Consider the following 576716-nt stretch of genomic DNA (forward strand, 5'->3'; position numbering starts at 1 on the left):
AAGCAAGTCTTGTGTCAATCATTGTGGCCCATATTTTTTTAAACAAATTTAGGCACCTAGTTTATTTTGACAATGTGTGGAAGACACACTTGAGCCATCTCACTTATCATTGCATATTTCTTGGTTTGTTCACTTTGAGCTTCAACTAACAGGTTTCAAATAAAGCTGCTGTTACCAGTCTTGCTGTATTTTGTGTATTTTTTTTATATATATGGTGATTTAATCGACGGATGCACAAATCACACTTACTGGTCTAAGTGTCTTAACCATTCCGTAACTGAGGGAAAGGCTCTGTGACAGTCCATAAGGGAACTATAGAGCCCTTGTCAATGGGTGCACCCTGCAAATATGTGGTGTACACCTTCTAACTTGCCACAGTTTCAAAGCAGGGACTCACAAAGGTTCCACTTATAGTTATTAGCAGCAATCAGCTCCTCAGATAGAACCAGCTAGTTTGCTGATCAGGTTGTTCCTTGTCTTTATTTTCAGTGAGGTCTTAGTAAGGTGTTCCTTGAAAGTCAAGCTAAGGTCCTGTGTACACCTAATAATGTAGGCTTTGGCACCAACTCCCATGTTTGCACTGAGTGCTGATACACCTAAATCCAATCCTAGATTCATTATAGAAGGGATTGGTCTTGGGTCTGGTTTTGTTCTATATCTTCATAAATGATTTAGATAATGGCATGAGAGTACACTTATAAAGTTTGCGGATGATACCAAGCTGGGCGGGTTTGCAAGTGCTTTGGAGGATACGATTAAAATTCAAAATGATATGGATAAACTGGAGAAATGGTCTGAAATAAATAGTATGAAATTCAATAAGGACAAATGCAATGTACTCCACTTAGGAAGGAACAATCAATTATACATATACAAAAGGGATATGACTGCTAGGAAGGAGTACTGCGGAAAAGGATCTGGGGATTATAGTGGATCACAAGCAAAATACGAGTCAACTGTGTAATACTGTTGCAAAAAAAAGCAAATACCATTCTGGGATGTATTAGCAGGAGTGTTGTAAGCAAGACATAAGAAGTAATTCCACTCTACTCCCCTCTGATAAGGCTTCAGCTGGAGTATTGTGTCCAGTTCTGAGCACCACAGCAACATATCGGGAAAGATGTGGACAAATTGGAGAAAGTTCAGAGGAGAGCAACAAAAATGATTAAAGGTCTAGAAAACATGACCTCTGAGGAAAGATTGAAAAAACTGGGTTTGTTTAGTCTGGAGAAGAGAAGACTGAGGGGGGACATGATAACAGTTTTCAAATACATAAAAGGTTGTGACAAGGAGGAGAGAGAAAAATTGTTCTCATTAACCTTTGAGGATAGGACAAGAAGCAATGGTCTTACATTGCAGCAAGGGAAGTTTAGGTTGGATATTAGGAAAAACTTGCTGTCAGGGAAGTTAAACACTGGAACAAATTGCCTACAGAGGTTGTGGAATCTCCATCATTGGAAGTTTTTAGGCACAGATTAAACAGACACCTGTCAGGAGTGGTCTAGTTATTATGTAGTCCTGCAGTCCTATACTGCTATGATTTTACAATATGGAATAATCTCTGCCATTTTGTGTGAAACTGATGCTGCTCTGTATTCCCAGCATGATCTTGACTCTGGACAGACAACTCCTCCCTGCCCTAAAGAAACAGACTGCAGAATTAGTGGACTTTCAAAAATTCCTGAGGAAAATCTGCTTTCTGCTCATAAGGATGAATAACTTGTTGTAAGGGTAAATATGTGGGAGAGAGGAGTGTGTAGTTTAATGTTGCATTGAGCCAAAACAAAATATATTGGATCCATTGCATATCTGTGAGAGTCACTGTCCCAACTGCCACATCTCTCTTACTGATCTCTGTTGCAAGGATGCCATGGGACCCCTGGTCCTTTTTCTTCCCATTGCTGGGTCCCAGGTCCTTTCTCTGGTTCACTTTCCACTGAGGGCAATACCTTCCTAAATACCCTTCTTTTCTACACATAAAACATTTACCTCCTGTCCATACTTGGGCAATGAGAGTCTGTGGGTTCTCCCATGGTTTGCTCCTCCCCCCTCCCCCCCACAAACCTTTATATCATAGTTCAGGTGGGGTAATCCCTTTTCCCTTCCCCAGCTTTCCCATAAGCATAGCATTTTCTTGGTTGGGCCTCAGACCTCTTGGCCTCTGAATAACTTTTCTTTACCCAATGCCTGTGTCCACTGAATTATTCTTTTCTCAAGCTCTCCAATAGGCTCTTCTGCTGTCCCTCCATTATGGATCCGCCTCTGCAGCTCCATCTGCACTCCCACAGTTTTCATTGCTGTTCCAGGAGCTGCCGGAGGACAGTCCAGATCTGTTTTGACTGCCTGGCTGCTTCTTGCAACTGGAACAGGACCTCTGATGACTGTGCCTGCTCTTCCATACATCAACTTAGGAGGGTAAACATTACTACACTGAAGAAGCCTTCTGAATATTTTGGTTCCATCTTTTTCTTTATCCCTCCTTTCTTGAAGGGAAGATCAGTAGATCCCAAACAAGCCTCCACGTCTGCTTTCTGCCTCATGGTCCCTAACTGAGTGGTGTTCTCCTTTTTAAGCCCCTCCCTGGAAGCCCCTCTCTTCCTCCAGGTTTCTCAGTTTGTCTGGCTGTGCCTTCTGTAGCCCATTAACCCATTCCTGCCTCGGATGGAGGTTTATGTGCCCCATTAAACGATTTCTGTCATCTCCAGTTGGCTAAGAGACTGTTCCATCATGGCGTACGATGACCTGGCCTGAGTTATTCACAGGTTTTGTTACCTTTTAGCTGGACTATGGCAATGCTGTATATCTGGGCATATAAGCCTTCCGTGCTTAGGAAACTAACTAGTACTGATGCTGCAGCGCCTCTCCTCAGTGACATGTGCTACCTGTTCTCTGCTCTCTACACTGGTCCCCATAGACCACCAAATCAAATTCAGAGTCTTGGTTCTTATCTTCAAGGTGCATAATGCCCTGAGCCCAGGATAGCTACAAGACCATGTAAAGCTCTGGGATGAAGATCACAGTGGACAGTTTTGCTCCTCTAGCACAATGAAACTCTCTGCAATAAGGTAAAGCTCATCTGTGCAGGAGACAGATTTCTTGGAGGGCAGCCTGAAGCTGTGGAATGAACTCCCCTAGGAATTGAGGACCATCACAAACCTCATCATCTTCTGCTCCAAGTGCAAGGTGCTTTTCTGTGAGTTTGCCTTCTCTAGCAAACACAGAGCAACATGTGTGTATTTCTTTAAGGGCTACCAACACAAAACATTCCACTGCACACAATTCTCCCTTGGGGAGAATGAACAAGCAACACATGATAGATCTGTAGTCACATTGCTTAATGCACTACTGGAAGGTACAGAGATACTACAGTAATGTGCGTGGTACAAAAACCTATATAAAATAGAACAGCTCCAGAGGTTTATGTACTTTTCAACAAAAACACTGATGGGGGGCTGGCTGTAAAGTTAAGAATTGTGAGTATAGCAGGATCAAAGCAGTGACGCCACTAGTTTTCTTAAGGTTATGGCATTAAAATATTAGAATTAGAGATAGGAAAGCTATTGTCACATCTAGTGTCCAGGCACCCAATGCAGGAGTGTTTTCTACAGCATGACAGAGGGTTATGCTATATAATACGAGATATAAAGCTAAGATACAGGTCTGCAGTTAGATTCAATTTTCCCTGTCCTTATCACCTGCTCAAACCCATCATGAGGGAGATATGTGACTTCTGTTCATGTATCCCATTGCCTGTAGCAAAATCAGTTGTGTGATTTAGCTGGGGAATACATTATACTTACATTGCTGATCCCACGAACCTTTCTGATTCCATCTTTTTTACTTTTGATTGCTTATACTTTTGATCGGTAACTCACAGTCTGTGCACTCATAAATCCCTCAGCATGTAATAAAACTACTGAGATGAAGCCCTCACAAGACTTGGTTCAGATAAGCCTTTAAGAGTTTGGAAGCTTTTTTAAAATCTCCTTTGGCTATAAGGCTTGTGAGAACAGCTGTTTGTTTGGGGGGTTTTTTAACTGAGTTTTCTGGTATCTGCAATTCTAGCTTGGATGGAGATTCTACAAGAATAGCTTTTCTCCTAGTATATTAGCAATTCCGATTCTGATTGAAAGCGGAAAGGACATATGCACAGCAAAAATCAAAGCAAAGATGAAATTATTATTTATTTGTATTACAGTAGGTCTTAGCGGCTCCAGACAAGATTGGGGCCTTCCTGTGCTGTACAAATACACAGTAAGAGTCAGTCCCTGCCTTGAAGAGCTTACAGTATAATAGACAAGACAAAGAATAGAGAAAAATTGAAGTATTATCCCCATTTTACAGATGGGGAACTGTGGCACAGAGAGATTAAGTGACTTGTCCAGAGTCAAACAAGAAGTCTTTGGCAGAGTGGGGAATAGATCTCCCAAGATTCTGTCCAGTGCCTTAACCCCAAGATCATCCTTTCTCAGCCAACTTTTACAAAGTGCAGAAAAGAGAACACAGACTGTTCTTGTCTTATTCTGTAACCATTTCTTCTGGGATAGAAGGCATTTTTTCTCCCTGCTTTGATGCAGCCTCTCCTCCAACCACCCAAGCAGAAAATACTTCAGACAAGGAAAACAGTTTGGATCATTTCTGATTTCCTGCCTATACCTAGGCTGTCTCAATTTTCAGTTTTTTTTTTCTCTGGTTTAAAAAATACAGGTATTAGATTTGGTCTTCGGGGGTTGATTTGTAGGCTGTAGAATTTAAGAGGTAGAGTACATAATTTTCCCAAAGTGATATGTAACCCAAACCCTTTACTCAGGGCCACAATTATTTCCTATGCACTTTTTACACCACCTACAGCTGCGATACAGGGGTTTTGGCTTCTCTCCATTCTAAGAAGCCAAAAGGCATTTGGGCATCATTCCTTACATGAGCAAAACTACAATTAAAATTAGTGGTAGTTTCTACCAAGTAAAGATGGTTCACAACTGGGGACTATCTTTGTGCGGAAGTTGATTTAATCCACTCAATTTATGTTCTTATCCAGTCTGCTATTTATCTATTGTCCACTTCCTAGCCTGTTGGAATATATTTTCAACCAGGCTGAATCTTGGCTGCCCTAGTTGCAGACTCAATTTGTGCCTGCAGTTTTGTGTCCCCAGTTCATACATAAATATTGTTACAGTAGATTCCACTTAATAACAACCCAGTTAATAACAACTTTCTGTTAATGGAAACATTCTGCCTGGAACCAATACTGTCCAATTGACTATAAAGTTAATTGGTCCGGTTATTGGTAACAGGCATGCCAGCTATTGACAACTTTTTTTGTGGAAAGCCCCTAGCTACAGGCTGGTTTGTGGGGCCAGAGCCAGGGACAGAAGCACTGCAATGTGCAGAGCCTGAGCCCAGAGTGAGCTGCGGGCAGACAGGTGCAGGGTGCTGGGCTGCTGTCTGGATGCTGGGGCTTTCTGGTGGAAACAGGGGCATTGATGGTCCCATGGGGTTGTGCAGTACCGCTCCCTGCACTCTCTGGACTTGCCACCAGGACCCCGCCTCAGCCCATCCCAGGACGCTTGCTTCCTGTGGAAAGCCCAGGTCACAGGCAAGTTTGCAAAGCTGCAACCAGGGAAGGAAGTGCTGGGACATGCTACTGAGCCCAATATGTGCCAGCACTTCCCTCCCTGGCTGCAGCCCTGCAAACCTGCCTTTCGCTTATTAGCAGCTGCTGGTTAATGGCAACTTTTGGCCATCCTGGGGGGAAAGCTAATAAGCCAAATCTACAGTACCTCTAACTATCTGACTTGTGTCTGCAACCATGTGATAAGGGGCAACTATTCAGATTTGCACTGCAATTGAATTGCAGAGGCAAAAAATGGGAACAAGGAGGCCACCCTTCTACAGATTTACTCCCAAACCAACCTAAGATGGGGTGTTGGAGAGAAGGAAAAGCTGGATAGGGTAAAAACGGGGAGAGCAGTTCTGAGCTGTAGCACGCACAACTTTCTTTTCCTCTAGCACAGTTTATATAAACAATATCCCAAAATACTTTGCAAACTTGAACAAAATAATAATGGGAGAAAGAAATTAAGAAGCCTAGGAAAGAGAAAAGAGATTTTCAGAGGGGAATTGAATTGACAATAGTTGGAGAGGCTTTGTTAAGGAAAAAGATTTTATTTATTAATATTACAGGTTGTTTACAATAAAACATTTCAATTAGTGTCATGGCACATAAGTACAGACCTTATTACAAAATTAACAAGATTTAACAGCCTGTTGTATTTTGACCCTACTTTAGTATAATATTACCCTTTCTCCTTTTTAAAAATCAAACAATAAATCTAACTTGATAAATGTATATTTAGCCATTCAATTTAACCTTTTAAAACCTTTATTGTGGAGCTGACTGTTTTCTGAGGAGTGAGGGGGGAGAAAGGAAAAGAGACTCAGAAAACAGGAAATATGGAAAATTAGGGGGGGAATATAATTCAGTTATTGTCTGATATGTACGCCCTTCCTGATTATCTGTTGTTTCTAAATACAAGAGTATCATGCCCATATCAAAGTATCCCAATTATTTCAGTATTTGTATTGTTTTCTTGTGTAAGGTATACTTTTACTTTTATCCATTTTTATGAGTTTCTCTGGCTCTGTTCTCACAAAACCCATAGATTTTAGTTTGCTCTTTTTGTCTATAAAGAGCAAGAGGATCAGCTTCCTTATTCCCAGTTTAAATATTTTTAAAGACCAGCTCTCAATAAACATCTTTCAGTCCTTTTTGAGTTCTGTGTCTAGTGTTTATTTTATTTTTTTCAGGATGGAATTTCAAAATATTTTTACCATCCAGCATTCCCATATCATGTGTATGAGAGAGGGCCTCACTGTTTTGCATTTCATACAAACATGTAGGGCAATATATTAATTTCATTATACAGAGACAGGAAATATACAACCTGTGAACTAGATAGTTTTGAACTTGTACTCTCTGGTTAGTATTGGAACCAACTTTTATTATCTGCATTATCTCATTCCATCCTTTTGCTGTTATTTCATATTTACAGTGTGCACACCATGGCAATAGCTTTATGCAGTTTGTCTTTTAAAAACATGCTCATACAATTTTATGTTCATTTAGACAATTTTAATTGTTGAAACTTCAAGACCTTGTATGAAATTTTCTAATGCAGATAGCTTTGTTGCTTCATTTCCTTTTTTGGAAGTGTTTTTACAACAAAATAAATAATCTATATAAATTCATAATCCTAATCCAATAAACCCATATTGTGCATTCATATCTCTTCTAAAAATGTTACAGCTATTTGTTTTAAAGGTTGTCCATCTCTGAAGAAATCCTTCCACTTATTTATATTATTTATATTATATTATTATTACTTATTTATATGTTTGCGTCGTCATCTAAATACTTACTTGTTCAACCCAGATCTGAAAGTACTATTATTTTTTATATCACTGAGGTTTGCACTTCACTTTTATAAATTTAAGAGATATATCCAAAGAGGTGATCCAGGACTCTTCCATGATTTTAATGATGAAAATCACTAACACTATTTCTTCCTATGTTATTGGTCTGTCTAGTACCTCTCTTACACTGTATGTCAGCTGGCATTTGTGTACTAGGTTTTAGATCTTCCACATTAACAGATCTGCTAGTGTATATCTCCTGGAAATATTCCTCTAGTATTTTTCTAAACCCTTTGTTTGTTTTTTGGAGCACCTCATTTTTGTTCTTATGATACAGTATGGCTTTTCTGGGCCTTCTGTTAGAAATCAGTCTGTTTTGCCTGACTTGTTCTCCCATTCATATAACTTTTGTTTGGCAAACGGGAATTATCTATGTGTGTGTGTGTTTGTTTTTCCACATTATCAATGCTTTTAATGCTATCACATTCTTAATCTCTTGGAATAAGTCTATGTTATTAGTCATGGTTATACTGATTCTGCAAACCATAAATTCCTGGGGATATATCTTTTAATGGATTGTTCTTAAGGATCATTGTCAATGCATTTTTTCCATTTTATTCACAAAGTCTTTGTCTTTTAGCAATAAATTATTAAATCTTCCACTTCTTTCTCTTAGCCCTGAATTGGGCTTGATTTTCATGAAGACAGGTACAAAGGTCAGAAATATGTATTATTCTAATCCTAACACTAAGGATTTCAGGGAGGAAACTTTTTGATATCAAAATTAAATCTATTTAATATATATTTTTGCAGTTTCAGGAAAAAAGTAAAGTTCCTCCCATTAGGTTGTGGGAATCTTTAAATATCCATAATGTCCTATTCGTTATTTGCTGATTCCTGTATTTGAGCATTTTTAGATGGTGTTTCTTGCCTATTTCATAATCTATCCCACATTGGGTTAAGACAGCAATTAAAGTCACTTGTCAGTATTACTTGTGAATTCTGGACTGCTGCAATCATTCAAAGATATTGTTGAAGAAGGAGGTATCCTTCACATTTGGAGTATAAATGTTATATATTGTAACAGGTTTACCATCTACACACCTTGGAGCAAAATTCCTATTCCTTCTGGATCTGTTTGAATTCTTTTAGATTCCCATGCTACTTATTTAATTATTAGTAAACACACCTCCTTTACAGGAGCTGAAAGATGTTCCATATATATGGGTACACATTCCCTTTTACATTTGATTAATTGTTTTTTTGTTTAAGATAAGTTTCCTGAAGCATTGCCATTGATACCTTCTCCTTTTTAAAGCAGATAATATCTTTTTTAATTTTATTGGGTGGTTTAGTTCCTAACATTCCAGGTTCACCAGGTTTTTCCTGATTCTTTTTCACTCATTTCTCAGAATATCCAATATTATCTTTTTCATGTACTGCCTTCCCCATTTTCTCCCATCCTTAACCCCCAGATATCTGTATCTATACGCTATTTGTTTATCAACTTCCCTGCAATTACATTTAATTTTGTCCCCATTTATAACATATAATCTTAAACCATATATTTTAAACATTCAAATTTTCATTTTTCACTCATACTTTGTATTACAGTTTCTGATATCTTTAATAATTACACATTTCCTTAACATTAACTCCTGTACCATTATTTGTTGAAAATTACTTAACAGTATTCCTAATAAATTTAAACTCATTCTATAAATTTCTACCAATAAGGTAGCATTTTTCTTACAACATATAACCATTGTATTTTATTACATTCAAAAGTCATCTCAGTTCCCCTTTCCTGATACTTAGTAAGCATTCAATTGATACACAGTATACGTAACCTGAGTCTAATCAAGTTTCCACTTCTTGATCCACTGAGTTTTGTTTCTAGCACTGAGGTGATGAACTTTTGAGCTTCCCCTTGTATGTAGAAAGTGTGGGTTTGACCCACCTGATATATTTTTAGTATTGTTGAGAATATCAGTGCAAATTGAATTTTTTTCCTATGGAGCTGCTGTGAACTTCAGTCTTTTTCCTGTATACATCTCTAGAGTAATCTTTGTAGGAGGATACTCGGTAGTCCTCCATTCTTATTCCTTTCAATTTTTCTTCGCTGCATCAAGAATGAAAACCTGGTCTCAGAAGGTGTGTAGCTGTACTATGACTGGATATGGTTTAGTCAAATTTCTGTAGTATTACTGGTATGCTGATCTGTTGTGTCCTCTCAGTCTTAATTTTATTTGCTTTGGCTGTTAGATTAAAAACTTCGGTGAGTCATGTTTCAAAGATTATGGGTAAGGACAGGTCATGGGTAATAAACAAAAATTCATGGAAGCCCATGACCTGTCTCTGACTTTTACTAAAAATACTAGGGGGGTGGGGTGGGACTAACAGTTGGGGGTGCCAGCTGCTGCTCAGCCCCACCTCTACTCCCACAGCAGGGGCTGACGACCACTGCTCCAGTCCTCGGCCGGCTGCTCCATCCCCAGACCACCTGTTTGCTCCTCTTCCCAGAGAATGAGGAGAGCTTGTCCCTCACTATATCAATAGCTAAGGGAGGGAGGCAAGATGTGTGTGAAAACTGCCTTTCACTATGTATACATTAGCAGTGAGGCAGATGAGCCTCTCTCTCACGCCTCCAACACTAGTGACTCCATACTTAGATTAGTGAGGGAGAGGCCCTCAGGCTGCTCTCATCTTCTCTGTTACTGTCCCCTCGGCCTTATCCTTACCTGCCTTCTGCTCTTGTGGGTTCCCCCAGGTCTTAAGATAAGGTACAGACTGTAGTTGGAGCCTTTGATGAGAATGTTGCTGGTAATTAGGGAAGGGGAGAGTGGAAGCTCACTGAATCTGCTTCCTCACTCCACCATGACAGTCACATGACCCCACATAGAAGGAGACTAGATAAGGCTGAGTACAGGAAGTCTATTGCAGAGAGAAGAAGGCAGAAGAGAAGGCACTCATGAAAACAATGTCAAGATTATTTGAAGGGAGAAGGTTAGTGTGAGGCCATGGACAAGATAAAACACTAAAATATATTTTAGGTTGAAATTAAACAAGCCCTAGAATGTTACCAGAAAACTACAGGGCTCCCTTATACTTCTTAGTTAACCAAATATACTGAAATTGGGTTTTATTTTGGGTTTTTTGTAACTTGTTATGTATAATATAATGCTGAAGGTTTGTTTAACTAAGAGCCTTTGTGAATGCTGACAGGGGAAAGAGTTCTTGAAATAGAAGTAGATATGGAAGAAGTACTTAATTTTAATGGTGTATATTATTATGGAACCAATTTCTTGTTAACCACATTTGGCAAAGACTTCCAAAGGTATCCATGAGGGTAGAATGAAAAGGCTTAGCACTAATCAGCAATCACTGCAGTCGGAGTTAGACATTATTCTGCGCTCAAGTGACACTTGTGTTGATCTGTAGCAAAATTTGCTAGCTAGGAAGATATCTGCTGATCATACCCTCGCTAAAATTAAGATATAGCCCTACAATACTGCACAGTTTCCTTCTCTGTGCCCAGTCAAGGCAGCTGATGGGAGGAACTTGCTTTACTCATCATGTCACAGTTTCACATCAAAGTTGCAAGTGGCTCTGTTATGTGGGCCAAGTACACCTGGGAAGCTTAAACGTGAAGCATATATTAAGCTTGCAGTAAAGACCAAACTCCCGATCCTCATCTGGTATAAGTCAGTGTAGCTCAATTGACTTAAATGGAGCTACAGTGATTTACACCACATGAGAATCAGGCCTAATAGGCTAGATCCTAAGCCTTTCCCCTGGTGTAGCCATTTACACCAGAGCAAGCTGGATGTATAATACTACCAAATCAGAGTAGTAGTTGTGACACAGACAATTCTTAGCAAAGGGCCCCCTGTTCCTAAGTCTGACAAACTCGCTGCACCTTACATGTCTTGCAGGGTATTTATCCATAAAGATTAGTATGTAAGGTATCTACAGAAAGATTGTAACTTGTCAAAATTCATAATCATTGCAAGATGTGTGTAAAGGTAATATTTTAGGAATAATGTATTTATAGAGAAGGTATGCTTTTGAGCTTGGAATAAAAGTTAGTCACCAGAGGACAATGGGTATATCTAAACTGCAATTACAAAACCTGTGAGGTGGGAAGGTCCCGGAGCTTGTGCTGCAGCCTGAGCCCGAATATCTACACCACAGTTAAACACTCCAGTGATCCTAAATCAGCTGGCATGGGCCAGCCATAGGTGTCTAATTGCACTGTAGACATATCCAGTATGTTTCAGCAATGGCCTATTCAAGCATGAGGGAATTGTCACACCACCCTGCTTAGCAAGTGATGTAATGTAAGGCTCAATTGTCTAGCCTTGCTCCATTCCTAGACTAGCAGTGGAAAACCATCAAAGACAACTACAAACAATTGAAACCACTTAGATGTAAAAAAGGAACATTATAATGGACAGAGGTTTGCCCTGTCTGTGAATAAAGACCAAAGACTGATTCAGTATGTGGAGTGGGAGGGAGAAGAGACCCCCTCTGCATCCTTTCACTAAGGAAACATCTTGGGCAGCAAGGATGTTCTCATAAAATATTGGATCCTGGTTTTTGTAAAGCCAGCCAGCTATCCAACAAACTGAACTTTTGGGGGAAGACCTACTTTATTAGATAAGAAAGGTAACTATTAAGTGTAGACCGAGATTCATATTTTATTATTTTGTTTTGTATTGTAACTATTTGTTTCCATGACTCTCTGTTGTTTCTACTTACCTCTCCATTCTTTCTTAAATAAACTTACTTTGTTTTATTATAAGAGCTCACAAGTGCTGTGTGATTTTGCAGGTGCAATGATTTAAGGTAAACTGGGGTACCCTGCTCCTTTGCGGGCAGAGGATCTGAGATTTCTGTGAGTAGCCAATCTGTCAGACTGGATATCACAGGGGAACGATTCAAAGGAACTCAGGGACTGATGTGAACCTATTGTTAACCTGCAAGGAAAAGACAGGGCTGGCATAGTCCAGAGGAGAGTGCTTGAGTGGCTGAAAGGCTGGCAGTGTTAGTGAGTCAATATCCAGTAACTATGAGCAAGACTCTCTCACACTGGAGGCTGGGGGTAACAAAGTGAATCACAGTCCTGGGTGCCCCAAGAACCATCACAGCAGTGTTTTATATCCACTATGTAAATGACTGCACAAGGTGCAAGGCTGGGGAGAATTAACCCCAGCCCTCAACAAGATTCTCAGACTGGCAAACACTTTTTAACAGACCAACATTTAAAAGGAAATCCATTCACTTTTCATTTATTTTTCATAACTTTCCCTGCCACATCTGCTACTTATACAGAAGATGGACTGGATTCAGTCCGTATTTTCACCAGCTTTTGCTAGCTAAACCCTGGAAGTATGGCTAAGGCAGCAAAATCTCACACCAGAAAAGGAAGCAGCAGTGGTGCAAAGTGCATGCAACCTCTCCTGTCAGGGGACTGTTGTAAGCAAGTTGCAAAGCAAAGAATGCCCAGTAGTGACTGAGGAGTAGTGGACAGGCCAGCCAAGAGCTGCATTAATTAAATACAAATCCTCAGTAGCCTCTATTGGCTGGGTTCATAAAATCAGTGGGAATTAAAGCTGCCATTTCCCGATGAAAACTCCGTGTGAACTTAAGAGACAATGCAACCAGTTACCCTCCCTTGAGTGAATCCTTGCTAGGTCGTAAGGGTCTTTGTTGGAACAAGGAATTTTTTCTTGAATATGAGTGACCAGAATTGTACACAGTATTCCAAATGAGGTCTTACCAGTGCGTCGTACAAAGGCACTAATACTTCTCTATTTCTCCTGGAAATGCCTTGCCTAACACATCATAGGATTACATTTGCTTTTTTCACTGCCACATCACCTTGGTGGCTTATAGTCAATAAGATTGGTCCCAAGACCGATCCATGAACTCCACAGTAAACTCCTTAAACTCTGATAATTCACCTTTCAGCATAACTCGTGCGTGGAAGATGGCAGCCTTCATGTAGCCCACTCTGTTAAGTGAGAAATTAACATGGCAACCAAATATTGATCAGTGATCTCCCGGTCTTCAGAGCAACAACTCAAGCTACCACAGTGGCCTTCTTCAGGGCCAAATAACACGCTAGGTAAGTTCTGGAACAAGGATCCTCCAACTTAACACTGAGTGACTTTCCCAGGTGAAGTGTGAATATCTCTCAAACATGTTGAAGAAGCATAACATTGACATCCTTATGCTCCAAAAAACACATATCTCCAATGACCAACAAGCTAGTTGCTACCATATCCATGGTTACAACCTCATGAATAGTCACTACTATCCGAAATATGGCTTGGCCATATATGTAAAGAACATCATCATGGATTTTGATGTCTTTCCCTCAACTGAAGAATAAGACACCTACACGACCACCACCAGGATAGGGGAGCTGCATACTACCAATATATATAAAGCCCTTAATTCAAAATGGCCGAAGCCAGCAATCCCAAGTACACCAAACCCAGATGTATATGTTGGTGACTTTAACACCCACCACACAATGTGGGGCTATGAAGTAAATGAGGCCGATTGGTGAAGACCTCAAGGACTGAATGTCCGCAGAAGATCTGCAATTGTTCTTCAATCCCAAACAGCGAGCAACTTTCCACTTTTGACAATTTTGTCAAAACGACTCCCAAGGTGGAACCTGACCAAAGCCGACTGGGACTGCTATAGAGAAGCAATTGGAAATGGTGATCCGATCCTGCAACATCAGAATGCTATCACCAGTTCATTGGCCTCCTTACTGCCGCTGCCAAGAATATCCTCCGGGGCTTCTGGGAAGAATACATTCCCTGCTGGACAAAAAGAGACGCAGGACCTGCACCGGCAGTACAACCAGTCGGGCAGCCCACAGGTTGCAAAGGTCCTATTAGAATCTCTAGACTCAACCAGACACCAGTGATGGATTGAGTGTGTTGAAGGTATGAACTTCACACACTCTAGTTGCCATGCGTGGGCCTTACTACGATGTCTCGGAGCTGCTAATCTGACGTAATATCAGACCTTAAAAGTCCGGCCCAACTCCATAGCCTGGAAACTGATGAAGAGCACAAAAAGACACTTGACAAAAACACCAAACGAGAGATCCATCATCAATTAAACTGGACAATGATCTCAATCTCTACACAAGACCTCATCACCATCAATACAGATGAAGTGAAAGAGGGTTTAGCTGCAATGAAGAAAGGATAGATGGCTGGTGGAGATGGTATCCCCCTGGAATTTCTTCATCAACTAAGTCCCAGGGGACTCCAATGGCTGGTGAAACTGTACACCAAAACTATGGAATCCGGGTGCATCCCAAAATCCTGGTGGGAGGCGTTAATCATTGCCATACTCAAATCGGGCAAGCCGACTGGCAACCCCGGAAGTTATAGGCCGATATCACTCCTGTGCACTACCCACAAACTCCTGGAACCTATCATCCTCTGGAGAATCAGTCCCCTTGTCAAGTCAGTGATCCCCGAAGAACAAGCGGGATTCCGGTCTAAATGCAGTTGTTGCAACCAAGTTCTGGCCCTTGTAACGTACATCGAAGCTGAATTCTAGAGGAAATATAAGACCAGCACAGCCTTTGCAGACCTGTCATCGGCTTACAACACAGTCTGGATTAAAGGATCATCCCTGGCTGTAAAACGCTATATCTGCTATGGACAATGCTGAGCGAAAGGTGGCAAAGTGTCCACTTGGCAATGAAGTCAGTTCACCCCGTTTCCTCAACAACGGATTGCCACAAGGCTCAGTACTCGCACTAATGCTTTTCAGTGTTTACACGAGTGACATGCCTCCAATGAAGTTGTGCAAATTTGCATATGCAGATGATCTTGCCCTGGCAACGCAAGCAGCCACCTTCAGTGACATCAAGTCCACCTTGAACGGGGACCTAAACACCATGAAGAAGTATTTCCGGAAATGGAGGCTCAAGCCAAATCCTCACAAAACAACAGTCACTGCATTCCCTCTTAATAAGAGGAATGCTAAGTGCACCCAGAAAGTGACCTGCAGCAAAACCATGTGACATGACCCCACTCTGACCTATCTCGGAGTGAAACTGGATCACATGCTAATCTTCCATGACCATCTCAAGAAGGTAGCTGCCAAGATGAAGACAAAGGTCAACTTGGTCCAGAAACTGGCAAGCACAAGCTGGAGGGCATCAGCGCTACAGATGTCAGTGATGGCCCTTGTGTATTCTGTAGCTGAGTACTGTGCACCGGTATGGACCAGAAGTAGCCATACTTGATTTGTTGATGTCCAACTGAACACTGCAATGCAGTGCATCACTGGAACCCTCAAGTCAACCCTAACACCTTGGGTGCCAGTGCTGTTGTATATTGCTCCTCCATCCATTTGCTGTGATGCTGCAACCCTTCAGGAATTCCAGAGGATCATGGAAAATGAACATCTTCCCATCCACCAGGACATTAAAAATGTCCCTCACCACCTCTTGAAGTTGCGTAAGCCCTTTTGGACCCATGCGTTTAACCTTCAACAATGCAACTTCAACCCTGATGAAGCTTGGAAAGCTGAATGGAGTTTATGAGAAGTTACAAATAAACGCATTGTAAAAGACCCGATACAGAAGATCCCTGGCTTTGATCTCCCACAAAACTTATGGGCAACCCTAAACCACATCCTCACAAACCATGGCAGATGTGGATACCTGCTGCACAAATGGAAAATTAAAGACTCTCCAGTGTACAACTGTGGTAACCTAGAATGGACCATGGAACATATAACAACTCAATGCCCGATTCACAAATAGAAAGGAGGCATCACAGCAATACACTCTGCTACTCCAGACGCAATTATCTGACTTAATCGTCTGAATGTAAAATTATAGTTGTTCTACATTTACATCAGCCATACAAATAAAACCCATTGCCTTTAGCCTATTTCTTATCCACCTTACAATGCTTGTACTGATCCCCACGTTCCCTAATTTAACTAATAATTGTTCAGACAGCTGGAGAAATTTGAGTCCAGTTGTGTGATGGGGTTGCTTGTGATGGTAAAGGGTAGGGCCCAACAGTCCTGTGGCTCACTGCTTGTTTGTGTTTTATGTTCCAAAAGCTCATGCCATGGGTTGAGATGGGATATTGGGTGAGGAGGGTCAAGGTTCTGAGGTGGCACCAAGCATTCCCTTTCTCAGGTGCTTGGCTGGCTGGTTCTTGCTTACCTGCTCAGGGACGAACTGATCGTCATATGTGGGACATGGAAGGAATTTTCCTCCAGGTTAGACTGGGAGTGACCTTGGGGTTTTTTTTTGCCTTGCTAAGCAGTGTGTAGATGCAGGTCACTTGTCAAGATTGTCTGGGTATATCTCACTTAATCATTTGCCTGCCACTGTGTGGGCCTTGAGCACTGGTGTATCTCTGTCTCTCCTATTCTCTACCTATGGCACATAATAGTCTACTCTCCTGTGGGCTGTAATACTTGGTCTCATTTCAGTTGTTGGGTTTAGTGTGGGTTACCATGCCAAATTTGTGACATCACATTCCTTACCATGGCAATGTCTAATGATGATAAACTGTATTTTGTGCTTGTTTCTCCTAAAATAAACAAGCAGGCCTCTCTCTTAAAATAGAGTTCTTTCTTTTTTAAGCACAAAATGTAGCTTGTGAGAAGGATTTTGGATTTGGGCTTTGCCACAGAAATATTGAAAAAACATCATGGTTCAGACAATAGCAAAGAAATACTGTGTTAAATCTGCAACAATTTTCCTTAGAAGGGACATGAAATCTAGCTCCTCCCCGTCTATCAGAACAAAAAACTGATTTTGTAATTTTATAGTGTATTCATCTTCTACATTTTACTGATGGCTTATGAAGAAGCAAATTTGTTTCTTTCTCCATCAGGTAGGCTACTATAGCCTCACTGTGGGTAATCTCTGAATGGGTCATAAGAACAGAAAGTTTCAATAACCTCAGGGCAGGGGTATTTTTCATTGTGGCTAGTGTAACAGATGGGTGAAATACAACAAGAGTCAGAGCAGTCTTGGCTGAAGCAGTCCCTTATTTCTGTGTTGCTTCTTGAATTTTAAGAACGTTTGTGGATTGAGTTGTGTCTAGTTGGGGAAGGATGCTTTTTCTATCTGCCATTCATGCTTTTTTCAAGAAAAGGCCCATTTGTCATAGGCTGCAATTCACTCTTCAATTGAGGGCTTCCAAGTACATTAAAGTAATCATCTTAATACCCCTTTGAGGTTTTATTCCCCTTTTATAGATGAGGAAATGGAGGTACAGGAAGTTTTAAGGCAAAAATTTTCAGAAGCGCTCTCTGATTTTTCTTGGTGCCCTACTCAACACCACTAGAGCCTGATCATCAGGGTGCTGTGCACTTGCAGCTTACTGACTTCATTTGGAGATATGGCTGCTTAGTATCACTTAGAACCTGGCCCTAGATATCTAAAGTTGAACACCCTCAATTAATGGATACCTGAAAATGTTGGCCAAGTCACTTAAAGGTTTAAACAACACAGCTAGTCAATGCTAGAACCCAAGAGTCCTCGCTTCCATTCCGATGCTTTAGCTACTAATCTACACTGAAGATAGATATAGAGTCCTTTCTTTGTACAACGCTTTCATGTCAGAGAGCTTCATGTGTAATAGAAGTGTTACATATTCATAATCAAACCTGAGATGGTCTTATGAGGGTGATATGTAGCTGCTGAAAATATTATGTGCTAAAAGTTAGTTACAAATCAACATGGCTGAAGAAACAATGATAATATGGATGGGACAATATTTATATTGGCCTGTTCTGGGAGTATCAAAGATTCTGATTCCCACTTATCTCAGGCTCTCTTGCTGTCTAGTTCCTAGGCTTAAGATATCCCCTTATAAACATGGCATTTACCAGAGTTCTATTCTGCCTGTCCCCTGTGGCTGCTTCAGGAACACAGAAGGGCTGCCTAGGCCTGCCACTCCCCACCAGTCTCTGCCACTCCTACCTGCTGGGTCCTGCTCACAGGTGCAGCCCAGAAATTACTTAAATGCCCTTTTCATGGAGCTCTTCATTTCATTTTCTCCTGCTATTTTAATTGTTCTGTTATACAAACTGTCTTCTATATTTATTATTGTTGCCACATTATCTGTCATATATAATGACTCTAAACTGTTGTCTAGTCTGCCTCTGTGTTACTTTCATTACTGAAGTTTTCTACTCTACCCTGTATCCTCTTCCTTACTTGAGTCTCTCTGTACTCCATCCCTATACCAACTTCTCTTTTCTCTAACTCCACTTCTTCTTAGCGCCACATGAGCCATACTGCCTTCTTTTCTCATTATTATGGCACCAGCCTTTCTCCCACCACTGCTCATTCTCAGTGTTCTTCTTACCTTTCCATTTCCTCTGTCTCAGTCTTACTTTAGTGACCTCTCTCCTATCTTGGTGCTCCTTCATACCTTCCTTTCTCTGTTGCCTGACTACAGACAGCCATGGTTCATTCTCATTCCTTCCCATCTCATGCTCCTTCTGCAATTTGTGCTCCTTCTTTAAAACTCCACAAGCCATGATGTCTTTATCTCCTGTTACCTCATTATTCTCACAGAAATCTTCTTCCTCCAACTCAGCTTCTGTTAATGCTATCTCAATGATCTTCTCTTCTCTCTCTCACTACTTGACCTAAAGCCATAGCAGAGTCTAGTTCCCTTTCTCCCTCTTCTTCTCATTCACCTCCCCTCTACTTAACTGCCACACACTTTCCTCTTCTGAAGTTTGTTCCATCCAATTTTTCTTCTCCCTTTTCCTTTGTGTGGCCATCATCTATTACTGACCTGGCTCCTCATTGTCTTATTTAACTTTGACATCTGTCTTCTTTTTATCTCAACTTCTACCTTTAACCTGGGTGACTTCAACTTGCACAATAGACCACATGAATTCTCAGCCCCTCAACTTCCTCATTTAATCTTCATCTTTTTTATCTACTCTCTCTGTCTCTTGACCTGGTCTTAACCAAGTATTGATTTCAGTCTCCCTGTTTGCTTTCTTTTATTGTGTCATCCTTCCTTAATATTGCTCACTCCCCTCTCTCATCCATCTGATCAGCTACTCCTTTAATGACCTTCAGATTTTTAACCTATGATTCTCTGTAGCTTTTTGGCCCTGCTACCCCTTCTGAATCCCCACTTTTCTCTATGATCTTCATCTTTAATGCCAGCCTCCCCAGCACTGTTGAGTCCATTGCTTTTTGAATTAGTGAAAGCTAAAACCAAGCAAATAAGAACAAGGAAACTACATAACGCCATCATAAATCTTATGCTAACCATGAACCAAACAAGGATATTTTACTTATCAAGCATGAAGAACTGTATATATTGCCACAACACAGAAGCTTTAACTCTGACCAATTGCTGATTTAAAATTTTTTTTTGCTTTTTAGTCTCAAGTCCATGTCTGCCCTAGGATAAAAGGTGTGTCTAACATGTAGTACCCCTGTTTGAAATCTGAGAGTGGACAAGGCAAGTTGTAATTTTAATGTGTTAGCTCATCGTGTAATCCCAAATCTCTTCGTGTGCCTTCCTAGGTGCCAAAAACCCCAGTTGCCCTCTGCTTAGTGACCAAAATCTCCCTCACTGTTTATTTTTTGTCAGTTCCAATTTGTTAACATTTCTTTTTAATTATGTAGGATTTTTCAATAAATGATCAGAAGGAAATCAACTGAAAATCAGATTTGTATGGTGGAATATTCTCCCCAATTCTCCAGTCCTAGAAAATAAAAGGATGTAGCACTCTGCAGTTATCTCGTTTAAAATTTGTTTCTGCTTTCAGTTTATGGCCATACTAAATTAACATTAGAGCAACAGCCCATTATGTAAATTCATTTCAGGCTTTTCCAATAGAACAAGTTGTATTTTAGTGGTCCCTCATTGCCTATTTGCACAAAATTACAACAAACAATAAATTACAATGGAACACAACTTTTATATGTAGGGTTTATAGTAGTTGAAAGTTTAAACTTCAGTAGCATTAAAATTAAATTAAATTACCATTTTATAAAAGGCCATATTTCAGATTTAAAATGTATGTATAACCTTGAAATGGCAAGATGCGATTAATTGAAAACTTTTATGCCACATACAATAATTAACATTAAGTGCAGTTGGAAGTAAGAAATTGTTTAATAACAAGTTAACATTAAACAAACAACTTGGTACAGAGTAAATACAAGAAGGGTTGGGGGACTGAAAATCTTTTCCAATGAGTGGGATTTTAAGAAATGGCACTGACTGTGTATGATTTTTAATAATTCTTTACTATGGTTCTCCTGTGTCTTGATTCCCTGTCTCATTACGCAATCAGTTGCCTGTGTCTACATCTCATCCATGCTTTCTCTGACCCAGCAGTATGCGTAGGGTCACTGATGTCATCTTACTTCGCCCATCTTTTCTGGCAATGGGTACTTCTCCTTTTCTTCTTCCTGCCTTACCACACATGTACACTGACACTCTCTGACAGTGCACCATCTGGTACCCATTGGAAACCAAAATCCCTGTCTAGTTACCATAGCTACAACTATAGTCCAGATAGGACTGCTGAGAGATACTGTCCCATGTGATATGAATTGTGATACAACACTTGGCCCTTAATGTTTTGTGCCACTCTGTTTGCATGCCACATGCCTCTTTAATAGCAAATGTTTCTCAGAGTCACACTCATACTAAGAGCTCTAACAAGATGACATTTCCTGCCGGTGATATATAACTAAACCTTGGAAAGCTGTCTGGAGTAGGTGCCAAAAGATCAATCTCAGCCCAGCTTTACTCTCTATGCCACCCCAACATAAAGGCAGATGAGGGAAGTGCAGGTAACCCTCCTCCACACTACCCACTGACAGAGGCTACATCCACTGACTCAGTTGGCTCAGGTGACTAATAGCAGACTGCTGATTGGACACCACTAGGCATAAAGCTTCCTGTTCCTATCCCTCCCTTGTCTGAGCAACTAGTTGATAGGCCTGCTGATGATGACCAGGTCCCCTGAGACCAAGTTTCTGTTTCTTGCCTGGTTCCTGCTCCTTGTTCTTGTTACCACTCCTTGTTCCTGGTTCCTGCTTCCTTGACCTAATTCCGGTGACTGACTCCAGCTTGACCCTTGGTGTGACTTCTGACTCTGATTCTGGCTTAATTCTTGGCATGGCTACCAGCTCCAACCCTGGCACTGATCCTTGCTTTGGAGCCTAACTCTGAATTGACTCTTGGTGGGGCTTTGGACTCTGACTCTGGTTTTGACTTTTGGTGTGACTCCTCTCTGGCTCTGAGCACTTGGTCAGAGTGCCACGTTATGGGCTCTGACAATCTGTGAAATACAGAAGTGGGACACTTTGCTAAAAAGGAACCTAAAAGAACATTACATCACACCTGTGTTTGTTTTGCTTGACTGTCTTGGCTAGAGCAATGGCTACCCAAGTCTCTTTTACTTATAGACTCATAGACTTTAAGGTCAAAAGGGACCGTTATGATCATCTAGTCTGACCTCCTGCACAACGCAGGCCACAGAACCTCACCCACCCACTCTTGTAATAGATCCTTAACCTATGACTGAGTTATTGAAGTCCTCAAATAATGGTTTAAAGACTTCAAGGTACAGAGAATCCACCAGATAATCCATCAGTAAGTGCATGCTGCAGAGGAAGGAGACTTGCCTGACTCTTAGATCTGGTCTGTACACAAACATGCACTAATTTAATTAAATTTGTTTCCTAAAACTGATTTTGTTATTTCAGTGCAAGTCTCTGTCTGGATGCTCTTATTTCAGAATATGGTGAAGTGTACTACCCACTTAAGGGACAGACTGGTGCTCGTGGCCAAGAAAGCATGGGAGTGATCAAGGAGTAACCTGCCTTATGCTGGGGCTATATATAAACAGGAAAAGAAAGATGACAAAGAGAGAGAAGGGTTCAGAAGTTATGTTGCCTGCTGTGGGGTTGCAGGCCACTCAGGTCCAGGACACTAGCCTAATCTGGGCCTTGGAGACTTAGGCATTGAACTTCCAAGAGCTTAGAAAAATCACAGGAACAACAGTGCAATCCGCTAAGCCTGAGTTAAGTGCCTCTACTCCCTACACAATGAATGGGAAGAGATAGGCACCTTAAAATGTGATCTACAAAGCCAGTATGCTAAGCTTAGCTAGTCAGTAGGAGATGCAGATGAGATGGTGTGTGCTAAGGCCCTCCCCTCTCAGGGAGAGAGCATCTAAGTCCAGGCTGCAGGGAGGCACCTATATTTGCTTAGTAATCCATGAACAGGAACTGTTTCCTGAAGTCAGGCCATGTCTAGGCTACAAATTTCGGTTAATACAAATTACATTGGTTAAAGCCACCACAGCTAGTATTTTGTTCATGCAGGTGCATACTTGATTGTTTGCATCAGTGCTGCATGTACTCAGCAGAATGGTCTACTCGAGGGGGAATTCTGCGCCACTGGGCAATGCAGAATTTGCACAGAAATTAATGTTGTGCACAGAATTTCCTTTTCCCCTCACAGAAATGGGCTGTAGAGCTGCTGGCTGCCACTAAGGGCCACTGGATCCAGCAGAGCCCAGCTCACAAATAGATGGGGAAGAAGAGGGAGAGAGCTGGAGGGTTCCCTGCAGCTGCAGTTCCTGGCATGCCCTGAAGAAAGGAGGTGGTATGCAGGAAACTCCACACAAGCTCCAGACCCAGCATCAGGCGGTTTGGATCCCTCTGGATTCCTGTGCTGTGGGAGAGAAGGGGTGTGAATGTTTGGGCTGGGGGGGCCCACAGCTGTGGGGTAGGGAGTGCACATGTCTGGGTAGAGGGGGGCTGAGGTTGGGCTCTGAGAGGTAAGTATCCAGGCTGGGGGGATGCAGCTAGGCTCTGGGGGTGAAGACGTGTGAGTGTCTGAGCTGGGGGACACCCTGCAGCTAGGCTCTGGGGGGAGAGGGTGTGGGTGTCTGGCCCCCCGGCTGGATTCTGGGGGCAAAGGACAGAGAAACAGGAACTGGGTTGTTGTAGGGGTTTCTTTAACTGTCTATTCCCGGGGGAATTTTTTTGTGTCTGTATTGTTACATGCATAGTTGCTGACAAGTATTTTGAAATAAATTACCACAATAATTGAAACTGGCATGATTATATATTGTTATTTTGACAAATAAAATTTGCAGAATTTAAAAATATTGTGTGCAGAATTTTTAATATTTTGGTGCAGAATTCCCCCAAGAGTAATGGTCTTAGTTAAGGGCTGGTCTACACTGGAAACTTACTTCAGCATAGCTATGTCTCCCTACCCCCAGTGTAGACAGTGCTAGGGAGGTGGATTACCTATGCTGATGGGAGAACTCCTCCCGTTGGCATAGGTGGTGTTTACATTGGAGCAGTACAGCAGTGCACATGTGCCACTGTAACATTTTGAGTGTGGACATATTCTACCTTAAGGTAACTAACTAGAGTTAAGAAAAAAAACCAAAAACCAAAACCTTTATTCTAGTCTACACATGCCCTGACTGTTAGGTTTTCACTCTCTTTACCCATTACTTATAAGTCAGTTACCTTAGCCCTGTAATAATTTAAATAATCTAATTAGTTGTTGGAGCAATTGATCCCATCATCCCCATCCCTTCAACAAATCTCATCTCTATACATCCCTACATAGCTGTAGGGTAGAATTGTAGAATCGTAGGACTGGAAGAGACCTCGAGAGGTCATTTATAGTCTAGTCCTCTGCACTTATGGCAGGATCAAGCAGGTGGTCAGCCTCAACTGGTGTAAATCAGCAGAGGTCCATTGAAGTCAATGTAGTGACACCAATTTGCACCAGCTGAGGCTCTGGCTCATATTTTCTTACACTTACTTGATTAAAGTTCATACTTAGTTTAACATTTTTACAAAGCTTTTAACTTTTCCTTTAATATAAGCAATGTTTTAAATGCTGAGAAGTATTATCTCCACACAGCTGAATTATAAAAGTAAATTTTTTGTTATGGAATCCTAATCCTAATTGAATTATAATTGTTTTGGTTAGGAGTGTGATTTTTTTTAAAAACTAAAATGGTTATACTCTGATATAAGCCTTAGTGTGGATGCCAGAATAAAGATGCTTTATACCACTATAGCTTATTCCCCTTCTTGCTATGCTGCTACAAACCTTTTAAATCAGTACAATTGCAGCCATATTAGAGGGTTGTACAACTTTTCAGTTTAGTTGAAATGGTACAACTTTTGTGTGTGGACAAACCCTTAATTGTGGGGTTATGGGAGAGACATGCAACAGTATGCAAAGGAAATGTGAACTTTCATTCATTTAAAAGAAAAATAATCAGCTCCACTTTGCTTAGATTACAACCTCTCTAAATACCAGTCACAAGGACACTTTGAAGGATATATGATAAGGACTGGGAGTGGCTTATCTTCTGAAATACCATTAAAAATTAACATAGAAATTACTTTGTTTAAATCACAATGAACATAGAACCTAAACCAAGCCAAATAATTCATATCCGTGTAACATTCCACTCTACATTTGTTACATCATGCTTTCGTACTGCCAGCAAATAATAGTGACAGTGCAGCAAGTAATAAAAAGCTTCAAGTAATAGTCACAGTGCAGGCAGTGTTGCAACAATCCAGGAATTAGCAAACCAGTCTTCAAGTGAAACGTTAGGCTTTGGTTTCTTGACTTTGCCTGATTTGTGTCACACCCTTATTGACTGGACACATCATTCCTAGAATCAGTGAATAAATATTAACTTTTGCCTGCATTTGCTTACTTCTTAAATAAGTTTGATGAATCACCCAGGTCATAATACATACTGACTTCGTTCACAAACATGAAACCAAAAGACACATTTAACAGAGAGGGAGCTCCATCGCTCAGGCTTACACTCAGACCTGCCAAATATCAGACATTTTGTGTGACACATATGCATTAAGCAGCCCTTTTATACCTACATGCTTCTCAGATAAAATATTGTGCATTTCTGAGAGTATTTGCTTCCCCACAGAACATCCTTTGGCAAAGTAAATGGTGCATTTTTGGGCAGAAGACAGCACTTTGAAAAATTTGCTGCTACAGTTCAGTTTCCTTTGGTTGAAGGAAGTTCAGGTTCCTATTCTTCATCTGTGAGTTGATCTTATCCAAGCACCTAAAAAAAAAAAAAAAGGGTAAGGTTTGGAAGGGATATAAACCCTCCTGCTTTAGCATGCTTTAAACTAATCTCTAGCTATCAGGAATTAATACGGATCTTTCTCTGAGGGCAGGCTATCGTATAGCTGCCTCTTGCAGTTGATAGGCAATTCCCATGTTTCCTGGAAAAAATATTTCTATGTTGCAGGAGGGAGAGCTAATCCCTTAAAGACCCGGCATACAACTCCTGTTCCAAATCTCCTCCTTCCCTCAGAGAGAATGCATAATGCTGTACACCAAGCTACCAGAATATCCTCCTTCTATTGCCCTTGCAGCTGTGTCCTTTTCCTGAGGACATGGTTGGTGAAAATGTGAGTGCAGGTATCCCCTGTGCTGAGTTTCAGGTGTAAACAGGAGAGGGAAATTAAGTAAACTAATAAAAGTTACCCCTTCATACTAATTATTATAAACCTGCAAAAACTGTATTCCTAATTTTGAAAAGGAGGAATGCTGCCAATGCTTTGTCTCATCTATTGTGTAATGTACTCACGGAAGGTACCCTGAACCAGCAGGGAGGGGGAGTCTACCTGCGCAGTTGTAGAAGTGTAGGCCTTCAGCTCTTGCGGGGGCGGGGGGAAGGAGGGAGGGATTTAACCTTTCTGCGAGCAGATCCTGAACCATACCCAAATGTAGCCATGACTGTTGGAAAGTCACTGGCTCTCTGAGTGTCACACTTCAACCGTCCCACTTGCTGTTCATCCTTTTCTATGATCTGTGGAAGCAGATTCCCTGACTTTTCTATGTTGACAACCATACTAGTTTTACTGAAGATAAGGAACAAGGAACAGAGGCTGGACAGCAAATGCTGCACTGGCAGATTGTATACCAGTCCCCACGCCCCGTGTAACATTACTCAGCTTCACTGTGAAATGACCCATGCCTCAGCTTCAAGAGAGGTTGGGGGGGAGGGGATTTAAGAGACTCTGGGATGAGATTCACAATCACAGTTTCAGAGATGTTGTCACTGAAAAATCCAGGTGATGTAGACAGGGAGACTGAACCCAGGTTAGATCCCTTACAGGTTTGTACGAGATTGTATGGGTCCAGAGATGCAAGAAGGTAGGAGGGCTTACAGAGGAGATGAGGAGAAAGGAAGAGGCAGCATCGGTTTCAGTGCTAGTATCTGATGATGGAGATAGATGGGCTGCTGATGGTGCTGCGTGCTACTGTTCCCTGGGTTCCTCCTCACTGTTCTGGTGTGTAGTGGTCACTGGGGATTCCTCAGCATCTGTGAGAAAAGACATAGCTAGTCTATTGTGCATCTGTATTCACTGTAATGTTGACTACATGTATCTGATCAGCCTTTTTTGATGTGTAGTTTATATTTCTGCAACCTTTTCTGGAGACCAAAGTGACAGGTATGCCATATCTCATGTGCACGTGTTCTTGATGTTCTCCTTCCTTGCCTTTGTACACAGTGAGAGCTAGGTGATATGGATAGGCTGTATATCAACAATATCATCCAAAATTTAGGAATACAGCAATGGCTCTCTGAATGCATTTGTAAGTACTTGGTGATTATATACTCCTTAGGCATTGTCAGTTACATACACCATGCAGGGAAGTGTCACACTTCCAGAGTGGCACTCTTTTGTTTGTCATTCAAACATATGGGATGCAGTAGTTTATTTTTTAAAGCATTTTCTGGTGTTCATTCCACAGGGAATTGAAGTGCCTACTGGGGTTTAGGCATTTTGAGCAATTGCAGAAAACATGAACAGAGTACACATGAACACATGGTGTGTGTGGTGCTATGTATCTTAGTAGACATACACACTGTGGATAGTTGCAATACTTCTGTACTATTTGATAGTGGACAACTTTGATGATTTATACCAGAACTGTGACATACTAGATACTTAGTCACAGCTGTTCCCACAGCTGGGAAAGACTCTCCATTCTCATATCCCACCATTTTCCCTCAGTTCTGCCACTGAGCATGGGACAGTGAACTTTTTATTAACTACTTATCAGCTGCACCCTAAATCTGATGCTGGACTTTGGGGGCCATCGCCCTCCTGGTGCCTGTGAACTGGAGCAACTCCTTGGTCATGTAATGTAAGATGCTCAACATTAGCTGGAGCAAAGTTGGGGAGCCTCTTGTAACTGACTATTGGGGTACTTAGTATCTCCAGTTGTGAGCCCATTTTTCAAACTGCATGTGGTGTGCCAGTTACAATCAGTTGTATGGAGCTCAGTGCAATTCTCATTTTTGTCCATACGATGTGATTGTACCTGCATTTTTTTGCACCCTCATTTTTTCATTTTCATTTTTTTACCCTCCGTTTTTCCTTCTGAGAACCAATGGTCAGATGCTGCACCAGTGCTTTCTCCCACACTGCATCTACAGTGGCATCCACAGTGGAAAATTTAGCTCTACATTCTTCTGCAGCATCTAAACTGACACGAGAGTATTCTGCACTGATATCTATACATAATAGTTTATATTTCCAACACCTTTCATCCCAAAGGATTCCAGAGCATTGTTGAAACAATATACAAGTATTTAAAAAGTAGCCATCTCTGGGGTGAAATGTAGCAGCAGTTTAACCTCACCTAACACTACATAGCCCTTTAGGATGGGAAGTGAAGAAGAATACTGTATCCATTTGAAACTGCAGAAATAAATTAAGCTGGTAGGATGAAATTTGATCAGAAAACTTTGGTTTAACATCTGTATTCCTACAAAAAGTGTAATTGGGAGTTAATAAGTGTAAATTGTCAGACTTCAGTTCTATGGGCCATTTGAAAGACAGCACCTATAGTGAACCTCAGCCCCGTGCTTGGGCTTTGGTTCTGTACTAACTCATAGGGAAAGCACACCCTATTCAATTGGCAGCACTTTTTGGGGCATGCTTGGTTGTCCTTGCAGGTGTCCTATCACAATACTGGCACTTCTTTGCTTGTATCTGATGGAATCATAGCAGAAGGCGGTATAGCTGCGGTCTATATATACATAGCAAGGAAATGCTAATTAGGCAAAATAACAAATTACTGGAGGTAGTAGTTTGATGAAATTATACTAGGCTGGTTAAAGAAATGTATGGCAGCTTTGCAATTGAATAAATGTTGCCTACGTCCAATGAAACCTGAAGCTGCTGCCTCCACAGTATGGATCTGAAGAAAGGGCTGAATGAGAATTGGCATGACTACATGATACAAAATCTACTGATATAAGACACAGAGCAAATGGAACTGTTAACAGTGAGAAAGAATCCCCAGGAACGCTGTGTGTGTGAGAGAGGGCAGTGAACTTTACAAAAGGATGCTGCTCATCTCAGATTTAAAAAGGGAAGGTGAAAAAAACCCACGACATCAGGCAAAAGGCTTTAGTATATATAATCCAGAAACCCAGCAATAACAGAACCATAAACCTCATCTGCTCTAGCAACTAGATCACTCTTCTATATGATTTTTTCCCCCAATAGTTGTTTTCCCTCGTCTATTTTATATATTGTACAAAGTGGGGCAAATAAAAGGAGTCTAATTAGTCAGTGGGGGGGGTCCCTATTGTGCAGGTAATTAGTATAAATGTTGGAATGAGACTTATTAATCAAGCCACATTACTTAAATGTTTTATAGTAGCAGTGAGACATATGAAAAAGTGAGGTGGAGGAATATGGTATTTGCACTTCTAGAGTTCTTTAAAGCCCTTCAGCTTCAGTTTTGTGCCTTTTAATATACCCAAAATACATGGATATCTTTATAACTACACACCAGATTTTTGTGCTATTGCTTTCCCTGAGGTGTATGATTGTCCATTATAGCTACATATTCAGTCATGTACTATTTCTGTCAGATAAACTTGTGCTAGTTATAAGACTTGGCAGCTCTGGGAATGACGTTGAAGTCCACAGAATATTTACAACAATCTGAAAGTGATTTTGAAAACAGATATGTATCCAAACTGGGAAACAATGGGTTAGAATATAGGGTTGGGCATCAGATCAATCTTACAAGAGCTGATTTTGATGCTCAGCATGAAGTAATCTACTTGGATGGAGCACACAGTTATATTTGAGGGCAGAATTTGCACCCCTCCAAAACTAGCATTAAGTACTTTCTCATTTCCTTGTCTTTTGTGCGGGTGTGAGACAGGAGCAACTTTGCAAAACAAAGTGGAATTAAAATTTCTTATCACTGGAGCACAAAATAATTACTACTAATTTCTAGTAATAACACCTGCTCAATCATATCAATAGACATTTTGGAACATTTTTACATATTTTTAAATATTGATTTGAAATGTCCTTGCAGAACTTAAATATTCTGAAGAAAAATGATTTAAGGCAAGCCGTCTGAGGCAGTACAAAAAATCACTGCAAATGTTCCTTTCAAGATGCCAGTCCTACCATTTCAGGAGCAGAGTCCATCACAAAGGTTTCAAAAGGCATCTTTCTCTGTATTGATGTTTGGACAGTGAGTTCAGCTGGATGCTGCATGGGGGCCATCAAAAACTACTGTCAGGTAAAGAAACGACTAATGTCTTCTGTTTGGAATGGAATTGAGGTTGGTACAATGTTCCTAGGTCTACAAGGTATTCTGCCACTTTAATGAGAGAAAGCTCATTTCTTCCAGGAAATGCTGCTGGGCAGCTTTTAGAATTAGTAGCACCTCCAGTAAACCACCCTTTTCTTCCTTTCCTGTGCCTCCTAATTGCTTTCTCTCTTTGCTTCAGTGTTACACATGTTATTATGCAACCCTGTAATTACATTATTATTTAATTCTGTAATTGTGCCATTATATCTTTAAAGAGATTTGTAGTACACTGGTATGAAAGATTCTATGTAAAATAAAGTTTATTATGAATTATTATGTCAGATTTGGAGTCATCCTGGTTGGTGCCAGGGTTGATTAGGACCATATACAGTGTCTTTGGAGGAGTGATTCTCTGTTCAAAACCTGCTGCCTAAATTGTGGTCCCCTCAGCCCTAAGGTTGCCATCTTGCCGGTAAAATACCTCAGGAGACTGTGGCCTTGACTCAAGGGAGACATGAGTTACATGTCAGTAAATCAGTGTAAATTGGCATAGTTTAGACTCTGAGAAGGCAGAAGGGGAAGTTTGAAGCAGAAAACAAACAAGCCAACCAACGGAAGGCTGTAGGAGGTATAAAATAAAGCTACACCCCACTTTATCATCTCTCATCATGTCTGCAGCAATATACACCATCTTACTGTCATGGAACTTATATTACCCCATCATCTCTGAATTTGGCTCATGGAACATACCAGCTAAACTGCAATGTATTAGCTCTGCTATGGATACCATGACCAGGTAAATTAATTCAAGCAGGGCCAATGGTAATGCAAGTACCATTTTTGTTTGCCTTATCTAACATGTCCCCAGATAGATTGTATCTGGCCCCTGTGCTGATGTGTAAGGGAAGGGGGACAGTGCAAAAAGACTCACCACCATTCGGAATCTCTTGTGCAAGAGCCAGTGACAGCTACAGTTTGACTGTACCATGCTGTTGCGTCTGATAAGTCATCCTAAAGGGAGGAGGGGCATACACTGGCTAGCAGAGTTTTTGACCTATGCAGGGGAACATACACTGCATCCCCAGAACAGATGGAGCAGGGAATACACTGCTTTTGGGTTCCTGGTCACTCTGGAAGGCACTGTACAATATCTTCCTGATCCATAATGCTTCCAATTGCTCCTTCTGGTGCAGAGCAACTCTGTTCCACCTCCAATACAGGGCTTTGACTAAAAGTCACTAAAGAGACCATAAGGTCTAGGACCCAAGCCTGTGGCTATTACACATGCAGATATTTCATTAGGTTAATGGAAGTTCTGTAAATGGATTTGCTGCAAGATCAGGCTCTCTGATTTTGAGATCCCTCGAGACAGGAATCCTCATTTTCCTCTCTTTGTGCAGGCTCTTAGCATGCTGTCAGCACTCCATAAATAACAATAAATGAACAAAGATTTATATATTTTTCCTGGATTCAGTATGTACACTGGCAAGTTATTTTATGTTAGCATTTTACAGAAAGTTTGTCTTCTCTTTAGGGTGAATTTTAAACCAATTCTGCATTAGATTTATGACTAAAATGTAACTCAGAATTGAGAGAGGGTTGTGGATAGTAAATTACTTATCATTTACACAGGAGGCATTATTATTATAGTAGCAGCTATAGGCCCAAATCAGACCGGAGCTCCATTGTTCTGGGTGCCCAAAAAGGCAGGTCATTCTAATGAATACATGTTTGGGGGAAGGGATGCTAAGGATAACAGTAATAAGAATACATGGTTACATTCACTAGCTATGTGCATGTTTGATTTTTTAAAGGTATAAACAAACAATAGATACTAATTATATCAGTAATTCCTGCTGGCTAATGGCCTAGCCATTATCAGTTGACAGTTTCTCATAGGCAACACAGCAGAAATGGGTCTTGAGGAAGAATTTGAAGTGCTAGAAGGCACTGGCTTTCCAGATGAGTTTGAGGAGGGTATTCCATGCAAAAGGGGTGGCATGAAAGAAAACTTGAAGGTACTTGTGTCAATGTAGATGGAGCAAAGAAGGTGGGGGATAGGTTCTACAATGAATTACAAGTGTGGATAAGTATTTTATCTAAGAATTATCAAACTTTTCAGAAAAGATCATTAACTTTGTGAGAAATTGTGGGCCCGATTTTTCAGAGATGTTAAGCACCCATAATTCTGATTGAGGTCAATGAGAATGGGTGCATGCTTAGCACTTTTCAAAACTAGGACAGTGGTACCTCAAGTTTGGTACCCAAAATATAGATACCCAAAATTAGTGGACACTCCTGAAAATGTTGGCCTATACTATTATCATTTTGGTCCATTTTCTCCATTCTTCTCTCTAGTGTTGTAAAAATACTGACATATTAAAGAATGCAAATGAAAATAAGGAGATGAGTTTGATATTTAGTTCTGTGAAAGCAGTAGCATTGTGGTCACCCGTATCTCTTGTAGGAACAGGTTCTCCAGAAGCTTTGGTAAAAGTTCTGTCTACCCCATTGGTTGGCAGTTCCATTGTTACAATAGCACAAAGGAAGTCAAGGTCCTAGAGGAAGAGAGAAAGAGACTGCCAATTCCATGAGGATTCTGGATATCAGGATAGAAACCACGAACAGACCTTTATGTTCAATGGGGAGTCAATGCAGACAATGGAACACCAGAGTGAAGTAAGATCAACTTGTGTTATTAAGCAGACACTCTGGTGTGTTTTCAACCTATTGGAGCTTTTTCTTGGTCTGGTCTGACTGATAAGAGAGAAACAAAATTCTGGTCAGTTACTGATGAAAGAGGGTGATTTACTTTGATAGTTATTTGGGCAGTCAAGAGCAGTGAGGGCTTCCACTCTGCCTCTTCCTAGGGATAGGGACAGACTGTGGTACTGCTGCCTGAATCAGGGCTCCAAGATGCAGAAAGATCAGCTGCTGAGCTGGCTGAGCAGGGGAAAGGACCCGCTTTGGTTTCTGCTGTTAAGAGTGAGTGCAGAGTTCCTTTTTTGTTAGATGCCTGATTTTTGGAGGGACCTTAACTTAAAGAGTTGTAACAGTTGTGATTCTACTGATGGTCAGATCCTTTCCTTTGTGCTCTTGCTGCTGCTAGAAGAAAGAGGAACTAACTGAAATTGAAGTGCCTGGATGGAACTTTTAAAGCTTTCTTTCAGGATACAGTAGCTGGTTTTTCTGGTTCCTTGGTGGGAAGTAGATCCTTTTCTTTGTGCAGTTGTTAATGAAAGAAAAAACAGGTCATTCAAGTTTCACTTGGGACAAACTTCTACTGAAACATGTGATTGTGAGATGGACTGAAAAGAAAATTAATTCCTGATCACTTTGAGCCTATCCATGTGGTCTAATCAGACTCCATCAAGCAGCCTATTTTTTACTAACATTTTGACTTTCCTTGTTTTGTTGGTTTTTGTGCTTGTATTGTTACCTGATCTCCTAGATTTTAGATTCCTCTCCTCCATAGACTCTTGGCCTATGTATTTGATAGGTCCTCGGCATACAACAATTGAACTTCCTTGGTACCGTGTGCAAAACATCAGATGCCAAGTGCACCTAGCAAGCTAGGGGACATGTGCAAACAGCCCTAGGGTTATGTGCATAAATTTGAAGTGCCGTGCACAAAAGTAGCGCACTGGGTGCAAAAGGTGGAGAGGGAAGGGTTTTGATTGGTGGATGTCGTCATATTTAAAACAAGGGAAATTTCTTACGGCTGCTGTCTGCCCAGGTGGAGCCCCCAGTCAGTTCATGCTCGTTCTCTTTCTGTGACATCCATGATAGTTGAACTTACCTTTGTTGAACCTGATCCTACCATGAGTAATCCATTCCTTCGTCGACCCTGTCCTTCATCGCTGTTCCTGTTCTTGCATCGATCTGTTTCTGTCATGTCTGGTCCCTGTCTCCGGCCTTCATCGTTCCCCTCCCTTCGTGATCCTGTGTCCTCAATCCAGTTGGTCCTGGTTTCGGTGGTCCCTGTTTTTGTCATCCTCATCACTCCTGATTCCTTCAGTCCCGAGTCGTCTCAGTCCTCATCTTGTTCCAGTTGTAGATACATAGTCAGGAGGCGTGAGTCTTAAACTTTCCTGATCCATGGTTTATTGCCCATTGCTGCGTTTCCTTATCAGTATTCTGGTTTAGTATCAATAAATCTTTGTGTTCACCTTTGATATGAGTCAGTCTTCCCTATGGTGAGGCCCTGGCAGATAGAAGCCAGCAGAGGCCAAGAACCTGTGAAGGTCCTAATTACAGATTTGGACTGTTACTTATTTTGTGTTTGTGGTGGTGTAGCAAAGCGGTGTGCCTCCCTCCAAGGCCGACACTGAGGGATTGACACACACCACATGATGGGCAGACCCGGTTACCGTGCCACTTCCAAACTGGAAGTGCGGGGGGGGGGGGGGGGACAGGAAGTATAAAAGACAAGCCTTGTCGCTCAGTCAGGGGGAAGCTGCCGGAGGAGAAGGAAGTCTCTCCCCAGGGCTGGATCCTGAGCTCGATCCCGTTAAAGGGCCACCCGAGCTATCCACCGGCAGAAGAGTAGAGGGCTTGCCCAAGATACCGGGCCCCAGTGACTGGGAAGGGCTACCTGCGGTCCATGACTGGGGAGAGCAGCCTGCTGCCTATGGTTTGGAGAAGCTATCTGCTGCCTGCGACTTGCCTGAGATGCCTGCCCCGAATAACTTGGAGGAGCTGCCAGACCCTGAGGGCCTGCGGGGGCTGCCCCTCGCCATCTACCCCGAGGAGCTGGACTATGACATGGGCTACAGGTACCTGGGTACAGGGGTGGAGGAAGTGACCCAGGGATAGCTGGCCTAGGTCTGGCTCTGCTCACGCCAGGCCACTAGTCAGCATGTTTCAGTGAGAACCTCGCTGACCCAGTGGCAGAACACCCTGCCACTGGTAGGGCCCTGGGCTGGGATGCAGTGGAGTCAGTTGGGCCTGCGTCCCCCTCCTTCCTTGCCACCCCAAACCTGGGGTGACTGACCCCTTGGCCTGCTAAGCCTCGATAGGCTGTAGCTGGTTGCTCTGTTTGTCTTGCCTTCCCCACCCTGGCCTGAGGACCCGGGTGTAGAGACTATTGTTTTGCCTGTCGGCCTGGACTGAGGACCTGGGTGTAGAGACTATTTTGTTTTGCCAGTCCTGGCCTGTGGGCCTGGGCTAGAGACTGTGTATTTTGCCTGCTCAGGGCTAAAGATTCGTTGCCTGTCCCGCCCTGACAGAGGGCCAAGGCTACTGACTGTTTGCCTGTCCATAGCGAAGTGGTGTGGCCTCTCTCCGAGGCCGACACCCTGGGCCAACCCCAAACTTTTACAGGTGAGATACAGACCCATTGGCTCTTGGTGGGCATTGGGATTTGGTATCATTGCATCACACACACACATACTACCTTTTGTAACAGTATTGTGCCAAATATTGATAAATATAATAACAACTAATAGCTTGAGAGAGAGATTTTAGAGCTGTTCTGGCTGTTGTTTTTGAAGCAATAGTAATTAATCATACAGAAGTGAGTTACAAAATAACTGAGTTTAAAATAGATTAACTGAATTGCATGTGGTGTTTGGTTTGTTTCCAGAAAACTGGACATCCAAAACTCTCCAGCAGGATATCATGTGAAAACATCTTTATCCGGTAAAACAGAAAATAACAGTACAAACTCTCATTAGCTGATCATCCCTGGAAGATATGTTCATGTATGATCTGTGAAGGCAATGTAAGGGAAGAGGGCAGTCAGGGGCTATTACAGTATATGTGTACCTGAGAACAGGTGATTATATTGTCCACCCAAACTATAAAGTGGTCTTTCCCATATTACTGCTTTATGTTATAAAATAGACAATTTTGTTCTCACTTGTAAATTCGTCTTCTCAATAGGAAATCTGTTGGTCAGGAAAGGACTTCTGGGATGACCACACTCACTAGCACAGATGGAGGCAGCTCACTGGTGAGAGGTTTTGGTGCCCAGCTGCTATATATAGTAAACCTAAGAACTGCCTTGTAAGTAGATAAATTCAAACACTTGAAGTCCTAAAACAATTAATAAATATATTTACAAAAAATTTTTGGAAAAATCCAGTATGGATTTCCTGTTATGAGAAGACAAATATACAGGTAAGAACAATATTGTCTGTTCTTACACTCAGTCTTTTAAGTCTGGAATGGAGTTTTGGGAATTAGCAAGCAGTCCAAACCCAGAGAGGAAAACACATGCCAAGCTTTTACAAATAGTATCTAAATAAGTGAGATGATTTTCAGAAGTGCTGAACATCCAACAGCTCTCAAAGTTTGTGTTTATACATACACACACATACCATGTTAAAAGCACATTATTAAAGTTGAAAAGTCAAGCACTTAGAAGATAGGAAATGGCAATATTAAGATTGCCTGTGGAACCTTAATTCAGCCCCCTGATGTGTATGCATTTTGATACAGTCTTTAATTACATGACACACTATTTCCCCTTACCCAGTCAATCCCAATGTCTTCCCTCCTAGCTCCCAGTCCCAATCTGCCCCCCACCCCAATTCCCTTCCTCCTCCAGTCCCAGTCTCTCTCTCCATCTCCCGAACTCCTTGTCCCAGTTTACTCCCTACCACTCCAGAGTTGCCTCTTGTCCTTTCTGCATTCAAATCAGGTAGTTTCCACCTCCAAGCTGCCTCACTTCAGCTCTTGGTTCTGCTGCTGAACCTTCAGTAGCCTAGACTTGTAATTACAGGGAAAGTCCTGCTCATCCTTGGGCTGGCACATGCCCAGTGTGGATGGAATCTTTGGGGAATTTAGATGTGAAGCTCCAGTAAATCTCTGCTGATTATGTGTAAACTGCTATTTTTCCCATCCAAAAGCTTAAAACTTGGCCAAATTTAGACAGAATTTTTAAGCATTGATAAAATGTATTTTTCCCGCTTCTTGTTCTCAGAAATGGCTGGATCATTGTGGCTGAAATTTTCTAGAATAATTCAGCCCAAAGCAGACACCCAGGATGGAAAATTTCAGTCCAAGTGGTTAAAGTTTGGCAGAGTTACAAGCAACTGAAAACAGGGTCTTATGTTGGGAAGTGTTGGGCCACTTTAATAATAGGCAGTGCTACCAGTCCCACCTATAACAAGTCTGTATTGACTGACTGACTACTTTTAATCTTACAGAACCGTTACTGATTATAAAGGATGGTCTGCATATTTTTATTATGTCTATGGATATTTTGTTAGAATTATTTTATTTATATGTAACGAGGAGCTAAGTGACCCTCCCTTGCTGAACCAGCTGGGGCTGGAGGGGAACACTGTATTTGCATTATCCCACCTAGGTGTTCAGCATTATGGAAATGCTTTCCCCAAATGATCATGTGGCTGGTGCTGGTGTTAATTAAGGGAGTAATGAAATGTTGCCCCCCTTATTGTATGAACAAATGGCAGCAGAACTGTGAATAACCTGTTCTGATGAAAAGGTTGCTTTCATCAGAAGAGAACTGGGCAGGCATTTGGATGCCAGAGCCTTGTGAAGGTAGCAGGGGGTGGGGACAGGTATTCCTACCTCGAAGTGTGGGCTCTGCCTAAAAGCCCCAGGCATGGTTGATCTCTCCCTCCTACTTTTCAAAGATAGAGCTAATTAAGATTCCTTTTGGAGTCTTATGTTTTGTTAAAGTGATGGGACAGCATTCCTGCCTGCTTCAACATCAAGGTTTCTCCAACAAGAGCTGAGATCACTGAGAGCTGAAATCACTGAGAGCTGGGTGAAACCTCAAGAGATCGATGCACAGAGAGCATAACAGCTAGCAGGCAGGGCAGCCAGCAGGGTGGAGCACGAGTGGCTAGCGGGGCAGCCAGCAGGGCAGCCGGTGGAGCATGAGTGGCCAGCAGGGATGGGCAAGCATTGTGCCCCTTTCCCCCCTGAGCATGGTGGGAGGTAGACACATCCAGAAGCACCCTCAAGCTCTAGGTCATCACTGACCAGGAACAACAACTGTGAGTGGGGTGTATGGGGAACCAAGAAGGGAAGGCAAAGGACACTGCCTACATACTCTCGGGGGTGGGGTCTTGTTCACTGGATTTTGTGTTTGAGTCCTGTTTGCACTGTTTCCTCAAACTATTGCCGAGTTACCTCCTTCCTTTTATTAAAAGGATTTCTTTATACACCCAGACTCTGTGCTTGCAAGCAGTGGCATTCAGTGGGTCCCCAGTGCTCGGCAGCTTACATTTGTGCCCTCCTGTTGGCGGCTGCAGCAGCGCCCTATGGGGGGGGGGGCCTGTGGGCCTGTTTCCTGCTCTCCCCCACTCCCCTCCCACTGTGGGGGACGCGGGTGTGGCTGGGAACAGGAGTGACAGGAGCAGATGCCCCTGGGGCACCCGGCAGTGGGGGAGGGGCGTGACGGGATCTGGTCCCCCTGGCTCCCTTGTTGTGCACAGAGTGGGGGCGGACAGGCTGAGAGGATGCCTGCTCCCTCTGCAGCGGGAGTCCTCGGCTGCCGGCAGGCCTGAGTGGGATCGGTGCAGCCACAGGGCCTTGGCAGCCTGTGACCTGGGGGGGGGGGGGGGGGGGCAGCTTCTCCAAGCAGCTCCCTCTGCCCCCTGGCCTCCTTGGTACGCCACTGCTTACAAGAGGGGAAGAATTGCCTTTGGAGGTGCCAAAGGGGGTGGTGTGTAAATTCCCAGGTAACTGGATGGGGGCTCAAGCTGATTTTCAGTTGTATTGTAAAAAGGAACCCCTGGATACTGAACCTGGCCCTTGTTGTGGTTGACCCCGACTGGCAGAAGAGTTATATATATGGTTACATTATATGTAGTTGGATTTTCTTAAAATTAATTAAAAAAATATATATATTGAAGGTCCATACCTTTACATTTTCAAGTACCCCAATACAACCTTATGGAACAGACCAGTTCTGCTCACTTGAAGGTCACAGGAAAGCTGGTTTGGTAATGGAGTTGTCCCTGTTTAATTCGCTCAGAAAAAACACCACTGAACAGCTGCATCTTGCATTTAAACACAGACAGCTTATATTTATGGGGTATCCATGAGAAAATGTATTCCACAACCTGTCCATTTCATTTTAATAATATTTTTGTACCTCCCTCCTCCTTGACCTCCAAATCTTTGCTTATTATAAAACCACTGCATAGTAAGACACAAAACTACATGACAACAAAAAGTGGTCAGAACTCAGATAAAAAACACTGCAAGAGTGGAAGTGGCAAGAGAGAACAGATTTATAAAAACACTTTACTAAAATGTTTTGGATACAGATAACATTTCTTGTGCAATATTTGTTATTGTTTCTCCTGCTTTGAACTGGAAACTGCAAGTGCTTTGATAAATGGGACTCAAAAGTTCATTTAGTTTCACTGCAGCTATTTTAAGTGCTTCTGTATCTTCTACTGAAGTGCTATTTTATATCTTGTCTGAGCAATATTCCTCAGTGAATCACAATAGATAATCTATTTTTTCCCAGAGGTGGAAGCTTGAACAGTTTCTACACTTATACTCATGCAGATGTACCAAAAGGCATTTAAAAAGCAGTTTAAAACAACTCCAAAAATGCACCAGGAAAATAAAAAATGCATATTTTGCTGATCTATTACACCCTGTGCTGTACATACATATGGATATTATTTTAAATGTTTTTAAACATTTTGTGATGGTACTAATTTATGTTTAAATTAATTTGGTTGGTTAGGGATTATGGATTTCTACAGGTTTTTGAAATCAGGTCCTAAATCAATGGAACCTTTATTACAAATTCCAATGGTTTAAAAAGTACTTATAGAAATGATCTTTGAAAGGATCTTTAAAATTTCTAAAGCATTCTTTAGAATTTTAAAAACTTTTTACAGATGCTGAATAATTGACATTTTAACAATCACCTTAAAATATACAAAACACACTTGTATAACACTGAGGGTTTCCTTTTATTTCCCCAATTACTGTGACATTGACAGTATACCTATATGAATCTTAAGTAGCTATTAATGAAAATGTTTCACATAACAGCCCCAAGAGATTAGTATTTATCTTTAATATTTTTATTCTGCATGGTAAGAGGTCTAGATTTCTGGAATGAGAAGACAAAATAAGTGAGTGCAGATCTTTGGATTTCTTTCCCAGTCTTTGTTTCCACAATTGCACACCATCTTTATTTAAAATGGATAACGACATCAAAAAAAGTAGATTCTTCACTTTCAGAACTCTTGGTCAGACACAATTTTTTTGGCATGCTTTTTAAATCGACCAGATCCAGATATGGAGTCTTGTTCTCACCCTGCTTTGCTCCAGTCCTGTATGGGAGAACAGGGTTCAAGACTTGGAGATCTGTTCTTACTTTTCTGCAGTCCCAGGAAAAGCCATACTTGTGCCTCCATAATTTTGGCCTTGTTCTCAGGGCTGCTTTAAATTCTGCCAGTTTATAGTGGTCCTCCGGGGGCACTACCCCAACACAGAATAGGAAGAGCACAATGAACTCTGACCCATCCTCAACATTCTTCATATCACAGAAGCCAGGTGAATACTAAGGTATTGCTGTTATGACAGCCACAGAACTCCTCTATAGCAGTATTTTGCAAGGAGCATTTACAGTCTTGTCAACTTCAAATGTTCAAGAATCATCTGTCAGGCCCCTCAGAATCAGGAGATTTTTAAAAAGAACTCCAAATGTATTATTTTTGTCTTCTGACTTTTGAACTGTTCAGGTTCATGGTTTTCAAGCTTATCTTCACAACTGCAAGGGCTAGAATTTACTATTCTAAGTGACAGTTGCAATTCTGGTTTATTCACTTGACTCCAGTGCCTTAGGCTTGAAGAAAAACACCAAATGTTGTGAATGTTGCAATAAAATCTTGAGAATTGGCTATATTGCATTTAAGAGTCTTTTATGATTTTGTACTAGTACAAAAGGGCCACAAAATAAAGGAAAATCAGAGCCAGTGAACTTTAGGGAGAAGAAAACCTGTTTGCTGGCTTTAATTGGAAATACTTGTATCCTGTGAGGGGATACTAGGGCCTTTGGTGTATCTCTGTGTGGTTTTTAACTTTACCCCAAATCCACTAAATTTAACTAAGCAGTCCTTTAGCTCAAGTGGTAGAAGTCTGTACTGAGGATCTGAAAGACCTGTGTCAACATGTTATTGAGATTCTAGAGAGACAAGGTGAGTGAAGTAATATCTTTCATTAGACCAACTTCTGTTGGTGAGAGAAAGACAAACCTCGCCCACCTTGTCTCTCTAATATCCGGGGACTGACATGGCTACAGCTCTGCTTACTGAGATTCTGTGCAGGGCTGATTAGGGTTTCACATGATGGAATTCCCATTTATTCAGGGCACGGATCGTTTTCTGATAGTGAAAAAGGAAGAGTTGTGTAGTAAATTAAGTTGTTACATGAGCCCGACTCATTTGTTTCAAGAGTTGAAAAGCATGTAGTTAATGAAGGAGAAGGCTGTGGGAAGAAGCAGAATGGTTTTGCAGTTATGGTACTGAACTGAATTCTATTCCTGGCTTCACTACAAACTTCCTGCGTGACATGGGGCAAGTAATTTAAAACAGAATTTTCAGAGGTGTCCACTAATTGTGTGCTCCTCATTTTCAGGAGGCCCAGCTTGAGAAACCTAGGTCCTATTTTTGCTAGAAGTGCTGAGCACCTGCAGCTTCAAGTGACTTCCATGGGAGGACTATTTGTGCTGAGTGCATTACCATGATAGTGGGATGTATCCACATGGACACTCAATCACTTGAGCTTGCACCAACTGAAGCATATCCCTAAAAGTTCTTGGAGTGACACCTACTGATTATTGCCCAGTGGAGGAGGAGTTCTTGTGGTGATAAGGGAGCCTCTACATTTTAACTGTTTATTTCCTTTTATTCTGGTTTGGGAAACTTGCTTCTAGATTCACATGACTGTTGCCTTTAGCATTTGTAAAAGGGCAGATATAGTTAGAAAAGGGTGAAAGTGTGGAATCTCCTCTTTTCTATCTTTTCCCTTTGTCACTCTCCTGGTCTGCACCCTCTCTAGTACTAAACCCACTAGCTCAGAACAGAAACCACCAGCAGAGCTTGCTAAGGAGCTGGCAGAGCTATGTCACATGGTCAGACCTGAAGTGCAGGTTAAAAAAAAAAAAAAAAACCACAAAAGGCACATGGACCACAACATAAAACAAAAAACCAGGAGTATTGAATTGCTAGAGCACAAACCATGGGATTTTGACCAAAGTATTTGCATCACATTTTATCTGCCATCCCAGATCCAGTAACATCTACAATGCATGCAAAACCAATCCCAGTGCTGTATGGTTTTCTTTGGTTTAAGGCAGTATGCTTGAAGGCATGAAAACCAGCAGTAGTGTCATTATGACATTAAGCAAATATTTAAAATTAATTTAATTTCACACACTAGTAAGTCCAGTTGTATGCCCCACAGGCATCCTAATACAATACACTGTTTACTTTAGCCCTGACTTTTCTTCAGTCTGTGGCCACTATGTCTGAGAATCAGTCACACTAAAGATATTCTAATACTTTGCCATATACCTTGGTGGCTGGATAGATGTATCTGTGGTTATAATAATTAACAATGTTTCACCACTTGCTTAGTTCAGCCAGAAAGATCATATGAGAAAATAAAGTTGCAACATCTCTCCCCAGTTATCTTTCAGGTAAGTCTCTGGAACAATTTTCTTCTTTCCCTTTTGGGAATCTTGCTCAAGGTGAGGTCATCCAAGGCAAGAGCTGCATGCAGTTAATTAATGGGTATTATTAAATTTGTCCTTTGAAATGTTTGGAATCCACAATTCCCTGGATCATCTGAATGTTACCTTGTATTCCCCTGTCTATTTGTTTATATCAACTTTTTACTTTCCTCATATATTTAGATTGTACATTCTTGTGGCAAGGATTGTTTTGTTATATATGTGTATGGTGTCAAGAACTATGGTGACCTGAATCTTTGACTATGGCTGGCAGGTTTTACTGCAGTACAAATCTTTAATAATAGTAATGGTAAGGGAGTAGCAGCTCAATACTGGAGAGCCAATGGCAATCTGCTTACCATATCAGTGTCTGAGCCAGTCTGTAATAATACGAGTTTGGAATTAAAAACTAAGGGAAAATAGATACTTTATCACTTTACATTCCAATGCATCAGTGGAGGGCTGCTATGGTATGATTTTATCTTTTTTTCTCCCTTTGACATTGGCTCAGCAGCTGTGCCCAGAAGTCCACAGATATGTGCCCACATTTGCAAGACTGATGGGTATATCAGAGAGCGTTCACTAGTATGAGGAGAAAAGGCTATGGCTGATGTTGGAGAGGCATGACATACGAACGTAAGAGCTGCCATATGGAGTCAGGCTATGGTCCATCTTGCCCAGTATTCTGTCTCAGAATGTCTCAGTTGTCTGTACCAGAGCTTGAGCGGAAGTATACAGAGCAAGACAATTATGGAGTGATCTACCCTGTCCTCCACTTCTGACAGTCAGAGGCTTAGAGTCAACCCCAGTATGGGTTTGCATCCCTGACCATCTTGGCTAACAGTTATAAATGGACCTGTCTTCCATGAACTTATCCAGTTCTTTTTTTAATCCAGTTATACTTTTGGCCATGACATCATTCCACGGCAATTAGTTCCACAGGTTAATTGTGAATTGTGTGAAAAAATATCTTCTCTTGTTTATATTCAACCTGCTACCTTTAATGTCATTACAAAAACCAGGAGAGCAGGGGTCTACTATTCTGTGAAAGCATAAATAACACTTCTCTATTCCCTTTTTCCACACCATTCATGATTTTATAGACCTCTATCATATCCACCCCACCCCCAAGCCAACTATCAAATTTGCAATTGAACGGCACGACTGAAGGGCAAATTCGTTGCTTTTTGTTCTAGATGGGAACTCAGAAAGAATTTTTTTTTTTGGCATTCTGACCCTCTAACACTCAATTTCTATTGTAGAAACTAACCTAGGATCCTAACTTTAAGTCAGTGGCACAGCTATGGGCACCTGCAGGCTCCACAGTATGCCAACATTTTTATGGCTGACCTAGAACACTGCTTCCTCAAAACTCGTCCCCAACCACCTCTTCTTTACCTACTCTACATTGATGACATTTTCATCATCTAGACCCACGGAAAAGAGTCCCTCGAAGAATTCTACCGGGATTTCAATAATTTCCACTTTACCATCAACCTCAGCCTAGACCAGTCCACACAAGAAATCCACTTCCTGGACACTACAATCCAAATAAAGGATGGTCACATTAATACCACCCTATACCGAAAACCAACTGACCGCAGTACATATCTTCATGCCTAGCTTCCACCCTGGACACATTACATGATCCATTGTCTACAGCCAAGCCCTAAGATACAACCGGATTTGCTCCCGTCCCTCAGACAGAGACAAACACCTACAGGATCTCCATAAAACATTATTAAAACTATAGTACCCACCTGGAGAGGTGAAGAAACAAATTGACAGAGCCAGACGGGTACCCAGAAGTCACCTACTACAAGACAGACCCAACAAAAAAAACCAACAGAACACCACGGGCCATCACCTACAGCCCCCAGCTAAAATCTCTCCAACACATCATTAAGGATCTACAAGCCATGGGAGGCAGACCTATTCTTGCTTACAGACAGCCCCCCAACCTGAAGCAAATACTCACCAGCAACCATACACCATACAACAAGAACATTAACCCAGGAACCTGTCCCTGCAACAAACCCCACAATCAAACTGGGTCTGAATAGGGACTTGGAATGGTTATCTCATTACAAGAAATAATTGTCACTGTTCACACATTCTTGTCTTCTAATCAATGGTTGTGAATAGACCTCATCTACTCTAACTGAATGGACTTTGCTAACACCTACCCTCCCTATTGTTGTTCCTTACCCTTGGATGTATATATATATATGTATATACATATATACACACACACACACACACACACACATATATATACACACCCTATCTGATTTCTATTTCATGCATCTGATGAAATGGGTTGAAATCCACGAAAGCTTATGCCTGCAGAAATTTGTTAGTCTTTAAAGTGCTACAGGTCTCTCGTTGTTTTTGCTGTATACAGACTAACATGGCTACCCTTCTGTAACTTGCTAATACATTTTCTAATAGAAAGAGGTAATGGGAAGTGGCAGTTGGACCACAAACTGTTTCTGAAGGTGCAACTAAGGTCATACTACTAAACTAAATGTAAAAAAATATACAGGTATGACAGGAAATATATTCCAAACAAGAAGTGAGGGATTGCCCAGACCCATAATACTCCTGCTGCTGGGGCGTGCTGAACTTTTGAGTGGGGAGGGGTAGAGCAAGAGGGAGGGTGAGTGCATGGTGCCATCTTGGGTTGCCAGTTTTAGTTGGATGTATTTCTGGAGGTGTCAGCAGGTGACATAATCTGTAACTACAGATTAATCTTTAATTTCTGGAGAGTCCAGGACAATCCTGGAGGGTTGGCAGTCCACTACTCAGCTTTGCCAGTTGTGGGAAGCGACTCAGTCCCACCTCCCTGAGGCTGTGTCCGCTGCAGTCACATCAGGGACAGGGTCCCCGGACGGACAGGGCCCGGAGTGAGTCGGCTATCAGACCTTCATTCAGTATGCTCTGCCAGCCCCACACGCGGGGCTAAAGCCGTGGCGGGCGGCGGCTCCCGGGTGCGCGGCCCTGCGGTGAAGGGGGGGCTGCCCCGCTCCCGCCGGGCCCCGAGTGCTGGTGCGCAGTGGAGCCGTGCCCAAGGCACAGCCTCGCAGGGTCCGGCCTGTCTCCGCCGGGCAGCTCCAGCCGCGCTCCACGCGCCAGCCCCGAACACCACGGCACAGCCACGCGCAGCGCTACTCTCTGGGCCAGTCGCGGTCGCGTGCCAGCCTCCCTGGCTGGCGCATGCGCGCGGCTAGCCTGTCTCCCCACTTTACCCGAATCCTCCCCTACGAGAGAAGAAGCCGTTCGCCAACCCAGCGCTCACAGGCTGCTGGGTTCTGGTGTGCGCGCGCGCGCGCGCGCCCAGCGCTCTTCCCATTACACTCCGGGGCGCGCTCCCCGTCCCTGGCGCGTGCTCGCTCCGCGTCCGCACTGTCTGTGGCTCGCGCCCCCTCGCTCAGTCAGTCGGAGGCTCCGTTAAGCGACGGCAGGTTCCTGCTTCCGTCTTTTCACTCGCCTCTCTCCTCCCCTCCCCTCCCCGGCCGCATTCGCGCGCGCCGCTGGCGCCTCCTCCCAGCCGGCACCCGCAGCAGGAGCAGAGCCCCCGGGCGGGCGGCGCTGACACTCGGGTAAGGGGCTGGGGGGGGGGATGAGGAGGAGACGCTGGGAAGCGGGTGGGGAGCCGAGACCGGGCTGCTGCAGCCGCCGCTCCTCATCCCTCCCCGGGCCTGGGCTGCGGCGGCTCGAAAGCTGCTCGGCAGCCGCTGCCGGTGGGGGAAGGGGAGAGCGCTTCCTCCCCTCCCCGCCCCGCCGGGTGCCAGCCTCCCCGCGCGGCGGCACAGCCCAGGAGCCTTGCTGGGGCCGGGGCCTGAGTCGCTCGGGAGCCGGGGGCTGAAGCCCTGCGCGGAAGCGGCGGGGCCGATCGGTGGCTAGGACACGGGGGAGCTGCGCGTGAGCCCCGAGCTCCCGCAGCGAGTCACCGGGGGGAGCGGGGTGCGCGGGCGGAGGCGCTGCTCCAGGGGCCGGGCTGCCGAGGGGTGCGGGGAGCCGAGCGCTGCGGGGAGCGCTGTTGTCGTCCTGTGCGGCGCCGCCGCTGCCGCCTCTGCGAGTGAAGTGGTGTCGGCAAACTTCACTCACCCGGGAGCTGCCCCGGCCCCGCTGTCGGTCTTTGCAGGGTGAAATGCCGAGCAGAAAATGCTGGTGCCGGTGGGAGTGGATCCTCCATGAGTCCGCTTAACGTAAAGGGCGCCGGGCCCGGGAGCACAGAGGAGTGATTGCCCTACGAGCCCGCTCCGGAGCCGAGCGCTTGCCCACACCAGGCTCTTTAACCACGTTCCAGCTCGTATTAATGGACAGGGTTTTGAATTGTGGTCTAGGCAAGGCACTGGCGTTTGTTCCTAGCCATGTTTAATTCTAGGGATGCTATGACCGCAGATTGTTTATGGCAGCGCCAACTGTGTGCTAGTTGTTTTCCAAACACTCAGAAAGGATGGGCCTTGGTTTAAAAAACACCGTGTAAGGACAGCGGTGAGGAGAAAAGACACTATAGTAGTCATGTTACTTACAACTTATTATACCAGTCATCATCTTACTGTTGCCTTGTGCTCTCAGCTGTTTGTTGTTTCACCTTGTTGTCTCTAGTCAGGCAACATATAGCATTTGAGTGTAGAGGTTCAGATATATACTACATGTTGTAAGCTTGGGGCCTTAGACTGTAAACTCCTTGGGACAGAGACTGTCTTTGGGTTTGTCCACACTGTGGAATCTATACTGACATAGCTATATCAGTATAGCCTTATAGTGTTGACACAGCCTATCCTGACAGAAGGGATTTTTCTGTGGGTGTAGGAACACAGTATCCCTGAACAATGTGAGCTACACTAAACACTCGTCTGTTGATGCAGCTATGTCTATGCTGAGGGTTATGTTGGCATAACTATGTCAGGGGTGTGAATTTTTTACACCCCCCCATGACTGATGTAGCTATGCCTGTATAACTCATGTGTAGACCAAGCCTGTCTGTGCAGCACAGAGTAGAGTGGGGCTGTAGCCTCCCCATGCTACCCTGTTGGTGCTACCTCAATACAGATATTAAATAATAATAAATTATGACTGGGGACATACTTGTGTTCTGCTTATAATTAGAATTTACAGTAGTGTTTAGTTGACACTAGCATTTTTAATAATTTTCTATCAATTTCTAGACATCATCAGAGCTCAAGGGGATACTTCAAAATGGCCACTTAGGAGTGAGGTGGTTCTTGGGTTTCACAATATTGTCACTCCAGTTCCGTTCAGAAAATCATCCTCTTTTTAAGTAACCAAAACCTCAAAGTTGTAAACTACGTGGGGAACTATGAAGGCCAGCCTCCAGTAGGCAATTGATATTTGCTGATTCCCTGTGTGGTCATTGAAGACAGGTTTTACAGTAATCTTTTCACATGTATTGGAGAAAGTTCAATATCAACAATATTTATATTGGTGATTACAGTTTGAATGTATTGTATTTTGGGGTATTTTAATCTGTTTTTGCTTGGATACTACAGCTGTACAAGCTTGTACACTGCCAAAGTTGTATGAGCACTTGCCTAAAATAATTTCAAGCTGAAATCATTCTGCATTGTGCAGCGAAGCAGTGTTTTACTAAGCTTTTCCCCCCCTCAAATACACACAACAAACGAACCAGTTTTTCCATGTGTAAAATGTAATTAGTTATTCATATTTTTGAGCAAGCTATTCAATAAAGAGGATAAAGTAAGAAGCAGACACTGGAATGCTGAATTGCACAAGTTCAATATCTCAGACACAGACAACTAGAGATAGATGTGTATTTGACAACTGAGAAATTTAGCAGGTCTTTTTGAAAGTTGTAACTCTGCTTTTTCTCTTGTTCCTTGCTTTGTTTAGAGTCTTGTCTGAGTAAATTAGCTGAGTAACTGAAAGGAAACTATATGAATACAAGAAGAGGTGTAAAACACTTTTTTTATGTTTGCTCAAGAACAAATGGATTAGTTAATAAAAGGATACTAAAATTCATAGGGTTTTACTTGTTTCTATAATCTTATTTTAATTGTTTATGATCACTATATTAGGGTTTCAAAATAACCTGTTCGTTTGAATGTATTTATGTTGTAGTGGAATTATGTTGAATATGATAAATATTTTAGACTGTTCCTGAAATACCCATCTGTTTAAGAAAAGTTTTGATCTGTTCAGATCTATTGTAGCTGTATAAATGAGAGTTCTGCTTACCAGTTTTATTTTAGTTTGAATGAGTTTCAATGTCTTGTTTCTGGATTCTGGGTATTCATTCTGTGATCAGTCGCTTCAGCATAATTTTAGGGATTCAGACAAAGTGATATCTTCTAAAAAAAATAGTTGAATTTGGGTATTTGAATCTTTTATATAGTCAGAGTTTAAAATAAAAAGCAATTACAATGTTGTTAGGTTGGTCTGGAGGGGGAGCTAGTGCCAAAGCAAAATAAGACTTAATTTATGCTATAACTGTTCAAAACCCTGCAGATCTATTTCCAGTTTGATAATGGGATGTACCAATAATACCATAAAGAAATGTAGATAATGCATGCTATATCTGAATGTTTATAATGTATCTGTATTAATGTATGCTATACATCATGTAAAAAATACATACACATTATATATATGTATGTAATACATGTGTCCCACATGCATTATATACACATACATAATATCATATGTGTTTGTGTGCACACACACAAACTCCTCTACTAGCAGAACATTATTAAGGTTAGAAAGTCAAGCACTCACAGGTGAGGAAATGCCAGAATTAAGATAGGTTGTACAGCCTTAATTCAGACCCATTGTGCATATGCATTATGATACAATCTTTAATTACATGATCACATACTATTTTTCCACAGGACCCCTGCCTCTCAGTGCATAGAATAGATCTGCTCTGGGGAAGAATCAAGGTTGAGTAGTAAAGTAAGCTCTCGTCTGCAGGATCCTTTCTCCATTTGTTGCACAGTTTGGAAGGTGTATAACAAATGAGGCAAGGGGTTTGTAAGAAGAGAAAGGATGATGTCTCATGATTAAAGCAGATGAATGCTGCCCTGGAGAATTGGATTCTATCCCTGCTACAGAGTTCCTGTGTAATACTAAGCAAGTCACTTAAATCAGACTTTCCACAGGTGGTTACTAATTGTGTGTTTCTCATTTTCTGGTTGCCCTGACTTGAGATCCTGGAGTCTAATTTGCAGAACTACTGAGCACTGACAGCTGCAGCTGAAGTCAATGGAAACTGTACTTCGAACATATATTGCACTAAATAATCCTAAATACTCTGAAAAAATCAGATTGGGCACCCAAATTTAGTGGATCCTTTTGACCTTAATCTTTGTGCTTCAATTCCTCATCTTTAGAATGGGGATGATAATAGTCCCTCACTTCGCAGGGGTCTTGTGAAAATAAATGTATTAATGTTTATGAAGTATTCAGATACTACAATGATGAGCATCATAGAAAAGCCCATGAGGAATCTGATGATTCTGTTTTTAGAGCAGGGTGTGAATAGTATGCAGTAAAGAAGGTATGGGACATCACATTGAACAGCATGGAGAAAACAAAACATCGAATAGTTGTTCGTTAAGCAAGCACCATCTATCCTATGAACTGAATGAGGTGGGAGTTCTGTGGATAAAATGGTAATATGTGATCATTAAAAATTGTTTCACAATGCATATGCACAAGGGGGCTGAATTAAAGTTTCACAGGCAATGTTAATTCTAGCATTTCCTAACTGGATCTTGGAATATTACACATGTTTGTATCATCTAATTTCCTAGGTTTTTAAAAAGCAAACTGAAAAAAACAAGAATTTCATTTGGTGGCAAACAGACAGCCACGTGAGTCATCAGCAGGGTTGGAACCTTAAATCAACTATACAGATGTTTGCCACTTGTGCTAATGAAATAAATGATAGCAGTATTAGGCTGTCACCATCTATGTGGACTAGTACTAGAGGAAACAAGACTTGCATTTTGCCAGTAGGTTTCACAGTTGTTTGCTGATAGTAGACAAATGGTAACATGCAAGAATCTTGTATCCCATTCCAAGTTATAGAGAGGGGTGTGTTCTAGTGGGCACAGAGTCTTTTGCATATTCTCCCCCAGGGTGATCCCTTCTGATCTATCTCTTCCATCTTGTCCCTGTCTTAGTACTCTCTCTTCCCCACTTTGGCTCCTCATCCCAATCCTATTCTCCTTACCTAACCAGTCCCAGTCTCTGCTCGTCAGCTTTTCATCTCAGCCTGTCTTCTTGCCCAACCAGTCCTTCTTTCACCCCTTCAGACTCCCAATCCCAGTGTCCCCCTCCATTGCCAGTCTCCTTGCCCAGCCAGTCTCAGTTCCCGCTCTCCTGGGCTTTCATCTGGTCTGTTTCTCTCCCTTACTTTGACCTCTAGTTGCCCATCCTCATTGGATCCTAGTGCCAATCTTCCTTAAGGTTCTTTGGCCAATCTCAGTATCCTGTACCCTCCCCCCAGATCCTTGTCCCAATCTCCTCATTTAGCCAGTCTTGGTTATCTGTCCCTCCTCTTCCCCCCTCAACGACAGCTTCTCATCAGATCAGTCTTTCCTCATGCTGCTGGTTCTCAGCTGCATTTCCTTTGCCCAGCTAGTCCTAGTCCCTTTTCCACTTACTGGTTCCCAGTCCTCTCAGTACACCATTTCCCTTTCTGGCTCCTGGTTGGACCTTGCTCCCCAGCCCCAGTTTCCTACTTCTATTCCTCCCCCTACCTCAGCAGATATGGCTTTGCATTCATATTGAATAGCTTCCTCCACTTCATTGAGAGCATAGGAGAGATGTAGCTCCCTGCTTTCATTTCAGGTGCCTGTATCTGGATGCAGCACAGCCTCCCAGAGCACAAATTACAGAGGAAATCAGCCCCCTGAAGCCTAGGGCGAGAGCATGCTCACTGCAGATGGAATCTTCAAGGAATTTATCTACTACAATTATTTAATCTCTACTGAGATTGTGTGAACTGTGATTTTTTTTTCCAGAAGCTAAATTTGGGCAGATTTTCATAAGAATGTCAAAAATCACATCCCTGACAGAAAGGCCTTTCCTTCTCTGACAAATTTCAGGTCTCTGATCCAATGCATGGGGCTGCTAGAACTGTTCAAAGAAAAGATTGCTATTTTTTTTCAACTCAGGCAAAACAAAATATTTCCCCCTAGCCTTGTTCTTGAAAAGAGCTGAACTCTTTTTGGTGATACTTTTCCAAGAAAATTCAGCCTAGGTTAAACACTTAGAATAGAAAACTTCAGTCTGACTGGCTGAAATTTGGTGAAGTTATATTCAGCTGAAAACTGTCTTATAACAAAGAGTGTCTGGCAACCGTATATAGGTGGTGCCTCCAGCCTTGCCTCTAATATAATTTATACGTATTTTTGTGTATATATGGCTTATAATGTAACATTTTAATTTCCTTTTTATAATGATGTAATACTATTGAGAATTGGTTGTCAATTCTGAGTTTAAAACTCCTGATTTAAAGCTTTTGTGTTAAACTTATCCCATTGGGTGAAATCTAGTTAACTCACATTAGTAATCTTGAAAGGAATGTAACATACAGAGATGAAGTGGAAGGAGAAGAGGATGTTCCCATGCTGTTAGTCTGATCACAACATTTTTGTTAAATATGTAGCCTCAAGTCTTTAAACCACAGCCACGCCTCAGGCAAAGTGCTATTGTTAAATGATTGTCAGGAGGTGCTTTAATTGTGATGCAAGTTTCCATCCATAGAGATCTTTGAATGATACTTTACTGAAGATCTCAACCCCTCCACTGGTTGGCAACTTTCCTAAGTGATGTTTTCTGCAACAAAGCATAGTGAATTACCAGGTGATCTATCAGTTTTACCTAGTGCTTTCATACATCAGCCAACATGAAAATGTCATCTACATAATTTACTTGTTTGCATATATAATGTTCAAAATAAAATGGAACACTTCACAGCTGATTACAGAGCTGTACAAAACAATTCTGCAAGTGTAGAATTTGAGGTCTGCATTGACACTAATTATCCTGTGATGCACATTGAGGAAAAAAAGTTGGTATGCTTCCACAAATCAGAGTCGCAGATCTTCAGCATTCTTTCACTGTATGTCTGCTTGGTAACCTTATAGTGCTAAGGTGAAAGTAGTTATAGTTTCTTTTAGAGGTAGAATAGCTTATGAGAGAGATTTAATAGTGAAGAGTGTCACACTGATAGTTTTTACTTTGTAGAATTAACAGTTTTTTAAAAGTTTGTGGAATATTACTTTGCATATCTTCTGACAGATGATTCTGGTTTAGTTTGGTTAGTTACTCAATTTTTTCTCCCCAGGATATCTTTGCTAAAATTCTAATATATGGTGTATTATAAAAGTATTATAATACTACTTAGTGCTGTTCCAGCTGCTTCCTTTATCTGTCTTTAGCTTATTGAATTGCTTGGGTTAAACTTTTCTATAATTTAGTTAGCATTTATATTGTAACAAATCAATGTTTGTATGATGAAAATAGTAGCTGTCCTTAGACTCTTTCAGATCTGAAGACATTTTGAAACCTGTTATTATTTTTGTGTATATATACAAATTTGTATTCAGACAGACATACACCAAAAAATTAGAAGCAAGTTTTATGAACAAGTCAATAGCATGAGCTGCATGTACGAGGTGAGCGTACAAAGATTACTTTTTTAACCTCCTTAATTAACCGTTCTCACTCTAGAAAATAGAGTGATTGGCGGCATAAATCTTAATACTTTGTAATAGAATAAATATTCATCTGCTGTGAAAGGTATGGTCCAACTCTGTATACAAATTCATTGGACCACTGCTGAGCTGTGATCCCTCAGAAATTCAGATAGTACACACATGCTTTTTGCCTCAACAAAATACCTATACAAAAAAGCAATTAATTAAATTGGTGCATTAATTTATGGTAACTTCCCTCTTGACACTTGGTGAGTACAGAAATGATTTTGTTGAACAAGAAAAAGTGACTTGTTGCAAAAATGTGTTTAAAGTATTAAAATTGACAAGGGCTTTAGAGGTCTCTTTTCACCTTCCCTACCTTTCGTTTTGACATCACCATAAGTGAGGAATGTACTTGAAAAATCATTTAGGCAAGCAATTATGTGCAGCCAGAGCTTCTGTTGTGCTTGGAGAGGGCCCAAGAGATTCAGGATCATAACTAAACATTTATGGCTATCTCTTGATTATGTGATATTAAGTAGCAAAAAAAAAAAAAAGTTAAAATATGATTTTATTTTTCTTAATTTTTACATAATATGTAATGATACAAACTGTATAGAAATTCACATAGTAAATTAGACCAGAACTCTAGTGATGTAAACTGTCCAATATAGCCAGTATAAGCTGCTGCAGAGGAAGGTACTGTACGGTGGACAGGTTATTACATAACAGCCAATAGTGAAAACATCTGCCAATTCTCCCCAATAATTAGGGCAATCAGGACTTACAATATTTCAGGTGAAGGTTCCTAATAGTCTTTTTCAGTTCTGACTAACCTGAATTATTGCTGTTTGAAAGTTTTGTCGCTTCACTGTTCATCCACTTGATATGTTCAAAGAATTCTGATTAAACTAGAGAAGCATAACTTTCCTTTGCCAAAGTAGTGTTTGGTTGTCCCTGCCACGTTATGATCAATGTGGTTTTAAATCTGTTTTTAATGATTGTTTTACACAATTTACCTGGTCTCGACATAAAGCCTACTGGTCTGTAATTTCTAGGATAAAAAAAAAATTAAGTGAAACATTTGCTTGGTATCTTCCAGCCTTCTTGTATAGTAGCAGGTTTTACTGAATGAATGCCATAAACCAATGATTGTCATCCGTTACTTCACTCTCAAATACCTTAAATTCTGAAGGAATACTGTCTGCTCTTGTTCCACCATCCTTTTATTTTTAAAAACACCTAAATTCCTGACAGTAGGTCATCTTTATTTGAAGACAGCATCTGGAGTAGCATAATGGGTTCTTATATTTCTGGTAGTGTTGCCTCAGCATCCCTCTCTTGGCACCTGGCCTTCCCTCTGTGTTCTGCAGTCTTCATTGCTTTTGCCTTCCAGCCAAAGGAAAAGGCCACCCGTTCCAAGTGGAAAAGCTCAAAATAAACAAGCTTTGTCTAGACTCAGTCCTTTACCCTTGCTGTGCAGGATTGCTGTCCCTGGGATAAACAGGGATCTTGGGATCCTGGGATCTTCCCTGGGCTACAGATTACCTCTTTTTACCTCCTGGGGCTCCAATAGTTCTTTGCTCTATTGATGCAGGGGTTTGAAAGTGAGGTTCCTCCTAGCATCTCTGGAAGCTGAAGCCTGATGCCCCTAAACAAAGACTTATAACAGCAATTGAGCTTCCAGCTTACCCCAGTGCTATGTTGTCTCAGCTTTTACTTCTTCCATCATACACCTCTGTGCCCTTTCACAGTCAGTTCTCACAGGCCTTTTCAACAACCCTATTATTGAAGTCAGAGTTTCCTAAACTCTCTTGGCAAAGAGCTCCTCTCCAGATTCCATCTCCCCTGGTCTTTCAGTACCACCATCGGCTCTCTGTAGATGTCTCGGAGCCCCTCCTGGCTTCTGTAGAAAATCTCACCCCACCCAAAATCTTTACCCAACCCTGGTCTGTCCTTCTGAGCCAAGAACAACACTTTATATAATTCTGGCACAGTCACATGGCTTCTTTGTCACATGACCCATCTGGGACTACATCTCCCAGAATTAGGGAAACATCTCCCAGAATTTCTGTCCTGTAAAGGCCTGAGCCCCCAATAAAAGGCTGATGGGTGGTGTCTGTTCTTTAGGGAGCCAGCATATGGTGTGGCACATCCTCTTCAACATCCTCACCAATGAAGACTGATGTAAAACTCTTTGCTGTTTCCTTCTCTTCTTTAATTGATCCTTTTATCCCCTTGTAGGAGTAAAATAATAACCATGGTTCATTGTAGTAGCAACTGATGCATCAAGTTCTGGGGTGCTCGGTAAACTAGACAGAAGCAAACAATAAGCATTTCAGTGCAACCAAATATAATGTTATGCATCTAGGAACAAAAATGCAGGCAGTGCTTACAGGATGGAGGATTCTGTCCTAGGAAGCAGTGATTGAAAAAGACTTACAGGTCATAGTGGATAATCCGCTGAACATGACCTCCCAGTGTGGTGCTGTGGCCAAAAGATTAATATGATCTGTGGACATATCAAAAGGGGAATACAAAGTACGAGTAGGGAGGTTATGTTACCTTTATATTTGGCGCTGGTGCAACTGCTCCTAGAATATTGTCTGGTTCTGGTGTTCACAATTCAAGAAGGATGTTAATAAATTGGAGAGGAGCCATGGCAATGAGTAAAAGATTGGAAAACATTCTTCAAAGTGATAGAATCAGGGAGCTCAGTTTGTTTAGTTATGAAAGAGAAAGTTAAGCAGTGACTTCATCATTGTCTTTGGGTATCTATATGGGAACTGAAGTCTGATGATAAAGACTCTTCAGTCTAGCAGACCAAGATATAATAAGATTTAGTGGCTGGAGACAAAAGCTAGGCAAATTCAGACCAAAAATTAACATTAAAATTTTTAACAGGGGGGGTAATTATCCATTGGAACAATGTATGTGGATTCTCCATCACTGGCAATTTGAAAATCAAGATTGGATATTTTTCTAAAAATGTGCCCTAGTTTAAACAGGAATTAATTCAGGCTAGGCCTGTGGCCTATGTTATGCAAGAGGTCAGACTAGATTATCACAATTGTCCCTTCTGGCCTTATAATTTATGAACCTATACTCAAATATTCCAATTAAGATCAAAACTCTTAACTTCATTAGGCTCTGTATAGGTGCAGAGATCTATCTATGTGGCTCCAGTTGCAGGATTGGGGTCATAATCTGTACATTTATTGCCATGAGGGTTCCAAGTTGATAGTCGTCCTTTAAAATAACCAACATTTAAAAAAAAAGTTCCCAGCTGAACTTTTACTTTTAGAAATAATTATAATGAAGAGAATTCCAAATGTAAGACATTTTTCTTAATGGTATAAGAGCTTACTAGAGGTTCAGAATTTTTCTTGAAATGTCTCTCAATCTCCTGATGGAAACATTTTGCTAGTTCATGTGAAATGAAGCTCTCAAATTTAAGTTCTAGTTGAGAAGTTAAAATCAGTCTCTAATTTATAACCCTACACAGCTGAAGTGGGAATCTGGGAACAGATTTAGCAGTAGAGGCTCCATCCTTGAAAATATTTTCCTGTATTAGTTTTTCTTTTGGCATTAAGAAGGGAAGCTTCCCTTCTCATGAATGCAGAAAGATGGAAATTCTCTTTCAAACACATACTGGCCAGAAATACCTAAAAGATGAAGGTGGGCTCTCCAGTGATGAAGTCTAGGGTCAGTGCCCTATAGAGAAGCGAGCCGCCAGAGCTGTTGGGAGGATGCTGGGATTTTTACGAGGATGCTCTCCTTAAGTCTTGTGTGAGTATTTTCTTTCATGTCAGCCTCTAGTTAATGTGTGTGTGAAACCTGAAGTTGCACCTTTGTCTAGGCCCTAGAAGGGTGAAAGAACTTTGTTTCTTTGCTGCCTCCACAGTTTTTTGGCTTCTGAGTGGAGGATGTGTCTTCACTACCCTGCACTCCTGGTTGCTGAAAAAAGAGGGTGAGGTCTTTGCCACTGGATGTCTTCTTTAGATTGTATCTTGGGTCCTGTTTCCCCCATGAATAACTCTTGCAGCTGTTCATAGCTGTCTCTGGCAGCAGCAGTGTGAAATTAACATGGTCTTTGAAAGCTGTAAATTTCACCTGGCTCTGAATGGCAGCACTAAAGTTAACCAGAGTCTTGTTAATTTCATCTTACTGTTGTTTGGCAAAGCAATGAATAGAAGCAGGGACATCAGTGCTGTGTGACTATAGCTTTGGAAGAAGATACTAGGTTCTTGTTTGAAAGAAACTTAATTTAAAAAAAAATAAAAATTACAGCTTAAGTGCTGCAGAAATTGATAGCATGGGTGCCCCTCATTAGCCAGATCAAGTTGTCTGCTTATCTGAGGTAAGTTGAAAGTGTAATTTTCAAGTTCTGTGTATACACTTCTTTTTTTTTTTTTGGGTGGCTGGGGGAAAGATTTATATGGAGGTTACAGTATAACAAAGGTCTTTATGGCATTACATTTGATGTTGGTGTTGATTTTATACCGTGTACTCTCTGGACTGTTGAATAGACCCTCTGAAAGTTTGTATGGGGGTTCTCTTTGCTCTTTCATAACCCAGCCTTCACTTTAATTACAGATGTGTTGGCCCTGGGTTCGGGAGTGCACATGGAGTCCCTGCAGACTCAGGGTCATTGGCTTTCCAAGATGTGAAAGCTCATATTTATGTCAGGGAATTCTGAACTGTTTGTCTACCTTTTTCAGCCCTCCTTCTACATATCAAGGGAAAAACTCTGCTAGTGTTAACAGACAATGCAGCAATTGTTCTATATGAACAGACAGGGAGGAGCCCAATCTACCCGATTGTGCTGGCGGGGGGAGGACTCTCTTTTGGGAGTTCTACATAGTTAACTCCATTCCTCTGAGAGTGGCTTACCTTCCAGGAGTGCAGAATAGTGAGCGGGTCCTTTGCTGATCATCACAAGTGGTCACTGTGTCCAGACGTGGCTAGATCCATCTCCCAGCTGTGGGAACTCCCCAAGTGGACCTGTCTGCAGCAATCACCAACAGAAAATGTCATCAATTTTGTTCCCTTGGCATGGTGGTGTCACAGCTCAGGGTAACTGATGGATGCCTTCCTGTTACTCTGAAGAACATCCTACAGTATGCCTTCCCTCTGATTCCACTATTGCCCAGAGTCTTATCCAAGACTATGCTTACCTCATACTTAAAGCACCAGGTTGGCAACACTGGTTCTTGACCCTACTAACCTTGTCAGTCAGTCCTCCATTGTCTCTCTTATTGGATCCAGACATGGTTCTCATGACCATGGTGCCACCTCACCCCAAGCTGCAGGCCCTCCATTTGTCAGCATGGCTGCTTCATGCCTAACTCCATTTGAAAAGACTTGCTCAAACAACATTCAAAAAGTACTTTTAGATAGTAGAAAGTCTTCAACTTCACAGGATAAACTTCCTGAAACTAAGGGTATTTTTTTTTTGGTTGTAAAAAGCTAATACTCCTGCTCCAGAAAATTTCCTCCAAAACAATCACACACATGCACAGAATGTGACAGTAAACTGGATAAGATGACATACCTTGGAAGGAGGAGAGTGGGATCTAAATCAAAGGAACTGTGTGTGGGTTCTAACCAATGAGAAATGTCCCTGTATCTTATCACCTTTAATATGGCCTTCCCCTTAGCAATCAATTTGCCTGGAAGAGTCACTCTGCTTGGGACGCTATCTGATAAGATATTTCTTAGACTGACCTCTGAGTAGGTTCATAAAAATAATCTCCTGTTTGCTTGAATCAATCCACCTCTTTACACTTTCTGTCCTAAATCGTCTCTGAGGAAACCATCATGTGGGGAGACTTTCAATTAAGCACCCAACTCCCATTGAAAATCAATGGGAATTGGCCATTTAACTCCCATTTGTACCACTGAAAATATATACTTCAGTTACGGTCAGTGTGGTAAAATTCCATTTGTGTTGAACAAAATTGGAGGAAATCCTATATTCTTTCTTGTTTTATAGAGGGGACCTAAAAAGGAGTGCAAAATTTCCAAATCTACTCTTTATAAGTGGATCATGTCACTACTTTTCAAGTCTAAAAATATTCAGTAAAGACCACTTCCCCCACCAAACCTGCAGTACTCAAGGCCTCCTCAAGCAGACACCTACTTCCTGGGCAGAGAAACACAGAGGTTCTAATGGTGAGGGCTGCTGTGCAACAGACTTGCTCTTAAGTGCATTCTTTTTTCTTTGCTCTAAAAGATATATTGGACAGAGCTATAATGTCTGACTTGGATTAAGTGTACTCCTTGGTCTCCTGTGGTAAAGTCTCTTGTACTAAAAATACACTGGAAATATTTTTAGGTTTAGTGTTTTGGGGATGTTTCACACACACCCCCCCCCCCCCCCCCCGCCCCTTTGGTGGAGGATTTTACCTCTTGCTACTACCCATTGGTACTGTACTAATGGAGCAATGGATACCCATGTGAGAAAGCATGAGGTTAGAGATAAGAGCACTTTTTTTTAAAAACAAGTGTTTTCCAAGTAGGTACCTGTTGCTCTAGTAGAACCCACACTGGGTTTTGTTTGTAAAACTTGTTCTAAGTTCTATTACTTCAAAGAACACAAGAATAACATCACTGATTTTTTTTATGAATGGATTTGGATTTAATGAGGGAGTATGTTTTTAGCAAAGCATTTAAATTATTTAAGAATAAATCCTATCTGAATTATGTCTCCTCCCCCTCCTCCCCGAAATACTTTCTGCGCATACATAGTTATTAGTCTTTGAGAGCACCACAGCTGATGCGTAAAGCTGGCTGAACTCTCAATGTGGTTCAAGTGCTACAAGCATATCAGAATGGCACCTAGCACTGAGAGGTTTTGGGTGAGTGAGTGTGTGTGATGAAAACAATTACAGATTGCACCTTGGATGTGATTCTATACTTCTCTTAAGAGGTGCAGGATAGAACTCTGACCCCAAGGGGATGTATGGTCTAATTTGGCTTTGTCAGCTTTGTGCCCTCCTGAATCTGGCCTGTTCTATGGTCCCAGGGGATAATTTAGACAGCCCTGAGACTAAGTTACACTGGCCTGTCCTTGGCTGTCTATGACCCACAGCACTGTGGAAACTTGCAATTCTGTGTGCTACAGCTTTTCCCTGATGTGCCCTTTCTGCCCTAGCATGCCACTCTATGCCAAGACTTGTGAGGGGGTCCTCAAAAGGCAGCCTTACAGCTCTTGTCCACTGTTCCTGCTCTAGGGGAAATCATCCCCTGGCCAAATCTGGGATTTTTAGATAATCTCTTTTAAGTTGCCCCAGCCTTTTTAACTGGCATGAAGGAACCAGAGAGGTGAGGATCTCATCTCTTGTGTCTAACACCTCTGAAATGGGAAACAAAATGTTGAAACTCCATCAGAACTGAATAATGGAGCAGCAGCTAACCACCTGGAGAAGTAAAATTAAAGATAAGGAAAATAATTTTGTCTGTCTTGCCCATATATTTTGGATGATATCATGCATTAAAATGGTCACTGCGCCTTCATTTTGGCTGTATGTTTTAGTCAATTTTTCAGGTCTTAACATAAGAAGTCCCAGACCTTAGATTTTTTTTTAATTCCTTGAATGGGAATTAAGGGCACGTATATATGAGCAGCCAGCTTGATACCAGTCACTTCAGTCCACATTTCTGAAAAGGAAAGGCCTCTTAATATATAAGCCTCAAGCAAAATGCTAGATTGGAGGCATTTTTTTTTTGGTTGTACTTAAAGTAATTAAAGAGATGAAATTCATCCACTGAACTTTTAGAAAGGTTGAAAATTGGCTCTTAATCCTTTTGTAAATGTTCCCTTCAAGCCTCTGGTACTGTTTGTATTGCTGTTCGTGTCATTTTATTTTAAAGGTGCATCTTGCAAAGATGCTTGAAATGCAGCTTGACAATACTACTTTTTACATCTTTACAGCTTTTCATAGGAATGTGTGTCTAATAGGAAAAATGGAGAAAGATTCTTTATAGTTTTGGTCTTTTTGGATGAGGGAAGGAGCTCGTTAGTCCAACAGTTTGTAGGCAGCCTATGTAAAGAATGTAGAACAGTTGTAATATAATCAGTGGCACAGGATGTTACTGAATTCTAAACAAAATGCAAGTAAGGAGAAGCCCTACTCAGAGCTTTAGTAAGAAGATATTACAATAATCAAGTCTCATGGTTCTAAAGTTGTTGTTTTTGCAAAGTTGGCATGGAATAAATAAGGGTGCAGTCTGTACATAATAGTCAACTGAGAAAGCCCTCTCATACCATATGTGACTTATAGGTGTTTTGATGTAAGGGGCATGGTTTGAAAGTAACCCGAAGCTTCATAAACTAACTTGCTACTGCCAAACAAATCTCCTCAGTAAATTGGGATACAAAAGCAGAGCAAAAGTATCTTCTACCTGTACCCAGTAGCAAGGTCTCTCTTCTCTCAAGGTTGAGGATGAGCTACTTGAGAAATTAATCCAAGCGTTCTTTCAGTGCTGAGCTTAATGGGCTACTCTGAATCCTTAAATCGAAGACCCAGGTATACATTTTCATATATAACTTTGTCTAGATGCATGTTTCCCTACGTTTGCAAATCGACATGAATATTATTACATTACTTACTTTAAAGTAGAGAATAATAAATACCCTCTCTAACTGGAATTGCATTATGTTAAGGTAACTTTAGAACCACCTGCCAGCCCAAATAAATCGCACCATTATAGTGTTTAGCCGTGTTAATTTTTTGCAAATGAAATTAAAAGTGTCAGCTCTGAAATAAAAAGAAATTGGAAAAAATGGATTCTAGTGAACAACAGAAAATGAAGAACTATACCATCAGTTCTAATTACAACATGTAGTCTTTATACATAAAGACACCTCTTATTTACACCCCTAATGCTTTATACATAAGTAAGGGAATGTTATTAGAATCAAGGTGTTATACTTTTATGGGACTAAAAAGGCCTAAATACGTGATCTTTCATATGCTCATGTAAAAGGAAGAGGTAGTGTTCTTGCAAAAGGTTTGCAATATACACATGATTTCAAGCTAGTTTTAGAAAAATGTTAAAATTGGAAAAGAACATATCCTGACAATGGTAATTATTGGAGGGAACAAAACTTCTAATTCATTCAGTGATTAGAGTAGTAGCCAGTAGCAACTGCTACAGTTAATGTTGTGAAACAGTTTCCATTACTGCCTTATTTTCATACAGTATTTTTTAGCTGAAATTCTCTGTGCTTGATCTATTTGAAAGTGATTATTTCCCCCCAAAATTTTGAGGAATATTCCATCAGCTTTTTTGAGTTTGGAAGGGTGGGGAAGTGGAGTACACTTTCCACTATTTTTAACAAAACAAAAAAACCCTAAATACGCTACCTTTGGATATATTTAGTCTCTGATTTTCAGTGCTTTACACATTTAAATAACCATTATTGTCACCCTTATATGTTCAGGTTTTTTTGCTTTAACCAGGAAGCTGTGCACCTACCTTTTTGAAATAAGTATCTGAATAAATTTTATTATTGTAACCATGGCCGTGCTCACAGCATCCTCTATGTTGTTACTCTGTTCATTGTCATGCACAAAATTACATTGTAAGCTCTTTGGGCAGGGATCAGATCACTCTTCTGTAAAGTGCTATTGTAGGCTCTGTAAAAAATAGCGATTTAATTTTACAAATAGAAAACCTGAGTGGTAGTGACATGCCTATGTCCACACTTGCCTAAATCAGTATGAGAATCCAATTCCCCAGACTAGTAGGCTCAGGCTTAATCCAGTATATAGCAGTGCCTCCCACATTACTTAATGCCTTTTGCCTCACTTTCCCATCTAGAAAATGGGGCTACTATTCACATTCCTCTAGGAGAGTCATGACACCTACTTCATTAATTTGTAGAAATGTGCTGAGATCCTCAGACAGAAAATGCTATGTAATTATAAATTCAAAGTATTTTTATTATAAATAGACCTCAGAGTTTGTCATCTCAAGCATTAGCCATGTGTCGGAGGAAAAAAAATCAGTACTTTTAGCACAGTGATTCAAGTCAGTGATTTTTAAAATTCTGTTTTAGATTCTGTAGATTGATTCAAAACTGCTGTGGTTTGGAATGCTGGGCTTTCACAAGTTCTGGGGATCATCTTACATTCTGGACCATTCAGCTTTAAACTTGCATAATTTAAAAAGTTTAAATGTAGCTTGTTTTCTAGACCTCAATGAGACTTAAAAAATAAATCTAATCTGAAATCTGTGTGCACTATATTTTAACTTACTGTATAAAAATGTATTTTAATTGAAGAGTGATTTGACAGTGACCATATTTAAGGCATTAGCATAAGTAGGCACTATTTGAAAGCTGAATTTTCATCTTTCACCTTGTATTTACTGACTTTTGCATGCTTTATTTCCCAACTGTAGCATTTCAATATTTAAGTAATTACAGATGTATAAAGCTCCATGAAAAGGCAAATAAGTGCAGAGTGGTTTACCTGATGGGGGGTTCCTGTTATAACATCTAAAATCTAAACATCTTTTTGTGGCTGTACAGCCATCAGCTTCAGATCAGTATGGCTACATAGCTCTAAATATTCTCCTTCCCTTTTTTCTCAGTCGCTGTGAAAAACACCATCCTCCCTGTTACTGAAGCCCATAATCTGGGTGTCCTCATCAACTCAACCCTATCTCTAGGTCCTCTCTAGAAGTTGATGGTAATGAATATAAATCAGAATCTAGGAATTGTGGAAAATAGATAAAAGGAAGCAAAGTGACATAAGGAGAAATCTCTGGCCAGCAGAGTTGGGGACAATTAGAAGGGGTTTTTAAAATATATTAAAAACAAAAAGAATCCTGATAATGGTATTATTCTATTACTAGACAGAAATAGTAGCATTATCAATAATAATTCAGAAAAGGCATAAGTGTTCAATAAATATCTGTTTTGTATTTGGGGGGGAAAAACACATGATGTAGTCTCATCCATCCTCTGATAACACCCTTTCTTATTCCACTAGTGTCTAAGGAGGATGTTAAATAGCTGCTATTAAAGATAGATATTTTAAAATCAGCATCCAAGAAAACTTGCATCCAAGAGTTTTAAAAGAGCTGGCTAAGGAACTTTCTGGACAGCTAATGTTGATTTTCAATAAGACTGGGAACACCTGGGGAAGTTTCAGAAGCCTGGAAGTAAGCTAATGTGTCAATATTTAAAAAGGGTAAGCAGGTCATTCTAGGTCTGTCTGTCTGAATATCAATGCTGGACACAATAATGTGACTGAAACAGGACTTGATTAATAAAGATTTAATGGAGAGTAATTAATGCCAATCAACATGAATTTATGGAAAATATATCCTGTCAAACTAACTTGGTATCTTTTTTTTGGGAAGAGATTATAAATTAGGTTGATAAAAGTAAGATTCTACCTATTTATTCTAGAACATATCGTTATGCTTTCTATACTGATGTATTACAAGAGGATAGACCTCAAATGACATCCACATGACAGGAACGTAGATTGCTGTCTCTACCTATGCCATATGGGCCACCTTAATGGCCTTGCTGGGATCTGTGGGCATCCTATTGCTCTCAGTTTACACTGAAGTCCTTGTAACACTGGCGGGAACAGAGAAGAGCACATTCGCCTCAGCCTCTCTTTACTACCATGTATGCCTGGGGAAGGGACCTTTGAGGAGCAAGAGGCAAGGGCTGATTAAGGAGGTGACACCGCTTACTAATGTTTCCTCCTAATTTCCTGATGAAGCTGTCGTGCCTCCACCACCTTCTATGGCAGATGACTTCAGGCAGCTAAAGGAACTGATGAAGCAGATTGCTGATGTGCTGCAGATTCCCTGAGAGGGGATTCAGGAGTCCCATCATAAACTTCTAGATATTTTATATAGTTCTAAATATAGGAAGATTGCCATTCCAGTCAGTGAAGCTTTTATAGAGCCCACCAAGACAGTTTGGCAACCCCCTGCTAGCACACTATCTACCTGCAATTGGTAGATAAAAAGTATTGTTCCATCTAGGGAATCAGACTTTCCATTTTCTCACCCAGCTCCGAATTCCCTAGTAGTGAAGGCCATTAATGATTGAGGCAGACAACCTAACTCAGAGTTCACTCTGTACAGTAAGGACCACAAGAGGCTCGATCCTTTTGGTCATAAATCCTGTGCTTCAGCCATATTTCAGTTCAGGATAGCAAACCATCAGGCACTCATGGCCAAATATGACTATTTAAATTATAACAAATTCAATTATTTTATTGATCACCTGCCAGAAGAACATTGGGACCAGTTTAAGTCCATTATATACAAGGATCAGCTCCTGGCCAAGACATCACTCCAGGCATCCTTGGATGTGGCAGATATTGCAGGGTGGTCTGTCTCCACTGAAGTGATCATGAGAAGATTATCTTGGTTACAGCTGTTGGGCTTTCCAAAGGAGGCTCAGAGTGGTGTCAAAGACCTCCCCTTTGACGACCACAGGGTCTTTGTGGATTCAAAGGATACATTCCTGCATCCTTTAAAGCAGTGTTTCTCAACCTTTTAAGTAGCAAGTACCCCCTAACTTCTGAAAATTTTAATAAGTACCTGAACACTCAATTTTCCATGGGATTTTATATTTACAGACTAATGTGAGCCATATGTTGGAAGAGGGCTGAGTATATAAGGCCGTGATAAGACAGATGTCAGATCTAATGTGGGTAGGATTACCATCTTTACTCCAGCGGTGTGCAACTCAAGTATGTACCTGGGCTAGAGGTGATGTTGGCCAAAGCCAGGAGGCTTTGAGCAGCATGCCAATGCTGGGGAACAAAAATCGCAGTGCCAATTTTTTTTGCCATAGATTTGAGAGAAGGAAGGGGTGAGAGAGAGAGACGGAAGGAGGACAAGAGAGACAGGAGAAGAGGGTAACTGGTGGAATCTGGGGCTGTCATAGTTTCACTGATGAGATGAGCAGTGAAATTGACAAGTTTTCTGGGCACTGGGCTTTGAGCTAGGGAGGGGGACTTCTACCTGGGCAAGTTGCAGGTGGCTGCCAGCCCAGGAGGTGGGTGACTGCCACCCAATCCGAGCTGGGGCAGAGGAGGGATATGGGCAGGCAGGTGTCTTCAAGCTGGGGTGCGGGTGGCTGCCACCCAGCTGTGAGCCCAGCTCACAAGACGCAGGAGACTGCCACCGGGCTCCCACCTGGGAGCTGGAATCTGGCAGGAAGCGGGGGGCTGCTGCCTGCCTCCCTCAAAAGCGGGCGGCTGCTGCTCGCTTCCCAGCTGCAACTGGGTGGGAAGTGGGCGGCTGCCGCGTGCCTTCCCCAAAAGCCAGCGGCTACTGCCTGCCTCCCAGCTGGGACTGGGTGGGAAGCGGATGGCTGCAGCTTGGCTTCCCAGGATTGTGGTGGCTGCTGCCCACCTCCCAGCTGGGAGCTGTGACTGGGCAGGAAGCAGGGGTCTGCAGCCCACTTTCCCCAGAATCCGGGGCCTGCCACACGCCTCCCAGCTGGGAGGTGGGACTGGATGGGAAGCGGGCTGCTGCTGCCCGGCTTCCCCAGAAGTCAGCAGCTGCCGCTTACCTCCCCTTCATTCTGTTTTTCCCTGGGTACCCGCTGCCTGTGTCTCGCGTATCCCCAGGGGTATGTGTACCACAGGTTGAGAAACTATGCTTTAAAGGACTCAAGAGTCACACTGTGATCCCTGAGGATTTACACTGCTCTAAATAAAAGGAGATTTAGTAGGTTTCAGATGGCACAAAGAGCATACACAACCCCATATTCAACATATTGTAGACCCTCTGAGCCCTTGGCCAAGAGACTAACCCTCCCCACCCCATCTCCTCAAAAAAACCCCAAAGACTCCACACACCCTCCTTCAGTTACTTCTTTTCAGCTATCCATGTCCTCTATGTGACAGTTTTGATGACTTGGTTGAGAGTCTCAACTGTCCAACTGACAGTCTTATGGCTGTAACATCTTATTTCTTCCCTTTTTGTTGCTGCGTCTCCCATTTTTAGGATGTATAGGACCATGTAACTTTAGACAGATGGATTTTGGAAGCCATAACATCTTGTTACACTATCCATTTCAAATATATCCCTCCTACCCATTCTCCCTCCACATCCCTTGCCAGGGACCCCTCTCATCATCAATTGTTCAAGCAAGAAGTGACACCTCTGTTCTGTGTTTAAGAGCAATAAAATCAGTTCCTCTGAAACCCAGGGGAAGGGGATTCTATTCAAAGTAGTTCTTGATTCCCAAAAAGAATGGAGAATGGACACCAATTTTAGACTTCAAGTCTCCAATAAATATATAAAGCAACAAAAGTTTAGGATGGGTGACCCTTGCTGCAGTAATTCTTTCATTAGAAATAGAAGACTGATTTGCAACTCTCGTTATACAGGTCTCATATTTTTTGTGTTGCTATTCACCCTTCACACACGAGATTTCTTTGTTTTCTAATAAACAATGAGCACTGCCAATGCAGGATGCTTCCTTGTGCCTTATCTTTGGCACCGATGGTATTTTAAAAGATTCTGGCAGTAGTTGCCACTCACCTTTGTTGTTTAGATATAATCATTTTCCCATACCTAGATGATTGGTGAATTAGAGGCAGATCATATCAGGAAGTGTTGACATCAATAAAGATCAAGTGTTCTGTTTCACAGCCTTTGCCTTCAAATCAATCTCAAAAAGTACTTTTTGACTCCACTACAACATCTGGCTTTCATAGGAGCTTCCCTGGATGTAGTGACAGGCAGCGCGTACCTACTGTCCAACGGATTTCTCACACTAATGAATCTCACTATAACAAGTAAGTTGTTTTTTTTTAACATGTTACAGTTGAAGTTCTCCACGTCTTATATTCTCTCTGCTCCTTTTTATGTAATAATAGAAATCGGCCTGACTAGGAGGCTGCTGAGGTAATAGTGGCAAAACTGCACAAATGAGCTTTCAGATCTGATTGTTATCCTTTTTTGTCAAATCGTAGATGATTTGTGTAATTTTGTACATATTTTACAGTGTACTTCCTAGAAGAGCTTGGTTAAATTCAGAAGCTTCAATAAATAAGTATAACTGGACCTATATTGTGTATGATACTGTTGCTTTATGATTTTGAGATTAAAGAGCATGGATGATAGTGACAAACTTAGTCGGAGACCTGTGAAGTATGATACATTTTCATAGAAAGTTTCAGTGCTTTTGCTTTTGTTTTTGTTTTTGTTTCTATAGTGAGAAGCATTTTTCATGTATATAAACTATACATTATAAAATAATAGAAAATAATTTTAATTTATATTTTTGAGCACATCTCTTCCTCTGTGAGTCCCTCCGCTTATTCCCCATCATCCACCAAATCACAGTCAAGCTTCATATCCTGAGTACTGTGGCCCTTCATAATTCTGGCCCTCCCTGCTTATCCACTCTTTCCTCTAATCAAGTTTCTTCCTCCTACACTTTGCCAGTGATGACAGCCTGCTTATCCGCTTCTCCCACAGACTTTTCTGTGCTTCCACATGTTTTCTTTGAATTCATCCTATAAAATAACTATCTTTTCTTCCAAAAAGTGTGTGTCTGAATATGTATTATAAGTGTAGCTACTCCTATGCGTACACCTGTAAGTGCAACTTAACCCATGGTTAAAGTTGCCTTACAACTCCTGTTACAACTATTCCCACCACTGTCCTGCCCAACCTGCCTGTGTTCAGTTGTATACAACTTTAATGGTTTGGGATGAAATTTTACAGGCTTGATCTGTGTCTCAGGATGAATTTTTTTTTTTTTTTTTGTATGGATAAGTTTAAGAAAAATGGGTTCACTGTTTTTGAGAACAAAAATAGGTAGCTTTGCCAATATTTAACGGTTTTTTCATTTTTTTAAACAGTTCTAGCACTTCTATAGATTAGAAAAAGAACTTACAATTTGATAGAAGGATAGTCGTTAGGTCAGAAAAGTACCTTTTAATGTCTGTGCAAAATTGACCATATTTGGTCAAGTTATAAACGAAAGAAAATTGACATTTGCACATGTGCTGTAGAACTTTTTGAACAATTGTGCCTTAATGTTCTGAACATACTAACAGCATTGGGCGTGCTGAGATATCTGCTTTATGTGTATGCAAAAAGCAAAGATCTAGGGCTCTGCATGGGACACAAGTAAAACAGATGCTTCTGCTATCCTCTTTACATATTTTTATAAATGTTAGAGACACAAGGTGGGTGAAGTAATATCTTTTATTGGACCCGCTTAGTGAGTGAGACAAGCTTTCAAGCTTACACAGAGCTCTAACTGTTGTCATTTTATGTGTGCAGTGCAGTTGAGTAATCTTTGGCGTGGGAGCATAGCTTTGCAATTATATTTTTACATTTAAAATCTTGCCAACACTATTGTCTTATCTCAGATTCTTGCTTTTGTAATGAAAAACAAACAAACACACACACACACTATAGGCATTTATTTGAATGTGTCAAGCTCTTTTGAATGCATACATGCATACTTTAGTATAGTCAGTAGAAAGTAGTGTGCTGCACATGGGCAGTTCTACGATACAATTTTCAAATACTCAGTTTAATTAGCTTTATTTTAAACTAGCTCCTTCATGTAAAAGGCACTTGTCATCTGAGATCTGTGACAAGTTTGAGATTTTAAAAATGTTAGTCTTGTATTAATCTAAGTGCAAATTCTCTTCCTGAGCCCCCAAAAACCTGTGAGAACAGTTTCTTAACCATTAACTTTTTTTTATTCTTGGTTAATTTAAACTGCCAGATAGAAGTTGATTTTAAAAAAGAACGCTTTGGTCTGAGAAGTTGGAGAACTTTTTAGGTAAAATACTTGCCTCTACCTTACAAAAATAGATTACCTGAAAAATAGGAGTCTTATAATTAAAGTGCTTCCTCAGCCATAACAATAGCATTGTTAGTACAGTGCTATAATTAACTAGCTTTTACTTACGTCTTAGGATCTGTAATTGTAAAATGCATTGAAGGGATCTACACAGTAAGTGAATTCAAATTGCAGTGCCAGATGCTTAAAATGTCTAATTCTGTGGCATATAGTCCAGCAAGGAGAGCATTCCCATTGTTTCTCATTTGATTAACACAAATATTTTTTTTCTGAACTGGTAGCATATAACTATGAAAAATCTGTAGTATTCTCTCCACAGTTATTTCTCACAGTATGGCTGGAACAAGTTTTGCAAGCCCTGGAAATGGATATACGTATGAAAAACTTTCCTTAGTCATGAAGTGGTCTTTCTATTTCAGTTCACAAGGGATTTGTGTGCAACTTTTCACACACCCAGATGAGAATACATCAATTGGGCTATATCTTTGTTATAGATATTTTTGTTTGGTTTTAAGGATTTACTTCTGTGTCTACACTGCACACCACTGGTGAAAGCATGCAGAGTATGTGTAGCTGCTACATGCTGCAGTGAAAAGCAGGCTGCAGCCACACTGCCAGGTGTAGCTAGCTGTACATATCCATGAAAAGCTCTGTTGGGGAAGCCAGTGAGGAAAGGCTTTGGTAGTGGGGAGGTAATGGCACACTACACTGCTCAAAATAGCAGTGTAGATATGGGAGGCACTGGCTGTCTGTGTGGAGAGGTGTAGTATTTATACCCTAAGGGTTCAGTTCTGTCTTTACTTGCCTAAGCAGTGCCTCATGGTCTACACTGCTATTTATACCCATGCTAGGCGAGAGTGCCATGTATTTACTCTACATGCAGCCCTAAAGAGTGTGCAGTGTAGATGTACCTCTAGACTAATGTACTGGTAGTAAAGATTTTAATAATAAATTGTTTGTTTGGGTTGTGTGGATCAAAACAGATTGTTCAGCTTTTTTTGATGCATGAGAATATATATGTAGTGTGTTTTTACTTTTAAGGGTCCTTCTATACTGCTCTGTTCATTATGAGATGTTTTTTGCCTATGGAATGTATCATGAGTGGACTAGGTCTTACAACTGCTGTTAGGTGACGCTGTTCTTTCCTGGCTGACGTATCCTATAAAATGTTTTAGGGGGGTTGCTCCTCTTCCCTTAAAATACTTTTGTGGAGTTTGGAAGGAATCTGTCTTGTCTCTTCTTCTTTTCAAAGCACATAGGTGGCTTTTTGGAGGGCTAGAGAGGAGGCATGAGATGCAGTATCTTAAGTATGATAAAAACACTCAGTTCTTTATTGCACCTGACTCAGCCAGTGCTTTTGAACTTCTGGCCCAGTGTCTAAAGTATGGGTGAGAGCCAGTTGGCTGAAGCTCAGTTTGGATAAGACTAAGGTGATTCTGCTGCGTTGGGGAAAGCAACTGGATAATATGTCGAGACTGATAACACCCCCTGTGGTTGAAGTTGTGTTCCTGACATTTGTTGCCCATGTTCGTAATCTAGGGTTTATATTGGATTCCTAGCTGTTGTTAGATGGTCATATAGCAATAGTATCCTGGAACATGTTTTACTATCCTTAGTTGGCCAGGAGATCACTTCTTTTTTTAGATGTACCCCTTGCTGCTGTGTTCCATGCCTTAGTCACTGAAGTGTATTCTAAATAGGGCGTCACCTTTGATCAATCCAGAAATTCGTCTCTGATTGGTTGCAGATATGTATTCCACTCAGGTGTGTTTGTGCCCGGCACACTGAAGCCAGAGAACTTTGTTTAGCAGTACCCATAGGGGTAGCGCTTGCACCCTCTGGCTCACATAGCCTCTTCAGCCCTTGTAGCCCCTCTCATGGCCATTGAAGGTCCGTGCCGTCCCAACCCCACTCCCCTCAGTTTCTTCTCACCGCCCGCCGCTTGGTTGGACCTTACTGTATAGATTTTACCTCACAGCTACTGACAGTGAGATTGTTTGTGAGATTGTTTTGTAAATACATAGTTAATAGTACCCTGTAGTTATTTGGTTAATTAGTTTAGTAATTTGTTACTGTTTATAGTGTTACATGGTGCTTTGTCTCACTGGGGTTTAAGCACTTTCCTTCTTGTAGTGTAGTTGTCTCTAATAACGACCCACATGTGCGGTGTCAGTTGTGTCTAGGAAAGGGTCACATGAAAGAAAAGTGTTCCATTGGTCACTCCTTTCAGAAAAGGACACAGGTTGCCCAGGACCTACATTTGAAACAGCACCTCATGGAACAAATCATGATGTCCACTTTGGCCCCAGGGCTTTCTGCAGATTGCCAAACCTGTCAGTCTTGAGAACTGGTGCAGACTCCTGACAAACCACTAGATTCACATTCCTCTCTTTGAAGAAGAAGAGAGCTTTCTCCTTCCTCTGGTCTTCTGAGGAAGAGAACTCAAAACTTAATGGGAGCAATTCCAAGGCTCAGAGAGACTTTTCCTCCTCTTCTGGGAGGAGTGTGGGACACTGCCATGTTTTTCTTGGTGCCCAAGATGGAGCAAGCCCATCTACCTGGTCTCTGGTACAGTGCCAAGATTAGAGCGGCACCATACTATCTACTCCAGCACCATCCATCAAAAGGCAGTCAAGTCTGGCATTCACAGTTTGGCTCCCATTGGCTTCTCAGGCAGCAGTTTGATTTTTCTCTGACTTTCTGCTGATTCAGCTGTCCTCTTCTGGAGTAGTGCTTCTGGCGATCTCAGCACAGTCTGCGTTGACTGCTTCAGATTATGAACCTTTGTCTTCCTCGTACCAGCTAGAAACCTGCCAAAGAGGTAAACATGGTCCCTTCATTGGCACCGAGACATCCTTCTTTGATACCAATACCACTTTTAACTCTGAGGACCACAGTGATCTGGGCCTTGGCACCTGCAGGACTGATTTCTGGTTCAAGTACAGATTTCTGCTTCAGTACCAATGATCTTCCCAATACTGAATGTTGTTGCAGCTTCAGGTTCCCAGTTGGTGATGCCTCCAGCTACGGTACTGGTTGAGTTATTGATGCAGCACTGGACTTTGGACAGATCAGAGTGCTTGATAGTGCTGGCAGGTTTGGCCACTTTGTTACCTGCAGGCTATTCAGGGGACTCTTCATACTCAAGTTTGGGATCAGCTTCTGTCTTCTTCCAGGGATCAGTTCTGTAAGTTCTCTAGCTCTCCTATGGAGGACTGTCATTGGAACCAAGATTGATTGGGGGACAGGAGAGCATGGCCCTGTGCTTACTGGCTTCTGGTACTATACTCATTTCCACATTGTCATGCTTGGAATCCATGGGGTGTTCCGCATGCTTCATTATCCCAGTAGATTTGCTCACACTTTAGTTGAGATCACAGAATTGTCAGTTGTTTCACCTCCTATCCCTCCTAGATGGGAGAAACAAACCGATGTTGCTCTCATCAAACTTCAGTGCATCAAGAGGAACAAGCTTTGCATTTGGAGGAGGTTCTTGCTCCACTGTCCTTCTCATTGTCTTCACCAGGTGATTCCACTGTCCTGGATTTGTTGTCCCTGATTCTGGAAGACTTTAAGGCTTATCAGGGAGGATGCCTGCAGCTTTGGGTATCCGAGCCAAGCTTGTCCAAAAGAACACTCATAAGTTGGTGGATGTTCTGCAACCTTCATTCCTGAGAAGGGTAGTCCTCCCTATAAATGACGGTCTCTTGGAGCCACAGAGTACCTGTGGCACATGCCAGCATTCTTGCTTCCTACTCCAAAACATACCAACAAGCGTTGTTCATCCTAATTCTATTGTGGTGACTGCTGCTAATGAGAGAATGCGACAGAGCTGATATAAGTCATCACCTAAGGAAAAAGAGGCCAAGAGATTGGATTTAATGATGATGAATTCTACCTCATCCTTACAGATGCACATTTCTAATCAACATAGAAGACTTACCATTTGATGGTTGATTTCAGTTTTCTGAAAAAACTGATGAGATGTTATGTTCTTTTAAGGCCTTCAGGGCCACTTTAGGGGTTTATACCTCAACAGTTAAAAGGCAGTCATGTGGGGCAGCAATTCCACCAGTGCTCCTAGCAGTATTTCAGGATTATTCTACTAGATGACAGGACTACTCCAAGAGGAGACATAAGTCACACAGGAGAAGGCCCACTGATTCCAGGTTCAGCCATCCAGCCTGTCCTCCATCAGCTGCTGGCAAGCAGTTAATTTGACTCTCCTTTTGAGGGCAGCATACCAGTCACCAACATCCAGTTTATTTCCCCTCCATTTTCGGTTCAGGCTGTCCCACTTCCACAATGCTTGGAAGCTAATAACCTCGGACAAGTGGGTTCTAAGCACAGAGGGATTGGGTAATACCATCCAATTCCTATCAGGAACCCTCTTATGAGACGCAGCCCTTTCAGCACGTCCAGACTCTGCTTGCTTTGGGAGCTATAGCGTCCCTTTCAGCATTGGGAAAAGGCTTTCTATTCACGATATTTCGTGATCCTGAAGTTCAAGGGAGGTGAGAGACCTATTCTGGATTGCTGAGGTCTGAACAAATACATCAATAATATGAAATTCCGTATGGTAATCCTAGCTACAGTTCTCAGTGTGTTAAAGCACAATGACTGGTTTGCTGCCCTCGATCTTCAGGATGCCTACTTCCATGTAGCAATTTTATAAACCCAAAGGAAGGTTTTGTAGTGGCTGGTTAACATTATCAATACATAATTCTTCCCTTTGGCCTGTCATTAGTCTCACACATGTTTACAAAATGCAGGCTGCCACTACAGTCATATGAGAATCCATGTCTTTCCATACCAGTATGATCAGCTGGTGAGAGGCAAGCCTGAAAATTAAGTCCTCTGCCACGTCCAGTTTGTGCTGGGTCTCTTCAATTGGCTGGGGCTGATTTTGAACAAAGCAAAATCAGTGTTAATTCCAACACAAAAAAATAGTTTATTGGGGCCCTGCTATACGAGTTCAAGGGCCTTTCATCTGCACAAATGATTCCAAAAAATTTGTTGCCTGTCTCTGTTCCTCCAGTCACATCCTTCAACTATGGCCAATGTATGCAAAGCTATATGGCCATGTGCACTTAAGTTATGCAGCATGCAAGATTGCACCTTCCTCTTCTTTAAGCTTGGTTGAAGTTGGTCTATTGTCTGAATTGTCCGTCATTGGACAGGTTTGTCCAAGTGTCACCAGTGAACCTGGAGTATCTGCAATGGTGGATAGATCAGTTCAGTTTTTGCAAAGGTGTTCCTTTTGCCTGTCCTCCACTGATCATTATCATAGTTTCTGATGCCTCCACAATAGATTGGGGAGCACATCTGGGGACGTTGAAAGTTTAGGGATTTGTGGACAGCACAGGAAATCTTTGTCCATATCAATATCCTGGAGTTTTAAACCATTTACAATGCCTGTCATGGCTTTTGGGCATAGATAAAGGGCACAGCAGTTCATATCCTCACCAACAACAACATCTTTGTATATCATGTGAGCAAGCAAGAAAGAGCTTGCTCCAATCAGCTTTGTCATAAAGGAATAAAATTTTGGCAGTTGTGTATCAGGGAAAACATCATTTTCACTGTGGCTCACTTACCAGGTACACAGAATTACTTGACCAATCATCTCAGCAGGAACTTCTCCAAGAATAACGAGTGGTCTCTGAAGACTGCTGGGAGCCATTTTCAAAGAATGGGGTGTTCTGATGGTCGACCTGTTTGCAAAGAAAGACGACAAGAAAGGCAGTCAGTTTTGCTCTCAAGTGGGTCTTAATCCGGGCTCATTAACCAATGCTTTCCATTTGAGTTGGGGATTGGCCTTGATGCATGCTTTCCCCTGAAATTGGATCATGCCAAGTGGATACTCATTTGACCTTCCCAGTCTGGGTATTTGGACTCCCAGATCTCCTACCCTCATTCACAATCTGCTGACTCAACAACATGGTCAGATATGTCAACCTGCACTGAGTCTGCCCCTAACAGTGTGGATGCTAAGTGGGTAGATGAACAGGAAGAACAATATTTGCAATCAGTGCAGCGAGTTCTACTTAATAGTAGAAAACCTTCTATTAGATCTACCTGTTTGGCTAAATGGAAGTGTCTTTTGGTTTGGTCATTGGCTAAAAGAATTCAGTCAATGCTAACGTATTCAAGACATTTTGGATTACCTGTTGCATCTTGAGTCCTCAGGCCTGTCACTCAGCTCATTGAGGGTCCACTTAGTGGCGATTTCAGCATTTCATCCTCCGATCTAAGGGAAATTGTATTTGCTAACTCCATGGTAATTAGATTTCTAAAAGATGTTGTCCACCTCTTTCTGCCTGTAAAAGAATTGTTTCCCTTGTGGGACATCAGTATGGTACTGGCTGCCCTCACAGGTCCTGGTCCCTTGATCTCTGTCTCTCATTTCCTAAAAGACAGTTTTTCTGGTTGCCATGACTTCCACAAGCAAAGTTAGTGAATTCTAAGCCCTAATGGTGGATCCTCCATATATTAAATTTTGCAAAGACAAGGGGTCCTTCAGGCCACACCCTAATTTTTTTGTCTAAGATGCTGTCACAATTTCATTTTAACCAAACAATATACTTACCTGTATTTTTTCCTAAGCCTCGCTCAAATGTGGATGAACAGTGTGTTCATTCCTGGGATTTGAGATGATCATTGGCATTCTATCTGCAGAGGACTAGGCTCTATTGACTAGGCATCATTTCACCTTTTTGTATTTTATGTGGATTGGATGAAGGTTCAGGTGGTTTCTATCAGACAATTTCCAGATGGATTACTTCCTGCATTACCACAGCATATGGTGTAGCTCAGGTCACGCCTCCACAAAGGGTGGTGGCTCATTCCACAAGAGCTCAAGTGACCTCAGTAATGTTTCTCAGTGATGTTTTTCTATTGGACATTTGCAGGGTGGCTACCTGGTCTTCCATACATACTTTTATCAAGCGGTACGCTATCCCAGTGGTATCTAGATCATATGCAAACTTTGGTCTGGCAGTTCTGCAGTCATTACTGACGTAGGTTCCAAGCCCTGCTTGCTTTGTTTACTGCTTGGTAATCATCTGAGTAGAATATGTGCCTGCAGCCACTTCAAGAAAAAATTATTACTTATAATTACTTACAGTTACTGTACTGTAACTGTTATTCTTTGAGGTGTGTGTGTAGGCATGTATTCTGTGACCTGCCCTCTGGCCATTCTGCATCAGAATTTCTGGTGGTAGATTCTGGTGCAAAGGAACTGAGAATGATGTTGCTGTTGTTAAATAGTGTGCAAGGGGCTATGAGGGCCAGAGGGCATGAGTGTTGCGCCGACAGGTACTGCTAAACAAAGTTCTCTGGCTTCGGTGTGCTGGGCATGCACATTTCAGTGGAATACTTGGCTACATCCACATCTCAAAGAACAACAGTTATGGTACAATTAAGTAACTTTTGTTTTAAGGTGGTATTAAATGTAGTGGTTCACCTACTAAATGATGATTCTCAGTGGCAGCATGTGTAACTGGTGCTCCATTACTTGCCTTGGCTATCTAGTGTGGCTTTTCATCTATAAAGCATTAAATGACTTGCGATTGTCATGCTTGAAAGACTGCTTCTCTTTTCATGCCATGCTGTCACACTTGTGAGTCTCAAACACAAAAGAATTGGATCTTTCTTCATTGAATAGAGATGGAGCTGTCAGTAGAGCATTCTCTGTGGTGAGCTCTCAATTCAGAAACAAACTTCCCACTTGGATCAAAATATCTTGGATCTGTTGACCTCATGGCACACTGCAATGTACTTTTATTTTTGATAGGCTTTTCAGGGGACTCAGAAGGGTGTTTTGTGTTCTGTGGGCTGTTTATTGTTACTTGGTTGTGAATTTATGGCAGTGATGCCTTGGCTAGGCATTCACTTTTTTTATTTGAGCAAAAATAAAAAAAGAGGGCCTATGCAGGGATTGAAGTTTTCAAAAGTGCATAGTGCTGGCCTATGTATGCTTCTATTGACTTGGTTGGGAGCAAAGCTAAGTTAGTGCTGAGTGCTTTTGAAAACCCCATTGAATATCTCTTTTCACTTCATCAGTAGAGGGTGAAATTAGAGCACAGTCAGAGCAGGACAGAAATGTCCAATGTCTCTCTCCTTTTTTTTTTTTTTTTTTTTTTTTTTTTTTATTGGTCATGAGCATTTTGCACAGAGATTAAGGAATAACAAATTTATTATAAGCAAAACATTAACAGGAACGCTAAACAAAATATCTTTATTAGCATATGACAGTGTTATTTTTATCAATCCTAAACATTTTCATAGAATTATTATCTAAATGTCATGATTTTAAGAAAACATCTGGCTTTAACATCAGCTATGCTATATCTGAAATGCTATCTATAAATTTTGCACTTACAAGTCATCCTTTTAGAAATCTTGTGTGTATAAATAGGCAGTATATTCTTTAAGATAACTGGGAATTCAAGTCTCAATCTAGAATATCTGTTTTTTTAAATATCAAACCATCATTCCAGCAAATTTTAAAAAAATGGGAGTTCAGGAGGAATTATGCAAGGAGACCAGACCAGGGAGAATAGCCAATCAGACTGAGCATTTTTTTCAAGGTATCTATCTGTTTTCAAAAATTTCCTATAATCATTCCAGATTTTTCCATCACCACTGACATCCAAATAATAAATTAGAAAGTTTGAACAACTAGGAGAGCCAAGGAATATATATAATTGATTAGTTATTTACTAAAGACACTTTTCTATAAATCACAACTTTAATTGGCCTACCCTTCCATGATACTGCTACTTCGAATTTGGACATTATGGTCCTGGTCCTACAAGCATATACATGCTTAATTTTACTACTATGAGTAGTCCCAAATTCTTTCCCTCGTATAATATATATGGACAAATTAACCTGGAAGGAAGGGACTTTGATTCAGGAAAGAAGACTGGCAGCCACAGTTTGTAGCAATCAAAGAGGAAAATTATTTAACCTATACTTTCAATCGTACTGTGAGTTAAGGTTGTTTGACTGTTGTCACAGGATGATACTGGCTCTTTAAGAGGGAGCAGGGCCAGTGCACCTGTGCCTTATCAGCTCATCTGGGTTTAAAAGAGGGCACCTGAACCCAGTGAGAGAGCGACTTTTGAGTCATGGCTACCTGAACACAGACTGGAGAAGTAAAAAAAGGACAGGTGAGAACTGCTTGGGATCGACAGTTTGTAGTGAGTGGAAAGCTCTGCAGGGCCTCTTAGGAAGAGAGAGAAATTGGCTAGGAGACCAGCAGAGGTGCTAGTTTTTGGACCTTCCTGGGCTGAAGAGCCTGTGCTGGAAAGTGGATTAGGGCTGAGGTGATGGATGGACTGTGTTTTAGGCGGAAGAGTCATGGGACTGGTCAATCTCAGGGGGAGAGACTGGTCATATGAATGTAAGAATGGCCATCTAGCCCAGTATCTTGTCCTCTGACAGTCGCCAATGCCAGGTGCTTCAGAAGGAATGAACAGAACATGCAATTATCAAGTGATCCCATCCCCTCTTGTGCACTCCCAGCTTCTGACAAACAGAGACCAGGGATGCTCAGAGCATAGTGTTGCCGTCCATATAGCTATTGATGGACCTATCCTCCAGGAATGTATCTAGTTCTTTTTTGAACCCTGTTATAGTTTTGGCTTTCAAAATATCCCCTGGCAGAGTTTCACAGGTTGACTTTTTGTAGAAGTAGTACTTCCTTTTATTTGTTTTAAACCTGCTGCCTATTAATTTCATTGGGTGATCCCCTAGTTCTTGTGTTATGTGAAGGAGTAAATAACATTTCCTTATTTACTTTCTCCACATCAGTCAAGAATTTATAGATCTGTGTCATATCACCCCTTAGTTATCTCTTTTCCAAGCTGTCCCATCCCCCTAATAATTTTTGTTGCCCTTCTCTGTATGTTTTCCAATTCTAGTGCATCTCTTTTGAAATGAGGTGACCAGATCTGCATGCAGTCTTCAAGGTATGGGCGTACCGTGGATTTATATAGAGGCATTATGATATTTTCTGTCATCTTATCTATCCTTTTCCTAATGGTTTCTAACATTCTGTTAGCTTTTTTGACTGTTGCTGCACACTGAGCAGATGTTTTCAGTTTGGTCACTCTCAGGGAGCTGTCCTGGAGAGGGGGGTCCTGGAACAAGAGCAGAAAGGAATTAGGAGTTGAGTGCTGGTGAATTCATCGGTAAGGAGCTAGGAAAATTGCTGTAGAATTCTGTTTTACTGTGGGAATTAGGAGAACAGTTGAGGGCTCTGTGGATTATTACATGTGTATCTGAATAAATTATGCCCAAAGGTGGTATTTTAGGTGGACGCTGGGAAGAGACTGTGTTCTCTTTGTGGCTGAACTGAGGGGAAAGTGAGGCAGGCACACCTGTCATGCTGCAGCCTGCTGTTGAGGGGTGCATCAAATGGGGCCACCTTCTTACATGTGCCTTGTGCATTTCTTACCTTAGATGTTTAGATTTCTTGTGAATATGATTTTAACTCAAACCGGATTTGTAATGATTGATTCACAATTGACTTACACATTGAGATTCCCAAAGCCTGGGTTAGAATCCTAGGCTCCCTATACAATGAATGGTGTTAGATAGGCACCTCAGAATGGGATTCACAAAAGCCAGCATGCTAGGCAGGGAGCTGCCTAAAATAGCAAGCGGGAGGTACCAAGCTGAGGAGCATGTGCTAAGCCTCGCCCCTCACTGATATGCGTGCCTAAATCTGGGCTGCAAGGTGTCTTCTCTCTCTGCTTAGGATCTCAGCTGCCAATCCTCTTTTGGACGTAGGTACCTGTGCTGTTTTAGCAAGAAACTGGCGGTGGGGGATGAGGAAAAGGAGTACCTCCCTCATTACTTTAAGCCTAGTGGTTAGGATACTAACCATGGCTCTGCCACATCACAGGTGAGTATCCTAACCACTGGGCCATAGGATATTCTGATGTGGGGTTCCTTCAGTCTCTCCTGTTGTAACTGTTCCACTGTGGATAAATAATGAAATAATCGTTAGGCCAGAGAGAGCAAGCATGAAAATGACTCTGTAGTTGGGAGACCTCTGCTCCAATGACTTTTTAACTTATTTATCCAGAGTGGAACAGTTTCAACAGGAGAGACTGAGGGAACCCCACATCAGAATAACCCCATAGCTTAGTGGCTAGGGAACTTAGCTGAGAGGTAGCAGATCCCTGTTCAAATCCCTTCTCTCCCTCAGGTGGCGGGGGGGACTTAAACCTGGGGTTTCCCACATTCCAGGTGAGTTCCTTAACCACTGGGATAGAAGTTACGAAGGGGTTCCTCTCCCCCCCCCTTTTTTTTTTAAGAGAGAGAGAGAGGCCTGATTTGGTAAGAAAAGTCTGAGCATGCTTACTGGATTGGGCTCCACAGATGATTTAAGCAGAGGAGTGCCTGTTTTTTCCTGGTTCGTGACTCACTCTGGGGTTTAGGTGACTGAATGCCTAGTGTAGGGCTGCAGTGCACATGCCCACAGCCAGAAACAAAGGTACCCATGGAACTTCTACTGCAAAAACTTTGGCACCAAGCAAGTTTAGGGTCCAGTAGGATTCAGCGACAACTGAGTGGAGGTTTTGTGAATCCCAGTGAGGCCTGAGTCTGTGATTTAGGTGCCTAAAGTTGCAGTTAGATACCTAAGGCCTTTTGTGGATCTAGCCCAAAGTGCATAGAGAGGCTCATCCTATAACTTTATTACCATTCTAAAGAGAGAAACTTGATGACTGTATTATTGCATAATGTTTCTCTAAACAAAAATGTTAAATTCATTTTTGTAATGGCTAGTATTGTATTTCTGGTACTTGTAATGATCTGTAAAATTGTCCAGTCTTCCTAAATAACTATTTTTTAAAAGAGAAACTAAAAGCTGCTAATATTTTGATGTATGCTTATATTCAGCTTTCTCTGACTGCAGTGTGCTCTGCAAGGATGCCTTTTTCTACATGAGTCTATATTTTAGAAAAGCACTTCATAGCACAGAGTGTCTTCACAGTTGTGCTGTTTTGATTTTCATTTTCAGTCATGTCAAAGCAAAAATGTTGACTATGCAATCCCACAGCCTGGAATGAACGTTTTCCTGGGTAACTCCTTTGCTAATTTTCAACACTGACTAATTTTAACATCATAAACAAAAGGGATTTATAGTGAAAGTGTTGATACAACTTTAAATATACCAATGGAAGCTGTATTGGTAAAATTGCTGATGAAACTGTTTGTACTCTGTTTTACAGTAAATTAATAAGTAACAATAGTAGAACATTGGCAGAATTTTGTTTAACGATTACTATCCAAAACAAATATTTGAACAAGTAAATACACTTCTGTATTGCTTGACTGTTCACACACTAAAAATCTCATCTGTACAGCTGACCCTGAAAGCTTAATAAATTATTTAATTTTGCATCTGTTCCAAGGACTAAAACTCACTGTGGTTATATGAACTGTTTGAATGTAAACTGTTTGTAATCTTACTGACGCTACTGTCATCAACAATGCTGATTAAAATTATTTATGCCATGAATATGTACAGTGTTAGACATGTAAGTAACATCATGTTAGTCCTTACTGCTACAGCGTCCTGCCAATTCCTACTGTTATAAAGGCAGCCTTTGTTAAAGTTTCATTTGCATCATCTGTGGGAACTAGTTTGTAGCATTGCTGAACTGCTGGTTTGAAGATTTGGCCTGCTGCTCCACTGAAGACAGCAGGAGCTTCCTTTCTGACTATCCATTGATCTTTTTCCTGTGGGCTTTTGGAGACCCATGCTCTTGGAAGCTTTTGTGTCATAATATGGCTAAGCAGAGATTGCTCTGATTGGCATTAAGGGCAGAAGGGGTTTTCTTTATTTCATTGACGTCTCCAAGCGTTCTTTCAGTTGCAGTTAGCAGGAGCTCAGACCAGGACTTCAGAGAGCCATTGGTTTTCTAATGGGGGCTGAGTTGGTTTTAGAGTCCTCCAACATCCTTTCTAAGAAGGCTAATAAAATTAGTAGCTGGGGCAGAAAATGTTTAGTTTATGGATCCACTAAAATGGCCTTTGTGGTGGGCTCCTAAATGCCTCAGGGCAACACAATTTCCTGCTTCCTTTTGCTGATTCTTTCTCTGTTCCCGCTGAAAACTTTTGATCACTTTGTGACATTTCCCTGTCCATCCTTTCCGTAAAGAAGTTATTAGGGTCCATAAAAGTTGTGGCTGTTATTTTTGTTTTGTTTTTAACTCCACAAACTAGAATGGACTGGATTAACTTCATATTAGGTCAAAACAAATCTCTGTCTACTCAGATATTGAAGAGGTATTGATCTGTACCGCCACTCATACTTCATGATCATCATGCTGACTGTGTGCCAGCTTTTCCTGAACTCATCATTGAAGAGCTTCCTCTCATCATCATCATCATCATCCATCCATCCATATCCCCCCCCTCCCCCCCCCCCAAAAAGCACTGCTGCAACTAAACAGAAGCCCTAAAAAAACAAAACAACAAACCAGATACCTCTTCGGAATGATTCCTTGAAGCACTGTTAAATAAATTGAAATGAAAACCACGATGAAACTGCTAAAAGTGTTCAAGTCACTAGGACTGAAAATCAGCCTGTTTAAAATCTATACTGGTGTGTACCCAGAGATTGAAGTGCACAGGCAGTCCTAAACTCGAAGGTAGCCAAGCCTTTCAGCTTCTGGACAGATCAAAACCAATTTGAACCTCATCTCCAATCTCTGAGTGAGTCCACATGATTCAGCCAGTGTGTGTGTCTGAGGCTCCTGGGCTATATGGCCTTCCCTACTATATAATACCTCTGGCTTAACTTCATCATGGTCTCTTCAAGGCAATGTCATGGCAAAGACCACCCTCTAACCCAATAAGGATGAAGGGAACATTCCAGGATCTATTATACAATACACCTCTTCCCCCTCCCCCAATCCTTGTATATTTGTGCTGGTGGACAAATCTTGAGATTGGGATACAGAGAAGTCTCCTTCACCACCTCCTTCAACAATATTGGTGATAGGCACCTCCACCGAAGGGTGGAATACTGATCTGGGTCACTTGGAAACTTGGGGTTTGTTGACCCCACAGGAATCCTCTCTTCTAAAATGTGCTGGCGTTCTGAACAGTTTCAAGGACATCTTTCAGTAGATCCTGATGGACAAAGTCACTGCCATATATTCTATTAACAGGAATGGTGGAGCTGGGCCAACCCCTCAATACCAAGAAGCTATTAGGTTCCGCACATGGTGCATACAATATCAGGTGACACCTATAATCCTCACTTAACTGTTGAGAACAACCTAGTTGTCTGTGTATGAGCAGATAGTACAGAGCTCACCATGAATGGTCTTTGATGGATTTCATCCTTCAATTTCTGTTTCTTAGGTGAAGATCTCCTGATATAGATCTGTTTGCAGCCAGTAAAAACAATAAGTGCAAGTTGGTTTTGCTCCAGGGAAGACACAATCTAGGTACCCTTAAAGATATCTTCCTCCTAAAATGATTGAGGAACCTGTTAAATGCATTTCTCCTAAATCCTTGTATACAGGTTGAATTGAAAAATCAGGACAGAGCCACAGTGATCATTTGGGTGAGACATTTCTGATTCTCTGACTTGTTAGACTTGGTGTTTGATAGTCCTTTCCCCCTACTTGGTGTTCTGGATCTCCTGTAGTGAAACAAAGACCTGATTCTTCACCCCAGCCGTGAGGTCTAGAGCCTCAAAGGGACTTAGGCACTACAGCGCCTAACTTTTAGATACATTGCCACCCAGTGGAATCCATAGCTCTGAGTTAGGCACCAAAGTGCTATATGCAATGCATAGGGAGAGAGCTGCCTAAGAAAGGGATCCACAGACACAGTATGCTGAGGTGAAGCTGCCAAGTCCCTAAGTCTGGGGAGGAGAGAGGCACACATCTCTGCCTGTGATTCACAGCTGTGAACCCTCCTCTGTAGTTAGGTGCCTAAGCTATTTTTTTCTGCAAATAATGCTGGAGGAAGCGGTGATGGTGGTGCCCCTTGTGGGGTATTGAAAAAGGTATTAAAATTAGAAATTACTGCTTTGATTTGTAGGCATTTCCTGATACTGCTTGCAGGCTAGGAGGCTCTGTAGGAAAGCATGTGATCAGGCCTTCAGCAGTCTAGAACAAGGTGGGGTTGAGTTGTGCCACTCTGCTTTAGGTAGCAGCTTGCTCTGTGTATCTGTTTTTTGGTTCTTGTCTGTTAGGGTCTGGATTCTAAGAAATAAAGTCATGTTACTTTGTATTCTTCCAGAATAAGCATTTTATGTTTTTATGTAACTTCTCTGGGTGCCATGAGCATAATAGAGAACTGACGATGAGGATGGGATTATTTTCTTAAAAAAGTAAAGATAAAATGGCTGCAATATGGACAGTGTTCCACTTAATGAAAAAAAGGAGGGTTTTGCAACATATGCTCACACTTGAATAGTATTTTTATGCAAATGTTATAGAAGATACTGATAAACAAAGGTATGTTTTCCTAATATTGGTGGGAAAAACATTTACAGTGCTTACAGAGTTATGTTTTCCACAATACCTAGTGAACTGACATATAAGGACATAATAGAGATTCTAAAGAAATATTATGTGCTGCCCACATTTTTTTAACAGAATGATGTGAGTTCCTAAGAAAATAAATAAAAGAAGAAAGTACCTGAATTTTTAGGAAGCCTGAAACAGCTGTCTATTTGTTGTTTTGGTAACTTTTTGAAAGAGGGTCTCAGAGATCAAATTGTTTTTGCTATAAAACACCCAGAATTAAAGGAGGCTGATGAAAGTTGTGTATAAAAAAGAACTGTTGCTAGAAGGGAGCTATGGAGACTGCTTTGTTTGAAACTGTATTTTAGTACAGACATGCGTTTGGTAAAAGACATTATAGCGAGGTTCGTTGTGTTTGACAAGGCCATTCCTAAAGGCTTAGACCTGTGCTATGTACTCTACAAGTCTGTAGAAAATCAACTGAAGCAATTGCAAAAGCAGGGCATAATTTCACCCATGGATTTTAATGACTGGGTTACAGCAGTTGTGTGCATTCCAAAGGGTGATAACAGCATAAGAATTTGTTGGACTGTAAAGTCATCATAAACTCCTGGTTAGAAATGGATTGATATCCAATTCCTAAACCACAAGATAATATTTGCAAAACTGGCAGAGGGAGTGAAGTTTACTAAACTAGACTTGTGCTAAGCCTTCTAGCTAATACCACTGGAGCGAGATTAAAAAATAATTGACAGGGGGCACACAAAAGGGGCTAATTCATTATGAAAAATTACCGTATGGAGTAGTCAGTACATCTGCTAAAAAATGATGATCAGAGAAATATTTATAGAACCTATAGGAGATTCTAAAGAGATTGCAAAAATATAGTTTTAAATTAACAAAGATAAATGTGCTTTCTTCAAAATCAGATTACGTACTTGGTGCATTGTCTAGATGCAGAAGGGTTGTATCTTCTTAAAAGAAGACAAAAGCAATTGAGAAATCAGTACCAAAGAATGTTTCAGAGCTTAAAAGTTTCTGATCGTGTTAAACTATTATGGAAGAGTCATTCTGACCATTCTGAGTACCAGTGAGGCAGTGGATGCCTCCTATGCAGTCGGTATCAATGAAGCGTAAGGAGGAGTCAATGGAACCGAAGACCATGGCAAAGCTGGTAAAAGCAAAGAAGCCCAGTCCACTCTTGTATCAGGGGCTTGATACATCTCCTTGGAGGCCATTACTATCCACATGGACCCAGAATTGCCAATACTGTCAGATCTGGTCCTAACCAGAGATGTCCCCACATCATTGGTTCACCACTTAGGGGTACCATTGATCAGACAAGGCAAAATAAAACCTCCACTACAGATGGCACCACCCATCAACATGGAAATCTATTCCTCTTAGTCTGGTATCAATGGGAGAGTTTCACCATCCTCATCAAGACAGCTGGTTAGCCCCAAAAGAGGTTCCAAGATCTTGTGGGCACGTTTTCTCTTGCATAAGAGGGTCTACATACCTCAGGACCAGTGGTATCCTCCTTCATGGGGACTGCCCCATTTTCCATACAATACTTCACCTTGGCCTTACTGAGGTCCCTGAGATCCATATATGTGACATCTGGATACATAAGATCACACCAGTGATTAAGATATGTGTTGCCATGCAGGGAAGAATCTTAACCCCCTCAAGAACAATCTGAGGAAGAGGAGCAGGCAGAACTATTAATCCTGATGGGGTTATCATCATCATCATCGCTATATGAGGTGGTCTCACTGTCATCAGCTGACTAGAGGCAGTTCCAGGACTTCTTGCATTTCAGTATCTGGAGGAAGTACAGGATACCCCCTCATAAACTATTGGACATTCTCTACAGTGCTGATACCAGCCAAGACTGTCTGGTGTACTCCAGCCACTTATGCTCCCACTCTGAAGAGAATGGAGAAGAAATACTTAGTGCCATCTAAGGAATTCACACACGCTGCTGCAAACTCTGCTGCAAGCTGTCACTGAAAGGAACAGGCAAGATGACCCCACATCTACATCCAATGATAAAAGGTCTAAAAGTTTGGTCTCCTTTGGAAGAAAGAACTTTACTCTAGCAAACTTACAATTCTGCATAGATTCCAAGACCAGAAGAGACCATTGTGATCATCTAGCCTGACATGTATAATGCAGGCCATAGAACTTCCCCTAAATAATTCCTAGAGCATGTTTTTTAGAAAAACATCCATTCTTTATTTAAAAATTGTCAGTGATGCAGAATCCACCACAACCTTTTGGTAAATTGTTCCAGTGGTAGTTATCCTCACTGTCAAAAATACCTTATTTCCAGTCTGAATTGGTTTAGCTTCAACTTCCAGCCATTGGATCATGTTATACCTCTCTCCACATAGCAAATTATGAGGCTTTAATGATCAAAATATGATTTTATTAATTAAAATAGTGTCTCAGAATTCACCAACAATCTTCTGTAAGCAGGTAGACAGTAGTTCCAAGCAATTAAATTGCTGACTAGATCAGCCTCAGCGCATGCAGCAGATACTGCCTTCTGCTCATTGGCAACATGCATAATCATGAGATAGGCATTGTGGTTCCAATCCTCTGGATTTCCCAAAGAAATCCAATCCACTGTGGAGGATCTGCCTTTTCAAGGAAATAACCTATTCAGCAAAAAGACAGATGAGTTATTAGATTCCCTCAAAGACTCTTCACTAGCTGGGTGTCTGTACTTGAGCACTGCAAAGAAAATAACCCAAGGTTCAACACTACAGACAACAACCAGCTTCTCAGCTATTCTACCATCAGAGGGCTTACAAGCCACCTAGGAAATGCCAGAGAATGCAGAGCAGTAAACCAAATGCCTCCCTTCATTCTGCTTCCAACTCCAGCCTCTGACCAAGAAAACCTTTTGATGACTTTTGAGAGCTGCAAATCAAGCCCCTTGGTACCCAGGGTTCCTAGACCTAGTAACTTTTAGTCTCTGTGAGTCAGTATCAGAAAATAAACCAAAGGAAATGCAGTACCTCTGCCTGCCATATGACTGACACAAACAAGTCAAAACCAAGTGCTTTTAACTTAAAGCTTTACTTTATTGGTCTCCAGCAATTCCCATTGGAATCACTTTTACCGGAAGTCTCCACTTATTAGTCTTAAGCACATACAAATACAGTAGGTGGATAATGTATCCCAGAACTTGATAGTTACCCCCCAAGTCTGAGGCAAATCAGGGTGAATCAGTCACAGGTTTCCAGGTGGCCAGTCCTTCTGTCTGTGCTTGAAGATCATTCCAAATGTGTCCACGAAGTGATCTGCCTGATTCAGACTCGCTATCTCTCTCTTATATGCCAAAAGTTACAGGGACATGTCAATCAAAAGTATGTTACATAGCTGACCAAACAAATCAATCACTGGGCAAAAGCAGGAGTTAGTGACATGTCACTAAAAAAATTGTTAAGCAAGCAGTTTTAAGCTGTTAGTCTGATAGCAAAATTTCCCCATACTGAAAATTAAAAAATATATCCAGACTTCTCTTTTTCCACAGACATTCGCCCCTGCATATTCAGAGAAAGAGATTGCATAGAGCCAGGCTCACTTCACGTGTTCACTGCCTACCCTCAGACCCCCTTCTTCCCACCTCTGGTTTGCCTAGTTACACTAAGTTTCTGCAAGTCCTGAAAATGGCTAAAAGCAACAAGCAGAATAATTGGTAATCCATCCCAGTTATTGACAGTGGCTTGGACACCTGGCTTGTTGCTAAAATGCCCGTTTATCCCTGCCACATCCATCTGTTCAGGTCTCCTATACCTCATTTTGTGGCTGTCTAGTTCTTATTCCCAGGCTTGACACTTCATAAAATCAGAGAGATGTGTTCTGGAGATAATCATCACTGGTTATATGACAGTTCCTCTCCCTTTCCCTCCCCCCACCCACTCACCTTTCCTCTTCAGGAACCCTTCTCATAAAAGCATGCTCAGACAAGAAGTAGACTCCCTGCTCCATCTGGGAGCCATAGAAATGGTACCTCTTCAGCACAGTGGTTTTATTCAAAATACTTCCTCATTCCCAAGAAGTAAGGAGGCTGGAGGCCCATACTAGATGTCTTCATCTGTCACCTGAGAGTCAGAATGATCACCTGGCCTCTATAACTCCCTCAGTGAACAAGAACTATTGGTTCACAGCTCTTGATTTAAAGAATGCTTGTTTCCATGTTGACATCCACCTTGAATGCAGGAGATTCCTGAGATTTACCATGGGTCCAGGATGCTACCAATACAGAGTGCTCCCTTTCGGCCTCTTGATGGCACTGAGGATTTTCATGAAGATGTTATTGGTAGTGCAGTCCATCTCAGTTCTCTTGACACTTTGGTCTTCCCCTACTGTGATGATTGGATGTTCACAGGGAAGTTGTATCAAGAGTTATAGGTGACAGCCCTGTCCCTACTCACTCTCCTTTACTACTTAAGGCTCCAAATAAATATTTTAAAAAGTCCTTTTGAGTTCCCACATAGACTGTAGACTTTATTGGGGCTATCTTAGACTCAATCAGTGCCAAAGCATACGTACCTCAGGAAAGATTCCAAGCTATTAGGGATCTGATCACTCAGCTTTTGTGGAGCGTCCAGACAACAATTCAAACCCATCTCATCTTCCTGGGTAACATGGCCCCATACCTATGTAATACCCTTTGCGAGACTTTGCCTTCAAAGTCTTGGTTATGGACAGTTTACGTGCCAAACAATCAGTATGGACAAGCTGATCTTGCTCTCCCACAGGGTTCTGGCTTCTCTCTCCTGGTGGGAGAACAGGGAGACAGTGTGCATGGTGGGTCCCTTTATCCCTGCTCTTCCCAGAAAAAGACTAATTACAGATGCTTCCCTGCTAGGGTGGGGAATCCATTGGGACGAACATATAGCACAGGGTACAGGATCCACCAAGAGTCCCAATTGCACATAAACCTTCTGGAGCTGTGTGCAGTACACGGAGCCTGTAAATGACTCCACCCATTTATTTGAATCTTTCATGTCCAAGTTTCATGTCAGACAGGATGACAACAATTTACTATGCAACAAACAAGGGGAAGCAGAGTCCATTCATTTTTTGCATAGAAGCAATTTCTGGAAGAGGTGTATTCACTACCAAATCACTCACTTGATGGCGTGCAATACATTAACTGACCGCCTCAGCAGACACTTCTCCAGAGACTTTGAATGGGAACTACATGACTCAGTAGTACGAAGTATCTTTCAACAATGGGCATTTGCATCTTGGGATCTCTTTGTATCTTGAGTACAAGAAATACCTGACCAACTGTTTCAGAGCAGCCCAAGGCCACGATTCCAGAGGGGACTCATTTCTAATTCAATGGTTGGGACAGCTGATGTATGCATTTCTGTTTCTCTTACCTCGAGTTCTGAGGAAGCTTAACCGAGGGAATGTTGGTGATTCTGATTGTTCCCAGGTAGTAAAGGCAGTTCTGGTTCACAGGCATTCTCCAGATGTCCTGGTGCCCGTGCACGCATATTCAGCTCTTTCCAGACCTGTTGACTCAGGACAGAGGCAAGATCAAACACTCCAGGCCAGCATCCCTCCATCTAACAATGTGGTGTTTGAATGGACCTAGAAAAGTCGTGCTTGGAGGTGGAACAATCTGTCCTTATAAACCATCAGAAAAACATGGAAATGCAGATGCACTGTCCCATTTGCCCCTTTACACAGGGAAGCACAGAGAGGAAAATCTCTTTACTAAATGACAGCTAAGGAAATTGCTCTGGAAACAAGAAAAGATCACATTTTGGTTACGGGGTGCATTATGTCATTTTGGGGGGAGCCAGAACACACAACCACAGAGCAGCCAAGCCCTTATTATTTCAGGAAAGTGGAGTTACCTGTGCAGAATTGTTGTTTGCTCTGGGGACCACCGGTAATAATACCAATAAGTTTACAGAAAAGGATGCTAGTGGAATTACATGAGCAGCACCATGGAGTTGTAAAGACAAAGGGAGTGGCCAGAAGTTGTTTTTGGTGGCCAGCTTTAGATCAAAATATAGAAAGTAGGTATCAAAGTATAGAAAGTAGGTAATGTGATTCCTGTAATAGCCATCGAAACATGCCAGAATTGACACCATGTCATCCATAGGAGTAGGCTATGACACCTTGGAATGGCTGCACATTGACTTTGCAGAAAAATTTATTTGGTGCTTGATGCATGTTCTCAATGATCAGAGGTGGTGCACATGACAATGTCTTCAGTGCTTTGCAATATGTTTGCCACCTATGTTAACTGATAAGCTTATTTCAGATAATAGTTTACAATTTATTTTGGTGGATTTTCTGACATTTATATGGCAAAATTCAGTGAAATGTGCTAGGTTGGCTACCTATCACCCAACATCAAATAGATTGGCAGTGTTTTGTGCAGACACTGAAATAAGCATTAGACAAAAGTGATGGAGAGACCACATTGCATTGCAGATTTCCTGTTCTCATATAGGTCTCTACCCCACAGTCTTCAACTCAAGACTCCAGCCGAGTGGTTTTTAAGATCTCAGGTATGTACAAGATTTGCTTTGCTTAGATCAGACTTTCCGAGAGCACTCAGCGAAAGAGAGCAAGTAGTGAAAACGCAACATGAACTTCACAGGTTACACTGCCTAGGACGGATAGAATTGGTATGAAATTACAAGGGGAGGGATAAAGTGAAAAAAAGATGTCGTGCAGCAGATAGTGGGGCCAATGATATATTTGGTAGAGGTAAAATGGGAGATAATAAAGAAGCACATTGATCAACTGTTATCAGATCAAAGCTCAGTATATTTATAGGCTGAGGTTCCTGAAATTTGTGAAGATGGCTATAAGTTTTGTTGGCCAGAGGATGTGATGGTGGTGCTGGAATATAGTGACCAAAAACAGGAGAATTAGTGCCTTGTTAGGGGTGATCCAAACAGTATCAATAAGAAATAGGAAAACAGTCAGGTATGACTTTCTCTCCCTCTCAGGCACTACTGGCCACAGTGATATCCTATTAGGTTGAACTTGTGATTTAAAAAAATAACTGTTTAATTGAGGAATTTATAGGGGAGGAATGTGGTGTATTAAAAACTGTAAAATATCACTTTAAATGCTCAGAGGTTTTCCTGGTCTTGCTTGCAGTCGAGGTGACTTGTAAGTAAGTGTACGATCTGGGATCTCACATTGTTCACCCCTAGAGGATTTCTCTCATTCACTACATGGGTTACTCACTGCCTTGGTTTAAGATGAAGCTCCAGACGAGGTTAGCTAGCTTTCCTTGCTTTGGTTTTCTGTGTTAGATCTATTCGGCAATTTGTTACCTGAGAAAACACTTTGGTAAATTTGTAGTAAATTCTAGAGTCACTTGGGACATTTTCCCTCAGCAAGATGGTTGCTAGATTAATATGTGACATGGCTCAAGGCTCCTTCAAACTTTTGGCTCATAGTGTTGATGTATTTGCTGGTGTCATGTTGCCTTAGGGTTGCAAGTATGGGTCCATGTCCTGAACACATTACAGTATGTGAGTAACTTCACTTACATGAATAGTCCTATTGAAGCCAATGAGACTTCACATGAGTAAAATTACACACATTTGCAGGATTTGGGTAATTATTTGCAGATCTACCACATTGAGTGATGCCCCTTTCTTTTCAGAATGGGTTGTCTTTTCAAGGACCATCTGAACCAAAATCTAGAGGGCATAGCTGAAATTAAAGGACTTCTATGAAACATGGAGGCTCTGTATTTAAAATTCACAAAAAATTGCATAAGTTCTGCATATACTGCTCTGTTTGGTAAATGCATATGTCTTGGTTTAGTGTGGCAGATGCTGCTGCTGCTGCATTGATGCCTCATGTGAAACAGTTATGCCACCTCCTTCTTCCCTGGCAAATGATTTCAAGCAGTTTCAGGACTTTGCCAAGGGAATTATGGTTTCTTTGCTGATCCTTCCTGAAGAGGTTAAAGAATCACATCATAAGCTGCTTGACTTCTTTCATCCAGCTTGATTTGCACTCATTGCCTCGCCAGTTAACAAAGCCCTAATGGACTCTGCAAAGGTTATCTGCAATACCTGAGCCACAATTCTGCCTACATGCAAGAGAGTGGGTAAGAAATAGTGTGTTCTATCTGAGGACTCAATTTGTATTCTCTCATCCTTCTCCTAACTCTTTGATAGTTGATGCAATTAACAAATGTGGGAGGCAGCATGCTAAATCCATGCCCAGTGACAAGGATCATAAGTGCCTTGACCTGTTTTGGTAGAAAATCATATTTGTCAGCTACTTTACAATTCAGAATCACCAACTATCAGGCTTCAATGGCAAAGTACAATCATACAAATTATACTTAGCTGAATTCATTTATTGAGCATCTACCAGTAGAACATAGAGAGCAATTCCAGGCGATTATTGCAGAAGGCCAGCTGCTCACCAGAACATCTCTGCAGGCCTCCCTAGATGCTCCTGATACTGCCACCTATTTGATTTCTACAGTGGTAATTATGAGGAGGGCCTTTGGCTTCAAGTCTCAGAATTTCCAAAGGAGGTTCAAAATACGAATACCTTCCTTTTTATGGTACTCTTTGCTGACAACATGAATGAATCTCTGCACATGATAGAGAACTCCAGGGCTACTTTGTGTTCTCTTGGGATCTATATGTCTGCCCTCAAGAGAAAGTTTAGTAAGTCCCAGACAGTATAGAGATCATATCCTGCCTAATTCTCAAACTCCCAGCGATCATATGAACCTCAGTGCAAGAGGCAGAGGTTCCAGGAGAAGAAAGCCACCCATTTCTCAACCTTCAATTTTGCAGCCTTCCATTGCCAAGCACCAATTTTGAAGGGGTGGTCGAGGTCCTGAGTTACCATCCTCATTTTTACCAGCTGCATCGATTCATCTGCCTTCCTTCCTTCGGTGACTGCGTTTCCCACTTTCGGTGGGCTTGAGGGTCAGTCACTACAGAAAAGTGGTTTTTGGAGATCATCTCCACAGGGTACTCTATCCTCTTTACTCCTCTTCTTCCTGCCAACCCCACTTCCCCATCCCTTTTCAGGGACCCCTCTCATGAGAACTTGCTATGACAAGAACTAGACTCTCTCCTACTCTTGCATGCTCTAGAACTGGTTCCAATGCAGCACAGGGGGAAGAGGTTTTATTCCAGGTATTCCCTGGTTCCAAAATAAATAAATAAAAATTGTGGTTGGAGACCCATCCTAGATTTAAGGCTACTCAAAAGATTTGTGAAGGCACAAAAATCCAAAATGGTGATGCTTACAGCAATAATTCCGTCACTGGACCAGGAGGATTGGTTCTCAGGCCTCGAACTTCAGGACCTATATTTCCACATAGCAATCCATCTATTTCACAAAAGATTCCTATGTTTTACTGTCAGACAGGACCCTTTTCGGTACAGGTGCTCTCTTATGGCCTATCATTTGCCCCCGGGGTCTTCTTAAAGGTTATGTCAATAGTAGCGGCTCACCTCTGCAGAAGAGGAATTCTTGTGTTTGTTTACCTAGACGATTGGCTTCTGAAAGGCCACTCCCTAGATGTAAATTCACGGGCATCTTGCAAAGCCATAGACCTCTTCCTCAAATTGGGCCTACAACTGAACTTGCAAAAATCTACTGTAACCCCTGTGCATAAATTATAATTCATAGGAGCTCATCCTAATTCAATAGCAGCAAGATCTTACCTCCCAAAGCACAGATTTGTGGCCCTATCCAACACAGTCAACATAGATCAACCCTCAAGCCCTGGTCAAAAACAGTCTTCAGCTATTGGGCATATAGCATCTGGTACTTTCGTTATAGACCATGCAAGACTATGAATGCATTGCCTTTAAGGGTGGCTCAGGACTGTATATTCACTGAATGGACACAGTCTGTCTTCGCTACTTTCCATATCCACTTTTGTAAAGAAATCTCTCAGTTGATAGAATGACTCTCACTGTGTTTGGCAGGAGACCTTTTCGTCCACATCCCTCAACTATTGTCATAATGATGAATTCATCCCTGTTGGGGGTGCATCTAGACACCCACATGGCCCAGGGCAGGTGGACGCCTCAAGAAATCACTCTGCACATCAACCTCATGGCGTCATCAGATACACCTGTCTCCAATTCCTACCACTAATTGGGGCAAATGCACAAATGTTATGACAGACCACGTGTCATGTATGTTCTGTGTCAACCAGCAAGGTAGGGTAAGATCCTCCTCCCCCTGTGCCAAAGTCATCAAGCTCTGGAATTGGTGCATACACAGTCATCACAGCAGCTTACTTTCCAGGAGTTCAGAATGGGATTGCGGACACACTCAGTAGGATTTTCTCACAAGACCATGAGGGGGAGATAGATTTCATCATACTTTTACCATATATTCCAGCAGTGGGGCACCCCTCAAGTAGACCTGTTCACCAGGGGACAAACAAGAAGTGCATCCAGTTCTGCATCAGCGGCAGGCTGAGTGACCAATCCTTGGGGGATACCTTTCACCCAGAGTGCTTGTTGGATCTACTGTATGCGTTCCCCCTGACTCCCCTAATATCCAAAGTTCTACTCAAAATAAAAAAGGACAAAGCCAGAGTTATTCTAATAGTTCCTATCTGGCCCAGATAGACATATTTTCCTTACCTGATAGAGTATGCTTTTATTCACCAATCACTCTCCAGTCCTCTTCTCATCTCTCCCAGGCAGGCGGGAAGATCCTTCATCCCAGTCTCTGAGTTCTTCACCTCAAATCTTAGCTGGTTGATGGTTCATGGGATTAGAAACGACTGATACAGAGGAAGGAAAAAGAGTGCTGTTACACAGCAGAAAACAGTCTACACTTACTTAAAAAAAATGGACAAGATTTGCCTGCTTATGTGACCTCAAACTCATTCCACCAACAACCTCATTGCTGTTAGATGTACTAGACTACACCTTAGAACTGCAAAACTCGGGGCTGTCACTGAGCTCCACTAGAATCCATCTGGCAGCAGTCACGGCTTTCCATTTTCAGTTATTCCATATTTGCCACCGAACAACAATGAGCTTCCTCAAGGGGCTTGGAAATCTCTTTCCATCAATCAGACTTCTTATTCTAGTTTAGGACCGCAATCTGGTTCTTAAATGCCTTACAAGATCACCATTTGAACTTATGGCTACCTACTCATTCCTCCATTTATCAATGAAAACAGTGTTTCTGGTAACCATCATGGTGGCTTGACAAGTTGCCCTAATGGCTATCCCACTTTCACGGTATTTTTCAAAGACAAGGTCCTGTTACAACCACACCTGAAGTTTTTACCAAAAATATCTTCTGACTTCCGAGTCAACCAACCAATTCACCTCCTGATCTTCCACCCTAAACCTCACTTAGGCAAAGAAGAGGTGCTGTTAGGAACACTAGATGTCAGGAGAGCCCTGGTCTTCTGTTTTGACAGGATAAACCTTTCAGGCAGACTCTCAAATCATTTGTCTCAATTGCAGACAGGTCAAAAGAGTCTGCAATCTCTAAACAAAGGCTTTCCAAGTGGATATCCATCTGCATTAGTTGTTGATGCCTCTCTTGTAATCTCCCAGCACCTTCGGACATACAAACTCACTCTGCAAGGTCTATTTTGACCTCTACGGCCTTTCTCAAAAGTGTTTCCATCATTGAAATATGTAGAGCATGATTTGGACCTCTATACATATGTTTGCTGACCTCTATGCAGTAACTCACAACTCTGCTTCCAATGCTGCACTTGGCTTGGTTATATTTTTCCTCAATGTTGGACCCATCTCCAAAGACCCTCCTCCTTAAGGGGAACTGCTCAGTAGGACCTAGAGTGTCCATAGGGATGCTGCTCGAAGAAGAAATGGTTACTCTGTGCAGTAACTGCTATTCTTCGAGATGTATGTCCCTGTGAGTGCTGTATTACCTGCCCTCCTTCCCCTCTGCTTTGGCATTCTGTGCTGTGGAGCTTTGCAGTAGAGAAGGAACTGAGGGTGGTTCGCCCAAGCAGTGCTATATAACAACAGCACAGAACACGGTACTGTGAGTGACACACATGAGTGGGCTGAAAGGACATTACTATGAGAAATCTCCAATCAAGGGTGCAGGAGATGCAAGGCATCTAGAGTGGAGCACCTACAGGGGAACACATCTCAAAGAACATGGTTACTGCACAGGATGAGTAACCATTTTTTTTTTGCAAGCTTCGTGGAAGGAGAGTTTAGAAGGAGAAGCACTTCTGTAATAGGACTCATAGTACTTTGTCTATTAATGAAATATCAAATTTATCTTGACCTCTTACATTATCACCCAACAATGACCACAGGAATGCAGTCATCTAGAGTTGAGAGAAATCTGTTTATTTGTAGATGTAATTTTAATAAGGAGAGAAGGGGGGGTTAAAGTGATGGATTATGAGGCATGTTTTATTTATACAGATAACTCACATGAGTATTAGTGGGAGTAAGGAATGTAAGTAACCCTATGCATGATGATAAGACCTCTGAATCTGTATATTGCTTGAAGCTAATCTTCTCTAATCTGTTATATTATTAATATTTTGCATGAGTGTTAAATATTGCTGTACACTTGGGTAACTGTGCTGTATTTGCTGACAATTGATTTATAAGCACATTAACTGATTATATGGTTCATTTTCAGGACTTACTATAAGAAATTTAATTCTGAGTCAGTGATTGTTGAAAATATACTCTGCATAGTATGTTAGCAAAGATAACTGTTAATGGGCATAAAAATGCTGTGTCTTAAAGGATTTGATAGGCTATAAGGGCAGTGTTTCTGTTTCACCAGTGACTTTTCCAAATCCCATTACTTAAAATTAAACTAAAAGGAAAACAGATTCTTCAAAGAGAAAAGAAAGTGGCTTATATTGAGTTTATATGACTGACATATCTGCCTAAATATGGACACTAACATTTTGTTGAAATATTTTAAGGGCTATAACATGTATTTATGTTGCATGAGATTTTTTTTTTTAAATAAAAGCTTTTTCTGGATAGTAAAATAGATTACAGCATTGTGGAAAAATTGAAAATAACATTTGATTATGGTCTGTGTTTTCAGTGCATCTTCTTTTCTTAAAACTTAGTTGTTTTAAAGTATGACCTTTGTTATCAAAACTATGCATTATTTTTAATCACTTTTTAATAATGCTAGATCTGATTATGGTGATCATGAAACAAAATAACTTCTTTGGTTTTAAGAAAATTATACACTCTAGATGCAGAGAGGATTGATTTAAATCACTAGTTTTTAATCATGATTTAAATCAGCCAGCGGTAAACATGAATTTAAATAATTGATTTTAATCTTGTTTTGCCTTTGTACTTTAGTTATTTTCATAAAGAGAAGTTGATTCTCATTGATGGGTAACTATTAAAACATTCTGATTTGCAACTATATATAGCCTTTACATTAGATTTTGTACTTTGGGTATCTTGGAAGATATGTTGTCTTTATACAGATTTATTTAAGCAATTATGTATCTTAACATACATTTATTCAGAATCTTAATTTTGACATTTTTATGATGTTATAAAATGGTGAATGATGCATTTCTTATTTACTGGAGAATTAATATTTTTACTCATGATTTGTGTCAGGCTGCATTTGGGTTGTAATTGGAATTCAATTAAAAATGCACAAAACCAGCATTTAATTTTTTTATTAGTTAAAAGTACCTTAAATGTGAGGAATACATAAGAGAAAAAAAGTTCATCAAAACATATTTTGCATTTAATATTATCTGATTTATTAAACAAAGGAAGTATTATCTATAGTTAGTGAATTGAACTAATTATTTCTGGTTACCATGTCCTTTAAGATTAACATATGTGGTATTTGGAAACATATACACACTGTAAGTCATTTTTGTTGCTTGTTTTGTTTTTATATAAAAATCAACAAAAATTAATTAAAATTAAATGTACAAGATCTCATCCTCTCACACCTCGGTTTTTATTTATAGATGGACGAGGAAAACCAGCTCTCCTGCTTTCTCACCTCCTAATTTGTTTAACTTAGAATGAACTAATCAGTGAACTGAACTCACCTGCAGAAGAGAGTTCTGACAAAAGCTGGCTTACCACGTCAACAAACATTGGTTCCAGGTGCTTAGCCAGCGACTTCCACCAGTTCAGTAGTTTGACTTTCTTTAAAATTCTGGCAGAAAACATGTACTTGTATATATTTTTTTATTTAATGATTTTATTAGATTAGAGTATGTTTAGGCTTTACAGTCAGTTGTCATAATTTTAAATTAGTTTATTTTAAAAAAAATGTAAATAAAATCTGATTTATTTATTTTAAAATAAATTTTTATCCATCCCTGGATAGCTGTTATAATTTAAGAGAAAACCATTTTTGCCATATAAGAGGCATTTTGTAATTGTGAAAGTTCCTTTTGAACTGAATTCAAAATTTTTTGTCTCAGGGTGAAACAAAGAGTCTGATTTGAACTGCTAAGTAGCAGAATGTGTTGTTAGAATTGGCACAAAATGACTAAGGCACAAAATGAATTACACTTGGCAAGAGACATAAAAGGCAATAAGATAAGGTTCTTTTAAATATGTTAGGAGCAAGTGAAAGATGAAGGAAGGTATCGGTCCTCTACTTAGCACGGAAAGAGCTAAGAACTGATGACATCAGGAAGGCTGAGGTGTTTTCGTTCAGTCTTCACTAAAAAGATTAATGGTGACCATGTACACAGCATAATTCGTATTGACAACAAGGGGAAATTAGCACAAGCCAGAATAGAAAAGAACAAATTAAAGAATATTTTCATAAATTAGATGTGTTTCAGGTTGGCAGGGCATGATGAAGTTCATCCTAGTTACTTAAGGAACCAACTGAAGCAATCTCTGAACTATTAGTAGATATCTTTGAGAACTCATGGAGGACAGATTGAGGCCCCAGATGACTGGAGAAGGGCAAACATATTACCTATGTTTAAAAAGGGGAACAAAGATGATCCAGGGAATTATAGACCAGTAGGCCTAATTTTGGTACCTGGAAAGATACTGGAACAAATTATTAAACAATCAGTTGGTAGACACCTAGAAGATAATATGTTTATAAGGAATAGCCAGCATGGATTTGTCAAGAACACATCATACCAAACCAACCTAATTGCCTTCTTTGACAGGGTTACTGGCTTGGCGGATAGGGATTTTAGTAAGGCTTTTGACACAGTCCCAGATGACATTCTCATAAGCAAACTGGAGAAATGTGGTCTAGATGAAATTACTGTAAAGTGGGTTGAAAGACTGTACAGAAAGGGTTCGTTGTCAAAGTTGGTGGGTGTGACATTACCCAGGGTACAGTCTGGACTCGTGGACAGCTGTGCCCCCTCAATTCCCCAACTTGGGATGCCGTTTACACTGCTTTGCTGTGAGAGCAACCACTTCTGGTCTGCTCACACACAGCTTCCAGCATGTAAAACACTCAGCTATACTGTATGAGTGCCAGCAACTCATGAATTACACTGCAGGGCAACACCAGCAAACTTCCAGTTCCAGACTTTCCCTCAGAAATGTGCATCCTGTACTACCCAGCAGCTCTTGGACAATACAAGCTCAGATAAAGTTTGTCATTTATTAATAGAAATAGATATGCACAAATCTTGTTATCCCAAATGTAGTTTCCCAAATATTCAATCCAAATATGTTGGTTTAGATAAAACAACAAAACAAATGTATTAACTACCGAAAGATAGATTTTAAGTGACTGCAAGTAATGAGGCATATAAATCAGAATTGGTTACAAAGAAATAAAAGGCAAAATGCAACTAACACCTAATTTACCAAGCTAAGTGAATACAAAGCAAAGGTCTCTCACACCATATTCCAGCAGTCTTACTGGCTGAACCTCCTTCAGTCAGGAACTCCCCCAAATCCAGTGCTGCTTCCTTTGTTCTTCAGGTGTTGATGGAGGCCATGGATAGAGAGCAAGGGAGATATGATTTGGGACATGTGTCCTCTCCTCTATAGCCCTTTCTCTTGCACAAGACTCATCTTCAGTTGATGTTCAGGAGACATAAAGTCTGTGTGGCTAGGAATCTTAAGCTGCTGCTTTGTCAAAATGTAAATTTTTTTGCCCACATCCTCTTTCCTGCCAAAGAGTGGCCACTTAATCAGGTGGTGGTCCATTTGATCTCGTTGACACCTAGCTAAGGCGTTTGCTAGCCTTTTGTGTCTGGAGAACTTGTTTGTGAGTGCCCTCCAAAACATTTTGGAACATGTCCTGGGTAATATCATACAGTGGAATCTTATATCTTTACATACAGTGTTGCTACACATATTTTAACAAGGACAATAAACCATGAATTTTCAAATGATGCCTTACACAATATGCTTGGTACAAAATTTAGCATAGTTTTGTAAAAGGGGTGAATATAGAGGTACAGACTGTCACAGAGATCATATCTGGTGGAATACCCTAGGAATCAGTTCTGGGTCTGGCATTATTCAATATTTTCATTAATGAATTGGATAATGGAGGGTATGCTTATAAAATTTGCAGACCGTACCGAGCTAGGACAGTTTGCAAACACTTCGGAGAACAGATTTAGAATTCAAAATAAATTGACAAATTGGAGAATTGATCTGAACTCAATAAGATGAAGTTCAATAAAAGTAAGTGGAAAATACTGCATGTGGGAAGGAAAAATCAAATGTCCAGCTACAAAATACAGAATGATTGGCTAGGTGGTAGTATTGCTGAAAAGGGGCTGTGGGTTGTAGTGGGTCGCATATTGAATATAAGCCAACAATGTGGTGCAGTTGTAAGAAAGGCTAACATTCTGGGATGTATTAACAGGAGTGTCATGTGAGACATGGGAGGTAACTGTCCCACTCTACTTGGTACTGGTGTGGCCTCACCTGGAGTAATGTGTCCAAATTTGGGTACCATACTTAAGGAAAGATACGGACAAATGGGAGAGAGGCCAGAGGAGAGCAACAAAAATGATAAAGGGTTTGAAAAATCTGACCTATAAGGAAAGGTTAAGAAAATTGGGCATGTTCAGTCTTAAGAAAAGAAGATGGGGTGGGATCAGCTGTTTATAAAAGGGAAGTGTGATCATTTGTTTTCCATGTCCACTGAAGGTAGGACAAGAAGTAATGAGCTTAATCTGCAGATTTAAGTCAGATATTAAGAAAATGTTTGTAACTGTCAGGGTAGTTAAGATTTGGCATAGGCTTCCAAGGGAGGTTGTCTACATGGAGCCATAGTGCACATTACTTCACCATGTAAACAAGCCCACGGAGAATAGCAGATAACCAATTGAAGATGAACTCCCAGTATGATGATGAAGCTAAAAGGGCAAATGTGATTCTTGGATGTATAGGTAGGGGAGTATAATGTAGGAGCATGGAGGTGGTATTACTTTAGTATATAGCATTAGTGAGATCATTACAGGAATACTATGTTCATTTCTGTTGTCAACACTTGGAAAAGAATGTTGACAAATTGAAAAGGATTCAGAAAAGAGCTACAAAAATTATTTGAAGCCTGGTAAACATGCCTTATTTTGAGACATCAGAAGCTCAGTCTATTAAATTTATCCAAGAGAAGTTAGGTAACTTGATTATGGTCTACAGGTATCCACATGAAGAATAGATTTCTGATAGTAGCCTGCACTGTCACTGTAGCAGAAAAAGGCTTAGTGAGATCCAGGTTGGAATCTGAAATTAGGCAATTTCATACTAGAAGTAAGGTGCAAATTTTGAACAATAAGGATAATTATCCATTGGAGCAACTTACCTAGGGACATGATGGATTCTCCTTCACTTGAAGTCTTTAAGTTTAAATCAAGACTGGATGTCTTTCTAAAAGTTACGCAATACTCAAGTTATGTGTTTGAATAAAAAAATTACTGGGTGAGGTTTTGATATACAGGCAGTCAAACTAGATGATTATAATGGTGCCTTCTGCCCTTAAAATCTATGAATACAAGTTAGGCCCAGAAATACAAATGACAACTATTGGCATGCCTGGTTGGATGAACATTTGTGCATGGGGGTGTATTTTTATTCTGATATTACATCCAATGTGCACATCTTCCTCCGCACCCATATGTAGTTGTGTGGTTTAAAGACAATTCTGACTTCCAGCCTGAAACCCCTCCTTGACTTTTATTTCCTACTGTCTGTTGAAAAAATGGTACTACGGTGAAAGCTGTTTTAACAGGAATATTTATTTAATTGCATGCTTTATGCAGGTGATTTGTCTTTGCTGGCATCTAGGTGCTATAGTGATGAGTACTTCTGTATATATTTGATAGAGATATAATGTTTTTCAGAAATAAAAGTTGTATGATTGGTGTTGTATACTGAATTAACCTAATTGTACAACTAGCAGGAGTTGGCATGAACATTTATTGTCCAGCCTGCAAGTTAATACAACTGCTAGGAGCCTCAGAAGCCTTGACTTGATCCATCTTCTGTTTACATCTGTATAGCTTATCTGACTATACCTTGCTTGTGGTGAGGTGCAAGCTGGGGAAACAAATACATTCTTTGCCACTTTGTTGCTTTGGAAATTCCATGGGGACAATTATCTGCTGTTCCCAAAAGGTACAAGTACATCCAGATGTACAACTATTATTAGACACAGCTATTGCTTCAAACCTCCTAACCCAAAACTTTAAATCATGGAATTTAAATGGTAAGAAGAGATGAGATTGGGAAATGGCAAAGGATCATACTTGGTGGTGGGGAAACATACGTATTAAACACAATGCATTTACATTTTATTACCATTTGAAAGTCAAAATAGGGTGGTATTGCAAATTTGAGATAGCCATATCCTATGGTGATTAGATGTCTTAAAGTTCTTTCAAAAATGAAAATAACCTTATGAAAAACTCATTCAAACAAAGTCTGTCTTTAGAGAGAATCACATTTTACAAAGTAGATATGAGGACTAAGTGAGAGAGAGAAGGAATGTTGGCAGTATGGTGGCAGAGTTAAGGTTTTTTGATTGGCTGGAAGTGTATCTTTCCATATTTTTCAACACTTTTTGAATGTTGATTTTGGATACACTTGCTTTCCATAGGTTTTTAAATGTTTAGTGAAATGTCTTTTCAACCTTAATTCCATTTGTGACTTTTTTCCCCCTGAAAAAGTTTGTTAGTTGCTTATTTGAAAAAACCAAGGAACATTGTAAGCAAATTAGAAAATGTGGCCTTATATATTTACTGTTGTTGTTGTTGTTAATTTTTATTTTTTTTGGACAAGAGTAATATTAGTCACCATGTGTTTGTTTAATTAGCATAACTAGATCTTAACTTTTTATATTTCTGCTAGGTTATTTTGTTTCTCTCTCCCTCTCTCTCTTCCCCAAAAATTCCTACCAATGTAACATTGCTCCTGAGGCCTTATCCACACACACACACAAGTTATACTGATTTAACCAAATCATTGTAGAAGCTGATTTAGTTAAATCAGTGCACCACCCTTGTTTGGAAACTCATACATTGATTTAATAGTCTCTTTATGCTTAATTTACCGTACGATTCTGAGAGGTGTCTACACTACAAAATTACGTCAACCTAAGTTACATTGGCATACAACTATTGCAGTATTTACATTGCTTGTGTGTGCACACTACGCTCCAGGTACTGGTGCTGTGTGACTTACCAGGAGCACTTGTATCAATGCAGAATGCAGAGTATCTTACCACCATCCAGCACAGGGTGTTTTGAGAAATTTTTGCAATGCCCCATGGGGCCATAACTGGGACCATGTTTTCAACTTCCCAAAATGCAGTGTTCTGCATCCCATAATTTCATCTGTATCTCATAATTTTTCACGCCTCTTTTCAAAAATTGCCACATGTCCCTTTTCGCTGTCCGCCATCTGACAGAAACATGAAGTCAGCACAACTCTGCACTATTATCATGAGTATTGCAAGCACATGGTGCCTGATCCTGCGATATTTGCAGAGCCGCAAGAGGAGCCACGGGGAACATGAAAATTCCTTGGAGGCTAGATTGCTGTGGGACATAGAAAGAAACAATTCAAGATTGTTGGCGGCATTCATGGAGCAGCTGGAGATGGTGAGTGCCAGGTGACATTAGGTGCTCATGTCAAACTATAACTACCTGAATTGTTCCAAATTTAACACCTTTATTGAATATTTGCTTAGGAGCACCATGAAGAATTTAAGGCCATCATATGAAGGTCAGTGCTTGGTAAAGACATCTCTATAGAGCTCCTTAGATGCAGCTGATACTGCACCCCGGTCCATTTCCACCATGATTGTGATGTGATGAGTATCTTGACTCCAGCTCTCTCACTTCCCTAGGGAGGTACTGTAAAAGACCTTTATTTTGATGGTCACAAATTATCTTTGGACTCTGTGAATGATTCTCTTCACACTTTACAGGATTCAAGGATGATACTTAGATACTTCGGGATCTATACAGCTGTGAATTAAAGAAAATTTAACAAATCTGAAATAGCACAGAGGTCTCTCCCAGCTCACTGATATACTTTCTATAGACCACCTGAACCGCCAGCCAAGAGACAAAGATACTCCAAAAAGAGGCTAGCTACTGCCACAGCTATTTCATGTCAACCACCTGCATCATCCAAGCTCCAGTTTTGATGACTTGCTCAAGAATCTGAACTACTTGATCCACAGGGACTTACTGTTGTCCTATCCCATCCTTCTCCTTGTCCCCTTTGATACCACATCTCCCAATTCCAACCTGACCAGGAGGCCATAACATCCAACCGGTGGGTTTTGGAGGTCATCGTATCCAGATATTTAATCCATTTCAGTTCCATCCCTGCCTCTCACCCCTCTTCCCCATCTGTTTTTAGGGAACCATCTCATGATCAGTTGCTGAGGCAGAAGATTACCTGTCTTCTCTGCTTAGGAGCTACAGAATCCATTCCAGTTCAGCACTGGGGGAAAGGATTTTACTCTTTCTGGTACTTTCTGGTTCCCAAAAAGAATGCGGGATGGAGGCCATTATTAGATTTCAGATGCCTGAACAACTATGTGAAACAGCAGAAATTCAGGATGGTGACCCTTGCAGCTGTAATTCCGTTCCTATATTTAGGGGATTGGTTTGTGATTCTCAGCCTTCAAGATGCCTTTTTTCATGTCATGATTCATCCCTCTCACGAGAGGTTTCTTTACTTCATAGTCAACCATGACCACTATCAGTACCATGTACTCCCTTTTGGCTTCCTCTCTGCCTCAAGGGTATTCTCAAAGATCATGGTGATTGTAGTTGTCCACTTATGTCTTCTGAAGATGCGTCTTCCCATCTTCTACGTCTTGACTTAACTAAATGATTAGTTGCTTAGATGTTGATCTTATCGAGATATTGCCAGCAGTACAGGCAACAAGATAACTGTTCCACAGTTTAGGCCTCCAATTCAATCTTGAGAAGTCCACTTTGATGAGAGTACAGTGGATGGAGTTCATAGGAGCTTCTCTGGATGTGTGACAGCTAGGTCTTACCTACCTAAAGTATCTCATCTCAATGATTCAGCTTAGTCCTCAAACTTCGGGAAGAAGTTGTCTCTAGCTATTAGAGCACGTGGCAGCTTGTGTTTTTGTAATTCAATACGCCAGGTTACATCTTCAGTGCCTCCAGAATGGCTCAGAACAGTCTATATCAGTGGTTCCCATCCTGTGGCCCATAGAGTCTTTCACAGTGGCCCACTGCTCCCCTCCTGCTGGCTGCAGAAGGGAGATGCTACCTAAGGACCTAGGCAGAGCACATTGCCATGGGGCTACAAGATCGGTGCAGGCTTTTTGCTGCAGCCAAGGGGATGGGAGATCAGTGCTCCCTTCCCCCGGCTCCAGCAGAGAGAAAAGCTCTCTGCCTAGGTCCCTACATGCACTAGGGTCCCTGCTGGAGCCAGAGAGAGGGGAGCACTGATCTTCCATCCCCCTGGCTGCAGAAGGGAGCCATTGCCAAAGGACCCAGGTGGAGGGCATGGGGCTCCAGGATGCATGCGGTTTCCCTGCTGCAGCCAGGGGGACAGTAGATCAGTGAGGAGGTCCTCACTGAACTCCTTCCATCTGGCTGCAGTGTGGGGAGGGGAGCTGCTGGCAGAGACTGGTGGCCCTTCAGGGTTGTAAAAATGATATCTGGCTCTTGAACCAAAAAGGTTGGGAACAACTGGTTTATATATGCTGAACAAGCACTGGCTGGACAAACAGGTGTCTATTCTCCACTATCTTCTACAGTCAGTCATCTGGTGGAAGGATCCTGCAAAGGTCTGTGCAGGAGTCCTGTTTATTCAAGATCTTCCTTCCAACATTATAACATCAGACACATCGCTCTTGGAATGGGAGGCACATCTGAGGTCTCTCACAATCCAAAGCAAATGGTCATCCCGTTAGAGACTCCTTCACATTAACCTTCTAGAATAAAGAATGGTCAGTAATGCTTGTATTGACTTCTTTTGATCAGAGCCAAATCCATCAAGATCATGACAAACAATGTGGCCTACAAGTTTTACATCAGTCATTAAGGCAGGAGATATTCCTCCCTCATTTTGTGCTGAAGCAATAAAACTCTGGAATTGGTGCATAGCCAATGAGTTAGTCATCTCAGTTTCTTTTCTACCTGGTATACAAAATACCAGTTGATGACCTTAGCAGGCACTTCTCTTAAAATGACAAATGGGAGCTGACTCATGAGTTCTCAACAGCATATTCCTTATTTGAGTGTTTCCAGAGGTGGACCTCTTTGCAACAGTCACCAACAAAAAATGCAAGAAATTTTGTTCCAGAAGGGAGTTAGCTCCTCAGTCACTAAGCAAAGGGCCCCTTTTCTACATACCCACCAACAATATTGCTCTTGAGAATTTTGTCTGCTGCTGAGACTTGCAGTCAGTCACCACCTGTTGTCTCAGGATGCTAGTCTGTTACTGCATCCCGGTTTAGAAGCTTTGCAACTTCAGGCATGGCTCCTTCATGATTTTCAGGGGTAGAGACTTTCTGTTCAACGGAGGAGCAACAAGTAATGTTAAACAGTAGAAAGACAACTCTGAGAAGTACATACCTTCAGAATTGGACAAGATTTCACCACTGATGTTCCTGCTAAGTTTCTCCTATTCACTATCCTCTTCACCCTTCTAGACTACCTGTTGGAATTAAAAGATCAGGTCTTGCTATGAGTTCTCTCAAGGTCCACTTATTCGCTATCACTACCTTTCTCTCATCAGTAAAAGGATTTTCAGTTTTTGCTCACCTCATGACTACAGGATTTCTCAACGTACACATGAATCTTTTCCCATAGATTAGAGAACCCACTCTAGCATGGGACTTGAATCTTGTTCTTAATTGCCTTATGAAACACCCCTTTGAACCATTAGCCCAGTTCTCTTTGGCTCATCTATCCATGAAAAGAGCTTTCTTGGTGGCTGTTACTTCCACCTGCACTATCGGAGAGCTGGGGGCTTTAATGGCAGATCCTACCTTTTCAAATGTTTTTCAGGGACAAAGGATTGTTAGACCACATCCCAAGTTCTTACCTAAGGTGTCTTCTGAATTTTATATAAACTAGATCTTCCCATCTCCCAGTATTTTTCCTGAAACCACATCAGACTTGGCAGGAATTTGCCTTCCATATATTAGATGTCAGAAGGGTATTAGTCTTTTATTTTGACAGAATAAAACCCTTCTGAAAATCTCCTAGTCTGTTTCAGTTGTAAACAAATCCAGTGAATTACACCCAGAGGCTCTTAAAATGGATTTCTGGGAGTATCGTTACTGTTATGACTCAGCCAGCATTCAGCCTTCTACAGTTTTAGCCCATCCTACAAGGTTGCAATCTACTCTCAGGGAATTATCCAAGAATGTTGCAGTTCCTGAAAGTTGCAGCCTGGGCTTCAGTACATATTTTCTCCAACCACTCCTCTGTGTCAGAATTTCCTGTGTGGGACTTTGCAGTAGAGAAGAAACTGAGTACGGCTTGTCTGCACAGCCCTTTATAGCCTTGATTCAGTGTGCAAGGATGTGTAGGATGCATGTGCAGGCCAAATGGGCACTGCTCCAAAAATCTCTGATCAAAGGCAGAGGAGCACATGCACACCTGAAGTAGAGCACAGACAGGAGGACACATCTTTAAGAACTCTTTACTGCACAAGATGAGTAACCTCTCCCTCTGATCAGTTACAAATTGGTCTTTTCAAAATCATTCACATTTTGAGTCTTGTGTTTTGGGCCTGCCTAATGTGAAACTGCGGACCGTAAAAAGTCAAATTTGTAGATAGTGAGATTTTTGGGATCTCCCTGGGTTATGTAATGTTTTAAACAAACAAAAAAAAAGTCAAATTAATTCATAATTCTCATGCACAACGTTTAGCCAATGGAGAATATGGTTTACATTGATTATTTCTGTTCTTCAGTGGAGTATATGAAAGCCTGTTTGAATAGTTTAAGAAAGGAATATATCACTGCCTTTTGGCGTATGTCTCAAGTAATGTTTTCTGGATTGAGATTGATGAAAGAGAAATTTCTAATCTGTGTTATAAATTAATTTGTTTTATGCTTGACAGCATGCCTTTAGCCTATGGTTGAAAACAAAAAAACCAAAACATACCCTCAGGAAATCAAAAGCTCTTAATTATGATTTTAGTGTGTACGGTGAAAATCAGCGTGGACATATTGCTATTTTATCTGGCAATTGTTGCTGTTTGTTACAGGTACAATTTCTTATTAGATTATTGCAACTCTAACTCGTTTGTGGTACGTATTTTTAAAAGTGAACTATGTTGTAACAACACAAATGTTTTTGTCTGATTTATGTAACAAAGTTTAAAAGTTTTCAATTTAGTATTTGTATATAAGAGCCAGATATAATTATTTAATCTAAATAACCCGAAAGAGAAGATAACTTGCTCCAGTACTTCTTGCTCTGATTGGCAGTATGGCATTGTTTTTCTCTAGTACCAGAAAAACAGGACTGTAACTTTTGCCAATGTATCTCTTCTATGTTAAAGGTAATGTTAAAGGTTCTCTTTAAATCAAATCAACTGTATATCGCTTTTTAAAAATAAAATTGGCTGACACACACACATCCTGCATCTTCCTCCTAGGCTGGCTGATAAGAAACAGGAGAAGTTTTCGTGTGTGTTTGTGAGAGTGATGTTTAGAGAGAAACTCTAAAACTTCTTTTTTAGTTAATGGGATAATTGAATCCCAGATTTGAAATATTTGGTTTCTCTCTGGAATCACCTGTAAATATGTAGGAAGATTAGCTCAGATATTTATGTTCAAATTAGATAAATTGAATTCCATTCATTACTCTATGGATCTTTCAGACAAGACCTTAGGAAGCTGAGCATAAATATTAACAACTTTTGTAAAGAGGCCATGTGGAAAATACAAATTACTATCTTTCCCTAAAAGAGACATAGTAAAACAAAAGATTATAAAATTTGTATATAATATACATACATACACACACACACACAACTCAATGGAGTTTTTTCTGTGGAACAACTTGTGATACTTTGCAGTAATAAATTACTATACACAGGTCTCGTTTCTTTCCAAAGGAAAGCAAAAATATTCCATTAAATGTTTAATTCATTTAGCTGACAAAATTATTATAGTATGTTAGAGAGAAAAGAGAACTTATTTAAAAAGTTGCTAGTTGATAAAGATATCCTTAACTCTTATGACAATGAAGTTAATGTTACTATACAAGAATGAAAAATCAGTCTCTTTGCCTCTTCTTTCTCCCCCACTGGCCTTTTCTTTGGGGAATCTCTCATCTCTCCTTTCCCCGCTTGTCCCCCCAGTATCTTAGAGGATTCTCTCCCTTAAGTTTGCTTTACCTATAATCACTGGATAGTCTTGCATGGCGTTGACTATCATCTTACATTGATGAAACAAGGTGAGTAAGGAAGAACTCTGTGTAGCTCGTCAGTATGTATCTCGCAGCAACAGAAGTTGCACCAGTAAAATATATTACCTCACCCCCTTTTTCTCTAATATCCTGGGACCGACACGGCTACAACAGCACGGCATACATTTTACATTGATGACTCACATATTTACCTCTGCATTATGAACTTGTCTCCCTTTTTCCAGTATGCATCTCTGTCTTTCTTTCTGACATCTCTTGATGAACAGCCAGACATTAACTTATACTCAGCATGGCCAAAATTCAGCTTTTGTTCTTTTCCTCGCAAGCTCTCCTAGCTTTCTGAATCACTGCCTCAGTCACATCACCGCCATTCTTCCAATCACTCAGGCCCGTAATGTGAGTATCTTTAATATGGCCCCCAAGCATTGACTGCAACATTGACCCTACCACAAAAATCCCTTGGAATTGCTCCTGCTAAGATCATTTTGGATTGTTGTTCCTACCACATCATGTGTTCTTTGTATGCCTCTACTAGCTCTGACTTCTTTACCATATCAAACACAAGCTTCTTTGCCTTACATTCAAGATACTTTGAGTTCTATCGGGCTGCTCTAACTTATTATGCTGACAAGTTTTCTATTTGCTTTTGCCAGCAATGTGTGTGTTCATTTGTTAGTGGGCTTCTCTCAAAAATATTTTTGCATTTTCTTCCATGCCATCCCTTATGTATGTAGGGAAGAACTTCCTATCCAAAATACATTTGAAAATACCATTGTATCCTCGGTCAAATCCCTCCTTAAAATTAATCTGTTCTCTTTTGTCTACAGAACACTATTATCTGGCAATGGTGGCTAATTGAGGGCAGGTCTACACTAAAAACACTACATCGGTGTAGTTGCACTGATGCAGCTGTGTTACTGTAGCTCATGTGGTGAAGATGTTCTATGCTGACAGAAGAGCGCCCTCCCATTGGCATAATTACTCCACCTCCATGAGAGGCGGAAGCTGTATTGGCAGGAGCGTGTCTCCCGCTGATATAGCATCGGTGTGGACAGCGCTTAGATCACTGTTACTTGGGTCACTTGGGGGTGTCATTTTCAGCATTTCAGCCAGCAGATCGCGGGAAGTGATTATTCCCCTCTATTCGGCATTGTTGAGGCCGCATTTGGAGTATTGTGTCCAGTTTTGGGCCCCCCACTACAAAAAGGATGTGGACAAGTTGGAGAGAGTCCAGCGGAGAGCAACAAAAATGATTAGGGGGCTGGAGCACAAGACTTATGAGGAGAGGCTGAGGGAACTAGGCTTGTTTAGTCTGCAAAAGAGAAGGATGAGGGGGAGATTTGATAGCAGCCTTTAACTACCTGAAAGGGGGTTCCAGGGAGGATGGAGCTAGGCTGTTCTCAGTGGTGGCAGATGACAGAACAAGGAGCAACTGTCTCAAGTTGCAGTGGAGGAGGTCTAGGTTGGACATTAGGAAAAAGTTTTTCACTAGGAGGGTGGTGAAGCACTGGAATGGGTTACCTAGGGAGGTGGTGGAATCTCCATCTTTAGAGGTTTTTAAGCTGCGGCTTGACAAAGCCCTGGCTGGGATGATTTAGCTGGGGTTGGTCCTGCTTTGAGCAGGGGGTTGGACTAGTTGACCTCCTGGGGTCCCTTCCAACTCTAATATTCTATGATTCTATGACTTAAATGGTAATGTAGACCTTTCCTGAGACTTTTATTTTTTGTGCAGAAGCACCCTATTTTTACTGTTAACTTGTTCTCTACTTGCGAATTAGAAACAGTCTTTAGGCAAATACAAGATCATACAATGAGAAACTAGGAGTACAGTCCATACTTACAAGGCAAATGACTCTGAAAAAGATTTAGAGATCATTGTAGATGAGTGGTTCCCAACCTTTTTGAGTGAAAGCCCCACTAGTTAACACTAGGTAAAACACGTGCCCCCCTCACCGACCATAAACACATATAACCCCTATAAACACATATAATGATAATAACACTACATTACATCATCATCAATAATAATAATAATAATAAATAATAAATAACAACAACAATAATAAATAAATTACTCTTACCTGAGTTAAGAAGCTAAACCTTCCCTGGCACAGCCACCACCGTATGCCCTGTGTGGCCCTGCCTCTTCCCATCCTGCATGGACTGAGGGTAATGGAGACAGGCTCTGGTGAGTTGGCCAGGGCTGTTCCAGGCCCCCACCGGCATGGAGCTGCTCCTCTCCAGCCGGGCGCCTGGCCGGTAGGGGGCTGGGGAGGGCTGCTCCTCCACTCCAGCTGTCACAGAGGTCGGAGGGGGCTGCTCCTCTACTCCAGCCGGCGCAGAGCTCGAGTGGCTAAATGTGGTGGCTAAATGACCTCAATATTATTGAAGCCTCATGGACCCCCTGGAATCTTTGGCACCCCCCACAAAGGGGGTCCCACCCTCCAAGTTGGGAGCCACTCTTGTAGATAAAGTGAGAATGAGATCTCACTGTGTGATGCTGTGGCAAAAAGGACTAACGTGATCCTTGGATGTAGAAGCAGGGGAAACACTGAGCAGAAGTAGGTAAGTATTACTTTGTATACCACATTGGTGAGCTCCATCCGTTCTGACCTTAAAATCTGTGAACCTTTAAATTGGCAGTCCTCAAATTTCTCATTGAGATTGGTTCATCTTTTTATTGTCACATCTACATACACACTTGAAAACTCCAAAAATGGGAAGTTGTTGTTGTTGTTTTTTAAAAGCATAAAAATTGTGTAATCCATGACTGTGATAGCCATGAAAATAGTCCTAATTATTATATAAAGGTATTAGTTTGTAATGTGTTTTTGGGAAAAGGAATTATGAAACTGATGTCAATTTCAGTTGACTTTTTCTATTAGAAAGCTTAAATCATTTTTAAATCTTGGTACGTTTGTGCTGACATCCATCGATAACCAGACTTCTGAAGACTGTTGATAATCATAGAGCAAAGCAGTTACCAAACCAGAGGCAATTTATTGTACTTTGTGCAGTGAAAGTGACAGAACAACTGTGGCAAAATGCTATTAATGAATGTATTGTATGCTGAAGGGTGGAGGTAAATGCTGTGGCAGAAGTAGACAATCTGTTTTTCTGAAGTCTGCTGATGAGGCTGGTGATGTAATGGCACTGATATTGGCGTGTAGATAAAAGTAGAGAGGTACAGCAACAGGCATTCTCATTTGACCCAGTTAGCTACAGGTTAGGTGAAGTGAAGGAATTTAACCCTTATCACCAGATTTAGATGACCTGTAGTTTGAAATCTGAAGTGAAGCAACATTCTCACAAAGTTAAGTGTTTTCTGAAGATAATTGAGGTAGTGAACTCTGTACCTTTGCAAACAATTGAACTTCCAGGTGAGAAGTCAGTTCCTACTTCACACAGGGAGTGCATCTTCTTTTAATAGCCTTATAAAGATTTTACAAGATATAGTTGAGCGCTTACAATGAAAAAATATGTAATTTATTACACTAAAGAAACTATGGATTTGGCTTTCAGCGGTCCTGAGCACCTACAGCTTGTTTTCCCTTCAGCTGGAGTTGTGGGTGTTCAGTGCTTCTGAAAATCAGGCCCTATGAGGTAGTATTTTCATAGGTTGTATATTCAAGCTATTACTGTTTTGTTTCAGGTCACTGTCTTTGTAAAGTCCAAGGAGAGAAGCAGATACATGTGACCCAGATTCAAATAGAGGGAAGTCTTCATAACCTTCCATAGAAGAACAAAGACACAGGTTGGTACCATAATTGAGATATATTTTTATTAAACTCTTGCATATTCTGATTTTAAATATTAAACCTTTGGCAGTGTTTTGTCAACTGTATAAAGTGGCTATGTTTTATCAGGCCCGTTTCTCTTCATAATTTTGAATAACAAGTTGTTGCGGGTTATCCATTCAAATATCAGCTGCAAATTGAAATATGGTGGGTCTGATTCTCTACTGCCTTATTGCACTTTGTGTAGTCATTTACACATCTCCAAATAGAGTGAAAGGAGAGTGTAAAACACTACCAAATCAAAACTCTCATTGCTGTATTTTACACTCACTTTATACAGGTATAAGTGACTGTATAAGGTGCAAGTCAGTGGAGAATTGTATGAGTTCAGGATGTTTAAAAATATTGTTACCCTTTTTGACCCAAGCAGCTAGCCAGATTTGGGGTTTTGTGAGTGGAAGTGATTGAAGAATAATTGATTTTTTTTCATTTGGTGGCTGTTATTTCAATCACCTCTTTACATTCATCCTGAATGATAAGTGACAGTTATGGTCAACCCATAACAACAAGGTTTAACCCAACTCACAACAAAGTGTTTGCTTTAATCTGAGTATGAGGATTTTAAAAAACATGTTTACCATTTCATCAAATGTTGTTTACTAAATTTCTCTTTCTGGTTCTCATGCTTCCATACTGTTGGAATGTTTGGATTTCAGACATGGCATTAAAATTATAAAATAAATTTCTGTTAGTAGGCTTTGTTTTTTAAAAAAACTGCTTTTAACAAACCTGAATTTTCAGCCCAAAGTACATGAGGAATGTTTAAATAAATTTCAAACTAACAAACCTGAATTTTCAGCCCAAAGTGATTTCATTAGTATGACTAGAAAATGGGCTAGCCAGTAATGGAATGAAAACACAGTGTTGCTGTTCATTCTGTCTTATTATGTGGTTAGTTAATTTTACTAAATGAAAAAAATATTGAGTTTGAGATAATTCACACAGATGCATGATGAAAAGTGAATCCTTGTCATCCCTCTAAAGTGATCTGATTTCATATCAGAGAGGTAAATGGGATGTTGTGAGTAGATTGAAGACTCATACTTTTGCACTATATACAAATATAGATATATAGCACAGGTGCAGTATGTTATTTATCTTTGAGGACACTCGGGCACCAGTCCTGCAGCTGACTCTCAGAGAGGCCTGTGTGCTTACATGGAGTCAATTGACATTCAGAGCTGTTTGAACAGAAAAAGTTACAAACAGATTCATATGTTATAAATGGTTGAAATATATTAGATGTTACATTTTGTTTGTGATGATGTACATTATACATGGAACTGCACTCCTGCTGAGATGCAGTTATTCACAAACTGACATTCAGAGCTGTTTGAACAGAAAAAGTTACAAACAGATTCATATGTTATAAATGGTTGAAATATATTAGATGTTCGTGTTTCTACAGTACTTAATTTATAATGGAAATATATGAATGTAAATAAACTTCTCTGTTTCAGTATCTACTAATCCAGAATCAATTATTTGTCTTCAAGTGTCTATTCCACTTCAAGTGCACGTGTGCCGGTGCAGTGAAGCTGGAGATCTTTTTCCTCATAGCAGTACCTGTTGGGGCAGCGCATGCATGTCTGTACCCTCAATCTGCTAGCCAAGGGTGTAAAGAGTGGAGCCACACTCTCCATTCCTTCTCGCTGCTCATGGTTGGTAGCTGGAGCATGTGTGAGCTTCTCATATTCTTTCCCATTCTCTCTTTTATGAAAAGTTTTTCTAAAGCTTTTTTTTTTTTAAAATATCATAAATAGTTTTAGTATAGTTATAGTTAGTGGTACTTGTTTAGAAAAAACGTATTGGATTTTATCTTATTTTCATTGAGCTTTTAGCTCACTATCAAAGTATGCCTAAATCCCTGCAGTTTAAATGCTATTCTGGCAGTCATAAATCTAACCAGTGAGTGATCATCACTCTTGCTACTTAAAATGTTTTGGAGAAGGACATGTGAGGCATAAGTGCCATATCTGTAGAGGTTTAAGACTAGGACTAAGAAGCTCATGGGTGTTCGACTTCGAGATTATCTTGATGGATGCAACTTTGCGCCTCCCTTTGAAACCTAGCCATTTGGTATACAGAGGTTTGAACTTGACTCAGTCTCTGAGCATGCCACCAAATTAGGCGACATCTTCAGGTGGAAAAAGCTGGAGAGGAGACACCATTCACTGTCTTTGGTATTTTGCAACCAGCAGTAGCAGAAGTCTAGCACTTTGGACCTCTTGTAAGTAGAAGAAGCCCTCTTCATCTTTGAGGGCTAGGTCCCAAACAGATTCACACTAGAAGACTAGTACAGAGATTTGAGCTCAGCAAGCTCCTCCTAGGCACTCCCTGGTGCTGCATTCTAGCCCTGTAGAGTTATTGATACAGACACCTCATGTGGCACCATGAAGACATTTCTGGTACCATGTATGGCATCAACTTCCTCTGCAACACATCTTACTCAATTGACGTCAGTGACACCTGAGACATACAGTATGGCAGGAATCTACAACTATTGGTGCTGGACCCACCACTGATGCATGATGAGGTCCAGCTACTGACTGTTCCTGCCATGCAAGCCCTGATACTGGGTACTATTCCTGCCATGCAAGCCATGGTACTCAGTAGCCATATGTTTGGTGCCATCTGAGACTGAACTTTTGTCAGTACCAGCAAGGTCTGAAAACTCTTTTGTGGAGCCAGGCAGGTGTACAGTTCCTTGAGCAGGAAAATGTTATATGCTTCCTCTGGTCCCAGGCTTCTGCTACTGCAGCTGGTACTGTGGCTCCTTGGCCTTCAGACTATGCTTATTCCTCAGTGCAAGTTTCAGATGATGTTGGACCTGTGCGAGGACTTCAAGATTCCAGACTTCTCCTCAGTCATGAAGAGGTGGTTTAGGTCAGTCTGCCATCACTTTCATCATCTGCTGGATTTGCTGGCTCATAAAACAGATGTTTTGTTGTCTCTGGATTGGTGGATGGACCCGGCCCATGCATATAAGGAGATTCCCTTTTTCCCCGGCTTTGCCCTCCATAACTCAATCACAGATGGTTCACCTCTCAAATAGAGAGCTCATTTAGGGGACCTCCAAACTCAAGATCTCTGGTCAGGTCAGGATCTCTCTCTCCACATCAGTGTTTGAGAGCTTTGAAGCTATCCATCTGGCCTGTCAGCTGTTTTTCCCCACATCAGGGAATGTACAGTACAGGTATGCATGGACAACACTGCTACTGTGTTCTATTTCAATAATCAGGCAGATGCCAGATTAGGCCCCCTTTGCCAGGAGACAATGAGCCTTTGGACTTTATGCATCAAGAGCACCGTTACCCTCAAGGCATATGTTGTATTAATTTATGTGGAATATATGGGACCAAAGAGTTTTAACATGACCCCAAAACTGTCCAACATTAACCAGTCTTCATGTATGGAGACCTCAGCCTGCCTAGTACAATGGCATACATTGTTAAAATCCTTTGTAATGTTTTATTAAAGATATGGAAAAGAAAAAAAGTTAAAGCATTTGAAATGTAAAGCGTTAAGTACGACTTTCATTTTAACAACATTCCTTGTTCCCTTTCCCGTTAGCTGAAGAGAGTGTTTAGAAAGAAACCCCTTTTGTTTTCTTTTAGATGGTAATAACTGTTCTTTTTTGGGGAAAAGAAACATGGTGGGTTGGAGCTGTTGTAGTTGCTACTGCTGTTAAAGTCCGATCCAATTTCCTAAAACACAAAACAAAATAAACGCACAAAAACAGGGAAGAGAAAAGAACAATATAGAAAATGAAGTGTCTGTCTCTGAAGTTGACTCTTACTTGTAGCCTCACTGTTGGAGAAACACAGGGAGCATATGGTCGTAGTCACCCTGAGATCTGGCAAACTTGTACCAATATTGGACTGTTTAGGGCATTGTGTTTAGCTGCCTCTTTCTGGTCACAGGTTTACAGGAGTGTTGCAAAATATACAGACTTGACTGGCTAGGCCAGACTCTTATTAGACAGACGGAAAAAGGACAGGGATGGGAAGGAGAAGAATTAAGGTGGGGAAGGAAAAGAACACCCAAGGAGAAACGTGCATGGCAAAGTCTCTCATCCCAGGTGGTGTTTGGGATTCATCCTGAGTCAGTGAAAGTGGCAGTGTCATCTGGCTCCCTCTTTCTGGCCTAGTCTGATAAGGACATCTCTCAGGATTAGGATGAAGAAGATTGGAGTCCCAGGAAATGGTGGGGATGGCAGCCATGATAGAAAAGCTTGCTCCTTCCCCTTCTTTCAGTCAGCCTGTGTCTTGGTAGCCAGCTTTTGCTCCCAGAGTCTCTGTTTGAGGACACCAAAAGGGAGTAATGGGTGGAATAGCCCATCCTCTCATTATTTTGTTCACCAATTAGGCCTATTTTCCAATATGCCAATTTTGGTGCATTTTTTTAAAGTCCTGCACTACTTGTTTACTAGTCATGATCTTAATACGGTCTTTGAGTTATATCAGTAGGCCTTTTTGTTTGGACTAATTCAATCATTCTGTCTCCTTTTTGAACCTTTTCTATCAGCATTTATTGTTGTGACACTTTATAAATGTTCTCACAGTTTTTACAGTTGAACTCACAATTAAGGTAAATTTGTAGGCCCAGTTGTCACAACACATCTTACCTCCTGGGGGACCAAAACTGCCTGATGAACAATCTCAGCAGAATGTTCAGCAAAGATCACAAATAGTTCCTTCAGATCCCATGTGGCCAAATCAATTTTCTTGACTTGGGAAATGCCAGAAATAGACCTCTTTGTCTCCTGGCAGAACAAGAAGTGTCACCTCTTTTGATCATGGGCACATTGTGTGCGGGGTCTTTGTCAGACACCTTTCTATTGTCCCAGAAGGGGCAATGTCTGTGTATTTTTTCCTCCATTCTCTTGGTACCAAGGGTTTTACGCAAACTCAGGCAGGATCATGCCAATTTTATTTTGACAGCATCAGCCTGGTCTCGATGGCATTGGTTCTCAGACCTATTTAGTCTCCCTATTTGAGATTCAATATCTCTCCCTCAGCAGAACCATGACCAGACGCTACATCTCAGTTTTCTTAGGCTATATCTGATTGCTTGGATGCTCAGTGGTTAACTCCCCAGGAAACTGGCTGTTCCCTTGGAGTCCAAAATGTTCTCTTGAACAGCAGAAAGCCTTCCACCAAAGATGTTTAATTCAAGATTAGAAGAGGTTCTCTGTGTGGTCCCAGCAGAAAGTTACCTCTCCTTTACATATACCATACAGTTTATTCTGGATTACCGGTTTCATTTAAGGGAAAAAAGGGCTTTCTATTAACTGCAAAATGAACTCTCAGGGAATAATCTCCATACTCCATCTTCATGCAGAAGTAAGATCTGTTTTTTTTCCCCTCAACCCTATCATAGTTAGATTCCTGAAAGGATTGGATAGACTCTTCTCACCTATAAAGCATCCCAACCCAACGTGGGATCTAAATTTGGTTCTATTAGCTTTAATGGGGCTCCCCTTTGAGCCTATACCTCCATGATTCCTTCTCATCTCTCAGTGAAGCTAGCGTTCCTGGAAACTGTTATTTCAGCCATGGGGATAGTGGAATTTAAGGCTTTAGTAGTTGACAAAGATAAAATTTAGTTTCCATCCACACCCTAAATTTCTCACTAAAGTAGTGTCAGATTTCCATCTGCATCAACCTGATGTACTTGCTTACTTTTTTTTCTGAAACCTTGCTCTTATAAAGATGAGGAAAAACTCTGTATGTTGGATGTCCATAGGATATTAGTCTTTTACTTGGATAGGACTATAAACAGGATAGGGTGTTTCCACTATTGTTTTGTCTCCTTTGCTGAGATGATGAGAGGACAACTGGTCTCCTCACAGAGGACCTGCTTCTGGATCGCTTCCTGCATCCATCTGTGCTGTGATACCATTAAGGTTCCATCTCCTTAAAGAGTTTTAGCACTCTTTCTAAGAACACAAGCAGTGTTGTCTGCTTTAAGTTGTGTACCCATCAATGACATTTTCAGGGCTACGACTAGGTTATCTGTTCAGACCTTCAGCACTCATTATGCTGTCTCTCAAGTCTCGAGAGATGATGCTATATTTGGAAGAGTGGAAATGCTTGTGGGTCACCTGAAGTGGAATGGACATGTGCAAGCACTCAAAGAAGAAAAAATAGTTATGTAACTATTTTTCTTCTAGGTGTGTTGCACATGTCCGTTTCATGATTCACTCTCCTTCCCCTTTATGTTGGAGTCAAAGATAACATATGTTTCTGGTATGAAGGATTTGAGGTGGGTCAGGGCAGCTCTGCTCTTTATACTCTTGGCTTCCAGCATAGATGAGTCGGGAGGGTGCATGCCCCATCCTGATGGATACTACTATGGGAAAAAGATCTCTGGCATTGGTTCACCTGCACATAGGCATCTGAAGTGGAATGGACATGTGTAACATATGTCAAAGAACATCATTTACCAAACAAGTATGTAGCTGGGTTTTTTTTCTTCTTGCAACTTCCATTGGATAGAAGCAGGGTTAGACTCAGGGTGTGTCTGCATTGCCAGCTATGTGGTGATCGATTCAGTGGGATCGATTGAGTAGGTAGCGGAGACCCACTCAGTTGATCTCAGATGGGCTCTCAGGCCAACACTGGTAATCCACCTCCCCGAAAGGAATAAGGCTGTGTTGATGGGAGGGTGTCTTCCTTCGATGCAGCACTGTGAATACGCCGCACTATGTGAACATAACTACGTTGACAGGAGATACGCAAGCTACCTTACATAGCTTGTGTATCTCCCGTCGACTGCCGGTGGCAGTGTAGACCAGGCCTCAGTCATTTTGTGCTGTCTTGTCTTCTGGACAATTAAGATCCTTAATTGAGATTGTCTTAATAGTCTGCTACTTCTCTTACCAAAAGCCTAGAGAAACATTCCCAGTAAAGGAGCCTAATGATGGAAGGCACAGCAGACACACACACAATTACTAAGGAATGATTTTTTGATCAATGGGGAGGGCTCTGAGTTACTACAGAGAATTCTTTCTCAGTTATCTGCTTAGTGGGTCTTGCCCACATGTTTAAGGTGTAACAGATTGCCATTTTTGGGGCTGGGAAGGAATTTTTCCCTGGCTCAGATTGGTAGAGACCCTGTGGGTTTTTCGCCTTCCTCTGCAGCATGGGCATAAGTCACTTGCAGGCTTAAACTACTGTAAATGGTGAATTCTCTGTAACTTGAAGTCTTTAAATCATGGAGTGAGGACTTCAGTAATTCAGCCAGAGTTTAGAGTTCTGTTACAGGAGTGGATGGGTGAGGTTCTGTGGCCTGCAATGTGCATGAGCTCAGGCTTAGATGATCATGATGGTCCCTTCTGACATTAATCTATGAGTGTAACTTAATTCTTAAGTACCAATTTAATAAAATCTTACAATAAAGAAACATCATAAATAAATAATAAATAACTGCAGCTTAATTTCTACAACATAACATGGCTACTTTATAATCCACATACATTATCTTCACAGTTATTCATAAACATAAATAAAGAGAACAAATTAAATTGAAACAGGTCCGTCCCTATAGAAACTCAATGAGAAGAAACTCAGAGTTCACCAAAGCTTAGGCTGAATTCACTGCAGTCTCAGTCTTTGATCTCTAAGGCTAGGCTACACTGACGGTGACAAAGTCGCCGCTGTCTGATGGATTTCTCTGGATCGACTGAGCAGTCAGTGAAGACCCGCTCAGTTGATCCAAAAATCGATGTATTAAGACCACCTTCACAAGTGGTGTAGCGCTGCGTCGACGGGAGTGCAGTTCCCATCTGTGCAGTGCAGATGGTGCACAGAAGAGGAGCAGAGAAGTCGATGGGAGTTATACAAGTTTTTTGCGTAGCTTGCGTAACTCCCGTCAACTGCTGCCGAATCTCGGAGGTAAGTGTAGACAGGGTCTCTGTCTATACAGTCTGCTGAGTTAAAAACAACATCTTCCTTCCCCTTGCTTTTAGAAAACTTGATTTGGAATATAAGCATACTCTTCCTCCTCCTCCTGTGCTGAAATCGCTGAGGGTATGTCTACGCTGCAGGGATTGATGCAATGAAATTGATTGAGTAGGCTGTGGTGACCTGCTCAGTCAATCCCGGAAGTGCTCTCTGATCAGTGCCATTAATCCAATCTCCCGAAAGGAGTAAGGCTGTGTCGACCAGAGAGCACTTAATATGTTCAAAGTCCTGTGCAAATATTAACACAATCTTCACCACACTCCACTGAAATAGGTACAGTATTACTGTATCCCCATTATTAAAACTGTGTAAACTGGGACATTGAGATGAAATGAGTTGTCACACCCACCCCATACAGCAAATCAGTGGCAGAGCTAGAATTAGGACCCAGAACTTCCTGACTCCCAACCATAAAATTAGTCTACCAGACTGCATTGTTTCCCATAAACAGTGAAAAAGTGGATCAACTTCTGGCACTCCAGTCTCCTCAACAGTTTCATTTCTCTGAGTATACCAAAGCTAGGTGTGGAAGTGATGAGAAGGGAGTGGATACACAGGATCTGTTTTGTCAGTGGCAGTAGACAACAAATAATTGCATCAATTCACTAACTAGAAAGAAATCTAAATACAATTAATAGAGGGGTTGCTCTTGTGTGATAGGATTAGATCTTGCTTAATGATTGCCCTTATGCATTTTATGGAGCTACATAAAATTCCACAATCTGTGTTTTTTTGCACACCACTGACCTAGCTAGAAAGGGAATACCTCTGTGGTTGAGAGAAAGTATAGCTAGTTAAATTTAACATTTCAAAGTCTTTAGTAAAATATATAGTTAATTAGTCAACATACAGTAGAACCTCAGAGTTACAAACACCAGAGTTATGAACTGATCAGTCAACCAGACACCTTATTTGGAACAGGAAATAAGCAATCAGGCAGCAGCAGAGACAACCGTTTCCCCTCCCTCCCTCCCTCCCCCAACAAGAAAAAAGCCCCAACCAACCAACACAGTACAGTACCGTGTTAAATGTATACTACTAAAAAAATAAAGGCAAAGTTTTAAAAACATTGACAAGGTAAGGAAACACTTTTTGTGCTTGTTTCATTTAAATTGGGGTGGTTAAAAGCAGCATTTTTCTTCTGCATAGTTAAAGTTTCAAACTGTATGTATTAAGTAAATGTTCAGTTGTAAACTTTTGAAAGAACAATCATAACATTTTGGTCAGAACTACGAACAACCTCAGTTCCCGAGGTGTTTGTAACTCTGAGGTTCTCCTGTAGTAACATCCTTCACTTGTATTATTGAGTTAAAAACAGAGTGTTTTCAGGCAAATGGAGGAAGGTGTTAGGAAAATAACCTACTTAAAATTTACATGACCCATCCTGTGTGGTACATGGAAAGTTAGTTCCTCTCGTAGTTTCAGAATATTTTTACCTTATAAAATGTTTTGTTTAAAAGGAATACTTTTGCCTAATTAATCCTAAAGACAAAAATATGCCAAGAAAATTTGTTTGTATGATAAAGAACCTTGTTTTAATAAACACTTTAAAAAAAAAAAAAAAAAAAGCTCATTATGATAAAAGCCAGATAATCAGATATCATTCAAGTCTGTGCTGTAGAAGTAAATTTATGAGTTAATGGTAATTACATTGTAATTTCAAGAGAAATTTTGATTAATGTACTTTGATTAATGTAATCTTAGTACTTGACATTTTTGATTCAGTTATAAGAAGAATTTTTAAAAAAAGCTAAAATACCATTAAAGCTGTAACAAGATAGCCTTATGACTGAATTTCATAAGTTTTGTTAACGTTTTATCCTTACTGTATCTCATGCCATTGTTTAAAGGAGGAGGTAGGAGTGGGAAGAGAAGAGACAAGCTTGTTAATTCAGGATGGCTTCAGCTTTAATTTTGAGCTTCCTGTGTTTTCAGGCTTGGCTTATTTCACCTTAGTGTTGTTTAGATGTTTTGTGTATTTAATTTCCTTACTTTTTTAAATTAAAAATAAAACCTCTTTCCTTTGAAGGTATAGCATGTATTGAATGGAGATTGGATAACTGAAGGGGTTGTTTATAAACTTAGGCAAGTGTATGCTGTGGCACAATGAGCCAAAATATCATATCAAGCACCCCTAAATTTTATAGTACTATTCATTTAATCTAGTTTATGAAATACTCTTCAATCTCATTCTGAGGCTCCACAAACACAGAAAACTATGGCTTAAATTTAAAATAGTAATTGATGTAAAAAAAAGTCAATGATTATTTAAACAGTGACTATTTCAAATGTTCTCTGTATTCCATTCTTTTCCCCTGTATTTTCCATGGACCTTGTCTATTATGATATTGTTCCTTTCTTCCACCCCACTCCTGCCAGTGTTAACCATGTGGTGCATGTCCTTGGACTTTGGCTACCATGACATTGTCTAGGCAGCTCAGCTCAGCACCTCCTTGCTTCCATATGCACTAAGGAAGGCGGGGATCTTGTAGGCAGTTTCATTGGCTCATTTCTAATGGTCTTGGGTGTTGTGTGATTCTGGTCATGCCTCTGGCTTCTCTCAACTTCCTGGGTGTAAGTGTGATTCAGACTTTCTCAAGGCTGCCAAGTGTCACCCGTCTTGTGTAGCAATTACACATTTGGCACCCTGAATTCAAATACATCCAGATGAGCTTTGAGCACCCATTTCCAACAGCCATGTTTTTGAGTGCTCTCTGCCTTGCTCCAGCAATGAGAACATCCATCCCCTGCAACTGTAGGCAGCTCCACTGCTTCTAGCTGCCCCAGGATCCTCTGGCACTTCAGCACACACCCACCAATCTATTGCCTTTGATTCCCACAGTGGGATTTGAATCTGTGATCCATGATTTTCTGAGACTACTGCTCTAACCCTGGAGCTATCTCACCATCACTGACACAGTAGATTTTTGACAGAAGTGCCAGCAGGGTTTGTTCACTATAACTGAAACCACAGTTTCTGTTAAGGGACAGGCTGGGAACCACTGTCTATGTCATACACCGAACTCAGGAAGGGATCTCCTTTATGCCTTTCTTTCCTCTAATCCTCAAGTCTGAAGAAGATTTGACTGGACAGAACCAGGATGACCCTGGGTGCACTGATTTGGTCTGAACAGACCTCTTCTTTTGAGTTTATGGCCTAACCAAAGAGAATTACTCCTTCTCTCTTCCTTTGTGTCAAGATCTGCTGTCCCAACAGACATGCAGGGTATTTCATCTAGATCTCTTTACCTGACAGCATGGGCTACTGGATTTCTAAGGCAGCAGGACTGACTCTTTTCTATAGGAGGTTAAATCAGTCCTGTTAGAATTGGAATTGTTTCAATTGTTTTGGGCTTTTTCTGTCTCTGATGTCATAAAAGCTGTCCTTGGCAATTGCAAAGATTTATTTATCATTTGTGTCTATGAAGTTCCTAGGGAGCTTGTTGACTTTTGGGACTTGAATATATGTTGCCTACTAAATTTAACAAAGAGTGGGTAGAGCTGTTGGGATTTTGTTCTCTATTCGGTCTCTGGCTGAAGGCCTCTGTTCTGGTAACTACCACTAGGCCAGAAGGGTCTCAACATTGCAGGCTCTGAAGACTAATTCACTTTATACCATTCTTCACAATAACAAGACAGTTCTGAGATTTTGGACAACATTTGTAATTCTCAGTACATGGCTCTGCCTCATTTCTTCTTTACCTCTCATAATCATAGTGAGGAGTTCAGATTGCATACCTGGAATATCTAGAGAGCTGTCAGCTACTGTTTGGATAGGACTAGGGTTTTTTGGAAATCAGACTGCCTATTTGTAGTTTTTGGACAAAAATCCAAAGGTCAGGCCATCTAGGCTAAAAGACTGTCTAAAAGGATCAGGCAGGCAGTCCATCTAGTCTTTGTACAGGCATTTTAACTAAGTCAAACCAGAATGTTTTAGGGCTCATTCTTCTAAGGGATTGGTGGGCTCAGTAGCACCTGTCGATAATTCATAGATTTTAAGGGCAGAATGGACCATTATGAACATCTAGTCTGACCTCCTGCATAACACAAGCCAAGGAACCTTCCCCAGTAATTTCTGCATTAAATGCTTAATTTCTGCTTGAGCTATAGCTTCTTTTAGAAAGGACAAATATTCAGTCTTGAATTAAAGACTTCAAGTGATGGAGAACCCACCACATCCGTAGGTAAGGTGTTCCAGTGAATAATTACTCTCTCTTAAAATTTTGTGCCTTATTTCTAGTCTGAATTTGTCTAACTTAAGCTTCGAACAATTGACTTGTGTTAAACGTTTTTCATCTAGATTTAAAGAGACTTCTACTATCAAGTCTTTTTCAGATGTAGGTACTTATAAACCATGATCATATCACCTCTTAATTTTTTCTTGGATAACCTCAATAGGTCTATTCTCTGACTTTATTGCCTCCACAGATTCATACCGATTCTCCCTCTCCTTTGGAACCCAGTTACTACAATGGCTTCTGGAGGCAGTAGGAGCATTAGAGTGGGTGGGTTTAATTAATCCTTGGCTGGAAGGTATTTTGGGCTTTGAAGGATGTGTACATAACTTCACCCCTAATTGTCACTGCTCTTAAAGTTTCAGTGACTACATGCCTAGACACACAACTTCTAGAGTGGGCTCTGTGGATGCAAGACATTTGGAGAACAAGGCCTCTTTTCTCATATAATTAACCTGTCTCAGACCATTTGAAAAGAGGCTTTTTAAAACTGGCCCAACAAATTTACCCCGATTGTGAGCTCAATTGAAAAAAGTGAATGTAAGTTCATACGACATCAAATTAACCTGTCTTGTAACAACAACTGTTGATGGGAAAAGATGCAAAAAAAAAAAAGACTGACTGAATTAGTCCAAATGAAAAAGCCTACCAATATCATTCAAGACTGTGTTGTGATCATGCCTGATTAACAAGAAAAATGTGGGACAGGAAATCAATGGAACAAAATAGATGCTTCAGAAACAAGACCTAATTGGTGGCAAAATAGTATGGAGATGAGTTAAACCACCCATTACTCACTTTTGGAGTCTAAAAGCAAGAGATTTTTGGAGAAAAATGGGCTACTGGGGCAAGCCTCACCATCATATCATAGTACGATATGTAGTCATCTATGATAACTTTCCTTCCCTTTTATTAGTATCTCAGGAGGATGTTAAACAGCAGCTACTAAAAGTAAACATTTTTAAATCAGCAGGTCTCGATAACTTAGGTCTCAGTCCCCAGAAAAATCACAGAACAGGTCCTCAAGGAATCCATTTTGAGGCACTTGGAAGAGAGGATGGTGATCAGGAACTGTCAGCATGGATTTACCAACGGCAAATCATGCCTAACCAACCTGATTGCCTTCTATGATGAGATGACTGGCTCTGTGGATGTGGAGAAAGCAAGTGGACGTGATATACCTTGACTTTAGCAAAGCTTTTGATGTGGTCTCTCACCAGCAAATTAAAGAAGTATGGGTTGGATGAATGGACAGTAAGATGGACAGAAAGCTGGCTAGATCGTCAGGCTCAACAGGCAGTGATCAACATCTCGATGTCTAGTTGGCAGCTGGGAACAAATGGAGAGCCCTAGAGGTCGTTGCTGGGACCGGTTTTGTTCAACATTTTCATTAATGGTCTGAAGGATGGGGTGGATTGCACCCTTGCAGATGACAGTAAGATGGGGGGAGTGTTAGATATGCTGAGGGAAGAGTTAGGATACAGAGTGACCTAGACAAATTGGAGGATTGGGCCAAAAAAAAAATCTGATGAGGTTCAACAAGGAAAAGTGGAGAGTCCTGCATTTAGGATGGAAAATCCCATGAACTGCTACAGACTGGGGATCAACTGGTTTGGCAGCAGTTCTGCATAAAAGGACCTGTGGTTTACAGTGAAAAGAAGCTGGATATGAGTCAACAGTGTGCCCTTATTGCCAAGAAGGCTAATGGCATATTTGGCTGCATTAGTAGGAGCATTACCAGCAGATTGAAGGAAGTGATTATTCCCCTCTATTTGACACTGGTGAGGCCTCATTTGGAGTACTGTGTCCAGTTTTGGGCCCCTCACTACAAAAAGAATGTGGAGAAATGGGAAAGAGTCCAATGGAGGGCAAAAAAATGATTAGGGGGCTGGATCACATCACTTATGAGGAGAGGCTGAGGGAACTAGGCTTGTTTAGTCTGCAGAAGAGAAGAAAGAGGGGGGATTTGATAGCAGCCTTTAACTACCTGAAAGGTGGTTCCAGGGAGAATGGAGCTAGGCTGCCCTCAATGATAGTAATGGCAGAACTAGGAGCAGTGGTCTCAAGTTGCAGTGGGGGAGACGTGTAGGTTTGATATTAAGAAAAACTTTTTCACTAGGAGGGTGGTGAAGCACTGGAATGGTTTACCTAGGGAGATGGTGGAATCTTAGAGGTTTTTAAGGTGCAGCTTGACAAAGCCCTAGCTGGGATGATTTATTTGGGATTGGTCCTGCTTTGAGCAGGGAGTTGAACTAGATGACCTCCTGAGGTCCCTTCCAACACTGACCTTCTATGATTCTATGAACTTGCATCCAGTTGTTGTAAAAGAGCTTGTTAAGAATCTTGTTGGACTTTTAATGTTGATTTTTCAATAAGACTACGAACACCAGGGAAGTTTCAGAAGACTGGAAGAAAGCTAAAGTTGTGCCAATATTTGAAAAGGGTAAATGGGATGACCTGGATAATTATAGGCCTGTCAGCCTGATATTGATGCTGGGCAAGATCATGGAGCGGCTGATACAGGACTCAATTAACAAATAATTAAAGTAGGGTAATATAATTAATGCTAATCAATAAGGGTTTAGGAAAAATAGATTCTGTCAAACAAACGTTACCTTTTGGGATGAGATTACAAGTTTGGTTGATAATGCAATATATTTAGTCTTCTGTAAGGCATTTGTGTTTGTATTGTGTGACATTTTGATTAAAAAACTAGAAGGATATAAAATTAAATTGCACATGTTAAATGGATTAAAAACTTACTGATTGATAGGTCTAAAACATGGGTGGACTGGCCATCTGGCAGTTCTGACAAATGCCAGTGAGGCCGGTGCACTCAAGGGCTGGTGGGCTGGTCTTCATGAAAAAACTAACTATGGCCTGCCATGGGAGCCTTTTATCAGGTCCTCCAGCTGGGCCTGGCCAAATGTGGCAGCCGTTTCCCCCCCGTCCCGGCCCCACTCCTCTCCCAAGTCCCTGCCATGTAGGCCCAGCAACAGCACCCTGGCTGGAACATGGTGCCCGATTTTCCCCAGGGCCCAGCAGTGCCTTAGCCGAAGCACAGCAGCCGCTCCCCCCCAACCTGGCCCCGCTTCTTCTCCCCACCCCTGTCCCACCACGTGGGCCCAGCAGCACCCTGGCCAGAGCACGGCAGCTGCTCCACTCCGCCTCCCAGCACCGCCCTTCTCCCAAGTCCCACTGTGTGGGCCCAGCAGCGGCGCCCTGGCTGGAGTGCGACAGCCGCTCCCCCCAGGGCCCAACAGCATCCTTATCAGAGCACGGCAGTCACTCCCCGCTCCTAGCCCCAACCCTTCATCCCACCCCTCTCCCACCACGTGGGACCAGCAGCTCCCTGGCCAGTGTGCTTTAAATGCCAGGGCCGATTTTTTTAGTCCCAGTCCATCACTGGTCTCAAATGTAATTGTAAAGTAGGGATTATCGAACTCGTATGTGTCTAGTGGGCTCCCGCGGGAGTTGGTTCTTGGCCCTTTGTTATTTAACATTTTTATTAATGACCAGGAAGAAGAAAACGAAATCACCACTGATAGTTTGCAGATGACGCAAATATTGGAGAAGTGGTAAATAATGAATAGGACAGGCCAGTGATACAATATGCCTTTTAATGAGACTAAATATAAATGTATAGATCTAGGAACAAAGAACGTAGGCCAGACTTAGAGGAGGTGGATTTTAACCTGGGGAGCAGTGACTCTGAAAAACATTTGGCAGTTGTCATAGATAATCAGCTGAATGTGAACTCCCAGTGTGATACTGTGGCCAAAAGGGCTAATGCAGTCCATGGCTGCATAAAGAGGATAATCTTGAGTAGAAGTAGGGAGGATATTTTACCTATATGTTTGGCACTGGTTCGCTACTAGTGCTGGAAAGCTGTGTTCAGTTCTGGTGTCAACTAAAAGCAATGCTCTAAGCAGCCTGAAGCTGGTGCAAATTAGTTAGCTCTCCAAGCAGCTATTTAGGCCTTGTCTACACTAGAAAGCTTTGTTGACGGTAGTTTTTTCGGTGATAAAAAAGCGCTATAATTACAGCGCTCGCGCCTCTCCACACAGCGCTCAGTTTGTCGCAAAAATGCATCCACACTTGGTGCTGTAATATCGACAGTGAGAACAGTGCATCATGGGCAGTTATCCCACCATGCAATTTGGCAGCTTCTGCCACTATGAATTCTGGGATGGGGGGGAGGAGCGCAGAGCAGCATGGGTGTTGGCTCAGTGTCCCATGGTTCAACTGCATTTCTGTGGCGTCATTCATTGCATTGCTGGCAGCAACTCGTGCCATTTTTTCAACGGTTCCCCTCTGTTTACTGTGCGCCCACCATCTCTATCTGAAAAGATGGATTGCGCTACTCTCCACCATTGCTTTCACCTTTCTGAATACCTTGCGGCTGGTCACGCAGTACCTCACGAGCTCTGAATTGGAACAGGAATCCGAGGAGCCTGACCTGGTGAGTGACATGCAGACAGACAGCACTGCATTACTATTGTCATTCACGGAGCATCTGCACATGGTGAACTGCAACTTCTGGGTGCATGAGACAAGTACTGAGTGGTAGGATTACATCGGTCTGCAGGTCTGGGATGATGAGCAGTGGCTACAGAACTTTCGAATTCGCAAAGCCACCTTCATAGAACTCTCTGTGGAGCTGGCCCCTGCTCTGCGGCACAACGACACCAGAATGAGAGCTGCCCTCTTGGTGGAGAGAGACGCATGTGGTGGCAATTGCTGTGTGGAAGCTGGCAATTCCAGACTGCTACCAGTCAGTCGCTAATCAGTTTGGAGTCAGCAAGTCCACCGTTGGAGCTGTGTTATTGCAAGTGTGCAGGGCCATTAATTGCATTCTGCTGTGAAGGACTGAGACTCTGGGCAATGTGCATGAAATGGTAGATGGCTTTGCAACAATGGGATTCCCTAACGGGGGCGGGGCAATAGATGGCAGACATCCCAATTTTGGCACTGGATCGTCTTGCTACGGAGTACATCAATAAGAAGGGGTACTTCTCTATGGTACTCCAGGCACTTGTGGGTCACTGTGGGCATTTCACTGACATCAACACGGGTTGGTCAGGAAAGCTGCATGATGCTCGTATCTTCAGGAACACTGGGTTGTACCAGAAGCTACAAGCAGGGACTTTTTTCCCAGACAAGATTCCAATAGGGGATGTTGAGATACCCATAGTGATCCTGGGAGACTCAGCATATCCGCTAATGCCATGGCCCATGAAGCCTTACACAGGCAACCTGTACAGCAGCAAGGAGCGCTTCAATAACAAGCTGAGCAGGTGCCAAATGAGTGTTGAATGTGCGTTTGGCAGGTTAAAGGCATGCTGGAGATGTCTTTATGGCAGGCTGGACTTAAATGAGGCCAATATTCCTGTGGTTATAGCCCCATGCTATGTGCTCCATAATTTATCTGAAGCTAAGGGCAAGAAGTTTGCCCCTGGGTGGACCGCAGAGGCAGATCACCTTGCATTTTAATATGAGCAGCCAGATGCCAGGGGTATTATAGGGGCACAACGGGGGGCCATATGCAAAAGGGAGGCATTGAGGGCCCATTTTGATAATGAGAACCCATCTAGTGTTTTTTGAAACTGCGCTGTGACATTCTGACTGCTATACAGCTGTACATGTGTCGGTGGTAGGTGCACATATCATGTTTAACACACAAATAAAGAGTGCTTTTTGTTTTGAGAGCTTACTTTTATTATTAAACACAAAAAAGCACACAACACAAACAAGTCCTAAAGGGGAGAAAGTAGTGGGGGGCAGTGTCAGCTGTGACAGCTGCATGTAAGTCCAGTTGTTGTTCTGATAACTGTCTGAGGGGGTGGAATGAAGAGGGTAGCGAGATGGTCCATGTCTTTGATGGGGGAGTTGGTGGAGTGCAGGGGCAGAAGCTTTTTGTGGCTGAAGGGGGGGCCAAGCTTGCATGAACTGTGTTCTGCAATGACACTATTGTCTTTAGAAGCTGTGTGTGTTCCTCTATGGCCTTGATCATTCACTCATTGCCAGCTAAAATTCTCTCTTGGTTTTCCTTCCATTCCTGTCTGCCCATCTTCTGACATTGATTGTCTCCATGCCCTTTTCTCTCTTTTGGATGCCTCAGAGAACAGGAGGAGTTCCTGCAACATTTCCTTCTTGCTTCTCCAGGGTCACATCCTTATCAGTCGTAGATGATCGGCCTTGGCTGTGAAGGTCACATCTGTGTAAGAACAAAAACAATGAACAAAATCATTATTGAGAGTGCCCTAACAATACACATGAATCACTGTGAAACACACCTCATTCTCAATGTCCCCCTACGCAGAGTACAGCTCCTTGATCAGCCTGAGAATGGCGAGTTGGGAGCAGGGCAAAACCATACAAGTAGGTCTAGGTTTTGGGTGTATGCTCGCTTGGAGCATAAATGCAGGTACATGGGGAAAACAAATTTCAAATTGTGCCACCATTCTCCACAGACAGGAGCCATAGAGGCAGATATCTCACTCCTTAGAGTCAGCAAGGATGCTAGGATGTATCTCCTCCATGCAAGCAGCTTCAAACTGGGTCCCTATGCTGTACGACTGTGCACTGCTTTGGTCCCCGCTCAAGTGATTGCAAATTGGCATGGGAAAGTGACCTACAATGGGGGCAGAAACACAGTTGCTCTGCCCAGGAATCTGAGGCAGAGAACTGGGGAGTACCTCCAAGAAAGTTTTCTAGAGGTCACACTGGAGGATACCTGCGAAATCTCCGTGCGCATTAATGTGCTTCTCAGCTGTACTGCCTAGATGCGCAAGGAAACGGGAAAGCACATGCAAAAATAGCTACTCCTATGCATTTCTATCCCTTCAAGCACATGCAAAAATAGCTACTCCTATGCATTTCTATCCCTTCAAGCACCTGTATATTTTAGCCAACCTAAGGACCCCCATGTCTGCAGTACACAAGCAGCATCAGCTTCCAGACACTTACCAGAGCTCCCCTCTCCTGCATCCTGAGCGCCTGAGCTGAAGGGCTGAGGCTGGCTGCAGCCTTCTGGGATCAAGAACAGCTCCTGACTCCCAACCTCAGCAACTGGACTGTTCCCCAGCTCCAGGTCATCCTCCAGCTCCACTTCCTCATCGATGACCTCTTCATCAGGGTTCAGTCCAGTATCTGCTGGCCCCGGGGGCCATTGAGATGTCTATGGGCATCTTGGGGGTGGATATGGGGTCACCCCGAGGATGGATTCCAGCTCTTTGTAGAAGTGGCAGTTCATTGGCTCTGCACCAGAGCGACGGTTTGCCTCCCTGGCCATGTAGTAGCTCTGCGTCAGCTCCTTGATTTTAGTTCGGCAGTGCAACGTGTCCCATTTATAGACCTTCTCTGCCATGGCACGAGAAATCTGGCCATAGGTATCAAAGTTCCTTCAGCTAGAGCAGAGCTGACTCTGCATGGCAGACTCCCCGCAAATGCTGATCAGGTCCAGCAGCTCCTGGGTCCTCCAAGCAGGAGAGCATTTGCTGCGTGGAGCTGGCATGGTCAGCTGGAAAGATGAGATGCAAGCTCCATGCCGACCAAGCAGGAAGTGGAATACAAATTTCAAACTTACCACGACTGTAAAGGGGGAGGGGCGGGTGGCTGCAGAGCAGCGGCGTGCAAACAGATGTCCAGAGTGCTCAGGATTGGCATTGAGGGACATTTCCAGAAACCGATTACCACGACAGAAACATCTACACTGACAATTTGTTGCTAAAAGTTTGTCACAAAAAGCTCTATGCCTCTAGTCAAGATGGTTTTATTTTGTCGACAGAACAAGGTAGTTTTGTTGACAATAGGGTCATTGCAGTGTATACACCAGGATTGCTTTGTTGACAAAAGGTGTTTTTTGTTGACAAAACTCTTTAGTGTAGACCAGGCCTAAGACCATGTGTTGGGCCTGAGTTTTTCTACCAGTGAGGTTGCAAGTGAAAGTCAGTATCAGAAGCTGTGTTTTCTATGGTTGCTCTTCGTTTTCTCGTTCCTTTTGTGTGTGTTTATCTTGTTTTGTGTTCTTAGAAAATGGGATCAGACTTTAACAGCAGCAATAACAACAGCTCCAACCCATCTCTCAATTTTTTTTCCCCCAAAAGGCCAGTTTTTGCCATCTTTAATGCAATCTAAGAGACTGTCATCCAAGGGATTTTTCCTTCTAAAACCTCTTTCCAGCTAAAGGGAACAAGGGATGTTAAAATGAAAACCTTATTTAATATTTACATTTCAAATACTTTAACTGTTTTTCCTTTTGATGATGTGTTTGCCATGGTACTAAGCAGGCTGAGGTTTCTGTAAACGAAACCACTAACTTTCAGAGTGTTTAATGTTGGATGGTGATTGGGTTATGTTAACATCTTTGACTCTTCAGTCCGTGTAAATTAAATACATCTACCAAAGACATTAGAATAGCTCAGAGTAGATATTGATAGTTTTTATCCAGGTCCATTTCTGGCAGATTCTTTTCTCATTTTTAATAGTTAAAATGCCTTACTGAGACATCAAAGAAAGAAGTACAGCCTGCTTTATTTGCTTTCTCCACTGCTTCATAAAATGACTCTTCTGTGTTATTTTCTTATTAGACAGTATGTTGCTTCTGTAACGCTGATCAGTGTTTCATGGTTGAAAAGAAAAACTACAGTTATTTCTAGTTTAGGGTTTCTGGTAGCGGTTCTCAAATTTATATAAAGGGTGGATCACATATTTAATAACTGTTCTCTTTGAGCCATTTTTCCTTTTCATTTCGATGGAATCACCTCTCCTTTTATTCACAGTTCCGTGAAATCCCGCAGCTACAACAATTAGTTAATGTAAAAGCAATGTTAGAAAAGTATTGAAAAATATATTTTCAACCTCTTTTATTAAATATATGATAAGAATTCTATACATCTTTTTCTTTTTAATAATGTATCTAAATATAAGCAAGCATTATTCTCATAACCATATCAAAACATATAAAGACATATCATTTGTGAGTCTTATTTTTAAATAATTGATTTTTTCGCCCATTCCCTTCTGAAACAAGTTCAGTGTTGTTGCCTGTCTTTTAATTCAATTTAGTAGCTGTAAATAAGAAGTAGAAACCGAAATAATGTAACTGGCAATCAATCTCTCTCTGTGGGCCACCAGCATGCAGTTGGTGAACCACTAATTGTCCAAGGATCACAGTTTGGGAATCTTTAATCTATGACATTAAAGCACAGTCTTTTCTGTATCTTTGCCATAAATTATTTAGTAATATTACAGTGTTTACACAACCAAGTTGGATTGATTTAAATAAATTTTAATCTATATTAATGATTTAAATCAGCAAGCAGAAAACCTTGATTTAAGTAATTGATTTTAATTGTATTTGCATTTGTATATTTTTAGTTATTTTTCCTAACGAAAGATTGATTCTTATTGGTTAGTAATGATTAAAACATTTTGATTTGCAACTAAATATAGCCTTTATATTAAAAGTGGTACTTCTTTTTACTATCGAGGAAGATCCACTGTATTCATACACATTTATTTAAGCAATCACATAGCTTAGAATACATTTATTCAGATTCTTAATTTTTACACTGTTTTATGTTAGAAAAAGGGTGAATGATGCTTTTCTGATATACTAGGTGATTATGTTTTTGCTGGTGATTTGTGTCAGACTGCATTTGGATGGAAATTGGAATTCAATTAATTACTGCACAAACACATCATTTTAAAACAATTTATTAATTGAATAAAACTACCTTAAATTTACTGATAACATAAGAAAAAATTAAGTATCAAACAATGCTTTGTATTTAACACTAACTGATTTATTAGACAAAGGACGTATTAGCTGTAGTTAATGAATTTAACTGAGTGTTTCTGGTCCCCCATATCCTTGAAGGTTTTAGAAGTAGTGGGTGGATCTCATTTTCTCACACCTAGTAACTATTCATAGGTTGGAAAAGGAAAACAAGCTTTCTTGCTTCTTCTGCTCCCAATCAGTTGCTGAACTTTAACTGAACCAGTTATTGAATTGAACTGGTTGAATAAATTTAAATGAAGAAAATATTCTCTCTGCACCCATAGAGGAGACTATTGCTGTCAAAAACTGGTTAAGCACTTTAGCAAACTCTGGTTCCAGGTGCTTAGTCAGTGACTTCTACCAATTCAGTGGTGTGACTTTCTGTAAAACTTCAGCAATAAATATGTACAGCTTGACTATTAATTAAAAAATGTTTTAATTTAAAAGATTTTAAAAGATTATAGTAAGTTTAGGCTTTAACATGATTTGACATTCACTTTTAAATAGGTTTATTTAAAAAAATCCAATTTAAATAAAAAAAATTTTAAAAAAGAACTAAAATTAACAAAATACAGTTCTCTGTCTGAATTATGTTTTTTAGGTCTAGTATGTCTTGAAGGAGGCTGTTTGATGTTTGCTTGGCATTAACAACAGGAATTTCTTGTAATTGAATAAAAATATTTGAAAGAAATAATGTTTTGGATAAGGTGGCCTTGTATTCATTTATAAATTGGGTACTCTGTTATTTATTTGATTAGAGAGATGATTAAGAATAATCAATGTTCCATAATGTCTTTTTCTGTTCATTCTCCATACTAAAAGTTATGATTTTTGTAACACTAATCAAAAGGTTAAAATGTCAAAATAATAATTTGGGAAAAAGACTTTAATTTACTTTGGATTTATGTAAAATATTAATATTTTATACTCATTCATAACATCTGTCATCCAAGGATTTGAATATGCATTGTAAACATTAATGAATTAAGCATCAGACACCACAGTGAAGAAGGCAAGTATTAAATTGTTTACTGGTGGAAAACTGAGGCATAGTGAGATTGACTTGTCCAAGTTACTCAGTGAATCAGAGCAGAGTCAGCCATTCTGTGACCACTAGACCATGTTGTCCGTGTTGTAAATTTGATGCTAGAAATTAAATGTGGTGATTTTTAATTATGATTTAAAGACATGTGTGATTGAAAAAATACGTTGTCTGAGGTAAGCTACTTTTTGAGGTGGCAAATCAGTCTTGAAAATCCATCAGTAGCTGAATGAAAACCAGAATTTCAGGAATTTTAAGGATAGAAATCAGACACTCTTTAGGCTGTATTGCATAACAGAAAATTTACAGGAAAATGCATTTAAAGAAAGTTCAGGGACGAAGGCCCCAGTTCAGGATAATGCATGAGCATGTCGTTATGTCCCATTGGAGTTTATTGGGATTTAAGCACATGCTTAATGTTGAACACGTGATTAAGTATTTTCCTGGAATAAGTCTATGGGATTCAGAGCACTTATTTAGGATTAGAAACACAACAGACACTTTATGATATCAATGCAGCCACTTCTTTAACTGACATTGTGGTCCTGCAAATGATAGCTGCCTCCTGTTAAAAATGGGAGACTTTTAAAGGAGCAGTCCTTCACATCTTCGAGCAGTTTTGATCTATGAGCAGAAAATAAACCAAACTTCGGAAAACAATGGATTCAGAACATTCAAGACTATATTTTAAAAGGGAATTGCTTGTACAGTCTGTTATCAGCTATGTATTACACCTCCCATAAACTTCCTTCAAAAATGTGTTCTTATTTCTATAGCTATGACTTGCACTAACTACTGGAAATCCATTCATTACAATAACTAGAGTTGAGCCAGCTGAAGGTTATGGTGGTTATTCATTGTACTGTTGTAATGTGGGAGACATCAGTATCTCAATGTCTGGGTTTTGGAGCACTCTGGAGGCTGTATCCTAATTTTTAAGGGGATGCGGAGGAGTGCCTCAGTGTGTTCCAATGGTATGGCCATACTCATCTGGCTGATTGGTGCTGCATTTTTCTGTTTAGAGCCTTTTATCTGGGAGGATAGAGGCTGTGCTATGGGGATTTGAGAATGGTGGGATTAAAATGGAGACATGAATGAGAGATGGATGAGTAGGATAATGTAGAGTTTTGTGATCCAAGAGAGTAGTGTTTCTGGTATTAAAAGCCCTATGTGCGCATGCACACACTGGATGTATACATCAAAATTTAGATATTTTAATTTGCTAAACTTGTTTGATTTTTGGTAGTTTAATGTTGACGGAATTTTATCTAGGAAATCTATATGTGTTCCCTGTTAAGAGCATCTTTTATGTTTTTGGGACAACCTTAGAGTTATCAAAATTTATTAATAAAACTATTCTCAGATACCTTTCTAGTATTGTTTGTAACACTGTATTGTCAGAATAATCTTCTCAACCTATTATTAGTTCTTCAATATTTAAGTGCTTTCTGCCATTTGATACCATTTTGCCAATATACAAGTTGAACAAAGACTACTCGAGTTGAAAACAGTGGATGCATTGTTTTTAACTTCAACAATATGCCATATTGTATTTTTTACAGTTGTACTTTGGACTGTGGTAGGTGCTTGCTGTACTACAGAATAAAATGCTGTAATTGACATTATGACTAATTTCTTTGTTTAGGGTTTTTTAAGCAGTTAATTTCATCGACTGCTGGATCAGAGGAAACAGTTATTTCCTAGAAGCCCATCATGCCACTTTTTGTACTTCCAACTGTCATGGAGAAGGTAAGTTGTTTTTCAGATTTATTGATTAATGTTCATATCTGACACCTGGAAATTGAAATGGAATGAGTTGTGATTCTTCAAGTGATTGTTTATGTATATATTGTAGTTGGTGAGTGCATGCCCAGTGCAATGGAGATGGAGATTTTAATAAGCAATACCTGTCAGGCAGTGCATGCATCCTGCATGTTGTGCTTCCAACCAAGGGCAAAAAAGCATGGCACCACCACAACTAGCTTCAGTTCCTGTCACTGCTTATGGCTACAAGTCAGAGCTCAAGTCTTTTAGCATGCTTGCCTTCTTTGTGTTTGTAAATACATTTTAAATAGTCAATTAGTTAGCAGTAGTTTAAGTTTAGTTTAGTATTTTTTATGTAGTTTCTGTTTTCCCTGATTGGGAACAGTATTTTTATTTTTTTCCCTGGGAAGTACTTGGTATCAGTTCACTCACCATGATAAGCCATATGTCCTTTGGATTCCAAAATTGCCCATCTTGTGAAGCTGTCATGCTGTTGATGGCCATGATGGTCATACAAGATGTTTGATCTGCCTCAAGGAAGTACACATCCCTGATAGGTATGACACTTGCAGACCATTTTAGATGTGCAAGATTAAAGATAAATTCACATATTTAAAGAGAACTCATTAAGAAAGGGAGTCTTGGCTCAGGATGCTTCTCCTTGAACAGTCAATGCATCCAGCCACTGACCCAGGCTTCCTAGCATCATAAGAATGGCCATAGTGGGTGAGACCAATGGTCCATCTAGCCCAGTAGCCTGTCTTCCAACAGTGGCCAATGCCCTGTACTTCAGAGGGAATGTCTGGAATAGGCAATCATCGAATGATCAGAGACTAAAAATTATGAGAGATCCTCTGAATGCCCCTGCTGCTTTCATCTTCCTGGATGGTTGAAGCATCCACCAAATCTTCTGTCTTGACAAAACCCTTTGGAATCAGAAATAAGAAGGAATGTAACTTCCACAAGGAGAAAATACGCAGATCATCTTCTCCAAGTTTGGCATCCAAACCTTATAAAACCTTCAGTACCAGAAAAGGGTGTTCAGAAACCTATTTTGAAGTCTTGAGCTAACTTTTATGTCTGAAAGCCTGAAGTTACTGAACACAATTTTGACATGGACTTACTTCAGATCTCTTCTGGTACCATACTCGTGAACGTAAGGTTCTCTGTATTGAGATTGCATGATTAACTCTCCACAGGGTGGACTATCCTGCTACTGATAAAATTGGTACTGATCACACTGGTACGGTTAGTGACACTACTACCAACTATTTTTGTATGTATGGTTCTGATACTGACCTTAGCTAGATCATGTCTCTCATGTCTGTGTCCTTGGTAGTGACATTGTCAGCTCTTTTGGCACCAAAGCTATATGTTGCTACCAAGGTCTTAAAATTTTATCAGGATCATACTTCCATTTATTGCTTCTGTGAAGCTCCTGCCATCCCAGTACCGATGATCATATTGGTACCACCAGGTAGAGCACATCCAATACCTGATCCCACTACTCCAGTGGGAACAGCGTCTCCCTTTCATGAGGACTATTCTTTTACCATATTTTCTTCAGAAGAAAGTGGAGAGTATTCCTTGGCAAGGTTTGTTTTATCTGGACTTTCTGGACCTTATACCCCAGCAACCTCTGAGTCAGATTAACATTATTATAGAAGGCACTCACTTAGGACCCCAGACTGCTGGTATCCATTGGCTTGGCCACCTGTGCTTCATAGCTACAACCATATTTGGAATTTTCTGTACATCTTGGGGATAATGGCACCAGTTGGGGGATGTCTAGGAGAGGGCAAATGGCCCCTATAAAGTTTTCACACTTGCTCAAAGTTCCATAGGCTGTATAGCCAGTTGGACCATGCCTGACCACTTTTAAATAGTGGCCCTATACTAAATCAGTGTGACTGCTGTCAAAGTGGTCCAGAGCATCACTCCAGCTCTGTAATTGCAATGCCACTTGAATTTGGCTTGGCTGTCCCTCCATCTGGATGGAGGGGCAGCTAGGCCAAATGATATTGAAGGAGTCTGTTCCTGCATGGCAGAGCTCAACCAGTCCACTGAGAACTTGATTCCTGGTAGCACTGGTTAATGCACTATGTGGGTAAGAGAGGGGAGACTCTCCAGCTATGGGAGACCTAAGGTCCCTGCAGGAGGAGTGGAGAGAGAAATAAATGGAAACCAGAATTGGATCCCTGCTTGGGGGAGTGATGGGGGCCTGAGTTTGCCCCCCTCCCCACTCCTCCAAGGAAATATCTGCATTAGCGCCACTGCTTGGGGATCTCCTTTCCTAGGAGACCTATTTCAGCTACCTATCCTAGACACAGATCCTCATCCTCTGAACCACCCAGAAGGGAACTATCTCCTCAACAGCAGGTAGAGAACCAGGACAAGAAGTTTCTCTACCTGATTAGGACTTGTAGGAGACAGATCAGTCGATGCCAGTATACATCTTGTCATCCCCAGATGAAGCATTGGCCCCAGAACGGTTGTTGACGACTTGTGCTGACTACAACATTTTTCAAGAGCAATTCAATATAGTGGAAGATACACATACATGCACATAAGTGTATGTATATGTGTAGATCAGTGCTTGAGTCCTATATAAAGAAGTGCTGAAAATCCCTGCACCAGGCTCCCTGCTCTGGAAGGAAAAATTACATCTCGGTAACCTGGTCCACCTAGTTAACCAAGCTGCCATTTTTCCTTCCAGACCAGGGAGCCAGGTCAGAAGTACTCTTACTGTTCTTTATTTGTTGCTTTTTTCCTTGTCCTCCTGTTCCTGATATTTACCCAGAAAACTGAGAAGTTAATTTTTTGCATCAGTTTTCATCTGTTTTTTAATTTTTGTGATGAACACTTAATAAATTCCTGGGAAATTTTAAACAAAACACAAAACAAAAATGAAGGTTCAGACATTAATGAGGATATACTCAACTCTTGAGATCCCAGCCCAGAGTTCAGGACAGGCCACATAAATTCCTTGAGATCTTATATATGTCAGTACCGGGTTCCTCACTCTCCCCATCAATGAAAATATGTTAGACCCCACCGAAATGTTTTGTCAGAAATCAGCATCAGTGACATCCACTTCAAAACATGGAGACAGATGTTACCAGGTAACAATCAGTACAGTCTTAAGAGGAGTTCAAATGCATTGGAGCTGAAGGTCAGCTGTTGTCTAGAACATCACTCCAGACCACATGGATGCAGCTGATACAATGTCTAGGTCGATGGCAAAGTCTGTTACAATATGTGAATAACTGTGGCTCCTCTTCCTAGAGAATTCCAGATAGCTATTGAGGATTTGCTCTTTGAGGGTTGTAATTTATTTAATGATAATACTGATGATGCCCTTTGCACCCTTAAAGATTTAAGGACAATCATTAAGTAATAAGGGGTATGTACACCAGCCCCTAAACACAAGCATTTCAGACTTCAAGCCTACCATAGGCAACCTGTTTATCAGTGCAGACCGACAGAGCCCCCCCAGAAAACATAAAAAATTCTCAAGAAGGCCCTCATCAACAGCTATGATGTTGTTTCACCCACCTCCCTTGTCAGATTTGTTACCTGGTACACTACTTGCTCAGGAGTCACTTACCTGTGACTGTGGATCTTCCCATCCAGTCCCCACCATTTCGGGGGCAGCCTATCTCACTTCAACCATTTCTAAACTTCTATAACAGATCAGTGGGTATTGAAGGTCATGATAGTGGGTTATGTGATTCAATTTCATTCTTTACCCTGCCCTCACTTACCTTTCCTGTCCCTATTCAGGGACTCCTCTCCCCAGAGCATACTAGAACAGGAAATACAAACTTTTGTAGCTGTCTGTGCAATAGAGGTGGTACCGTATCACCTCAGAGGGAAAGGATTTTACTCGAAGTATTTCCTTATCCGCAAGAAAAAGGGAAGGCTTTTTCCTATCCAAGATTTCAGGTACTGAATATTCACACCAAAAAAACCAGTTTCAGAATGGTATCACTAGGAACAATCCCCCTGTCTGTAGATTCAAAGAACTTGCAAGTTGCTCTTGATCCCTAGAATGCATACATTCATATTGTCATCCATCTGGCCCACAAATGTTTAGTGAGGTTTATGGTAGGAAACCATCATTACTAACACAGGATTCTACCATTTGGACTATCAGCAGCTCTCAGGGTATTCACAAAGTGCCTGGCTATAGTAACAGGCTACCTCAGAAGAATGAATATCCAGGTATTCCCATACTTGGATGATTATTTAGTTCAGGGTGACATCTTTACAACAAGTGGAGGAAAATATTCAGTGTATTCTTCAATTATTCTCTCATCTGGACCTCTTAGTAAATAAAGAAAAGTTGTTATGGATTCCCCCTCAGAGAATAGAATTAATTGGAGCCATATTAGACTTCATCACAGCTATTACCTATGTGCCTCTGGAAAGGTTTCAATCAGTGCTCCACTTACGTACTCACTTACAGCCTACCCACTAACTTCTCTCAGAACATGCCTCTGGTTGCTGGGCTTCATAGCTTTATGCACCTTTATTATCTAACATGCAAAGTGTTCATCTGAGATGTTTATGGGTCTTGTTGTGATCAGTATTCTGATCAGGCAAACATGGCTTGGATGTGTTTTGTGCACATCTCATCCAAGGTCCCCACTCACAGAAATGGTAGATAGATCCCACAAATATTTGCAAGGGAGTCCCCTTTTACCTTAACTTCTCCATCAAAGATCTTGTAACAGATGCTTCCACTCTGGGTAGTAGAGTTAACGGCTCAAGGACTATGCTCCTCTTGGGAAAAGTCCATCCATATAAACATACTGGAGTTGCATATGGCATGCTTTGTATGAAATATCACAAACATATACAAGTGATGAACAAGGTGTTACAGGTTGCTACTTCGAGGTACAGTGTGTCACCCATTGGTTGAGCTATTTAGTTGGGGATGGTCCTGCTTTGAGCAGGGGATTGGACTAGATGATCTCCTGAGGTCCCTTTCAAACCTAATCTTCTGTGATTCACCACAGACAAAAACAAAGGGCCAAATTATCAGATCAGCGGTGGGTCTAAGCCCGGGTTTTCTGTCAGATGCTTTTCTTATCTTGCGGAATCCAGGGATAATGTATTGGGGATCCACTGATCCTGTTAACACTGAGGAAACTGAGACAGGACTCATGAATAATAATCATGTTAGTCCCAGCTTGGCCCAGGCAGGTCTGGGATCTCAATCTAATGAACCTGTCAGCTCAGCCCCTGATAACATTACCTTTCTTACTAGACTATAATATTTCAGAACAAAGGGAGGATCCTTCATTTGGACCTGATGTCATTGCACCTCACAGTGTGGATGCTAGTTGGTTAAATACTATTGAAATAAGCTGTTCTGCTGAGGTCTGGAATATATTAGTACATAACATGAAGGACTCTAGCAGGATCATTTATGCAGCCAAATTAAAAGGTTCTCTTATTTGTTCAGCATGACACCACCTGTCTTTTCTAGTTTCTGCAATTCCTTTAACTCTCAACTACCTGCTATCCATCTCTATCAGATCCATCTCTTTGCATCTGCATCAGCTCATCATCACCCCATTCAGTGTCTCACCATATTTTCCTACCCTACAGGTGGTAAATTCTTAAAAGCCTCATTCATCTGTTCCCCAGTCTAAGAAACCTCTGTCCTGCAGCCTTAACAGAGTCTTATCTGGGTTAATGGGTCCTCCCTTTGAACCCCTAGCATCATGCTCACTGTGTACCATCTTTTTATGAAAATGGCCTTAGCAGCTAGAAGGATTTGAGAAATTCAGGTCCTTATGACTGATCCATTGTACATGATATTTCATATGAACAAGATGATCCTTAGTTAATCCTCACCCTCATACTTCCATTTGAATCAGATGATTCATCTTCAGGTTTTCTTTCCCAAGCCTCACTCCAACCAAAAGAAAAGCAAACTGCACACTCTGGACACAGTTAGGGTTGTGTCACTTTACTTGGACAGGACGAAACCATTCAGGAGCTCCCTTAGGCTATATGCAGTATTTGCAGATAAAATAGGCAATATCTACCCAAAAACTAACTGTATTAAATCATGCTCTGAGTTAGATTAGAATCATGAGGGTTCTGCTGCTTCCTGGAGAAGCACCAGGTTCTGAAATTTGTAGGGTGGCTACATGGGGATCAGTACACACTTTTACACAACACTATTCCTTAGTAAAGACACACACATCTCATGTCTCTCTTTGGCAGAGATGTCCTGCAATTATTATTTCAATAGACTATGAGCACCCACCTGCTTGCAAGTTACCAAAAGTGGAATCCATGTGGACAATCACTTGCATAATCACTTGTGGTCTATCACAAGAAAGAATGGTTACAAGTAACTCTGGTTCTTCGAGATGTGTTATTTATATATAATCCACAATCCTCCCTCCTTCCCTGCTACTATGGAGTCCTATACCACCTGGATTCTGTACTGATAAAGGAACTTGAAGGATGAATGGGCCTGTTTTGCCCTTTATGCCTTGGGGAGGAGGACACTTAAGGCACAGACATGGCCCTGATGAACACTGCTGGCCAAATTAATCCAATATGGGGCACATGTGCACCAAAAGTGCAATATGTGTAGACAGCACCTCTTGAGGAATCACAATTTCTGAAGGGTAAGTAGCTATTCTTTTTCAAAGAAGCACAGTTACAGGAAAATAATTTCCCTCTTTCTTTCTCAAGGAATAGAGTAGTGTAGTTAAATTAAATTTTATCTATGTTTTTAAATTATTCCTTTAATACTGAATGTTCAGTGCTTAAAAACGCAGTTACGAACATTGCTGTTGCTTTTGTTTTAATGATGTGTATTACCAAATAGTGTCCAATGAATACTTCAAAAAATTTCCAGAACAGGGAAACTATATTATTTGCCTTTTTATACCTTGTGATTAGTGAATTAGTGTGAATGTAAAATCTTTGCCATACCTGCTACTACTCCCTTGTAGATGCCAGCTTTCTTTTCTATTTTGTTTACTTCTGTAGACATCTGTTCACACAATGGGCAATTCAAAGTGTTTCTATTAAAATGCTGTTAAACCTGTTAAATTACTTCACTTTTTGTGCACCGTCACAGCAGCTGAAAATAGTTCGTGTATCCTTGCTGCACTCAGTCTCTAGATCAGAATGTCTGAAGCTCAGGGCAAAGAGTTCTTCGTAGAGGACCCTTAATTCTTGAAATTCAGTTTTTATGTTGGTTTGCCAGAGTTTAGATTTGTTGACCTCTAGGTCCAGGACACACAAAACCAACATATCTCCTGCTTGAAAGGAGGTAAACCAAAGAACTCTTTAGGATATAACTAACATTAATTTTTGTACTTTTGAATTAAAACAAAATAAAAAAGAACCTAGAGATATATGTTGTGGGTGTGTTTGTACAAATGTAAAAATTAGTAAAGTATCTAAGTCCTAATGCTGATTCTGCAAGTAAAAGGGGTTTCGTCATGGAGACTGAGGGAATTGGGAGAGGAGTGTAGAGAAAAACTTCTTGGATAACACCTCATCTCCTGCCATACACACAGGAAGCAAATATCTGGGAAGCCAAGCAATGCTAAACTGTTGTTGAATATAGCATGGAGACTAGACTACATGACTGTTGTTCCTCTCCTATGTGGATTTGTGGTTAAAGGGAAACAATTACTTTTCCCCTAGATTGCTCATTTTTTCTCTCCATGTTCAGCCTTGGAACAGAATTGGTGGAGGTATGTGGTCCTGCTTTGTTTTAGTTTCTACCACTATTGCCCTTCCATCTCTGGCTCTCCCACTGCTTGCACATCAGACAAAGCTTTTCAGCTGCTTTGGGCCCTTTTATTCCAGAATAAGATGATTTAATGTGGACACAGCAGCAAAATGAGGACAGACACATGTATGGTGTTAAGTGGCAGGTCACAATTTTTATTAAACTGTAACTCTACTGCTGGAACGGAGCTGAAAGAGTCTCCCTGGGTTAAATCCTGGGACCAGGGGCATGCTGACTAATCAGTATCCCATTTCCCCAGCTGGCCAATGGGTGCCAGAGACTCCCCGGGGGGGAGGGGGAAAGGAGCTACCTGGTGTCGCTGAGTGAGCGTCTCCCTCCCTTGCTGCTGGGCTGTCCCCCTCTTACTGCCAGACCAATCAAGTTCCCCCATCTGTTGAGACAGGTGGGTGGCATTTAGGATTGTATCCTAGTTTAGGAAAGAGCCTATGCATTAAAAATAACTCATTTTTTTCTGTGGTTGTCAGCCCATTCCATTTTTAGTCAGTTTGCATGAGTTTTTCTTCGAGTGCCTGCTCATGTCTATTCTGAATTAGATGTTTGTGCGCCACATGCACCAGTGCTGGAAACTTTTCCCCTAGTGGTGCCTGTAGGGCTGGCTTTAGTGCCCTCTGCAGCTCTGCGCGTATGCATCCATATATAGGGCACCACCAGTACCCCTCCCTCTCAGTTCCTTCTTACCACTTGAGACAGTGCTGGAACATTCTCTTGCTCCTGCAAGTCCTTCGTCGACCTAGTGGTTTGCTTATTCATCCAGTGTACATAGTTAGTCTTTGCTGTTAGTTTTAGAATTAGTTTTAGTACATTTGACCCAGGGTCGGGGCATGCCCCGGTCCCCGGGGTTTAAACCCTGCACTTCTTGTGAGAAGCGGATGCCACTGAGCGACCCGCTTGCTTGAAGTGCTCAGGAGGAGCTCACATGTGGGAAAAGTGCAAGACCTGCAAAAGTTTCTGTTCATGGACTAAAAGTTATAGGGACATCAGGCGCATGGTCATCCTGATGAAATTGGCACTTAGAACATTGTCGGAATTGAGGTCGGACTTAGCGCTGAGCACTTCGGCATCGGTGAGGAGTGCCCCCTCGGCGCAGTCATCCTCCCGGCATCGCTTGACATCTCCAGTGCTGAAGAAGCAGCCTAAGAAGGTCCACGCTGAAAGGGGACGCTCATCGGCACCGAAGTCAGCTATGAAAAGCACAGGCGCTACAGTGAGACCTACGTCAGGCCACTTGTCCCTACCGACCGTGAGGGGATCTCTGCCTGCATGGGCATCAAGCATGGTGTCTACCCCGCTGCCGAGTCCAGGGAATGGCAAAGGTCCTCGGCACCTGACGGTCCCCACTATGCTTGAGGCATTCCAGGCAATGAAGAACTTTCTGGTGATCCCGGTGCTGCCTACACTGAGGGAAGGAAGGCCTGTGCACTGAGAGCTGGCTATCTCCTTGTGGGATTTATCAAGGGGAAAGCCTGTGTTAAGTCCACTGCACATTCCCCATCACCAGGACGCTGCTCACCAGTCCAGCAGTGGTCACCGAACCTTCGGTGCAGATCCCAAGAACTGCACTGTGAGAGATTGGGATCCCGTCTCTGGTCTCTCAATGCTAGGCGCCAATCCCCAGAATGCCATCATTTCCCAAGGACTCGGCATCAATCCATGGAGAAATGCGTGGAGAAAATGAGGTTGCAGGACATCTGGTGCTCGGGGTCCCAGCACTGGAATGTTGTCAAACAAGAGGCAGCGCAGAGGGACACATGGCATCGGTGCCCCCTGGTCGTCTGGGAGCACTTCGTCGTACTCAGAAGGAGAAGTCGTAGCCCTTCCAAGAGGACAGTCTTTCAGCTAGATGGCCGTGTTGCCACTGATGGATGTATGGTCTCAAGGCAGTGGCCCGGTCCTTGGCAGTTTTGGAACCCATTGGGGTTTCCCCAGATCATGGTCCCATAGACTCACTTGCTTGGAGGAACCTTGGTGCCGTGATCCTTGATAGCTCTGGGTGCAGCACTGAACCTGGATGCGGAATCCGTCCAGGAAAGGACACCCTTAGAAAGACGAACAGGCTACTCTGACCAGGGAAGAGGATCCACCCCCCACAATTGCTAGCCTCCTCTTCCTCTTTGCCTGACGAGGTGGCAGTGGGCCTCTCCACTGCTGCTCTGCTAGATGACTTTAGGGCACACCAGGAGCTGCTAAAGTGCATGGCGACCAACTGTGGCTTCAAGGTAGAGGAACTTAAAGAGCTGGTGGGTGAACTTTTGGCATCCTGGTATCAGCAGCCCCATGCCGGGTGGCTCTCCTGGTACATGAGGTGGTAGTAAAATTGGCCCAGGTAATATGGCAGATCCCATGTCCTCTGCCCCCCACATCCAAATGAGCAGAAAAGAAATACTACATGTTGGCTAAGGGGTTTGCGTACCTTTACACCCACCCCTCCCCGGGAACTTTGGTGGTCGCAGCCGCCAATGAGCATGACAGACAAGGCCGGATGAGTTCTACTTCGAAGAATAAAGAGGCCAGGAAGCTAGATTTATTTGGTCTCAAAGTTTATTCAAGAGCAAGCCTACAACTGAGGGTATCCAACCAGCAAGCGCTGTTGCTGAGGTACCACTTTAACATCTAGCAGTCGCTTGGAAAAGTTCGCAGATATCCAGGGAGGAGTTCGAGGCGATTATGGAGGAAGGGAGAACGGTGGCTAGGGCCTCCCTACAAGTGGCATCAGATGCAGCTGATTCTGCGGCCAGGTCAATGGCTTTCACGATATCAATGAGGAGAGCGTCCTGATTTCAGTCGTCTGGCCTCTTGATGGAAGTCCAACAGTCCATTCAGGATCTCCCCTTTTGGCAGTACAGCCCTGTTAGCCGACCAAATGGACTCTAGGTTGCATGGACTGAAGGATTCGAGGGCTACGCTGTGCTCCCTGGGACTATATTCCTCATCCTCCTCCAGAAGGTACTTTTAGGCCTTATCAGCCGCAACAGTTTGAAAGGCAACGTTGGGGTCCAACAAGAAAAAGGAATAGAGGCTATAAATGTCACCAGGGCCACTCACCAGCCTCTGCCCCTCACTCAAGTTTGAGCCATCAGCCCACAAGTGGAAAATGAAACTTTAGAAGGTGTGTCCGAGGGTGAACTACCAGCCACTAGCTGAGATCCAGACTCCCTATTATTTTTCTCCTGCCTTGCTCCTTTCCTCCCGGCATGGGCTACCATAACATTGGACTGCTGGGTACTAAGTACGGTAGCTACTGGTTATACCATTCAGTTCTTTTAAATTCCGCTCTCCCACCCCTCTTCCTGGTCCCTCTTCAGGGACTCCTCTCATGAGCAATTCCTCATACAAGGGGTACAGGCCCTCTTGCAAGCAGGTGCAGTAGAAGAGGTCCCTCAGTGATTGAGTTGGAGAAGCTTCTTTTCCTGATACTTTCTGATCCCAAAGGGAAAGGAGGGTTAAGACCCCTCTTGGACCTACGAGGCCTCAACAGATATCTCAAGAAGTTGAGGTTTCATATGAGCTCTCTGACAGCCATCATCCCTTCTCTGGATCCAGGCAACTGTTAGACCACCCTGGATTTAAAAGATGCCTATTTCCATCTTCCCAGACCACAGAAGGTTCCTGCAATGGGCATGCAACACTACTAGTTCATGGTGCTCCCCTTTGGCCTGTCTACCTACCATGTGTATTCAAGCACTGAGGTGTACAATTCTTCCCTTACCTGGATGATTGGCTCATTCGGGGTTGGTTGAGAATGCAAGTCCAATACAGTATCGAGATCGTACGAGCCACCTGTCAGGTGCTGGGCCTGCTAATAAATGAACAGAAGTCAACACTTATATCTGTCCTAAGGATAGAATTCATCAGAGCAGTCCTAGACTTTATGCAAGCCAGAGCACTCCTACTAAAGGCCAGGCTCCTGGTAATGCCGGAACTCATAGCCCAACTATTGGCCTACTTTCTCACTACGGTGAGGGTATGCCTCAGCCTACTGGGCCACATGGCAGCTTGGACTTACATGGTCTGGTATGCCAGAGTGCACCTCAGACCTTTGGCAAATGTGTTTGGTGTTTGGACTCCCCATCCAGACATCATCTGGACATGATACTCACGGTCCGTCCATGGATACTTCTGTCTCTATCATGATGGACGAGACTATATCACGTGCAGACAGGAGTGCCATTTGCGGCCCCATGGCTGACATTGTCGTTGGTCTCAGATGCCTCGGAACTAGGATGGGGAGCCCACCTGGGTGGGCTCAGAACCCAAGGCCTCTGAATCAGGGACAAACTGGCTCTACACATCAATGTCAGAGAACTCAGAAAGGTCTGACTAGCCTGCAAGGTGTTCTTACTCCCTGCCTCTCCAATGAACCACAACATTCAGCTGGAGCCGGTGAACCTTCCTTGGGGTCAGGAATGCATTAGCAGATTGCCTAAGCAGGTCCTTTTGCTCTCACCACAAGTGGTCACTCCACCCAGTGGTGACCATCCTCATCTTCCAAAGGTGGACCTCAAGTGGACCTCTTCGTGACGAAGGAGAACAGGAAGTGTGATCAATTCTGCTCCCTCAATGGGCTCAGCAATGATTCTCTGACTGATGCCTTTCTCCTGTCATGGTTGGGTGGTCTCATGTATGTTTTACCCTGATATCTCTGATACACAAAATTCTCATAAAAATTGAGGAAGACCGAGCACGGGTCATCCTGGAGGCTCTGGCGTGGCCATGCCTGCATTGGTTTGGGATGCTCTTCCAGCTGTTGGTGATCCACTGTTGGATAGTCCTATTGCAGGCGGACCTTCTTTCCCAGTACTGGGGTCAGCTGATCCACCTGGACCTGGCCTCCCTGCATCTGACAGCGTGGGTGCTTCATGGCTAAGCAGGGAAGAGTGGCACTGCTCGGCTCAGGTTCAGAGGATTCTATTGGAAAGCAGAAAGCCTTCCACCAGAGTGTCCTACATGCCTAAGTGGATGCTCTTTGCCTGTTGGGCAGCTCGCCAAAAGTCTCGCCAACAAAATCATCTATCCAGGTGATCTTGTACTATCTGCTTCACCTGAAACAAGAAGGTTTGGCTTTCTTGTCTGCTAAAGTGCACGTAGCAGCAATATCAGCTTTTCACTCTCCAATACAAGGCACAACAGTTTTTTCACATGGGATGGCAACTAGATTCCTCAGAGGTCATGAGAGCCTTTTCCCTCCACTTCGAGACCTGGGTCCCCAATGGGATCTGAACCTCATTCTCTCCTGGCTCATAGGACCGCCGTTTGAACCATTGGCTTCCTGTTCCCTCACGCACCTGTCATGGAAGGTAGTGTTCCTAGCGGTAATCACCTCTGCAAGGCGGGTATCCGAGATTAAAACCCTGACTCAGAGCTTCCATACACGGTCTTTTACAAAGACAAGGTCCAGCTATGATCTCACCCTGTGTTCCTGTTGAAGGTAGTTTCCCACTTCCATGTCAACCAGGACATCTTTCTGTTGGTCTTCTGTCTAAAACCTCACCGCTCCAGTGAGGAGAGGCATCTCCATTCTCTCAGTGAAAGGAGGGTCCTGGTTTCTACATTGACAGGACCAGGCCCTTCTGTTGGTCCACGCAATTCTTCTTCTCAATTGCTGACTGAATGAAGGGATGTCCAGTGTCTTCTCAGTGAGTCTCATCATGGATCACGGCCTGCATTCGAGCCTGTTATGACCAGGCAGGGACCATGCCCCCAGCATCCCTGTGAGCCCACTCCACAAGGGCTCAGGTGTCTTCAGCGGTTTTCCTGGCACATGTACCAATATAGGACATCTGCTGAGCCGCTACATGGTCTTCAGTACATACCTTCACGTACCACTATGCCATCATGCGGGATGACGCTGATTTTGGCAGAGCAGTATTACAATCGTCACCTCCATGAACTCTGGCCCACCAGAGGTACTGCTGGTAAGTCACCTAATTCAGAATGGACATGAGCAAACACTTGAAGAAAGAATGGTTACTTACCTTGTAACTGTTGTTCTTCGAGATGTGTTGCTTATGTCCATTCCACAACCCACCCTCCTTCCTATCAGCTGGAGTTCCAGCTGATGGAGGGGAGCTGGCGGCACCCTATATATGGGCACATACATGCGCTGCTGCAGAGGATGCTAAAACCGGCCCTACGGATACCACTAGGGGAAAAATTTCCAGCACCAGTGCATGTGGCACACACATACCATGTTCAGAATGGACATGAGCAACACATCTCAAAGAACAACAGCTAAAAGGTAATTAATTGTTCTTTTTGACCGTTCACCATACAATGATATACACAAAGTTTATATCTCCCACTATGAAAGAGTAATGTAAGATCATATTTTTGTAGACTTTCTTAATTTTAATGTGTTCAGTTAGTTTTCTGTGTGCTTTATTATGAAAACCTTAATTTTATAATCAAACCATGGTTTACACAACTACTCCTTATAATAAAACAAAAATATGAAACATTAAGTGTTATCTCTTGGTGGCGGTTTTTTACTTTAATGAATAGCCCCAAATAGAAGAATGCATTTGCTCCATGTTGTCTTATATGTTCTGAAGTTTTGTGGATTTTTTTGTTTAGAAGCAAAACAATGTGCATTCATCCAAAACTGGGTTTTAAATGTCAAGCAATGTAGTATAACTTCTGTGGCATATAAAATCAGTACTGATATTAGCTGAAACAAGTCTAAGCTTGGCTTTTTTGAGTAGTTGTCCCTATTGGTGCTCTACATTAGGTGTGCATGAGCCCATGTTCTTCTGAGCAGTGATTTTTGGTCGTAAAGTCTGTGTGGTTTATGTCTGCATCTGGTGTATCCTTTTGCTTTGATCTGAGGGCACATAGGGGAAGGTGGACCTGCTCCCACCCTTGTTACATTCACCGGCAGTTAGAGATGGAGTGTTGTGGTGTCTGTTAGTTTCAAGCTTATATAGCTTACTTATTTTTAATATTTTTATTTTACTTAAATATATTTTATTTGTTTTTATTAATTCCCTATACATGCTGTATGTTTTTGGGACTTCCCTCCCCTTTGCTGTTTTTGAGGTCAAAACCTCCTTCCCTCTCTGACTTTGGCTTCTCTGTGTGTGCAAGCCCCTCTCTTTGGGTAAGCCCCAAGCTGAAGGTTTTAAACCCTGCCAGACCTGTAATAGGTCTTTTCCTCTCAGTGACAGACAGTCTAGCTGCCACTGCTGTCTCGGAGAGTCCCACATTCCAACTATGTGCAAGGTCTGCATTGGGTTTAAGAGCAGACCCACGAAGCTCAGGGAGGACAGGCTCAGGTTGTTCCTTATAGAGCATTCCTTGAAGCCTGCTACTGCTTTGGGGCCTGATTTCCCCCCCTGCACTCCCGACTACGTCATTTTCAATCAATCTGAATGCCCTGTCAATATCCCTGGCGCCAGCTCCTGTGAGTAGTAACCAGGAGACAGCTTCAGAGACTTTGAAGTCTTTTAAGGAGAGCTAGATCCCATGATAAGAGAACCTAAAAGGAGGGAGAAGTTGTCGCAAAAGTCAGGCAGCAAGGAGACTTCGTGTTCCGGTATAGATAATGCTGAGACTCCTATCTCCTCCAGTATCGAGCTCTCCCATGTACATTGTGCACTGATTACAAATAGCCTAATTTGGTACCAACTTCGGTACCCTCCTTGCAGTCTTCCAAACACAGGGACTTCTCAGAGAAATAGCCGTTGACCCAGGCGCACACTTCTGAAGGTCATGGACATAAGGACTGTATGGAACCAACTGTACCAGTCTCGTTACCATCAGATGCATCGTATTCACTCAGTGCCCTATCTCGCCTCTTCTCACAAGTAGATGGCCAGAATATCCAAAATTTCCTCTGAGACGGACCAAAAAGGATTTTTTGCTGGTTCCAATGTACCCTTTGGTGCTACCCCAACCTCAGACGAAGGCACTGCTGCCAGTATCAATTCAACCACTGATACAACACAGCCACTGGTACCAACACCTCTGTTCCTTCCACTAGATACAGGGAAAGAAATCTCCTTGGACTCGAGATCTCCATTCAACAGTCCAATACCTTTCTGTTTGAACCTCCTTCTCCCAAAATGTATCCTGAGGAAGAGACCCCAGATACAGTTGACGATGGACCTTCATAGCAGGAGCATCTTGGGGCCCCTCTCCCTTCTTTTATGCCCCCTTTAAGACCCCTAGGCTCTTTATTGGGCCTTCTGTAATCCTTGGGATGTGTACAGAGACCTGTTCTGTAGGGTACCCTCATCTAAGAGTGTCTGCCAAGAGGGCAACCACTGGTACCCCAGCACCCTCTCCTCAACAGGACTCTTTAGAAGAACAAGAGCTGAGAGTGGAGGGGGCACTGCTGTCTAATAAGTCCTCTTCCTCATCAGATGAGGCAGTTATGTCCACTCCCTTTTCCTAGGAGGATGACTTGAAATTTTTCCAAGAACTCATTAAGAGGGTTGTTTGAATCCTTTCAGATCTCCTTGGAAGAGGTGCAGTAATCATAGTATGCTTTGGTAGATATCCTACACACCTCTCCCTGAAGCAAGATAACCTTACCTATAAGTGACCTTCTGCTATATGGAAAGCAATATGGAAAACACAAGCCACTATCCCACCTACTTTCAAGAAGATTGACAAGAAGCAAGAGCCCAATCTTTGTGTACAGAGGCAATAAAACTTTGGAACTAGTCTGTAATCCACCAGATAAATATCTCAGTGGCATGTCTGCTAGGTCTATACAACGCTGAAGAGACGTTTATCACAAGTGGAAGATATTGTCTTATGCTACAGAAGATTTTTCTCACCTGGGGCTTCTCAGAGATAGAGATCTTTGGGACACCATCTGACACAAAATGATGATGATTCTGCTTGAGGAGGAGGACACAGTTGCAACTCTTTTTGGGAGAGACCTTCCTAAGTTTTTGCTCTCAAATTTTGCTATATCCCTATCACCTAAAACCATTCAGGGTCCTGAACAAACGAAAGCAAGAGAAAGTGGTAATCATCCTCATAGCATCAGCATGGCCCAGGCACATAGATACTGCTGGTTCCTGGACCTGATTCCCTTGTGTCTTCATCCACCTCTGTCCCCTTTTGACAGTAGACCTACTAGCCCAAGAATTGGGCACAATAACTCACTCTAATCTCGCCTCATTATGTCTCAAGGCCTGGCTCCTCAATGGCTCTCAGGTGTTGAAAGGGGTTGTTCTTTTGAAGTAGATGTGCACTATTCAATATTATTCAATATGCTGTTGAATAGTAGGAAACCTTCCATGGGAAAGTCTTACCTGCAAAAGTAGAAGAGATTCCATTGCTGGAACATCCACTGGGTATTTTCCCCCTTGGAGTCACATATCATCCACATACTTGAAAACATGCTGAATTAAACTCTGGGATAGTCACTGAGCTCTATTAAAGTTTTCCTGGCTCCTCATCTACCAGTTGGAGGGCTTTCAATATTCATGCACCCTTCAGAATTCACTTCAAGGCTCATTAAGGGGTTGACCAAACATTTTCCTTTACATCAGAGAACCTACTCCATCATGGGACCTTAATCTAGGTCTCAGTATGTTGAGAGAGCCACCCTTTGAACCCATGGGGAGCTGTTCTTTTCTCCATCACTTGACCAAAAGATTAGGGGAGTTTGGGACACTTGTGGCAGATCCATCCACATGGTATTTAACTGAGACAAGATGATTCTACAACCCCACTTTTGCTTCCTGCCCAAGATCTTCTTGGACTTCCACATCAATCAGGACATTCAGTAGCTAATCTTCCCCAAAAGCTCATGCTTCAAAAGAAGAAGCCATTTTTCACACTCAGGACATGAGAAGAGCCATCATGAAAAGGACTAAGCTCTTCAGAGCCTTTTCTAGACTGTCTCCCTTGCACACAGGATGAAGGGAGCCACTGTTTCCACTCAGACTATCAAAATGTTTGTGTGTGTGTGTATTTTGGCATATTATGATGCTTCTGTACTGCATCCCCAGCAAGTGTGACTGCCCATTCCACTAGGGCACCTCTGTTGCCCTGCTTAACAACATACCCATTGCAGATCTTTGTAAAGCTGTACTTATTTGTCTGTGTATACTTTTTCCAAGCACTATGCTATCATGCATGCTTCCAGTGGAGATGTAGGCTTTGGTGTGGCTATTTTATAATTGGTATTAGAGCCGTCTCCTCAGCAACCACCTCTGTAGTTGGGATACTGCTCAGGAATCACTTAAAGTGGAGCACCTATAAGGAGAGCTACTCAAAGGAGAAGGTTACTTATCAGTACAATAGCTAGAGTTCTTCAACGTGTTTTGTCCCTCTGAGTGCTCCACTAACCTTCCTCCTTCCCGTTTTCTTTGGAGTCCTTGCCTTGTTTGGGTTTCATAACCGAGAAGGAACTGGAACAGTGATGGGTCCATCCTCCCCATAGGTCGTCTGTTTGATTGGAGCTTGAGGATATATAGGATGTAGGAGTGGACCCAGCAGATACTGTTACCAAAAATCTCAGACAGAGTGCTTTGGTGTGCACACCTAAAGTGGAGCACCCACAGGGACAGAACATCTCCAGTTATAGTGTATGTAAGTAACCTCTCCATTTCAGAGCATTTAGCATTTTTAATTTATAGGGATGCTGCAAATAAAGTAGCAAACTAAAGGAAAATATATGCAGTATTCTCATGCATTTCAGTTGGTCTATTTGTTATATATTTGATATTGTTGAATTATTTGTATTACATTAGGATCTAGAAGCTCCAACTGAGATAAGGGCCTCATTGAACAAGGCACTGTACAAAAACTGTAAGAGACTCTTCTTTCTTTGAAGAGCTTAAAATTGAAATAGAAAAGACAGATGGTGAAACACGAAAAAGAGTCATACAAAAAGCGGAAACTAGGTCAAATTACAAAGGAAGAATATTAAAAAAAAAAAACGAATCCCACAAGCATGTAGGGACAAAATTAGAAAGTCCAAGCCACAAAGCAAGATTAAAATAGCTAGGGATATAAGTATAACAAGAAAGCATTTTACAAATACATGAGAAGCAGGAGGAAGACCAAGGACAGGGTAGGCCCATTACTCAATAAAGAGGGAAAGATGATAACAGAAAAAACAGAATGGCTGGAGTTTTAAATACCTTTTTATGTTTCAGTTTTCATCAAAAAAAGTAAGCACATAGTGAACATCAGTGTAAATGGGGTACAATCTGACGCTAAAACAGAAGAACATATAAAGAATTACTTAAGCCTTGTCTACGCTACATATTATAGACCATCGCTTTTGGATGCGGGAAACTAGCACTGAGTGGTGGGATCGCATTGTTATGCAGGTCTGGGATGAAGAGCAGTGGCTGCAGAATTTTCAGATGCAGAAAGCCACCTTCCTGGAAGTATGTGTGGTGCTCGCCCCAGCACTGAAGCACAAGGACACCAAAATGAGAGCTGCCTCTCGGTGGAGAAGTGCATGGCGATCACTGCGTGGAAGCTGGCATCTCCAGACTGCTACTGGTTGGTCACAAATCAGTTTGCAGTTGGGAAGTCTACCGTTGTGGCTACATTAACGCAAGTGTGCAGAGCCATTAATAGCATTCTGCTATGAAGGACTCTTGACTCTTGGAAATGTGTGAAATAGTGGATGACTTTTCAGTAATGGGATTCCTTAACTGCTGCCAGGTGATAGATGGCATGCATATTCCAATTTTGGCCACGGGCAATCTTGCAATAGAGAAGTACCCTTTTCTATTAATTTACTCTATTGTATTGCAGGTGCTTGTGGATCACTATGGACGTTTCACAGACATCAATGTGGAGTGGTCAGGGAAGATGCATGATGCACACATTTTCAGGAACACTAGCCTGTACAGAAAGCTGCAAGCAGGGACTTTCTTTCTAGACCAGTTTATTCCAATGGGGGATATTGAAATGCTTATGGTGATCTTGGGAGACCTAGCATACCCCTTACTCCCATAGCTCATGAAGCCTTATACGGGAAACCTGAACAGCAGCAAGGAGCACTTCAACAACAGGCTGAGCAGGTGCTGAGTGACTGTAAAATGTACGTTTGGCAGATTGAAAGCACGCTGGCGCTGCCTTCATGACAGGTTAGCTCTAAATGAGAAAAATATTCCCATGTTCATGGAAGCCTGCTGTCCGCTGCATAATGTTTGCGAGGCGGAGGCTGAAAAGTTTCCCCTGGGGTAAAACGCGGAGACGGATTGCCTGGCAGCTGATTTTGAGCAACCAGATATCTCGGCTATTAGAAGGTCATTTAGCCCCCATGAAAATCCATCCTCTCATTTAAATATTGTATAAATAGAATTGAGTCCTAAATAACACAGCCAGTGAATAGTGGACCAGTTTTAAATTGGGGAGTAGTTTGGAGGGGGTCCTTCTAGGGATCACACTACAGATCTATGATTTTCTGTACATTCACTAATCGGAAGGAGAGTTTGTACCGAGTAAATTCACATTTCAAACCAAACTCAAAATGATAACGAACCCCACAGAGAAAAGATCAAAATTGTAAAATTATTTGATAAATTTAGCAAGATGGACAGATGTAATTGAGATATAATATAAAAAATGTAAGGCAATTCACCTAAGGAGAAGTAATAATCATCAGAGATATGAAATGAGACTACTATGGGAACAATTATAAAGTAAAGACCTGGATGTTATAGTGAATAAAAACTGTATATCAGATCACAATACAGCATGGTTACAAATGAAACATGCCCTCCTGTGGCGTAGAAATAAAAGGGATTTGCTGTAAGAGAGAGGAAAGAGTAATTTTGCTGTAATTAAGAGCACATGTGGATTGCTGCACATGTTTTTATAATGACATGGCTAAAATTGGTAGGGAAGGGATAATATTATGCAAGAGCACCTAAAATGATGCAACAACTAGAGAAGCAGACTTATAAAGACAGCTGAGGGAACTTAATTTGGATAGTCATGGAATAAGGAGATTAATAAAGGATATAATAAAACTGTACAAATATTTGAACAGTCTTAATTGAAGGGAGTTGAATGGACTGTGTTCTGTGTGCTGAGGGAAGTAATGGTCTAAAACTAAATAAAAAAATCAGGTTAGATATATAATAATGAAAGGAATAAAGCAGTTGTGGACGAATGGGATCTTGAACTAGTTATCAATAATTATCTGAAATGTTCAAAGCTAAATTAGATGAAATCCCAGTGGTATTAGTGTGGAGGATGACCCTACTTAGTGCTAATATTGGGGAATAGGTGATCTGAAAGATCTTTGCTAGCCCCACCTTTTATGTTGTTATGGAAAATAACACTTTATCTTGTGGAACAGACTGTGTATGCTTAAAAATCCAAGTTGTTCTCTGTGCTCTAAGATCAGTAAAACCCTTTCAGCTTTCAGTAGAGTTACGAAGGAGAGTCAGCATAATTAACCCTTTTGTATTGGAGAGAGTGTGATGCTAAGCTAGATACATTTTTCAAACTTCAAACAATTCAGAAAGTCAGAAACATTGTAACTCCACTGGAACTGTCACAAATATCTTTTGTGTGTAATAAATAGGTTGCATAATAAATATGTATTATGAAGTGGTCTTAAAATATCCAGTGCTATGATTACATACGATTTTTTTATACTGGGTCAGATTAATAGTCCATCTAGCCTAGCCCAATATCCTGTCTTCCAACAGTGACCAGTGCCAGATGCTTCAGGGGGAATGAACAGAACAGGGCACTTATCAAGTGATCTATCCTCTGTCATCCAATCCCAGCTTCTGGTGCTCAAAGGATTAGGGTACCTGGAGAAGGGAGTTGCATCCCTAATCTTCTTGCCTAATACCACTGATGAATTTACCTAATTCTTTTTTGAAACCACTTGTACTTTTGACTTTCACAACATCCATTGGCAACAGTTCCACAAGTTGACTGTGTGTTGTGTGAAGTTGTACTTCCTTATGTTTGTTTTAAACCTGCTGCCTATTAATTTCATTGGGTGAACCCTGGTTCTTGTGTTGTGTGAAGTGATAGATAACACTTTCCTATTCACGTTCTCCACACCATTCGTGATTTTATTGACCTCTATCATATTCCTCCTTAATGGGCTTTTCTCTAAGCTGAATAGTCCTAGTCTTTTTAATCTCTCCTCATATGGAAGCTGTTCCATATCTGTAATCATTTTTGTTGCCCTTCTCTTTACCTTTTCAATTCAAATAAATCTTTTTTTAGATAGGGTGACCCGAACTGCATTTAGCATCCAAGGTGTGGGCATACCATGCTTTTATATAGTGGCATTATGGTATTTTTTGTCTTATCTATTCCTTTTGTAATTGTTCGTAATATTCGGTTACACTTTTTGACTGCTGCTATACACTGAGCAGATGTTTTCAGAGTATTGTCCACAATGACTATCTCTTTCTTGAATGGTAACAGCTAATTTAGAACTCATCATATTATATATATAGTTGAAATTACTTTTTCCAATGTACATTACTTTGCACTTACCAATATTTAATTTAATCTTCCATTTTGTTGCCCAGTCACCCAGTTTTGTGAGATCTCTTTGTAATTCTTCACAGTCAGCTTTGGACTAACTGTCTTGAGTAATATATTATAATCTTTATGATAAATTACATTGTCAATTGCTTGACCTGACTTTGGTTCGTTATTTCATTATTAAATATACTCAAGAGACCAAATAACTAATGTCAGTGAGGTTTGTTAATATGGTACAGGAGAAAGGTTCTATATGGTGTGATATGGTGAAGGCAGAAGGCAGTAGAAGAGTGCTGGATGGGAGATATGTGAGCCCCAGAATGCTCCGGGCCTTGTTCCCTGCTGACTAACTCAGAGCCACTGGGGGCAATTAGGAGCAGCTGAGGCTGATTAAGGATCAGCCAGGTGCTCCATAAAAGGGCTCCGCCCCAAACACACAGGGCACGAGCTGGAGGAAGTAGGAGTGCTGTGCTGAGCTGTGGTGATAGGAGTGCTGAGCTGTGCAGAGGAACAGACTGGAGAGCAGAGCGCTGTGGTGGAGCAGTGAGGAGGAAGGTACCGACTCAAGAAGCCAGAAGGACTGCAGGAGGGGGAAAATTAGCCCAGGGGAAGAGTGTGCCGGATGGAAAGCAGTACCAGCAGCACATAGCTGCTTCTCATAGGGCCCCTGGGCTGGGACCCGGAGGAGCGAGTGGGCCCGGGTCCCTACCCCCTCCTTGGGGAAGACGGGGTGACAGGCAACTTCCTGGCCCACTACAAGCAGGAAGGTGCGAGACCCACTGGAGGGAAGCCGGCCATCAGCCACAATGGTAATAGTCTCTGAAAAACAGTCCCATGTAGGGATGTTACAGTCACCTTATGTAGAAAGTGTGTTCACCAAATTACACATTTTGGCTGATATTTTTTTATGATTTTACAAGTTATGCATTTTTTTACATGTCTCTAAAATGTAACCCATCAGTTTGTTCCAGTTCCCCAACTTGTTGTTCTGTTCCTTCTTTATCTTTGTTTTGGATGCTAGCATTCCACGTACTGATCTGTGAAGGTACTTCCCTAGATTATACAAAGACATAGAATGAATGTATCTTGATTTTGACAAGTTTCTGATCTGCTTGTTCCAATGGCTTTCTTCAGCAAATGCATGCTCTCATGGGCTACTTAGCATACGTGAACAGGATTATGGTATAGACCAGTTTAGGCTATATCATGGTTATAAGATTTGTGCATAATGTTATTGGTGGTTAATGCATACATATATATATATATATGAATATGAGAGAGTATAATACATATTAATATTATGATAGTCAACATATATTAGTCAACAGTCTGCAACTTTGCCACCTCACCGTTTACCCCCTTTTCCAGATCATTTATAAATATGTTGAACAGCACAGGTCCCAGTACAGATCCTGGGGGGACACTGCTATTTACCTCTTTCCATTGTAAAAACTAACCATTTATTCCTGTCCATTGTTTCCCATCTTTTATCCAGTTCCCTCTTATCCCATGACTGCTTAGTTTGCTCAAGAGCCTTTGGTGTGGGATCTGAAAGTCCAAGTTCTCTATATCAACTGGATCACCCTTGTCCACATGCTTGTTGACACCATCATAGAATTCTAATAGATTGGTGAGGCAAGATTTCCCTTTACAAAGGAAATTTGCTCGTTCAATGAGTCCATGGTTAATTAACACTAACTTATAGGCTGCAACTGGTTTCAAAGAGGTGGTTTTATTACATTCATAAACCAAAACATAAAACCATACTCTTAAGTATTTTTGAATAAATCACCACCTGAAAAATCACAATTAAGATTTTTAAAGCCTATTTAATTTTTCTTATATTTCTTTTTTGTCTGTTTCTGGCTCAGGATCTCCCTTTCGCCTTCTGGTTGCTGCTTTTACTTGGACCCTGATCTTGCAAAGATTTATGCATGTGGTTAATTTTAAACCCTAAATAGCCCTTAATGAAGTCAATGGGATAACTCGCATTCCTGAGTGAACAATACGCGTAAGTCTCTGCAGGAATGGGGCTATAGAATCCCCTTTTGTGACTAAGTGTGTCATCACTACCATCCGTCAAGTAATCTCTTAGCTGAGTTAATTTCATTTTATATTTAAATACTCAGGCTTATTAAGCAGCTAAGTAGAAAAAATTGTGCTTGTATTTGGAAATACATAACTGTCTGTGCTTTGGTTACTGTATAGCATTCTTGTGTTCTGGATTTTGATTTTCTCTGTTTAAGTGAGATTTGCTCATGCGAGTTGCTGAATGCACCATTTGAGTGGTGGTGAAGGCTTTCAACTCCTATTGATGAAGTTAATGTGAGTTGAGGATGCGGAGAACCTCCTTAGAAGCTTCTGAGCAGCTTATAAAATCCAACAATGTGAAATGATCTTGAAAGGTAGAGCCCAAAGAACTTGACTTTGAACACCTGCAACTCCCATTTAAGTCAGCACCTCTGAGGCCAGTAATCAGAATCCTGAAGATGGTAATGCATTGGTTAACTATGTTTGTATTGCCTTTACACAAAAGGTAATATGAATGGAACACATGCCTCAGATAATGTTTGAGTACTGATTTGACTTTCAACAAACGTATACACTCATTTTTGTATGTTTTGCAAAAATGAGTGTCATCATTTTATATTTTTACAGATGTAATTTTATTCAGTTGAGTTTTATGGTTTTATTTTTTAGTTTTTAAATGGTTTCCTTCTTAAAGGCCCCAAATCTGCAATAGGAGTTACACTATGAAACTCGTACATATGCACTGGGATAAAGTTTGTCCACATTGCTACCTCTGTGGTATTGGGAACAAAAATATATTTTAAACTGGGCAGATTAAAATTACTTAAACACTGGTGTGTTTTCTTAAGAATATATTTTGTATATTAGTTGCATCAGTAAAGTACAACTTACTTAGCAGTTAAATTCATTTTTGGTGAAATTAACCTCTGTATAGATGGGCCAGCATAAGCCATATGCACCACTTAGGCCCCAATGAAGTACTCTTTTGAGGCTTAAATAGGATTTAAGTGGTGCAGAGTCCTTGTGCTGGCACTCTAAACTGGGGTGAATTTCACTTTTCACATGTGAAAGAGAATAGGAAAACCCTAACCTTTGTACAGTGTTACTAGATAAGTTGGTGGTTATAGTGACTGATAGATTCATTTTTCAGATTTTTTTTTCATTTGAATTTGCATAGGGAGATACGTTTTAAAATGTTCAAATCTGTTCACAGCAGTTTAGGTTGTTGGTTTTTTTTTTTTGATAGTGCAGACATTCTTAGTTATTTTATATGTAAGTGAAAGTCAAACAGCTTTTAAGAAACAGTCCTTCACTTAGGAGAGGCATTAATGTCCTTTGGGGGAGGGAGGCATAATTCTAATTAATTTATTATGGGAAAACACAGCCCTGGTCTACACTACAAACTTACATTGGTAAATCCCCCTAAGTGATGTAATTATACCGACCTAACCCCCATTGTAGACAGTGCTATGTCCACAGGAGGGCTTCTCCTGTAAAGATAGCTACCACCTCTCGGGAAGGTGGAGTATGTACTAATGGCATATGTAGCGTTTTCACTAAGTACTACAACAGAACAGCTGCACCGGTGCATCAGTGCCGCTTGTGTATATAAACCCTTAATTACTGAGACGTTTCTCAAATTAAGGAACCAACACCTATTGAAGCCCATGAAACACTTCCTTTAACTTCAAAGTACTTTGTATCAGGCCTTAGATATCTAACTGTTTAAATTTCCTATTGGAAGTAATTCTTGTAAGTTGTAATGCTGTCAGGAGAAACACAAAGGTTGGGGAAAGGATAGATGGTATACATTTTCTTCAGCAGTAAACATTTTTTCCATTGTAGAAACAGACCTTGGGATTGGATATGAATTATTTCCCCTGTTGTTGTAGAAGCTGCAGTTGTAAATTTATGTTCTTTATCTACTATTTTCAATCAATTTAGGGTTTGATTTAAAGTTTTATTTATTTTACTATAAAAATTACATTCTCAACTTTATATATGGGACTTCTATACAGACTATCTCTATTAATTTGACAATAAAACGTATATGATTTCCTGGGTGATGCATCTAAGCAGATCCAGAATGGTGTTGTAGCATAATTTTTGTGTAAATATTCTGCCTTCTCTTTAATAGTGTCTAAATTAATTTTGTGCCACTAACTCCTTTTTTTGTTCTCCACATTTAGCAGTAAGTAAATCATGCTTTGGCTTCCTTGCCTGCAATAGTAATTACCACTCAATTGATGCAGTGGACTTCTAATGAATTATAATAGCGGATACTTTTCTTCTTCATTAAATGTTACTGCATATTCTAGGCTGATTTTTTAACAGAGCTTAATACGTTAGCTTAAATATAGACAAAATTATTTTTCAATTAAAAATTTGCTTTTAATATTCTATCCGTTAATCTACAGCACAAATATTTTTAACCCAAAGCTGTTTTCTTAATTTTTCTCATTAGTTTAAAAAACCATTTTAAATAACCAAAATAATTTACAAGGGTGGACAGGAAATCTTCATGAATGTCTTTATCTTCTTTTATATATGAAGTGTCATGTGCTACTAAATCTGTTGCAGGTCTCGTGTGTCTTGAATAAAAGGGTTCTGGGAAGATTTCACAGTTGGGTATTGAGTCAATCTGAGTTACTGGTTTCAAAGAATTTATGCAACTAGGTTCTTAAACATTTTCTGTGGCTTAGTTAGGCTAAGTATTTTCATTCATCGGTTGGGAGATGTGAAGTTTTGGTAGCTGGGTAATTGACAGGACATTTGCCTTTTTGTTAAAGCCTAGAAAGGTTTCTGCTCTTGAAAGGGGATTTGGAAATGTTCCTCATTAGGAAAGGAGGAGACTTTGGCAGCTAGGGAGGGGATTTGTTAGATCAGGCATTTGTCAGGTGAAAATAAAATTGTGGAGTGTCATGTGCACTGTTTTTTCCTTTAGATGTTGAAAGTGAAAATGAGATGAAGGTATATGTAGTCTGTCATTACACCTAGTTAATGAGTTGTGTGTGTATCTAGTTATGTTAAATATGGTTCACTTCACTGGACATTTACTTGTTTTTCAAAGATTGCATGAGGTGATTTTTACACTTAAGCAACCCTGGTGTAAATCTGTGAAGTTTTTGGTGGGCTTTCTTTTCAATAGAAGCCATGGGGGGAAGAAGGGGACTTGGGGTAGACGTTGGAGAGCAAGTTTCTTTTTAATATGCGAGGGGAAGGGGGAATGTAGGTGTAGGAGTGGAGAAAGATTGAGCAGCGTGTGGGGTGTGTGTGTGTGGGGGGGGGGTCTTCGGGATGCTTCAGTTCTTGTATTATCGTTCTTTTCAGAGTGGGAAATATTTGCCATTTGTGACCTGCTGTGTAAAGTCCAAGAAAGTAATTGAAGAAATCCCTTAATTATTGTTAGTTTCTTTCATTTTGACTGCACAGCTGGAAACATAAGGAGAGACAACACTTCAGTTTCTAGTGTGATCTGTCATTTGTCATTTTCACAGTTTTGGGGTAACATATGTTTGACTGCTTCCATGGTCTCCTCAAGGAATGCCCTCTCAGATCTCAGGCCTCTAGCTGTCATTTCTCTGTGAAGGGAACCAGGTCCAGGTTTAGACTTGCAGCCTGCTTGCACTTCACTGCGTTTATCCCAGCAAGTCTGACTCAAGTCCCGCCTCTGCACTTTGTGTTCTCTCCAAAGGCTGTGGCCATGTATGCCAGTGGTTAGTTGTAACCAAACAGTTCTTCCAAAGCTGAGTACATTTTTTTAAGGACAAAAGTATACAGAGATAATATATAAAACACTAAAAGAATCTAAACACATATTTAAGAATCTAAACACATATTTAAGCTTACCAGAGGCCCCTCATCAGTCCTTATGGGAGTACCTGATAGGTTTAAAAGGGTACGTCTTCACTGAGGCGGCAAATTCGCGGCCGTCAGATCGATCTATCCGGATCGATTAAGCAGTCAGCGAAGAACTGCTCAATCGATCTGGAAGTCGATTTGTTAAAACCACCCCCTCAAATAGTAAAGTGCTGTGCAATGAAGACACTGTGTAGAAGAGGAGTTACAAAGGCGATGGGAGTTATACAAGCTACTCTGTGGAGCTTGCATAACTCCCGTCAACTGCTGCCAAATTTGAAGGTAAGTATCAACCAGGCCAAAGTCTTTCAAATCATTATCTAAGGGTTTAACTCTCTTGGTTATTAGGTCATGTTAGTTTGTAGCCCAAGAAGCTCCACCCCCAAGTCAGTTCAACCTCAGCCTTTATACCCCCAAACCCTATCTTTTTTTCCAGGCCTTCCGAAACAGGTAAACCTAGTTGCTACCCTTGTTCCTGAGGGTAAGGCTTCAAAGGTTGGGCATTTGCATAACCAGCCTGAAGACTTTTGCATTAATTGCCTCCTAATGATTCCATAATCAACAGGGATTCCACCCATTGACCAGGAACACACAAACACACAAAACACTTATTGTTAGAAATGCCTATGAATATGTTATGGGTCCCTGTTGTCTGGCCCATCTCGATATAATACTCGTTTAAATGTTTTATGCTTTCAGGGGCTGGCTCAAACATACATATAATATTATAAAGTTAAACATAATAGTTTCTAGATATGCCTGTGTTTGTCATATCTTTCACAGTCAGCAATTACTCATTGAATCAGTGTTGCTACAGTGACCTCATTTTGAAAGACTGGATTGCATGAACAGGAGTTGCAATTTGGAGATGTTGTGGACACAAAAGAAATGGTAATTTCTTCTTTGAGGGTGATTTTGCTTTACCACTTGTGGGATTTAGCAGCTGGCATGGAGCTTCAGAAATTGATTGAAAATAGAGCTGGTAGGAAACCAGAATTTTCATTCCAAATTGGAATGAAAAGCCAAAATATCCTGTGAAATGAAAACGTTGAAATGAATGTTTTTTAAATTTCTAAATGTCTTGTTTTGATAATGTTAAAATATTATTGAACATAAAATATCAACTATATAATACAATTAATATTTTAATATAATATAAAAGTTAAAATTAAATCAAAACAATACAGTAGAAAGAACATTTTTACCTTCTCACATTTTGACTTTATCAAAATGAGATAAGAAAGTTGAAACGATTTTTGACTAGCTCTGTTGAATAATCATATCCATTGGGGTGGTGGTTGAATAGCTCCATATGAGGATGATGTCATTGCCCTATCCTATGTAAGGAACCCTCTTGCCTGCCTCAGTATTTTTGCTGCAGCAGAGAACTAATACAACTCGTCTCCAAGGTCTCTGAGCTAGTTAATTTAATTTCAGTTCATTGTTCTTCTGGTAGTTAATGGTTTAGATAATCTATTTGTAGCTAACCTATACTATCTGCTTACTCTAGCTATTAGCCTAAAAACAAACAAAAAGATATACTACTGTACAGCTTTAAGTATTTTTGATGAAATCTATACATAGCTATATTTATCTCATGCTTTTTAGCTATTATATATAGACTTTATTAAAATGAACATTCTCTTTATTTATGGAATTATCTAAACCATATGGCAATAGGGCATTGTAGTTTCTGTAAAGCTTGCTAATTATACCACCTGAAAATGTGTCAAGCTTTTTCTGTTAAATAAAACAAATTGCCAGTGGTGTTTCTCAGTGTTTCCATATTGCTATAAAATAATTTGATTTTTATGTCAGCACTTTGAATGAATTTTATGTGTGTGGAAACAAAGATTTTAGAACTTGGTTTAATAAACCTTTTCATTAAAATTAAGATACTGTTGCTACTGGATACTTTGTGATCAGTGTGGATACCAGTGAGACATGGTCCTCCCAATTTGCAGATCAATAAGGTTTAATGTGCAAGGTTTTCTGTAAATATACTAGTTAAATACAAAGCCTAAAATTAACTACAATATATCATACTTACTAAGCCTGGAGAGCTAAGCAGTTACTCAGAGGGCTGTATACAGGAATGGCTTACTTCAGGGGCCCTGCTAGGGAGTCAGTAGATCCTCTGGTCCAACCAGCAGCTCCTCTGGCGGAGTTAGGTGTTTGTCTAAGTGGTGACTTTTTATACCCTTCCATAACAGCCTTCACCTAATTATCTCTCTCTCATTATCATATATGCTAATTACCTACATTGGGTTTTTACCTTTAACTACATTCCATTCTCACCATGATAACTGGAGTAGTCAAAACAACATTTGGTAATAGGAGGGGCGAAATAAAAGTATGCCCCTTGGCAATGAAACAGTGTACCCCCAGATGTTCAAGGATAACTTCTTGTTCCCATCACTGTTATCTATGTGCAGCTGCAAGCATACAGTATCTGTATTTTGTCATCTTATGTGCCGTGGTATGCAGAAACTGAGACATCTACAAGGCTACTCAGTAGTCCTATTCATCTCTGCCAACTGGAAGATGTCATGCTGCAGGAATCAGAATAGCCAAGCAAGCAACTGAAGCTATGCTAGGCCTGTAGGACAGTGGTCAAGCAACTCAAATTGTACTGGACCTCCAACAGATACTGTAAAAATTCTTATAGAAATATTCTTTCACTAACAGTGGTTCTCCCTCTTGAACTCAGAAAACTTGGTGATAGGCATAGCATGGATATCTAGGGTGACATCCTGCCCCCACATAAATCAAGGGGAGTTTTGCCATGGACTTCGGTGGGGCCAGGATTTCATCCATAGGTTGTATTTGAATTTCCATCTCTCCCTTTAAACCAAACTTTCCAGAAATTACCATTTTGTTGATTCTGGTTTTTCAAAATGTATTTTACAAAGTAATTGTGGGATTGGCTGCTTTTTAAAATTTGTTTCTCATGTTTGATGTAAGTTTTAGATCCCAGCAAAATGTAAAAGCAAATATGTAGCAATTGTGTTTGAAAATTAGGTTTTAACTTAAGTGTCATTATTTTCTGTGGACCATATTTCCTTGCCTGTATATTTTTCTACATTACATAGTGTATATATCATGGAACTAGGTTCCGCTTCACATTTGTAGGATGATTGTGGAATTGACCTCACAGTTTGGTAGTGCTAAACCTTCAAAGTTCAAACATCATCATGTAGGTTATTGCGATTTTTGGCAACTACTTTTCCAGAGTAGTAAATGGCGTACACGTACTCACATTTTGAAGGTAGAGCAATTGAAAAGAAGGAGTAATGCCTGGAATTATTTCACAAAAATAACAGACGATACAGTTAAATGTAAACTGTGTAATACAGAGCTGAGGTATGCACCGCACTGGAGCAATGCTGAACCAATTGAAGCTGAAACATCCCTCTGTTTCATGTGAAAAAGAAGGCAAAAATAAAACAAAACTGACAGTGTTTGTTTCTGGCAGTTCAAGAAAATGCAACACACAACATACTGAAAAACTAACGGAGTTGTTGTACACCATGATCACTGCAGATATGCTGCCTACAGGTGTCATTGAGGGTACAGGTTTTCATGCATTGATGAATTTTGTGGAACCTGAATAACATGTGCCTGTGAGACAGACTGTAACCTCACGACTAGAGAAGTGCTATGAAGACTGTGTGAAGTCTCTCTGGGAAAAGTTGGAAAACACTGTTAAAGTAGCTTTCACTACTGACTGCTGGACAACATTAACTGCAGAGGCTACATGACTGTCACTTGCCATTATATTTAAAATTGGAAGCTTCGATCTGTGGTTCTACAAATCGAAAGTATGGCAAAACGACATACAGTGAAAACCTTGATGAACAATTAAACACTACAATGGAAAGATGGTGTCTGGCAGGCTGTGTCTTGGCATGCGTACATGATGATGCAAGCAACATTATACCTGCCAACACACGGAGGTATGTTACATGGGAATCTGTTAATTGTTTTGCCCATACTTTGCAGCTAGCCATAAATGATGGGTTTTCTTCAAGAAGTGTGGATGGTGCTGCTGCAGCTGCAAATAGACTAGTTGCACACTTCCACCACAGGATTGTGGCTGCAAAAGCACTCAAAAGAAAACAAACACAACTTCAGGTTAAGTGATACCATCTGATCCAGTCATGTAAAACTTGCTGGAATTCGATATATGATATGTTTGAAAGACTTGGTGAGCAAAGGTGGGCTATAACAGCTATGCTTTCAAATAGCATTATAGCAAAACAATCTGATGCCAGAGCTATTCAGCTGCAAGATGAGCATTGGCAATTAATAGAGGATACCTTACCACTACTTTCCACTTTAAAATGCACTACAACTGCCATGTCTGCTGAACAGTCAGTTTCAATTTCAAATATTTATCCAATTTACAACAGTCTTCTCCAAAATCACCTCAAAAGCGAAGCTCCTGTCAAAAAGTGGCTGATTTCATGGATGCTCTTCTTCTCCTCTCTCTGGAGCATCACATAAAACCCAATAATCCTGGCATAACTAACCTGCACTTATTCCCTCCTTGTTAGATCCACGTCATAAACATATAGTTTCTTTCGCCTATCCTACAGATTGCTGTTAAATCAAAGCTTCTGCAACTTCCATCAGTGTTAGAAATAGAAGAACTTCCGGGTGCTGTGGCTGAACCGAGAAGTGCTGAACCGGATGAGCTGAAGATAGAGCCAGTGCTGAAAAAAATGTGTGAAACTGAGAAGAGTGCAATAGTGATGTTTTAAAGTAAAGATTATACCGAAAAGGAGAATGAGGAGAATGTGATGGAAATGAACTGGAAAATTACTTCAGGGAGCCTTGTCCTTCAGTGGAATGCAGTCCATTGGAATGGTGGGAAGTCAATGAATAGCATTTTCTAAGGCTTGTAAAACTGGCAAAGAGTTACCTGTGCGTTCCAGGGTCGTCTGTGCCTGCAGAACGTGTGTCTTCCAATGCTGGCCTTAATCATCTGCACACAAGACTGACGCCAGAGCATGTAAACATGTTAATTTTTCTTAACAAAAATCAGCAGTGGATTTGAAATACAGCATTTTAAAAACTTGATTCATGTGAACTGGTCTCTGAAGCTTTTTTTTTCTTTTTTTTTTATCGGACTTTTTGTGTTTTTGGACAGCTCAGGGATAGTATGTAAAAAGTTAAACAAAATGATCTCTGAAAAGTTACTTTTTGCAATCTTTTTTTTGGGACAGCATTAGTACTATTTGAGGATATTATGTAAGAAGTTGCTACAGTTAGTTGTTTCTGCAGATTTACCCATTTTTTTCATCTTTGATGAGGATAATTTAACCTATAAAGCTGAAACGAAGGAATGTATCAGTATTTTCAGGTCATTGAAAAAGTTGGTTTACATAAGACTGTGTTGGTTGTTAGTAAAGACATTTGATAAAGATAAATATGTGGGCGTGGGGTAGATTGTTAACTTGTTAACAATTAAATGTTTAACCGATCTAATTTTAGCAATTTAAATGAGTGCTTTTTAAACAATGTTTATATCCTTAATGGGAATCACACCCCTTAGACTGCTAATATTTAAGGTGTCTAATGTTGGGTGTTATAGAAATGTTGTTCTGTTATAGAAACGCACAAAGCCTGTAACAGAATGTACATGTGTAACTGCTGCCTTTTAAAAATAGTGTGACCCTCAAACTTAAAAACTTAGGCCATGTCTACACTAGCACTTACGTTGGCAAAACTTTTGTCGTTCGGGAGTGTGGAACACCCCGCGCACCCCCCCGCCCTAAGCCACATAAGTTTTGCCAGCATAAGCGCTCATATACACAGCGCTATGTTGGCGGGAGATGCTCTCCCACTTACATAGTTATCACCGTTCGTTGAGCAAGTTTTATTATGTTGACGGGAAAACTCTCATATTGGCGTAATGTGATGAGATGAGCGCTCTTACAGTGGCACAGCTCTATCGGTACAACTGTGCTGCAGTAAACTTGTAACTGTAGACATGGTGTAATACAGTATAGGTAACTTTAATGTTTTGGTTTATAAACTCTAGCAAAACAAAGGATAACCATTTCTGGCATACAGTGATGTTACAAAACATTAAGAATAAACAGATTATATCACAAAAATATTCTCTAGAGATGTTCACCAGCTATGAAGAGAAGAAAAACACTGCCTCTAAGAGCATTTTGACAGAAGCAGTTAAATTAATTTAATTAATTAATAAGTATATCGATCTGATAATCAGACATGTCTGATTTAATTCTGAACATCTAAAAATAGTTCTTATCCACTGACTTTTTCATCTGAGTCATCTATTATTGGATCATTGGTTCTTTATGTTGTTTTAAGGATCTTGAATTTACCCTTGCCTGGATATTGTACTCTCCATTTTGCAGGAGATACCACTGAGGCATCAGTTTAAAAAAAAATTTCATTACTTTGCTTTTGGCAGTGTGTGTTCCTTAAGTTTCACATTGCATCTTGCCTTGGAGCAGTGATAATTCATTCCTTGTCTCTGACATCAGAGTCTTTAAAGATTAACCTTTTCCCTGACTGTAGTCTTGTTTCCCTCTGTGATCGTAAAGCAAATTCCACGGTAAATTGGATAATTTTCATCATCTTTCATTAGATGGGTGAATTTTCCCAATATATTTTTAACTGTACTCTAATTTTGCACTAGTGCATATATTCTGTTGTGAGATCATATAATGAAAAACCCTCGTGCAATGGATGTTTGCAGTGGTGTTAAGGAGGCAAAGTAGGAGTCCCAACTGAAACCTTAAAAGTCTGCTGTCAGGTCAAATTTAGACCTGGTATCCAAATGTAGGTTTGCTGTCAGGTCAAATTCTTTATAAAAAGAGAATTCTTAAACTGAAAAACAATATAAGTGTTTTAACTGACATAAAAAAATTACAGTTGAAGTTTTTTAAAATTAAGAAACATTAATAAACCTATGGAATTATGGTAATACATGAGCAGCTGAAATTAAGTTAGATATTAGGTAGACCATTTCAAACCATCTCCATGTTCAATAGAAAAATAAACTAGATTTTACAATTCAGTTTGAAAACCTAAAGTGGTGTTAGTAACATAGGTAAGGAATTTTTTTTCTTAAAGGCCTTAAAATCTGACATTGTCCCCTCTCTTCCACAACTAGCTATAGATGCAGAAAACTATCTTTCCTAATCAAGAATTTTCTAACCTAGTTTTATTTTATAGGGTTGTAGTTTTAATATAGTTTGTTTTAGTGTTGCTTATTAGTGACAGTATTTTCATTACATAGTTTTAAACTTTTTTTTCTGCATTTAGTGCAGTTTTTCTCACTGTGCATTGTGGCATGGTGACAGGTATTATGACAAACCTGAAAGCCATGCTTATTTTCTTGTTTGCCTAAGCGAGGATTATTAGTGCAGCCAGTTGTCATTGTGTCAATCCCTTCACACCCCAGGCTCAGAAAGAACAAGCTCTAGGTCTTCTTTCTAAAGAAATCACTGAAAGCCAACTCCTTAGATTCATCTGAAGCAACTAAATCGTCTAGGCTGAAGAAGTCAATGCTGGGGAATAGCACCACCATCCACGACTGTTGCTGCCATGGTCTCAGTACTAGTTGGTTTATGCCACCTCCATCTAAATTAACTGGGGCTTCTGAAATTGTTGCTACCAACACTGTCAGCTTTTCAATGTTTGAGGAGGTTCTAGTTCCATAGGTTTGATGGACCCCTTCTTCTACCTTGGATGCTGTATCACCATCAGAAATAGTGGTGCAGTCAAGCCAATGTTTCTAGTAGGCCTGAGTTCCACAGTTCTCTGTCTTCAAGCATAAAGGCAAGAACAATCAGGGCTCCAAGGTGTTTCCTGTGCCAAGGACTCATTTCTCCCCTAGCTAGAAAAAGTAGTCATGGAAGCACAGGCCCAGAGAGTGAAGAGGAACTTCGGAGCTGTCAATTCCATCTTCCCCAGTGTTAAGAAGAAGCTCACCTGCAACCCTGTCTTGCTGTCCAGCCTCTCCCAAGAAGACAGGGAATCTACTTCTTCCCTGATGCCAATGTTGCTGCAAGCTCTTCTGGTGCTGCCGATTACCTGGACTCCATCTGACTGTCCCAAGGAGGGAAGAATCATAGAATGGTAGGGTTGGAAGGGACCACAGGAGGTCATCTAGTCCAACCCCCTACTCAAAGCAAGACCAACCCCAACTAAATCATCCTTGCTCGGGCTTTATCAAGCTGAGCCTTAAAAACCTCTGAGGATGGAGATTCCACCACCTCCCTAGATAACCCATTCCAGTGCTTCACCACCTTGTGAGTGAAAAAGTTTTTCCTAATATCCAACCTAGACCTTCCCTACTGCAACTTGAGACCATTGCTCCTTGTTCTGCAATCTGCCACCACTGAGAACAGCCTAGTTCCATCCTCCCTGGAACCCACCTTCAGATAGTTGAAGGCCGCTATCAAATCTCCTCTCACTCTTCTCTTCGGCAGATTAAACAAGCCTAGTTCCCTCAGCCTCTCCTCATAAGTCATGTGCTCCACCCCCCCACCCCCCAAATAATTTTTGTTGCCCTCCACTGGATTCTCTCCAATTTATCTTATTGTGCCAGGGCTGCTGCTTATCTGATCAGAGCTCATTTTCATATCCGGTCCTAAGGGAAATCTTCCTTGAATCCGAGACTGTTCAGTTTTTGATCTTGGTGTCATCTGGCTTTGAGACTTACCTGAACAGCTCCTAGAGCACTAAATAAAAGATCTGGTCCTTCTGGGAACTTTTCCTATGAAAGTCATTAGGCTCCTTGGGTGAATTTAATCCAGCCCACTTTATCTGGTCTTTTATAATATCTACATGACATGGATTTATTGACAATCTTCCATGCTATCTGTATCTACATGGTGCTCAGGGTCTTCACCAAATACTTTGCCAGGTGGCTACTTATCTATCGTATGAAGTAATTCTTAAATACCTGATTTTAGATGATGATCTGATTCAAGTATGCTTTTGTCAGGCTTTGAAAAACTTGATCAAAAGTACTTGTAATTGATTTCAGACTTTGGACCTGCTATTATACTGGGGAAAAGAATCTTCTAGTATCTACTCAGGTGATTTATTTTACTAGCGGTATCTCCAACTCACTTTTTTTTTAGAGGAGAACTTTTTGAATGCATCTCAAGGCCTATTTACCTTAAATGAAAACGTGTGTCAGACAATGCGGTTCCTCCATCTGATAGACCTCATGGCATCCTCAACATATGTGACACTGCATGTCCGCCTTTTGATGAGGTGTTCCACCTTTGTCTAGCTCAGAACTCCTAATGTGGATGACATGTCTGCTTATGAAGATCTTTGAGTTTCTAGAAGGGTGGGAGTTGGTGATCACTTGCTTAGAGAGGTCGTCTTCATTCCTTTGTCGCCCTCAGCTGTAATTATCACAGAAGACTCCAAACAGGGTGGGGATCCCTCACAATGCATGATCATTGGAGGATAGGGAGAAGAAATTGCTTATAAATGCTTCAGAGCTGTAATATGTTAATTGAGACCTCAAATAATTTCTCTCTCAAATCAGAGGCAGTGTGGTTCAAGTTCTTATAGACAGCACTACAGCCATGTTCCTGTTAGACAGACAAGTAGAAGCCCATTCCAAGTCTTTCTGCTGGGACATAATAGCTCTCTTGGACCAGTACATAGCTCATCATTTTTACCTTATTGTCCTCCATTTGGCCAGTAAGCAGAAAATTTGTGTGGACAAACTGAATTATATTCTTCAGCATAAGTATGAGTGGTCACTGAATCTACTGGTTTGCCACTCGTATGAATATAAAATGTCTGAAAGTCTGCTCCAAAGGATGAATGGACAAACATTCTCTCATGGATGCTTTCTTGAGTTGGAGCAGCATTCTCTGCCATGTGCATTTCCTCCAGTTTGTCTGTCGTTTGTGGTGCTAATGTGGGGCACAAAAAACAGCAGAAGGCCAGAGAATATTTTTGATTGTTAGAGTGGGTCAGGCAGCAGTGGTGGATGAATCTCCTAGAGCCTCCCTTTCATTGCTGAAGCATCAGTATAGCTGTATGAACCCATTTCCCACATTCAGATTCTGACTACAACATAATGAAACAGTAAAGCTGAAAAGATTTATTAAAAATCCCATTAGAGCAGTTTATAGGCATTCACCAGGGGACAAGGAAAAGCTAAAACACAGCATACTGCAAACAGTCCTGGCCCAAATGTTTGGTAAAACCTACAGACTTCAATGAAACAAAGTAGTTTTATTGTTTTGTTTTGTTTGAGTCAACAACAGTACAGACCTTGGGTTCCTTCTAATTTGCTGTTCCAGGCAAAATGACAACCAGTTGAAGGATTGCTTTGCTCTCTATCCTCCCCATCCCCTTCTCCACTTTGCCCCTAAGAAAGAAGCAAGCAGGAATACAACATCCACAGCCACATGTGGCTGCTGTTTTGAAGAGTTTTTCACATTATTCTGAAAGGACCCATCCAGAAACTTCAGAAGGCAAAAAATGGGGTGAGGGACCACCTCTGTGCTTTCTGTAGCAGCACTTTTTGCTAGGAACTGCTAACTGTGTGTTCGGGTCCCACTCACGTAAGGAGATGGAGTAGTGGCAAATCACACTGACTATGCACGGGATCCTGCTCTGCTGACTATAACTTGCAAACCTGTGTGAGGGGAAGAAGAGTTCACTTGCTACAGCAGAGGCCCTCCCTGAAGGAGCAGAGGAATGGAAGAGGGTGGAGTCAGAAGAGGGAAGTTATGGTTTTCAGCACCTTTCAGTCCCTATCCTTGATCTTAGCAGCCATTAATTGTGTTAATATGTCTTTCATGGAGGCTCAAGTTTTTCAAAGTTCCTTTTGCTCTTCTGTAATGAAAAATCCGCCCAGGTTTCTTTAGAAACTTACTTAACTATTCAAATAGATGTATTTGTTTCAGCTCCTAAGGCTCAAGCAATCAAGCTCCAACTGGTACTTCCTTAGACTTCGTTCTTTTGTTCCACAGCCAGTCTTTCTTAGGGTATGTCTTCACTGCAAACAAAAACAAACAAACACCACTACCCCTCCCTCCCTGGTGTTGTTAATTTGGGTAGCTAACCACATTAGCTAACTCAGGCTAAGACAGCAGTGAAGATGCAGAAACTCAGTTTTTAACTCAAGTTAGCAGCTCGAGTTCAAATTCAGGCTGGCCCTATAGGGTTGAACCCAAACTGCGAACTCAGGTTCAAAGACAAGTTTCTGTGTCTTTACTGCTGTTTTAATCCAATTTAGCCCATGTGTTGTATAACCTGAATTAAGAATGCACTTTTTTTTTTTTTTTTTTTTCAGTGCTGACATGCCTTTAGAGTACCCTTCTGAGGAGGAGAATTAAATGTTATCATACTCAGAGCCTGAAGCTCAGCAATAGGCTCAGTCTTCATAGTCTGTCCCCACTCTACCTATCAACTCTCATTTGCTATTGAGAGATCAACTCCTACCTCCTATTGGTCCATAACACCAGCCTCCATCACCCACTTACTAAATTTCCACATATCTTTGTGCTTTCCTCTATGCCGTCCCTCATGCTTGGAAGGAGCTCCCCATAAACAACAACAAAGAGAATTTCTATTCCTCCTCTGAAGCCCTTTTGAAAACACACTCTTGCCATGATGCCTACAAAAAAAAAAGACAAACTGACAATAATTAGGCTACTCGTGCCCTGAGACCACTGCCTATTACGCTGACCAATATTGTCTCATTATTTCCTTGCACTCTGTCTGTCTGTCCATCTATTGTCTCTTGTCCCATACTTGGATTGTAAACTGCTTGGGGCAGGGTCCATCTTTTTGTTCTGTGTTTGTACAGATCCTAGCGCAATTGGATCATGGTGCATGACTAGTGCTCCTAGGCACTATAGTCATAACAATAATTAATACACTATTGCACGACTTCTTTAGGAATGTCTTTTCAGCTATGAGGTTTGAAAGACCAGTGCAGAAACTGAACCCTATAGACTCTCTCTTTTCCTAAGGAAGAACAACCAAAAGATTATGGAAGTAGCCTATGTCTCTCCATATGCAATTTGGTTTTTGCCATGATAGAACAAAATGTACATATATAGATCTCTCTTAGAAATGTGTAGAATATTATGGGCTCTTAATGTGTGATTCTGCATTTGTCTTGTTCAGAGAAAACTGATCTGCCCATGGACTTCTCACCAAATACCCCTTAGATGGAAAGGATGAGAGGGTTACTAGAAACGTTTTTTCACTTAAGTGCTACTCAGTTGTTAACTATTACCTATTAATCCTGTGTGTCTAGATCTGCCATCTGCTGGTTGTCTGAAATGTAGTAAGATGAAGGTTTTGTGCACAGTCTCAAAAAAGGTGAGAAAGCTCTATCAGGTTTTGTTGGCAGTAAGTAGTTTTCATGTTACCTTGAATGTCCTGGATCTGGAAGCCAATGCTGTCAACATATCCTTTGTAGCTTGATGAGCATGTAGGTTATTGCATGACAGGAAAAGCATTCCTTTCAATTTAAAATGGTGACTTTTCTCTTGAACTTGGTAGAGCCACAAGGAGACCATCTTCAAAGGAAGGGGAAAAAAGAGATTAGTCAGAGGAATGTTTGAGAGTTGTGGTACAGGTGGCAAATTTACAGACTGGAAAGGAGGGCAAAAGAGGTTCACGTCTGCATAGGAAATACTGATTCCTGACAATAGGCACAAATGTTCAATTGCAGACATGGAAGTAAGAGTAAGATGGGGGGGTTGGATAATTGGGTGCTTTTCTTATCAATTAGTATTTTAAAATATCAGTTCAGGATATAATAAGATAAAGAAAATTGTTGGAACAAAGAGGTGATGTGTTTTTGCTCTGTAGAAAATGAGCTATGAGGTTTTAAAAAGATCACTGTAGATAAAATTGTTTTGATTTTGTTTTTTTCAAATGTAGTACTTTTAATTTGATCTTAACACAGTTGTATATTAACTGTTATATATAACTTGTATATAATTAAAAATCAGTTTTAGCAATTTGAATTGGGTTCATAAACTTGGTTTTGTTTGGAGATATGTGGGTATGCATCACTGCATGTGTTTTAACATTACATGAAATACTTTTGCATTCTTCACACTATTCGAAAACTTAATTGATTTTCTTTTTTTTCCTGTCTGCCTGCAACGAATGAGGTTTCCTCCTGTGCTTAACTACTGGGTGTTAATTAATTTGAAGTCCCTCTCTTTTTCTCTCCTTTAAAAATTCAGTGTTTTTTTGTAGAAAATATTTATGAATAATATTGGAAAACCTAATAATGAAGCTGGACTCTGTTGCAGTTTAAATGAGAAATAAAGATGTGTGATTAATTTTACATTTCCATACCTGAAGCCAGTGCAGGTTGACCTCATTAAGGAGAAATGTATTTGCAGGATTTGTATTTTATAAATTATTGCTTGTAGTCTTTGGAGTGCTTGTAAACTGCTTAATTTCAGTTATAGCTGCTGCTTGGCCAATCTACATGTCAGTAGTGGAGTCTGTTATGTAAATGGCAAACTGCCTCTTGTGTAATAAGGGAAATACAATAATAATGATAGCTAATAGTGAGAGTTCATAAAAATGAAAAAGGGTAGAAGATTGAAAAAAAGTATAATTGAATAATAGCCATGCTTATGTTTCCATTTGAGGTAATACCAAATGTACTGCCGAATGCCTTTTCTGATTTGTTGATACACCAATGATTTAACCCAGTGGTTCTCAAACTTTCCACACTATTGTACCCTTGTTAGGAGTCTGATTTTTCTTCCGTACTCCCAAGTTTCACCTGACTTTAAAACTACTTTGCTTACAAAATCAGATATAAAAATACAGAACTATCACAGTATGCTATTACTGAAAAATTGCTTACTTTCTCATTTTTACCATATAATTATAAAATAAATCAATTGGAGTATAAATATTGCACTTACATTTCAGTGTATAGCATATAGAGTAGTATAAACAATTCATTGTATAAAATTTTAGTTTGTACTGACTTCGCTAGTGCTTTTTATGTAACCTGTTGTAAAACTAGGCAAATATCTAGATGAGCTGATGTACCCCATGGAAGACCTCTTCATACCACCAGGGTACATGTACCCCTAGTTGAGAATCACTGATTTAACCTTTTGTAATATATTAAATGGTATTGGACAAACTAGTGAGCATAATTCTTTGGAAGAGGTTATGATGCTTCACATTATTTTATATCTGGAGCTGATTGTTTTATCACATGGTGTGTTCCTAATAAACGCAGTTAATTTACTATGGAATCTTCAGTGGTTTCCTTTCCATAGTTGATGAAGGGGTAGTAATGTTGTTTGCCAATTTTCTTGCATGTACATTTGCTTTAATTGTAGTCTGACATATTCTATTATTTGTAAGTCACATTACTTAATTGCACTTATTTTATTCTTTCTACAGAATATAAAACCAAGACGCAAGTGATACTAAAGCCTTCTACATACAACATCCTAAGGATCTCTCTTAAAGAATTGCTGTAGGACTAACACTGATTATAATTTGTCATAAGCATAATGTGGTGAAACAGAGGAACCGAAGTTGTCCATCTTTGTGCAGACTAAGGAATTACAATGTTTATTTTGTGAGCTAAAACAGTTTTACAGTGAATTGAGCATCTGAAAATGCGGCCATGGACTGGTTCCTGGCGTTGGATTATGCTCATCCTCTTTGCCTGGGGGACCTTGCTATTTTATATAGGCGGACACTTGGTACGAGATAATGAACACCCAGACCATTCCAGCCATGAATTATCCAAGATACTTGCAAAGCTTGAACGTTTAAAACAACAAAATGAAGATTTAAGGCGGATGGCAGAGTCTCTCAGGTAGGTTTAAAAAAAATTATCAGAAAATGTGTGTGATGTCTCAGAAAGTTCTTTGAAATTTTTTTTAATCCCATTATGTGTGCACATTTGCAAGATTAAAACACATTTCATATGAACATTTTTTTATAATAATTCTTTTGTGCACATGGCGGTGTGGTTTATTTTGAGCAAATGTTAAAAAAAAAAAAATTGCATGACAATTTTACTATACATGATGATCATGTATGACAGGATCGAGACAAATGTAATCTATTTTAATGCAGACTTTCATCCCTCAGAAAGACATTTTACAGACTACACATGAGTGCAAAATTAATTTATTTTAAAATGTAGAATGTTAAACATGCTAAAACAAAGATATATTCTATTAAAGACATTTTCCTAAGCATTTGGATTGCTCATAATTGACATTGATGAGATGTGCTACCCTGAAGAAATGTTAGTGTTCAAGTTTTAGAAAAGTAGGGAATTAATTTGTTTTATTAATCTGTGAACAAATTATGCATAGTACATAAAGTATGGAGAATCCAATACTTTGGTCATCTTTATGATTGAATGGAACAGTGTGTGCAACATGCTGTCAGCTTTAAAGAAATCAAGTGATATTCCTATCCTTAGGCCCTGTCTAATCCAGGGACATTTTTCAATAATGTCCAGCTCTTACTACCATGTGGAGCAGAATGCTAGTGGAGACTAACTGCTGGATACCACCATTTTAAACACCGTGTCAGTTAGAGCTGCTTCAAGTACATCTAATTGTTCTTCTTCAAGTGATGTCGCCATGGATGCTTCACTGTAGGTGCAGCAGCGCCCCAGTGCCTGGGATTGGAGATCTTCAACAGCAGTGCCCATAAGACTGAATATGTGCACCTCCCCCTTCTCGTGCTGTGCGCGGGACGTATATATAGCACTGTGTGGTCCGACCGCCCTCAGTTCCTTCTCTACTGCCTTTGGTCTGGTATGGAATTTGTTAGCAGAGCCCATTTTTCTTCTTTGATTACCTCATAGATAGTGCCTTACCTCATGGTGTAGTTCTCTCATAGCATGGTTAGTTCATCTTTTCTCTCCTTTATTCCTCCTATCAAAAAAAATTTTTTTTCTTTTAGACTTTATTCTTACTCTATACCTTTACATTTCATAGTGTAGTTGAGGTTTTCATTTCCCCCCCCCCCGTTTCCCACCCTTCCCAACAAGGAAACTACTCCCTTCACCCTTATTCCCAGCTCTCCTGGATTTAAGAGGAGCATCTTTTGCATTATCTCCTTCCTAGTAATGGATGGCCACACACAGTATATCCACTGTTTGGGAGAGGAACACACATTCCCCAAAAGTGCTCCCATTGTCCACTGTCTGGACCTGAAAGCAAGAGCCAGGAACGACACAGCTATCAGACTAAAACTCCTACTTATGGAAAAATTTCTTCGTCCTGCATCAGACCTGGGCTTGTACTCTTCTCCGGTGAGATCCTCATGTTCAGCGGAGTCATCTGCTGACCCTCATTCTCTATGCCTGATGAAGAGAAAATCATCTTCGGACTGAGGAGAGGACAAGAAAGAGCTGCCACACCCTCACACTGAGGCGCAGCCCACCAGAACACCTTCCCCAGTTAGATTGGTGGCTTCAACAGTATCTGTCAGGGGATACAGCTCCACGGCGAGACCGAGTACCTCAGGTACTGTCTCCAAAAAGTGGGCTAAAGACCCTATTAGGGCAGACCTCCAGCCATTGGCGCCACCTTCCATCTTTGATGAGTGACGCAGCCCTTCTATAATATTTTTGGCACCAAGGCCTTGGCACTGGCAAAAACCTCCAGCACCATCAAAAGTGTCTGCACTGACAAGAACATTGGCACCGACACCAAAGTCTTTGGCGCCGAAAATGTCTTCAGCATCAAAATCCTCAGCACTGAAAAAATCATTAGTGCCATCTCACAAATGTACACCTCGGCACTATGCGCAACAGCGGCACTGATGATGATCTTTCCATCACCTTGAGCATTCAAATACCCAGAAGATCTATTGATATCTGATACCCCACATGATGATTATCCTCAGATGAGATGAGGTCTCCTCGGATGAGACCTACCTCAAGTTCCATGATCAGTAGACTCACAACATTCCTCCTCTCCTCTAAGGATGGCGCCTTCTTTTCCCAGTGATGTTGAAGAAGAGGAGAAGGAATATGAGACATCTATTGCCCCATCAACATCTGGACAAATAGCACCAGCCTATCCTCTGTTACTCTCACACTACTCAGGGACCCCAAACTTGGCAAGGACCACCATGAATGAAACTGAACGTGCCACTTCTACCTAACTGGCCATATTAGGGCACTATTCGGCAACTGCACAAGGCAACAAACCCAGAGGCCTTATACCCCTTCCCTCTCCATCGGCATCTTGATCTCAAGAAATTGAACCACCACAGATACCAACTAAGGAGGAGGAACAAGAGGAAGAAGCTCTAACAGCCCTACATTTTTTCTTGTCATCACCCGATGAGGTGATTATGTCTCCAACCCCCGTAGCTGATGATGACTTTAGGCACTTCCAAGAACTGTTTCACAGAGTCGCAGACACCCTACATATTCCACTGGAGGAGGTGAAGGATCAAAAACATGAGCTCATAGACTTCCTGCATACACCCACTTCATCAAAAATCATGCTGTCTTTTAATGGGACACTTCTTGAACCAGCAAAGGTCTTATTATAGATCCCAACTTCCATTCCTCCTACCTGCAAATGTGTGACAAAAAATACTATGTTCCAGCAAAAAATGCTGAGTTTTTATTTCCAGAGGGGTAGCCGTGTTAGTCTGTATACAGCAAAAACAACGAGAGTTCTGTGGCGCTTTAAAGACTAACAAATTTAATATTGTAGACATAAGCTTTCGAGAGATTTCAGCTCTCTTCTTCAGATGCAGTAATACAGAAAATAGGAAACACAGAGGCATCTTATAGATCTCCAGGTGCATTGAGAACAATGGGGGAAGTGGAGTCCAGTACTTAAGACCTAAGGACGACCATTGAGTAGGAGGTGAGCACCAAGTAGGAGATCAGGAAAGCACCAACTTCCTCCACTATCCTCAATGTAGCAATATTATCCATAAGGGTAATTTGACACCCAGCGCTGTCACCAAAGGTTTCTGAACAGGTGTAGGAAGTCCATTCCACAAAGGGCTACGAAACAACAATTTTGAAGATTTTGGTCGAGGCCCTGAGGGCCGCTCACCTATTCCAGTCACCTCTACCATCTGTCATGTACCAACGGTTTGGTGACCGACTAGTTCCATTTTTCCCATCTTGGATGCTTATCACCTCAGACAAGTGGCTTCTAAAGATAGTCCGGGAAGGATACTCCATCCCCTTCCCAGCTATGCCACCTCACCATCCCGTCCCTCTTCAGGGACCCCTCTCATGAATCTATCTTACATGAGGAAGTGAGACATCTGCAACTGGGAGCCATAGAACAGGTCCCTTCACAATACAGAAGTCGAGGTTTCTACTCCCACTATTTTCTGGTTTGGAAGAAATCTGGTGGTTGACATCCCATCCTGGACATTCACAAATCTAAACAAATTGTCAAACTGCAACATTTCAAAATGGTTATGCTCTCTACTATTATCTCAGAAGTGGAACAGGACCCTTAACCTACAAGATGGATACCGTCATATTATCATACACTCTGCCCACAAGCGCTTCCTTCGTTGTGGGCAGTGATTGCTACCAGTACAAGTTACTGCCTTTCAGACTGTCTACAGCACTTCAGGTCTTCTCCAAAGTCCTCATGGTAGTTGCTGCCTACCTAAGGAGAGACAGAATCATCCTCTTTCTGTACCCGGATGACTGCCTTTTCAAAGCTCTGTCTGAAACCGATGCCTTTCAAGCGGTTCACGTGACAGTGACTCTGTTCATGAAACTAGGTCTCCCCATGAACCTAGAAAAGTCCACACTAAAACTGGTACAACACTTGGAATTCATTGGCATGCAACTGGATGCCATCCAAGCCAGAGCCTTCCTAATACATCACAGAGTTTTAGTCATCGTGGATCAGATCTCCACATGAACATGCCTTCAGCTCCTAGGCTGCAACCATGTTTGTGGTCAGATACGTAAGACTACACATGTGGTGTCTTCAAAGTTAGCTCCCCCACAAACACAGCATGCACAAACGCTTATCCATGCCAAAACAAGTCAAGGACTCTCTATGGTGGTGGACACACTCCAGCAATGTCTGCATTAAGGTTCCCTTTCTACAATCATCACCCACCATGATTTTAACCACCAATGCCTCCCTCATCGGTTGGGGAGCACATCTACATGAACACACAATACAGGACAGGTGGTTACCCACTGAATCCACCATACACATCAACCTGCTAGAAGTAAGAGCAGTCCACAATGCCTGCTGACATTTCTTACCGCTTCTCAAACATTATACTATACGAGTGATGATGGACAATCTTGCCTGCATGTATTAAATCAACAGACAGGGAGTAGCGAGATCCCATTCTTTGTTTGGAGACTATCAAACTATGGAATTGGTGTATCCAGAACAACATCTCTATCTCAGTTGCGTACTGGATGTCATAACAGCCCCGCTAATGCATTGAGCAGGACATTCTCGCACAGTCATGAATGGGAGCTGGACATACAAACACTCCAACCCATGTTCAACTGATGGGGTTGCCCTATGATAGATCTTTTCAGCAATCAGCACAACACTCACTGTCCTCAGTTCTGTTCCAAAGCAGATCACTAGGGACACAGATCACTAGGAGACACGTTCTTCATAATCTAGAATGCACCACTCCTTTATGCCTTCCCTCCCTTTCCTCTCCTGTTCTGAGTACTTCACAAGATGCAGGAAGACCAAGCTTGAGCCATACTAACAGCCCCAACATGGCTATGACAGGTTTGGTATACTTATCTTCTTCGCATGATTCTGGGCTGACCAATCCAGCTCCACCTGACACCATGGCTCCTCTCACAAGATATCGGGACGTACAGTGAAACAGATATTCTTGAATAGGAGACACAACACAACCAGATGCACTTACACTCATAAGTGGAAGAGATTCCAACACTGTTGTGCCCTACAGCAAGTTAATATAGCACATGCTCTGTTACCACTTACATTACTACATTCTACAACTCAAACAGGATGGATTACCACTAGCTTCATTAGAGTACACCTGGCAGCAGTTACCACTGTTTACTACCCTGTTGATGGCCACTTGGTCTTCACACATCCTCTCACGAAGCATTTCCTCAGAGGCATTCAAAATCCTTATCCACACATATGGGCCCCTACCTCAACCTGGGACCCCAGCCTAGATCAGACCCCCATTGGAGCCAGTGGCAACTTGCTCACATTTTCACCTAGCAATGAAACTGCTCTTTCTTGTCACCATCACCTCTGCTTGACAAGTGGGAAAAATCTCATCCCTCATGGCATATCCACCGTATATGGTGTTTCATAAGGACAAAGTGACACTTCGCCCACACTCAAAATTCCTACCTAAAGTTATAACATCTTTTCATCACTAACCCATACACCTCTCTTGTTTCTTACCCAAACCACACCGTAATCAACAGGTTGCAGCCCTTCGTGCTCTAGACATGAGGTGCGCACTAGCATTCTATTTGGATAGGACTTGGCCATTCCGAAAATCGCCACGACTATTCCAGGTTTCACTCTGGACCAGTGAAAGATCCAGAGGCACCACTATATCCAAACAACGCCTTTCTAAATGGATCTCACAGTGCATATGTCTATCTTACAAATTTCATAAGAGACAACCACCTATCTGGATCAGGGCTCATTCTACACAATCATCATCTACCTCCATTGCCTTCCTTAATAATATCCCCATTGAAGATATCTGTAAGGCTGCTACATGGGCGTCATTAGATACTTTCACCGAACACTACAGTTTCATGCTTGAATTTTCTATGGACACTCTCCTTGGACATACTGTCCTATCCTCTGCTATACAGGCTGCTCTGAAGCCCCAACCTTCTGACTAGGGCTACTGCTTTGTAATCACCTACATGGGGACATCACTCGAAGAAGAGAAAGTCACTCACCATGTGCAGTAACTGAGATTCTTTGAGATGTGTGTCTCCATGGGTGCTCCACTACCCACCCTCCTCCCCTTTGCTTCATAGCAGAACACATAAGCTCTGAGACAGAGAAGGAACTGAAGGTGGTCAGAACGCACAACGCTATATATGCGTCCTGTGCACAGTGTGTGTGTGGGGAGGGAGGTGCACACGGGCAGTCCGACGAGCACTGCTGTTGAAGATCTCTAATCTCAGGTGCCGGGGCGCTTCCACACCTACAGTGGAGCACACATGGGGGGATACACCTCGAAGAACCTCAGTTAGTGGACAAGGTAAGTAAGCACCTCTTATGTTGATTACAGTAACACCAGCCAATTATATGTCTACACTAGATACCCTGTATTGTTAACCTTGATAGAGTTGAACACTGATGAAAAACCTTGTTGCTAAGTAAAGAAATACTTTTAAAATAGTGCAAAATATCCTTTTTTAGAATTAAACTATCTGATATTTTTGCACACTTCTTCTTTCACGTCTTCACCTTCCTGAGCACAGACAGCCCCTGTTAATATTAAGATATTATACAAGCACTGACGGAGAAATCCAGTACTTGATCGATATGGTGGTTCAGAGTGAGAGAAAGAGGGTTTCCAGCCTTTAGTGAGTTCACCCCCTCACTGAATACTGCTAAACTGCACCTATGAAGGATGACTTACTATTGAACTATAAAGAAGTATGAGGAGTAGCTTTTTGCCTTTAGAATCCTGCAGATTATACCAAATGGTACTTGTCATTTCAAATACTTTCCAAAGGAATGATACCTTTCTGCACTCCTACAAAGGCAGCATCCTCCTAAAAATTACATTTCACAGTTACTTTAAATTAGAATATGTACAATCATCTGTAAATATTCTATTAAATGATATGTAATATTTGTCTAAACTCAGTTAATGTCTGTAAATAAATTGACTAAATATTTTAGTGAATTTTTTAGTCCTAATATGTCAATATTATGTCATCTTCCCATTTTAGAGAAAAAGGCAAAACTTTTTCATTAACCACATATTAAATATTGGATAAACAAGCTTAATAAACTAGGACTTTCTATTAAAGTCATATGTTAGTGTGTATATTATAGTAAAGTGCAGTGCCATAATGAGAATCTGAAAAGAAATAATAATAGATTCATAGATATTTTTGGGACAAAAATAGCCACTATATCCATCTAGTCTGAACTCTTTTGGATAGCATAAGCCATAGAATTTTATTGAGTAATTCCTGCAATGGATGGAATTCTTCATCTCTGTGATGTAAGTGAACAACTATTAAGCCCAATAATTTGTGCTTAAACCAGAGATTATATTTTAGAAAGACATATACTCTTGATGTAAACACTCCAAGTGACGATGAATTTATCACTGACGTTGGTAAACAATTCTTACTTTCTTTTGATTAACTACCCTCATTTAAGAAGTTATTTCGAATTTGAATTTTTCTAACTTCAACTAGTATCCACTGGATCTTATTATTGCTGCTAGATTAAAGGGCCTCGTATGTCAGATATCTTCTTGCTATGTAGGTATTTATAGACTAATCTAGTAACCATAATTGCCTACACAACAATGCTAGTTGCCTTGGTAATAAACAAGAGGAATAGGAATTGCTCTTTATGAGCATACATTTGACCTAGTTGGGTATTACTGAAACCTGGCGGGGAGATTTGCTTGACTGGAATGTTAAAATTCACTGGTTATAACCTATTTAAGAAGGATGGACTGAGCAAAAGGGAAAGATAAGTAGCACTGTCAAAAATGTCATTACCTGTTTCTGAGTCACTGACAATTTGGAAGTAAATTATCCTGAACATTTATGGATCAGTGAACAGATAAAGTACAAGAATGGAGTCCTTGTTAGTTTCTGCTACAGACCACTAAATTATACTAGAGAACCAGCTCCTTGAGTACCTGTTAATATATAGGAAAAAGAGCTGTGTGAACATGGGGAACTTCAATCTGAGTGACACATGCTGGAGGTGTCATGCTGCCAATGAGAAAACATTTTAGGAATTTCTAAAAATTATAGATGTTGCATTTATTATGGGGAAACTCTATACGGTATTAGACTTTCTCTTGGCTTCAAATGAGCCAGTTGCACAAAGATGAAAATAATTGAGCTAAATCAATTGGGAAAAAGAATTTAAACAGAAAAATGTAAATGACAATTGGGAGGTGCTTCAGAACATTTTATGAGATGTCCAAAAAGCCACAATCTGGAAAGAAGGCTACTTGATAAAAAACCAACCTGGCTTAGAAGGGAAGTGAAAGCAGCTGTATAATATATTTTTAAAAATGGACGAAAGAGGAAGTTGATAGTAATGAATATAAATCAGAAGCTAGGATTTGTAGAAAATTCATAAGGAAATTAAAAAGGACATCAAGAAATCTATGATAGCAGAGATATGGATAAGAAGGAGTTTTTCAAATGTATTAGTGATTTTATTACTAATAATTATTTATTTGTATTATCATATGCATGCGTGCTCCAGTCATGGGCCAGGACCCCGTTGTGCTAGGCCCTGTACAAAACACAGATCAAAAAAAGACAACCCTGCCCCAAAGAACTTACAGTCTAAGTATAAGATGAGTCGTGGATGGATATCAACAGATGGAACAATACAAAGAAACAATGAGTCAATTTTGGTCATCCTGATAGGCAGTGGTCTCAGCATACCAGTGGTCTAATTGTTGTCAAGTTTTATGTAGACTTCACAACAAAAGGAGAGTTTTAAGGAAGGTAATGATTTAGTTTTGTGGATGTTTATGGGGAGCTTCTCCCATGGTGAGGGTTAGAGTGGGAGAAAGCACAAAGATGTTTGTTTAAAAATTTAACAAGTGGGTGATGTACTGGGTGGGTAGATAGAATGTTACTAAATGTTTACTGAAGTTAGACATTTTTAAATCAGTACATCCAGATAACTTGCATCCAGGAGTTTTAAAAGAACTGGCTGAGCAGCTCTCTGGACTATTAATCATTTTCAGTAAGTTTTGGAACACTGGGGCAGTACCAGAGGACTGTAAAAAAGTTCATATTGTGTCAGTAATTAAATGGGATGACCTGGGCAACTATAGACCTTGACAGCCTGATATCAATCCCAGGCAAAATAATAAGACAGGAGATGTAGGACTCAATTAATAAAGAATTAAAGGAGGGTAAAATAATTAATGCCAATCAACGTGGATTTATGGGAAAAGAAAGTTGTCAAACTAACTTGATATCTTTTTCTATGAGATGACAAAGCTGACTGACAGAAGTGTTGATGCAATATGCTTAGACTGCTATAAGAAATTTGACTTGATACTGCATGACATTTTGATTAAGAAACTAGAATGATACTAGAAAGTGGGGTAATCAGCTAGTTACCTTAGGTGCTTGTACATGAGGCTTTATTCAGACAACTAGAGAAAGTTTCCAGATCACAGGACCTGGTGGTTCTCAAGGGGGGGACTTCAGTCACCCTGACACCTGCTGGGAGAGCAATACAGCAGAGCACAGACAAACCGGGAAGTTTTTGGAAAGTGTTGTGGAAAACGTCCTGGTGCAAGTACTGGAGGAACCTACTAGGGGCCGTGCTCTTTTTGACCTGCTGCTCACAAGCCGGGAAGAATTGATAGGGGAAATAGAAGTGGGTGGTAACCTGGCCAGCTGTGATCATGATATGATAGAGTTCAAGATCTGGAAAAAAGGAAAAAAAGTGGAGCAGCAGAATACGGACACTGGACTTCAGAAAAGCAGGCTTTGATAGGCAGGACCCCATGGGAAGCTAATATGAGGGGAAAAGAAGTCCATGAGAGTTGGCTGTATTTTAAAGAAACCTTATTGAGGGTGCAGGAACAAACCATCCCGATGTGCAGAAAGAATAGGAAATATGGCAGGCGACCAGCTTGGTTTAACAAAGAGGTCTTCAGTGAGCTTAAACACAAAAAGAAAACTTACAGTAAGTGGAATCTTGGACAGATGACTAGGGAGGAGTATAAAAATACTGCTTGATCATGCAGGAGTGAAATCAGGAAGACCAAAACACAATTGGAATTGCAGCTAGCAAGGGACATGAAAGATAGCAAGAAGGGTTTCTAAAGGTATGTTAGCAAGAGGAAGGTCAGGGAAAGTGTGGTCCCCTTACAGAATGGGGCAGGCAACCTAGTAAGAGATGATGTGGAAGAAGCTCAAGTACTCAATCCTTTTTTTGTCTCCGTCTACTGCACTAGTCAGCACAGAATGGGGAGTTGGTGAGCAGCCCTCAGTGCTGAAAGAACAGGTTCAGAACTATTTAGAAAGGCTGGACATGCACAAGTTCATGGAGCCGGATGCAGTGCATCCGAGTGTGCTGAGGAAATTGGCTGATGTGATTGCAGACCCATTGGCCATTATCTTTGAAAACTCATGGTGATTGGGGGAAATCCCAGATGATTGGAAGAGGTCTAGGTTGTATATTAGGAAAAGCTTTTTTCACTAGGAGGATGGTGAAGCATTGGAAAAGTTTACCTAGGGAAGTGAAGGAATATCTATCAACTGAGCTTTTTAAGATATGGCTTGACAAAACCCTGTCTGGGATGATTTAGTTGGGGTTGGTCCTGCTTTGAGCAGGGGTTGGACTAGATGACCTCCTGAGCTCCCTTCCAACCCTAATCTTCTATAATTCTATGAAAATCAATATGGGACACATTAGTAATTTAAAAACTGGCAGGTTTCAAAACATACTTGTAAATGCGGAATCATCAAGTGGGTGTGTTTCTAATGGGGTCCTATATGAACCAGTCCTTGGCCATATACTATTTAAAATTTTTATCAGTGATCTGGAAGAAAACATAAAATCATTACTGGTAAAAATTGCAGATGACCCAAAGTTTGGGGGAGTGGTAAATAATGAAGAGGACAGGTCACTTGTACAGAGTGATCTGGATAGCTTGGTGATCTGGGCACTAGCAAATATGCATTTTATTATGGCCAGATATAAAGTCATACATCTAGGAACAAGGAATATAAGCTATACTTAACAGATGAAACAGACTGTCCTGAGAAGCAGTGATTGTGAAATAGACTTGGGCCTCACAGTGGAGCCCTCAGTGTGATGTGGCCAAAAGGGCTAATGCAATTCTTGGATGTACAAGCAGCAGTATTAAGTAGGAGTTAGAAAGGTTATATTATTTCGGTATTTGGCATTCTTGTGTCCACTACTGCAGTACTGTGTCCAATTCTGATGTCCACAGTTCAAGAAGGACATTGATAAGTTGGAGGGGGTTCAAGGAAGAGCCACAAGAATGAATAAAGGATTAGAAAACATGCCTTATAGTGAAAGACTCAAAGAGCTTGTTCTCTTTCGATCACAGAGGGTTCCTCAATCTAATAGGCAAAGGTATATAAGATCCAATGTCTGGAAGCTGAAGTTAGACAAATTCAGACTATAAGGTGCAAACTTTTAGCCCTGAGGGTAATTTACTATTAGAGAAATTTACCAAGGGTTGTGGTGGATTCTCTGTCACTGGCAATTTATAAATCAAGATTGGACATTTTTCTAAAAGATCTATGCTTTAATTCGAAAGGAATTAATTCAGAAAAGTCTGATGACCTGTATTATACAGCAGGTCAGACTAGATGATCACAGCAGCCCTTTAGGGCCTTATAATCAATGAAACCTCTTTACTTGTTCTTTAAACTAAATAGAGTTCCTTAAGTCTTTCATTCTAATGCATGTTTTCTAAACTTTGAATAATTTTTGTAACTCTTCTCTTTTGTACCTCACTGATATTTTAATATCCAATTTAAAATGTGGACAATGGACTTGGACGCAATAGTAACTTGGGTCTCTCAAATTTGGTATACAGAGTTAATACCACCTTTCTTCTCATACTTGGTATACCCTTGTTTATACATCCAAACACTTCATTAGCCCTTTTTGCTATTACACTGAACTCTTGTTCCATTGAATATCCATAACAATCCCTAAATCTTTAAATTCTTCTTTGAGTGCTGGCCCCTATGTATATTCTATACATGGGCAGACCTGGCTCTCAATCTGTCTGAGACCAGAGCATCTTGCAAGTAGTGTCAGTTCGTCCGTGTCTGTGCTTTGGATCTTCTCATGCTCAGGACCTTCCCACCCTGGAGCCAAGAGGGATGAGAGCTCCAACTGAGGAAGTGCCACATGCAGAAAGCCATCAGACCCCAGTCAGATCTCTCTTTCTGACCATACCAATCCAGTCCCCTAAGAATCTTCAAATCACTAAGTCTGTTGTGGAACTGAATCTGGTGGAACTGAAAAACAGAAACCCTGTATTGTGGGACAGACTGAGATATATAGTACCCAAGAGGATATTTTCGCCCTCTCAGACCCACAATCTTCTCTACATTCTGGCCCAGTCCTTCTGTGAAACATTTTGACTCCAGAAGAGGGTACTATCTCAAAGCAGAGATTCTCCCCTAGTCTGGAACTTCCTCCCACTGGCATTTATGGTACCACCAACAGATGTGGATCTGGCCTTCTTGTCAGCTGAATCTGATGTCCAGAATGAACCACAATCTTCCCAACCCAAGGAAGTTAGCTGAGTCAGTTGGAGAGTTTTGTGGACCTGTCCTCTTCCACAGCCTTTCTTGTCAGCAATGACCACACAGACTGCCACACAAGCATCAAAAGGTGTAGAAGCCAAGGTATGTAGACCCATCCACCTGGACAATAGCCACACATCCTTATCCACCGGCTAAAAGTTATTTTTCATGGGATGTTCAGGAGTTACAGTCTAACAACGTGATCTGTACCTGTTTCCAAACTCCCTTTTGCTTATTGCCCAGCATACTTTGCCTACAACTGGAGGACTATCACAATGGACAAGTGGAAACTAGATATCATGCACTTTGGCTAAACCATTAAGTTTCTATCTCCACTTCCTCCAAAGCCGCCGCCTCGGCTCCTTTTCAGGGACCATTTTCAGATGGAGATCTGCTGACAGAAGGTGGACTCTCTCCTTTTTTTAGGAGCTATAGAGCAAGTTCCACTCAGCATCAAGGGAAAGGTTCTACTATAACTATTCAACTATTTCTACTATAACTATTTCCTAGGAAAAAGGGATGATGGAGGCCTGCTCTCAACCTATGAGAGGTAAATATTTTTATTCATAAATTAAAATTCCTCATGGGAAGAGTATCTTCAGATACAAACCTAGTGAAATGGGTTTTAAACTAGGTTCGATGGGGGCAGGAGACAAAAGCCCATGAGTAAGTAGAAAACATGGAGACCTGAGTGAAGGGTTAGAATCTGGGAATAACCTGGGCAATCATAGCAGGGGACAAAGGAGAGATAAGGGAATGTGGGGTGGGGGGAATCTAATGAATATCTTAGATATGTGTATTATTAAACTCCTTCTTGAGACCTTGGCTTCGCCAGCCAGGGATTTTTCTCCCTGGTGTCTTTAGTGTCTCATCAATTTTCTACATTTAATAAATTTGAATATGTTGATTTCTGTGTACTTCCTTTTCTTCCATTTGCTATATATTACAGTTGTCCTCTTTTGCTAATATAGATTTGTGACTTTTTGGCCATTTAATAAACTCTTCTTAAATACCTCCCAATTTTCATTCATATTTTTCTGTCTAAAGTTTTCTTCCAATCAATTTCATTTATAGTGTTCCTTAGCTTTGGGAAGGTTAGCCCTTTTGAAGCACCAAGTATGTACATTGCCCATAATGGAGCCGTGATAACTGGTTCCTCGGCAGCCACCAACTTCCAGTCTGGTGATCAGTTAATGAAATCCAAGCCTTCTCCCTAGGCTTGACTGCTTGTAGTTTTCTCAGGGCTGCTCTCTGAACACTCCAGGTCCTTTCTGCCTCAGATCCAGTATCTCCATGAGAAGACAGTTCTGCTCTGAAGTTCTATTTTTGCCTTTTTTGTTCCCTCAAGCATTGATACTGATGGCAGATTTTGTGGGGCAGGGCTGACAGTTCATATCTCTCGGAGAGACCATTTACCATTTCCTGACCTGAAGTGTGTAGTTCGTTTTCCTCGACAATGTCAATCATAACTATATTCATACTTCAACTACTTTTGGGTATTTAGTCTGATTGTAATATTATTTAAAATTGTATCAGTTAATTGTATATATTTTGTGAGCTAATCATTGCATATACTAGACTTCAAATGTCTGTATAACTAGATTAGATAATGATCAGATAACCAATCTGCTGTAAGAACACCTTTTCAAGAAAAGGTATATAAAATAGAGTTAGAAAGAAGTCCAGAGGTCTGAAGCTCTCATTTTTTGATTAAAGACACTAATTTTGAAGGCAACTAGCTAACTTATTGACATGTAATGCCTCTGAGTGTTACAATTTTAGGTAAAATATTAGAATATTTAATTTTTTTCTGAAAGTAGGAAGGGAAAGTGAGATTGAAAGAACAGAAGTCCTGTAGTTATATTTCCTCTGGTCCTTTCAGCGGCATTATCTCTTGAAAAAAACATTAACCTTACCGGAGAAGCAGTATTTTTTCTCCATGTATGAACTATGAAATACAGCCTCTCTATCTGATATTGGTCAAAGCTAGAATTCACTACTTTGATCCATTGATTGCCTCTGAAATATATCAATTTTAATTATAAACATATAAAATATTTTTTCTTCCCTCTTGTAAACTGTTAGACATTTGTTTATGAGGTTTTAGTCTTGTGATGGATGGCTAGCCATGATGATAATACTGTCCTTTCCTATCGGTAACCCATAGGATTTAAAATTACATAAGAATAATATTTTTCTTTGTTTGTTTGTTTCTTTGCTTCTAATACCTTTATATACCTAAACTGTTTTCATTTCACTGTGTCTAAAATAGATCATAATCTTGAAAGCACTCTGAGGACACTATCTATATTTTTCTTTAGCCTTCTGCACCTATAGGGGCTAAGGGTGTCTGTCAGTTTCCGCCATTTATTTTGGTCTTGTACTAGTCTATTCACGCTTCTGAGTGTCATGTTGACAGATCTGGTTTCTTTTTCTTTCTGAAATGTTTCTCTAGGTCGCCTTCTTTTTCTCTCCAGTAGTAGTACACAAATTTGGCATATGTTTTCTGTAGCTATCAGAGCAGATTCCCACTTCTATAGCTACATTTAATCCCTTCAGATACCCTGCTGGAGATTTTCCCAATGGACACAGGCTGGTGTAGCTGACTCCTGTGCCTCCCTCCCAGAACCTGCAGTTCAGGGACAGGGAGGGTCAAAAGATGTGCCCAGAGCATGCTATGCTCTGGCTATACCCAACTGACATAATGATTTCTGGAGACGATACTCATCTGACTCAAGTTAGAGCCACCTCCATGTTGCTCTGATCTTCATTAGAGCATCTGCCATGAGCTAGTTTAGAATTGATTAGTGGAACTGAAGAATGAGTTAGGTTCAAGGAGGGACCCGATTTGGTATAGTATCTGAGTAATTTCAGACTCTTTGTGGGGGGAAAAAACGATGAGCTCAAGATTCAATTACTATCCAGAAATGAATGCACAATTGTGGTCCTTTATGGAAAAAGTTAAGGTCTGTCACTTTTGTGGAAACCAACAGCAGAAGGACTTTCTAATGCTACATGAGCTTTTTATCAGCCTGTGGGAGTGTGGAGACTGAATCGCATAGTGGCGTCTGCAGCACCACATGCACTGCCCCCCCACGTGGATAAAGAGGCAGCCTAGGGAGGGTTGACTCAGCAGCACGAGCCGCATGTACCTGTCTCCTTATAAGGAAATGAAGTGACCCCACCTGCTGGTGCGTGGTCAGCAACTGCCCAGGATAATTGTAATCACCTGGTTGGCTGGTTCATACCTGCCCGGGAAATCAGGAGCACCTGGTTGGCTAAACTCCGAGCCATGACCTTAGAAGGTCATGCAGCAAATAGCAACCAATGGGGCTTAGCCTCTGCTGACCGTGGGAAACTATAAAAGTTCAAACCCAGGTAGCAGAGGGCAGAGAGGAATTGAATCTACCCAGCACCCCGTATATCTCTTGGTCGTGTTGGCTCGGCGGGCTGACACATCTTCCCCAGCCCGCTTTGCTGTGAACTGATCACTCACAGTGGCTCTCTCCCATCTGCAGTATCTAAAGCAAACAGCAACTGAATTTGGCCAGCATGGTATACCTGTATATAATGTTTGTGAATATGGATTAACTGTTTTCTGTTGTGTTTGTCTTGTAACTTCTTTGGGGAACTCCAAAACCGGGCACCCTAGTGTCTCATGCTGGCGTTGATCCAGGAGAGATCACAAAACGCTAAAGTCTTGGGTGGCACATTTTGTCCTTTCGTGCACGGAGTTCTCCTGCCCTTTGCTATCACTGTTTGCTGTGCAATTGCTTGCTGTGAAACTGTTTATTATAAGGAAAGAATTGTTTATTATAAAATAAAGGGTTTATTGGTTAAGCAAATCCCTAGAATCATCACTGTCTCGCCGACCCCCTGTATCCCAAACCGAACCTATCTGAGAGTTTTTCTCTCCGTTTCCACATGGGAGGTGAATGGAATGAATATATTTACCTTCATGGAAAAATAGTAGATTATGACAGTAGATTACTATTCCAATTTCGGGAATACTCTGGATGATATGAATGTTAGGAAAGTGATTAGCGAATGAAAGACTTTGCAAGATATGGAATACTGGGCACTGTGTTTGCTGACAATAGACCCCAATTTATTTCTGAAGAATTCAGAAAATTTTCTCATTATTGGGAGTTTAACCATCATACCTCCTTTCTGACATTTCCACAAAGCATTGAAAGTGTGGAGTCACCAGTGAAACATCAGAGACTACTTTACAAAGTGGTATCCTTACTATTCCTGGTGCACAAGAATGCTATGTTACAGAGATGCTTGAGTATTCCATTGCAGCTTCTGATGATGAAATGTAGAACCAAAACCTTGCTGCTGCTGAGGAGAAATCTACTGCAGTCAGAAGGAGTGGGACACTGCAGAATTGAGATGGCTTATGTCACAGTTAAGGACTTTTTACACCTGTGTCCCCTTTGTCTCTGAGTGTAATCCTTTGAGATGACAGGCCTCTTGCTTTCACCTTTCTCAGGGTAGAATCCCTGATTATCCTGCTCTCCAGTGTGACGCAGAGTCTTTACCAACCATATTAGCTCCGTGTGCCTGATTGGATTCGGCTGCCCTGCAAGACTTCCCATCAACAGCTGTGGCCAGTGCATGAATACAGTTATGTGTGGGATGGAAAATTAATTATTTTTAAGTTGTTTAAAAAAACAGTAAAGCTGTAGTCTGAGTAGAACTGGAGAAGGAGCGTCAGACTTCAGTATTGCACCAGATGCTGAAAAAAGGAAACTAGGGTGGAGCTGCTAATGCAAACCCTAGAACGTCAATATGTAGTGCTGGTGTCTCAGCATGTGTAATAGTTATTTTTCGCTGCAACTCTGCCTACCTGCTGCATACATTAACACCAATGAAAAAGCAGAACGAGGTTAACTCATTTGACATCCTGACAGCCCCTACTGCTCTGCCATACCCCCGTGAACTGGGCCCATAATGTGCATTTACATTTAATATTTTTTTATAACTTTTGATTTCTCTTTATGCTAGAGTCCAGTCTCTCTGGATGTGGGGCACTTTCAAGTCTATTGTGGGCAGAAAAAAAGGGTAGTTATTCCTGTAGAAACTTTAAAAGTGGGATGCAGGAGACATCTCTTGGTCAACCGGTTAATTATAGCATATCTAAGAAGCCATAACTATGACAGATTTTCAGTATCTCACATCTTTCGCTAAATAGAATAAATAATATTCAAATCAATTGTCTGTCCTAGAATACATTATTTATATTTTTATGATACTGTATGATGATCTTTAGCTAAACTAAGGTAGTAGCTATCAGTTGGTGGATTCAGCATCTATATTTGAAAGAGATGGTTTTAATGCACTTGGGAACATCCATTAAACAAAAATACCTCCCAATTTCAGAGATGTCTGAATTAGAATTAGGGAGAGAAGATTATTGTTATGCAAAACAATGTCTGTGTCTAGACATTATTTATTTTACATCCTAGTGATCAAAGATGGAAGGGGTTATAACTACTATTCCTAAAAATCCAATAAATGCTGGATGTTCACTATAAAATGTGTAATTTTACATTGATAGCTAACTCAAGTTACCTAACTGGATGTAAAATCCTAGCGGAGACAAGGAACAGTTGTTTCTACCTTGATGGTAGCCAGTCAAGGTTACCTATACCTGGGGTTTGCTACAATGAGTTAAAAACCACAGTTCTTTGTCTTCATTACGATTTTCACTGAGTGCTAACTGGAATTAGCTGTCTCAATGGAAAAACACCTTTTTTTTGCAAATGAAAACCTTGCATAAGTTTAGTATAACTCCCCATGGTATAATTCCCCATGAGGACACACGTATTCAGGTATGAAAGTTTTTTTTCAGTTTAGCTTAAGTTGCTTTTGCAAGGGGTTTAAGCTAAACCCCCCAACCCTCCCCCCCCCCCCCAAAAAAAAAAACCCCAAACCCCACCTGTATTTCACAGCAGCGTCCACATGGGGAGTTACAGTAGTGTGACAGTACCCACAGTGGTGAGGCACGTCACCACCAAATGTCTTTAGAGTGAGGAGGTTTTGTCTGTGCCTGCTGTGGACCAGCTTCCTGAAACCACCAGTCTCTGGCAACACCATCACCTTTCAGGCCTCAGCTGGCCTTTCTCTCTATACAGGTAGCGATGGACACACACTAACCACTGAGTCCTCGGAGCATTCTCTGTAGTGGGCAGCCTCTTATTTACTTGACACTTACAAGATTACCAGGCTTCCTATTCCAAAGGAACAGTACACATCAGTTTGTTAGATTCAACTCAGGATCACCAATTTGCATAACATCTTGGCATTTATAGTAAAAACAAGAATAAGTTTATTATTAAATAACAAAAATTTAAGTAATAGTGAGTAAGAATATTGGAAACAAATGGTTACATAGAAAACAGAATCATTAATACTTACTTTCTAGAGACTAAACTTAACTAACAAGCTACCATACTTTTTAAAGAAGATTTTGTCACCCAAAGTTCTCTCCAGTGCTTTCAACCAAGTCTGTTTGAGACCCCTCTTTCATGAAGAAAACGAGCTGTCTGTTTACTTCCTAGGTGAAGGATGATAGGGTATCTTCTGTGTTCCTCAAATATACTGGAGTAAATATTTGATGTGCACCTCAAGCTGGGGTTTCCCCCCGCCCTTGCATCTTCCTGTTAATTTTCTCTCTGAAGTTTTTACAATTCTTCATTAACATTCAGATGAGACTGGTGAGAGGAGACCCACTATGAACCATACAAAACTTAATTTACATGTAAACAGCCAGATAGATAAACATTTCTTGTCTGACAGAAGACCTGTTTTTCACCTTTAATGGTAACTAGTCCCTAGACACAGACCTAAAGAACATAATGTTCAGTGTATATACATAACTCCTTGCATAACATCCATACATGAGTTTCACAATGTTATTGATGAACAGTGTGACACCATTTTTATTTTGAGACTTCTCATGACACTCTGGTGAACCAGAATGTGTATGTCAGACTGAGGAGACCTCTGCAACCCCTTTGCCAGGTGGCATTAAAGGAATCTTGGGTCACAACTGGTATAACTATCTGTTTAACTATACATTATAACTAGTAAAACTTTTTTGTGTAGACAAGCCCTTAGTCAGGAGGATTGTGAATTTGTGGGAGGAGGGTTGTAGATGACTTGCTATTCTATCCAGCTGTCACATTCACAATAGTGAGGGGTGCGGAAGGTGACATGATTACATTTGTCTAGTTCCAAAACTTTGTATTGTTGGAGTGCTTCTTTTTGTTTGATTGGTAGACTAGCATCCTGTGGAACATCTGTCTTTCCTTGTACCATGCCTAGCACAGTTGCCATTAATTTTTTTTTCATTTAATATTTTTCTTCTGTCATTTTCTTTCACTATCCTTTTTTGCTCCTCATTTCCTTTTTCTATGTATTTTGTGTGTGTGTGTGACTTATGCATTTTGCATCCCCTTCTTATTCTCCAGTTCACTGGTTGAATGCTAAAGCAATAGCTGTGGTATAACCATATAGAATGTTATGTATGTTATATCCTAAAAGATAACACACACAAACTGAATGTAAAAAACAGTATTTCTATAGCCTTTTTGATTTTCTGACCTTAGGTTCTGTAGGGTACCTGGATAATATTCTGCAGAATCATTGCAGCATATCTTGGTGATTTTAGTAGTATCAGGTAGATATAATTTAATTTATTTCATAAGTCTATTCATTAAATTCTGAAGGTAACTTGGTTACCATGGGGTGAGAGGTAAGTTCTTGTCAAGATTTTAGAAAGTATTTAAAAACTAGGAAGCAAAGAATAGACATCAGAGGCTAATAGTCAATATGAAAGAGACTGAGTGGGGATCCCCAGGGATTGGTGGTGATTGGACAAGAAAGCATATGTTTGGATACTGAAGAAAACTGGGGCTTAGTGCTGGTAGTTATCCCTATATTTAGATTACCTAACATCTTCCATTATAAAGGGTTCTTGTGCCTTTTCTTTAGAAACATCTACACTTCTGTTATTTGCAGAAGGCATTTGATATTCAGCAGGGAGAAACCTCTGAGGCTACAGCAGTACCATTTCTTTGTCCTGTGAAATTCCATGCAAATTTAGCCTATTTGTAAAAGTAGCAGCCACTGCACTGGGAATGCCTGGGAGCTACCACAGCAGCTGTAAGTGGTGGGAGAAAGGAGAATAATGAGAGCCAGGCTGGGCTTTCTCCTAACAAACCTCATCCCATTTTCTCCAGATGCAGAATGAGACCCCAGCATACAGGCCCCTCATCCACTCCTAGGGCACCAGAAACTCTCTCATCTAAGAGAGAGGTGACGAGAGAAAGCTGAGGCTGGTTTGCTTCTAGTCCCTTCCCCCATCCAGGCACCTTGCATCACTGCTTAGGACACCTCATGGGGAAAGAGTCCTCCATCTTGTTGGGGTGGGGAAACGAGAGAGCTGAATCAGACTCCCCCATAACTACCATCTGGACCCAGAACACAGTGTCAGTAACTTATTCTGTCACTCTGGGATAACAGTCTTCTCCAGCTGTCAGCTCAATGGAGTTAGTCCTGTAGCTGAAGTGGTAAATAGCTGTACTGGAATGTTGCAGGTTCAGGGTTCAAATCCTGCTGATGATTCATGATAGGAAGCTTGTAAAAGTTGTACGAATTTGATTTTTACCTTTGTCTTTTAAAGAACTCTAGGAAATTACATATGAAACTTTTACATTAAAATAACATAATTTAGATTATAAACCCAAGTATTCAAAAGTTGAGAAATGCCAGACTTATGGTTGCCCAGGGAACTTTAAAATGGCCCCCTTGTTGCATATGCATTATCTTTATTTACAAGATCACGTATTATTTTTTTCCATGGAAACGCTGTCTCAGATAGTGTGCAGGAAGAATGCGTAAGTGGCTAAATTTAAGGTTGCATAGACAACCATAAATGGCATTTCCTAACTTTTGAGTGCTTGACTTTAAAACCTAAATAACACTCTTCTAATGTAGTTTTTTGTATGTAATTTTTTTAGTGAAATCATTCAGGAATGGTTCATACTTGCTTGGTAATGTTGGCAAGATTGGCTTCAGGTTCATTTATCAATTGTGCCTATATGATAGCACAAGTTGAAACAATCCTGTCTTTTTCATAGTTTTCTAATATTTGTTTTCATGTAGTTCTGTGACTTTCATGTTTGTGTCAGATTTTCCCATTTTGCTGGTTCTTTGTCCCCTTTAGGAATTGTCTGCACTCTTGTATGTGGCATTTCTTATGATTTATGAAAGATTCAAGCAGCTTTATGCATTTTCATCACTTCAGTGCTTCTGAAAGCACCTGAGTGAAAAGTTATTGTGGTTTTCCTTCCGTCAATATGGTGCTCAATAAAAATTGTTTGTGGGCCTCTAAAATGCTACAAGTGCATATTTGCCGGGCAGAAGATAGACAGAATAAACTACTTTTATATTTATCAGAAACTATGCACACACTTAAGTGTTAGAGATAATGAGATTAGGATAGATATACAATTTTACATGTTTACAGAAAACATTGATATGGGCAAATCTGGTTTTATTTCTAAAGCGACCCAGATAGTCACCATAGTTCAAAATCACTGCAAAACTGACTTCCTTATAAATTGAAAAGTTCCAGAGGGGTAGCCTTGTTAGTCTGTATACAGCAAAAACAATGAGAGTCCTGTAGCACTTTAAAGACTAACAAATTTAATTTCTGCAGGCATAAGCTTTCGTGGGCTGCAACCCACTTCATCAGATGCAAGAAATAGAAATCAGATGGGGAGTATATATATCATCCATATCTATATCCACATAAATATATATATATCCAAGGGTAAGGAACAACAATGGGGAGTTAACAAAGTCCATTCACTTAGAGTAGATGAGGCCTATTCGCAACCATTGATTAGAAGGTGAGTATGTGAGAACAGTGACAATTACTTCTTGTAATGAGATAACCATTCCAAGTCTCTATTCAGACCCAGTTTGATTGTGTCAAGTTTGCATATGAGTTCCAGCTCTGCAGTTTCTTGCTGAAGTCTGTTTTTGAAGTTTTTTTGTAGAAGTATGACAACTTTCAAGTCAGTTAGTGTGTCCTGGGAGATTGAAGTGCTCTCCGACTGGTTTATGGATGTTAGCATTTTTTATGTCTGATTTGTGTCCATTTATTCTTTTGCATAGTGACAGTCCCGTTTGACCAATGTACATGGCAGAGGGACATTGCTGGCACATGATGGCATATATTACATTAGTAGATGTGCAGGTGAATGAGCTCCTGATGGTGTGGCTGATGTGGTTAGGACCTATGATGATGTCACTAGAGTCGATGTGCGGGTAGAGCTGGCAACAGGGTTTGTTGCAGGATAGGTTCCTGGGTTAGTGTTCTTGTTGTATGGTGTACGGTTGCTGGTGAGTATTTGCTTCAGGTTGGGGGGCTGTCTGTAAGTAAAGATTGGTCTGCCTCCCATGGCTTGAGCGAGTGAGGGATCATCTGCTAGGGTAGGTTGTAGATCCTTAATGATGTGTTGGAGAGATTTTAGCTGGGGGCTGTAGGTGGTGGCCAGTGGTGTTCTGTTGTTTACTTTGTTGGGTCTGTCCTGTAGTAGGTGATTTCTGGGTACTCATATGCAAACTTGACACAATCAAACTGGGTCTGAATAGAGACTTGGAATGGTTATCTCATTACAAGAAGTAATTGTCTCGGTTCACACATTCTCACCTTCTAATCAATGGTTGTGAATAGGCCTCATCTACTCTAACTGAATGGACTTTGCTAACACCTAACCTTCCCCATTGTTGTTCCTTACCCTTGGATGTATATACATATATATATATATATATATATATATATACATATATGTATATACATAATATATATACACACACATATATATATATACACCCCCTATCTGATTTCTATTTCTTGCATCCGACGAAGTGGATTGCAGCCCATGAAAGCTTATGCCTGCAGAAATTAAATTTGTTAGTCTTTAAAGTGCTACAGGACTCTCGTTGTTTTTGCTTTTAAATTGAGTGTTTTATTATAAATTTATTATTCTATTTCCAGGAAGAATTCAATAGAATTGAATGAACACTTGCCAGATCATGACCACTTATTATTAGTGTATGTTTCATAGACACTTTCTGTAGGCAAAAATGAATTTGCTGCTACAATTTTATTACCATTTAAGAGAAGTTGAGTGAGAAATAATCAAAACACTGTATCATTATTAGGCTGCAGAGACTATAGTGTTCCTTGAACTCTTTCTGAATCAGTAAAGAAGATCATGACATGGCTCAAGAATGGCAGATAAGTCTGCCACTCTTTTACCTAGACTACATAATGGGGGTGGTGGGAGGAGAGGAGCTTGCATGATTACTTTTCTGTAATTTCTAATTTTATTAAGAGTGAATGTGTACTTCTCAACTTCCCTTATTCCTGTCCCATCTTTGAGCTCCCTTTTGCAATATATTTTTGTGTTGGCATGCATAATCTTCTTGTGCTCTCTTTTGCTGTGCTGTACAGTTACCTTCAAATTTGTATTCTGTGAGGAGACCACACTGAAATCTGAGCTGATGCACCTTATTACATTGTTGGAGACAGCTCCACACTCTACCTTGTTTCTAGACTTTTGGCAGATCCTTCCTACCAGCACAACCTACTTTCTTAGCCTCAGTTATGTGCTTTTCCTGGTGAATGCTCTAAAGCTTGTCTCTTCACCAGAAGAAGTTGGACCAGTAAAAGATATTACCTCACCCACCTTGTCTGTTTAATATCCTGCGATTAACTTGGCTAAAAAATTAAAACCTTCAGGTTCCTGGAGCTGTGGTCAGTGGCAGTAGGATTGGAATAGCAAACAATGCATTGCATGGACTATGAGGTGACCTTGATCATTTCTGTGGCAAGCCATTTCTACTCCACTTCTCCCATAGAACCTTTGTCCTCACCTGAGAGGAATGGGGAGATGACTGAAGATGCAGTCCTCACCTGGCAGACAGCTCATTTCACTTGGTGTCACTATGACTAAGGTAGAGACCAAAGCTGAGATGAGCACATTCAGGTAAGGGGTACTGAGTTCTCACTAGTACTCCCAGCTATAACCTGTTTTGGTGGATTTCCTGAACTTCATATGTAAGGATTCAGAAGTGACCAGCTCATCTCCCCATCACCCTTCCAAGATGTACATATATTCAGTTCAGGACAGAGAGAGAGTGTGTGTGTGCGTGTGTATTCTCAGTCTCCTTGAGCAGCTGGAATTTTAGAGTTCTAGAAATTTCTGAGGGGTATGAATGCTCCCCAGAGATGGAAGCTCCTCTTAACCCCAGCTACATCCAGAGGGTCAAGAAAGTTCTGAGGCAGGTGGATGCTCCCAAAAGAGGGAGAGCCTCCTCAACTCACCTGGTTATATAGCAACTCATGTCTTAACTTACAGAGGACTCTAAGAAGTGTCTTGAAAGGCGCTGTCAATTCTGGAGGCTTGGAGGGAGGTTCAGAAGTCAGTGAAGCTGATGAATTGCCTGGGGTTTTCCTATAACTCACTCTAAAGGAGAGTGAACTTGTCTCCTCTCAGAAATAGGTCCACTTGAGAGTGGTCTTCATCCTACTGTAGAATTAAGATGGCCTTTCTTTCAGTAGCTTACACTGGAAAATCAGATGACTATCTGATCAAACAGATCCTCCACATGCTTTGTGTCATGTCATCCTTCATAGATCCGGTTCCATAGGCTAGAAAGTACATTTGGCCCTGCTTCATCTTCTCCTGGCTCAGTGAGCCCCACATGAAGGTCCTACAGGCCAAGAGCATCCCAACTTCAGTAGTCTGAGTACTTCCTGCTGTGGTAGAAGCCTCCTCATGAGTCTTTCCATAGCGGGTGCGTTTCCTGGATCCCCGGGACCTGTAATCATCACAAATGCGAGTGTAAGGAATTGGCTCCACATAAGCAATATGGGCTGTGCTATGCATGCTTCAAATACATTTTATTGTATATCTAAGCTCTTATTGGACTTTTTCCTTCTTTCCTTTTATATTGTCACTCTATCAAATTATTTTGACACCATACCTTAATGGGTCACAGCTGAGGATGCCAAATTCAGGACAAACTGCTGAGGAGATAAGGTAAACTCACCACAAACTGGTGGTTATTCGATCATTAAATTATACCATCCCAGTAACAAAAGTAAACTTCTGTCTCACCACATTGGTTAACAGGAAGTCAAAGATGCAGTCTCCTTCCAGCCTTTACCTCATCACCCAGACACTGGACTCTATGATGAGTGGTTACTGAAAACCAATGTAATAAAAAATAGGGTTCTTCTAATCCCAAGAGATCAGCCACTTAGCCAAGCCAATATATAACTCAGATTTTACCCAGTGATCACGCTGCTGCCAATCCTTTAGTAACTAAAATTGAAAGGCTTAATAATAAAATGCAAGAAGAAGGAAGTTAATAATGGTTAATAAATCAGATACATACAAATAATTGCCAAGTCCTTGTATCAGGTTTGTAGCAGTGATGGAATAAACTGCTGGCTTGTAAAATCAAAAGATTGGAACTTCCTCAGTTCATAGTTCAAAATGCTCCTTCTAGTTGTAAATCCACAGTCCAGAGAATCAGGACAGGAAAGAGGCATCTCAGGATGGAGATCTCTCTCTATAGAGGTATCTCAGGTATCTTTTATATCCTTTGCCATGTACCTGGAAATTTATTGTCTCAAACACAGCTCGCAGCCTCTGTTTGTGCAAAGTTACTGGCCTAAGATGCAATCCAGGATCACATGAGTATATCACATGTCCTTACATGGCTTGATGACTCACAGGAACAGCCATTGCCCATATTTTTGCTGAGACATCCACAGGAAGAGCTATCTGGGTGGGATGAGTTTCTTCTATGGCCCATTGTTAGAGTGAAATGTCTTTAATGGGCCATCATAAGTATCCTCCCTTAATGCAGATTTTACCTGGTGGGTTTTACCCAGAAATACAACACATATGTATGATACCAGTACATAGCCAATATTCATAACTTCAGATACAAAAATGATACATGAATATAAACAGGATAATCATACTTAGCAAATCATAACTTTTCCATTCACACCTTATATGATATACTTTTTACAAGATTTGTTGCAACTGTATAATAGTGGCAATATCAATTATATAAATAGTCATATTAAATCATACAGCATCACACAAGCATAACAAACTGTCTAGATTGTGGACCTATAGTTTTAGATGAAAATACTGACACACCACTTTTATCATTATCCTGAAACAGTCTTATTTATTTGATGAACCTAAATTTTTTTTATAACTGAAGGTAACTATAGGTTGTATGCTCATAATGATTATTTTACATTTACAGTGACAACTGATTACTTGATGGATTATGCTTCTACCCAGCAGCTTTTTTAAATACTTAGTTGTTTATATTTTGGCGAAGTTAGAATATGTACAGTAGATGTTTTCTATTGGACAAACCTGCCTTATGAAGGAAGTGCATAGTGCATATAGGGCTGTGAGTCGGGATGTGGGTTCTATTCTAGACTCTGTCACTGATATGCTGAGTGACCTTGGGCAAGTAATTTAACCTTTATGTGTCTCAATTCCCCATTAATACAATGGGGATTATAAAACTCTTTTATAAAGCCCCGAGAGCTACTGATGAAAAGTGCTGTAAAAGCACTGCTTTTATTTATTATGTAGCAAAGCCTTTAGTCAGCTGCAGTCATACTGTGCATTTGTCTTATAACCAATGAGCCTTAGGGTCTTTAATCCAGTTGATGATGTTGCTGGAACAGCAGTGTCTTTTTAAGAAAAATATCTGTGATGAAAACTAAAATAGTAATAATTGACGAAGCAGACTACTGAACCATTTAAATTATGGGTTCTTGAAAGTGCACTTTGTCAACAAACACTACTTTTATTTGTGGTGATCTTCAGATTCTTAACTGATACTATCAATCAAAATAGATTTAATAAATTACTAGTGGATAGCAGTCTTATAATAAAATATTAGAAGAATTTGTACTTGGAAACAGTATTTGCTGCTTCTAATGTTTTTCCTATTCAGACAGAGGATATTGAGCCAAACACTTAAAGGACATTAGGCATCTAGAGTGGTCTGAGATGTTGGTCAAGTGAATGTCACTGTTTATGCCAGGCAAGTCTTAAGAAACCTTAACAGATTGCCTAGTTTTGAAGCTTTGTTTAAAACATCTGTTGAAGTGTCAGACATCTGTTACCAGAGTTTGGTGAAGAAATCAAACTGACAGCCATTTTACCAGTCTTAATGGCAGTCCCTGACTGTACTGTATAAGCATGTTTGTAAGATTATTCTTTTGATCACTGAAGAAAATTACTGTATCAGAAGAGTCGATTCATCATGGGGGGAAATCACGGGGGTGAGTGGGTACAATAGAAGGCTGAAAAAGCTTCAAAGCAAAAAAATGTTTTTTGAAGCTGGCAAGTTAAAATTAAGCTTCAAAACTATGTCTCATTCTCTGAGTGGTGCATTGCCAAATTTCATTTGAAGACAATAAAGCATTATTTTGCTTTGCGCTTTCTCATCATGCGTGCTTTGCTTCATCCTCTCTACCACATATTGGGTTTTGTTAAAAGAAGATGAGGTGAGAAAGAAAAGGGTGCATATCTTAAGGTTATTTATTATGCTTTTATTTAGTAGCATCAACATTTAGAAAAATTTTCTGTACTGTAAGTGAACAGTTCCTAAAAGCATTTGATGCTATCTCAAATTTTTGAAAGTACAGTTTTTTTGGCTGTATTTTTGAAGAAATTCTAGTTGAATCAAATTTTAAAAAGCATTTAGAAATTTGAAGGTCAACTCAGCATTTACTTATGTTTGTATTTAATGCTCACTAAGATATTAACTAAGTCTTTCTTTCCTATCTGGCTTAAAAATCTTTGCATCTTGTTTTTAATCCTGCAAGATAAAAAAAATACTTAATTTTTTATATTCATTTAACAACCAATTATGGTCTTCATGACATTATGTCCATTGTAAAAGTGTTCCAGCTCGTCTAAAGTACATGTTTATGGACTACTTAGCTTGTTTAATTCTTTACCAATTTATCGTTAATCTTTTGCTATATCATAGGAAGAAAATAAAAGCTAACTTGGACTTTATCCTGTTGTCAAAATCAAGTCATTTTATAAAGTTGAAAAGTTTTATTTACATTGTTTTTCATTATTTAATCTCTGCTCCTTTCTATACTTTCTAGTTCCTGCCAGAAATGGAAGTACCAAAACTCCGAGAGGCTGTTTTCATGATATTTTCAAGTCAGTTTTTTAGCTGAAAAGGTGTTTTTGTTTTTTTTTTTGAAGAAGCATCTCACCACTCAATATCAATTCTCTTAATGCCTTGTTGTAGATGATCATTTAAAGGTTATGGTTCCCTCTATACTGATAACTTGTAGTTATCAGGGAAACAAGTTGGGGAGTACAAAAGGAATCTAGAGGAACTGAGTGACAGATAAGAGGAAGAATAGAGAAGCAACGAGAGGAGAGCAATATACAAGAAAGCAACAGAGAAAATATTTTTTTACTGAAATCAATTAAAATTGACCATAGAAGATGTGTATGTAGTTTAGAAAGGTAATGTGAATAGTGAGGTTATCTAATCTATCCAGTTTCTTTTTGTTGTTGTTTCGCCTTCCTTCATTTTGTCTTGAAATGCTTTTCTTTCTGTTCTGTCACATCTCTTCTCCTCCTCCCCCACCCCTCCGGCATGGTTGTATTCCCGCATATCTTCTCATGTTTTTTGCATTAAACCAAACATGTTAGTTCCATGATTTTTATTTGGGATGGGTTTATTTAGGATAGAAAAGGGAAGGGAAGTGAGTGAGGGGGACAGAGTAAGGTGTGGAGTGAAGCTGAGATGAAGAGACTGGGAGGAAGGAGAGGGTTGGAATAAACAGCCAGTCAAAGTCCAGTCAGAATTGTAGACTTGCCGAAAGTCCAGAGGACCAAAGATCCCTGCTTTCGCTGCATCTGCCCCTACTGGCTGGAGTTTGTGGCTGGCTCCTCTCTACAGTTTTCTCCCAAAGACAAATGGCAGGTGAGGCACAACCTGGGTCTTAGTGCCCCCATCATCTGTATGGGTGAGCTTTGTTTGCACAGTTCTGGGTTCAGAGAGGTACGGGGAGTGGGGGTAGGGGTAGAGGTTGGCCCTAGGTCATCCCAATTTTACTCATAAGAACGGCCATACTGGGTCAGATGAATGGTCCATCTAATCCAGTATCCTGTCTTCTGACAGTGGCCAGTGGCAGGTGCTTCAGAGGGGACGAATAGAACAGGTAATCATCAAGTAATCCATCCCATTGGCCATTCTCAGCCTCTTGCAAACAGCAATCTCTGCGTATCCTGGCTAATACTCATTGATGGATCTATCTTCCATGAATGTATTGTGACAGGGCCAGACCGCAGGGCTATGAAAGGGTACTGGAAGGCATGTATATTAGCCCCAGGCTCCATAAAGCCCTCTTCCCTGGGTAACCCAGCTGGGGCTAATTGAAGACAGTTGGGCCAATTAGGCCACCTGGAGCCTATCAAAGAAGCTGCCCCAGCAGTTAAAAGCCTCCATTTCAGGCAGGCCAAAGAGGCTGAAAGGGAGTTAACAGCCAGAGGAGAGGAGGCAGAGCAAAGCTAGCAACGCAGAGCACAGAGGAGTGAAGTGGAGCAGAGCGGAGCGGAGAGGAGCTGCCCTGCCCTGCCCTGCTGCCACTGTAGCTGCAGGGCTTGGGACTATCATCCACGGCCGCTACTATACTGAGACAGAGAGGCTCCAGCCGGGGAAGACAACACAACCCTTCACGCCGGTACGAGGGAGCAGTCTACAGGCCGGGGGGGCCACGGACAGGCGACCCAGGGAAGGTAGTAGGTCTCCAGGACTAAGCAGGGCGAGACCACTCCTTGCAGGGTCCCTGGGTCGGGGGCCCGGGGAAGAGGGCGGGACCGGGTCCCCCTCTCCCCCTGCACTCCCCTCCCTGCCGCACCACTGGCATAGCCGCTGAAGCGCAGGATCCACAGGGCGGGACAGGCGCACCCTGCCACAGTATCTAGTTCTTTTTTTAACCCCGTCATAGTTTTGGCCTTCACAACATCCTCTGCAAAGGAGTTCAACAGGTTAACTGTGAGTCATGTGAAGAAATACTTCCTTTTGTTCTTTTTAAACCTGCTGCCTAATAATTTCATTTGGTGACCCCTGGTTTTTGTGTTATGAAAAGGAGTAAACAACACTTATTTCTATACTTTCTCCACACCAGTCATGATGTTATAGACCTCTATCATATCCCCCCTTACTCATCTCTTTTTCAAGCTGAAAAGTCCCAGTCTTATTAATCTCTCGTCAAACGGAAGTTTTTCCATATCCCTAATCATTTTTGTTACCTTTTCTGTACCTTTTTTCATTCCAATATATCTTTTTTGAAATGAGGCGAGCAGATCTCCATGCAGTATTCAAGATGTGGGCATGCCATGGATTTATAAAGCAGCAATATGGTATTTTCTGTCTTATTGTCTATTCCTTTCCTAATGAGTCCTAACATTCTGTTAGCTTTTTTGACTGCCGCTGCACCTTGAAGGGAAGTTTTCTGAGAACTATCCACAATCACTCCAAGATCTCTTTTTTGAGTGGTAACAGCTAATTTAGATTTCCATCATTTTATATGTGTAGTTGGGATTATGTTTTCCAATGTGCATTGCTTTGCACTTATCAACATTGAATTTCATCTGCCATTTTGTCGCCCAGTCACCCAGTTTTGTGAGATCCCTTTGTAACTCTTCGCAGTCTGCTTTGGACTTAATTGTCTTGAATAGTTTTGTATCATCTGCAAATTTTGCCACCTCACTGTTTTCCAGATCATTTATGAATATGTTGAACAGTGTTAGTCCCAGCAGAGACTCCCTGGGGGAAACCCCTATTACCTCTCTCCATTCTGAAAACTGACCATTTTATTCCCACCCTTTGTTCTTTATCTTTTAACTATTTACTGATCCAGGAGAGGACCTACCCTCTTATCCCATGACTGCTTACTTTGCTTAAGAACCTTTGGTGAGGGCTTGTCAAACGATTTCTGAAAATCTAAGTACTCTAGATCACCCTTGCCTACATGTTTGTTTACCCTCTCAGAGAATTGTAGTAGATTGGTGAGGCATGATTTCCCTTTACAGAAACCATGTTGACTCTTCCCCAAAAAAATCGTATTCATCTATGTGTCTGATAATTCTGTTCTTTACTATGGTTTCAATCAATTTGACTGGTACTGAAGTTAGGCTTACTGGCCTGTAATTTCTGGGATCCCCTCTGCAGCCTTTTTAAAAAATTAGTGTCAAATTAGCTATCCTCCAGACATCTGCTACAGAAGCTGATTCCACAGTTAGTTAGTTCTGGGGGGGTCTAGGTTGGAAATTAGGAAAAACGTTTTCACTAGCATGGGTTACCTAGGGAGGTGGTGGAATCTCCATCCTTAGAGGTTTTTAAGGAGTGGCTTGACAAAGACCTGGCTGTGATGATTTAATTGGGGTTGGTCCTACTTTGAGCAGGGGCTTTAACTAGATGACTTTCTGAGGTCCCTTCCAGCCCTAATCTTTTATTGTTCTATGGGATCTGTTCCCTCTCCTCCAGTTTAATGTTCTCCTTCCTGAGACTTTCATTTTCCTCAACAGTACAGAGGGTGTCATACTGGGGGTGGGACCATTCTACTGTGTCCCAGAAAGTCTCATCTATGTACCTCTCTGTCTCCCTTAGTTCCTCCAAGGTGATTGATGGGTTGAGCAGCAAAGCACCTTGGTTGTCTCAAAAAGTTTGGCACCAAGTGCCTCATGTTCTCTGTGGGATATGCAGATTAAAGTCACGTCATCTTTCTGGTGGATTGACCCAGCACCAGTGTAACTGATGTTCCTGTGCCTTTGACACTTCAAAGAGCAGGATGCCCTGTTGCCCATGGAGATCAGAGCTGAAGCATCTCTGGCTCAGAGTGCTAGTATCTGTGGAGTTGTGCATTTTCGCTGCTTAGGACTCTAGTGTTTGTAGAGCTTGGCAGCTCAGTAACTCAATGCCTTGGTGTTCCAGCTCCTCAAAAGTTCAAATACTCTGGTGCCGAACAGGCCAAGCACCATGGTGCCTCTGGAGATCTCACTATGGTGTCTCAGGAGCTTAGTACCCAAATGGTTATGGGCCTTGAAGCTCTTATACCTGTGCAAGTCAGTGCCTTGGGGCTCAGTAGTTTGGTGTATGTAGCACTTGCTTCTCCAGTGCCTCCACAGCTTGGAACCTGTTAGTGGTTCATCGCTCTGAGGCTTAAGTAGTCCTGCACTCCAGCATCTTCAAAGTTTGGTGTGTTGGATATTGGTGTCTCAGATCAAGGCACCTCAACATAGAATGATAGAAATATAGGATGGTTATTCCCATGCAATAGACTGTTAGATTAGGGGCTGGGGTAAGAAGGTTCCTTCTAAAATCTCTCTCTAGCTAAAGGGAATAAATGTTAAAGTGAAAGCCTTACTTAATACTTTATATTTCAAATGTTTTAACTGTTTTTTCCTTCTTTTTCTGTATCTTTTATGAAAGGTTAAAAAGATTTTTAATGGCGTTTGCCATGGTATTAAGCAGAATGAGGTCTCTGTATACAAAACTCCAAATCTTGTTTAATATTGTTTAATGTCAGACAGTTACAGAGTAATGTTAATACCTTTGGCCCATATATTCCATCTAAACTAATACAACAGCCCCACTTTGTTTGGGTCAGGGAAGCAACTTCTCTCAAATCTATGTTAAGACTCATTGTTTTATGGGATCTCCATGGAGTTCTGAATGAACTCCAGAAAACACTTCCTAAATTTCTCTGGCCTGCAGAAGCGATACCTGAGGAGGACATGTGGGGGTCACGCTCTCCCCCCCCATTTGTGATTTGGCTTGTATTGATCATGCTCACATGAACTGAGCATGCTCAGTAACATTTCTGAAGCTGGCTGCCCTCAGTCTACCTCCCCTCTGTTGGAGGCATGGGTCATCTCTGTTGGCCTGGTTAGTGCAAGTGAGTTTTACAGGATTTCTCAGCTAACACTTCTTATTTCTCAGCTAACAAAATATGCAACTCTTTAAGGTTGTTTTAGACTTAGTACTTGTTTTAACCTTAAATCTACCTTTTCAAGTTTAAGGTTATTAGCTAGAATTTTCAGAGATCTTCCAATGGCCATTAAAGGCACCCATGTTTGCAGGGGATGTAATTAGGAGGTGAGGAAGGGAGGCTGAGATAATGTTGTACTAGTTATTCATAGACTTATGTGATTAATAGATTTTTAAGGCCAGAAGGGATATTGCAGCATCTAGTCTGACCTGCATAACACAGGCCATAGAATTTCATTCAGTTCTCCTGCATTTAGCCCAATAACCTGTTTCACTAAATCATATCTTCCCGAAAGGCAACTTCTTGATTTGAAGACATTGAGTTGGTGAATCAACCATTTACCTGGGTAGTTTGTTCCAATGGTTAATCACCATCACTATTAAAAATTTATAATATGAAGTCTGTCTTTAACTTTCAGCCATTGGTTCTTGTTAAGCCTTTCTCCACCAGATGGAAGAGTCTTTCAGTCTTCTTTTTCATAAACTAAACAGATTGAGCTCTTTAAGTCTCTCACTGTCGGCATTTTCTTCATCACTCAAATCATTTTTTACACTCTTTTCTGTATCTTCTCCAATTTTTCAACATCCTTTTTAAAATATGGACGCACAAGAACTGGACCCAGTATTCCAGTATTGGTCTTGTCAATACCATTTACAGAGGTAAAATTCCCTTCCTACTTCTGTTTATATATCCAAGGATTTCATTAGCCCTTTTTACAACTTCATTGCACTGGGAGCTCATATTGAGTTGCTTGTCTCTTGGGAGTCCAAAATCCTTTTCAGAGTCACTGCTCTTCTGGATACAATCCCGGATTCTGTGGGTGCTGACTTAATTCTTTTAGATGTGCAATTTTGCATTTGGTTGATTATAGTGCATGTTATTTGATTGGGCCCAGATCACCAAGTGTTCCAGATGGCTCTGTATAACTGCCGTGTCTTCATCACTGTTTATAACTTTGCCAACCTTTGTGTCATCTGAAGATTTTATCAGTAGTGATTTTATATTTACTTCCAGATCATGGATGACAAAAATTTTGAATAGCATTGAACTGGAACTGATCCCTACAGAACTCAACTAGTAACTGCCTGTTCATTGGTGATTCCCCATTGACAGCTACTTTTTGATATGTTAGTTAGCTAGTTCTTAATCCATTTAATGTGTGCTTTATTGATATTGTATAGTACTAAGTTTTTAATCAGACTGCGGTGCATTAAGTCAGATGCTCTACAAAACTCTATCTACACAGTTATCATTATCCACCAAATTATCAGATCAAAAAATGAATTCAGGTGTTTTTGATGAGGTATTTTCCATGAAACCATGTTAACAAGCATTAATTGTATTCCTAACCTTTGATTGAATGCTATATCAGTTTTTCCATTGTTTTATCTATAGTTGATGTCAGAATAACTCATCTATAATATCTGGATCATCCTGCTAACCCTTTTTGAATGTCAGCATGTCAATATCACTTGTCTAGTCTTCTGGACTTTCCCTGGTGTGCCAAGTTTTATTAAAAATTAACATCAGTGGGCAATATAGCGCCTCAGCCCACTCTTTTCAGACTCTTAGGTGCAATTTAATTGGGCCTGTTGATTTTAAAATGAAGATAAAGATATTGGGTAAATTCCTGGCCCCACTGACTTCAGTGGCGTTAGGATTTCAACCACTATCTCTGCCATTTTCTCCAATTGTTTCCCCCAGTTGCCAGCATTCTCTCCTTTCATTTTCAACCAGCGAACAGTCATCCATATCCCTGTCTCTGCTAGATGCTGATACAGCCTATCAACTGTACCATACAACTCTAAGGATATAGAGATATAAGGCCAGATCATCCTTTGTGTAACTGGCAATCCAGGAATTCTTCTGTTGAGTATGTAAACATGAGTGAGGTTGAGATACATGGAGAATTATCTTTTAATGGGATGCCATCAGATTTTAACCAAAGATGATGCAAAATGTTATAAATTTAATGATTTTTTTCAATATTGTATATTAAAATTGATCGTAATAATCCCATTATGATTAAATATAGGAAATCATTGCATACTTTTTTCAGCAAGAGATTCTTTTCATCAAATGACTTTTAATTTTAGACAGCAGTCCTGAAACAAAGATCTTTGATTTTTAACATTTTAATTTGTATTCATGTGCCACAGACAATTGTACTTGTAACATTTTAAATTATTTAGATCAAATAAATATAGGTGAAGTATTCTGGGTACACAGAAGACACAGCATAGTGTCTGTGAGATGCATTGAAGCCTTCCTATTCTTTCTATGGATCTGATGTAACAACCACAAAAATGTTTGCAATATATAAAGACAGAAATGGATAACTAGAATTTTCTACAAAGTATGTGTTATGGTCAAGGCACACAATATATCTAGTACATTAAATGCATGTATCCTCTAAGACATCTGGCAAGTTACTTGCCACACACCTATGATAGTTGAGTTTTCGCTTACACTCAGGTTCCACACATATGGAGAGATCAATTGCTAGCTCAGAAAGAGATCAGTTCAGAGGAAACTTTAATTGCTTGTTGTTCCTATAATCCAGGGGTGGCCAAACTTGCTGACTCCCCGAGATTCACCTATCCATCCCCACTGGGCAGAATCCTCTAGCCCCACTACCCTGCGGCAGGGCAGAAGCTCCAACCTCCCCACCCCAGTGTGGTAGGTGGAGAATGGGTGGGGGGGCATAAGAGGTTCTGCGAGCCACACTTTAACTGTAAAAGAGCCGCATGCAGTTTATGAGCCACAGTTTGGCCACCCCTGCTATAATCTGTAAAACATTCAGTTTGTATCTTGTCGAACCTGCATTCTTTTTAGATAAAATTAATCTCAAGAACCTGATTCTTACACTGGAGTAGGAACATATTTGAGAAAGGGAGGGAAAAGGGTAAAATAAAATCAAACCTATTACAAACACCAGTAATATTAGACATAAGTCATACAGGTCTAAGCATTTGTTAATGAAGGACAGAAAGGTTTCTAACTTGGGGAAGAGACCTGTGCAGCCATTAAACCACTTCGGGGCTGAGGCCGCAATAGAACCAGTTTCAGAATCAATGAGCTTCAAACAATCCATTGTGGCTCTCCCCTCAACTGCTCAGCACTTAAGTATCAGTGAAGCCTTAACCTGTGGAGTTTAGTGTTATATGCATATCAAAGGAGCCTTTGATACAAGGATATTTTTAAAGAGAAACAAAGCAAATTAATATTTTAAAATATTTTTGTTCTATTATAACCCTGTAGAATGGCTCCGGTCTGAAGTTGGGTGTGGCATTGGGCTGTTGCAAAGGACGTGTGTAAAACCAGGGGGGGAAATTTTTTGTCAGTAGTTATATGATAAACATTGCTGATAAACAGATACTTTTACTGGATCAGCATATAATTCTAAAGACTAAGGGCTAGATCTTCAGCTGGTGTAAAGGAGTATAGATCAATTTAAATCAATAGCCCTGTGCTGATTTACATTAGCTGAGGATTAAGTCCCCGAATATTTGTATGTAGGTCACCTTTAATATTTCCCTTCAAATTTCAGTTACCTGAGGTTTGTCCTATTGGTTCCGTCCTCTCTCTAAAGTTTATCTTGTAGAAGAGTAAAGTTACAGCTTGTGTTCTTTATGCTTATTTGACCCTGCCAGTTGTCCTGTTATCTTAGTAAATTGTTTCCTTCCCTTAAAACCCATTGAATTAAAGGAAAGTATCAAAGAAAATCAAATCGTAATGTTGATTAATTCATTTAGTTGACCTTCCAACTCCATGCCAATAGCTGAGAAAGAGCCAAGTAATAAGAATCAGAACAGATACAGTAGATTGCTTTTAGGAATTTTTCACATTTCTTTGTAGAGAAAATTTTATTGCAACTTGTTAAAATACTCAGATGCTGAGAAAAAAATTAAACCTCTTTTCCTTAGGGAAGTCTGATATGCAAAAATAAATAAATCAAATTGGTTAATATTAGTATTTTGTTTTAAGGTGAGATTATACAACCTGGAGTATTCTACTCTGCTGTAAAATTTTCTTTAAAGCCAGATGAACCGTGAATAGTTTATTCAGAGTTTACTTTTGTTTTAGGATTTTTTAAGGGATTCCTATGTATCTGTGAGATCCCTTTGTTTCATAGGGATGACAGTCTTACTTTTAAAAAATACAACTTTTATATCCTAGGCAAAAACTTTATTTGTCTCTGTTATTTATCAGTTTCTTCACTCACTAAAGCTTTTCTTTTCCTCCAGTGAAACTTGGGCTCCAGTGTTGTTATCTATTACGTTGAAGTCTTGGACCTATTGTATATATCGTACCAGTGCTCCCTAGCTAAATTTAATGTTATCATTATTACATTTTTTGTTTCGTTTCTTGTGCTGCAGAATTGCTGATTTGAGGATGGCTATGGTGCTGACATTCATCTGTGTTACCTGGAGATTATGTGAAAATGGTTTTATAATAAAACGGATGTTTTAAACAAAATACTTTTTTTCTACTTGTATGGTCGCTTGTATGTGCAATTGTACCTCTAAACAGTGCACAAAATATCAAGTAAATATAATTATGGAGACTCTTTGAGAACTGTTAAATGTTTAAGATCTGACTGAAATATTTTCAGTTGCTATGGTTTCATATTGAAAAAATGGTTTCTGTTTACTACGAGTTGGCAGGAAACAGCATGCAAAATTGTTTTTTGTTTTCTACCAGAAAAAAACAACACTGCATAGTACGTTAAGCATATGTCAAAAGGTTTGTGGCTTTCTTATTTATTTTTTAAATTGTCCTTTTAGTTTATGCTATTCTTATACTGATAAAGATAAATAAGCTTATACGTGAAAAGATATATTTTACTAGAGTTATATTGACATGTTCATCTATTGTTAAGGTTGTGTCTTAGTTTAGCAGATAGGTTGCTAATTTTAGAGGTTGTTAGATGTCAAAGTTTGGTTTGGACTTGTAACATCATCTAGAAAATTTCAAGCAAGTGGAACTGTTAAAAAAATGTTATAAAAATGTACTTAACATCCAGTGCTTATAATCCAAATCATCTACTGGAGCTTGTGATACGTTATCAGGCATATGTGGAAGTTGTCTGGTGCAAAGACATCTCAGTGGTGAGCTGCCTCTGTGTCTCATATGCAGTTTACCAGGTATATCTGTGGAAGGCGCTGATAGGCTGGCTGTGTTGGCTGAGGAAAGGAAGTTGTTTCCTAATTTTGAGACTTGGGGAAAAAAAGCAATTCCAAGTGTGATGAGGTAACCAATTCAAAGGAGACAAAACTACAGGAAAGAAAACCGTATGGAAATGGTGGCAAAATCTTTTCCCTACTGCCTTGAATATATGTTATCATCCCCATTTCTTGCTCATGCTCTGGTGTGCACATGCTCTCTCTCTTTTAAAGGTTCTCTGGTCTACTTGAACCCTTTCCTTCAACTCCTTATCCTCAGAAGCCTCACTGCCCCTCTCAGCAGTAATTGCAATATAGTAGCCAATTTCAATTCACTTTCTTTTGTAAAAATCTAAATTTGGACTATTAAATAGCTCCTAGCTTAGCTTTTATTGTAGAAAAGTGACTTAAATGGATCTAAATTATAGCTGAAATGGCAGCCTAGTGATCCTTGGTAGGGGACAATTTAAAACTGTTATTTCCCTCATACTGCCCCTTACTCTTTTCCCTTGCTCCTTGTCACTGAGTTGCTCTTCCCTTTAAGGGACGTCTAGGCCCAGGCTGCCTGTGATGAGCTAATTTCTATAGCCGGCATAGACAGCAAATTGGATAATGAGCACCTGGATCTGATAAAAGACAATCAGGACGCAGTTACAGGGACATGCTCAGAGAGAGAGGAAACTCTCCCAAGGCAGAGGAGTTCCTAGAACTGAGAAACTACATTGGCTGTGCAACTCCTGAGCCCAAGGGGAGAGATTTTATTTCAAGTTTATTTTGGATTTAATTAAAGTAGAATCCCAGTAGGGAATTTAGTCTTATATCCGTTTGGATTTAAGGGACCCTGAGAGAAGAGAAACTGAGGCAGGAAAGTCCATGCAGCACCATGCTAGGTTAGCAGGAGGTGCCACAGGATAGGCATGCCCCATAACACTTCCCGAAATTGCCTCTTTTTACGCCCCCATCCCCAAAGGTTATGTTAAATATAAATATTCTATACATTATAATGGCCTGGCAATACCAGTATAAACAGAAGTTATGACACAACCCTAACTAAAGGTAGAACTTTCTAAATCCTCTAAAATCAACATGCTTAGGTGGATTCCATTGAAATTTGGTGTATCTCAGGAGGGTGCAGGATAGGGTTAGTGATCCAAATTTAGAGTCATTTGAGATAGGGGTTGCAGAGATATAAGCCCCCCAAGCCACTTTTCAAACTTTTTCAAAACGTTTCTAGATATGTTTTTTTGTATTTTGCATAGAGCTAGAGATCAAACTGTTGATGTGATACAAGTCAAAATGGTCTTAATTTGTTGAGTTTTACCCAGGATAGTGCACAGCATCCACTAAATCTTTGAGGAATCCAAACTGAGAAGGGTATTTAAGAAAATGTACATTTTGCAGTGTGCATACAGCAATACAAAACAACTGCTAAAGGATCTCCATTCCTGCCTTTTTATATGCTTTAAAGTTTGACTCTTGTAAGTGATCTGAAATCCAAATGGCTACTTGGATTGCTTTGAAATTTGGTGTGCCTCATGGGGGTTTGAGGGTATCGTTAATGATCAAAATTTGGGGTCATTTGACTAAGGAGTTTCTAATTTACTAGAAGTTTTTGGCCCCTCAAAAAACTTTGTTCCTGCTGCCTTCTACTGTTAAACTGAGAGATACTAATGACTGGATGAATCACAGTTCTTACTGAGATTGAGAATTCACCCTTCAATTAACATAATTTAAGGATAAATTAGTCATAAGCCCCCACCTGAGACAAAAGGAGTTTTGGACTGAGTGACAGGAAGCTGCTGCAATTTGAGTCATGGATGACAAATTTATTTTGGGGAGGACATAATCTTAAAATCTTTGCGGAAAAAATTAGACATGTGAATGTTTCCTGAGAGGAGAGGAGTTTTAGGGGGTGGAGGAGTGAGGGAATAAGGAAAGAGGAATTTGAGGCTGCAGCGAAGGTGGGGTGTCATAGGAATGGATGGTAGGGGAGGGGAGAGAGGTTGAGGGCTCAGGTGAAGGAAGTGTGGAGCTAAGGGTTGAATGAGTGGGATGCTGGCAAGGAAGACATGGGGTGATTGACTATGGGATAGTGGAGAATAGGGGAAGGCGCACTTTTCAGCACCCCATTCTCTCTTTCGGCATGCGTATGCCCAGATCTGGTCTTATTGCCCCTTTAGGGGGTCTGAGCCCACTCGGTGTTCTCCTCATATGAGCTTGGATATGGGAAGCTGTGCCACTCTGTGGGTTGCCTCGGCATCTCTTACTGCCCCCATGTATATTCCAGAATGTGGGAATCTCCATCTCCCATTACATGACCTGGGATGTTGGGGAGAGTTGCCCTTTTGGGAGGGTCTAAGGCTCCCCCCCCACTTGCTTCCCATGTGAGCCAAGATCTGGAGAAGGCCTGCCACTTCATGGCTTCATACTTCATGGCTATCACCAGCTGTAAAACACTCAGAAGTGGTATGACAACACCCACTGAGGTGAATGGAGCCAGTCTCATGTCTCAACTATTGTTTCAGGTGGTATTTATCTCCATGAGGTGTTCTTATCTAAGAACACCACATTGAGATGAATGGGCCACTTCATGCCTTTGAAAGCTTTCTTTGCTGCAGAGTAGCGCTTTCCCTCTATCTTTCCTCTTTAAAGGATGATGCTTCTAAATGCTCTAAAATATGCATGCTTTCATGGATTTTATTGAAATTTGCTTTGCCTCGTGAGAGTTAGTGACCCAAATTTAGGATCATTTGAGTCAGTGGTTCTGGAGATATAAGCCCTGAAAAAATAGCCGTGTCCTAAAAAGTTTCCAGATGACTATTTTTCTGCAGTGCTAGAGATCAAACTATTGCTCTGATGTTGGTTAAAATTATCTCAATTGGTCAACTTTTACCCCAGGTAGTGCATGGCACCCACTAAATATTTGAGTGACCCAAATTGTGAATGGTATTTAAGAACACGTTCACTTCTTTGCTTGTGTAGATGTGAAGTTTGGAAGGATTACAGTCCACATGTCCGAGTAAAGAAAAAAATAAAGTGAGAGAGTTCCTATGCAGCCACTATATGCTTACTTAGATAGTTCAAGGGAAAGTGCTGACGCTATTGTTATGGGGGAATACCCTGCTGTTTCTACTCTGAATCTTTGTACACACATGCAATAAAGAAAGATTTAAAAACTCGTATTTCTGTTGTTTCAACTGCATCTTGAGTTTTTTTAGGGGCTTTTTGTACTAAAGAAATATTGGTTGAATATGCTTTTGTGGATTTCAGAGCAAGAGAGCAAAAGCTCTTTCTAGCCTTTTTCTGCAACACTGATATTGCTCTATATTGCTGTATCCAATATAATCAATGTATACGTTTGATAATGGCTTGTCTAGTGCTAGATTTATTTTTTTTAATTGAAGTTTAGATCCAATATTTTGTTTGAAATCACCAGCTAAGATTATAGATTCAGTATTCATACTGATTTTGCCGTTTTGATATTATGCCAACCACCGATCCATTAGAGGTAGTTGATATGCAGTTAGTTGATGTTTGCAATGAAGATTTATTTTAGTGTTCTGTACATTGTCAACCTTCCTACTGTGAGACTGACACATTTTGGGTTCAACCCAGACCAGTAAGGAGTTGTCAACATCTGCCCTGTAATCCTAGGTAACTTATGTTTTGCTCTTGTGGCTCACTGACCAGATACCAACAGGCAAGTATTCAGTTCCCTGACTGTATTCTGTGCAGCTCTGGTTCAGCACTCTGAACCCAGCAGCCTGCCCATAACACAACAGCCCCACCCTGGTCTCTGCCAGCCTTGGTTACTACTTTTAGGGTGACCCCACTTCTAGTCCAGAATTTCTCCAAAACTGTCTCTCCTGAAGTGTCCAGCCCTCTCTTGGAACACTCAGAGAAGTAATAAAGTTTGTTACTTCTTTAAAAAGACAAAATCACTGCTTATTACTTTAGCTGGAGTTAACAATCATTTCAATACAGACATCGCATTGTGTTGGTTTAGATTAAATGTAAATTAAGTTTATTAACAAAAAGAGGTTTTAAGTGAGTTCCAGGCAAAAATGGGTTACAAGCAATTGAAAATAAAATATGCTTTCTAGTGGCTAAGACTTTTAACTCAAAAAACTTCAGACTTGGTTCAATATAGATTTCTTACCAGTCTTTCTTCTTTCCAGCCATGGCTGATTTCTCTCAGACAGGACCTTCCACAGAAGTATGAGGTGCTGGTTTCCTTATCTTCCTAGGTGAAAGATGCCCAAATGACTCTGTTTCCCTTATATCTCTGAGTTCATTATTCCTGCTTCAAGAAGCAGTATAACCTCGTGCTGTTCTTCCCAACCTGTGAATTTCCTACCCCCCTGCTGATTTGTATGTAAATAGGGCTTCTATTGTTTTAATTCCACAATGCTGCACAAAGTCTGGGGGAAAATCTGTTTCTCCCTGTGTTTGGTCACAGACTTTAAAGCATAATATTAATGTGTATCCATAATTCTTCATATAGTGTTAATGCTTCAAAATGGTATTCATTACCAGTGTGTTACAGGCTGTCATAAAAGACACTACTTGATACACTTTTATAATACAGTAATATTATATACAATCGGTTGATTCAGTTGCTGCTTATTTGCAGTTCTGACCCCTGGAAAAGGCTGTCTCCCCAACTCGCTATATTGATGACTTTATTTACCTTTTATGTAAATGTATCTTCATTGTCTCTGCCTGACAACCAGGCTGATCAGACAAACAAATACACATTCCTTTGTCTAAGGCAGACTGGACCTATGCATTGCTTTCCAAACCATATTTTAAGAACATAATTCTAACACATATCCAGAACTCTTTGAACCTACCCCATATGTACATCATGAAATACTATTAATGGTGATTAGTGAGTCATAGTTTTCAAATGATATATTACATTACCACATTTTAGGTATATATTGTGACAACAGTATGTTAAGTTTAGTGAGTGTAACTGGCCTGATAGGAGTTGCTGTCACAGAGTGGTGAACCATCCATGGGCCTTTGTGTCACAGAGACTGACAGAAATCTATGGGGACTAGAAGTTTGACTCCTGAGCATAGTTCTAGCATAGTACAGCACTATCCAGACTCAAAACTTGCTGTCTCACACCACTCTCCTCAGATTACAAATATTATTTCATCCACATTCCAGCAAGTGCCTTTTTGACCACGATTGGGAAAGTAGATCTTGTTGTCTTGACTTCATTTATCACTTCATTTCTACATTATTATTCTGTACCCATCTCTTGAATGAAGGCAGGGAAGAGGAAGTTTTAAGAGCTATTGTAAAGATAGTTGAGGACAAAAGACTACTATAAAGATAACATCTTATCAGGCCAGTCAGTGGATGTTGGCTGCACAATATTCTTTCCCAGAATAATGTGAAATTATAGTTGCTGAAGGACGACAGAGCATCAGAAATAAATTCTTTATCTTACTTGGAAAAGCATTCCCTAATCTTAAGTGAGTAAGTTCATAAGAAGGGAGTACTTTTCATTTGTCCTCCCCCTATTTTCTCCTAAGAATAACCTAATAGCTACATCTAAAGTTTGTCTTGATACAGATACCTGGCCAGAAACCATCAGTGATTACCATAGCAGTCATGAGATCTTGAGTTATCCTAATACAGTTGTGATAATCGGAGTATCTTGTGTTATACTGAAATTTTTCATTTAGTTAATGAACTTTAATCTTGTTTGTAAAAATTATTGCTGACCTGGGAAGAAATTTCTGTTGGAGTTTTGTTGGTTCTATGTGTGTTACAGTACCTGAAGTATTATCAATAATTACTTTTAGCGAAGTAAGCTAATATTACATAATTTATAAACCTAACTGATTGCTTTAATTTTCTTCCCTGTGCTCTAGGATACCAGATGGTCCCATTGATCAGGGGCCTGCTGCAGGAAGGGTACATGCTTTAGAAGAGCAGCTTTTAAAGGCCAAAGAACAGATAGAAAACTATAAGAAGCAAACAGGAGATGGTTGGTAGATATATATTTTCCTTTATTTATAAAACTCTGATATACAGTATCACAAATATTTCAATTTTGTCATGTACCACTTCACTGGAAATGCTGACATGTTCATGGTTTTTAATAGCAGGCTTGGGGAAGGACCATGAAATTTTGAGAAGAAGGATTGAGAATGGAGCCAAGGAACTTTGGTTTTTTCTTCAGAGTGAATTGAAGAAGTTGAAAAATTTGGAAGGAAGTGAACTCCAAAGACATGTTGATGAATTTCTATCTGATTTGGGTCACCAGGAAAGGTACTAGTGCTGGTTGTATTATATCTCTATTGTATTAAAGACTACAAACTGATTTAAGGTGCTGGAACATTAATTAGATTCCTTGCAAAGGGGGAATTGCTGCTGTTTGGATTAGAATATCATGACTGGGACATTAGCAGCAAATTTTATCTGTATGGTAGGGACCATTGAGTAACTGTACTGTTTTGTCCATCTAGTCTTAAACACAAGACGGAAAATCCATTTTTATATATATTTTTAATTTATAAGTGGGAAACCTATTAGAGTTTATTATGGCTGCCTGCTCATAGTTACTTCTCTCTTTCTTTCTATGACACCTACCAAAACACACAAAACATTTACTTATCTTTTTTCAGTATTTTAGAACGGAACGAATTATATTGTTCATCAGCATACAGTAAAATTGGAATATCATTAAGATGGGAAGATGTCCTGATAATTTCAGGAATTAAAGCCTTTTAAGAAAAAATCTATTTCTCCTCCTAATTAAAGGTTAACAGAACATTTAAGATAAAGATATAACTTTCCTTTAATTGCATTGGCCTTATTGTGCTATATAGAGAAACCTGAATTGTGTTTGCAGTTGAAGCTGATCCTGTGTCTTGCTCATTACTAAAAGTATCTTTGATGTGAAATTTGTCTTTCATGTGAAATGAAAACATTTCAGTGCTAGTGTGTTCATGCAGAACAAAATGAATCCAAGAATCATGATAAATACAGTGAAAACTGTCCTTAGGCATATTATATTTAAAAGCTTATGTTCCCAGTAGGATTCTGGTCACAATTACTGTCTCATTAGAGAATAATAAAAGAAAAATCGTTGTGTTAACACAACTTACCACTGTGAACAACCCCCCTTGCTTTTTTTTTTTTTTTTAACTAAACAAAGAGATTCTCACACATTAATATCAATAGCAATGTTTAAAGGAGTTCTGAAAAAAATATTTCTGTTCTTATAGGAATACCTAGTAAAAATCTTCTTTTCATTGAAATTCATTTTTAGCAATCATGACTATTTTTAATTGAAAAATGTAGCATAGTGCGAATTTAAAATTTTGGAAGACAGTGAGGAGACATGGTCTACTGATTTTCTAATTTGATCCTTCAGAACCTAGGATGTTTATAGATTCATAGAGTTCAAGTCCAGCTAAGGGACCACTAGATCAGCTAGTCTGATCTGTGTCTCATAGGCCATTAAATTTTGCCAAATTATCCCTACATTGAGCCCATTAAATTGTATTCGACTAACACATAACTTGTGTTTGGCTAAAGCATATTTTTCAGGAAGCCATCCAGTCTTATTCTGAAGACCTCAAGAAATGGAGACGCCACCCTTTCCCTGGGTAGTTTGTTCAAATTGTTAATCTCCCTCATTTTAAAAAATTGTGCCTCATTTCTAGTTTGGATTTGCCTGGCTTCAGCTTCCATCCATTGGTTCTTGTTAGGTCTTTTTCTGCTAGATTAAAGAGCCCTTCATAACCAGTATTTTCTTCCTGTGAAGGTACTTTCACACTAATCAAGTCACCTCTCAATCTTCTTTTTCCTAAACTAAACAGACTGAGCTAGGTCTCTCACTTTAAAGCATTTGCTCCAGCCCTCAAATAATTTTGTGGCTCTTTTCTGCACCCGAACTGGATGACATAGTATTCCAGTAACGGTTTCACTAATGCCGTATATAGAGATAGATCTCTATTCCCACATATTACTTCTCTCTTCATACATTCCAAGGACTACATTATACCTTTTTGCCATAGCATCGCACTGGGAGCTCATGTTGAGTTGCTTGTCCGCTATGACTCCAAAATCCTTTTCAGAATCACTGCTTTCTAGGATTCCATTCTTCTTGTATGGCCTTTATTCTTTCTTCGTAGATGTATAACTTAGAATTTAGCTATATTGAAGTGTGTTTTGTTTGAATGGGTCCAGTTACCAGCAGTCCCGACTGCTCTGTGTGACTGACAGATCCTCATTGTTATTTACCCATCCCTTTGTGTCATTTGCAAATGTTATCAGCAATGATTTTATAATTATTTCCAGATCATTGATAAAAATGTTGAATAGTGTCAGGTCTTGTAACAGTCAATCCCTGCAGAACCCCGCTAGAAAAAACTCATTCAGTGGTTCCCAACTGATAACTACTTCTTGAAGTCAATCAGTTGGCCGGTCCTTAAACAATTTAATGTGTGCTTTATTGATAATGTTTACAGCTAATTTTTAATAAAAATGTTGTGTGGTACTAAGGAAATCGCCTTACACAAGTTTAAGTGTATTACATCTGTTCAGTATGAGCATCCACATGGGCTAGCTTCGCAAGTAATTACTTAGGGTTCCAGGCAGGTTTCTATAGCTCACACTGAAGTTTGCGCTGCTGCAGCTTCACTGTTCCAGGAACCGAGTTAGCATGATTAAAGCTAACTGCAGTCGTGCCCTGTGATTATAGTCTAGACATATCCTCAGATACAGACATAAATTATACAGATTAGAAGAACTATCTACACTTTTTATTGAACATTTCTGGTGAAATTATAAACACCAAAAGAGAAGCTTGAGTTTCCAGAACCTTGATAAAAATTGTAACAGCCCCAGTTTGTGCACAGTTTATTAGGGCATTTCTGGATAAACAGTTGGGCTTTGTCTACACTATACAGTTTTGTCAACACAAATTACGCCGACGATCGTAAACCTCCATAATTGCATCGCTTGTGCTTGTTCACACAATGTTCCTCCTGTCAGTGGAGCGTGTCCACAGTTGGTGCTCTAGCATTGACGGTGAGAATAGTGCCCTGTGGGTAGCTGTCTCATTATGCTACTCACCACCTTCTGCAGCTAGGAGTTGTGGGAAGGCAGAGTGGATTGCAGTGCATCATGGGTGCAGGCTCAACCTCCCATGATGCAGTTTTTTCCTGTCCCATCATTCCATGGGCTTCTGACTGCGTTTCACGCCATTTTTCAACAGTCTCTGTTTACTGTGAGCCTACCACCTCTGCCTGAAAGGATGGATCCTGCCCTCCTCTCTGCTGTTGTGATCGTTGTTACGTACACATTGCAGCTGCTTATGCAGTATATCATGAGCTCCTAATCTGAACAGGAATCCAAGGTGCCTGACCTGCTATGTGCCATGGAAAGAAACAATGTCAGATTAATTTTGACATTCATGGAGCAGCTGCACACAGTGGACTGTCGATTTTGGGCTTGGGAAATGAGCACTGAGTAGGGGGATTGCATTGTTATGCAGGTCTGGATGATGAGCAGTGGCTGCAGAAGTTTCGGATGTGGAAAGCCACCTTCCTGGAACTGTGTGCGGTGCTCACCCCAGCACTGCAATGCAAGCACACCAAAATGAGAGCTGCCCTCTCGGTGGAGAAGTGCATGGGGATCACTGCATGGAAGCTGGCAACTCTAGACTGCTACCAGTCAGTCGCAAATCAGTTTGGAGTCAGGAAGTTCACTGTTGAGACTGTTAATGCAAGTGTGCAGGGCCATTAATCACATCCTGTTACGAAGGACTGTGACTCTTGGAAATGTGCGTGAAATAGTGGATGGCTTTGTGGCAATGGGATTCCCTACCTGCGGCAGGGTGATAGGTGGCATGCATATCCCAATTTTGGCCCCAGACCATCTCACAATGGATAGAAAGGGGTATTTCTCTATGGTTTTACACATACTTATGGATCACCATGATTGTTCCACTGACATCAATACGAGGAGGTCAGGGCAGGTGCATGATGCATGCATCTTCAGGAACATTGGCCTATACAAAAAGTGCAAGCAAGGCCTTTCTCTCCAGACCAGAAGATTCCAATGTGGGAATGTTGAAATGCCCAAGGTGATCTTGGGAGACCCAGCATACCCCTTACTCCCATGATTCATGAAGCCTTACACAGGAAACCTGGACAGCAGCAAGGAGCACTTCAACAATAGGCTGAGCAGGTGCAGAATGACAGCTGAATGTGCATTTGGCAAATTAAAAGCTTGCTGGCGCTGCCTTTGACAGGTTAGACCTAAATGTGGAAAATATTTCCATGGTCATAGCCACCTGCTGTGCAATGCATAATATTTGTGAGGCTAGGAGTGAAATGTTTCCCACAGGATGGAATGCAGAGGCAGATTGCTTGGTGGCTGATTTTGAGCAGCCAAATACCAGGACTACTAGAGGGACACAACGGGGGGCTATTTGAATTAAGGAGGCTTTGAGACACCATTTTGACAATGAACACCAGTAATGTGTCATTCTATAAAGCATTCTGCTATGCTTTGTAAACTTGCTGCCATGCATGAAAATTTTGATGATTGATTCCTGACCATGATTTTGTAGTCTGCAAATGTTCCAGTTGCCACTGTGTATTAACTCCAGGAGCAACCACGTGTGTACGAGACAAATAAAGATGGATTATCTTTCAGAAAGTATGTTTTTTTTAAATACCAATTAACAACACACAAAATGCTCAGTGGAATGGGAGAGAACAGTGAAGGGCAATCTCCTGAATGAGGCTTTCATAGCTGTGTGTAGCTCCAGCTATCATTTTGGAAGCTGTCTGAAGGGGTGGCATGAATGAGGCACTGCAATGGGCCAGGAAGATGCAAGGAATGTGTGGGAGGAGTTTGGGGAAGACATGGAAAGCAGTTCTATATGTGATGCAGTGAGCATGAATGTATTCTGCCTACTGCATGATTAGAGGCTTGACATCTCTGTTTGCTTCTCCACTGCTTTTATCATTCGCTCCTGGCTCTCCTTCCTCTTCTGCCTATCTATTTTATGATTTTCATTTACAGTCTCTCTCCAAGTCCTGTGTTCTTGTTTTTGGTGCCTGAGGATTGCCGTACCTCTCAAAACATGTTCTACGTGCTGCTCCTCAGTCACTTCCTTGCAGAGGCACTTCATCAGAGTATAGGAGGTTCCCCTGAAAGCCACATCTGCAGAAGCACGAGAAACAATAAACAGAAGGATGATTGTTAGTGCACTCACAGCATCAAATCATTATAGTAAAATACATCTTTTTCTCACTGTCACTTGTCAAGCAGACAGCTTGGTGAACGCCTTAAACATGGTGAGTTCAGCCTGTGGACGGGGGTGGGGTGGGGAAAAGGGTCTTGGTGGCTTTTTAAGGGTATTGCTCCAAACGGCTAGGGACCAAATTGTAAATTCTGTCACTATTTTGAACAGTCATTCAAGCTGATATCTCACTCCTGAGGGTAAGCAAGGATGCAAGGGTGTGGCTTCAGACCAGGTCCCTATGCTGCTAGCCTGTGTGCTGCTTTGATCCCTGCACAAGTGATTGCCAATTGGCACGGGAAAGTTTCCTACAACGCGAGAAGGAACAAAGCAGCTCCGAGTACCTCCAGGAAAGTTTTCTAGAGGTCTCGCATTTACACACTGTTCCACCCCACTGTGTACCTGCATAGGAGAATGTGAAGCACACACAAACACAGCTAATCTTCTACATTTCTATCCGATAACCCACTTCTAGCATATAACAAAGCAAAGAACATCTCTATCTCATATAACCAGGCAGCATCAACTCAAAATGATCACTTAACAAGGCTCCCCACTCCTGCATTATGTGCACCAGAGGTGGAATGGTGGGACTGGCTTGAACACTCTTGGGTTGAAAAGAGGTCCTGGCTTGCTGTGATATTGGATGACTCTGTTGCCTGTCCCATCTTGTCCACCGCCTAGACCTCTTTGTCCACCACTATCCCTGGGATAGATTCTGCTGTCTGCTGCTTCCATTCATTCCCCCCCCCCCAAAGTGTCCCCGGGAAGTTTCCTCTTGGCGGTGGAGGTGGAGTCGCCACCAAGGATAGCATCCAGCTCCTTAAGGAAGCAGCAGGTCTTCAGCACAGCACCAGAGCAACAATTTGACTCCCTCACCTTCTGGTATGCCTGTCTCAGCTCCTTTACCTTCACACAGCACTGAGGCATATCCCATTCATAGCCCTTTTCCAACATGCCTCAAGAAATCTGACTGTAGGTATCTAAGTTCCTACGGCTGGAACGGAGCTGGGACTGCACAGCCTCCTCTCCCCACAGAACTAGCAGATCTAGCAACTCAGGTGTGCTCCAAGCAGAAGAGTGTTTGCTGTGTGGAGCAGCCAAGGTCAGCAGGGAAGGTGCAATGTGAGCTCTCCATGTTGAGCAAACAGGTAGTGGAATTTCAGAAATTCACAAACCTTTAAAGGGGAAGGGGCTGATGTCTGTGTACCTGGCTGCAGGGCAGTGGAGTTGAAACTGTTGGCCAAAGCAGTAAAGATGGGCATTGTGGGACACCTCCTAGAGGCCTTTTCCAGTGACATAACCAAGTGCAGTGTCTACACTGACACTTTGTCAATCTAACTTTACTGCAAAAAGCTCTATGTCTCCTGTCAAGGTGGTTTTATTTTGTTGGCAAAGCAGGAGAGTTTTATTGGCAGAAGGAGCTTTGCAGCATGTACACCTCCAGTGTTTTGTCAATAAAATTCTGTAGTGTAGATAAGGCCTTAGTATATGGCAAACTGGGGTTAAGTCTAGGGAACTCCATCATGCTGCACAATGTGTGGACTTGGCTGCTGCATAGAAAAAAGTTTTCTAGTGTGTTTAGTATCTTGGCACTCCACTTTGGTACCCTGGTGACTTTCCTCAGCAGCTAACACTTAGAGGCACATCTTCACACATTGGTTCCTGGCACTCAGGTATACCTCTCTGTCTCAGTACTTCAGTGTTGCGTTGGCATAAATGTTTTCTAAGTACTTTGAGATATTTGCTCAATGTCTCAAGGGCTCTCTATACTAGCGTATAAATTGGCTTCTCTGCTTCTCAGCTTGAGAGCCCTTTGGCTACAGTGCCATGACACTTTGGCACATTTTCTTCAGTGCTTGGCACATCTACCTAAATACATATTGGTATTCAACCCTTCCACATGCTTTTTCGGTTCATCTACACCATTATTTAGTAAGCAGTTTCTCATGTTTCCATTCCAAATGCCATTTGAAGGAGGATGGTCTCTGACTTCAAGTCACAATCTTATGGTAGAACAACGTTCAGTACACATGACCATATACAGCTTGTACTGTGCCTGGAAGCCTCCTATGACATCCATGGATTTGAAGTTTGTCTAAGATGTCATCCAGTACAATCGCAAAACATGGGGAATGCCTATAAGTCCTTATTTAGGCTCTCCAAGGAGACTCCCAGATGTCTGACACAAGGTTGGCTCACAGTGAGTCCAAGGGGAAAAGCTCACATGCAAGACTAATTCTGCTGAATGCTGCTGGGAGTTTGTACAGGTAATGCTCACAGAAGTGCTGATTCAAATCATCGATGGGAGGTGCAGCAGACAGCCAGGCCTCCAAAGTGTCCATCCAATTACCCCAAAGTGCAGAGCTCTGTCAGGGAGGTTTCCTGATCGCCACTAAAATCAGTGATGCTGAGCTCTGCCTTTTCTGATGCGGTCAAGCTTTTGTAAAAGAGACCCAGACAGAAAGCAAGGAAACAGTGGCCACCAGCTGTCAGAATCACCTGTGTCAAAGCTCTCTATTCCAGGCAGTTCCACAATGAGGCCTCCAGAACCCCCTAGCTTTCAGAAGCAAATAAGCAGAGGGATGATTATATCCAGACAATGCCCAGGGATCTGCTCTCTTGTATTCCTCTGTGAAGCAGCCACAAAGATACTTTGAGGCAGACTTTGTGCTGTGGAGTGATGATAGTGAGAGTTCTCTGCTTGTTGAAGTGCTGTTTTCACAAAGCCAGACCCCCTAGCCCTTGATGAAGGAAACATGTCATAACTCCATCATTGTAGCAGAGAAGCTTATATTTTAGGGCGTCCAAAGCAGGTAAATGGTAACACAAGTTTAGCTCAACCTGTTATATGAAATGCTTTATAAAAATAAGGAAATATTGAAAAGAAAAAAATAGGTACAAACTGGAAGTCATTCAATGGCAATTAGGAGACTTCGAGGTTCTGTTTGCTGCCCCATTGAAATCATTAGGAGTTTTGCCATTAACTTCAATGAGACCAAAATTTTTCTCCATCTTTTTTTAATCAGTGTTTTGGTGGGCTTATTCAAGGCCGTATGTACCCCGTGACATACTTATCCAAAATTCTGCAGCAGGACTCCTAGATTCTGCCACACTTTCACCTTGCATGCTCAAAATTCTGTGGTGTTTTCATTTAATTTTTAAATAGTCATTTTTCAATTAATGAAATATGAAACTTAATAGAAGTAGGACTTCCCCTATTATGTTACTTATTTATATTCACTGTTTACTTCACATTGTCCCCAAATTCTTAGCTTTTGATTTAACTCATTGAGATGAGTGGAGCAGTTCACACCCTTTAGTCGTTGTTTATTTCAGGCTTTCTGTTGACTCGAGACTGTACTGCATTGGTTGTTACTCTTCATGTTTTCTTCACAACCGTCAGAGCTGGACATGTAATCCTTTTTTAAAAATGAAAGCTTGGATTCTGTAGAATAACTAGGTGGTGAAGAGTAAATTCCTTGGCAACAGACTACATATGGTTGTGAGCTTGTGTTGCTTCTGCAAATGTTCTTTTATCAGCGCACAAACATTCTCAATAGATGCCTGGATGTTCTCTAGAAATAGAGAGCCATCATTCTACTTGGTTTTGATGAGTGCTTTTTGTGTCTTCCATAAGACTGACCACTTGTGGATGGATATGAAATATGATTTTGGTACAGATTGTATGGCAGTTATGTTTGGCAGGATTCCAGTCACTTTTTGTTTAAAATCCAATGTTCTCTTTCACTTGCCATGGTGGTAACTGTTTGGCATTATTTTCTCTGTTCCAGTTTCCTGGTGTGCAGTTCTTTTGTAACTATTTCAGGGTTAATTGACTTTGATTCAAGAAGCTTGTTACATGTCAGCTCTTTGATTTTTGTTCTTCTGTCCATCAGTCTGTGACCTGGTGATCATGGCAAAGCATTGATGAGGTGTGTTGTGATATTCTTAACAAAGCTCAATATGGATCCCTTGAGTCTTCCACGGTTTTCGTTTAATAAAGTTTGTTGTTTTTCCTGACTTTTGGACTAACCCATTTGACTGTGTGTCATATGTGCTTAACATAGTGTATTTAAACTGATATCTCAAAGAGAAATGCTAACGTGAGTCTCTTGTAAATTGTGACTATTATTTGTTACTAACTCTTATGCAATCTTATGATGAGAAAACTGTAATTTAGAATGTTATGACATTGTTCGTTATCTCGTGTAACATCTCTATTTTGAAAAAAATCTGCAGTTCACTAAGAAAAAATAAACTTTCACATTTAATTAAAATAGATTTTTGCCAAGGAGAGCGAGGAATTATGTGGTTTCAGTGATTTTGTTCCATTCGGTTTCCTGTATTGATTGTAGATTTCACACATCAGTACCTTTATTTTTTCAAGGCAGCATTCACACAAGTACATTGGCGCATTTTAGTACTTGCTTAAGGGACAATCCTTGGGTAAGGTTTAAGGCCTCAGTACAGCAAGGCACTTGAGCATGTTCCTAACTTTAAGTTTGAGTAGTCCCATTGACCAATGTGAGAGTATTCACATACTTACAATTAGGCATGTGGGTAAGTGCCTTGCTAAATTGGTAGCTCAAAACAAAACACACCAAAGAATTTTGGAAGGAATACAAGCCCTTTTGCTTTGAGACATAATCTTTAACTGATAGGGGTTAGGAGAGTGGTACAAGCCACTTTCAGAGATTAGGTACTAGACTAGATAAACCAATATTTTATCCATTGTGACAGTTTCTACAATCCAGTCAATCAGAACAAAGGTTTCAGATGTAAAGAATTTAAAGACCTTGAATACAGATACTCTTGATCCAAGGCTTTGTTAAATACAAAACTCAATAAAAGTTGACGTCGGGTTGTTCTGTCAGTCCGATTGGCTCTGATCAGCCAAAGTCAAAAAGGAAGCTCTGTTGCTGTAAATATTCATTGTGGCCTAACTTGGATCAGAACAAACACTCCACAGCATGGATTTTAGTGTGGGATGGCATCAAAGATGTCTTTGGAGTCAAGATGGGCTGTCTCAGGTGCAGCTTAACTTCTGTATATATCAGCCCTAGCAGAAAAGGATGTCCATGATTTGATTCCTTGATGATGGCCATGTGAAAATCACAATTTCATGGACTGAGCAGAAATCATGAAATTAACCATGCACCTGTGATTTTTTTCTAGTATTCTAAAGACATTAAAATAAAATGGAGAGACCAGGATCATGTGATCTTGTTGCATTCCATCCATCCATCATTTTAGGTTGGGTTTGTGGCAGTGCACTAAAGTGGGAGAAGGAGGCACAGTAGCTGTTGATGCTTAGACTATGAGCAGCTGCGGTCTCAGCAGGGAGGCAGAAGTGGGCATCCTCATGAGCTGGTCTCATGCTCAGTGCATCGCAGAGCTCACAGCAGCAGGATGTCAGAGCAGCAGTTCAGGGAAAAACTCTGCAGTCAGTTTGATGCAAAGAAATGCATCAGTGACTTTTTGCTGACTGCATCCCATGCATAATCTGTGACATTCAATACTTTACCTGTGACTCTGCCATGAATTTTTTTAAAAAATACATCCGTGAGTTTCACAGGACCTTAATGATAACATCTTAGTTAGATCTGAGTCCTGTTTTGAGTCTATTTCTAGGTGCGTTACATCCACAAATTATGGTTTATTCCTTCAAGGGCAAGGAGGGCCTCTTCCTTATCTCTCCTTCTTTCAAGTGGCTTAGTATCCTTTATTTATTATTGTTCCGTGGTCCTCCTAGGCATAAGTCAGTCTTGGAACAAAGAGGTTGGATCCAAGGGTTTTTGTTATCAACTTTCCTATCATTCGTATAAACCAAAGTCTGCTCATGGATAGATAAGCAGAAAAAGGCTAAATTTATCAAATAATTTATTTGCTACAAATAGCTAACCCAACTTTTAGCAATAACACTTGAAACTATTTTGAAACTGACTAGATTTCAAATTGATGGTGTCCCTTTACAGATTTGGTATAATTGCATATGGATAAAAAAAGATTGCTAAAGATCCCAAGAAAATACACGGATGTTTTTCCAGTTATTGCTAGCCAGACATTATAGTTACATGTAAAACAAAACACTGCTTTAAAAGAAGTTTTTTACATTGCTTCATAATGGCTACACTGAGAACTATTACATAATTAGTTCTGTGTTAGTCATTCCTAAACTGGTTTAATGTCAGTTCGAGACCAGCTTGCTTCACAGTTATCAATTAGAAGCTATTACCTGGTGATAAACTAAACTAAAAAAGGTCTTGCACTAGACTTGGATAGGGAGCTTCAGATTGAATAAACCTGAAAGAAGATAGTCCAAACTCTGGAATATGAGAATAGCATGTAAAAATACTCGTCGATTTTTATAGGATGCTAATTCTAATGACAGAAAATTTTCTAGCATAATTCTTAATGCAACAGAAGGTTTTAAAGGCTTTTGCTAATTGTTCATTGAAAATAGCTCCATATGATGACCTAACCAGTCAATGGAAATACTGTTGATCTTAGAGACACAGCCGTCTGGAAAATAGAGATCTAGATTAGGAGAATGGAAAGATTTACAGAGCCACAGGTAGGTTCTTCATTAGAGGAAGGAGCAGGTTCAGTTTGTAGCTCTGCTCTGGGTCTACCTACATGTACAACCCTGTCAGTGTGTCAAAGAACAGCACATTTAACATAGAGACAAAGCTCCTAAGGTACATGGTGCCAGAGTGGAATTACATGCTGATCCTGCACCCCACTTTGTCAACAAGTTTGTTTATGAGGGGTCACCTTAGCCAACAAGCTCCAGTGCCATAGACTACTGCCAGGTAGGATCTCTAATACCGCCCTTACCTTCATAGGGCATTACAAAGGGATCAAAGGGAAATAGGTATGTCCCCTGACCCTCACCATTTTTGTATCCAGACTGTCTCCCTCTATCCCCCAATTGTGCTATGTTTTCTCCCCCTGCTCCAGTATTCCCATGTATGGTTCATCAAGACTTTGTTGGTAAATCATAGCCTCTCAAGTCCAAATAAAATGTGTAGCAGCCCAAATGGTTAAAGTTTATCAAAGTTACAAGCAACTTGGGTATTATAATTGGAAATTTTAAGGAGCATTTACTATAAGCATTGCTCCATTCTCTGTCTATAATGTTGGATTATTAGTTAGGTTATTAAATGTGGACCTAAATTATGGTATTTGCAGAATAGACAAATTAATGTTGTGACAAGTAACATATTATGCATTTACTGACTCTTCTTTGCATAAGTTGGGTATTGATTGAATATGAATCTAAACCCCACCCTACTATGAATACTGGATTTTGCCAAGACAGCCCCCTTCCACTTGCTGTCTACCCCCAACTGCTGCTTCTTTCCAAGCCACTCCCCTCAAACAATCTTGGATACTATAAAAGGCCTGTGCTCTGTGGTTTTGGCTATCTTCAATGTGCTGCTGTTCTACCCTAAATTCCCTCCTGCTGGCCCAGCTGCCTCTTCATCTCCCCAGGATGAGTAACATCTTCCTGCTCCCTTCTGCTGGCCAGAATTTTCTCATCACCCTTCTCTTGATCTTCAGTTGGGATTATACACAAGATACTAATAGTTATTATTTGGTATCTGACAGATCCTAAAAAAGACAGAATCCATAATCTCTAGTTCAAATTTGTGATATTAATGTAGGTTTTTGGCATTTAATGCTTAGACATTTTAAATATAACTGCTTCGTACAGAGATATACAAAAGTATGTCCTTATGCATTGATGTTATAGCTTTTTTTGAACTATTGTGATTTAAATCCAGATTTACATCATGCTCACATCTCTTGTCATTCTTCCTATGCTGTTATTAATATTTTCCGTTATAACATTATTTTCTAAATGTAAACAAAGAGATGCCTTTTTATCCCAAACTTTTAAATAATATTCTACAATTGGTTTCCTGATGCATTAACAAGGATTTAGGGAACACTGTAGAATTTCTGCGCCATGACATTTACAATGTTACATTTATATAAAGACAGCTGATGTCTGATGGCATAGCAACATCACATTGTCAGAGAAATCACTTTAGGAGTCATCTCCAAACTTTCTCTCTTCCTGGGCCAATGGATTTCAGATCTATCCTGGAACTAATGCTTTTGGGGCTTTCCTTCAGCAGAAACTGAAAAAAATTTTTATAGTGGGGCTTAAGAGTTTTTCCACCCCACAGTTGTTTAATACTGCAGTTACACATGGGTAAGAGAAATATGGTAGGGGACACAGAATTAGATAATGTGTACATACACATCCTGGGCTGCTGTTTGCATTGGAGGATACATTGAGAGAGAGGTAAACTGCACTGATGCTCTGCATCATACCAATAGTCAAATTAGTTTAGTGTTGTATGGTGTATATGAACCTATCCTGTCATAGTTTAATTACATATTCTGCCCACTAAAAATGTTTAAACAGATCAGTGTAAACAGAAGACCTATTTTATTTCTCTTTGTGGCTTTGCCTAGCCCACTTAGTATTATTAAGGAAGCTATCTAATGTTGCTTCCCTTTTATAGGTCGATAATGACAGATCTGTACTACCTCAGTCAAACAGATGGAGCAGGTGATTGGCGAGAAAAAGAGGCCAAAGATCTGACAGAGCTGGTACAGAGGAGAATAACATACCTTCAGGTAAGAAGAGTATTAAGACTAATGTAAATCAAGGAAAAAATTTTTAAATGGGTTTTGTTGAAAAAATATTTTAGCCCACTAAAATATGCCAATGTAGTAAAAACATTCAAGTAATTTAAGTGAAAGTATACAGCATTATAAGAAGATTTATGTTGCACATATGTAATATACCCTTTGTATTTATGCGTAAAGTGAGCCAATGTTTTCACACACAGAAGGACAATAACAGAAAAAGGTTGAACTGCAATTTTAATTATAATTGTGCAATAATGTAATCTCCTGACATAAATTTAGTTTTTTTGCTGGATCCATAACTTTACCTTTCCATTCAGGCTCGATAAGTCTGCAAAAGCTAAAAATAAGTTGTATTTTGGTATATTACAAGAAATGCATTTTCAGTTATTTAGACTAAACTGATAATCTTTAAAACCAAAATTGATATGACCATATTTTTGGAAGTTCTCCCACCCACACATTCATTTGGTTCATCAGTGGTGCCCACAAAGTGAGAGAGAAGATACTTTACATAAAGAAAGTAATTATCCATCATCAATTATGGTATCACTCACTGAACCATAAACAGCTGGTGTGCAGAACCATTATTTTTATTTAAAATTGTGATAGCCTTTCTCTAAGTTTATTTAATTTCCACATGTTCCTTAAATTTCTCCCATAAAGATATTAATATCTTTAAATTCTGATGTGATCATGTTCTAGTTCTTCTTCCTCTGACTCTAAGACATGCTTTATCACCTGTTCTAGTTCTTCCTGAGTTCCTCAATCCTTTAATTTTCAGTGTTTTGTTTTAAAGCCCCTGTACATGCTATAGAATTTATAGAAATTCTCTAGTATTTTTAATATACCAAATTGTACTCCTAATATTTCTCTAATATTTCTGTAATAATTGCTCTTTTCCCTATTCTTATTATATTCTGAAGAAACTTTCTTAGAATCCTTGAAAAAACTAATTGGACATTCACACTGGATATGTGGAAAGGACTTTAAGCAGAGAATATATTAGCTATCTTTGTCTAACATACTCTATATATCTCATTCTGTATGTTAATAAATACCACGTGTACGCTGTTGACTCACAGATCTACATCTCCATTCTTGACCTGTTTCCTTCTGTCCAAACTAAAATCGCAGCTTGTCTTTCGACATCTCCTTGTGGAGGTCCAACCATCAGCTTACTCTCAATGTGGCTAGAACAGAGCTCTTGATTTTTTTCCACATATGTTCTTCCATCTCCCCCTTTTCTTAGTCATTGTGGGACACACCACCATCTTTTCTGTCATTTAAGCCCATAGCTTGGTTGTTACCTTCAACATGGTCCTCTCTAGATCTAAACATAAAAGCTGTGTCTAAATCTTGCTGCTTCTCTCTGCATAGCGTCTTTATGATCTGTCCTTTCCTCTCTAAAATCATTTGTCCATATCCTCACCATCTCACATCTCAACATTTTGTCTTACTGTGAAAAATGCATCTTGCTTCATTTATGTCCATTCAAAACTATGCTGTAAAGATCATGCTTCTGGCTCATCGCTTTGACCACATCACCCCTCTCTTTGTGTCCCTCTTCTGGCTTCCCCTTCTCCACTACGTCAAACACAAACTACTAATCTTTGCTTTCATATCTCTTTGTGAAGTATCCCTTTCATATCTAACATTTTATGCACTATTGAAACATCGCTCCCCCTTCACACTGCCAATGATGCTAACCTCCATTGCCCAGTTGTTAAATATTTTTTAAAAACACCTTCGTGCCTTTTCTGTGCCATCCCTCATGCCTGGGAAGAGCTCCCTGTAAATACACACAAGGCAAGGCCCAATGACTGTCATCCTTCAATTGCCTTCTTAAAACTGTCTTCTCATGTGATGCATACAAAAAACTGAACAATGGTTAGGAAGTGGGTGTACAATGACTGCTGATTTTTCTTCTGATGATTATTGTCTCATTGTTACCTTGTAGTCCCCTTGTCTGTTGTATCCATCTGTTATCTCTCTTGTTCTTGTTTTGTCTCTCTTATACTTAAATAGTAAGCTTTTCAGGGCAACCACTCCTTTTTTTTTTTTTTTTTTTTTTTTTTTTTTTTTTTTTTTTGCAGTGCCTGTAGATCCATGACTGGGGTCCCAAGATACTATGACCACAATATAAATGATTAATGATAGAAAGTTATTTTTGAAAGTGGGACCTCAGAATGAATCTCCTTATAGTGAACATGATGGCATATAAAATATTCCCTCATTTCCATCTAAAAAAATACAAAGTTAACATGAGGTTATAGCGTGCCCAGTGTTCCTATTTGCCTAACACTATTCCAAATCTCTCCATAACTGTCTGAAGCTGGCTTTCCATTATAAGCCTCCCCCCCAACTTTTTCTTTTTTTTGGTGTTTTTTTAAGCTTCACTCTTAAAAACTAAATCCAGTTGAAATTTCAGACATGTGATTTTATGTTGGGATAGAATTTTTCATGAAGTTTGACACAAATCATATAGCACATATGAAAGTTCTAGATTTAAATATACTTTATAAAAAAATTACCATTGTTCTTTTGGGTAGTCATATCTCCAAAATGGCTTCAGTTAGAAAATCCAAATTGATTTTGTTCTGTTAACCACAATGAGGACTGATGCCTTTGTTCTATGGAATTTGGAGGGTTAACTATTTAGTTACTAAAAGCACTTTATGAATACACTAGGAAATCTTTGAAGTTACTTGAGTTCTGGCTTTTCCGAGCTTTACAAATGCCATACTAACTAGATTTAAACTTCTTAAAGCACTGCTTAGATTCCTTACATTGACTTCTAGTGAGGCAAATTGATTTAGCTTACTGAACACAGAACTGGGAACCAAACAATTTCTCCCAATGTTTCTAACTCTTCCATAGTAGTTTTTTATTTAGTTAGATTTATACATTATCTGGTAGAATCTACCCAGAGCTCTAGGTGCCTTCTCTATACATTGATAATCCAATCCCAATGGTAAAAACAAAACCTGTGCAAACTACAAAATTCAGCTCCACCACACATACTATGTTAAATAATATTTTCCATTTATAGCCATATTTATTCAAAGATCTTACAAACATAAATTATGTCATTCAAACCTCCTCTGTGGTAGGTGAGTATTATTATATGCATTTTACAGATAGGAAAATTGAAGATCAGAATGGTTGCGACTTGCAGAAAGTCACACAATGATAAAGCCAGAATTAGAAACCTGGTCTCTGTACTGCTAACCCATATCAATCTAATAGACCACACTGTTTCACAGGGAGGCCAAGTAAAGTATCTGTGCCTTTGCTTTCCCATTTTTAAAAGAAGAATAAAAATACAGTATATCTCAGAAAGGATTGAGAGGTTTAGTTAATGTTTGTACAATACTTGAATATGAAAATAAGTATTAATTTCATCCAGCAACATAGAAGAGCAGAGAGAAGAAAGGCAAAGGAAAGTGTATTTAGTATTTGTCCCTCCTTTGATCTTTGTTCTGCTCCTTTCCATAGAACATATGGAAATTATGAGATTTTCAAGTTATTTAAACTGAGAAGTAATGGAAGGGATTGGGAATGGTGGAACATGGGGATTGCTGTGCTGGATCAGACCCAAGGTCCATCTAGTCTCCAACAGCAGCGAGCACCAAATGCTTCATATGAAGGGTCAAGAAACCCACCAGTAGATGGATGTGTGGTGATCTTTCTCCCATGAAAATTTTATCCTAATCCCTAACAGTTTGATTTAAGCCTTGAAGCATGAGATTTTTATCCCTTCCCTTTTAGCATTAACTATTATGACTCTGGTTATTCTCATTATCTGTATAATTTGTCCAGTCCCTCACTGAATCTTGCTAAATTCTTACCCTAAATGACATTGGTGGCAATGAGTTGCACAGCTTAATTATGCATTGTGAGAAAAGTATTTCCTTTTATCCATTTTGAATTTGCCATTTTTTAGTTTCATTGAATGTCCTTCTTGTTCTCATATTATAAAAGAGGGTGAATAGGAGTTCCTGATCTATCTTGTGTGTATCATTATTTTTATCTACTTTTATCATGTATCCTTTATTCATCTCCTCTCTAAGGTAAACTATCCTAATTTTTTTAATCTCTCTTCATTTGAGAGTTTTTCCATGTCTCTAATCATTCTTGCTGTCCTTCTCTGAACTCTCTAATTCTTCAGTGTCTTTTATGGGATGGGTGACAAGTATCACACACAATATACCAGACGAGGGCAAAGTATTGATTTATCCAATGGCATTGCAAGTCACCATCTCATTCCTTATGCATCCTAACATTTTACTGGCTACATTTTACATTGAGTAAAGCTCTTTATTGAGTGGTTGGCAATGATGCTGGATCATTTCTCTAATTGGTACAGTTAATTCTGAACTCTTTAACGTGAATGAGCATATCAGCTTTTTTTTCCTAGTGTGTCTAGCATGTGTCATGTTGTCCATTCCTATCGTGGTAAGGTCCTTCTGAATATCCTCAAAGTCTTCTCTGGACTTAAATAATCTAAATAATTTTGTGTCATCTTCACATTTTATCTCCTCATTGCTTATCTCCTTTTCCATATCATTAATAAATATATTAAACAACACTGAATCTGGTGAGTACCTTTTACCACTTCTTCCTAGTCTTTGTTTTCTATGTTTGACAATACTTTGCCTGTCACCCCTTGTCTACTTAGTTTTTTCAGGAAGATATTAATCAGAAGAGAGAAGCATATTTAAGATTAAAATTGAGAGGAGGTACACTGTAGCAACAGAGACTGACTTATCAGCTGGAGGGGGATGGCTTAGTTGTCTAAATATGTTGTTTGAAATATTTACACTTCCTTGAGTCACAGGTTATCAGTTAGGAACGGGTAGCTCAATTTTTCATCCTTAGAAGGGAGACAATTTGAATTTCGTGTAGTTTATTATATGGATTTTTCACAGAAGACTCTTAAAAAAACTAAAATTTAGTCTATTCCATGTGGCGGCTAAAGATGCATGTGATGGATGGTCAGCCTATGACTGCAAGAGAAGGCGTCACTGTTCAAAGGTTCCCAGTTTCCCAGTGTTGCAAAGTGTTCTCTGTCTCCTCTGCTGGCTGCTTTCTGCATGAAAAGTATCTGTGTATATTGATGCTGTGTGTGAGTTTAAATTTGTGGTGTGTGCATTTAAATTTTCAACAATGTAAAGTGTCCACTCATTCTGAGTACACAGTTTGAAGTACCTTGGGCCTTATTTTCAAAGGTATAAAAAACCCACAGTATCAAATGACTCTCAGCCCCTTAGAGAAATCATGCCATAGGTGTCCCAGAAAATGGAGGCATCCAGAATTAGTGAGGACTTTTGAAAATTTGAGCATTATACACAAAGTTCTTTGTGATGAAAAATAGTAATATAATATAGTCTTCTTAACTGGAACATGGTGAATAGTGGCAGCTGCATTATTGGTACATTTCCTTGGAAACTAATTTAGCCTAATGATTGTGAATAATAATGACTGCTGCTTCATTTGGACAGTATTGTTATACATTTGACTTAATGAAAATACATTTAGCTAGTTCCCAATAGTTACAGGCCAGTATTTGAAAAGTAGGAGCCTATAGTTAGGGTTTTAAATTCATATATAAGTATCTAAATAAATGGCCTGATTTTCGAATGTGCTGATCACACAAGCATCTCCTGCTAAGGTAGCTATGACATCCCAGGAGGAGTTCTATGAAGAAACTGTAAACCAGAGACTCTCTCTTTGTCACTTGCTCCCTTCCTTTCTTTGAGAGGGGAGGGGGAGTACGTTACTTGATAATAAAGCAATATTTGTTTGATAGGAAGACCATCACTCTGCTCACTTGTCAGCAATTCATCTGAAAACTGCTGAATAGTTTGGGCTCTAACTTCCAAAAAAAGACATTACAGCCTGGACTAAATGTGGCAAATTTAACACTGAGAAACTTATAAACAACCGAAAAAGGCCTGGTAGAATGGAAATGTTTAGATAACTTTAATTATAGATGTTACTTTGTATTCCTCTGATAATTATAATAATAATAAGAAGAATAGCAGCTGCATTCCAAAGGCATGTACCTTACATGGAGGATGCATAAGGTGGTACGGAATATGAAGACAAAGTTAAAAGTGTTGTGGATACTTTATCTCTGGATTTCTATACTTACTGATAGTTGTGATGGAGGGTATAGGTTGTTTAAAGTCTGATCTTAACTTAGAATTTTCTGTTTTTGGACCCCAAAAAAACTTAAATCCTCCCTTTCCCATTGAAGTTATTGATATACATTTGTTTATTTCAATTTATTTAAAAAAAAAAAAAAAAAAAAAAAAAAAAAAAAAAAAGGCACTCCTCCCAGAAAAGTGCTGGGCACCCTGCCATTACATATGCAAACAGCCTCACACCTTTACAACGACTTGCAGACTTCAAAAAATAAATAAGCTTCTTCTTTGAGTAGTGTCCCTATGGGTGCTCCACTGTAAGTATATCTGCATCCCATGCCTCTAATCAGAGATTTTTGGTACTAATGTCCACTCAGCCCACACATTCACTCTCCCTCCCTCATGGTCTGCCTTGAGGTTATGTAATGCTGCACAGGCAAACCTCCTTAAGTTCCTTCTCAACCGCCTTTGGCCTCGAACAGGAGTAAGCAGTTGTCCCTTCCTTATCTGTGTCTTAGCATAAGTAGTTGTTTTTTGTTTCGTTTGTTCTGCACCTTCTCAACATTGGCACTGACCACGTACCACGGACGCTCCTCTGTGTTACCAAGTGAGCCCACAGTACTGCATGAGTTCTGTTACCTGGGAGATCTGACGGTTTGGGAGGAACTATAATCCCCTTTACTTGGTGCCAGGGCCCCAGCACCAAGCACATCCTGGCACCAGGAATCAGTCTCGGCATTGGGCTGTGTACCATCAAGACCTTAGTCAGCGCCATCCTTACCCAGTGATGAGTCTGACAGTGACCAGGAGGATGTCCTTTCCCTGGCCTCTCATCATGGCCTGCCATCACAATAAAAGGGTCCTCCTCAATTACATCAAGCCGACCCATGATTATAGTAGTGGCCCCATTGGGCACCCCTACCATCCATGCCCCCCCCCATGGCTATGTTGGGATCCTTGGGCGACATACACATCCCACATGTCACAGACATCCAGTCTCTTTCAGAGAGGGTCCTCCAGACAGTCTTCTACAGCCTGGATGTCCAGAGCCCCTGAGCCAGGGGAGGAGAAAGTTTTTGCAAAACAGGAAGAAGGGCTCGAAGGGGAAGCTATTCCTCCAGCAAACATCTCTTTGTCTCCACCAGATGAGGCTGTAATATCCCCCTCCCCCATCACAAGGTAATGATTTTAAGAACTTGCAGGATCTTACCAGGAGGGTGGCTGATGAGCTGCAGATTCCCCTAGAGGAGGAGGCAGGTACACCTCACAAGCTGGTGTATATTCTGCACACCTCATCCTTATCCAGAAATACCCTCCCAATTAATGAAGTGATTCTAGATCCTGCCAAAGGCATCTGGCAGACACCAGTCTCCATCACACCAACCTGCAAGAGTGCCGAGAAAAAAAATACAATATCCCTCCCGAAGAGGCAGAGTTCTATTTCAGCATCTCTAATACAACTCCATTGGAGTGGATGTGTAATGCACGAGGCAAGCAACATTATGACCCCATACGATCGGACTTGGAAAGGTTAGATCTCTTTGAGACGAAGCCTTACTCATCAGTGATGTAGTTTAGAGTCACAAACTACCAAGCGGTCATAGCCAAATATGATTTTATTAATTATGGGGAACTCAAGATGTTTCTGGAACATTTACCAGATACACAAAAGGAGCAGTTTCAGGCCATTGTCAGAGAGAATCAGTTAATAGCTAGAATGGCGCTACAGATTGCACTGGGACGCGGCCAATACAGCTGCCCACTTGGTCTCCCTGGCTGTGGTAATGAGGCAGGTTTCTTGGCTACACTTTTTTGGGTTACCCAAAGAGCTGCAAGAGATCATAGAAGATTAGGGTTGGCAGGGACCTCAAAAGGTCTCCTAGTCCAACCCCCTGCTCAAAGCAGGACCAACCCCAACTAAATCATCCCAGCCAGGGCTTTGTCAAGTCGCACTTTAAAAGCCTCTAAGGATGGAGATTCTACCACCTCCCTACGTAACCCATTCCAGTGCTTCAACACTCTCCTAGTGAAAATGGTTTTCCTGATATCCAATCTAGACTTCTCACATTGCAACTTGAGACCATTGCTCCTAGTTCTGTCATCTACTACCACTGAACACAGCCTAGCTCCATCCTCGCTGAAACCCCTCTCAGGTTGTTAAAGGCTGTTATCAAATCCCCCCTCATTCTTCTCTTTTGCAGACTAAACAAGCCTAGTTCCCTCAGCCTCTCCTCATAAGTCTTGTGATCCAGCCCCCTAATAATTTTTGTTGCTCCCCATTGGACTCTCCCCCATTTCTCCACATCCTTTTTGTAGTTAGGGACCCAAAACTGGACACAGTACTCCAAATGAGGCCTCACCAGTGTCGAATAGAGGGGAATAATCACTTCCTTCGACCTGCTGGCAATGCTCCTATTAATGCAGCCCAATATGCCGTTAGCCTTTTTGGCAATAAGGGCACACTGTTGACTCATATCCTGCTTCTTTTCCACTGTAAACCACAGGTCCTTTTCTGCAGAACCGCTGCCTAGCCTGTCAGTCCCCAGTCCGTAGCAATTCATGGGATTTTCTGTCCGAAGTGCAGGACTCTGCACTTGTCCTTGTTGAACCTCATCAGATTTTTTTGGCCCAATCCTCCAATTTGTCTATATCACTCTGTATCCTAACCCTTCCCTCAGCATATCTACCACTCCCCCTAGCTTAGTGTCATCTGCAAACTTGCTGAGGTGCAATCCACCCTATCCTCAAGATCACTAATGAAGATGTTGAACAAAACTGGCCCCAGCACCGACCCCTGGGGCACTCCGTTTGTTACTGGCTTTCAAATAGACATCAAGCCATTTATCACCACCCGTTGAGCCCAATGATATAGCCAGCTTTCTGTCCATCTTACAGTCCATTCATCCAACCCATACTTCTTTAACTTGCTGATAAGAATACTGTGGGAGATCGTATCAAAAGCTTTGCTAAAGTCAACATATATATCGTCCGCCGCTTTCCCCACATTCATAGAGCCAGTCATCTCATCATAGAAGGCAATCAGGTTGGTCAGGCATGACTTGCCCTTGGTGAATCTGTGCTGACTGTTTCTGATCACCTTCCTTTTTTCCAAGTGCCTCACAATGGATTCCTTGAGGACCTGCTCCATGATTTTTCCGGGGACTGATGTGAGGCTGACTGGTCTGTAGGTTTCCCGATCCTTCTCCTTCCTTTTTTTGAAGATGGGCACTATATTTGCCTTTTTCCAATCATCTGGGACCTCCCCCAATCACCACGAGTTTTGAAAGATAATGCCCAATGTCTCTGCAATCACATCAGTCAACTCCCTCAGCACCTTTAGATGCATTGCATCTGGCCCCATGGACGTATGCATGTCCAGCCTTTCTAAATGGTCCTGAACCTGTTCTTTTAGCACTGTGGGCTGCTCACCTCCTCCCCATTCTTTGCTGCCCAGTGCAGCAGTCTGGGAGCTGACCTTGTCTGTGAAGGTAGAGGTGAAAAACGTATTGAGTACTTCAGCTTTTTCCACATCTGTTACTAGGTTGCCTACCCCATTCTGTAAGTGGCCCACGCTTTCCCTGAGCACCTTATTGTTACTAACATACCTGTAGAAACCCTTCTTGTTACCCTTCTCCCATTTGAAGGGCCCAAGTTCTTCATGAAGATGACAGGTTCTTCTCTTAACACCACGAAGGTGTCCTAGGCTGCATTACACTCCCTGGGAATCTACACTGCTTGACAGAAGAGAAGATATAGCTCTCAGCTATAGCACAGGTCACAACCTCCTCAATACCCACAGTCTCAGTGCTGTTATGAGCCTCAGCATAAGAGGACCAGGGTTCAAAATTGGAAGAAGTCAGCAACCCAATCTGTGACCTCTGAGACCATGTTTTCTAAGCACTTTTGACGGGTTGGTCAAGGGCCCGACACATATAGATGTAAGGGAATTAAACAAATATTCGAAGGTGCAGAATTCAAGATGGTCATGCTAGCAGCCACTATTCCATCTCTAGAGCAAGGAGATTGGTTTTCTGCCATCGACCTACAAGATGCCTACTTCTGTTTTCTCGATAGGACCATCGCAGAGGAGATTCCTATAATTTACCTTTGGGCAGGACCATTATCAGTACAGAGTGCTCCCCTTCGACCTCTCTTCTGCACCCAGGATTTTCTCCAAGATTCTCTCCATCATAGCGGCACATCTGCAAACATTGGGCATTGTTACGTACCCTTACATAGACGACTGCCTTCTCAGGGCTCCCTCGTTCGAGGATGCCATATGAGCCAGCCAGGGGACCATGTACATGTTTGCACAGCTGAGTCTACAGTTCAGCTTACAGAAATCAACACTAATACCAGTACAGTGACTGGAGTTTATCGGTGACAACCTTGATGCAGTACAAGCAGGAGCATTCCTCTTGCTATACAGACTCTTCGCCCTTACAAGTTTCATAGAGATAGTCCAGGACAGTCTCCAAACATCAGCCAGGAATTGTCTGCATCTGCTAGGTCATATGGCAGCATGCACCTTCATCATCCTAATGCCCAAATGTTCATGAGGTATCTTCAGATGTTGCTCACTTCTGTCTATTCCCCAAACAGGGACAGACTAACCAATCTGCTATAACTGCCATCTGTAGTAAAGCACTCCCTGGACTTGTGGAAAGACCCATCCAATGTCCGAGCAGGCATTCCATGCATGCAACTGCCACCAATGCTGACTCTAATGACAGATGCCTCCCTAATAGACTGGGGAGCTTATCTACATGACCACAAGTGGTCTTCCACAGAAAGGAGCCTCAATATCAGTCTTTTGGATCTAAGGGTTGTCAGGAACGCCTGTGCACACTTTCTGCCTTTCATCAAGAACATCCACATGAAGCTCATGATGGACAATATGAGCTGTATATTTTACATAGATCATCAGGGGGGTGCCAGATCTCTCTCCCTCTACATGGAAGCACTCAAACTTTGGAGTTGCTGTATCTATCACAATGTGCTCATCTCAGATGTCTATCTACCAGGGATGCAGAACATGACAGCTGACAGTCTAAGTCAGAATTTCTCTCACGACTACGGATGGGAATTGAACTCAAAGGTGCTTCGAAACATGTTCTCCCTTTGGGGGCTCCGACTATAGATCTCTCTGCTACTTACCAGAACAAGAAATGTTCTGGTTACTGCTCCAGAGCCCAGGGAAACATTCACTGGGAGACGCCCTCATCCTCCCATGGGATGGGGATCCCTTGTATGCCTTTCACCCTTTTCCTCTCTATCCAAGGTACTGTTGAAAATTAAACTAGACAAAGCGAGGGTTATTCTGATTGCCCCCTCCTGGCCAAGACAAGTGTGGTTCCCTCACCTGACACAAATGGCTGTATGTCCTCTGGTTCCTCTTTGGCCAATTCCTCACCTGCTCTCCCAAAACTGCAGACAGATCCTTCATCCCAACCAGCGAGTCCTTTACGTCCAGGCTTGCCTCCAAGGCTTAGAGGTAGAATGGTCTGACAAGGTGAAAGACGTTGCTACACAGCTGAAAGTTGATCACTTGATGTACTTACCTTTAAAAATGGAAACGATTCCAAGTTTGTTTTCATTGTGAGCACATAGACTCAACCTCGTCTTCCCTCCCTCTGATTTTACACTATGTTTTAGACCTCAGGAGGTCAAAACTGTCACTCAGCTTCCTTAAGGTACATCTCACAGCAATAATGACTTTCCACTGTCAGGTAGACGGATACTTGGTGTTTGCTCACCCACTGACTCATAGATTCCTTAAGTGCATTGGGAATCTCTTCCCACATGTGAGACTACCCGCTCCAGTCTGGGATCTTAACCGAGTTCTCAGATCTTTAACTAGACCTCCCAATGAGCTGATGGCAACTTGCTCTCTCTCACACCTGTCCATGAAGACAGGCTTCCTAACTGGCATCACCTCAGCTAGGCGCAAAAGGAGAAATAACAGCCCTGGTGCACACCCACCATACCTGGTCTTTTTTAAAGATAAAGTAACTCTGAGGCCGCATCCCAAGTTTCTCCCTAAAGTTGCCTCTGTTTTCCATATGAATCAACAGATTCATCTTCCTGTTTTTTCCCCAAAACCACATAGTGACAACATGGAGGTGATTCTGCATGTGCTAGATGTTAGAAGAGCACTAGCATTCTACTTGGGCAGAACTAAGGACTTCAGGAAGTCCCCTAAGCTCTTCCTTTTGCTTGTGGAAAGATCCAAAGGCACCGTGATATCAGCTCAAAGACTATCCAAATGGGTCTTTGATTGCATTAATCACTGTTATCTAGGGCGCAAACTATTATCTCCATCCAGAGTCTGTATGCACTTCACGAGGTCAATTTCTACCTCAGTCGCCTTCCTTAAAGATGTCCATATCTCATAAATCTGCAAAGCAGCGACTTAGGTCTTCACCCACACTTTTGTAGAACATTATGCGATCACTGTGCATTCAGCCTCTGATGCCATCTTTAGCTCCACAGTACTCTCTGTAGTAACAGACTCCATTCCAAAGCCACAGCCCTTCATAGGGGATAGTGCTGTAAAGTCACCTACAGTGGGGCACCCACAGGGATGCTACTCGAAGAAGAAGAGGAAGTTACTCACCTTGTGCAGTAACGATGGTTCTTCGAGATGTGTGTCCCTATGGGTGCTCCACAACCTGCGCTCCTCCCCTCTACTTTGGCAGTTTCTCTAAGGGGCACTTTGGTAAAGAAAGAATTGAGGGGGGTTCGCCTGCACAGCGCTAGATAGCCGGGAGGGAGAACATATGTGTGGGCTGAATGGACATTGCTACCAAAAATCTTGGATTAGAGATGCAGGGGCAGATACACCTACAGTGGAGCACCGATAGGGACATGCATCTTGAAGAACCATTGTTACTGCACAAGGTGAGTATCTTCCTCTTGTGCTCCATAGTAACACAAATTCCATGTCATGACACCTGTACCCTAGCCTTTGTTGAAAGCCCAGATGGGTTCTGCAGCATACTCTGAAGGTTGGTAAATTCAGGCTAATTTTAACTCGGGGGAAAAGTGAGTTCCAAAGTTGAAACAACCTTGTGGTAAACACTCCATTATCTGCTTCCTCTTTATTATGTCAAGAGGACTCCAACTGAAGTGCCTCTGCAGTGCTCCACTGATGCAGTATTGTGTGGGGAGAGAGGTGATGTCTGAAGTAGTCAGGTCCCAGGCCATTTAGGACTGTGTAGGGTGAAACCAACACCCTTTGTCTGACAGTCATTGCAAAACCATGTGTTTCTGATAGGAAGCCTTCCTTACCACCACAATTGCTTGATTATTTAAATATAGCTGTTGGTCCAGCTAGGACCCCAGGTTATGAATTCAGGTCACAAATAGTAGCCATACACCCTTAATCTTGCAAGCCAATACAGTCTTTGCCATAACTTCCAATTGTCTTTCACAGACAGCCAAAACTGTCTACTGTATCTGGATTGAATTTCAGACAGCTCACCCTCATTTACGTCCTATTCTCAATTGGATGCTATATCAGGCATTCCATACCTACTGTTTGTCAGCCAAACACAGGCATAAAGCAGGGTGTCAGTAATACACTAGAAACACTGTAAACTATTGCTCTTCTTCAATCTTTGTAGTGACCCCAGATACACATTCTACAAGAGCGATGATGAGAAGAGGTCTCAAGAAAAGTTCTTTAGTGTGAATGAGCAATTTCCCTGTACAACCTCTTGGGCCTCTCTAGCACACATTAAAATCTTTTTAAGATTATTTTTAACTCAATAGTTCTCCTCATATAGTATTACATTACTTAGATAACCTGAGCAAATGCAGAACTTATATAGACATCTCTCTGCTTTTCCATACAGTTCAGTCTTAAACATAGTTAAAACATTCTGTTAATATTCATTTGTTTTTAAAACCCCGAACAAACATTCACTTCTCTTTCTGATATTTTAAGAGTTTTACATAATAATGTTGTGAAAACTTAATCACTTGTTGGTTTTATAAAATGAAAGGAAACAAGACTGGGCAGGAAGAAGTTTTGGCTGGTTTACACGTACTGCCATTATCTAATATAATTTTTGTAGAACTCTTAATTAAAGGAGCAGAAATCTGTTTCTGCTACTCTGCCTTTGATTTTTTAGAAGCTAAAACTAATTTTTGAAGGGATAATAGTTTAGATCTGATGGATATTTCCTTGTGGAATATATACAAAAGAACTAGAGATAACACTGTGGGATCTGCTCTTCCTCCCTTTATTATTGATTTCGTTTTGTAGCAAATGGAATTCCGGGTGATTATAAAAATACCTTAGTGACATTTGTCAGCTTAAAAATAATAAGTTGTTTAAAAAAAGAATTCATGTGTTACTCATAATACTGCACAATAGTCTAAGTGAAAGAATTTTTAAAATCCAATTTATTTGCTCTTGGTTTACTTTATGTCTTTATCTCAGTTTGGACAAAAACATCAATGAAGTCAGCTTCACTTTTGTTTATAGTCTGTTTCACTTTCAGGTTCGCAGTGCTGTAGTGGTTCAGACAATACAGTTGAATGTTTAAAAACAACTGTTTTTAATTGGAATTTTAAAATTGTGAAATATTTTCATCAGTCTTACCTTTTAATAAATACCATTTTATGAAATTTTAAATTTAGGCCAAATTTATATTGACAGTGTCTCCTTAATGTTTCTCATGTATAACCCACCATATGGAATGATGAACTGTCTTCATTTTTCCATAGTTTCTAAGGAACAGTCAGAAAGCATGAGTGTAAATGCTTGACATGTTCTTGTAAAAACTCCTCTTCACAGAACACAGACACAGTGATAGTGCTGCTTGTTTGCCATTTTGAAAGGTTGACAAGAAAGTTTTCCATTCCTGACCTTCTTTATTCCTTCTGGTATTAAAGCTTCAGTAGAGCCAGAAAATTACCATGAGAGAAGGCCTCATGAGGTTTCTGCCTTATCCACAATATCATTCTTTCCAAAGGAAGGAAAATTCAGTCAGGCATTTCATTTATATACTTCCTTTAGATGGATTCAAGACTACATGTAATTCACTATGGATTTCTTTCTTCTGTTTCACTACTGTATATTTCAATAATCATGAAATAGTGTCTATCTACCTACCTATCTACTCACCCATCAACCCACGCATATTTTACAATGTATGTTTAATATGTTCCTCATCTACCTTTCCAAACCCCTCATTCATTTTTGGGACATCGCTGAATTAATTGCACAATATTGGAATAGTGAATTGACACCCTCTCCAGAGACACTTAAAAGAAATTTACATATGTGATTGGGTCTCAGAATGTTAAAAAGACAGTCTTTTAGGCAAAATAAAAAGGCTATCTAAAAATAAAACAAATGAACAAAAGAGAAAATAGCAGATGGCAAGCATGTTTTTAATGATGTTTGTGAGGGATATTGAAAAAGCCCCATTAAATTACATCACATAATTGCAGACAGCTAAAAAGTGACAATATTTTTAAAGTGCTTATATACAACTGCTAGAAGTCTAAATACTAAATGGGTGAACTTGAGTGCCTTATATTAAATGAGGTTATTGCTATAATAGGCATCATAGAAACTTGGTGTAATGAGGATAATCAATGGGACATAGTAATACCAGGTACAAAATATATCTGAAGGACAGAATAGGTCATGTTGGTGGGGGCATGGAACCATATGTTAAAGGAAGTGTAGAGTCGAATGAAGTAAAAATCTTAAATTGAACCAAACTGTACCATAGAATCTCTATGGATAGTAATTCCATGTTTGAATAATAAGAATATAGCAGTTGGATATACTACCGACCACCTGACCAGGATGGTGATAGTGACTGTTAAATGCTCAGGGGGATTAGAGAGGCTATAAAAATAAAAAACTCAATAATAATGGGGGATTTCAACTATTCCCATATTGACTGGGTATATGTCAACTCAGGACGGGATGCAGAGATAAAATTTCTTGACACCTTAAATGACTGCTTCTTGGAAAAGCTAGTCTTGGAACCCACGAGAGGAGAGGCAATTCTTGAGTGGCAAAGTCCTAAGTGGAGCACCAGATCTGGTTCAAGAGGTGAATCGCTTGGTAATAGTGACCATAACATAAAATTTAGCATCCCTGCTGGGGGGAAGGGGATTTAATTTAAAAAAGAGGAATTACACAAAGATAAGGAAATTAGTTAAACAGAAATTAAAAGATAAAGTGCCAAAAGTGAAATCCCTGCCAACTACATGGAAACTTTTTAAAGATACCATAATAGAGGCTCAATGTGTAAATGTATACCCCAAATTAAAAAACATAGTAAGAGGACCAAAAAAGTGCCTCCATGGCTAAACAACAAAGTAAAAGAAGCAGTTAGAGGGACATCCTTTAAAAAATGGAAGTTAAATCCTATCGAGGAAAATAGAAAGGAGCATAAACTCTGGCAAATGAAGTGTAAAAATATAATTGGGAAGGCCAAAAAAGAATTTGAAGACCAGCTAGCCAAAGACTCAAAAAACAGGAAATTTTTTAAAGTACATCTGAAACAAGAAGTCCGCTAAACGACCAGTGGAGCCACTGGGCGATTGAAATGCTAAAGTAGTGCTCAAGGAAGATGAGGCTATTGTGGAGAAACTAAATTAATTCTTTGCATCAGTCTTCACAGCTGAGGATGTGAGGGAGATTCCCAAACCTGAGCCATTCTTTTTAGGAGACAAATCTGAGGAACTGTCCCAGACTGAGGTGTCATTAGAGGAGGTTTTGGAACAAATTGATAAATTAAACAGTAATAACTCACCAGGATTTAGACGGTATTCATACAAGAGTTCTGATGGAACTAAAATGTGAAATTGCAGAACTACTAACTGTGGTATGTCAACTATCATTTAAATCAGTTTCTGTAGCTATCCTCTAGTTGTTTGGTAATGTGACACCAGTTTTTAGAAAAGGCTCCGGAAGCTATCCCAGCTATTACAGCCGGTGAGCCTAACTTCAGTACCAGGCAAATTGGTTGAAACTATAGTAAAGAACAGAATTATCAGACACATAGATGAACACGATTTGTTAGGGAAGAGTCAACATGGTTTTTGTAAAGGGAAATCATACCTCACCAATCCACTAGAATTCTTTGAGGGGGTCAGCAAGCATGTGAACAAGGCTGATCCAGTGGATATAGTACATTTGGACTTTCAGAAAGCCTTTGATAGGGTCCTTCACCAAAGGCTCTTAAGCAAAGTAATCACTCATGGGATAAGAGGGAAGTTCCTCTCCTGGATCAGTAACTGATTAAAAGATAGGAAAGAAAGGGTAGGAATAATGGTCAGCTTTCAGAATGGAGAGAGGTAAATAATGGTGTCCCGCAGTGGTCTGTACTGGGACCAGTACTGTTCACCATATTCATAAATGATCTGGAAAAAGGGGTAAACAGTGAGGTAACAAAATTTGCAGATGATACAAAAGTACTCACAATAGTTAAGTCCAATGCGGACTTCAAAGGGTTACAGAGGGATCTTACAAAACTGGGTGATTGGGCAACAAAATGTCAGATGAAATTCAATGTTGATAAATGCAAAGCAATGCAAACTGGAAAACGTAATCCCAAGTATGCATTTAAAAAGGTGGGGTCTAAATTAGCTGTTACCAATCAAGAAAGAGATCTTGGAGTCACTGAGGATAGTTGTCTGAAAACATCCATTCAACGTGCAGCAATAGTCAAAAAAGCTAACAGAATGTTGGGAATCATTAGGAAAAGAATACATAAGACAGAAAATATCATATTGCCCCTATAAAAATTCATGGTACGCCCACATCTTGAATTCTGTGTGCAGATCTGGTTGCCCCGTGTCAAAAAATATATATTTGAATTGGAAAAGGTCCAGAAAAAGGCAAGAAAAATGACTGAGTATGGAACAGGTTCCATATGAGGGGAGATTAATAAGATTGGGACTTTTCAGCTCATAAAAGAGACAGCTAAGGAGGGATATGATAGAGGTCTATAAAATCATGACTAGTGTGGAGAAAGTAAATAAAGAAGTGTTATTTACTCATTCTCATAACACAAGAACTAAGGGTCACCAAATGAAATTAATAAGTAGTAGGTGTAAAACGATCAAAAGAAAGTATTTCTTCACACAATATACAGTCAGCTTGTGGAACTCTTTGCCTGAGAATGTTTTGAAGGCCAATACTAAAACGGGCTTCAAAAAAGAACTAGATAAGTTCAGGGAGGATAAGTCCATCAATGGCTCTTAGCCAGGATGGGCAGGGATGCAAAACCATGCTCTGAAGTGTCCCTAGCTTCTGTTTGGGAATGGGCGACAGGAGCTGGATTGCTTGATGATTATCTGTTCTGTTCATTCCCTCTGAAGCACCTCGCATTGATCACTGTCAAAAGAATACTGGGCTAGATGGACCTTTGGTCTGACCTAATATGTCTGTTCTTATTGGAATGATACCACATATGTTTCTATACTTACATTGTTATGAGGGAAAAGATAGTGAACATAGGAAAATTGAATAAGCCTGGAGAAAGTCTACTACAATCTTAAATGAAGTGTAGGCTCTGCTCCACCAGTTCTTTTGTTGTTCACTATTTAATAGTCTATTCTATAAGGGTAATAGCTCATTAAAGATGAACGCAACTGATGCCCACATGGGAAGGTCTCCAAAGGTAAGTCAAGACTAGTTTAACAATGGGGGATTGTAGATTGAGGGAAATAATTTGCAGCCCTCTGCATTCATGAGGTGATTGTGCTCAAGGTGAAATCCCTTCCTAGATAAGAGTAGGTGACTTCCAGAGCACTTAACTGTACTATATGAGAGCCAGATCAGGCTTTCTGTCCTACTGCACCACATACTTATTCAGGTGGTCTGCAAGACAGAGTCTGTTGGCTGGCTGGGGGAGTAGTAGATGTAGTTCCAGCAGCTCTGAGCCCCTTTCTTCCCCTCACCTTCCTTCCAAGAAGCAAAGAAAAGCCTGTGTGGGAAGGTGGGCTCCTCAAAGGGAGGTGAAAGTTTTCAGATAGAGTACGAGGGAGGTGAAAGGGAGCTATTGGGCTGACATTGTTCACCAGTGGAGTGGGACGAAGGGAGCAGGTCCAGCCCTGAGATGGCCTATCATTGCCCTCCTTCCTCTCACCACCCTTATCCAAAGTCTACTGTTGACTACTCTTGGGCAACTCACAGCCTTGCCTCAGAGGCCTCTCTGTGCTCCTGGGAGGGTAAGAGGAGAGGGGATCATCATCAGCAACCGTAAAGTAGGGGCAGTCAACAATACATTTGGGGACAAGGAGGCTGCATTAATGGGAGAAGTGGCCGTCATTAATAGGGGGTTGGGGAAAGAGGTGGCTTGTATTAACTGTGGGTAGGTGGGTGGTATGGGGGGTATCAGCATTAATTTTATGTTGGCAGCAAGGGCCTGGCACAGATTGTCAAGTGTGCATGACATGAATTGTAGGAGGCGGGGGGAGGAGTTGCATGAATTAAATTAGGGGCAGCCTGGGATGAGAACCCCCTTCCTTCTGGCACTAAGCCTCCCACCATCTTGGGCAAGGACCTGGTCCCCAAAGGTGGAGCCACCTGTGTTCTATTGCACATCATGCCATAAGCAACAAATTATGTTTGAAAAGTATAAAAGCTATTTATAAGACTGTTTTCTCATGGTGTGAATCAAATAAGCCAGTTTTGCCATCTGTAACAGGCAACCCTCCCACTCCACACCAATTAAACAGTTACAGATGGCAAAACTGGCTTATTTGATTCACACCATGAGAAAACATCTTTAACAACATGTTGTATAATTAAAAGCAGGGTAATTTTTGCCTACAAATTACAATGTGCAATAGATCATCTATGTTCTACATTTTGCTATCTTGTCACTCATTTTGATGGCTTGTGTCATACACATTAGAAGGTTGAAAGGTTTGGCGGTGGCAATTTTGATACCTTCCCCAACTGACCCCCCTGACTTTCTGAGTGCAGTGGCTAAGATCCAAAAGAAGAAGAGTTCCTGTTGGGTTGTACTGCATTACCCATGTCCCTTCCAGGTGGACTTCCCACAGCTGGGGGCCAGCACCCATGGTTCTTCTGACAGTGACTTGAACCCTATATCTGTATATTTCAGCCTGATATTTGCCTATTGTGTTTTAAACACTATTTGGGTTTTATTTGATCCTAGTTTTTGAATAAACTTGAAGTCAGATGTAGAACTGCCACCCACTGTGCTAGTAACATGATCTCACTCGATAACCTAAATACTTTGGAGCTGTACTTTATTTTGCCAAAAGAGAGTGTAGTAGTTTGACACTACTGTGAAATATGTCCTGTTGGCTGCTACATAATGCACTTTCCCTGTGTACTAGGAAGTTCAGTCAGCTACCAACTGTAAGGAAAGGGAATAAAATGAAGGTAAAAAATATTTGTGACATAATAGGGAGGATTCGATACCATCAGGAATTTTCTTTTATGTTTACAATTAGATTAGACAAATGGGTTGTAACATATCAACTGTTCCTATGAAAATATGGGCATTTGTCAGGAGAGAAACATAAGTAATACTCTGGTGCCTGGTAAAATTTTAATTTATCTCAAAACTCATTTCAGTTGTCACTTGAGCTTTTGCAGACAAGGGCTAACACTTATTAACATTTTGCAGAGTTCGCTCATTTCTTTTTTGTATTTTAATTGCATTAGAAAGCTAGATATTCAAGACGGAAGGGGAATCGTACTGTAGTTTGAAATTTTCATTCCCCTTCCCTCTCACACTCCCCGGCCTCCTCCCCCCCCCCCCCAAAAAAAAAAAAAAAAAAAAAAGTGGGTCTGGGTCTAACTCCAACCACACTCTGCAAGTCATCTATTAATCAGGAACAGGTAAGAAAGGTATAAGTAAAAGAACCAATCTATCCTAAACAAAATGAATTAATAAATATAGTAAACCTTCAAAGAAAGAGAGAAGGAAAAAGGGGGGGAGAAAAGGTAACACAGAAAATAAACAAAAAGGGGGAAAGACTGTAAGTAGGAAAAAGAGAAGGGAACAAATAAAATGAAAGGAGCAGCAAAGAGCACATCTATTGTTTGATAATCTGTAATTATTAAATTAATGATTTTTGTTGTTCTATTTAATAGCAGCTGGCAGACAATCCACCTGCTTTGTTGGCTGGCTATTTTTACATCTATAATTCAAGTTCATAATTTGTTACATGAGCTTGCTGGAGCGGAGAATGCCATATGATGTTTTTTCTGCATACCTCAAAAATAAAGTAATTATAAACTAAAACTCATTAACTACAGTATTTATTATGGCATTATACATTTGTAATTTGTTTGAAATATTCTGTTGATATTATAGTTACTCAAACTGTTTGTAAGCAGCTGCAAAACCCAAAAATAAATGGAAACTTTTCTACCTTTTTTTTTTTTTAGCACAATTGTTTATTTTATTATTTTTAAGTTGTTGAAGCTTGAGATCTGTGGTAAGTCCCTTTCCTGTGAAAGGGAAAACCACAGTGCCTTTGAGAAATGTTATTTGGATATTATAAATTGTATACATTGCACCAGATATTCAGCCCAATCTTAAGTATACACAATTCTCATTGACTTCAGTGAGAGCTGTACTTAGTTATTTCTCCCCAAGCTGAATCTGATCCAATGAGCTTAAAATTAATTAAAACAGAAAAATGAATATATGCAAGAAAAAAACTATCTGTGTTTATGTAAGTATATATTTTCTGTTTGTGATGTGAGAAGAAAAAATGAACTAGTTTATATTAAATATAAAACTTTATGGGTAGATAAATTTAGAATCATGGGTGAAAAGAAGGTTGACTAAACAGTAGAGAAATAACTATCTGCCATACATTTTTATTGCATTTTTACAAAATTATTTGACTATATCACTGGCTAGATCCTTCCCTTTGAAATCTACAGTGTAAACTGTTTGCAAGCTGTGAGTTGACTTAAAGCTTACCCTCTTGATACTGTAATGATCCATGCCTATATACTTTAAATACTGAGGTGATAACTGCATTCAAATTCTCAATTTCATCTTCAGAAACAGAGGAAAGAAAAATTGTATTTATTTAGTAAACTAAGAACCAGCAAATACTGGGCCTGATTCTAGAGTGACTCAGTTGGAATAAATGGAGTTATGAGAGTGTAAAGTCTGTGTAATAAAGAAAAGAATCAGGCCCATTGTTTTACTGGTGCATGAAATGGGCCTTCAACAGATCAGTGAAGTGATACAATGGTACATATATATGTGTTTACTACTGTTTCCTCCATAAAAGTTTGAGAATTAGTAACTATATATCTAGCATACTAGTTGTAAATGTTATTAAAAAAATTAAGTTAATCATATCCTTTTTAATACACTGCATTGCTTTGCGGTCTAACAGAGAGCTAGCATAAAATGCTCTTTTGAAAAAAAAAAGAACATTATTATACTAATAGGACAGTTTAAAACTGTTAGTCCTTAATAAGCTCTGAGAATTCTTATGAGCAGAAAGAAATACACAGTCTTAAGGCATTTATCCTAATTTTAAGAGAGCTTTTATGAAAGATTTTGGAAGAAATCAGCATAAAATCAAAAATTAATCAGTTATGTGAAGGATAGTAAATTGACAAAAAAAATTCAAACAAAAGTTTATAAATAGAAATTATTAAATGTATGTAAATCCATTAAATTTACAATGAACATAGAATGTGGTAGTGTTATTGATGTAAAAATTTTAATGGGGAAAAGATGGTTTATTATCCTAAGAAGAGATATTTGTACAAATCAGTGCCTTCTGAAATTATAAATCAAATCATTGGAAGCCATAAAATGTGAGGTAAAATGTTCTTTTAATATCGAAGAATTTATAATGCTTGGTATTTACTGCTGCAAGAAGCAATATAGATCATCAAACAGTTAGCAGATAATATAACTTTTCATACTAAAGATTTCATATAAAAGTTATATTTATGGGGGGGAAAAAAAGTGCCTGGGAATATGTAAGTAACAATGGATACAGCAAAGAACAAAACTTTGTAACAGAAAAAAAAATCTTATCCAGACTTTATGAACCCGAAGTATTTAATATTCTATAATTTTTAACATGCGTGGCATACCTTATTTGATGGCGGTTAATTTCTTAGAGTTACAGAATTTATTACATACTATACATTGCCTTTAATGTAGATGATGTAAGATATAATGTCTTGAAAGTACAGAAAATTGTTTTAAAATTATTCTATCTAGCTTTCAGTGCGTAATATTTTTGTGGCGAGCTGGACTATTTCAATAGCTGGATTTTATGTTTATCAAGAATACAATCCATCTTAAAATATTGGCTTTTACCACTTTATTTAGCCCTGTAGTATGTTCTATACTTGGTTTGTGGTAAGCTAGTTTGGTAAACAGTCTATTTAAAAAGTGTTTGTTTTACTCTCTAGACAGACTGAATTTTCCTTTTTAGATAGTTCATACATGTTCATTGAAATAGTGCTAACAAAGTTGAAAAAGAGCCAGAGCAAATCAAGAAAGAGCATTCCTACACTCAGAACTATTTTGATTGCATGTGAGCTTTGAGACCAAATGTTAGCATATTCTTGACAGCCTTAGAAATGAAAATGTAATTTAATATCTTAATGGTATTTTATTTTACACAGAAGTAGTGAAGTCTATGCAATAGCTGTTCATGTTAACTTCTGAGAATGCACATAACATTTTCATTCAACTGTAGCTTGCGCCTTCATTTTAATGTGAGATGTACTATATTGGCATGACTTGTGTGTGATTTATGATACCTGTCACTGGTTCACTCAGAGAAATATGCTTTTGTGTATATCTTGTCTTCAACTGTGCTTCTTCATCCTCACTTCTAGAACCCCAAGGATTGCAGCAAAGCCAAGAAACTTGTGTGTAATATCAACAAAGGCTGTGGCTATGGCTGTCAACTTCATCATGTTGTCTACTGCTTCATGATTGCATATGGAACACAACGAACACTTATTTTGGAGTCTCAGAATTGGCGCTATGCTACTGGTGGCTGGGAGACTGTCTTTAGACCTGTAAGTGAGACATGCACAGACAGATCAGGCACTACCACTGGACACTGGTCAGGTAAGACACTATGAACAATACTTAGATAATTTTCCTTTAGTCTTTTACTGTGTGTACATTGCAGGACTGTTAAGTATTGAGTAATAACTAACTATAATTTGCACTTTTTTGGATCATCATTTTTCTCTTCATTTATATATTGTACTAGAACATTAGTATCCTCTATTAAAAGAGTTTTCATGCAAAAACTATTCCAAATCCAGGCCTGAATCCTTGAACAGTATGTCAGATTACATTGGATGGCAGATTAGGATCCCATTTTTGTGAGGGAATAGCAATGGTAGTAAGGAGAGGCAGGTGTTAATGTACATTATCATATTGAAGGAAGTATGAAATATAAATACAAAAAGGTATATAATAAGCATTCATATTACCAGTAAAAACAATAGTAAAACATAAATTCTTACTATGAATCAAATAGACTCTCAAGGTATAAATATATTCGGTAAAAACAGTAATTGGTGCCCATGCTGCAAGAAAATGTGTGTATTTCTATTATTTAGGAACGAAAATTAATCCATACTTTATTGAACCAAATGCTTACAGAATGAACAAAAGGATTTTGCCATTAGGCAGTAATAAATAGTCTCACACTTTATACACAGAAAACAGAGGAGGAGGAATAACTTTTTCTAGTGAGAAACTCACTGTCAACACTCAATTGAGCTATGAACATAATTGTAAAGGAAAACTCCAAAATCACACTAGCATGCATTTTGAACATTTCCCAAAATATTTGTATAAATGTACAATCCCATCATATTAGTACAAAGAGCCAATTGCAGATGATTGGAAACAAGTCAGCCTTTTCCTCCAAGTCTAAGATGAACATCGGCAGGAATTTTAATATCCTACTCCCTGTTGTTTAAGTATCTTTTATGTGAGTGATTTTGCTTCCAAAAGTATTTAATAGATTTTTAGATAATCTTTCTCTATTGTTAGATATATTAAATATTGTTTCTTCAGAGTTTGTCATCTGATCATTTAAGGACTATTGTCTTGTAAAAGTATATGAGTTTGAAAACGCTGAAATAAATGCATAAGAGAGACAGTTTGGAATCTGGCCAAACGATGATCATAGAATCATAGAAGATTAAGATTGGAAGGGACCTCAGCAGGTCATCTAGTCCAATTACCTACTCAAAGCAGGACCAACCCGAACTAAATCATCCCATCCAGGGCTTTGTCAAACTGGGCCTTAAAAACCTTTAAGGATGGAGATTCCAGCACCTCCGTAGGTAACGCATTCCAGTGCTTCACCACACTCCTAATGAAAAAGGTTTTCCTAATATCCAACCTAAACCTCTCCTACTGCAACTTGAGACCATTGTTCCTTGTTACATCCTCTGCCACCACTGAGAACAGCCTAATTCCATTCTCCCGGGAACCCCACTTCAGGTAGTTGAAGGCTGCTATCAAATCCCCCCTCACTCTTCTCTTTGGCAGACTAAAGAAACCCAGTTCCATCAATCTCTCCTCATAAGTCATGTACTCCAGCCCCCTAATCATTTTTATTGCCCTCCATTGGACTCTCTCCAATTTGTCCACATCCTTCCCGTAGTGGGGTGCCCAAAACTGGACACAATACTCCAAGTGTGGCCTCACCAGTGCTGAATAGAGGGGAATAATCACTTCCCTCAATCTGCTGGCAATGCTTCTTCTAATGCAGCCCAGTATGCTGTTAGCCTTCTTGGCAATAAGGGCAAACTGTTTTCACATATCCAGCTTCTTGTTCACTGTAACCCTCAGGTTCAACAGAACTGCTGCCTAGCCCGTCGGTCCCCAGTTGTAGCAGTGCATGGGATTCTTCCATTCTAAGTGCAGGACTCTGCACTTGTCCTTGTTGAACCTCATCAGATTTCTTTTGGCCCAATCATTCAATTTGTCTAGGTCAGTCTGTATCCTATCCCTACCTTCCAGCGTATCTATCACTCCCCCCAGCTTAGTGTCATCTGCAGACTTGGATCTGCAATCCACTCCATCCTCCAGATCATTAACGAAGATGTTGAAGAAAACTGGCCCCATGCATGACCCCTGGGGCACTCCGTTTGTTTCCAGCTGCCAACTAGACATTGAGCGCTGATCACTACCTGTTGAGTCCAATGATCTAGTCAGCTTTCTATCCGCCTTCTGGTCCATTCATCCAGTCCATACTACTTTAATTTGCTGGCAAGAATACTGTGGGAGACTATATCAAAAGCTTTGCTAAAGTCAAGATATATCATGTCCACTGCTTTCCGCACATTCATAGAGCCAGTCATGTCACCATAGAAGGCAATCAGATTGGTCAGGCAGAACTTGCACTTGGTGAATCCATGTTGACTTTTCCTGATCACTTTCTTCTTTTCCAAGTGCTTCAAAATGGATTTCCTGAGGTCCTGTTCCATGATTTTTCCAGGGACTGAGGTGAGGCTGACTGGTCTGTAGTTCCTCGGATCCTCCTCCTTCCCTATTTTGAAGATGGGCACTATATTTGCCTATTTCCAATTGTCTGGGACCTCCAGAGTTTTAAAAAATAATGGCCAGTGATCCTGCAATCACATCAGCCAACTCCCTCAGCACCCTTGGATGCATTGCATCCAGCTCCATGGATTTGTGCATGTCCAGCTTTTCTAAACAGTCCTGAAACTGTTCTTTCACCACTGAGGGCTGCTCACCTCCTCCCCATTCTGTGCTGTCTGTGAAGACAGAGGCAAAAAAAGCACTGAGTACATCAGTCTTTTCCACATCATCTGTCACTCGGTTGCCTCTTCCATTCAATAAGGAGCCCACAGTTTCTCTGATCTTATTGTTGGTAACATACCTGTAGAAACCCTTCTTGTCACCCTTCATGTCCCTTGCTAGCTGCAACTCCAATTGTGCTTTGGCCTTCCTGGTTTCACTCCTGCATACTTGAGTAGTATTTTTATACTCCTCTGTAGTCATCTGACCAAGCTTCCACTTCTTGTAAGCTTCCGTTTTGTGTTTAAGCTTACCAAAGATTTCTCTGTTAAGCCAAGCTGGTCGCCTGCCATGTTTGCTATTCTTTTTGCACATCGGGATGGTTTGTTTCTGCACCCTCAATAAGGTTTCTTTAAAATACAGCCAGCTCTCTTAGACTCCTTATCCCCTCATATTAGCCTCCCAAAGGATCCTGCCCATCAGCTCCCTGAGGGAGTTAATGTCTGCTTTTCTGAAGTCCAGGGTCCATATTCTTGATGTTCTCCTTTCTTCTTTTTGTCAGGATCCTGAACTCTACCATCTCATGGTCATTGCTGCCCAGCTTGCCATCCATTTCTACTTCTGTTTATAAGCAGGAGGTCAAGAGGAGCATAACCCATAGTTGGTTCCTCCAGTACTTGCACCGGGAAGTTGTCTGTGCACTGCTGTATTGCTCTCTCAGCGGATGTCAAGGTGATTGAAGTCCCCCTGAGAACCAGGGGCTGTGATCTGGAAACTTTCATTAGTTGTCTGAAGAACGCCTCATCTGATAAAAAGAATAAAGCAGATGATTCTTATTTAATCAACTAGGCGAATCTACTGAGATCTGAAATGTCTCAGTTATTGTACAAAGATATACGATCTCCAGAGGAACCCAGATTTTTACAAAAGAGATACAAAGGGAATGGAGGGTATTTAATAATTTTGGAAATTATTGTCCATATAATCATTCCCTTTTATGAGTTTTTAACTTCCCACCTTTTTATTCCATTGAATGTCCCATAGTACTGTTTTACCTTCTCAATACTATTCAATATTTTGTATACTTTTATCATATCTCCTCTTATTTGTATCCCACATGGGGTAAACAGTCCCAGTCTTTCTGGGGCAGGAGGGGGGTAAAGAAGTAGGAGAGGAAGGAAGGGGGAAAGTGAGGGAGGCAGAAGCCGGAAGCTGTATTTGTGGTGCTACTGGAGTGTTAATATACCCAAGTTTTTCTTCAAGTGCTTCTCCATAAGTGTTATTCCTCCCCACACACACAAATCTGACCTGAAAATGTTACCCCTTTTGTATTAGTTTAGTTGGTTTCTCTGGAAATCAAACTGCAGGATCCAGTGGCATCTTTAGCCATTTGAGAGAGAACTCAGGAAATATCCAGAGAGCTGCTTCAACTAGGGGAGATAAACAGACAAAAACAAAAAACAAAAAAAACACCCAAGTTTCTACTGCATCAATGCAACAAAGATAATGGTTAGTTGATTTTAATTTGTAATTTAGCGTCAAAAGGTGCTGTTTTAAGTTATGCATTTGGGATTCCAATCTCCCTGCTTTCTACTCTATGCTGGCCATTGCGTAACCTCTCATTCTACTTTCTTTCTTAATCTGAATTTTGACTGAAATTCACTCAGTTCACATAGGAATTGATATAATGCCACTGAAGTCTGTAGAAAAATTCTCATTTTTTTGGATCAGGCCTCTGTGCAGTTGGGGAAGTGAAATCCATGCCCACTTGGATTTGATCTGCAGTGCCAATCCTGCCATAGCTGCTAATGTTCTAAGAGTCCACGTCTTTTCAGTTCTCTAATGACATATCTTGTTTCAGCTAAAACATTTACAAAAAACCGATATGGATAAAACAATTGCTTCTGAAAGCTGCAGTTTAAATCTACCAGTGTTGAAATGACATACATTTAAAATATATTTAGATTTACAAAGAGAATGTCTTTCTTAAAACACATGACATTTTGTGCACAGTTACTCTGAAATATATAAACAATTTCCAAAAACATGTTTGTCATGATCAGTTGCATGTACCTTAAATATTCACTTATTATACCCAGTACCTATTAGTAAAAGCAGATATTGGGTATTCTTACTTTACCAGCTCCTTTCTGTTAACTAGTAAGAACCATTCAGCTTTTAAGGAGTTTTTGAAATATTCCATGGACAGATACAAAAGAATGATCACAACTGGAAATATGTTTACACTCAACTGTGTTCATAGAATGTGTGTATATAGTATAAAGTTATGTAGAGCTACATTATTAACTATTTTATTACATCGTATATGCAGGGCTCGTACCATGGCCTATTATTAATGTTGCCGAATACACAGCACTCAAGTAATTCCAGAACACTCCAAAACACCATTCCATCTCTTTTTTTAAGGAGCTGGAACAGTGTTTCTTGTACTTCTGCTTGTCCCAGCCCAGGTGGCTCCTTTCCTTCCCCAGCTCCACGCTGCCCTGTGCCAGGCCCAGCTGGGAGGTGCTCAAGCAGTGAGTCAGCCTGTAGAGAGCCGTGATGCTGCTGCCAGGACCAGGCAGAGGAGCACGGGCTGGATTTGCTGCGAGCGACTAGACAATGGGACTGAGACAGCGGAGTCCCCTGTGTGGAGCAGGAGCCAGGCACAGGTGGGGGAGGCAGGGATGGGGTGGGATGGGCTCTACAAGGAGTCACCCCCCTGCTGTCCTGGGCCTCTCCCAGCTCCTTCACTGCCCCTAACTTCCTCCCTTGTCTCCTCTGCTCCTTCCAGGGGCCTCCCAGTGCCATGATTCCAGCACTTCTTTTTTTAGGACTCCTCCACTATCGGTACTTCCTATTATTATAGGTGAGACCGGACAAACTTATGAGTGTAGTTGTATGATGAGGTTGCTTGTGATGGAAGGGGGCAGGGCTCAGTAGCTCTGGGGCTCACTCCCATTATATATCTTATGTTCCTAAAAGCTCATGCTTCAGGTTTTCAGCCAGTCACCTGCAAAGGGCAAAAAAGAGACTCCCCCCACTCCATGTATTCTGGGTTTTTTTAATCTCCTTCCTCTGTAGGAGAGAGCCACAACTGGAAATGGGACATTGAACAGGAAGGGACAGGGCTCTGAGGTCGCCCCAAGCATTCTCTCTCGTAAATGCTCAGCTGTCTGTTTCTTCCTCACCTGCGCAGGGTCTAACTGATAGCCATAAGTAGGGTTGAGAGAGAATTTTCCCCAGTTCAGATTGGCAGTGACTTTGTGGGGGTTTCACTTTCCTCTGCAGGGTGTTGATGGGGGTCACTTTCCAGGTTTATCTGTCTATATCTCACTTAATCATTTCCCTGTGATTGCAGGGGCCTTGCTCCTTTTTGTTCTCTGCCTATGGCACATGCTGAGTCTCTTGTGGGCGGTAATACTTTGGTCTAATTTTAGTCGTTAGGTTTCGTGTGTGGGTGCTGTGTGATGTTGTGATGGTTTGTGATATGCAGGAGGTCAGATTTGATGATATGGTGGTCTCTTCTGGCCTTGAACTCTGACTGTAAAATACATGTTTCCTTATTACTTTCTTTAGACCCCCTCCTTGCTCCCTAATAAATTAGCCTTTACTGTAGGGAAAATCATTCCAAGGTTGAATTCAGTCTGTATTTTGCCATTTGATCAGGGCTGCTCTCATCAACTTGTGCTACCAGTTTGAGTTTCAAGGTTATGGCCATGCAACTCATCCAGCCAAGAAAGACAGACCTTCTAGGATGGCCTTTGGCAAACTTTCACATTGTAGATGAGATCCTATTCTTGATCCTAACCTTGTGAGAAGGCAAGAGCACTGAGAAAGATTGTCACAGATACTCTTATGATACACAGTTTCCAATTTTGACTTTAATATGAATCTTCAGTGGGTGCTTAATTACCAGTAAATTTGAAGGATGACCTCATTTGAGTGCCAAAAATCTGTGTTCTCATTTTATGCTACTCCAAATTTCTGTTTGTAGTTTCATTTTTCCACTCATCCATCTTTTTGCAAGTAAAAATTGCATTAGACTGAAATTCAGAGAAATCGAGTAAAGTAGTATGATTATATTAAAAAAAAACCACACACACCCTCTATTTTGCACAACATTTTTTTTAACCATTTTGAAAATTGCAGTGAGATATCTGGATTTTTATCATGTGAAAATGAAGGGCTCACATACAAGTATACCCCAGAAATTTCTAATCCAACTCCACCTAAGGAAAAAAAGCTTCCTGTGCTTATGACAACATAAATGTGCATTTTACATACAAATTTAGCATTAATTTTATATAAACTATATTCTTCTAGCCATTTGTGTTCTTCATACAGTGTCCTAAAGGACCATGTTGTTATAATTTACAGTAAATGACATAGAATTATAGCTTATATTAAATTGTGCGTCTTCTAGTCACTACAAGTACTGTTTAAAATTGTACATTTATCTTCATGCTAATGAATTGGACTGTCCCTGTTGAACATCTTTAATTAATTTAGATTAACAATCGTTTTAATATTTCTAAAACCCATCGTGATTTACCTATTAACCTGTCAGAAGAATAAAGAAGTTTATATATGAATTAAGAGGATTTTTGTTTTTAAAATACAATAGCTACAGTCTTTTTCTATGTATGTACACTAACCATATGTGTATATTTCAGCAAAACTAATTAGCATGTTTCTAAAATTAAGGGAAATAAAGTGAATTTTAATAAGCTGTTTGACATTAATCTGTTAGTTACAATAAATTAACTACATCTGTCATTGTTCTGATTTGTGCAGTGAATATTGGGATATTTCCCTTAGCATCTTTGCTATGAATTAAAATTGTTCTTATGAACATGACATGATATGCCTGCAAGTGGAATTGGGTTTTTCTAGCCCAAATATGTCACAAGAATAGAAATTATATTGTGCATTTGTGCCAAATACAGTTGTTACCTTATATCCAACTACAATTTTAATTTTTTTGTCTTCCTTCGTTTCTCACAATCTTCTTTATACTATCATTTTACAGAAAAAGCTAATTTCTCTAAATAGGTGGAAAAGAAAAGACTTCCTTGTGTAAATTGTTTTTCATTTTAAAATCTCACATTATATGCAGATGCATTGTGAACAGGTGACTGTCCATAACAGGATAATTCAGAGCTATACTGGGCAGTTAGTCATTATATTGATATAAAGAGCCAAATATTTATGAATAATCTATATAGAGATTGTACTACTAAAGGGATTCTATTGACTTGTTTTAGACCCAAAATATCGATTTAGGCCCAGATACCATAAGCACTGATGTCCTTGTTAGATATTAGAACAAATTTCTAATTATAAGGGTGTAATTAAGCTCTGAAATAATCTTCTAAGGGAGGCTGTGGAATCCCCATTATTGGAGGAATTTCAGAATATAGACAAACATTTCTCAGGGATGGCCTAAATTTACTTGGTTCTGCCTCAGCTCCAGGAGCTGGACTTGATGACTTCTCAGGGTCCCTTCCAGCCCTACATTTCTGTGATTCTTTTAACTGTGCCTCCAAACAAGCTCCCTTATCCTCATTGATTGGAAATCTGACTGAATGTCCTGAAAATGCTGTCATTCTCTTCTCTAACTCTAGCAGCGGTCATCAAGTCAGATGCCCTCAACGTAGGCTTGGAAATTCACTGTCAAAACCTGCATACTTGACAGCTGGAACACCTAGGAGTTGCAGCTTCATATCAGTATATTAGAGATATGTGCTATAAAATGGCTTCTGGATATTTCCTCCCACATTTCTGAGATCAAGTAGTCATTACTGACCACATTACTGCAGTGTTCTATGTCAACAAGTAGGGAGGAGCCCCTCTAGATCACTTTGCAAAAAAAGACAATCATGTGAAACTGGTGTGTGGGCCATATGTTCTATCCCGTTCTTTGTCTAGCAGACAAAGACAACACCTTGGCAGAATGGTGGAACTGCATGACTCAAGATCAACATGAATGTTTTTTCAAACAATTAATAGTAAATTTGATGTTCTAGGAGTGGGCTCATCCTTAAGTTAACTTGTTCATAATCAGCTCAAATACATAGTGCCCAAGATCTGGTTATTAGTAAGTCTATCACAAATGTACTTCTGTTGGATTGGATCAAAGGTTCTATATCTGATTCTTCAATTACATGAGTTTTCTGATTTTCCAGATAAGTTATAAACAAGATCATCTTGTTTCCTTGAACCACCAGGAAGTCTGGTGCTCACAAGACTGATGGAAACACCCTTTTGAACAACTGTCAGGGAATGCTCATTATTCTACATTTTGGGTTTTTGCTTTTTGTTTTTGTTTTTTAAAGTCTGTCTAATAGCCTTAACATCTGTGAAGACAGTGAGTGAATTTAAGGCTTTCATGGCTGACCCATACTTTATAGCTTTTCTGAAAGACAAGGCTGTTTTTCATCCCCATCCCAAATTGCTTCCCAAAGTAGTCTCAAAATGTCACCCAAATTAGATTGTTACCCACTCTCCCAAGACCTCATCAATTTATCTAATCACTTGTCTTTCTATCTGAGCTGATTTGAGGAAATTCAGGGCCTTACCCATGTGATGGAAACCACCCCCCATTTGGAGTTGTGTTGGCAGTGGCAGAGATTCCTCTCCCCTCCAGAGCAACAGGAGAGGTGACGGGCATTCTCAGCTTTCTAGAGAGGCAGGGTTGGCAACAAATGGACACCCCATTATTTTCCCAGAAGCCAGTGTGTATCTGCTTGGATGCATAGGCTGGGCCTGCTGCACTTTTCTCTTCCTGCCACACATAGCATCCTCTGCTGGGATAGTGTTGGTAGGAAGCACACAGAGCATTGGGTCCTAGAATTAAGAATACATTAAGATGAAGATATCTGTTCACTCTTCTCAGAGTCATTGTTTCATAGTGTCTGCAGTCTCAGGGACATCCCTACATTGGTTATGGTTGAGTCATTTTTAAAAAGTTTTCTTCACAATCCTTGGGGACAGACGCTTTCATTTTTAAAAAAGCAAGTTTAATTTCTGATGTAATCACGTGACTTCAGGTACATGGGACCTAGCATAGATCTACAGGGCCTATGACTTAATCTTACCCTGTTTTCTTTCACCCAGACCCTGAAAAGATAGAAGACAGAGAAGTGGGAAGGAAACAGTGTGAGGAGGGAAAGAATAGTAGTATGGAAATCCAAGTGAAAAATGGACAGAAAAATCTACAAAAATATATGATAAAAGCAAATAAAATAGGAAAAGGACAGAAAAAGGAAGATGAGGTAGAGTGTGTTGCAGGGTCGATTGATGAAAGATTGAGCCAGGTGGAATGATAAGCGGTGTTTATTCGTCTTACAGATTCTAATCCGCTTGTTCCCCTCCGCTACGCATCCAACGAAGTGAGCCCTGAGTTAAGTACTTCACAACTTTTTATCTAAAATAATATATAAATACACACACTTCTACAATACCCCATAAAATCCCTATTTGATGATATAAATGGTTATAAAATAAATATTAATGGCTATGGGAGACACATAATTATACCCTCCCCTGTTTATTATTTACCACTTAACCTGCATGGCATATGCATTTTTGCCGTGAATTTGGCTATCTTGACAGAGGGAATGACCATAAATTTCCTTAACGAACCATCTGCAAGGGAAGAACCAGGAGGAGAGATCTCAAGCTTTCCATAGCAGGCATGCTGTCTGGGAAAGAAGAGAGGATACTCATCTTACCACAGTCTTTGTCCAGGTGGTGAGGGGGGGAATAGGAGGGGGAACATAGCCTGCCCTTATTACAACCCCGTTACCATGGTACCTATCGATCAGGTCATTTTGTCCCGCTCCAGACTTCCCCCTCCCTAATTCCAAGGCCAGGAAGCTGCTGTGATCAGCGTATGATTATTGCTTGTGTAGTACATGTTCATTTTAGCCCAAGTCAGGGGTCCCATGGAGGACAATTCACGTCCAAAGCCTGGGCCCAATTCCCAGCCCCCAGCGCTGACATCCTTTGTCCCTGCACCCACAGAGTGGACTAAAACAGATGAGAACTGGCATCCACACTGGTGTGCTGTTATAAGGGAAAATGGAGGGAGACATTGATACATTATGAGTGAAAGGGTAGGCTCCAAGCAAGAGTGGCTGGAAATCAATAAGATCACTTGAAAAAACAGTTACACAAAACAAAGTTTTCAAAAGTTTTGTTGGAAGGCTGACTTTATCATTAAAATACAAATTAACTAGCTTTCTTTCATATGTATAATTCAAGACAGAAGACTTTGGACTCTATAGATACAGCAGATTAGTTTCTACTTTTATTACTCCCAGTCAGACAGCAAGAAATCAGAGTAAATCAACAATACAAACTTGATTCATGCAAACCAATTCTGTAGATTTCACTGCAAGAAATCAACCAAATTGCATTTTACATGGATAGTATCATATATTGCATAGAAATCAGTCATTCCTGACAAAGTGCTTAGAATTATTCAAGCACAGAATTCAATTAAAGATTTTGTATTAACCCAATAAAGGTCTTAAACTTAGTTATTATAATTAATTAGGCAATCTATCCTTATAGTTAATGTATGAGGTTTAATGTTTCTCTCTCTCACACCCACTATCCTCACGATCTTTTGTGGCAGTTTACAAAAAAGAGGTGTTAAGCTCCAGCTTTTATGTTTTTTATCTGTATTAGAAATTGGCTTTTATTACTTACATCTGTTAAGTCAAGTGTTGATGAAACATGGAGTCTTAAGAGCAGACACTTGGTAGATGCTACTGTGTGGGATTCCTTGACAAAATGGTAAATAGGTAGTCTGAGATAAAGGGGTTTTCTGGCTTCTATTCTCCCTTGCGTCTCAGGTTGGTTGATCTTTAAAGTCTGGCTACTGAAATCTTTCTACCTAGGTTTTTGTAATCTAGGTTTGGTATATGAGGACTTACTATGAATGTGAACGTAAAGATCTCTTTTGGGAAGCAATAACTTAGAAAAGGACTTAGAGGTCATGGTGAATAACTAGCTGAATATGGCAAAAATGAGAGTCCTGTAGCACTTTAAAGATTAACAAATTTAATTTCTGGAGGCATAAGCTTTCGTGGGCTGTAACCCAATATGAGCTCCCAGACAAAGGAGAGAAAACATGATCCGTGAATCGGGGAATATCAAACAAAAAGTAAGGGGGTGTTATTACCATGGGATAGAGCATTAGTGACACTGAAATACTGTGTCCAAGTCTGGTGTCCACACTTTAGTAAGTATGTTGACAAATTGGAAAGGATTTGGTAAAAAGCTACAACAATGATTTGGGGTCTGGAAAACCTATTTTACAGTGAAGGACTGAAGAACTCAATCCTCATAGTTTAACACACAGAGGGTTAAGAGATGACTTGACCATGTTCTATCTACATGAGGAAGAGATTTCTGATGATAGATGGCTCTTTAACAGAGCAGACAAAGGCGTAACAAGACTCAGTGGCTGGAACCTGAAGCCAGACAAATTCAGACTAGAAATAAAATCCATTTTTTTATAGTTAAGGTAATTAATCATTGGCACAATTTACATAGGGAAGTGATACATTCTCCATCACTTGAAATCTTTTAATTAAGATAGGATATCTTCCTAAAACATGTGTGACACTTTAAGGAATATGTCTGTCAGCTTATGAGTTCCTTCTTGTTTTGTGAAATATCATTTATGGTTGTAACAATCATTATGAATTTGATCATTCATGTGGTAGCAGGGACATGGCACACAGTGAACAGACTATGCCTGGAAAGATGTCACAAGTGTTTCATTTAAGTATCAGTAATTGAATAGCTTTACTCTGATAGAATAGTTGGATTGCTGCTCACAGAACCATTGACTTTTAAATGACTTTTTGCCCAGCAATCTCCCATGGGATTGGAAGCATGGAAAATACCCAAAGGATGGAGAGAAGGAAAAAATGTGTTACAGATTGCTTTGAAAAAGGGGAGGCAGTCCATCGTGAGAAATAGAAGATACAGCTGGAGAACTGGAGGCACAAGAGGGGCTTTGCTTTCCTCTAAGGACACAGACCAACAGTAGGGACTCTCAGGAATGGTGAGGACTGTGGCAGATGGATTGCATTCAGGGGTTTATTCTTTTGCATAGATCTATAACTCTCTTGTGATGTCTGAGTCATGTGTGTGTTTAAGAAGTTGCTGTGTTTTTTACTTTACCTACCACATGTCTTTGAAGAGTTAAACTATAAACCAGAGTGCCAATGACAGTGGAGCTGAGCATGCATAAGTGACTGGGGAGGCATGGGGGGTTCAGTACTGGTCTTAGGGCCTAGGGGAGATGAATAGTGAAGTGTCACATCCGAAGGAGTGGTTTCAGAGAGAAATTCTGTCTCTGTGCCCTAGAGACTCAGAACCAAAGACAGTTTCCGGTATCTGCCTAGACATAGTTGGCTTGAATGAATGTGGGATCCAAAGGCTGGGTCAAGTTATAATATCCTGGTGACCATACACTGGGGAACTCAGCCATGGCTGTAACTATATGCTTTAGCTCAATCAGATGTTATGGCCTTAATGCAGGAATCACTGATGGAATTCTTTGGTCTGAAATGTGCAGGAGGTCAGACTAGATGATCACAATGCTCTCTGAGGCCTTAGAATATGTGAATCTTATAGTCCAGCTGGTAGCTGACCATCACTTAGACTTTTTTCTATCTGTTCGCTTGGTCTGGTCATTGGATTCTATATAGGATTCGAGGAATTCCAGATCCTTACAGGTTTTTTTGAAATTCATTGCTAACTTTTTGCAAACTAGCATGTTCACTGCCTTTACATGCACTTACATTGATGCATGATGACTAGTTGGTAGTACTGTAGCTGTTTCTTGTTGAAACCAGCTAGAAAGAGAGACTGCAAAATCTATCTTATAGTTCTGAAACTTTTTTCCGCGTGAAACTTTCACATTTTTTATCTGCATGTGTTCTTGCCTTTCTTTTGAAATTTAATATTTGCTACATTTCTTCACTTGATATTCATTACAGTAATTTTAAATTAATAGTTAAAAAAGATGTATGTTTGTGTGGGTTTTATTGGTGTTTGTTTTGGTACGAGTCATGAGAAATACAAACTGTTGCCTAGACATACACATCTTTTATTCATCATTTATGCTGTTGGATTTCTAACAATATGTACCAAAAGCTAAGTATCCTATGTTCTAAATATTTTTTGTCAAAAATAGATGTCTTTGAACACCAAGCAAACACCTCTCACATGTCTGTAAATATATCTTACTCATCTATAACTTTTGCTCATGACATGTCAACCAAAGAAAAAAATTGATTCTTGGATTATCATAAGTCAAATTCACCCTTGTTTAGCTAATTGATTTTACAAACGAGGAAGGGGGTTTTGGAGCTATGTAGAGCAGAACTTAAATTCTTGAGGCTACTCTTCTTTCACTCATAAAAATGCCAAGGCAATTCAGGGTATACTAGCCCCAGACAGAGAAGGTCACAAATGCTGGAAAAGAACTCTGCACGCTGGTAAAAGCTGAATTCTTAAAAGTTAGGTAATTGTGACATTTTGGCCATCTATTTTGAGTCTAGGTCATCAAGTCATAGACCATAACTGAGAGGATAGGGCCAGTGGTAAAAATGAAACTCACCGAGACAGATTCAGAACAAAGAAATTTTAGAAAACAATAAATGTTTGCTTCATTACCCCTTCCTGGTAGATTATAGTAAAGAATTGAGAGTATTCCAAAAGCAATTTCATTCTTCTCTGGCAGAAATCATATGTTGTAACAGATAAGACTTTTTAGAGTAAATGGGCTTTTTTTTCATTCTCAATATTTCTTATGCTAACGTTATTACCAGCAGTCCAGATCTTTTTTTTCCTACTTTAATGTACACAGTACTCTATGGGGACTTATAGGTGAGAGTATTTGGTGCCTTTCCTCATGGTATGTAGGAACCTTAAAACTAAGATTGATGCATTCAGGATCTTAATAAACACCATGCTTCCCTGCAGCTTTACCCAGTCATTTAGGAGACTGATTTAATCAGTTGTAAAGACATGGGCAAAGAGATGCAAGCTGTAGTTCTTTCTAAAAGTGGCCAAGTTCATACTTAATCTTACTTCTGTGGGGAGCAAGTTCTAGAAATGCAGGACTTCTTCCAAACCAAACTTAAAACAGCACTAGATACTTCGATGCACTTTGAAAATAATTGTTTTTGTAATTCACCATGATGTGCTCAGTACCTCCAGTTCCTTAAATATGCAGATTGGTTGATTAAACTCGAGAGCAAAATTTTTTTTAACTATATTGTTAAAAGCACCAGTTATGTGCTTAACAAATGCCTAGCACTTCCCCCTAGCTCCATCTATAAACTTTGCTCTTATGTTTCGGCTTTTATGGTACCATCAGAAAACGTAATTTGGTACACAGGTGCAAGTTGTGTGTGCAATATCCCATTTTGCACACACAACTGAACATCTTGGTCATAATCTTAAAATGATACCATGAAGTTCAAATCTTGTCAGTGTTTAAAAAAAAATTAAAAGCAATATCAGGCACTACAGCTGGCTCCCAGTCCCCCAGTCATGCTACATTTCTTTCATTTCCAGCATGTTTCTGGTTGTAAAAGACAGAATTTTATACTAATGTTTCAGTAAGAATAGCTCCTCACACTTGGATCTCAAAGTGCTTGCTCAGTTTACCTGGTAATTCTCCATAACACATTAGTTGGCAGGATTAGTTAGCTGCCTATTAGGGTAAGTTTTAGTTGTGATGAGGTTTGTTGAAGCAGTCAAGATACTTTGCAAGTTAGTAAAAATGATATAATCTCAGATTTATTTAACCAATTTCATTCAAAAGAGCATGTGACAGAGTGTATGTGTGCTGTCTCTGTGTGGACTGAGAAGTGATTGGACACCTTCAGTGGGCAGAAAGGAGGAAGCTAGTCCTGAAATATTATTAGTTGAGCTGCCAGACCCAAGAGACAAGTTAGCCACTGTGGTTTGTTAGGCTGCTAGCTGGTGGAGCTAAATGAGGGAAGCTTCCAAAATGTGGGGGTGAGAAAGAAGTGTTACGGTATGGAGAGGAACTGCTGTCTAATCTCCTCCTACCACAGGAGACTCTTGTATCCTGAGTAGGGAAAGGAGTAACTGGAGAACTGACTGTCTGCCTTGAACTGAGGAAGACTATCTTGAGATTATAACTACTGTTTTGTTTGTGCCAACTGGACCCTTGGCTAAAGGAAACTGCCATGTGATTTTGTTTCATTTATACTTGTGACCAAAGAAAGTTGCCCCATGACTGGTTTATTTACTCTGGCTGAGATTGACATGTTTTTCCTTCTTCTTTTTGGGATCTGATTTAAAGGGACCATGATCCAACCCTCATGGGGTGACTAGCACGCACACATACACACACAGTACCACAGAAAAGCAGACATCTATGAGACAAAAATCGACAACACTATGTAATAACATATGGGGTGCAGACAGTTTTGGCTCAGGATACCAGGAAATTTGCTATAGAATATTTTAATTCTCCTTCATGAAATTTTCTGCAGGTTCACACTGTAGGAATCATTTCTCTGTCTCTTGCCCCAAAGAACAATTAATAAAAAGTAGTTATTGGTTTACTGTGAAACTGGGAGGATGTATCTAATGGGGGTCACTCAGGGATGTGTCCTGGATCCAGTACTATTCAATATTTTCATTCATTACTTGGATAATGGTGTGGATAGTATGTTTATAAAATTTGTGGATGATACTAAGCTGAGAGGGGTTGCAAGCACGTTGGAAGACCAGATTAGAATTCGAAAGAACTGACAAATTGGAGAAATGGTCTGAAATCAACAAGGTGAAATTCAACAAAGACAAGTGCAAATTACTACATTTAGGAAGGAAAAATCAAATACACAAATACAAAATGGGGAGTAACTGGCTAGGCATTAGTACTGCAGAAAAGGATCTGGTGGTTACAGTGGATGACAAATTGAATATGAGCCAATAATATGATGTGGTTGCAAAAAAGTCTAATATGATTCTGCAATGTATTAACAGGAATATCGTGTTTAAGATATGGTTGGTAATTGTTCTGCTCTACCCATCACTGTTGAGGCATTAGCTGAAATATTGTGTCCAGTTTTGGGTGCCATACCTTAAGAAAGATGTGGGCAAATTGGCGAGAGTCCAGAGGAGAGCAACAAAAATGATAAAAGGTTTAGGAAGACCTGAACTATGAAGAAAAATTTGAAATTCTGAGTATGATAATCTTGAACAGAAGACTCAGAGGGAACCTGAATACTGCCTTCAAATGTGTTAAAGGCCATTATACAGAGGATGGGGATCAATTGTTCTCCATGTTCACTAAAGATAGTACAAGAAGTAATCAGCTTAATGTGCAGCAGGGAAGGTTTAGTTTAAATATTAGGAAAAACTTTTGAAGTACAAGGATTAGTTAAGTACTGGAATAGGTTACCAAGGGAGGTTGTGGAATTCCCAGTCATTGGAGGTTTTTAAGAACAGGTTAGACAAACGCTTGTCAGGGGTGGTCTAGGTATACATGGTCCTACCTGAGCATAGTGGTGTTGGGCTAGGCGACCTGGCATAACTGTTTGGAAAACCGTTTCCAGGAAGTACTTATCAGTGGTTTACAGTCAAGCTAGAAAGACATATCAAGTGGGGTCCCACAGGAATTGGTTCTGGTTCTGTTCAATACCTTCATAAATGATTTAGATAATGGCATAGAGTGTACACTTATAAAGTTTGTAGATGATACCAAGCTGGGAGGGGTTGCAAGTGCTTTTGAGGATAGGTTTAAAATTGAAAATGATCTGAACAAACTGGAGAAATAAGCTGAACTAAATAGGATGAAATTCAATAAGGAGAAGTGCAAAGGAACCACTTAGGAAGGAACAATCGTTGCAAATGTACAAAATGGGAAACAACGATCTAAGAAGGAGTATTGCAGAAAGGGATCTGGTGGTCATAATGGATCACAGGCTAAATGTGAGTCAACAGTGTAACACTTGCAAAAAAAGCAATCATTCTGGTATGTATTAGCAGGTGTGTTGTATGCAAGGACAAGAAGTAATTCTTTTACTCTACTTCATGTTGATTAGGTCTCTACTGGAGTATTATGGCCAGTTTTATATGTCACATTTCAGGAAAGACATAGACAAATTGAGGAAAGTCTGGAGAAGAGCAACAAAATTATTAAGGTCTAGAAAACATGATCTATGAGGAGAGATTGAAAAAATGAGGTTGTTTAGTTTGGAGAGGAGAAGACTGACGGGGGACATAACAGTTTTCAAGTACATAGAAGGTTGTTGCAAGAGCAGGGAGAAAAATTGTTCTTCTTAACCTCTGAGAATAAGAAAAGAAGCAATGGAGTTAAATTGCAGCAAAGGCAGTTTAGGCTGGACATTAGGAGAAACTTCCTAACTGTCAGGGTAGTTAAGTACTGGAATAAATTACCTGTAATTGGAGATTTTTCAAAGCAGGTTAGACAAACACCTGTCAGGGATGGTGTAGATAATACTTAGTCCTTCCTTGAATGTAGGGGACTGGACTAGAAGACCTCTTGAGGTCTCTTCCAGTCCTATGATTGTATGACCTCCTGAGGTCTCTTATAGCCCTACATTTCTGTGATACATTTCTGTAATTAAAAAAGAAGGAAGAAGTGCACATATTTCTTTGTCCCAAAACATTCTGGAGCCATAGATGTAAAAGACCCTACCTTCTAACTTTTGTTCAGTTTGTCTTTCTATCAAGCATTACAGTGATAGAACCAGCTCCTATTCCCATCTTGAGCTCTCAGAATTGATTCAGGACTTTTGATCTTTTGGATGTGTATCATCCAGATATCAGTAAGAAAAAAGCAGATGAAATACGAGTTTTAAGCTTGACAGCAAGTATTTTCAGTACAAAATGCATCCTTTTGTGCTAATTGCAGCCCTAAAGGTGTTCTCTAAATGTTTTGCAATGGTGATACTAATTTGTAATGAGATTCTTTTATTGTGATGTAGTTCATATCCTCAAGTCAACCTGCTGCCTTTTCAGCTATATAGAGTTGAAGATACATGTGAAGAGATCAGTTCTGTAATTGATTAATTTGTTGATATTATAGTAGCTTGTTTAGGTGCCTGGTTTATTTGCATCAGAACAGATTTCTGAATCTTGAGAAGGCATTTCTAGCTTCAGGGCCTTGACTTCAGTTTGGTCACATTTTACTCTTGCAAGCTGAGACTAATAGCCTCATGCACTTCTATAATGTCTTTCATGGAGCTTCACATGCACCCTTAAAATGTTGTCATAAATATCTGTAATAATGTCTAGTACAATGGGGCCCTGGTACTGATTAGGGGCTTATATATGCTATCATAATATAAATTCTTAATAATATTATCCTCTTCAAATCTAAGTAAATTATCTTCAGAGTCCTGTGATTCACAACCTTGACCTGATCTTGTTTCTCATTCAAATGACCTGGCACTATCTCTTGTGGTGATCCCTTTCAGACAGTGAGCTGAAGGAAGTCCTTTTTTCCTTTGCCAGTTTCCTCTCTGACCATAGAGACACAGTTGCTTTCTATTTAAATTTAATTGTTCAGCTGGGTCTCTTAGTCACATACAGCTTCTGGAAGTGGAGAGGAAAAGTTATACACAAACTATGTGGCTCTTCAAACTATAAGATTTTTACTCAGAATATTCCTCCCTTTAATCAGTGAGTGGACTGCGTAGTCCTGCTGATAACATTGTTCCAATATGTTATGTCACTCATTGGGGGGGGGGTTTGTTTCACTAATTATGTTAAGAAGCAGCAGATCTTTAGATAGCATTGTACACCTGAAATATATTTAGCTGACAGTCTGAGTTGCAGATGAGCAGCCCAGCTGTTATGAATGATCAGATGAACTTTAGAAGGTTTGATTCATATTTTAAATCAGTGGTTCCCAACCTGTGGCCTGGGGGCCAAAAGTGGCCTGCAAGATCTTTCAAAGTGACCCGCTGCTCCCCTCCCACTGGCTGCAGAAGGGAGCTGCTGCCCAAGGACCCAGGCGGAGTGCGTTGCTGCGGGGCTACAAGACCTATGCAGGCTCCTTGCTGCAGCCAAGGGAGATCAGTGCTCCCGTCCCCTGGCTGCAGCAGGGATCATGGCAAAGCACGCGGCCTGGGTCCCTGCTGAAACCAGAGGGAGGGGAGCACTGATCTCCCACCCCCCTGGCTGTAGAAGGGAGCCACTGCCTAGGGACCCAGATGGAGCACACAGGGCTGCATGGCATGTGCAGTTTCCCTGCTACAGCCAGGGGGACTGGAGATCAGCAAGGAGGCAGCCTCCTCACTGAACTCCTTCTGTGGAGAGGTGGGAGGACTGCTGGTGGAGACGGGTGGCCCTTCAGAGTTGTAAGAATATCTGTGGCCCTTTAGCCAAAAAGGTTTGGAACCACTGTTTTAAATATATCTTTATGTATAGTAAGTGAATTAAGCGGAAAATGTCACTATTGGAAATGTAAGTGAGGTAGGTATGGCACCAGGAGTATTTTGAAAGGACAGGTATAGGATGAACATTAAGAAGTCAGAATTAGAGTTAAGTTCCATCTAGTCTAGGGGAAATGTACATAGGATAGTAATGGGAATACATAAACTGAAAATGAAATAAAAGAATACTTTACTGTTAAGGAAAACATTTGTGCTTCATTGAATTCCAGGCCTCAACATGGCTGGCTGTTTTCACTTCTCTTTGGACAAAGGCTATAGCTTTTCCAGGATTACAAAATGTATGCAACACTTTATGTCCAACAGGAAATTTTTTTTTTTTTTTACCTCAAGATGCTTCTGTTCTTTCCTTATTATAAACTTCCTCCTACCCCATTTCTCTGTAAATCCTTTTTTCTTAGTGCCACTAATATGTTAACTTGTGAATGAAATTGTAGTCTCAGGTTAACTGCTGTGGCCTGTCATCATCCATGAGAAAGGTGTTAGAGGCTGTCTTTGAATACAGTTGTGCTCGCCTTCTCACTTTTAAGCTTAAGGGACACTAGACTTCTTTAGACTTTAGAAAGAATAATCAAATTCAAAATGGAACCCAAAGAGATGTAGTTTTATGAGTCAGTGGGAACAAACTAGAAGTGGTTTTGAACTGTGGTATTAAAATGTCAATGGATGGCACATCTTTTTGTGTGACAATAAAGGTGAATCATTACAAAGTAGCAACAGTATCTCACTGTCTACTAACATAAATAAATCTGTGGTGGATAAATTGGAGGAAGTGTGGAGACTCAGTGGTCCTTTTAAAACCAAAATATATAGATTATTGGCCTAAATCTTAAACTATATGAAATTTCTAGGGCCAAGTTGCATTTACTCCCTGCTACTAAAATGTATCTGACCAATAACAATGGAAGACTGGGAAAAGAAGGAACTCCCATGTTTCATTTCTTTGTTTTTAAATGGAAGACACCTTGATAGTGGTTAAATGAAATGAGTGAGAAAAGGGAAATGAACTAATTCTTTTACAGTTTGGTTCCATTTTTGGAACTACAAAAATTACTACAGACCCAGATAAATATACTGTAGTGTTGTTTTTTTTATTTGTGTTATAATAGTTCGTAGAGGCCTCATTGTGCCGTGTGCTGTACAGACAAAGAGTGTAATAAGAAATAATTTCTGCACTGAAAAGTTTACAGCCTAATTTAAGAAAAGACAAAACAAGATGGAAAAACAAAACAAAAACTGGGACAGGAAAAATGAGGTGGCATCATCAGGCACATGTTTGTTTGGCAATCCCTCGATTTGAGGCTGATCTCTACCACAGGGTTTACATACGAATCCTGAGATGACTGAGGAGTCCAATCCTGGAACCACAGATCTGCCCACAATAAATACAAATGTTTCCCAGTGGATCAGCTGGTGCTGGAAAAAAGTTCTTCCTTTTTCCTTCCTTCTCTCTCTCTTTTCAGCTTCAAGGGCAAGATGTTTATCCTCGAAGTGGGCCACTGCCTGATGGAGAATATGGCACCATTGAGGTCAGTTGGTGGCTTGCTTCTCCCAGCTTATGATGTCCACATTAGTTTCCTTGAGATATGCTTTCATTGTATCTTTGTAACATTTCTTCTGACCACCTCCAGATCTCTGACCATAGGTGAACTGAGAGTAGAGAGTTTGTTTGGGAGGTGAAAATCTGGCATCCACACACAGTGTCCAACCCAGAGTGATGACATTGGCTTCAGTGAGGATGGTGGCATTAGTGCAGTGATCTTCCCACTTGATATGAAGGATACGTTGGTGATACCCCTCCAGATTCTTAAGGTGTTTTCAGTAGGTCACCCAGGTTTCGCATCCATAAAGGAGCGTATGGATGACAACTGTCTTATAGACCTGAATCTTGATGTTCTTCTGTAAGTCACGATCCATGGAAATGTGACGGAGCAATTTCCCAAAGGAAGCACTTGTGTACTGGATCCTGTACTAAATCTCACTGTCAGTTTTTGTATTTTGAGATAGTTGGCTACTGAGGTAGCAAAAATGCTTCACTGTCTCCAAAATCAGTCCCTTGACAGTAATTTGTAGTGGCTCGTGTACAAGATCTGAGGCAGGCTGATAGAGCACTTTAGTCTTCTCGATATTATGTGAAAGTCCTAGGCTTTGGTAGATTTGTGCAAAAAAATCTAGTGTGGACTGAAAGTCAGTCTCAGTAAGCGCAAGGATAGCACAATCAGCATACTGAAGATCAATAATGGATGCCCAGAGGATTTTAATTTCGAGCGGAGACATCAAAGGTTAAAAAACCGCCCATCCATTCTATATTGAATGTCAACTCCAGTGGGGAAGACAGTTTTTAGTGAGGACCAGAATGATTGCTAAATAGGTGAACAGCTTTGGAGGAATAACACAACCTTGCTTAACCTCAGTTTTGAGGACAAAAGGATCTGTCTCCAAGCCATTACAAAGAACGGTAGCAATCATCTGATAATGAAGATGTGTTAGGACCTTACTGAATTTTGGAGAACAGCTGAATCTGGCCAGCATCTTCCACAAAGCTTCACGATTGACAGAGTCGAATGCCTTTGTTAAATCAATAGAGGCCATCTACAGATCCTGATTTTGCTCCCAAGACTTTTCCTGCATTTGTTGGGCAACATGATCATGTCAATTGTCCCACAAGATGGTCTGAAACAGCACTGAGATTCTGGTAATATTTCCTCAGCAAGGGGAAGTAATCAATTTAAGAGGATATGGGCAAGAATTTTCCCTGCTGTGGATAGCAAGGCAGTGCTTGATAGTTTCCACACTCCAACTTGTCTCTTTTCTTAAAGATTATAATATTATTGGCATTTCTCAAATCTTCCGGAATCTTCTCATTATACCAGATTTGAAGGAAAAGTTCATGGAGCTTCTTTACCAGTTCTTCACCTCCAAACTTGTAGACTTCAGCTGGTATGCCATCTGTTCCTGCTATGTTGTTGCTGTTAGTTTGCATGATGGCTAATGTTACTTCTTTGAGGGCGAGGGGATCAGCAAGTGATTCTCTTTCATGTTGTTGCGGTATGGATTCAATAGTAGTATCAGAGACAGTTGACTCACTGTTCAGGAGTGACTCAAAATCAGCTTTTCATCTGGCTTTGATGGATTCACTGTCGTTTAGGTACATCAACCTGTTTTGTGCTCAGAGTGGTATGAGACCATGGGCACACAAGGTTATATAGATTAGCTATCTACACAGTGAGACAGTTTAAAGTCATTTAACTTTTTTGCTTGTTTAGTTTAAAAATATAATAGAAAAAATATTAATGATAGCAGAAATTCCTGCTGGCCATCTGCCTAGCCATGTATTAGTTTGCACTTTATTGTAGGCTTCATTATAGAAAGGAGTCTTGAGGAGCATCTTGAATGAGGACAAGAAAAAATATAAGAATGGCCATACTGGGTCAGACCAATGGTCCGTCTAGCCCAGTATCATATCTTCTGCCAGTAGACAGCACTGGATACTTCAGAGGGCATGAAAAGAACAGGGCAATTTATCAAATGATTCATCCCCAGTCATCCAATCCCAGCTTCTGGAAGTCAGACGTTTGATGGGACCCAGAGCTTGGGGTGGCATCCCTGATCATTTTGGCTAACAGCCATTGATGGACCTATTCTCCATGAACTTATCTAATTCTTTTTTTAACCTAGTTATAGTTTTGGCCTTCAGAACATCCTCTGGCAATGAGTTCTATACTGCTTATTAATTTTATTGGGTGACCCTTAGTTCTTGTGGTATGAGAATGGGTAAATAACACTTCCTTATTCACTTTGTCCACACCATTCATGATTTTATAGACTTCTATCATATTTCCACTCAGTCATCTCTTTTCTAAGCTGAACAGTCCCAGTCTTTTTAATCTCTTCTTGTCTGGAAGCCGTTCCATTCCCTCAATCATTTTTGTTCCCTTTCTCTGTACATTTTCCTATTCTAATATCTTTTTTTGACATGGTGCAACCAGAACTGCATGCAGTATTCAAGGTGTGGGCATTTATACAGTGGCATTGCGATATTTTATGTCATATTATCTATTCCTTTCTTAATAGTTCCTAACATTCTGTTACTTGTTTGTTGTCCACATTCTCCTCAAGGGTCTTCACTCTTTCTTCTGTGTCACTCCTCATGCATCGAACAAGGCCTTGCAATTTAGTTCAAAGAGGCCATGTTTGATACATGAGAAGCAGCACAGAAGAAAGAGTGCAGACCCTTGAGGAGGATGTGGACAACAAACAAGGAATCGTGGCTAGTGTAAGTGATGGAGCTGTAGGGTCACACAGTGAGATACAAAAGCTGAGAAGAAGGATGGAAGAGTTGTAAAGGCCATGAGGATGAGGACAAGAAAAACCTGAAAGTGTACAATAGGGTTAAGGAAGCTACAAGAGGGACTCCAAAATGAAGGTCAGAAAACAGGTCAGGAAGATAATCTTAACAAGAACATTTTTAAAACGTTTGAGTCTCACTATTCAAGTGATGTAGTCCTCTCATTTTCAATACAATTTTAAATCAATTGTAATTGTATTGGCTGTGTATATCTTGTACTATGTATTCTTTGTCTCAGCTTTAGATAGGTGTGTTTGTTCTCTACCTCTGTTAAAGTTTTGTACCACTTTTAAAAATCAAAAGAAATTTTGTGTGTGCATGTGTGAGAAAATTTCCCACTTCATCTGAAAAGACTACAATACAGCAATCAGATTGTTTCCCTTGTTTCTGTTTTGTGTTTCCTAGATGATAGGAATGTTTAGAAATGAATTAGATAGATAAAGAAGAAAAGGTAGAGATGTGTTTTCCCCCATTACAGGTATCTTTCATGAGCACAAAATTTACTTTCAGAAAAAGTTATATATACAAAGTGCATTAGTAATGGCTACTGCTTTCTCTCAGCAAGTATGTTAAGTGTCATATTTCTATCAGAGTTAAAATCAACTATACAGTTTAATTATGTTTATTTCATAAATATAATGCTGTCATAATCATACAAAATGCAATTTTCTTGTAGCTAGCTTTGTTTTGTCATAGTTTTATGCAGTAGTGTGTTTGTCTTTGGGCTTTTGGTTGTATTGTATTAACAATTTAAATGTATTCTTATCATCCCCCAACACAAAGCTCACAATGCAACCTGAAATCTAGCATGTTGACATCTGGACTGAATCCATTTGTATTTTAATAAATTTTGCATTAAATAAATCTCTGTGCCCTGTCAGGCGGTAATTAAATGTGAAGTCCGCATTATTGCAGTAGAAACAGATTAAGCTATTTATATAGGCCTAAATGGACCGTTGATGCCCCTTTAATAGAGATTAGGAATTTTGTTAAAGCCATTCTTGATAAAGGATTAGCATTCATTAAACTTATTTTTTATTCTGTTAGTAACAGATTGGGGCAGGGATGGGTGGTAGGAAGAAGACTTGTTTATTTTTTCTTATAAAGTGTTCTGTAGAGTGGTCACACTTTAAAAAAAATGTGTTCTATACTGAAAGAGTCTACCAGTTTTAGAGAGCTTCTTGTACTTAAAATGGGAAATACCACTGAAACTAGTCATCTCTCTCAAAATGAATGAATACTTTTTAAGTGCAGACACTGTAAGTGAAGTTACCAGTTGCATACAAAGGAAAATATATGTTCAGTGTCTTGGCGGGTGTGGGTGGGTGTGGGTGGGTGTGTGTGTGTGTGTGTGTGTGTGTGTGTTTGTGTAACATTAAAAGGAAAAAAACCTGGAACAGGTAATTATTACTTTCATACTAACCATTCTTTCTCAAATCATCCACATTCTTCTGAACCATCAGATGCATTAGCCAGAAGTTAAATGGCACCAGTCATCCATATCCAGCGCTCATTTTTCCATGACCTTTATATTCATATGTAATAATGTCCTTCAGCCATTATTGTGTTTCAGTGTGTTTCTCTAGGTTGTCATCTCTTGCCGTGGTGTCACCAAGGAAATGCTTATTCTTGGCCATTCTTAAAAGAAGTCCCAAATATGTCAATCTCTTCTTCCATACTCCTTGTATTCTCATAGGTAGTTGTGCCCATTCTAGAATCTCTTCATTACATATTCTGTCAGTCTGTTTTACTTTGAATATTCTGCATACACACCTGCATTGAAAGCTCTTCAGTTTGTACTGGATGGTCTTATTATTTTCTTAGGACTCCTCCCTATTTAGGAGGACACTTAGAATATTGCTTCAAAAAATCTTAAATTTGGTGGTTTTGCTAATCACATTAGGCTTTTATACTGTATTAATTTTTTAAAATACAGTACTTCCTACACCCGCTTTGTAGTTTACATCAAACATGTAATCATCAGTATCATGAATGATGCTACCCAGATAAGTGATTAACAGTTTTCAAGTATTTCACCTTCCAAGTAAATACAATCATTAGTAGGTAAATTAATTTTCATAACCTCCATTTTTATTTATTGATAGTAAAATCTATTTGCTTGGTAGAATTTGCAAGATTCTTGGTCTTTTGCAGCCTATCTTCAAGTGACAAATGTTTGAAAAGTCTGTCTCCAAGCTTGTCATCTATCCATGCAATGTCTGTTTTCATACCTGACACTCTGTCATAACAAAGTCAATAGCAACTCCAAACAAGATGGATGACAAGATACAACCTTGCCTGACAAATACTAACTAAAATATTGTTGAATAAACTGGATATATTCCTAGTCCAAATTGTAAATTCAGACTCACGTTGTGTCTGCTCTGCTTACAGAGTTTTAGGTAACTCAAATATTATATAACTTAATCCATTTCTCCAACAAACCTAGGATAATATTGTTCTATGTACAGATGCTGAAAAGGCATTTGATAGTAAACTCTAAAGATTTAACTTTTATATTTCAGATTTTAAGTAGATTTAGTCATAGCCAAAGCTTTATTAATTGTGTTCACATATCCATTCAGGCCAAAGGTCCAAAATCTGAAGATTTTATCTACATGATTTAATATCCTAAATTGCATAACTGAGAGTTGTGCCGGGACTGCTGCTTCTATGGAGCTAGGGATATACAAACCAGTGTAAGGGAGCAAGAGAGGGGAGAAAGTGGAGCCATAGTTCCAACACCTCTCTGCAATGGCCCAGATTAACAGACCAATTGTTGAGAAAGTATTATGCTGCACCATCCATAATCCAAGATGAGTGCGAACTCCCCTTAACTTTGAATCAAGAACTAAGAGTGCCCTAAAATAGTTGACAGCCAAAGGGATGGGACAATTCTTGGTACCGACGAAGAAGGAAGAGAGTGTATACTGCCTACACTGCTGGAGGCTGATGCACTGAGAAAAGGAATTGTCAGAACCAAACCCACTATCATATCACCGCCAATGGACAGAACCCCAGTCCACTCTACAGCAATAGGGGCTAGATACAGCATTCTGGAGGACCTTGCTGTTTATGAAGACCCAGAATCACCAATATTGTTGGATCTTGTCCTAACCAAGGAGGTCCCTGCACCGTCTTTCACCACTCCCTGGTACTGTTGACTGTTGACTGTCTGAGGCATACTGAGACCATCGGTACTGACAGCACTGCCCATCCACATAGTTAAGCCACTGGCTATCCTCCAGAGTTCTGGTCCCAGAAAGGTAGCATTGCCTATTAGTGAGGCCATTTTAGAAACAGCCAAGATGATCTGGCATACTCCAGCCATTTGCGTTCTCATGCTGAAAAGAACAGAAAAGAACCAAGTTCACAGTTTCACATAGTGAACTACCAAGTGTTAATGTCAAAGTATAATTTTATTAATTACAATAAATTCTCAGAATTCACTGCCTCAAGAAAATAGGCTCCAGTTCCAGACAATTATTCATGCAGGCAAACTGGCTAGACAACTCAGCCCTCTGGGCTTCAGTGGATGCAGCAGACACAGCTTCCTGCTTGATAGCAACATCCATAGTTTTGACACGGGTGTTATGGCTCCAATCTTCTGGATTTGCCAAAGAAGTCCAATCCACTATGATCTGCCTTTTGAGAGAAATAACCTATTCAGTGAGAAAACTGATGAATCATTATGTACCTTCAAAGACTTGAGTGCAACTCTTTGCTCTCTGGATAAATATATCTTGGCACCACCAAGGAAATTTTTCATGCCTCAGTCTTATAGGCAATGACCAGACCCTCAACCACTCTACCATCAAAGGCCTTATGGGCCTCCTAGGAAATGCCAAAGGATGCAGCATATTAAGAAGAACCTCTTCATTCTCCTTCCAGCCCCTGTTTCCTGTGAAGAAATCCCCTCTGGAGTGAAGAATCAGTCTCCCTGCCACATCCACCCACACAGAACTCCTACACCCCGTTTGGGGTTGCCTAGCTCACTTTTCCTTGGCATGTAACATCAGATGGATGGGTTTTTGAGATTACCACTACTGATTATACAGTAGAGTTCCTTTCTGTTCCTCCCACTCACCCAAAAAAATTTCCTTCCTCATCCAGATTCAGGGACACCTGTAACAAGTTGTTTCTCAGACAGGAAGTAGACTCCCTGGCTGCATCTGGGAGCTATAGAGCCCCTACCACTTCAGCACACAGAAAAAGGATTCTACTCAAGATATTTTCTCATCTCCAAGAAGAAAGAAAGCTGGATGCCAATATTAAATCTGACAGCTGAATATCTTCATCTGCCCCTGAGCTTCAGAATGATTACCCTGGCCTCTAGTATCCTCTTCCTAAACAAAGATGACTGGTTCACAGGTTTCAATTTAAAGGACACTTATTTCCATATCCAGCCTGCACACAGGAAGTTCCTTCAATTCATTGTAGGCCTGGACCATTACCAATGCATCAGCAGTTCCCAAACTTTAGATTATCACCCCAAGTGGGGTTGCATCTTCAGCAGATGGGGTTGTGGTGATCCCTGATGTGTGGAGGATGCCATTTTGCTCTGCTTAGTGTGGTTTTTTACGTACGGTGTGTGCAAGGTCACAATACAGGGAGGACACCATTTTGCTCTACAAAATGGCATCCTTCCCATCACATGACCTTGTACACACCACATGTACAAGGTCACATTGTGCAGAGGATGCCATTTTGTAGAGCAAAATGGCGTCCTTCATGTGGCGTGACATCACATATATGATGTGCAGTACAAATACAGCTGCTGACAGGAGATTTTATCTGTCAGCAGCTGTGCACGAACAATTTACGTACCAACATCTTGACCTCCTCCCCCATCATCACTTTATGTACCTTCTTGAGATGATTTTATATGCATGTGGCCCCAGTGTTATATCTGTACCTAACCCCATTGATCAGGTACACAGCACATAAACTTAGTTATAACTTGACTAACAAATTAAACTGATTCTAAATCCATTTTTTAAAAGTTGCGCATTGTGCCAGATTTACTTAGGATCCACCAATTTTTGTGTAGATGTTTGTTTATAAATATATTGGTCAACAATAAAAAAAAGGAGTGCCACTGACAGTTCAGAGCCCAATTTCAAAGACTTCGTATTAAAACATTTTTGAAGAGAGACCCAATAAAAACCTATATAAAAAATTCAGAGGGTAAAAACAAACTGTGATATTTCACTCTGTTAACCACTTATTTTTAGAGAAGAACAGGAATTTCTGTCCTATTTTAAACTCCTTTTAGACCTCAGTCCTAATTATGAAGTCACTACCAGGTGTGACCATTATAATAATACTTTCAAAAGCATTATGAGCAGTTGTGGGACACACATTCTTCTGCACAATGCAAAGAAAACAAATGCTTATTTTTGTTTCTTCTAAGCTATTTGGTACTTATGAAGCTGCATAGCTCACAAAGATAATGCATAATTTCCACTAGTCATTTTTTTGTTGTGTGGTCTCTAAAGAGATATATCAGAATATCATTGAGGTCATTGAACCATGAGCCAGTTGTCTTTGCAATACATGTGCAGTTGTCAGCATGATAGTAAAGTGTCTTGTGAGAATTCAGCACAATCACTTTTACTGTGTGATATGCTAATTCTTAACAACATTCTTAACATTTGTGCTGTATTTCATCTGATTTAATTTACAGCTCTTCACTTTGTTGGGTTAAGGTTTCAAACAGGAAATAATAGCTTTCTTTGCTTGTTATTTAAGTAGAGCTGTGATGAGATTCATATGGAAGGTGACAGCAGCTCATTCAGCTTACAGAAACCCCTATCAGATGCAAAGACTGAAAAACACAGAGGAGCTGTTCCATTTTTGGTTGTATTTCTAGCAACAAAAACTAAAATTAAATCAAAGCCCTGATTCATGCAATATTAATATTCTTATGGAAATCGAAAGTAGGATACCATAGTTTTAAGAAAACTTCCAGCAAAAGTACTCTAAGGTGCTGTACTTACAAACACTGAGCGTGTGAATAGTGTGTTCAAAGAGACCTTTCAATTAGCACTCAACTAGCTATGTCCACTGTTACTTGAAAGGGAGCTGAAATTTTACCATGCAAATTAGTGAATAGTCAGCTGAATGGAGCTCTCAACCAGTGGTCAACTGGCAGTAAGTGAAACAGTATGAAAGACAATAGAAAAGAGCATAAACTCCAGCTTGCTAAACATAAGAATTAAATTAAGAGGGCTAAAATGAAATTTGAAAAGCAAATAGCCAAAGGGAATAAAAATAAATAACAAGAAAGTTCTCTAAGTATACTAGAATAAAGTATTGGAGAGGATCAGTAAGTCCTCTGGGCTACCAGTGAACAAAGTAAGCAATTAAGGAAGATAAGGGCATTGCAGAGTAGCTAAATCATTTTTTTTATTTAAGTACCAGATAAGTTGCTTGAAACAATAATTTAAAGATAGCATTATAAAACACATAGCTGATTATAATATGATATAAAGTGACAAGTATGGTTTCTGCAAATGAAAGCTATGTCTCACTAATCTGTAATAATAATTTGGACATATCAACAAAATAGTGATCAAAGGAGAGTCAGCTGACACAATGTACATGGATGCTCAAAGCTTCAGGTGGTGAGAATGATTAGAGGCATGGTAAAACTTTTATATGAAGAGAGATTGAAAAGATTCTGACTTTTTAATTTAGAGATGAGATAAATAAAAGGGGACAGTATAAAGCTGTACAAAATAATGAGTAGTATCAAGAAGGTAAATTGGGATCTCTTAATTTACTGTTCCTAATAATACAGGAACAAGAAGAAAGTTAATGAAACTGAATGTTAGCAATTTTTAAACTGATAAAGGAAAACTTTTTTGTACACAATACACAACTTAGTCTGTGGAACTTATTGCCACAAAATATGATTGGAACCAAGATGTTAAGAGAATTAAAAAAGGATTGAATACTTACGTGGATGAGTATATACTATATTTGATAGGATTATTTGCAAAAATCTCAAGTTTGGAAGGGATATGAATTCTCATGCCTCATTGTATAAGTCAAACTCCGACTCAAAGTGTTAGAAATAAAATTCCTATCAGACGATTATTCCATAATTGCCCAATTTGGGTTTCTCCAGTAATAAGTACTTATGTATGTAGCTACTATCAGAGGAAGGAAGCTGGAATAGATGTGGTTTGATCCTGTATGGCAATTTTTGTTCCTATCTGCTGTCAGTGCAGTGAAAAGTTTTGATAGTTCCAGCAGTGGTCTCTTACCTTGACCGTCTGCTTGGAGTATATCCTCATGCTCAGAGTACTATATTCATGCTTAAGGTGAAAAGTGCCAGTTCATGGCTCTTTGTAAAGAGACTTTACGGTGTGGAACTGGAGAGCCACTTGAAACTATTTAGGCCCTGGTCCAGCTATGCACTTAAAGCACTTGAGAAGTCCCTCTGAGTTCAATAAGACTACTAATGCACTTAAAGTTAAGCATGTGCTAAGTGCTTTACTGAATTAATGTTGGCCTGTGTGACATCATTTTTAAATATTCCATTCCTGGGTATTCTGGTGACTTCTGCCTGATTCACTTGTTATATGTAAGCCACCCATTGCCTTCATCAAGAATAATGAAGCATATACTATCCAACTTCTAAGACAATATTTTAATTGAATTTTCCTCCAACACTACTGGCTACAGTTCAGGAGTCACTTATCAATCAGAATGTATTCCCACTACTTGACAATTACCTGCCTTTTGGTGTATTGTGTTATAATCTGAACTGTTTCATCTATCTCTGAATTGGATTATAAACTCCCCTGGGCAAAGGCAGTCTCTCCCACTCTTTATACATAATCAAGCATGTTGAATGCTTTTTTTAATGTCCAAATTGCAAAGTATCAAAACATCATGGGTTATTTCCAGTGCCTACTCCGTGGAGTTTCATTCTTGTTCCTTTCCTAATAGTGTAATAAGATAATGAATACATAGAATTTCTACTACAGGAGTTGCCCTTCATATTAGGATGTGATATATTCAGTATTGAGTAAATATTTATGAAAGTACACTGTTGTTGAAATGGTCATTTAGACAGTCTGTTAAGTTTTACTTAATAGTTGCCATCTATTAGGACGGAAAATCATTGTTTCAGCTTTTTTTTTCATTGCTTTCCTTTCACAGATTCAAAAATCTGATTTTTCATACATTTCTTTTTAATAGAATGGGGGTCTTTTTCCTGAAAGATGCTGAGCCACCATTACTTCCATTGATGCCAGTGGCAATTTCAGATACTAAACACTTATCGGAATCATGCTCTCACAAGGCATTATAGATTGAAAATAAAGTTTTATTTACAGATTTCTTCTCTGTGGCATTTTCTTTCAAGGCTTGTGCAGTATTCATTGTATTAACGTCCTGGTTTTAGCTCTATCCCAAATCTTAGTTGTTAACCCATTGATTTGCAAGCTTCTTTAAAGACTTATTTGGTTGCTTTAACACAGTGATACTGTACATTTTAAAAATGCAATTTGTCAGTTATATTTCCTTTCATATACATATAATTCATTAATCAAATTATCTGCTGGTGTAAACTGGCTTCAGTTGGAGTTATACCTATTTATATCAGCAAACAATTTGGCTCAATCTTTTTGAAAGGCTCTGGCTGCCCATTGGCTCGGCTGATATGTGAGTTCTCTAGCATAGGACTCATCTTGGGACGTTTGCTCCCCAAACAATTCAATAACTAGTGGCATTCTGAGCAGGTTTAATGCTACATTTCACCAGAAGAACCTTTTGAAAGTTTCTAAGCACAGCACAGTGTAAGTACTGTATACAAAAGGTCAGCTGGCGGCTACACTGGAAATTGGCTGCTTCAGTAGAAGGGATGAATGAAAATCCTATTCACTTTGATGTATCCTGCATCCATGCACTGGGGAAGGTAGTCATTGCTGGTGGGATCAGCGAGGGAATACTCAGGATATGATATTTGAATCCCTTTTCTTCAATCAACTAAACTAAAATCACACTTGACTTAGAATTTACATGAAGTTATTGAAACTAAGCTGTTGAAAATCAACAAGAGACCAGTTTCAGATTTGTAACAAAACTGCCTGTTGGAAAATACTTCACACACTATTGGTTTTCTCCTGGGCAGTACAGGAGAGCCAGTTTCCAATCTCTTGTTCTGGAGGGCAAAAGGAGGTGGGATTCACAGCACCATTTTTGGAAGATTAAGTAATATTGACAACTCCAATACTCAGTCCGCAGCCAGAGGGATGGTTTGCCATGTTATGATGTCTTGAGGGTGGAACAGATCCTTAGGACTCCAAGTTGGATACTGAGATCTCCTATGAAAAATACTGCCTAGCAAAAGTTTTGATTATGTAACATTAACAAATCTTAGAGCATTTGACTCAGCTGTAAAATTTCTGCACAGGGTTTGTGCTATATTCAAAGAGCTAAATTAATCTCAACTATAATAGTGTAAGAACTTGGCCTTGAGTCTCATAACTGTAGAACCATTAAATATTAGGGAATTAATATTCAGGAATTATACAGGATATAAAGGTGGGATGGGTCGATGTTGAGATTCTTTGCATATCTGTTTGTGGGGTGGGGAGTCACAGAAAACTAACCATTGGTGCATATGGCCCTAAATCCTGCCATCAGTTTCACATAGAACAAAAATATTTATCCATTCTCTATGCACACCAACTATATACCATCATGGAAAGGGAAGGAAATAAGGTATGGTATAGAATTTTGGGATTGTGGTCATGGGAGGGTTTTCGTGTTTCCAACCAAGGGATCACAATTTTGATGCACTGTGATCCAAATGGCAGCTGCTGTTTTCATGGTCATATACACCAGGTTACACATGAGATATCTTCAAACATGGCTCCGTACAGTATAATCTCCCCCACAAACACAGCCTCCACAAGCTGTTATCCATACTGATGAGAGTCAAGGACTCACTACTTTCATGGACACAGCCCAAGAACATCTGTGTTGGAGTTTCCTTTCCTCCGATCACCACTGACCATGATTCTAACAACCAGTGCCTCCCTAATTGGTTGGGGAGTGCATCTTCACAATCACACGGTGCAGGGCAGATGGATGTTAACTGAATTCACCCTATACATCAACCTTCTAGAACTACAAGCAATCCTCAATGCCTGCCGACATTTCCTCCCTCTACTCGAACATTGTACCATCAGAGTCATGATGGACAATCTCACCTGCATGTTTTCCATCAACAGGCAAGGTAGAGTGAGGTCCCATTCTATGCTCGGAGGCACTGAAATTATGGAACTGGTGTATCCCACACAAACAAGACCATCTCAGCTGCAGAACACCACCAGAACACCGCCATGGATGCACTGAGCAGGAGATTCTCCCACAGTCACAAGTGGGAACTGGATACGCAAGTTCTTCAGCTCATCTTCAAACATTGGGGATTCCCTACCATAGATCTTTTTACCATTCTGCAAAATGCCTGACGTCCTCAATTGTGCTCCAGAGCAGTAGTGGGACACAGATCTCTGGGAGACGCACATCGGAATCAGCAGACACTTTTGCCCATCACTATGCTGCTATTCATGTCACCACAGCGGACACTCTCCTAGGATATGCTGTCCTATCATCAGCCGTAAATGTTGCTCCGAAGTCCCAGCCTTCCAATTAGGGGCACTGCTTTCTAGTCACCTACAAATGGAGAACCCATAGGGATATCACTTGAAGAAGAGAAGGATACTCACCATGTGCAGTAACTGAGGTTTTTTGAGATCTGTGTCCCTACCTGCTCATCTCTCCTCTGCTTCATAGTCAGAAACATACATTCTGTGGCAGAGAAGGAACTGGGGGCAGTTGGACTGCACAGCACTATATATACATCTTGCTCTCAGCGCGAGAGGGGGGGCGGTACGCACATGTGGTCTGATGGGCACTGCTGATGAAGATCTCCAATCCTAGGCGCAGGGGGCACTTCTGCACCTACAAGTTGAGCACCCATGGGGACACACATTCGAAGAACCTCAGTTACTACACAGAGTGAGTAACTTTCACTTCATGACAATGAAGTAATCTGTGAAATAACTGTCACTGTCCAAAGCACCGGAGTGAAAAACAGAAGACAAGTTAACTGAAATATCTTATGGCTTTGTTAATGATTTAAGTGATAATACAGACAAGGGAAACAAAACTAAATTAATATTGAAGATACCTGCTTTGCTTTTACGATCCTTCCTTCTCCACTTCCACCAAACAGTGACCATTGGAAACCATGGGAGCACTCATGCCACAGGAGTAATCATACATAGCAACTGATAAGTGCTGTGAGCAACAATGTCAGAAAACTTTGTGAGGAAGAAGTGTGTGAAGTCCCTCCTCAAACGTACCATTTTTAATTTACTTTAGCAAAGCTTAAGTACTTCCCATAGAGCAACCTGATACTGAGCAGTTAACATATAACAAAAATATTGCCCAATAATGGCCTTGAAGTGTGTTAAAACTCTCCTCAGTACAAAACCAAGGCCAGAGTTGTTGACCTTGAGGGCCCTCCCCCAACTGTGTGTTTTCAGTTAATACATTAACATCAGCTGCAGGAGATCAAAACCCACTGAGGTGTCTTACAATAGAAGTGAGTGATCTGTTGAGCTTTTCCAGCAAAGTCCCAAGTCACCTTCTGGCTCCCTGCTGTCTCACGATGTAAGAGCACTCAGCATCACAAATTTCTCTGGCCTGCTGAGAACCAGGAGTTATGTACACATGGGTGGGATCTGGTTGCTTCCACAGGCTTTGTAAAACAGATCTGTCTTTTGCCCACTCTCTGTGGAGTAGTCCTCTTCAGCCTCTCATATGTTGTACAAGGCACAGCATGCCATGGTAATCTGCACGGTGTTAGTCAAACTGGCATCCAAGCCATCCAGAGGCATCTACAGTAGGCTTTCAGCCAGCCAAAGATGCATTCCATCATCATTCTGCAGTTATTCACTCTGTAGTTGAATTCCTTTTCTGTTGGGTCAGCAATGTCAGGGTACAGCTTTATAAGCCACAGTTGAAGTGGGTATGCATAGTCTCCCAAAATAAATGTTGGCACAAATATATGTTGGCATATAATCACATCGTTTTGGGGGAATACAGTCTCTTTCCCCCTCTACAATATAAGTTTAAACTCCTGAGCACCTGGCATCACAGACTTTTCCCATGCATCCAACGTTCGTGTTCATGAACCGACCCCTGTAGTCCACTAAGTATTGGAGAATCAGTGAATAGTGACTTTTTGGTTCCTGTATTCCTTCGTCCGTTTCAGTGGACTAATATTAGGGATATAGGTTCCATCAATGGTGCTTGAAGAGTTCAGAAACCCCATCCTTTGAAATCCAGCAATAATTTTAATAATAAAAGGTACTGGTGGTGAGGAGGGTATTACACTCAACTGTTGGTATACCGGAAAGCCATAAATCTGAAAACTGTGGTATGTTTCCAGGTGCCATTCACTGATCTGCAGAGTGCTTGTATAAGGCTGCACCATTTTTAACAATGCACTTAGCACTGTTTTGAGGACAACCCTCTTTTGTTAGTCTCTTAACCCAAATAGAGACTAAAGCATGAGTTTTATAGCCTTTAAAAAACTTTTTTTTTTTAATTTACTATTATAATGACATTAAGTTTCATGGTCTAATTTTGTGTTGTGAGAAAAAGTATCAGTTTCTATCAGTTTTCCGTTTGCCACCTTTCAGTTTCATTTAATGTACCCTTATTCCTTTATTATGAGATCCATCTGCTCAATATCATTCAAAATTCAATATTCTATATTCATCTATAAATATGTCAGTCTTTTCATTCTCTCTTTGTACAAGAGCTTTTCCATATCCCAAATCCTTTTCATTGCTCATTTCTGAACCCCCTTTAATTCTGTTAAATCCTGTTAGAGATGGGGTGACCAGTACTGAACACAGTATTCCAGATGAGGGTGAAACGCTGATTTATAGTGGCATTGTAATATTTTCCATATTATACTCCAGTCCCGTTCCTTAAGTATCCTAACATTTTGTTTGCTTTTTTTGACCACAGCTGCAAATTATGCAGAGATCTTCACTGAGCCATTATCGTTGATGCCCAGATCTTTTCCTTGAGTTGATACAGTATATTTAGAAAGCAGTACAGTGTTTGAATAGTTCCATTTTTTTTGCTCCCGATGTGCATTACTTTGCATTTATCAAGAGTTAATTTGATCTGTCACTATGTTGCGCATTCTGCAGCTTGCATAGGTCCTTCTGAAGTTCTTAAGTCTTGTCTGGACTTGTCTTAAATAATTTTGTTTCATTTGCAAATTTTGCACCTCACTGCTTACACCTTTTCCCAGATAATTAATAAACATATTAAACAACACAGGCCCAAATATGAAATTTTGTGGCACCCTGGTGTTTATCTTTTGCCACAATGAAAATTGACCATTTATTCTTACTCTTTGTTTTCTGTCTCTTAGCCAGTTTTTGATCCATGACAATACTTTGCCTCTCATCCCTTGACTCTTACTTTCTTTAATAGCCTCTTGTGAGGGGTGCATTGTCAAAGGACTTTTGAAAGTCTAAATAAATTATGTCAACTAGTTCTTCTTTGTCAATTACTTTACTGATGTGTTCAAACAGTTCCATTTGATTAGTGAGGCACAAATCTTCTATGCAGGAACTGTCCTGGTTAAATCCTATCATATTGTGATCTTCTAAGGCCTGGCCTTCACTTAAAAGGGGTGTGATTTTTTTTTCTTTTACTGACATAGCTATACTGGTATAAGTCCAAGCATGGGTACAGTTTTACCAATATAACTGTATTTATACTGGCATAGTTTGTTTGTTCAGGGAACTACCATAAGCTATACAAGTGTAAGCCCAGTTATAAGTGGCATAACTGCATCCACACTAGCACAATTTGCCAGTTTAGCTAAAGCATTATAGCTATACTGGCAGAACTCTCCTAGTGTAGACAAGCAAGATGTGTTTTATCATTCTGTTTTTAATTATCAGTTCAACTTTATCAGATACAAGTTAAAATGTAGTTCTATACAGTATGAGGCTCATACCTTAAGAAGATATAGGTACCTCTCTAAAAGTCATGAGTAATAATTATTTGCAGCTACATAACTTGTAGGCCTCTTTCCAGAAAACATTAATTGAAAATAAACCTCACCTTAACCAGCAAGATCCTGATTAAAGTTCTACATCTCATAGAGGTTATTGCTGTTATCCCTGTACATTGACTGCCAGCTTTGATGTACTCTAAAGTTCCAGTGAAAAAATTCTTGCAGCTTGCCTTTTAATCATGCAATAAATGTCTTGTTTCATGGGCTTTGTTTTACAAGTGCACTGAAATGAATTTTACATACATACAGAACAGTTGCAACCAAGGGAATTTTATAATTGCCCCTTTTACTAAATAAGACACAGGCTCATTATTCTCACTTACACCAAATAGATTTTGTCAGCCAATTAGCTTTCTTGATTGTTGACAACTATTCTCTGATCATTTTAACTTCCAGACCTTCATAGAATACTTCGTTATTATAGAAAAAGTATTTTTCTTACCATGTTTTTTTCTTATTGCTTAAATTGAAAATATACTTATTCTCCTTGCCCCTCAGAATGCATTCTATCTGTAGTTGTCCAGTGGTCAGCTCTCACTGTGCTGCACTGGCATCCATTGCAGACAATGACAACATCTTTTGTGAGGTGATGGACTCTCTAGAAATGCATATCTAAATCTTTCATTGTTTAAAAATTAAAATGTATTGTATTCTGATGCTTCTAATTGTCTGATCATTGTTGCTTATGTTCAGGATGTGAAATGAACTCTGGGAACACCGACAATATGGACGCTTTTATTCTTTTTTAAAATTTAGTCTAAAAGAATATATAATGGAATTAGAGTTTTGTCCCAGTAGTGGTGCCCCAGATTTAAAATCTCTGTTTTTGCCCTGGCATTTATTTGTCAATGGCGCAACCCAGTGTGTGCACAAACCAATTCTGTTATAGTTAATGTTCAAAAGAAGGCAAATGCATGCATGTATGTACAATGTCTGTCTGTCTCCCTCTCTCCTACCCCTTGGTATGCTACTCATAAATTGTAAGCTCTTCAGCCTAAGGCCTGTGCCTTCCTCTGTACAGCAACTAGCTCAACAGAGCTCCAATCCTTACTGGGGCTTCTGGGCTCTGCTGTAATATAAAAGTTAAATACTGAAATAGTATATGGAAAAGTTTGATAAGTGACTTACATTGAGAGCTGTCCCCATATTGAAACACCACAGGAATTTATGGTTGCATTTTTCTGTCATTCAGTTCTTGCTGTGTGTGAAATAATGTTTTTGATTTATTTTTAAACACTCAATTTCATTCTGAGCATTTGGAATTGCAAGGCATGTCCAAACAGACCTAGAAGCACAACAGTGATGTTTTAAGAGGAACTGTTGGTCTAGTGTATCAGTGATCCACGTAATAACAATGAAGAGTCCTCCATTCTCATTCTGGTGGCATAGGTACAAAAAATGGTATAAAATGAATCCATTATTATAAATAAATTTTCAACAAAAATAGAAAGGGGGGTTCATTGGCTTCATTGTTAACAAGTTAAAAATGCTGTTCTGGAGATAAATCTGGAGTGTTACATATTCTCAGACATCTCGTATTTAGATTGTTGTTGAACTGAAACACTTGGTTCATCCTATTATGTATTCTGTCACAGGTGAGGCAAATGATAAGAATGTTCAGGTGGTGGAACTTCCCATTGTTGACAGCCTGCACCCACGACCGCCTTATTTGCCATTGGCTATCCCAGAAGACCTGGCTGATAGACTAATTCGTGTCCATGGGGATCCTGCGGTGTGGTGGGTCTCGCAGTTTGTCAAATATTTGATTCGCCCACAACCATGGCTAGAAAAGGAAATCGAAGAAGCAACAATGAAACTTGGTTTCAAGCATCCAGTTATTGGGTAGGAATTTTATTGTGGTATTAGCCCAGTAATTGTACATGTGTTTATTGTACATAATAAATGTTAACTATAAATAAATCTCCAAAATATGATAGATACAAAACCAGACTCCACATATTTAGAAACCTCAGATCAATCATTTTACTCTGTATTACAGTTACTTACTTCTGTGTTGTTAGGTGCACAGTTGAACATCAATTCTCCCCATATCTCTTTAGTGCTTCTGATGATCACATCTCATACAAATAGAATTTAAAGATAATATCTGCCATTCTCTTGTCTAGTTTATTAATATACAAATTATATACCAATAATTTACTATAAAATATATATTCCTATAATCTTCCCATCTAGGTGTCCACAGCCCTTACAATAGAGCCCGCAAATACTTATTTTTCCCTTTTATCAGGGTTCACAATATTCCTTCTACCCCTTGACTGCCGAGGTCTTTTACAGCCATCTCACTAGAGTCTGAATTGTCTTCTTTGCTCCTCTTGGCTCCAGGTGTCCTCAACAGTTCGTCAAACCCTGGCCCTCTCACTGGCTTCTGGCCCTAGGTCCACTCGAGCTCCTTCCCCAGGCCCTTGCCAAGAGATTCCTAAAAACCACACCTGTTCTCCTTCAGATCTTCCAGTGGAAAGACTCCCTGCTTTTCCCCCAAGTTTCTCTCCCATTGATACCATAGCTTGACTTTTATAACCTGCTTCATCTCTGAGCAGGCTTTGCTTTCAGCAGGCTTCCGGAGGACTAGAAGTACCAGAATGCCTGTTTTTAAAGGATTATGGCCCTGTAACAGGTGTGCTGGACTGCACCTGACCTTAAAGGACAAGCATGCTCTGTTACACACAGCTTTGCCAAAGTTAAATATGCAGAGTAGTAAATCACATACGAATACAAATAGCTGAAATTTCTCCTTGCCCCTGCATTGCTCATGGATTGTCCCATCAGACTTGACATACAGACAGCATAGCCAGCTGCCAGGAAACTTGAAAATACATGATCTTTTAAAATATTGAGCAAGAGAAGAAAATATTGTCTGTTGCAGATTGAACTAAGTAGTCCATATGAGGGCAATGAATGTACCTCTGTGTGCCACACATGTTACCTTTAACCTTCTTAAATTCCTGAACATTATCTGAAGCCATTTATTTGTCATGGTACAGATCATTTATTTGGAACATAATGTCCATAGATTTTTAATAGACGTATTTGACAGATCCTAAAAGGTGTCACAATTGATGAAGTTCTGATAAGGACAAATATGATTCCACTTAAAACACAAAAGAGAAATGCTTGGAGCAGAACACAGAAAATTGGAATTACTTGGCAGTGTTTTGACTTAGTAAAAGGTAGGAGGGGACAAGCATATCTTAAAAATGTACTTCCTTTGCAGTTCAGAGAAAATGTAATACTGTTAGTATAGACAACTCATACATAGTTTTCCTCAAGAAGTTTAAATTGTACACTCTGGCAACTAAGTAAAACCTGCAGGGTGTATGTAGAAAAGAATAAAGGAAGGTCAGCCTCAGCTTACTCTGTAGCAGAGTCTGAGAGGTTTGCAAAACCATATCTCTAAGATTCCATTATGACAGATGTGGAGCATATTAGCATTTGGCCTCCAAAAATATAACAATTATATTCTGTTTTCAAGGGCAGGATGCTAGTTTCCTCCCATGGTGTTACACTACAACTCTATTATATCCTGTGGTTCCTGGCTTATTTCAGACTTTACAATTAGTAATCTCACCTTTGAATATTTCTCTACAGGCATCATTGACTTTTAATCCTTTTTCATTTTATTTTAGTTGTTCATTTTAAGGCTCATCTGAATACTATAAAGGGACAAAAAGTTTATTTTAATATAAAATCTAAATGTCAGTTGCCAAACTGTCTATTATAAAAATATAAAATGTTTATAAGTTGAATCCCAAGTGTCTGTCTGTCTTTTCAGTGTTCACGTCCGAAGGACAGACAAAGTGGGAACAGAGGCAGCATTTCACCCTATTGAAGAGTACATGGTACATGTTGAAGAACGTTTCCAGCTTCTTGCCCGCAGAATGCATATTGACAAAAAACGAGTTTATTTGGCTACTGATGACCCTTCGCTACTGCAAGAGGCAAAATCTAAGTAAGATGAATTACATATGCAGTATATAGATGTGCAGTGGAAGTCCACGTTAGGAAGAGTCCTACAATTCCTGACCTTTGTGGGTACAATTCTTAATGTAGTATTTCAACATAGTATCTGTGGTTTAATTTATATAGTTGAGATTACAGTTCAACTTTCACTATAGCCATTCTTGTAATTTGTTGATAATTTTCTCAGAAATTCTTCGGTTGGGCTGAATCTTTCCATATTTGGCCTCAGCTCGGAGGTAAGACTTTGTAAATTGAGCATAATCTCTTTAGTTATTTAAAAATAATTTATATTTTTTAAAGCAGAAAGAGAGGAGAAAAATATTTAAAAATAAATACACTCTTGAGCTCTAATTTATATGACACACATGCAAATTAAAAAGAAACTGGATAACTGTATTTTTAAAATATCTATGAGTTCTTAACTAGTTACACCTCCCAGATCACACCCTGCCATGGAAAAACCCATTTGATAGGTGTCAGAAAGAGGAAATCTCTGAAGATTTTTTTTTGCAGAAATCCCCATATTACCTCATGGAGGGATGACTGTTTCCCTCCACCAGTGGAACAGGTTTGGCCTGATTTGGGGTGGGCCCCAATCTTGTAATATTATTAGGAGGCCAGGGTCATCTATGGGATGGCTCTGTACCATCTCTGGCCCTTTCTAGCTCTCTGGTACCATGGCTCCAGAAACTCCTACAGGCTGCAACTATTCCCAAGTTGTGGGCTCTATACAAAAGATAGCAGAGTTCTGTTCAGGAAAGGAGAGGGACTATGTGCATTCTCCCTGTCTCACACACATGGCTCATGTCTCCCTTGCCATAGACCCTGGATTGCTCAGTGAGGATTTCACATGATTCTGAAGAGTAAATGGTGTCACTAAGGCAACTCTGTGCCATTTCTACATAGAAGAAAACAGATATGTATGTGGAGGATCCGCTCTGTGCATAGATCTAGGAGTGACAGTATTGTGCATTTAGCTCTATTTGATAGACTACAGTATCACAGATACATGTGTATAGCAGGAACTTAATAAAGAATTTTTACACTCACAGCAGTAGGTATAACTGATATTTCACAAGCATTGAACCTAAGCATATAAACCAACCCTGAATACAGAAAGTAATCATGTGACTCCATTGTGACCTGATATTTATAAATGTGTGTATTATACCCTTTCACTGATATTCTACCAGTTCTATTTCTTTCTTCCCTTAAGCAAAACTATTGGGACTTCTTTTGTGTTCAAATAACTCAGAAATGGTGAACTTCCACCATACATTTGACATCAGAGAGAAATAGTCATTGGCTATGTTTGGGGGAAAATAGTTAAAATTACAAAACTGATTAAAAATTTATTATTGCACATACAAAGTAAACAAAAATTCTGTTTATTTTGTATCTTTCTACTGCAATGTAAACCTATACAACTCAGTAGTGCTATACTTATTTTCTGTCATATCCATCAAGTGCTGCATCTTAAAATAATGGAGTTTTGCAAAGCAAACTTATACAACTCCATATTATGGCAATTTTTCTTCCCCCCCCTCCCCCCCCCCTTTTTTTTTTTTTGTCTGTGGGCGGAAAAAAGTATGAAATGCAAAAAATTATGGTAATGTAAACTTTAAGTAGGAAATCTAAACTCCGTAAAGACAGATTAACACAAAAATTAAGGTTATAGTTAGTTTAATTATTCCACATTGCACTTAAATAGTATTTTTAATGACTGGTTATAACATGCCTGGATTTAATATTGCTGTTTCAATCTTAACTTTACACTTCTTGACTTCTTTGTTTAAAAAATGTCCACCTTATCATTGCAAGGTATACGACTGTGCATATGTATACACATAGTGCTCTAAGCACTCTGCAGCACTTTAAACCTTCATTCAATGGATGGTCCCCTGATTTCTGCAGCATAACAATGCTGAATTCTTTGGCACAGGGAAATTTCTGTTTCAGTTTAAGATAAAGTCCAAATCAGGTTTTTTTGAAGTATTAAAAGGAATAATCCAATCAGTACGGCATTTCTTGTATGTAATTTTATATAAAATACAATAAAATCTAAACTTTTGAAAGCTTTTCAATATCTGCTGCTCCCAAATTTTCAGCATATACAGAATTTGCATTCAAAAGTAATAATTTAAGAAGCTGTCTGGGTATAGCTGGTGGTTTCAATAGGTTAGAAGGTATTTAATGATTTTGTCACTTCATAAGAGGTGGGAGGCAGGTTGAGTTTTACCTTGGTTCACTTGAGACTTGGCATTGGAGGAAATGTATCTCCTCTTTCCTTTTCTCTTGTGGGAAGAAGTGGGAAATACCTGAAATTTTGTAGGGGTGCTTAAACTTCTAGGAACCCTGACTTATCAGTCTTTGACAGGAACAATCATCACCCAATAGAAATAGGTTTCATTGCAGCCATTAGTGGATAGGCATTTTAGGCAGATACTTATATTTAAATGATCAGCTGTGAAAGTGTTGACATTTAAATGATAATCAACAGGCTTCAGAGTTAAAGCATCATTTAGATGAATAGACAGTTCATACTGCTTAAAAAGATTGTTTCAAGCTGTTTACAGACTAAGGAAAATAATGCTCTATTGGTTCATTTATGGTTTGCACTTGAGTGGTTTTCTTCTGAGCCTACTTGTGCACCAGCTATGAGTACTGTAGCATTAGTGGGTGTTTGGGGATGATGTGTTTCCAGGAAGGAATAATGTAGGGGGGCATGGATGAGAGTGGGTGCTGTGAAGACGATGCATAGAAAGGAGGCCTGGTGGGGAGCAAAAAAGGGGATTCTCAGAAGGTGAGCTATGGAGGGTTCGCTAACTGAAAAAACTGTGGAGTGAAGCTGGTAGTTCTGCTCCTGACAACCTCTGTAGTGAGGATGGGTACTCAGAAGTCATGATAGGTAAATTGGCTTAAGTGAAGGCTGTGCTCAGCCACAGCTAGTGGGAACGCATTGAATAATTTGTATTTCGACTGGTTCAACACAAGCAGTTGAAATACAAAGAAAGTCTATATTGTAGGCAAGGGTTTTGATGCAGTTGACAGCATCTTTCCATTAAAGGGAGAGGATTGGAAAATCATTGGTGTTCCAGATCATAATTCAGGTGCAGTAGACAAGCTGTATGGGGGAACTGTACTTCATACGTACCTGTTTTGTGAATGAATCTAACTAGAACTTTTTCATGTTTATCACCAATAAAATTCAACAAATTCAGATCTTTCCTTCAAATTGTTTATCCTCCTTAATTTCATCCTAAATTCCCTCTTTCATTTTATGAAACAGTTGCAGTTTATGCTTTCTTTACCTTTCAACTTCTGTTGTGTTGCACAAACTGTCTCTCTCTCTTTTTTAATGTTTATTTCCCCAGCACATCTGGAGGTTTTCCACAGCATTTCATTGCTGTTTCCTTACTCCACTACATTAAGTTAAAACATTTTTTTCTATGTAATAGTTGTAGTTTAAGATCTTGCAAAAACATCACCTTAGTAACTGATAAATCCATTAAACCTCTCTGTTCCAACACACAGAAGCTTGAATTAGTCCTTCAATTATGTGGCAATTTCACTCTCATTCAAGGTCAATGGTCTCAGAAGGAAGAAAATATTTTTAAAAAGCATCCCCTCCCCAAAAAATAAATAAAACTCTCTATTTCTGAATGCACTGTGAGGAGATATATAATGAAGCTTAAACGAACTACCAAAAACTGATAACTATGAGTGAGGAAGAAATAGTGCATACAGGTAATCCAATATGAGGAAAGCTTTGGGATGCCAGTTTTAATTCTTTTGCTTGATTTTCGCAATCTGGTCCTTTTAGCATTACAGTGAAGAGGAGGGGTTGATAATTTCTTCAGAGAGATAAAGAGACACTAAGGAATCCTGCATCATATTCTGATGCTTTTACTAGCCAGAATATGACCTAGCTTGAATTGAAGAGCAGGTAGAATAATATAGACTACAAGGTGATTTAAAATCAAAATAATGAAATGGAGGTTAATACCAGATTCAGAAACATCTAGAAGACTGTGGTTCCTGAACAAATGGAGACAGGAGAAAATGAGAAGTTCTCTTCTGAATAGACTTATGTAAATACAAGGGGATAGAACAGTGGTTCTCGACCAGGGATACACGTACCCCTGGGAGTACACAAAGATCTTCTAGGGGGTACGTCAGCTCATCTACGTATTTGACTAGTTTTACAACAGGCTACATAAAAAGCACTAGCAAAGTCAGTACAAACTAAAATTTCATACAGTGACTTGTTTATGCTGCTTTATATGCTATACACGGAAACATAAGTACAATATTTATATTCCAATTGATTTATTTTATAATTAGATGGTAAAATAAGAAAGTAAGCAATTTTTCAGTAATAGTGTGGTGTAACAGTTTTGTAATTTTATGTCTGATTTTGTAAGCAAGTAGTTTTTGAGTGAGGGAAACTTGGGGGTATGCAAGATAAATCAGATTCCTGAAAGGGGTACAGCAGTCTGGAAAGGTTGAGAACCATTGGGGTAGAAGATTCCACTGTGTGCAGTGGAGCTCAAGTTAACAAGAAATTTAAATAGATTTAAAGTCTGAAATGTGGTCTTTTCTGTTTTAAGTCACAATTCTCTCTGCTATACAGCTCTTACTGTGGTGGGGTTGACCACTGTAAGGTTTATGGATACATTTACAGAAATTCACAAGTTTTCCTTTGAAAATCAACAAGTTATTTTGAATTTCTTCCACTGAACCATCCTCCTTAAAAAGTGTTGATCCTGCTGTGAAAGGGTAAGTGGGTTCTGAATCTCTGAAGTAGGTGGCAAGTTATCCTATGCTGACAAAAATGAGCTAGCTCTGTAGAAAAAGAGGATCTAGAATATGGCCCAAGCAGTACTAAAGTAAGAAACCTGGGGAGAAGACTTGAGCGGAACTTTAAGTTATTGTTAATTTTGTTTGTAACTAAAGCCAAACTTCAGGAATGAGGTGAAGTTTTGACACTACATGGTATGTGGTATTTTATAATAGATTGGAGAAAATCACCTGGTCTTAATGCTTCTGGTGACAAGAACTTGCTATGGGATGTGTCAGTATATTATCATGTTATCCCCATAATATCATAGTAACATATCACACAGAATGTATGTTCAACTGCAGGATATTCATTTTTCCACAGTCCTGTTGCAGGATGCCATTGTTATACTGTATGAAAAGGGATTTATAATGACTAGGGCCCTACCCAATTCATGGTTCATTTTGGTCAATTTCAGAGGTTTTTAAATTTTGTCAATTTCACATTTTCAGATGTTTACATCTGAAATTTCACAGTGCTGTAACTGGGGGGGTCCCAATCCAAAAAGGATTTGTGGGGGGTTGCAAAGCTTTTGTAGGAGGGTTGCAGGATTGCCACCCTCACAGTCGCAGAGCTTCTTACAACCAGAGATGGTTCTTGGAGGTGGAGGTGAGTCTGATCTCCCCTGTGCTGCTGGGAGCTACCCAGCCAGGGGCTCCAGCTGCTAGTCCCAGCCAGGCTGCAGAGGGACAGGACTTCCTTTTCCCCTGCTTGGCCACTCTTGGGGGGGGGAGACCAGACCCACCTCCAGAAACCTCCTCCAGCTGCAGAAAGCTCCGCGGCTGCACTGCATTCAAAGCTGGACTGCAGCTGTGGGAGATACCCAGAGATTAGTCTGATTTTCCCCCCGAGAGTGGCTGTGCAAAGGAAGAGGAATTCCTGTCTCTCCCCAGCCTGACCGGGACTAGCAGCTGGAGCTTGGTCCACGGTTTTGAACCCCCAGCAGGGTCTCCCCCAGCCCTGCCACTCCTCCTTCCCTCCAATAGCTAGATTTCATGGGGGAGGTCTGATTTCACGATCTGTGACATGTTTTTCATGGCCACGAATTTGGTAAGATCCTAATAATGACAATTATCTGGATTATTAAAGTTATTTTGTAGGATTTGACATTTCATACTAGTGTAAAAGTTCCACAAAAGTGTGGTGTGTGATCATAGAATCGTAGGACTGGAAGGGACCTCGAGAGGACTAAGTATTATTTAGACCATCCCTGACAGGTGTTTGTCTAATCTGCTTTTAAACAATCTCTTTAGGCAACTTATTCCAGTGCTTATCTACCCTGACAGTTAGGAAGTTTTTCCTAATGTCCAACTTAAACCACCCTTGCTGCAATTTAAGATCATTGCCTCTTGTCCTATTCTCAGAAGTTAAGGAGAACAATTTTTCTTCCTCCTTCTTCTAACAACTTTTTAGGTATTTGAAAACTGTTACCATGTCCCCTCTTAGTCTTCTCTTCTGCAGACTAAACAAACCATTTTTTTCAATCTTCTCTCACAAGTCATGTTTTCTAGACCTTTAGTCATTTTTGTTGCTCTTCTCTGGACTTTCTCCAATTTGTCCACATCTTATGGTGCCCAGAATACTCCAGTTGAGGCCTAATCAACACGGAGTAGAGCGGAGGAATTACTTCTTGTGTCTTGCTTACAACACTCCTGCTAATACATCTGAGAATTATGTTTGCTTTTTTTGCAACAATGTTACACTTTGATTCCTATTTAGCTTGTGATCCACTATTACCCCCATATCCCTTTCTGTAGTACTCTTTTCTAGGAAGTCATTTCCCATTTTGTATGTGTGCAATTGATTGTTCCTTCCTAAGTGGAGTACTTTGCATTTGTCCTTACTGAATTTCATCCTGTTTCCTTCAGATCATTTCTCCAGTTTGTCCAGGTCATTTTGAATTTTAGTCCTGTCCTCCAAAGCACTTGCAACCCCTCCCAGCTGGTGATATGTGGTGATGTACTATATATATATAAAAAAAAGTTCTGATTGCAGAGAACCTGTATTCATTTTTTTCTGACTTTAAAATAAAATTCAGAATTATTGCTTTTGCTGTTTTGGTTTTTATCCTTTTTCTGTATAAAGCATGCTGACAAGCTAAACTTGCTTTAGGAAAACAAATAAAATACAATTAAACAATAGTTGTATTATGATCTACTTAATAGTGCAATACTGGCAGAAGATATTGGCCACAATGAGGAAGACAAGAAGAAAAATGCTGTTAGTACAACTTCTCTGTCTCTCTGACACAGATATGGCCCCTATAACCTGTCAGGCATAGCCCTGTCTATTTCTCTTCAGGAACATTGTCTTCTCAAAATTGAAAGTTTCTTACCTTTCTCATCTAACCTCTGCTTCCACATTCTACGTATAACCAAGTCAGCCTTTAAAACTGAGTCATTAACTCTGGAGTATTTCCCATGAATTATTCATTTTTATGTTGAAACAAATGTTTTCTTCAAGACACAAAATTCTAATTAAATCTCCCCCAAAGCCAGATGCTTCAAACTAAGTATTTAAAAGGAAACAAAACTCTCTCTCATTTTGTGCAATCCCAGCTGTTGACATTAGACAAAGGATTTTTCCTGTCTCAATGGCTACAGCTAGTTAATTTGAGAGAGAAAAGCCTCCTATATATTACCTGTTTCACCTTTGAAGAAAATTGCTCTAGTAGTTCTTACATTGTGAGTGTTTAAATTAGGCATATTCCCACCAAATAGGGCTTGATATTTAGGTGTCCCATGATATACAAACAAGGTGTGTTTGAAGTTTCTAACTCCAGTCCCTTTCAGAGCACTTGGAGATAAATAATCTCTCTTGCTCTGAGCTATGCTCAGCACAGGAGAAGGGAGAGTCTGAGATACCTTGTTATGGCGCCTTGATTCTGGAGCAGTAGCCACTCTGGCCCCAGTGTTTAAGGGCTGCTGTAAATTATGAACTCTTTTGATAGTGTAGGTACCATTAATTCAGATAACTAGATTGTTAACTATATGATTGAATTACTCACTATTTATTCCATGAGTAGCCTACTTTATACATTATCCTGTAATTACTAAAAAGTTATACATTTTTAAAAAAAATCCAATAATTGGCAGGTTAAATATATAGGTTATGTTTCATAATTACACTGTAATTGCAGCGGAACAGCGCTGTCATTTAAATCACTTCATTATAAAGTGCAACAGATTTTTTTCAGTTTGTGCTCATTTGTTTATTTGACAGACCCTTTCACTAGTACTTGAATTCCTAATTAAAAGCCTCCAAGAAAGAATGGTAGTAAATATGGCTAAAAGATATACTAAAATCAAGACCCAGTGCCATATTGTCTGTCTTTCTTAGGGTTTCATCCTGCTGTCCATTAGTGTGGTATCTGAGTGCTTTCCACATAAAACCAATAGCAATAACGCAAGTCCCTAATCAACCACATGGAGTCTCTGGCACTTCTCCCATTACAGAGTCAAAACTCTGCTTTGTGAAGGGTTTTTTTTTTGGGGGGAAAGGGGACCTTGTGAGGGGGCAAAGGCTGAGAGCTAAAATCCTAGAGTGGTCAAAAATGCAGTGGTAAATTCCCTGAAAAAGAGAATTGTGACTTAAAACTACTCGCTCTTATAATTAGGTTTGTGCTTCCTATTGTAAAATTTTAATTGTAAGGTTTTGATATTAATTGTAGATTATATTTTTTCCAGATATTCAAATTATGAATTTATCAGTGATAACTCCATATCTTGGTCAGCTGGACTTCATAATCGATATACTGAAAACTCACTGCGGGGTGTTATTCTGGATATCCACTTTCTGTCTCAGGCAGACTTCCTGGTCTGTACGTTTTCCTCACAGGTAAACTGCAGTGTAAGAGCTAAATATACTTTGCATCAACCAATTCTTTTAAATATCTGACTTTTTTTTTTTAAATTAATGCTAGCTAGTGCATCTACCATACCATATTCTCCATGTTTTGTAGTAAAAATTTCATGAAAGAATTAAAAGATTCAGTAGCATTGGCTGATTACATCTCCTCAGCTGAAGTCAGCCACCATAGTTGGTTAATGTACTTGGCTTAGTCAGAGCATTTAAAAGAAGCAGAAGGTAATTAGGCATGTATTCTTTATGATTTTGCATACAGTCAATATATAACCCAAATCCATCCATTTCTGTACTTCATTGCACTGATATTGAGAGGTTTAAACACCTCAGGCTTTGACTGCAGTTGATTACTTTATAGGAATGGAGGGGAGGGGGAATATAATTCCTCTTCAGGGTCAATTACATTTCCACAAGGCCAGAAGCAGTACAGTAAATTAATGTTGTATCCACTGTAATCCACTCAGATTTGTTGTGCAAATAATTCATGCTATAGGCTTATTTTCCAGTGGTGTACCGAGGGGGGAGAGGGGCATGCCCCCGGGTGCTGCTAAGGGGTGCGCTGGCTAGGCCCTCGGAGGAGAAGCTGTGCCCCCTGCTGACATCCCTGGCGGCCGTGCTGACCCCGTCCCCTCTGTCTCCTGTCCCCTCCGACCCTGCACTGGGTGCAAGGAGGAAACCGTGGGGCAGCCAAAGGCGGGGCACTGGGGCAAAGGCGATTACGCCCTCCCCCCACTGCTGCCAGACGGCCCCCTCATACTTACATTTGAGGTCCCCCTGCTGCGCCCCTCCCTCCCCCCCCAGCTGCGGCATCGCCCTGCAGGGAGGGAGGTCTGTGGGCCCGTTTCCCACTTTCCCCCACTCCCGCTCCCTGCCAGCCCCACCACCCCCACAGCAGGATGGAGAGTGGGGGAGAGGGGAAATGGGCCCGCAGACCCCCTGCAGGGCGCTGCTGCCAACGGGGGAGGGCAAATATAAGTATTGGCCCCCACGTGCCAGAGACCAATCGTATGCCGCTGTTGTTTTCTTGAGTAGCCTGATGAAACAGTATAGAGTCCAGTGGGAATATGAATGATGTAATGGTTATTGTGGAATTTTCTGTTCTATTACATGTGCATATAATTTCATGGAGCATGATAAATTCTTAAGGATTTTAAAATACAAATAGTATGGTAAAAGCCGTGTTTTCTCTGTGATATGATGCTCCATCTGATCCAAAAGACTCTGGCAGATGGAGGGTATACTGTAAAAGCAAAAAAGTGTGATTAAAATCAGACAAAGGACCTATTGAAGTCACTTATGCTCTTAGTGAGCCTATTGAAGTCACTTATGCTCTTAGTGGCAGTGCTATTCAAGAAAGAATTCACTTGTGGATATTAGCAGCAAAGGCCAACATGATTGCCTTATTACACTGATATACTGGCATAATACTAATGAGTGCTAAAATCACTTCAGAAAGCAAATATACTCCACAACCTCAAAATGCAGATTACCTTCTGCACCCTAACAATAATTAAACATAGAGTAACCACATAGCAACATTAATACTAATACAGAAATAAATTAACTCAAGAAATAATCAAATGAAGGTAACAATTCATCATAGCCAGCATACAATAAAAATAGAAAAATTACAGAAAAGCCTCTCCTCACCAAATTATCCCCCAAAACATACCCTCATACCTCCCCCAACACCCTATCAAGCATATTTTTTAGCATACTCATAATATGAGTCATAATATGGCTATTTCAGACTAAGGCAGAAGGAAGTCACAGACCGCTAACCAAGAATATTCTGTCAGCAGTGCTCTCTCTTTTATAAAAATGGTGATCCAGCTCGAGTGTCTCCACTGACCACAGCTGTAGCAATATGCCATGGAGGGAGAGACAATCATCAGTTAGAGAGATCCCAGGCCCTTTAGAGCCTTATAGGTCATGGCAAACATCTTAAACGCTATGCAGAGATGCACAGGTAGTCAGTGCAAATCCCACAGTGTCATGTGCTCCCAGCTAGATACTCTACTCAGTAAACATTCTGTAATATGTAAATATTATGCTGGTACAGAGCATTTCTATTAAACAATAGCCATAAAATGGGTTGTTTTCCAAAATGAACGAACAGATATAATTTAACAGATAGCAACAGATAGATGAGTTGCAGAGAATATAAAAAAGCTGTGGGATGGAAAGCTCCTCTTTTATTTATATATATATACACACACACACACTAAAAATGCACATCATACACTATAGTGTGAATTTAACATTTCCTTAGGGGTGGAAAGATTTTCTTCTGCTACTAAGATATTATAATTGAAAAGGTTGACAAAATTGATCTGAAGGGATGGAGGGTGGGTCATGTGGTCCACATAAACAGAACATCTTGAAGAACACCACTTATAAGGTAAGTGACTGTTCTGCTTGAGTTCCTGAGCATGTGGCTCCTACTAATGGTGATTAATTAGCAGGTCAGTAAAATAGATGGTGGGAGCAAGGAGCTCATCTGAGCATGAACTGCAGAACTGCTCTTCCAAGTCAAGCATCTGCTCTAGAAGCTGATATTTGAGAGTAACGGTTGGTAGCTGTGTGAACTGAGGATGATGTTGCTGTTCTACAAATTTCAATGATTGCAACTTTGCTGAAGTATGCTGCTAAGGTAGCTTGGGCTCTGGTAGAATGAGCAATCACTCTACTTGGTAGTTGTAATTTATTGATGTAAGAAATCTTGATACAGTCCATGATCCATTTGGATAATATCTTAAAGGAGATTAGTCTACCTTTTGATGCATTCCTTTATGCTATAAAGAGTCTAGGAGATTTTCTGAATGACCTTTTTCTACTAAGATAGTACATCAGGGCTCCTCTGATATCTAGGGTATGCAAATTTGTCTCATCTGGAGGTGAGTGAGGCCTTGAAATAAATTTAGGTATGTGTATATCTGATGAATATGAAAGACCGACAATTTTAGGGATAAACCTAGGGTGAGGTTGCATAGTCACCCTGTCTGCATATAATATTGAATATGGCGGGTTAGACACGAGTGCCTAGATCTCACTGACTGTATATGCAGAAGCGATTGCCACCAAAAATGCCACTTTGATGATAAGTGATTGAAGGAGTAAGATGTAAGAGGCTCAAATGTGAGCGCCATAAACAAAGAAGGGACTAAGTTTAAGTCCCAATACAATGGGACTTATAAGGGATACATGTGCAATAAGCCCATAAGAAATCTTTTTGATTTCTCATCAGTTGTGTGAGAGAACACTGAAAAACTTTGAATAGAAGGATGAAAGGCTGCCAGGTGAACTTTGATCAAGTTCAGTGAAAGTCTTGACTAGCAATAGAAGATAGTCCAGAATTAATAGAGTAGATATCCAAAGAGGATCAGATTGTTTTGACTGCATCCATAGGGAAAAACATTTCCAAATACACTTTCCTAGTCTGGATGTCATTGGAACATTCTTTATCCAATGATGTTAACCATACAGTCTCCAGGCTGTAAGGTGAAGAGACATTGGATTCAGACGGAGTATGTGTCCTGAGTCTGGAGTGATTAATTCAGTAGAAATGGGAGAGTTATGAACCAATGATTGGAGAGATACCAAAACTGACAAGCCCATGCTGGGGCCACAAGGATAATTTGAGCCCTGTCCTGCTTCACTTTCCTTAGAACCCTAAGAATTAAAGGAAAGATGGAAAATGCATAGCCCAGGTGATGTAACTGTGAGATTAGAATTGCATCTGCTAGGGCACTCTTACTCCGACCACCTCAAGAGCAAAACAGGATAGTGTTTTTTGAGATGTCTTTTCAGAGGTCTGTTTTCAAAAATCCCCATGCTTGGAAAATGTGTTTCAGCATTGACTCCGTTAGAGACCATGTGTGAGAGGATCAGCTTTGATCTGCTAGTGTATTTTATTCCCCTGGGAGATATATCACTATGAGATCTATGCAATGAATGATGCATTCCCAGAGCAGAATGGCTTCTTGACAAAGGAGTCTGATTTTGCTCCTCCCTGTCTGTTTATGTAAAACATTGCTGTGGAGTTGTCAAAATATGCACAGCTTGGTTCCTCAACAATGATAGGAACAATTTTCAAGCGAAACAAATCACTCTGAGCTCCAACACATTCATATGAGCTGATCGATCTGCAGAGGTTGATAGGCCATGCATCTGGAATTGACCCAGATGCACATTGCAGCTGCTTGTGGATGTGTCTGGTGCCTAATATCTGGATGAAAGATATTGCAAGAAGGACGTTCATTGACAAACATTGTTTGTCTCTAATCACCAACAGACAGACGAGATTCAACCGATGGATCATGCCTTGCCAGTTCATGCTGTGAATGCTTGGCCATGTGTTGGAATAGCTGGCAGATGGTGATGTTTTTATAGGAGATAAAGGAGACAAAACTGGATGTCATTTGCATGCTACTAGCATGTAGAACATCATATCTCACAATCCTCCCCAATGGTTTCATGCGGTAGTTAAAAAGGATAGGAGAGAAAATCAAGCTTTGTGGGGTGCCAGAGGTGAATGCTCTGGAGGGGAAGAAACCTCCATCATCCACTGAAATAAAGGATTAGAACTATTTGAGTGATTTTCCTTGCTATGTCCCTGAGATGAAACAGTGGTATTCAATATCAAAAGTCACAGACAGTCCCAGGAGTGTAAGCATGGACATTCTGTATGGACTTCATTCATCAGTACCACCAATGCTGACTCTATTCCATCATCTGCCTTGAAACCTGACTGAGAATGGTCCAGGATATCAACAGTGGATAAGTAAAGCCCTTGATAGATGTTTTGTTTGAGTAAAAGCTCTAAATCCTGGAGAAGGAGAAGAGAGGAGAGGAAATATGATTACCAAGTTTCTCTGTGTAGAAAGGTGACACTTTTTACTTGTTGCTTTATCTCTAATTATGGTTAAAAGGAAAAAAAAAAGACAAACCTAAACTGTGATTATTTATAAATCATTGATTTTTTTGGCTTTCATCTCTTTATTCAGGGTTACATGATATTTGTTAATAAGTGTACAGCATTTTTCTAATATACCATTTAAAGAACTTGGGAGTTTAAGCTGGAAATTCCAATTCTTGAACTCCTTTTGTGTGCAATGCAGCTGTTGGGTGTAGGATGTTGGCTGCTTTGTTGAGTTAGAAACATACTGCACTCATGCCTTCTTTTCTGTTTTCTTTTCCAAGGTTTGTCGAGTTGCCTATGAAATCATGCAAACGTTGCATCCAGATGCTTCAGCATATTTCCACTCTTTGGATGATATCTACTATTTTGGAGGACAAAATGCACACAACCAGATTGCCATTTATGCTCACCATCCACGAACTGCTGATGAAATCCCCATGGAACCTGAAGATATAATTGGTGTGGCTGGAAACCACTGGGATGGTTACTCCAAAGGCATCAATAGAAAATTAGGGAGAACAGGCCTGTACCCATCCTACAAAGTAAAGGAGAAAATTGAGACAGTCAAGTACCCGACATACCCAGAAGCTGACAAATAAAACAAACAAAGGAAGGTTGTCAGTCATTCTCAATTCTAATTGGTTTGAACCAACCAACATACAAAAGGCTTACATGGGATTTGAATTCGCATTTTAACATGTAGTTAAAATGAAAACCTTTAGCATTCAGACTGAATAAGAAGCTTGGAAGAAATGGACAGGCCATTATTTGAACTTCTTGTTGAACTTTTTTTTGTTATATGCACTCTCTCACATGCGCGTGCACACATCCTCCCAGGAAAACTGTTGTTTTATACTATTTGTCTCTTTCAAGATTTGTCCCTGTCATTAGTCATGAGTGAGCCCTGGGCTCTCTTCTTCGCCATTAATTGACTGTAATACTCAGACTTACAACACTGCCATATTGTGTAATTTGAGTGACATGAACATATTTTGTATGTGCGGAATTTACAACATGGTGCCTATATTTGAAAGATCTGTGACCTTTTTAGAAGAGCCATGCCCAGTTCCACTGATAGGCAAGAGTTGATCTTTATCTGGTCTTGTCACGAGCACTGAACTTGCTCCAATCAACAGATTCAAAAATCAAACTAGATCTTTTTTCTTTACAAGATTCTTTTTAAAAAAAACAATTCCATTGATTACTTCACCTCATCATTAATAAAATAAAGGATACATCCAAACAATGAAGTATTCACTGTCTGTTAGGAACTTTTGTAAACAATGCCATGAACAGATTCTTTAGTACTGTAATGTTTCTGGACATTGTCTTTGATAACAAAAAAAATAAATTAAAAAAATGAGTAGCTGAAATTTTATAGATGATTTTTACATATTCATTGCTCAGTTGAATAACTGCCAGTGAGTGTTTCTCAGGTACTTCTATGGAGAATGGATTTCAGAAGAATGGCTGCAGTGACTCAGAATTTTTTGTAGACATCTCTCTCTCTCTCGTGCCTAGTCTACACTACAAAGACCTACGTTAGGTCGACTTAGAGCCACCGTATTAATTACTGCAGTGGCTGATGTCCACACTACTCTCCTTGGGTCAGTGGTGTGCATCCTCAGCAGGAGCACTTCCACTGACCTAATAGGAGCAGTGTGGGGAGCTGAAAGCCTGGTCTCTCAACTCTGTTGGCAGCTCCCTGCCAGGAGCCCAGCTGCCCCACAGGTTCCTGGGCTCCTGGCGGGCTGTCCCTCCCCTTCCCCCATTTCCCGTCAGGAGCTGGGGGAAGCGCCCAGGGCTTCTCCCCTCCCTGTTCCCCACTGTGAGCTAGGGGAAACTGCCCAGGCTTCTCCCTGCTAGGTGCCTGGGCTTCTCACTCAGCTCTTAAGGGGAGCAGGGAGCAGCTGAGCTCTAGCTGTTCGACTTTCTTGTCCATTTCTCGGCTCCGCATTGACAAGAATGACAGCCAACAGAAGGAACAAAGTGTCTATACTGACACTGCGTCACCCTAACTACACCGACATAAGCCCTCCACATCTCGTTGAGGTGGTTTTATTATGTTGGCATAGCGGGGAGTTACATCAGTGGGAGGAGCTTTTCAGTATGTACCCCTCCACTGTTTTGTCGACAAAACTAATGTAGACCAATCCTAAGTCTCCAACTTTTCATCTTCTCTATTCCTCTTCTGAAAATGAAGTTCTGTTAGGGAATTATAAACATTGATTTTTTGGTATCGAATGCAATCACTTTGAAATTGAAGTAAAATATGACGTTGTTTATAGTACTTGTCAGCAAATGTATCATTTCAAAAGGATAGGCTCCTCTGTAACCTTAAATTCGAGGAACATGAACAAAGTTATTTGGAATTAGAAGACATGGAAAAATGGTTAGTTTTTTAACCTTTTCAAAAATAATTCCTTTGTCCTCTGATCTCAAACTGAAAATTAGTGCATAGCTATAGTTTAATGTTTTTGGAGTCCCTATTTTTTTAGTTATTTCTAAATAAATATTATTATTGCTATACAGTATTTTTAGATTTTGTAAAATAAGTATAGACAATATAGATTGTCTAAGCTCTTTGCTTACAAATGCAGACTTTATAATCTTCCGGCTCATCACTTGGAGGTTAGTGCAGAAATAATGTTCACAAATGAATTAAAATATGAAAATTCCTAGGGAGTAGGGAAAGTCAAATAAAAATATCAGCCAGAAGGACAAGGCAGCTGAAACCGGCCCACGGGCAATGTAGCACCCAAAGAACCAGAAACAGTGCTGCTGAGGGAGAAATAATAGCCATATTTCAGCAACTGCATAGCAAACTAAGACTGAGAAAATGTATTGCAAGATGTCTCCATACTACTTTTAAAGACCTGAGGAATAATGACTGAAATGACTTTGATAAAGATACGTTGAAAAATATTATAAAATAATATAAAATATTGTTAGCAATAACATATTTATTTTTAGATATAAGATATAGCTTGATGTGCTTGGCCCCTTGTTCCAATAGGATCATTTGATCCTCTGGTGAATACAGTTCTGTCCTTCTGTAGCACTGCCCTGGAAAAAAGACCCCAGCTTTTCCACTCCAATAGGCTGCCTGTCACCTTTCTTTCCAGAGATCTATTTTCTTCGAGAGTACCAATTAGTAAATTCCCCAGCCAAATTTCAATTTTAGATTAAACAAAATAAGTACTGTGGACTTGATTCACAGTTGCCATAAGGCCCTTTTACACTACCAGAATGGTAAAAGGCCCATGGGTAAGAGAGACAATAGAAAATGAAAAGATTGTATCTGTTAAATACCTGCAAGGAACTTGAATGGAGCATCTCATGAAGGTACTAGTGATTAGTTGTTACATAGTAATTATCAATTTTACTTGACCCAATAAAGTGTTAGTTTTGCAGAAGTCCATTTTGTTTCTCTGTATCAGAGCTCCAAGTCTCTTTTTCTATCTCTATGAAGACAAAATAATTGGCATAAACCCCCAGCCCAGTTATAGTTCATATACGCTTTGATACAAACTAGTGTTTGATTGAATTCCTCTCTTTTTAATTTATTTTAATATATAACAGTATAATTTTCTTCTTTCCTATTAAACATATAATATGCGTATTATTAGAGTTGGGCAAAGTTTTTTGGCCAAAACTTTTTTCACCCAAAATGCAGATTCAGATCAACCAAACATTTTGTGAATTTGTGTTGATTTTGCCAAATTTGTTTGACGGTGGGGGGAATTTGAAAAAATCAAAATGTTTTGTTGTGACATTTTCAAAATTAGATGTTTCAGTGTTTTTTTATTTGACACAACTTATTGTTTCAAAATTTACTTCAATTTTAAAATGTTTTGTTCAACCCAAAATTTATTTTAAAATTTTTTTAGAATGATCATTAAACCAAAAAATTCACACAGCTCTGCTTATTACATCTTCTGTGATAATTTATTTTCCGTTGTACCTAGTTATAGTTATTCTTTCTAAAGGGAATCTTCCCTCGGTTTCTCTCCAGCTGGGCTAAAAACCTTTTTGCATATTTTTCAATTAAGTAGCTTTTATGTATTGCCATAGACTGCAGCCCTCAGACCAAACATACACAGGAAACAGGACTTCCCCCTCACCTTCCACCCCCAGTTACCCTAGTCCCATTGACAGCTAATAGTCAGAGCTGCATTGTACGGGATTCCTCGGGGCTTTTTTGCCAACACCCTCACCACCTCCCTAGTGAATTGTTGGGCGTTACGGATTTGGTCATATGGAAAGATATTTTCATGCAGATTTTTAAGATATTTCCCTTTCAAGGGGAAAGTCCTAGATTACCAGACAAATTTCTCTTCCTGTTTCAATTTCTCAGACAAGAGGCCTAAGCTTTCTTTGAGGAAAGTCACTTCTTAGTGGTCAGGAAGTTCCCTCCAATGTTTAAAACTTATTCTAGTTTTCTTTGGACTCCTGGGTTCTTTTCTACTATCTCTCATGGTTATCCTTTCAATTTCCTCCAGCATTCACTACTTCCCAAGATGGTGGTCAGCCCTCCCATTGTCCCATGTCAGAAATGCTTTTTTTTTTTTTAAACTTGGAGTAGCTGAACCAGTTTATAAATCCTCAGAAAATGAAAACAATCCTTCAGATCCACTCTACTTGTAGTTGGACAGGGAGTTTTCCTGGCATCAAGTGGACCTGTGGATGCCAGCCTACACAATCTATTTGCTCATTCTTGCTAGAAGTATTTGAGATTTGTGATTGATAGCTGGCTTCTCAATGCAGCTGTTTTCCATTTGGCTTAGCATTTGCCCCAAGTCCATTCATGGAAGTCATGTTGCTCATATCAGCAACCTTTCCGCAAGAGACTTTGGTGTAATTCATTATTTGATTGACTTTTCTGGGGGGCCATTCTTGGGGCCAAACACAGCAGTAGTCCCGGAGAGCACCAGCTTTGTTCAATTTACTTGTTTTCATATTGAACAAAACTAAATATAATTAAAATAAACACACCAATAGAGTACAAATTACTTCAGATGCAAGTCTGTAAGGAACTCACACTAAAGCCCATGCAGCTCAGAGAGCATGGTCTCCAAGGGAAATAAAAATCCACAAGCAGCTGGCTTATCCTTCATAGTATTCTGAAGGCTAATCTGGGTAAAGCATATCTTCATAAAGTCTGATGACAGTATAGTAATTGAACCATCAGAGTAGCATAAAATTTCCATGCCTGTTAAGAATTTTGCTTCTTTTGTTTGCTTGAATTGAAATGATCCCCCTCTCAGTAAAGTCCTTCTCATTCTCTGTCATCTTAACTGTACAACTAAGCTGCTTCAAAATTTTTCCAAGGAAGTGGTCCCTAAAGAATGAAGTCTTCCAACAGAACTTCAGTAACTTCGGAATTCCTGTCATAGACCTATTTGCAATAAAATACAATGCCAACTGCTCCTTTTTGGCAGCAGGTACCTGAACCCAGTAATGTTCATCTGGGACATGTTTGCTCTTCCCTGTAACTTTCCTTTGGTTTACACGTTTCCTTCCTTCACAATACAACTGCTTGCCACCAGAGTCCTCTAATAATAATTGCCTTAAACTGGCTGAGACAGGCTTGGTATGCAGACCTGCTGATGCTCTACCAAAGTGTAAAAATCCATCTGCCTGTAATGTTCTTTAGCATGGTGCGGGAATACCCGCAGGACCAGGTGCCCGAAGTTGCTACAGGGGCTCCTTCAGAACTGGGCATCTTTTATAGGGCTCCTCAGACCATGCTGCATCCACAAAGCCAGTACCTTTTCCATTTTTGATCAGTTGTGGGTGTTGGTATTTTTTCCCAACTGTTGCAGACCCAGGGCTTTTTGTTTTTGTTTTAATTTGGTTTTAATGTTTTGTTTGGTTTTGGTTTTGGTTTTCAGCTAGGCAAGCCAAAATCCCAGCAATCTTAGATATCCTTCAGGAAATGTACAAGAACTAACCCCTAGCTCCCATAGAGTTCAGACCTCTGCCCTCAGTGTCTTAAGACATCTAGTAATGGCTGGCCTCGGTGGGGTCCTCCATGCTGGTGTTAGGTTTCCTGAAGACTGTGTCTTTCTGTGCCCTCAAATTAGTTCCATGATCCAAGACTCTGAACCTTGTCTTCTTCTGTGTTCTGAACCTCCCTGCAGGCCTTTCTGCTTGCTAGGTTTGCAGTTCCTCACTCTAATGGTAGTTTCTGGGTAGTGATCACTTTGGCCAGGAAAAGTGGGGAATACTCCATGCTTTCCAGTAGTCCTCCATTTTTGGTTTTTCAGAGCAACAAGATTATTTGCACCTGTCCTAATTTTTGCCAAAAATATTTTTTCCTGCTTTCATCTAACCAATATACCTCCCTTCTTAGTTTCTGTCCAAATCTTTAGTGAGGAAGGGAAAAGCTTAGCTCCTCTTGAAGTTCACAAGGTCCTCAAGATATACTTAGGCAGAACAGAAACCTTCAGAAAAATGGTCCCCTTTTTCATTATCTTCCATGGCTCAATGAAAAGCTTCATGATCAAATGGATCAGGTGCAGTATCCATGAGGCTTATAAGGCCATACAAGTTCTTTGTCTAGTGAGACTTATTGCCCATTGCACTAGATCCATAAACAGCTCCTAGGTTAGAGAGGAGACGGGGATCACTGGTCAAGCTTTTCAAAGCTATCACCGAGCATTCCTGTACACTTTTAACTAAATGCTATCAGCTTATTGCACAGGTGTCTCTGGACACAGTTCTTGACTGCAGATTGCTTACCCCTAGAACTTCAGTGAGAGGCTCTCTCTTCGGGAAAGTGGGCAAAGGCCCAGAGATCCCCCATTCCCTTTCTTCCCCTTCTGACAAACTTAATATTCTTTTTCTAGTCATCCTCAGTTTTCTTGTTCTCCTCAGGGTTTTTTCTTATAGGATACAGCTATACAGATCTCTGTGTCTGAGGTCACTGAAATCCCATATTGCATCCCCTCTTACTACTTCAGAGAAGATAGTGCAGAGTCCCATCCTAGAGGGCTTTCCACAAGACACTTGCTTTCTTAGATAGGGAAGCAGAGTAGGCTAACAGATACCTTTTTCAGCAGGAATCAAATTGGAGAAGTAGAGGAGGGAACCCTAGAAAATGGGAAATTCCTGGATGGTTTTTGGCTGTCTTGTCTTTCAGTGGGTGAGGAGGTACCCCAGTATTCATGCCGTCTCAACCAAGCCATAGACAACATATTAGCCCAGTAAATGGAAATATAATTTGTCTATCCACTTGAGCATATTATTGGAGAATGGACTGTGGCAATTTGATAATGTTAAATATGTAGTCACTTTGTAACATCTATAACATTTTTATTTAATTTCACTTGAGAGTAAAGTCAGTATACCGCAGCAACGAGTTAAAGCATGTGGAATTAAACTGACACAGGCAGTGATTCTTCCTTGCTCAGAAGGAGTTTGTGTACTGGTATTTTTTTTTAAATAATTTTTGCTAGTGAGTACATTAAATTATTCTGCAAAACAAGACAAATCCCTTTAGGCTGAACTGACTGTCTGATTTTTCATGTGTGCATCCCTGAAAATTATACTGTGTGATGGGGTCTATCCGAACTTCTTGCTTGCTGCTTGAGCCATCAGTGCCCTGACACCCTGCTGCTCAAGCCAGCTACCAACCACACTTAGTCCTACAGAGGCCTAGATGGGCCAGGAAGAGACACTGATCAATTGGAACCCTGCAGGCCAATTAAGAAGGCTTGCCTTCTACTTCTCAGGGGCAGTACTGGGTGAGACTGGATAAGAGAAGAAGCTTCTCAGGGCTAGCCCAGAATGTCAGGGCCTTGCCTTAAAGTGCTGCAACTAAGTGCTTGCCTTTAAGGTTTTGTTTCTTTATTTACAGATTCAGGCAGCCAGATTCTGAGTTTTTCACTTTAACTGTGTAGAGACTGGTACTGGCCACTCTGCTCCAGGCAGGCAGGCAGCCAGAACTTGTGGGCTAAGACAGCAAGTGTCTTCACTACCATGAGGCACAGCAGCCCAACCTGTGACATGCAGAAGTTGGAAATAATAAACCTTTACATAGCAGGTTTGGGATTCCTGAATACGGGAGCTTTTGCTTGAGAGGGTTTTGTTTATGTAATAAAGAGAGAACATTTTCTAATTGTTAAAGAAATTAAAAAATACCAGAGGTCCCTGTATGCATCTATGCTGTTTTTCTGCCATTTTAGCTGTAAAACATCTGCAAACATCTTAATATACTGGGGTACAAGTCTGAAGCATAATTTTATTTTGTAGTATTTTGATTTATTTTCCTTAGGTTTATATTCTACCTACCTATAAATCTGGTATTTATAATGCATTCTTTGCCATGGTAGGTGGCTGTCAACAAAATTATAAAAACCAGTCTGTCAGTCTCAGGAGTTCTGGCCCCTTCTCCTGTTATGCTTGAGAGCTTTGTTAGTTTGTTTTTGTGTTTTTAAAACTAAGCATTGGAGTACTTGACACTTATTTTGACTGAAGTGGTGCCATGCTTTCTTTTAAGGTTGTGGGGAAGGCTTTTGAGAACAGATAAGTGTCTCATTCAGCTCTGAAAGCAGCATTCTGCTGCCAGGAGCCAAAAACTGAAAAAGCCCTGTTTCTGTGAGCTTCAGCCAGGTAAAATCAGCTTCAGAATTCCCACTGAGCTCATCTGTTGTGGTAAGAGAGAGATGCAGTGCCTGATGTAGCTAAGACTCTGCAATTTGAAGGCTTTGAATGTCAAAACCAGAAAATGGTTAGATTACTGCACAGGAAGATAGTGTGTGGAGCACTGGAGTGATATATTTTTGTCACCCCGTTTCTTAATAGACAGCATGTTAAACTAGCTAGAGCTTACTCAAAGCCTCCACTTACATTCTCAGGCATAGCATATTGCGATTCTATCCTGCAGGTAGCAAATGAATAGATCACGGTGGCCATTTCCATATCTAGTAGGAAGAGATGAACCAAAGATGGAGAAACACATGTCTGCCATTGTTGCTATTTGGGTATCTAAGAATAATAAAAAGTCTATTATGACCCAAGATTGTGTATTCACCTTGACAGGAGACAAATGCCCCCAACTGAGGAATGGCATTATAGTTATGGCTAATTCTTCAAAATGTTTTCCTCTTTCTACCAACATTGCCCAGTTTTGTTTCAACCAGCTGCACTTTATCCAGGAGCTTTTTTCACAGGTGCTGGGATAGCTGGGAGATGGTATTCTCTATATTTGAAATGAAAAACATTTGGAGCTGGACTTTGTCAGCATGTTGCTGATGTTGAAAACCATAGTGTATCATGATCTCCCACATTCTGCTACATCCACCTTTCAGTTTCTTCATTCTGGCAGTGATGCCAGCTTCAGTTCCCATTTCACCTTTCCTCACTCCTGTGTCTATGCATTATTCCAAACTGCCCTTTATGCACTGAATGTGCTTCCCATCCCAAACCATCACTCTTTCTTCATTCAAATCTTGCTAAAAAGAAGACTTTATATACACTTAAATTATCCATCACTTTTTTTCTATTGCGTTCTGTATTCTGTATGTCTCTCTCGTAGATTGTAAGGTGTTTAGTACAGGGGATGTCTTTATTTTTTGTATTGTACAACACTGAACATACTGTCACCACTAAACAAATCATAATCGGAGGAAATAATAGTCATTCCTAAGCAACTGAAAAAGCTCTACTAGATGGTAGAACAAGTTTTATGGGTAATTTAGGCCTCTGTACAGACAGTAATTCAAAGGGATATCTACATTCCTTTGTAAATAATAAACGCTTGGATGATTGCTCTGACTTCCAGAGTCAAACATGCACAGGGTTAGAAATTTTTTTTCTGGATTTTTCCAATTTTAGTTAGCTAGCCCAACTGAGCAGCAGCTTCTCTCTCTAAGAAACCAGTTAAAATCAGCTTCTGCTGAACTGAACAGACTCCTGATCGCACAGAGCAAACGTAGGTAATCAGAGACACAGGAAAAATTAATGGGTGATTTTCCATCTCTTGAGCAGTCCAATGAACCTGATTGAAATTCGAAATGTACTGTGAAGAGAGCTTGAAAAATATCACAGGTATCGAGATGAAGGTAGAGAGAAAAAGAAAGCGTTTCTGTGCACATTTTGCAGAACAAGCAAGATGTAAGTAAAACCTTGGTGCTTCATGGTGGTGGTCGGAACTGTAACCAATTCTGACTTGGAATACTTTTGCAGTTTGAGTTTGCATATCACCATCGGTAGCTGGTACAGATGATGAGTTGATCTTTTCATAAATTGGTACAATTACCTGGAAAAGTTAGGAACAGCTGTCATAAGATAATTTAATGCATAAGGTAATACTTTGGCATTTAATATAAATTCCTTAAAGTGATCTGTTTTAATTCAGTGAAAGGGTCATTACTATCTGTCTTGCACCTTTCGGAGTGATCAGCGTAATGATACATAAAATCACAGTCCATTTTAAATGGGAACCATTTATTAAAGAAAACAGCTCTGGCTACAGACTAACAGGCTTTCATACAGCTTGAGTTCCGACTCGGTCTCTGTTGTTTACCAGGGACCACCATCCTGTCTGTGAGGAATCAGGGACTGCAACAGAGTCAGCTCCCGGTCATCCTAATGAATGCAGATGGCCTATAGTAGGCTGCCTGATTGGGTACATCATTTGATGGGTTGGAAGAATTAGCAGACCAGTTCTGAAGCCCAGCAACAGCAGTTCAGTGGCTGCTCAAAGCATTCACCCATTGCTGCAATAGTTGAGGTGTCTGCTTATTCCAGCCCTGCTCGTGCCTCACATCACTCCAGGAAACTTGTTCCAGACTCTTGACTCCCAATTCCTGATTTTTTACTTCAGCTCTGACCCTTGGCCAGAATTACATTTGTAAAGTGGCTATATATAATTTTAATGAGAATCTGAGCTTAGCATATTTATTTCTTCATTTGAAATAACTATTTAGCCAAAAATCTCAAACCCACTTGCATTTGAATTTCACATGCCAGGCTGTTGCTCTATGAAAGTGTCTAGCTAAAAAAAAAAAAGGCCTAAGGGGTTGGAATTTACTGTTCACTTGTGTATATAAGCACATATGTATTTTAATTCCAGCAATATTGTTCTTCGTATTTCTGATCAAAAGTAAAGCCACGAGCCATGATGACCAGATTAAGCTTTGAGGCCACAATACTGTCACAGTAACATTTTATTTTGATTAGGTTACATTTAAGACCTGCCCCACAAAATTGGAAAAATAAGAAATATTTCCAACCTAGAAAAGGAACAGAAGGTGTGCAAGCACATCTCCTGTTCAGAGAAGCATGACTTGTCAATAATTAGGTTCTGAGCATACATTATTAACTCTCTTTTAACACCAGCTGCTCATTGTCAGCCTTCCTCAATGGCTAATAAGAACAGGCATTGCATAGTTAAAGAGGTCATGAATTGAAATGGATCTATCAGAACAGCTCTTCAGTGAAGAGTGAAGATCTTCTAACAGCAATGAAAGCTCCAGACTGATGTCTCAGGGAACAGAGGATCCTATGTGTTTACTAGTAGCATTTATAGAGGAAGTGAGGTACCTTGTTATATTCAGATCTTGTAACTAGCTCAGCTGATAATCTTGAGACCTTTCATTTTCTCTAAGAGGATGAAGTTTAAAGGCCCAATCCTGAAAACATGTTCTCCAAGGTGTTAGGCCCAGTAGCATTTGTGGGATCTGGCCATTAATAATTTTCCCTTCCCTAGCAGACGCTTCTGGTTCCATATGGAAGAAAATTTCATCAGATCATCACTAGCTTGAAACTATCTTTCTATATCTTATAAGGTTTTGCCATTCACTTTAGCAAACAAAGCTACTCACCTGCCCCACTGTCCCTCTTTTTAAATTGCTTTTTTTAGTGGCTGTTGCTGTACCCTAATCAGTTTCCAAGGAAATTAAGAAAAGTAAATTAGTGGTTGAGGCAACTGTATTTTTAGCAAAGGAAGAACAAGAAGAGTGGATATTTTTCATGGACTTTTAAATGTAACAAAATGACATTCCTGCTCTTTATCTATTTTTAAATTTGAATGAATTTTATATGAATGGTTGCTGCTCAGTACTGAATTCTGTGATTTTTTCTATAAATATAGAACCTGGGTCAGTGGGAATATTTTCTAAAACACACAAGTAAGTAAGTAAATCTTAGGAATATCACTTATTAATTAAGAGCCTAATCATGAGAGTTACTGATTACCTTATATTCTCATGCATGTCAGTGTGAATGGCATATGCTCAGCACCAATTATGATCAGATTCTAAATACCTGACCATTCTAACTTTATAGTACCTTTCATGTCTGTAGCCTTACTGCATTATGCTTTGATCCTGTCAGAGGTCACACAGTAAGCAGAGTTTGGTCAATTTATTATCGGATGTTACCACCAGGGAACACCAAGATGCTGCAGAAAGAAGGGTTAGCAATTTAACATACATTGTTTTTCCATCTCTGTCAATACAGAAACAATGCCCTCTCATGGTGTACTATGCTACTGGAAATGTTGACTTTAGATGAGACATTAAACTGCTCCAGTCAGTATTTAGACTAAACTGCTGTGATGGCTGCAGGTGATACTGAGACAATAGATTGGACTTTCTCAATTTTCAGAGACTTACTGCAGTGGCTGGACCGTCTAGGCATCCTGTATGTTAACAAAATTTAAAGCATTATCTTTGTGAAGTTTGGAAGCAGGAGCAGCAGCTTTACTATGTGTGGATAAAATTGAGTCTCTGCCTTAGCACACTTGGTAACAGCTGTGCCAAGCCCGGTTCAGATAGAAATCTTTCTTTGCAAACTGTACATCTGTTGCAGATACATGAAGGCAGTTGATTAGAGAAGACCCCAAAGAAGTTTGCTCTGCAGTTGGTACTAATATTGTGGTATGTGTATATTTGGTCTTGAAATTATAATAGAGCAGATCCCTGATAGTTAAATCAGAGGGCCCCCCCAGGGAAGAGCCCCAATATCTCTCATGGTGAAAGATCAGACTCCATTAATGCAGTGTCTTCCCTCCCCTTGGTTTGGCAGCTGATATCCAGCTCTGTGTGCAATGAAAGACTTGGGATCCCTAAACTTCACAATCATTAACAACCAACAAGGCTGGTTTTACCAAGTGGTCTAAAATAAAAATATAACAGTCAGTAGATTCTTCCGGGTCACAAATGGGAATAAAGGGACAGGAGGTGAGAGAGCATACCTAGTCACAATGCAAAAAAAGTAGCCGTTCTTGTTTTTATTTAAAAAAGTGGGGGAGGAGATGAACATAGCACAGCATTCAAGTGACTGAAACTCAATGTGGCTGAAATAAATTGTGAAACCACAATGAATAAAAGTAGCTAAAATAAATTGTGAACATTACATGAAAAATGTATAACCTCTACGTTTACTGAGCTGTTCAGGCAGGCAGAGGGTCTTTCTTAACACTGCACTACGGCACTTTCATCCCTTTACTGCATTTATAACACTTTGTAGGAAAGCTCTCTTATGCTCAAATTAATTCCATTCTGTCCCTGCCCTCCTCATACTGTTAATTAATTTATCAGCTCTCACTTATTCATGCAGTGGTTCTCTCTGCATTTCTCCATTCTTCAGGAACCATATTGGTCTCTGGAAAATGAAAGTGACAAGGCTGAAATGACTAGGGAATTGAGCTCAAATTGGGCATGTTCCTTGCAGGCAGAGTCTAGTCTGCTTGATCTAAATGTACTCACTGGAAGTGAGAGAACACAGTCAAGTGCTCAATGACCAACTGGCAGTTTGGCTGCTGTGGAGCACAGAAGTGCCCCCAAAGGTGAAATACTCAGAAGCCAAGAAACCCAGGTCAGACACCACAGTGATAAGCATGGTATAAATATGTAGGTGGGTATTTCTCCACTCCCTTCTCCTATTCCAACGCTGAGAGTTCCAGCATCTCTGGGAGAAGAAGGAAACATGATCTGTAAAAGTATATAAAAACAGAAGACAAAGTGTGGAAATAACTATCAAATCAGTATTCTGTCCAATTGCAATTATGGAGAGGCCATGCAAGTGTGCATCATATTCTAGGATTTGAAATAGATGCTTGCAATTTCTAAATGTCCTTCAAATCTAGAGGCTTCTTCCTTCTTGTGGCTTTACATTGTTTTGTTTGTGTGTGTATTCATAAACAGATTCTCCACTGCGACTGAGATCAGCTCAGTGCAGTAAAGTGGGTGTTCTCAAGGGAGCCAGTTACTGCTTCCTGAGTCTCTTACTGGCTTTATCCTGTCCTGGTTTAACTTAGAGCAGCCTCGAGTCTTCTTTTCAACTTCAAACCTGCCAATGTGTGACACGAGAATTCAAAATGTGTAACAAATGACTGAAATGGGGGACACCTGTGCTTTGTTGCATGTCATGTCATAACTGACACATTTTAATAGATTTTAAAGGTTTTGAATTAAGGACTGAGGGACTCTAATGGTTTTTATATTTTATCTTTTATATTTATTCTACTTCTAATTTAATTTTAATAATTGACAAATTCTAATGTTTATTTTTAAGTAACTCTTAATTTAATTGTTACTTATTTTTTTAAGTAACAATTTGCTGAATGTTCATCACCTTGACAGAGAAATATTGGAACATTTGAGGGATAAAACCATTAAACTTTATGAAAATGCAGAGAACTGTGGTGCCCATTCCTCCTATTTTCTGAGGGAGTATAATATAATAATGAAAATTAGAGAAAAGACTAGCCAGTTGCATCTGTTTTTCCTGTCCTTGTAAAGGTGCCTGAAGATACTCAATGAAATTGAAAAGTAACACATTTACTTAGAAAGGAGAGTGATAGCTACTGACTGAATTGTAGATCTCAGTCCCCAGCAAATGGTGGTAAGAACACAAAGTGGAAGGAGTACACTGAAGTTTCTGAATATTGACTTTATAGAAATTGGACATGCCAAAAAAGAAAAGAAATCCAGCTGCTTCAAGATTAGTCACACAATATTTTCACTCTGAAATAGGAAACTGTGGAGGGGAAGGGATAGAGGACTTAGAATCATAGAAATGTAAGGCTGGAAAGGAGCTTGAAGGGTCACCAAATCCAGCCCTCTGCTCTGAGGCAGAATCAGGTAAACCTAGACCATACCTGAAGGTTTGTCCAACCTTTTCTTAAAAACCTCCAGTAATGGGGATTCCACGACCTCCTTTAGTAACCTCTTCCAGAACGTAACTACCCTTATAGTTAGAAAGTTTTTTCTAATATCTAATTTAAATGTTCCTTGCTGCAGATTAAGCCCATTACTTATTGTCCTACCTACAGTGGGCATGGAGAACAATTGATCACCCTCCTCTTTATAACAGCCCCTACCATATTTGAAGACTGTTTTCAGATCCCCCTCAGTCTTCTTTTCTGAAGACTAAAAATGTCCAGTTTCCTTAATTTTTCCTCATTGGTAATTTTTTTTGCTCATAGGGACGCTTTCCAGTTTATCCACATCTTTCCTAAAGCATGGCACACAGAATTGGACACAGTTTGCCAGCGGAGGCTTTATCAGTACTGAGTAGAGTGGGACCATTACCTCCCATGTTTTACTTCCCTGCTAAATTGAGGCCCTCATTATTCCACCAGTAAGCTTGGAGTAAGGAATTAGAATTCTCCCACTCAGCTTTGTGCCAGATATTCTCTATGAGGTTTTCTGACATGTCCTTCTGACCCTTAGTCACTTTATCTCTGAACACAGTTCACATTTTGTTTTTGTTTTAATGCAAAGGTGAGACATGGAGAAGCACAGCACTAGAGGTGCATTCATCTGTGACTGACTGACTACACTCTTCTCTTAGTGTGGATTTCAGGGATTCGGACCCTCACTGGAATGATATTGGCAATTTGAGACTTACTGCAAAATTCTAGTACTTTGAATCTCAGCCACCTAGCATGCTTTTCAGCCTGGCAGCTGGCCCATAGATAAATTCTCTCTCTTTCTCTTTCAATAAACAGTCTTATGTTGTTTTACTCTTTAACACTAGCCTTTCTAATTTTGAACCCCTCGAGCCAATTTATTGATTACCTTATCTAAGTATTAATATAATAGAAGCTTAAATGTTATACATTTCAGTTGCCTTGTTTGCAAAAGCATAATTATAAGTATTTCAGTTCTGCAATTAGATTGTGCTCTGAAGTACTTACATTTTTTTTCCCAGCTGCCTTCACTTGGAACTGGGGTTAATTTTTTTTATTATGAGTTTTTGGTTTTGCTTCCACCAAATGAATTAATTTTCTTTTCTCTTTTACTTTCTTTTGTAGGCTGTGGATGCCTCTCTTCTTTTCCTACATGGAGTGAGTTCTAGTTCCTTCGGGGTAAGTGAATTTGTTTGTCCGTTGATTGGTGGTTTGTGTGCAGTCTGTAGTTTGCAGGGTGTGTTTGGGGCCAATGCGTGGATACTTAATGGAAGCTATTTATGTATGAAAAGTCATCTGATACAGCTCATGGAAAAGAAGATCCAAGAACTAGAGATGCAGCTGGAGACGATGGAGTTCAGACAGGGATTTGATGACTTAATGGAGGAAAGGAGACTGCACAGACAACTCAAGATTTGCAGACACTTGCTGAGCAAGAGGGTCTGGAAGGCAGACTACTAGACAAGGACTCAATGGGTGAATGTGACCATGAGGATGAAGCAGAGGAAGAGACTTGCTAATGGAGGAGAAATAGAGTTGAAGAACAGATTAGTTCCACTGAAAAACAAGCAGAAGAAGCTGGTAGAAGTTATGGTGGCAAGGAAGAATAGAAGGAAAGCCAGTCTCAGCAAAAGAGAGGAAAAGATGAAGAAGATAGCTGTGGACTTGAACCCTAGGAAGGATGAGGATGATATACAGGGGACTGTGAAAGAGAGCAGAAGAAGAATGATCTGTAGACAGAAGGAAGAACAGATGAGAGGGAACCTGAGATTCACACCAACATCAGGAAGAGGTGGGTCTATGTGTTGGGGGATTTCCTACTAAGAAGAACTGACAGGCTTGTCACCAGGGAAGATCCAGAGAACAGAAGTGTATGGTGTTTGCCAGGAGCAAGGATATGATATGTGAACATGAGGCTAAAAGAATCCTGATGGGAACAGGGAAAAATCCACTAATTGTCCTTCATGTCAGGACAAATGATATTGCCAGATTCCCACTGAAGTGGATCAATGACACTTATATCAGGCTTGGGAAGATAGTCAAGGAAAGGGAGGCTCAGGTCATCTTCAGTGGAATTCTTCTGGTCCCTAGAGAAGGAAGGCAAAGAGTGACAAGATAATAACAATAAAAAACGGCTCAAAGATTGGTGCTATAAAGAAGTTTTTGTAATGTTTGGCCATTGGGAGGCATTCATGTACTCTTCTCCATGGATGGACTCCACCTAAATACCTGGGGTGCGTGCTAGTCTTCTCAGATCAAAGCTGGCATGATTGATAAGAAGAGCTTTAAACTAGGAAATAAAGGAGGAGGTTGGGAGAGACTTGTATAATCTCCATGTCTGGTTTTAATACAGAAGAAGAGGAAAGTCTGATAAACAAGGCTATAGTAAGGGATAAACCAGAGGGTAGGAAAAGGACTAACGAGTCTCACCTAATATGGCTAGGAAATTTGGTGAGGTAAAGAGAAACAACTGAGATGTTTATACACTAATGTGATGAGTTTGGGCAACAACATGGAGTAACTAAAACTACTGGTGCAGGACATGAAATCAGATAGAGGGAAAACAGAAACATGGTGAAATAACAATTATGACTGGAATATAGTTATGAAAGCATATGTGCTGTTCAAGAGAGAAATACAGATAAAGGCAGTGGGGTCAGGTTGCATGTCAACAATGTGGCAGACTGTAAAAATATAAGAAGTAAATTCATGGATAAAACAGAATTGGTTTGGGTCAAAAGCACTTTGGGAAGGATTGTAGAAGAAGTTCTATTATTCGTCATGTTAAGGGTCTGATTTGAATAGTGAAAAAAATCTCTTATCAGAGATAAATACTACTGGACATTGTGTCATTATGGGAGACTAACCCAGATATAGATTGGAGAACAAATGCTACTAATAATGGTAGGGTCCAGTTATTTTTAGATGTGATAGGTGACAGATTTCTTCACCAAATTAATCCTGAACCAACAAAAGATGATGGTATTTTAGACTTGGTTTTGGTAAGTAGTGAGGACATTATAGCAAAGTCATAGCCTGTGTGGGCCCAACCAACCAACACCAGGTCCTTCCAAATCTGAGCCAGTGTGAATGTTCTTGAATGGAAGGGGCAGTGCAGCCAGCCTGGATTATGTGCCCCAGCGACTCTGCCCCTGCCACCATGATGTTCCTTGTATCATAGATGAGATAGATGATACTTGTGTGATAGATGAGACTTGGAAACTTAATAGTGGTGCCAAGGGTGGACACCAGAGGGGGGGCACAGGTGCAGTTTCACTCAACAGTGACAGATTTCTAACCACCAGAGAAGTGAGGTTCTGGATCAGTCTTTCAAGGCAAGCAATGTAGCTAGTTTTAAGATGAAGCTTGAAAAATGTATCGAGGATTATATTATGGGGTTGCTTGCAATATCAGAGGACTGGACTCAGACCCATTAGGTCCCTTCCAGTGCCATGTTGCTATGAGCTCAGAGATCTAATCTTAACATAGGTGTGATAGGAACAAAATAAGAATGGCCATACTGGGTCAGACCAACGGTCCATTTAGCCCAGTATCCTGTCTTCCAACAGTGGCCAATACTAGGTGCTTTAGAGGGAATGAACAGAATAGACAATTGAGTGATCCATCCTCTGTCATCCGCAGTCAGAGGCTAGAGATACCCAGAGAATGGGGTTACATCCCTGACCCTCTTGGCTAATAACCATCGATGGATCTATCCTCCATGAATTTATCAAATTCTTTTTCCTGTTTGAAAGAGGACTATGTTAATACAAACTAGATAACTTTCCACATGGGGCAGTTAGAGCCCAACTCTTTGGTATGCTCTGCAATTCACACACCCCTGTAGTTCACACTATAGTGTAGTGTAGTTGTAGCCTATGCTGTGGTCTGAAAATGCAGGGTTCAAACCCTATTGATGATGGAGGATTGTTATAGTTGTACATTGTAAAATTTGTTCTTGCCTTCCTTTAAAAAGTCCTGTGAAATTACATACAAATGTTTTTTAAAAGATCACTATTTAGGTTGAAAAGTCAAGAAATTGAAAGTTTGAAAATGCTAGATTTACAGCTGTAACCTTAATTCTGCCCAGGTGTACATATGCATTATGATAGTCTTTAATAACATGATTATGTTATTTTTTCCACAGGACCTCTGCCTCTTTCAGTGTATAGTTTTATTTTTAATGCGATCGTTAATGGAAAACAAAGAAGCAACTATAAACCAAATGGAACACTACTCTGTGTGTAACAAACCAATCCTAAAAGGAGAGGTGGTTTGAGAGAATAACATGTGCAATTATTGTTATGTAGTGTAGGAATGCGTGGCTGTCCCTCCTTGTCAGACTCTGAGGGATGCCATGCTCCCTCGCTATTGCACCTATAAAGGCAAATTGAAAACATGGAATTAGCTGTTTCTGAGACCCTGGCCTTCTAGGCAGGGCATGGCAATAAACAGAGAAAGAGGCTCTGTCCCTCAGGCAGAGCAGAGCTGGAGCAGTCAGAGTGGTTCGGGCCCCTGGGCAGGGCCGAACAACAAGTGGTTTATACGCTCAGGCCCTTGGGCAAGGCAAAGCACCAAACAGTCTAGAGGCTCAGGCCCTCAGGCAGGGTGGAGCACCAAACAATAAAGGAGCTGACATAGTGCCTTTCATTACTTGATTTGACCATGTTTAACCCACCAGCAGTGGCAAAGAGCCCTATTTAAAAACCAAACTCTATGTCTTAGGGAGTAGGCATAACATGCATGCTGAGAGCACTGGCATAATATGCATGTTGTAGCAATTCAGGCTCCTTCTAGAATCACTTAGACTTGCCTCTGAATTTGGCCCACAAGCTGTCATGGGTGAGGAATTGAAGCATGAGACTTTTAAAAAATGTGTCTCAGAAAATGAATGCCACACCATGTGGGAGAGTGATCCATACCACAGCATAATGTCTTATTCACATTCTGTCTTAAAAATCTTGGAGGAAATGCAGCACTAAACATGAATAAGTCTTGATAGAAGAAATGGTTCCTCTTCATTCTTAGGTTCTTAATATATTTATGTTGTTAATACACAACAGTTTATCAATAATATATATTATGATGGTACTGACTAGAGCTTCATTTGGAGTACACATTGGTGAGTAACATAAAAGCATTAACCAAACGAATCATGATGGCATACACCTTTCTCTTGACCCTGTAGCATGTATATTTTGCATAGATTTGTTCTGGGATATAAAATGTATTTGTAACCCCCAAGGAGATAACCTAGATTCCTGAAGCTCTGTGTGCTGGTAGCTCAGGGAGAGGGAGGCAAGGCAGACTCAAAGTCTGCCTGGCAACCAATAGGGATGGAGATGTCCCTCCAAGGGAGCTCAGGAGGGGGGAGAGGCCATTTTGGGAGCAGTCTAGAGCCGGGGAGGAGGGGGGGGAAGGGGCAGGACTGACTGTGTGGGGAGCTGGTGAGCCCAGGCCTGTATGCAGGGTTCCCCCTGAGAACTGGCCTCTGGGGACTGGAAAGCAAGATCCCTCAGTTTAAGCCCTTCCCGCTCCAAGGTGTCTCCCAGTCTATAGAGCTTTGTTAGGAAAACTTCCCCCAGCAGGCTGAGTTAGCCTTCCAGCTCCCTAGGTGGCAGAGTCACCACATGGCAAGCTCTGCTCTAGCTGCTGATCTAGGGCTGTGGCCTGCTCTGAGTGTGCTGGGGCGCTGGGGTGGGAGAGAAAAGTTTGGATTTTTGGTGTAGTTTTGTAATCTGCACCTGGAGCACTGCACTCCTTGGTGCTCAGGGGAAATCCTGAGACCAGAAGCAGCCTGATGCCTGCATGAAGAGGATCCCTGCCAGCAGAGACCAGCCCTTCTTCAGTGATTGAGGAATTCAGTGTCATCTCTGAACCTGAGGATCATTCCCGAAGCTTGTGAGTGCACCATCTTTTAGTTAGTCAGTCAGGGTAATTGTTGGGGAACCCCTACTCATTGAACAGCGTCCTCAAGCCAGGGAGTAAGGTTTTGGGGGATTTTAATAATCAGCTGCCTATTAAACCTGCAGAGGGACTGATCACCTTATCCCAATTGTGAGCCGTGCTGGACCCAGTCAGCCACACTGCTAAACCACTGCCAGAAGATATTGTGGTCACAGGTCATCAAGGGCCCCCACAAAGTACACGTACCAATGGAACACTAATTTTACAATTGCTACATCAAGTCATGTGACGGGGGAAATTCACAGATATTATCAGCATGGGCACTGGTGATCCCAAGAATAGTGTTTTACCTTTTATATTTATCTTCTGTTTAATATAATGGCTGTGTGGAATATATTGTAGGTGTTTGCGTTATTTCTTGGGAGTCTCCAACGATCTGGCAAGTAAGTAGGAGTTACTCTGTGGTTAGAATTTTCTTCCCAAGCTACCCTGCTGCTCCAGCAAGGGGGTGGGGGGTAGAGGCACCACCAGTTAAATTAATAGAAAAAAAAAATAAAGCTGATACACCCTGCTGAGTGGGTGACGGGATCCATAAGAACTCAGGCATGTCCATTAAAACCTATACACAGATTGGCATTAAAGAAGGTAACGGTGGAGAAGGGCGCTACATATCATATAATGCATGAAAGGTCAGATCATTTACTAACAGCTACACAGAGATGTGGGGGAAGGGATGAGAATGATTCCTACATACATAGCTGTGTGTTTTCAGCAAGGAATTTTATATGGTCACACTATAGTGAATGCAATTACCACGTACATACTCTATCTTTTACAGCTGCAGCCATTTTAGTTGGTAAGGAGAACTACAAAGAGAATGCAATGTCCTTTTAATGATAAAAAAACATAAGATACATTTGAGGTCTGATCTAGAGCTAGTGTTCTCCATTCCAGAAATGCACTGTAATTACAGTAGACGTTGCATAAATCTCTTTCCTGATCAGCATATTATTGTAATCCTTACAATCGGTTAATCATGATCTCTATGTTAAAAATGCACTCTGTGGTTTATGCTGGAAAGGTAGTTAGCAAGTGTGGGACATTTCTGCATGTCCAGGGTGAATGCCACACAATCAGATGATTTTAAAAGGGATCTGAGTCAGCTTCTGGGTGGGGGAGTATTTGGTTTTAGAATTCTGTGTCCCCACTTCCACCAAAGCCTGGGTTTGTTATCTTTCCAGGCACCCTGCAAAGCCCAAGTCCTCATTTTATTTTCTTAGGCTTTTGGGGAAATAGTGGATGGAAGGTTAGGGTAGTTGTATTCATAGGTAGCCCTTCTGCATTATTATATATGCTTTCACCTATTCACAACCATACTCAAAGGATGAGTGCCTATGGCTATAATTTATAAATCTGAAGAAATAAATATGTAATAGGGAATGGGTTATATAGGGAGTGGTTGATGTATATGACTTGCATTTCTGAATTTAAATTCCCTCTCAGATCACAAGTAAATATTAGTTTCGTGACCTCTCATCCAATATAGACTCACTAATGGTTAGCTTTCTCCATCCCAAGGCCATCACATGATTTGTTACAGTTGGCCACCTACTTCAGGAGAGGTGTTTGGATTTGAACATCAGAGACACCACAAATTATGATTAAGGTGCATTGGCAGACCTGTGTGTGAAATCCATGACTGGAAGAGCAGGGAGGTTATGAAAGGCATGCTTGAGGTGCATCCACAGAGCTGTTGTGAAGATACTCAAGTGGAAAAGCAGAAGGTACTTCAGGCCAAGATTTAGATAGGTTCATCACCAGAGCTTTTGGGGGCCCAGGATTGGAACTGGTGAGGCATCTGCAAGTTAGAATGAAGTAGCTCAACAGAGGTGTATGGGGTAAAACTTCCATGATTTCTGCCTGTACAATACTTGACAGTAGCCAGCACTGTCATACTGTAATACACTTATTATATTGTACTGTCCTAGCTGCCAGTAACGCACATTGCACTCTGTTGGCAGTATATATTTTTATTAATTCCTTCAGTTTCATAAGTGTTATATTCACCTACTGTCTGAAAAAGAGAAGAGGGGTGTGTGAAAAAAAGATATGTAATTTTTATTATAAACACTGAACTTGCAAAAAGAGAGAATGTTTTTGGATAGGATCCACTTAATATTATGTCTTTGATCTCGCTGATTTTAATGGATTCAATTGTACAGCATTTTAATAATTAGCACATACCCATACTAAATCCTCTATACTATATATATGAACACACACACACTTTCTATAAAAGAATATAATGCTTTCCTGTTCTCTACCATCTTTCACTTCGGAATTTCAAAGTGCTTGACAAATACTAATGAATATAGCCTTCGAACCCTTCTGAGAGGTATGTATGTATCCTCATTTGACAGTCCCAGCTCTAACTTGAAGACTTCATCTCCTGCTCTTGTACATTTCCATGGTGATAAGGCATATGAATACAGGTTAGTCTGGACAGTGTGGATAGTCTTTTTGTGTGCAAAAAATTAATTTCATATTAATCACTATGGCTGAAATCTTGGTCCAGTGGAAGTCAATAACAAGGCTTCCTTGACTTCAAAGGGGTAAGGATTTAATCCTAGCTGCTCACTCTGAATGGAGCAGCAAAGGGAAACTTTTAAAGGGTTCTTCTAGTGGGAATGATGAGACTTTTTCTGATGGGTACATTAATGAAGTTGGCAGGAACAATCACAAGGGGATTTTCTGGAATGAAATGATGGGGGATCCTCCAAGATGAACCTCTCACTCCCTACCTGTTTGTCATACCCTAGATTCTCGATGTAACTAGAGGCCATGGGATGAGCAAGGCCCTTATTGTGTGTCTGTCTGCTGAAAAAATGACCAGGGATGATTCTTGTGTCATTCTCTATACAAATCAAGGAGTGATCGAAATGGTCATTTTCAGCTCTAAACCTGATGATGGAAAGTGGAAGGTAATGTCTGGTGAATTAATTGAAATGAAGGAGAGAGAGCTTTTCTCTGTTTGTGACATGAATTCTTCAGTGTTCCAATCTCTACAATTCAGCTTTATGCAATTATTCTGCTTTGATTTTTGGAATTACCTGACTCACTTCTGCATTAAATGCTTAATAAACATATCTTCTGACCATGCCAGTTTATGTCAAAGACTGTAATGATATTGTTTTTCAATTACTACATCTTTGAAAAATGTAAAACAACTGTAGTGGCCTTGAAACAAAGGCTAGGTTGTTCTGTGCATAACAAGAATGATCCTTTTCCATCTGCAATGCTGTAAATGTGGAAGTTCAGTGGATTGTGGAAGAACAGTGCTGCCATAAACACCACCTGTGCCTAATGCATCTTTACTGCTCCCTGCTACATTGCCACTCAGTTTCTTCCAAAGACAATTGTGAATTGTGCTTTGGTTAGAAGCAAAACCAAAAAGCGTCATGTCAATTCCATTAGGGTGGATTTGAGAACACCAGCTCTGATGGATATTCCTTACAAAGTGCTAGTGTCAAATTGTCTCTGAGCCTTTCATGCCTAATGCATTGAAAATCTCTTGTGTATGTAGCTCTTTTTAACTTTTGCTTTCTTTTTTCTTAACATTTACAGTTAAATGTTTTTAGCTGTCACAATACTTTATAAAATAATGGATGATTAGTACTGATATAATATTGTACTTACAGACACCTGATGTAGGGCTTGGTGATGACTGATTAATCACAGTCTGTCTCCCTTTCTCCTTTTCCTCACACCCTTGCTCATTCTCTGTTTGTTGTGTCCCTCCCTGTCCCAATTTAATTAAAAGAGGACGTAAAGTTGGATAGTTGGAAAGGTGCATTTTTTGTCCATGTCCATTAGATCTTTCTTAAAAGGCACTGTTTGTAGGACTGTCCTTCTTATTGTGCCTTGGAGGCGCTTTTGCTGTTGAGCTCAAGCAGGAGGATACTGAGAAGCAAGAACAGATTTGTCAAATTTCCAATTTTTTTAGAGAAGTTAGACCCACCTTTAAAAGGCATTTCAGAAAAATGATCTGGATTTATAGTTTCATCTTTTTAAATTCTCAGCTGTTTGCATTTTCCTCCCATCATTTCACTATTCTGCTGCACTTTTTTTTTAAGAAGCTGGAAACTAACAATTGGTTCCTGATCAACATTTTGCTTTCTGATTTGATTTGTTTCTCTTCATGTTCCAATGAGTTAAAAACAACAAAACTCTTTGCTTCTTTATGTGTGCATGAACTGTGGAAATAAAGGGACATACCCTTATCTAGTGTAAATGGGTATGGCCTCACTGAATAATTTACAAAAGTTGAGGAACTGGCCCAGAATATATTTGTAAATAGTCCCTGTACAGCGAACATGGAGGCTTACAACATAGTTGCAATCTCCAACCCTCAAAAGTTGGAAAATGTCTAAAGTTACATTGGCCTCCTTGCATGGTCTATACATTTTATGGTATGCATCAAGCTTACATTTAACTGTTACTAGTGAAAAAGTTATCACCTGACTTCTGATTGCTGGATCTCTCAGTGTCAATATTACACTATTGCTACTTCAGCATTTATTTACTTAGTTTTTAAGGAGAAAAAAGAAAAAGTTAAGGGAAAAAGTCTGGATGCAATCAGCTTCTAACTTCTTTGTACCACAGCTATTTGTCTTTCCCTGCTTTAAGACCTCTGAATCAACAAGCTTGCATCTAACTAGCCATGCATGTAACCTGCTGTATTCCAACTGTTTTATTGAGCACCTATAAAGGGAATAAAAATTTCTATGGGACGTTCTCATAGTACAATTTTCAAACAGTCATATTCTGAAATTAAAACAAGCAAAGGTACTAGTTCTCAGCAAATGCAGATGTTCTACATCAAGGTCATATCTTGAATTTCAAACTTCAACCTTTTTTGTTGTAAGGATGTACGCCACTTGTCTATGAATAAAAGTAGGTCATCCATCAGTGTGCTTCCTATCCTATCAGATCTTGATTTGAGCATAGTAATTCATACTTTTGTAATCTCTAGCACTGATTCTGGAAATTCATTATATGTAGGAATGAAGCAGCTGACAATGAAAAATCTCTATCTGATTCAGAATGCAGCAGTAGCACACCTACTCAGTAACACAGACCTCTGAGAGCACATCACTCCAGTGCTCTACTCTTTGCATTTGCTCCCTATGGGATACAGAATCAAATTCGAGGTTTTGTTCCCAGTATTCAAAGCTCACAATGAAATTAGGTCAGACCACTTGAGGAATTTCCGCCTTTATGTGACTATGATCTCCCATAGCCACTACATTCCACTGGTACAATGGATCTGTCAACCACTAAGGTGAGACTCATGAGTGCTTTGGACAGAGCTTTCTTGGCAGATAGCCCAAAGATGTGAAACTCACTGTCAAGACACATCAGAATGATTAAACCTCACCATCTTCAGAGCAAAATGCAAAACTTGCTTATTTGATTCAGCAGCTGTACACTAAAAGCAAAATAAATGGAAAATTCTATCTCGGAGGAGAGAGGGAGATAAATGTAAAATATCTTATCCTGGGGAAAAAATATATTTAAACTTGTAGAGTGTTCAGATACTGTGGGATGAGATTGGAATAAAAATGATGCAGATCAGTAGTTATTGAAATTTGTATCTTCTTGTGGCTGGTCAGTGGCCTATGCTAGATAAGTTTGATGGGTCTCTTCCAATTCCTCGTGGACAAGTGTCCAGATCACTAGAATTATCATCAAAGTTAACTCTTACTGGCCCTTGCTGGCAGTTTTGGCAGAGAGAGCAAGGACTGAGTGGACCATGAAACTAGAGGTCAAGATTGAGGCATATCACTGGGGCAGTGTGTTGTATGGCTACTGCCTGCTGTGCCTGTTGCAGTAATTAGAGGGCTTTAGTTTTCAGGGCTTTCAGTCTGGCACTTTTCACTAACATCATTTTCACCCCCTAAAAGTTCTTTAAAATGGTGATTTCTGTAACAGAAACACTCCAATTTTCTCCTAGCTACTGCTGTCTACCACAGATCCACACCTAGGGGAACAAAGAGGGTTCTTTGTCATTTAAATCTCTGCCAGAATGAGTGGCATAGATGCGTCCATATTTGTAAGCCTCTCTCTGGGGACATACACACAGCAACTTTATCTAAATGGAATGGAGTTGCTGTTTTTAATAGAATCCATCATTCTATTCATTGCTTAGAACCCACTGGATTAACAGAAACTCCCTGAGTAGCAATATAAAAAATGCTGCTAATACTCTCGTGCAGGTTAATCCCATCTCCACTATCAGCTATTTGCTTGTCTATTTGAGGAATAACCACTCTCTCAATCCCTTTAATCAGAGTTGGATTTAAGAGTTTATGGACTTCCAGCTGTCTCCGCAGATGCTTCATAGATCTCATATGCAAATCTGCACGAGCTCCTAGACTGATCCTGTCCAAGCAAGAGGGATGCTTAAAGGGAATAGTCAAAGTTGAAAGATCCCCAAATTAGCCCTTCAAGCTCTCAGAATCACTTGCTTATTGGCCTCCTAATAATTTCAGATCTTCACCTGATATTTTTGACCTTTTTGACCACCAGGAGACAGACCCTCAGAGTGACGGAGTCAAAGATATATAGAATCAAAGAATCAGAGAAGATTAGAGTTGGAAGGGACCTCAGGAGATCATCTAGTCCAACCCCCTGCTCAAAGCAGGACTAATCTCAACTAAATCATCCCAGCCAGGGCTTTGTCAAGCCACAGCTTAAAAACCTCTAAAGATGGAGATTTCACCACCTCCCTAGGTAACCCATTCCAGTGCTTCACCACCCTCCTGGTGAAAAACTTTTTCCTAATATCCAACCTAGACCTCCCCCCCCCTGCAACTTGAGACCATTGCTCCTTGTTCTGTCATCTACTACCATTGAGAAAAGCCTACCTCCATCTTCCTTGGAACCACCTTAAAGGCTAAAGCAGTTAAAGGCTGCTATCAAATCTCCCCTCATTATTCTCTTTTGCAGACTAAACAAAACTAGTTCCCTCAGCCTCTCCTCGTAAGTCTTGTGCTCGAGCCCCCTAATCATTTTTGTTGCCCTCCGCTGGACTCTCTCGAACTTGTCCACATCCTTTTTGTAGTGGGGGACCCAAAACTGGACACAATACTCCGAATGCGGCCTCACTAATGCCGAATAGAGGGGAATAATCACTTCCTGCAATCTGCTGGCAATGCTCCTACTAATGCAGCCCAATATGCTATTAGCCTTCTTGACAACCAGGGCACACTGCTGACTCATATCCAGCTTCTTATCCACTGTAACTCCCAGGTCCTTTTATGCAGAACTGCTGCCTAGCCCGTCAGTCCCCAGTCTGTAGCTGTGCATGGGATTCTTCCATCCTAAGTGCACGACTCTGCACTTGTCCTTGTTGAACCTCATCAGATTTCTTTTGGCCCAATCCTCCAGTTTGTCTAGGTCACTCTGTATCCTATCCCTACCTTCCAGGGTATCTTACCACTCCCCTTAGCTTAGTGTCATCTGCAAACTTGCTGAGGGTGCAATCTACCCCATCCTCCAGATAATTAATGAAGATGTTGAACAAAACCAGTCCCAGGACTGACCCCGGGACACTCCGCTTATTACTGGCTGCCAGCTAGACATCGAGCCATTGATCACTAGCCGTTGAGCCCAATGATCTAGCCAGCTCTCTATCCATTTTATAGTCCATTCATTTAACCCATACTTCTTTAACTTGCTGATAAGAATACTGTGGGAGACTATCAAAAGCTTTGCTAAAGTCAAGGTATATCCCGTCCACCGCTTTCCTCACATCCACAGAGCCAATCACCTCTTCATAGAAGGCAATCAGGTTGGTCAGGCATGATCTGCCTTTGGTGAATTCATGTTGACTGTTCCTGATCACCTTCCTCTCTTCCAAGTGCCTTAAAATGGATTTCTTGAGGACCTGCTCAATGATCTTTCCAGGGATTGAGGTGAGGCTGACCGGTCTGTAGTTCCCTAGATCCTCTTTCTTCCCTTTCTTGAAGATGGGCACTATATTAGCCTTTTTCCCATCATCAGGAACCTCCCCCAATTGCCACAAGCTTTCAAAGATAATAGCCAATGGCTCTGAAATCACATTAGCCAACTCCCTCAGCACCCTCAAATGCATTGCATCTGGCCCCATAGACTTGTGTATGTCCAGTCTTTCTAAATAGTCCTGAACCTGTTCCTTCAGCACTGAGGGATGTTCACCTTCTCCCCATTCTGTTCTGCCCAGTGCAGTAGTCTGGGAGCTGGAATAGAGACACCTTCTCTTAAACATAGCAGGAAGACCAGCTGGCAAAGTAGCCTCTTACTGTGATGTAATGGACAGCCATCATGGTCATGGGCAAATCTGGAAGCCTGTCACTCAGGAGGAACCAGGGCTAAGTGTGATCATAGGTGCCCAGTGCATTCCAGAGGACTCAGGGGAAAGGGTATATTAAAAAAATATATATTCCGGCATGCAGTTCCACATATTTCCAGCAATCAGCATCTCAGTAGCTGAAAATCTCATATATCAACCAGCATTTCAAATGGAAATCACTCATTAACATATACTAATGATGTCTGTGTTCATAGGAAAGTGCAGATATAATGATAGGACATTTTAAAGATGGGTTCAGGACCCCAGATGAGACACAGCTTGGCTAATGCATCACTGATCCTTGCTGGCTGTTAATTAGTTAATATGTTGAAAAGGTATAGTAGGCAAACAACATTTGCCACCCTGCTGTGATTAATATATCATGGTATCTCCTGTTCTAAGAATAAGAAGAAACTGCACATCTTGCAGGTATCTGGGGTGCTGAACATTGACCTTTCAATAGGACCTACTGTAAAATGCTGTATAAATGCTAAGTTGTCAGCCCAGTGGAGAAGTTATGTGCACTGTTCCTGCCCATCTATTTGTAACAGCTGTTTGTGGCTCCACTGTGGAGTGAAGGCCCCTTCCATGCAGCTCTTGGTCATCTATTCATGATAGCCAAAACAGGGAGAAAGTACCTTCACTGCTGTTCCTGTCCATCCATTGATATCATCCATAGAATCAACATAGTATCATAGAATATTAGGGTTGGAAGGGACCTCAGAAGGTCATCTAATCCAACCCCATGTTCAAAGCCAGACCAACCTCAACTAAATCATTCCAGCTAGCGATGATTCATCCATCTGGCTGGGATGATCATCCATCTGCAGCTCACTGTGAGATGAAGGACTCTTCAGTATCACCTTTGGTATTGTATTTGACTGGGTCAGTACCACAGTTTAGCAATGTGTGCCTCTCTAGGATTTTAGCCAACCCTTCTTCTTGATGACCTCATCGGGATACCACAAGGATTGGGATCATTGTTGGTTCTGAATCCTGTTCCTGTTTTATCAGACGCTTCTGTTAAAGCTGCTAGAGTGTCGAAGACACTGTCTGTCCAATTGACAACTAAGGAAACTCGGATCATGCCATTAGTTCTGGCTGTGTTAGTCCTAAGAAATAGGTGAGGGAGAAGGTGACACAATTAGCAATGCCAGATCCCTGGCTCAAACTTATTGGGTCTGTCTGATTCAGATGTGGCCTCTGTAGTTCCAATGCTGAAACCTAAATTGGTTCTGCCCTTGGCTTTACAGTTCAGGGTTATGGAGCTGAGCCTCTCTCCCCGGATCTGGTGATGCCTCAGCCTGTAAGATCAGCACTGTTGTCTGTTCCCATTCCAGTACTGTTGTCAGATCCAAAAAGGACTATTACTGTGGTAGCTGATGTTCACTGTTCAGCTCCTGAGTATTCCTCTGATATGAGTGAGGGATCAATGATGGAGAGGAAGAGAAAGGTTTCATGAGCTCTGAGATCTGCATTCCCTTCACCTGAAAAGAGGGGTGGGAAAGAAGATATTGTGTCTTTCTCCAGATCCATTTTTGCCTCTTCCTCGTAAGAAGCCTACAGATCACCAGACTGATCCTTCTCACCTTTTATGATTCTACATCCTCTGATGCCATTATTATATCCAGTGAGATCCATAGTAGTCTAAGATCAGATCCTCAGTTAGAAGAGGATAGAGGAAGAGTTTAAAGACCTGAGCCATCCAGATTTGTGCCAAGTAAGTTTGAATTTCCTCAGTCTTCTGGACAGTGCGTGCCTCCTCACATGTATATGTTCCCAGAACCCAATTGTTGGAGAGATTGGCAGTCCTGGGCTCCATGGCTTTATTGGGCTCCACCACAGGAGTTTTTAAGTCCTCCATTTTATGGGTAGAAAAGTGTTGTTCTGACTGATAAGAATCAGGTGGCTGAGGAATATTTAGATCCGAATCCACTGCTCAGACAATGATGCCTGATATTTTGTCTGAAGAGGGGGATGAGGAGATAGCTGGCCTTTTTGAGCAAGATCAGGTAGATACAGATTTTGATCCTAATGTGTCACCTGATGAACATATATGTGTGGCTTCTACATCATCATCTTCTGAGGATGCTTTGCAGTTCCATGAACTAGTGGATCATGTGGCATCTACTTTGAACTTCCCTTCAGTTGCTGTGGAGGAGGTGTCACATCCTGTGTTCAACGTTCTGAGTGCTCCTTCCAGCAATAGGGTGTCATTACCTATGCTGGATGGCCTTTTGCAGCTTATTAAGACTGTTTGGTCTGCCCCTGCTTCTTGTCAGCCTATATCTAAGAAAGCAGACAAATTGTACAAGATACCATATGAGGGGTTTGGGTATTTCATATTCATCCTTTGCGAAATTCTGCGGTGGTTGATGCAGCCAGTAATAGGCCCAGGCCTGGTCAAGCCCATCTGACATCTGCAGATAGAGAAGGGAAGAAGATAGATAGATAGAGAGAGCTTATTTTTCTTAGGGTAGGGTAGATAATTAGCAGATGGTGATGACCTGTTGCCAAATGCATCTGTGGAAGAAGATGGCTTTGTTTGTACCAGATGGTTTGATCTACCAGATGGTAAAAGGAGATTGACTAATGCAATATTGATGGAGCAACAAAATGTGGCAAAGTATACTCATAGGGCTTTCTTTGATGCTTCTGACTCTTCAGCTAGAGTGTTGACCTCAGGCAGGCATGGCTGCATTCGTCTTCACTGACTGTGGATACTAGAATTAAAGTGGAGGATTTCTCTTTGGAGGGTGATGGTCTTTTTAGTAATAAAATGTATGGCTATATTGTGCTGCTAGAAGGAGACCTCCTACTCCTCCTTTTAGTTATCAGAGGCAGTTTTATCCTCAGTCTTTGTCTGATTTTTCAACTTGGAGATGCCAACAACATCATCAGTAGACTGCATCTTTGTTGCAGTCTCAACATAAAAAGAAATAATTTAGATCCAGATCTAAGTTGAAGGAAGCTGTTTCTTCCTCTTCATCTTCACTTAATTCATGGACTCAAATTTAATGTGAGAATCAAGAGTTGTGAACCAATTGGCGAGGATACATCCCTTAATGTGTTTGGAGACAGACTAGCCTATTTCATCAACGATTGATTTATTATGTTGAACAAGTGGGTCCTAAAAATAATAGAAAAGGTCTATGCAATACAATTAAAAAAGTTACCTTCTTTGAACTCCCCCTATCCTTCTCTTTTCAGGGAACGTTCTCCTAAGGTTATCTTTCTTTCAGAAGTTCAGACATTTCTTCTAATATGTACTATGGAAAAAATACCCAAACATCTGTGAAGTCAAGGTTTTATTCAAGATACTTCCTGGTGCAAAAGAAAGATGCTTTCCTGTTGCATTGGGAAGAGGGCCTTCTGTATGCTTTCCCCGCTTTTCCGTTAATTTAGTCAATTAACTTATCAATATTTTTTCCAAATAGCTTGGTAATAATGGGGACTTTGCATTAAATACTTTAGTTGATAAGAGTTTTAGCATATTATTTAAATAGAACCAAAGGTTTGTGGAAGTCATCTAGGTTAGAATATTTATGCTAGGCAACATCTGAGTTATAGGGCATCTTCTCACACTGTTTCCAGAGGGGTTAAACAATGATACTTGAATGTTACATGTTAGAACCAGTCCCTGTGCCCTACTGTTGTGAGATCTCATTCCACTAGGGTATCGTGGCAATATTTTTTGCTTGTCTTAAACATGTTTCTGGGTAAATCTGTAAGGCTGCTACTTGGAAGTCAGTCCATATGTTTTTGAAACATGATACTTTGGATTTGGCTTTGAGATTTGATGCTTGATTTGGTAAAGTGGAATGTCAATCGTTATTTAATTAGAACTCTGTTTCCTCCTCCTGAGTTTTCAGCTCTGCTTGCCAAAGTAATCATAAGTAGGAATATGCAGACCAACTTGAAGAAGAAGAAATGAAGGTTACTTGTAACAGGAGTTCTTTAAGATGACTCTGCGTATTCACGCTTCCTGCTCTCCTCCCCCTCTTTCTCAGAGTCTTATTCTGGTATCTCTGGGTCAGCAGGGAAAAGAACCGAGGCAGTGGAGAGAGCAATGCCCCCTTATATAGCCTTGTCCTCAGAATGTTCAGAGACGCTGCTGGGAGGGAGAGAAGGTGGCGCATGTGTGCTCTAATGGGCTCTGCTTGGAGTGGGTTCTACACTGGGTTGCACTGGTGAGTGCATTACTGATAAGTGGGCATATTCAAAATCATCTCAGAAAGCTCCAGTTACAAGTAACCAACCTTCAGTTGTATCCAGAGGATATAACTGATGTCTAAGCAATTGTCCATTTTCCCACCTTGAATCCCAATGGATTGTGCCGGTATGTCTGCTGGCAGAGGATTCCTATGTGATTGCCTGCTGAGGATAAAAGAATCTGTAGCCACTGAATCGACACATAACAATTTTTTTCACTTCAGGAATGGCCTTGATTTTGGTATAGTCTAGCAAAATGCCAACTGTCTTGAATTCAGAGCTTGCAGAATAATGCTGAAGTTATTCAACAGAGTGGGGGTGGCTCCTTGGTGAAGGCATTTGTTTGCATGCAATAGTTATTTCAGCTTTTGTCAGTTCATCAAAGGGGAGCTCATCTAGTACAACTCTTGCCTACCAACCGCCCCTCCCCCAAATGGAAGGCGGCATTTATTGGATAAATTTTTTGTAATGTTCAATAACCAGATAGCTTACATGACACCTAGATGTACAAACAGGACCAGAGAAGTGATATCATGGGATTCTGTGTTTTCCTGCATGAATTCTTTTGTTTCCAGTGTTGATGAAACTACACTAAAGAATAATTTACATAATCTACAAAATCTTGCCAGTCCTTTGTTGGCCTCTCAAGTATTTCTGCTGGTTTGTTAGCAGCATGGTAAATTTCTTTTGAGAAGCTGATATGACGGGCCTTCTAGGGTTGATCTTTGTTGTGTGTTTCTGGCAGCCTTTGGAGTCATGGTGGCAGGATGGAATTATTATTTATGTTTTTGATGATTTCTTGGAAACAAGTTTTTGTTTCCATTCCACCACTGCTTCCTCTCAGATAGAATTTGCCTCATCTCTGTCCCTTCACCATGTCTCAACATTGTGTGAGAGCTGTCACCTCAGCAACTCCTGCCATCTGGAACAGCATCTCTGTGTTTCCTTCTGCTTTGTTGACTTGCCATCTCTGTTCAAATCTTTTCAGAAAAGGTCTTTTCTCCTTTTCCCAGACTTTTGAATTTCTTTCTCATAGCTGTTATTAATCTGGGCCTATATATTTAACTCTGTAAAGCATTTGAGGATTCAGCTTCTCTACAAAATATAGTGTTTCTCCTTTCTCTGTGGGGTTGGGCAGGAAGAAGCATGTTGGAGGGGAGTGATGCCTGACTGAATGTGTGGGGCTGAGAAAAACTTTCTTTTCCCTCCACAAAGTCTGACAGGATAGTTGGTGAGTGAGTGGGAGTGGGGTCTGATGTGATGAGCGGGAGTTTCTCACCCAAATATGAGAGGTGGGTGCTATAAAGAGAGGTTCTTCTTCAGCTGCTGGTCCCTATATGTATTCCACATGTGGGTACACATTTACATCATGCACCTGAATTCAAAGATTTCCAGCAAGTAGTGTCCGTTAGTCTGCATGTGCAGTTGTTCTCCTCGTGATCTGAAATGAGAGTATAAAGGATGATGCAAACTGATGCCTCTTTAGTTTCTTCTTACCACCGCATGGCCTGAATTGGAATTTTCTGTGTCGACAGATTTCTCTGTGCTTCTTTCTCGTAACAAACCTGTAAATGAATTGTAAATAGTTTTACTATTTTAATGTAGTTAAAATTTTAGTCTTAGCATAGTTAATATAACTTAGGTTTCTCCTTGTCTCAGGGAATATCTCCCTGTGGACAAAGACTGTGCCCAGAGTACCAGAGTTTAAGAACTGTATCTCCTGCCCCCACTCCTTCTCCATGAGTGATGAATATCAACGCTGCCTCTATTGCCTGGGGAAGACACACATCTCAGCTAAGTGCAGTATTTGCCACTCATTTCCCCTATGAACGCACAAGGCTCATGAGCTCCAGCTGATGATGAAAACATCTGATGATGAAAGCTATGAGATATCAGTTTGATCCAGGATAGGGAACCCCCCCACCCCACACACCATCCTCAACCAATGAGCAGTATCCCTCTGGGCATGAGCTCAACAGTGGAAGCCAGAGTTGGTAAGCCCAAGGAGTCATCATCCAGGGCTTCTCATGAGAGTAAGGGGCATTCTCACAAGAATAAGAACAGATCTCATTCCAAATCTGCTTCCAGGAGAAGGGAGCCCTACTTGACTCCGTTTTAGTTGGATGAGTGCTTGTGCGCAGATCCTAAGGAATTAGGTTCACTTGAACTCTCTGATCATGAAGGCAAAGTGTAAAGGAAAAAGGACCTGCCAGTACCAATGACAGCTCCGATTCTTAAACCTAAAGATTGTTACCCACCATCACCATCTAAGAGTTCATGTACAAACTTTTCGACTGTCCTGTCCCAGCCCAGACCTGCTGTCCATGATGACCATGGATACACTGGATCTGTCAATCTTGACGACTGGAATGCCCCAGATTCTGGTAGGAACTGAAACTTACACGTAACTGGAAGATATCTTCACCTTCCCTTATCTTCAGTTTCCTCTTCTTTCAGATCTGATCCTCCTGAAAGAAATTGTCATGCCAGAGGAAGGAACTACTCTGAGAAAATGGGAATATTTCTCTCCTCAGTCTTTAGGTAGGAGCATTCACTCATTGGTACCAATGGTTCTGCTGATGGAGCAAGAACTGACCTTCTCTTCAGAGGAGCGTGAGGCTCCAGACAATTCCTCATCCCCACATAGGGAGGTGAGCTCAACAGAGACTCAAGAAGATCCAGAGCCCAGGCTCCACACAGATATGCCTACTCAAGGGACCAATGGTATCTGATGACAGGGGGTCTCCCTCAAACAGACGACTCTTCATCTTGGTCCTATTGGGTCTCATGGGATTCCTACAGTAGATATTCCAGCTCCGTCAATGAGTCCCAATGTACCTCTCCCATGTGCCACATACCTGCTCTGTGGGAGCATGAGGAAGAGGAGATTGTGCCGGATCTCCAGGTATCAGAAGTACCAATAGGTATTACATCTTCCTCACTAGAGAAGACAATGGCCCTTCTTTGTTACCCCTGCCTGTTGATCGCAGGCAATATCAGGAGCTTCTGTAGAGAGTGTCAAATGACCTCCAGATTCCACTAGAGGAGGTACAGGATACCCAGTTGACTTTGTTCTTGTTCCATCTTCTGGCAGCTTTGGGAATCGGCGTAAAAAAAGAAAAGTCCACTTTTAGTCCTACAAGGAATATAGACTTTATACAAGTGACCCTACATTGTTCTCAGCAAGGGCCTACTTCCCTAAGAAAAGGTTTCAGAGCATGAATATTCTGATAAGATAACTCACTTTCAATCCATTGACCATAGTCAGGGTCTTCCCCTACTAGGCCACATGGCATCATGTACTTATGTTACACCATTTACCAGACTTCAGCTACATTGCTTACAAACCAGGCTCCAATCCACTTACACACCAGACAGAGACCACATAAACACCAGAGTGGCAATTCTCACCAAGGTCATTGCTTTTCTCAGCTGATGGACAAACCCAGAACAAGTATGTGTGGTAGTTCCTTTCATCATTCCCACACCAGATGCCACCACTGTTACAGATATATTCCTTATTGGATGGGGAGCCCATGTAGACAGCTACACCACACAAGGCTCTTGGACTTCTCATGAGACCAGGTTGAGTAGAATTGAGAGCAGTCCATCTAACCTGAAATGCTTTTCTCCCACTTATTCAATCCCCCCATGTCCAAATCATGTCAGACAACATGACAAAAATCTTTTACATAAACAAACAGGGTGGGGCAAAATCTCTTCCTCTCTGTTTAGAAGCTGTCAATTTATGGAACTTGTGCATCAGAAACCACATAATGCTCATGGCTACATACCTACCACATGCACAGAATTCTCTAACAGACAATCTCAGTAGGCACTTCTCTATGGACCATGAGTGGGAGATACACAGCTCTGTCCTAAATGAGATCTTCACTCAGGTGGGGAACACCTTCCTGGGATCTGTTCACACCCCTCAGACGAACAAGAGATTCACCTTTTACTGCGCCAGCACAGCTCTGGGCCACAGCTCCAGGAATGATGCCTTCTATTATCCTGGACAAACCAGCTCAGATGTGCCTTCCTCCTATCTCTCTTCTTCCACAAATTCTGCAGAAGATTTGATACGACAAAGCTTGAGTCATTCTCATAACATTCAATTGTCCCAGACAATTCTGGTTTCTGGACCTTCTGCAAATGTCAGCCTGTCCGTCCCCCGTCGTTTCCCCCTCCCCCCCCCCATCAGTATCTGACCTTTCCCAGATTAACTAACTTAGCAGAATGGCAAAATCAGACATCTTCAGGCCCACTTCATCTCATGGCCAGTATTTGGATGAGCATCAGACCTAGAACATTCCTGCTCAGAGGCTGTTCAATCTGTTCTCAATCAAATTAGGAAAGACTCTACCAGAAAATATTATCTGGATAAATGGAGGCTGTGACATTGGCAGGCCAGGTGCCAGCTCTTGCCAAGGCTGCTAAGAACAGACAAACTGATAACTGGAAACCAGACCGGTTCACTTATGTGTTAGTGTTGCTCAAAATAGGTATGAGTCTTATAAGAATTTATTTAGTGTTTAGACTCTACAGAATGTTTATAAGTTGCTTCATGCAGTTATTTTATTTGTAATGTCTGTATTCCATGGTATAAAGAAATATATAAGTTTTGCTTTGTAACTTGGAAAATGTTTGCTCTAAACTTGTGAACTCAGATGGGAAAAGTGTTTCCCCCTGCCCACCCAGAAGAACTATCAAAATCAGATGGACCATCTAGGAACATCACAGTACAAAGGATTGGCAAAAGGTCATATTGCACCTTGGAAATGCTGTGTGCAAGGAAGCTCGTCCTAGGGACTTGGAGGCAGAATGAAAGAAATAAAACAGACACAGGAAAATTTTCCATCTCTTTGCTGTTTGAACTCTCACAGGGTCAGAGACACTAAACTGAAGCTAGCAGTCCCCAGGGGTTACCTCCTGGATTTGCCTTGAAAGACACTTTGAATTGACAGATCACTACAACTCTGTCACTCTTAGGATTTAGATTGCAACTCGTGTGCATGTTTGCTTGCTTTAACCTGTAAATAACTCTCATGTCTTTTTCCTAGTTAATAAACCATTGGATAGTTTATTACAGGATTTGCTACAGGTGTTGTCTTTGGTGTAAGATCTAGGGTACCAATTGATCTGGGGTGAGTGACTGGTCTCTTGGGACTGAAGCAACCTGAATATTTTGCGATGTTTGGTGTAAGTGACCATTTACATTCAGTCCAGCTTGCCTGGGTGGCAAGATAGATTAGAGAGTCTAAGGGACTGTTATAGTGATCCAGGAATTCACATTTGTTTCTGGCTTGGTGAAATCTAATTATAGAACATACCACTAGTTTGCAGTGTCTGCCCTGTTTTTGACTGTCTGCCCTGAGGTAGGCACTCACAGTCATGAGCCACTCTGGACAGGGTGGCACAGACATTTCTCTATCAGTAATCAGTCTTCTCCAGAATCTGCAGGTTTTAGATTACCTCTGCCCTTGAAAGCTTCAGGGCTTTCCATTAGTTCCTTGCTGGTCCATTTAACAGCGATTAGTGCCATCCATCCTCCGGTAGAGGAATAATCCATTTTTACTCACCCACCAATGGTTGGATTCCTGACAGGTCTAGTTAGGATATTCCCACTGGTGATGAAACCTTCACCAGAAGAGGACTTCAACCACATACTGTCCGTACTAACCTGACCACCATTTGAAACTCTGGCCACATGTTCTATGTCTCAACTTTCCACAAAAGTCATCTTTTTAGTTGCCATCACATAAGCCAGAAAGGTGAGTGAACTGGGAGTACTTGTGGCTGACCTGCCATACACTATTTTTCATAAGGAAAATGTTTCCTTTCTCCTTCACCCAGAATTTGTTGCTAAAGTAATTTCTGAGTTTCACATCAATCAACCATTTACCAGTTTTCTTCCCAAAATCTCACGCTTCCAATGAGGAGAGGACGACAGACTCTGGACGTCAGACAAGCTCTAGTGTTCTACCTGCAAAGGATAAAACCAATTAGACAATCACCAAGACTATTTGTTGCTATAATGGAACAGTCCAAAGGATAAGTATTATCCACTCAAATACTCTGTAAGTGAATCTATGGCTGTATCATCATATGTTACCAATTGGTGCATGTTCCTCCTCTGGATGGGGTGAGCGCCTATTCCACTAGGGCACAAGCCACTCAACAGCATCTCTTTGAGAGGTACCTATACTGGACATATGTAGGGCAGCTATCTGGAGCTCCATCCATACATTCACAAAGCATTGTCCATTAGTTGAAGCCTCTTCTGCAGATTCAGCTGTTGGGATTGCAATACTACAAGCATCTGTACCAGCTGCATCCTCCCACCCCACTCCTCTTTAAATACTGCTTGTTAATCACCCATGTGTGGAATACACATAAAGACCAGCACTCAAAGAAGAAATGGAGATTACTTACCTGTAATGAGGTTCTTCGAGATGTGTGGTCCCTATTTGTATTCCATTACCCACCCTCCCCTTCTGCTTTGGATCTTATCTGATTCATAGTAAGAAGAGAAACTGGAGAGGTGTTGGTCCACACTACCCTTATGCCCTCAGTTTGGAGCATAGGCAGCACAACTGCACATGGGTGGCCAACAGACACTACTTGCTAGAAATCTCCAAACTCAGGCACATGGTGTACCTGCATAGCCACGTATGGAATATAGATATGTACCACACATCTCAAAGAAACTCCAGTTACAGGTAAGCAACCTCCATTTTTCTTATCACTCAAGGCTAAACTAGATTTTTTTCTCTGAATCTAAGTCAGTCCAATTCTTGCTGCTCAGCTCTGTTTCCCTCTCACTGGCTCTTAGCATTCACAGCCTTGCACAATCACATACAAGTGGGACAACCTGCATGAAAAAGTAATAGTTTTTTTAATTAAGAAATTATTTAGAGCTTTGATGAAGGTGGTACAACCACTTGTTATGCAACAGTGCTTCCTATCAGCAGGCACCCTAGCCATATTCAGCAAATGATAGTTTTATTCTTTCCTTGGCAGGTGGTCTCAGAGCTACATGTGTTCAGAGCATCTGGCCTTGATGCTTTAGGGACTGCAACAAGGTAAAGATTGCTGTTTCTAATTACTAGCATATCAGGAGGTGCAATGGAAGAATTCCTCCAGCCCCTCCCTTCCTCTCACTCATACACTACTCCTAAACTGTATCAACATGCAATTAGCCAGTTAGTGCTTGCTGTTCTCTGCACAGCACAGGAGTTTTCAGAAAGGCTCTGTTTTGCCTTTAAGTATGTTCTTGCTGGGGTTTTCTCTGCTGCTGCCTAGAGAAAGTTCCACTAGACATCCATAAGACAACTCTTCTGCTTTGGTTTCGTTACTTTCCTAAAGGACCTTTCATCCAGAGAACCCCAAAGCACTTTACAAACTATACACACACACACACGAACCATTCACCCACCACTAAAATACAGCTACTCTGGGATGGAACATGGCAGGTGGGTACCAGCTCACAGCAATCCTACATAACTGGTTAGGACAGGCAGTAAAAAAGAATACTAAATCCAATTAAAAAAACAATATAGTTACCTGAAGTGGAATTTAGCCAGGAAACCAAGGCTAATACCTGTAGTCTTAACAAAATGCCAGTGGATCTCTAGTGATCATCAGTTTTAATCTCATCTGTGTAAGGTCTGTGGCCTGAAGCCCTAAAGAGTAGGGACCTCACTATTGACACTTGTTGATGAATAGAGGGACAAGCATCTCAGAGCTGCTTGGATCTCGAGTTGGGCAGGGACTCCATAGGAGGGAGAACTCTGTCAGCACCTGTTGGTGAGCAAGAGGAAATGACTGAATGACTCAGGCCTCATTGGTGTTTCAGTTATATGACAGTTTGGAGGCATTTTGCATAAAATACACTTAAGTGCTGAGTTTGGGAGCAATGAACTGCTACTATTCTTGTTGGGAAATGAAAGGACAAGAGAACTGCACCAAATATGCCTGAGGTGAGAGGTCACCCTGACCAATGCTGCAGTCAAGTAGAGTTGGTTAAGGAAGATTGAACAGGGATAAAGGAAGGTAGGGTGAAGGGGCTCCTACCTTCTGCTGGGGGTCCCTCTCTGATGGTAAGAATCCTGTGAAGGGGTCTATAACCACTGATTCCTCTCTAAAGATTTAACACAGAGGCATCTTCAAGATAGTGGATGGCTTCAAAGCAGCAGATGGAGCTGAGCTGCACTGACTCTGGAGAGACGGATGGAGCTGAGCTGAGGTGGTTTTGGGATGGTGGATGGTGCTGAGATGGCTTGAGCTGAAGCCACAGATAGCAGCAGCCTATTTGAGAAACTCTAATGTGGCTTTCCTACTCAGTAATCAAAGCTAAAATCAATTCTGCTGCGTCAAATGGTAAAGCCCCGGAGCAGCCAGGCAGCACTTCCTTTAGGGGATAGCAACTGACCTGCCAGAATCCTTAGACTCCTCCAACCCTGGACGACAAATTGTAAGTGGGAAAGTTAGGGAGGAGGGAAGTGGGTAGAATGCATTAGTCACTCCCCGCTGCAAGAGGAGGAGTGAGATTGGGACTATTGCTAAGACATTCTGTGTGGATGTATTTTACTAATAGATATTGTTGAGTTATTAATTGGGGGCTTTCCTAAGTTTATTCCATTGCCCTCCATCTGCACCCTCCCCCCCCATTAGATTGTCTTTGTTTTAAACCCTGGGCTTAGAGCTTGCAAGTGGGAAAGTATTGCCTACCCTGGATGTCCAGGGTAGTATATAAAGTTTCCTGGGTTTCTGGGTGGGGGCTCAAGCCAGTTTTGTTTAATTTTTCAGAAGGAGGCTTTAGAAAATTGTACCCGGCCCTTTTTGCTGCCAACAACCCCTGGCAGAAGGGTTACATCTGGATGTATTTTTTTCTAGTAACACAAAACCCTGAGCACATTGGCTCAGTAGTCACTCAAAGAAAAGCATATCAACTTACTGAATCATTGTTATTTCTAATCGATATAATCAGTATTATAATCAATAGCTACTGCTATTTCTAAGTGCTATTGCAGCACTTAGATTTTCCTTTAGGACTGTCATGCAGGTACTGAATAATTTCTGACCACCTTTAGATTTTGAGATCAGATGGATTCACAGCTCCATCAGGTATGGCTACAGATACAGGTTCTGAGTTGATTTTATTTCAAAAGGCCCTGCTTCTCAAGCCAGAGGAGTTTGGTGTTCTGATGTGGCTACACACTTGACCCAGAGGGTAGATCGTGCATCACTTTGCAGTCATTCTTCTGGACATCTTGGGGATGTTACTGATGGACCCAGGGAAGAGCCTTTTACTGTCTAGATCAATAAAAGGGGAGGGTCAGCAGCGTTGCTGGATTTTGCAATTTTGTTGTGACTCTCGCAATATTTGATATTTTTGTTAGAGCCCCTGTTGCTGTAATCAGGTTATGTCCTGAGAATCTCTCATTTCATTTTAAAAAAAATAAGTTTCTAGCCCTCGTGGCTGAAGAGAAAAACCTGAAAACATGAATTCTAAATGTCCCAACACAAGAAGGCAATTATTTTGAAACCAATCTCATGATATTTTGGGGCTTGACTCATGATATTTGAATACTTGGGGCTTGCAATATTGGGTCAGTGTGCTACAGGACTCAAGAATGGGGAACATAGTAGACAAGATTATTTGTCTCTCCACACATAATGGGTATAGGTTATTAAGTGGACCCTACCACAATCCAGTAAACATTAAAAATGTGTAGTGTGCAGTGCAGAGAGCTGGCTGGTTTCAGTAATGGACAATAATGGGAAAGAGAATTAATTTGTCAGGCAGAGGTGCTGCTGTCTCTTTAAAAGTTTTCGCCATTCTTACAGCGATGACAGTTATACGCACAGTTTGGTTTAGCATTTTAATTCTCAGCATTGATTGTTGTGTTTCCCATTTTGGCTTTTCCAAAAGCCATTAAGCTGCATTGCAGGATCTACAGGCCTAGCAATTTATTCTTGGACCAAACACTAGCATAAAGCTGTTCAATTGGGCTTGAGTCTCAGAATGCACCTGCTGCCAGCCATTTGCCAAGGTTCTGAGTGAGAGAAAAAATAGAGAGACAGACATGGAGAAAGAAACAGAGAGAGAGAGAGAGAGAGAGACTTATGCATTGAGTCCAGAGAACAAAGGCCAGGTTGAGGTATTTCTTGCTAGTATCTCTGTGAACAGTGCATTGGTGGGGTATTCTGAACTGTACTTATTTATGAAATCCTGTGTGCTCTTTGGAATTTCAGGGCTCTCTCTGTGCCAGTGGGAATTTTGCCTATGCTATGAGACATTAGTACTAGGGTTATCATCTGCCTGCTTCTGCTTCTGCTTTTGGGCTAAGGCGAAGTTTCTTTTTTTTACATGTAAGTGGATCTGCAGCCAGTGTTTGCTCTTTAATGTCTGTATTAAAGAGAGAAATCCTTCATTAGGCTGGACAATAGAGAAAACTTCCTACTTGTCAGGGTAGTAAAGCACTGGAACAAATTGCCTTAGGGAGGTTGTGGAATCTCTGTCATTGGAGATTTTTAAGAGCAGGTTGGACAGACACCTATCAGGGATGGTCTAGAAGATAGTGCTTGGTCCTGCCTTGAGTGCAGGTGACGGGACTAGACTGGAAGACCTCTCAAGGTTCCTTCCAGTCCTATAATTCTATGAAATGAATATTTATCCCCAGGGCTTTGTGCCAGTTAGTGTCCTGGTAAGAGCCATCAGGCTTTGCACTCCCCAACCCACTAGCAGGAGTTTATAGCATTTGAAAAGGTGACAGCCCAAATTCCTCTCCATGCATTAGACTTCTGTGATGTGTGTTTTCAGGGGAATATACTGCCCTCAAGAAATGAACAATTGTCAAAAAAAAGTTGCATATTGATTTAGAATTAGGACTGATTCATGCGTGGAATCTTCTCTGCATCACTGGGCCACATGCCATTGCTTTCTGCCTTCAGACTGTTATCTTTAGGCAAACACTGTCTGGATACCATCCAATCCAAAAACAACCATCCCGGTAAATATGTTTGGAGTGTACACCAATGGGATGTTTTTACAGTGGGATGCTGGGATTTAGCTGGTCAAAACCTGCATTAGGGACCAAGTGACTAGAGACCCGTCCCCCATGAGGCAATATAGTGAAAAGTGATGGCATTTTGATACATTGGGTATAGGTTCACATCACAGGAGCAATGGTATCATCTAGCACTAACAGCTTCAGCGTGGTGACATTTTGATATTGTAACATCATGAGATCACAAGGATTGCACTGAATTTCCTACAGGTCAGTTCCATCTATGGAATGTTTGAAGTATGGTGGAAACTAAATAATCTGGTACCTACAGAACCAACAAAAACTCTCCTTCTCCTGGCACTTAGCTGCCAATAGGCTCCATTCTCTGAACATTTTTGCGGTAAACATAATTTTAAATGAGTAGAAATAAGGAACTAGGACCCCACTTGTGGAGAGATTGACCCATTACCCCATTGTACTACGCAGTGCACAAATACAGAACAAAAAGACAGTCCCTGCCTGAAAGAGTTTACAATCTAAGTATAAGACAAGAGACAATGGATGGATATAGATAGACGGGAGTACAAGGAGACAATATGAGACCAGTCTAACTGTTATCAGGGTTTTGTAGGCATTGTGGCAAAGGAGAGTTTGGAGTTAGTTTTGCAGATGTTTATGCGGAGCTTCTTCCAACCATGAGTGGCAGCATGAGAGAAAGTATAAAGGTGCTTTTTGGAAAATTTAACAAGTGGGTGATGGAGGCTGGCATCATGAGCCTACTTAAGACGGGAGTCAAAATCTCAATAGAGAACGATAGATGATAGGAAAGATGGGGATAGCCTGTGAAAGGCCTTGAAAGTGAAGACAAGTAGCTTATGTTAGATGCGGTAAGGGAGAGGAAGCCAGTGGAGGGGTGCAAAGAGAGATGTGACACAGTCAAAATGACAGTTAGGAAACGATCTTTGCAGCAACATTCTGAATGGATATGAGTGGAGCAAGATTGCATTTTTCAAAACCAGAGAAAAGGATATTTCAATAATTGAAATGATGAGAGTGGACCAAGGGTCTTAGCTGTGTGGATGGATAGGAAAGGCTATATATTAGAGATGTTATGAAGAAAACATTTATAAGCTTTAGACATAGCATACATGTGAAGACCTAGCGAGAAATCTGAGTTGAAGATGACACCAAGGTTATGGGCCTGAATGGGGAAGTGTGGGGGGGAGGATTTGGGAGAAAGACTAAAAGCTCTGTGTTGAGCTTGAGTTTATGGCTACACATCCACAAGGAGATGTCAAAGAGACCGGATAAGATTGTAATTTAGACAGAATGGAACAGGTCTGGAGTAGAGAGGTAGATCTGTGAATCACCCTCATTGAGATGGTAGTTGAATTTGTGTTTGCAGATGAGATTATCCAGAGACAAAGTGTAAAAGGAGAAGAGAAGAGGACCAAGGACAGATCACTGTGGAACCTCCACAAAAAGTTGAAGGGGTGATGAGGAGGAGCCGCTGAGGGACAAGCTGAAGGAGAAATTAGAGAGAGATGAGGATAAGCAGGAGTCTCAAAATTTTGTCCTCCTTTGGCTACCAAACAAAAGAGCATGGTTGATTTTGTCAAAGGTGGCTGACAGGTCAAGGAGGATGAGGACAGAATACTGATTTTGAGCTTTGGCCAGGAAAAGGTAATTAAAGACTTTTTTGTGAGAGCATTTTGAATTGAGTGAAAGGGATGGATGCTGGAATGGAGAGGATCTAGATGGAATGAAGGAGAGAAACTCCAGACTGTGATTGTAAACAGTGCATTCAATGAGCTTAGAGATGTAAGGGAAAAGGGGGAGATGGAGTGGTAGTTGGAGAGGCAAGTGATGTTATCATTTTTAAGAGGAGAGACATGCTTGTATTGTGGATGAAAAGTGCTATATAAGAACAAGGTGGTATTAAGATGATAGTATCCTTCTTAAAGACAATGAATCCATCAAAAAGTGCTGGAAGTAACACTACCAAAAGCTTCTAAAATCAAGTATCAACTGTGACTGATGACACCATCGACTCCATCTCTCAGCGCCCAGTCTGGGAAACTCTCGCCAACTCACCAACACCTGAGGATGTACATAAAGCAATAAAGCAAATGAAGAAAAATATAGCATCAGGTCCTGATGGCATACCAGCTGAAGTACTGAAAGTGGGGGAAGAAACACTGACAAACAAGCTCCATTTGGTGTTTCTCAAAATCAGGTGCACTGAAGAAATCCCTACTGACTTATGCAATGTTGACATCGCCACCATTTTCAAAAGGGAGATAGGACCGACTGTGACAACTATTGATGCATTGCCCTCCTCTCCATCATTGGGAAGATTCTGTTGCAGCACAGTTCCTGCACATGACCATCCCTCGCCGCCCCCCACCCATTCGGTGCTAACAGTCAACCCATGACCCGACCTTATTAGGGTAAGCCTATGTAAAGGGCTGTGCCTTCGGCTCCCATGCCATATATGGGAAATGAAACTGTCCAGGAAACTGAACTTATTGCAAGTGTCCCCCGGCCAATCCGGTGCTGGCACGAAGCCCATAGCCCATCCCTTGACCAATCAGTTAACTCTTCATGTCCCATTTAGTCCATAAAGAGGGGTCTTTCCCAAGCCCCTGCTGAGAGCCTCATCGCAACCAGCCTGATCAACTGGTCCCGACTCTCCCGCTCCCGTGTCGTCGTGTCGTGTCGTTCCCCCCCCCCCCCCCCGTCCCCCCCCAGCGCGAAATGTCTTTTTGCCGGCCGAATTCGAGACATGCTGTGTGTTTCTCCTGGTCCAGATGGTGAGGAGTTAACTATCAGTCTGTATTTTACAGCTAAGCTGTCTGTTTAACATTCCTTTGTATCAGTCTGTGCCTTGCAGTTAACTGCCCGTTTGTGTCTTGCAGTTAACTGTCTGTATGAAATCTCTGTGTGTCTGTGTAAAATCTTTCTGTGCCTTGCAGTTAACTGCCCTCTGTGCCTTGCAGTTAACCGTCTGTGTAGTGTAGTGGTGAGTGTCCCTGCCTGCCACGTGGGAGGCCAGGGTTTGATTGCCGGACAGGGAGCTACTGTCTGTTTAAAATTAGTTTGGGTTTTTATAGTTAGTTGTCTGTTTAATACTTTCTTATATCAATTTATGTTTTGTGGTTAATTGTTTTTTATATCCTATTATATTAGTCTATACTTTATAGTTAATTGTTTGTTTAGATGGGTATAACTAGTTAAAAATCTATACTACTCCTGTTTTCATAATAAAATTCAGTTATTCCCTAACTGACTCATTATTGACTCTGGGGGATCACTAACCTGTCGGAACAGATTCTTGCTAGAAACTTATTGTATCTTCTGCTCCCTCTTGCTAAGGATGTACTTCCAGAGTCCCATTGTGGCTTTAGATCATCACAAGGCACCATCGACATGATTTTCACAGCTAGGCATATCCAGGAAAAATGTCAAGAACACCACAAAGAGCTGTATATGGTCTTTATCGATCTTACCAAAGCCTTTGACTCTGTCAACTGTGAGGCTCTGTGGAAAATCATGTCAAAGTTTGGTTGCCCAACTAAATTTACCATCATTGTAAGACTCTTCCATGACCACCCACTTTGAAAACAGGCCTACCCAATCATAGAATCATAGAATATTAGAGTTGGAAGGGACCTCAGGAGGTCATCTAGTCCAACCCCCTGCTCAAAGCAGGACTAACCTCTGCTATATCATCCCAACCAGGGCTTTGTCAAGCCGCTAAAAACCTCTAAGGATGGAGATTCCACCACCTCCCTAGGTAACCCATTCCAGTGCTTCACCACCCTCCTAGTAAAAAACTTTTTCCTAATGTCCAACCTAGACCTCCCTCCCTGCAACTTGAGACCGTTGCTCCTTGTTCTGTCATCTGCCACCACCGAGAACAGCCTAGCCCCATCCTCCCTAGAACCCCCTTTCAGGTAGTTAAAGGCCGCTATCAAATCCCCCCTCACTCTTCTCTTTTGCAGTCTAAACAAGCCCAGTTCCCTCAGCCTCTCCTCATAAGTCCTGTGCTCCAGCCCCCTAATCATTTTTGTTGCCCTCCGCTGGACTCTCTCCAACTTGTCCACATCCTTTTTGTATTGGGGGGCCCAAAACTGGACACAATATTCTAAATGCGGCCTCACCAATGCCGAATAGAGGGGAATAATCACTTCCCGTGACCTGCTAGCAATGCCCCTCCTAATGCAGCCCAATATGCCATTGGCCTTCTTGACAACCAGGGCACACTGCTGACTCATATCCAGCTTTTTATCCACTGTTACGGTTGCGGAAATTCTGCTGCCGATGCTCCGCTTAAGCTACCTTGGCAAATGGAGCATCGGGCAGCTTATTTTCTCGAATGGTCAAACTTATGCCTACCCATGTCAACAATAGGCCCTGCCAAAAATCAGTTCTGGCTATGCCCCTGCGCAGATGAATGTACTGTAGTTGCACATTCAAAAGAGGATCTACAAACAGTTCTCAACTGCTTCTCTGAAGCTTACAAAAGCTTAGAGCTAATCCTGAACATTGGCAAAGCAACAGTTCTCCATCAGCCTGCTCCCAGTAAATCATCGGATCCAGCAAGGAAGATCTGCATTGGCAGAGAGGAACTGGAAAATGTAGATCACTTTGCCTATCTTGGCAACCATCTTTCACAGAGGACTAACATAGATGTCGAGATTCAGCACAGAATCCAGTGCCAACCTTACCTTTGGCAGACTGTCTTGCTGCGTGTTCAACAACCACAACATCAGAACACATGCTAGACTCTTAGTATACAAAGTGATGGTAATTCCAACTCTCCTCTCTGACTGTGAGATCTGAATGACCTACAGAAAACATGTGAAAAAGCTGGAACACCAACACCAGCACTTTCTCTGGAAGATCTTCAACATAAAGTGGGAGAATCACTGCACTAATGTCAGTGTCCACACTGAGGCCAATATCTTCAGTGTTGAGGCCCTGATTATCCAGCACCAGCTGAGATGGAGTGGGCACTGCGTGCATATGCCTGATGCACACTTACCAAAACAATTGCTGTATACCCAGCTCACCAAAAGAAACACTTTAAAGACATCTTCAGGACAAACATCAAGAGATGTGGCATCAACAACACACACTGGGGGACAGCAGCCCAAGACAGGGCTAACTGGCAAAGACTTGTCAGAGAAGGAATGACCACTTTTGAAGAAAATTACCTTGCCCTAGTCACAGAGAAATGCCAGAAAAGAAAAGACAGACAACTGTCATGCAGCAATCGTGGCCCAACCCTGCCTTCTAACACAACCTGCAACATCTGCCAACAAGTCTGCGGCTCAGGGATCGGACTCCTCAGTCACCAGAGGACCCATATAAAATAAAACCTGTGAAAGACATTATCCTCAATTTTTGAGGGATTGCTGCCGCCACCACTGATTAATTATTAGCATTATTATTATTTTTTGTGAGGAGAAAAAGTCAGAAGAAAGTGAGGTTAGGGAGAAGAGTAAGGGAGGAGATGAGCATGGATACCAAGGAAATCAGGAGATGGCATGAGATGGGGTCATTGAGGCAAGTGGCAGGGTTAGAGGAGCAGTGCAGACAAGACATGTCTGCATCTATGACCCAAAAAAAAAAAAAAAGCGAGAGAGAGAGATTCTGTAGTGAGGGAAGAAGGAAGGGAAGGCAAGCCAAGGAAAGGAGGAAGGTCACATCATGTTTTCACAGTGCTTTATAGTTATTAGTTCGTTAAGCCACACAAGAAGTCCTTTAAGTCATAATTACTGGTCACAGTTGAAAGGTCTACATTTGATGTCTTTGTGCAATAACTGTGTTAAAATTTCCAGTTTATCTTTCAGATGAAACCTTAAAATTGAATGCACTCTCTGCCCTGAATAGGCACTAAGGATCCCCTGGCATTTATTACAACTGTAGGAGCTAGCCCTGCTACCCTTGGCCAAAATATCCTATTCCCTCCCACTATTGTGCAATGTGTTGGCACGGGTGGCATAGAGCTGGCATAGTAACTGTATGACATCCCCACTCCTGGTCTTCAGCATAAGAAGCATAGGCAGAGTGCTTTTGCGCTCCCTGGCTTCCACAGCTAACTTTGAGGCCATGGGCAACCAGGATAAACTCTCAGCAACTCTAAAGTCCTACCTCATTAATTCCCTATTCACCATCACAGGATTCTTTCATATATATGCATATACATTCTAGAGCTTTGTCCAAACTGGTTTTATGGTGATGATTATTGGTTGTGTTCTTTGACACCTTTAGTAGGGGTAGTGATGTCAGTTAGAAAAGAGCAACGTTTTTACTGGTAAATCAAGCACATTTGATGTAGTCATTGAGATGCAATAAACATGAAACCCCACCAGGCTATTTTTAGAGTCATAAAGGAAACCTTTAATATCTTTCTCCTTGGGTTATAATTTATTTTAAATTCTGCAGCTGTTTTGTTGGAAAGCTGGATGAAATTATTGTACTTTTCTGTTGTCAGGCCTGAGATGCATGGAGGCCCAAGAGTTGAATAGCAGGGGTTACTTTAGGTCAGTATTAAATATGGTGTATTGGCAGAGCCAATGCTCAATCACCAGGATAAAGCAAACATTGGAGACACGGGACAAAAGCTGGGGATGTGTATATTTCTTTGAGTATAAGTTTGCATTGCAATTGCAGTGTAAATGTAATCTTTCTTGCTATTTTTTCTGTTCGTGTTAAGAAATCTTTCTAGGCAAGATTTAAGTGTCACAAACTGCTTTTCAGATAGATGTGTATTGACTCATTTTATGAATTTTACAAGTAAAAACTGTCTGGGATTGTACACCACTTTCATCCTGCTTCTAAAACTGTCTTTAACAATTACAGAAAATATGTTAATATTTCAACAGATGTTTAACTTCTGAATATTGTCATGAAACAACTACACAGCCCCTGTGAGGAGTTGCCTGTGGTTTCCAAAGACATATTCTCAGGCAGGAACTCAGTTGTGTTTTTTGTTTACCATATACTCAGGCAAATATAGCTAGTTAAAATAATAAGCATATCTGTAGAACCAAAAGTCTACCAAGTCTCTGACAATAGCTCAATGTCTCCCAAGAGACACGTTCAGTTAGAATCTCAGGGCCTGATGCAATACCATCTGAAACCAACTGAAAGACCCTCAGTGATTTCTGAAGTAGCTGGATTAGGCTCTTAGTGCCATCACAAATCCAATAAATGGAGGACCCAGTCCTCTGTTCCAGGTCACGACTAGATCAGCATAGGAATATTGGGGTTGGAGAGCAAAATTGTTGTTATCCCACCTTTTCATCTCCCTGATTTTGTGGCCAGCTGGGAACTAGAGCTGTCCCTAGCATAGGTTAAAGCAGCTGAGGATCCTTCTGGTGAGCCCGGGATGCGTAGGACATGGCTGGGTGTGAGCTCCAGCAATCCCCAGCTAATGTAAAGGCTTCTATGAGGCTGGTGCAAGTCACCATTATTTGAGGCTACTGTAAATTGCACCAAGGGCCATTCTGGTGTTTGGTGTATTGTGGAGATGGTTGGAAAAGTCATGTGAAGTCAGCTTTCCCTCCCCTTTGCTCCAAGTTACTTCCAGTGTTGCAAGTGCAGCTCTGGTGCATCTGAGGATTGAGATTGTAGTCTTTGACATTTGATTGCCCGTATTATTTTTAACACAATGGCTACCACCAGCTGGTAGCACCAAGTGCCAATGATAATTAAGAACTTTATTTTCAGATACATTTTACAGTTTCTTCTCAGTGAAAGGGGCTTTCTGCTGAAATATCCTAGAAGAGACTGAAGCAATAATGTACCAAGAAAAAACAATTTTGCCCTATTACATGTAATTATAGAAAAGCAGTGTCTTAGTGACACAGGCTAATTCAAGATCTGCCGTGACACAATTTCATGCAAATTCCTGTAAAACCTTCCCTCAAATCTGTGCTCCACCCACTGCTAGTATGATTTATACAACTTTATCGTTTATGGTTTATTTTTAATTTGTGTGTGCGCACGCACGCAGTGAAAGGCATTAGACTGAAGCCCTCTTTTTGGTTCACAACTGGAGGAGTAGCAGAGAGAGCTTCCTCTGCATGCTAATAAGTATGTTACTTTGGATTGGCTGCTTCTCAGTCTCTGCAGCCCATTCTGCTCTTGGCTTCTCTGCTGTTTGTGCCAGCTGTGCTGATGGTGGTTGTGATGTGGCCACCTAGACTGAAACCATCAAACTCATTTCACTTCAGCCACCTAACAGCCATCAGAAGACAATTATTTTAGGTTACTACACACCGTCAGAACAGTGACACAAAGCTTACTTCAGAGCAATTGCAGTTGCTTCTGGATTTGGATATGGATTGTGTCTTTCTTCCATCAGAGCTTTCAGGCTTCTTCATCAGACTGAGATCGACCACCATGGTGTGTCTGACAGAGTCCCATAGCTATGAGCTCTGCTGCACAAAACTTGAAGCTAATAAATCCTGGTCTCCTAGTTCCTATGCCACTGACCTGCTCAGCTTGTGCTTTCCCAGCTAGCATTGCTCAATGATGATTGAATTTTAGCCGGTAGGTCTGGGTCAACCAGTTCAGATGAAATAAAAAGAGAACCAAATCTTCACCAAAATGGGAACCAATATTTTGCGGGGTTGAGGCAAGGAGATGTTCAAAATGCTCAGGTAAATTCATTCTTTCCTATTACTTTTCTTCTTAGTCTTCCCTCTTCTCATTTTGGCATTGAGATGCGATAGCTAGTACCCAATAACATGAGTGTGTTTATTCATGGAGTATTTCTAGCCAGGCTGGAAATAGGAAGGACCAGAAATCATGCAAGAGAGCCTTGTTCTCATGAGGTATCTATCCAGCCTGATTTTGCAAAACTCAAACATCTAGCTAAGGTGCAGCACAGCATCCAGACTTTTTGGGGCTTAACCAAACCTCTGAACCTTTTAAGATTTGCCAGCAATTTATAATAGTTTTCACTCAGTTACTGGCTTGCATTTTTAGGTCTATTAATTCTGAGGATTCAATTGAAAAGTCATGATTAACATAACAATGTTTAATTTTAAACCAGACTTTTGTCAATAACCGTCCCGCCCCCAAGCTTCTGGTTTAACTTGTTGGCTGTCATGCTTCTTGTCCCAAGTGAAATCTTTCCTGGCTGATCATGCTGTGCTGTGACATAGACAACTTTTTGCCACAGGGAATCTGGAAGTTTGGGGCCCCATTTTCCCCAGATGAAGAGATGATAACATTGTGTCACTTTAGCTGTTTTGGGGGACAAAGGAATACAAACAAAAATGAGATGACGATAGTAGATCAACCTTGCTCTCTGCTACACGATATGTAAAATGGGGCATATAATACTTAGCTACCACAAAGGGGCATTGTGAGGCTTCATTAATTAATATTTATAAAGCGCCACATTATCCATTGCTCTTCACCTTATTAGTCATTTATACCAGTGCACAGTGGGGCTAAAATTCTACGGTTGTGGTTTAATAACATTTTACACCCACACTGCACCAGTATAAATGTTATAGGGCAATAAAGAATCTGACCCAAAGAGTTCTCAAACCAGCTGTGTTTTTAAGCACAGCGCTATTGATCCTGAGTGAAGGCATTTGTAGTGGCCGTTTCTGTAGGTTCCCTTCTCAGATATTTATTTCAATAGCTTTATTGGTTTCATGTCTTTGCCACTTGTGCTACAGCACTGTGTATGCTAGCTTTACTGAAAATGAGGTGCAGAGGAGTTTAGAGATTTGTGGGAAGCCACATAAACAATCGGTAGAACTCAGAACTGCAGACTTTTAGTTCTCTGCAGATAGACACATTTCCTTCCTTTATGGCAGGAATCTCTGGAACCTGAAACACCAATAATGTTTCTTCTGGAGATCTTCCAGGATGCCACTCCTTTAATAAGTCTCTAGAAATACCACTTCATTGTGACCCTCTGTTTTATCTCCTGAAGTCCAGGAAGACAAAAATGCTTTCTTAATTAACTACAGTGACTTAATTGAAAAACAAAAATAAAATAAAAGTAATCAAATTAGCACAGAGAGGATCTTTTCTGCAAGCTTAATCTAATATGTTCCTAGGTTCAGTCTCCATCCCATCTCTAGCTGCAACTGATTAACAAATCTTTTGAACTCTGCTGCACAATATATTCCAGATGATAAAAGGTGCAGTAATCATATGCCATTACCACACTTATCAAAGCTCCATACATCCCTTTTTCTTTCTGGAACTTATCACTGAGCCTCAGGCAGACAGGGTGACTGGAGAGTGCCTCTGGAACACTCCCAACTTATTTAAGCAAGAGAGAGCATGTGTTCTCTCAAGAGCATTCATGAACATGAACTGTTCCATTGGAATAGCAGGAGGGTACACGGAACAAATCGGGAATGGCAGTAGTTCAGTAGGGAGAGAGAGGAGTTCACTGTTGTATGATATCTGGAGTTTCCATTGTTTGAAGGCAGAGAGGAGATTGGAGTTTTGTTTCTATTAAGATTGAGTGATGTTAGTAAGGTTGTGAAAAGAGGAATTTCTGTCCTTTTGTCCTCCTGTTAATCCCTAACATTTTGCCTTGTATGCAGAAGTGGCTAGAATCATATACATACTAATTAGAAAATTGCTTAGTGCATATTCTTATTATGAGCCTGTCACCCACAGCCTAACTTTTTGAGCCTTTTCCTGATTAATCACACTCTTCTCATCAGCCATTTCCATTGTGTAGTATCAGATAATGATCCTCATACTTAGAAGAAAAGATGTCCCAATAATTAGAAACTGCACTATTGGGAACTCCAGACTGTGTGGTGTCTATAAATTAAACTGATGGGAAACTATTCAGGTAACAGTTTACTATTCTCTCTAGGAGATTACAGCAATCAAAGCCTTCATAATTTATTACTCAAAGCAAAAAGTAAGAGGGTGGGAGGGAAGAGAAGGAGGAGCCTGAACAGAAAGTACGAGCACATATAAAGTGAATCTCCCATCTGTTTGAGTGTATACTGTGCTTATGCATCTGCTATTAGGTGAAAAAATGGGTTTTCTTCTGACACCTTTTCCATGTTTGCTCATAGAGTATCCTGTTACTGATGCCATCTGAATCATAAAAATCACACACTTTAAGGCTGAAAACACCTACTCTCCATCCAACCTTAGGAGCTACTGAATGATTGTTCCCTACAGTGTGCTCTCCAGTGTTTTGTTAGTCTAGTTTTCAATAACTCAAGTGACAGGATTTCTACCACTTCTCTTGAGAGATTTGCCCATAGTTTGATACTTCTGGCCATAGGAATGTGGTATTTTTTTATTAAAGTCCAAAATGAATCACCTTGAAAATAGCCTATTAATCTCCAGATATCCTCTATTATGAAAAATAAAATAGTGCCTCAGGGTGAACCATGTGATTCAGGGGTAGAATAGCTAAAACATGATTCCTCACCTTATCTGCCAGATAGATGTTCTGTTGTTAAGGTTCAAATGCTTATATTATATCTTAACATTGATATTTAGTCTCTGCAGGATTGTTTCCCTATTTTCTCATGCTGCTGTGACACGGAAGTATAAATAGTTGCTATTGAGATCTGGGCTTCCCCTTATAATGCAGGGCAATTGGCATGTTATTAATACATTAGGTAGCTGATAGAAAATAAGGGAGGTGTCATTGATTTTAATACAGAATCTTAATTTCAGTGGTGTCACTCTCTGCAGCGTGGCAGGTGGGGATTTGCTGCCCCTCAGCTCCAGTTTCTCTAGTAGGTGGAAATTTTGAAAATACACTTTTGTCGGAAATGGGTCACGTTGGGTATCATGTGAAAGCCCTTTCTCCCACAAACACAGAGGTACCAAACATGAACAACATACAACAATTATGTAGATTATATATTTGAGTAAATATTTTTGAAAACATTTTTTTAAAATTGTACTTTAATACAGGCATGCCAAACAAGCAGCCCTTACAAAGTTAAATTGTGGCTCTTGACGGACAGTGCTGTGATATGAGTTAATGCTCGGAATGTGGTGTCTAAGTAATTTTTTTACTGGGACGCATTACTATCAGTGCAATGAGTGCTTCATGTTGATTTGCCATCATTAGCAAAAATGAAGCGGTTCAGTGGTACTGATTCTCAGCTTTGTTCATTATGACAAAAGAGTTGTAATGGGGCACTGATTAAGCCATCAGCATCCAGCCAAAAATTACTGGACTCAATCCACAAATAGCATACACATTGTTACTTAACATGCATTACATAACAAAATTTAGTACAATCCCAAAGTAATTTATTACAAAAATCCTTGTTTTTAGAACATAAGAACGGCCATACTGGGTCAGACCATGGTCCATCTAGCCTAGTATCCTGTTTTCCAACAGTAGTTAATGCCAGGTGCTTCAGAGAGAATGAATAGAACAGGTAATCATTTTCGTTGCCCTTTTCTATACTTTTTTCCAATTCCAGTATATCTTTTTTAAGATGGAGTGACCAGATCTGCATGCAGTATTCAAGATGCAGGTGTACCATGGATTTATAAAGAGGCAATATGATATTTTCTGTCTTATTATCTATCCCTTTCCTAATGATTCCTAACATTCTGTTAGCTTTTTTGATTGCCGCTGCACATTAAGTGGATATTTTGAGAGAACTATGCACAGTGATCCAAGATCTTTTTCTTGAGTGATAACAGCTAATATAGACCCCATCATTTTATATGTATAGTTAGGATTATGTTTTCCAATGTGTTTTACTTTGTATTTATCAACATTGAATTTCATCTGCCTTTTTGTTGCCCAGTCACCCAGTTTTGTAAGATCCCTTGTAACTCTTCGCAGTCAGCTTTTGACTTAACTGTCTTGAGTAGTTTTGTATCATCTGTACATTTTTTAAAATTTTGATCGGGATCATTTTTAGGCATCAGTGGGGAGATGGAGAATACCAATTAGTAGCTCTTAAAGACCTGTTCCGTATAATGGAAAGCTGATGTATCACGAAATGGATCAAGCAATTTGATAAGGTTGAATCGGCAACAAACCCATGGGATGGTGCTGTGATACATGGAGATGATTGAGTTTTTGTTACTTTTTATTCAGTTGGTCAGGATTGCTAATTGGAATTTGCACCTCACAGCACTGGAAGACTTTGTGAAATACTTTTTTGCTTTAGATTTCACAAATTATTCTGCAATGATTGCCTGCTTGGTACCTCACTGAAATCAGAAGTGTAGAAAAGTCTGACCCTGACAGATAGGATGCATTTCAAAAAAGGAAACTGGGTTGTTAAAAGATCACCAGTTTGCCTCTGTGCACTTGTTTCAGACAAACCCCTAGAACACAAAAACAGAGCAATGAAAGTCGTCGTGGGTTAGTAGGCATAACACAGCATCCCAATGTTCTTTCCTGACAATCCCAGAATGTCACTGAATTTTGAACGAAACATTAAGCATGGCTGGGATGACATCTCCAGAAGTTACCAAGCACCATTTCGACTCATTAGTTGCTGTTAAATGCCAAGAAAGGGTAATTTTAAAGCTACAGGATGAGCTTATCGCACTGGCAACCTATTTACGTATGACAGACCAGAGCTCATTAATATCATGACTAAAGCAGTCTTCAGTGATGAGATAGATAAATATGTCAGTCAAATGGACACTTGGGGTCATGACTTGTATGAAGGCTTTAAAACCCAGAGAATTATGCAAGGCTCTGTCAGTCTGTGAGCTCCAATCAAGAATAGACTAAAGTTGTGCTCGAATACAATGAAGAAAGTCAGAGTGAAGGTAGCAAGGCTTATTACAAAACTAACTAACAAAACTATAGATCATTGTTAGCTTACTGACCAAGACTAAAGGTCTGCCAAATGTGCTGGCCAATGGGAAATACAGGGATGGTTGTCCTCCATTTCCCATCCCACACCAGAAGCTGTTGATTGTGCAGTCATACCACCTCTGGCTATGATTCTATCACTTTTCCCAAGCAAAGCAGGCTCAGGCCAGAGCAGTACTTAGGTGGGAGTCTATGCGCTGGGTTTAAAAACCCCATTCACTCTGCAGGGCCTGTGCCACTCAGCCACCACAGCTACTGCCACCTGAGAGCGCAGTAGCCTTGACATGGAGTATGTTATTTCCTAAAGAGCTGCTGGGAGAGCACCAACTTCAGCACCTCATCCCACACAAACATAATCTCCAGGGCTAGGGATCACTGGAGTCTTGCGATCAGTAGAGACATGGCCCCAAACCCACCCGTGAGGAGCAGGAGCTGCCTACTACTGGTTCCCAGAATAGGCCCCTCTGTAAAGATGCTGAGGGAAGCTCCAGCATTGGGGCATGGGAGAGAGATCAGACTTTCAATAAGAGTGTGGGCCTAAGATCATCAGGCATGTGTAGAAGACCCCAGGGGCAGCAGGATCTGGGATCCAGCCAATGGAGGAAACCAGGCATATTGAGAGAAAGGGGTCAGATTTTCAGAAACACTTTTTCCATTCCAAAGGCCATGGCTTTCCAGGGTATGGAAACAGGAATACGTATCACACACATACGTATATTCACTGTGGTGTAATCCACTTTCTAGAAGACATATCAGGGACATTTTTAATCCCTGTCTTTACGATGCAGGAGGGGTTGAGCCCAATCCCATCAGAAGAGTGCTAGGGAGCACTATCGTGCGAGATGTGCCATGTTGCAGATAAATGATGACAGCTAATACTCCCATGGCATTTTTCGCAATATAGAGGTTTTTTAACCTTGGTGTCCTGGCCAGATTCCAATTTAGGTAATTAAATTCTGCTTCTCTCCATTTCCCTTGCAGTGTCAATTGGCCATGGAATTTTCCCTCACTTCCTGTTCTACACAGTTGTGCCGAGTTGCTGTGCGGTGTGAAACTGCTTCCATGCCCTGGAATTGGTGCATTTTGGTGGGAGGCAAAGTGATTCCTACTTACAGCTTGTATCACAGTTGATTAGGCCTATGGAGTGAAAGGAGTTCCATCAGGATGAAATGCAGAAATGTACATTTCCTTGTTGTTGTTGTTGTTGTTGTTAATAATTATTATTACTCTTATTTTTTTAGAAAAGACGAATGCTGATCAGTCCCCTGACATGAGGAGGGTATACTGGCAATATATAGAGCACTCTTCATCCTGTCAAGATGGAGGGGGTGGAAAATACCCTACCAAGTTGAGTGAGGCAGTGAACCGAAAAGCAGCTCTTGACTCCTGCATATCAACACACGTGTAAGTCTTTAAAGATTAATGTGTCCATTTTCAATGCTATCAAGTCCCACCTTCACTTCTCCAGGTAAGATAAATAATGGATGGCAGATTTAAGGGGTGCAGGGAGAGCTGCATTATTTGTCACCCCCCCCCCCCATTTTATTTACCTCAGAATTTAGGGTTCAGCCCTGAGTGCGGCTGGAAGCTGAGCAAGCTACGCTGTGTTTGACTTCAACATGAGGCCACTTGTTGGGTTCCAATGCTGATAGCAGAGGACGAGGGAGGATTCCACTGCTGATGGCAGAGGATGCGGGACGGATAAAGCACAACAACCAATATGATTGAGCAGAATCGTTTATTCCATCTTGTTCTCCAGCTTATATACCTTTTTATCATCTTTGCATACAATGGTCACACAATTGCTGATTGGCTATTATATGATTTCACCTACTTCACACGGGAACAGCTTACATATTACTGGTAGCTTCTTAGCTCACACAACTATCTTGTTTACGACCTTGAATACTTTCTACTATCTAGTGGATGGCGGCCAAGTCCCGGGAACTCGCCGCCAGTGACTGAAAGTGGCCACCTTCCAGCTCCCTGTAGGCAGCCTCACTTGACCCGGTGTCCAGCACCAGGCCTGCTGTAAGTGTCCACTAGGTAGCCATCAGGTCAGGGTACAAATAATACACTCCCACAGCCACTTTGTTCTGTTCTCTCTGCTTGTGGAGGGCGCTTGACAGGTTGCATGCTGGCAGCTGAGATGCAAGTGTTGCAGCCAGAATGACGGGGTGTGTATCTTGAATGGAACCTCACTGACACGTTGTGGGGCTGAAGTGCCACAGAATGGCAGGTGTTCCAGGAGTTGGCTAACCTGGGGACATCCATCCATTGCCCCTTTCCCTCCTACCCCAGAACAGAGCTGGTTCATCCAGTAAGCCTCAGTAGTGAGGAAAAGTAAAAGAAAAAGCAACAGACAAGGCTTTGCTACCCTTTTGACCTCTGCCCCCTTAAAGGAAGGCTGTTGGCTACAAAAAGAGGCCCAAGAGAAGCTGAGTGGCTGGTGCTTGAGTTATTTTTGACAAGCAGGGTAAGGCACGGAAGAATAGATTTGGGGAATAAGCCTAATCAAATTGCAAGTGGAGGTATGGACTTGATAGATCTTCTCAGTTTCTAATTTCTCTGAGTCAAATGAAGAAGAGGCCGGTTTCTCCTACATTACACTGCAGAATCAGCAGCGTACATAGAGCTAAGGCAGAAAGAACATTTAGTAAGTGATTCTTTCTAGCCTTAGAAATACATCCACAATTTGTAGGAGGTGGGAGGCAGGCAGTTTTATTGTGAAAAGTTTCCACAAGTCAAGACAGTCACCCGTAGATGGCTGCCTGGCAGGACTCCCTCATATAACCCAGTGAGGAGAAATGGCCAGAGAAGGAAACCCCGCAGGAAACACCTGCACTGAAGGACCAGAAACACTAATTCCTTGGTCAGTTCTGAAAGTGCCACCTGAAATGAGGGGGAGTTACAGAAACTGTGGAGTCAAACCGCCAGCGCTGGGTGAAATTCAAACCAAATACTCCACCCCTTGGCCAAGTGGGCCCCCAGGAATGCAGAGCCATCCAGATAATGCATAGGTCATGAGGGAAGCGGTGACCTTGGCCCAGTTCTGGATGATGGAGAGGAGGGAAGAGAGAGACAGAGGGGGAAAAAAGCAGGCACCTAACAAAGAGGCTCTGGGTTCTTGCTCTTTTAACAGAGTTTCTCAGAGGGTTTCTCCAGGAGGTTAATGTTTGTGGCTGTCCTACCTACCAATCTGAATGTGGCTTCCCGGAGCAAAACCTTGCAACTTTAGCCCTTGAACTATTAAATACAAATAACACCACATGCAATCAGGAATTGACACAACTCCCAACTGTAAATACAAGCCTACCCAGACTCACCTGGAAGTTATTAAATCCCTAGGCGGTTGGTTGACAACTAATTAGCTAATGAGCATGATAAAGGGCTTGGCTGGGGGGTGGTTCCGAGAGACAGCGAGTTCCCAGAAGAGCTCACCAGAGCAAGGGGCCTGGGAGGTGTGCAGCTGGAGAGAGGTGCTTCCCAAGACATTAGAAGAAGCAGCAGCAGAACAGAAGCCTGGACAATTGCAGTTGGCTGGAGAAAGCATCTGCAGGTGAGTGCTGCAGCCAATAAAGATAGAGACTGAACTGAACCCAGCCCAGAGAAAGAGGGCTGACAACTCTTGACTTTAGGAGTGTTAGGAGCTTGAGTGACAGTGTCAGGAGCAGAGGGAAGGAAGAGACTTTATTTTTGAGTTTATTTTGACTCAGAGTAGACCCCAGCAAGGTGCTTTTTGAACTGCACTGAGTTATTTATGGAGTACTGAAGAGGATAAGCTGAGACAGGATGCTTGCAGGGTCATCCTGAGGCAGCTGGGAGGGGGGCACTTTTCTCTTGGGGGAACCTGTAACAGGTGGGATGGTCCCTGACCCCCTTTAAAGGACCAGTCCCTATGACAGTGAGGAGATGCACTGCAGCATTCTGTACTAAGGAGTTCACTACGGGCTAAAGGTTTCATACTCATGTAGTCCGGATGGGAGATGACATTCATGTACAGTTAAGGCCAGATTATCACACCAACATAAGAGAGTCTCCTAGCCAACTGGAGATGGAAGAAAACATTACTAGCAGATGGTGCCACATGAGAGTTTAGCATTAAAAAGGGAACCCAGGAGCACACCTAAACTATGGGATGAATTTGAACAATAGTAGATGTGTGCTTTCAACCAAAGGAGATGGAAGAGTTTTCAGCTACAATGCAAAGTCCTTTTCTTCTGCTCAGCAGCATCATCTCCTTCTTGCTCAGGTTCTGCTTAACCAACTGTTCTTCTTCCATGGACTGATCTCATCCACACACTGGGACATGCTGGTGCTAGTAATATGTTCATATGTGACAAAGATCAATTAGAGCTGTGTGTCTCCTGCATATTGGTGGCACTTTAAGTAACTGAAAAGGCATGTGGCCCTCTCAAAATGAGATTCCAGAGCAGTGTTTGTCTTTCAGTTTTTGCCTACGCAATCCCAGCTGTAGTAGGGGATCATGTCTCATGATACAACAACAGTATAAATTTTAAACTGCACTGAAAGCACCCACAAGGAGAGGAAATATTCTCCCCTACTTCCACACTCTGAAAAGGACTCTGTATGGCTTACATTTCTAAAATGGAGCAATGCACTGGATTGGCTTCGGTCAGGCTGTATGATAAGAACTAACTCCTCATGATACATGGGCTTTGTCAGAGATTCAAGAAAGACTGTGTTGTTTAAAATTGGATATCAGTCAAATGTATTAGAAAACCTGCTCTGCCTATTACAGGTCATCTAGTAACCTATATACATACACCAGAGCAACCAGAACTGACTTAAGGAAGTTCAGCCCTCCTCTCTGTTTTTTTAAATGGAACAAAAATTCAGATGTTCATTTAATTTTGGAACTTGCTGTATACTCAAATGATGCCAAGGATAAGAGAGGAGAAATATTGTCTAATGGGGAGAGTTAGGGACTAGGAGCCAGGATGCCTGCAGTTCTATTCCCCCTCTGCAACTGACTCACTGCATAACCTTATGCAAGTAACTTCATCTCTCTGTGACCCTATTTGCCTCACGGGATTTATGAGGCTTCACTAATAAGTGTTTATAAAGTGCTTCCTGAACATTTCAGACAGCTCTCCCACATACCTCTCTTTGTCACAGATGATCAGACCATTGTTCCCTGTCAAGATTTCTTATGGTATTAGTGAAAAGGACTTGAATGAATGAATTCCACAAACTGAAACAATATATCAAAGGAAGCAGGCTAAGGCCAGAAGGGACCACCAGATCATTTAATGTGACCTCCAGTATATCATAGGCTGTTAATCCCACCCAGCCACCTCATGCCAAACCAACAGCCAGAATTAGATCAACATATTACAGCTGTCAGGAGACTCAACTATTAGGTGCCACAGACAGGGAATAGAAGGGACCGAGTTACACCAATGCCCAAGCCCCCTGCAATTGTTGGTGATTAATTTAGTGAGAGATACCCAAACAAGTGAACCATGCAGCATGCTGAAGAGGACAGCAGAAGAAAAGAAAAAACCCCAAAACCCTAAGGTCCCTGCCAATCTGACCTGAGGGAAAATTCTTTCCATACCCTGAATGTGGCAATCACTTAAATCTTGAGCATGTGTGCAAGACCCACCAACCAGGCACCAGAGAATTGTTAGTAACTGCAGAGCACTGGCCCACCGCGACTTATGTCCTATCTCCAGCCATGGCCATTTTTGATGCTTCCGAGGAAGGAGATGGGGAAAAAAAACATTGGAGAAAACAAATGTTGTACTGGATCTCTATATGACTGGCTCCTCATATAGGCTTTCAAGAGAAAAATGGAATCTAACTGGGAAGCAATGGAGATGCCTGCATTTGTGTGAGAGGCCAGATGGAACATTTCAGACTTATCAAAATGCTTCATTTTTATTTTTTTCAAAACAAAATTTCGTCAGGATTTACACATTTCTCCAGAGCATTTAGCTTTTAATAAATCAATATTTTCTGACAAAAAGATGTTCTGTCAGAAAAATTTTGACCAGCTCTTCTTGGGACACAAAGGTTGGTTAAAAATCTCCATGAACCGTGTCCTTGAGGATGCAAAAAGTACTAATGATTCTTTCATGTTCTCTGGTTTTTGGGACACTCTCTGCTTCATTCGTGAGTCAGGCCTGGGATGTTACAGGAGCTCCCAACCATTCACAGGGCAGCTTCATCTGCCACTTTCTTCCACAGGGGTAGCTGCTTCATGGGATGCGATTTCTTTCAAAAGGTATTTTTCTTTATCTTCTGTTCTTTTCTCTCTCAGCCACTTTCATCATCCTATCTCCAATTCTTCTCCTCCCTGTATAATTTTTCCCCTCTCTCTCTCTCTCTCTCTCTCTCCCTCTCCCCTTCTGTCCCGTTTTCCTTTCCTGTCTCCTTCCTCCCCTCTATTTTTCCTCCTCCAATTGTCTTATGCATGCTTTCTCAGTGCAGACGCAAGCAGAGCCTGTAGGTTTGATTGGTTTATTTGCCATTTCCCTTTAGGAGTTTCTAGAAATGAGCTATTAAAGGACCGATTCAGTTCCAGGAACAATCTCAGTGGTGATGGCCAGGGCTGTTTTAAGACCTTCGTAGGCCCCAGGCACACTTGCCTTCGTAGGCCACCCGACCGAAATAACTAATTTGATTTTAAGCTATTAATAAATAGTTTTTTAAATAAAAATAAAAAATTATATATATTTTTTTTGTAGGCCCTGAAAGTTTCGTAGGCCCTAGGCACTGTGCCTATTGTGCCTAATGGATAATACGGCCCTGGTGATGACTAGAATTTATGATCGCAACTTGAATTTCTCAGATGTTTAGATGCAACATGAAAATTACTAAGCACCAGTTTCAAAATGTGTGTGCTTTTGTGAACTTCTGCAAGCAGCTGCTGCAGGATCCATATCTGCACACTGTAATTCTGCATTCTGGTGTGCTATCCAGCTGTCCTGAGTAGCAGATTGCAAACATTTCCTCTTGCAAAGACAGCAGCTGGATAACAGTCATGGAGGTGATACTGGACATTGGCAGCCTAATGTTCCATCACAGAGGAAATAAGTGATTGGTGATTAGTGCGCAGGCAGCAAATCCCTGTTAGTGATGACAACATGATCACAAGGCTGGAAAATGATTATTATTTATTATTCTATAACATCATGTGTATTCACAGAGACAAGAAGGCAAATTCTGTGATCTGAAAAATATACATTATAGGTGACCAACACACTGACTTGGGACCATCAAGCCCAGGTCATACAAACTTTGCTCAAATGAGGCTGCACTGGTACTTGTTAGTGAAAAGTTGATCAATGTAACTTGCCTACTATGAGAATTGTGTCCCAGCAATTAAATCTGTGCCTCTTGTGTACATTAAAATCCAGACTAAGGAAAAAGGGAGAAAAATCTGATCTTCTAAGCCTTCATTTTACATTCTAGTTCCTCATTACTCCACTTCTACTCTCCCCTTTTTATATTTTTCCAGATTATTTGCGTTCCCAAAGTTGTTTTAATAATATTTCATAAGATGTGACTTTATTGCCTCTTGTCTATCTTTAGATTGCTTATTCAAGTCAAATTTTGGGCATTTGGGGAGTGTGCATCTAAGAATGCATTGTGCATTTAAGAGCAAGCAACGTTTGAAATGCTCAGTGCTGGAAACCAGCAGAAAGGTTGTAAAACCTACTGGGTCCGTCTAATACCATCTTAACTGTTTGGGTGAGAGTGGCAAACAGCTATGGAAGGAGCTCAGCTGAACTGGTGGCTTTTCTGCTGGTGCTTGATATTGCCTATTTTAAGGGGGTTTTTTTTGTTTTTTTTTAAACTCTTTCTGTGGAAAAGTGCACTTCGGGGAGGGATGCAGTTCCAAAACACACTCAATCACAGAGAGCCAAATTCCAGAGTCAGAATGGCCTTGTTGCTAAAGTAGAGGACTAAGAGTCAGGAAATCTAAGTACTATTCCTGACTCTGCTACAGCCACCTTTTGTGACCTTGGGCAAATCACTTTACCTTCTCTTTGGTTTAGTTGCCCTGCCTGTATAATGGGGGTAGTTATACCTACCCCACAAGGACAATGTGAGGCTTAATTCATTCATGGTTGCACAGCTTTGCAATCCTTGGCTAGAAGGTGCTATAGAGATGCAAGATAGTAATTCCTTAACATTTAAAAAAAGGAATTAAATGCAAAAAAGAATGATGCTTCATTGCTGAGGTTTTACATGAACAAGATCAGGGTGGTAATAATGTTCAATTACTACCAAACTGGTTAGGCTTTGAGCCAGTGAGTTAGAGTTAAAAAGGTTCCATATCCCGCTTCCAATGCTCTGGACCATCTATTCTTTTACTTGTAGCCTTTTCAGGGAAGGATGAGTAGAAACTTGTATTGAGAGCTTATTAGTATTGCCAGTGAAGATGGTATCTAAGCAATGAACCTTTTAGACTCCAGATGTATAAAACACTTGGCTTTTTTTTTTTCCCCCAGCAAAAACTTCAAGGAAACCTGAAAAATCCAGGGGATTCTCCAGCCTATGTTTGACAAAAAACAGCACAAGCCAGCTGGAGCATTTCGTGGATGAAATTTGATCATTAATCATCTTCAGAATATAAAACAAACAATCCCCCCCTTAACCAAAAAAAAACCAAAAATCAAATCCCAAAATTCTAGTGGGCTTCCAGCATGTGCTTGTGGACGAATAGTGGACTCATTGGTCTTAAAGGCTTTACAGCCTGCTTAGTAACTACTGTGACTAGTGTCAGCCAAATGTGGGCTTTGCAGAAGTTTCAGAGATTTTGGGGCACTTGATGTAGGGGAGTTAAGAGCCAGAAAAAATGTTTTTTATTGGCGGCAAGGGAAGTGCAACTTCTCCAGAGCTGAGCAGAGTTATTGATTTGGGATGCTGGTTGGGGCTTGCAAGTAGCTGGAAGAAGGGACAAGTCTTATGATGTGAAGGAAGTGGTAGGGGACTTAAGTAGTTGAAAGGGATGGGGAGGTTGGTGAGGTAGTAAGGGAAATTGCTTAGCCAGGGAGAAGCAGAATGTAGGGGAAAGTTTAAGCAGCTGGGAAGATGGTTAGGGTGTTTGTCAAGTGCAGGGAGGTAGAAGTGAGAAGGTAAGCATCTGAGAAGGAGGAAGATTGGGTGCTTGCAGGGAACCTACAGATGAAATGAGTATGTTCAACCACGGTATTTAAGAGACATTTACAGAGGGAGATTATGCACACCTGCAGCATGCTCTGGGAAGAGATTTGCTTAAGGGGTCACCTGAAATCCCGTTGAAACAAATAAAACTTTAGGCAATTCCAAATTGACAAAATAGTATAATAGATATAGAAGTCTGTTCTTCCTATCTCTAGCAGGTCTGAGAAGAATAATTAGGTATAGAGTAAATGTCTAATATGTGGTTAATGAGATAGCCTTCTGTCACAATTACAGGCTAGCTGCACCCCATCCCCTTTTTCGGTCCCACTGAATGCACTCCATCAGATGTTAGGCCTCATGTCTTTACCTCTCCATGGGTGGAATTAGCAATTCTCAGACTTTTAAATTTAGCCATGGGCTAAAGTACCCTGTATATCCACCCTCCAGATCTGAGTTCAGGCACCTGTGATTCTTCCCTTTTTGAGTCTGTGACCAGTAGTGAATAGATTGACAAAACAGCTTTCTTAAAACAAAAGTATCATTTGTTTTCACAGTAGAAACAGAGCTTTTTGAGGAAAAGAATTTTAAAACAACAGTCTACACAAATGTCTATCTTACCTGAAGGTTTACCATCCCCTGATGATTACCTAGGCAGGCTTAAGTTTTTCAAACACCCCGCCAGGGTCCTGTGCTCAGGTTTCTCCCCCTGATCCCAAACAACTACTGCCCCTTGTTTGAGAGAGGGTCCTTTGTAATCCTTCTGTGTTCATTTGTTCTTCTAAGTTTCTAGGCTTTGCCCATTCTGGTCAGAATCAGTTTTGTAGGTTGACTGGAGAAGAAGCGAAATCATCAAAGCTAATAATTTTGACATTGTCCTTTAAGTGGTTGTAGAGAGGTGGCTATCTTCAGGCATTCTTTTCCTTCCTGCCTGTTTTTTCCAGACAGACTCTTCTTGAGCTAAACAAACATATTTAAATATTAAGCAATCCCAATGAGCAGGTTAATGTATAGTATTATCCATGAAGTATCACAAGGCTGCCCCAAACGTGTCAGACCTTCATAAACAAAAAACACTTCAGTCACAGCCTTCTGTGGAGTTTGAGCCTGACATTGATGTCACTGGCAAAACTCCCATTGATTTCAACACGACCAGGTCATACTTAAGTCAAACTTTCTCTGCAACACACTAGCCACATCCCTCTGAGTTTGTTTCTACTGGCTGCCTACTCGTAAGAAAATTACAGCAAGTTTTTTTGACCTTGAAGGGCCTCAATTAGAAGAGTAGACTTGATGTTTTCTGGCATCACACTCTAATTCACCGCCCTCTGAAGCAACTACTTGCTCTGGCCATTCTTCAAGATTACTTGATGCAAGCTGTTGGTCTTCCAAAAGCTGCAGCCCCACCATTTCCTTTCCAGCTTGATGACTAACTTCTAAGGATAGTATGTGTGTTATGCACTCTGTCTCCCTAAGATTGCATTTTCCATATCAAGTATTCCCACATGCATGGTGCAGTTGTAGATTTTGAGTCAAAGCCTGTCCCTACCTTGTATTTCTGCTTTTTATTCACTGTGTGCATTAGTGGTAAAAATATTTGGAAGAAGAACATGGCTACTGAGTTGGGATTCCTTGGTGATGGTCTTTGATCTTGACTGGTGCACAGGGTGTTGGGGTATTTTTCAACCCAGGGAAACAGGTTTTCAGATTTTCTGCAGTCACCACAGAAGTGAGCATTGGTGATTTCATTATACTCTCTATTTATCCACATAATTTATCCACATAAAAAAGGTAGGCAGTTTCTGTTCAATAGAGAATTGATTAGCACTACAATAGCAGGGAGTGTTGCAGATCAGGACAGAGATGCACTAGCAGACACACATTGATTCATAGATTCCAAGGCCAGAAGGGACCATTGTGATCAACTAGTCTGGCCTGTATAACACAGGCCATAGAACTTCTTCTGCAAAATTCCTAGAGGATAGCTTTTAGAAAAACATTCAATCTTGATTTTAAAATTGCTGAGGATGGGTAATTAAACCTTGGTAAATCGGTTTAATTAAACTGATTAATTAGCTTCCCTGTTTATGCTTTATTTCCTGTCTGCATTTGTCTAGCTTCAACTTCCAGCCATTGGATCATTTATACCCATGTAAGTGCTTATAGACTGTAATCAAGTAACTCTTTAACCTTCTGTTTGTTAATCTAAATAGACTGAGCTCCTTGATTCTATCACTGTCATGTTTTCTAATTCTTTAAATCTTTCTTATGATTCTTCTCTGAATCCTCTCCAATTTATCAACATCATTCTCGAATTGTGGATACCAGAACTCGAGCACAGTATTCTAGCAGTGGTCACATCAGTGCCAAACACAGAGGTAAAATAACCTATCTACTTCTACCTGAGATTCCCCTGTTTATGCATCCAGGGATGGCATTAGCCTTTTGGCCACAGTGTTGCACTGGAAAGTCATGTTCAGCTGATTATCCACCATGATCCCCAAATCATTTTTAGAGTCACAGCTTCCCATGATAGAGTCTCCCAGCCTTTAAGGATGGCCTACAATCTTTGGTCTTAAATGTATAAATTTACATGTGGCTGTATATAACAAGAGGGTGGGAAGGCCAGGATTCAGGCTCATTAGCTAGCAGAATACTGGGTGAGGGAGCAGGATCCAAAACTTGTATAGCAAGATAGACAGCATGTCCAGACTGAGGTGCTTTGGAGGAGCTCTATGTGGCCCAGGAGATATTGTGGGTCAGAATTAAGAAGCACTGGGAGCACTGTGTAGGGGAAATCTGCACTCCCTTGTTTACACTCTGATAAGAAACAAAATTTACACAATGAATAAACAAACAAATCCTTGGCTGGAATAAATACTTCAAGGCAGGATTCAATGTCTTATAAACTAAGAAATATAAATCACTAGCAATTGTATCTCAATATTGTCATCAAACAGTGAAAGAAACGGCTGGAATGACTCCATGTGTGCTTTGAAAACTATGCTTGGAAGTAGCTTTTATGTCTCCTTCAGTAGTGCGTCCTCCCTTTGAACCGACTTTTAATCATTGCCCAGCGTGCTGGCTATGTGTGACCCTCGCTATGTTCCCTCCACCCAACCATGCCTCTTTGGTATCTGGAGTGCCTCTTAATGCACTAGCCCAAGGAGTACATGCTCCCTGTGTGGGTGTGGAAGACAGGGAAAGGGCACTCCATATGCTCTCTTTTTGCTCGTGCGCTCAAGGACATACAGACTCTAACTCTTAATTTCTATGAGGTTAGTCACGAGAAATTACTTTTAAAAATAAAATTACTTAAAAGCACCAATAAAAAACGTTAATTTTATACAGAAAATTTTTAATTAAATGCATTTCCAGCTATTCTCTTTTTTACAGGAAGTTCTGCTGTGCATTTATGAAATATACTGACCATTCTGTTTAAAAATCATAATTTGTTTATGGACACAGTAATTACCTGACTGGATCAGACCCATGGTCCATCTAGTCCAGTATCCTGTCTCTGATAGTGGCCAGCGCCAGATGCTTAAGAGGAAGGTGCAAGAAACCCTGCACAAACTAGTTATGGGATGATCTGTGCCCGGGGGAGAGTGTTTTTCTAACCCCCATTAATTTGTCCTGGTTCACACTGGGTTTTTTGGGGTAGTGTAGCTGCACTTATATAGCTGCACTGGTGATTGCTCCTACATGAGATGTTCTACACTGGTGTAAAAAGTGATGGGCACCAGGGTGGCTTATTGGGGAATCAGGATGCCAAAAATGGGTAGAGAAGAGATAGGGTCATGGCCCCTAACTTTACAGTGCACTGGCTTATGCAGGAACACCAAGGGTAGCATTCTGCTCCATCCTATATAGTCCTTAGAATTTTTTGTCAAACTGGTCTAATTCTATTTGGAAAAATATTCCAGCGAAGAGACTGTGAGCTTGTGTATGTGCGTGCATGCACACTACTGAACTCCACTAGTTTACTGTGTCATTGTCCCTATATGGCTAAGAGAGACTTCCCTTTAACTCAACTGGGAAAGGCCTATACCTTTCATGCAGGAGGATCTGAATTTTATCCCTGCTGCCCTTGTGGCGTCCTAAATGGCTGTGGTGTGCAGCACAGGACAGCTCTGAAGTGCTAAGTGGCCAGTGATTTGGTATGGCCTGTTAGTTTTTGTTAACTGTCTCTTTTAGTATATCTGCTTTACCTGCTTTTAATTACTGACACAGCCACAACTGTGATTTCCATTTTCTGGAAGAATAAGCTTGTAACTTTATAAATTATTCATTTACAGCTATAAGATTAAAGCAGAGCAGGAGAAAATATGAACAACAGGAAAACCAGCAGCAAATGCAATGAAACCTGTACTAGAGTCCCTCCTTATTAGGCAATGCTCTGTCCTAACTGACTGCTCCAAAGTATCCTCAGATGTATTCAGTACAGTTCTGCTCCCCCATTACTAGAAAACCATTGCCATTAAACAGCAAATTTTATTGATCCATTGAGTAGCAATTAAGACACATTTTGAATAGAGCAGGAACTTTATAAAATAGTATATAGTTATATTAATGTTCTACATAACCATTCATTTTTTTCCACATCTAAATCTTGATGAATAAAATCATTCCTCAAAAATCAAACTGCTTCTTTTATTTATTTGTGGCAGGTGTAATTCACATATTAGTAATTCAGTGATTTATTTAAATACAAAATATATTTTAAAGTAACATTGCAAAGAAAATATGTTTTTCTTTTATGCTTCAGTAACTACTCCTCGCTGCAGAAAAGGAAGAAGATCTCAAAAAATTTGGCTAAGGTTCAAATAAGCATTTAAATTTTGAGGTGATGACCCAGACTGCTTAGATTTGAGGTTCTCATCACTAATGTTTAACTCAAATGCAAAAATCTTTGTTAATATGGAGTTAAGGTCACTGCTATACAACAATGCCTGGTGCTCCTTGTGCGCTTCCTGAATGTGAGAATATCATTCCCAAAACTCAAACATTGGAAAATCAGTGAATATAGAGTTAAGAGCCTGTACAAGAACATTAGCACTACATAAAATGCAAAACACAAACTTTAGACAACTGGGAAATGCAGAGAGAAGGTGACAGTTTCCACATAAGACAACCACACAATCTTTACTCTGCATTTTAAAGAGAAACTAAGTACCTTCCCAATACCTTACTCATCCTTAACAAATCCAAATCAGAACTCCCGTGAAATGAGCTAAGCCATGAACGCACTTGTCCTATCTTATGTGCTCTTGAGACAACCCTGCATTGGCATATGGGTGAGGAGGGTCTTTTAACTTCCACTCTTTTTCTTAATCACAGGCAGAGCTGTATGGAAGACAGAAGGTCAGTTTTGTAAAGGATTAAGAGATTTCCAAATCTGGCTTAATTCCAAATCAGAACAAACCCCCAAAATCCTTCATGAAGAAAAATTCCAAAAAAAAGTTCATTTCAGGTCAATCTAAATGTTTTGTTTTGATTTAGACTTTTTAAATTTTTTTATATTATACAAAATAAACAATCAAAACAAAGTCATTTTAAAAATAAAAAATCAAAACGTTTTGTTTCAAAAATGTCAAAATGTAGTCTTTTCCACATTATTGAACTTTTTTCCCTCCTTTTCTTCCAAAATGAAATTGCAGTGAAATCTATATGCGTTTGTGAAACATTTTGACTTTGTCAGAACCACATTTTCCACTGGAATATGGTTCTGTTGAAATGTCTCTAAGCAGTTTTAACTGCAAGCTCATCCGTCTTTTCTGGAAGATACTTTCCAGAGAGGTTCAGCCAAGATTATGACATTTGTTGAACAGAGTTAAATTGAATCTTTGTTACTTTTGTACATTTCATATTTTATTGTAATTTTACTTATGTTAGGGGAGGAGAAAGTGTTCCTTGCTAATTTCCTGATGGAAAAAGAACACTGACAAAAAGAGGGGAAGAAGAAAGTGTAGCAAAAACTGGTAGCTACTAGAAATCCAGCAATAATTCTTTGACGGCTGTGTATGAACAGTGACTGCCTGTCAGACTTTGCATATGTAAATCACATTAATAAACGACCCTGATGTTGTTCTGTTGTTCTATTGTTTCTATTTTTTTTTTAATTGTTCTAGGTGGAAATGGTTATGTGATAAAGTCTTTCTACAAACATTTTGGCATTGGATGTTGTGATTAAATTTTTAGTTCACTGTTTTGCCTTTACTAACGAGATAAGACAGCACTTGGATTCGAAGAAGCCAGTATTTAGCCATAAATTAATTAACTATAATGTCTTAAAATCCAAGTGTGTGTTAATGTTAGGTTGGCACTTGTTAGATCTGCTGATATTAATAAAATGGGGACAGTGATATATTGCCTTTGATGAGACAAATTCTCAAGCATGAGATGTCCATTCCCTAATGGAATAGGTCTGTTCAACAAATATATTTGAGGACTGGTCAGCAATCTTATGGAAGCACAATGTGTGTTGGAAATGTAAGAAAAACATCCCTCACTCCTGGGATCCATGGTCACTACAGAGGGAGGATGTTCAACCTTTGCAAGCATAGCATACATCTTGCTGGTTTTATGTCAAGCTGTCATTCTAACGCCATTGGTTTCCAATAATTATAGGAGTTGGGTTGTTGTGATGTTGCTTTGAGAACTGAAGGAGGAAAATGAAAAATCAGATGTTTTAAGGCAGTGTTTCTCAACCTTTTAAGTAGTAAGTACCCCCTAATTTCTGAAAATTTTAATAAGTACCCCAACACTCAATTTTCCATGGGATTTTATATTTACAGACTAATGTGAGCCATATGTTGGAAGAAGGACTGAGTATATAAGGCCATGATATGACAGATGTCAGATCTAGTGTGGGTAGGGTTACCACCTTTACACCAGGGGTGCACAACTCAAGTATGTACCTGGGTTAAAGGTGAGGTTGGAGCTAGGAGGCTTTGAGCAGCATGCCAATGCTGGGGAATATAAAGCGCTGCATCAAATTTTTTGCCATACATTTGAGAGGAGGAAGAGAGAGAGAGAGACTGGGAGGGAGGGAGAGAGAGAGAGAGAGAGAGACAGGAAAAGAGGGTAACTGGTAAAATCTGGGGCTGTCATAATTATCAATTTCACTGCTCAGCTAGAGCAGTGAAATTGACAAGTTTTCTGGGCACTGGGCTTTGAGCCAGGGAGGGGGGCTGCCACCTGGGCAAGTTGCGGGTGGCTGCTGCCTGGTTGCCAGACCAGGAGGTGGGCAACTGCCACCCAATCCAAGCTGGGGCAGAGGAGGCTTCCACGCTGGCTGGGACCCAGGGATGTGGGCAGGCGGCTGCTGCCCATCTTCAAGCTGGGGAGCTGGAGGCTGTCCCTTGGCTCGGAGCTGGGGCGTGGGTGGCTGCCACCCAGCTGTGAGCCCAGCTCGTGAGACCCAGGAGGCTGCCACAGGGCTCCCACCTGGGAGCTGGGACCCAGTGAGAGGCGAGTGGCTGTCGCCTGCCTCCTCCAGAAGCTAGTGGCTTTCGCCTGCCTCCCAGCTGGGAGCTGTGACCAGGCAGGAAGTGGGAGGCTGTTGCCTGCATTCCCCAGAAGCTGGGGGCTGCCACTCGCTTCCCAGCTGGGAGCTGTGACCAGGCGGGAAGTGGGCGACTGCTATGCGCTTTCCCCAAAAGCTGGCAGCTGTTGCCTGCCTCCCAGCTGGGACCTGGTGGGAAGTGGGTGGCTGCCTCCTGCCTTTCCCAGAAGCTGGGGTCTGCCGCCCACCTATGAGCTGGGAGCGGGTGGGAAGCGGGCTGCTGCTGTCCAGCTTCCCTAGAAGTCGGCAGCTGCTGCCCGCCTCCCCTTCACTCTGTTTTTCCCTGGGTACTCCCTGCCTGTGTCTCACGTACCCCCAGGGATACGCGTAGCACAGGTTGAGAAACTATGCAGTACAGCGTCTCAGGTGGGGCTCTTGTTTGCAGTAGGGAACTGGAGAGAGAGCTGTGATTCCGCACCCCAGAACATTGAGAATGCACATTTCCTCTCATGCAGCACAATTCTCCTTAGCAGTCAGCTGGATTTTTGGTTCAGCCCTGACCAAGGGAATGACAGCAGGCACAAATCCATTAAACCAAAGAATCATGGCTTTTTACTACCAGAGGAGAGATCAAGTAGATCACTGCCCACTGCTGATGTTGCAATTATGTTCAGTTTCCTTCACTCCAAGAGACAGGAAGAACAGACTCACCCCTGAACTTCCTCTCAGAGAACTTTCCAAGAATCAGATTTTTCCCATATGAGAGAGTTGTATCCTTTGGATGCTGCCTCTGTGTGCCAGAAAATCACTTTCTTACCCAGCCTGCAAAGTGAATCTGTCACTGTGTTCATCAGACCCTTTGCGGTGGCTTCAGTTCTCTGCACAGTAACTGGCTGACCACATATTTCTTCTGCCTTCATCAGTCTCAACTGTGCAGCAGATTTCAGATTTCTTTCTTCTAAGATGAAAGGAGAAGAAAAAGTCTCCTTTCTGTCCACAATGATCTTTTCTGAACCAAATACCTAGCAAATTCACAATGGCCAAGAGATCATATACTGAATACCCTGCTGGGTCTTGTCTCAATTAAACTTCAGAGACACTCAATGTTCCTTTCAAATTATTTTATTGAACTGCTATAATCACATGGTAAAGTAGCCAAGTCCTAACAAATTTAAGAAAGCTGACGTGTGACCTATCATAAGTATGACTTTGCTAATAGAAGCTCAGAATACCCAGATGCTATTAGAAAACAGCATTTTTGCAAAAATTGTTTGAAAGCAATGAAATAATGAGACTTTACTATCACCCTAGCAATCAATACATTGTCTATTCTTGGTAAAATGCTTTCAGAGGAGAATCCAGGAAAAACCCTTGGTTTAAAAATAGTAGCTAGTGCTGCAGTTGTGTTTAAAGCAGTGTGTGTAGTATAAACTTGACTGGTGATAAGTGTTGTTGTCAGGCGTTGGCTGCATGTGTGTTCGTTCGGTGTGCTGCTCCCACTCTATTGGACACAGCACACCTTGATCAAACTGCCCAATAAATCCACACAGACTCGGATTCAGTAGTGAAGGCACCCAGCCTGGTTTATTGTTGATGAAGCACAGTGCTAGCTCCCCATAGACTCTAGTTATGCTAGGATATGTATGCCTATGACAATGGACTAGCTCAATGAACGGCAGGACTTTCTGTCCCCCCCTCAGCTAGCCAAAGACACACCCTGTTTTATACACTGATACAAATAAGTTGCGTTGCCCCTCTGTGTCCTTGTTATCTTTGGCGGATGTATTTGTACCATGCTTGGAATCAGGGTGTTCTGGTACCTTTCTGGAATGTGCTTGTGTGAGTGTTCTGTGCCTAGTATTACTTAGGAGTATGTGTGTTTTTACAATAACAGTTCTGTTCTTGCCAGATTCTGTGAACTTGCAAGCAGGCTCACAACCTGACATTGCTTTATAACTGCAGGGTCCAACTACTTTAGCTCAGGCCTCTGCCCTCATAGTAGGCCTGTTATACTAGGCCTCATGTCTGAAGCGCTCACTTTCTACTACAGGTGTTAGCAAGTGAGGCTGAACTGAATGTGTTTTCGGAATACTGTATCAAAAATTTCAGTGATGATCATGTTCCCATGAATTGCCAGACTAATATTGCTATGACATTTGTTTGGGAAAATTCTGAGTAAGGGCTGCTGTTGACTTAGGGCTGGATTTGGTGGCCATTTCATGCATGCAGCAGTGTTGACTTCCCTGGGAATTCTAGCAGCTACAGAATCAAGCCCTAATTCAATAGCAGACTGTGCTGAATGATGTTTGTTAGCTCTGCCCAGGAGTGCTGATCAATATACTCATCTAGCTTCTCTCATCCAAATGATGTGGTGTTATGGACTAGGGTATAGATAGCTTAGCCAAGTACTCAGAGTAGGAGTCAGGTCTAGTGGGCAGAGCAGGTGTCCAGGTTGGGACACGAAGCCAAAGATCAGCACAGTGTCAACTGCCAGTTAGCAGAGTCGCGATCAGGCGAGAGCCAGAACCAGGAATTGAAGCTGAGGGTCAGCTGAGGTCAGATATCAAAAGCCAGAGTCAGGGTCACATGTCAGAGGCCGGGGTCGGAGCCAGGACTGGTCACTGAGGATTGAAGGCGAGGTATAAAGGCAGGAGAAGTGGCAAGGATTGAACATGGAGCAGAAGCACAGTGGGAACAGTGAAAAAGAAGGGGAAGGCAGGAGTCAGAAGCCCAGCAGGAATCGAGTTGGGTGCAGATGGCAGGGACAAGCAAGGTCCAATGCAGCCACAACGGGAACCAACATTGTTGCTTAGACAGATTTCCTCCTCCTGGCTTAAATGGCATAGTTGGACCAATAGGTGGAACCGAGTGATCCACCAATCATAGCTCACATGGGTGATGCCTTGGCTGGGGCTATAGCACTTGCCCGCCCAGTTTCAGTAGCCATTGGGTGGAGGCCAGGATGTGGGAGCTGACTGGGGAGTCCCAGTCTCCATTTGAGACCTGGGACATCACACTCAGTGGTGGCTGAGCCACAGTAAAGCACGCTCCCTGTCATGCATGAGAAGCAAAAAGAAGGCCCCACTGCCTGGGAAACGTGAAGAAGATCCCAAGTCAGGCTTCCCCTGGCCTTTGTGGTGAGAAGGAAAGCCCTAGAGGCTTTTCACACACCTTTGTGGGGAGAGGAGAGAAACCCCCCCCCCCCCCCGGTTCCTCCACTGGGAAAGGAAAGAGAGAAGTGTTCAGCAGTCACCCCACCATTGACAGTCCCTCTACACTCACCCCCAACTACCAGAGAAGGTGTGAAGAAAGGAAGTTGCTGCTGTCTCCTGCTTCTCAAATTCCTGTTCAAATGGAGAAAGAGGGCCAGGACAAGGAATCATGCACTGTGACAACAGGACAAATACTAAGTGGTCCCAAAATTCAAATATTGACTGTAAATGTTGAGTTCTGAAAGATGTGAATCCAGTGTAAGAATGAACAAGAAACTAGCAATAATTACTTCACCTGAGCTGGAAGTTTGGAAGCAAAGACACAGAGAGAGGAAAGGCAAGTACAGTCAAAGACATTTAAATACTATCAGACAACTATGTAAATCAGGAAAGTTAAAGATTCCCTTAAGTTCTGTCTCTTTAAGTGTTATTTCCCTACTGGGGAGTTTCATAGTGTTTGTCTTATAACTGAAAGGAGAGAGATGGATGCCTTGAATGGAGCTGGATTAAATATTTTACTTACCATTAGAGATTTTACTTACCATTAGAGATACTTGTCATACCCTTTGAGCATTTCTGATTTTCCATGAGAGATAAAAAGAACTTGAACAAACACAGTATTAAACCCTTTAAGAATAACATTTTCCAAATGGCTCATATTTTAGTTCAGTGCTAAATGTTGGTTCCTCAAACGAAAAGGATAAATTTGAATTTTTTGTTACTGATCCAAAGTGTTTAAAGAACAAACAAAATTCCCAAACCATATATATTTGTTTTTAACTAAGAATTATTTAAATATTTTTCAAAATCACTTCTGTATTTTAAATGGATGACAAACATTCATCTGGAAGGATGATGGTGTAAGCGCCAAAGCAGTTCAGTTACTGTGTGGCATGCTGCAGCATCAAAAGTAGCTAAAAAGTCCAATTCTCTTGCAACAGTCTTCGTCATATATAATGTAGGGCCAGTGGATGAAGCATATGCACCACTAGTGCTTGTGGCTTGCTGCGCTTTTCTTTTCACTTTCCTCTTTCTCAATCACCTTTCTTCAGTATCTATGACTTCCTAGTGCAGCACAGCCCTCTAAGGTAGCCCGTTGCTAGCTGTCTCTTCCCAACTTGCAAATTCGATGTTGAAAGTTTTCTAGTCCCTCTTGCAAAAGTCCTTGAATATGAGCCTACGTAGGACCAGAGGCCTTGAAGCATTCATAAGTTCTCCCTATTGGAGAGCTTTTGGAATGCATCTGTCATCCATCTGGTGCAGATGACCAAGCCAACGGAGATATCTTGTGTTTGAGAATAGTGTTTAGACTTGATAATTTTGCTTTCTCAAGGACTTTGGTATCAGGAACTTTGGTTTCCCACTTGATAATTAGAATTCAGTGAATACAGTGGGTGTGGAAGATGTTTAGCCTTCTCTTATGTCTGCTGTATACAGGCATACAGCAGTGTGCTCACAACGCCTGTCTTGTAGACCCTATCTTGGTATTCAGTATCTGTTTCCTATTATTCCACACGTGTTTGGTCAGCTGGCCGAAAGTGGGTGGCTGTCTTTCTGTTCTGAGAATTAAGCTTGTCATCTAGAGAAATGTTAACTGATACAGTAGATCTAGATAGCAGAACTTCTTTAAACTGATGGCTAGTCAAATTTCATCTAAAGCTAGTGCAAATCTATTGCAAAATTGCTGGAGCTCCTCCTCACTGTGTCTGATAAGCATTTCATCATTGGCAAAAAGTAGATGTTTGACTTTGCTTTTTGCTCTTGGACATGCAATGTTGAAGATTTTTCCATCTGATCTTGTATGAAGATGTACACCTTTGGTGCTAGATCAGAAAGCATGATGAAGCAATAGAGAAGAAGATACCAAAGAGGGTTGGTGCCAAAACACATCCGTGTTAGACATCACTGTGGATTTCAAAGCTATCAGAGTGATCTGGACTGTAGCCTTCATGCCACCATGGAAGAATTGAATAAAACTCAGGGGAAGTAGGGGGTAACCAATTTTCTCTACCATTTGGAAAAGACCCTTTCTGCTGACCAAGTCAAAAGCCTTTTTAAGATCTATGAAGGCTATGTAGAGAGTTTTTCCTTTTTCTTGACACTTTCCTTGCAGTTGCCTTAGTACAGTGCCTTATCCATAGGAACCCTACCCTAGGTCAGAAAGCCCTACCCATAGGAACCCTAACCCTAGCTCCAACTACCCTAATCATAGGAACCCATGATTCCCATAGGAATCATTGATGTAAGTATTCTAACAAATACCTATCTCCAAATACCCTACCCATTGCAACCCTAACCAAAGGAGAGAAAGCCCTACCTATATGAACCCTAACCTGAGAGTGGGGGGTGCCCTACCCATAGGAATCCTAAACCTAGCTTCAAGTACCCTAGCCACAGGAACTCTAACAAGAGGCACCATAAACCTAGTTTTAAGTACCTCACCCATTAGAACCCTAATCCCAGGTGGCAAGCCCTACCTATAGAAACCCAAAGCCTAGGTTGGAGAGCCCTGCCCAAAGGAACCCTAACCCTTGGTTCAAGTACCCAACCCATAGGAATGCTATTCCCAGCTCTAAATTCCCAATCCTAACCAAAGAGCAGAGAACCCAACCTATAGGAATGCTAAACCTGGTGTGGGGAGCCCTACCCATACGAACTGGAACCCTAGTTCAAAGTACCCTATGCATAGGAACCCTAACCCTAATTCCAAGTACCCTAACCATATGAACGATCATAGTAGGGTGGGAAGCCATATCCATAGGAACTCTAACCCTAGAGTGGAGAGCGCTACACATACAAACTATAACCCTTGGGCAAGGAGCCCTACCCATAGAAATCCTAAGCCTAGCTCCAAGCCTAGCTCCCTACCTATAGGAACCCTAAACCTAGGGAAAGGAGATGTACCCATAGGAACCCTAACCAGCTCCAAGTGCCCTACCAATTGGAACCCTAACCTTAGGCCAGGGAACCCTAACCATAGGAATCCTAACTGTAGTTCCCAGTATTCTACCCATAAGAACCCTAGCTCCAAGTACCTTAACCATACAAGCCCAAAGCCTAGGACGGCTCATAGAAATCCTCACTTTAGCTCCAAGTACCCTAGCTATAGGCACCCTAGCCCTAGGGCAGGGAACCCTACCCATAGAAACCCTAACCCTAGGTCAAATTCTCCTAACCATAGGGACCCTAACAGTAAGGTGAGGACCTCTTCCCATAGGAATGCTAACCCTAGAATGGGGAGCTGTACACATAGGAACCCAAACCCTACTTCCAAGTACCCTAACCATAGGAATCCTAACCTTAGGGCATGAAGCCCTATCCAGAGGATCCTTAACCCTAGCTCCAACTTTCCTAACCTTAGGAACCCTAACCCTATGGTTGGGAGTCCTAGCTATAGCAACCCTAACTCTAGGGTGTGGAGTCCTACTCATAGGAACCCTGACCCTAGTTCCAAGTACTTCAGCAATAGGAACCCTAGACATCGGGTGGGAGCCATACATATAGGAATCCTAACCGTAGGCCAGGGAGCCCTACCCATAGGAGCCCTGACCCTAGCTCCAAGTATCTTAACCATAGGAACCCTGTCTCTAGGGCGGGAAGCACTACCCATAGAACCCTAACCTAGGGTAGGGAAACTTACCCACAGGAACCCTAACACTTGGACAGGTAGCCCTACACATAATATCCTTAACTCTAGCTCCAAGTACCCTAGCCATAGGACCCCTAACCCTGGGTCAGGGAGCCCTACATACAGGAATCCTAACCCTACATTGGAGAGCCCTACCCATAGGAACCGTAACCCTAGCCCCAAGTACCCTACATATAGCAACTCTGATCCCACGGCAACAAACCCTACCCATAAGAATTTTATGGGGAAGTACTGCCCAGGAGCTCTTGTTGCCTGAGTCCTGGCAATATAGACCTGATAAATCCTGCAAAGGAGAGACTGAAGACTGATGTTGAAGGGCATAATCTGTATTTGCAGTTTTTTAGTTTACCCATGGGGAAAAAGGGGACTTTGTGATCCAGGGATGCAGATGCTTAGCATCCCAAAGTGCAGAATTTATCTGCCCATGATTGGGTCCTGTATTGGAGCCCAGTGGGGAGGGTGGACCTGGGCTTCCCTACCAACTCCAAAAGATATGACAACATGATCCTTTACCTCAATGGAGACTCCAGATGGGGAAGGCCCTGACTGTTCAAGGGCCTAGACCTGAAGTCCCTGAACAAAGATGAAAGCCCTGAATCCCTTGTGTGCGCTGAAAGACTTCTCTGTGATCAGACTTTCTTTTGGTATACCCCCAAGGAGTGGACTGAAACATGTGACCCAGCCATAGGGCTGAGCCACAAAAGAAGGAAGAGATCTGACAAGACAACTGTACCTGAAAAGGGAAGACATCAGGATGGGAGACAACCTGCTGCATCCCTGCCTGACCATTAGGCAGTACTGGTGGTGAGTGTTCCCCTTTACAGGGTGGTAATGAATTTTTAACTGCAGAACTCTCCACATGTTTGTGGCGGTCTTGTTTGCTTTTTCCATGCCAGAAAAAGGTGTAATGCATCTCTCATAGAGAGCCTGTGTCAGCAAGTCTGGTTTCAGAGAAAGCAGCTATGTCAATGTCAAGCTTCTGCAGCTTCTAGGCCCAAAGGCTTGGAGATCAAGACATTTGGAAGCAGCACAGTTTCGGGAGATGCCCGACAGCAGAGCTGAGTTGCGGTGCCAACCACCTGACATTTTCTTCACAGTGATTTGATTCAGAGTTTTCTCCCCTAGCCTTTGTTCATCCAAGAACTAGTGGGAAACAATTAATTTTAAAATATTCAGAAAAGACAGCACCTGCAAATATCATAAATAAAGTACTAAGTTAGTAAAGATTGAATTTACTTGTGGTATAGAAAGCCAGCACAAAGCCCTCTGCACCATGTGGGTTGGATGTTGAGTAAATCAGTCATACAGAGTGAAAATCTGTGCTGGCATGTATAAAAGCTGTGGGGCAGGCTGGAGGAGGGGCCACTATATCTGCAGCTCTTTGTATCCAGAGGTCCCAAAGCTTTGCCTCAGGAAACGTTTTCCAAAGCATCGCGTAGGATCCAAGGGGCACAGGGAAGGTCTAGCCAGGGGAAAGTGTGAACAGACAATTATTCTCCAGAGTCTCAGCTTTCATTTAAAAAAAAAAATCCTCAATTCTCTCATAAAAAGTGCAAAGTACTGTGCAAAGCAAGAATAAACACAAATATTCTGATCTAGTAGCATTTGATACTCTCTTTGCACAGGTGTCAGTGACTACACAAAATGCAAGGCAATAGAGAGTCAGGCCCATTATGTATCCCAGACCCTCACTCAGTTGCACTGGTGCTTTATCTGGCAAACTTATGGGGGCTGGCGGGTTGCACAGGGATGATTTATGTCATTTTTACAGCTCTCTGATTCTGGGGCTGACTGGGAGAGGAGTTAGCCCCCACTCCATCTTAGAGCAACACCAACGCTGCTTTAAGTTGCACTTATTGGCAACAGCTATCCAAGGGCCATTGAAGCTACTAGGGATCATTCGAGCACAGCCATGTCCCTTTTCTCTGAACACTCCCTCCATCCCATACCAGATCTCGGATTAGGATGGGAGTAGGGAGGAAGGTTAGATCTGACTTTCTATTTTGTACCACTGGAGCATCACAAAACAACTAGGGAAGCTGTAGCCCACAGGGCCTGATTTTCCACTCCCTAATATTGATTTTACACTGATAACTTCATTGAAGAGATATAATACTTGGGAGGCCCAAAGTATAATTTCTGTGTGATTCCATAAACTGCCACTGTGCCTAAAATGAGTCGTGTGTGTGCAATATCTAGTTTTATTCAGCTGTGCTTGGTCAGTTTATATGTTTTACTCTTAAAACAATCATCAGTCCCTGAGCTATTTGATTTTCTTTCAGTTTATTTCCTCTACGTTTTTCATAGTAAACTGTAAGAATGATGGTCTCACATCATTCTAGAACAGCAGGGCTTTGCTTTAAGGGTAAGTGATGTCCTGAACTCAAGGGAGAATGTAGAGTTTAAGTCTGGAAAGTATGAAGCTTTTCATGTCACCTTTAAAAAATATTGATCAGAAAGCAGAACAGTATAATTTAAAAACAGGCTGCAGGAGGAAATGTGTATCTCACAAGAGATCATTTAAAACAAAAGCAGTATGCATTTAAATTGCAGGGAAATCTCCTCCAGGCAGCATGGAAAGATAAATCTGCAAATACCAGCAGATCAATATTCACCCCTTCCTAAAAGGCAATACAATGAAAAATGCAGTGAGTGCCTCCATGAAAGTCAGCCTGCACAATTCAAAATCAAGGGCCAGATTAAGCCTTTATGTGCAGAGGGTAGAAATTGCTCCTCTTGCTCCTGCAGTGGCAGGTGTGCTGGTACCATTGGAAAGGGAGACTTTATTGAAGAAAAGGCCTTTTGCAGCTTTTTTTAAACCTGACACCATTTATACATGCTTAGTTACATTAACTTCTCTCTGCTTCCTTATTCCCACAATCCTCCAGTTCAAGACCAGGAAAGAGCAGCAGGTCAGGTGTTCAGGTCTAGTCCTGCTAGTACTGGGAAATTAACTTATAGGAAGACTACCAGAGCAGTGAAAGCTCACTCCAGCTGCATGGAACAGCAAATGTTTCTGAGGTTTGTTGTTTCTTCACAGTTTGTAGGGAGCACGTTTTAGCTATTGAAAGTGGGTGTTTATTTTTAACAACAGCTTCTTTCCAAAGCCAGCTCTGTTTTCCCCCTGTAATCTTTTGAATGTCTTGAGGTACTTTGCCCTCTGGCAAGGTGCAAGGGTGGTGGGCTAGCCCTATGATGTACTGGAGCAGAGCATGTACCCTCCTTGAATCCTCTCCCCTCCTGGAGATTAAGGGCAGGAGCTACCAATGTGCTTTAGTTGCTTTGTGCAGCTGCAATGATGCAGAGCATCCATAATCCTGTTGTAAATGGCTAGTTTATAGCTGCTTTCGTTGCAGGAGAGGCACAAAGCAGCAGAAGTGTATTTGCTATCGATCCTAGCTTTAAGTATGTCAATTCCATAATGGAAGGAAGAGGCTAATGGAATTTCTCTGGCTAGGTCACTGGTGAACTTTCATCTCTCACATTGTATTGAATTGACCTGATCCTGAATCCACACACTCACCTTCAGAGGCAACTGTTTTCAAAAAGCAACTTAATCTAGGTCTTGAAAGGGGAATTTATATTCTGTACAAGGGAGAAAAAAGTAAAATGAGGGGTGGAATCCTAGCCCCATTGAAGTCGATGTGAATTTTCATACTGATGTCACTGAGGCCAGGATTAAATCCCAGATCTGCAGGTGGTGTTTTTAATGACACAATTCCAGCTCAGATTTATCATTGCTGTTCTGTTCTTTATTGCAAAATAAGAATGAGAGGTGCCGGTTGTGGCTTTATTTCTGTTTATACTATATTCTTCACTAAGGGCCTGAGCTAACTCTACTGAAAATCAGTGGGAGCCTTTCTGTGGGCATTAATGATTGTTGGATCAGGCCTCTCAGTGAGTTATGCATGTCTCTGTTGCTCTAGTTACCATCAGATCAAATGCTGCCAATGCAATATCTGTTCAGGTTTTCAGAGTCTAATGATCAATGATTATTGGTAGTGTGATGTACTGGTATTTTTCAACATCATTTTTAAAGACACTCATAATTGTATTACTACTTGGTTTGTTTATAGTTATATTTCCCTCCTTTTTTGTTGTTTTAATATCAACGTTTTTTTTAAACAACTTAATTTGCATAACTTTGTTTAAATGCTTTAAAAAAAAAAAAAGTAAATAAAAAAACACTGCCATGAGTTATTCCCACATGTCTTTGGTCCTGTTCTAGGCCATTTATATAAATCCATGGCCTTTCTGCCTGAACCATGGCCAATTAATAGTTTCTTGGTTGTGCCCCTTGCTAGGTCTATCTTATGCACTGTTTCCTCCTTAGTCTTGTTATATCTGTTTGCACTGAGTAATGTTCATTCCAGCTTGTGCACTGGTAAAAGGAATGATTCTCACGCAAGATGCCTGGAAAAGATTACAAGGTATTTTTTTGAAGCAACAGGGAGGATCACTAGAAAGCACTATTATCCCCAGTAAATTTACTGTGAGGCATGGAACCACTTGGTTACACTTTTTGGGAACTATTGTTTGCACAAATGATTTGTCAGTTTCCAGATAGAATCACTAACCATTATACTATCTCAAAACCACACGTATTTATGAACCATAAAATTATATAGCAGCTCATTTCCAATGGATAAACACAAAATCACATGAAACAATAAATCATCTACCATTGTCCTTTGAAGAGTAACAATGGTCTTTCACTTTTACAGCACCCTCCATGAAAATTAGCCTTTCAGAACACCCCTCTTGGATAAATATTATCCCTGTTTTACAAATGAGGATACTGAGGTACATAAAAGCCAAATGACTAACCACAGGTCATGCAACAAGTCATTGGCAGAGCTGGAACCAGAACCCAGCTCTCCTAACCCTCTCTCCTGTCTAGCACAAGACAGTTGTTTGGGACAAGCTGAGACATTTTCACACAATCTCCATCTGATTTGCAGAGAGCATGCGAGGAATCTTCCTTTTTTCCCACCCAAAACTTTGCACTGAATACTATAGTGAATTTTAGGAGCAATCATTTTACTTCTTTCCCCCCTCCCCCCTTATGTCAACACCTTTGGAACGTTTAAAGCAGACTTAGTCCAAGATTTCCAATTCCCCCAAGGGTTCCTAAACATAGGGTTTAAAATCTGTCTCAGTGGTAGCTACTGAGTGCTTTTAGCACTTTAGAAAATCAGACACAACCAAGAAACTATTAATTGGCCAAGGTTCAGGCAGGAAGGCTGTGGATTTAGATGAATGGCCTAGAACAGGAACTAAGACTTGTGAGACTAACTTGTGGCAGTGTCTTGGACCTAATGCTTTCATTCCCTGCAACTTGAGCACTCCTGGAATGACTCATAAAGGCTAAAGATGGCATCTTTTAGTATGTGTATCTGTGTGATTTTTTCCCCCTGAACTGTGGATGATGATGTCTATCATTTATTAGGTAATCAGTGAGCTCCTGAGTGATCAAAATGAATTCATTTAACAAATGTTGCAGAAGAGCTGCCCAGCAGGAATGATATTCTGTTAATAAGCATTCTTCCACGGTATTCCTTGTGTGTTTAATTTCTGTACTCATGATATGACACTATTGTTATCACTGTCTTATTATCAAGTTACCTTATCACAGAATTATCTAAGTTAGAGATGGAAAAGCTCTACCCAGTAGTAGGTCACATCAATTCCATTCCTGGAGTTCAGTGCTGGATTTTCCCCTGTAATGTATTTGCCAGGGCTTGGCCAATCTAATATTAAAGAATCAAATTATGGGGATTTTACTGCTTCCCTCAGGAGATTATTCTATAGCTGAATAGCTATCCCTGTTAGGATATCCTAACAGTTTCCCTTGATATTCATCTTAAATTCTCCTTTTCTTAATTTCTTTTATATTAGTATTCTTATTACAAATCCTGACAAAGACATCACCCAGACCAAAAGTCAGTGGAGAACCTGTAGTATTTTTAAATACATCTGACAGTTGCTAGAGGTCTGAATCAAACTGACTAAAACTCCCTAGGTGCCCTTTTTAGATCTGGGTGAGTTGTTCAGAGCAATTAATTTATTTGACAAATGTAGATTTATTTCCTTGTTTGTTACTTGAAATATTTGACAATCTGTATCTGCCTATAGATTGATCACAAACTGTTTGCTGTCACTACTGCTTCAGCATTCCCTATGTGTAACTTCTTGTTTTCTTAGCGTGATTGGAGTCCTAAGTTGTTTGTTCTTTATTTTATTCATACTGTTGTCGTTTCCAAAATGTGCTGTGCACTGTACAGCTACATGGGAAGACATAGTACCAACCCTGAAGTGCTTACACTCTAAGGCAGGGTAGTCAATAGGCAGACCAGGGGCCAAATCTGGACTGCCAGATACTTTTGAATGGACCCCGATATCTTTTTATTTACTTTATTATTATTTTCTCTGGGAGTTTGGACTTTGACTCTACCTTGATCAAGAAATTTGGACCTTGAGAAAAAAATAGATTTCCCCTGCTCTAAGGTATTGCCTTCACTGCGACAATTAATTCGAGTTATGCCACACAGCCAGCACAGTCCAGCCAGCTTGAGCTGAAAGTAGCACTTAACTAGATGTAGAGATTTTTGTGTGTGGATGGGAGTTGGGTTAGGGGGAATCTTCAAGATATACCGTAAGTTAACGCTACGGTGAAGACAAGTCCTAAATATATATGTCCCATGAAACTCATTTTGTTCCCTGCTTGGATGACTCCAACCCACAACAATCTTTCAAAATAGCTGTGCAAACACTAGCACTGCAAATACCCAGCACAAGTATATGTGATGTATCCTCTTCTCTCAAACATACCTGTGAACAAAAATTCACTTGTATAAATGCTTTCAGAATCAAATGAAAAGGAGGCACAAATACTATCAAAGTCAATTCTCATCCTTTAGTCATATGGATATTGCGGTATTCACTTGGGTCTAGCTCTATCCGAGTATATAACAGGTTTGAGAATGTGCAATATCCTAAGGGAAAAGTGGAAGGAAAATAAAAGGAATTAAGAATACCTAATCAGCTAATACAGTAGCAATTACAAAATGGCCACCATAAGGGTGCTGCTGCTATTGTCTGACAAATGTAAAGAGTCAGATTCAGAGAAACAAGCTGGGAACAAAGTTCCTATAAAAACGCAACCCTACCCTAGAGCGAGTTAAAGGGGACTAGGAAGTTATCAAGGGAAGTGGTTTGGAGGGGTGGGGGGAGCTGCTTCTATATTTTTCATGTGCCATTCTGCTACATTAGGTCTTGTGCAGAATATGGTGTGGATTACTTGGGCAGTAGAAGGGTATCTCTCTGCTTTCATTGTTCCAAAGCAGGAGTTTTCAGCCTGAGCATTGTAAACAGGTGTGTCAGGGTCATGAATACCCTGACTTCGCCATATGGCTAAATGGGGGACGTGAGGGTTTACCAGCTAGATCACGACAAGGGGGGAAGGAAGTTCCACGGGGTACTGATATGGAAAAGGTTGAGAACCACAATTCTGAAGTCTTCATGAGGAAAACAGAAGGGATGTCTCTGTGTTAATGACAATGTAAAGAAAACTAAAAAGAACCCTGAAAACACAAACCAGAGCTGGTCATTTTAAAGAGAAGTTGTCATGGAAATAATCAGGTAAGGAAGGAAAAGTCTTTCTCCCATGGAGATCTCATTTCTCTATGAACCCATATCTTTGTATGTTAGGTCTGTATATATTTTTATGCATCACATGCCCTGTTATGTGTGAATTGCTTCACAAGCAACCTGGCATAATACAACGTTAACCCTAAAAGTGTTGTTATACCACACTAGAAATGCCAAGTGTAGCATAAATATCTGGCTACTAATGAAAATAGAGCATTAGATGCCAAAGGCAGTATGAGAGAAATATCTGGGTTTCAATAGAAATGGGGTGCTGGAGAGTGATATGCCAAAGTGCAGCACAGCAAAAGTGTCTTGGTGCCCATAATAAGGAGATATTATAGATAAAAATGCTGAGAGGCAGCAGCATAGACTGGTAATCCACACAGTCTACATCCAATTCCACATCAAAGGAACCGAAATTGAGCTCTTCGGTGAATTAGCTCCTTAATTGGTAAACCAGGTAATGTTGGAAGCACTGAGAAGCAGTTCTTAAAATGCTCATCTCCCGCCATATAGTTTCCTTGTGTGTAGTGAGCCATGAGTGAATGAAACAAAAGTGCCACTTAGCTTTTACATCATCTTGTTTTTAATTTACTGCTATTAGCTGAACCTGTGTTTCCTCAAGTGCTGAACTGAATACACCTTTTATCTTTCTTTCTGCTTTTAGTGATCGAACTTGTGCTAGCAGTTGCATATGTCAGTGCCAGAAGCACATTGTCACCAATTTATTCCATGCAGTCACTGTCAGTTCTGTTGGTCTCTGGAGGTGGTCCCAATAAATTTACAATGAATTAACGAGTGAACACAGTCCATGGTGGAGAATGGAGCTGAGTATCATTAAAGCTGCTTATGAGCTGTTGTGAGGTAAAAGCATGAACAGAAGTATCAGTCTTTATAGCAACTGACAATGTGATATCTAGTTGAGTTCTCTGGATAGAGATGGACAAAGTATGGATTTAAAAATAATATAAAGAATCTGTATCTTTAGTCTGATGACAACCATCCTGTTACCCTACATCCGTAACCTTTTCCTTTATCTTACCTTTTACTCATATTTAAGCTATAGTTAGCCCCTCATAGACCTTATAGTTTACTGACTATTGTTTGTTACTGCTGCCCTCTGCTGGATGGAATCACATGTGCTCTTATATGTGTGTCACCACTGTGACCTATATTAAACAGGATCAGACACTACCCCATGCTGGGTAAAATACTTTGGCTTAGTGTGCTCCCTGCTGGATAGAAGCAGACATGTGAATCGTGTGTAGGATTATATTGCCCTCTAGTGGAAGGAGGGCTCTAATTCAGCTGCAATCTTAATACTAGTGACAGGCCATGGAGATTCTCAATTTGATCAATTGCTAGAAGCCAGTGTTTTTGGACAGAAAGTTCTGTGTAGTGTCCTATATATGGAGTTTAGTTGTTGTCTAGAGTGTGTGTTTGTTTGCATTCACAGGTTTCTTTTAGACTCCAGCCAGCAGAGACGGGTTCTCAACCTGACATCAGCTGTACTGCACTTTTCTAATGTATTGTAATCAACCCCACTACAGGGTGTCATTGTCAGTGGTGTGACACAATAGTTGTTTTTAGATATTGAATTGATTGCTCTGTGTACCACAAGCTTAGAGACAAATACTTTAGGTACTCCAGGCATTAGACACTGTAGATTCTAGCCCTTAATGGATCCCTCATAAATACTCACTTCTAATAAGTGAAGGAGGATTTTTTGTGATGGTTAGTAGAAAGTAAGTTTGCAAGCAGTGCAGCTACAATACTCAAGCAGTTACAATAAAAGATGGACCATGACCCGTGCTACCTATTCAATAGGAATGGTACAAGGGTAACTGTATCTTTCCCCAATCCTAGTACTTGAGGGTGACCCTTATACTCCATCCATCTTTTGAAAGTTGGTCCATAAATTACACTGGCTAGAATCCAGTTCTGGTGTCTCTGGTGTTGTCAGGAGCCCATCTCTGCTGTCTTCCTGTCCTCAAGACATTCAAGTCCCTCATTCCTCCTTATACAGTGTTCCACTTGCATATTGTTGCTGTGGCTGCTGCTGCTACTTGAGCCTTTTCTAGCAAATTTTTCACTTCTCAGCTTAGACTGCCTGCTACCTAGCCTTCCCTCTGCAGCCAGTTCCCAGGCTAGCGCTTGCAGCCTGCTGCTCACCTTCATACACAGCCATTTTTCCGTTTCTGCCTGATCCTCTCTCACCTTTGGATGTCACTTCTTTTTTCTGTTCATTGGGATTATGGAGCTTTCCACAGGTTAAATGCTGAATTAGGTCCTTGCCCCTCCCTGAAGGACCTGTCGGGGACACACAGTAATGAGCCAGCAGGCACATTATTGGTAACTATATTCTTTCACTTTACACTTTTGATTCTGAGTCACTTAACATTTTGGCCCACATTTTCAAAGGAGCGACCTCCCTTTTCCTGGGCACAACATTGGCTGCAAAATCTTGTCTGCGTTTTTACATTTGCAGTTGAATTCTGGGCACCACTCGGCATAGTTGCAGAGCATTCTACCTGATTTCAGGTAGAAATTATGTAGTAGAGGTGCAGGAGCTGTGATTTACACCCACAGTGGAATTGCAGCCTCAGAAATGCGTGAACAAATTGTGTACATAAGAAGTATGGGCCTTGGCTCTTTAAAAGTTGTTCTTTAGAAGCCTATTGTGGAGAACACAGGAGAGAGAGAGAGATCAACAAATATGTGCTGAAGGAAAAAAAACACCCACATCAAAAGCTTGCAGAATCCCCAAAACTACAGTGTGCTGCCAAGACAACTCTGAGCATCAGCTGTGCTACCCAGCAAAATACAGGCCACAAGGGAGGTCAGATTATCCGCCAGCCACATAATCCTAGAGCCAGGAAGCAGATGAAAAATCCTGAATGTTTATGTGAAAAAGGTAGAAACTCAGATGACTCAATAGTGGGCAGGAATGGTAAAGAACAGAACTTGCTATATGATAATATCACACACAAAACTAAGTTAAAAGTCACAAGGGTGCAGATTTATGCACTTAAAAGTTGGGAATTGCCAGCAATAAAGGTGTGCAACCTTTATTCAGTCTCTGTATGCATATGTGTTATACAGTCTTTAGTTACATGGTCACATTTTTTCCACAGGATCCTGCCCTCAGTCAGTGCACCAGATGGAGGGTGCTTACTTAACAAGTAGTGTAGTAGGGCTGGCCACCTCCTGTGTGCCCCCTCATGATTTACGGTCACGCTACAGGCAGCTGCCTCAGTTCCCCCTCTTGGACAGTTCAGCACACTCAAAAAACACTTTTATCTAGTCCCACCCCTTCTCAGATTAAGCTTTTATTAGATTAACAAATATTCAGATAAAGATTTCAAGTCCACTCAAAGTACACACAAAACAAAGATTTCTCTTCCTCCCCCCAGACCTTTCTGCTTGGGGCCTTTTCTGCTTTGGCTGGAGTCTCAGTCCTGACTCTCTACTAGAGGCTGCTAGCAGTTGCTGATCCCTGAATATTCCCCCTTCATTGAAGCCACCTGCTGCTCTTCACAGGGCAAGCAACCTGAGCTGTCCCAGATATAACGCATTCTGTAATCAGAGTTGGCTAACCCCAGCCCTCCAGCAGCGATCCTCTCTATTACAAGTAGTTATTCAATAGTTTGTTTTCTCCCCATTGTTCATTCGGTGGCTCTATTCCTTATTTACTGCACACCATCCCAACCCAGCTCCAAAGGCAAAATTATTAATTTTCTCATGGGCTTTTTTCTGTGGTGCTCATCACTATAATATGAGTACTTCACAAGCATTAATTTATCTTCACATAATCCATCTTATGGATGGGGGTATTATTGTCATTTTATAGATGGAGAGTTGAGGTAACTATGAGAACAAGAAGCATCTTTCCTATTGAAGCAAAAGACCTATTCTTCAAAGGCAAATAGAATCAATTCAGTCTCAGAGGGAGAGTTCTGCTCAGCGAAATGGAAGACTACTGGTGGCGCAGCAGAGCATTATAACTACCTTTTGTCCTCTGCTATTGATTCAGTGGACCCTTTTCCCATGCTTCAGCTGAGGTAGATGAAGTGGGAGATGGCTGGAACACCAGTGGCAGAAGTCAAAGACTGAGTCTGATTATGACAAAGAATTTGTCTATTTTTGTGCCACAGTTGTGCAGGAAGTGAAAAAAGTTTCTTTGGTTTTTGCCTCCGTCATAGCATCCCTTAAGTCTTCCTGTCAGCAGCACTGTTCTGACAGGTGAACAAGCTGGTAAATCTATACCATGGGTTCCCAAACTGTGATACATGCACCTGTTGGGATACATGAGACATTTCTGGGGGGTACATGAGAGAAAATGTGTAATGGTGCATTTTATTTATTAATTATTTAATGTATTGCATTTTCATAATAGGTTACTCAGATGAAGCTTTAAGACTCTGGGAATTTGTTATAGAAAATACAGTAGTTAATTTACTTCAAGATGTACCAATGAGAATACATAGATGCTGACATACAGAGCCCTCACCTCCAATCACCATACAGCACAGGTTCAGTTGCCCAGCAACTGTCCAGTCTGAGCTCAGAACTTAGGGGGTTTTTTTTTCCAGATGTATATGTTGCACTATAATTATATCTGTATGTAACAATGAACTATGGACAGATGACTAAAGACAGGTAATGTTAAGAACACACAAAGTATCAGTGATGGGAAGGGTAGGGGTATGCGAGAAGTTGGTAGTTCTGGAAGAGGGTATGCAATACGAAAAGTTTGGGAATCTGTGATCTAAACTGTTTGCATTCAGCAGCAGAGACAAACGTTTTTCTTTGACTTTTCAAGCAGAACCATGTCTAGTGGTGCCAAATACCCAAGTATTACCCTGGCTCTAATCTTTTTAACAAGAAGATTGAGTAGGCTGTAGATATTCAACTTCAGTAATGCATGGAGTATCAAATTTCCTTGTCCTGTTTCTATCTGGCCTTATGCCTAGGTACCATATGGAGACTGTGCTGGTCTTGTTGGTTGCTGAGCAACTTCTGGCAATAGGTGAAGATCATTGGATCTGATTCTCTGCTGCCTTTCACATTGTACAGCCATTTACACCTGTGTAAAGTGTAGGCAAATGCTATCACATCAAAATTCTTCGCCCATGTCTGTGATAGCATATTACTCTCAACCTTTACTCACTATACACCGTGTAAATGACTACACAATGTGCAAGTCAGTGGAGAATGAGGCTGCAAGTATTCCTGCTGATTCTTTTAGGTCTATCAGCTGTTTCTTTCGCCATTGGCCACATAAGAAGAAAACACCCAATCTCAGTTATGTCCATGCCTAAGTAAAATAAGCACATGGATGAAGAGTAACTGATTGAAGCTGAACCTGGGCAAGCTGGAGGTAATGTTGGTGGGAAGTGGGACACACTATAGTAAAATTGGCTAGCACCAAAATGTCACCAATTGGCAAGGTATTGAACCCTCAGATCTTCAAAATAGTGGGCAACCTTGAAGCCCTCCTGGATTCCTCACTGATCTTAGATACCGAAATATCAGTATTCACCAAATAGGTCTCCTCCACCTACAGCTGTCCAGGAAACTATTATCTTTCAACAAATAGATACTTGGCTACACTCTTCCATTCTATTGTGACCCTCTAGGTTAGATTATTGCAATTCTTTGTAGTTGGGAACGAACATTTAAAGCCCCAAAAGAATTCAGCCAGATCCAAAATGAATGAATCCACCTACTAAGCAACACTGGCAGAAGGGAACATGTCACCCCCAAGTTTCAGAATCTATGTTGCCTCTCCAGCAACTACTCATTCAGAGTTATGATTCCGATCTTTAAAGCTGTTCATGGACTGAAACTGAGCTACCTGAGGGGACTGCCTTTCCTTCTGTGACCAAGATAGAGCTTGACAGCTGCAGTCCTCAGAAATGATGATTCTACAACAAGAATAAGACCCCTGAGACCTGGAAACAGCTTTGTCGACAGCTGGTTCATGATTGTGGAACTCTTCCTGAGATAGGAATGACCCTGAATCTCACCATTCTAAAAAATCAAAATTTATCTCTGTGCACTACTTTTCCCTTAGCAATATTATAATAAAAAACTGTGCCAATTACTCCTCACAACCATGAGATGGACATGGAGAAGAGAACCACATGACAATAACCACTTGCTTATTTTTTTGTAAGTTCTGAGATACATTGGTGATAAGTGCAGCATCTAACTACTATGGATAGACAGATACGTTGACCATCGGGGGGTGTTCACTCAACTGCAGCTCTAGCAGCAACAGAGGGAACTGCTGTCGATAGCCTTTTTTTCCTCCCTCCTTCTTTTGTAAACTTTGCATGTCTGTCTATTTAGATTCTATTTTATGCTCATCACTTAGCATGATAGATAGTTGCATTTTTATGAGAATAAATCAAGTTGTTACCTTCTGGTGACCGTTCAGCCATCTGTGTAAAGTGATTGGATGACTTCAAGCCAGTGGACAGGTGCCCATGTTGCAGTAACTTGTCAGAATAGTTAATTAATTGGTCCTGCAGGTACAATGAACAGTGGCCAATGACTGAACTGATCACAAATCTGTGCTTCCCTTTCACCCATCCAGGTCCAGGCTGAGACACACTGGTGTTGGATGGGGCACAAGTGGAGCTTGCACTGTTTTGGGTATAAACTGAGAACTCAGCCCAGCATCTCTCCCCAGCTCTACATTCAGGGAGGTTTTAAGAAATGGAAATTACCGTCTAAACTCGTGCTTGAACAAGGCTGAAGGGAATAAATAATATGAAGATAAAGAGAAGGCATTTCAGAGCAAAGATTGAAAAACAACCTAGTCAGAGTGGGAAAGATTTCAGTCGCTGGCCTAACATACAGTTAATGGATTTCATTGGAGATAAATGGCCCTAATCCTTGGTTGTACTGGAGTTGCACTGCACAGCACTGGCTGCAAAAAATGGCCCTAAAGTCACATATCCAATCACAGAAGAATCACTCCAAAGAAGGTATGTGACAGAGCCAGTGTAAGCTCCTTCATTAATTGCCATCCCTACAACCAATGTAGAGATGTGGTTAAGAAAAAGAGGGCATGGCCAGTGTTTCCCAATGCCCCAGCGATTCCCCAGCTTCTGTAATGACCCCTGGAGGCCAACGACAGTTGGTATATATTACAGCAGTCCTCCAGCTGTTTTACCTCCCAGTGGGCGATTTAGGAATAAGGAACACTGGCTAACATACAGTTAAGCTCTGGATCATGAGAACGCAAAGGTTGCTTAAAGCCATCTCTGAGTGCCCTCACTTCTGAATTCCAATGTATGCGCCTCAGCTACAGCTGGTTGTCAGGGCCAAATATATAGTCTAGTGTGGTTTGAAGGAATACTTACAAAGGAAAATAGGTATTTCAACAGCCAACATGATGACTAGGATAAAAGGTAGAAGCTACTATAAAGGAAAACTCTTAGACCCATTTATTTTGCTTTCATTAAGTTCATTTTGCTTTCATTAAGTTATCTGTAATTTATCCAAACTTTTTGTATCTTTTGAGTTTATAAAATTAGGCTGGAAATTATATGAACAAAGCCTTTATGGGAGTGAGGGGGAATTCTCAATATTTCCTGCTGTGTATTGTACTGGAAATAACATGAGAAAAAACCTTTCTCACAGGATACAGTATTAGGGCACTTCTGCTTCTAGTCCCAGCTGACCTGAGGAAGCCATGACATACTAGCAACAATGAAAAATAACAGCTGAATACAAAAGGAGCCTGATTTTTTCAAACCTTAAAAAAGGTTCTGACTTTGGAAGCCCAGCTACTCCCTATGTCATATAAACTCTGGAGTGCTTCATAAAATTGAAAGAGGGCAAAGCAATAAGGTCCAGAAGAGATGTTCCTGGAGTCTTGATGCTCCAGAGTGAGGGGAACTGGCTGTCTGGCTATCCCAAAAGATGGTACCTACATGAGTTGGGAGGAAGTGAGCTACTTGGGCGGGTTCCTGAAGACATTGGAGGCTCGGGTAGAATCGCAAAAGAGCTGTTTAGTTTTCCTTTCAGAGGCGAGTCCATTCCTGTATGGGGATGGCTATCAGACCTCCGCACATGAGGGTAATGACTTCTGGTGGCTTATGATTAAACAGCACTGGTTGACAATTGGAATTTCCATCCAAGGAGGAACTCCAATATTTCAACATTTGATCCCAAATTGAGATGAAAATTTGCAATAGCAAAGATTTGACATTAAACTGTATCTGTCTGAGGTGCTGTGGTGCTTCATGGAAATTGTAATTTGTGTTCAAGTGCCTCACCCTTCTATTCTCCTCTATGGACAGGGCTCCTTAGTTAAACTATGGCTCTTATGATACTCTGTGATCTTGGAACTCCCATGTTGCATTGCAGTGATTCAGTCAAAGGGAGGAATGGGGCCCTTTGTAAGAAAGGCAATCCAGTGAAGGGGCACGAGGCACCTGAACTACAGTTTCCATTAGGCACTGTGGCAGCTCAGACAAACAGATTAATGTTCGGAACTCACCCAAAATAAAACATTTTGATTTGGTTCAATCAACTAAAATGTTTTGATTTGGGTCAATCTGACCCAGAATGCAACATTTTGTGTAGCTTTTCCTGACACAAAACCAATATTTTCCTGCCAAAAATTTCACCTTGCAGAAACTGTTTTCTGTTTAAAAAAAAAAACAAAAAACAGCCATCTCTATTATTAAATATTTATATTCTGGTAACACTTAAAGGACCCAGGTGGGGAGGCCCCATTGTGCTCAGATCTCAATGAACATAGAAAAGAGACAATACCTGCCCAGAAGAGTTTTACAATCTAAAGACATAAACAGATGAAGAAGAGGGAATAAGGATACAACATACAAGCATATTAATCTGCTGGAGATTTGGCATTGCTTTGCTAGTTACATGGGTCTTTTTTAAAAAAAAAGTTTGAATAATTTGGACCTTCGTACTTCTGCATCTGAACCTTCTGAGCTTTGTCCATCACTAGCAGAAATGTCTTTCCCTTTGGTGTCATAACAAAGGGAGTGTCAATGCTTCTGCTTCCCCAAATGAAATCAGATTTCCGTATCGTATGTGAGGTGCTGTGCTAGTTGGAAGAGGCTGCCCCTGGGGGTGCAGTTTAGGATGCTCCATGTAGTTGCTTGTGTTCCATGCCCCAAAAGGCTGTGCCTGGTGGCAGATGTGATCTTCATCTGAGTAACTGAAAGAAAGCTGAAGGGCAGCAGAGAGGAGTGAACTGAGTTGCTATTCTGGTGCTGTAATGAATTGGCCTTATTCAGACCCATGAATGGTAATACTGCCTAGGAGGCTGAAACTGTAACTATTTCATTTTGATGTAGCTGGGTAAATAGATTATGGGAGACATCTGCTTTGGAAATGCATTTCGCACAACAAACAACATTTATATGACTGCTCTTGCAAATATCAATGTGACATTTACTGATTTTCAAACCCCGTATCCTTAACTAACCCCTTATGACAACAGAGCTATCGGCTCTTTTAAAGAGAGAGCTCATACCTTTCTCCCTCAAAGCAGCAATTTTATTATTTATTAATACACTGCTACAGATGCGTGTGGCATTTTGCAGACAATAAAAAAAAACAGGTCTCCTTCCGGAAGTGCTAACAGTCCAGATCCCTGATCCTACATTGAGCTCTGCATGGGCAGCACTTGCACCTCTGCAGAGCCACGTTGAAGTCAGTGGGGCTCTGTGGTCTCAGAGTTTGCATGCACAGAGCTCATTGCAAGATCAGAGCTTAAATTAGACATAACACAGCAAGGCATGATAAGAACAATAACAAAACCTAAATGATCGGGGAAAGTGAATAGGCAGACAAGGAATATGGCAACTGAGTGTCAGATGCTTATTGTTATGTTTGCATCTAGTTAGGTCTTTTTAAAAAAAGACCCAGTAGATTAAAATATAGGACAGTAGAATAAAGGTCCAGGTGGCGATTGACTACAGAAGGCTAATAAGAGATTGGGAGGAAAGGAGGTGCGGATGTGAAGATCTGGGGTTTTGATTTCAGCACATCTTTCATTAAAGAAAGAAACGGGTACATTCAGTGTTGCTAACTCTCACAATATTTGCTGATTTTCTTAAAGCATCAGCCCCTGGCATCACATGAATATGTGAGAATCTCACCTTTCATTTTAAAAAACCGTTTCTAGTAGTGGCATAGCTAGAACTAGGAATTTGGCTGGACAACTGAGCACTGTATCTGTGATGACCTAAGTTTTAAGTGGACAAACACAGTCAGCTCTCTTATGTACCCTGGAATGTTTTTGCATATGCACAGTCCTAGCCACTTCCTATATCCTTTATGGATACAATTTAACATTCCAGAGGTGGCCCACAACACAATGTTCATTCATTGTGAACAGTTTTCAAATGTTAGTGGCCTGATTTTAAGAAGTGAACACCTAAAATTTCACTGAAGTCAGTGGCATTGCTGATCTCCAGGTGCTCAGCAGATATAAAAATGTGGTGTGGTGCCTACAGAATTTTCTTTGGGGCAGATAAACCAAATGAGAGAATGGCAAAGTAACTCACACAAGACATATTTCTAGTTACCAAAAGAGAATGAAAGTCAGAATCTGCATTTCAAAAGCACATTAAAATGTTTTGCTATTACATACATAGGACTTTGAAATGGAACATACTAAAACCCATTCAAGGTCAACTGCAAGAAAGATCAGACCCTCAAGAAGGAACACTTTGAAGAACTATGGAAATCCATGTTGAAATTATTTTTTTCAGAAATTCTCATGCCAGAAAGTAAGTACAATAATACAATTTGAATACAACCTTTAATTGTTTAACAACTTGTTTTTATGAAAAATGTGCTGTCTCATGTTCCCCTGATATTCCAGAGACATCACATAACAATGAGCTTGTGAAAAGTTTCACAATTTATTGTACATGACACTTCCCTGTTTACCTGCCAACATATACAATGTCTCTGTCTCAGAGTGCTCATTCTTCTGGGATTATGAAGCCATATCTGTGTTTTCATATTTTAGGTGGTAACTAGCTTTACATTGTAAATTTAATTTTAACACATGCCCAACTTCTTCAAAGCAAACCCTTTCCACATGAAATTTTTCATGAGTGGTCTTGTGCCATGGAAAATTTTTAGGAGAAAAACTTTGAGGTTAATTAGACAAGAATTTATTGGAGATATAAGAGTCTGAAAATGAGAGGTTTGATCTCTTTTTGAATAATCTACTAATGTTTTCTATGTTTCATGGTTCAGGTCTAAAATGGTCACATTTCTTTTATTCACTTCCTTGATTAGGACTAGTTCTTCTGAGTATATTTTAAGGCTGTCCGATTAATTGAAGCTTAATTTACAACTTTCTGGTTTTCAAACATTTGGTTTTTTACAACTATAACATTTTAATATGATTTTTCTTAATTAATTTTCAGTATCACCAACTCTAAGCACTCAAAAATCATGAGTCAGGCCCCAGAAATCATGAGGGTTTTTTGTTTTTTTTTTTAAAATGATAAGTGTGGGATTCTCTTTATTTGCCTTCTGGTTTTTGATCCTTTAGGGTTCATGTTTTTAAGCTTTCCTATGCAACGATAAAAAGCTAGAAACCATGGGCGTAGCTATTGGTGGGCCTGGGTGGGCCCATGACCCACCTAATTAGCACTCAGATCCATTCAGAGTTCGCTTGCTTCTTCCCTGCTCTCTGTTGCCTGCTTTTGGGGGAGAATGCTTCTGTCAACTAGATATCATCACTCAGGGAGGTGGAGTTCCTACAGTGATGGGAAAAACCCTTCCATCGCTGTAGTCTGCGTCTGCACTCTGGGGTTAACACTGGCATAGCTATGGTGCTGTAGCTATTCCACTGTACTGCTCATAGTGTATATGTGGTTCAGGTGTCCTCAAGAATTTACAGTGTCTATCCAGATATTTATGAAAACTAACTATACCTTCCCAGCTATGATGGGAAATCACAATACCCTGTCTATCATACCACCTGTCCAGACACTGCTGAGCATTTGCCTTGTTCACACCTCAAGAGTGAATAATTAGATAGTTCTAAAATCTTAAAAATCAGTGAATAATTTATCCTTCATGTTCTGTGCCAAAGAGCTTAACATAAATAGTGGACTCTTCATGTGAGTAACTGCATTTTTCGGAAAAGCACACTAAAAGTGGGCTCATCATTCACTGACCTGATGTTTCTACAGTAACTTTAGTATGTTTTCCTATACTCAGAATAGGAGATATTATGGTATTGCAAGCACTGCAAAGTGACCAATGTTGGGCTTTAATGTTGTCAGTGATAAGTAGTTTTTACAATAAAACCTGTTGAATACAGTACTTAGCCCATTTGTAGATTTGTGCTATATAATGGCTGATGCAGGAGACTGAAAGACAAGACTCCTGTGTTCTGTTCCCAACTCTGCCAACAAACTTGAGTGACTTTTTGTAAATAATGTCACCTTTCTATGCCTCAGTTACACCATTCTATTAAATGGGGATGATATAATACTGACCTATCACATGGCATTGTTGTACCATGACAAATTTGTTTGCAAAATGCTTTAAGATTCTCTGTTGATGGCCACTACAAAAGAATAAGGTTATATTAGAATTGAGGAAAGTAACCTGATCTATTTTCAGACTTTCAAAATGTATGCTATGCAGAAAATACTGTTCTTCTTTCACACTTAGGAACAAGGAAAGATCCCTCTCACTCCAGCATCTTTCCTCCTAATTTCTGTTTAGTTTTGAAGTGGTTGTTTCATTCCCTCTGTCCTGTCTTCATGGACTGTACTTTCCCCAGCTCCTCAGCTGAGTTCTTCATGGTCTGGACTGCATGCCCTAATCTGTCAGTGTCTGCTTGTTCACATATATCTTACTTCAGTGAGCCTCTGGTGGTATTGCCACTGGGAACAAATCATCAAATCAAGATGAGAATCTGTCCTCTTGAACACACATTTCCAAGAGTTATTGATATAAACAATAAAGTTATTGATATAAACAGTTCCCTGACATCCTTAATACCTCTTTAATTCTTTATAGCCTTTCCATCTTTACTGGTTGCATGGCCACCATTAGCATCAGTTATTCTAGCTCTAGTATGTGTAATCTTTCTGTGCTACCTTGATGTCCTCTACCTAGAAACTCCCTTTCCTGTACTGAGCTACGAAAAATTCTTTCTGTGTCATTCAAATAACACAAAGAAATGAAGTCTAAGCACTATGCATATGTCACAACACTCAGATGGTTCACAACCCTCCCCCTCCCAAGCAGATAATGACAGTGTACGCTATACTTACACACTGACTTGTTTTCATCTCTCCCACACTCCCTCCCCTTCTTCCCCCAACCTCAATACAAATTCCTGGCATTCAATTGCCTCAGGTATTTATAAAAGTTCAGAATGGTCTTCTGTTGCTCATTTATTTTCTTTGTCTCCAAGAAGAGAGGACTTTTGAGAGCTGCCTGGTTGGTAGTGCCATTTTGGCTGTGATTACCGTGCTTTAGACATTTCAAGTATTTGAAATGCCTACATAGGTAGTTAGACTCAATGGTGCCTGTCATGGGGTAAGTCCCCCCCCCCCCTCATCCCCACCCCCACCAGTGGGGAGGCATGGGAGGCAAGGAGGGAGTGGGGCATCCCCACAGACACAGTCTACCAGACTGATCCCTGCCTCTCAGACATATGACTCAAGTGTCCGAGTCGGGTCAGAGCTGTGAAGCCTAGTAAACAGGCCATAGCCCTGGCCTTCCAGCAGGGCAGGGCAGGCAAACAGTCTATAGCCCTGACCCTTAGGGCAGAGCAAGCAGTCTGTAGCTACAGCAGGGGTTTGCACACCTCTGCGGTCTGAAGCTCAGGTATGGGGTTGCTGTCACCACAAGGGGAGTGGAAAGGAAGGAAGGGGGGATGCAGACCCACCTGATTCCACCATGTCCCAGCCCAGGGCCCTGTTCATGATGGAGTGGTCACCACCCTCGCCAGCGGGATCCCACTACAAGAGGCTGACCTGTTTCGGTCAGGAAATACCACTCACACCATCCCCCTGGGCCACTTCCTACTGTGCCTACTGATGTTGTTGACCGGGTCTCGTTGGAGCCTTCGAGTTCCCTGGTGTCAGCAGCTTCCTAGATGGGATGTCTGGCTCTGGGCAGTTGGCCGTGGGCAGCAGGTCTCCACTCGGGTCTCCAGGCCCTCTGATTCTCTCAGCTTGGAGGACGGTGGGGCCTTAAGTGGCTCTCTGTTTGGTGCTTCCACCAAACATCCTTCCTTCTCAGTGGTCAGCCTGGAAAGAGCCAGGTTGCTCCCTTTTATACTGGGGCAGCAGCTGGAGCATGCCCAGCACAGCCTGGGGGGCAGGACTTCTGCCATCCATAGTGTGTGGTTAACTTTTTCCTGCTCAGTGTGGGGTACACCCACCTCGTCACAGTGCCAAACAGCTGTTTGTTTGGTTTTGTTTGGGGTTTTTTGGTCAGAGTGCAAGGAAAAGAAGGATTAAATAGGTACGCTGGAGGTATTTGGGAGAATCTTGTAGGTATATTATGATTCAGTCACATTTGTGAAGTGGGAATTTTAAGCCCTGTTTCCATTAGCTCTTCCATCAGCTAGTGAGACTGGATGGTTTAGGAGATTAAGAAGAGGCTGAAGTGAAGGAATCTTTTACATTTAAGTTTTTGGTTCAAATCTACTCAAGGAGAGTAATGAATGGGACTTGTCCCATCTTATGACTAGTTTGGCAACCTTTGTAAAAAATTGATGATCTCATACATTTCCATTGGACAGATGTCCATATAAGTAATGTCAGTGATGATCGATTTAATGAGTTCTTTTACAATAGAGGCCAAGGATTGAATTCATTGTGAAGAGTGAACAACTTTCTCATCCCAGCCAGGCTGAGCCACACTGACAAAGCAGATTAGGGGTAGCTGGTACTACAGATATCTGTGTTGTGCGTGCTGCTGTGGGTAAATAAAGGAGTACAGTTTCCGGAGCTGTCAAACCTTCTTCCCATCAGCATAAAGCAAAAAGAAATTGGGCCCAGGCAGGTGTGGTTTGTACTTCATTGAGTCTTTGGCTTTCATATGAAGGTAACAACAGTGCCTCTACTGTCATAGGTGGGAATATCTGAGGTACAGCGCAGTGTGGCAGTGCATCTTCCCCTAATGCTACTTGTGTTTCGGAACAGTGGGGTCAGGCATGGTTGGTTTATACCACCTTTGTACCACCTGGATTCTTGGGCCAGCCAGGCATCAGAGTGGTCTCCAGTGGACACTCTAACTTGCAGTCTGCTGTTATGGCCTTCTGTATGCAAGGGAGTCAGTAAAAGGGGAAGAGAAGGGAGGAAGCCTTGGGTGCCTCCTCACAAGCTCCCATAGTGGCCTCTAGTACTTGGGAAGAGGAACTAAAGGGGAAACTTTGCTCACTGTCTGCAGCCCTGTTTATGAATGGAATTTCAGCTGGGATAACAGATAATGACAGCAGGGACAAGTATGTGACTGCAACTCCATGTGAACAAGACTTGGCAGATACATGGAATTCTATGACTTACTCCTAGAGATAGCACTGCAGGCCTAGGTCACCCTCACTCACCCTCCTTCACCCACTCTCTTTCCATCTCCAGTGGTCCCCAGTCCTCTGATCTAGGCCACCTTCTCTGCCTTCCTCCTCTGTTGACCCTCCCTTGTTGCCATATCCTGGGCACAGCACCTCAAAGGCCAGGGTTGTGGTTAGAGCTGCGCATAAGACAGCACATAAGGCAAAGAGTGCGTTAGAGGAGAAGCACTCTGATACTAGTTCTCACACATCCTCCAGTGATGGAAGCAATATTTTTCAGTACTTTTAATATCACCATTTCTGTCTTAGGCAGATGCTATATATTTCTTTTTCCTTATGTGATTGAAAGGTTTCTGTTAATGACTCAAGTATTAATTGTGCTTACATCAGTTAAGTCCAAAGCAAACTGTGAAGAATTACAAAGGGATCTCACAAAACCGGATGACTGGGGAACAAAATGGCAGATGAAATTCCACATTGATAAATGCAACATAGTGCGCATTGGAAAACATAATCCCAGCTATACATACAAAATGATGTGGTCTAAATTAGCTGTCACCACTCAAGAAAGAGATTTTGGAGTCATTGTGGATAGTTCTCTGAAAACATCTGCTCTATGTGCATCAGCAGTCAAAAAAGCTAACAATATAAGGATCCATTAGGAAAGAAATAGATAAGAGAAAATATCATAATGTCATAATATCACAATATCATAATGATTTTAATCCATGGTATACCCACACTTTGAATACTGCAGTGGGTTGCCCCATCTCAAAAGAAGATATGTTAGGACTGGAAAAAAATACAGAGAATGGTAACAAAAATGATTAGGTGTATGGAATAGCTTCCATATGAAGATATATTAAGCAGACTGGGATTATACTGTTTGAAAAAGAGACAACTGTCTATAAAATCATGAATGGTGTGGAGAAAGTGAATAAGGAAGTGAATAAGTAAGCCTCACTTCAATCCCTGGAAAAATCATGGAGCAGGTCCTTAAGGAATCCATTTTAAGGCACTTGGAAGAGAGGAAGGTGATCAGGAACAGTCAACACGGATTCACCAAGGGAAAGTCATGCCTGACCAACCTGATTGCTTTCTATGATGAGGTGACTGGCTCTGTGGATGTAGGGAAGGCGGTGGACGTGATATACCTTGACTTTAGCAAAGCTTTTGATACTGTCTCTCACAGTATTCTTATCAGCAAGTTAAAGAAGTATGGGTTGGATGAATGGACTATAAAATGGATAGAGAACTGGCTAGAGCATAGGGCTCAACGAGTAGTGATCAATGGCTCCATGTCTAGCTGGCAACCGGTCACAAGCGGAGTTCCCCAGGGGTCGGTCCTGGGGCCAGTTTTGTTCAACATCTTTATTAATGATCTGGAGGATGGGGTAGATTGCACCCTCAGCAAGTTTGCGGACGACACTAAGCTGGGGGGAGTGGTAGATACCCTGCAAGGTAGGGATAGGATACAGAGTGACCTAAACAAACTGGAGGATTGGGCCAAAAGAAATCTAATGAGGTTCAACAAAGATAAGTGCAGAGTCCTCCACTTAGGAAGGAAGAATCCCATGCACAGCTATAGACTGGGGACCAACGAACTGGGCAGCAGCTCTGCAGAAAGGGACCTGGGGGTAACGGTGGATAAAAAGCTGGATATGAGTCAGCAGTGTGCCCTGGTTGTCAAGAAGGCTAATGGCATATTGGGCTGCATTAGGAGGGGCATTGCCAGCAGGTCACGGGAAGTGATTATACCCCTCTATTCGGCATTGGTGAGGCCGCATTTAGAATATTGTGTCCAGTTTTGGGCCCCCCACTACAAAAAAGATGTGGACAAGTTGGAGAGAGTCCAGCGGAGGGCAACAAAAATGATTAGGGGCTGGAGCACAGGACTTATGAGGAGAGGCTGAGGGAACTGGGCTTGTTTAGACTGCAAAAGAGAAGAGTGGGGGGATTTGATAGCGGCCTTTAACTACCTGAAAGGGGGTTCCAGGGAGGATGGGGCTAGGCTGTTCTTGGTGGTGGCAGATGACAGAACAAGGAGCAACGGTCTCAAGTTGCAGGGCAGGAGGTCTAGGTTGGACATTAGGAAAAAGTTTTTTACTAGGAGGGTGGTGAAGCACTGGAATGGGTTACCTAGGGAGGTGGTGGAATCTCCATCCTTAGAGGTTTTTAAGCTGAGGCTTGACAAAGCCCTGGTTGGGATGATATAGCTGGGGCTAGTCCTGCTTTGAGCAGGGGGTTGGACTAGATGACCTCCTGAGGTCCCTTCCAACTCTAATATTCTATGATTCTATGATTCTATGATATTTACCTCTTGACATAAAACAAGAACCAGAGGTCCCCCAATGAAATTAATAGGCAGCAGGTTTAAAACAAACAAAAGAATGTACTTTTTCACACAATGCACAGTCAACCTATGAAACTCATTGTGACAGGATATTGTGAAGGCCAGAAGTATAACTGGGTTCAAAAGAGAAGTAGATAAACTCATGGAGGATAGGTCCATAAACAGCTATTAGCCAACATGGTCAGGGATGCAACCCCAGGCTCTGGGTGTCCCTAAACCTCTGAGTGCTAGAAGAGGGACTGGATGACAAGGGATGTATCACTTGATAATTTGTTCTGTTCATTCTGTCTGAAGCATCTGGCACCTGCCATTGGGCTAGATGGACCATTGGTCTGACCCAATATGGCTGTTCTTATGTTCACTTACTCTCTTCAGCATGGTGAGTGGGTGTGTGTGTGTGCGCATATGGCTTTTTGTGCCTTTTATCCCTCTTTTTTTCTTGTCACCTCATTCCCTTGCCTGCCCTCTCCTTGTATGTGTATGCATTGGTCAGACTGATTCTAGAACACTGTATCCGTTTGTGCCATCTGCATTTTAAAAAGGAAGTTGAAAAATTTTGAGAGGGTGCAGAAAAGAGTCACAAAAATAATTTGAGGGCTGGAGAAAATGGCTTACAATGAGAAACTTAGAGCTCAATCTGCTTAAGTCTATCAAAAAGAAGTTTTAGGGCTTGCTAATTAATTTGCTCTTTGGCAATTTTGCTGGTGCACACTAAAAGTTCTCTAATGCACTTTAACATGGTACTGTTTCAATCAATTTACATTAAAGTGTACTAGGGAACTTTTAGTGCACACCATCAGGGCCTACATAGATCAATTAATGTGTAACACATTAGTGCGCTTTAGAAATCACACCAACGTAGTGCACATCACCCCACCATATAGATAAGTCCTGAAAGATGAGTTGATTATAGTGTATAAGTACCTTCATAGGGAGAAAATACTGGCTACAGGGGGTTCTTTTATCTAGCGGAGAAAGACATAACAAGAACCAATGGCTGGAAACTGAAGCCTGACAAATTTGAATTGGAAATAAAGCAGTTTTTTAATAATGATGATGATTAACCACTGGAATACATTACCAAAGGAAGTGGTAGATTTTCCATCTCTTGATGTCTTAAAATCAAGACTGGTTGCCTTTCTGGAAGACATGCTTTAGCCAGGTCAGACCAGATGATCGAATAGTCCTTTCTGGCTCTATTAATCTATGAATGTTGAAAGTCCCATAATATATAGTTGCTTCCTCTTGGCATCTTCCTCTGTGCTCTCTCTGTGCACAGTAGTAATCTACAGCATGTCTCTTTGCAATTGGTCTGTGACTGGGTCTGTGAGCATGCAGGATCTTTGTGAGCCTGTCTGAAGTGAACATATTAACTCATTCCTGGAGAATTAGTCATGGCTGAGTCACAATTACAGGACCAGTAGACATATGGACATGTGGGATCTGTGTTAGGACTTCATCACATTCCCTTCCCACTCCTTTGTTGCCTAATGCTAGTGAATGCTGAGGCATTTTGTGGCCACATACAACCCTTTTAAAAAAATGCTGTCAGTGTGCAGAGACACTGAAAAGACCTTTTTCAGTTGTGTAAACTGACAGTTTTTCCCTGGGCACACTTCTGAAAATTATGGACTATTTGACTCACTCAGAAGTTAGAGAAGTCTGTGCCAAGATGGGAATGAAATACAAGCGTCCTCATTCCTAGGCCTGTGTTTTAGCCATTATGCCAACCTCCTTCTCTATAATATTTGCTAATGCTAAGAGCATGCAGTTTTATTTCTCCCACCATCTGACATTTTTTTCTTTCCTTTTTTAAGCCACAGCAAATACCATCACGTATCCTGTGACCTTGCTAAACTCGACTGGCTGCTGCTGACAACAGGTACTTGTGTAACTGCAAATCTTGTTACCTGCTCCAGACTCCTAATTGGCTACAGAATTAAGTTGTCTTAGAAGCTGTTTATCCATTTATTGTTAAAAATAGGTGCAGCCAGGATGTTGTTTTGCACACAAGGAAGCCTGTCTCTTCAGTTGTGATTTGTAATCCCCCTGCTTTTCCAGGTTGAAAAGTGCACTGGGTCTATATAGAAGCTTTCCATTAATGCTGCTTATTAGTCGCTTATGTCTTTGAATGTCCCCCAGAAGAGAGTGACAGTATATTTGGAGAGAGCAGCGAAGGGAAGGCTGATATATGAGCAGTGTATATGGTACATGATACATGATATATGATGTATGATATATGAAGGCTGATATATGAACAGGTGTATATGAGCAGTAAGGATGTATACATATGGGGGAGAGTAGTAGTGGGGTTACCTATATGAGTTCCTCCCTTTAACCCAATAGGAAATTTTAAGATGTAAGATAGTTTTTGCTGTGATAGGAGTTCCCCGAAGGAGGCAGAAGGGAGCATTTCAGGATGTGTACTATGTTGTTGGGTTCCCTGGGCTCCAGGCACAGCTGCTTCTATATTAACAAATTAAACTTGTGTAGTAAATCCAGTTTTTACAGTTTAAATCATTTCAAACATTCACCAATGCATGTAATATTGAAACACTCCTCTCCCCCATCAAGAGGCTGACAGCCATTTCCTCTGCAACTCTGGCCAAGATGACTCTGAGTTTAGAATCCCTCCCCCTTATGGTCACCAGTAGCTTGAAATGTGTGTTCTCTCTCATCGCTGATAGAAGTCAGAGTAGTTGTAGTTTTTATTTTATCTTTTTAGTGGAGGAATAACCTATACCATTAGCTCCCCAGCCTGTGTCAATCTAATAAAAGCAATTAGTTTCCCTACAGCAGAAAGCCTGCTCAATATTTGGCAGCTGCTTTGGAGCATATCCTTGGAGCAGATGGCTGCTAGTCTGCCAAACAAGATATAAATTAGATTTCCAGATGACTGAATGATGGTAGCAGCAAAGCTACCATTCATCTTGACTCCTTCTCTATTACACATCCGGTTAGTCACTAACAACACAAATCCTAGCAGTGAGTGCAAGTGACCTGGGCAGAAGAGGGGAAGGACGATGAGTAATTCTGTGAGACGGAGGGTATGCGTTGATAGAAACATTTTGCTTTTTGTAAACATTTGGTTTATGATGAATGTTGAATCTGTTTTCTACTTGAGTGAATTGCCAGGGATGAGGTAGTCTATAAGGAAACTAAGAAATTTGTGCAATAGATCAATGGTCTATCTAGCCCAATATCGTGACTCTGACAATGTCCAATTCTAAATGTGTCAGCGTAAGGCATAGATCCCATAATGCTGATGAATAATTGTGCATTTATATCATGGGGGAAGATTTATTCCTGTTTCAGTTAATGACCAGGTTTGCTCCATTGCCAGCAGAATGGTGTGTGTTTGTGAGGAAGGATAGTTTATGGAATTACTCCCTGAGTGGCCAGGGAGGGCTGAGGAGCTGCATGATAACCAGTTGTCTCGTCTATAAATCAATTTCTGCATTTCAAAAAGACACATTTTAAACCTGAACATGATTGTTTCTAACTTGTCAAAGATGGGGTGCTCATTGACAACTTAGCACAAGGGCTGGGCAAAGTTATTTGGCCTATTTTCAACCCCACTCAAAACATCATTGGTTTGAGAAATCACCTTGAACTCAAACACTGATGGGTTAAGGTTCTGTTTAGAAGTGAGTATACTTTTTTTTAAAAATGTGTTGGTGGAGCGGAAAAAGGAAAAATCCAGTTTAAAAAAAAAAAGTGATCTATAGATCAGAGATGGGAAGGAAGGACAAAAAAAAAATTACAAAAAAAATAAAAAAAAAAAAGGGGGGGGGGGGGGGGAAATAAATCCAGTGACAAGGAGACAAATTGTACTCTTAGTTAAAGTCTTGTATTTCCATTGAAGTTCATGGGGTTGCATCAATGAAGTTAAGAGAAGAGTTTGCCCAGCATGGAAACTAAGACGAGAGCCTCAGCTGGTATGAACAGGTGTATCTTCACAGAAGTCAATGGAATTATACTGATTTACACCACCTGAAGATCTGACCCTAGGACATTCACTTTTGTCAGACTAGCTTTAAAGATAATTCTCTTATTCCATGTTCACATCACTGGCTTCTCTTTAACTAGAAAAGCATGTTCTTCCTTAAAAATGGATTTAAATGACAAGAAAGAAAGGTTTGTAAACTCATACTAGTTTAGTGAATCCATTTGTTTGACAGGTTTGCATATTCTCCTCTCCCAAAGGTTCACCCATTCCTATTAAGTGCATCTATAAATATAAAGTTGCAAAAGCAGCTGTGTTAGAGTTACTGGGTAGCAAAAAAGTTTTAAAAGCTTTAAAATGCTTGTCCATCTCCATCCTCCATTAAAAAACATTCTCTTCCAAGTTGTTTTCTTGTCTGAGACTCATCATTAGAAATTTCAAGCCAAGAAGAGTATTTAGAAAAAAGTTTGGAGTGATGGGGCTTAAAAATGTGGTTCTACTCTGAAAAGTGACTAAAAAGGCATTGAGTATTCCATGTTCTCTGTTTCTCAATGGCTTCTGAATCAAATGTGCTCAGTTTATAAGTAAAAAGATATCTGTCTGCCCCTACTCCCCAATGCCTTTTCTGAAAACTCAGCTTGGAATCTGACAGTCAAGCTGAGTTCTTTCATTCATTTGCATTATTGCCAGTTATAAAGGTTTGTCAGCCCAGATTAGACCTATTGGACATATCTATCGTAGGAAAAAAAAGGTGTCTTATTTTGCATGTGTTACCTAACATATGTTGGTTAAGGATATGTCTATATTGTAGTTATGGGGTGTGACTCCAATTTGTGCAGACATATCCACACTAGCTTTAATCCAGCTAGCTCAGGTATGGGAGCAGTGAAGCTGTGGCAGCATGTGTGTGCAATTATCCAGGGTGCTGGGTGGCCTTATACAGCCTGTGTTGAAATATGCGCTGCCACAGCTTCACTACCCTGGTATCCAAACTAGCCTTAATCTAGCTTTGGGTATTTCTACACAAATTTCACTCATATCCCTGTACTGCAGCGTATTCTAATGTGTTAAAATCCTACCATGGACAAAGCAGTTTCTGGTTTTCACACATTAACAGGTTGAGGTTAAACCCTACCAAGTATCACCTCTCTCTTTGTGCCTCAGTTTCTCATCTGACAAATGGAAATAATATTTCCAGACATTACAAGTTTGCTGTAAAAATAAATCCATTAACATTTGTACGTTACTTAGGTTCTACAAAGATGGAGGGCATATACATAGATAGCTGCTCCCTTTATGAATTCATGATTTATGAATTAAAATACAAATGCTGTCCACACTAAGTTTTTAACAGGGGTTAGCTAATATATGTTGAAAACCACCTTTGTTCCTAATGCAGACTAGGCTGGTGATGCCTTTGTAACCCCATTTTCTCCAGCGAGTTTCCACAGAATAAACAATTATGCTGGTGATGTACAAAAAATAATAGCCACTTAGCTCACTCCCCTTTGCTATATTGGCTCTGCTTTGCTAACAGGAGTATAAAACAGTAGAAGCCTGGTTCCCCCCCCCCGCAACTTAAGTAAGCAGCTATGGCTGTGAATTCATAAAGGGAGCAGCTATCTATGTATATACCCTCCATCTTTGTAGAACCTGAGTAACGTACAAATACTAATGGATTTATTTTTACAGCAAATTTGTAAGGTCTGGAAATATTATTTCCATTTGTCAGAAACTGAGACAAAAAGAGAGGAGACATTCCCAAGGTCACATATGAAGTCTATCAGAGCTGGGAACTGTACTCAGACTTTCAGAGTCCCAGGCCAGTGCTTTAGAATAATTGGTAAAACAGTATTATTTTCTATAGCACCTTTTATCCTAAAAGACCTTGAAATTTTTCACAAGCAATGTACTACATATACACTACCAATTAAATGCAGCCATCTGTGGAGCGTGAGCGTAGCAGCCAGGCACCAATGCAGATTACAGAAGGGATGGAAACTTTTGGATATAAGACACTGGAGTAGACTGCTTTTCTTAGGCAATTTAATATCTTCACAAGCACTTGCTTTTCACTGTTTCATTTGAAAGACATCGCCATCACCACCACCCCAGCAAACTGCATGGGACTGAATTTACCCATCTCAGAAGTATACTTAAACCCCATCAAGATGTGAAGCTATCGATCTAGAAACTTACACATTTAAAATGCATAACTTAGACTACCAAACTGTTTTGGAGACTGATTCAAAGCCTTTGGCATTTTTATTCCATCCTGGCTTATATGAGTACTAGAACCATTACATTTATGTTTACACATATAAGCCAGGATGGAATAAAAATGCTCAAGGAGACATACCTATGAATCAGTCTCCAAAACAGTTTGGTGGTCTATCTCCTCCACTGTAATTTACACAGCTCTAGTGTAGGTGTACTCTGAGTCTACCTCAGACCAGAACGGTCTGCCCAATGCTGTGTAGGAATCTGTAATATAAAGTTGCCAGGGACTGGCTGGCACAGTTTTTTTTTTCCAGATATTTTTGTCATATTCTCCATTGCCCTGATACTCAGTGTCAGTCATCAAGTGGTCCTAACCTTGTATTTCTTTGGAATACAAGTGGGTGAGCAGCAGCAGCAATGAGTTCCTGATCAGAGATGGGTTGGATGCTGGGGTCAGTCTTGAGTGTTTTCATGGCTCATAAATCAGAGTTGTTTTGTTCATCTAACACTTCAGTTCCTTTATCCCCCACAGCAGATACTTCATGTCACTGCTCAATTTATCTCCTATTTTTTCCCCAAAACTTTTATTCATTAACACTCTTATTAGAATCTTCTCAGACTGATTTCAGTCAACATATTAATGCCTACTTCAGTCAGTTCCCTGCCTATTTTAATTTCTCCCCTACTTTGAATGATTACTACATCCTTCTCCTCTCTTTTTTCCCTCTTCCTTTTTTTTGCTGGTGTAGGCCTTTGAGAGGAGGTTTTGCAACTTGATAAGGTCAGATGGAGCTCTGTTGATCATGCTAATATTGTTTCCTTTCTCTGGTGAATTGCAGTCTCTTCCCTGAACCAGCAGAGAGAACAAGAATCTCCATGTTTTTGGATTAAAGTAAAAATAGCCCAATAGCTCAAAGGAAGGGAATATCTTTTCATCATTTATAACTATTTACCAGCGTTATGTTTATTTTGTTATGGAGGAGGGGGAGAGAAAGAACAGACCTCCAGGACACCACAGCAGAAGTTTATCCTCAAAATCAAAGTATAAATGGCATAAAGGTGTTTAATATCATACATTTTCATAGTACTTTCATCCTCGAAGATCCCAAATCACTTTATCAATGCTGTACATTAGAGACAGAAAATTTTAAGAGACATTTAAGACTGTCAATAGATATCAGTTAAATTAAAACATCAAAATGTTATTGTTATAAAAGAAGACAAAACTTTGAAATCCAGACGTGAAGTTACAAACAAGTGTTTGAATATCAGGAAACTCACAAACAAAATTCTATAAATAACCTTACCTCTGACTGTCTATGCCTGCTCACGGCCTACTTATCTTTGGCACAATATCAGTTGTATCAGAAAAGTCCAGTAAGTGCATATTTTGGAGGGTTAATAATATACATTGAACTTTTTTAATAATATAATTGTGTCTAGGAGACAGTGTTGTTTCTGGCTTGTATATGTAGGGATAACAGGAGAGAGATTGATGTTAGTGTCATGGTTCCCACGGTCACTGCACCTCTGACCTCTTGGTGGCCTCTTTGAGGGCACCCCAAACAGGTTTCATGCCTCTACCTGTCATCTTTCTCAGGACAGGAGCCCACGTTCCTCTCCCTCCAGATGCGGATTTAGACTTCCATTTCTCATGCAATTCACTGTGATCACCTTTGTAAGTCTGAGTTTAGTTCAGCACCTGCTGTCCTCTTATCTCCTAGAAGCTATGACAGGGCTAACTAGTGACCAGCCAGTTTTCATTCAACAAAGTATTTATTTAAAACAAAAGCATTACAGAGAAAACATATCTTGAATATGCCAGGTGTCACCCATCTTCTACATGGAGACCCTGATAGGTTTCAAAGCCCTTTAAATCCTTCCATTACAGTCATGCTTAAAGGCCCCAATTTCATGCTAGATGTTGTTGTTGTTTCCCTTATTCTAAAATACAAGTCATTCAGAGAAACATAAAACTCTTCCGATCTGAGATTGGGACAAGATCACATCCTAAAGAGACTTCATTATGTGGAAGCTTGTGAGCCTTGGAAAATAAATCAGCTTAATCATGCAATGTGTAGAAAATAAAACCTTCCACTGTTATGTCAGGTTAGTTAGGAACTCTGACACTAGAACAAACTCCATCTTCATTTGTTGGTATTCCTTGTTCTAAATTCTAATGCAAGTATTTGCTTTGTAAATGAAATGCCTTTACTTTCCTTGAGTGTATTTAATGAAGCACTAAGAGTTTTCATATGGTAGTTGAATATAATTTTTATCATGTCCACATTCTCATCTGTATCTAGGAATCTTAATTGAAATTATGAAGCTTCCAGAATGAACTAGTCTGCTCTCAGGTTGGGGGAAGAAACAGATTCTCCAGTCATGGGGTTCCAAGGGAATAGATAGTGTTTAACCAGTTCTAATTGCACAGGATAACTGTCTTGCAGCTTTTATCTGAGATTTAACTTTGAAAAGTTAACTCTAAATACAAAAAAAAAAAACTCACTCAACTTAGAGCTTCATGCACTCTGAGTGTTTGACTCTGAATACTAACTAATCATTACAAGCAAACAGCTTTTATATAAATGTTCATTTCTGCTTAGTGCCCAAATTTCAGGAACTCATATTTTTCAGAGTTAACCTTTCGAGACAAAAGACCAGAACCTGTATATTTAATTGTTGTTTGGTTTGGGGACCTCCAAGTAGAAGCCAAGGTATTGTTGGAAATGATGTTGGTGATTCAGAAGTGGCAGTTGTCCTCTGGAATAGAACAGACTCAGTGCTTAAGCATTTATGTTGGGTAGGTTGTATGCTACTAAAGATGCCATCTTTTGGATGAAATGTAAAATCAAGGAGCTGACTACTGGTCATTAATACAGATTCCATAGAACTTTGTGTAAGAGCAGAGGTTTTACCTCAGATCTCCAGAACAAATTCCAGTTTGGGTCACTACATTTTGCCGATCTACTTTCTTCTGCAGTTTCAGTTATAGGTCTTCATTGTGCTAAGGTTCACAAATCCATTATAATGAGTACTTCAGCCTGCTTGCAGAGTCAGTCACTGGCAGCAGGGAAATCCCCTTGCCCCGAAGTTTCCTCCCGTTTTTTCCTCTGCCTTCCCCGTAGCCAGCAGCTCAGCTTAGCCTCCTTGCAGCAGGGTTTTTCTGAAGTTAATTCAGAATTTCAGATTTCTGACTGACAGTTTGGCTCAATAATGTGTTAGTCTAATGCCTAGCTGTTTCCTGGGACTATATTTGCCTTTTGGGGAAATTTTTGCCTTAGCTCCATGACCCCTTGTGTAGTGTTTGCAGTGGCTGGTGCCCCTGCAGGCTTCAGCGAGAGAGCCAGGCCAAGAAAAGCCAGAGGCATAAGGAAAGAAAGCTGTAAACGTATCTGTGTGGGGGAGCTCAGCCAGTTGTGTGGCCAGAGTGCATCCTCCCCCCCCCTTCAACTCAATCTGGGTGGGGTCACCTTGCCTCCTCCCTCAGACAGGAAAGGCATTTAGCACCAGAGGCAAGCAGCTCCTCCTCCCTAATCTCCATGAGGGAAGTGAAGTCAGAAGGACAGCACAACAAAGGGAAGCCTGGAGAATGTGGAAAGGGGCCTTCGGGCCCATCTCTTTGTGGGGAGATGAACATCAAGATTTACACTGAAAAAGTCGGACTAAGCAAGATGAAATCTGTACCCAGAAATATTCTCACTCATTACAAATCAATTTGGTGGGCTAGTGATTCACGTCTTTGACTCTGGAAACAGCAGTGAATTGTCCTATGGCTTCTCCACGTGTCAAGAATCAATGACCTCTCACAAGTTGGTCTATATCTCTATATGCCTTCCCACCTCTTACATTGCTCCCCAAGAACAATACAAAAGATAGGCGGGAGAGAGAAGTAGTGATTCTGTTTATACTATTCTGGCTGAAAAGGCTATGCCCTCAGGAATAATTAACCTGGCTTTGGACCTTCCAATGAATCAACCTCACAGAAGAGGTTTGCTATTACTAAACCAGTCCTCTGTGCAGGATCAGACATGTTCAAAATGGATACTTGGATGAAGGGATTATCACTCTCATGGACTATAAAAAGCAATCAGCAAATAAAGCTTATTTTGCTAGCTGGTTCAAAGTCCAAAGTTTATGTCATGTCAAACAAATGAAACGTAGCCCTGAGTTCCTGCAGGAGAGTTTCAATATGTGTATATGAGAGTGTCCAAGCAAAAGATCAAGTTTTTGTAGTATGTTATCAGCAAGTTCAAGAAAAGAGTGTTTTCTACAAATCCCGACATTAAATGCTTCCTTAGGGCATTGGCCCTTATTCTAGCCCCACAAGATCATAGATCATGATTTTGGAACCTCATTCTAGTCTTTACCGCACTACCCAGATTGAGCCCTTGATTGAGTAGGAGGTGTCATTATATTTCCTATCCATTAAAGTAATCCCCTTCTGATAGCTATCTTCAGTCAGGTGACTTTCTGAAGTTGAGCACTTTCTCTGATGATACACAGTATTGTACTTTTAATTCAGACAAGTAACCCTCACAACTGTCATAACACTCATTCCAAAAGTAAATTGAAGAAATAGTCCTCTTTCTGTTAAACATCAAAGTCTAGTCTGTAGGAGTACTGTTAATCTCAGGGCAGAGAAATCATGTCTCCTGTACTGAAATCTGCTGGGTGGCCACATGGCCATCAATGCATACATTCACCAAAATTTTGTATTTTGGTGAACTAATAGTATATTAGTGCCATTTTGTGGGGGGAAGTCTTTCTGACATCTTAGTGTCCAGGGGATCATGGAGTCTATATAGTATGCATTGTTTTGCATGTCCATATTTAAAGGATACTTCTGGTTCTCACCTGGGAGGCATACTGCTGTGAAAATCCGTTTGTAATGGATCTGTGGATCTTACCATGATGAAGAATAAGAATGTATCTGTGCTTATCTGAACATTTCATTTCTTTGAGTAATAAGTTCCACAAATCCAGTCCACCCTGGAGACAAACAGATCATCCAGAATAGAGATGGAAATTGACATCTACAGGTTTGGGTTTGGTTGTGTTGGGAAAATTTCTCAAGCTCTGCAATAGTTGAAATTGTTGTGTTCTTTCCTCAAAGCATTGTTAACACAGCCTGTAAGTCAAGAAAATAGAATTGAATTGTCCTGGCTGTTAAAGTTGTCTCAACATCCGGGAACTTCAGGGGATGGGATGTTTTCTTGTTGCCAGGGACTGACAGCTCTTGTTCTGCCCTCAAACTGCAAGCAGGCTGAAATATCTATTCTAACACGCCTGTGGACCTTACTGCTTGAAGAAAGGAAATTTTCAGGTAAGCACAGATACATTTTCCTAATCTTCTTCACTGCCTGTGCTAAAATATTTTATAGTGTTACTGTGTTCTGTTGAATACATGCTATGTTCCAGCCACTGGAGTGTAGCCATTCTGGTACAGTATTGTGGAGGCACAGTAATAACTTGATAATAAATGATTATGTAGTTATAAAAGTATTTATTTATGTACTTACCAGTCCCAGGCATTACCATAATATTAGTGTCAGGGCCCTTATTATTTAAGTTAATTTCCATTATAAGATTTTGGCCCATCTGTTATGTTGGCAGGCAAAGGGGTCAATAAACCTTGTTTTGACACTCCGGCCCCCAAAAGTTTTATTAAAAAAATCCAACTCCTCCTTTCCACACCATGAAATTTGGTATGTTTGGCCTGTAAACAGAGAATTTGGGAGAAACTTTTGAGCTGACTCACACAAGCTGTTGCTGAAATATAGGAATTTGGAATATGAAGTGAGCTTAGCGTTTCAGTCAGTTTAACTTCTTTATTTTATATTAAAGCTATATGTGTTTTTTTCAGTACTCTTCTGGGAACAGTTTGACAACCACAGTTATGCACCCACCTTTATAGTAGCTCCAGCTTGTTGTATTTCCCTAGTTTGTTTATGAAAAGGTCATGCGAGACAGAATCAAAAGCCTACTAAAGTCAAGATATACCACATCTACCGCTTTCCCCAGCCACAAAGCTTGTTACCCTGTCAAAGAAAGCTATCAGATTAGTTTTACATTATTTGTTCTTGACAAATCTATGCTGACTGTTACTTATCTTATTATCTTCCAGGTGTTTGCAAATTGATTGCTTACTTATTTGCTCCATTATCTTTCTGGGTACTGAAGTTAAGCTGACTGATCTGTAATTCCTCAGGTTTCCTTTTTATAGACTGACGCAATAATTGCCCTTTTCCCGTCCTCTGGAATCTCTCTCCATGTTTTTTACTTATCTGTGGGCTTTTGTCACCTGCTCCCATTGAACCTAGTTTAAAGCCCTCCTCACTAGGTTATATTCTGAACATCTGCTAATGTTCTTTAGGGTGAGATGATGGGAATCTGGAGTCTCAGTGGAACATTGATTATTCTTAAAATAATACTGTTCCCAGTTAATAGTACAACATCGAAGGCTCTTAGCAGGTAAATATTTGTCTTGTCAAGCCACCATCAGTTGGCAGCCCTATGTCTTATTTAAAAGATAAAAGAATTCATTTTTGTGAACTGCAAGGAAATAAATTCATTAATATTGTGCCCACTTCTCTAATGATTGCAAAACCACAAGATAAACTGTAATGTGTTAAAATTTTTCTTATCTGAATTGTGTTGCTGTGGAGGGAAACAAACTCCAATCATACAATATACTTGCCATAGACATTATAGCATGCTGTAGTATGGAAGCAATTTCCAGTTGCTTGTGTTTCCTGCAAATTGTGTTATTAAAAAGTTAAGGAACGTGGAGAACAGAGAATCAAGATTAGATCTTTCATTCACACAAGAAATTACAAAATTGAAGTACTTGTGTAATCTATTCATAATTAAAAAGAAAAATACTGTTACTGCAACTTCAATACTTATTATACAGGGATGTCAGTAGGGACTGAATTCTTCAGTGAAAGGCTGAAAAATCCTATCCACATCTTGCTGCTTTTTATGACTAAAAGTTAAGAGACTTTTAAAAGGAAGCAGTATTTCAAATGTCATCTCCTCCACAGCCATGGAGAGCCCTAAATGCAGTGGAACTGGTATAGCTTGTTTGGGAATAGAATTTGTAGAACCCGCATAAAGCCCATCCATCTCTGAAAGGGATCCCTGCACATCCTCATGTTGGTGACGGGAGGAGAAGGGCTAAAATGCTGGTGAATCCACTGGGCTATACCTCATATGATGCAGGAATAACAGGAGATATGTCAGCCTTAGAGCTTCATTAGTATCCATGGAAAGGCTCTATTGCTGATGTGTGGCCTGGGCATGAAGATGTCTCCAAACACTAGCTCCGTAGGAACATAGAAATGGCAATGTTTCATTAGGCTGGGAGTCCATCTTATCCAGTGTCTTGCCTCTGGCAGAGGCCCATATCAGATGCTTCTGAGGAAGTGCAATGAAATCCATAGGGCACAATCACAGGATAACTTGTCTTTTGAACCTGTCACCTTAACCTCTGATCATACTGTCTGTTCTACCAACGTGTTTTTTCAAAATAGAGGTCAGAATTGACACTTGGATCCAGCATCATTATATCTGACAGCATGGATACCATCTGGTTAACTGCCACATAAAGAAGCAGTTTGGTTCATGGTAGAAAATCTTATTCAGCAAAATGGAAGAGATTTTCTATTGTAGCAACACAAAGTCACTGTCTCCCTTGGAAGCCCCTGTTTCTGCTATTCTGGACTATCTACTAGCTCTAAAACATTGGGAGCTATCTATCAGCACCGTTTTATAAAAGTACATTTAGCACTGATATCTGCACATTATCCTCCTGTTTGGGGTCATTCCATATTTTCCCAGCCAACAGTTCCTAGATTCATCAAGGGTCTTATTCATATGTTTCCCCAGTTTGGGAGCTCCCCCATTCCTGGCTCCTCAAAATAATACTAATTGGCTTCCTGGGATTCCCTTGTGAGAGCCTAGAAACCTGTTCTTTATGCCACCTGACCATGAAAGACTGTCTTTTTGGTAGCCATAACATCAGCTCAGAGACAAGGGGAAATTCAGACTCTCATGACTGGTCCACAATACATGATATTCAATAAAAACGAAGTTTCACCCCAGGTTCTTCCCAAAAATTGTCTCTGATGTTAATTTAAAACAGCTGATTCACCTGCAAGTTTTATCCCCCAATCCCCATTCAAATTAGGAAAATCCAGACTGCACATGCCTGACATGGTCACGGATCTTTCATACTACAATACCTGGAAGTACAAGACCCTTCAGAAGCTCCCCCACCACTGTTTGTTGTATTTGTAGACAGGATGATGGCTCAGGCAATAGTTATTCAAAGACTGTCCAAGTGGGTATCTAATTATATTAAATCATGTTATGGCATACCTAGATTAGATCCACCTATGAAAGTTTGAGCCCATTACAGTAGGGTTCATCTACCCTTTATGGCTTCTTCAAGAACCTTTGTTATTTCAGAAATTTGTAGGGCAGCTACATGTGGATCAGTCCACACTTCAGCCCAGCACTATTCCTTAACCGAGGCCACAAGATCTGACACTTACTTGGGCAGAGCTGTCCTGCAATCCTTGTTTAAATAGGACTCCTAGCATCTGCCTTCAGATTATGAGATCACTATTTGTTTGTCCCCTGAAGTGGAATCCAGGAAGACAATCACTGAAGAAGAAAGAATGGTGACTTACCCTACAGTAATAATGGTTCTTCAAGGTATACTGTCCACAACTTGCCCTCATTCCCTGCTACTAAAGTGTCTCAACCACCTGGACTTTGTATTGGTGAAGGAACTGAGGGATCTAGTGTGCAGGCGCAGCCCCAGTGGATACTGCTCGCCAAAATAATTTGATTTTGCATATATGGGATGCATGTACACCAGACGCAGAATCCATGTGGACAATACATCTTGAAGAACCACTACTACCATTCTACTGCTACCACTGGAACCATTCTCTCTCTTCCCCACCCTGCTTCCCCCCCCTGCCTTCTATTCCTGTACTGTTTACTTCCACATTTTGCTCCTTGATCACTGTGGCCATTCTCTTCCAACTGACCCACCTACTTCTGCATGGAAACTAATGAAAGGCAGGATTCATTACCTGCAAGAGTTAAGTAGACTATATGGAGAGCATGAAGCACTAGAGATCTGGTAGAGAGTGGGAGGGGGGATTCATTACATGTTTCAGTAAGCATTTAGCATTGGCTCACCTTCCTGTTTAATGAAATCACCTCCAGATTAGTGCTTCCTTCCTGAGCTGCCTCCTAAACCCTAGAAACAACCAGTTTTGTGTGTTATCAGCTTAGAATCTAGAGAGTTATCTAATGGTTAAAGCGATTAGTGATAAAAAGACATAGAAAAGAGAGGGCAGTGAGAAAAACGGAAAAGAGAACGTTAAATGTGGCCAATACAAGTGCTAGGAGCTAGTGCTAGGAGCATCTGGAACACTGTCACTGAGTTGGAAATGTGTGTTCATGTGTATAGCAACAAGACAAGTGAGATAACTGGAGTGACAGAGTCTTGGTAAAAGCAAGAGGAGTGGAGGTGCAAATAAAGAAAAATTCAACACACAGAAATTAGATGAATGTTTGAGATTGATCTAGCAGAGTTTCTTTGGTTTGAGGTAAAAGATAGAGAAAGAAAAGTGACTTTTTTTGATGGGGCTTGAGACCTATTAGACAAGCTAAGAAGGAGGGCAAGAAATATTTAGATTACCTGCACTAGAGGCCACATGAGCTGTGGCCTCTTTCATGATTTCCCTGCTTCCATGATTTCTCTTGCTGCTTTTGGTGGTAGATGGGGGAACAGCTACAAAAAAATGCTTTTTGTGAAAATCTCAGGGCATATTAGTTTTATTCATTGACTGGGGAAGTGTGAAATGACAGCTATGAGGCTTAGAGGCTATGGAGAAGGTTAAGGTTTCTTAAACAGATGCTAGGGAACATTTCATATGCAGACGAAGAAATGCTCTTGCTACAACAGCTGATCCGCATGTCCAGAATTAATAATGCACTGTAAGGAACTCTTTCTGGCTAGGTCTACACTGCACAGCACTGGCGGCAGCAGATAGGTTATGCATGGGGTATGCAACCTCATTGAAAAGCTGGTTGCATCCACGCTGTGGTGGGTAGCTACATACATCAGTGAAAGGCTTTGGCAGGGGGAGATAGTGTGGAAGAGCTCTGGCAGCAGGGAACTGCTGGAGCCTTTTCCCATAAGCTCCCCACCACCAGAGATTTCCCCTGTGGCAGGGAAAGGCTTCCTGCAGCAGGAGCTGCCTGAGCCTTTTCCCTGAGTCAGGTGAAGCCTCCATCAGTAGGGAGACAGTGGGATACTAGACTGCTAAAAATATCAGTGTAGACAGGGAGGCGCTACTTGCATGCATGGAGAACCGTGTAGGGTGCATACCCTCATGGTTCAGTTGTATCTTTACTTTACTCACCTAAGCAATGCCTCACCATCGTCATCGCTATTTATATCCATGCTTCAGGGGCATGCAGTGTATGCAGTGCTTAATTTATGCCAGGACTGAGCCCTGGTACCTCTTGACTTGCCATGTTAGTTATGAAAGTAAAAAAATTGCTTGGACCCTGGCATCCCTCATTACAAAGTAAGCACTGAGTGTATGTATTCTCTACACAGCCATAAGGAGTTTGCAGTGTAAACATACCCTCTGAGTGAACAAGATACTTTCTCTGAAAATGCAGAAAACACTTATCCCCTCTTAGGTTATCTGACTGGGGAACACTTACATAAGGAGCATGGGTTTATAGGAGGAGCTGGCCTGATGCAGCATCTGTAAGGCATCATGGCTCTAGAATCCAGGCCTGCAAGGCAACTGACATCTTCATGCTGCTGTCCAGTGACAGCTATATCCAGCTTGTGCTCCACTGCCCATCACCTGCTGGGGACACAGACCATGGGAAGTCCTGCCTCAAGGAGTCTGATAGGCAGCAGCTTCATGGCTCCTGATTGGCTCCCTACGCTATATAAACCCAAGGGGCTGCAGTGTCCAGGTAACAGTGTACATCTCCTGTAGCTGCTGTGATCATTCCTTCTCCCTGCTCTTGAACCTCTGGCTTTGACTTCAGCTTGATTTGGACTTCACCTCCTGACCCAGACCCTGAAACCTGACTTGGATTCGGACCCTTGGTATTGACCATAGCCTGGACCCTGACTACAAACTCCTCTGCTACTCCCAGCTTCAGATTTGATCCTGCTCTGAGCCTTGGTCATGACTGCCCTTGTTAGGATCCTAACAGCATCCCTTCTTCTGTGCCGGGCAGTGATGAGATATAAAACCCCACACTGGGCAGCAAAGGGGGGAAGCTCAGCTCCAGCCTCAGGAGGCTCTGCTCGTGCTGAGCGTACTCCACTTGGAGGTGTGGTTCAAAAGGGAGCCAGCCAGCTCAGTTGGGGGTGGACAAGGCAAGGAGAAGGACCTGCTCTGGGAACTCCAGAGGACGACGCAGTCAGACCCAGGCTGGGAAGAGGAGAGTCAGTGAATGACAACTCTTACAGGCTGGAGACAGGTAGGCAAGCCACAAGGTAGTGCTTGCTGGGAGGAACTGCAGCCTGCCTCAGGAAAGGAGAGCTAGGAAGTGATCCATGGTGGCACCCAGGGTGGAAGGCTTGGAACAGGCCTCACAGGGCCCTGGGTTGGAACCCAGTGGAGCAGGAGGGCCCAGGTTCCCCTCTTTCTCCTACTGCGATTGCCTCAGCCCGGTGACCCCTTCAGACTGCGACGCCTAGATGAGGGACATTGGACCCATTCCCAAGAGGCCAACAGATTTGTGTACTGGCCAAGGCTTGAATCCAACCCATTCAGTAGCAATAGAATATCATTAGTACCTGAGGATTGATATGTGAATTGACTAGGTCAGTTTCTAGCAAGTAATTTAATCTGTAGATGCTACAGTGCTTTACAGACAGCAGTCAAACCTCACATCATCCCTGTGAAGTAGGCAATTGTAAGTAAATTATCCCCACTTGTAAATGGAATGATTAAAGCAGAGGTTAAATGCCAGTTCAAAATTGGGGGCTAGTTTTTAGCCAGGTGCTAAATTTCATGAATCACACTTCCTCATAAATGTGTCACGGGGTAAATACACCTCTTCAAGGGGTGTCGGATTGCAAGGGAATTAAAGTAGAGTTTAGGCAGCCCAGGTACCTGATCGTCTGAGCTACCACAGCAGTCCTGGTTTCCAGAGCAGCATGACTCAAGGATCAAAATCAATAGGACTACTCTTCACTGCAGGGCACTGTGGCCTGAATCAATAGGATTGTCCCTTGCTGCAGGGCAGTGTGGCCCAAGGGCCAGAGTCAGTAGGACTATCCTTCTGGGCAGGGCAGCATGGCCTAGAGGGGAGCTGGCCACCACCCAGATGAAGGTAGTGGCCGGATTAGGGGGACCTGGGTCCTCCCTGTTCTACCAGTTCCCAGCCCAGGGCCCTGTGTGCAGCAAGGGTATCTGCCACCAGCTCAGTAGGGATCCTTCTAAACCATGCTGAGTCAAACCCCAGTTCCACAATCATATCAATGTTTAGTTTCCCTGGGCAACTTCCTACCTGTCCTTCCAAGGCTGGTAGTTTCAGGGGTTCCATGGTCTCTCTGTCAGCGGTGTTCGGCAGCAAAGGGTGGGTTGGAACCACAGCCCAGCCCACCTCTGCATCCTGGAGCACTAGCAGTCGCTCCACAGGAGCCTGCAACATCCTTCTGCTCTCTTTGGCAGTCAGCCAGACTGAGCTGACCTGCTCTCTTATATCCTGGTTCCAGCTAGCGCATGTCCAGCAGGGACTATGGGTATGTGCCTTTCTTGGCCCACAGAGTGTGATTAACCCCTGCTAAACCAGTGTGGGGTAGGTACACCTCACCACACAATGTCCAAATCATATAACCAGCAGTACAGTTGGCAATGACTGGCCTTCACGTTGGCAGCCGTTGCAGACTGAGAAAACCCTGCAGACTAAACTTTCTTCTGTGCCTAGAGGTGGTCCCTGAGATTCTGATATGTGGAAAAATGTGGTATATGTTTGAGGGACAAAAAAGAACTTCAATTTCCAAGGCTGTCAATCCCTCTTTTCTCACTAGTGCTAAAATTCAGTAGAACAATTTTTTAAACTTCAGCTTCTTTTTGTTCCCTTTCTTTCTCCTTATGATTTTTCTTATGAAAATAAAAGAATAACTCCCCTTGGGATTACCAAGTGTCTGAATCCCTTCCAGATTAATGGTTTCTGTTTAAATAAACTCCCCCCTTTTTCATTAAAATCATTGTGATCTTGTTAATTAAAACCAACCTTTGGAGTATAATAGTGATTACAAACCTGAGCATCTTCCCAGCATACTGAGCTAGGACACCTACTGTAGATCAGAGTGCTGGCAGTAGGAGATTTCAAGTCCTGGATACTATACAGAGCTTTTAATTATAGATTAAATATGCTTTTAAATCTTCTGAAATTAGGAAACCATAACATATTGATTTCCAGGCACAATTTAGTAACCATTTTATGGTAACGTGAAATAGGAGGTAACTGATTTGCTGAGGTCTTATTTTCTCTCACTCTGAGATTATCATGCTTCAAAGAACTTAAACTAAATCTGATATTGGATGTAAAATCATGCCATCAGTTCACCCTGAAAGAAGAACATCTATTTTGTTAATTAATAATAGTAATTAATGATAAGTGCTACTGTCATAAAAATAATTTTCTATTTCTGAAATCTTTGTTATTTTGCAGTTAATGTTGGCTGTGAAAACTCAGATATGCAATCCTTGAGAAACAATGGTGTGTGTAGGTAAAGGAACCTTATTTAACATAGCTTAACACACAGTCCTCACATGAACCAGAGGTGCTAATGGACTCCATACTGCCACACAAAAGTCTGTTACAATTCTAGTACGTGTGGAAACACAGTGCACACCTTAAAATACTGTAACTCAGTCTAACAAAACCTTAATGCTGCTCTCAGCAATATTACCACATACTTACTACAGACGTATGGTATGTGCACTGGCTAGGTGCATCATATGTACATGGATGAGTAAGAGGCGGCCAGGATTAAGGTTTTGTGTTGGAGCAAAGAGGTTTTTGTACAGAATCACTTTTCTGACCTCACATTCATTTATATCTACCCAGGCTGTCCCTACCCTCTGTGAACCTGGTCAGTCTCTGCCCTGGCCCACTTAGGGTATGTCTACACAGCAAAGAAATACCTGCAGCAGGCCCATGCCAGCCGGTTTGGTCTGTGGGGCTGTTTCACTGCTGTTTAGACTTTTGGGTTTGGGCTGGAGCCCGAGCTTTGGGACCCTCTCACCTCGCACAGTGCTAGAGCCTGACACCTGGAAGTCTACACAGCAATGAAACAGCCCCACAACCCGAGCCCGAGTTGGCTAGTTATGGATTTTTCTTTGCTGTGTAGACATACCCTAAGTGGGCTGGGATATCAATATTGCAATCACAGAGTGCAATTGCAGCTCATGTAGACATACCAAAGCTAGCTTTAATTTAGTTATCATGGGTACTGGAGCAGTGAAGCTTTGGTGAAGCTACAAGTTTCAGTGTGGGCTAGCTGCCAGAGTAATTACCCAGGGTTTCAGATGGGCTTATACGCTTGTTGTTCTTATCTGTGTTAATGCTGGTGTCTTAGTCAATAATTCCAGCTCAGGTAATTACATGCTACTTCCCTAACTTCCCACTGGTATTCTGGGCTGGAGAATATACCACAGAAATAAGGTATAGGGCAACGCAGCAGTATTTGTATGTGTGAATAGTCTGGGAGAGTCAATGAGATGAGGCAAAAAAGGATTATTGTTCTGCATCGACATCTCCCTTCAGGTCTATTACGCTAAGGAGAGATGGAGCAGACAAAATCCTGAGAGTTGGTAAAGACCTGCAAATCCTATTGACTTTGAAAGTGGTGGGTGCAAACTTTGCAAATGGTTCTTAGTCTATGCAAGGATGAACCAAACCCCTCTATTCAAAAATCTCCAAGGATAGGGGCACAGTTTGAAATCCATATCCAGTCTTTGTAGTTTGAACCCAAGCCCAGCATATGTTAATTTAATATTTCTCCTCCAAAGATCAAATTGAGATCTAGTGTAAATGAATGCAGTTCCACTAAATAAAAGAAAAAAATGGCCCCTACTTACATCACATCTGAATTTGATCCAAAGGAGCTAGAAAGAAGAAAATCCTTTGATATATCTCCTTAATATTCCACATTTTGCAAGGGAAATCTTTCACTGGTGGAAAGCAAATTAGATACAATTGACAGGTTGCAATTAAGCACTTTCATGTTCTTGCTCAAGTGAAATTAATAAAATGCTCTTCCATTTACTGCTGGCATTTAATAGCTTTCCTGGAATTCCCCCAGTGATTCTGCAATGTGTTCCTTTCAACTGCGCAGGCTTCCTGGTATGCTATGTTATTTAAACAATCTGATAATGGTTAAAGGAGCATATTTAATTAAGTTCTTGTTTATCATAAAGCTAATGGGCTTAGACTAATGATCAGCCAAATCAAGGTCTTTTTTTTTTTTAATTTAACATTTTCTTAAAAGGTAAAACAGTAAAATATTGGCTATACACAGCTAATGTAAACATCCTTCTTCCAGTCTCTCAAACCATACTTCTCAGCTAATTGGAGATAATTAATGAACCTACCCTAACAAGGCATGGTTGTTCCCTAGGGTATATTCTCAAGGAATCTGTCCAATCAAATTTTAAATGACTCACTTGATAACGCTTCTTCCATGGCCCTTGGGAGACTCTTCCACAGTTGAACAGAAACCGCTGCTAGGAAATGCTCCCAGATATAACGCCTAAATACTCCTCTTCATCAGTTCCATCCCATTACTTGGTCTAGCCCCTTGGTCCATCTAATTCTTCTCCTCCTTGGACTTCAGATGGTCAAGGTCAAGGTTATCGTCTTCATTAAGTCACTTACCTACCATCTCTCACCATCAGCCTGTTCTAGTCTCATTTTTCTTACCTGTTGCTCATTCAGTTGCTCTAGAGTCACCCAGGTATCCCGTCACCCCATCACATGCCAACCTGGTCACTGCCACATCTGCCACCCCCACCACTCACCTAGACGCTGATTCTCCATAGCCCTGAACCTTTTGTAATCATTTACACCAGTGCAGAGTGAGTGCCAAGTGGGTGTAAAATGCTACCAAATCAAAATGGGACCCACTTAGCACTGGTGTAAATGGCTACACAAGGTGCAGGGCAATGGGGAATCAGGCTTTTAGCATCTTTCCCTGCAGATGCCTCTGCCAGGCTCTAAGGAACTTCTCTCCCTTCTCCCCCCCGCCCAGCAGGGCCTCCTTCCCTGGCCCCTTCCTGGAGGCCCGACGTTCTCCTTCCCCAGGCTGGCAACCTAGGAAGGGGGTTGGCCTTTTCTTGCTCCTCTGTCTATTGAGAAGTCAGGGGCACCATAGGACACAGGCCCTGTGGCACTCAGCACAAGCCCCAATATGTGTCTCCTCTCCCCTAGAGTCAGGACTTTCCTCATGCTGCATAAAATATGGGCAAACCCAGGTTTGAGAGAGACGCATATATACAGTGGGGCCTGTGGTGGTGGAGTTACACAGGCGCTCTCTGGTGCTGCAGCTTCTCAGGCTCTGCAGCAGTTTTGGGCTCTCTGGAAAGCTGGAACTTGGGACAGTGTTCCTGCTTGCTCCCCTCCTCACCTCTGCCCATGATGGAGGCCCTGTCTCCTGGGGAATTGGCTAAATAGTATGAAGGTGTCAAATGATCCCTTTACTACACTGTCTCAGAGCATACTGAGGTCATACTGGGATTTTTGCAGAAAGGAACAGTGGACCTTGTGTAGTGGAGCATCTGGTCCTTCTCTCAGGATATGTATTTCCTGAAGGGTTCTCTTCTCTTGCCCCATTTGGAGTTGCCACCTTTTGGAATAAACAAACAAATAAATACATAAATAAACTATAAAAGAAGAGAGAGGCAGACAGGGCATTATGAGTGTGAAGTGGGATCCTTCCAGAGTTCCCCAAAACAAGGCACACTGGGCATGTTAAAAATCTGTGAATCTATTAAAGGCCAGAAGGGACCACTGATCATCTAATCTGGCCTCCTGCATAATACAGACCATAGAATTTCACTAGTGGTTCTTGCATCATTTCCATAACCTTTGGTTAAACTAGAACAAATCTTTTAGAAAGACATTTAATCTATTTAGAGATTTCAAGTGATGGAGAGTCTACCACAGTTCTAAGTAAATTGTTCCAATGGCTAATGATCTTCCCTATTAAAAATAAGTATCTTATTTCTAGTCTTAATTTGTCTAGCTTCCTGCCAGTGAATCCTGTTGTGCATTCATCTGCTAAAGTAAGGGGTGCTCTACTATCAGAAATCTTCTCCCCCCGTAAGCACCTATGGACTATTTCAGCTCTAACAGGGGGAGGACTTGATTAGTGCCAGAATTTTCAAAACCAAATTGCTTGTTGTATAGCCCTAATGAGATACAATGGGGGTTTGAGCACACAGGGCACTTGGGAAAAATCTTGTTAGTCATGCCCAAATCACCCAAGTGCTCCAGGAGGTGTGGGAGGATGTGTGTCCCATGGAGGTGGCTCCAGTGGCATGATTAAAGGGGCTGGTCACTCATTCATGATTGCACAAAAGTACTCAGTAGCTCCCATGTACTAAACCAGATGGTGTTGCTGCTGTCTCAGAGGCATGACTAAAATAGAAGGTGCAAGTTAAGTCACTTGGTCACCATCCACTCACCACTTGCTCTTGATAAAACACAGACCTGTGTTTCCACTCAAATGAATAAAAAACTGCCAACCACACAGGAAAGAGAAAGACTGACTTTCCTATGTAGATGGGGGAGGGAGGCTGGAGAAAACACACAAGATGTTTAATGGAGAAACTGACTAATGAGCAGAAAAGACTAGTAATAGTAGTGGAGCAAAGGTAGTACTCAGAATTTGCCACAAAAGCTAACTCTTGCTGCAGAATTGTGCTTCTGAATCTGGCCAGGGTATGAATCTGCAGCTAGCCTGCTTACCTGCTTACTTAATCCCCGACTGGTTGGAAGAGACAACAGACCAGCTCTTAAACTCAGCAGCAGCTTCAGTTCAGTGGCTGCTCAAAGTACTTGCCTTTGGCTGTGTTAGTGTCTGCTCCTCCCTGAACCCAGCCTTGCATCTGTCTTCCCTGACTTCAGGTAATCTGGTTCTGACCCTTTCAGGGGCATGAACAGGAATTTAAATTTGACTATTTTTGTAGGGTCTGTTAAATACATGATGTTCTGAGGAAATACATTACACCTTTGCTATAACAAACCCCTGGGGATCCAAGCTATTCGGCCTTTATAGCCAGGGGTTTGTTATAGGAAAAGTGTGGGAGGGAGGGGAACAGCTCCTCTGGCTGTGGAGGCGGGCACAGAGCTCCTCCAGGGACAATTTTTTGGCTCAGAAAGTTAAGGAAACAACTGGGGGAGAGGGGTGTCATCCGTTTTGGATCTGGTTTTGATCATCGGGGATGAATTGGTTGCAAACATGAAGATGGTTGGGAACTTGAAAGGAAGTGCTCATGCTCTGATGGAATTCAAGAGCCTATGGAAAGGAGAACATGAGACCAGCAAAACAAGGACACTGGACTTCAGAAAGGTGGATTTCAACCAATTCAGAGAAGTAGCAGGCAAGGTCCCATGTAAAGACCAATTAGGAAGAAAAGAACTCAAAGGGAGCTGGCACATTCTAAAAGATGTACTGCTAGAGGCTCAACATCAAGCTATTCTGAAGCAGAGGAAAGATAAGAGCCCAGGAGGCCAATGTGGCTGCACACCACAAGGAGCTTTTTAGCTATTCAAAAACCAAAAGAGATACATACAGGAATTGGAAGAAGGGACATGTTACTGAGGAAGTATGCATGGGAATAGTGTGAACAGATAGGGAGAAATGGGAAAGCCAATGTAAAGAATGAGCTGGCAAGGAATGGTAGAGACAAGTTGTTCTTCAAATATGTCAGACAAAAAGACAGATCAGTGATGGTGTGGGTCTGTTGCTCAATGGAGAAGGTGAGCTGGTAATGGAAGGTGATAAGAAGGCAGAGCTATTCAAAGCCTACTTTGCTTCAGTTTTCTCACAAAAAATAACGTGACCAGACAACTGGTGAAGTTATGGTAGACAATAAAGAAGAAGGGGATGCAGATCAGGATAAGTAAAGAACACGTCAGAAATCTCACCAATTTGAATGGATTCAGGTCAGAGGGGCCTGATACTATTTACTCCAGAGTATAAAAGGAATTAGCTGAAGAAATCTCAGAGCCACTGGCAATAATATTTGCAAACTCATGGATGATGGGAGAGGTCCCAGAAGACTGGAAAAGGGCTAACCTACTGCTCATCTTTAAAAAGGGAGAAAAGGAACAAACGGAACTATAGACCAGTCAGCCTGACTTTGATACCTGGGAAGCTACTAGAACAATATATAAAAGATTAAACTTATGACTACCTGGAGAATGAAGGGGTAATAACTAGCAGCCAGCGTGGATTTGCTAAGAACAAATCATGGCAAACCAGCTTGATTTCAGTCTTTGACAGGGTAACTGGTTTAGTGGATGGGGGAATGAGGTGGACATAATATACCTGGACTTCAGCAAGGTTTTTGACACTGTCTCACATGACATTCTGGTAAGTAAGCTGGAGAAATACAGGCTCAGTGAAACTACCATTAAGTAGATACATAATTGGTTAAACAACTGCAAACCAAGAGTAACTATTAATGGAATGATGTTAGAATCCTAGAATTCTAGAATATTAGAGTTGGAAGGGACCTCAGGGGGTCATCTAGTCCAACCCCCTGCTCAAAGCAGGACTAACCTCAGCTATATCATCCCAACCAGGGCTTTGTCAAGCCTCAGCTTAAAAACCTCTAAGGATGGAGATTCCACCACCTCCCTAGGTAACCCATTCCAGTGCTTCACCACCCTCCTAGTAAAAAACTTTTTCCTAATGTCCAACCTAGACCTCCCGCCCTGCAACTTGAGACCGTTGCTCCTTGTTCTGTCATCTGCCACCACCGAGAACAGCCTAGCCCCATCCTCCCTGGAACCCCCTTTCAGGTAGTTAAAGGCCGCTATCAAATCCCCCCTCACTCTTCTCTTTTGCCGACTAAACAAGCCTAGTTCCCTCAGCCTCTCCTCATAAGTCCTGTGCTCCAGCCCCCTAATCTTTTTTGTTGCCCTCTGCTGGACTCTCTCCAACTTGTCCACATCCTTTTTGTAGTGGGGGGCCCAAAACTGGACACAATATTCTAAATGCGGCCTCACCAATGCCGAATAGAGGGGAATAATCACTTCCCATGACTTGCTGGCAATGCCCCTCCTAATGCAGCCCAATATGCTATTAGCCTTCTTGACAACCAGGGCACACTGCTGACTCATATCCAGCTTTTTATCCACATGTTGGTTTGGAGGAGGTCTCCAGTGAGTTTCCACAGGATCTGTTTTGGGTTTGGTGTTGTTTAACATCTTTATTCATGACCTGGATGTAGGAATAGAGAGCATACTGATCAAATTTGCAGATGACACAAAGCTGGGGGGAGGGGTGTTGCCAACACTTTGTAGGATTGAGCTAAATTCAGAGTGATCTTGATAAATTGGAGAACTGGGCTATAGACAGCAAAATGAAATTCAACAGACAAATGTAAGGTGCTACACTTAGGGAAGAAAAATTAAATGCACAAATACAGAATGGGGGACAACTGGCTTAGCAGCAGCACTGCTGAGAAGGATCTGGGAATTGTGGTGGATCACAGCCTCAACTTGAGTCAGCAATGTAATGCTGTTGCCAAAAAGAGAAAATGCCATTTTAGGTTGCATTAATAGCGACACAGCATACAAGTCATGGGAGGTGAGAGTACTGCTTTACTCGGTGCTGGTTAGGCCTCAGCTGGAGTACTGTGTCCAATATTGGTCACCAATGTATAGAAAGGGTGTAGAAAACCGCAAGCAATCCAGAGGAGAGTGACAAAGTTGATCAAAAGGATGGAATGGAAGCCATCTGAGCAAAGACTGAAGGAACTGGGTATCTTTAGTTTGGAAAAGAGGAGAGTAAGGGGAGGACATGATAGCGGTCTTCAAATACTTGAAAGGCTGACATAACAAAGATGGAGAAAATTTGTTCTCTCTTGCCACAGATGGCAGGACAAGAGGTAGTGGGTTCAAATTTCAGCATAGCAGATTTAGATTAAATCTCAGGAAAAGCTTTCTAACTGTAAGAACAGTAGGACAATAGAACGGACTGCCTAGGGAGGTTGTGGAGGTGCCTTCACTGGAGGTTTTCAAAAGGAGGCTGGATAGTCATCGGTCGTGGATGGTTTAGACACAACAAATTCTGCATCTTGGCAGGGGGCTAGATTAGATGAATTCTATAAATATTAAGGACAACCTTGAAAATGTGAATAGACTAACTGAGGAAGTGAGTTACTCATCTTAGTAGAAATGTTCAGATTTTTTTTTCCCCCTCCACACAAACACACTGTGTTCTATCGTGTATTGAAAACTGTATTAAAATGGTAAGATATCATTAAATTTCAGGGAGTTTTCTGGTTTTGCTTGCAGACTAGGGGACTCTGTAGAGAAGTGTGTGATCTGGGCCCAGCAACAGTCTGTGTGCAGAGAGCCAGCTGAGAGTAATGAGTATTTTATATAAACCTCTTTTTAAGTTTAAAAAGTTTAAATCAGAACAAAATGTTTTATAGAATCAAAACATATTTATCAACCTGCATTTTTTTCCCCCAGAATTTTGTTTCCTGGGGAAATCTAAAATTTTTTCGTTTTGTTCCATTTTGAAATGGAACAAAAATTTCAAAATCACACAAGTTCTTGTGACATGAAAAATCCTGGTTCTGCCCAGTGCTACTTCTGAGAAATGTGAACTGGTCATTCCTGTCACTAGGTTACTGACTCAAGAGTCTAAAGATGACAATGTCAATGTCAGTGTTGTTAATGATTTTACTTCTGATCATTTTAGCAGAAACATCCAACAAATTAGCATGTTCCTGAATCCTAAACTGCCTCCCACAGCGCTTCAGGACCAAATATCCCAACTGTTTCTAGCCTGGCTGTAGCATTTAAATCCTGCTTGCTGCAGAGTACATAGAGCCTTAATTATGCTCAGAAAAATGATCCAGGAAAACTGTCCCTTTTCTGCTTCACAATACTGCTCTTTTCTGTGTATCTGCTAGTCAGATCTACTTTCTTCATAGACATAAAATGAGTTTTTCTTCCTGTTAACTGTGCAGAGAAAATACAGGTAAAGGACAGCAAGATGGAGAATCTATTCTGTCTTGTTTATCAACTACACAATTCTTGGATAATTTCCAATTGCAGCATATTTATTTGTAGTGATGGAATCAGAGCCAGAAAGAGAGACAGCTGCATTTTGAGAACCCAGCTGGAATTTGTGCCAGCACTTAGAAAACTATCTTTTGACATGTAAACGGAGCATATCTAATTTCAAATCACAGGGAGGATGAAAGAAGAATCCTACAATAATATTCTTCAGTTAATTTTCTGACTATCACTGCACTATAATTGAAGGTTTTTGAATATGTTTGAAAAGCACAGTTTTTAAAAAACGAATCATGTTGAATGCATGCATTGCAACAATTCCCTGCAACCTCTGCCCCCTTGATTTGGACCCGTTCCCCTAAAGACCTCCAAGCCTCTAGAAAATATCTAGGACAGTGTTTCTCAATTATATTTCCCCCCCGGAACCCTTGCCCAGCCATGCCAGACCCTCCGCTGAAAAGTCCAAACTATCTACCCCTTTTCGGCGGCGCAGTGAAGGCAGCTTTTGGCAGCCGGCTATCTGAGCCGTTTTCGGCGGCGCGATAGCAGCTGATCGGCGGAACCTTTCGACTTGTCCCGCGGAACCCTGGGGAACGCTATTTGAGAAACACTGATCTAGGAGAAAGATCACTTAAAGTGGAACATAGAAATTATCACATTAAAGTAGACGAGTGGATTGCAAACTTTTTGAGCTGAGCCCCCTCTTTGAGTTTTACAACTTTTGGTTGCGCCTCCCCCCCAGACAAAAATAGGCACATGCAAAAATAGGTTTATAAGTAGGCTATTGAGCATAACAGAGACCTTAACACAACTTTAATTAAATTATTTACACCTGTAAGTTTCAAATGCATAGATACTTACCAATGGCACAGCCAAAAGCTTCCTCAGCAGTGGGCTGCTTCTCCCTTGCAGCCAGGCTGCACCATGAGGGTAGAGCCAATACCTTCCCCTCCCCCCCCTCGGGTTTTTAGGGTGAGGGAAGGCGTGTGCAATGATCTCTGGGGGCGGAGTTGGCACGGCGTGGAGGCTGCTGGGAGTGGAAATCAGTGCGACTGTGGCAGATGTTGGCACTGACACACAGGCTGGGTGACCCGCTCAGGCAAGTTGGGGGGCAGGGGGGTGGATGTGGTGTCCCCCCACCCACGCTGTGGGGACTGGCCTGGGCCCTGCTGTTGTTGCTGGCTTATGCTGCCTGGCATCACCCCCCCCCCCAACATTCCTCCATGCCCCTTTAGGGGGGCGTGCCCCACAGTTTGTAAACCTCTGGAGTAGACCAGTGGGGCTGTCTAATCAATTAATCTATATTTACCAGTAGAAAATGCTGAATGTTTTAAAGGAAGGTGTAAAACCCCTGAAATGGAACTAACTTTGCAATTCTACCCCATTCAGCAGGATGTTCTTTCTGATTCTAGCTGGTGATCCTCACTGAAAGTATGAGGATAGAGCGCCCCTGTGGTATTTATCTCTGTTAGTATAACTGAACTACAAGAATCAGCAGTATCACTGCTGAAGGTGGTGAGAGCGAGATAGGTTTCCCCTGATTATCAGTACCCTTTCACAAGAAGGGAATTTCTCTAGAAGAACGTGGCATTTATAAGAAAGATATTAAAAGCTGCCTCAGTGCCTGTCCCCACCTTACACATGGGTTGGTTGGATAGAGGAGGGGATGTGGCTCCCACTGTGCAGCTTGTGAGCACCCTCCTACTTCCAGTTAAAACAAGCATTTTAAATGAAAATCCCACTCTCAGTCTATATTCTCCAGAAATTAGGGGTGTGAGAGGGAGAATTTCAATTCCTAATGGGCTAAAATTTGGGTTGGTTGGCATGAAACGAACGGCTAAATATCATTGCTGTGAATGTAAAGGATTGATCTGAGAGCTACAGCAGAGAATAACGGCAATCGCATTCTCAAGATTTCTCCTTCTTCCTAGTTTAGTGTAGCTGACAAGCGCTACTGGGATATGAGCACCTACCTCCCCTCCCCCCTCAAGCTCTCAGAACTTCCTCTCCTTGTTTCTCACAAAATGCTGGTACAGATGTCTATCCCTTCTGTTTGAATCAGAGGCTTTAGTGTCTTATATGGTAAGAGATAAATTAATGTGTAATAAACAGCATAGATCTGTATTTGCATCAAATTCTGATGGCTGCTGACAGCCTGGTAATTAGCCTCTGTTACAGGGCTGTCCTCTACGGCTCGGTGGCTGGAGCCCTTCCTCAGGTCCAGACTCTGGGGAAGGCCACAGCACCTTCCTAAAGGGGGAACAGTTAGCCCTCTTGTGGGGGTCGTAGCCCGGCCCTCAGGCAGGGCAGGCGAGCAAGCACAATGTCGCCCCAGCCCTCAGGCAGGGCAGGTGAGCAAGAAGTGGGTCCGCTCTCAGGAACGGTAGGGAGGAGGAGGAGGAGGCTCTCCCAGGCTGGCTAGGGAAGGGGGGAGGGTGATGCAGGCCCACCCATCTCCACTGTGTCCCAGCCGAGGGCCCTAGTAGTGGCAAAGACGTTGCCACTCAGTCAGTGGGGCTCCTGCCGCAACATGCCAACGGTGCTTGCCCCTGTCCCAGCCACTGACTATGGCTGTCCCTAGGCAACTTCCTCCCTGTATCTCCAGGTACCTGGCTCATCAGGGTCTTCGGGGTCACTGAGGTGCTCGGTCCGGGGTAGCCCCGCCAGTCCCTCCTCGTCCACAGGTGGCAAGGCAGGGAGCTCCTCTGTGAGGGGCAGCTCCTCTAGGTCACAGGGCTTGGGATGGCTCAGCCTCAGGCAGCTCATCCAGGTCCTGTCCCATCTCTGGGGGCTCAGCATCCAGCAGCTCCTCCAGGTCCCATCTGGCCTCCAGGGGTATCTTCCACCCAGGTTGCTCAGGGGGCTCAGTCCAGTCCCAGGGCCAGTCCCTCTGGCCAGGTGGCCTGGTCCAGCTACGTGAAGGCCCTACCCGGTCTCCAGACCCAGGTTGGTCCGGGGATGGTCAGAGTCTCTGTTCTGGGAGGCAGGCTAGGCTGGGCTGGGCTCCAACCTAGGCCTCAGCCAGCGAGGCAGCATACCTACCTCCAGCAACAGTCTCTCCCAGACTGCGCTCTGGGACCTGTCTTTTACATTGCCCCTTCCACTAGGGGCTCCGCCCCGCTGTTGCTGATTGGGCGGGCCGAGCAGTCCTATCACTGCCCGGCCTTTCTGTTGCCGGGCAGACTTGTCTGCTGGGCCTGTTTCTGTCCAGCCAGGCTGCTGCAGCCCTTCCTTGGGTCCTGCTTTATGAGAGGAGACTCAAAGAGCTTAGCTTGTTTAGCTTAACTAAAAGAAGGCTGAGGGGAGATATGATTGCTCTATATAAATACATCAGAGGGATAAATACCAGGGAGGGAGAAGAGTTATTTAAGTTCAGCACCAATGTGGACATAAGAACAAATGGATATAAACTGACCATCAGGAAGTTTAGACTTGAAATTAGACAAAGGTTTCTAACCATCAGGGGAGTGAAGTTCTGGAACAGCCTTCCAAGGGGAGCAGTGTGGGCAAGAAACCTAGCTGGCTTCAAGTCTGAGCTTGATAAGTTTATGGATGGGATGGTATGATGGGACAGCCTAATTTGGCAATTGACTGATCTTAGATTACTAGCGGTAAATATGCCCAATGGCCTGTAAAGGGATGTTACATGGGGTGGGTTCTGAGTTACTACAGAGAATTCTTTCTGGGTGTCTGGCTGGTGAGTCTTGCCCACATGCTCAGGGTTTAACTGATTTCCATATTTGGGGTTGGGAAGGAATTTTCCCCCAGGGCAGGTCCTTGGTTTTTTTCACCTTTTTCACCTTCCTCTGTAGCATGGGGCACAGGTCACTTGCTGATGGATTCTCTGTACCTTGAAATCTTTAAATCATTATTTGAGGACTTCAGTAACTCAGTCTTAGGTTGGGGGTCTATTACAGGAGTGGGTTGGTGAAGTTGTGTGGCCTGCGTTGTGCAGGAGGTCAGACTAGATGATCATAATGGTCCCTTCTGACTTTATAGTCTGAGAGTCTAAATGTTAAAGGGTCTTCAAAGAGGCCACAGTGGACATGTTACTTAGATACAATATGATCTTTACCCTCTGCTTTTTGTCAACTTGCTTTTTGTCTGTTTTGTCTACTAGCCTCCAGAAAGTCCTGAGTTCTGATCTGGGCTCTGACATTGATTGAGTCCTCACCTCTATGTCTCAATTTCCCCACCTGTGAAATGGGGAAAATAGAATCCTAGAAACATAGGACTGGAAGGTACCTTGATAGATCATCTAGTCCAGTCCTTTGCATTGAGGCAGGACTAAGTATTATCTAGATCATCCCTGACTGGTATTTGTGTAACCTGTTCTTAAAAACCTCCATGAAGGTTTCCTAGGTATCTAGTTCCAATGCTTAGCTATCCTTACAGCTAGGGAGTTTTTTCTTAGTGTCTAGCTTAAATTGTTCTCCTTAACCACTGAGGACAGTACAAAAAATAATGGGCTTAAATTGAAGCAAGGAAGATTTATCGCCCTCCTCTTTATAACAATCTTTTACATACTTGAAAACTGTTATCATGGCCCCCCCGTCTTCTCTTCTACAGATTAAACAAACCCAATTTTTTTCATAGGTCATGTTTTCTAGACCTTTAATCATTTTTGTTGGTATCCTCTGAACTTTCTCCAATTTGTCATATTCCTAAAATATCCAAAACTGGACACTACCAGTTGAAGCCTTATTGGTGTTGAGTACAGTGGAATAATTGCTTCTCATGTCTTGCTTACAACACTCCTGTTAATACATCCCAGAATGATGTTTGCTTTTTTTTTGGCAACAGTATTGCATTGTTGACTCATTTAATTTGTGATCCACTATAACTCTCAAATCGTTTCCTTCCTAGGAAGTCATTTTCCATCTTGTATTTGTGTAATTGAGTATTCCTGCCTAAGTGTAGTACTTTGCATTTGCCCTTATTGAATTTCATCCTATTTATTTCAGACCATTTCTCCAGTTTGTCCAGATCATTTTGAATTCTAATCCTATCCTCTAAACCACTTGCAGCTTGGTGTAATCCACAAACGTTGTAAGTATATTCTCTATGACACTATCCAAATTTATGAAGATATCAAATATAATTGGACCCAGGACAGATCCCTGTGGAACTAAACTCCATATGCCTTTCAAGCTCGATTGTAACCATAGATAACTACTCTCTGAGTGTGGTTTTCCAACCAGTTGTGCACTCATCTTATAGTGAGGTTCATCTAGGCTATGTTTCTATAGTTTGAGAAGGTCATATGAGAGAGTATCAAAATCCTTACTAAAGTTGAAATATATCATATCTACTGCTTTCCCTCCATACATAAAGCTTGTAACCCTGTTAAAGAAGGATATTAGACTGGCTCGACATGATTTGTTCTTGACAAATCCATGTTGACTGTTGCTTATTATGTTATTTTCTTCTACGTGCTTACTACTTGATTATCTGATTATTTGCTCCATTATCTTTCCAGGTACTGAAGTTAAGCTGACTGGTCTGTTATTTCCTGGGTTGTCCTTATTCCCATTTTTATAGATAGGTACTATATTTGCCCTTTTCCAGTTCTCTGTGATCTCTCTTGTCCTCCATGAGTTACCAAAGATAATCGCTAATGGCTCAGCTCTCTGCAGCCAGTTACTTTAGTAGTCTGGGATGTTTTTCATCAGGCCCTGCTGATCTGAAGATATCTAACTTGTCTAAGCAATTCTTAAGTTGTTCTTTCCCTATTTTTAGCTCTTAAATTCAACCCTATTTACAATGACTGATGACTAACATCGTGAACAATCATTGCTAACTTTTTGGTGAAAACTGAAACAAAAAAGGCATTTAACACTTTGGCCATTCCTGCATTTACTGTTATTGTCTCCATCATCATTTAGTAATGGTCCAGCTATGACTTACAGTTCCTACTTCAAATGATTGTTATGAGGATAAATTAAAAGTGTGTAAAGCACTAAATATATGCTAGGTTTTCAATAAATTGTTTAGAATTCTATTAGTTTCTAAAATTTAACTTATTGAATATATATCCCTTCTAGGTGGCAGAGATCCATGTCTATTATGTGCCTAGTGTTCTGTGTTTTCAGTTTTTATTTGTAAAACAAAAATCTGGGAATTTTTCAGTTTCTTTTCCAATCTTTAAAACCAGGATGAAATCAGTTTAAAAATTAAAAAATCAGGAAAAATTGAGAGGAAAAAGAATAACAAAAAAATTTTGTAATATGCATATTTTACTAAAGTATATTGAAACTTCTTTTAAATGTACACAGGTATATTTTGTCTCTCTCGGAGCTAGTAGTTTTTCTAGAAATCCTCACTCATACTAAACCTCTTGCTGTCTTGGAGGTAGTTCAACTTTGAAAACATGCGCTCAGCATCAGAGCTACAAAGAGGTACACTCAAAGCTCGCCGTGCCACTTTGCTGAAGTTGGGAAGTATGTCTTGATGACTGTTTCAAAAAGCCAGCACATCCACATTGTCAGAGTCAAGCAAGTCCATGTAAGTAAATTCCCCTTTCAGATTTGAAATTTCATCTTTAGTGGCAAATGGTTGAAGTGCTCTGGCATAACAGTCATAGTCAGCTGCAAAATTCATTTTGATAAAGAAGTGCAACAACTGGATGACATTCCAAAAAAAAATTTTGGCACCAAACACTTTGGGTTTCAGATTACGGGCCATGGTCATCTCCCGTTTCTCACTGATCATTGTCTTAAAGGTTTTGAATGCTTTTTTGGTTTTCTCATGTTCCGGGGTCAGAAGGATTTCCAAAAACAGCTGGGTTTTCTTGTCATATGTTTCTTCTCTAGCTTTTGTGCTCAAGTCAGTTGAGATTTTGGTTGTCAGGATCTAGTAAACATCTGTATTGGCAAACTTGTTGGATGTAGTCAGAGAAAACTCCAGTGTTTTTTGTGTATCATACAGTGATTCCAGGTATTCAACAATGAACATTACCTTGGTTTGCAGAATCTGGCAGTCATTCTGGTTATTTGCCAGTCTCCTCAGAGTTTCTGCTTTAGAAGCAACAAACCTCAGGATGATCTAGGAAACATATTAGCACAATCCACGGGTTATTTACGTAACAAGCAGCGAAGTATAAGCTCATCCACCAATATGGCATAATAGGGGTAGGTAATCGACAATTGGCTCTGCATTCATCTTCCACAGTGTTAAAAAAAAAAAAAAAAAAAAGTGTCTTCAGCTCGTTTCATGCTTGAAAATGGCCCCAAATCCAATTATGCAAATTTCATATCTTTCATTTCTTCTGTAGCAGTAGCTGCTGACAACACAATGTTAATCAGATGAGCAGGATAAGTAATTCATAGCAGCTCCAGTTTCTGATTGAGTTTAATCTCCTGTGTAAACGTAGCCATTTAGGAAGCAGAATCTGGGTTAGTTGTGCCGCATTTTCCTAAGTTAGTTGGTACATCTCAAATATGTCAGTTATTGCTGCGTTGACCAAACAGCTGTCAACAGAGGGGATGAATGTCACATCAGCATAGAACAATATGGGTTTATTCGCTTTGAAATCAAAAGATGAAAATAAAAGGCCAAGAATCGGATGGTCCAAAACCTCAGGAGACTCGTCAAAAATCAGACTAGACGCCACATTTCCATTAATTCAGGAAATCAGTTTAGATATTAAAGCATCGTCATTTTCTTTCAGATATTTATGAGTTAGGAAGTGTTTTTGCTGCTGGACAGTATTGTCACATAAAGTCACTAGTAGGCCACTCTGCAATTAAAAGCAGTTGTCCTTTGAAACAAAGAGCACACACAAATTCATTGACACAATCGTGCTGTGTCCTCTCTTTCATTAAAGCCCTGGTGAGAACTCCTGATGTTGACCTGTTTAACCCAAAGCTCACTTCCTTTTTTAAGCTTCTTGTATTGATTGCTTTTGACTTGCTCCTTTATTCTGTCAGTGCGAGCATGGACTTCAATGCTGCAGTACTTGCAGCGCTATGCGTCCTCTTCACTCCCATCTTTACTTTTCTTGAAAATTTCTAAGCACTGATTTTCTTGTTGGTATTCAGGCATTTTCAACCCATGTTTATCTTTTTACCTTATCTTTATCTGGGGAGATTGATTGATAGTTTAAATTCAATGCCACACTAAATGGATGCAAAGAAATAGACGGGCAGTGACTCCTTGTGAGCCAATCATAGCATAATATTAACATTGTTTGACTTTTTTTCTGACCTTTGCTGTGTGTGTGTTCCATTTTTTACACTGTGGAACTGCTTCCATCTCAGAGCTGCAGGACACAACAATCGTGTAAACTGTTAGTGTTTAACAAAAATAAGTAATGGAAAAAAATATTCAGTGGATTGATAAATGGGTGTAAATCAGTAAAAACTGAACTCCTTTAATGAAAAACCCTGATAATTTATTGGTGAAAACTGGTAAAAACTAAAAACATGGAACACCAATATGTCCCAATATACGCATCTATTATGTAGTGGGACATGTTATTGTCAACTCTATGCTAGTTAGATAACATATTTTCTACTATATATAAGCCCTAAAAACATACTTTTTAGGGTGTTTTTTAGATATGATAGTAAACAATTCAGGGATGAAGGGGTTAGTTTCCTGTATAATCTTAAATCTTATGCTATATACTTGGTTTTAACAGCTAAATCTATACAGTCCTGAGCATAGCTTGAATTATGTAAAAGCTTAGGTGGTATAAATCTTTAAATATTTTATATATAGACTATACATTTTCAATAAAGAGTTTGTTTCATTATATAGGGGGTGGGAGGTGGTTAATATATATATATATATATATATATATATATATATATATATATATATATATATTTAAATCTGAATCTTCCCTGGAGGTTGCAACAGCTGGACTTCAGGATGATTAATAATATGCCAGAATTAGCTACAGAGCCTTTCACCTGTGGGCAATCAGTATGAATTCAGACCAGCTCAGGAGGCCGTAAAAGTGGGTCCTGTTAGTGTATGATTGGTAGCCTTTACCTGAGATGAGTTTGAGTCTGGGTTCCAGCTTCCACAGCACAAACTCACCACCCCTCTTTACACTAAGTGGCAAACTTAACAGAGAGGCCAAGAGTTGCACAGGGCATGGAGACTGAATTACACTTGTAATCCTACAGGAAGTTTCTCCAGGTCAGATTTGAGGCCTGGTGTCAGGGTAGTGTGTTGGGGTACTTGCCTTTCTGACAACAAGGTCCTTCATTCACCAGAGCTCTGTAGCCAGTACCTTTCATCAGCACTCAGTTCAAATAACTATTTAATGTTGAAGTTTTGCATTTATGCAAACTATTTTCATATATTCAAACTTTAGCTCCGTTTTGCATAACATGTCTCATGGACCTGCATAAAACTTGGCAGCTACGCTTTACTTTTAGCACTCCCCTCCATTTTTCTTGTCTGCTCTTCCCCACATAGCTTTGTAATCACCTTGCCCCCCTCCTTGAGCCTGAATGAAAGAAACAGCTCTCTGCAGGTATGGCTGTGACTGTTCTGCTATCTCCTCTTTTATCACCAGTCAGCTCCTACATAGTGCCTGCAGCATCTCTGCTAGTTGTATCTTGAGGAATATAGGGAGACTCCATAATATCCATATAGCAGCTAGCTAGTGCCAGGAGCAAAGGAGACAGCAAGGGCAACACAGTTGGGCCTGAAAGAAGCCATTTCTCTCCTGCAGGCTGTAGATCCTGAACAAGGAGTTGGACAGTACTGGTGAAATGCCTTTTCTTAGTCTCTTTTCTAGGATACTTACTTTTAAGCTACTTTGGCTGTTGACAAAGTATTGTGAAGTTGAAGCTTTAAGAATACATACTGTATGACTTAGGACAAAATCATGAGATATGGAAAGTCTCAGAGCCATTAGTTTATGAAGGCTGAAGGATATATTTTTAATACAATTTGGTCTAGCGCTCCTAAACTATGCAGGATAGAAGCCCTGATAATTCAAGAAACTTTTAAAAAGTCCACTAGGGAAAGCCAAATATTATATTTAACTTTGTATTGCAAAGACCCCAAATGAGATGAAAAGCTCTGTAGGCGTTTCTGGTTCCGCGGGAGGCCACAGCGGCTTCCTACAAACGGGGAATAGCTCGCATTTGGCGAGTGCGTAGTCCTACTAGTCCGCCCTTAGGCAGGGTGAGCAGAGTCAGGTCGCTCAGGCCCTCAGGCAGGGTGAACGAACCAGGAGTCAGTTGCTCCAACCCTTAGGCAGGGTGAGCAAAGGCCGATCGCTCAGGCCCTCAGGCAGGGTGAGCGAACAAGGAGAGTTGTAGGCAGGGTGAGCAAAGGCAGATTGCTCCAACCCTCAGGCAGGGTGAGCAAAGGCAGATGCTCCAACCCTTAGGCAGGGTCAGGCCCTCAGGCAGGGTGAGCGAACAAGGAGTCAGTTGCTCCAACCCTTAGGCAGGGTGAGCAAAGGCAGATCGCTCAGGCCCTCAGGCAGGGTGAGCGAACAAGGAGTCAGTTGCTCCAACCCTTAGGCCAAGGCCCGCTCAGGCCCTCAGGCAGGGTGAGCGAACAAGGAGCAGTTGCTCCAACCCTTAGGCAGGGTCAGGCCCTCAGGCAGGCAGGGTGAGCGAACAAGGAGTCAGTTGCTCCAACCCTTAGGCAGGGTGAGCAAAGGCAGATCGCTCAGGCCCTCAGGCAGGGTGAGCGAACAAGGAGTCAACAGCTTCAGGCGGGGTCAGGAGAGCAATTCTCCTGGGGTGGCTAGGGAACGGGGGAAGGGGAGGGGGACGCAGGCCCACCCGTCTCCACTGCGTCCCAGCCCAGGGCCCTAGCAGTGGCAGAAGCGGCTGCCACTGTGCCGGCGGGGCTCCCGCCGCAACACACCGGCTATACGGCGGCTTCAGCCACAGGCCGTGGCTGTCCCTGGGCTACTTCCTCCCCACTGACCCTAGTACCTGCTTCCTCCATGACACGGGGATAGCCCACCTGATCTAGTGCCGTTAGTCCTTCCTCATCAATGGGGGGTAAGGCGGGAAGCTCCTCTTCAGGGGGCAGCTCCTCTAGGTCGTTGGAGGTGGGGACTGGCTCGGCCTCGGGCAGCTCCTCCAAGTCCTGTCCCGCTGCAGGGAGGGGCTCGGCGGCCGGCAGTTCTTCCAAATCCGGCCCGGCCTCCGGGGGTGCCCGCCACTCGGGCTGCTCTGGGGTCTCAGCCCAGTCTGGCGGTTCTAGAGCACGGCCCCGGGCTCGGGGTCGGGGTAACTCGGCCCAGTCGTCCTGGCCGGGTTGCCTGGTCCAGCTCCTCGAGGGCCCTATCCAATCCCCGGGCCCAGGTGGGGCCGGGGTTTGTCGGCGGCGGTTAGGCTCTGGCCTCGGCCTCTGCTGGCGGGGCAGCACGTCTGCCTCCGGCAGTAATCTGGGCCCTACTGAGCTCAGGGGCCAGGCTTTTATCCTTCCCCTTCCTGCTGGGGCTCCGCCCCGCGGCTGCCAATTGGCCTGGCCGGGTGGGCCTATCACGGCCCGTGTCCCTTGTTGCCGGGCAGACTCCGGGGCAGGGTGTGAGCTGGGCCAATCAGGGCTCTCGTGCCCTTTCTCAGGCTCTGTCTCTGAGGGAGGCCACAGCGGCTTCCTACAAGCTCATTATATAGAGAGAGAGTCTCTGCTCAAAGAGCTTAGTCTATATAGACAAGATAAAGGAAGTTTTATTCCCGTTTTACAGATGGGAAACGTTTCTTTCCATTTTAGCTTATGCCCTCCTAAGTATACCGTGCCCCCATCACATAAAAATAAATCATGGAACTAGCATGTTTGTTCCCATCACATTGTTCATTCTGCTTCACCAATGCAATTTTTATATCCTTTTCCCACACTCTATCTGTCTTGTTTCTTTAAACTGTAAGTACTTCAGAGCAGGGATCATCTACTACTTGTTTGTACAGTGCCTACAACAATCTTGGTTGGCTCTTGGGCACTACCATAACAAATATGATTAAAAATGATCCAATGCCTACTGAAGTCAATAGAAGTCTTTGGATCAGGCCCTACGTGACTTGCCCAAGGTCAAATGGACATCTGGAATAGAGCCAGGAATTGAACCTCGTTCTTTGGAGTCTCAGTTCTGTGGATTAAACACAAGATTTAATAAAACAGTACAGCAACATTGCTCCAGTTCAAGGAACTCTTAAGATCCATCTGAAAAGCCAGACAGTTCTAGCCTGAAAAAATCTAAACCTTTGATGCTGAAGTCATAGGAGCTTGTGAATTCTGCAACGGAATATCTCCAGATTTATTTTATGTATTGTAACATAAAGGTTTTTAAATCAAGCACTAAAGTCACGGAACTCCATATGTTAAGGTGCCAATAGCAAACCAACTTGGCCAAGTTACACATATATGGAATTCTCTATTCTTATTTATCCTTGTTAAATGTAAACATATTATAGTTAATGCAGGTCATCAGGCATACAGGATTTGCAATACGATTGAGTTAATTGTGGTGAAATTAGTAACACTTGAAACTTCCTGATTTTTTTGGATGTTATTTCATTCTTAATGTTACAGTAATCATATTTTTTGCAGTTTAATATCTATGTACATTTTTGATTGTTTGACAAAGGAAGGCTTTTCCATTCCAACATGCAGAGTAGTATCTATTTTGAAAGACAATTTCCAGTTCTTAGGGTTCTAAAGCAAGAAACAAATCCTATGTTCATGCACTGAAATATTTTTCTAAACGGTACAGACTATGATGATGTTTGCAGAAGTCAGAAATGAAATCACCCCAAGAGGTAGCTGGCTTTATTTACAAACAGTTGCTTTAGTACTTTCCCAATTTTTGGAAGAAAAAACTAATGATGGACAAGCTTTTCTGAATTGCCTTAATAGTTCATCTTTAGATGGCATTGTATCCTTTATTGATAGCTGTCATGCACCTCACACATTTCATGCCCACTGCTGTGTGAACATTTCAGATGAGATTGTTTCAGCTTGTTAATGTTTTTTTGAATCGACTGTGGACTGTCAACAAAGCAACTCATCTTTATCACACTTTGCGAAGATGAGAATACGTTCTTAGTATGCACTTCTATAGCTTTCACTTCAGGAAAGGTCATATTGTTCCCAAATAGCTATTCAGTCGTAGTAAACATTGGTAGAGTGATAGCTCAGAGGCTGTAGGCTACAAAAACACATTTATTAGAGAAGGCCTGAGGCTACAATAATTAAGTAACTAGAATGAAACTTCAGTTGGAATGCATGCACTCAACCATTTTTTCCTCTCTCTCTCACTCCCGCTCCATACACAAACACACACATTCCCTGGTATAACAGCTCCAGGCAAGAGCACTCCCAGAGAAATTATCTGACACAACAGCCCAATCAACAGAATAGGTAATAAAACCTGTGTGGTGGGTATTCTTGTTTTCCACTATGAGATTCAAGCCCTGTTGGATATGCATCCCAAGTCTATTTTCCATGCAGTGTCTGCCTGATGGGGAAGGAGGTAAGTGAGTATGGATTTCTAATTAGTTCAAGAGCTTCAAGAGCCCAGAACTCTGCTGTCCTTTCTCTTATTATTAATTATGTTTATTATGTTAGTTGCCTCAGAGTCAACCTACAATGGGTCTCCAGTGTGCAAACTAAGGGTATGTCTACATGGGGACAGCCAGGAAAATTAAGCTGAATTAACTGAACGTGTGAATTTAAAGCCCTGTTTGGATGCTATAGTTCAGAAATAAAGTGGATTTAGTTTGTTTGATCTTAAAGAGTGAATTAAACTAAAGTGAGTTAAGGCTACTTTATTTCTGAATGAAAGTATCTACCCAGGGTTTTAATGAGATTTAACTAAGGCCAGGTCTACACTTGGAAGGCTTTGCCCTTGTAGCTAGAACAGTATACTACAGTAGCAAAGCTTATACTGTATCGCAGCTTATATAAGCAATACTGTGCTTTTGCTGTATAGCTTATTCCAGCCCTTCAGCCTCCCACCCTCTGAATGAAGTAAGGCCTTCCTTATACTAGAAGAGGTTTGCCAGTATAGATATGTCAGTATAACTATATCAGTAAAAACCCTCTGAGTGGAGACACAGCCTAGAATTGCAAAAGAATTCTTCCAGTATAGCTTATAATCAGTTTGCTGAGCAAAATAAACTCAGCTAGCAAAAAGACTCTTCTGCTGGTGTAACGCTAGGGCTTTTTTTCCTGGTATAGCTATGTCAATAACAATTACATCCCTGGGCAATATAGCTCTGCCAGCAAAAGTTTTAAGTGCAGACCAGGCCTAAGCTATGCCAGCAAAAACAGTTTTGCTAGATAACTGCATCTATACTTGGGGCTTTTATCTATACTAGGAGGTCTTGCAAGCACAGTTATGTTGGTCACAATCACATCTCATCACACCCCTGACTAACATAGCTATGCCAGCCACAGTTTGTAGTTTAGACCTAGGCTAATGTGCTTTAAATTAATGTCTATGCATATTGTCCTGATTGCAGCATAGGCATACCTGAGCTAACTTTGATCAAGCTACAAGTCTAAAAATAGCAGCATAGCTACCGCAGCACAGGCTAACCATTTGAGTACCTACCCAGGGTCCCATTAGGGACTGTACTTGGGCTGAGAGCCTGTGCTGCAACCCATGCTGCCATAACCACACTGCTATTTTTAGCAAGCTAGCTAGCTCAATGGCAGTATAGACATATCCGAAGTGTCCCTTTATCGACAAGGCAACAGTAACTGTCTTGATGGTATGCAGAACCCTGCAAGGGTGCCACCTGGAACTAGGGTACCACTGGACCCTCTGTCTGACCAACCTGGACTCCCTCTTACACTGTGATGCTGTGAGAAGCCACAAATCTCTGGCAGATATTGCACTTACACAGCCATCCACAGGCAGGGACTACACCCATTTTAGTTCATTGAATGGCTTTCCAGCCGCTCATGAACCAACAATAGAAAAGCTCCAGTTAGCTCCCTAGCCCAGGACCCCAGGACTCTACCATCTTGCTCTGGTCAAAAGCCTAACCATTGAAGCTTATTGTCCAGTCCACCCTTCCCTCGAAGTGGAAGAGACATGCACCAGCTTTTGTTAACATGAGCTAAGATTTTCCAAACGCTTCAATTCAAAACCACACTGGTTAATATAAAACATTAAACAAGTTTTTTAACTACAGAAAAATAGATTTTAAGTGATTATAAATGGCAAGTGTAAAGAGAATAGAAGTAGTTACCAAAAGAAATAAACATAAGATCGCAGTCTAAGTTTTTCACTCTAACAGGATATGAATGAGCAAAGTCTCACTATCGTTAGCTGGTACAAGCAGTTCCTTAAATGCAGGCTGGGCAGCCTTCACTGCCTGGGACTCCCCTCCCCACTTTCAAAATCTTTTTGTCTTCCAGACGATTCTTCAGGTGCTCAGTTGTAGGGGAGTGAAGCCAAGTGATGATGTCATCCCTCTTTTTATAGCTTCTTCCAGCTTGGGACATGGGGTGGGGGCTCCCATTGGTCAAGCAGTGTTCCATTGTGTACGTGCTTCCTCTGTGAAGTATTTTGGGATGGCTATTGGGAGAGTGGATTCCTTTTAATGGGCCATCAGCACGTCTGCCTACTCCATTGTTGTACCTGAAAAGCTGATTGTGGGTGTTCCCTACTTCACAATATCTTTCAGTAGCATTTACAGAAATACCTTATAGCTTCACATACGATAGCCATTACAGTTCAACAGGATATTAACGTTTAGCAGATCAAGACTTTTAAAATAATACCAAAGAAGGCATACTTTGCACAGAACTTCTTATTATATGATATTGGTGAATGTGGTGTTTCTGGAGTGTTGTTTTCAGACAGAGTCTCACATTGTCCCTTCTGAGAAGAGTTCACAATCTAAATAGACAGGACAGACAAAGTATAGGGGAAAGGGATATAATATCCAAGTAGAGGGAACAGTGATAGTTTGGAAACCCTATGTTGGTGCAACTTTGTTTTTGTTATTTAAAGCCTTTAGGTGGGGTTTGTTAGGAGGGGATTAACTAGACAGTAAAACAAAGGAAGGGAAGAGGTGGAGCCTGGAGGCATGGTTGGAGTGAACAGGCATTCAGCAGAGGGAGGAGAATATATAGAGTGAAAACTGCAGAAAGCAGACCGATGATGTCATCGGTATCTGATCATTTTCTGCTTCAACTGCTTCTGTAGCTGCTTTGATCCATGGCTGTGTCCTTCCTTGCAGTTTCTTTCCTTAAGGTCACGTGGCTAAGGAAGTGGGGGCATTGCATGGATCTTACCGTCCCCAGATGGGAAGACTCTCCTGCACAATTCTGGCCTTTGGTGAGTGCTGTGGGGAAGGGGTAGCCCTAGCTGGATCCCTTCTTACTCCATCTCCCTTCAGTTCAGCAGTACCTGTTTCATCATCTTCTGCTTTGCTGGCTTCACTCTGTTATTAGACCCTAATATAGACCAAGCAAAATATTATGGAGCAGCATGTTCACACATGGAAACATGGAAGTAAGGAGACCCTGTGTCCCAGAGACTGTGATGCATGTCAACTTCTGTGCTAGTGCCACCTTCTGAATGGCTGGCTATGCTGCTTGACTTAAAGTGGGGTCCAATCTATGTAATCTTGTTGGGCTCTTTCTCTTGGTGCTTTGCATCAAAAAGAGCAACAAGATATGGACTAGGATTTTTTAGTTGGGTGAGATGGGCACCTTGTGTGAGAATGTGTATTTGAGTGAGTATGTATGCCTGGTACTTCCTAGATTAATAGAAAGGCATGGTCCCTGTCCGAAAAAGCTTACAATCTCAAAAATAAAATGTGACAAGAGAAGGCAAGGGAATGCAGAGAAACATATTTTTAAAAAAACTATAAGGTTAGAGAAGATCTTACATTTTATATATTGGTAATTTTCTTTAAAGCTTTTTTAAAGAAAGTTACAACTCTTTCATATAGCCTCTTGAAAAAAACACTTGTTTAAAAATGGATTCTTTGGCTCCAAACAGTGCACCTTCTTGTTTATAATGATATATGTATGTTAAATTTGCATACCACTTTGCACATCAAGCTATACCCCAGGCTCTAATCACCCTTCCCCATTGCAAAATAAAAGATCTGCTATTGCCCAGCAGGCCAGTCTGTTGATCACTCTGATACCTGAGACTAAGAGATGGGTAAGTCAAATCAGATAAAATAAGAAGCTTCCAAACTGTGACCAAAAAATCCAACTCAACATAAACATTGAACTTATTTTGAGATACAAAATCCATTCAGATTTTAGGTTTAGATCAAGTTACTTGTCTGGGTTTTGTTTGTTGCTCTAGAACATATCTGGGCCCAGAAGCAAAAGCACCAAAATACTGCAAGAGAGTGTTCCCATATTAGTTCTGGCCTGACCAGAAGCTGGAAAGCGTAAGACTGGAAATCTAACGAGATGTTGTTATAAAATATCCAGTCCAATTTTTCAGCTCCAAAAGAAAGTTTGGAAAAGCATATGTGTCAAGATCCTCCATTGGTGTAAACTGGTGGAGTTTCATTGAAGTGAATGTTCATTTACATCAGCTGAGCATCTGGCCCATGAACTTTTGAATTTTTAGCTGAAGTGAACATATTTTAATTGTTCACATTTTGTGAAGTTAAAAGGCTATATTGTTATAACTGTCATAGTGGGTGACCCAGAAACAACATAGTAATGTCTAAGCAAGTTTAAAATACAGTTCAGTCTGGCAGTGCAGATGGTTAATTGGATCAGGGAACTACAAAGCTGTATCTGGATCCACCGGCTTTGGAGTTGTGTTAAACTATAGAAGGGACATAAGAGATCATTGCAGATATAACAACACCCTTATTAGACATCCTGGAGATGGCAAATTTACCCCTTTGTCAAGGTGAGAAGGATAAATATATAGAGATGTGCATTAGAATGTCACTGAATCTGTTCAAATTCCAACTTGGCAAAGTGCTAAACCAGAGATCACTGTTGCCTTAGGAAGGTCTGAGACGCTTCCATTGGTCGTTTCACACAATATATGCAGCTTCCCAAAGTCATGAGCATCCCTGAAGACTTCTCCATATGGACTAACGAGATTCCTTCATTTAGAAGCAAACAGTAATTCTGCTCCTGTACAGTTCCCCTTCCCCTTCTTAAATTGAACATCAGCAATAGATCCGAAATGTAAGAGAAAAGACACAGTGGTCTCTTTTTTTTTCTTTTCCTTTTAGTTCTTTGTCTCAGGGAAATGATTATTCCCTGATCAGATTAAATCAAACATGCCTCCATAACCAGCAAACAGAATGGCAGCAGCTCTTCACTTCCGAACTAATTTCTGGTAACAAAACTGATCATTCCTTTCTCTGGAGTCTTATTTATAAATCTTAATTCATTTGATTTCACACTAAAAAAATGAGGAATGTAGCAGTGGGACCTGAGCCTATTTATTTAAATACAGGCAGACATGGGTTAGAAAGGTCATTTAATGCACAGTCAGTACTAATGGCATATGTTTTTGCTAATAATTATTCCAGTTTTTTCCCAGCACTGTGCTCTTTAGGTTCAAATTGATGCCAGAAGTAAAACAGTCATTTCAAGAATTTTTCAATTCTTTTAAAAATAATCTGTATTCCGATTTTGTGTGTGTAAATCTAGCGCTAGAGACTGAAATCATCTCTATAATCTTAGATCAGGTAGAAGCAGAGGCAGCAGATGCACAAACTCACCCTATGCCCCAGCAGTATGCTACAAACCTATCCTGGAGGGACCCTCTGTAGAAGGAGTAGACTGCAGACTCAATAATCCATTTAGCCCCAGGACACTCTGCCAAGCCTGCCCATAAAAGGGTCTCATCTATGAATATACAGAGGGGAGCCTGGGCCTGGGAAAGTGTGTGTGAATATTGCACTCTAGGGCTTAACAGGATTCCAGCTCCGTGGAGTTGGAAGGGATGGGCAGAGTAGCAGGGTAGGCTCCTCCAGATTCTCCCCACCCAGATACACCAGGGAAACAGCAGAAGATAATACAGTCAATACAATATAAGGCATTGAAGTTCTGATCTGAATGTAGATTTGGGCACCCTAATTTGGGCTCCAAAGTTAGGCTGTATTAACTGCAAATACTTTGCCTCCCCAGGCTGTGGAACCCCTGCTTTAAAAGAGAGTCCAGTGGTTGTAGGAGGGAAGAGCATTTTTGAGAGTGTGGCTCCACTAGAGTCATGTTGCCAAAGAACTGGGAAATGCAAGAGTCCCTGGGAGCAGTGAGGAGGCACAGATGGCTCTGGCATCCAGTGGAGCCCTGAGATCTCTGTTGCTTTTGGGGGGACCCATTGGTTCTATGGCTGTACCTTCTGTTGGGGAACAACTCCCAGCTCCTCACCTTGACAGAGGAATTTTCAGAAAACTTGCAGTTTCTTGTCCCCTACATGGATTATTCCCTCACAGGATTGAATGGAGCCCAAAGTTATCAATTAGTCCCAAACACAAGGATGGCTTTCTGAAATTGCAGTCCAGTTCCCAGTTGTCCACTGGGAATTGGGCCGAAACCCCCAAGTTAATCTCTAAAACACCCATCAAAGATGGTAATAGCTGTCACTATTGAGCTGGTCTGCATTTGAGCCAGTGACCTAACAGAGAGGTGCTCCACAGCCCTTTACTAATCTTTTGCATACTGTCCATAGTGCATCTCTTCTGGAATTTTGTATATTTTTCCCCTATAATATGTGTCTTCCTCTCAAAAGATGAATTCTGTTTGGCTGAAATAGGGGACAAATATTCCCAAGTCTTTTAAAAGGATACAGAGTTCTATTTTTTTGTAATGAACTGCAATAACTGTGCGGAGTATGTGATGAATGCCCCAAATAGCAATGTGTAAATGGGACATTCAGCATATAAACTGGAGATTGACCTGAGCCACAAAGTTTGGATCTGTGTCCATATACAAATCCAAGCTTTCTTATAGAGCCAAAGTGTTCAAATCTGGGGTTTAGGCCCTTTTTGTTCTGTTAAAACATTCTTTTGTTTACCGTCTTTGTCTAAATTGAGAGAGATCACTAGCTCTGTGAGTCAACCCTGCCTGCATGCTCCATCACACCTATCATGAAAATCATCCGGAGCTGGGATCAGTTTAGAGGGGATCAGGTAAGTAGTGTCTCACCTCTCCCTTTTTTTCTTTAATATTTTCTTATGTGTGAGGCTTTGTCCACACACTGGCAGGCTCAGAAGTGTGGGCAATGTAGTCCCCCTTATTAAATAAACTAGTATTCTTCCTCTATATGGGTGAAATCTGCCCCAGTGCAGAGGGTAAACAGACTTAAGTGATGTAAAGACCTTGTATTTGTCCTCTGCAATGGGGTGAATTTCACCTTATTAGAAGAGGGCTGGTAAGATGGTATCCTCATTTTTGTTATATTTTATTGCTGAAGACCCGAGGCCAAATTCACCTGCAGTTTGACTCCATTGTACTGAATAGAGAGATTACAGGGGTGAACTTGGTTCTTGGTAACCAAGATTCTGTAGCTGAGAAGCAGCCCAACAGAAACCCAGTAAAATACAAAACTCAATAAAATACAGAGCCCTATTGATTTATTTGGTCAACAAATAGAGCAGAGATAGTCAGTACTTCCATGGAACTCTGCCTGCATGGCAGTCTCACACGACAAATACTGTAACTCTTGATTGCTTCTGGCCCTCACAAAAATATTTGTACATAATTTACAATGATAACTTGGATAGTGAAAAATAAAACAGAATTGGGAATTAATTACTGACACAAGCCAGACAATCTTCAATTCCTTAAACAAGAATGTCATTTTAAAAAGGCATAATCTACATGTCTGAGATGTGATTCTTACCAGGAGAGACTTTTCTGGTAAGAAACATTTTCTTTTGGGGGAGGTATTTTGGTGCAGTGGGACATTTCCGAGTTTGGCGAAGACACTTCAACATGAAAGATATTTTAGTGTGGGATGATTATTTTGATGTGTAGGGAAATGATAGTGAGATACATTTCATTGGAGGATTTACATTTAACTGTGGGGACCAATTTTAATGTGGAAAATTTTGGCATGAAGAACATTTCAGCTGAAGAGTACATTTTAGTGGATATAATGAAAGGACCATTTTAATAGAGGTAAGGGCACACTTCAGTGTGGAGTACACTTCAGTTATATAAGAAATATTGGCAGGCACTACTTTGTGTTTTGTTGTGGTGGGGGCAGTAGCAAGGAGCAGAGAGGGGCAAGTGTGGTTCTAAGACAGGCATTATTAATGATAGTCAGTACTGCCTCAGGGTCTAATGAGACCTCCAACATTAACTATTTAAGTACCTGCCAGCACAGTTAATATGGGGGTGGGAGTGCATTTCAGTGAGCAGGATTTTTTAGAGCTCTATAGATGTTTTAAAAGTACATTAGCTGTCACCCTGATTATTACTTTATCTGGAAATTTTACAATGTATAGGCCGAAATACTACATTTTTAAAGCTATTGTTATGGCTTTGTTTTATTCTTTGAAATTAATCTCTGTATAAGCAATAACTTAAGATATGACAAACCATGTGCCGGTGCTGACTAATGCCCATCTTGGATAACAAGGCACAGGTAACATTGAGTAGGATGTGCATTGATCAGCATTATTACCCAATTGCAAGTATCTTGGTGTGATTATAAAATAGGTATTTAAAAAGTATAGACAGCAATGTTTTAGTGAAAAAGGTTTTTTATTAAAAAAATAAATTATAGGCAAAGCTTTCAGCTTGTCTTTTTTTTTTTTTTTTTAATTTTATTTGGTTACTAAAGAGATGGGCCTAAAGCAAACCCCATATGTAAACACCCTGAATTATGGTAAGAGAGCGCAGGTGAGGCTAGAATCTAAATCTGATTTAAATACACATTTCCTCATTGGTACCTTTCTCTACATTTGGACGAAGCAAAATCTCAGATCTAAACACACTCAAATGTTGGGCTGCTTGAATTCTGGATCTAGATCCAAATTTAGTGATTGCAGCACATTCCCTTAAATACATGAAATGCTATAACACATCCATAGACACTACAGCCTTCATGGGCATTACTATGCTGCAGAGCACTGTTACTCAGAATGCCACAAAAGATAGCAGGGACTGAACTCAGATCCTCAAATATCTAGGAACATAGAATGTAGGCCAAACTTACAGAATGGGGAACTCTATCCTGGGAACCAGTGATTCTGAAATAGACTTGGGGTTTTCAGCAGATAATCAACTGAACATGAACTCCCAATACAGCACTGTGGCCAAAGGGCTAAAGCGAGCAAGGAGGTATTTGTATTTGTATTTGGCACAGGTGCAACTACTGCTGAAAAACCATGTCCAGTTCTGGTGTCTACAATTCAAGAAGGATGTTGATAGATTGGAGAGGGTTTAGAGAATAGCCACAAGAATGTTGAAACAGTTGGAAAATATGCCTTATAGTGAAAGACTCAAGGAGCTCAGTCTATTTCGCTTATCAAAGAGAAGGTTAAGGTGTGACTTGATCATGCTTTAAGTAACTACATGGGGAACAAAAATGTGATAATGTACTCTTCCATCTAGCAGACAAAAGTATAACAATATCCAGAAGTTAGAAAAATTCTGGCAAAGAAATAAGGTGCTGATTTTAAACAGCGAATCTTTTACCAAGGGTTGTGGTGGATTCTCCATCACTAACAATTTTAAAATCAAGATTGGATGTTTTTCAAAAAAATACCCCCTCTAATTCAAATTAAATTCAAGGAAATTCTAGGGCCAGTGTTAGACAGGAGGACAGACTGTATGATCACAGTGGTCCCTTCTGGCCTTATAATGTATTCATTTATTAATTATATTGATTTATAAAATGAACTAAGGAGAAATTCCAAAAGGCCTCTGGCACACCAGTGCATAACTCTGACTCCATTCTCTAGCAGGCAGTGATAACTGTATACATGATACAGTTCATTACAATAGGTTAATTTAACATACAGTAACATTAAGGTAAATATTTTAATGCATGTATGCTAACTTTTCTCTCTTTTTTTATCGTGAATGTTTGGGTATAGTTTCCCTCCCCCTGGTACTCAAATAATAACAATTTCTCCCCAACCTGGAACCAGCCCAGTTGGCACTCAGAGGCTATGGTAGTGAGGGTCACATAAGTAAGTGGATGAATGTGTTACCAGTGACCAAAATGCAAAACATCTGTGTCTTGTATAATTGTAGTGTAGAGGCCTCACTTTGAAACTGACAGGGAGGAACAGGCCAGGCCTGTGGGGGCGGAGCCAGAGACTGCCTGTCCACCAGCCCACAAGTGAGGGGGTGGGACAGGAAGTATAAAAGAGAGGCCCAGGAGCTCAGTATGGGGCCAGCTCCCGGAGGGAAAGAATGTCTCTTTCTGCTCTCCAGAGCTGCCTGCGGCCTGGTACCTGAGTGAGCAGCCTGGGACCTGGTACACGGTACCCAGATAAGCAAACCAGGGCCTGGGTCTGGGTGCCAGCGAGTGAGCGGCGGGGGGCCTGGGGCCCAGAGGTACCCCTGGAGCCAAACACCCAGCAGGACCCGGTGATCCAGGGAGGCCAGGATCTGGAGGAGTTGCTGAACATGGACAAGGAGGAGGTGGCCATAACTGGGCCAGACTTGGAGGAGTTGCCAGAGGCCGATTACGAGGCGAGGGCCCTAGTGGGGCTGGATCTGGAGGAACTGCTCTACGCCAACCTCCCCAACGAGCTGCCCGACCTACCACCCTCCAACGATATCGAGGGGTTTTGCAACCTGTCCCTGGGCGACTACCCCGATGAGGTTGACTGGGCTGTGGCCCACCAGGTACCCGAGGGAAAGGGGGCAGGAAGTAGCCCAGGGGAAACCCCGTTGACTCCGTGGCATACCCCTCTGCCACGGCTACGGACCAGGGCTGGGAAGCAGTGGAGTTGGGTGGGCCTGCGTCCCCCTTCCCTGACCCCGCCGGGGGCCCCGGACTGTTTGCTGCCCCGCCGGGGGCAGGGTAGGGAGTGGATGTGGCCTCCCTCAGAAACTGACAGGGCGGGACGGCCACCCGCACTACAATGATGATTGACAGATTATGGGTTTTTACCTGGAATACCTGTTTTAAGGATGTTTTTGTCAATGTGTGAATTAAATGAACTAGTTTTTTAAAAAGAAAAACTGGAAAACCAGAAATTCTGTCTTCTGCAGCCACTGAGAGTTCTAAAGTGTAAAGACCTATCATGAAAGACACTTTGCTACCAGTATCCTCTCACTTCAGCCAGAGGTCTTTTTAGCTCATGTGTCCCTGGTGCGTGCAATTGCCATGGTATTATACGGGAAGGGAGATGATCTCTCAAGTAGCCCAGTCCCAGGGCTGCAGAGAGAGCTAAAACAGGAAGTACAACTTCCTGAGTATTTTTCCTGGGCTTCCAGGTAGTTCATGCTGCTGCAGCAGAAGCTCCATCACCTTTTTGCAGGGTGCAGCATGCATTCCTTTCAAGATCTGCTGGCAGATGGCGCTGCTTACACACAGCCCCCTCTTTTATGTGGAAACTCATGCTGCCAACAGGGCTAGTGTGGTGTAATACTCCTTGTGTGGTTAGTTAGACTTTAATTATTGATATCACTCTTATCCCACACCCTAGGGTGCTAAAAGCATGCCCGATGTACCGTGTCTCAGAGGCTGTAAGTGCTTAGGCAGCTAAGCTTTGTAGGTGCTAGTGCTGAGGGGTTCTCAATAACCACTCAGACACATGGCTAAGAGAGAGGTTTTTATTAGGGCTGGCCAGAAAGGGAAAGGTTGCAGATACTCTAGGTACAGCAGCTTAAACAATTACAGATCCAAATGAGCAACAGCAGTTCTTTTTGGGGTAGTGCCATCTAACTGAGAGTCAGGGCTCTTCAAGCCAAGTGTCTGAGATGCTTTCTACAGTCCAGTACAGTCTCTATTCAGGCAAACCAGCATTTGCAGTTTTTCCAGGCAAGGCTCAGATATTATCTTTCATTGGGGCCCTGTTGCACTGGTTCCCTGCCCCACTTCTGCTGCCCCATAAGTTTCACACAGACCTGTACTGAGCTGTAATGTCTAGTAGCCCCAACCTGTTTCACATGCAACTTTGTCCACAGGTCCTGGGGTTTCTCGCTAGCTCCCTGCTGCTATGCGGCTTTTTTTCAGCTTTTCTGCAGCTCCTCATTGCCATGCAGCTGCTTCTCCCAAAACAGAGACTGGCTGCTTCTTACCTGGCACGGGGAACGGGAAGTGTAGTGGAAAGGGGACTGTTGCAAAACATAGTCCCTGATGAGTTAGGAAGAAAGGGATGTATAGTGGGGAGCAGAGCCAGCGCTAGGCATAAGCAGATTAAGCAAATGCTTACGGCCCCAAGCAGCTCAAGGGGGAGCCCCTATTAATTTAATAGTATTTGTTTGGGGGGGCCAAAATATTCTTCCTTAGGGCCCCCAATGGGCTAGCACCAGCATTAGTAGGGAGGAGGCTGATGGGAGTTGTATTGTAGTCCCCTACTTTGCAGATCCATCACAAGACTCTATTATCAAATTACTTTTATAGCTATTCCCAGCACTCCCTCCTTGAGGCACTTTCCATTCCTTAAATTGTATCAACACAACAAAGATGGAAGTCTGTTCCTTACTATTATTAGCATTTGTTCATAAACAAACTGAACTGAATGTAACTTGACTGGTTTTATGGACATCTGCATATAAAAATAGGGAGCAGAATAGTGTTATGACTTAAGGAAGGGAATTGATTCAACAAAGAAGTGCTGAAATGTAACTGAATTATATGCTCCACATGACCATACACTGTTTCATAGGCACTAATGATGGGCCCAATCTCAAATCTAACCCCCTCCCCAAATATAGGTTGCAGGCAGGGCCCAAGAATAATTTTTTCAGGCCCAGTACAAATTTGTAACATAGGCCCCCTCCCACACACATACCACAATCCCTTATCCCTTACATACAATCTCATGAGCCATGAAAAAAAGTTTGAATTCTGAAATTACTGTTCTACATTTCTGAAAAACACCCCTCTTTTGCTATTTTTGTTTAACATAACTCCCAGCCTGAGAGTCCTACAAGTTTGCTGACTATTTTGTAATTTTTTGGTCATTATAAAGGTATTATATCCTGTCAGTATCTTGATTTTTTTTTTTTTTTTTAATTTTAATGAATCAGTGTGACTGCAAACATTTTATAATTAGGCCAGTTAACTTTAAAGCTTTATTTTTCTGGCCTTTTTCATTGCAAAATCATGAATTAGCCCCCCCCCCCCAAAAAGCTATAATCTCAAGAGTTCCAAGAAAGTTACAATTGTGTGGGTCACCTATCAGCTTATTATCTCGTTGGAATGCTAAACCTCATGAAGCAAGAAATAAGGTAACTGTGCTCCGCAGAGATGAAGAATTCGTATTTTTAGATCTCAGTAGTGAGGAAGAGGCAGGCAGACAGGAAGTGCCCATTTAGCAGTTTATTTAAGGCAGCACTTAAGTTACGAGAGTTACAAATTTTAAGCTATTGCAAGCTGTTAACAGTTAGGAATCAGGCGCTTACCAGCATGAGGGTGTGGAGGCCCATTCTCCACCCTATAAGCGAGTTGAAACCAGGAAGCCGACCCACCCGAGGCATCCGCTAGTACCTCCATGGATCCATGGAGAGCCTCAGGGCAAGGCGCACCTGGAGTTCCTAAAATACCCCCTTCCCCAATTCTAGCAATAAGCTTACTGGCTACATTTCAATCCCCTTGGGGATTGGGCCTTAACACTTGTTTCCTGTTATTTTATTGGCAGTTAGCTAGGGGCTAATCCGCAATAAGGTGACGTTAGTTGTTTATTTCTAGAGTTGCTGATTTTACTGCTAACACTGCTAATTTTTTGCTGACCCTATGGTCAGCTGGCTTCTATATTCATCTCAAGGATATTTCCAGACCTGGAGACAGTTCCTCTTATTCCTTACAAGTCTGGTTCTTGAGAGGCCTAACTTTTGCTCATAAGCCTGCTGCCACTTTTAGGGCCTAGCTCTTGCCATACTAAGCTGACTTCGTGTTACAAAGTCTTGCGTGCCCTGACAGTAACATCCAACAATCTTTCCAATATTTCTTTGCATCTTGTAGCTTTTGTTAATATTTGTTTTTGAATTTCACTGTCCACTCCAGGTCCACCTGACAGTGACTACTGTAATTGCTTTCACTGGCAGCAGCAATTTTTATGTTCTATGCTCTTGTCGTGTTCAGGAAGTTTAGTATATAGTTTACGCCATTTTTTCCCAATTGGTGAATATCCTTAATTTTTTTACCAGCATACTGCGTTGTTTAAGCCTCCCTTCAGGAAACAGCTGACATGGAAAACAATTACGGTGCTTGGTTGGTAGAACGCTAAACAAGCCAGTCTCTTGATATCTTTTCTCTTTTGTTGGAAGTTCTACATTTGAGAAGAAATTCAGGAAAATTATGCCCATCAACATCTTTTGGCATTGACTTTGCTAGCTTCTGTATTTCTTCAACAGTCAAGGCACCAGATAGAACAATTTTTTGACGGATAGAATCTGTTATGTTTTCAGGCCACAAGCCTGGATCTTTGAAAAGACAAGAATCAGACACTGTAGCACTACTCTTTTCTGCTTCTTGTAAACCTTCTGAATGTGGTAATGCTAATGGTGATACTACCTGACTATCTTCAAGCACTAGATTGGAGTCACATGACAAAGAAAAGCTGCCAGAACATGCATTATCAATTACCAGTGCCACAGACAGTCTTTATATTGAATCATTTTCATCTTGATTTTGTTCATCTGTTACCCTAGTTAGTATATCGCCTGACTGCAGAAAGGCCTTGTCTGATTTGAAAAACTGGAGGATAGATTGGTGTCCTTTAGCTTCTTTTAGTTCCCTTTCTTTTACCTCCTTACATTTCTGGCTGCCTGATTTGTATTTATAGCCACCACCAGACATGGCATTATGGGGTGTGTGTATGACTCTGAGTGAATTAGACACTTACTCACATATATTTTGGGCCTTCAAATCCTCCCACTATCTTCTGGTGCTTTGCTTTGCCCCTCCCACCAGCTGTCCCTCCTTCCTGCCTATGCACAAAGAACTCTGAGACTGGTAGTTCTTGAGCTTGATATGATGAACCATGTTAGAGAGAGGAACACAAATCTGTCTCTCTCTCAGTCTAAAACTACAAGTCCTAGTTTAACTTACAAACACACACTCTCTGTTCTAGAGAAGGGCCTGGGCTGGGCCATCAGGCCCAGCAACTCACTGTTCAGAATGTTGCTTGAGACTGCTCTAACACTGCTTCTGATTGGCTCCTGCAAATCTCACAAGATCTGGATGATAGATACATAGATACAGGGAAATAAGTTTCTATAAATATCGTTAGGCATGATCTACAATTTAGCCTCAAGTTTTTCCTCATGGTAATGGGGGTTACAACCTGGGCCGGGCCCCCAGGGCCTCCGGGCCTCAGTAAAGTGTACCCTTTTCCCCACCCATGTGGGAGCCATGGTTGCAGGGAAGGTGGGATTCAAAAGCAAGGATCCAAACCAGTTATTAATATTTTTAGCTCTGGGCCAGATCCGAAACCACAAGCAAACTGTTTCCTTGATCTCGGAAATCTAGTTTCTGGAAAAGCTAAAGTGTCCTACAAGATGAGCTGTTCTGAGTTGTGCCACATTAGGCCAAAATCTTGCGAGTACAGCTCATTACATTTAGTGCTGCCAAACACGGAACCCAAATTTAGCCCTGCTTTAGCTTCAGTCCTGAAATCCAAATATCCCCCTAAGGCTGATCTGGGTTTGAACACCACCTTCTTTGCCCATTTTTATTGGGCATTTATAGAGACTCCTCTGGGAAACGGGAGATTCTGTCCTGCCCTGGAAGAGATTACTGAACTGATGATCTAGTTGACTTTTTCTTTGTGTTCCTATGTTGCTAATGTGCTTAGAAGTTCACTTTGTAGAAAGCGCCCCAATTACTGGGTTCCAACTCCCCCTTGGTTTATATTTTGACTCAAATGGGGAAAAACTCTCTCTGAAGACAAATGATGACTAAATTAAAAACTGAATAGGAACTTCAGGATTTGCCCATTCATTTTTAATAAGAGAAAGTAAAGCACACTTGCCCAAATTCTGGGCTTACTGTTCTGACAGGAGCTGGAAAAAGAGAGACAATAGTGGTAGGAACTGAACCAAGGTTTCCTGAGATATATTGCCTACTGAACAGTATTTAATCAATGGTCAACTTCACTTAGGTAGTCTGAGAAAATCTACAATACCTAGTGTCCCTCCAGTATCTGATGTCACTGTCAGAAATGATCTGAGGAAGCTTTTATAACCGGTGTTGTAATTATCTATAGAAAATGATTCTTCCAGGTAGTGATGGATCAAAACTTTCACTCTGCATAAATTCTCAAAAGTTTAAGGAACCAATTTTTCAAACTCATGAAAAGGCAGTTAGGCACCGAACTCCTATTTAAAGTCAGTGGGAGCTGAGTAACTAATTTTCATTTGTGCTTTTGAAAACCTGCCCCTAGATACTTAGCTGAACTTCCTTTAGGCCACTTTAGTCTCCAAAATTGGCAGGAAATCTTATAACTCCTTCATTAAGCTTCTAATCCATCCTCTTCTGGTAAGGCTGGAAGTATTTCAGGATCAGCCTTTCTTATTTTGACACTTCCAGGTCTAGAATGAACTAGGCAGTGTACTCTACAGAGAAGTGTAAAATGAAAATAATACTTATGGGGGAAGAGGCATTATCCACATTCTTTTGAATCTCAAAAAAGGTTTAGTTAGGATTCATTTTGTATCTGGAACAAAGGATCAATTCTTATTTTATCTGAACTGATATAAGTGTGATAAATTAAATATGACCCTTTGTACCATGTGTACCCCTGTATTTAGACTGATCACTGTATCTTTACAAGGTTTTATGATAACATTTGTTTTTAATTTCCCCCAAAAAAGTTGATCTTGTCTGTGGATCACAATTACTGAAAGAAAACAACCTGTATAAGCCCTCAAACAATTACAGCTCAAAACACCCGGTCTATTGTTGAGAATAGAAAATGCTCCCCGTGTGACTGAGTAATTACTACTGTATTACTGATTGGAAGGTTTCAGATAAATGCTTTTTATTTGCCAAACTGAAGAAAGCATTCAGTAGAAATCCAGCGTTCAGTACAAGAAATTTTCTCTCTTTCAATTAGCAGGAAAACGCAATGGTATTTTTTTAAAGCTAGTCTAGCAGTGTTCGTAACCATTTAAAATGAGGCGGTAAAAGAGGTGAAGTATGTGTGGCAGATAGGAAGTAAAATGTATAGCCTTATAACAATCCTTCATCCAGTTAAGCCCTCTGCTGCATGCTCCAGTTTCCATCCAGAGAAGTTAGTTTGTTTAACACTAATAGATCAAAGGGAATGATACTGTGACAGTCTGTGATCTCTATGCAAACTGAACAGCCCACTGCAAATTTCTTAGCTCTTGAATAGCCCAGAAAGAATGAACACCCTCTTCTCTGACCTTTCTCCAAGTCTCAGCTTTCCAGACTCCAGAGTTTTGTAAGATGTGCAGATGAGACCCTAAATAGCTATTTTTGATACAAAGAACATGCAGAATGCTGCTACCTACCTTCTCACTCATACAGTGATGCACAACCACATCACTCAGTCCTCAAACACCTCCACTAGATGCTCATTTCAGAATCTGCTTGAAAACCACCCTCTGTTTTAAAACCTTCTATTGATTTGTCCCAGTTGCCCACACAGAACCTCTGTCTGCTCCCCTCCTTTCTTAAAAATTCTTTTTGTCCTAATTAATGCTCCTGCATTTGGCACCTCACATTTTGGCCACTTACCATTTCCTTTTTGTGGACTTTTAGAGCGATTTCCACTCATAATCATGAATAAGAATGAAAGAATGAAGCCATGAATGAGTTCCATTCCTAACCTACTAAACCTTCCCACCATGGGGAATGGGAAATATACCTAGGCACTGGCTGCATGTCACTACCAAAGCAGGATAGTTGGGGCTAATATTCATTAGTGCTCTCTGTGGTATGTGCACTTTTCTCCAAATGTTTAAACATACTTTAGTTTTATTCAAATCATTTAGTTCAAATTGCAATTTTCATTCAAATTGACATCAACCTCGATTCTCTGACCTTTCCCTCCAGGTTTTGATTATTAATGTCCCCTGGGGATAAAGCAGAAAGGCTGTTAAAGAACGGGGACAAAGTGCTCCTTGAGAGCTCAATGCCTGAATCAGCAGCACGGGGATTAATGAGCTGACACAAATTATTGGGCCTTTCCTGAGACAAGTGGCTGCCTTGGCTAGAGATAGCATTGTGAAGTGACATATTGAGGTAGTGCTGGTATTTCCATCAACACTGATACGAGCGTATTAACTCAAAAAGGATGAGGGTACATTTATTCTAAATAACCTAGCGCGTCAGTGCATGAAATGACTGCTCAGAGAATAGCAAAGTCATAGGGATGAAAAAACATCATGTGGATTCAGCTTATCTATATGTTCATCACAGAAATGTCAACATGAGGCTTTGTGCCTTTTTCCTTTGTAAAATATATGAAAGGAAGTAAATTTGTCCAGGAGCCCCGCATCTCCTGAAGAAGTCAAGTGCACTCTCCCTTCACATTTGGGCCTGGCCAGAAGGAGGAAATTTGGAAAGCTAGTAGGTGCCAGAAATCAGCAGAAATCCTTGGCTCCAACACAGAGACCACTAGTGTATTTTTACATTTTATAAATTTCTTGATCCAGATTGAGCTGTGGTGCCAGGTCAGGGACATGGACAGATCCAGCAAATGTCAAGGAAAAGGGTGGCATTCTGTGAACACCCCAGTTCTGCCAATCCAGCATCAGTATTTATTCCCTTATGGGCCTAATCCTGAAGGAAGCTGAGCACCCACTAAAAAATTCTACTGAAGTCCGATTGAGCTCAGCATGTTATAGAATCAGAACCCATGCATGCAAGGTCTACGTCAGTATGAATAGTATGACATCCATATAACAAAAGAATCATGTTAATCACTAGTACCTCCTGCAGGTTTCTGGAGTATCCCAAGAAGCCTGCACTGGCAACGTGTGTGTGTGTGTGTGTGTGTTTGTGAGAGAGAGAGAGAGAGAGAGAGAGAGAGAATCATGTTTGCTGATGCAAACAGACTTTACATACATATTAGAGTCTGGGGGCCTGGCTACGCATTGCTTTACATCGGTTTTATGCCAGTATAAATCCATTGACTCCAGTAGAATTACAAATGTATAGAACTGAAGTAATGTGGTGGAAAATTAGGCCCAGTGTATGAATATGTGACCTAAATCTATTTGTAAGTAATTTGAAAATTATATTTTTTCCAGCTCTCTTCCCCTTTTTCTCACACACAGATACCCAGAAATAATACCAATACACAAACATTCAAACACACACATACACAGACAGTTTCATGTGTGCACATAGTCCATTAGATGATACAAAAAGACAGAAGCTAGATGAGATGAGGATCAAAGTCTAAATGAAACATTTTGAAATGGTAACAACAAAACCTGTCACTTGGCCCAAATTAATCTTTTTTTTTTTTTTTTTTTTTTTTTTTTTTTTTTTCCCCTTCAGTTCAGAAAGTTTTTTGAGATTTCAACTTTTTAATCCCAGTTCAGGACAGGAAAGATTTTCAAAATCTCATAAACTTTTCAAGGCTGGAAAGCAGTTTGCTGCTTATCTCTAATTGTCAGTGTAGAGAGTAGAGTGGATATGTTTTGCCAAAGAGGTGCATTTTATAGAAAGATCTCAATGGAGAGAGAGAAGATGTTTGGCACATGGGAAATGGTAGATTGTTTTTAATCAAATGGTGGCATGAAACAAGGTATAAAGCTTATAGTGCCAAAAGGAGTCAAAGGGAGCAATTAGATGAGAGAGCTGTGAGGACTGCAAGGAGCAGAAGTGAAGGGGGGGAAGAAATGTGTGGAGAAGGACTAGAATATTGAAATTTAAAAAGCTTCAGTGTAACTGTCCAAGATAAGAGTTATTCTTGTATATGCACTTTTAATAAAGACCGATCTTATACCGTGGGATCAGGCTTGACATGTTGCATGATCATAACATCTTTAATTTATTTCCTCATGCAAATAACATTCAAGAGAAAAAAGCCTGACCAGGGAGAGAGTCTATAAATTCAAGATTCTTTATCACTTTCCTTCAACCTTCAGTGGAGTTAGTGCTGGTGAAATGTGCCAAATTGACAGCCCTGAGAAATGAACCCTTTATTTATCCCTACGGCAGGTACAGCATAGGCAATGGCAGTTCAAACTTCCCTACACTGCTCCAGTGATGTGCTACAGTCCGATCCTATAGGGAGCATCTCTGAGGCTGAGAAAGGGATCCAGGACTAGAGCTAGATGAAATGTTTTGACCAAATCTTTTTAAAGACAAAATGCAGATTTGGCAACACTGAAACATTTTGCAAATTCATGTTAATGTCATCTGTTCATTTTGAAACTAAAAACCTGAAAAATTGAAGTTTCATTTTGACATTTTTAAAATGAAGTGTTTAGTTTTTCAATTCTAAATGACTTTTCATTTAAAAATTTCCTTTAATTTGTTTTAAATTTAAGAATGTAATACAGTGCTCAAAGTTTAAACAAAATGTTTCACTTTGGGTCAAACAAAACTTTTTTTTTTTACCCAAAATGAATTTTTTTTCTCTTTGGTTTGACCCAAAATTTTCTTCTGTGTTTTTTGGAATTGCCAATCTGTTATTCACCCAGCTCTGTCCAGGACCTACTGAGTCCTTGGCATCTTTGCTGAGATTGCTGCAACATCGGCAATTAGCATCAAATGTGACTGCTTTTTGTTCTGATGGAGACACCTGTCCCCTAGAAATTGGACTGAGACCAGCAAATTTGTCCAGGTATGCCCCCAAACTGCTATCAGACAGTAATGAATTTCAGTCACTGCTCACCTGGTCTGGATTCAGTCCAGTGACTTAGAGATGAAAAGCTCTGTAGTGCATTATCAATCTGGTGATTCTTCCAGTTCCCTCACCTTAGCCACTTTTCTAAAAAAGATGGGATCTATGATAGCTACTTTGTCGTTTTCCGATATGTGACCTGAATTTTTTGCTTAGTTTTGTTTTTAAACTAACAATAGTAGCTGCTGTCCTCAGTCCCATCCATTATTTCCCCAAACTGAAGGAATTAATCTGCAGTTCACTATTCTTTTCTATGGGGAAGGTAAACCACTTCAACGTGGCATTCTGGAAGTCACGTAGAAAGTCTGATGCAGCACAGGTTGAGGTTTGTGCTGTCCCCAGTAATCCCATGGAAGTACCGAGTGGCTAGAGTGCTCAGGGCAATGATCACCGTAACTGGGAAAGAGAGGATGTGTTTTTGTGCATCCCCTTAACTTATCATACAGATGCATGATAGCTTCTGGGATGGGCTTGTGGTGCAGCTCCCAACCAGTATGGAAAACCCAATAAGTCTGCTCCTTCTGTCACCCCTATTTGAATTGCTTTTGCTCTCTCAAACTCATGCTGCCTTGTGTGTCTGAGGAGTTTTATTCATTTAAGAGTGGTGTCACTGAGTGTGCTTTTCTGGAGTTCCCACTGCTGGGGCGTGAGAGGCTTAACTAGTACCTTCTGATTTGTTCATGTCCTTAACATGACTTGACCAGTAGCACTTAACTGAGTATGTGGAAATCATTGAGCACTTTTGAAAAGCCTGATTGAGTGATTCCTCCCCTTAGAATGACTCCTTTCATTGCTTACCCCTCAAAGCGCTTGGAGATTTGTTCATGTCTAAGGGATATTCTGGAAATCCCAAGTAGTCAACATGCACCAAGACCTATTTGAGCTGTGCAACTGGCCTCTTGAGTCCGTACAACCGTTTGCAACATCCAGCATTAATCGCTTTATGCCTCAGTTTCCCATCTGTAAAAGCGAGATAATAATACTTCTCTGCTTAACTGGGGTGTTGTTTTTGGATACTTATCACCACTTGGAAGACATTGTGATTCTTTGGTGATGGGAAGACAAATAAGTATATGAAACATATATATATAGTGGAAAGATACATTCCCCTTCCCATCTCCCCTTTCCTCTCCATTTCTCTTTGAAAACCTCTTTCTATTCTGTTCGTGTTTGGATTTATGGTGCTAATATTTGCACACAACTCCATCATAAAATGTGCTGGTAGGATCCAAGTGTCTTTAGAATTAGAAGTAGTTTAATCTGTCAGAGAAGAACATCTTGTCTGGAGATAGCTTTGAAAGAAACTGTCCCCTTACAAACAAGTGATGAAGTGGGGATTTCAGTCATTTTAGTTGACACACATTGTTGCATTTTATGTTTTTATCTAGAGGTGCCTGAAAGGAACAGAAAACAAAACAAGGGGCTGAAAACTAGTCTGGTATACTAGCTGAGAATCTGGCCTATATGGTTGACATCAGTGCAGTTCCATACTGTCTGAGAATCTACCCCTGATTTTTTTACTTTTTTTTTTTTTTTGACTCTGAGTTCCTTGCCTGAAGCTCACACAGTGATTTTCTTCACTTTTCACTAAAGCAAATGTGTTGTTTTTTTTCCAGTGGGATTTCAGAACTGTCTTTTTCAATCCCATACTTTAAATAAGACTTGATTGAGATTCCTCCTGTTTATCAGGATCTTCCTACTGAGTTGCCAAGCACTTTATTGATATAGATGTCATCCCCATCACAAAGACAGCAGAACCACTGTAGTCATCACTGTTTAAAAATTGTTGTGTCAAGCAATGAGTTTGTATTACTACACGATGATGATGCCTTATTGTTGTATCTTCACATAATTATTCAACATGGTATGACACACTGTTATCGTGGTATAACAAAAACTCCTATCACTATGTGACAGCACATCCTTATAATATCACACAACATTTTGGAATGACACAAATTCTTGGACACTGAGCTTTCTGCATCTGGGAGGGTTTTTCCATTCTCAGCCCAATAACATTATAAGGAAGAGAGCTGGAAACCTTATCCAGAGATCACACAGCAATCTCCAAGCATTTTATCTCCTGCCTCTTTTGCTAATGAGCTTAACTCTCACACTAGAGCTCAGAAACTGTCTTTTTTGATGGAGCACACAATGAGAGATCATTAAATGATTCTGTGGTTGACTGAGTGTATATGAACTGAGGAATTATGGGCAGTCATTAGGATGCCAAAACAGGAAAAACTGATCATGAGAAATATGATCTAGGCTTCAATTCATGCTTGTTTCTCTGGAACTTTTACCTAGGATTTGAAACAGTTCTTATCCCTTAATCCCTCATTAAGGGGACACACTGCTGTACTGCCAAAGAAATGCTTCTTTCATCTGCAGACAGGCAACCTCATGCTATGATTTTTGTCAGCTTTCTCTTCCTAAGCCAGGTCAGACTGGATCAACTCTTGGATAAAATATCTTCAGGAAAATCTAGGGTTCATCAGGAAATGTTTTGGTGACTTAGCAGGCGATGCTTTCCCTCTTAATCAGTCCTGAAGTGATACCCCAGAATGGTGTTAGGAGGGACTGTGTTATTTGAAGGGCCATTTGCAGGGAGCTGGCTTGTTCCCAGCCCACAATGGATCCAGTCCCATACTCAGAGTCTCTTTTCTAGACAGTTTTATTTCTCAAACATATACAAAAACACACACCAACACAATTTTTCAGTCCACTCTGGGCTATAGCTCCCAGGGGATTTTCTCCTTTGCCTTTCTCAATTCCTTCTGCTTCAGGGCTTATTTCAGGATTCTCCCATGTTCTGTTAACTGAGCACTGACTCCCATGGCTCTCTTCCTGGAAACCCATTTCCCTTAGAAGATTCCGTCTGCTTTGCCTACCAGGTTACTCTGGCAGCCACTCCCAGGGAACTTCTTGCTGCTCCTGCTCCCACTACCCAATCTTCCTGAGTTTTGGCTTGTCTCCCTATTCCAAGGGAGGAGGTAGTGAGAGCCACGTGTCTGCTCTCTCTGCCCTTTTTCCTGACTGATTCTCAGGTCTGGATCACCCAGGTTCCTCTTCCCCCTCTCACCCCCAGCTTAGGTACCTCTCATAGCCCAAATGGGGGCAGCTGACTAGTCACAGGTGCACTATCCTCTTCCCTCGTAAAGGCCATCTTTTAGCAGAGAGATAGATCTAGGATCTGCTGCTTGGTGGCCATTAATGATCCCATGTCACTTTTCACATGGAGAAGGCTCCTCATGTCCTTGCCTAATTCCAACTTGAGAAGTTACATTTTTTTTACCTAAAATTTCTCTGCAGTTTCAGTAGGATGATTTTTTTTCTCCCATTCCTACTTTAAATTGTTGTAGTGTTGCTATGCACCATTACACAGTGGCTGTGTAACACAGCTGCTGCATTTCAGTGTTGTGGTAGTGATCTCAGTAATTAACACATACATACATTTGTAAGGTGCTTTGGGATGAAAGGTGTCTATACTATTTAGTTAGCCACCATTACCATTGTCTCTGAGTGCCTCACAATCTTAAAATGTTTCTGTCCTCACAACAGCCCTGTGAGGTAGGGCGGTGCTGCTATTCCCATTTTACAGATTGAGAACTGTGACATGGAGAGACTAAGGCCCAGATCAAAGGTATTCAGGCTCCCAACTTCTACTGAAGTCAGTGGAAGTTGGGAGATTAAATAACTTTGTGAGTGTGGGCCTAAGTGAATTACCCAAGGTCACAAAGGAAGTAAGTGCAAGAGCAGGGAATTGAACCCATGTCTCTCAAGTCCCAGGCTAGCACCCTCAGCTGCCCATCATCTTCTAAAAGATGTGGAATTCTGGATTTCCTCTGGACAAAATCTTCAGGAAGGCCAGTGCTTACAGGTGTAATCATAGTCACTTGATTAACTTGGGGTTGGGGCAGCAGCAAGTAATATTTCACAGTTTCACCCAAAAATGCTAGAACTGTATCTGAATCTTGAACAGTGCAGGGAGTTGGGAAAGAAAGAAAGTTTGGCAGAGAAATATCCTGCATTGAAGAGAAATGACTTGCAGTGTCCTGGTGAAAATTGATTTTGATTTGACTGAGCTATAAGCCTTTGAAAACTGCACTTTGTGCCTTTGCAGCATATTTGGTATGAGTGTATCACTTTTTTGGCAAGAAGTTCCAGGGGAGTAGCTATGTTAGTCTGTATACAGCAAAAACACTGAGTCCTGTAGCACTTTAAAGACTACCAAATTTGATTTCTGCAGACATAAGCTTTCATGGGCTGTAACCCACTTCGTCAGATGCAAGAAATAGAAATCCGATAGGGAATGTGTGTATATATATATATATATATATATATATATATATATATATATATATATATATATACACCCACACATATACATCCAAGGGTAAGGAACAACAATGGGGAGGGTAGGTGTTAGCCAAGTCCATTCAGTTAGAGTAGATGAGGCCTATTCAAACCTACCCTCCCCATTTCTGTTCCTTACCCTTGGATGTGTGTATATATATACACCCTATCTGATTTCTATTTCTTGCATCTGACGAAGTGGGTTGCAGCCCACTAAAGCTTATGCCTGCAGAAATTAAATTTGTTAGTCTTTAAAGTGCTACAGGACTCTTGGTGTTTTTACTTTTTTGGCAATGTTCTGAGTTCAGTCTGCTTACATTGCATATATACGCTGTCTCTCCACTAGGGAGTTTTTACAGAAATTGTCACCAGCTGCACCAGTGTTAGCAACATTGGGGGCTCTCATCAAGATGGCTCACTGTCTCTGGCAGCTCTTTTCTGCACCTTGTCAATTAGACTTGCTTTGAACAGATTTAACTGACATGGTGCTGAAAACAGTTGCCAGAGCTGGAGAGCAGTGCACATTGCAGCTGTACCAGTATTAGCAATGGTAGAGGATTTTTGTAACAGTTCCCTAGTGTAAACAAAGACTAAGCTGCCCACATTATATCCTTTAAACTTTTTATCCTGAGACAATTCTGTGAAGAGACCAGGTCTTTGGAGACTGCTGAGGAGAAGGATTTTGATAGGACAGGATGGGGCTTTAGTTGGTCCAGGAAAGTGTTGGGGGAGGACAGAGGAAGGGAGGGGTGTTGTGACCAGGCAGGAGAAAGTACAGGGAAGACATACGTGGGTTCAGTGGGCTAGGGAGGATCTTGAGGCAGCAGGGAGGGAGGTTTGGTGGGCTGTCAGGAGGAGAACTGCTAGACTGGGATGCTCAGGCAGAGATATGATGGAGGAACCACTGGTCCCAGTCTGGAAGGCCCGGTTGGAAGCTAGAGGAGGAGCTGTTTTGTAGCAGCCGCCTCTTCACCTCCAGGAAAACAACTAGCAGTTCAGTTCTAGCAAGGGAGCTGCTGGCTGTTTTCCTGGAGTGGAAGAGAAGGTTCCTGTATGTACCCAGTCCTAGAAGTTCGGGACATCAGCTTCCCTTAAAAAGCCATGGATGTGCAAACAAAACTGGGACTGTGGGCAGATGCATGTATGTGTTCATCTTTCAGTGAGTCCCTTGAATTTCTACACTGTGGCCAGGAACAATGAAAGTGATTCTGAGAAACAGGATCTGATAAAAGGGATCCTCCACCTCTGGTTGGCTAAGATACTCTGTCCCATCCTGGTGGACAATGACCTGGCCTTGGTTATGTATGCCTTTGTCACTTCTCATCTAGACTACTGCAGTGCAGTATACCTGGGCATGAACATTAGTAAACTCCCAACTATTACAGAACACTGCTGTGTGTCACCTCAGCAACCCCAGCTATGACAAGTACTAAAGGACAGGGGAAGGGTTAATGAGAAATCAGGACCCTGAGATGGACAGCCTCCAGGGCCAGTGGGGAGAGGCCAACACTCCAGGTCAGTCTGATTGACAGCGGAAAGGCCAATGAGGGAGCCAGGAGGCTGGGAGATCCTGTCCTCCCTGTGAGCTGGAGCTGGGCGGAGCGGGCTGAGCTAAGGACAAAACAGATATTGTAGCTAGCAGCTAGGAGACCAGAGAAGAGGCCCAGGGAGCTGAGCAGACCCCACAGTAGCAGAACCAGAAAAGCCAGACAAGCAGCCCAGAGAGTCGAGCTGTGCAGAGCCATGCTGAAACAGAGTGGAGCTGGGACTGGGGCTGGAGTCATCTGGAGCTGGGTGCGGTGAGCAGCTCAGGAGGGTGAGGGGGACCCTGGGCAGGGCCCAGCGCAGGGAGACGCTACCAGCCAAGAGGCCTCGCAGGCCAGACTTGGAGGGGGATTGTGACCTCGACGGGGGGGGGGCAATGCTGGAGAGAAGGGTCCTGCCCCCTAGAGTCTGGGGGTGTGGCCACCATCAGAGCAAGTGTCTGATTTTTCTGCATCTGTGCAGTGCAGCCAGGGCCTGGGCAGGAAGCCTGTGACGGGTGAGAAACAGATAGTGAATGTGCCTTACACCCCAGAGACGCTGTGTGTGGTGTCTCCGTGGCCAGGGTCAGTGTTAGCTGTTTTCCTTTAACCTTTCTCATCTTTTCTTAATTTTTTTAAATTGACTGCTGTTTAATAAATTGTGTTTGCTTTGAACTATATGTATCGATCAGTGAGTCAGGGAAGCGTCCAGTGCAGAAAGAGTATCAAGTACCTTAGCCCCTGCCCTAAGTGACCATGACAAGATTGGGAGTTGTGCCCCCCAGGAATCCCGGGCCCAGCCTTGTTAGGGTTATGAGGACCCTGTCACACAGGAGAATGGGAGGGGAGTTCTCGAGGTCAGGCAGCCCTCTGGATAAAGGGAGTGGGAGCAAGGACTCAGATCCTTTTGCTAATCAATTCCACCAGGGTAGTGTATAAGCCAGGAAAGTTCCCCACAATAGCGGGACCATTCATCCAGCTTACACAAGCACATCAGCCTTGTCTTATGCACTCTACACTAGGCTCCCCATAGACTACTGAGTCAGATTCAAGGTGCACCAAGGCCTGAACCCAGAATAGCTAAGAGATCAACTAAAGCTCTAGGATGAAGATGTGGTCAACAACTCCACTCCCCAGCACAATGGAATTCTCTACAATAAGGATAAAGCTCATCTGTGAAGGATACAGAACTTTCTAGAAGGCTGGTTCAAGACTGTGGAGTTCCACAGGAGCCAAAGATCACCACAAATCTTACCACCTTCGACTCTAAATGCAAGGCAAACTTCTTCAATCTGTTTTCTCTAACATGAGCACAGAGCAGCCTCTATATTTAAAATAAAAAACTTACCAGAATAGTTCCCTGAACATGCAATTCTCTCCTTGGGGAGAGGATGAGAAAAAGAACAAACCATTCATATCAGATAACAGGCACATTACTTAATGTGCTACTGGAAGCCATTTAGGTACTACAATGGTGAGGGCAGCAGAAGAACCTATATGGAACAGAAGAAAATAGAATACAGGCTGGCAGCTATGGGCAGAGAGGTCAGTGAAAAGCCATCCATGATTTTCCTAAATAACCACAAGGGCTTGGTTGTGACTTGGACTGCACACCTGCACCAGAGAGTAAGGACACCAGCCCTCAGCCTTCGCCTCCAGGCTACCTGGAACTTGAGTCCTACATGCAGGAGTAGGTAGGCATTGAGATACTAAGCCTACAAACCACCAATCTCAGACTGTATGGTATTATCACAATTGAGCCCTAATTGCATGAATGTATAGAAGAGAATGTCATGTAGTGCAGAGCAGGGGACAATGTGTTAGGACACATGGATTCTGTTACCCCTCTCTCTTACTTGCTGTATAACCTTGAGCAAGTACCATATCCTCTCTAGGCCTCTGTTTCCATAACTTTAAAATAGAAATGATACTATTTATCTAGCAACAGGTTTTTTGGGGGGTTTAATGAATGTTTGTAATATGCTTTGGGATCATCAGATGAAGGGAATGATGAAGAGAACATTGCAGAGTTTACTGGCCAGATCCATTTTCCAAAGCGAGATACACATCTGAGTTTGTGATACATCAAGGTAAAGATGACAGACCATAAGGGAGCAAAACAGTTAAAGTATAAATACAAGACTATCATCTGATAAACTCTCCATAATTCTTAATGCAAGTATCTAGTGTAGACTTTTGGCACAGACCGGATACCTGCTAAATGTGGGTATGTTGAGGTATTCATGCTTTTGGTTATAAATAATACATTGCCTGCATATATCTAATTTAAATACATCCATGTAGCCCAGTGGATTAGTTACTGCATGCAGCCCAAAAGTAACAGATTATCTAGCCAAGTTCTCCTGGCCATTATCTGCTCTATGTGAGCCTCCTTTAGAGAATAGCACTTTTAAGTAATTAGTTCTGCTGTTTTTGTTGATACAAAGATAAGGATGTTCTGTAACTAAAGGTTTAAAAGATTGAAGTAGAAGTACAATTTTGTACCAAAGCACAGCCTGCTTGAAATTACTGCATAATTTTCCCTTGCAATCATTACAGAGAACAGTGCTGTATATTTTTATGGTAGAAAGTGTTTGTTACCCTATCCCAACCATCCCAAAGGAAGGTGATTATTATCCTACAGAGGGTCATGTTAGGTATTTTCTAATAAAACACCTTATACACTAGGATTAATTGGGACCAGATTATGTCTTCTCGTTCTTCATAGATAGAAAATTATCACTGCTTGTATCCCCCACATGCAAAGGATGGGGAATCTGTTGTCTCCACAGCATGGTCTCCTTTTTTGTTGGGCCCCATGGAAAGCCCTAATGTAGGCTGAGGGATCCACTGCTGGGAAGGGGGCAGACCTAGACAAAGCAGGAGGAGAATTGGAGTGACACACATCATTGTCAATTTGTATGTCCCACAAGGTATCCCTAGGAAGCTCATGCATCCTGAGGTAATTGAGACAGCATAGACTGACTGCTACATGTACCAGTTGCACTGGAAGAGAAGCTGACTATTGTCACTAAAACTAAAAGAAGAAAATACACTCTTATCCTGCATGATATCTTTTCATTGGGTGGTGAGGAGCTGTGTGCTCTAACTGTGGGCATTATGAACCCACTGTAAGCTTCATTATGGGCTAGCTAAAAATAAAAGGCAGGATTGTATTTTTTATGCATTGTCTAGGTATTGGGGTTGATGCTGCTCAGCAAAATGGAGTTCCAGAAAGCAATGTCTTTCCACAAAGCACAATAATACCTCCGAGCTTTCTGGTACATAGGGGGAATATGGCCTCTCATACCACATGTAAGAGGATGCAACTCACCTCCCCAGCTGGTCTGTTTTTCTGGGTGGTGCAATGGGAGTAGGCCATGGCCTTTGCAGCCATTAGCAGTTTGGTATGCTTAATTGTGCTCAGCCCATGCAATGAGGCACAAGTTGGGAGGCAAAACTTACTCTCACTGAGGTTATCACACCACCCTGATTTCCCACTGCTGACAACACTCTATTGTTCCCAGACTATCTGTCCCATAAACAGTAAAACCAACCAGTTACCAGCTGACACTCCCCTGAGAAACAACCTCTTTTATAAAGAACAACACTCCTATCTTTCTCCAGGGCCAATATCAGGAACACTTGCAGGAAGACGTTTCATGGGCCACCAGCATCAAGGTGGAAAGGGGCAGTCATAGCTGTTCATCTCCTACAAAACAAAACATTACTTGCTCTTGCCCCTTTAAATTTAAAACTGAATGACCTGTGTCTAAATCTTTAAACAGAAAAAGACAGAGTACCAGACTTTGATTCATCTACATCCAAGTCAGTGATATTAATAGCTTCTCCTTACCTCAACACAACACAGAAAGGTTGGGTTTATTTTAAGATTTCTGAAGAAAAATCTGAAAGCTTTCAATTCATTAGTGAAAATCTATCTCACTAATCCTATCACTCAACCATGCCTGCTGTGAGGGGGGACTTGAACACACTCAGGTTAGCCTTGTCAGCTCCCTATGTCTGAAATCTTCCTCACAAAGAATTCTGCTCATTTATATCTCAGTTCACATGAACCTCTGCGCTCCAGCAATCCAGTGATTCTCTTTTGGAATCCACCAGTAACTCCATCTAGAATCTAGGTGTGCAAAGACTTTAGAAATCCCAGAATCAGTGTTCAATCTATAACTAGTCCTAGACATAAACTAACTGTCCTCTATTTGCAAGTGCAAAGGATATCATCATAAAACACCTGTCAAAGTGTTTGATCCCTCCTTCCTCTTTGACTCACTCTCTCATATTTTTTTTCAGTATATCAAAGGCATCTGGTGTACCTCATTCTTCACCCATATTGCAAAGCCAGCTTCTAAATTTAAGATCATACAACGTAAAATTCTTGCTTGCCTGAAGACTGTTCCAGAAAACAGAGATCATCATGGTATAAACAAGCCTCACTTCCCTTTTCCTTAGCCATGCCTCCAGCACTGCTAGAATGGACCAAATCTCTCTTAATGCAGCTAGAGATCTAGCTCCTTGATTGCCACATCTGTGCTTTGTAACTTTTCCGCCAGCAGATGTGTGCTATGGACCAAATTATCTGCTGATGTAAATCAGCAAAACTCCATTCAAGTTAGTGGAGCTATGCTGGTATGCATCAGCTGAAGTTCTGTCTGTATATGAACAGATCTGCCCATTAGATTTTCTAAGGAGCTCTACCTCTTCAGTAGATGATATGGACCAGATATTCACTCTCATTCTTAGAGTTTATTTTACGCCTGAAATGATCTTAATTTTCATGTAGGCTTGAGAGGGTAGGATTCAGTGTAGGGATGCATGATATAGGACTATGTGAAATTATAACATTTTAACATACAAGAATTTGCTGCTAACATCAACATATTAGAATTTGGGGGGACAGGTGAGTTTCATTCAGAAATTGGACATTCAGAAGTAAAAATGGACTATTTTTACCCCAATATAGTCCTATCCTTGAGCAAGCAAACTCCACCCCACAAAATTGCGGTTATTTTGCAGTATCAGGGCATTTCAGTGAAATAACAAAATCCATTAAAAAAATTAAAATTAAGAAGTTTTCAAATATAATATTCTTGCCCACAACTAACATTAAGGCAAAAATCACTCCTTTTTGACCAAACCATGTTGTTTTTTTCCAATAGTGACATAAGTGTGACGGGCAGCTGGTACCAGTTCCCGTTTGGAGCACAGGAGCACCTGGAAAAAGATTCTTCTTGGAAACCAGGTAAGCTGTCATTTCTGCCATAGATCTCTGACCTCATCCTTATGGATCTGACAAGGCTATTTTTACATAAGCAATAATAACAGTTTATTTATAGTAGTGCTTTTCACACTGAAGGATACAAAAATGCTTTACAATGTGGAACAGCAATTTTTCGTATTTCTAAGTGGTTCCATTTCTTTTAAGTTGAACATTAACCCTACCTTTTCAGTGGCTGGGTTTTTGTTTTGTTTTTGTTTTTTGTGTGTTTGTATAATTACAATGTTCTTCTAAGTATTTTTACCCTTAAATGACTAATATGTACTCTTAACTCGACATTAAAACATTTGTCTGGGACTGTCATGAGCCTGATTCTCCCTTCCATTACACTGGTGTAACTCCATCAAAGTCAATGGAGTTATACTGACATAAAACTGCAGTGATGGGGTGAGGAACCTGGCCCAACATATACAAAAATCACTTCACCCACCATCAAAATGCCACCACCTCTTTGGTTTAATGCAACAACAGTTTAATAGTGAAGAGGACCTGTAAACAATAGATGTAGGGGGAGTTAAGGGAAGCAGCATGTAGTTGTCCAAATTGGAACTGTGTTAGAACTCTGAAACTAAGATCCTTACTCTTGGGAAAACTGCTTTGCAGTGATGCCCTTGTCTTGCAGTCATTGGTACTGTTTGTGTAGCTCAATTATTTTGGTGTGATAAAGCTACACACTTCACTTTCTCCTGCCAGTGAAGAGCTAAATATACAAGACCAAGAGCAAGAAAGAAAGAATGACTTCCAGGGATGAAAGGATACTATAATCTTTGAACATTGAGGAAGCTTATGATATGTCAACTCAGACATGATATTCTGCCTTCATTTAATTATGTTTTAATTTTTCTTCACACATCTTTTCCTCTAACGGTCCTAAAGAGTAACTATTTCCAATATCAATTGACATGGAGGAGCAATCCCAAATCAGAATAAGAAGCTTTAGAAAGTTTATCTTGTTCCTGGTTAAATATTCCTGTTGTGCAGCTGTATATACTGCTTGCAGTAATAAAATCCATCACAAATAATGGACTTGTGTCTGTGAGCACAGACTTGGCATGGCTTAAGGGAACTTCTCGAATGGCTTTCAGCACTCTCAGAGAAAATGTTCCCAAATAACCTAGGAGAAGCAGAGAAGAAAAGTTAAAGGCTCAGTCTCTTGTCTCTAGGGTCCCTTTCCTCAAAGTAAAAATATCAACATTCTGCAGGTGTCATGAACAAGATATTGGAACATGAAATTATGTAATTCTCCTCTGATTATGCCATAATGGATATGTCTATCCATAACCAAGTATATTATTTATGTGCCATGTGTGGAAAGTCATGCTATAAAAACAAGAAGAAGAAAATAACAACCCCAAAATAAAAAGCACCTTAAAACAGAGAGATTTCACTTTAAGGTGTCTTAAGTTGGAGAACCAGAAATAGAGGTACTGAAATTCAGTGATCACATTTGAAAATTTGGCTGCAAATTCCTTGCATAAAGCCACAGGGGAGAGGCAGGAAGCAGAAATTCCAGACACTTAGCTCTATGATCAGACCACTAGATTATACCTCTCTTTTACCTTTGTGTTAACAGCAAATGTAAAGAACTGCCAGGGGAAGCCATTTGTAGACATAAAAGGAAGTTTTATTGGTCCTACAAACTCCATAAACTATGTTACATATTCTTGAGTGCCATCTACTGGCACTTAATCTATTAAATATTTACAGAAATGAAGTACTCCTGTAATTTTAATGGTGTTTATTTCCTGCACATCTGGGAAGAAAATGGAATGGCTGCAGGGCTGCAGGGCTGCAGGATGGGGGGTATTGCAGCCAATATCTCCCCTAACACTATTCTTTTGGATTGAACAGTACCTTCAGAGCCCTCTGACTCATCTGTGGGCTTTTGCTGTTGACTTAGAAATATTTTTTACTCAGAGGTGACTATGGTGAGAAAGGAAACAGCAGGAGGCCTCAACTGCCTTGTGACATCACCACTGGAGGTGTTTTCCTTAAAGGATAATCATCTGACTTTGGTAACAGATGGACCCTGAGCAGCAAAAAAAGCGGGTTAATGCTAGGGAATTGTTGAGCTAGTGTTGTTTTTACTTTATCCTATGAAGTTATGAAGTTGCAGGGGTTTAAACATATGTGTGTATACTATACACACACACACACCCTTCTGCAACTTTACATACATACACACACACACACACGAAACTGGGAATAATTATAGACAGAGGTGATTTCTATGTTTGTTTTAAAAAGACATTGAATCTGTGATCATCAGATTGTACTCTAGCTAGCCTGTGTTAACTGTGTAATGTAACTGTGGTAACATTCTTAACCTTGACCTTCTTTCCCTTCCTCCATCCCATTTTTGTTTAAATTCACTTGTTCTTTCTTGTCTTAAATTTAGACTGTAAGCTATTCAGGCCAGGGACATTTCTATTTTATGCCTGTTCAGCATCCAACACAGTGGAGTGAGGCTTTGTTTTGTGTTATCATCATGCAACAACATTTGAATTCCTGTCAAATTGGTTGAACATATGAGCAAAATTAGGCACTCCTAGCTGACATTTAATCATCTGAGCACACAGTGTAACTACAAGGTATATTTTGCACTAGGTATAATTAAGGTTCATTTATTGAAGAATAGCATGGCCTTTTTAATATCTGATAGAATAATGGGGAGCATTTTATGGAGCAATTGTCTATTAGGAGTGACACTTTCTCTGACCAATTGCTGAGACTATGTAGGCGGTAACTAAACAATTTCTCAGTAGGAAGTCATTCTCAGTGACTTCTGTGCTAACTATGTGTTGTAGGACTGGTTGCTGTCAGGTCACAGCAACCAGTCAGAAAGGCCAAGTCAGGTGCAGGGGAAACAATCCAAGGTTTGGGGCTCCAGAGCTGGTTCAAATGGCCAAGGCAATTGGGCTTCTCACAGCCACAGTTCAATAAACAAAGGCAGAAGAGCCTTGCAGCCTCTCACTCATCTTTGCATAGATGAAGCCTGGTCTACAGCTACCGGGCGATTCGGCGGCAGTCGATGGGAGTTACGCAAGCTACTCTGTGTAGCTTGCACAACTCTCGTCAACTGTTTCCCCGTTCTGCGCGCCGTCTGCACTGCACCGCGCCGGTTCCCGTCGATGCAGCACTACACCAGTTGAGGGGGTGAATTTACTGCGTCGACTTCCTGATCGATTGAGTGAGTCTACACTGACCACTCAGTCAATCTAGACAGGTCTTGGTCTTGCCAAACTCAAAGAGCAGTTGGCCAGAACTGTCCTTTCCTGGTTTTTCTTCCTGATGGAGCAATTAGCTGCAGCTGAGCCACATTCCTCTCCTGAGCTCCTGATGCCTCAGGTGATGTGTTTGACATTCCCTATAAAAGGGTCAGGCACCTGTAGTAGAGTTTCTGCTCAAAGGAGCTTCCTTTTTTTACTCTCCCAGTTTCAACCACAGAGCAGACCAATTACCAAGTCACAATCAGATCTTGATTCCAAAAAAATGATATTCAAGCCCAACTAGTCTTAGGTCTATGCTACACATGGAGTGACACATGACACTTACGTGCAATAGGTAATACTTATATATCCATGGAAAGGATTTTTTTCAAGTACCTTATTGCAAAGAGGTCAGTCTTTGAGCAGGGCAGAAAACAGGCATTGGTACATTTAATAACATTGGTACATTTAATAACATAAGGAAACAATTTCTCAAGGTTGAATTTTACAATGATAATGATCCACGTGAGGGAGAGGCGAAAGCAATATGATGAAAATTAAATTGTTTTTTGTCCCAGGTAGTTGATCCATGAAGAGGTCTGATTAAAGGAAAAACTGTTGCTTTCACAGTCTTCTTCAGAGGATAAAAGGGATATGAGATCAAATTCATAGCAATTGCTCCATATAATCCAGTAGCCTGTCTCTAACAGTTGCTATTATTAGATGCTTCACATGAGGTGTAAAACACCATAATGGACAGCTATGCAATTCATATTCCCCAAACCAAGTTCTTCTCCTGCTGTTTTTCTGATGTGTATGTTGCAATTCAAGGTCTGCCTACAATGGTATATAACACTTAGAGTAAAGTGGGGAGTGGAGAAATAGTTGTTATCCGACTTTGACTTTTCTAATAATCTATGTTTTGATTGTTCCCTCATTAAATACCCTGATGGCTTTTCTCTGGTTTATGATCTAATTTCATTGTAGTTTAGAGCAATGTAAGGATGGCTTGAAAGTTTTTTGGGTTTTTTTCCATATATTTTGGGGCAAGAGAAAGAGATATTTCACCTTATTAAACCAAAGAACTCAACGATTCAACTGTCAAGTGCCTTACACACCTATTGGTTTGTAGAAACATTTTAAAATATTCCTGATATCATCCAGCTTCAGAAGTATGGCTGGGAAACAAGACATAAAGTTTACTTTGTCTTTGTAAAGAAGGAAGAAGGGAACTGATAATAGTTAGCACCTGGATTCCTCTCTTAAACTTCTTAAGTCTTGCTTGAGAGTTTAAAGGGCATTTTGAAGAGTTGTCGGACTTGCCTAGTTCTCTCCTTGCTGCTTGTTAGTGCTGAATAATTCAAATAGAGCTGGGTTACTCAAGATCACCACAGTGTAATGTTCACAGTACTCCCTTGGATAAGCATTCTGACTAGAATGACTGCAGTTTCTTTACCATATACACCAGCTGGTAAAGTCAACTGAATGCATCAGAATATACAGCTTTTGCACCCAGACTGCACCAGCATGCAAAAACTAGATTCAGTGTGCATCAGCATGTACAGGCTGTGCCCTGTGTGAACCCCAGGAGAGCATACAATTGAAATTACAGGCAGGCTGTTTATAAAGGAAATCAGCACCGTTAAATTTAGAACTACATTTTTAAACTGTACAGGAGATGAAAAATACCCATGGCACTCCACTACATAAAAATAATCTATTTTGGGCCAGTTTCTAATCTGTTGATCCCTATAGTCCTGCTGCAGAATACAACTTCTTTTCATTTCAGTGAAAGTTACTAGCATTTTGTAGTGTGAGAACAGGACCCTAATGTGGTTTTTGAGTGTTCAAAGGAGGCAAGAGACTATGTGCAGATACCTCCAAAAGACTTGATCCTGAATTCTGTTCTCCCTGACCTCACATCAGACAACACTGCAGTTAAAACACTACTTCTGGGAGAGATTCCATTGCACCAGTCAATTGCTGTGGCTGATGGTTGAACGTCAGTGCCAGAGAGGCTATTAATAATCTCAAGAGACTTTCCTCTTCTCATCTGCCTTCCCAAGACTCAAGACTGACTGAAGAGGGGCTGGGCAATTAAACCTATAGGTTGTGAGGCATTCATAAAAGCATGAGTATTAATAATGATAATACATTTAAGTCACAATATGTTTGAAAAGTAAAAATAACTATCCCTTGATATATCATAGGGAAATAGTGTTAGAAAAATATCTAAGATATTAAAATGATCATATAAGGCAGTGTTTTGAATTCATTGTAAGGCATTCAGTATTAATAACATAAAACATAATAAGATGTATACAGTTTAAAGTGGTTTAAAAGAGTCTTTCAAAGATTAAGGAAGAATTCAAAAATAGTAAAGACCCTGGCTAATGGGGTCAGTGCCAAATTCTGATAAAAGTTTTACCAAAAAGCTGTGTGGATTCCTGAGGTCTCCTCTCCTACCAATGAAATAGAGACTTGTCTCCATCTGGCATCTTAGATATCCCCCATCATAGTTTCTGAGAGCATTACATATATTAATAAATGTATCCTCAGAATACTTCTCTGAGTAAGAAATATTATCCCCATTCTATAGATGAGGTAACTCAGGCATAGGGAGGTTAACTGATTTGTACAAGGTGATAAGTGTTTCTTCAAAACAACTGAAAAATGGACACATACCTCTACTCTGTCATCACAGACCAAAATTGGGATAATGAATAAAAACTGTCTGCCTCTTCCAAAGCAAAATAGACTCAAAAAAAAGCAAGGACATGCTTATATTTGCACTTTATACCCAGTGATAACCTGCAATAAGCATAAACATTCCAGGAATCTTTCATTCATGAACTAATTCTTTATTGATATATTCAAAGATAGTCTTGTCAGAGTACATGTCTTTTCAGAGCACCCAGTTGGGTATGGTGCCTTGCCTTAATTTCCCCTGAGACAAGGTATAAACAAATCCAAGCAGGCCTTCAGGGTACTAAAAAGTGCCCTCTGTGGAGCGTCTCATTTATTGAACAAAAAACTTAAGCAAAACCTTCAGTCAGCTACTCAACCAGAAAACCCTCCACCTCTGTGTAAGTCAATCTTATATCTTGGTCCTTTAGCTGCAGGCTACTCTCAGGCTGAATTCCTTGTCTGGAATTGGGCCTCTGCAGGGCATTCTGCCTGCTGCCACTCTTCCCCAGTACATAACTCTTTGCTGAGTAAGCCTCTAGCAGCTCCCTGGAAGGTCCCATTCATTGTTTGTTCTCCTGGACTGCTTCTATCCTTTCCCTGGGAGCACTTGCTCACTGGGACCGCTCCTCTCTCTTCATGAGCCCTGTCTCTCTCCAGAAGAACCTTCTCCCTGGGAATAGCCTCCCTAACTGAACTTTTTATTAAAATAAACTTTTTATTAAGTCCAGGTGCTTGTTTACTAGTTAACCCATAAGCAGCCACTGGCACAATAAACTGCTCCCAGGTGGGCCTTCAGAAAGCTGTCATGAGCAGCCTGAGGCCTGATCCTCCTTAAAGAGCCAGTCGCCCTGTGCCACCGTACAAAAATTAAACTCAGAATCAACAAATGAAAATGATGGATCAGTTTTTCTAACAGGTAGATATCTTCTCATATGTTTGGACTTACGGACAGTGACATAAATAGTGAAACTCCACTGCTCTATCAGAGATCATCTGTCAGAAGGAGACGTAATAAGAAGGATGCAAGCTGAAACTGTATAAAACTAGCTCAATTCTTTTAATGCATTATTCCCCAAATCTGAAACACCTGAGTGAAAAACTGAAAGGTTCAATCCAAAGGCTCCCACTGGCAACACTTATGTCTCATCAAAGCCAATTATTGCTAATGCAGTGTTATTTGGAATCAAGCAAAACTAACAACTATAGTATATTACCACCTGTAATAGCTCTGTGAATTTTATGTATTTGTATGCCTGTCACAAAAGACCAGTATTGTCAACTACCAAACTGAGCTGGCAAAAAATAATCTACACACCTGTTTTACTTGAAAAATACCAAAGGCTTATATATATATATTTCTCTTTATCCAAGCAATGACTTGATTTATTCTAAATTAAAGTACTACTACTTATTATTATTATCCATTCTACTGAGGTCAGGTCATTGTGCAAGGATTCGCTACCTTCATCTGTCCAAGGCAGCACTAAAGTCCATGTGCTTACAATCTTCTTTAATGCAATTCATCCATTGCTGCTACAGCTTTCCTCAGCATGTCTTTCTGACCATTCTCTCCTGTCACACTATCTTCACCAGGTTCCCTTAATTCATCCTCTGCATATGTCCAAAGCAGCAAAGTTGCGTTTCCTGGGTTTTGTCAGCTACCTCATGGACTTTGACTTCCATCCTAATACTTTCATTTCAAAATCTGTTTCTTCATATAACCCCTTTTATGGCACAAAAACATTTCACCTCAGACACCTATAGGGTCTCTTATCGCTCATGCTGCTATATTATACAGCATTGCAGAGCACATCACTGTTCTATACAGTTGGCTTTTAGTGTCAGTGGCATACTCTTGTCATATACTGCACCTGGATGTTATTCCATACTCTTCAGCACTTCCCAATCTGAACTGTATCTCATGTTCAAGCTCACTGTTTTCCATGATTTAGCTGCCAAGGTACTTGAACTGGTAGGGCTTGTTTAGTCTCATTCCATTAATCTCTATGTCCAGTTTTCTTGTGGCACCTCTACTGACCCCATGACATCAGCCTTGGTCATGCTCATTTTCATCCCATGCCATTTTAGTTGGTCATATCACAGGTTTACTATTTCCTCTCGGTTTTCTTTTGAGGATGCCTTTATTGCTTTGTCATTTGCATATAGCAGCTTCTCACCTTTTCCCATTGGGATCTTCCTGCTAATAAATAATAATAAACAGCAGTGGACTTAGGGCTCACCCCTGGTGCAATCCAACTTTCGCTTCAAAGTGACATGTTATTCCAAAACATTCCAAAACTTACGCTCCGTTCCCATATTTTAGTCTTGCTTGAATTAATTAAATATAAGCAGATTTACATTCCATTGACTTCAGTGCTTAGAGGCTTCAATCCAGCAACACACTTAAGTAGATGACTAACCAATAGCATATGAGTAGTCCCAGTGAGATATGTTATGATGGTCTGTGGCAAATTGGTCCATAGCAAAACCTGTATAAATGTCAGGGCAGGCAAGACTCGGCATGAAGAGAGAAATCCACAAGTAAGCTGTAAAGTAAAATGTGAACAATAATAATAATGTCCTTTGTGCTGAGGCTCCCAAGGCACTTTACAAACATTCATAAAATAGGTCTTATAACAGCTCTGTCACATAGGGAATATTCATATTTTATGTGAATTCAGTGAGGGGAGTGGAAAGTGACTAAGCCACAGAAAGGTTAAAATTATAGATGAAATTTGTGGAACGGACAAGAAAACTGACTGGAGTCCCTTTCTCTAATTAGTTGTTTGGGTTGAGGGTACAGTACTCATAATAAACAGGAGTAAGAATAAAGTTAGGGTTAGAGCCTCCCCAACCATATGTTAGTGCTGTTTTGAGTCACATCACCAGCACTAAGCTGTCCTACAGTTAGCTTATTTGGCCACAGAATGTAGTAGTAGCCTAGGAAGAACCTGGGACATCTCTCAGTGATCTTTAGTTGCTGTGTTGGCTTCTTGGGTCCATAGACAGTCAATTTAAGTTGTAGCAGTCTTCAGGCTGCTCTAACCTATTCTTGGGAACCTAGCAGAGTGTGGTGCCCAGAATTTGGGGAGGGCAAAGGTGCTTGAAATTTCCTTTGCCTATCCCTTTCTCAATTGTCCTGAGCACTCCTCAGCAGCAGTTGAGAATCTAGCCCATGATTTTGACCAACATGACAATTACCTTAGCAATGTCTTTTTAAATGTGCCAGCTTCCCTCTTCAGTTTTTGCATATTCTTAAACACCTTACACTAAAATCCTCCTTGTTATCTGTTTCAGATCTGTTTACCCTGGAAACAGAAATTTCTCATTTGACCTTGACATTTAACCTTAAAGAACATATTTTTATTTCTGACACTTGCTTAGATGAAAGTTTGCAATGCGTGTCTTTCCATAGAGCCCTGGTGCACTTCCCCCTCCAGCAAGCATGGCAGGCTCTAAGCATGTTCAGTTGAAAGAGCACTGATTTATGGCACTGACTCTATCAGCTGAATGAGAAGTAACCTACAGTACTGGTGCCAAAGCACACCGTTTATAGTAGGGGTTCTCAAACTGGAGGTTGTGACCCTTCAGGGGGGTCGCAAGGTTATGATGGGGCGGTTGCAAGCTGTCAGCCCCCGTGCATGCTGGTAAGGGTGGCATGGCATGGGGGAAGTCATCAGTTTTTGGGGGGTTATCACAGCCTGAAATATTTTCAAATGGGGTCCCAGCAAAAAAACTTTGAGAACCCCTGATTTACAGTGTAACAAACTTAAATGCTGTCTGTGCCACCTCATGGTAGAATGCAAACTGCACACGAGGACTGTAAAAGAAAATGTAGAAATTGCTGATGCCCTCTGCTGGGTGAAAATAGTATGGGAAATGATTCTTGTTAAGAGTATAAGGGGGGAAAAAATAGTAGTTATCAGTGGTGTACTCTGGGTCTCCAGCGCCCGGGGGCCAATACTTACATTTGCAGTCTGCCACCGTTGGCGGCAGCAGCGGCAGTGCCCCATGGGGGGTTGTCTATGAGCCTGTTTCCCACTCTCTGCCACTTGCGGTGGGGAGCAGGAGTGGGGGAGAGTGGGAAATGAGCCTGCAGTCCTCCTCCCCCCCACGGGGCACTGCCACTGCTGCCGATAGGGGTGCACAAATGTAAGTATGAGGGGGCCACACAGCGGGGGGGATGTGACGGGCTCTGCCCCAGAGCCCTGCCTTTGACTGCCTGGATCCTGCGTGGTCAAGATCCCCCCAGCTCCTTCCTTGTGCCCATTGTGAGAGTGGAGGGGACGGGTTGGCATAGCTGCCAGGGATGTCAGCGGGTAGCGGCTCTTCCAAGGAGGGCCCAGACAGCCCCGACTCCCCCAGCTGGCACCTGGGGGCATGGCCCCCCCGCCCCTCCCTCAGTACGCCACTGGTAGTTATTAATCTGCAGCTTCTATCCCCAACATCCATTTTATACCACCATTATGTCACTGTTGACTATGACCCAGAAAGCTCTGTAGGAGTTGAATCTGCTTACATCAAATCAAAGTAGTTACATCACAGGTCTAATATAACATCACATAGCCTAATAACTTCAAAACCAGTCATTAAAACATACAAAGCATCAAGAAGAAAAATATTTATGGACAAAATAGGAGTTTTACCAAAATGAAATAAGATATTGTTCTCATGTAATCCAAACCCCACAAATGTGGAGAATGGAGAAGCTATATGGTTGTTTTGTTTCATCCCTAGAAAATTGGAATGTGTGTCTGTGTGTGTTAGTGTTAATAGAAAATACATTTAACTCTACCATGATTTGGCCCTCTGTGCTGGCAATATGCCTATCATGCTTGAGGGTGAGGCTGGCATTCCAACACAGAGATTAAATCCAGACTGGCAGTAAGTCTGTCACTTTTAAGGGATGTTGAGCAGTAAGTACCCTGGGACTCTGTGGATTGTGGTTTTACAGATTGTTTTTATTAGGTTCTTTGCACTTGCCTGAATTTGTTCTTAACAAAATTCTCGAAGAAAAGAAAGTCCCACCATAAAATGACTTCTTTAGAATTCCATGCAGAGCTCAGGAGGCCTGTCTTGCAACAATAAAACTACTGTCCTCAGTTTAGCTTAGTCATTAACCCACCTTGTCAATTTTAAATGAACACTGGGACAGACTGGCAATTTCCTGAAAGAACTTTACTGAATTAAGTTAAACTTTGTTGAATTAGTTTCAACATCTTTGGAGTTCATTGTATTAAAAATGTAGTTGTATATGTGTTATTGTATGAATTTCCTTGGGAAGGGTAAATAGGAGAACAGCAGGGAGTAATTAGGCAAATTCACTCAGGTTATAACGTCTCAGAGAAGCTGGAAAGTTCAAATTGGATTCTCCAAGGATCAACAGACAAAGAAAGGGTTTTGGGATAAATAGCATCATTTTAAACAGGCTCATGGCCTCCTTCCTGATCCAGCAAGTGTACAGGACTCCTAGTCCATGGAGGCCCCATTCCTTTGAGAAGGGTTGAAAGGGCTGGGCCTAATAAGGCCACATAAGACCAAGTGCTTGTTCTGAACTGAAACTGAAATGAGTTTGTAACTACAAGGAATCCCCTTTGGATGGGGGTTTGAAAGATTTCTCCTGCCAGAAACCATGCTGGGTTGGGGTTAACTCTGGTGAGCTTATTAGCATGTATGTAGATTCTTTTCTTATTTTTAATGTGTTTTCTCTGTAATGCTTTTTACCTTAAGAATAAAGTAGGCTTGCATAGGAAGTGCTGTGTGGTAATTTATAATTGTAGCAATTAAACCTGTTAACTGTCTCTGAAGAGATTGCAAACAGGTGTCCTTGTGCAGCCTGTCTGTGCTGGGAATAATACAGGAAGGCCAGGAACTGTGCAGGTTGGAAACACCCTGGTCAGATGGGAGAGAAGTGGAGGTCTCCACCCAGAAAGGCAATGGCTGGGGAGCTGGAAGCCTGAGAGTGAGTGCCCTTTCTGCACCACTAAGGGGAAATACAGGTGTGATTGCTCTGAACTATGACAAACACCAATAAGTCTTCATCTGGGAAAACAAGGTGTGAATGTCATGACTGAGATTTTGGAACCATTTATCTAATTTTTTTTACTTTTTTGTAATTATTATTGTTGAGAAACATATGACAAGCAAATGCCCTGAACAGAATCACAGGTTGCCTGGAAGAGACTGTAGACATGGTGAATATTTATATAGAGTGACAGTGACATTTGACTTTGGATTTTTTGTCTCATAAATTGCTGCCATTCAACTGTGAACCATTTCTTCTTATCCTGACAAGCTGGGACAGACACAACACCTTGGACTAAAAGGCCCGAATTATTCATCTCTTCCTCACAAAACTGACTTACATTTTATGTCTGTGAAATACAGACCAGATATAATTAATGATGGATGAACTTCAAAGAATTGTAAGCTTTGTTATTGTAATTTCTCTTTTTTCCAGTGATATCCACAATATATCAGGTGCTGTACAAACATAAAAGAAGACACAGTCATTGTCACAAAAAACCTTACTATTGAAAATACAAGACAAACAGACATAAAGAGTGGGGATGGGGGAAAATGTTCTCCATACAAGATAAGTGGTCCAGGTGGTGCTTGCCCATAATTTTGTAACACAACATTTAATGAAATAATGTTCCTAATGAGGCCTTTCCCTAAGTTTTCAAAGCACTCTGCTTTTGGCTTACCTCCTAGGACTGTGATTCTTTTAGAGTTCACAAACTATGTAGGACTGGGCCCAGTCATTTATTTGAGTGGGATAGCTATACAGGAAAATGAGGGCCATATGGAAAGTGGTATTGGTGATTTAGTAGGTTGTGATCTTTGGAGTTAACAATGAACCAGTGCCTCCAGATGTTTCTGCTGTGGTACCATCTTGCAGATGATGTAATAAAACCAAGATCCTAACCATATTAAAGAGACTGTTGCACTTTTTGTAAGACGGGGAGTGTTAACTGGAATGTTCTATACATTTGCTAGAGGACTACTTAATTTTCTCTGTGGCATGGTTCTCAGAGTCCTTTATGTAGGTTACATAAAAAATTACACTAAGATAATATTGGGGCTGCACAATTAGGCACTGAAAAAGTCAAGAAATGCTGAAGTTAAATTGCCGTGTGCAACCTTAACTCTGATTCTTTGTGCATATGCATTATTGCAGCCTTTAAGTACATGATCGCATGCTATTATTTAAAATAATACAGTGCTATACACACACATAATTTTTCCTACAACAGTAGATACGCATTTTTAGTATTTTCTTCTAATGTATGCTACTGGATCTCAGACAAAGAAAGCCCACGGAAATCATTTTATGCAACATGTGCAGTGAGTATAGCTAGGGGTTGCTATAATTCATTGCACACCTTACTAGGTACACCTTGGAATATTGTAAAAGAAATACCCTATTCTGTTCTAATTTTTGAAAAATAGTATGCGAGCACATATCTGATCTTATAATGCACATGCACAAGGAAGCATACTTTAAATTTGGGATTTCTTCATTTACTGAATGCTTAACCAAACAACTTTAACATTTTCTTAATGTGTTTGTGTGTATGTCTATAATTTCATATGGTTTAAAGAAAAAAAGATATGGAAAAGGATTCCACAATTTGGATCTATTTATCTAGACACCATTGGAATCTCTTGCTCCAGGTAATGGACAAAATTCACTGCACTTGCATAAAGCCAGTATATTCACACTTTATGTGGGAGATTTGAAAGGCGAAATTCACCACAAGGCCAATGTGTGGGGCTGCCATGCAAGAGCGCACAGTTGATGCATCAACCAATAGGCTGGAATAGTGGCTGCACCTCTAAAGGATGCCTGATAAGTCCAGTACACATCTTAAACCGATGCTTCTCTCCCACAGTGGTTATATGAACAACTAACAGGTGCATGTAGGTAGAGAGAGGGAGTGCTGTTGATCGGTTACAGCAGAAGTTTGTAAGCCGGGGTTCTAGTCCCAGCTTTACCATGGACTCTGTGTGGCATCGGGCAAGTCACTCAAATTATCAGAGCCTCAGTTTCCATATCAGTGACATGGAGATGATAATACTTACATACCTCACTGGAGTGTCATGATGCTTCACTAATTAACATCTGAAAAATACTTTCAGACCCTTGAAAGAAAGGTGTATGATTTCTTCTGTTGTAAGGGTTTGCAGTGATGAAAGTCATGTAAGTCCCTGCACAGTCAGTATAGAATCTGCAGCAACTCACAAAGAAAGAGGAACAATATTACAATAAACCAGCCTATTTGGAATCAACATCAAGATTTTTTTTCTCTTTCACACAAAAAAAGTCACACTGGGAGATCATTTCATCTTTCTCACTCTTCACACAGTACCTGTGGGTCCTTTTATGACATGTAACTATCAGAGACCAGAAACCCAGCTCACTCATCTTATTGTTGCAATGCTTGGAGAGTTATTCCAATGAATCAGAAGAAAAAAAAAGAGAAGAAAGAAATATTTCATGCAGTGGCTGTCCCACAACAACTTATGTTTATAGGCTGATTCAGTTGTTTTCTCTCCGTTTTTCACAGCTATCAGAGACCTTGGGCTGCTCTGACGCACTTATATGCCAATCAAAACAAATTCCTAATAAACCAAAAAGTTCTGCATTTGAAGTCCAGATAGAATCTCACTAGAGAGCAACAGGTAAGAAATATTTCCCATTCTGACTTTGCAGAAGTAACCAATCTTAACAAAAGGTATCTGTTTAGTGTCCAAGAGATTCTTTTCTTCTGCCTCCAGATTGATTTTTTTTTTTAAATCTGAAATGTGTTCTTTTGACTGGCTCAGGTATTCCTTAAAGCCAGTTCTGTTCTTTGGTTACAAGGAGAAACCAAGAGAGGTAATCATCTTGTAACCTTCAGCTGTCATGGGATTGCGTTTCTGTTAGTTTTAGAAATAAAAAGGCTTTTTTCCTTTGCTGGCCAGTACAGCTCCAGTATCATCTGAAATAGCAGCTGGGGTTCTGATAGCTAGTTGGTTTGGCTTTTAGGGCCTTTAGACCATAAGGACAGGACATGAAATCATCCTCCTGCAGGTTTGGAGTCATGGAATGACTTTAAGAAATCCTATACTATAGAGACAACAACCAGAGAGCAAGAATAGATGTAGTTTTCTCTTAGGAAATTGGTTTACTTCAAAGGGCAGTATTTTCAAAAGTTTGCAGCCAAAAGTGACAGTTTTGGTGGCTATAAAAGATTCTTAGCTCTTCTGGGTACACACTGTATTTTCAAAAAGTGAGTGTAAATGACCCCAAGGCCCATGAGTGCCCCAGTGGAAGTAGGGAAAAGAGCACGGTTAAGGGATTTAATGACACATTGATGACATAGACCGTCAAATACACTGGAGAACTGAAACTGCACAAAAAGATAGGGAGCCATGAGAGCCCAGGGAGAGGGAGAGAGCAAGCACATGTACTATAAAAACAAAGAGAGTCCTGTAGCACTTAAAGACTAACAAATTTCTGTGGGCATAAGCTTTCCTGGGCTGCAACCCACTTCGTCAGATGCAGGAAATGGAAATCACAGATAGGAGGTATATATATACATCCAAGGGTAAGAAACATAGCAATGGGGTGGGCAAGTGTTAAAGTCAATTCAGTTAGGGTAGATGAGGCCTATTCACAACCATTGATGAGAAGGGAGAATGTGTGAACAGTGATGTTACCATTTTTATGTCTGATTTGTGTCCATTTATTCTTTTGCGTAGTGACAGTCCAGTTTGGCCAACGTACATGACAGAGGGGCATTGCTGGCACATGATGGCATATATTACATGACTAGATGTGCAGATGAATGAGCTCCTGATGGTGTGGCTGAGCGAGTGATGGATCATCTTCTAGGATAGGTTGTAGATCCTTATTGAAGTGTTGGAGAGATTTTAGCTGGGGGCTGTAGGTGATGGCCAGTGGTGTTCTGTTGTTTTCTTTGTTGGGTCTGTCCTGTAGTAGGTGACTTCTGGGTACCCATCTGGCTCTGTCAGTTTGTTTCTTCACCTCCTCAGGTGGGTACTGTAGTTTTAAGAATGTTTTATGGAGATCCTGTACATTGACATGCCCGCACATTGACTCTAGTGACACCATCACAGGTCCTAACCGCATCAGCCACACCATCAGGAGCTCATTCACCTGCACATCTACTAATGTAATATATGCCATCATGTGCCAGCAATGCCCCTCTGCCATGTACATTGGCCAAACTGGACTGTCACTACGCAAAAAAATAAATGGACACAACTCAGACATAAAAAATGGTAACATCACTGTTCACACATTCTCCCTTCTCATCAATGGTTGTGAATAGGCCTCATCTACCCTAACTGAATTGACTTTGTTAACACTTGCCCTTCCCATTGTTATGTTTCTTACCCTTGGATGTATATATATACCTCCTATCTGTGATTTCCATTTCCTGCATCTGACGAAGTGGGTTGCAGCCCAGGAAAGCTTATGCCCACAGAAATTTGTTAGTCTTTAAGGTGCTACAGGACTCTCATTGTTTTTGCTGTATACAGATTAACACGGCTACCCCTTTGGAATTTTTCACATGTACTATGGAACTCAAGGGAGTGGTCTGCAAATTAAGTGGGATGGAACAGGGCATCCATTGGGAAAAGGATGAGGGAGCTATGTGGGTTTGCCTTTCTAGATTGTAGTGACAAAGATGCCGGTAGGAGAATTGCATTTTGTGGAGAGGTCTTTGGAAGGCCAAGATCCTGAAGGAAGAGCAAAAATGTTCGTTCTTTTTCCAAAGGAACCTTCTGTGATCTCCCATCTGACATTTACTGGACAGTAGACGTAGCTGTTGGAGGTTGATATAGAAGGGAAATTCAGGAGATAGAGAACCAACCACTCTGTATGTGAGCTGTAAGGCTGCAGGTGCCCATGGCTGCAGATACCAATTAAAAAGAATCATATTAGTGGCCAACACATCATTTACTTTGCCCAGAATATCATCATTCCAGCCACAATCTTTGTTAGAACTAGGTGTTTCTGGAGGCCTCTCTACAGAGTGTGGCTCAATACTTAGCATATCAGCCTTCCTGTTTGTAAAGTTACTCCTTCTTTACCTACTCCAGCCTATCTCTGAGCCTTTCATTAAGTATTTTTCCATGCGTTTCTTACCTTTTTCCTACCTTGCCTCTTGCCAAAGCCCTATACCCCCATCCCTCCACAACAGCAGAAACCATCATGGCTTGGATGTGTTGCTGAGCAGATAACTGAAAATATGGCTATTTTGCACACAACTCCAGGTATAAATAAAATCACAATTAATATGTAATTTTACAAAGGCAGTAAGGAAGGTAGGGCGAGGTCACACACTGCCGCCCCATGCAGTAAGTAGCAGGGTTTGTTCTGAAAATGACAGGTGCATGGCACAGGCTGTTCCCAGTTCCACCCTCATTGCTCATGCTATATGCTGACTGTTATGTGGGAGCCACAGAACGAAGGACAGCGGGTTGGCTCAGCAACAACACATGGGATGCTCTTCCACTTTAAAATTGCAGCCCAGACCTTAGCTGTGATGAACGGTGGATTCAGAGCTAATGGTTTCTCCTGCCTTGCTTTGCTGCTCCTGCCAAATCCTACCTGAGCTTGGTGAAATAACATAACTTTGCTGCTGATACTGATGGCAGAGGCAGAAGTGGGTAATTGACTTCTGGCAGCTGCAGCATGACCATCTATATGAGACCAGGTAGTCATTGTTTAGTGTCAGGCCAGCTGCTCTGCTCATGACTTCTCTGGAGTTCATCTATTTCACTTTACATCCATCACAGTGTGTACACTGCCCAAGGGTATAAGCTGCTATATTTCAGCATATGACAATAGGAATGCTGTGTACAGTAGCCTCCCTTCTGCACATTCTTGGATGTGGGAACCACTTTCTTGCCAGACTTGCTCTTTCTGAAAATCCTGTGCACACATCTGAAGAGGGTGACAATAACTAGCTGGAGCAGGCAGTGCTGATAGGGAGCATTCAGCTCCCCATTTGTACCTTCACGGCCCTGTGGAAATTCATATTTTATTCAGTGCAGTGCAAACAGACCACTCTTTTCTCCCACAGCGGCCCCATTTCTCCTGCTTTGAAAACTCTCCTTTAAGCAATTCATGTCTGGTTATCCTGCAAGTTGTGTTCACAGAATCTCCATTGATTTCTGTGGGCATTGTGTCTGCTTCCTCCAGACCTGAATTTGGACCAGAAGGCTAGATCAGCTATAGGTAAACTTGCATGAGGAGGATGAAGACAAGAAACTCAGAGTATTAATGTCCAGAATTGTTTCCCCTTCATCCTTTGGTGTAGGCAGTGGGTTCAGCCCTCTAAATCACAGCTGTCTTGAGACCATCTGAACAGCTCCCCAGGTCACGTCCTTCTTCCTTCTCAGCTGTGTTCCTTTACTGTCCCCACCAGTCCCAGCTCCAAAATCCCCTTCAAGGAAGGAGATAACACTGATTGAGTCTCACCCCTCTCAAACCCTGTAGGGTAGGGGGAGGATGAATTTGTGGACAGTGGCCATCCTCCTGACACACACTTTCCTGATGTTCAAAGCTTTGATCCCAGAATGCACCTGCAAGGGAACTTCTCTTGGATCAGACGAAAAGGAAGAGCATACCATTGAGCTGCTGCTCCTCTCCTTGCATGGCCTCCATGCAACCTCATCTGGCTCCCCTCCTCTTCTCAGCTGTAGCAGAAGAGACAACTGGGCACAGAGAGAGAAAGAAAGGGTGTGGGGAAGAATGAGAATGTATGAACATGGCTGAAATCAGGCTGATTTTTTGTCATATGTTAATTACTCAGTTTAAAACCATCTTTTCAACTTTGGGAAGAAATCGGCTTGTCTGTGAACATTTAATCTGGCATTGACTCTATCTGCATCTGCAGCCCCATTACTTCAGAGAAGATCCTGGGCTCTTTTAGAAGGAGAACAGAAGATAAACTAGTATATAATATGCTTGAGGTTGGCGCAAAGTACTGAGTAGAATTGGTCAATAGCCAAACACTGGTATTCCTAGCAAGAACTAGCTACATAAGACTCTGACTGTATTTAATTGGACATCTTTCTTATTTTATTTATTTTTTATTGCATTTTTAATTGCAATTCTTTCTTTTCTCCAAACACAGGAAGCTCCACAATAGAGATTATACCACCAGTGCAAATGGAAGATTTGTTTTAGGACACTGCTTCTCTCACACAATGTCATATTGGGCCAAATTCAACCATTGGCTTCAGGACAATTACAGCAGTGGTGATTTTGGCCCGTTGTGATTGGCGAGAGAGAGCACATTGCAGCTGTTAGATATCTGCAGCCACAGAAAGAGGAACAGATGCAGTCAGGTCCAGACAAAGAATATGGCTGTTTCCTTTATTAGTGTTTTCTAGTTATCAACCAGTCATTCTTCTGGAGAATTCCCATAAATGGGAAACTTGTTACCAAGCTGAGAATGTCCAGTTGTAAGACAGTCCTTCCAACAGTTTGCACATGCCCATCAGAAGATGCTTACCCAGTCATGGAGCGGCCATTGATGCGGGGCACAACAGGAAGCTGAGGAGGCTGATATGCCTTGATTGTATAACGATAAAGCCGGCAGTTTTCTGATATTATGTGTCTGTTAACATCTACTGAATAATGCACAAACCTCAGTGCTAAGTTCTTTAATTTAAGATATATAAAAAAGAAACACACAAAGGATTGAGCCATCCCGTTTTGACTATGTACATTTTCTTGTATGTTCTTGTTATAGGGGAGCAATAGCACTGCCTCTAATTGAGTTTGCCAACCACTCTCTATTATAACTCCCTATTTTCAGTTGCATATAACTTTGGCAAATTGTAACTCTTTGGGCTGATCCCTTCCTCAGGTTAATTTTTTTTAAGTACACTTGAATAGATATGGTTCAGCCATTTTAGAAACAAGTGAGTGGGGTGAAAAGGCAGTTTTGCCAGCAATAAATATTTTTTCTGCTAAAATTCCTAAATAACCTTAACTCAGCCCTCCAAGATGCAGTTCTAAGGACAACTTGTAGGAGCACATGGATAGCTATTGCTAATAGAGTTATGATGACTACAGGATTTGTATCTGTCATCTTGGCAATCCATAGAGCATCCAATTTCCTAATGCTAATCCTCCTGCTTCTCCCCACTCTGCACATCATACAATCTCTAAAGAGTCTTTAGCTATCCAGCACACTTATTTTGGGACAAAGCCTCTTCCCATCGCTGCCCTGCAGCACTTTCTGGGTCTATTGCATAATGCCCAGGGCCTTTGCAATGTAGATGTGCTGTTATTCCTCTGTCTATGTCCTCCCTCCACTTTCCCTGAATGGTTCAGTTCTGTATGAGGAGCTGCACATACACCCTCTTAGACAATAGCTCCTGAGACAATAGCTCCATCAAAACTATCTCAGCCACCTGCACCGTTGCACAATGAGACCATGGCAGTGAGTGTTCTGTAGTCCCCTGAGCCTCTCTGTGAATCCTTCTGGGCATAGTGTACTGAGGTTTATTATGATTAGCACCCAAAAATTATGGTGCCAGTTATTTTATATTTTGTGTAGCAACAGGCACAATGTGCTTTAGCAGAGAACCCTGATCTCCTGCAGCACATCCTGGTCCTTTCTAGGAACTGGAGGATCAAGAGCTTTTATGAGTTCAAAATAACTCCACAATATCTTCCATCTGTCTTGACATTGTTGCTGGGGCATACTGTGTTCTCTCTGAACATTAGGAAATGTTCCCCAAGATTCTACATATGAATGGTATGGGTTTGTCTCTGCCAGAGGGATGGGTCATCAGACCACTCACTGGTCCTGTGATGGGGTGTATAAACCCCTCACTGGACAGGAATGGGTTAAGAAACAACTGTGGGCTCAGAAAGCACTCTCCCCTTCACCCATGCTGAGCATGCTTGGGTTAAAGCAGGGGTTTAAAAGGCAGCCAGGCAGTGCTGGCAGGCCAGGGAGAAGGAAGTGCTTTGGGAGCCCTAGAGGAGACATGGCCAGATCTTGCACCAGGCCAGGGAATGGGTGAGCTGTGGCACCAGTGGCTGGGATCAGGGCAGGAAGCCCAGAAGGCAGCACTCCCCAGGGACTGACTGGGATGCACAGATAGGTAGGAAGTGACCCAGCTGACTTGAGGCTGAGGCAAGGCACTACAGGGTGAGCAAAGCTGAACCAGCCTACCAGGGCCTTGAGTCAGAACCTGGTGGAGTAGGAGGGCCTGGGTTCTCCTACCCCACTTGTGAACTATACCCATTAGGCAGAGCTTTCCCCTTGGGCCTTAACTGCTAGGTGGGAGATGCTGCCTTTTGCCTATAGGTCCCCACACATTTCTTCCCACCTTGTTCCTACATGTTTCCAGGGTCACTATTAATCCTTGGGATGTGGAGGAGCAAACTAATCCTTGCTGGGCTTAGGGGCAAAGGAGGATGACCAAAGGTTGGTTGAGGACTTCAGGTAAGACAGTGTCCTTCCTTGAGGCTGACTAAGAGAGGACCAGGGAGGAGTGGTCCACACTGTATCGTTTCACTGATGGCCCTTTCTATCTTCTCTGTTTCATCTGGAGAGGTTCCTTCAGAGGGCCACACTCAACCATTTCTCCACAGGTTGAAGTAAGTATCTTTCCGAGGGGCTCCTGCACATGCATGTGAATGTTTGTCTTTTAGTTTGTCCACTAAGTAATTGTTAGTGTAAGTAATGTAAATATTTGTTTTGCAGATAGACCCCTATGAGAAAGTTTCCAACTTCCACCTTTTCTCGCACCTCTCTGCCCTCCCTCCCACCAAGTTTTAAATTTGTTATCCCTGTGCCTTGTATGTCTGGTTGTAGGAGTGGCTTGGAAAAGGGTTGGAGGGTGGCTGTTTGTACATATTGAGCTAGTCCGGAGTGAGGCACAGCTATCTCAGAGGTACCTTACTGTGCATGTTGGTACCACTGTGCTTCTGAAAATCCTACAAGAGCTCTCAACCCAAGCCAGACCTAGCCCTTTGCCCATCCCATCCCATCCCCTGGGCATGCAGAAGTAGTGGGACCAAGTAGCAGACCCCTTTTAAAAATCCTTTGTGCACACAGAGGAGCCCCTCCCCATCTTTCCCCCGCCTCCCCAAAAAAAACCATTTTGGGACCTAAATTGCCAGCCTGTCCCATGCAAGCATCTAAACATTTTGAACTTGGACACCGTGTCATGTTACCATGGCATTCATACTGCAGATTTTATTTTCTTAAAGTATGTATTTGCTATTGTTACAGTTCATCAGAAAATGCTGATCTCCCAGTGAAAGATTATGATGAGCTTCTTTATTAATTAGCCACAAAACCATTAAGCATCTTAACCTTTCAAGTCATAAATAATTAAGGAAACATCTTAGAAGGCAAATTTGATGCTGAAATGCCCATGTCTTTAATTTGCCTCTTTCCTCAGTTTGCTAGACTACCTTTTTGTTACACACCTGACAAAATATCAAGACTGTATTTCAATTTTCCTTAAACTGTGTTGGGGGGGGGGGAGGGAAAAAAAAAAAAAAAGGATATTTCATGGCCTTGGAAATTGCCTAATCCTACCTACCCACTGTTCAATTTGGGGATTTTTGGTTCTGTGTAACCAAACTTTTCTCAATGATCTATGTCCTTATATAGATCAAGGATTCCTATACTTTTAAATAGACACTCACTGGGCTTTATTTCTCACTGCCTTGAACCTTGTAGAGTCATTTACACGTCTGCAAAATGAATGCAAAGAAAGTATAAAAGACTGCCAAATCAGTAAAATTGCATTTTCACCAATTTTGCCCAAGTGTAACTGACTGCTCAAGACTCAAAGCAGGGCAGAGTCAGTCCCTAAAAGCCTTGGGGGCAGTGTTCTTAAGTGATTGGTGACGGGACTGCCCACCCTATTTCTCACCCTCTCATGTTTGGCACCTTATGCATTTCTGCAACCAGAGATACCATCCCCCAGGTCATTTCAGGAACTCCTAATACTCCATCCCCAACCCACCATATTTGCCTCAACTCATTTAAGGAAACCCTAATGGTTGCAGGATAGCTATAGGGAGAGTAGTGTTAATGCATTAATTCTGTTTTCCAGTGGTTTTGTGGTTTATATTGTGATATCAGTGTGATATTGTTCTGAGGTGCATTAATGTGTCTGAATGGTATTAATAATACCATAAGCTTAATTGTGAAAGGCTAGTAATTTGAAAAATAGCTGTTTGTCCCAGCTCTGAATCCTGTCTAAAGGCACATTGCTCTGAAATGCTTGGGGAAATACTTAGTAAAAGCACAGCAACTGTTTAGTTATAAAAATAAGACAAATAAAGTAGTTTCCAATACACTCACTCCTCAGGTGAGTGGAATAAATGGCTAACTGGGTACAATACTTGGTCTCAAGTACAGCTCATTTGTCCCTACCAGGAAATGAAAGATAGGTCATGAGGCCTGTGTTGGACTGCTGACTGATAGGTAGTGGACTAGGTCATCAGGTGATGTAAATCAGCATAGCACTAATTTCAATTTACATCTACTGAGGATCTGGCCCCCTTCAGGTTTCTTGTCCAAGAGGTGAGAGTAAACTAACTCAAGGATATTAGAAGAGAGCCACATCTGCCACCCTTACTCCTGTCAAGTTATATTTTGCCCCTCAAAAATAGTCCTACTTAAATCATTGGGCTACTAACCAAGTAAGGTACTACTTGGTGTGAGTAACGTCATTAGAATCTGGTCCTAAGAAAATAGGTGACTTATAACTCCACATAACTTTGTTTTGATATTAGTATGTGGTGGTTCTTTTCATACATATATTGGTTCATGTTGTTATAGCTATACCTGATCATGAAGAATTTTTTTTTAAAAACTAGGCATATTTAGTCATGAAAAAAGAAGACAGGGGGGACCTGATAAGGACTATTAGAAAGAATGCTGTGATCAATTGTTCTCCATGTCCACCGAAAGTAGGACAAGAAGTAATGGACTTAATCTGCAGCAAGGGAGAGTTAAATTAAATATTAGGATAAACTTTCTGGTTATAAGGGTAGTTAAGCTCTAGAATATGCTTCCAAGGGAGGTTATGAAATCTCTGTCATTGAAGATTTTTAAGAACTGGTTGGACAAACACCTGTTAGGGATGGTTTAGGTTTAAATGGTCCCAACTCCGCACAGGGGGCTGGACTAAATGACTCCTCATGATCCCTTCCAGGCCTATATTTTTATGATTGTTGTTAAGCTTTTCCCAGCCTGTTTCAAGTTGCTGATTTTTCTTTTGTCCTTGTTAGCAATGAGGCAGTAATAGTGCTAAACTCTGTAAATACACTTTATTTTCCCTTACCTTGTGGTGATTGCTTTAGTTCAGACAACTATAGCGACATAATATAGGAAAAGATAGCATCTAAAGTGACTGCCTTCAAGGAATAAACTATTAATTATTCGAAGACAAATTCCAAAGGGGCTACATTTAACCCCTAACACAATTAAGTTAAGGGTCAATTGGGTGGCAATGAAAACTGTAATTATTTAATCCCTTAATAGAAGGATCCAAAGTGTGTGTGGTTTTGGGGTTTTGTTTTTTTTGCAATGGCAGCTGATTGAATAGGGATGAAGGCACATCACACCAAATATCTATCTTCAATTTTCTGTTGCTGATTTTTGTCATTATTTCCAGTTAAACCCCTTTGGATTCTCATACCTAAATTCTACTCTTCTTGATATTTTCATACTTTACATACTTGGCCATCGTTATCCTACCCTGTCCCACAAAGCATGGGTTGGTAAAGTTGGACCCAGAATCTGTTTGCTTATTCACCTGTGATGTTGCCAACATTCCTAAAAGATCAACATTTTAGTTGTGTGTGTGTGTGAAGTTTTACTAGGATGGGTGGGTTGCAGTTTAAAATAAACCAAAAAGTCTCCCCAAACTCAACCAGGTTTAATAATTTAATTTTGTATCCCTTTTGGAATGTGGGCACAATCTTTCAGCTTTAGCTCCTTAATGAATATTTATACACAGAGCTATTGACACTCTGTGTAGCAAGGAATTGATTCTGAATTACAATAGCTATGAAATAAGTTGGCATTGATTCCATCCAAACACATGGGGAAGGGGAAAATAAATTACATGGATATTGATTAATTATATTTTTATTAATGTACTTATCCCTCAGCTACTTAAAACTGGGTGCCACAGTTAACTAGGTTTATCAAAGATGAATAAGATGTGGAAAAGGGGCATTTAATTAGTCCAGAACCTGATTATATGAGTGGCACTTGGGTTGCAATAGTTAAGATCTGGTTAGCCTAGCCATTAAAACCTCATGTTTTTCAGAGTTGTAAAACTAAACCAAGTAAATATGGTTCAGGCTAAAAGTTGACTTAAGAAACTATACAGTTTATTCCTGCCTGGAAAATAAAAAGAGGAAAAGGCAAGAGATAGAACATTAAAGGTGGATTGGATTATTTTTATTATCTAATGCAAACTGCATATCCTCAAATGCCTAAGGGGTTAAGAAAGGTAGATAAATAACAGAGAGAGGGAAAAGAGGCATAGGCAAGGGAAAACAGATGTTTGTGCCAACATGCTGTCCTTTAATCTAGGCTCATGACAGAGCCACAGCTGAGCCCTTAAAGGGGCAAGGGTAGTCTTGTTTAAGAAAATGGGAATGGCACAACAGTTCTCCCTTTATTATTTAAATCCAACACATCAACAGAGTACCTGTAAAGATGGGCAATACAGCACAGTGTTCATGACATTCTGGTGTCTGGAGAGCTGGGATCTGAAGAGCTTCAATAAGTTTTAATTGTATAAACTGAATTTTCTGGTCTTTACCCCATGCTGTGGACTGTTGCTGAGAACAGAAACAAAATATCAGACTCCTCTGATGAGTTGAAGGATTGGCTAAGGCCTTACAGTACTTCTTTCTCCCAGAGAATGAAAGGCAGGTCATGAGGCCTGTGTTGGACTGCTGAGAGGTAGTGGGCCAGATCATCAGGTGGTGGGAAGGTTCACAGTCTAATGCTTCTCAGACACTCAAATAAACTTTTTATAATGTTTTAAAATCAGTCACACTAAACTCAGAAAAGGCTGCCAAGAAAGGAGTAAAGACTCCAAAGCTTTAGAAGATTCCAGTTTCTTTAGTTCTGTAGAATATCAGCAAGAGTATTCAAGCTCTGGCACCAATAATGGTCTCTAATCCCTTCAAATATAATTGCCTTGTCTTGGCCTTAGTATTTCTTTGGTCTCACTTGCTTACCTAATCCCAGTATAAACTGATATTGTATTAGTATTAAGTCCTTCTGCCCATTCAGCTGGCCAGTGAAGCATTGTTCCCTGTAGAACATTCCCTACTGCCTGACTTAAGCCTGAATGTGAAACTCTAGCAATGGGGCTTCTACTACTTCCCTTAGGAGATGACTACAGTGTAATTAGCCTTTTTCTTAGGCAAATGCTTACTTTCCAACCATAACTTCCCCTTTCTCCGTTTCATATCCATTATTTACAGCTATTTTCCCCTGAGCATTCCCAAATAACACTTCTCATTTCCTTAATATCACTCTTTTAATATTTGAGGCAGATTTCATGCTTCCACCACCACCCTTCATGGGCTTGTAGCTATGCTATACCCATTTAATTCTTTTAACCTTTCCTCATGAATGAATCCTTCCCAGCTCTTGGTATGACCTTAAAACAACTGAATAAATCCTGTTTGGGTTATGCATTTCTGCCTATGGTGACTTCATTAAGGTCATGGAAATGGCATTTGACTTAGAACATGTTTCCCTATACGGTGGAGAAAGCAGCTCATTTTGACATTGCTCCATTACAATATCAACTGCAACTTCTCTTCTGTTTCCTTAAATTACTCACAGTACACTAAATCAAGGTAAAGTAAGTGTGTGTAGGGATCAGCCAATGAATAAAAACCCAGGGAGTCTTCAGTGTGGATTTAAAGAGAGAAGGTGCAGCATTAAAATTGTCGTTTCCTTTGGCTTTCCTTGGAATATAAGGACATTGTTAATGAATGTAACATAAATCTGAACAAAAAAGAAACAAGTGGGACAAATGTCAGCTTGGGATTTTCCCCCAAAGCTACATTATAGATGTCACAGAGAAGCAACAACAAGTGAGACACTCTGGCCTAAATTTATTTAAGAGATTTTTAAATGTTTTTGCTAGCAACACAGCATGTTTTTATTCAGAAAAGTCAGCTGTCCATTGGTGACATATTTGGAGACTAATTAATTAAAGTATGAAATAGAAAGATTGAAATCCTGTCTAAGTGGAAATAAATGCAACCTCAGCTATGGAATTACTATCCATGTTTCCTTAATAAAAGGCAGGCTATTGTATGATTTATTGGCGAGGTGCAAGGTTTAAATTTAATTCTCTCTTCGAGTGATTGCTCATATCCATTCCATTATAGATGTGTGCGCGCCCTGTGCACAGATTTCCGGAACTTTTTTCCCCTCAGCAAGCCCCATAGGGTCGGCTCAGGAGCCCCCTGGAGTACCGTGCTCATGCCGTGGTACATAGGGCGCTGCCGACCCTGCAGGCCCTCAGTTCCTTCTTTCTGCCTGTTGATGGTTACTGGAACATTGCCTCTTGCTTTGCAAGTCGCAGCTTCTTAGTAGCTAGTGTTGTTAGAAGCAGTTAATTAGGTAGTTAGGAAACCCTCAGAGGTTTTTCTTCATGTTGGGCCATGCCTGGCTCAACGGGTTTCAAGCCGTGCACCGAGTGTGCCAAACCAGTCCCTGTGAGCGACCCTCACGATCGCTGCCTCCGATGCCTTGGGGAGCAGCACCGCAAGGACAAATGTAAAATATGTAGAGCCTTCAAGCCCCGCACCCAGAAGGAGAGAGAGGCGCGGCTGAAGGCTGTTCTCATGGAGTCCACCCTCCATCCCGACTCTGAACCGGCGCGTTCCCCTCCAGCACCGGCGTCGTCGACCCAGGGCCTGGCACCAAAGCGCTGCAAGGACTCCGTGTGCCGAGACTCCCCCGCACCGCCTACCCGGCCATGGGGGAGTCAGGAGATGCCCCAGCCACGTACCGTCTAGATTACTCCGGCACTGGCATCTCCACGCAGGGAACCTTCCTCGACTCTGCGGAGTGGGATAGTGCCCTTGCAAGGGCCGTCGACGCTGGAGGCGTTCGCCGCAGCACGCGCCCTCATGGGCCTGCCCACGCCTCCGTCCCCCCCTCGGCCGAGGGCTAGGGGACCTGTGTCTCGGGGTAAACCCACGCTGGGTGCCCCCAGTGGTTGGCGGATTAAGGAGTCCAAGTCTCCCCCCAGACGGTCAAGGAGGGTAGAGAGTGCGGGCTCCCCTCCCAGCTCCGGCACCGAGTCCTTGAGCTCCTCAACACCGTGGCACCAAGGTCGGTCAAGGAGCTCAAGGAGGGCTACCTCCCAGTCCTCCGTGGAGAGCCCATCTTGGCACCGCAGTTCACAGCACCGGTCTCAATCCCCGGCACCCAGCCCGGCGCGGATTCCGGTGCCATACATCTCGATACCGGCTCCAGCGTTACCGACCCCACCAGCACCAGCGACTCCTCTGGCACCGGCTATGCCTCCGGCACCGACCCGCGCAACATCTCGCGGACGGTCCCGCACCTCGCGGTCCTGTTCCTCTGGTCGGCACTGATCTTCGCGGTCCTGGTCTTCGCGTCGGCACCGACGGCACCGCTCACGGCACCACTCCCGCTCCCGCGGGGGGAAGTGTCGACGCAAGTCGTCGAGAGGGAGACATTCCAGCTCTAGTAGCTCCTCTCCATGCTGGCACCGCACACGACGGCACCGGCATTCGCCTTCGTCGTCCTCCAGGAGCCGCTCCACTGAGAAGGGAAGTAAGCGGAGGTCTAGCGGCTCCGGGTCCAGATCTCGGCACCAGGTGTCCCAGTCGGCACCGATGCCAACTTCAGCGTGGCCTCAGGGGCCTTGGCAGTGGCCATATTGGGGTCCCTGGGGTACACAGGTGGGCTAGGCTACCGCCTCGCTCCACTCTTCAGTGGTCCCACCACCACCTTCTCCTATGACCCACCAGGACAAGGGCCACCCCCCCCCCCCGAAGGGGGATCAGACTCAGAGGAAGGCCCCTCCACGGGGCCACTTCCTCAATCCTCCTCCTCATCCCCCGATGACGTCACCTCCCGGGACCGTAAGACTCCATTGCCTGATTTCAGAGCTCATCAGGACATGCTAAAAAGGGTTGCTAGCAACCTGAATTTAGAACTAAAGGAGCTCTCAGAGGAGGAGGACCCCCTATTTGGGGTTTCTGGGATGGTAGGCCCATCTAGCGAAGCCCTCCCCGTCCACGAGAGGGTGCTCAAGTTGGCTAAATCCCTCTGACAAACCCCCGCCTCGGTTCCCCTTACTGCCAAGGGAGCCGAGAAGAAGTACTTTGTGCTCACCGAGGGGGTTGAGTATCTATATAATCACCCTACGCCATGCTCCTTAGTGGTAGATGCGGTGAACCAGAGGAATAGACAGGAGGCCCAGGGTAACACCCTCAAGAACAAGGAAGCCAAAAAACTAGACCTGCTTGGCCTCAAGGTCTATACAACAGCGTCTCTGCAGCTGAGGATCGCGAACCACCAGGCGCTCCTCGGGAGGTACAACCTCAACCTCTGGTCCTCGCTGCAGAGACTCGCGGAGATCCTCCCGCAGGTTTTACCCCGGTGCCAGGACAAAGCGGCGGACTTCTCGACGGTCATCGAGGAGGGCGCTGCGGTAGCGGGAGCAGCCTTGAATTCTTCCAGCGACGCAGCGGATGCTGCCAGCAGGGCTATGGCCTTGGCCATAGTCATGAGACGATCCTCGTGGCTGCAGTCGTCGGGGTTGTCCCAAGAGGTCCAGCAAGATCTCCCTTTCGATGGTGCTGGCCTCTTTTCAGAAAAAACCAATGAAAAGCTGCATGCCCTGATAGACTCTAGGGCTACGCTGCGGTCCCTAGGTCTCTACACCCCACAGGCTTCGAGGCATCAGTCTCAGCCTGAAGCCCAGAGGCAGCCTCAAGCCTCCAAGGCAACCCCCCAGACCCGCTCAACCCAAGAGGGGTCGGGAGCGGTTCCGAGGCCCCAACCGCCGTGACCGTTCAGGTTCTTCGGTGGGGGCCCAGCAAGACCCTAATAAGGACCAAAATAATAAAAAATCCTTTTGACAGTGCGCACGAGGATGGCACTCTTCCTTTCCTCTTGGATCTCAACCGGCCCTTTGCCCACAGACTCAGGCCGTATTATGCTCACTGGCAAAACATTACTTCGGACTGATGGGTCCTTGGTGTAGTCCGCAGGGGCAATGCCCTACAGCTGACGGCCTTCCCTCCAGACTCCCCTCCTACCCAATCCCTCTTTGGGGACCCCTCTCACGAGCGGCTCCTCACTCAGGAAGTCTGCTCCCTCCTCCAGCTAGGAGCGGTGGAGGAAGTTCCCCGCGGGAAAGGGGAAGGGTTTTTTATTCCCGATATTTCCTAATCCCCAAGGCCAAGGGGGGGGTCTGAGGCCCATTCTAGATCTCCGCCGTCTGAACAAGTTCATCAGACGCCTCAGGTTCCGGATGGTCTCCCTAGCCTCTGTCATTCCTACCTTAGATCCAGGGGACTGGTATGCTGCCCTTGACTTAAAGGACGCATACTTTCACATTTCTATCATCCCAGGGCACAGAAGGTTCCTACGCTTTATGGTAGCTGGTGGCCACTACCAGTTTGCAGCCCTGCTCTTTGGCCTTTCGTCCGCCCCCAGGTTATTTACAAAATGTATGGTGGTAGTAGCGGCCCATCTGTGCCGCAAGGGAGTTCAGATATTCCCATACCTGGATGACTGGCTGATCAGGGGCAGGTACAGAGCTCACATCAGGAACAGCCTGGAGCTCACATGCGCAGCGTGCACCAACCTGGGGCTGCTCATCAACGAGCAGAAGTCCATTCTCACCCCGGTGCAGCGCATAGAGTTCATTGGGGCCACACTAGATGCCACCCAGGCCAGAGCCTTCCTCCCAAGGCCTCGCTTCGAGGCGATGGCTGCCATAATAGATGACCTCCTCAGGTCCCCCACGACGACAGCCAGGCGGTGCCTCCAGCTGTTGGGACACATGGCAGCCTGCACGTACGTGGTGAGGTTAGCTCGCCTCAAACTCAGGCCTCTCCAGAAGTGGCTAGCCTCAGTGTACGCCCCAGTCAGACACCCTCTGAACAGGATGGTCACATTGCCCGCCCCGATATTGGCTTCCCTACTATGGTGGAAGGACCCAAGGAAGGTGTTGAAGGGAGTTCCCTTCAGGGAGGTAATACCGTCGGTGACTTTGATCACGGATGCCTCAAATGTGGGGTGGGGAGTGCACATCACCGGCAACCTGAGCACCCAAGGGCGCTGGTCGCCAGCGAAATGTCCCTCCACATGAATGTCAGGGAACTCAGGCCAGTCCGCCTGGCATGCAAGGTCTTCCTCCAGTTCCTCAAGGGCAGAGTGGTACAGATCCTAACAGACAATACAGCAGCCATGTTCTGTATGAACAGGCAGGGGGGAGCGCACTCCTCAGTCCTCTGCCAGGAGGCCATACAACTTTGGGACTTAGCGGTGAGACACGACTTTCATATATCTGCCTCTCACCTCCCGGGGGTCAGGAACAATGAGGCGGACTGCCTCAGCAGGTTGTTCCTTCCCCGACATGATTGGTCACTGCACCTGGAGGTGGTAGCTTCCATCTTCCGCAAGTGGGGTGTTCCCCAACTGGACCTGTTCGCGTCGTCCTGGAACAGGAAATGCCCGAGGTTCTGCTCACTCCAAGGTTGCAAGCCGGGCTCCATCTCCGACGCGTTCCTTATAGACTGGACGGGGACCCTCATGTATGCGTTTCCCCCCATTCTCTTGCTACCCAGAGTCCTCTTGAAGATCAGGAGAGATAAGGCAGATATCATACTGATCGCCCCAGCTTGGCCGAGACAGTACTGGTTCAGCATATTGCTGGACCTGTCCATAACTACGCCCTTGCCACTCCCGAAGCATTACGACCTGCTCTTCCAGGACCAGGGTTGCCTGCTCCACCCGGACCTGGATTCCCTCCACCTGACAGCTTGGAGACTCTGTGGTTGACGGAGGGAGAGAGAGCCTGCTCTATGCAAGTACAGCAGGTCCTGCTTAGCAGCAGGAAACCTTCCACCCAGGTGGTGTACCGAGCCAAGTGGAAGCGTTTTACCTGTTGGGCTCAGTCCCGGGGCATCCTACCGAGCTCCTCGCCAATACAGGCGATTTTGGAGTACCTCCTTCACTTGAAGCTGCAGGGCTTAGCCCTGGCCTCTCTTCGGGTGCACCTGGAGGCCATCTCGGCCTTCCACCAGCCGATGGAGGGCAGATCTTTGTTTTCACACCCCATGTCAGCTAGGTTCCTCAAAGGGGTGGAGAGGCTATATGACCCGGTGCCTTCCTGGGACTTGAACCTGGTCCTCACTATGTTGACAGGACCCCCCTTCGAGCCCATGGCCACATGCCCGTTGCTTTTCCTCTCTTGGAAGGTATCCTTCCTAGTGGCCATTACATTGGCTAGGAGGGTCACTGAGATAAGGGCTTTAACCTCGGAGCCCCCCTATACGGTCTTTTATAGGGACAAGGTGCGACTGAGACCCCACCCGGCCTTCCTGCCTAAGGTGGTGTCCCAGTTTCATTATAACCAGGATATCTTCCTCCCCATGTTTTTTCCTAAACCGCACAGTTCGGAGGAGGAGCGGAGATGGCACTCTCTGGATGTCAGATGAGCCTTGGCCTTCTACATCGAAAGGACCAGGCCGTTCCGGAAGTCGACGCAGCTGTTCGTGGCAGACCAGATGAAAGGCTCACCTGTCTCTACCCAGTGTATCTCCACCTGGCTCATCGCCTGCATCAAGACCTGTTACGAGTGGGCAAAGGTGCCACTTCCAGGAGCTGTGACAACGCACTCAACCAGAGCCCAGGCCTCATCGGTGGCCTTCCTGGGAAGAGTGCCCCTGCAGGACATCTGCAGAGCAGCGACCTGGTCATCGGTCCACACCTTTATGTCCCACTACGCCATCGTGCAGCAGGCGAGAGGATGCAGGATTCGGCAGAGCCATCCTGGCGAGGGCGGCCGCAACGCTGACTCCTACCCACCTCCAAGGTATGGCTATTTAATCACCTATAATGGAATGGATATGAGCAATCACTCGAAGAGAGAAAACAGGGTTACTTACCAGTAACTGTTGTTCTTCGAGATGTGTTGCTCATATCCATTCCACACCCACCCTCCGTCCCCACTGTCGGAGTAGGCAGAAAGAAGGGACTGAGGACCCGCGAGGTCGGCAGCGCCCTATGTACCACGGCATGAGCGCAGTACTCCAGGGGGTGCCTGAGCTGACCCTACGGGGCTTGCTGAGGGGAAAAAAGTTCCGGGAATCTGTGCACGGGGCGTGCACACACCTATAATGGAATGGATATGAACAACACATCTCGAAGAACAACAGTTACTGGTAAGTAACCCTGTTTTTTCTCGTTACATTTATTGCATGTATGGGCTGAGTCCTAACTGCAAAGGGTGCAGTCAGATCATTGCCTGGCTTGTTTAATTGCCTCTGTGCCAGGACTCTGTCCCTGTTCTATGTTAAAACAGCCTTCCATATAGGTATGCTAACTTCTTGTATTAGTCATCAGCACACAATGAAGTAGAGGATGGAAGAAATTTGTTTTCCAAATTGACATTGTTAGACTCCAGGCAGATGCAAGGGGCCACTTCTAACATCACCATCAGGATAGGGTCATCTGCACAACTTGGTATTTCTGCTACCCTAAGTGCAGCAAGCTGCAGAAGAGAAATATCTGTTTGTCTTGTCTGGTTTGACTGCAGGGGCCACCTTTTGAACCCAGAGGATTTAGTGCAAGTCATCCTGTCAGATGCTGATGCAGATGATCTCAGCAATCTGGAGAGAAGGTTTCTTTTCAGGATGCATGTGACAGTTTCAGATGTTATGAAATAGATGAGTGTTGCTAGTGAGTCTGTTATTTCTGAGGAAGTGGTAGGTGAGACAGAGGGCTGTTGCAAAGTCCCAGATGGCAGTAGTGGGTCTAGATGGGTCTACTAGCATGCTGTTAAAATCTCACTTCATAAGGGCCCAGCTTCAAAATACCCATACCATCCAGGAGATGAGCGTTCAAACAGGTACTGAAATGAGAGACCACAGCATGGCAGGGACTGCAAAACCCATTGCAGGGACTGTCATTTCTACTGCTCCTCACAGATAACCAGCAGCAGCACAGGTAACCCCAGCTTCAGAGCTCCTAAGGGGCATTGCAAGAAGCTCCCTCCTGTGCACTGTGTAAAGCATGCTGTGGCCCTCCTTTGCACCTTCCAAGATGCTGTCTCTCCTTTAGAGATTTCTCAAGCCCACTTCCTGAATACAGGAATGATACTTATTCCAGTCAAGGAACAGAAACAGTACTGTTGCCCCTTGGCCTGAGCAGTTAGCAGGAATGTTTAGTAGTAGAAATGGAGGATATGAGTAAGATTCTTTGTACATTGTTTGAAAAGAAACACAATTGCACCAAAGTCCTCTTTCCCAGTGCACAGTATAAATAAACACCAGGCAGTGTCCTTGTTCACATTTCCAAGCATATCCTTCTAGTTAGTTCTGTACCAAGCAGCTGTGTCTCCGCTGCTTCTTAGAGCTATTCTCAACTGTTTTCTCACTTGCTGGCTGCCTGCTTTCTCCCCCTGCCTTCCATACACCTTGCCAGTTTGCACTTAGGGAACTTTTCAGCCCACAAGGCTTAGCTTCTGATAAGGTCTTGTCATACTGCCCATTGCCTTGAGTGGTCACTTCTATTGTTTCCAGTTCTCTCACTCCATGAAGGGGCTTACCTTGCTCTTTTCCTTGAGTGTGAAAGTAGTGTGCTTAGCAGCACTGGTTTTAACCAGCTCTATGGTTGTCTATAGCTCAAAGACCTGTCTGATGGCGGCCATTAACACCTTCCAGCATAACAAATACCATGGGATATATATGTGATCAATCACAACTAACGAATGCTGCTCAAATTTTAAATAGTCATGGCAAACTGATCATGAACAATGAAAACAAATCTTGCGAAGTGCAGGTAATTAAGTTTCCTCAAGGATATTCCACAAACATAATAAGAAACTAAATTCTTCCAATGGATTTTTTTTCACTCTGCTATATAAATGTATTCATTTCATAACATGTATACAATAAAATATTCAGGAGTAGGTATGTGGCTACATTAATGTTGATTTTGAAACCTTAGCTTTTGTATTTCCCTGTGTGTGCCTAGGGAGGGGAAAGGGGCATTTTCACTGTGTAAAATCAATATTGTATCAATGTAGGTTCTTTTTTATATTAATTGAATTAAGTAATGACTTCAGTTTGAGGAACAGTAAAGAATACATTAGGAATAAAGCAAACATCCCTGGTAAACAACCAAAAAAGAATTTTTTCAGAAAAAAAAATTAGCTATATATTCTCTCTTCGAGTGATTGCTCATATGCATTCCAATTTAGGTGTGTGCACGCCCTGTGCACAGATTCCCAGAACCTTTTTCTCTAGCAAGCCCCGCAGGGCCAGCTCAGGCGCCCCCTGGAGTGCCGCACTCATGTCACGGTATAAAGGGCGCTGCTGGCCCCGCGGGTCCCCAGTTCCTTCTTTCCGCCTCTGATGGTTGCTGGAACTTCTGCCACTTGCCGTTGCAAGCAGCAGTCCCTAGCCTTTTCGTCTATTAGAGCTATCCAGATTAGAGATCAGTTAAGTTGAGCTATTGTTATTCAAGACAGGACAGTTAGTGAAACTGCTGACTTGAGTTCAGGGGCTCTCAGGGGCTTTTGACGGCAGCCATGCCAGGCTCCGCGGGCTTCAAGAGCTGTTCCCTCTGTGCTAAGCAGTTTCCTGTCAGCGACCCCCCATGATCGCTGCCTCCATTGCCTCGGAGAGCAGCATCGCAAGGAGAGGTGCAGGATCTGCAAGTCCTTCAAGCCCCGCACCCAGAAAGAACGGGACGCAAGGCTGAAGGCGCTCCTCATGGAGGCTGTGCGCTGACCAGCATCCGAGCCGTCCCGATCACCGGCACCGAGCGAGCGCACCGCCGGCACCAGTTCCGGCACCGAAGGCTTCGGTGCCAAAGAAAACCAAGACGACCGGCATCGCCTCCAGAGACTCCTCCCGACCATCGAAGCAAGGAGAGGAGCAGGAGACACCCCAGCCATGTGCCATGGAGGTCCCTCCGGCACCGGTGTCTCCTCGTAGGGAGCCTACCCCGACTCTGAAGGGTGGGGGAGCGCCCCTACAAGGGCCATCAATGCTGGAGGCGTTCGCTGCGGCAAGGGCCCTCATGGCTTTGCCCACGCCTCCTTCCCCCCTTCGACCGAGGGGCGCGGGACTTGCGTCTCGGGGCAAACCCGCGCTGGGTAGCCCTGGTGGGTGGAGGAACCAACGTTCTCAACCCTCACCCAGACGGTCACGGAGGGTGAAGAGCGCATCCCCTCCGAGCTCCGACTCTAGGTCGTCGAGCGCCTCGGCACCGCGGCACCGGGGGCGGTCCAGAGGCCCGAAGAGCCGGCGCAAGGGGGTTAGCACCGACTCCAGCACCCCGAAGTCGGGCTTGAGCTCTCCGGAGCACGAAAGGTCGCGCCGCAGCGATGCTTGGGAGACCTCCCCTAAGACGGCACCGACTACATCGGCACCGTCTGTGACGGCTACCGTAGAAGCACCGGCACCGGGGTTGTCAATGCTGCCAGATCCATCGGGGCAGCAGGCCTCTCTGATGTGGTCGACGCCGTCCATGCCTCTGGCTCCTCTGGTGTCCCGACCATTGATGACTCAGATGTCGACGACTCCAGGGCTTCAGGCACCGACCCTTCTGGCATCGGCACCAGCACCGACGGCACCAGCGCAGAGCTCGTCGGCATCGTTGTATGCGGCACCGAGCCTGCCGGCACCGATACACGCACCGTTTGTCCCGACGGCTTCGGCACCGAGCTTTGCATTGGGAGCAGCGCAACGCCCACGATCGGTGTCATCCACGCGTAGCCGCAGAAGCCATCGCTCCCACTCCCATGGTGGGAAACGTCGACACAAGCGATTGGGCCCGTAGATGGAAGAGATCCACTAGTTTGTCTAGTCGGTCTTCCTCCAGGAGGCATGGTAGGCATCGACGCCACTCTTCCTCCTCTTCCCGGAGCCGTTCACCGCAAAGGTGTCGTAAGAGACGATCTTTGGACTCGGGGCACCGAGGTCGCCAGGGGGACGCCCTGCAGTTGCCTGTGCCAGGGTGGCAGCAAGGACCATGGCACTGGCCATACTGGGGTCCGTGGGCAGCTCAGCCGGGTCAGGGAGCTGATTCGCTCCACTCTGGTGTGGTGCAGCCTCCACCTTCCCCTTCACAGCTGCCACCTCACATTCCCTGTGATGGGGAATCAGACCCGGAGGAAGGTCCCTCCACAGGGCCCCTCCTCCTGTCCTCCTCTTCATCCCCTGATGAAGGGACTTCCAGGAACCATAAGACGCCCCTTTTTGATTTTAGGGCGCACCAAGAACCCCTTAAGCGGGTGGCAAATAATTTAGGGCTACCACTTAAGGAGATGTCCGAGGAGGATGATCCATTGTTTGGCCCTTCAGGGTCCTCAGGCCCTTCACGGGTGGCCCCCCCGGTCCATGACAGGGTCATGAGCATTGCCAAGGCCCTATGGCAAATCCCTTCCTCTGTTCCCACGACATCCAAGGGAACAGAGAGGAAATATTATGTGCCCAAGGAAAACTTCGAATTCCTCTATAGCCACCTGGCTCCAGGAACTCTGGTGGTCGATGCGGCGAATCAGAGGGATCGCCAGGGGGGCCAGGGGAGTACCCCTAAAGATAAGGAGGGAAGGAAGTTAGATTTGTTTGGCCGCAAAGTCTATTCTACAGCGGCATTACAATTGAGGGTGACTAACCACCAGGCCCTCTTGGGCAAATATAATCAAAATTTATGGGCCTCACTACAGCGATTGATTGCCGCCCTTCCCCCGAATTAGGCAGCAGACCTGGCCACGGTGGCACAGGAGGGAGAGGCCGTGGCCCAGGCAGCGTTGCAGGCGGCCAGTGATGCCGCCAATAACGCCAGCAGGGCGATGGCTTCAGCCATCGTCATGCACCGCTGTTCTTGGCTACAGACGTCGGGGCTATCAGTGGAGCTCCAGCAAGCCATTCAGGACCTCCCCTTTGAGGGGTCCTCCCTCTTTTTGGAGAGGACAGATGAGAAGCTGCATGCCCTTAAGAATTCGAGGTCCACCCTGAGGTCCTTAGGGCTGTATACTCCTCAGGCAGCAAGACTCCAGTCTCGCCCACAACCCCAGCGGCAGTCACCTCCCCCACCCAGACCAGCCCCTAGACCCGCTCAGCAAAGGAGTGGGTGGGACCGCTTTCGAGGGCCTAACCACTGGGACTGGCAGGGCTCCTCAGTGCGGGCGCAGCAGGGTGGAAAAACCGGCGGCGCAAATGGTAATAAACGCTTTTGACAGCGATTATGTGGGTGGCGCTTTTTCCTTTCCCCTGGGCCCTAACCAACCCTTCGCGAATAGGCTTCAGTCATTCTTTCATGCTTGGGAAGCAATCACTACGGACCTTTGGGTCCTGGGAGTCGTCCTCAGAGGCTACGCCCTACAGCTTACGACTTCTCCTCCGGAGGTGCCTCCCACCCCGACCCATATGGGGGAACCCGCGCATGAACAACTTCTGTTACAGGAGGTCCACTCACTCCTGGAGCTTGGCGCGGTAGAGGAGGTTCCGCAGGCAGAAAGGGGAAAAGGGCTTTATTCTAGATACTTCCTGATCCCCAAGGCCAAGGGGGAACTGAGACCAATCTTGGACCTCCGTCATCTGAACAAATATATTAGACGTACTAGGTTCCGTATGGTTTCCCTTGCTTCCATAATTCCTAACCTAGACCCAGGGGACTGGTATGCTGCCCTCAATTTAAAGGATGCATATTTCCATATCTCCATTTTACCCAGACATAGGAAATTCTTGAGGTTCAGGATACTGGGAGGCCACTACCAATTTGCGGCACTCCCATTTGGCCTGTCCTCAGCCCCGAGAGTCTTCACTAAGTGTCTGGCGGTAGTGATGGCGCACTTGCGCCGTAAGGGGATACAAATCTTCCCCTATTTGGATGACTGGCTCATCAAGGGTAGATCGCGGGAGCAGGTGCAGAACAGCCTGGATCTGGTTTGCACCACATGCACCAGACTGGGGCTGCTCATTAATGAGCAGAAGTCTACACTCGCCCCGGTGCAACGCATAGACTTTATAGGGGCAAACCTGGATGCCATACAGGCCAGAGCCTTCCTACCTCTGCCGCGTTTTGAGGCAATGGGATCCCTTATCACAGACTTACAGAAGTCCCCCATGACGATGGCCAGACGCTGTCTGCAGCTGTTGGGGCATATGGCAGCTTCCACGTATGTGGTAAGGCTGGCCCGTCTTAAGCTAAGGCCCTTACAAGCATGGCTAGCTTCGGTCTATGCACCCTCCAGACACTCACTGACTAAGGTCGTCACGGTTCCCCCACAGGTGCTGTACTCCCTCAATTGGTGGAGGAATCCGAGAGAGGTGCTCAAGGGTGTTCCGTTCAGAGACCTGACTCCATCCGTGACCCTTATCACGGATGCCTCGGATGTGGGATGGGGAGCCCACATCAGCGGAGACCTGAGCACCGGTGGAGAGAGCTCTACATATCAACGTTCGAGAGCTCAGAGCGGTCCGGTTGGCCTGCAAGACCTTCCTAAGATTCCTGAGGGGCAAGGGGGTCCGGGTCCTTACGGACAATACAGTAGCTATGTTCTACATGAACAGGCAGGGGGGAGCGTGCTCCTCGGCCCTGTGCCAGGAAGCTACTCATCTGTGGAATTTTGCAGTGAGGCACGATTTTCATTTATTTGCCTCTTACCTCCCGGGGATCAGGAACGATGAGGCGGACTGCCTCAGCAGGTCGTTCTCTCCCCGACAGGAGTGATCGCTTCACCACGAGGTAGTGACTTCAATCTTCCGTGTGTGGGGCACTCCCCTTCTAGACCCCTTTGCGTCCGTGTGCAACAAAAAGTGCCCGAGATTCTGCTCGCTCAGAGGTCGTGAGCCGGGCTCCCTTTTTGACGCGTTCTTAATAGAATGGTTGGGGTCCCTGATGTACGCCTTTCCCCCCATCCCTCTCCTCCCTCAAGTCCTTCTCAAGATCAAGAGGGACAGGGCGGATGTCATCTTGATCGCCCCAGCGTGGCTGAGGCAGTTCTGGTACAGTACACTGCTCGACCTATCCATTGCCACGCCGATCACACTTCCCAACCGGTACGACTTGCTCTCCCAGGACCAGGGGCGCCTTCTGCACCCGGACCTGGACTCCCTCCATCTGACAGCTTGGAGACTCTCTGGCTGACGGAGGGTGAAAGGGCCTGTTCCTTACAGGTCCAACAGATTCTGCTTGGGAGCAGAAAACCCTCCACGCAGGTTACATACCAGGCTAAGTGGAGGCACTTTACGAGTTGGGCGGAGACCAGGGGTATCACACCTACCTGCTCTCCTATACAGGTGATCCTGGAATACCTTCTATATCTTAAACTCCAAGGGCTAGCCTTGGCCTCCTTGAAGGTACACCTGGCGGCTATCTCGGCTTTTCATCAGCCGATGGAGGGACGGTCGTTGTTTTCCCACCCCATGTCAGTTAGATTCCTGAAAGGGGTGGAGAGAGTGTTCCCACAGGTTCAAGACCCTGTTCCTCCCTGGGATTTAAACCTGGTCCTCACCATGTTGACAGGACCCCCATTTGAGCCTATGGCTACATGCTCCCTGCTCCTCCTCTCGTGGAAGGTAGCATTCCTGGTGGCCATTACTTCGGCCAGGAGGGTCTCTGAGTTAAGAGCGCTAACTTCAGAACCCCCCTATACTGTTTTTTACAAAGATAAGGTCAGGATGAGGCCCCACCCAGCCTTCCTTCCCAAGGTAGTGTCCCAATTCCACTGTAACCAAGATATTTTCCTCCCTGTGTTTTTCCCAAAACCACATGGTTCGGATGAGGAACGGAGATGGCATTCACTAGATGTCAGGCGGGCCCTGGCACACTACGTGGAGAGAACCAGGCCCTTCTGGAAATTGACTCAGCTGTTCGTAGCAGTGGCAGAGCATATGAAGGGCTCTCCCGTCTCCTCCCAGCGAATCTCTTTGTGGATCACGTCATGTATTAAGGCGTGTTACGAGCAAGCGAAAGTGCCACTACCAGGAATGGTGACGGCACATTCGACTAGGGCACAGGCCTCATCGGCGGCCTTCCTAGAGAACGTCCCACTGCAGGACATCTGCAGGGCAGCCACCTGGTCGTCAGTTCACACTTTCACGACACACTATGCCATTGTTCAACAGGCGAGAGATGATGCAGCGGTTGGCAGGGCCGTGCTGAGTAGAGCCGCTCGTCAGTGACTGCTACCCGCCTCCAAGGGTATGGCTACTCAGTCACCTAAATTGGAATGCATATGAGCAATCACTCGAAGAGAGAAAACAAGGTTACTTACCAGTAACTGTTGTTCTTCGAGATGTGTTGCTCATATCCATTCCAAACCCACCCCCGTCCCCGCTGTCGGAGTCGGCAGAAAGAAGAAACTAGGGACCCGCGGGGCCAGCAGCGCCCTTTATACCGCAACATGAGCGCGGCACTCCAGGGGGCGCCTGAGCTGGCCCTGCAGGGCTTGCTAGGGAAAAAGGTTCTGGGAATCTGTGCACAGGGCGCGCACACACCTAAATTGGAATGGATATGAGCAACACATCTTGAAGAACAACAGTTACTGGTAAGTAACCTTGTTTTTCAATAGCAAACTACCCCTCTCTCTCTCCCACACCCACACCCACACCCCCCCACACACACACTTTTCATACTAAAGAAAAGACTCACCCCATCAAAGGGCTGAGACATTGATTGCACTTAATGATTGTTCAAGTAAGGATTTTGAGCCCAAATGTAAATGATTTAGCCCATTTTTACATCTTTGATTCTTAACTTAGCTTATTTATCCTTTGTCAAAATGTCATTCTTTGCTGGAATTGATCCTCTTTAATGCTGGAGAGAATTATTTCTCTTTTTTTAAGAAGAAACCAATGGAGTCTTGCCAGGGAAAGAGATACTGGAAATCTAGATGTTCAGGACACTGATTTCCTATCAATATATTGAAGTATCTTTAAAAAAGTTTTAAAAACCTGCATAAATTTGGTCATTTTCCTGATATTGACACAATTGATTCATTGTCAAATTTTGATTCATGAAAGCACTTACCCTTGGAATATTTAAATAACCATTTTGTAGCAAAAAGAAACCTGGATATGGACTTTGCATTAAGCCCATTATGCCTCGGTATGCAATTTAGAAGTGATGTACACAGCAGGTCTTTCACTGCTTGTTATTGCTTTCATTTGGGAAACACAGTTTTCAGTCTCCTTGCAAATATTCACTGTCCTTGGTAATGTCAAGTCCTTCTCTAGCAATAACCTTCTTTGACCTAATTGTCAGTTACACTACAAGTAATTGTCTGTAATTATCCCATCTGTTAACTGTTCAAATTCACATATAATAAAGCTGTCATAGGTGTGTAAAATAATGGTCAATCATATCACCTGGCAGCTGATTTCCTTTAAAGAAAATGTGCTGGTCTCATGTGGCATTCCTGTGTTAATCACAGTATTCTTGAATTTTTAAAATAACTTTAGGTAACATTTTCAAAAATGCCTAAGTGATTTAGGAGCCTAAGTCCTATTGGTCAAATGTGACTTGACACTTAGAAGCCCATGTCTCAGGAGGTGGGGGAGGGAATCAGTTAGCGTCCTAAGTCATGTTTCAAAATTGGATTTAGGTACTTTTGAAAATTTTACCCTTTGGCTAGTAATTTATGATGCCCGTCATGCTCCCACTGGAATGTATTGTAGATCTGCAATCTCCCTGGGTCATCCACATGTACTAATGTGGTGGATTTCACCCTCTGCAGTTTTCTACCACTTGCTTCCAGGAATATTAGGAATTTTTGTAAGTCACTCCTCCAGTTCTTTACATGGCTTCATTCCAGATTGAGAGGATTCAGGAGGCACCTTGTAGCAAGGGGGTGTGGCCTCCCTTGGACACAGATGGGAGGGATGACCCAACCCAATATGGGGGGGAGCCCAGAACAACACTTCCCACCCACTGAAAGCAGCTCAGTTTGGAGGGAGCTGCCAGAGGGGAAGGACATCTCTCCACCGGTGCTGAAGCCCCAGCCCGACCACTGCCTGGACCCCAGAGGAGTTGATGGCTGCCTGTAACTTGCGGGAGCTGTTACCTGCTTGCAACACTGAGGGCTTGTGGGGGCTACCCCTGGCCATATACCCCAAGGAAACTGGTCCAGGTACTCCAGGGAAGAGGGGAAGGAAGGAGCCCAGGGGAATCAGATGACTGTCTGGTTATGCTGTGGCCTGCAGCCCCGTCAGTGAGTTGCTGCTGGAGTCCCACTAACTGATAGGGCTCTGGGCTGGGATGCAGTGTAGTCGGGAGGGCCTTCATCCCTCTCCCCCATTGACACACTACCCGTGGGGTGATCACCTTACCGCAGCCTGTAAAGCCTCAGAGGACTATGGATTGCTTTCTGCTTGCCCCGCCCTGCCTGGAGGGCCTGGGGCTATGGACTGCTTAATTGCCTGTGACCTGTAGAAAGGGCCAAGACCCCTCCTCTGAACACTAATTCCCCTTTAAAGTGTTCATACCTACAGGAGCACTGTAGCGAGGGGCCGTGGCCTCCCTCCCTCCCAGACAGAGGGAGGGACGACCCGATGCCCTATACACCTCTTGTTCCATTTTTGTGAAAGATTTGGTTTACATCTAACACCATGTAATAAATGTCTAATATGAAGGAATGCTGGCATAAAACAGAAATTTTGTTTCCTGGCTCCAGTACGTGACCTGGTGCAGAGTTCCAAAGGCAGATCCTCCCCCAGGCACATGTCAGAATGGTCATCTTTTAACTTCAGGGGTTACTATCATGCCACCTTCACCTACAGTTGTCCAAATAACTGAATATTCAGTTTGCATGCAGGTCCCAAAAATAGAAACTAATTACTTTTGGTTTGGGTCAACCAGAAACATTTCAAAATTTTTCATGAACTGAAATGTCAGTGTCATTTAATAATTGACCTAAATGTTTTGGTCAACCTAAAATTAAAGTGAGGATTTGTAAGGAGTGGAAGAATATTGTGACGTGGATATAATAGCATAGTGACAAGACTAGGCCTGAGTTAGCATAAGTAATAATAGTTAGGCCCCATGGGCAAAGGTAGTCCTCCCAAGCAAAACTAGGTGCCTCATGACGTGGGCATAAACTCAGGAAATATGTTAACCGCACTATGATTTAGATATGAGCTTGAAATAGAGCAGCTAAAGACAAACACAAGTAACCACAGCTTATTACGGATTGGTACCTAGCTAAGTGCCAATAGCAGAGAGAATAACAAATGTTAGGACCCAATCCCCAAGTGGATTGAGACATAACCAATGAGTTTATTGCTAGAAGTGGGGGGAAGAAGTATATTGGGACCCCCCGGGTGCTGCATGGCCCCGAAGCTCTCTGCAGACCTGTAGAGGATCCAGCAGGTGCTGCGTAGCAGGTTTGCTCCCTGGTTGCAGTCTGCTTACAGGGGGGTGATGGGCTTCCCCTCCCTTATTGTGGTAAGCACCTGATTTATATCCCCATCAGCTGAGTGTTGTAATGATAGCCTAAGATTTGTAACTTTCACAGTTTGAGTGCTGCTTAAATAAACTAACAGTGTAAGGTACTTCCTTGTCCGGCTGCTCTTTTCTTGCTACCAGGATATCAAACCACAAATCCTCCACCTCGGCGGAATACAGGATTTAAAACATTTTAAAATGTGTGTGTGGGGGGGGTTAAATACAATTGAGGGAAATTCAAAAATAAAAAGTCAAAATATTTGTTTTAGAAAAGCTGAAATGAACCATACTGACATTTTCAATATTTTTTCTCCCCAACCAAAACAATTTGCCAAAATTAACCTGAATTAATTAATTAATTGTTTCAGTCAACCCAAATCTATATTTTTGGGCAAAAAAAAAGATATCACATGGATAATTTCACCCAGCTCTGCTTCCAGGAGCTTGAGGCATTGTTTTGGCTTGGTGTTTCCAAAAGTGGTTGGTGGGGTTTTTTTTGTGTTTTTTTTTTTTTTTTGGCAGCAGGCAGAGGAAGGGGGTAGGTGTGGGGCTGGAGCAGGGCTAGGAAGGCTCAGGGGCAAACTGCTAAAGCCGGGCAGGGCAGACGACAAACCAACCCAGGGGCTGGGGTGGGGCAAACAAACTGACCAGCACAAAGGCCAAAGCAAGGAGGGAGGGGCAAATAGACAGACAAACAGAAGGCCGCTAAATTTTAGTTGTAGTAAATGCTTGTTGCTGTCGCAGCACCAATTCTGCCATGACCACCCCTCGCCCCCCCACCCATTCGGTGCTAACAGTCAACCCACGACCTGACCTTATTAGGGTATGCCTATGTGATTGGCCGTGCCTTCAGCTCCCATGTCATATATGGGAAATGAAACTGACCATGGGAAACGAAACTTAACAGCAACCAGGCAACTAAACTTATTGCAAGTGTCCCCCAGCCAATCCGGTGCTGGCACGAAGCCCATAGCCCCATCCCTTGCTGCATCTCTGACCAATCAGTTAACCATTCATGTCCCATTTAGCCCATAAAAAGGGGTCTTTCCCAAGCCCCCGCTGAGAGCCTTCCCGAACTACCAGCCTGATCACCTGGTCCGGACTCTCCCGCTCCCGTGTACCCCTCCCCCCCCCGAGTGCAAATCGTTTGTTAGCCGGCCAAGTTCAAGTTTTTGTGTTCATTATGCTATGTCCGTTCTCATCTGAGTGGTAAGGAGTTAATTATCAGCCTGTGTCCTCCAGCTAGCTGACTGTAACATTCCTTCCTATCAGTCTGTGACGCGCAGTTAACTGTCTGTCTCTTTAAAATTAGTCTGTGCCTTGCAGTTAACTGTCTGTTTAGCATTCCATCGTATTAGTTTGTGTATTGTAGTTAATTGTTTGTTTAAATGTGTATAAATAGTTAAAATTCTATATTATTTCTGTTGTCGTATAATAAAATCCAGTTAATTACTAACTGACTCATTATTAACTCTCGGGGATCATTAACCTGTCGGAACAGTTGCCACTTCATTTTGTAAATGACAGGGAACGTTCTATAAATTCCCTAGTTTGCCTAAGCCAGCAAGCACCATGGCAGCAAGCTCCATTACCACCCTATTAACTGTTCCTTGAGATCAGCATGCATTGCAATCAGTACTGCAGCAAAGCTCAATAAGAGAGGACATGATGGAGATTGTTGGTGTAATAAAAGATATTGCTCACCTGCCTTGTCTTTAGATTCAGAAAGGAAGTTGAGCAAGAAAGAAAGGAGAACAGCTTCTCTTCCACTCATATGTTTGTCCCATCCTCCTGTTATGTCTTGTGTTTTATACTCTAAAATCGTTTGGTCAGGCATTGCTATTTACTATGTGCTTGCACAGTGTCTAGCACGGAGGCCTGACATTACTGAGGCATCTATGCACTACTTCAGTATACATTCTAAATAATAATGGGAAGACACTGCTTGTCAACAAATGATTAACAGATATAAAGAATGATCAGACAGATGCTATTGCTATAACTGTGTTTGAGAGGAATTCCATCTTTTTGTATATACCCTGACTCTAACTTCCCTCATCTGCTCCAGGCATGCCTCTCCAATAGATGGGGGAGTAGATCATATAGTGGTTGGAGCAGGGTGGTGGGAGTAAGGACTCCTGAGTTTTAGTTTTGGTTATTCCACTGACTTGCTGTGTGACTTGGATAAATCACTTCACTCCCATATGCCTCAGTTTTTTTCTTTATATAGCAGATATGCTAAATTATAAGTACCTGGTGGTACATACATACTTAAAGTTTTATGATCCTTAACTAAAATTAGGGCCATATTGTGATATAACGATTGTGATAAGCACCTGAAAAATTCCTCCCTTCCCCCATCCTGCGTGGCCATGCAAAAACTACCCATAAGTCACGTCATTCTGGGGAGCAGAGGAACTGCTTGCTCTTTGCTCCCATTGATTAGGAAATCTTACTAAAGAGGGAGGCAGCCATGACCCTGTCCCTCTCTATACCAAGAGAAGCAGTCTGCAATATCCCAATGGAAAAACACCTCAACCTCAAGAAAGATTGTGCCTGCAAAAGGCACAGTCCCTCCCATGGCGTCCCCTGCTAGGTGCAGCCCCTCCCCAAGGCTATGGCATAGATGCTACAACCTAGCCATTCATGTCTGGGCATCACTTTGAAACCCTAAAGGTATGCAAAGTATTACTACCAATATGGTCTCTTATGTGGGTAACCCTCCAGTGCAGGAGTTGGCTGAACTGTTAGAGGTGCCATCCTTTGAAGTAGACATTACACCATGCTTCCTTTGGTTCTGCTTTGGTGTCTTTTCTATGCTGAAGCTAAAACTTTTGTGGCACTTTTCAGAAAGAACATGGTAGCCTCCATGTTCTGGTCATCACCTCCCCTCTCATTAGTATAGGTTAAATGCCATGAGTGAGATGCTTCTAGTCATATCACTGCTATAGGAAGACTTTAGTAAAGTATGTAACAACTGTTTGACTCCATTTTAACAAATATTGAAAAGCTACAGCATGCACTGATATTTCATGCACTGACATCTTCCTGTTTTTTCTGAAGACCTTAAGGTGAATGTAAGATGTGAGCAGTATATTTTCGCTGGAGGAGGTGTGAGAGAACTGCAATACATTCATAGGTGTGGGAGGAAAGAGAGTCTAGTTATAAAATAACTAGGAGCTGTCGATCCTCATTCAGCATGGCATTTGCTGATTGCAAGCTGGGGTAGAAAAGTCATTGCCTCATGGGATATTATTGCAGTTAGGTGCATTCTGCAATTTCTTCCTCTGAAGCATTTGACATTGACCACTGTCAGAGATATGAGAACAGATTAAATGGGCCATTGGTCTGTGCTGCTGTGACAATTCCTGTGCGAGATTGTCAGGAAATAAGACCTTGCACGTACATTTTATAGAACCTTCCATCCAAGGATATCAAAGCACTTTGGAGACACTTTGGTAATTCTCACTACCTCCATAAGAGGTGGGAGAGTATTATCATCCTAATTTAACAAATGGGCAAACTAATGCATAGGGAGGTTAAGTGACTTGCCCATGATTACATAGGAAGGATAATTGAGACAAACTAAACCAGATCTACTGGCTCCCAGTCCTTGATTTATCCACAATCCCATCTTTCCCCACACCACACTTTCATAAAGCTAGTAGACAGGAGAATGTACAGGAAAAGAGGAGAAAGTGAACGCGCTGCAGAAATATGTTATGCCTGTTTTACTATGGAACTGTGGAATACATTTTCACAAAAGAGGTCTTTAGAGGGGGAAAAAGTGAAGATGTGACAGCTCCCATCTATCTGCAATACAGTGTCTGCTACTGCAGAAAAGATTATTTCCTGCACCTATATTTCTATCTAGTCTTTCTAGCTACCACTTGTTATGCAACTCTCACAACTGTCTTCTTCCTACCTATCTGGTGTTTTGGCCTCACCTCTCTAATCTCCTTTCTAGACTATATACGGGCATTACACAAACCCTTGCATTCCCTGTAGCCCTCAAAATTACAATAATAAAAGATCTCCATTAATGTTCTATGGAGAGCCCAGGGTATTTGTATAATATGAAAAGACTCATTTCTGAGAATGACAATGCTGAAGGGAGAAAAGAAAGGCTTAAGAATGCTTATAAAATAATCTTTGTTTAAACTACAAATCAAAGATTTCTTTTCACCCTCCAGAAGAGGAAACTGGCAGCAAGTCACCCACTGGAGTATTTTCTAATAGTGGCACCTGCTTTGAAGCAGGACCAATTGGGACCATAGAAGTTTCATACTGCAAAATATTAGGTTTAGGGCCTCTGTGCCATTCTGAGAACCATCCAACTTGACTCCAACTTTCCAAACTTTTAGCGTCTTCCAAGTGAGGAATACCAGAGAAGCTACAACATCTACTTAAGAAACTCCCTAAAGAATCACAGGAACAAATCTACACAGACACACCACTGGAGCCCCAACCAGGGTTATTCTATATGCTACCCAAGATCCACAAACCTGGGAATCCTGGATGCCCTATCATTTCAGGCATTGGCACTCTCACAGCAGGACTGCCAGGCTATGTGGACTTTCTCCTCAGACCCTATGCCACTAGCACTCCTAGCTATCTTTGTGATTCCACTGACTTCCTGAGAAAACTACAATCCATTGGTGATCTCCCAGAAAACACCATCCTAGCCACTATGGATATAGAAGCTCTCAATGCCAACATTCCACACAAAGATGGACTACAAGCCATCAGGAACATTTTCCCTGATGATGATATGGAACACCTGGTAGCTGAACTTTGTGACTTTGTCCTGACCCACAACTACTTCAGATTTGGAGGCAGGCAATCTATAACTTCAAGTCAGTGGCACAGCTATGGGCACCCGCATGGCCCCACAGTAAGCCAACATTTTTATGACTGACCTAGAACACCGCTTCCTCAAAACTCATTCCCAAGCACCTCTCCTTTACCTACGCTACACTGATGACATTTTCATCTGGACCCACGGGAAGGAGTCCCTCGAAGAATTCCACCAGGATTTCAATAATTTCCACCCCACCATGAACCTCAGCCTGGACCAGTCCACACAAGAAATCCACTTCCTGGACACTACAATACAAATAAAGGATGGTCACATTAATACTTCCCTATATCGAAAACCAACGGACCAGCTTCCACCCTGGACATATTACACGATCCATTGTCTACAGCCAAGCTCTAAGATACAACCGGATTTGCTCCCATCCCTCAGACAGAGACAAACACCTACAGGATCTCCATAAAACATTCTTAAAACTACAGTACCCACCTGAAGAGGTGAAGAAACAAATTGACAGAGCCAGATGGGTACCCAGAAGTCACCTACTACAGGACAGACCCAACAAAGAAAACAGAACACCACTGGCCATCACCTACAGCCCCCAGCTAAAATCTCTCCAACACATCATTAAGGATCTACAACCTATCCTAGCAGATGATCATTCATTTGCTCAAGCTGTGGAAGGCAGACTTATCCTTGCTTACAGACAACCCCCCAACCTGAAGCAAATACTCACCAGCAACCGTACACTATATAACAAGAACACTACCCCAGGAGGAACCTACCCTTGCAACAAACCCTGTTGCCAGCTCTGCCCGCACATCGACTCTAGTGACACCATCACAGGTCCTAACCACATCAGCCACACCATCAGGAGCTCATTCACCTGCACATCTACTAATGTAATATATGCCATCATGTGCCAGCCATGCCCCTCTCCCATGTACATTGGCCAAACGGGACTGTCACTACGCAAAAGAGTAAATGGACACAAATCAGACATAAAAAATGGTAACATCCATAAACCAGTCGGAGAGGACTTCAGTCTCCCAAGATACTCTTAGCTGACTTGAAAGTTGCCATACTTCTACAAAAAAATTTCAAAAACAGACTTCAGCGAGAAACTGCAGAGCTGGAACTCACATGCAAACTTGACACAATCAAACTGGGTCTGAATAGAGACTTGGAATGGTTCTCTCATTACAAGAAGTAATTGTCACTGTTCACACATTCTCACCTTCTAATCAATGGTTGTGAATAGGCCTCATCTAATTTAACTGAATGGACTTTGCTAACACCTAACCTTCCCCATTGTTGTTCCTTACCCTTGGATGTGTGTGTACACACACACACACACACACACACACACACACACACACACACACACACACACACACACACACACACACACACACACCCTCCTGTTGGATTTCTATTTCTTGCATCTGACAAAGTGGGTTGCAGCCCACAAAAGCTTATGCCCACAGAAATTAAATTTGTTAGTCTTTAAAGTGCTACTGGACTCTCGTTTTTGCTGTATACAGACTAATACGGCTACCCCTCTGGAACTGACAATCATGCTTTCTCCAGAGAGAGGTCCAGTGTTTATTACTGCTTTTGGGGGGTGGTAGTGTCACAAAAACATCCTATCACCCAGTATTCTGTCATACTTGAATTCTAATGCCAGATGGAACAAGAAATGCAGAAGTAGTGGCAAAGTATGAGAACAGAATGACAGAAGTTAACTGTAAAAAAATTCAGAGCTTCAGGGTTCATTTCATGCTTGGGTTTGAGGGGGTGTCCTTATTTTATCTAAAACAATTTTCTACGCTAATCTCTCTCTCTCTCTCTCTCTCTCTCACACACACACACACACACAAAATCTTGACAAGACAATGCAAGTGAGGTCCCTTTGTTATTCAATGATTTCCACAGCATTTTGGGTCATGTTATTCTCCCTATTGTGAAGTGAGCCAAGAAAATAAGTAATGATCATCATATAATAGAAGCCAAATAAAATGTTTGCCATGCAGGGCCCAATAATTAACTAAATAAGATTCCCTGAAATAAGCAAATCTAAACTTGCTTTTTATGACTACATTAAAATGTGAATCTTAAGCAAAACAAGAACATAAATCTTAAATTATGTGATCATATATGGAAAAATGTATCATTGTCAGAGTCCAGCTCCACTGGATAAAATGGAAAAGTAATGGGGTCATGCCCCCAACTCTTCCCCAGCACTCTGACTTTCAGGAAGCTACCACCACTCTAGACACTTGGGCCTTGAGCTTGTGCAGGGTTCCAGTGGGACGGCTTTTCCCTCTTTCTCACCCTGGTGCACCAAGGTAGGGCTGGGCATGATCTGGCCCATAATCTACGAAGTAGATTGGGATCCTTTGGGATGTAGAGTACCCTCTGAATGTAAGAAATTATTCTAATTTATTCCTTTATCTTTTGTATATGACTTCAGTGAAGGTACACAGAGTATATATATGGTCCTGTTATAGGATCCCACCCCAGAACAAGCTCCACATACACAGATGTCACTCAGCAGCTGGTGCCTCCTTGTGGCTGGATGTGGGGATTGTTGGATCTCTCCGTTGGTTGCTTCCTCCTGTTGGTCACCTCTGGCTGAATCTTGTGTGGCCTAGCCCTCCAGCCAAGTCACTTAAAAATTCAATCCCTTTTCAAGGTATCCAAGTCCAGCTGTAACAGGGGAGGCCCTCAGCTGGCTTCTCCAAGCAGGCCTCTTCAAAGTCATTTTGACCATATGCCTTTTGGGGTAGCAGCAAAAATTCCTTAGTCAAAAGTCACATTCTTCTTTCCAGAGCAGCAGGTCCCATGGCTTTTCTCTGGGTGCCTTAGTAGAGCTCAAAACTACAAACAGATCAAACACTACTGAAGCATCTTCTGCCCCACTCCAAACTTGAGCCTCTCATCCTTCTTAGATGAGAGCTTCTGGTTCCATAGGCCATGACTGCATTCCAGGGGCCTGCCACAGGATTTGCTCCACATCTGTGGCTGGGCTGGGCTTGGCTCGGCTCGGCTCGGCTCGGCTCGGCTCACCACCCCCCTTCAACTGCTCACCTCCACATCCAGCACCAAATTGCTGGTTTTTCTCTCTTTTTGTGTCCTACATCCAGCACAGCTGTGGCAGGGTGGGGCTAGTTAAACCGGGTTGCCCTCCTGGCCCTTAAAGTTGAACTTATTCTATTAATCCTGTATAAGGGAGCAGAAACCAAGCCAACTTCATTGGGACACAGCACCCAGATATTTTCTCTTGTACTCAGCTTCAGCCGATCTCAACCTGTAGTTGCAATTGTCTGGTGTGGGTTGAGGAGGTAAAAAACCTGGCTGCTATTCACTATCTCTAGTTAATTACTGAAATGGAATTGCTTAGTTACTTGCAACAAGGTCTTTCCAACAGACTACTATATCACCTTCATCTCCTCGTTAGACTCTTCTCCTGGAAGCAGTGCAAAGGATGTTATTAGAAAATGCTAAAAGGGAATACTTGTTCATACCACACATAAATAACATATGAAACTCACTGCCATGAACTACTGAGGAAAAAAACTTTGTGGGACTCAAAAATGACTAGATTTTTAGAAAATAATAAGAATATCATCCACACTTAAAATAGCCTGGATAAATTTTAAGGGATATCAATCCTCATGGTTCATGATGTAAAGAAACATTTCCCTCTCCAGTCCCCCCATCAAAAAAAAAAACCAGTTAAAAAGCCTGAAAATTCAAAGTTAGATTTTCTCAAATTAATACCTAAAAATATGGAGAAACACAATTAAATACACCCAAAAACTTTACCTTGGCCATGTACCACCCAGCATAGTCTTCATACCTTCTTTGTAAGAGAGAGCGTGAGTTTGAATTTATTTTGAAAGAACTTCTGAAATATTACTGTCTACATCCAGAAAGATGACATCAAGTTCAAGCTCTTGTTGGTGCTTTTGAGACAACTGTGAGCAATTTCATAGGTATTCATGGTATGCATCATGTACAACCATGTGTGTTACTAGTCAAGGCAGTGCTAAAAAATTCTCATGTGGCTTTCACATAGTGCATAAAAATAGTGCATAAAACGAGTCAGGACTGATGTAACCTGAGTAAATTAAGACATGCACATTTGTGGGCACTTTGTATTTCTCTTTGGACTTAATCACCATTGTGAATAAAGTCTCTCTTACTTTTCAAGGAGAGGGTCTCTTGTTGTCGAAGGCATTGCAAAAGTCAGAAATTGTTATACTGGAGCTGAGAGCAGTGAAAGACTATTCTGGCTCATATGCCTAAAAACCTGTTCTGAGAGACAGAATATTTGATAGAGTGAAAGTCAGTGGGCCTATAGTGGCAAAGCTGCTCAAAAAGCAGATCTATATGCTTGAAGCTGCCATTGAAATATGGATGCCAGACTCAATGGGCTATAGTAACTATCATTAACTAGAATTTGTACTTGAATTTTAAATTATTGATTCTGAATCACAATACCAGACTGGAGGTGGTAGTTGCATTTTAACTTATAAAGAAGATATAACTATATAGAAATCCAAGTGAGAAACAGACACACCATAAAAGAAAGTGAAAAGCAGTAACACTGTTACCTTTGCCTCTAACAAAATAAGCAAATATAGAGGAATAACTTTAGACAATTGCAGCAGCAACAATATTTCTTTTTAATTTACCTGAGAGAATAAGGCCATAGCTTGCAAAATCTGATGACTAAGCTTTCTTGTCAGACAGCAAAATTTTAAGTCTTAGCTACCAGTGGACAAGTGATCAGACTTTTTTCATGGTCTAAGAAATTTTAATAATAAATAGCATACAGCTGGGTTTTATGAAATGATAGAGTAGCTAGACTGGCTGTATTATTTAAATACCTTATAACAAACAATTACACCAACATGGTGTCAAAGTATAAAACTGTTTAAAAAAAAAAAAAAGAAAAAGAAAAGAAATATGAATGTCCCACCAGTACTTAGATGTATACCAGAAAATCAGACATAGAGGTGAGACAGTGAAAAACAAACCTAAAACTAAAATGGAGAGCAATTATCAGTAAAGAATTACCAATCAAACATATAGTGGAGTTCTCAATATTATGAGTTAAAATAAATGAAAATATAGTAGAGGCATATGATGCAGTGTTTGATTACATTTGATGCAATAAAGACACACCACTTTGTTTAATGGCTGAGATTCCCCAGTTTATGAGTCCACCTACGAAATGTCTATTTTCACTAAGTGACTGGGTTCTTCTTGAAGTAATATGCATTGAGTGTTAGATAAAAAGTAAGTCATTGAACCAACTAACTGGGCCAATCCAGTGACTATATTTAATCAGCATATTCATGATTATATCTAACAGGCACATTGACGCAATCATGATAGTAGCGGAAACATTTTTAAAACTCTAAAAATATGTCTTTGGACTCAAGGAATTTAATAAAATGAGCTTTCAGTTCCCATGTAAGGAGAAAGATAAGTGGCCAGAACTAAATACATCAGCATGTGGGACTCATCAAGTGATTTTCTTTTAGTTAATAGTCCTGACTGTGGAAAGTTCCACTCATTCTACATTTAGTTGCCCCCAGGCAGGTATTGCTTCCTTCATATACTTTTTGGCATATCTACACATACAGATGTGTTCTGTAAGAACATTGCAAAAATATTAGAAGTGATAAAGTAATGGTGTTCCTACTTATGAAGTTTGTCTTGGTCCTGAATGTGATATTAGACTAAGGAAGAATCTATATATTGCATAAAAACAAGTTGGTGTTGCTGTAGCCTGGTGAACAGTAATACAAGGAAGAATCATAGCAATATAAAATTTTGGAAAACTATATTAATGCCTTTTTTCAGTTAAACTAGTTAACAAAAGAGGACAAGACCCCAAAAGAAACAGGAATGGAAGAAGAATGTGAATGCTCTTTCCTAAATACTCAACACAAACAACCACTATCACTAAGTAATCTTTACCTTTAGAACAAAATGAGTAAGCCAGTACATTTTGCTAAGGTTATTCTGGTAACTGCTGAGAACTTAATGGTTCTTTAGGCTGTTTTAGCTGGCACAGTGGACACAACGAACATTTCAATGCCTGCTGTATTTAGGAGGAAGTCAGCTTATACAACCATAGGGCCAGCTCCTACAAGGCAGCAGCCAGAGCTCATTAGCTGCTCAGTGCATTTCATGCAACAGCTGTAGTTGGTCCTGCTTCCTGTGCCTTCTCCCAGCCAGTTTATGCCTATTCCTGCTCTTCCCCAGTTTACTCTTGTGCCCTCTCCAGTTTCTGCCCTTCTGCACTCTTGACACCAGATTTCTGACCCTTGACTCTGCTTCCTGACCACATATCTGGCTCACGCATTGACTCTGATCCTTGATTCTGCTTTTGACTACGCCCCCCAGGTGTTCCATTGCCCTAATTCTTGACTCTGGCTCAACTCCACTCTGCTCTAATCTCTAGACCTGGTCATCCCAAGGCTCTGACTATTAGGCCTGACCACCCACATCCCGGTTGTGATCCTGACAGTAGTGAGCTCCCTGAGAGGCTCAAAGAGGGGAAAGAGCCCTTACCTTGTGGCAAAAATTTCATTTTCCAGCAGTCAGAGCTTTGTTCAAGGATCCTAAGTGCACTTGGCTCCCCCCCCATGGGAACTTTGCTGCAAGAGATGGTTCAGAGGACACCATGGTAAAGTACAGTACAGCCTGAGGACATTTCTGTGAGAGCATTGCAGCGGACTTTATGGAATGAGATGATTCAGAGAACAATGGAAGAGCTAAGTGAACTCTGGTAAAACCCACCTATCTGCTGCCTTAATACAGCTGAATCACTACCCTGGGTTAAGTGGTGGCACCACAAGGTGGGACAAGGCAAGTAACTTCCTACTTTGGGAACAGAGATAGACCTGCAATGAGACACTTGGATGACTGCTATTTATTGATCCCAACTGTAAGTGGGGTTTGTTGGTTGGGTAAGGTGGATGGGCAAAGTTAAGGGTCTATAAAATGTGGGACAGTCTCTGCACTGGGTGAGAAGGGACTTGGCCTGACTACTGCCAAAGTTACTGGAAGAGAAGTATTTTACCCTTTGTTTGCATATATATTTTGTTGCTGTGTTTTTCCAAGTTTATCACTGTGTTCCCTTTCCCTAAAAAGATTTCCTTGTTTGTATAGTGTCTCAGAGTGTTTGTAATTGGGCGCAGTTCTGCCTGCTAAAGGCACCCAGGAAAAGGGTACATTTAGTTTTCCCAGGTTTCTGAGTGGGGGGCTTAAGCTGGTTTAGTTATTTGTCAAGAGGCACTATAGATATATCGAACCTGGGCCTTTTTGCTGCCATTAATCACCCGGTTAAAAATAATTAGTTTCCACATTTGTTTCTTTTAAAGCAAAGTTCTATAAGTTAGCATAAGCGTTCCCTCTAGTAATGCATTGAAGCGCTACTTGCTGTGTCATTCTAATACTGAAAATGACTCTTTCCTGAATACAACACAAGGGAATATATTTTGCAGTAAAATAATTTACAGTAGGACGAAATACTGGATTTATTCCAATCATTACTGTAAGTGGAAAACATAACAGACACAGAGACAGTTTCACTATTCAGAGCAGCAAAAAGGGGTGACTGAATCTGCCTTTTCCCAGCAGTAAGAAACAGAGCAGAGGGAAAAAGGAAGTGGCAGGGAAAGAAGCAAGAGTGATAATCTTTGGCAGCCACAGCTGGGGGTCAGCTTCCTCTTGTGACAAAATGAGAGAACTTCAGGGGGAAAAACGGTTTCCCTGTGGAGACTCAGCTGGCTAGGACAAACAACGGGATCAAAAACTGGAGGGGGGAGATGGACTGAGAAGTGTCCTATCCAATTTGGAATGGTAAAATATTCCATTTTGCCTAGACCAGAAATCCCATCTCACACTCTCACTCCATCATTATTCAGTGATGAAGATGTGCTTTATCTAGATCTCATAGGATCTGCAGAAGCTAAATTTGAAGTGCTGAATGTCTTATTTGTACAGGATTTACTCATGGCTATTCCTAGGTTATTCAAGCGCCTGCATTAACAATTTATGGAACTGGAGATTCTTGCATCATAGTTCCCTTCCTCATTTAAGTGAGTTGGACAGGAGACCATTAAAGATAGGTGAAGTGCACAGTGAAGAATGCAGTTTTTTTAAACAATAAAGACAGATGAATATAGCCTAGAACCAATTTGTTTTTTTCAGAACCACAAAATTAGATATTGCTAGTCAAGTCTATTAAATGTCTCTTAAAGATCTTAGTCTGGGGGAAGCTGTGGCTCATGTACATTCAAGACACTTAGACATTATGTGAAGTATTACCCTTATTTGCCATCAGCACCCTCGTCTCTATATTGTGTGAATACCAATGAATTGGGCAAATAGTTTCTTGCCTAATATTTTCTCATCTCTGTGCTTACAGAACCTTCACACTGCAGAATTAATTAGATAGTGTTGTCTGTTCAGTAGGCCAGAATGAGAGCTAAACTGACAACCCACGTCACAACTAGAGTTCATATTGGAATTATTAAAGAGAGGGACTGGTCCAAAGGGTAAATTTAAGAGAGTAAGGGTTTTGAGAGAGATGAAGAAATACAGATCTCTACATATTGAAGTAAAGTAAGATATGGAGTGACACAAAACTACTTGGAGAAGAGGCATCAAGGGCAGAGATGGATTTTGGTTTTGTAAGACCTTGTGTGGAGTGATCTGTGGGCATCCTTCTAGCATCTGTGACTAGGTAGTTATCGCCCAACTCCTCCACATATGCCACCTTCTACCTCCCTGTTCTGCCTGCACAAATTGTGCCCCCCATCCCTTGCCTGTTTAACATACACTGGCAACCTAGCTATTCATCCTAGGAAGCCAGAAGTAAAGTTCTGTGTGACTTTGCAAAGAGGGAGGGAGGAAGGTAGTTAAGGAATTAATTCTTTGCTATGGCCAACTGGTATTAGAATCAAACAAGACTGTATGGGAAATTGGCAATGATCTTCTGAATGTCAGATAAGGGGTGGATGTGTATGTGCACGTGTGTAAGAGAAAGAGAAGGGAAATTGCCAGTGATGCTTTGAATGTCGGCTCTGGGTTGGGGGTGTATGTATATGGTAGAGTGAGACCTTATACAGCCACCAACAGGTAGGTCCACAATCTTATAAACAACAGTCACATAGGTAGGTGTCCACATCAGTGCAGTATATTATCTCTTTTGGAAAGTTTCAGTGAGTGTCTTGTTCACTTTTTCTATACATCTGTGTTTGCTCTTTATTAAAGAAAATAAAACTAGAGAATTCCAAATAGTGTAAAGATGAAATATGGTCAGATCAGTCTTTGCTCACGTTGTTTTTGGAGTACCTTGAACTTGGTGTTTCCTGATTGCAAGAACATGACAAAATATAAGACACTCTTCATATTTCGTTTTGGAAAAGCCAATATTGTTTGAAGGGCCCTGGATTGGAACCCAGTGGAGCAGGGTGGGGCCCGAGTTCCCCTACCCCCACTCAGCTGCTGAGCAAGGCGGCCCTTAACTCTCACCATCGGGCAGCATTACCTCAGACTGTAGCCACTAGGCAAAGCGGCCCTTTATTCTCACCATTGGCGATATTACCTCAGACTGTAACTGGTAGGCAAAGTGGTCCTTGAATCTCATCACTAAGTGACATAGTCCAGAGTATCGCCACTAAACAGTACCACCGGCTTTGACACAACCCCTTCCTCCCAACACATGGTGGAGCATGCAGGCAACGACTGGGTCGTACTCAAAGGACCAACGAAGTACTAAGGGAAATACTCAAAGAAAGAATCATGGATACAGAAAAACTGCTGAAACGGATGTTCAAGACCAAGCAACAGCAGGCAGCCCAACAGCAACAGCGGTAGATATTGCAGCAGGTCGCAATAACAGACACAGCAAGAACACCTGATCTAACAGGTAGCAGCTATATTACAACCCATGCGGACATACAATGCTGAAGTTCCTGGACCTGTAGGAGACAAACTTCCTGCTTCACTGCCTGTACGGCTTACGAAGATGGGGCCCGGGATGACCTCAAAGCCTTCCTTGTCATCTTTGAATGGGTAGCCACTACGTATGTTGTCCTCCAGAACATTGGGCTATCTTGATAGCCCTGTACTTGACTGGTCCAACTCAAGCTGAATACAGAAACTTAGATCTTGTTGGACTACGCCAAGTGAAAGTAGCCATATTTGACTAGTATCAGCCCTGAGACGTTCCAGCAGAGGTTTCACCAGGAAAAATATCTACCAGTAGGTGGTGGTCCAATGTCTGTGGGATCACTGCTGGCATGGTTAAACCACAACAAATAGACCAGAGCACAGGTAGTGGAGATGATCATAATAGAGCAATTTACCCAGATTCTCCCAGCCAGAGGAATAGAACGGTGAAGCTTCATTGGCCATTGACACTGTCAGAGGTGGTGACCCTTAGAGAGGACTGCATGTCTGTCAAAGACCCAGCTCCATTGATGCTGAAGTCAGGCTCCTGGGGGGATAAGGCTCAGGCCCCCCGCAGAGGCTGGGATAAGAAGGCCACTAAACTGGCTGACACAGTAGGATGTACCCATGGCCAAAGGGAGGAACCTGAGCATCATGACTGGCATGAAGAGAAGACAGACCCCCAAGGGGAGGGATACAATGTCCCACCCAGAGGACCCACTGCCCCCGGAAGAAGTCCACTGATGGTGTTTCTGAAGGGCTAGTGCTTTGATTGTGGACAAGAAGGACATTTCAGATAAGAGTGTCCCTTTATGGACTGCAGCTATGGACAAGCATGGGTAGCAGGCTTCTGAGCCCGGAAGCGGGGCCCAGCCAAACTACTGCTCCCAGTATGGGTCAAAGGCACCCAAGTGATGGGCCTACTAGATTCTGGATGCAGCCAGAGTATTGTCCAGACAAGTCTGGTGGAGTCCCCAGACACTGCAGGGGCTCCCATTTACCTTCAATGCATCCACAGTGATGTGCTGCCCTTCCCAGTGACCAAAGTACAAATAGAAGTGGGAGGCAATACTTAAATGTGTTAAGTTGGCTTAGCAACCACTCTGGCCTATCCTGTAATCCTAGGGTGAGACTGGAGATGGTTTGGGGAGCTCTTCAAGCAATGAAGCAGCAACCATTTCACTGAAACCAACCCAGGCCAAAAAGTGAGAGGGCTCATGTGCCAGGAGGAGACAGAAGATCCGAGTGAAGACCCTTCAGGCCAGACAAGGGCACTGGTTCAATGTCCCACTATCCCAAAGGCTTTAGACAAGGCATGTCATGACTGGGTATCAAAAAATGGGGATTTTGTGCGGGAACAAAAAGATGACCAGACCCTAATCCAGGAAGTAGTCACCTTTGAAAGGGAAGAGGATGAAACTCAATGGATAAAGCAGGGGCCCACTTTGAGATCCAGAATGAGTGACAGAGCCATGTAACAAAAGACTCCCCCAAACCCAGGAATACTTGTGGAAATTATTGGCACCCAAGTGGTTCCGATGGAGGCCATTCGCCCACTCAGTGCCGTGTGCAAGACACTTAGGGAGGGAAAAGACGCTTCAGCAGGTAGCCCTCAGATTCTTCTGACCAGGCATTCACAAGGAGGTGCGTGAGTTTTGCTCATTATGTCCCAAGTGCCAACTAACAGAACCCAAAGGGACACCGAAGTCTGTTCTGATCCCACTCCTCATAGTGGGGGTATCATTCAAGAAACTACTTATGGCTCTGGTGTGATTCCTAAAGAAGAATGTGTCTGGATTTCGTTACATACTGTTGATAGTGGACTATGTCACATGGTACCCCGAGGCCATCCCATTTTGTACAATGAAGGCACCCACTATAATGTGTAAACTCATGAAGGTCTTTGTGAGAGTCTGAATACCGAGAGAAATATTGACAGACAAGGGATCCAACTTCTCATCCAAGCTGATGAGAGAGCTGTGTAAGCTGCAGAAGGTCAAAGCCCTCAAGATGTCCATCTATCACCCACAGACCGAAGGGCTGGTAGAGTGTTTCAACAAGACCCTGAAGTCCATGTTGAGGAAATTCATCAGCACCGACCCACAACACTGGGACAGGTTACCACCATTGTTGTTATTTGCCATACAAGAGGTTTCCCCAAGTTTCCAGGGGTTTTTCCCCTTTTGAGCTCCTGTACAGGAGGCAGCTCAGGGGATCTTGAACCTTGTCCAAGAGACCTGGGAGGAGCAAGAGTCCCAAGCTGTAGGCCAAATGTGCTGCAATTATGAGAGCAACTCAGAACTCAAGGGAGGGGCTCACTAAAAGAATCTGTTGAAAGCCCAACAGACACAGGAGAGCACATACAACCAGGAGAGCCGACTGCAAACATTCACACCAGGTAACGGGGTATTATTGTTGCTCCCATCCTCAGAATTTTAGCTCTTGGCCTGGTGGCAGGGCCCTTTTGAGATGGTTAGGAAGGTAGGACCCTTGGACTACAAAATCAAGCAGCTGGGGAGTCAGAAGGAAATACAGCTTTATCACATCAAACTCCTGAAGACAGGAAGGCTCAGGAAAGTTTATTGATAGCCCTGTACCCTCCAGAACCAGAACTAGGACTACAGGCCTTGGCACACCCAGACCCAACCCCCATACTTATGTGGCTATAGCTCAGTTTGGAACAGCGGGCCCAAATGATCCAACTGACTCAGACCTTCCCCGCGGTGTCTCAGCTCTTCTAGGGAGGAAACACTTGGTCTACCACCTCATTGCTACAACAGCAGGGCAGAAGGTATGAGAGCATCATCAACCCCTGCTAAGGAAAATGTGGGGGGTGGTCCGTGAGGAGCTCAAGACTATTCTGTCCCTGGGAGTCACTGAAGAATGCTGTAGTGAATGGAGGAGCACCATCATCCTACTGCCAAAACCTGACAGATCGACAAGGTTCTGCATTGATTTTTTGGAAAATCAGCGCTACATCCTGATTCGATGCCTACCACATGCCCCAGGTAGATAAGTTATTGGAGAGGCTGGGAAATGCTGAGTATATCGCTACATTAGACCTTACCAAATTGCATTGGCAAATCCCCCCCCTAGCAAGGGTGTCTAGGGAGAAGACAGGTTTTCCTACACCCTACAGCCTCTATCAATTTGTGACCATGCATTTAGCCTAGATGGAGCAGCTGCCACTTTGCAGCAGCTGATGGGCCAACTACTACAACCCCGTGACCAGTATGTAGCCACATACATCAACATAGTCATTTGTAGTGCCAGCTGGGAGGACCACCTATGATACCTCACTGCAGTTATTTGATTCCTTGAGAAGACAGGATTGATCATGAACCTGGCTAAATGCTGCCTGTGGCAGCAGGAGTTAACGTACCTCAGGGACATCATGGGATGGGGATGGCTACACCATCTGGTAGATAAGGTCTGGGCAAACAAACCAAAAAAATAGGTGCGGTGGTTCCTTCAGCTGTCGGGCTATTATAGTCACTTTGTGCCAGATTTCGCCACAATAGCCATCCCTCCCTCCAACCTCATAAAAAGTACCAGACCTTGAAATGTGCAATGGATTGAAGCATTTGACATTCTGGATTTTGAAGGACCCGCCTAACTCAGGAGCCAGTTCTCTTATGGCCCAATTTTGTGAAGCTATTCATCCTCCAGATGGACACCTCTGAGTTAGGTCTTGGGGCCATATTGTCTCAAGAGGTGGATGGTGAAGAACACCCCGTGCTGTATTTGAGCAGGAAGCTGTTCCCACGAGAAACTAACTACTCCACAATTAGGAAGGAGACCCTGACGGTGAAGTGAGCCATAGAGGCCTTATGTTACTACCTGTTGGGAAACACTTTTCAACTCATCATGGACCATGCCCTTCTATGCTGGCTCAATTCAGTGAAAGACACCAATGGTCATATTATGCGATGGTACTTCTCTCTACAACCATATGACTTTCAAGTGCTCCATTGACCAGGAAAGGTGCATGCCAGTGCTGATTTCTTCTTGTGGGCAGGAAGAGGAGAACCGGAGGAGAGATCACCACAGGATCTTAGCCTGAGGTGGAAGATGTGTGACAGGGTATACCAACCCCTCACTGGTGAGGCAAGGGTTAAGGGACTGCTCTGGATGCAGGAAGCCATGCCCCTTGCCTCTGTTGGGCATGCTCCCAGTGGAAGGAGCATTCAGAAGGGAGCAGCTCAGCTCAGTCTGGGAGGACTGAGCAAGAGAGCAATTAAGTGCAGCAGGCTCATTCAGAGAAGCCTTTGGGGCTCCAACTAGCCAGGACTGGGCTTCACAGCCAAGCTGCTGTATGTCCTTCGACCACGGGGGCCGAGGTCGACAAGTCACCGCCAATAGGGGTTTGTTCTTCAGAGACTGACCTGAGAGGGATCCCAGGGCAGCCTCATGGCACTGATGGAGGAACAGAAGCAGGAGTAGGAAGTGACCCAGGAACCTGGAGTAAGAGTGCCAGTCCCTAAGCCACCATATGGACTATTGTTTTGAAGCATTGGAAACTGGTGGAGCAGGGTGAGCCCCAGTTCCCCTACTCCCCTAAGACTGACTGCTAGACAAGGCAGCCCTTGACTCTCATCATGGGACAACATTACCTCAGATTGTATACGCTAGGCAAAGTGGCTCTTGAATCTTGCCAGTAGGCAACATAGTCCTGAGTACTGCCATTACAGCCTTGGACACACAAACACACACCCCTGACAGTTTCCAATTTACACTATCAATAAGTTCATGGGAGATTGTCAGTTAAAAGTATTTTGGATGCACTCTGACAGAGGACAGTGTGGGGAAGCTGGGATCATCATCATTGTCCATAGTAAACTGGGGGAGTCCCCAGCCTGCTCCAAGAAAAGGTCAATGACATTTTTATAAGGTCAAGAGTTACCTCTTTTCTTGCATCTGGGTCTTACTAAGAGTCAATTAAACTGAAAATAACATAAACTGCACACTAAGCCTTCACCCTGGGACTGTTTCCTATGGCCTGTCTATCCAAGACTAGTTTCTTGTCTGGAAAACTACTCCTACTAGACAGTGAGAAAACTAACCTGAGAAATCATCAAACAACATTGTAACAGATGTTGTGTCTACATCTGTGGACTTCTACACTCCACTGAATGGCTCATCTTCTGGTCTGGGCTGATATAAGTCCAATCTGAAACCAAAAAGCCATGATTACTGTTGGCAAATAATATTCAAAGGTAACAAACCACATTTAAACTCAAGACAGATCATTAGGAGCTTCAGTACAGATTTTAATCGTAACAATTATATGCTGACAAAAGAGATATTGTGTATTGAATATTGTTTGTATTATTATATTCTGTATTGGAAAAGTCCACTAAATTAAATTTATTGTTTGTATTTTATTTATTATAAAACATAAGTTTGAACACTGGACTGCAGGAGTCTCTCAAATAGTGACAATCACAAAAGCAAGAAATTGTTTACATGGAATTTCAGAGAGTATCAAAGATGAAATGTGAAAAGCAAATACTTTCCCCAAGACTGAACTCCTGCATCAGACAGAAGGAGGTGACTCCCAAGGAACAGAGATGAAAGCCCATAGGAGAAATGCCAGCCATGGTTCTCTGGGGTCACCAGTCCAAAGTCAAATACAGTAGGATGAAAACAGCATCAATGCTGTCTCCCTATCACAAATTCAAGCTGAAGATTTGAAGCAGTTTTTAAATCCTGTAAATTAGTACCACATAATACAAAGAGAAACTAAAGGACACTGACATATATGGGAGATGGAAGATCCCAGCAACAGTTATATGCGTTGCCTAGCTGAGAATGATATTAAATCATATAAGCTAAGTTGGGGCAGCCTTCGTCAATATGTGGTGGATGTAAGACCACCAAAGAAAACCTAAGAATGACTCTGCTGGTGTCACTCTTCTCTTTGGGCTAGTACTGTACTTAACCAATTCCCTAGCATGGTATTAAGGGGTACTACATTTTGGGTGACATGTAAAACCAATGTCCAGCCAGCTCTGATCATTAAAAATCCAATGGCACTTTCTGCCAGAGGAATGTTAACTTTAGTGCTCTGGGAAAATTCCAGTTTGGTTAATTACTAGGACTGAGTCATTAATTCCTAATGAATAAATTATCTTATAACATGTTGTGACATTGGCACACATTAGGAGAAGAAAAGATCATTCATTAAAAATAAAGGGAAATACATTTCGAACCAATAAAAGGAAATCCACACACAGCATAAAGTCAGACTAGAATTCACTGCCAAATAATGTCTTAAAATTAAATATTAGACCTAAATGTTTAAGGATTACATTGTACATTTGTCAAGCACTGAGAATGTGCTTCATGCTGTACAGGACACAAATAATAAAGCAGCCCTTGTCCCTGACAGTTTAAAAAAAACATAGAGTTTACTGGAACTAGATGGTTGTTCCATGCGGAGGGGACAATTTGCTGACTGTTTGGTAAATAAATATTATCCTTAAGGCATAAACTTATTACCATGGGAGCCAGGAAGAAATCATTCCTCCTTTCCCCAACTGCATCCATTCTCTCATATAGAGTATTGCAAATTGGCCAGGAACATTGTGAGTGGGGATTGACCTTATCTGAAAAATCAGGTATTGGCCATTGCTAAAGCCAAGAAACCTGGTAAGATGAAACAATGGCCTGATCTGCCACAACAACTACTACGTAGGATTGGCATGAGAAGTCCCCATCAGTTAGCAAGAGTCTACTGATCAGCAAAGTCATTACAATGCACTTGGCAGGATTTTTTTTGCAGGAACCATGTGAGCAGTGAGGCTGTAGGAACAGGGAGCCAGAGAAGAAGGGAGTTGGAGGGCAGAGAGATGTTCAAATCTTAAAATGATTATCAAAACATATTACCTGTGAAATTGCTCCATTAGGAAAGACAATGTGTCTAAGTTTGTTTTTCACTTCAATTGAAATTGATATTTGCCTATTATTGAAAGTGAGGAAATTGCAGCTCAGATGGTTCCTAAACTCATATTTGTTCCATATTGTTACATTTGTAACAATGACTGCTCTTACACAATTGTGCATACAGTTCATGGTGACATTTTCTCCTGGATTTCAGTCACCTTTAAAATAAATCAGAAATAGGGGACCTATTATATTTTTTGTAACTGTCTGGAAAAAATACAAGTGAAAAGGCTCTGCACTGATTCTTTGGCTATGTGGAAAGTTTGTCTTTGCATCTGTTTGCATCACTGCAACAGTGTTAATGGATATTTTCCTCAGGGATAATTCCAAAAAAAAGAGTGAGGTATTGGCACTGCTAGGCCCTAAATTGCTGGAGGACTGTGTGCACATGCTGTTGAATTTTAGGTTATTTTTTTATTCATATTTTATATATCAGGACCTAAAAACCCATTCAGCTTTCAGACTATTATCAAAGATCTTTCTCCTACCAGACTAATATCCACTAAATCCTACGTTCACTGCACCAGTGATTACTTGATTAGCACACTCACTTGGGAGAGTGGGAGCTCAGAGATGTTTGAGAATCAAAATCTAAAGACTCCCAGGACCTTGGAAAGCTGAGCAACATTTAGCTTCAACTTGAAGTGCTATATTAAGTTCAGTATAATAAAGAAGGCTCCACAGGATTTCAAACTTAGTACAATGGAACAAGGTTTTCTGGCTGTTTTCTCTTGGCTCCCAGTGACCCAGAAACGCATCATGTTTCCCAGAAGTGGCATCTTCTTATAACATAGGGAAACATTAGGTCCCAAGAACATAAATGGGCCATAGAAAAAGACTGTTCTTGAACTAAAAACATTAGTGTAATAAAAGGTTTGTGCAATAAACAATCCAAGTTTATTTAAAATGGACCATTCCGTATATTACTATTTAATAAAATTCAACACAAATTCACGATGGAGAAAATTTTCAATGTCTGAATGGCAGTTACATGCCCAAGTCCTGTTGGTTTGCATTTCTGTCTTTGAAAAATCTCCCCCTAGGTTGCGCGACAAAATAGGTTGCTCAGGTACAGCAAACACTAACCATTAAAATACTAGGAAATTGCCAGTTATGTCAAACATACTGCACAGCAACTAATACAACTTAAGGAAAAATGCCTCTGTAACAGGGTGCCTGTCCCCTTAACAGTAGTAATGACTTGTGGTCAGTCAATACCTTTTCTGTGGCATGTCCCTTTAAGTTCTGGGATTTTTCGAGTGGATTAAGATCTAGGGAAGGCAGAGGTAGGTGTTGGGAGAGAGGAAGATGGTCCCAGGGGAAAATCCAGGCTACACTTTCTTTAAGGGACTGGGACCAGAGCCTTAAAGAGTAGTCAGGGCAGCCAATTGGGAGAAGCTCTGGGAAGAAGTCTCTGTATATATTCGGTCTCTTCCTTCAAAATGAGAGAGGACTTTTATCATCTGTGGACCTTTCTCAACCCAAAGAGATAAGGGAAAGGTTGACAGAGATTGCTGTTGAAAGGGCTCCTGAAGACAGTGGCTGGGAAAGCTGATAGAGTAGCTGCTGAGAGTCCAAAAACGTAGATCCAAGGAAGAAGGGCTGGGCATCCTCCTTGAACCAAGAGGAGAAACTACAGAGCAGGGAGACTTTATTTCACATTTATTTGGGCTTAATAAAATAGAATGCCAACAGGGTAGGCATGCTCTTTTACAGCTTCACATTCCCTGGCACCAGATAACCAATATCGTGGTTGGGCTGGTCAAATGACTGAGGAGCAAACCAGACTGGCCAACATGGCCATCTGACTCCGTGGCCAAAGTCCCTTACAACCAGCACGTCAACCCCATTTCTCCAAAAGAGGGAGATGTGGCCAGACACTCCTCCAGCAAGAGTCAATCTTAATGCCTCCCCCAGAGGATTAGGACCTTCCAGCCCTGGGCCCAAAGTCCCTGTTGGCCATCAGATCAACTCAGTGCCCCCACATGTTGCAGTGGCAGATGCTGAGGGTTGCCCTACCTGTCTCCCCGGGAGGATTAGGAGCCTCCAGCCTGGGCCCAAAGTCCCTTTCAGCCACAAGGAGAAGACCGGTTACCCTGATAACTTTGTCTTTTCTAGTAAAGTATCCTGAACTGAAGATTCAACCTATTTCTTGAGATATCAGCCAGACACAAACTATTAATAGAGCTTGAGGATTTATACAGAGCTAAAGAATTCACATCTCTTTCTAATTTTACCTTGATACTTACCAAAGGCTTTTATATATATGTATTACCCAGGCAATGACTTGCTAATTGTAAAAGTGTACAAATGCTAATCAGAAAAGTATACTTGCACTAATGAAAACTAATTGTGCGTTTACTTGTATCCGAATAACAAGCTCCATATTAACTACTAGTGTTGTGCAATCAGAGTTTCCTGGGCATGTTTTACACACCTTGTTTGTATCTGGAATGATTCTTGAAGATGATGAATATAAATGAGTTATATGAAAAACAATTGCAGATGTATACACGTATATATACAAATGGCTTATGGCTATGGCTTGCTTCTGAGCAGCCAGCCATAGCCTTGCCATAGGCAATTATATTTCTAAATCCTCAAAATTTCTTGAAAAAAATGTAGACAGGCTTTTGCTGTGCCTGCAGCAAGCCTTTGGCTGGCAGCTTGGCTTAGATGTTTTCCTAACACATTCAGTTTATCACCAGCAAGCCCTTAGAGAAAAAACTTGAAGGCCATGCTGTTTGTGGCTTAAAATACTGTGTTGATGCTGTTAAAAAGATAGTACCACTATTAGCACATAGCTGTCTTTTTCTTTATAAGGATTCATACTAGAAAGTTCCTCAGTTATTGAATAATTGCTTCAATCACTTTCAGTTGCAAAATCATTCTCTGCTAAAAAAAGATTTTTTTAAAAATGGGAAATCTCAACCCATATCTCTCAAATTAAAAAACAAACATAAATGAGGATGATAATCTGATTCCTTAGTTCAGTTGTATTAACTGGGCCATTATTATTTGTATTACTGTAATGCCTAGGAGCCCTGGTCATGGACCAGGACCCCCATTGTATGCTAGTGTTATTTTACTATCCCAGTTGTTACATCATTATGATTACTTTTAGTGTAATATAGACTCAATGCCCCATAGACTATTGTATACTCCTGTTTATCTGAAACCCTATAATCATCTTTATCTCATGTTGGTGGACAAGGAAGGGGTTCAGATAATGCGGAAGTTCAGATAATAGAGCAGAGATCTCCTGGCCAGGACTTCAAGGAGGAAGATGTGCCACCGGCCATGGGTGAGGGCACCCAGCTGCTGAATGGCTTCTGCGACAGTGAGGGGAGCCTCAGCCGCCCTGCTGTCATGGCGGTGAGAGAGTAGGGCTGAGACAGTGGAAGTGCAAGTTGTAGAGAAGGTTGCCATTCTGTCAGGGCAGAGCAGAGTCCTGGCTGAGGATCTCTGCTTTCCCCGCACCTTGTGCCTGCAGGGATCGGGTATTACTGGCCCTTTGGCAGTGCAGGAGCCCTCTGCAGCCCTGCTCTCATGGGAGTGAGTGAGCAGGGCAGAGCAGAGGCTCTCAGCCAAGAGTATGAGGAAGATGACCTCTTGGCTGTGGGGAAGGCCACCTGGCTGCTGAATGACTCCAACCCTCTTGATTATCCAATCTCCCGACTGTCCAAATAAAATCCATGTCTCCCATGCTATTCGGCTTATTGGGCATATACTGTACGAATGAAAATGTCTCCTTGCTAATTGTTGGTCAGTACACCCACTGTTGCCTTTGCCATATGGTACCAAATCCCCCTGTCAGGTACATAGGGATACAGAGTCATTCTTAAGTGAGTGGTTGTTAGGAGTGTTGAGACATTAAACTTATTGCATTCAATGTGCAACATCTCATACTAATTGAGCATAGCTTAAACAGGAAGCTGTAGCCAACCTGCAGATTAAAATAGAAGGAAGCACATCCAAAACAGAAATATAGCTCTAAAAATTTGAATACTTTAGTGGCCTGATACCATCTGATTATCTGAGAAAGAAAAGAAATAACTTGACAGCGATTTATGCTGTAATTGTCAAAAGCCTGTGCAGGTACAAGTCAATATTGTACCATCCATCTTTTCTGAGCCTGTGGTTGGCCACTTGGGCTTTTCAACACTAGTATTTAGTCATGGAAAAGTCCCCTGGGTGCTCCAAGTAGGTAAATAGCCTAAGAGAGCAGTTCTGGGGTGTGGTTAGCACATTGTGGTCTCCATGCTAAACCAGAGATACAAATTAAGCCACCTAGTCACTCTTTGGTTGTTCAAAACATAGCTCCCAGACACCAAGCTCCTAAAATGTATGCAAACACATGCAAGAAAGCAAGGGACAGGAAAAACAGAATTACACAGCATAGTGCATGGGGCAAGTCCAGATGGCAAGGGAGGTGACTTCTTTGGGTTTTTCATAGCGACCTCAGCACCCCACCACACTATGCTACATTTGTAGTTTGTGTTCCTTGCTCTGTGCTTCCTTACTCTGCTGCTAGCAGTCTGTGCTGCCAGACCAAAAGCCCACACCACAGTCCCCCTCGTCAGGAATCCTTGAGTGGCAACAAAAGGTACTGCACACTGTAGTACATAGAATCATAGAAATGTAGAGCTGGAAGGGATATTGAGAGATCAAGTCCAACCCCCTGTGCTGTGGCAGGACCAACTATACCTACAGCATCCTTGACAGGTTTTTGTCTAACCTGTTCTGAAAAACCTCCAATGATGGGGATTGCACAAACCTCTCTTGGAAACCTATTCCAGAGCTTAACTACCCATATAGTTTGAAGTTGACCTAAAATCAACCTATATCTTCCTTGCTGCAGATTAAGCCGACTACTGCTTGTCCTACCTTTAGTGGACATGGAGAGCAATCGATCACTGTTCTCTCTATAACAGCCCTTAACATATTTGAAGACTGTTAACAGGTTCCCCCCTAGTCTCCTTTTCTCAGGACTAAACATGCCCAGTTTCTTTTAACCTTTCCTCAGAGGTCAGGTTTTCTAAACCTTTTATAATTTTTGTAGCTCTCCTCTGGACACTCTGCAATTAATACAATCTTTCCTAAATGGTGGTGCCCACAATTGGACATGATGCTTCTGCTGAAGCCTTACCAGTGCCAAGTAGATCAGGACTGTTACATCCAATGTTTTACATACGATACTCCTGTTAACACACCTCAGAATATTAGCCTTTTTAGCAACTGGATCATATTGTTAGCTCATATTCAATTTGTGATCCACTGTAACCCCCAGATCCTTTTCTACAGTACTGCTGCCTCACCAGTTATTCCCCATTTTACATTGGTGCATCTGATTTTTCCTTCCTTTGCATTTGTCTTTATTGAATTTCATCTTGCTGATTTCAGACTAATTCTCCAATTTCATAATGTCATTTTGAATTTTAATTGTGTCCTTCAAAGTGCTTGCAAAAGTCTTTTTACATATATTAACTAGCTCAACCAGAAGTTATTGGGTTTAATGTAAGGTGAAATTCTATGGCCTGTATTATGAAGGAGGTCAGACTACATGATAATAATAGTCCCTTCTGGCCTTAAAAATAAATCTATGACTGTATAAACCACAACTCCTTTAGTGAGGCTGTGGGAGAGAGGCTGGCATAAGGCCAATCCCACTGGCTTGAGTGAGGAATCCTTAGCTGGTTATTTAGCCAGCTCTTTAAGTCTCTGCTTTGCACCATTGGAGCAGCACCAAGCAGACTGAACCGAGACCAAAGTTTGGCCCTCTGTGTCTTGCAGATCTATCCTCCTGATAGTACACAATCCTTTCCTGGCAAATCAGAATCAGAAAATCTCTCATCCATTGCAGGCTGAATGAGTCTGTATTTGAAGGCTTGCCTTTCAGTTAATTAAGGAGCAACTCAGTGTTTTGTTTTTAAACAGATGATGAAAAAGTGTCTTTTTGGCGTGGGCTTATTAAAAATCCAGTAAAATGGGGGTGAGGAATGGAGTGATGTGATCTGTCAGGTGAGTGGATGAAAGCGGTGGTGTGGTAAACTGCATTCTGAATCTCTCTGATTGTTACCTTATTATCTTTTAAATTATCTCAAGACATCTGACAGTCTTTGTAGTCTCAGATCTAATGTTGTTTTAAGATTTAAAGCTACCTGGAATGATCAGAGATCATGTGACGCAATCTTCATCCTTGGATAACATCCACTCTCGCTGTGCATTATCTCCACCTACTTGATGTTAGTAACACATTTTCCACACATACTTAGGAGAGGAGACTATTGGAATATTGAGCCTGGGTCCTGTATGTTTTAGAGGAATGGTTTTTTGCTACAGTCTTTGGAAGCTCTAGTGGGTTTAATCTGCCTGGTTAACCAGAGATCTGAAAGGCTTTCCTAATTAAATGGAATATGTTAGAATCCCAAAACTCAGACCAGGTGTGCTGAAATTATTGAAAATCTTTCAGCAAATTGGGTCTAAGTGTTGTGCAAAACTGAGACTGTTACAAGCTGCCCTAACCTAATTCATGAATTTGTATGGAAGCCATCAGGAACATAGTCAATTCAGTTGGTTTCAATGTGAAACTAGAAAAAGCTCATGA

The 576716-nt window shown here is 41.4% G+C and overlaps 1 protein-coding gene across 4 annotated transcripts; it reads left to right on the forward strand.

Annotated features, from left to right (window-relative positions):
- The first annotated feature begins 46068 nt into the window (after positions 1 to 46068).
- Positions 46069 to 324179, forward strand: FUT8 (fucosyltransferase 8). 4 transcript variants are annotated; one of them, XM_067557732.1, is made up of 12 exons: positions 46069 to 46361; positions 115292 to 115393; positions 140110 to 140213; positions 182776 to 183199; positions 228082 to 228197; positions 228316 to 228481; positions 242015 to 242129; positions 266139 to 266376; positions 306607 to 306853; positions 308805 to 308981; positions 317519 to 317669; positions 322899 to 324179. In XM_067557732.1, the coding sequence occupies exons 4-12, from the start codon at positions 182997 to 182999 to the stop codon at positions 323214 to 323216; spliced, it is 1731 nt and encodes a 576-aa protein (XP_067413833.1). In that variant the 5' UTR covers positions 46069 to 46361; positions 115292 to 115393; positions 140110 to 140213; positions 182776 to 182996; the 3' UTR covers positions 323217 to 324179. The 4 variants fall into 4 exon arrangements, with proteins under 4 accessions (XP_067413833.1, XP_067413834.1, XP_067413835.1 ...); XM_067557733.1 differs by lacking the exon at positions 46069 to 46361 and adding an exon at positions 67798 to 68248; XM_067557734.1 differs by lacking the exon at positions 46069 to 46361 and adding an exon at positions 105815 to 105852.
- Positions 324180 to 576716: the final 252537 nt, after the last annotated feature.

Source organism: Emydura macquarii, unplaced genomic scaffold, assembly GCF_026122565.2.
Source record: "Emydura macquarii macquarii isolate MOO-44397 ecotype Brisbane River unplaced genomic scaffold, CSIRO-AGI_Emac_v2 contig_1876, whole genome shotgun sequence".
Taxonomy (NCBI): domain Eukaryota; kingdom Metazoa; phylum Chordata; order Testudines; family Chelidae; genus Emydura; species Emydura macquarii.

Bases quoted from the DNA above. Each gene is read 5' to 3' on its own strand.
- FUT8 (XM_067557732.1), top strand. From the start codon at position 182,997: ATGCGGCCATGGACTGGTTCCTGGCGTTGGATTATGCTCATCCTCTTT. The intron at 308,982-317,518 runs GTAAGATGAATT...TATTTTTTCCAG, and splicing joins CTGCAAGAGGCAAAATCTAA to ATATTCAAATTATGAATTTA. The intron at 317,670-322,898 runs GTAAACTGCAGT...TTCTTTTCCAAG, and splicing joins TCTGTACGTTTTCCTCACAG to GTTTGTCGAGTTGCCTATGA.